At 38.2% G+C, this 552,274-nt stretch overlaps 4 protein-coding genes across 11 annotated transcripts; 2 read left to right on the top strand and 2 right to left on the bottom strand.

Moving 5' to 3' along the window:
* Nucleotides 1–88,162: 88,162 nt before the first annotated feature.
* Nucleotides 88,163–284,360, bottom strand: LOC145996594 (uncharacterized). Of its 4 annotated transcripts, none has more exons than XM_083133150.1 (10): nt 269,866–269,937; nt 247,299–247,422; nt 226,945–227,084; nt 222,475–222,548; nt 220,590–220,660; nt 217,264–217,515; nt 206,818–207,079; nt 202,025–202,168; nt 187,471–187,596; nt 88,163–88,857 (listed from the first exon to the last, which is right to left on the bottom strand). In XM_083133150.1, exons 1-10 carry the CDS (start codon nt 269,871–269,873, stop codon nt 88,820–88,822), a joined length of 1,239 nt encoding a protein of 412 aa, XP_082989276.1. In that variant the 5' UTR covers nt 269,874–269,937; the 3' UTR covers nt 88,163–88,819. The 4 variants fall into 4 exon arrangements, with proteins under 4 accessions (XP_082989276.1, XP_082989274.1, XP_082989275.1 ...); XM_083133148.1 differs by lacking the exons at nt 88,163–88,857; nt 269,866–269,937 and adding exons at nt 181,235–183,696; nt 284,158–284,360; XM_083133149.1 differs by lacking the exons at nt 88,163–88,857; nt 269,866–269,937 and adding exons at nt 181,235–183,696; nt 283,964–284,069.
* A 1,207-nt stretch (nt 284,361–285,567) lies between these two features.
* Nucleotides 285,568–409,475, top strand: LOC145996593 (tRNA pseudouridine(38/39) synthase-like). Its single transcript, XM_083133145.1, has 8 exons — nt 285,568–285,911; nt 303,101–303,231; nt 306,467–306,668; nt 309,418–309,627; nt 393,567–393,907; nt 395,654–395,797; nt 402,912–403,051; nt 409,299–409,475. Exons 1-8 carry the CDS (start codon nt 285,768–285,770, stop codon nt 409,409–409,411), a joined length of 1,425 nt encoding a protein of 474 aa, XP_082989271.1. The 5' UTR covers nt 285,568–285,767; the 3' UTR covers nt 409,412–409,475.
* Nucleotides 409,476–415,712: 6,237 nt separating this feature from the next.
* On the bottom strand, nt 415,713–510,788 carry LOC145996592 (uncharacterized). Of its 4 annotated transcripts, none has more exons than XM_083133140.1 (11): nt 510,614–510,788; nt 505,869–506,026; nt 501,980–502,207; nt 499,079–499,166; nt 497,160–497,437; nt 493,370–493,733; nt 490,509–490,684; nt 485,446–485,535; nt 482,826–482,915; nt 426,603–426,794; nt 415,713–416,894 (listed from the first exon to the last, which is right to left on the bottom strand). In XM_083133140.1, exons 1-10 carry the CDS (start codon nt 510,669–510,671, stop codon nt 426,633–426,635), a joined length of 1,692 nt encoding a protein of 563 aa, XP_082989266.1. In that variant the 5' UTR covers nt 510,672–510,788; the 3' UTR covers nt 415,713–416,894; nt 426,603–426,632. The 4 variants fall into 4 exon arrangements, with proteins under 4 accessions (XP_082989266.1, XP_082989268.1, XP_082989269.1 ...); XM_083133142.1 differs by having other exon boundaries at nt 485,446–485,532; XM_083133143.1 differs by lacking the exon at nt 510,614–510,788 and adding an exon at nt 506,844–506,903.
* Nucleotides 510,789–510,797: 9 nt separating this feature from the next.
* On the top strand, nt 510,798–544,708 carry LOC145996591 (uncharacterized). Of its 2 annotated transcripts, XM_083133139.1 has the most exons (8): nt 510,798–511,065; nt 519,911–520,006; nt 525,720–525,935; nt 533,560–534,883; nt 536,550–536,623; nt 537,082–537,150; nt 542,350–542,493; nt 544,377–544,708. In XM_083133139.1, exons 3-8 carry the CDS (start codon nt 525,786–525,788, stop codon nt 544,509–544,511), a joined length of 1,896 nt encoding a protein of 631 aa, XP_082989265.1. In that variant the 5' UTR covers nt 510,798–511,065; nt 519,911–520,006; nt 525,720–525,785; the 3' UTR covers nt 544,512–544,708. The 2 variants fall into 2 exon arrangements, with proteins under 2 accessions (XP_082989265.1, XP_082989264.1); XM_083133138.1 differs by lacking the exon at nt 519,911–520,006.
* Nucleotides 544,709–552,274: the final 7,566 nt, after the last annotated feature.

Genomic DNA, 552,274 nt, shown 5'->3' with positions numbered 1-552,274 from the left:
ATTCAGCAATCATTAATAGGGAGGGACCTTCATTTTTTGCAAATGCGATAATACCTAAAATTGTTAATTGTTGTCAGTGGCGTAGCATGGGTATTTCGGGTGGGAACGCCAACGCTTAATAATTTACTTATGCCGCAGAGGCGTGGCGTGCATGTAGACGCTGTTACCGCAGGTAACACCAAAATATAAGGAATTGAAGAACCCGTCTTAAAATATTATTACGTACATAAACGGGTAATATTGTCGTAAAGTAAACATTGCAGACTGACATTTTTTCTGACACCGGCAAAAGCGAAGAGGAGGACTGATCCGGTACCCTCCACAGGCAACATGAGGAAAGGGCCCTGAGCCCACCCAAGGAAGACTTCGCGTTGCGGCAAAGACTGACCGCGGGAGGAGAAGGCGGGTTTTTAACATGCGTGTTTAGCCGGTGCAGTTGCCGGTGATCCTTGCCGGAAACAGACCAGTGTTGCCATATTCAATTGACAGAAAAGAGCTAAGTCGCCTAATCGGGTCTATCTTACTCTGAAGGTGTCCAGTCACACTGGGGAACGATGGCGCAGTGGTAGCGTCGCCGCCTTATAATCCAGGGATTCCGGGTTCGATACCCGGTGGAGGCACAAGTGGTTCGGATCCAACTTTAAACTGTCCCAATTAACATTACTGTTCATGAAGTGGACTTAAATCGCCAAATCAAAATTTTAAAAAATCAAATCACACTGGGGCAAAAGCAAACTACCAAGTGATATTTTGTATTTACACTAAATATCAGCGATTATGAAAGTCCTCTTTGTCCTTCTTCGACATCATGGGCGAGAAGGAGAGGAGAGGGATGGGTATGGTCAAGGGGTTCGCTGTCCTTCTAAAAATGTCAACCTAAAATTCTATATTTCACACATATAATATTATTTCGGTTACAGGAATTTGTGATAATTGTTGATAATACAGATTGAGATTGACATACGTTGTCGCAGGAATGCAATAATTTCGGACTGAAGCAATGTTTTTGAGGTGGTAGAACTGTTTTTGGGTGAAAACAATACTTACAAGCATAATTTCCCGTTTGTTATCTTAGCACGCTCTGAAGTGTCAGGTGTCTCAGCAAGAAATTGTTATTTCAATGTTCGTTGTTATTATTTTACTTACATAATTATAAAAATTAATAATTACATACACAAAGAAATAATAATTTTATTTCAATAATTCACCATGCATCTTCATCATCACGATTATCCTATAAAGCGAAAGCCTTAAAGGTAGCAAAGGACGTAAAATATACGAAATAGTAGTGGTGTCAGAAATGATATTTCAGTGGATTTAGCGAAACATGGGAGTGGGAGTAGTTAGGAAACAGATGAAGACTGCATCTACTCTACATACGTCTTATTTGAAACGAAAAGTTTCGCGATTTGGGCAAATCTGGTTTCAAAAGAACTAAGATGGCAACATTAGTAGGACTTCTTGCAGGTTGCGAAGGAAATATTGGGGAAGGGCCGATGCTGAGAGGGGAGGGGGCAAGGAGGGTGCTTCACGTGTTACAAAAGTAAACAACGGTTTGTGGGAGGGACTGTGTAGTTAGAGTTTTGTGACTGGTGTCTTTCGTCTTTATGTTGTTTTCGGGCATTGTCAATTAATTAATGAAGCTTGCTCCGAGTTCCGAGCTGGCGGGTTCGTCCTATCTGGACAGTGTGTGTAATCGTGTGATAGAAGATATTTTGAAGCAATCTTTCGGTTCGTTATTTTGCAGAAAAAAATCGAAATTGTGGCGAAAGGGACGCCAAAGCCTATTTTGAACGATTTAAAAACCAAGTCGTCTGCTGGATATGACCGACATTTCAATGTTTCGTGGTATAACGACTATCCGTGGTTATGTGGATGTGTGCAGTTGTCGAAACTCTTTTGTTGGCCATGTACTCTATTTTTGAGTGACAAAAAAAAAACGTGTCGAATTCAGATGTGGATAACATGGACCATGACCATGACGCACCCAAAAATTCAAATTCAAATGAAAAACTTCTCTTTATGACAGCATCATAGAAGTTTTTTGATTTGATTTGATTGATTTTGCTTCGCTTGTGCCACTTTTGGCTAATTTGCGAAGATGGGTATGAGTGATGATATGATTAAATTGATGAATAGACACCACAAACGCCCATGCCCAAGCTAGGTTTCGAACCCGGGATCCCAGCATCATATAACTATTTTCAAAGTCGGATTGATCTGCTCTATAAGTAGCCTTCGATGTTTCTGTAAGTATCAAATTACCTATTATTGTGTCAACAACCAATGTTTGCGATTTCACTTTAGTCCTTATGTCAACATTTTTTTTCCTGATTAATAACTTTACCAAAATCTAGTATTGAATTGCATACGTACCAGATTAATATTATATGAACTACTTGGAAGACATTGGGGGGAGGGGCATGAGGTGGGGAGGCGCCCAAGTCTCCCTTAAATGTCCTACTGATAACCGGTAACACTTTTAAAAATCCACGCCACGCCACTGACTTATGGTATTAGTCGCCACAGGTATTGTTTATTTGCCTGAAGTCAGCATCATCCATGCATGTTTTAGCTAGAAAATTAGATGCCTCACTATGACACAAATGTTTTGAACTCTGGTGTTTTATACCTTTTTTATACCTTTCTGCATGACGCAAGTCAATAAGAAACCTACCTGAATCACAAGCGCCTCTGAATAATAGTAGACGTCATTGTTGTGGGTGATCCAACTACTGGTTGATTTGGTTTATTTTACTTCGCTTTTCTACCACTTTTGGTTAATCGCGAATATATGAGTGATGATATTGAAGAAGGGACACTCACAAAGAAGAACACCCGTGCTCACGCCGGGATTCGAATCAGGGGCCTCTGTCGTCTTGGCGCGCTGTGCAAAACACTCTGACACGGAGGTGGGTGGATGATCCAACTACACTCAACTGACGTAACAGTGCCGATTAGTAATTCAGACCACTGTTTATTACATCTTTAAGGATGTTGCTAACATTTTAAAATAATTTTGTCCCGAGAGCATTCGATGTTAAGAGTTTTCAAATGAATGCTAAACATTTTCATTGACAGATACTAACGAAAAAATAATAATAATAATTAATAATAGTTTTGCGGGTTAAGTGGTAGAGCAGCTACAGGCTGAACTTCTACCACGAGGACATCACCAACTTATTTGACAAAAACTGTGTTGATCTTTTAGTTTTTAATGCACATCACTGTTCGTGCGATAATTATACAATGCCGTGGCCATTATGAAATGGTATATTTGAGTTCGGTAAAGTTACGTCAGTCAATATTGCTTATTGTAGCATCACATAGCACGAGTGGCACGAGCGCGAAGAACTGGGTAGGAATTCTACCGCTGTCGTCTGCTTCAGAAAGCAGGAAGGGTCACATGAACCAATCACATAGCCCTCTGCTTCGTACGCTGGCGTACAAGAAAGCATTGCGCGCGTGCTCCAAGAGATCCAAGCTTTCCCTCGAGAAAGGCAGCAAGGGATATAGAGTGCTTTACGCCGAACCTGCCCGGCGTACGGCCAGGAAAGGCATTGAAAAGAGATGCTAGAACGAGTGTTGTTAGTGGAGCGTTGCAAGCGGATCGCGAAAAATAGCTATTATAATGCCATGAAGGTCAAACATATATGAAATTAGTCAAGTTTTACTTTATATTTACAGAATTTACGCATTTTTGAAATTTTAAATCTGGGAACGCCGGGCGTACGGGCGTACTATAGCGCTACGCCACTGATTGTTGTAAAAAATACGTAGTTTATACATGTGCAGTCACATATGTTCTAAACACATTTCATTTTCCATACATTCGAAATCGCGAAACAACGTGAAAAAAAGCGAAATTTTGCCCTTTTCACGAATCTTAACACATTTTGTCCTTAGAAAATAAAAACTGTGGTGAAAATTTAACATTTATTGTGTTTTAGGTATTAAAAAAAAATGTACCACATTTACGTGATATGTGCATGCATAATGATGCGTTTGCCATACTTTTATTCCCACAAAAAGAAAATGGTGCGTAGCCACGATTTTTCACCTACTCTCGGAACTTTCTGCATCACCGAGCAAAGTAAAAGGGTTCTAGATGGAGATAGCATGAACACTTACCGTCACAAGGGAGCCAAAACCAGGGTTATTAAAGGTCCAGGAATTTTAAATAAATGCAATTCCGGTCCAGGAGAGAAAATCAATGTAAATGGGTTCTGAACCGTAAAGAACCCTTTTATTTGTAAAGTATTTCAATTCGGTCCAGAAATCTTTTTTCCAGATCAATTTAAATACGGCCCAGGAACCTTTTTTCCGGATCAATTTACATTCGGTCAAGCAACCTTTTTTGAGTGAAATAAAATACGCAACTTGGACCGAATTTAAATTGTGCGAGAAAAAAAGATTCCGTTCCTGCAGCGAACCCAATAGAACCCATTAGAATTTATGGGTTCCTGGACCTCTAACAACCCTGGCCAAAACATCGGCATTTGTCGCACGACTTTTGTAATGTGTTTGTGTGTGGGTGTTCGAGTTTTGGGTTTTCAAGTCCACTTTATGTACAGATACTGGTCCTACAGTTTAGAGTGGGATCCGAACCACTATGTGCCCCCACATGATATCGGACCCGGGACCTATGTGAAGATATTAAACTCTAATAAAGGATTGTGGGAATACGCAGGCACGTGGCCAGGGGGAGGACTAAGGGGGTTGATGCCCCTCCCGAAATCCCACAAATATCTAATTTAAATAGTGCATAGGGGCAATTAATTTTACTTCCTTATCAGGATTAAACATCTTTCATAATAATTTGTAATGTACTGAGAAATTCATCTTCAGGGTTTCTACTTTTTCGCCTTTAGCTATGTGACGGTTGCTGACTAGGGATGAGCCCCTCCTGAAATAAAATCCTGGCTACGGGCCTGAGAATACGTATCACAAACAGAATGACATAAATTCTTAATCAAAAGTTACATGTAAAGTATCAGTAGTGGATGAATTAGATAAGCTCGGTCGCTATTTAATATTCACAATTTATTTGCACGTATTTAGAATTTATTTGCACGTATTTAGAACTAATTTGCATTTATGCAAGAATAATTTACATTTATGTATTTGCATGTTTATAACTTTTATGAATATATAATTATTTTTTAAGGAATATATATATATATATATATATATATGTATGTATATATATATATATATATAAGGTAATTAGAGGTACTAAACGCTATGCATATGGTTTTATATTCATTACTGCAAAGTATGTAAGGTATAAATCGATAATATTAATGTTTATAGTATTGAAAAAAAGTTTTTATGGTTTATGAACCTCTATGAAGGGTGTTAATGGTACGAAAGAAGACGGTCCCGGTACTCGAACCCGCGATATGCAATGGTAATAAATGGTTTTTAGTGTACTATGTATGTAATAATGTATGTTATAATGTTATGAAAGACGGCGGTCCGAAACAGGAGATGGTGAACTCCGCGCAGGTTGAGAAAGGAATTTGGGGGATGTGAGTCAAATGACGTCAGAACGCCAGAACAAAGAAAGAACCCGATTGACCAATCAGAACCGGTTTTTTCCAAGGTAAACTAGAACGCAAGAACAGGAGAAAGGTATGCAACGCCGTAGGGCAGAGGAAGGATTGAACCAGACAACAAAGGAAGTCTGGGAATGCGCAGCAAGGGCCAATTTTTTGAAACTGTGCGTCGCTTGCATGCTAGAACATGTTTCTGTCTAAGTAGGCCAAGGTTTTCTAGAACACTAAAACAAAGGATGTCTGAGTGTGCGCGATGTAGGTCAAATCTCTGAAACTATGCGTCGCTTGTAGAACCGGTTTCCGCCGCCAATTAATATTCCGCTCAGGTTTGCCTCCAGGGCATTGAATGCTGTAGCGCGGGGATTAGGCTAGAGCGCTTGCATGTCAGAACAGGTTTCCGTCAAAGTAGGCCAAGGTTGCCCAGTACACAAGGAAAAGGATTTTTGGATACCCAATTAGATTGGAGCGAGAATTTTACCTTGAACAAGGAGAACGAAGCGTAAAGGTTTTTTTTTTATCTGTACTATGAAGAAGGGAGAGCTATCAGGGACGGGGCCTACAGTTTTCACCATTTGCTTTTACGTACGCCTCTACTAAAGAAAGTAAAACAAGTACACTCCAGTCAACCAGAAACTTCCTCATTAAAAGCCACATCTCCAATCTCTATTTCCATGTGTACATGTGAAATATGCATACCGGCAAGTACGGCAACAAGTATCGTGTGAGGCAAAAAATAGCAGATGAGCCAGTACCACATAATAGACTGGGACAATTTTCGAAAATTCTGACTGTAGGAAGCATTTTTGAGGAAAAGCGGGCAAACAACATTTTCTAAATCTATTTGATGTGCTGATTACGAATATTTTGTTTGCCTGCCACTCTCGATTTTGGTGTTATATGCTTCAAATCGCTAAAAAACAAAATGCCTGCTGAATCCAAATATTATGTTTTCTAATCTGAAATTTTAAGCTATGTGCTCCAAATCGCTAAAAAACAAAATGGCGGCAATACGAAATGAGGTCCTAATAACTTTTGAAGGAGCAGAAAGAAAATAGTGATCTTGGTGTCAAACATTATGTTTTTGGGCATGCTGAATCCAAATATTATGTTTTCCAATCTGAAATTTTAAGCTATGTGCTCCAAATCGCTAAAAAACAAAATGGCGGCCATACGAAATGAGTTCCTATTAATTTTTGAAGGAGCAGAAAGAAAATAGTGATCTTGGTGTCAAACATTATGTCTTTGGGTATGCTGAATCCAAATATTATGTTTTCTAATCTGAAATTTTAAGCTGTTTGTTCCAAATCGCTAAAAAACAAAATGGCGGTTACGTGCATCCATGCAATGTTTCGTATCCATACTTTTGAACTAGGAATAAGACAGTGTAACAGTACGTTTTTAATACGGAAAAAAAGTATAGAACATTTCTGAAGTAAAGATGCAAAATAATAATATTATTCAAAACATAAGACCATATTGAAATATTAACAGTACCAGTGTATGATAAATCCGCACGTTATCCTTATTCAACCTTATTTTGCCTACAAAAATAGTATAACATTTTTCTAGTCACGGATATTCATGCACTCCTTAGTGCCAGTATCTGCACATTTGCAAGCTGCAGTACATACAAGCTGGCCTTTCCTGCAGGAAGATGTAGCGGATATACAACCACCCAAACATCCACAGGTGACAATGTCGTAGCAGGGTTGTGGAATTGGTGGCAACGATTGAAGTTTTGGAACGAGCTGTCCATCAACCATTTTCCATCCCAAGATAGTATGTGGTGGTAACAGGTTCTGGTATGACCGACTGCCTTGACCATGGCTTGATAGTGGGTCCGTTGTACGTACATGTAAACGTAGAGCATCGGTAGTGGGGAGCAGTGCTTGTGGGGTTTTTCTTTTCTGAACAGCTTTACTCTGGCTTCATCACAGCTGCTTGCATTCGGTACACCATACAACTTGCATATGAACTTCTCTGCCTTGTGTGCTGTGTGCTGTTATGACGTGGAATGGGATGAGAGTTTCGAAGACAGGATCCGTGAATGAAAGCTTCTGCCTAACTTCATGTACTGGAATGTATTTTTTTTTATGTTCCTGCTCGCAACCACAATTTCGTACATCTAATCTTGTGAAATAACGCTACCAATTACACTAATACATCTGCATCACGTGCTGAGACAACAATGTTATCAGCACCAGAATTAAGACATTGAACTATAGTGCAGGAGGCCTTAGAAAGAGCGTTTCGCGGGCTAACAGCAGACGTCGCTCGCACACTATTGCCGATACTCTCGTGTCGTCTGCTCCTCAGCCGAACAAACAGGCCGAGGTAGCAAAAGGCAGAGGTCACTCACCCTTCCAGAAGGGTGCAGCGAGCTAGCTGTGGCAACCGGGCTCGCTCATTCGCAGACCTGATTGGTTCTCGCAGACACACTCGCATATTGTCGTCTGCTGTAAGCCCGCGAAGCGATCTTTCTAAGGCCTCCTGCACTATACACTTCGTGGTTTGCCTGCAATCCTTCAATAGACAAATCACGATTGTTTGTTCGTACGTCATCCTCCTTGTGAAATCCACCGGAAACCACAAATATTTTGTCTTCAGGAGCATTGTTGATCAAATGATTAGAGAGAAAACAGGCCAAATCTTTTTTATTCTCTGAGTTAGCAAGAAAGTAACTGAATTTGTTGGGGATTGGCACCATGGCCGTAGGCAGGAAAAATTTTCGGGGGGGGTTCATTCATAATTGTTCCCAGGGCGTCGCCAGAAATTTGAATAATATAAATAATATTAATAATTTTACAATAATAATTAAAATTTCATAATAATAAAACAATTTTATTCCATAATATTAATACTAATAATTATTATTATTATATTATTGTTATATTCTTGAGGGGGCTTACTCAATCCAGCAGATGAGTGAATATCCAGCATAAGTTTCTTTTTGTTTTTTTTACGTTTCAAACAGTGTGTACTGAAATGCACAATTATTTTACTTCGTCATTAAACTTTAGATACCTTCAAGAAAAAACTTTAAAAGTTAGATGGAAATTTTAGTCATAAAGTTTTTGTTGTTTGACTTTAAAATTAATGTTTTGGAATTTTGAAAAGTGTGGAACCAGTTATTCTCTTCAAAAGCTTAGCCTGGTGCATGGATTGTAACCTCAATAGCGAACGTAATGCGCTACGAATCTGGAGGTACTAGGTTTGAACTCCTATCAAGGGGGATTTATTTTCGACTTTATCGGACGGGGAATTTAAAAGCTGGAAAGGGAATTTTGGGACAATCATAAAGGAATCTTCAGTGTATATTCCTTGTGACGCAGGAACAACACTGGAAAGATGACAGCAGAAGTAATAATGGGGGGGGGGGTCGCCGGTGGGCTGCAGTTCCGAGAATAAATCCTGTTTCACTCAACTTTCAGAATTCCAAAAGTATAAAAATTCTAGCTCGATCGTTTCAACATTGTCTCCTTGTATTTTTGTGATGCTTCGAAATAAAAATTGAAAATTTGTTACAGATTTTGGTTTCTGAACATCCATTAATCCAACATGTCAGAAGTTTCGGGGGGGGTTTGAACCCTAGAAACCCCCCCTCTAAATACGGCCATGATTGGCACGGATCCATTTTCTATTACTCTCCTTAATGAGCATGTTTCAAGCACCTATCCCTTCTTCCAGCCTTCATTGAAGTTGCGTTATACCGATCAAAGGTGACATCAATCCTCTTAAAGCTTCTTCCCATAGAAAGAACAAGGTTAAGAAATACATCTGCCAGTTGACCAAAGTTTAAAAACTTCTGCAGGCTTTCCAAGTGCAACACCTAATGCTTGACCATCTATTATAAGGCATGACGCAGACGGAATTGATATATCAGGTGGACAAATTACATCCTTGGTCATCACATCAGCTAGAATGGCTTTGTTTCCTGTTCTCAGACTTCCGCTTGTGTTGGCAAGGGAGATTGGAATTGACATTAGTTAATGACACAAAATGCGATTTAGATCCACATTACGACCTGCCTCATAGGCAGTTACGAGGCACTGGAGAATATTCCTGGCAGTTTTCAAAACGGTTTCCTTGCCACTTACTACCAATTTAACTTCATAGAGGGACTTAAAGGTCTTTGCATTTTACTTTTACCAGCGTCCATCATCCTTTCCTTCACGAAGGTGTGTAGCTTTACCTGGCCCAGTGTTTCAGCTTTGAGGAGAGTATCTTGAATATCTGAAGTAGCTAAACCCTTTGTTTGTGGCAATGTTCTGAAGGAACTGATAAGAAACATCTTAAGATGATGGCTCACAGGTGCAGGTCTTTTCAAATTTATAAGTGGATCCATGGTTCTATGTTTCTATCATTCTGAAATAAAGTAAAAAAAGAAAAAAATGTATCATAGGTTTAGTCATTTTTGTGGTTCTTTTGTTTAAAAAAGAGGAAAAAACTACAACAATTTTCAAACATATCAGATTAGAAAACATAATATTCGGATTCAGCATACCCAAAAACATAATGTTTGACACCAAGATCACTATTTTCTTTCTGCTCCCTCAAAAGTTATTTGGAGCTCATTTCGTATATCCGCCATTTTGTTTTTGAGCGATTTGGAGTACATAGCTTAAAAATTCAGATTGAAAAACATAATATTTGGATTCAGCATGCCCAAAAACATAATGTTTGACACCAAGATCACTATTTTCTTTCTGCTCCCTCAAAAGTTATTTGGAGCTCATTTCATATTGTCGCCATTTTGTTTTTTAGCGATTTGGAGCACATAGCTTAAAATTTCAGATTGGAAAACATAATATTGGGATTCAGCATACCCAAAAACATAATGTTTGACACCAAGATCACTATTTTGTTTCTGTTCCTTCAAAAGTTATTTGGAGATCATTTCGTATGGCGGCCATTTTGTTTTTTTAGCGATTTGAAGCACATAACATCAAAATCGAGAGTGGCAAACAAAATATTCGGAATCAGCACATCAATTACATTCAGAAAATGTTGTTTGCCCGCTTTTCCTCAAAAATGCTTCCTACACTTTTTACAGCCACATTTCTGAGAATTTGCACCAGGCTATAACAGTCCAAGTCCAACTGGAGAGATATCAAGCCAATCAGTGGTACTTGACCTTCCTCGTCCCGTCCTTCCCGCCGAGAAGAAGTCCTCTTAACGCATCTCCGAATCGGACACAGCCGTCTCACACATCGTCATTTGCTGCAAGGACTGGACCCTCCGTTGTGCCGTACTTGCAGCGTTGTTTTAAGTGTCCGGCACATTCTTCTCGAATGTATCGATTTCCATAGACGTCCGGAAGGGGGGCAAGAAGGGGTGCCCCCCCTGGAAAACGAAAGTCAACCAAAAATTACATATTTCACACATATAATTTAATTTCAGCCAGAATAATGTGTATTAATTATTGCACGAACATGATAAATTCAAATTTAAGCAATGTTTTTTGACGGATGAACACTATTATTGGGGAAAATATGCCATGTTGCTCCCCCCCCCTGGAAAAGAAATACCTTCCTTGCCCCTCCCTGGGAAAAATCCTGCGGACGTCCATATCGATTTCAATTATCTCAGAGAGGGTTTCAGGTTTCAACCTTCCCAACGATTTGTCATCTATGTTCTGAGACAATGACAATGTTTGTAGATTTTTTAGAAGAGAAGGTTTCTTCAACTGTTTCTGAGGTAGTTTTTAAACTATCTTTACTTTTTTATGCGTTTTGTTTGTCCTGTGAAGGCCCATTTACAACCTGCATTATTAACATTTCCCAAGGGGCTTTTTATACACTTTTTTTTAAAAAAAATTGAGATAAGGGGATATTCCTTGCATATAATGAAGGGTGCAAAATGGTCATACTTGTCGAAGCACACAAAAAAATTGAATCAATCAATACAGCCTAGTGTAAATCAGGCATTGATTTGTTTTCGTGTATTTATTTATTTATTTAGGTATTGGATTTTACTTCTGAAAAACAGCATACAAGCCTTAAACAGCAGTTCATTACAATATACACGCATAAATGACACCAGCACAATATATACACAATGAAAAACATAAATAAGTGTACTGCATGATAAAACATAGTAAGAAGACCAATTTACGTTGAAATAAAATAATTACAAACTTCAAAAATACAATACTAAAACACATGTTAGCAGTAAAATCACACATGTTGTTTTCATAATAAAAAGGTCATTAGACTCCAGTGGATTATTGCCGTATTGGGATATAGGAACATTATAATATCTATCATTTCTAAAATAAGAAATGACAGATATTGTAGAGCAGTTATTTTGGAGTGCACAGTGACGAGTCTTCAGTGTAATTTTAGATAAGTTTTCCATCGTTTAATTTGGAAATAAAATTGTAATCGTTTGCATTTTTTCTATTCAAGAGGCACGAAATATTGAGTATGCAGACCAAGCTAGAGAAACGCGTTTTGAAAAATTACATCGATCTGAAAGTTCGTAAAATGCCCTCTCTCCCAGCTCCACGTGTTTCTGCAGCAATCGAAGACGACTCGAAGGTTGCGTAGTCGGCCTCCACGCTCCACTTCCCCTTTCGTCCGAGCGGCTTTCGTCGGTGCTTATTTGCCCTTCGGCATCTCGGAATTGACCCAGATGCTCATTGTGGGGACCTGGATACCAGCTCCAGTGACCTTGGGGAATATTCCCAGTCCCAGTTTTCGCTCCGACCGTAACCCTTTGCCGGGAAAAGCCCCCGCCCCCGTTTGCCAACCTTCCAACCTCCCACGCTCTCGCAACCGACTCGAATTTATTCTCTGCCTCGTAAGTAGGATAGTGGTTGTCCAAGGTTGCCTGCGTAAACATGCGTGATATTCCGTTTATTGATTTTAGCATGTTCCCTTTCCCCTGCAGTCTGCCTTCACTCTCCATGGCCTGTTTGTCTTTGTGAACTCTACTAATAAATTTGTTGAAACGCGCACTAAAATTCATTTTAGACATTGTACCAGTGGCGTAAATAACACTCCCTCAACCCCCGCGGTGGGGGGCAGTAAGAATGATAAATTAAGAAAGTGTTTCTTTCGGTGTTAAAATATATTTTCAACCGAACACATTGGATATTTGTGCCCCTACAACTGCAAACGGAAAATGTTCATCACTAGAAAAGTAAAAAGAATTACCAGGTTAGAAGAAAAGAAAACCTTCATTAGCTGAATAGTTCAAGTCGCTGTTTATTGTGAACCGTGCTGTTGCTTGCTGATAGGTTTGCATGGTGTAAAAGGAAATCTAATAATAGGAAAGGTTTAAGTAAAAAAAAAAAAGAAACGAAATATGCCGAATCACATGTTAATGTATGCATGTATGACATAATGACATATAGTGCCTGTAAAAATCATAAACATGTTCAAATAATGTTGTAGAAAGGTCTGGATAGGTGGCGCGAAATCATTACAAGAATTTTAGATTTCGATACCCGGTGAATGCACATAGCGGTTCGAATCCCACTTTAAACTGTAGGTCCAGTCCCGATTAGCCTTACTGTGCATAAAGTGGATTTAAAACACCAATTCAATCAATCAATCAATACAAGAATTTTAGATGTAATAATAACATTATCCACGTGAAGAAGAAGAAGATGTGACGAAAATACAATAAATGGTTCTGTGAACTTTCAGAACTTCATAAACTTGTTACCGAGGTATGTAATTTCTTGCTGTTTGTCTTTCGTGCCAGTTTTTACATATGATTGTATGCATTTTCATATTTGTGGAAAGAAAAGCTTTTATTTTTAAACGAGTAGGGGCGCGCAACTGAAAGTTGAGGGGGGGGGGGCCGCAGAGCGTGTTTGTTACACTACTGCATTGTACAGTGGGATCCACTAGTATTGCTCGGTTAAAGTGGACTTAAACACCAAATCAATCAATAAACTAGCATTGCTCGGCAAATTGTCCATGACTATTTTCATCAATTTTATTTCTCTGTTACATCCAGAAGTTGTCAACAACTTGTTTTGAGTTTTCTATTAATTCTTGAAGCTCTATTGGGTTAAATAAAGTGCACGAACATGGTGATGGGCAATTTTGCCGGTAATACTCATAGATCCCACTGTACTATTAGTAGCACTGTGCGAATTAAGCTTTTGGAAAAGATAAAAATATAAAAATTGCAGTAGGTATGTTACACAAAGTAACAGAACAAAATACAAACACAATCGCAGTACAATCACAACAAAGTCCTGCTAAATACTTTCAGATACAAACATATTATACATCGCACAATAGTCTATGAACACTAAGATTAATTACACAATTTGAACAAATATCAAATCCATATGAGAGTAAATAAGGCATGACACAGCTTCAATCAAATTTACTGTGAATTTAAATGATTAGGCAATGACATTATATGTCTTTTTATTATTGAGCTATATATTATAAAAGGAAGCGCGAAGTCTACTTTAATTCCCTTTTGAACAAGGTTGTTATAATTTGTGCATAGTCTGATAACAACTGAAGATTTATGTATAGCACTTATTACTACAATATTTCTGACTCTACAGACGAGTACAATAGGAAATAAGTTTTAAACACTCTTCAATTGTTTTTAAATACTTAAACATCTCTTAAATTGATAGCGATGTGTACTTACGAGCGGAACAATGCAAGTTTCCACTGTGTGGAAAGAATCCCTGTTAGACACCTTCGGAGCTTAATCTTGCAGGAAGAGGAACAAGTCCTCTATATCTTCCTCTGAGAAGATGTAGGACTGCAGCCCGACGAATCCATAACCTGACCTTTCATCTTTCTTGTAGAGTGTTGTTAATCCAATGCTTGAACCTTCCTCCGTAGACACTAAGTAAATTGTAAGTATTTTAGGATGATGATACATAGAAAAACGCTTTGTACTGCGTTCAAAGCTGCTACCTCGAAATCAAGGATGAATTCAGTCGGTTTGCACTTTGCAATGCACTGGCTGTCTCGAATGATAATTCATCCCTCGCAATCTCCTCCCTGTAAATAATAGATTGAGTGCTATAGAAACTCTGATAGAATATAGATTGTTTAAAATAAATGTTACCATTTTCAGTGTGCAATATTTGTGAATCACGTATAAACCTCTTGCCTAAATGTATGTAGATAAGTATATATATATATATTAGGGTGTTTCATTTTTTCAAAGATGTGATTTTCATATGACTTTGCTTACGCCCCGAGTCTCAGTGATGTAAAAGATATATATGCCAAATTTCAAGAAGATTGGATAATATTTAGGGGTTGCACACATTGACCACTTTTATCTCAAACTAGTAAAATTTCTAATATTGAAGTGCTTTGTACTAATGGGCTTCTCATGTATTTCTTTCATCTTTTGCAGGTAATTGAACTTTAAAATGGGAACCAAAAGAGGCAATTGGCTGCTAGAAAAGGTGCCTAGTGTGAGTTTTTAGGAGCTCGGCTCCCTTCAAAGGAACAAGTACTTTTAGTTTTTACTTACCATCACAAGGAAATGAAAGAAACACTTTCGGATGCTGCTAAATCTACCAGTACTAAACTACAGGAAGTGTGGAGGAAAGCAAATTTCCCTGTTAAGACGGAGGAAAATATCCGTGCTGGTATACAGAAGCTGTGCAAAGAATACCAAAATCTGGGTAGAGAGAAATCGAGAAACATGGATAAAGCAAATGTGAAACGGCAGATTTGGAAAGGTGATCTCGTCGAGTTATTTGACATTTCCCGGCAAAATGTGATGGAAATGACTAGCGTATCACAAGTAGATAAAGAATTTCTTAGGTCACAAAGAGAAGATCGTATGAGTTCGTCAATGAGTGGAGTAGACAAGGTTTTTGCCTCGAAAATAAGAACTAAGTGTACAAAAGACAAAAATGATTCATATAAGAATAAAGATTACAATGCTATCGCTGAAATCAATAAGACAGTTATACTGGAAGACTCATCTCCATCATCATCAGCACCTAGTGACGAAGAGGCCGAGTTTTTGCCTCCAGCAACGAAGAAATTACGTTCAAGTCCTAGATTAAAACCTCGTGATCAGACACTCACGTCTACTTGGGATCGAGAACAGCTCTCTATTCGACAAGCAAGTACTTCATTTATAGCAACTGCAAAGATCCTTGGCCACGATGTTTCAAAAATTGCCGTATCTCCAGCTACCGTTTATCGAGCTCGGGCGATCAATAGTAATATGGCAAAGAAAATCGAAGAGTCACTCTTTGAAAATCCTCCTCATTTGGTCTTGCATGGGGATAGTAAACTGTTGCCCTCAGTTGCCCATGGGAGTGTCAAAACTTTGGAAGATAGAGTTGCAGTTCTAGTGACTGGCAAATATTTTGAGCATTTTCTTGGCGTACCTGTTGCCCTGAAAAGCACTGGTGAGCAGATGGCTGAAGTAGTTATTCGGGAAGTGGACCGATTTGGGCTACGTGACAATATCATCGGTATGTGTTTTGATACTACAGCATCTAATACAGGACTGATCCAAGTGGCATGTACCAGAATTGAAAGGGAATTCGGACGAACATTGTTGTGGTTGGCTTGCCGTCATCACACCCATGAACTAATATTGAAACTAGTGTGAGAAGTGTGTTGGCGTACCATCAAGTGGTACTGACATCCAGATTTTTCGGAAGTTCCAAAGTCTGTGGGCTTCACTTGATAAGAAGTTATATACAACAATGCTGGGTGAAGAAAGTCCCGTTCAAGGCTTTCTAGAAGAACAACGAGTAAAAATGGTTAACTACATCCAAAATGCTAAAAGACGGAAGTCTCACTCCTGTACCTAGGAGGTTGGTCTCAAAACGACTTCAGTTTCAAGATCCCAGGGGCTCTGCATCAAGCAAGGTGGATGGCAAAGTCAATATATGCACTTAAAATTGTACTATTCACTAAACAGTTGAATATTCCTCAACTAGAATTGAAAGGAATGAAACGGGTTGCACATTTTGTCAGCATCATATATGTTCGCTTTTGGCACGAGGCAATTGTAAGTCAATGGGCTCCAAAGAATGATTTGGATATGCTACAGTTTCTGAGCACTTACCCAGATGCAGACGTCAAAAAAAGTGCTCTCACAGTTGCTAAGAGACACCTTTGGTATCTGTCAGAAACAAACGTAGGATTGGCTTTTTTGGACGAACGTATTACTCAGACTGATAAGGAAAATATGACTAAAAATTTAGAAACCAAACCTGCAAAGAAAAAGGAAATGAAACGATTAGAGCGTAAAAACCTAGTTTTTGAAGGAAAGGACCTGAGCCATTTCGTTACTAATAAAACAAAGACGTTCTTTGAATTGTTTGGGATCCACGACGTGACAGAATACTGCAGTGATTCTCTAAGAAGCCATGTGAACGCTCTTAAGGTGGTCAATGATACCGCAGAAAGAGGAATTGCACTGATAAAAAAGCTTAACGAATCGGTCAGAGACGAACAAGAAAAACAATTCTTGTTGAGGGTAGTCGAGCATCACAGAAAAATCGTCACCAAGCGAACAAAAGAAGGGATTGCATCGTTCAAAGTTGATTAATATAACACATGTCTTGCCTATCATACCACCTTTTAATCTTAGTGTCTAGTTTTAATATTATTTTAAGTTTGTGATTTCTAGTTTTCCCAATAAAAGTAATTAACATTGAAAAATCGTATTTTTTGCCAACTTTTACAAAACTGATCAAAGTGTGCAACCTTAAAATATTATCCAATCTTCTTGAAATTTGGCATACATATCTTTTATATCACTGAGACTCGGGGCGTAAGCAAAGTCTGCAAAAAATTTACATTTTATTTTTTGCCTTACAAAATGAAACACCCTAATATATATATATATATATATATATATATATATATATATATATATATATATATATATATATATATCGTATGTTATATGTATTGTGCAGTGGGATCCATGAGTATTACCGTGCAAATTGTCCATCACCATGTTCGTGCACTTTTTTTGACCCCATAAGAGATTCAAAAATTAAAATAAAACTAAAAACAGGCTGTTGACAACTTCTGCACAAGCATACATAAAAATCCATCGCTTAGAAACACACAGGATGTAAGAGAAAAATTAATGAAAATAGTCATGGACAATTTGCACGGAAATACTCATGGATCCCACTGTACGTGAATGAATGAATATGTGTTTGAATATTTGCATGTAATTTCTATTGTATTAATCAAGCACAGTGTACGCCTTCTGTAATTGGAGGTTCAATCCTCTGTAGAAGTGCAAAGCATAAATAAATAAATAAAATAAATGTATAAAAAGGGAATTGTTAAGTATTTGCAAACCAAAAACAATATTATTTTCTCAATTTTAAAGCACAGCTAGAAAAAAAGTAGCAAGTACTCCAGTTGAATTCCCTTTGAATGCAGAGCGAACAAATCGAGAAGACAAGTTTGAAGGTAACGAAGAGAGCTCTAGAATGATGGCGCACCTGAACGCGATGTTTGAGGATCTGTGCTCTACTGCCATGAACGATTTGGAAGACAGTATCCAAGCAGAGTACAGGTTATGCGTAGATCTGCTAACGTCCAAAAGATTGGACCATGCCGTTAGTAAAAAGATCAACGATAAGATTCGTTCCTGCAGGAAGAAAGCGATGGATAAGCTGGAATCTTCTCTACATAACTTGCAACTTGATATCTGCAGGATGAGAGACGTAGGCAGGCGCTCGGAGTACGAGAAGTACTTAAGAGATGAGGTGGATCTTGCAGTTCATGAACATGAACGATTCTTCAGCCAAAGATTATTTAGATTAAACAAGGTTCTCGACTTATTCGAGTCACGAAGACAGTGTGGCCTTGTAAGTAAAGACAAGACAGAAAGACACATGAAGGATGATGCGGAGAAAGATGCATGGAAGAAGAATCTGAAAAAGACTTACAGTCAAATCCGGAAAAAAAGTTTGCAAGAACTCCGTTCCAACCTTGATTCTCGCGTTCGTGTATATAAGGTATGCTTGCAAGCGATGAACCTGGATTCTAAGACTGTTGCGAAAATCTTAGCTAAGGCCTTGAAGGTCAAGAAGTCAAGCATTGCAAACATGAAGAGGACTTTCGTTCGTGTCAAAATGGAGATGAAGAAAAGAACGGTTACGATAAGTCCAGAAGAGTTGACGGAGTATATTAAAGAAGAGGCTGCATCTGCCATGCTAGATACCGAGAAACAAATGGAGAATTTCATTTACGGTATTAACCGTATGGTGTTTGATTTAGAAGAAAGGCAAGACTCGTCAACTCCTAGTTGCTTCTGTCTCCGCTCTGCATTCAGAAGAATAAGTCGTGGCGTTCGTTGTTTTTTTTGCTAGTTCTTTCAAGTTTAGCCGCAGTAGTAGATGTAGTTATTTCGCATGCAGAAGAAGTTTACTTATAGTGGACCCAAGAATGGAATCAAGTTACAAAATTCTTCAGCAATATATAGTGGAAAAATTCTAGAACAGCGATTTCAAGCAACAAGACTTGCCGCGGCATTGAAAAATTCTCATTTGTACAGTATTCGTTAGTAGATAAAAAGAATAGATACGGCTGAATATAATAAAGAAAGTGTTCCTGAAATGACTTTGTCTTAGCAACAACATTAGGTTTAACTTTGACAGGGACGTCCAAGTAGGGGAGGATGGGCTCCAGCCCCTTTGTAAAATAGTTCTTGCTGTATTCGAACAATAAAGAAGGGGAAACAGCGAGAGGGGGAGGGAGGGAAATGTTGGGTGAAAATAAAACGAGAAAGATAAGGAAACATAGTTGCCTTCATAGTCATTTACAATTTGCGTATATTACAAATTTTAGAATTTTTTTTAACAATTTCTTAAGTATATAGTCTTATAATTAAAAGAAACAGTGGTTCATTCATACCATAACCAGATATCAAAGATAAATGACTTCATAAAGTAGCTGATAACTTTGAAGAATGTCCAAAATAAAGTTAATGTATGTTCAAAAATGTTTCAAGTTGTCTTATTCTTCCGTTACATTGTAGTATGTGCATAGATCCATGTCGACCCATACGTCAGAAACTATAAGTTCTGAAAATTTAAACAAAGGATTCATATCAAGGATGAAAGTTTATAAGACATTACGTAAAATTTCCAAGATTTTTCCAAAACAAAGTTAATATGAGGTTTAAATTAATTTATTACACATATTCTTTCATATTATGGCACAATAGAATGTCCACAGGTTTAAGCCTACACGCACGACAGAATAACTATGGCTAAATATTTCAAGACAGACTTAAGACATTGAACATTCCCGTTTAGGGAGCATTTTTATTACGTTAAACAACTTGAGCCGGCCCATAAGCTGCCATGAACTAGTGGATGAGTTTTAATTTATAACCTTCTAAAATTCCGCACATGTCAAGTAAAGATTAAATCACAAACACCTTCTTTGACAAGTCCATGGTACAATTGTCAAAACACATACATTTGTGATGCACATAAACAAATTACGAAACAAAGACAATATTAGATTTCTAACATTCAATATCAAACCATATTTTCTTATCCCAAAACAATAAATATTCCCCTTGTAAAGATATATATTTCAAATATCCATATTCGTATATCTATTTTGCTAGCAAATGCTAAGTGTTGGCAAATATCGATCTTAAATGTTCACAAGGCTTATATTTTTTCGACGTTATAGAATGTTTCTTGTACGAAACAAGTTTTTCACCGGAATTTGGCCCTTATGGATATACAAATAATTACAATTTTAACTAAATCGAAGGTATTTTTATTGAAATTGGACTCTCAAATGAATATATACGTTGTGTAAAATACACTATCAACTTTGCAATAGCTGCCAGGTAAGTAACTTTTAAATACATGGTTCTAATTGTAAATGCTAATTCTATTAACCTTGCATGGTTCGATATTTTTTGCATACTTTGAATCCTAACCTGATTCTTGCAGTTTGCGTTTGTGTGCAGAATGTCAAACCGATATCACATTCTTAATTGACTACTATTTGGCAGGTAACATCTAAGAATAGCTAAATGTGGGAAAATAAATTTATGAAGCCTTTCCCCCTTGCATTTTGTTCAATTACATTACTGATCCATACAAAGACAAACTATGAAATGAGGAAGGTTAGGTGTCCATAGCATTTGTTAAAGAAATATTAGTAATTATATATTGAAGTGTATTTTATGCCCACGTTACGCTTAGTTACGTTAAGTGGGACTGGAACTACAGTGCAATGCGACTCCACCATGGATCGAATCTGGTGGTGACAGAGTTATTGCCACGTCATTGGGGACGCCCTCAGTAATTAACCCAACTTAGAGGCCCACACATTACTGCCTTTCGTTGTTTATGTACGTGATATACAAGAATGATTACGAACGTTACAATATTTAATTAATAGCAAGAACCACTTATTTACTGTTACTTGCACGGAGAGTTGCAAAAAAGCAGGCTTTTTTGAATGGACGGTTTTTTTTCGAAATTTGTTCGGAAAAAAACCCGGAAATTTTGGGATTTTTGGGTTTTTGGCTTACTATTACCCATTTCGGCTAACCAATTTCACTTGCAGTGTTAGTTAAGGGTTTAGAGGTTCGTAATGTCATATTTTGGAATTAGCTAAATAATTTTACGTGATGTAGCAGCCAAAAGATACATATTGCAATTTCTTCTACAGGGTGTTCAAAAAGTCACGTAACTGAGACATTGAACGCACGAAAATTATGCACAAAAGGAAAAAGCGATAGAGACATGAACATTCAGACGGGGAATAAGTTACTAAGCTAAGGTGTTAAAATGTTTTTGTACAAAGTGAAAACATACATGGATAAAAGACAGCTATGGAGAATTTTTTTTGAACGTCTCCACAGCTGTCTTTAGTAACTTTCCCCCCCTACTGAATGTTCATATACAGCACAATTTTCTAGTTTAATATTAAAAAATATCCACATGGACAAACTTAATACCCAATGTAAGATTCATGTTTTGATTACTTTTTGTAACGTACAGTCAAAATCTCAGTTGTGTGACTTTTTGAGTACCCTGCAGTTACTAACTTGTTTTTGCCATATTAGAGTATATGTATGCGTGTATCCAATGGCATACTGGTAACAATGTTGTCTTGTAATCGATGGGTACCAGGTTTGATCCTCAGTGGAAACATATTGCATAAAGATTCGGATTCCATTTTAAATCTGGCTGCCCAATCCAGATTAGCCTATCTGAGCATAAAATAAACTTAGAACAAACTTTCACATGTTTGTGTTACAAAAAATTAAGCAAATGTTGTTATTAAAATATTATATGTTTCAGAACAATTAAAAGCTTTACTATTCATAATATGTTTACAGAATTACATGTGTGTATATCCCATTTAATATTTGAGATCAGTATTCTACTACAAGAGAGATTTAGATCCCAAAGTAACTTATAATTGCGAGCACTGTTGTTGGAAGATGGCTGCATATATTTATTTAAAAGAATGAGCCTCCCTGATGGCATTAAATAATGTCGTCACTCTGTAATCAAGGCGTTCCAGATTCATTCCCCAATAAAGGATCAGGTCCTATTTTAAGCTGTAGGTCCAATCCCAATTAGCATATTTGAGCATAAAGTGGACTTATAACAAACAAAATTTTACCGAAACAATGTCAGATTTTTAAAATTTAACTTTTTTTTTTGCCATTTGAGGCCAATGTATTAGTCTTTGCCTCACTTTTAGGGCCATAGTGCACTACTGTCGGATTAAAAATTATAGATATTCGAGTTTGGACTCTAAAAAGTTAACCGGTAGACCTACATCAAAATTTAGCTTCTTCAATTCTGCGTTAATCTATGGTAACCATTTTTTTTTGGTACACGTTCTATTTTTATCGTCTTGAGAACAAAAAAAGTAGCTGCCTCTTTGTTATAGTTTTGCAAACGATCACTCTCTTTGAAATTACATAAATATAAAACGGGTGGTCCAATTCTGATGAAACTATAGTACCGCGCAGACAGAAAGGTTCTAAACAAAATTCTTAATTTTCGAATTTTTAAAATTTGTCAAAAAACAGTTCTTATCAATTTTGCGAAACAACTTGTTCTTAGTATTGGATAGTCCTACAAATACAATATTGTTCTTGTTTTGAAGCTCTTTGCATCTGTTTTTGAAACTCATTATCATTGTCAATTCACATTGCGAAACCGATTTTATACAGATTTTTATTCAATGGAGTAAAGTTTGGCAACATCGCACACAGTGATGTCCGTGGAAACTGAGGACTGTCATTCCGAGTCAACGCATGCGGTGTTGCCACGTATATCTTTACTCCGTTGAATAAGAATCTGCATAAAATTGAATTAAATAAGCTAAATTTTGATGTAACTCATTTTTATGCAGGTCTATTGGTTATTTTTTAATTAGAGTCCAAACTCAAGGATCTATGATTTCTAATCCGACAGTAGGACAGCTGCCAGGCTGTAGGACCGTTACAGGGGCCGTGAGAGTTCATTAGATCTAGTGGTTGCCAACTGTTCTAAACCCGATTAATTGTCAACAAGTCTAGACATATACTACGTATGGGGCATTATTTATTAATATTTAATTTCAAAAAGGTAAAAGGTAAGGTTCCTTGTGCATATAACACCATGCCATGAAGCCATATTTAGGGAATGTGGGGGTAGGGCTCTATACATTCTCGATCTTACCCATTTGGAGGTGATGTGATCAGCACCATGCTCCGGCTCCTTTGGGGCCCTTTTTGTGCCACAAAGATGAGAAATTATGAAAAAAAAAATCTACCGAATGTATTGTAGTACAGCATGGAAACTATTAATCTGGAAGCAAAAATGTTAATAAACAAAATGAAAGACCATTTATTTCTGAAGAAAATGGTTTTTGAATCATTACATTATAGAATAGAAGTGACAGCAATTTTCGTAAACGTCTGAAAACGATAAGACGACCTCATGCCGCTGATTTAAAATTGCAGCCATATCCAAACGCAAGCCTGAAAAAATTTCAATGTCGGTTTTGAACACTTGAAAGATGTCGAAATAAGTAGTTAAATTATTATTAATACTCGTATTTTTAAAAATGATAAGCCGACAAATTAATTCAAAATTGCTCGAAATGGTATGGAATGACCCGTTCTTTGTTTGCGTCCCTTCACCAGATTTCATCATATCATCATTCATCTTCATATTCGCGATTAGCCAAAAAAGAAAGGCAGAAAAGCGAAGTAAATTAAACCAAACCAATCAATCAATGTTGTATATTATTTCACGCAATTCTTCTATCTTCGTGGCCTAATCGAGACAACGAGGATTAAGAATGAATAGATGGAATTTGTCTTGATTCATCGGTGGCCGAGGATCTCACTACTGACCGTCGGAGATTGATATCTCTGCATTTTTCTCGCATTTAACTACTTTCCTTCCTGTCTTGCACATGCTGTTCTTACACTTCGGCATGACTCTCTGGCAATCGCCCGTCCTTTTCTCTATCTCTCGTGTTGTTCTTTTTTCATTGTTCATTTCTATCCCTTTCTTTTCGAGTAACAGCATCAAAGGGAACAGATACAAGTATATATATATATATCTTCATCTGTGGTTAGAGAGGGCAGGAAAGCAGACGGGCTCCTGGTCCAGCATTTCGCACCTTGTTGAAGCAAGGCAAACAAGAAAAACAATATTAATTGCTATTGTTTTGGCTCAAATGTGCATTTTTATGGTATTGCCACAGACGCAATCGATCGCAATGGCAGTGGCAATTGCCAAGGCGACGTGACTTCCGGTCGGACGTCAGTTTGTATACACAAATATACTACGGGCTATCACGTTACCAATGTGTAGACAATGAGGCACAGGCGAAGAGAAACGCGCAACCGCTGATCGGTCGCACGGCAGCTGCTTAACTGGACGCGACGAACGTCTCGACGATACTGTCAACTCAACCTCTTTCACAGCTCTGCTCGTCTTACCTACCTGCGAGACTTACTATGGCCGTTACGCTCGCTTATTCACACATGAGGGTTGACCTTAGCTTTATGTAAGACGCAATTCATCTGCGTGTATATATACAGGGTGATTCTTTATGTAGTTTACAACTTCAATAATTTATAATTATTTATTGGAACCACATACAGACTTGGTTTATATGTCATTATGCAGCAAAACGCTTCAAGTTTTTTTATTAGAAATCTGTTATGGTTCAATGTGTGCACCGTTGGTCATCCTGGACACATCCCAACGAAAGTCAATTTTCTGCCAAACACTAACCAGCATTTCAGGGGTAATATTAGCGATGGCTGTTGTGATGCTATCTTGAAGTTCATGAAGATTATGAGGTAGGGGAGGAGTGTACACCCTATCTTTCACAACCCCCCACAAAAAAAGTCGAGTGGAGTGTTTCTTCGAACCAGATCACGCACTTAGCTCTTTCCGCACCAGTGAAAGCCATTTTCAACGATAGACCGGTGGCGCCGCATGTGATCAACTCCGCAACTACACACTATGTGAGTCAAAACTTGAAGTGTTTTGCTGCATAATGACATGTAAACCAAGTCTGTATGTGGTTCCAATAAATAATTATAATTTATTGAAGTTGTAAACTACATAAAGAATCACCCGTTATACAGGGAGGTTATTTCAGTCGTTTACCGTCAGACCGTCGGCCGTCGAGCGCCCCCTTCATGCAACAGTTTCCGGCAAATTGACTAGCAGGAAGTCCGTAACAGAAACCGCTTGTTTTGTAATGTTTCCACTTTTCACAATTACAGTTACAATTACAATTGAAATAAGCACGTACCTTGTCACAAGGATGCTGGAAAAGGTGTCCTCCCAAATACAAATATTTCTGGCACCTTATTTCTGACATCTAATCTTAGATTAGACATCGCTACTTTATCCTCAGTTGTCGCGACAGCGCCGGCAGCTTATCGGGGGTCGGGTGAGTTTTCAGCCGCGAGAGGGCGCTTCATACTGAACGAACGCGACACCTGTCGCCAGTGATGCCAACCGTAGGGACATCTCCCTACGCATAGGGACTTTTCAGTATATTTCGCCCCGCGTAGGGACTGATTTTACCAAATAAGGGAAAACGTAGGGACTTTTTTCAATCTTGGAAAACAACATTTTATTGTGCAAAGGTGCGAAGCTTACTCGCCAGTCAGTTGCACTTTCTTCGTGCTCGGTTTGGAATGAATGGATTAGTTTATCTGGATACTTTAGCGAGGAGGAGAAAAAAAGAACTAACCAATAAATCTCCATCAGAATTTTGAAACATGTTATCGGTTACCAAGAACTTTCAAGGCAAGTTCTTTTTTGAAAACATTTCCACTCTCGCGAAAATAGTGCTAAGATTGCCATATTCTAACGAACGAAACTGAAAGAATATTTTCAATGTTAAGTGATACAACAACAAAAAAGAGAAATAAAATGGGACCAGAATTGTTCAAGACTGCAGGAAATACAGCATCACCAACCAACATCTATCTCTTCACAGCAGCGGCATGTATGACTTCAAATAACATAATCAACAGTAAACGACTCAACGTTATTCAGTAGGGGTGTGCGGGATCCCGAAAAGTCAGGACCGGGATCGGGAAAAAAAATTCCCGTCCCGATCCCGACTTTTCGGGATCCCAAGCAGTCAGGAAATACCGAATGGTCACTTTAAGAAGTCGTTAATTCTCGACGTTTTCTGCATTGTAAGTTTCTGGAACTTATCGGAAATTGTAAGTTTTTATTCTAAAAATGCAAAAACAATCACTTAAAGTGAAAAGCAAATTTTTTCGTCCCGAATGTCGGGATTTACAAAAATTCCCGTCCCCACCCAAAAAATTCTGTCCCGCACACCCCTATTATTCATTAAGGCAAGAATTTACAATACCGGACCATTCTGTAATTTCTATGCTACGTCTTATACTCACGAAATAATTAGTCGTGATGATTTATCTCAAGTTAACATGTTGTGGTGAGCTGAAAAAATTGTTCATTAACGTGTAGAAGTTGTAAAATAAGCTTTTCAATTCTCGCAATGATTCTCAGTATACAAGTATGGTAGCCATATTTGTTGATATGAACAATTGACGACGTTCGCAATTAGTTACGCTGTCTACAGCGTTGCCACACTGTTGATTTCATACTTGGAGAGCATGGATCGTGTAAGAATGGCGGAAGAGAACAGTAAAAATGTTGTTAATGTTGTACAGATTGTTAGGTGGAGTGTGCAGGAGGATGGCCGTGGGCTAATTAATAAACTTATATTGCCCAAAGAAGGTGCTTACATGTGACAGCGACAATCACGATGTAGAAGAACATGTGGAGTGTGGAGTGATTTGCTTACAGGTAAGTTTGGCAATAGCGAATCGATCGTAAAATTGCAGGATACAAAAATGGCGTCTTCGATGATGAACGTTCGCCGTTAAAGTGCTACGAAAATAAGATTTTTTATGGGTTCGTAATCACAATTATCGCAAAACCATTCACGGATAGCCCCACTGACCATTCAGGTAAGGTTAGATTAGGATAGGATAGGCAAACATAGTGAAAATTTGGGGTCGTAGTAATATCAGGAATGTATATTTCGTTTTTTAAGTATTGGAAACACAAAATCTTCCAGTAAATAATGAGCAATTGTGCCGATCGCGGACCACTCAATTTCACTTATTTTGCAATTTTTACACGTGACCCTCAAATTTAAACTTCAAATTCGTGATTACAGGGACGTCGTTAGGGGGGGGCCTGGGGGGGCTTTGGCCCCGGCAGTTGTAACTCTAGCCCCCGCAAACAAAATTTTGATCGATTAAAAATTATCCTAAATTAATACTACATATTATTTTCTGGTAAATTTGTAGCAGAGTTGGAAACACTGTTCCGAAGAAAATCTTCGGAAGCAAATGTAGGACAGCAAAATTCTACCCTTTCCTTGCTTACCAGATTATAACCAAGGTCATAAAATCTGCCTGCTTAGAGGTTATTACCCTTGTCCTAAGTTCCTGGAAACCAGAGATCCGACCCTTTTGTTGCAAATGACCCTTCCAATACAGATGGAATCAAAGACTCCGCCGTGGCCGAGCGGTCAACAGTAGGTGTTCGAGCGACATAGGCTATGGAGAGAGTTCTCCAGTACTGACATTGTTCTGAGATTTAAAATTGCTGTATGCTTAAGCTTCAGAACCACAGATTAGCTTTGTGTTCTTGCTTGCGAGGAAGGTCTGCTATCGGGTTGCTACGGTCCCTGTGTATTTGTTCGTGTGTGGGAAGAGTTCTAGCGTTGTTGTGCATTTCCATCTTGAATGGATAAATTTATCAAAACCGGATATTTTAAAACTATCTCAAAACATGTGGAAGATGACGGCAATGAAGAGGATGTTGGTCAAGTTCTGACGTTCCAAAGTTATACAAAACAAGCGAATGTACTAATGTGAAAACAATTACTGATCTTGGGGTAGATAATCCTAGGCAACCACTTTTGCAAAACTATCCAAATACTACGTTCGGAAAGCGAAAGCGGTCATTTCAAAAACACTGGTTTGCATCTGCGCCGTGGCTAGAATATAGTGTGGAACTTGACACATGCTTTTGTTTTCCATGCCGTAAATTTGGCACAGATTCAGAATATGCAGAATCAAGTTTCAGGAAAATAGGGATTCGCAACTGGAAGAAACCATGTGAAAAAATTAAGGAAAACGAGGAACGTCCTATCATCTAAAATGCATGGAACTGTGGGCGAATTACAAAGTGAGTACCAATCAGTTTTGTAAAACAATTATATGTGTGTGTGTGTGTGTGTTCGTAGTTTAACTTAAATAATGAAATATGTATATGTCTGTATTCAGTGGCGTACGCAAGGGGGGGTTACGGGGTTTAAACCCCCCCTTGAGCTTGTGAAATATTATGAAAAATGCTGTGGAAAAAATTTAAATGGCCAATTTACCACAGTCAAAGATCTGGGACAATACTATTACTATTACTACATCTACTACTACTACCACTAATAATAATAATAATAATAATAATAATTTGAATTATTATTTCCATGTAGCATGGAGAAAAGCACAGCATTACAAGCACACGCGTCTTTCAGAGTGATGCCTTGAAAATAAGCACAAGTTCTTGAAAGTGAAATATGAGGGTAACTATGATTTAAAAGAGAAATAAAATGTTTTGTATTTCAGTTGCAACAATGTTCAATACTCTGGCGTACGCAGTTTTTTTGGGGGGGTGGGAGGGGCCGGAATAGTAAATGTGGATAACACATGGCTTCGTTTTGGAGGGCAGGATGCATAATAAAATATTTCGTATTTTTGGAGCTTTTCAGTCTATTAAAATTGTATTCAAAGACAAAAATGGTAATCGGGACTCACTTTAAAAGAGGTTTCGTATTTACACATTTTGATTTTTTAAAGTTCTTAACGGATTTTTATTTGAAAATTCTGATTTTCTCAAAATTTTGGTAGGGGCTGTAGCATCATCGGTAGAGGCATGCATATTTCGTTTTTGACAAAAAGAAAACGAAATTTGAAATAACACATTGCAATGTTAATTTTTAAGGTTTCTGAAAGGTGTGAGGTGCATTTTCCTACCCTGTTTTGTCACGAAATGATGCGAAATGAACTGCAAAATGCGAAATAGACTCAAACACGAAATTTACCGTTTATATACCGACGCGACACTTTCTGAAGTCTGAAGTATCCTGTGTGTTATGCAATTCACGGAAAATTGATTAATTTTGCTGTAAATATTTGAAAAGCAAAAATGGACTCCTCTATACAGGAATAAACTTAATATTCTGGTAATGATTTAATGTGCTATTAGAAGGGATATGTTTATTTTGTGTAATAGTGCAGTTTTTAAATCAATTGGGATTATATTCACATTTTTAAAACCAAAATGTAATTTTATATACCGCTTTTTCACCGCTATAACAGCGAAATTTCATTTTATTTACAGCTTTTGAACCCGAAATTGACTCTGTTTTTATACTGAAATTTTGCTTTTTTATTTACCAAAAGTATGTGCCTCTAACCATCGGCCATGCCTCTACGTACGCCAGTGTTCAACGAACATGTATTTTTTTTTGTGTGAACAATGAGAATTAACTAAAGAAAGTTCTTGGTTCGTTGTTAGAGGCTAATGTATAGACAAAGGCTAGGTGGACAATAATACAGTCACCAGTCTGCCTTCCCATTGTATTATTTACCGCAGCGCGTTTGAATGTCTCTCTTTAAAATGTCTCACCTTGTTGACTAGACAATTATTCAAACGACAATAAGCTTAACTATTGGAAAATGTTTTGTTGGTAAGAACAGTGAGACAATCCAGATGTGAATTATCGGGGACATTTATGCGGGGAAGAAGCCGGAAAAATTCCAACCAATTTCGGGAATCGAATCCGGATCTCCCGCGTGATTGCCAGATGCTCTACCGACCAGACCACCGCAGCTCCTTGGATGAGTTCCATACTTTAATTATTTCAATTGTCTGGTCAACAAAAAGCAAAAACAAAAAAATGCTCCCAGGATTTGATAAAAATTTAATGATTAGAAAGTAATTTCTTTCTATTGTTTTCATAAATGGTATATTTATGTAGATCTCTACTACATAATAGTAGTAGTGGTATTAGTAGTATTATTAGTAGTAATTCAGCTAATTAATTAATTATAAGTATTATTAATTAATTGTGATTATTATTATTTAATTAGAGTATAATAAATCAAAGGTAATGTGAATTTGGAGAAAGTTTTAGAAATAACACCCCCCTTGACGAAATCCTGCGTACGCTACTGCTGTATATCGAGTGTTCAAATTGAAAAAAATGCTGAGGAGAAAAGTCATATCAGCTTCCCTTTTCAAATTTTGAGATTTGTACCTAAAACATACGGACTGATGGTTCAAAGTAAAAACACAAATTTTCCAATTAATGTACAAGAGTTCAGTAATCACAGATCTCGTCTCAGTGGACTTTTATTTCATATCAGAATTATTTTTCTTAGAGGAAGGCAAATTAATCAGGAAATATTTTCTCATCAAATACATATTGTAATTTGCAAACCAACAACAGTATTAATTTTAATGTAAAATTCAGTACAGAAACTGACAATTTATATGCTGATATTAATGTAATATTTACTTGAAGTTGAAAGAAATGATTACGTCAAATTCTTAGCAATAGCAAAATATGATCGAGAATATTTAAGAGGAAAATTCTTTACCTGGTCAGGAGTTGAATTAAAAATTTCAATTTGAACACTGGATGTACTTTGATTTTCGTTTCCTGATTTTACATTACTTTACTGACACTTCTGGCTAATGTCAAAGATATGCAACGGTGATACAAGAAATTAATTCACGGACAGTAACAAAAAAAGCGCCTGCCTCTCCAGGCGAGGACATCGCGTAGCGGTAATGTCGTCACCATATAATTAAGAGATCCTGGCCTGGGTTCGATATCTAGTGGACGCACATAGTGGTTTGGATCCAACTTTAAACTGTACATCCAGTCCCGATTGGCCTATCTGTGCATGAAGAGGACTTAATACAAAAACTCACGGACTCGAACTTAGATCAATTTGGGACAAAATCGTAATTCGGTAGCTAACGTGCTCAGCCACTGAGGCGGCTAGAATTCAATAGGTTTTCATTTTGGCTATTTTACCTTTTTTCCTACCTCGTAGGTTAATTTTTACAAGTCGATGTGGATGGATGAATGATGGACGGATGGAAAGGTGATGGGAGCATAGACAAACAGAATGAGTCACCAATGGCTGGTGGAGGTTTGAACATGGGATCTTTGATTCCGTAGCCCTTTACACTTACCACTCCGCCACGAACACTGGAATAAATGAAATAAGTAATGCCATTGTTTAGAATGGATGTCGGGGAGAGTGGAAGCCTAGCTAATAACAATGTACACTAATGCATTGTTGGCATTGCTAGCAGATGTTAACGGTCTACTGATACCTCACACAACGGAGAAATAATCTTTACCTATATTTGCATTGTTTTAAAAAATATATATAGCATTGACGAACGAAGGAACAAAGCTAATCTTTATGGTGTAGAGCAGGAATTTCCAAACTTTTTCGTTTCGCCGCGCCGTTAGTGTTTCAAGATTTTTTCACGGCGTCCAAATCAGAATGTAGGCCTATCTAATACTTGCTTTGATTGATTGATTGATTGAATTGATGTTTTAAGTCCATTTCATGCACAATAAGGTTAATCGGAACTGGACCTACAGTTTAAAGTGGGATCCGAACCACTATGTGCCTGCACCGTTTAACGAACCCGTGACCCCTTTATTACAAGGTGGCGACTCTAACACTACGCCACCGGGGAGGCCCTATCTAACACTTGTAACGCTCTGTTAGTGTGCATAGGTTGCTTTCCTTAAGTTAAAAAATAAACATATATTTCAAATTCCGAAACATTTTTTATGTAAAATGTTCTAAATAAGAACATGTATTTGAAACAATCATATCAATGACTGAATTTCAGTGAAAATATTGGAACATCTTGCGGCGGCCCCGTACGCCTACCAGGGCGCCTCAGGGCACACTTTGGGAACCACTGGTCTAGAGATTACAATTTCTGTAAAACTGAGTCCGAGGTTTGAATCATGAAGGAGATATTATTTTCTTTCACTATTACAATAACTGATCCCATTGTCGTCATAATCAAAAATAGTTTAAAGTCCATTTTATGCTCAAATAGATTAATTGGAACTGGATTTATAATTTAAATTTGACTCCGACCCATTGTGCAATGCGTCTCCATCGGGACTTGAACCTGGCACTCTTTGGTTACAAGGCAACGTGGTAAACCACACCGAGGAGGTCCGCCGTGGTAAACATAACGTTATAATAAATATGCAATATAAAGCAAAAACATGAATTTATTCTTGAGAATGTTAAAAAACAACAACAACAAGAAACAGAACATTTGAGTCGCCAATAATATTCTGCATATTACATATCATAATTGTGATGGCGATTTGTGAGTTTTCCTTCATTAATTGCCATTCATGATCGTCAACATTGCGATTAACTAAAAGTAACAGAAAATCGGCACAACATTTAAAAAAATATAATATACGTAGAATAAAAAAAAAATAGGTGTGAAACTGAAAAAGAAAGGTAATAACAAGTTGATATTTACTACCTATTTTTTGTGCTTTTTGAAGTTGTCAAATTTTGTCATTTTTGGCGCCAATTTACCTGTCTATTTAGCATGCTTTGTGGCTATTATAAACCCGCTCCCTACTGATAACACGAACTCAAGACAGAAATAAACAAAGTGTGAAAACACCTACTTCAGTGTCTTCGTGCATGATACTTGCACAAACCATCAACGTTGTTTTGGGAGAATGCAGGGTGCAAGTTAAGAGGTGCACAATTTTCGAAATTGCCGCAAAAAAGTGGCACGCATCTATTTTTCCTACTACATCTCGAGGCACTGGTGTACACATGGGGGAGCTGATGCGGCTATAACTCTCCCGAAATTTCTGTCTTTGAACAACTTTCAAAAGGAAGCTTAAAAGTGGTTAATTATGAAATATGTTATACTGTCTCTCCCCCTCCCCTCTGAAAAAAACCTGCACACGTTAGTGTCTAGAGGAGAGTTACAAATCAATCGCATAATTTAAAGTGCTGTTTGCGCTGGAATACTACTAAATGTGCTAGAATTTAAATTTGACAATAATTTCAATGTTAAAAGCGTCATTATTATTATTAATGTTTTTATAACGTCCTATTATTGTTATAATTACGTCCCTGCCTAAATTCACAGCCAGAAATAAGATTGATTGATTGAGTTGTTTTAAGACCACTTTGTGCACAGTAAGGTTAATCGGGACTGGACCTACAGTTTCAAGTGGGATCCGAACCACTATGTGCCTCCACCTGGTATCGAACCCGGGACCCCTTAATTACAAGGGAACGACGGTACCATTGCGCCATCGGGAAGGCCCAGAAATTAGAATAAAACGCGATCTTCTTTCTTCAGGAAAGCAACATCTTGACAGGCGGCCCTAAGACCAGCACATAGCTTGAATGAAGACAATACAACAAGCTTGTTCAACAAATGTTGGCGAGATGGTTGCGGACAACCAAAGGCGGCACTGCGTCCCAAATACTCTCTGAACTGCCCGTCATAAAATGTTCCTGCGAGACCTATTTCTAATCTGTGGTCGTCACTGTATGACTAGACCCCTTTGTGTCGAACCTGACAAATTGCAGGCAGCGGTCATTCAAATGGCAGGGAAGACTTATCCCTGGGTTGAGTTATTGTACCCCTGCTGTTTCAGTCCCTTTCCCAGTAAACCTTTCTTTTCGATTCATTTTGTTCATTCTGCTAGATTTTGCTTCTATCCAGGGTGCCAAGTACCAGAACAGTCCAATGACCTCGCTGCCTTCGAGCAAGCAATAACTTTAGTGAGGAGGTAGGAGGGCTTGGGGAGGGAGGAGGGGCAGATGAAAGAGGACGAAGAAAATGTAGCAGTTTACTTACATGATGACTCGTGAAAGTATTTGTTATTGCCTGTTTGAAAGAATGAAAGGTAAGTAACAAGTTATAATTGTTACTCCAAAAAAACTGTGTATATGTGTGCGTGTGCGTGTATGTAATATGATTTGTTAATGATGACGTACTGGATACCAAGTAATGTTTTTCATTACTTGGTAATGTGCTCCCCTGTGCTTTTCGCTATGCCATGAAAGCGTATAGGGATGTGTAGTTAGGGCTCCACACTTTCTTGATCACGGCCGAAGGTGGAGGTGATGTGATCAATCAGCACCACGTCCCTGGCCTCGTTTACCTGCCAGAGTTTCCTCCATGTACCCACTTTATACGTACGACGCTGGGTGGGCACCGGAGCCGCTCGAACAGGTGAAAAAAAAAATCCCGGTATCCTCCAGAATGAATAGGAAATATCCTACACAGAATAATTTATCAGTTTAGCACTTCCACAGGGGATATAGTTTCGATAAAAAAGAAGAGGTTGTCATTGAGACAAGCAGAAAGTAAAATACATTAAGGAAAACTGTAAAGTAATAGTTTAATAGTAATTACATAAATTGATTTGCTTCCTGAAAATTGTTGAACTCTAATTTTTATTTGACCTCCAGTATTCACATATACGTATATTATATACACTTCTTAGTAGTTGAATATACCAATGCACTATATATGTAGCAATATTATAATGTAATATAATATTATTTATATATATATATCTGTGGTGTGTGTATGTGTGTGTGTGTGTACATTACACACACAGAGTTATTTACCTTTACTGTCTGGAAATATTTACATAGGAACAAATTTCAGATTTGGCCCCCCCGAACTGATCAACCTAGCTACGTCCCTGCGTGATTAGGAGGCTTCAATTAGTGAGTATGCGAAATTTTACAAAAATCGGGGAGGGGTCCTGTATTGTAAATTTGCTCCTTCATTAATTGTGGAAGCACCGAGCAGAAAGATTTGATAAGTAAATGTGTATATTTTATATTCTGTTTTGCATGCTCATGAGGTGTTTTTTTTTTAGTCGCTTTACTTGGCGTAGGGACATTGCCGAAAGATGGTTAGCAACACTCTCGGCTACCAGACGTAGTGAGTGTACCGTACCCTCATGCTGACTTCTGTTTGCGTTTATCAGTACACGTGCTTTTTATACTGTGTTATTGAGTTCAAGTGCTAGTGCTTTATTGTGTGTTAATTGTTATTCATTCATTACTTATGGCGCTAAACAAATATAGTCTTGAACAATTACGTGAAAACGAACTCTTGCAGAAAAGTGGTCAGGGAATTACGAGAGACAGGATCTCTTGATCCTAAGAAACGTGTTGTATTGCTGTTGAAGGTCATTTTCAACATCTCTTATAACACAGGAGGTTAGTGATCATCATTATTATTACTTTTAAATATCATTTTACGCTTTCGGTTTGCTTTATGCGCCGGGATGCTGTCTTCCCTTTCTGTCAACTGAGGATAAAGTAGCGATGTCTAATCTAAGATTAGATGTCAGAAATAAGGTGCCAGAAATATTTGTATTTGGGAGGACATCTTTTCCAGCATCCTTGCGACAAGGTACGTGCTTATTTCAATTGTAATTGTAACTGTAATTGTGAAAAGTGGAGACATTACAAAGCAACTGTTTCTGTTACGGACTTCATGCAAGTCAAATTGCCAGGAACTGTTGCATGAAGGGGGCGCTCGACGGCCGACGGTCTGACGGTAAACGACTGAAATAACCTTCCTGTATATATACTCATATAAATATAAGTGTGTATTACAGAGTGTCCGAAAAGTCACGCAACCCGGTGTTTACGACCGTATAACGGAATAGTGAAACGGAATGAGAAGAAACGCTTTCCGCCAAGAGAATGCCCTGTGTATTGGGAAAATTTAGAGAGACAAACATATGTAAGAACATGCATGTTTTAATAACAAATAAGCAAAGTGTTGCCAAAGGCGGAAAAAAAATATTTGCAAATCGTGTATATTGATGCACAGAACTCACTGAGGTCAATTATTGCAACATTTCACAATACCAACGAACAATTTGGATGGCCATCTAATGAATTTGACAGAAAAAGAACTTTGACGAAGTTTCAAAAACATTGCAGAAGGGAATAAATGGGCTGTTCCAAAAATCGATGTTTTCACAATATTACGAGGGACACTGGCAACACTGTTGGTGTCACGTGTCACTAACAGACGTGTTTCACCTCAGGCTATCACACTAAGGCACTTTTAACGACAAAGGAGAAAGTTGGTTATTCTCGAACATATGCAATAAATTACATACACCTTGCAACCCTGAAATGTGGGTATCCCTACAAATTAAAGCAAATGTTCGAAGTGTCCACCATTTTCTTGGATACATAAGTTGGTTCGCTTGATCATGTTCTCAGATGCCTTCCTGAGGGTTGCATCACTGATATTATTAATTTCCTGTGTAATGTTTCGTTTCAGCTCCTCCAATGTTCTGGGTCCCGTTTGGTATACTTTCCCCTTTAAGTAACTCCACAGAAAAAAATCTGCAGATGTTAAATCGGGCGAGCGACTGGGCCATAAATCCTTGGAATTCTCTCAGCATACGAAGAGATTCATAAGATGTATGGCAAGTTGCTCCATCTTGTTGTAGCCAAACATCACGTTCGTCTTCTTCCAGGAGAGCAACGAATTGCATTATGAGATCCCCGTACACAGCAGTATCCACTGTTGTCTCAAAGAATAACGGTCCCACAATACGACGTCGCGATATTCCACACCATACACCGATTTTCGGAGAGTGCAAGGGTAGTTCATGCAACTGATGTGGGTTTTCTGTCGACCAATGCCTGGAATTTTGGCTGTTGACATACCTATCCAATTGAAACCACATTTCAGGGTTGCAAGGTGTATGTAATTTATTGCATATGTTCGAGAATAACCAACTTTCTCCTTTGTCGTTAAAAGTGCCTTAGTGTGATAGCCTGAGGTGAAACACGTCTGTTAGTGACACGTGACACCAACAGTGTTGCCGGTGTCCCTCGTAATATTGTGAAAACATCGATTTTTGGAACTGCCCATTTATTCCCTTCTGCAATGTTTTTGAAACTTCGTCAAAGTTCTTTTTCTGTCAAATTCATTAGATGGCCATCCAAATTGTTCGTTGGTATTGTGAAATGTTGCAATAATTTACCTCAGTGAGTTCTGTGCATCAATATACACGATTTGCAAATATTTTTTTTCCGCCTTTGGCAACACTTTGCTTATTTGTTATTAAAACATACATGTTCTTACATATGTTTGTCTCTCTAAATTTTCCCAATACACAGGGCATTCTCTTGGCGGAAAGCGTTTCTTCTCATTCCGTTTCACTATTCCGTTATACAGTCGTAAACACCGGGTTGCGTGACTTTTCGGACACTCTGCATTTCACTCTCCACTATAGCCTTTCAGTAACACACACACAGAGCTGCAAATTATGGTAATCCTAGCCTGCCTCTGTCTTCCAATACCTTATGTTCTAATTGCACTTCGGCTAAAACTCAGACGGCTAAATGGGATACTCTAACCCCTCTCAGGTACGGGCTTGGTGAATAAAGCATTGAGAACTTAAGGGAGGTGTTGGAGAATCATGAAATAAATGAACGACTCGTCTCAAATTTTAAGATTGGCAACTGCATCTTCTGGGAGGTTACTTTGACCTTTCTTTTCATTCATTTTTTTCCAGGAGATGGTTTATTTCCAATACATACTTCTTCTACTTCTTTTGCTCTACAGCCCTTGGTGGGCTCTGGCATCCCAAACAATCTTCCTCCACCTCGTTCTATCTTGAGCTACATTTTTCCAATTGCGTATATTCATCCTTCTCAAATCTTCCTCAACCGCATCGATTCATCTTCCCCTCGGTCTTCCCTTTGGCCTTGTTCCCCACAATTTCTGATTGAATACCAGGCGTGGTAGCCTATCCTCTTCCATTCTCATCAGATGTCCTGCCCATCTTAAGCGTTGAGATTTTATATATCTCACCTCATGTTCATAATGAATCAATCCTTCTAACTCCATATTATTCCTAATTCTATAGGATCCATCTTCATTCCTAACGGGGCCAAAGCTCTTACGTAATATCTTCCTTTCAAAACACATTACCTTGCTTTCTGCTTTAGATGTAAGTTTACAAGATTCTGCACCATATGCTATAACTGGTCTAATAAGTGTAGTATATAGTCTTAATTTTGTGTTCCTAGAGAGGTTTTTTGACTTAAATAATTCTATATGTGCATAATACTGTCAATTTCCAGCCTGTATCCTTTGGTTAACAATCTCTTATTCTTCTATGTTGTTATGTAGAAGAGCTCCAAGGTAAGTAAAAGTGGGTACTCCTTCAAAGTGATATGTACCTACATTCAAAACCATAGAGTTTCGTCTAGCTGGCGATCTGGACATTCTCATATATATATCTTGTTTCAGTTTCATTAATTAATAGTCCAATTTCTCTGGATTTACTATCTATCTTTAAAAAACTGATTTTAAGATCTGCAAGTGTCCTTGATATTATCACAATATCGTCAGCATAAACAAGTATCTGTGTTGTTTTGTAGAATATACTCTCCCTTTTTTGCAGTGGACTGATAATATCATGTAGTGCAATAATGAAAATTAGGGTGGACAGAGCATCCCCCTGTCTCACTCCTTTTCTATGTTAATGGTTGGTGAGACTTCTCCCTGCACCATGACTCCCGCTGTTGTATTTTCCAAGGTTACCTTTATCAATCTTATTAATTTATCTGGAAATCCTACTTTCTTGAATACTTTCATGATCCCAGCTCTGTGTAAGCTATCAAATGCTCGTTGATAGTATATAAATAAAAAGTGTAGATCTATATTTTGCTCATAGAATCTTTCCATAATTTGAGATATAGTGAAGATGTGATCTATGATTGATCTATTTGGACGGAATCCACATTGATATTCCCCTAGGATTTCTTCTGCCTGTTTAGATGCTCTCATATATAGGATATTGGAAAATATTTTGTATCCAATATTTAATAGTGTTATTCCCCTGTAGTTACCACAATTCCTTTTATCACCCTTTTTATGGATGGGGAAGATAACTCCATATTTCCAACTACATGGTATTTTCTCTTGATCCCATATCATGCAAACTAGCTCATGAACTCTCTTCCAAAGTGTTTCTTCACCCTTTTTAAATATCTCCGCAGGGAACAAATCTTCTCCAGGTGCTTTGTTATTATTGAATTTTAATATTGCACACTTTACTTCTTCAAACGATGGTCTTTGTACCTCACATTCTGTAACTTGGGTTTGGTCTTCATCTGCATTATCTGTTATATTAAATTTAGATTTATAGAGCTCCTGAAAATATTCTGACCATCTTTCCAGACATTTGGCTTGATCCGTAATAAGCTTCCCATTTTTGTCTTTACATACGTTTAACCTTGTTTGATATCCAGTACTAAGATTTCTAACAGCTTTGTACATTTGTCTTATATTACCCTCTGTCTGATGTTCCTCTATTTTCCTTACTCGCTCCTCCATCCAATATGTCTTTTTCTTCCTACAGATTTTGGTCGCTTCCTTACTAGCATCTTTATATGCATTCATCGATGCTCTTCTTTCTCTTTGAATCATCTTTTTCCGTAACTCATTTTTCTTCCCTATTAATACTCTACACTCTTCATCATACCAATCTTTTCTGTTAGATCTCTTCCTTTGCCCTAATATCTCTTCTGATGTTTCAGTCAGAGTTTTCTTCATATCATTCCATATTTCCTCAATGCTATTATTTTCATTCTCATCACTTAATTGTTGGTGTATTTGTTCCTGAAAAGCTCTCTTATCGCTGTATTTCTTTAACTTTTCTATATCCCAACCAGTTCTCCTTTTTTCTTGATTTTGCCTATATTAGACAATCGTTGCCGCAATATAGATTTGACTAGGAAGTGATCACTGTCACAATTGGCCCCTCTGCGTGTTTTAACGTCTATAACAGATGTGGCATATCTGCTGTTCACCAGAACATGATCTATCTGGTTTGTGTATGTTCCGCCGGGAGCTCTCCAGGTGCCTTTATGAATATCTTTCCTGGGGAATTGGGTACTTTTTGCAAGCATTTTATTTTGTATACAGTACTGTATTAATCTCCAACCATTCTTACTGGTGACTGAATGTAAAGAATTCTTTCCTGCCACTTCTTTGACTTCAGATTCTCTTCCAATTTTTGCATTGAAGTCACCCATGACAAGTAGTATATCATGTCTACTTGTACTTTCGTTTAACAAGTCCAACTCGTCATAAAATTTTTCCTTGTCCAGTTCTTCTGCATCCTCATTAGGTGCGTAAGCAGAGATGATGGAGATGTTATAGAACTTGCCTTTAAGTCTAATTTTACACAGTCTGTCATTTACTGGTATAAATTCCGTTAGTGATTTCCTAGCTTCTTTACTTATTATAAAGCCTGTACCCCTGTGTCCTCTGGTTTCAGCATCACTGTACAAAACTGTACAGTTTCCCTTGTCTGTCTGACCACTCCCAGGCCATCTTATTTCTTGCAGTGCGAGAACATGCAACTTATATTTTATAAATTCATCAACAATTTCTGGCAGCTTACCAGCTTGTAGCATTGTTTGCACATTCCATGTCCCCATCCTGAGATCATTTACCTTAACTCGTAGCCGTGTTCGTCTTTTGGTTTCCTTCCATATCCGAGGCTCATTGTTGGGTCTCTGAACAGCGGATATTTTCCGAGGATTGGGTCGTCAGCCCAATGCCTCAACCCCCAACCTGGAGGACCAGGATTTGTATTGGGTTTACTCCCTTAGAAAGATTGGCTTCACCACGCCTTACAGAGCTCTCTCTACCCATGGTTTTCTTTCAGGGTTTTCCTTCCCTTAGCCTTTGAGTTAATCCCTACCCGCAAGGCAGCGGGGGCAGTACCTATTTAATGGCGGTGCTTACTCGCCATGTGAACAGGCCGTTATCAAGCATTGTGGTATTTAATGAGTGTAGTCTTGCCAAGAACTACACTCCCACACTCTGATAACCTGGTCGCCTCGGTTCGGGGGACTTTGGTCTAACCGTCATGGTCCCTAATCTGCATATCTGCAGACCGTTCCGCTATCCACCACCCTGCGGACCCGCCCAGTAGCTGAGGCTCGCCCTGGGTTCCAATACATACGAAAGCTTAAATTACACTCACGTCAGTTACAATTTACAATCCATGAATATCCTTAAATTTAAAAAAATACAGAATCCCCTGTTCGTTAATATTCGATTCGATGAATCCAGAATTATAATTTGCTGCATGTCTCCATGGGAAAAATCCAAATATGTATATGTGCAGGGAAGAGTTACGTGTGTATGTGTGTCGCTAGGAGGAAGCCGTACCAGGGAAGAGAACCCTGTCGTTTTTGCAACCGTAGACGAAGCTTACGGCCTACCATTCAGTAGCAGACAAAAACTTTCGTACGTGCCCCTTCCTACAGTATTGCGACCAAAATGTGTCACGAGTATCGATGTCGACACGGGCAGGATTTAAGCAGAAGGGAATCTACGGGCTCCATCGAGTACTTGGGATCGAGAAACGTTAACAGGCAGAGCTTGCATCAAGATACACGCCAATGATGGCATTTTCCATTGAAAAGCGAGAGACATTGCATTACATGTCTAGTCTTGCTTCCTTGCCCAAATAAGTCGGCGTTGAATAAATTTTGAAGAAGGCCAAAATAAAGTTCGAAGATCTGAAATTCTATCATTTATCCGTAAGAATGAGAACATATGGGTCAACAGTGACCAATACGTGTCCAATAGGCAGGCGTCATTAACCTCAAAGGATTTCGGCCGATTCTAACCTGTCGTCCCATAACATTATAAATTTCGAAGTATAAATGTGCTTGGCGAAATACAGGTATCTTTATTCCCAAGTGTCGTTAGATGTTTATATCGTAGAGCCGACGCTGATGGAATGCGTGCAAACTAAGCTCCGCATCTACTTATATACCTTTCCAATCGATGCTCACTTGTTAAGCATTACGTAATTTGCACAGCGCGACTCGCGACATTTCCAAAAACTAAATACTCATCAATGTCTATATTCACAATCTCAATATCAAAGTTTAACTAATTTCCACGTTGCAGCAAAACCAAATAAAATTGTATAGGGGGAACGATTCATCTCTGTTAATAAAGACTAAACTCGAATCATTGCCCGTTCCAACTTGAACCTTATTGAATACATTAAACTTAAAAGAACAGATTCGATCTTCCCATTGTTGCTAAACGAAATCTATGTCAATCTAAATCATAAACATTTTTCTGCCGTGAAAGAACACAGATTTACATATCCAATATTAAAGATTCGGTCAGAAAATTAACATATGGATTATTACATTAGGCCGGGTTTACTCATATTGTTACAATAGAGGAAATATTAGTGGATTATAAGTCTAGTAATAATCTTTCTATTTATCAAAAATTATGAAATATAAAAGATTACAAATACGAATTATTAATAATCAAATAATAAGAACCAACTAATATAAAATCCAGAATAATTAACGGCACATGGAAATGAGCCGTGAGGTTCATATCAGTATTTAGTGGTATAATAATTGTGTCTGGACCCTCTACAATAATTGCTCTCTCCTCTGTCATCCTACTCGTTTTTCTGGCGCCGTCTCTCTCTCTCTCTCTCTCTCTCTCTCTTTCTCCTCCAGAAACGTAGCCAAGGGGAGGGCTACAGGGGCTGAAGCCTCCACCGGAAATCCTACAAAAATCTAATTAAATGTTATTTTTATTGTTAATAACATAAATAAAGAATAACCACACTAAAAACTGCATTGCATTGAAAAAAGTTTAGTGTATAATAGAGAAACCAGGTTGCATTTTTTTTTTATATTGTACCATTTAATCCAAACAATAAATGGATCCAGAGCTTCCAAAACTTATAGTTTTCTTTGTGAGAGGTCACAGAATATAAACTTTATGAGTAAAATTTACCACTAACTGTTAGTCTTTTTTTGAACGATTGTGTAAAAGTTAATACAAAATACAATAGCTATGATTTTCAGTACACTAACTGTACAAAATGTAAGAAATATAATGGACAACAATTGTGTTAATAATAACAATAGATTTGGATTGAAATTGGTATATTTTAATAACTTATAATATTTATTATTGTAAAATAACATTAATTATTATTGTCAAATATTTCTGGCGACGCCGTGCTGCGGTCTCCCTCTCTGTCTCTCTCATTTTTTTGTGTTTTATCTCTCACTTCGCTCAGTCTATTTTTTTATTAACATATTATCTTATTCCTTTCTCTGTTTATTCTGATTAACCCATCCTCCTTTATTTTGCTCTGTTCGCCTGGGTTTCTTCCAATTCATTTCATTTCCATCTCTCGTTTTTCATTTACGTTTCAATTTGAAGACCACAAGTAAAGAACGTGCTTTGTCCATGCTTAGCTCTGTGTGAAAGAACGTGCTCATGACCATGAGAACATGGAAATACGGTGCTCTGTCCTACAAACTGAAGGCCTACAGCATCTGAATTCATCTTCCTGAGAGAGCGTACACTGGTAAGTTGATTGATTTGGTGTTTCAAAGTCCACTTCATGCACAGTAAGGCTAATTGGAACTGAACCTACAGTTAAAAGTAAGATCCGAACCACTATGTGCCTCCAACGGGTATCGAACCCGGGCAAAGACGCTACCACTGCACCATCGGGGAGGCCAACTTGTAAGTTGTGTATTCGTATTAATCTATTACATTAACAACGTCGATCGAAATAGAAAGTAAATTCGCTCTCAGTAGAAATTTCTCCACACGGGCGTTGTACCGGTGACACCTTTTTTTTTTGGTTGGATTTTGGTTTATTGTCAAGTATAGCATCTCTTAAACTCGATGATTGATCATATTATGTATTCATATTATTTTTCTCAACTCTCATTTATTGGTTGCTTGGTTATGAGCTTGGGTCGAAAACGACTCGGGAAGAGAGGGGGGATGCAAATATGTTGTAGCAAATGCAATAAGCCAATGTTTCAAACATTTATTAGTAAATCTGACAATAATTTTGCCTGCTATGGGATTTGCTCCCCAGCTCGAAGACGGCCCAAGCACAAAATAAACAATGTTAATAGCCACATAACATCATTTGTGTGTTATTGTTGAACATTTAATTCATTAGAAAAAACAAAAAGATAATTTATTTTTTAAACATATTGTTACTACTTACGTTAATGATGAAGCTTGCACACCATGAAAAAAGACGTATCGCTCTGAGCACAGCAATTATTGTTACACTGGGGCAAATAAAATTAGGGGTCGTTTTCGACTCGGGAGGCATATGTGGCTCAATACCCAAGTTTTTATTTTACGTGCAATTATTTTTCAGGTAAACTGAAAATTTCGCAGAAGTTTCAAGACCTTCAGGTTTTAAAACAGTTTTGTGAAGAGAAAGTATTTTTTTTTCTCGACTATCTTCGTTCTAAAGGATTAGGTGTGGAAACAATAGCCAATAGTGATAGAGTGAGGTAGTGGCACAATGGTATTTGTGTAAGTAATAATGTACTACACTTCTGTGCTTTCAAGGGTAGTATATTCGTATCATACCCTTCGGTATGTGGGATCGAACTGGGTTGTTGTAGCTCACTGATCATTCATCCTCGATTATGGAGCAACTCGCTATTCATGGTAAGCTTGATGGTAAGGTGCGAGTGGTACAAGCTACACACACATGAATGGCGAAACACAACACATGAGTTGTCAGTTGTCCCATCTAATACTCTTGCTTAGTAATTTAGTGTAGAGGAACCTTATCACCGTTATTAAGCGATATTATGCTCTTTACATAATTTAATATTTTCAAGCCGACGAAAGTACCCAGTCGCTGATACTGATTTCTAATGTATGGGCAATTTATCTTGCAAACACATAGATAACAATACTAACGAATAAACTGTATGTGAGTGTTAATAACAAGAAATTTGCTAGAGATCGAAGTTTTCATAGTTCAACTACGTAGGAAATAATGCACCTTCAGTAGTTGCTTGGACCTTTCGTTGGCTTCAAAATACTAAATTATGTAAAGAGCATAACATCGTTTGATAACGGTGATAAGGTTCCTCTACACTAAATTCCTAAGCAAGAGTATTAGATGGGACAACTGCCCCCCCCCCCCTCTTGCCTCCGTGCGCACGCCTATGAATTTCAGAAGGTTTCACTCCCACTGACCACAAAAGACGAATAACACTTCGTTGCTCTTCTACGGTGCAAGTGAACACTGTGGCGGCCATGTTGTACGAGCTCCTGCGTAGGTGCATACTGCTCGATCGTCACGACACCTTTCTGGCGTGTTGCTAAGGAACCTTTTTGAGTGCCGAAACACAAATTTTCATTGTGCATAAATCTCCATGAAGTTTAGAATAAAATCCCTGTTATTTAATGACTTCCCCTCGTATATTTTTAGATTTGCTTACCTGATATTAAAAGTGATAAATTTTAAGAATTTTCATGTTATTTGTACTCCAAACATTATAAAATAGACCAATAGGAATACTTCTACATCAACCACTCAGCATAAAGTTGTGGTTTTAACATGGAAGTCAACAAATTTAGTAAATTTCACACATATTACAAACAAAAAAAAAAAAAAAAATTTCCATACGAACCCATTGCCGTCCCATTATGAAATTTTGTGCACAAATAGTCAATTGATGTCTTCAAAACACATATTTTTTCAAAAAAATTAAAAATGGTGTTTTTGACATTTTCAAGTTTTTTTAAAAATTACAAAATTCAAATACTACAGTCACGTTGCAATTCAAATTGCAGCTCATTAAAAGCAGCTCTCTGAGTCAAATAGTTTCTTATCTACAGCTGTTTAAAAATTTCAAAACGTCGTCAAATTTTGGGATTTTTGCTTTTTTGAAAGTGAATAACTCAAAAACTAAGAGCCGAAAGAATCTGAAATTTGGCAGATTTTGTCAACTTTACTGGTACGTACTACCACTGCACCGAAAGTTATTAATTTCTGAGATGTCAAGGTTCAGTCTCAGGTTGATTTGACATGGAATGACAGTACTCGTATTCCGCTTTCCTCTATCATTCCTTTTTTCTTTAGTGCAATGAAAATAGGAAAATTAAAGGAACTAATTCATAGCAAGCTAAAATTGGTTACATCTTTATAGCATTAATAACATCATATCAAATGTCTCCGGCGAATGATATTTCGGCTAAGTCCGCCATGTTGAAAATATGGCGGATAAATTCAAGTTATCACGAAATAAAGGAACTAAAATTAGTTGTGAATTTTCACAAGAAGCTGAAGTTTGAGGCATGACTTCTTTATAACATTAATAACAAAATAAAGGTCTCCTTGCGGATCACCAAACTCTTTCTGTATCTTCTCTCTATGTATCTTCCACCCTCTTCTCTGTGGCTTCCCCTCCACTCCAGCCGCGGAACCACAGGGAGGGCGATAGGGGCCATCGCCCCTCCCCAGTTCCATATTTTGGATATATAATATTCAAGACTCATTCGCTCTGTACTTTTATCACCATGTTTAACAGGTTCGCGAAGTCCTCTTTACGCTCATGAAAGACAAATCGGAACTGGACCTACAGTTTAAATTTGGATCAGAACGAGTCTACAAGATGCGTTAAAATGAATCGAAGCTGAGACCACTGCAGAGAATGCGTTTTTATTTCTTTGTTTATTCATTTTATTTCTCATATCTGATCTTCAGTTTAGCGTGACAATGGGAGGAATTATGACAACAACAGAGGCGTAGCAAAGGGTGAGCGAAGGGGGCGAGCGCCCGGTGCTTCGCGTCCCATTGGCTTATTATTATTATTTTTTAATAAATACACGTGAGAAAAATATATGGAAAGAGATAATTTTTGTGGCCGATAAAACTGCAACATTATGTTTTTAACCGGTTATAAATTCTAGTGAAACATTACACTTTGATTGAATACGTTAACTATTTAGTATTTTAGTCATCTGATTTTAGAATATTCAGGAAGCCAAACAACAGCAATGAAACGTTCTCTTACAAAGGTTGATAAGCATAAACACAATTTTTGACTTCTCATAACTTAGCGGTTCGAGATCATCGAGAAACATTAGGCTACACAGAGCAGAAACAACAGAAAATTACGGAAACTTCACGTATTTGGTGAAATTTCTTTCGAAATATGACCAATTATCACAAGAACATTTCAGACGTACACAATAAAATGAGATTCACAATAATTATCCACGTCCTGAAATTCATAATGAACTGATACAGATAAAGAGCAACGATGTCAAAATGGCTATATTAAATAAAAGTAAAATTAGCAAAGTCCAGAGATTTACTAAATTCACGTTCAGTTTCAATATTTACTTTCTTTATGTTCGAAGCTTCTTTTACATTCTAGACTATTTTGTAAGTGAACGTCATCTTACAGACAACAGCACAACAATGTTTTTAACATGCAACACTTATTATTCATTCTTGAAGCTCGTCAGAGTTGCTATGGAACTACATTCAAACACTTTGCCCGACGCGTATAATAATTCTATTCTACTTTTACTTAAGGTAAAAGATCTTAATACCGGATTTCCATTTAAAAGTGGAGACGGAGAGATGCTGGCAGCTGCAGGATAGTACGTAAGTTTTTGAATTTTATTATTTTCAATCGCTTTTCTGTAATTTCTGGCTAATATCAACGATGCGGATGAGTAGTGATATGATTACATTAATGAAAGGACATTTACAAGGACACCCATGCCCAGATCGAGATTCGAACCCGGAAACTTTGGTGACAAGATCGAAAGTCAGCCACTGTGGCCTGTGGGCAACAGATCTTAGAGTGTCAAAGCCTGCCAACCAGATTTCAGTTAGATGGCGGCTAGTGAACTCATAGAATCCCAGCACCGCTGCTGTATATAGCTTGATAGATTAGATTGCTGAATGAACGCTAGTTATTCTCTTTATCTGCTATTTTATTTACTAGTTATATCCCGTGTGTTATATTATGTGCTAACAAAATATAACACACAGGATTTGCCTGAAGTAACTTGGATTCTTACTGTAACACGATTATGGCTTGTTTCCATATTAAACACACTATAGCTGCTGACCAAGGCAGTTTCTTTCTTCTTTTTTTCCAATTAAAAGCACTTTATACGTTACGATTCCACCCTATATCTCATGGATTCCTGTTATTCGGATGGCAAGAAAAACTGTAGGACCTCTTCCGATAAGGTTTTTCTCTATCGTTTGGTAGAAGACGTCGTGGAAGTTCCACCTAGGACAATGAATCTGCCTCTGCGTTGGTGGCCCTATACTATGGTGTGATAGTTCATAACGTTTTCCGAGCTGTACGAGTTCGTCTGCTTTGGAATATTTCTGGGTCGTTAAGGTCCCATGTTTGCTGAGCATCCACTGTTGTTATGCTGGGGTGAACTTGGCCAGATTACCATGGTACAATTACAGTAATAACAGTAATCCCTGAGACCTTTCCATGTCACTTCAGGCAAATGTAGCTATGTAATGAAGTAAGTCTTGCTAGCCAGTGTGTGTGTGTGTGTTTGTGTAGGTATGCAAATAGTAGGTGTGTAATTTAACACCACTAACAGTTTTTCCTTTTGGGTCTGCGAAGTAATTCCTTAAGCTTGAGGTTAGCTTCAGTGATAGGTATTCCGAGTGCATTGTGCAATTTTTATTACCTTAGATTTAAACATGACAGTATTGCAGACTCGAAAGGAAGAATGGTGTATTACAAGAGATCGCTATGGACATGAAAGCGAGATCTTGTTATACAAGATATATCGAGTCGTCGATTGCAGTTGATTCTCCGACGCAAGGCTGTAAGGTACAAAGGACCCTCTTTCAACTGAAAAAAGAGGCCCTCACAGATGGTAGAGACGTTGACGGCGTTGTGGAACTTTGAACTGACATCTACCTGTACCAACCAAGCCGCATCTTTTCAGGATCTTAAGAGACATATAGGTATTGCCCAGGAACACTCGACAGAATTATGGAAGCTATTAAGATAATACACTGACAGCTAAGCATATCAGATGTCCTAAATTCACGACCTCAAAATCAACAAAATAAGGTTGTTCACAGAGATGAATTCTAGGTCCACAATTGTGGAATCTCAACTTGGAACCATCTTTAGAAAAATTAGGAAACATTTCTGCATGAATATCACAAATAGACTATACAGATGACGTAATAATTAAAATATAAGATAATTCAAGAACAGAGTTGAGAGGATGTCCAGTATTGCGATAAACTACTTGGAGGAGTTGTGTGATACGGTGAAATTGATGATTTCCACCCAGGAGACCCACTTTATAATCCTGCAGGGTAAGCTGAATGCTAATAAACACCCACAGATAAAACTCAGAGAAAAATTTTAGACGAGTACCAGGAAGCTAAATAACTGGGTGTGAAATTACGAGAAATGCAACGATGACATGGATTATGTAACTTCAAAAGCTGAGTCTGTAATAAATAAATTGGTAGCAATAGGTTCGAATACATTCAGACTCTCTATGTCGGTTATAAACACATACATATTCATAATCTACAACGCGATTGTTTCTTTCGACGGACCAATCTGAATAGACTACCTACAATGTTTAGTCTGTTCGATTTGGCTCTGAGCCGAGATAGCGCGTGGCATGGCGCAGATGCCGGCATTTTTGTCTCGTAACGTCCCGCTTATTTACGCACATATCTTTAACATGTGGACAACTATATTTATTTTGCATAACGAGTACTAACCTGTGTTACAAGAGTTGTTCAGAGTTGTTCACGCGCTATCTCGGCACAGAGCCAAAACGAACGCAATGTACATACAACGTATGTAACAAAAATAACATCATCACAAATTAAGGCGATCATTAGAATGACAGGTGCATTTCGAACAGCATTACTGTAAATTATGGGGCTATGACCTATCGACAAAATAATCAAACACAGAGCCGCCATATAGTGGTGCAAGGAAGGCCAAGAAGAGAGAGTTTACAAAGTATAATTGGCAGATATGCCCCTACCATTGCCGAATTAACTCCCAGATCATCCAGGAGTGGAAGGAAGAATGCACTAACAGAATACTGAACTCTTAGAACAGAAAGAAGAATATACCGGACTCATTTTTCAAGACAAAATTGTACTAATTTTGTTTCCTGAGTCTTTTGCAGTTTCCAATTTCCTCAGCCCACAAAATAACTTTATGTTTAAGTACTGCATCATATGAGTGATCCTTCCGTCTCTCCATTTTTAATGTCCGTTTGATGTTCACTTTGCAAAAGTTAGACCACCACGTTATTGCAAAGAGCATAAGAACAAAGCACAGTGTTCAATAATAAAAATAAACTGACTCTTTGTTGTGAAATGTTGATTGTTCAAACACAATAAGTTTAAAGGAAACAAAATTTCGTTAAGGGTGATTTTTTTACCAATACTTGTAGTTCGGTAAAACATCGAGGAGAAAACTTGATTACTGAAATTTGCACAAATACTTCGTTCCATATTACACTACTACCATAGGCGTAGCTACGGGGTGTGCCGGGTGTGCCTAGGCACACCCTAATGGGCTGCTTTATCAAAGAGAATTAAAGACAGATATTTCAATAAGAGAGAAAATAAGCGGCAGTTTGTAAGAAGTTGAAAATGTCATTACTTGGTACAAACGTGTGCATTTTCGCTGATATCTATAGATTTCGATTTTTTTATGTCATTGGAGAAAGAAGATATTTTCTGCATTCTACTCTGTACTGCAGCGCCTTTCGTCTATACCTGTCACAAGCTGCACGTGTGAGAGAGCTTTCTCCAAGCTTTCCCAAGTTAAAACTAAATTAAGAGCAACTCAGAAGCAGGATAGATTGGAAGCCCTGCTCTTGCTAGTTGTGGAACAGGAAAAAGCTTAGTCGATTGATGTAAATGAAGTTATTGATGAGTTTATGAACATTGTACCTTTTGACAGACGTCTCTTGTTATAGATGACGTGTATTTTGATGCATTTGTTTGTAACATTTATGATCATTTTGTGTGTGTGTAATTTCTATGCAATTTGATTTTTTTCTACTACATATATTCAGAAATTTTCAACACTGTCATTTAGTGAATTTATATTCCTTTACAAACATCAGTGCAGTTAAAGAGCCAAGTGATTGTGTTGCAAAATATGTTATTAAAAAGGTACAAGACCTCATTTTTTCCCCTTGTGCACACCCAAATATAAAGTTCTAGCTACGCCTATGACTACTACCATGGTATATTTTTGCACAGGGTTGGAAAAAAAACAGTGCCAGCTCCTTTTTCTCAGGAGCCAGGTTTTCTTTTTCTTCTTTTTTTTCAATTATGGTCTAAGAAAGCCATGAATCCAACTAAGATAAAGCTACACATTTTGAAATATGATCTTAAAACAGGTAATTTATTAATTGGATTGGGTTAATAGTAATTATTGCGTGACAGTGGCCATCCTAAAGGAGGCTCAACTGGTAGCAGTATGAAAAACTATGCAATAATTCTAATGTATGGCCGACTCTACCACGTCGCAACAGATTTCAAAATTCGGCTAGCTACAGTGAAAACATATAATAGCCTGTTTATTATTATGATGTAATGTTACACGTGATAAGAAAACACACAAACATTAAAAAAACATATAATGTGCTCGTTATTAAATAAAGGCAATGGAAGTTTACATAAGCGAAAAGAAATATTTTTTAAAAAAACAACATTTTTTAGCACTGAATTTGAAAATTCAGGCAGCAGGTAAAAAATTTCAGGCGCCCTGTATTTTTGATTGATTTAGTATATTTTACTTCGCTTTTGTGCCACTTTTGGCTAATTGCGAAGATGGGGATGAGTGATGAAATTGATGAATGGACATTTACAAACAGCCATGCCCAAGCCGGGATTCGAACCAGGGACCCCTGTCGTCGTAGTGCGATGTGCTAAGCACTCCGCCACGGGAACCGGCGCCCTGTATTTTTCTACCCCTGTCTATGCATACATATTCTAATCAATACGCCATCGTATTTTCAAGAACAAAGACCTGAGAAAAATGTGTGCCTGGAATTCGAAGAAATACGGTATTTAAATTTGATAATAGTTACCTTTGCTGATGTATGCCTGAATATTTTGTGTCTATTCACTTTGAGATGTAAATTTTAATGAACAGATTGGGGCTTTGCATTCTGACCTCTAGTGTTGCCCACGAGACGAGACTTTGGTCTGTCCCGTCCCATCTCGTGAAAATGCTGTCTCGTCTCGTCTCAAAAATATTCGTTTGTCCCGTCTCGTGTCCCGTCTCGAAGGGTTCTGTCTCGTCTCGTTTTGTCTCGTCTCGTCTCGTCTCGTAAAAGTGATCCGGGATATCATGCCAACAAAAGTCAAAAGTAGCAGAAACACGAAATATTTTTCCGGAAAGTGGGATAAAGCTCCAAATATTTTACCCATTGCGTGGTGAGAATAAATAAGGTTCGTTAATCATGAGGACATTAATATTAAAAATGCAGTTTGTTGGTTACTGATTGCTAGGTATCTTATGAAATCTACCTTGTGGTTTTTCTCGCTTCCATACAACTGTCTATCCATCGTACATTTATAACATTTATAAATAAAAAAATGTTAGAACCTGTCCCGTTTCCCGCGCTAGCGATCGCTCGACAGTTTTGGTGCCAATGAGAAACGAGAAAAATGTCGTCTGCTGGGCAGCGAGGAGCGAATGGAAGCCAGAAGAGAGGAGCTTACGTAGACGCTGTTGTCACGTTGCGTATTTTAATTTGCTGCCTGGCTTTGGCTTTCCCCAGCACGGAGTTCAGGCGGTCTTCAGCAGCAACACCGCTTGGTTTATGCTAGAAAAGCCAGCAATCAGCTAGCGCGGGAAGCGGGACAGGTTGTAACAAACACGGTATAAGTGAGTGCTCTTTTTCATTACTGCTATACCTTTTGGAAGTCTTGAAATGTTTTCCAATAGACCTTCTTTCTTTCTGAATGTCGAACTTCCGTGCACTATGAAAATGTACATTTTAAGATCGTCAAAATCTGCATAAAAACAGCTGTCCTGGCAAGAAAATTAATGTCAAAAAAGGTGATGAATTGAATATTTGCTGAATAACAAAAAAAGATGTTACATCCAGTTGACGAAAAATAAAGTTCCTGATTAATATTTTATGCTCATTATTATAAGTAGTAGCGTACATAAATCTTCATTGATACTGTCATTCAAAGCAGTATGATCCCAATAGAATCCTTGTTTTCTAGTAAGTTCGGCAGGAATAAGTAACCCTGGATTATGCTAAACAAATATATTTTTTGTTTAGCTAGAGCAAGGGCCCAGGAGGATGCAAGAAGCCGTTCCTGCAAAAGTGTATGCTTTACGAAGCGAAGAAACGTGACAAAACCACCACGTATGGAAGGCAAACCTGCATTTATTTTATATCGCACATTTACAGAGCCGTGCCTCCTGAAGTTATAAAAATCCCAACTTCAATGATTCTTTTAGACATGCTATAGTTGAAAAAAAAAAATGTTTAGATGCATCAAAAGTGCATCATTATCAGATTATGCATATAACGTGTTATTGGAATCAACATATTTGAGTAAATTGGGTGCTTCCCCGATGGCGTAGTAATAACGTCGAGGTCTTGTAATGGAGGGTCCTCGCGTCGATACTCAATGGAGGCACAAAGTGGACCGGATCGCACTTTAAACTGTAGGTCGGTTCGCGATTTAGCCTATTTGTGAATCAAGTGGACTTAAAAAAAACAAAAAAAACAAACAATATCAACCTTAAGAATATTAGAATCCACTAATTCACCCGCAGGTAAGTCAAATTTCACATATCCCTCCTCTTCATCCTCGTTCATAGACTTCCTGCAATACTCTTGTGTTGCATCCCACCAGGTGCGAGAAATATGAAGAGTTATTCTTTCCCTGTACTGCGTTATTTCCTTTCATAACAGTAAGGCTAAATTCTCGTTTTATCTGAACTTTTAAAAAATGTGCAAAATACGTCTCTATCTTTAAACAACCACCCTTTCTTATGTATGTGTAAAATAATCTCACTCTGTCTCAGAAAACCTCTTCCTACGATCAAATGAAGGAAACAACTCTCAAGTCTCAACAATTATAAATTTTTGCTTAAATTTCCTATCATTTATACAAACAGTAGCACGTATCACGTCCTTTGGTGCAACATTGTCAACAGCTAATGTTACTTTCCTCGTCCTAATAAATTTACTTCTAACCAGTGACGGCGCCAGGGAAATATGACTGGTGGGGGGGGGGAGAAGGCTGGCAACAAAATATTGTAAGGGGGCAGTCACATTAAAACGCCCGAAAACACTACACACATATATATACTTATATAATAATACTTATAATAATAATAATAATTATTATTATTATTATTATATTCATGTATGTTGTTTTGAGTTTGTCTTTTATTTAGAGTGGACGTTTACTGCCTAAATTTACTTCTTGATTACGAGTTTATCTCCACATGATTCGTTTTAATAAAGACATTAATTCTTTTTTATTGGTAAGTTGCGTTGTCTCTAGTGGCCTATTTCAGTATTGAAAGACATTCATAATTTTACAATTCATCGTCTTTCTTGAGATGAAACTACTGATATAAATATTTAAGTTATAAGATAATAATATAAATGACGAAAAAATGCTTCGAAGAGTTTAATTTTCTTGCAAAATAAACGTGACGTTGGAAGAAATGAATCTTCTTAAGTATTAGAAACAATGTGAGGCACTTAGTGAAGTGCAATTCTCCAGTAAGAGAATTCTGCTATATGTGCTTTGGAGAACACATTGCCCATCTTTGGTACTGTAACCTATTAGGTGGGTGCTCGATTAATTAGCAAAAACTGTGTGAAGACGTGCAAGGAGGCCGTGGATGCGAATTACGCATACCCAACCTAATAGTTACAAACGTTGTAGTTTCCTTTGAGGTAATGGAGCGTATTTTGTACGACCACCTCAGTCTCAAGCGAGAACCAATTGAATTAGTACCATGAGGCACGTTAAACAAACTACTTCTTCGTACTGACGACAAAAATTTGTCCCCCTTCCACTTTCTCTCTTATGATCACCTGAAATTTAAATTAGAACGTAAATTTAGCCACGACTCCATGTTCGAACAACCACGAGTTCATTTTTATGCAATTTATAATCTAAGGTACAGTTCTTTTAGTGTGGCAAACAAAGACGTACTACAAAATTAGTTTGCGACGCGTGGTCAGTTTTTTATTATATTAACCTCGCAGCGGAGTATGGTTAATATTTCTTTTCTTTCAAATAACAAATACATCCATGTAACTATAACAATACTTTCTTTGATGAATTGGACAAATATTCAGAAGTTTGATATTCACTCGTAACAATATAATAAATTAGTTGAACGAATAACACATGTATATAAACGTACGACCGGTACAAAAATACCGTTAAAAGTTACAACATCAATTCTTGGCTTGTAAGACCACAACTTTTCTTGGGAAAAGTAACCCCTGATTCCTTTGATGCTCTTAATTCTTTTTCGTCAAAATACATAAGGTGCTTACTCGTTTTCTCGAATGCCAACAAAAATTACTTAATTGCATTCCCCTTCCTTTTTTTTAAATTTAATTACAGTCAGTGCTTGCCTTGCGAGAAAAAATGGATGGGACAAGGTCACGCCACTACCAATCAGTACAACCGCGACGACGCGATGCAAATAAGGGAGGAAACGACGATGAACTTCTCATTTGAGTTTTATCCTTTTCTGTCATTTTGGCGAGATATCACAACTCGTGGTTATTTGCTGAGTGACACGTTCAATTGTCGGAGAAAAACACTTCACTGTTCACTGAGTTAATGTTTGCAAAAGTACATACCTCAAAACAGGACCCATTGGACTGCGTGGCTCATCAGAGACGGTTACTAGAGAACCGAACGGGACCTTCCAATAGTACTATTCGCAATCATCCACAGTATCTTGTCCTGTCGTCTCTATGCTTCCTTCTCGTAATTGCCAAATTACGTCATCTAAATTCGGGGTTCCATTTCCAACACGGGAGAAACGACGATCAAAACGGCCAATTGTCAAAACTGATCCACGTGGTCGTATCCACTGCTTACTGTAATTTCTCCCAAAAAACCAACTGTAACTTCCACGTATCGTTCGTAACTCAAGTGCGAAAACAAGGGACAACTCCACGACGTGTTTGGATGATAAAAAATGTGGTCCCCTTTCTGCCGCAGATCACCGAATGCCCGACTGAGGCATGTCTAGCGATACGTGTTGCTCAACGCTCCCACAACTCGAGGTCGTGGCTTCCTGTCTTCCGTGCAACTCACGAACGCACTTTTTTCTCTTTCGATCGTGGTCGCAGAAAAAGGAATTTGCACTGAGAGCCTCTAGCGGTCAATCGACCAACTAGTCGTCAAAAACAGACTGACGCACTGGCGTACCGAAGAATGAGGGGGAATGTGGGGCTTTTCCACGCAATAAATTAACGTAATACTTTTTTTTATTACAGTTTGCGGGGAAAAACGTCACAAACTCCCCCCTCTAGCACAAAAGGAAACTCCCATGCAAGGCACTGAATCAATCAATATAGTATAAGCACCCGTAGCACCATAATTATAATGAACCCGTAACAAAGAAATAGATATAAATATATGAGAGCATTTCATGACCCCTTATTTTGTGTTAGAGAACTCGATAAACATTGAAATAGATAAGCCAAATACCACACAAAGTCATGTTGCAAATTAAACAACATGAAAAATATTTCTCCCAAGAAACCTGTTACCTTGTATAAGTCAATAGCCAATATCACAATAAATATACGTAAAACATCCCATAAAAATGGAAAGATAGCAAATAGGAATAATTAATAATTACAATTAATGTGATGTTAAAAAATGGACATGAATGAAGCGATTGCAATCTGAAATGAACTGAACAAGAAAATATGAAAACACTTAACGATTATAAGATATAAAAAATACATAACATTACTTTCCAAAATTACCAGTATACACCTAGAAAGAGTCTATAATTTTCCTTGGTTGGTGCGTATGAATTATATTGCACTGAATAAGATGATAACATACGTGGTTGCGTTGCACTTAGTTTTTTATTTTTTTTGGGGGGGGCTAACAATTGAGAAAGGCACTCGGGATGTACACTAATATGTAGAAAGATTCCAGAGAACACGTAAGACCACTATTTTTATACTTAGAGGATAGGGTGGCCATTCCAATAGATGCCTCATTCCAGAATTCCGAGATGGTACGTAAATTTTGTAGGTTTCCTCGTAAACCATGAAAAATAAAGAAAACGACAAATTAGGAGGAAAAATAGAAGAAAAAATAGGAAAGAAAGGAGGAAACATAAAAGTAAGGGAATAGAAAAGGAAATAAGAGCATCAATTACAATTTTGTTTTGTTTAAACAGCCAAATATAAACATATCCTCAAGAATATACTACCAGTGAGATCAAAGTTACCAAATGAATTCAATATGAATTATGCAAATTATAATCCATCTTGAAATAAGTCTGTTTTAACAAATGGTTATAAGTTAAACAGTGTTCCAACAATAAACATAAGGGAACACATTTACATAATAAAAGACACACATTATCAAAAATCCATAATAAAACCCTTAATATACTAAGATACACATAACAATATTAATACGGTCCAACATTCTTATTGCTAAATGAACCTGTCACTGCTCATAACTCAAGGGACCCGAGGATTGTAGTTGTTCGAAGAGGGACGACGTCGGCAGTGCTGTGAGGAGTGTCCAGTTCGCCGGCAAAAATTGCAATATAGCGCTGGAAAATGACGCTGGGAACGAGTATAAGTCTGTCCCCGTGACGATTGCAATAGTGAAGCAACGTAGGTATCGGACAAATCTACATCAGGTGAAGGTTCATCCCTAATAAAATAAGGCTTGATATGTGCGATATGCACTTTACGAAGAAAGACCTCAGTTTCAGGATCCACCAGAAGAACTGTTACCGGACCCAAAAGCTTGAAAATTTTGGCTGGACCTGCCCAACGTTCTTGAAGTTTAGCGGTGACTTTCTGAAAGGCCTTGCTCTGTGGGAATGTTTTATAAAGAACCATATCCCCTACCTTAAAGGAAGAGGGTTGCCTTTTGGGGTCATATCTGGCTCTCCGCGTAGCCCAAGCCTTTTGTAAATGGTGAAAAGCCTGAGCCCAACATTTAGCACGGTCATTGACCGGCCAATTCTGAGTCGGATTGGAATTCCCAGAAAAAATTCATGGGCCCATCAATGTCCCGTCCAAACAATATTTGTGATGGAGAAGTTTGAATGCTATCATGTACTGCTGTATTAAAGGCAAAGGAAATGGCATTTAAGTGTACATCCCATTTGGTGTGTTCATCGGAATGATACGCTATTAAGGAGGCCTTTAAGTTACGAATAAATCGTTCAGCCAATGAGGGATTTGGGTAGTAGGAGCTAGTATAAATATGTTTCACCCGAGATTCAAACAAAAAGGAATTAAAGTGACGGGATCGAAAATAAGAAGCATTATCCGACACCAGTTCGCAAGGAGCCCCAAAGACAAGAAACAAGGAGCGAAGCTTTTCCACTATCTGATTTGATGTAGGTCCCCGAAGAGGATAAAGAGAAACCCATTTTGAAAAGGCATCCACCACCACTAGAATATAAGAATGACCCTTAGACGAACGCACAAGAGGACCAACAAGATCAATATATAAGCGTCGCCAAGGATGTTTTATGATCTCGGATGACAAGAACCCCGGAGGCTTCCGTATGGCCAATTTGGCCTTTTGACAAGTATCACAAGACTTGACATAGGCTTTAATATCTTGAACACAGGATGGCCACCAGAAGACTGACATTATTTTCTTAGTACATTTTTGAATACCCAAATGTGAACCTCCCATAGGCGTATCGTGATAATAGCGACAAATCAGATGTTGAAGAGTGTGAGGTACAACAACTAAGGAAGCTGTAGAGCGTGGAGGTTGCCAAACAAGTAAGTCATGATACAGAGCATAATGTTTAAAATTTTGGCCTGCACGTAATTGTTCTACTATTGGTTGTAAATTTGAATCCTTTTGTTGAAGATCAAAAATATCGGATTTACTAAAGGGGATAATTTGGAATTTAGGTGCCGCACAAGCAAGAGAGGTAACGGGTAAGGAAGAAACCTGGAATTCCTCAGGTGAGTACATCCGAGACAAACAATCGGCAACAGGATTTAGTCGAGAGGCGATATGTTCGACTGAATACGAAAATCGCGACAGGTACAGCAACCATCGCCCAAATTTGCCATATTGCTCAGGGTGTCGTAGAAGCCAAGAAAGAGCCTGATTATCTGTCTGAAGAGTAAAATGCTTCTCTGTTAAGTAAGTCTCGAACTTTTTGAATCCATAAACGATCGCGCAACATTCGGCCTCGTATATGGATTGTCGACGTTCCATATCGGTCCGCTTACGGGAAGCAAACGCAATAGGGCGTAAAGACCCATCAGGCATACGTTGATTAAGAGTAGCCCCCAATGCCAAACCCGAGGCGTCACATTGGAGGACAAATTCCTTAGAAAAGTCGGGTAAAGCTAAAACCGTATGTTTAAGAAAAACCTGCTTGAGGTGATCAAATTGTTGTTGGTCACTCTCTGACCATGTGAAGGCTATGCCCTTTTTCTTTTTATCTGTAAGAAAAGAAGTCAACTCTGAATATGATGGAATGAAGCGGGAATAATACCCCAATAATCCAAGAAGACGCTGGACAGCTTTAAGGTTCCTAGGGGGAGGTATGTCCTGAATCGCGGAGATACGATCGGGGTCTAAGACAAGCTGTCCCTCACGTAAAATGTATCCTAAGTATTTGACTTCCTTTTGCATCCATTTGGACTTAATGGGATTAACAGTTAATCCAGCTTCTCGAAATGCTTGAAGAACCAATTGTAGATGTTGCAGGTGAGTTTCCTCATCCGGACTAAAGATCAAGACGTCATCGGCATATGTGACCAGGAATTTAAATTTATATGGACCCAAAATTTTATCTAAAGCACGCGTCAAAAGTTGAGTACCCAGATTGATACCAAAGGGAACCCTGGTATACCGGTATTGACCGAAAGAGGTGACAAACGCCGTTAAGTCTTTACTGGGCTCATCCAGCCGTATCTGATGGAAACTTTGACAGAGATCCAAGCAAGAAAATACCCGAGCCGATTGTAAATGCTGAAATATCAAATCAATACGGCTTTGTGGGAAGTTGTCATAGGCGATCAATCTATTTAGATGCTTGTAACTACAAACCAGGCGATGTCCACCATCCTTCTTATCAACAAGGAAACAAGGGGATGCGTAAGGAGAGGCGCACGCCTCTATGATATTCTGATCCATCAACTCCTGAATTTGTTGACGTAGAATGGCCGTTTGTGTAGGGTTTAATTGAAAGGGCTTAGAACGAAAGGGAACGTTAGTAATTAAAGGAATAGACACTGGTTCCAGTGTACAACTGCCAACACGTTCTGTAACTACATCATCATATTCGCGTAATAAACTTGTTATATTAGATGGAACCTCCATTAAATGAGGAGGGCTATCGTCTTCCGGAGACCGTGCCTGGTGTTGCGCGGTGGGAGGTACGGACGAGGCGAAAGGAATGTGATCAGTGGAATAGGGAAAGGAAACAAGTAAATGTTCAAAAGAAATAGTACCCTTGGAATGAGAAAAAAAATCTGAACCAAGGATAACGGGAAGGGGTAAATTTTCTGAGATCCAAAATTTCCATTTCCAGGACAAACCCTGTATCTTCAAGGTCAATACAACACTTGTGTCAAGGCGTATAGCCTGACTATTGACCGTTTGTAACGTACGAGTAGTGTCTGTACGAACGGGAGGTCTGGGACGTAAGCTAGCCAAAAATCCCCTCGCAATCAAGGACACGGAACTTCCCGAATCGAGAAGAATGCGACTCGGTATAGAATTCAAGGTGGCATTAAGAATCGGGACAGCTGTCTCAATAATAGTCAAGGGGTGTTCAATATGCGTTAAGGTGGTAGCCGCTGGTACCGAAACGTGTTGAGTGCCCAAATGTGAACACATAGGATTCTGTAAATTAACACTAGTCCGTGGAACCACATGAGAAGGAAACTCGTCCGACGTATCCAAGGTTTCTAAAGGAGGGGTAGGGGAAGGAAATGCAGATCTAGTCGGTAGTGGATGTTCTACAGGAACAAGCAATGGGGTTGGAGGTGAGACACCCAAGTGTGGGGGGTATTCCTCGGCTTGTTGCTCTACACGACGTAATTCCATGGGCCATATTTCTCTAGATAAATTTATAAAATTGACCATAGAAGTGGGCCGATTAAAACCCATTAAAAGTAGACGGGTGGCATCTTGTAAATTCAACAGGACCGATTCCAAAAGACTAGATTCGGACCAATCAATGGGTAATATGTGAAAAGCGTCGAAAATGTCATGCAAATAGCTAGAAAGAAATTCATCGGTTTTCTGAGGACGTATTAGATATTTGTTCAATAAGATCTGCAATTTTGAAAAGGGAACCAAACGATACCAAATAACTCGTGTGAACGTTGGCCAGGGAAATTTCTCAATAAGAGAGGTGTACCATACCTCCCGAAGTAGTCCCATAGTGGATGAAAACGCCATTAACAATAAGGATTCTAAATCCAAAAGATTAAGTTTAAAGGTTTTATATATAGTTAGCAAAAAAAGAAACAATTGGTCGGGGTCTGAACCATCAGTATGCGGTAAAGCTTGTAAAAGTTCTGTTGCTGCGGAATATCTAATATGGTTTGTAACATGTGAATAGTCGGGAGGTAAAAAAAGTTCTCTGGGTGTATGAAGATGGGGGGTCTGCTGAAAGGGGGAAGGTTGTATATTCACTGGCGGAAATGGGAAGGTGGACGAGCCGTACACATGGTCAGGAAGAGGGGTTGACATTATTGAAACCACTCGAAAAATCTGTTCCAAATGCAAAAGAGTAAATAACCAAAGGAAAAGGGTAAATGGTACTATCCCATACGAGATAACCGTACGGAACTGCAACATAAGGAAAATATAAATATAAAAGAAATATAATCAACTGCAGACCTTTGTAAAACCAACTAACCCTCCCAATATCACAAAACCAGACGTCCAGGAAAAGGGGAAAAGTTCTAGTGGGGGGGGATCTGCTGTGGTGCGAACCAAATTGCAAAATGAGGGAAAATTTTTTTTCCAAAATTAAGGCCGATAAATTCTTCCTTTTGCAAAAAATAAGCAATACAGATAAGGTACAACCAAACGTCCCGGAAAGGGGAGAGAGGAAAAGGTTCTAATGGGGGGGGGAAATTTTTTATTAAAAAAAGAAGTGAATCCAAGTTTTTCTTACTTTTCTTTCTTTTAAGACGTAACGCGAAAAAAATGGAGGTATGGAGAACCAGATCTGCTACCAAAACTTTGTAACCTATTAGGTGGGTGCTCGATTAATTAGCAAAAAATGTGTGAAGACGTGCAAGGAGGCCGTGGATGCGAATTACGCATACCCAACCTAATAGTTACAAACGTTGTAGTTTCCTTTGAGGTAATGGAGCGTATTTTGTACGACCACCTCAGTCTCAAGCGAGAACCAATTGAATTAGTACCATGAGGCACGTTAAACAAACTACTTCTTCGTACTGACGACAAAAATTTGTCCCCCTTCCACTTTCTCTCTTATGATCACCTGAAATTTAAATTAGAACGTAAATTTAGCCACGACTCCATGTTCGAACAACCACGAGTTCATTTTTATGCAATTTATAATCTAAGGTACAGTTCTTTTAGTGTGGCAAACAAAGACGTACTACAAAATTAGTTTGCGACGCGTGGTCAGTTTTTTATTATATTAACCTCGCAGCGGAGTATGGTTAATATTTCTTTTCTTTCAAATAACAAATACATCCATGTAACTATAACAATACTTTCTTTGATGAATTGGACAAATATTCAGAAGTTTGATATTCACTCGTAACAATATAATAAATTAGTTGAACGAATAACACATGTATATAAACGTACGACCGGTACAAAAATACCGTTAAAAGTTACAACATCAATTCTTGGCTTGTAAGACCACAACTTTTCTTGGGAAAAGTAACCCCTGATTCCTTTGATGCTCTTAATTCTTTTTCGTCAAAATACATAAGGTGCTTACTCGTTTTCTCGAATGCCAACAAAAATTACTTAATTGCATTCCCCTTCCTTTTTTTTAAATTTAATTACAGTCAGTGCTTGCCTTGCGAGAAAAAATGGATGGGACAAGGTCACGCCACTACCAATCAGTACAACCGCGACGACGCGATGCAAATAAGGGAGGAAACGACGATGAACTTCTCATTTGAGTTTTATCCTTTTCTGTCATTTTGGCGAGATATCACAACTCGTGGTTATTTGCTGAGTGACACGTTCAATTGTCGGAGAAAAACACTTCACTGTTCACTGAGTTAATGTTTGCAAAAGTACATACCTCAAAACAGGACCCATTGGACTGCGTGGCTCATCAGAGACGGTTACTAGAGAACCGAACGGGACCTTCCAATAGTACTATTCGCAATCATCCACAGTATCTTGTCCTGTCGTCTCTATGCTTCCTTCTCGTAATTGCCAAATTACGTCATCTAAATTCGGGGTTCCATTTCCAACACGGGAGAAACGACGATCAAAACGGCCAATTGTCAAAACTGATCCACGTGGTCGTATCCACTGCTTACTGTAATTTCTCCCAAAAAACCAACTGTAACTTCCACGTATCGTTCGTAACTCAAGTGCGAAAACAAGGGACAACTCCACGACGTGTTTGGATGATAAAAAATGTGGTCCCCTTTCTGCCGCAGATCACCGAATGCCCGACTGAGGCATGTCTAGCGATACGTGTTGCTCAACGCTCCCACAACTCGAGGTCGTGGCTTCCTGTCTTCCGTGCAACTCACGAACGCACTTTTTTCTCTTTCGATCGTGGTCGCAGAAAAAGGAATTTGCACTGAGAGCCTCTAGCGGTCAATCGACCAACTAGTCGTCAAAAACAGACTGACGCACTGGCGTACCGAAGAATGAGGGGGAATGTGGGGCTTTTCCACGCAATAAATTAACGTAATACTTTTTTTTATTACAGTTTGCGGGGAAAAACGTCACAGTACGTTCAGGACTTGACATTTCTTCTCAATGGCAAAGAACAGCCAAATGAGGCAGTTTGCATCCAGCATCCTGTTTCGAGCAAGCCTTTTCAAAGATTTTAAGGACAACTATCTTCGTAACGCTGAAGAGTTTTGGGTAAAATTTGTGTTTCACCTTTCAGGGAAATGTTATCACAGGATAAAAAATCAGACAAAGGTTACAGTTATCTCATAATTCAAGAAATATTCTGACCCTGGCATTACTTACTCTTACTCTACCACTCCAACGTATGTCTGTGCTACCCAATTACAGGCACGTATGGAGTTCGTGGGAAGAAGTTCTTCGATTTTGATATGTACGTACGAGAAAGAGCGAACCTGCATCTAATGATTGAAGAGTGGCAAATCCTAATAAGCGTTCTTGTACCTGCCCGCGATATGTTTTGAATCGAATTTTAAGTGTAATTTGCATTTTAAGGTTCACGTTCAATACATTTCCAAATAATATCCCCTCATTAGCTTCAAGAGTATCGAAGCAATTCCCTTTGTTAAGGTTTCCTCAGACTCATCATCTCGAAATTCAAGTCCCTGAATAGTAAGAAAGCGCGATGAATCCACAACAACTGACATGCAGTGTCGGGTTTTCTTCGATCACCTTTGGTCCTGGGTTCGATACCCAGTGGAGGCACTTTAAACTATAAGTTCAGTCCCGATTAGCCTTACTGTGCATAAAATGGACTTAAAACACCAAATCAACCAACCAACCAATTATTGAATCAACTTTGAATGTCTTTAAATAATTAGCGTTGTCACTAACGACCACGATTAGAATAATTTGCCCGTACTAGAGATGATGTCTTGTGGTCCTGAAAATATTCGTGATGTTTTAAAACCATCCACATTCAACACTTTTCCCCAGTTCTTAAAACTGGTTACAACTTAGGTTAATCTCGGCTATTACAGGACATAAATGAATGAGAAATCACCTATGCCCAGGTCGGCGCTCGAATCTTGGACGAAAGTCACACACACATAGCTATATATATACTAAACAAATTAATATTTGTTAATCAAGTTGGTATTATAAGCAGGAAAGTGATATCATGCAGAATACACCACTTTGAAAAGGTGAAAATCGTCATACTCTTATAAATGAAATCTCTTATTATTCGATATTTAATTAACCCTCTGGCGTTGTCACTGCTTCCAACCCTCTAATAACTTCGCTGCTGGTAGCCTCACCTTCGAAATGGAAGCTTGTGTGTCGGCGAATAATACAAAGAACTTGTGTTCACTGTCCCTCTTTCATTCAAAGTCTGTCGTTTTCCTTTTCAGCTTTTCCTGCAAAACTTCCTGTCAGCAACCAAACCAAATTACAGAATTTTTATTGCCCCTCCTTTGCATCAACTTTCATTCCTACTTTAGGCCTGGTTTTATGGCACTTACCCGCTACTGCAGGTCAACCTCGCCCTATGTTTGGTGTTTGCCCCTGAAGCAACGGTGTCCATTGTTCAAAGCTAAACCTCTGTCAGTGGGGAAGGGTGAAAAATAGTCTCGGATTACACCCTGGTCGTAAACAAGCTCCCGCCACCCTGACATTGCTGTCAGCTTCCCTCTGAAGTTCGATAAAAATACTTTGTGAAATATGTTTAGTAACGAGTGAAAATGTAGACAGTAGATACTACATGTATTTTGCTCATAAACTTGAAGGCAAAATTTACAGAATAAAAAGAAGAGCTACAACATTCCTTCATCTGATTTACAGAAAGGCTAATCGGGACTGGACCCACAGTTTAAAGTGGAATTCAAATCACTATGTGCCTTCACCGGGTATCGAACCCGGGACCTCTTGATTACAAGGCGACGACGCTACCACTGTACCATCGGGGAGTCTCCTCATAGAACAAAGTTTCCTTCTACGACGATTATACAGAACTTAGTGCACTTCATTCATTTGAAATATATTCTATATCAGCCTCAGTATTTCGTTATTACAATCCAAGGAACAGTATTCTCCTTAAATAAGAAAAAATGAAATTAAAAAAAGCATTGGAAATAATCTTCAAACGGACGTAAAAAATCGAATCCAACCACCTGTAGAATGCCTGAGGGAAACAACAAGAATTTTCTCAACAAAGACATATCCAAAATTTGCATAACATTCTAATAATTTCGCAACCCGTGCAAATAATCATGTGGTAAAATCTTGTCGTGGTTCCCTGTAAACACTAAAATCACCAAATTACTTCTTTCCATATTTCCCGTATTTTCTCCTCCTCTTTAGGTCTCAGCTGTTCGGAGTGGGATAATGCAAGATTATTTGTCCCTAATTATCTCCTTCTCTTAGTCTTGCTAATATCTTGGACTCCTTAATAACTTTCCCAACAACTCCTTATCAATTTGCCATGTCTCCTACAATTTTTTTTCCTACTTCCTAATAACAATCACTTCTGTACACCCTTTGATGTAAAAATTAAATAATAAAAATAAACCATATCCGTCGGTCCGTTTATCTTTCCAACCTATAGAGCTGAGACTATTTTTACAAGATAAACCTCGGACGCAGACATTCCACGATCTTTTGGCCCCTCCTTCCACCTTCTCTACCTGCCCTTTTACTTGATGTTATTCAGAATTGTATTAGTATCTGGAGTACTATCGTAACATAAAGTTATTAACCTGGAATAAATTGAAAAACAAAAATGGGGAGTAATGCTGTGTTTCGAAAGAGTATAGAAAATAAGTTTAGGTATTCATTCATTACTCTCTCTAGAATAGTCTTATTTTGACTTAATACGCGCTTATCAACGTTTCTAATTGAAATACTTTATTCCAAGCAAACAAGTATTTGCAACTGATTAAAAATTTTGCTTTTATTTTTTCGAGACATTCGAGACGAGACGAGACTTTTCAAAAGCCGTCCCGTCCCGTCTCGTGTCTCGTCTCGAAAACGAGACGAGAAAGGCATTCCGTCTCGTCCCGTCTCGAATTTCAAAAGGCTTGTCCCGTCCCGTGAGCAACACTAATAACATGGTCCACATGGTTGCAAGCTTCTGCTAAGTCTGCATTTACAGCCTGGAATTGTCTACATAAAGTTAGAGTGTAAGAAAATATGTTTTCTAAAATCATGAGGGGGACAACGAATTTAGCTCCTTCAATGGCACTTAACAATTGACATGCCTTTTGAGCAGTCTCTTTGTTTGCAGACGATTCTAGCAACTCCAGTGCATTCACTACAGCTGGGTACAACTCTTTAAATCTGATAACACTCTCGTGCTTATGGACCCATCTTGTTTCACAAAGACCTAACAGAGTTCCATGTTGACATTCTGGTAGGTTTTCTTTTATTGCCGTTTTCAGAACTTCGTTTCTTTGAGCAGACGAACGGAAGAAATTTGCAACAGACTGAATGCTTCCTAGGCAATTGCTTATGGACGATAGAGTACACGAATTTGCCGAAGCAAGGTTCAAGGAATGAGCACTACAATGGACGTAAAGAGCCATGGGCTGGTCCTTCCTAATATATTCATTATCACCATGCAGGTAACCGCTCATGGCTGACGCTCCGTCATATCCCTGTCCAACCAAGAAATGACAGTTTATGTTATTTCTTTTTAAGGTTGCAGAAAGCAGTGCGGCCAAGCCCTTGCCTGTAAGGTCGACTGCTGGAACAAATTCAAGAAAGTCTTCGCGAATTTTACCTTCCTTCACATCTACATAACGCACACACACAGGTACCTGTTCAATTCGAGAAATGTCTGTAGTTTCGTCTGCCATCACAGAGAAACACTCGGCAGCATTCACTTTCTCCACTATCTCTTTCTTAATTATGTCACCACAAATCGTAATTAACTCGTTCTGAACGGTAGGGCTTGTGTACTTTGAATTGAGCGCACCCGATTCCAAATGTTTCTGAAGCATAACCTCACCTGCACTTACACGGAACCGTAGTAAGGCACGGAAATTACCGTCGTTTGTTTCAGCCTCCTCAGACTTCATCACGTTTCCAAAGTCATCCGTTCCGCGAAGGGCAATTTCTTGACGACCGCAGAGAATAATTGTTTCTATAATGGAGCGCAGTTTCTCGCGATTTTCAACTCCTTGTTTAGCTCGCTCGCTGCACAATTGGTCCACTATCTTATTACTTTTCCCTTCAGTCACTTTTATGAAATTCTCGGCTAGCTCTAAACACCGTTTATGGTAAGTTATGACGTATTCGCATGGTTTGCAAAATCTTCCAAAGCATTTTCTAAATTGCAGTGCTCTTTGGTAAGGAGAGCCCCTAAATGTTGATGCCCCCCTTTACCCCCTTCCTCCCCTCGAGAAAACAGTAGGCTACGCACACTTTGCACAATGCGCCTTCCAGTTTACTGGAATAGGCTAGCCACGGAAACTTTTCTAACCACGTTAGCTGAAATCTTAGATTTCGTGCAGTTCTGCGCGGGAAAGCATATGTTGAGGAAGGAACCCACGGATTCTTCAAAAGTTGTTCTTTTTCCAGATTGTTGAGATTTGCTCATTTTCACAGAAAGAACTATCACTATTAGTTACCAACAAATCGGCTGATGCATTTATGGTAATATCATTTTGCTTGTCATCCGTTGATTTCGCGGCGAAGTCATCATTAGAGGTGTCACCACTGTTACATCCGTTTTCACTTTTAGGTTTTTTTCTTGAAAAACATCCCAATCGAGAGTTGTCCGCTTCTCCCATCTGCACCGCGTTTCATTTTTGTGTTCGCTAAGCACTAGAACTCCGGCACAAGAAACACACTCGCATCACACCACAAGGACGCGATCTAAAAGGACAAAGATACTTCCATCCAGCAATGACAAATTTGAGACTGGAGGCTATTGGCTAGGACAACGACTGGACTATAAGAGTCATGTTTGTTTGACAGTCAAATCTAAATTCAACCTTAAGCGATCCATTCATTTGTCACGATGCAGACGCATCTCGCGCATGGTGCAGTAATATTCCCAGTAGGGAAATTGTTCAAACAAGGGATTTTGCGGAAGGGGGGGGGGGGGGATAAATAGGAGAGACGGAGAAAAACTTATAAAAATATGCAATAAACTGGGAAATGAAAACATTAAACTTTTTCTTTTGTATATCTATCTTAAACTTAAAGACGATATTTTAATATTATAATTATAGAAATTAAAGGGGAGGGGGGTTAAACACCTTATCTAACAGCCCAGGGAATTTAAAAGTTAAAAGGGGACATTTTGAGTCCCAACCAGAAACAACACTGAAATGAGAACGGTCAAGTGAAAGTTTAAGGCTCGCGGGTGGGTTGTGGACATAAAGAGAACCTGTTTTCCTCAAGTTTCAGGAATTCCAACTGTTTGAAAATTCTGACTAAATTGTCCCAAGGCGGATTTCTCTCCACATTGTCTTCCTGTTGCATTTTTGTACCTAGGTAGAGCTGTGAATAAGTTTCCGACTTTGGATTCTCAACCTGTATAAATCTAACATGTCAGAAGTTTCGGGAGGGGGGGTTGAACCCTAAGAACCGCCCCCCTTAAATACGGCCATGGTACTTAGTGAGTATTTCGGGTGGGTTCGAACCCCCTGAACCCCCTAAATACGTCCTTGACCCTGAGTATTCGTTATCAATTATCATATTAGCACAGGTTTCCCTATCATTGTGTCGATACTTATATCATTAAATAATGATTATAAACAATTCGAAAACAACATTAGTGTAGGCAGCCGCCTGCCCAGGAGTTTCGAAAGGTGGGGTTATGCTTTTCTCTTAGTAGGCATTTTACCATGTATTCCTGCCTTTGACGTTCTTTCTTAAAGAAAGGGCAAAAGGGGATTATCATTCCAATTAACCCCCCTCCCCTTGGAGACGTCACGGAGTACAGCGCTATATTTCTACACAGTGGCGGCCGGCGGCAACTATGGTGGGTAGTGCCAACGTGATCAAGAAATCGAAATATATATATATATATATATATATATATATATATATATATATATATATATATATATATATATATATATAAATATATATAAAACTCCGCAATGCCACCCCCTCCCCTTGCGGTTTCGCCACTGGCCAAGATGTTTATCCTCGTTTGGTAACGTGGAAAACAACGTGTGTTTAAGCTATGGTTTAAGTAATAACGTACTAATCCGATTCATCTTCACTCACTAACCTATCTTTATACACTACAGGACACTTCCCTAAAAATATAACAATTACAAGAGGAAAGGAAAAACATATCCTATCACCTTCTCCTCCTCCATACACACGTATTCTAACTGGATGTCGAAAATATCTTTGTTATGAAAAGAAATTGTCGAAATTCCAAAGGAATTTTTTTACTTTTATATTTTTGAAAAAGTCTGAATGGCCCTTTTGGTGCATCTATCTATTATCAAAAATGTTCATTTAGTTTTGGAAAAGTACTAGGTTCATTTCTCCAAAAGTAGGCAGAAATTACTTCCTTTCCCCAACGGGTCTTACAAATCAGTCGTATTTAGCGACTTTTCTCTGAAGGTGGCAACCGTGTACGGGCACGTTTTTTTTATGGGCTAACCCCGCCCCCTGCCACTTTGTTCTCGGCTCATGGTGGAAATGTTCCTCGCTGAGACTTCTTCAACCCTCTGCGCGTGTGTCAACTTGGTGAAGCCAGCTCTTGGACGGCAAAGACTGTTGCCTCGCGAGGGTAGGAACGAAACAGCTGGCGATGCAGTGAATGCAGTGAGGAGGTTGGGGCGGTCCTCACGTCAGCTTGACCGATTGCAAGATTCGAATCTCCTTGTCTGTAAACTATCAATGTATTCATTTAACAATACTTGGCGAGGTATGCATTTCTTCTGAGGGTAGTGCCATGGCACGGCGGCTCTACCCCTTGAGCCGCCACTGTCTACACGAAATACAGAAATCAGCTGAATCCCTCTCATTAAAAAAATCTGTAGGTTCAGTTTTTCACTGTTTCTAATGCGAATTACTTCATAAAATATAATATTACACTAGTCCCATGATAGTCTTACGAAGAGAAACATCTTACGGATATATATTTTATGTACACTTTTATTTTACAACCCATCCCTTCTTCGTATATACAATCTTGACGTTGCAATCCATTAACAAATGCTCCAGGCTGCCTTTTACCCCATTACAGAAACATGCACTTTACTGGACTTGGCTCTACGAGCGCACTATTTAACATAGCGCTAACCCGCCCCTTAGGTTTATCCTGCAGAGGCCACAGCGCTCACTCTCTGTGTATCTCTATGAATCCATCTGGCTCTGTGCAACTATGTAAAAAAACTGCCTCAATCCATCTGGCCCTGTGCCTGAGAGACTTTAACGAGTCGGTCCGACAAAACTGGCCCACCCCCAACTAGGAATGGCCAAACGGATCCGGATCCGATAGTTTCGTATCTCAATCCCATTTTAATATTACCGCACCTTAAAAGGTATTATGATCTTCGATTACAAAGAAATTTTTCATTATAGATCGACCACAAGGAAAAAAACCTTGGGACGAGAAGTCCCCGCGCAGCATTTCCCTTCTTCCCTCCACCTCGGCCCATAAGGAAGCATGGTCCATTCTCCCCCTCTCCTACTCGCGGGGGTACGGTGCACAGGAGTCGCGGGTCTGCGCAGGTTGTTTTGCTCTTGGTTCCACTATAGTTAGTCCTACAAGATTTTTTTTCAAGTGTTGTTCCTAAAATACTTTGCTACGCATTCGTGCACAAAAATAATCTTACTTGTTTAACATAAAATGTCAGAGGTGATTTTGTAAATCCCATTGAAACGAATATGTATTTATTCGAATGTATTGGAAATGGAAACACACATAGCCTAAATGTGAGACATTCCATTCCAGGATGAAACCTTTATCACATTTAACAAGATAGAAATGTTTTACAAAAATTATACAATTGTTCTACAGTTACAGTTTTAAAAATTAAAATAAAACATTATAATACGGTATATGCAGTGTTATATAATTACAAAGTGTAAGACTAACAAGGGAGCTTATCTAAGTGTCCCCTTCCGATTTCCATGAAACTTGGCAGGTGTATAGAGGGGCCCAAAGGAAGAAATACGTGTTTTTTTTGTTTTAGCTAAAAAAAACTGTTCTAGGGGGCAACCCCCCCTTTAAATGTCAAGATGATAACAAATTGAAGTGGTGATCTGACCCCTGAGTTCCTATCTGATTTCCATGAAACTTGGCAGGTGTATAGAGGGGCCCAAAGGAAGAAATACGTGTTTTTTTGTTTCAGCAAAAAAAAATAAAAAAAATCTAGTGGGGGAAACCCCCTCAAATGTCAAGATGAGGACAAATTGATGTGGAGATCTGACCCCTGTGTCCCCCTCCGATTTCCATGAAATTTGGCAGGTGTATAGAAGGGGCCCTATGCCCCCTGTTTCTTCCTATGCCATATTTACGTGGTTTCGGGGTCAGATCCTCACTTCAATTTCTCCTCATCTTGACATTTGAGGGGGAGGGTGGTTTGCCCCCTAAAACCGTTTTTTAGCTGAAACACAAAAACAAGTACTTCTTCCTTTGGGCCCCTCCATACACCTGCCAAATTTCATGGAAATCGGAGTGGGACATAGGGGTCATCATATCCCCTCGTCAATTTGTCTTCATCTTGACATTTGAGGGGGTTTTGCCCCCTAAAATCGTTTTTTTAGCTGAAACACAAAAACACGTATTTCTTCCTTTCGGCCCCTCTATACACCTGCCAAGTTTCATGGAAATCGGAGGGGGACACTTAGATAACCTCCATTGTAAGTGTATTAAATACAAACCGCGCAAGCGCGCACACTAACTATATATATATATATATATATATATATATATATATATATATGTGTGTGTGTGTGTGTGTGTGTGTGTGTGTGTGTGTGTGTGTGTGTGTGTATGTATATTATTTATATATGTATATTAGCAGTAACAATATGTTATAAATACATTCTTCTTTTCCAAAGAAGCGCTCATGTGGGATGGCCAAACGGATCCGAAAGTTCTGGATCCGGATTTCGGATCCGCCAGGATTTAGATCTGGCCATCCCTAACCCCAACCGCCGGGACGAAGGTCATATTGTTATCTTTGAAACAAGAAAGCCATTGGACACCCTAGACTTAACGAAACCTCTTGACAAAAATGTCTGGGGGAGTTAGGTCTGAGAGCGAGCCGCCAGAAGTCTTGCTGAGCCACGGCCGATCCACCTATCGGGGAAAATGTCAAGGAGGTAGTCCCGACCGATTCTGGCGAAATGGGGTGGTGCACCATCTTGCTGGAAAACAACAGTGTATATTATCCCACCCTGAAAACGATTCATTAACGGTATAAGGAAAATGTCAAAATACTTTTGAATCAATCTGTATATGGAGGTAGAATTTTGTATCCCCAAGTGAAAAACGTTCCTGAACACAGCTATGCAATATCCAATCTTACAAGTTCAGCCCCCGCCGGAAAAAAATCCTGCGTACACCAGTGCCCACCCTACAGCGACGTAACCCCTAAGAGAAAATGTTTTGCTGGAAGTTATTCTCATTGCAACAGTGGCGGCGATTGGGTTCCAAAACCGGGTGGGGCGCGAGGTGCCAAAACTGGGGGACAAAGACAGTAAGTATATTTCCCTTTGTAAATACGGTTTAGCATAGTGCGAGGGCAAAAGTGGCGAAAAGTGAGGGGGGCAACTAGCCCCCACCGCCACCCCAATCTCCGCCACTGCACTGCAACATAATAAAACAACATTAGAGATGTAAAAAATTTAAAAGAAAATAGAAGTAGAATCGACATCTATTTTACAAAACCAACCATAACAATGCTTGTGCAAACTATATAATAATTCCGTTATAACAATTTGTACAGCATTGATATATTCCCTATAGTTACGAATTGAACTTACCTATTAGAGCATTTAATTAGTGTTTTTGAAGGCAAATTGGCGGGAAATTATTTCTACCTAACCTTGTTAATTGAAGAGAGGAAGAATAGGAAGGTGAGTCACGTGTTTGCACTAGTACTGCTAACGTTATATTCTTGCGTGAGTAATGAATGTGATACACGCGTTATTAACTTTGCATTATAAATAAGCATCTTCGTTTACTGTAGTTTGGGGCCTTAAAATGTCGATATTAAAGGTAAGGTAAAGGTAAAGTTCCCCGTTCCTATAGAACCGTGCTATGAAGGCACATTTAGGGGATGTGGGTGTAGGGCCGAAAATTTACATTCTCGATCTGGGACACTTTGGAGATATGATCAGCACCACACTCCTGTTGCCTTTACTGGCTGTGGGTCCAAGCGTCAGATCCTCGTTAGTCTGCAAGAATGCAGTCGGGGATGTGCTGTACTGCGTGGAACAGAGGTGGTTAACAGGCACGAATCTAGAAATATGTTTCGGGGGGGGGGGGTTCCGAACCAAGTGTTGCAGGAATAATAATAATAATAATGTTTAAATCAAAATAATTTTATTAAATAAAATTAATACTAAATACAATACATAAATTAATATTATATTGTTATTACACGAATAGGTAAAAAATACTGTATAACAATAGAGATATAACAGCGCATATTCATTACGTATCTTACCTGTAGTTAAGATCGGAATAATTTACAAAAAAAGAAGTGCCCTGTTATCGATTAACAAAAATGATGTTACATGTAGTTGTAGAAAAGTAAGTTTCTGATTTATATTTTATGCATATTATTTTGAGTAGTAGTGTACATAAATCTTCTTTGTAATGTCCTTCAAAGCCGTATGATCCCAATATAATCCTTGCCTTCTAAAAAGCTCAGAGGAAATTAATAACCATCGATTATGCAACAAATGCTAATATTTTTCATTACTTAATTTTAGTACTTGGTAAGTCTTTCGGGGTAAGTCTAAATACGTCCTTCCTGTCTTTCAATATAATCCTTGTCTTCCAATAAGTTCAGCGGAAATTATACAACAAATGCTTAACGAGTATATTTTCATTTAATTTTCATACTTAATAAGTCTTTCGGGTTGGGGGAGGGGTCCGGACCCCCTAAATACGTCCTTCCTGTCCTTCAAAGTTGTATGATCCCAATATAATCCTTGTCTTCCAATAAGTTCAGCGGAAATTATACAACAAATGCTTAACGAGTATATTTTCATTTAATTTTCATACTTAATAAGTCTTTCGGGTTGGGGGAGAGGTCCGGACCCCCTAAATACGTCCTTCCTGTCCTTCAAAGTTGTATGATCCCAATATAATCCTTGTCTTCCAATAAGTTCAGCGGAAATTATACAACAAATGCTTAACGAGTATATTTTCATTTAATTTTCGTACTTAATAAGTCTTTCGGGTTGGGGGAGGGGTCCGGACCCCCTAAATACGTCCTTCCTGTCCTTCAAAGTTGTATGATCCCAATATAATCCTTGTCTTCCAATAAGTTCAGCGGAAATTATACAACAAATGCTTAACGAGTATATTTTCATTTAATTTTCGTACTTAATAAGTCTTTCGGGTGGGGGGAGGGGTCCGGACCCCCTAAATACGTCCTTCCTGTCCTTCAAAGTTGTATGATCCCAATATAATCCTTGTCTTCCAATAAGTTCAGCGGAAATTATACAACAAATGCTTAACGAGTATATTTTCATTTAATTTTCGTACTTAATAAGTCTTTCGGGTTGGGGGAGGGGTCCGGACCCCCTAAATACGTCCTTCCTGTCCTTCAAAGTTGTATGATCCCAATATAATCCTTGTCTTCCAATAAGTTCAGCGGAAATTATACAACAAATGCTTAACGAGTATATTTTCATTTAATTTTCGTACTTAATAAGTCTTTCGGGTGGGGGAGGGGTCCGGACCCCCTAAATACGTCCTTCCTGTCCTTCAAAGTTGTATGATCCCAATATAATCCTTGTCTTCCAATAAGTTCAGCGAAAATTATACAACAAATGCTTAACGAGTATATTTTCATTTAATTTTCATACTTAATAAGTCTTTCGGGTTGGGGGAGGGGTCCGGACCAAGACCATCTTGAGGTTCAGGCCACAACGCTCAGTCAAGACGTCATCATCTGGAGGCGATCGTCTTAACGCTCTAAACTCCTCGTCATTTTACCGTAGATAATTAAGGTATATTTATTTCTCTTATGAAGTTAAATTTCGACAATATAGTTAGAAGAAAAATTTATAATATTGAATATTTGCACCAAAACTTTCATTCAGGAAGTCACTATGGCCACCACAAAAATTCCTACCATAGCACAAAGAAAGAGTTGAAAACCGCTAGAAACTTCCTGACGGAAAAATTTAAACATTGTATATCTTTGAAAAATATTATCTGGAATATTGGTCAGCTACAGTAAAACTCGTAACCGCTTTTGTATGAACTTTTGTATGTAAAATCAATTGATTAAATAAAACAAAAAAACATGTTAGGTTGACCGTAAACTTTCCAAGTTACCTAATCAATTAAATTGTCTTTAAGTTTACCCTAAATTAATCAACCAGATAATGCAGATATTCTGTGTAGCTATACAATCTCAATACAAAACCTTAATTTCTATATTCTTGCAGCAAAAGCGAAAGAAATTGGTACAAGGACAATGTTACATTACTGTGATAAAGACTAAACCTAAATCATTTGTCACATTGTAATTTCGATCCAATTGACTTTATTGAACGAAAGATAATAAACAAATTGGATCTTTTCATTGTCGTTAGTAAGATCTGTAACAATAACTTAAGAGTTTCATTGAAAAATAAAAGAGCAGATTAATATTTCAATTTTAACGTTCAGTTGGGAAATAAACATTTGGAATATTTTCTTACACTGTGTTTTACATTCTGTTAAAGAAATCGTGAAGAATGTTAATAAATTATGACACAATAAACATTATCACTGATTTAATAATCAAAGTTACGAACATTGAAGCTTCACAAAGACAAAAAATAAAAAGCAGTTCATATGAAACAGTTTTAAAAATTTAATACATTTGTAGTTCATATTAACATAGCTAAGTAACAAAATGCTTTCTGTGTGAAAACATTTGTATTTGAAACATAAATAATATATTCTAGGATAGTTTTACACACGAAACGTTCTTGTTACACATCGCACCTTTGTATTTAAATGTACAACATATCTTCCATTAGCCTCCGATTAGCATAAAGAAGCATAAAGCGGGATAAAATAAGAATAAATGTACACAAGTATCAACTTAGCCCCGTTGTATAGGTTTCTTTCATTAAGCACATTTTGAAACTGAAAATTTGTGTAAATAATATGAATAATTTATCGAATGCTTGCATAAAATTTACACTAACAAATTGCTTTGGTAGACGTAATATTAACCAACGTTTGTAATTCAGGGTAAATTATTTGATATTTCTAAAAGAAATGTAGACATGTTGTCCACATTTACGAGTATATTTGATCCCTATTCCGGACACATGACATGTTTACATCATGAACTATTACTCTTATTTATTTTTTAGTATAAAACATTTGTTACTTAACTTGTATCTTTTCGTAGTGACTGAATCAAATGGAATTGCCCTAAAAATTTCTCATTTTTAACATCATCTTGAAGAAATGTGAACGTTACTCTTACATTTTTCATCATAATTGCCTCTGCAATTGAGCACACAACACTTATACACAGTGGCGAAGCGTCCTATGAGGCCCGGAGGCCGGGCCTACCCTATTATATTTGTCTATTACGGATTATTTTATTACTTATAAATTTAATTAAACGACGCTTAATAAAAGAAAACTGAAATTCTAGGTCTTCCGATAATTATCGCAGGTTTGCAACCCTGCCTGGAACCGTATCTGCGCATTCAGCGAGGCCCGCCTGAGAGTGCCTCAGCTGGTCCCATAACAGCCTATGTGATTCGTGCGGGAAAGCATAATTTCAGGGGCGCGTACGCCTGTAATGTAATCTGAGAGGCCGGCCTCTTTTCTCTCTCTCACCCTCTCTCCCTGACTTCCGAAGAGTGCCGATCGTGTACGAGCGCGTGACGAAGCAGGCAGTGGACGTACAGAGCTTGTTGAGAAGCAGCGTTTCCATGGAAGATTCAGAGCTGTGCCGGGAGCGGAGCACACCCAGCTGCGAACATGTAGCGAAAATGTGTTGCTAACACCTCTAAGCCTAGCCTCCTAACCTATCAAAGTAGACATTATTAGAATTCTAACTGCAAATAATTCATGCAAGTTGGTTACCAGTGTTACGTTTGGTACTTTCAGCTCTTTTGAGCAACCGCTTTTCGCGAAGTGTTAGCTGCTGGATGTGCCCCACACCAATCTCGATTCAGAGAGAGAAAGTATTTTATTTATTTGAGGAAAGGGATATTGAAGCGAAATTTCCTTTCATGATTAGTGACATAACTGAAAACGCGCTACTTTTAAAATGGGGCAAAGTACGTACAATACAAACGTATAGAGAAAATCCATGTTACTGAAATTTTCTGGTCGTTGTGTTACACAGAAAGGTGTCCGTGTTCTCATTTAGCATTTCATCATTTTCTAAATCATATTATAATTTTTTAAAAAAAGTCGCCTGTTGAAGAAGAATTATATGCGTAAAAGAGTTAAAAAGAAATAACTGATTGACAGATTTAGTTTATTTTACTTGGCTTTCTGCCATTTTTGGCTAATTGGGAAGATGAGAATGAGCGATAATATGATGACATTGACGAAGGGACACTCACAAAGAACACCTATGCCCAGGTGGGGATTCGAACCTGAGGCCCTTGTCGTAGCACGCTGTTATAACCAATCCGCCGCGGAGGTCAGCATTAAAAAGAAATAAACGATAAGTGACGATCAAGTGAACCAACCATTTCTGTAATGCGAGAAACATTTACAATACTGTTATTGAAGCAGAAAATAATTTTTACGAGCAGCTTTAATCTAACAAATGTAATGGCTAGGGCCTGACAGAACGGCTTTTTGGGTGACGCGTGGTCAGAACATCGAGTCCCATTGTCACTGTTTTCTGACCTTCGAGACAGAAGCACCTTTATTCTCAGATATCTAATCGAGACTAGATTAAAGTAGAATCTGAACCAATGTCTCCAGTGGGAATCGAACCTTCTACTTCTTGATTATAAGGCGAGAGCGTTAATCACTACATTATCCTTTACAATCACTATCCCGACTTTTTCGAAAAGTAGTAGACTAGATTCAGGGAATATGTTATATTTTATTTTCTAGGGGCTATAGTTTAACATACTACTGTTAAAAAAATCACATCTTCCCCTCCCCCAATCCCAGCTCCGTCCTGTGCCTACCCTTCCAGAGACAGCACGCTTCGCCACTGCTTATACACCATACCTCTTGCACATTTAAGCATATTTATACGTCATGTAAACTCGATTACAGTTCTTAAATTTGCATTACAATTCCAAAATCACTAAAAAGGTCCAACATTGATTCCGAAGAAGCAAATCAAACATGGCGGCTATCTCGCCTCCAGTTGATGACGCTTAGTCACGTGACCGGAGCAAGCCATGAGGCTTTCAGATTGAGAAGGTAATGTCCGGACCCCCTAAATACGTCCTTCCTGTCCTTCAAAGTTGTATGATCCCAATATAATCCTTGTCTTCCAATAAGTTCAGAGGAAATTATACAACAAAGGCTAAAATAATATTTTTTTGATTATTTAATTTTAGTACTTGATAAATCTTTCCGGGGGGGGGGGGTCCGGATCATTGATGGATTTGGTGTTTTAAGTCCACTTTGTGCACAGTAAGGCTAACCGGGACTGGACCTACAGTTTAAAGTGGAATCCGAACCACTGTGTGCCTTAACTGGGTATCGAACCCGGAACCCCTTCATTATAAGGTGACGATGTTTCCACTACGCCATCGGAGAGGCCTTAAGTACTTTGACACGTCGCTCCTTACACCCCTTGACATTAACTGGTCATAACAAAGACGTGCATATTTCTAGAACAGATGAATGTAGTTTATCTGACCAATGAACATAAGTTGAATATGTGATATTCCACACTATCTCTGCATACTTGACTGTCGCTCCTCTAGTGGATTGATTCCTTAGCTTGACGATGTTGAATACCATTTTGTTTGCAAGGGATATATTTATCAGATATCAATCTAACATTTTCCTATTAAAAAATACGCACTTTCGTGATTAGAATTTCAAGATTAAAACTGAATATCGTATTAAATCAAACTATCTGTATAATATTGTACCACGTTTGAGCAATGATCACAGAGTAAAAAAGAATAATTCTGTTCAGTGTTGAACTAACCGATTACAATGATTGTCTACATGACGAAAGATATTCCACCCACACAGTTACATACTTCATCTCTTGTAACAACTTATGTGCCATGTAAGTAATCAGGCGCGTCGCCTGATAAAGTTCACATGAGCACGTGAACACTCATGTATATGCTTTAAATCACGTACATATTAAATGCACACACACACCCCCCCCCCACACCCCCCCCCCACCCCCCACCCCACACACACACACACACACACACACACACACACACACACACATATATATATATATATATATATATATATATATATATATATATATATATTCGAAAAAATCCTTCTTTGATGTTCGAGCATATACACACAAGTTACTCTGACACGTCGTCTTTCACGTCTGATAACTTTTTTAGATAGTTGGTAACACTGACTCCCACGGTGTTACACGGATTGCGTTGAACACAATTGCTGTGCGTGTTGCATCAAACTGACAGCTAAGGGGTTGTTGGCCACTATACCCCGAAAATGTTCACTGCGCTGTGCGAACACAGACATGGTGGTCCGAGCCCTCATGCAAGCGGCAATACTTCTTGCATTCGGCACCAGAGCGCAGCATATACAAGGCATGTCTAGGGGGACTCGAGACGGTCTGCGCTACATAGTTGCATAATGTAGAATTTAATTTCAATTATTTCTCTTGATATCGTTATTAAGTGCATTGTGCGTCGGTGGGTAGCGTTCAATTACTTGACCCACAGTAAGAATTATAGGAGCTCAATTATAGGCTTCGGCCGGTCATCCTTCAGGAGCGAGTTCGTGTGCAAATGTACTATCTATTGCGAACAAGACTACTTACTGATTTCCAATAGATACATTTAAAAAGTATATAAATATATCTAAAAGAGAATTGTTATTCTTTTTTCATCGGACAGTTCTTTTAATTGATCAATTCACTCGAATGCATGGACGGGCAAAGGACACATCCTGGGCGTTTGTTACCATTTTCACATAAGCAACTCGCTTCCAAAAGACTGCTCCTGGAACGATTCGTTTCGTGCAATGCATAAGATCAAGGATGGTAAATATGTTTGATTGATTCATTTGGTGTTTTAAGTCCACTTTATACACAGTAGGACTAATCGGGACTTGACCTACAGTTTTAAGTGGGATCCGACCGGGTATCGAACCCGATACCCCTCGATTACAAGGCGACGACGGGTAAATATGTTATTGACGACGATGACAGATGTTACTGTACGCTTTAAATCATTGGTTCCCAAAGTGTGTGCCGCGGCACCCTGGGCCACCGTGAATGACTTACAGGGGCGCTGCGAAATGTTCCAATAGTTTCACTGAATTGTTAGTCAATGCTATGAATGTTTCAAATATGTGCTTATTTAGTACATTTTAACATGAAATGTTTCTGAATTTGAAATACGTGTTTAATTTTTTACTTAAGGCATGCAATCTTACAAGTAACTGAACCTTGCAAGTGTTAGAGAGGGCTACGTTCTGGGCGCCACAGAAAAATCTTGAAACACTAAGGACGCCGTGAAGCAAAGAAGTTTGGGAACCCTTGCTTTAAATGGTCGATTGATTGATTGATTGATTTGTTGTTTTAAGTCCACTTTATGCGCAGTAAGGCTAATCGGGACTGGACATACAGTTTAAAGTGGGATCCGAACCACTTGTGCCTCCACCGGGTATCGAATCCGGGACCCCTTGATTACAAGGCAATTAAATGGTCGAAAATAAATCTCTCTGAGCCATGGCAAAATGATGCTAGGAAGAAAAATACGAAACACGAGGGAAGAAGGAATATAAACAATGGCACATTGATTGATACTTCAATCATAAGCATCGCAACCGCGTTGTTGTGAGCGGGGGGACATTCTGTATAATACCCAAATATCTTAATACACAAAATACATTTTTCTGGACTGGACGCGTCCTCCCCTCTGTCCCGGTATTGACGCATGTGCTGTCAACGCTGAATGAATATCGTTGGTTAACATATGGTCGGTGTAATAGAAAGTAGATTGCGAAGTTTGGTAGTCTTGCATTGTAGTACATACCTGAGATTGCATGTTATACTAATTAGTTTGCACTAGCCATTACTAATTGTAAATTACGTAATTAAAAGGGTGTTAATTGTTGAATAAAAAATCTTCTATTACTTCAAATATAGCTTGATTTTGGGGGGAAATTGTTGAAAATCAGTTGAACTGTTATTCTTACTTTGAAAATAAGTTCTGTTATTCTTACTTTTTCAATTGAAGATGAAGTTACAAGGGAGAGGAGTAAATCTCCATTGAGTATAAAAATCGTATTGTGAACACCCGTATGTGAACCGCACGCGACGCCACTGAGTAAATTCCAGTTCTAATTTAGATGGCCATACATTCAATGTAGGGAAAAATAATCGAAGTATTGTGTTTTCTTGCAGAATTATGTGCATTTTACTACAAGTACAGTTGGATCTATAAGTATTACCCTGCAAATTGTCCATCACCATGTTCGTGCACTTTATTTGACCCAATAAGAGCTTCAAGAATTAAAAGAAAAGTCAAAACAAGCTGTTGATAACTTCTACAACAGCATACATAAAAAAAACATCGCTTGAAAACACAAAGAATGTGAGAGAAAAATTAATGAAAATAGTCATGGGCAATTTGCACGGTAATACTCATGGATCCCACTATACAAAGTGACATGTTTGATGTGTTCGATACATCTTTGATGGAAATATTTTCTCTTTAAAAAAAAGGAAAATAGCCCTTTCGCTCACAGAATTTTTCTTTTGTTGCTAAAATTTTTTTTGTGTATTTTTCGTAAGTATATTGGTCTCCTAAATGATATTATATATATTTTTTATACATTCTGTGTGTAAATATTGAAAAATCAGATGTTGGCAAATGACGTCACTGGGAGTCAAAGAAGCTCATCCTTTTGTAATCCTACTACATATGAATACCATTAATACACACGTTGCAATATTGACACATTTATAATGTTTATTTAGTGCCTGTGGTACATTTCATTATATAATAATATATAAGTTAGGTAACAAATTATTAGAAATTGTATGAAGTACATTTTTTTGTAGATATTAGCCATGCATGATAAAATACGAGATCATCTTTACAGGAATACTGTTCTCCTGGTTTTGATGAACATAACATTCTATCCTCATTATTTCCCATGACAATCTCTAAAACAATTATTTTTCTTGTTAAAACATAGTCCATCACATTGTGAACATTGAATCCTGCATTACCATGAACAATCTCCCATTTTACAGTGTGCCTCTCAACCGTGTGAATGTTCTGGCATATGTTGGAACTTATCGTAACTCACATATTTATTTTGCGTCACTTCAAATATATTATTTTTGGGACTTGTACTATCTTTAATGTTGTTGCCCTCTTGAACTAAATCCTCATCTTCTATATTTGGTGACCTGGGCGTTCCATTCTCACAAGGGTCCCCTCAGTGGCGTAGCGCAGATCCTTGGGCCCCCCTGCAAGTAAAATATTAGGGGCCCCTTAGGGTCAAAGAGTGGGACGGAGGTACATTAGTTAGCTAGTTAGATGCCCTTCCCCCCCAAGAAATTAACTTTAACCCCAAATATTATGCCTTCCCATTTTTTTGTTATCGACTTATATCACTATAGTACCTTCTTGAAACCAAATCAGGATGGTCTGAATCTCTGATAAAGAATCATCTGGAAGCATTTTCTCTTACTTCAACGCAGCGGCACAGCCAGGAATCACTTTTGGAGGAGGGGGGAAGCTTCCCGCTGCCAAATATTTTGTTCGTGATGCTTTGTATTTTTTGTTTGAAACATTTTTTTAATGAAGTTACATATAATACACACATATTAAAAAAATACTGTTTTGGTGGAATTGTAAAAATATAGTAAACACTTCTCTTTTGGACTTTGAGGTGGATGCGCCTTCAGGCCTGCACAAGACCTGGAGCAGACCCGTTCGCGAGACATCGCTCCTGAAATGCCATGCAACCTGCGCAACACCCTCGCTTGAGCAGCTTGTATGCCCACCTGCACAGATCGTTCCTGGCAGGCATTGTAGACCCGCCGGGTACCCGCAGTCTTACGATACCTAGTAGGTCTCAGTTCGTTCTTTCCATCAACTGCAGACCCCTCCCTCTGCATGACGTAGTTGCTTCGAGTAGAAACTGCACCTGGCCCACACCGTTCTGCAGTGTTGCCAACTGCAATAGATTTGCACTACTTAAAAAAGGGAACTCGAAGCTTCGTAAGCCACATCACCAATGAAATGAGATTTACGAATGTTGCTACCCCCCCCCCCCACACACACACACATTGAAATAGGTTTTCCGTGGCACAGGATCCATAAGTATATGTCGTAAACAACCAATATACGTATATATAGTGATATAGGACAGGACTGAAACATGTCACGTTCGACGCTGAGGTCGCGAGTCGAACAACACACTGTTCTACTGCGAACACCAGGGCCGTAGCCAGCCAGGGCCATTGCCGTTACCCTCGTTTGGGGGGTAGGGCCAAGTACTTGGATAAACGTGCCAACAAGAACAATCACAATAATAGTAATAAAGTAGCATGAAAGGCATTATAATCCTCATAAATCACGCAAAAAGGTGGTAGAAGTCGGTTCTCACGCGCATTTGTGTTGAAACAGAGGATTAGAAATATTTTTTTTCAACACGTCAATTTCACATTAGCTAATAATGGAAAACAAGCACACAAACTGTTTTTGAAAGAAAGAAAGTGCATGATAAATGCATTCCGAATGTACAGACATATGGCATGTAAAATTTCCATCTACAATATTTTCTTTTCACATAATCAATTCATCCAACTCGTAACAAACCAACATTAATAGCAAATAATATCACGGGCCGCCATAGCATTCTCTGTTTTAAAACTTTTCTCACTTAGATCGTTCGGCGCTCAGGGCCGACTCCCGCTACCCCTTTGCTACGGCATTGAACTTGATGAGACTGGATAATATTTTATAATATATTTCTACTTTCATAAAATTTGAAATCAAGGGGTTGCAATTACCCCTCCATTCCCCCTCTGCAGGTGCCCTGGAAGGAAAATGCAAGAAAAATATGAAAATTAATTCAATCTTGTGTACCCTTTAGCCCTGCTACTCTTAAATTCTGCTAGTCTGTTTTTTCTTGTACTTTAATGTTTGACCCCCACCCTGACCCTTCCGCTAGACTTAATTTCCGTCCAAGCTTGTGAGCAATGCACCCTACCCCCTCTGGTTGCGCCACTGCGTGCCTGGTTAAGGCACCATGCAATGAAAAGCAATTAGTTTTCAGTGAGGAGATTTTTGTTTGCTCGATCATTCATTTAAATAAATGAAGCTGTAATACTGCGTGCATTTCCTGGCAATAAGATAAAAACTGCTTACGCTGAACTGAAATCGCTAAGTATATAAATTCTCCTTGGAGGAGAGAGCTCCTCCTAGGACCTCGTAGGATTTACGAGCTACGTAAGTAGGCAACACTGGCTGAAGCTGTCCACGTGGTGATGAAACACCTGGAGCGACACGCTGCCGGAGGGCTGTTTCCTTCCAGCAGGTTTTGCAGGCACCCGGGTCTTGTTGAATGCCCAGTTACCTTGTAAGCGCAGAGCGCCTGGAAGACGAAGAACCCGGGTAAAGACGCAAGTCGACTCGTTGCCGTGGGCAGGCTAGCAGGTATACCTGTCCTCACGGGCAAGCGGGCAGTGGGTAGGTAAAATGCAGACTATGCTGGCCTCTAGCCTTCAGCCCCTAAGCCATCCCCTGGTTCCTCCAGGCCAAGATACAACGTAAGAGTCGCTCAGTATTAACCTTCTAATATTGAGTGAGTAATATACTCAAGCAAACTTATCCTTCAGTAATGGGGGTTGAACTGGACATCTAGATTGTCAGTAGTAACCTAACATCATAAGGTAAATTTCTGGATAAATTCCTTCCCGCTGAAGTCACACAGTGGTTCGGATCCCAATTTAAACTGTAGGTCCAGTCCCGTTTAGTTTTTCTGTTCATAAAGTGGACTTAAAAACAAACTCATCCAAAACCCTAGTCAAATGGTATAAATATTACACATTAATTAAACCGACCAACCTTTGTGCGGAATTAGATTGAAGTAAATATTCAACTATTTAATTCCCAATGTATGTAATTCTGTTCTTCAAGGAAATTATTCTAAGAAAAAATAAATATCGAAGACTTACGAGAAGCAGTGGCGGATTTAGGAAGGGGCGATTTTCTCCGGGAAGACCATTCTACTAATATTTACAGTTTTTATAATAATATAGCACTACTCAGTGCACAGCGCGAAAATAAGGGTACGGGTACCAATCCCGAATAAGTAAAGGTTGTTTATTATTTTCTTCCATCATTATTATATCTTTCCGTTGTCGTGATAAACATAATGACATAGAGATAGAAAGAAAAATGAGGAAACACTGACCTTATTTCTAGAATCATGTCGCTCCTGTTGAGCGAGGAAAATGTCGAAATATACATAAAGCATTATAGGGCCGTTATTTGTTAATTTAATTTTGATATGAAATGCAGATTATTATCAGAAGACCTCAATACAGTTGATTGATTGATTGATTTGGTGTTTTAAGTCCACTTATGCACAGTAAGGCTAATCGGGACTTGACCTACAGTTTAATTGATTGATTGATTGATTTCGTGTTGTAAGTCCACTTTATGCACAGTAAAGCTAATCGGGACTGGACCTACAGTTTAAAGTGGGATCCGAACCACTCCACCGGGTATCGAACCCGGGACCCGTTGATTACAAGGCGACGACGCTACAACTGCGCTATAGGAGAGGCCCTCTCAATGCATTTAGTTCCTAACTAATAATTATAATAATTTACATTCGGTATTACAATATTTTGAAAATATGGTCTATCCATAATAACCATCCATTATGTTCTATAGCCTACCAAATAAAGGATAACTTACATATACAACACTGAGATATCACTAAAATGAATATTAAATATCATGTAATGTGAAAAGCTAGTGTAGACATTTGGGAGGGGTGAAAGCCCCCATCGCCCTCGCTGTGGATCCGCGGCTGAAGGAAAGACCTGGGGCGCGTCAAGTGTCTGAGCGCTCAGCGAGCAATGTGATCGCTCAGCTACTTGACGGCCAAATAAGGGTTGTTCGGCGAGCGCTGCCCACTTGCTCCCTGAGCGAGCTTGAAGTCTAATCGGCACAGGTTTAAGGCACAGAATATATCGTTTTGTGTTTCGATCTAGTGAGATGGCGACTAATGAAGAAGTATTTTGTGATTAACGGCTTGCAATATGGCGTAATTAGTGTAATTACAGAAGAAGTTCAAGTAACAGAAGGTAATATAAATGTACACTTTTTGTAATTGTATTAAAATGAAAGTGTTGCATACACCGTAGTTTTTGCAAAGTCGTGGAAGTGTGTGAAAACGAAAATTTCGATTAAAGTTTGGTGAAAAATGTTTGCTTTTGTTCTCATTCATTAGTAATTCTTTATAATATTAGTTTTGGAACGCGCAATCACAAATTAAGGCACTGAGGTTTTGATCAATGAGCAGTGAGCAACCACAGCCAAGTAAATGATTTGTTTGCTCAACGAGCGAAAATCTTGCTCAGCGAGCATCGCTCAGATACTTGACGCGTCCCTGTCACATGAGTGCAAAATTAAAACACATCTTCCACTGTTTAAAACAATTTATTTGTTGTTTGCATGCCAAGTGTGCCGTCTAAGCGACGAATGCCTCCTCCTCCAAGGTCTGCGAACAATATCAAACAACTGAGATGATTGCTTCAAGCGTTTATCAAAGTCTGTCGCACTCATCGTGAGAATTTCAACAGAAAGCTTTTCGATATCACACAAACTTGCCCTCCTGTCGCTAGGTGGCGACGTACTGTTCGTGTTGGTGTAAAGTGGCTTGAGAAGCATAAACTCTTCTTCCTTACTGAACACAAAGCTCTGACGATTGGATCTTCTACGTAGTAGTTCCTTATGCTTCTTCAAGGAGTCTTGTCTGTTTAAGCTTCTTCTTTTGATGGAGACTGCCTGTCCTTCCTCCATTGTTGAGGCTGTATGGTGTTCGTTAGTTGAGCATACGCATCTTCTGATACAAATCCAAGCTGTGAAGCCAACAAATATTATCACTAGTAGTGTCACTATAACAATCAACCACCACGGCGTTTCCATCAATTGTCTGTTATAGAAGCAGAATCTGTTGTCAATTCATGCCTGTGAAATTTTTCAAAAGACCGTATCATAATGATATGTTTTCTAAAGTCACATCTTCAAATACTCTCCAATTTTTTAGTTGATTTTGACATCTTGATGTAACCAGACCAAACCATTTTGTACATCAATTTCTTGCTGTTTCTAAATTTCCCGTGAAGTGCTGTCTTTCAGTAGCGTACCTGAAATATACAATTTCTAAATTAATCTTGTTAGTCAACGTTTTAATTTTCTGCCCTATTCTAAGAATTGTTTTACACAGTGTATCCCATAATTTTCCGGAATGGTGTCGTAGTGCATTTACAAATTGCATAATTTGGAAAACATCCCTTCTCCAATTACCCTGATGTTTTCTCTCTCTTGCTAGTAAATTTGAACGTTGGGGAAGGATCCTCTTAAAAGTTACAGTAACACATGCGACACCATCCTAGGTCACCATATCGGAAATGACCAGAAAATACAAAGGGTTCAACTGATTAGGCCTGCGGACAGGGATTCCAATTTCCTGAAAACTATCGTGACCGGTGACGAAATGTGGTGTTTCCAATATGAGCTGTTAACAAAGAGCCAGAGTTTGATGTGGAAGAGCCAAGGGCCCCAGAACCCAGGAAAGTTCGCTGGAGAAGTCTCGTAGGTATCAAGACGATTCTCGTTTCGTTCTTCGTCTCCATGGGTATCATTCATAGAGAATTCGTTCCCAATGGACAGGGGAGTTCTACCTTGAGGATTTGAAGCGTCTGCGGGCACAAATTCAACGGGTACGCCCACAATACCTACATGGCAAATGGTCCCCTTTGATTGCCAATGCACCAAGACACGGGTCTGGTTTTGCATCAGTTTTTGGCCTCCAAGAGGATTGTTCTGCATCCACCCTATTATCCTGACTACTTCCTTTTCATGAAAGTGACATTCAAAGAGCTTCGACCGAGTATCTCAACACTATTCCTGTCAAAGACTTTCATAAGTGTTTTGACAAGCTGTATGAGTGTTGCATTCAGTATATTGAAGCAGAAGGAATGTATTTGGAATATACACACCCAAGACAGTCATTGCATGTTCGGTTCCTGTTTTCTCGCCCTAGTCCGGAAAATTATGGGACACACTGGATATAAATATTGTGTAGCCTACCGTACAACAGCTAAATAATGTTACATACACAAATTCTTGTTAATCTGTGGTTTTTCCCTCATTTCCTCCAAGCCAACGCTGGGACGGTACCTTTACTAAACGCCACAGATGCTCTCTCCCACTTGTCATCTCGGTGTCATTGATCTGCCCAAAGAAGAGATCAAAAGTCTAGTCTAAGTAATCATCACTCATCCTCACAGCCATAATTAACCAAAAACGGTGGAAAAACTATATATACTATATTTAACAATGCATCCTCCCATACTTTCGACTAATAAAAATTAGGGAAATTTCACACCGAAGCGACAGGCGACAAACGACAAGCAATTGAACTTTTCGAACCAAAGTGACACGACAAGCTGCATGACTGTAATGTTGGAACCCAAATTATTTTCCCTCTATTTTTTTGAGAACATGGCAAGCTACTGTGTAAGGTGACGCGAGACTTTCCGTTGGTTTATTTTATGAGGGCAAGAACATGAAATGACCCCCTCCCAAAAAAAAGAAAAGGTCGTGCTTATTATTTTAGAAAATACTTAAATTTGAGTAAAGTAACACTTAAAACTACATTCATTTCAACCAGAGACGAGATAAGATATCTATTTTTTAAAATATGAACTCTGACGAATATTAATGAATAATAAAAATTATCTCATTTTTCAAAAGTTAAAAATTGCTTTATGTCAATGCGGGCTGTCATATTGTTTCACCAAGCCCTTCGTTTACCATTATTTTATTTCAAGGGCACATGTTAATTCATGCATGAAATTTTAAATACTGGAAAGGTATTTACGAAGAAAATTCTTGAGATTCGAGCATTGACTTTTAAAAAAATAGATACAGAGCCACGCTCTCACGAAGGTTGAGACCGACTACTCTAGTTTTTAGGTATTTGCTTTATCTAGGATGGAAGGGAAAGGGAAAAGTCTAGCGCAGTGGTCCCCAAAGTGTGCGGGGCAGCGCCCTGGGGTGTCGTAGTTAGCTTACAGGGGCGCGGCGAAATATTCCAATATTTTCACTGAAATGACATACTTGTTAATCTACACATGGTTTTAGAATCGGACCATCGCATAAATCCAATTTAGTACTTTTATATGTAAAATGTTTCTGAATTTGAAATATGTGTTTATTTTTTTAAGGCAAGCAACCTAACTTGAAACATCGTGAAACGAAAAAGTTTTGTAACCACTGGTCTAACGTATACAGTTTGAGGTCAGTGCATATGATTTCTTAGTTTTCTCGTGGAAAACATGCCTCTCTTGAGTTTAAAAACTTTCACAAATTTTACATGATTTACGAATAGCAATGTCTCCTCTGGTGACCAATACTGATTAATGCAATTATATCGGTCTCATCAACCATCATGCGAACTGAGCAAAGAAACAAGTGTCGCTTGCAGCTTGTTGCTTCGGTGTGAAACTGTTGTGTCGCGTGTCGCTTAGGTGTGAAATCCCCCTTAGCAAATCAGATTTCATATATTTGTCTGTCTTTAGACACTATCGTCGATAATGAATTATAGTTAAGTAATTACATAACAGTAAGCTCCAGTCAGTGGCGCAGGAACGTTTTTCATTTGGGGGGGTACAACATTCAGACTCCCATATATATATATATATATACTACTTCACTACTCAGCAGGTACGTATCTAGAAATACATTTCGGGGGTCCAACCAAGTGTAGCAATAATAATAATAATAATAATATTTAGAATAATTATAGCTATTTAATTAAATTAATATTAATTAAATATGTAAAAAAAAAAAGGTAAAGTGTTCCCCTGTGCATAGCACCACGCCATAAAGGCGTATAGGGGGTGTGGGGGTAACGCCCCACACTTTCTTGATCCGGTCGTGAGTGGGGGTGATGTGATCAGCATCACGCCCCTAACCGCCTTTACCCCCCAGGGTTTCCCCCAGGTACCCATGTTATTCGACGCTGGGTGGGCGCCGGGGCCGCTTTCACCGTTAGAAAAGTTCCCGGATTTGAACCGGCCGGGGATCGAACCCGGGACCTTAAGCATGGTAGTCAGACGCGTTACCGACTGAGCCACCGCGGCCACTAATTAAATATGTAAATGATTTAATATTGTATTGTTATTATTACATGAATAGGTAAAATATAGTAAAAGAATAGAGATAGGCTATATAACAGCACCTATTCATTATCTATTCTACGTGCAGTTAAGATCGCCAAGATTTGCATAAAAAACAACTGCCCTGGAAAGGAATTTAATGTCAAATAAAAATAATTGAATATTTATTGAATAACAAAAAAAATGAGTTAGATCCAATTAACGAAAAGTAGTTCCTGACTAATATTTTATGGATATTATCATCAGTAGTGTCCATAAATCTTTGGAACCCTTCAAAGTCGAATGAGCCATATTCCTTGCCTTCCAATGAGAGGAAATAACCATCGATTGTATAACAAAAGCTAAACAATTATATTTTGATTATTTACTTTTACTACTTGGTAAGTCTTTCGGAGGGGGAGGTCCGGACTCACTGGACCCCCTAAATACCTTCTTGATACCTAGGTATAATGTAAAGCCATGGGAAATATTCTATTTTAGAACAGCCTACACGAATGTCCTGTTATTTAATGCAAAATTTGCAAAAAAAAAAAAATCTTTTGTTTTTCTTAGAATTTAAGTTCTTTTTTTAAACAGATTTTAAAACCAGATAACAATTCTGAAACATATAAAGATATGGACCTCGTTCTGGACTTATTTGGATTTAACGGAACGGAAAATCAGGAGTTCGAAATGTGAAAATTGCAAACAAAGATACATCTATTCATTTTAGTGCAGGTTGAGATTAAAGGGGATGAGGATCTTGAGCCACTCGAGCCAGGAATGATCATCTGCCACCCACTGAATATAGAAACCACATTATTGAATATATCATACTTACAGAGTTCCACTTCAGTTCAGTTCATTCTAATTTTAAAGTCCCATAGCTACGCATAAAAATATCTTTAAACAATTTATGGCAGATCTGTACCACATCCAATGCCTTTTAGAAGCCTTGTTTTTGGTATTTTCTAAGACATCTATAGGAATTCATTGTATGAAAAAAGAAGAAAACTGAGTTGAGATGTTTGCCTATCAATCAACTCGTAAGAAGTTGAAATATTTGTGAAACATTTGACAATATATATAATTAGCTGTACCTATTGACACTCTTCAAGCACTGAAAGCATTACATATACAAAACCGAAATCCTTCAGAGATCAGAGGAAGCAAGGAAAGCCATACGCTCAAACGTTTTCTTTTTTTTTGTCTTTTCAATCTTTGGTGGACAATATGAATAGCAAGCCAAGGTTTCTTTTCGTATGTAGTACAGTAGTATTCAGGCCCGTAGCCAGAATTGATCTCCAGGGGGGCTCTCGGGTTATCAGGGGCTTTGTAAATAAAGTCCATTTTTCAAAAGCTTAACAATGTTAAATGAAGGTAAATTATGTGTGTCGGGGTAAGAGTGGTCATTAAGTTACATAAAGTTTAGAAATATCACACAAATGCTACATGTTTCTATATCTCTTAAAATATCACTTGAAGTGTTAATTGGCTGCTACTGAAATCATCCCTTACTACACACTGCATACTCCGTTTGATGATACAGATATTTATATTACACAAGAAAAAATGGACAATATTCAATCATAGTGCCTACCGTACGCGTACATTCCACTCCCCGGCCGAAACAATAAAACTCCCCTTGGGAGCTGTTAACCTTTGACGCAGATGCGGAGGGAATTTGCATAATGACATGAAAGTCACAGATTTCTGTATAAATGGGAGGTCGCAACAGGGGCAACGAATGTACAGATAAAGAAGCTCCCCTGTGAAGGAACTTTCTGAAGTCTAGAGAAGAGAATCTCCTAAATGCTTGCCGCTACTAGACTTACAAGTAAGATGAACGAATGTAATAGCTGCTGTTCATGCACCGTGAATTTATCCTTCACCAAAGTTGTGAGCAAAATATCTGCTGCCTACATTTTCACTTTTCACTGCAAACAAATTACACAAAATAGTTTTATCTAATGTCAAGGGGCTGCCCTCAGTGCCAGGGGGGGCTTGACGATAGTTCCAGGCAGGCATGTATCCAAGGGGGGCTCAGGGGGCTTGAGCCCCACGAAAGTTTTCGGTTTACACTAGATAAAATGAGTTTTTTTGTTTCTTGTGGTGTGAAATAAGATAATGTGACGATAATTTAAGGAGATAAATAATTATCGAGGCAATACGGAGAATGTTCTGTATCCCTGTTATTCCTAATAGCGCGTATCCAAGGTGGGAATCAGGTGGCTCGAGCCCCCACCCCTTTTTCAGGAAAATTTTCTGTTTATACTAGAAAAAATTAGGATTTTGGCTTCTTGAATAATGTGACGATAGTTTAAGGAGAAATAATTATCGAGGCAAGACGGAGAAAGTTCTATAACCCTGTTATTGTTAATAGCGCATATCCAAGGTGGGAATCAGGTGGCTCGAACCCTCACACCCCCACCTTCAGGAATTTTTCTGTTTACATTAGATAAAATTAGGATTTTGGCTTTTTGAATAATGTGATGATAATTTGAGAGAAATAATTATCAAGAAAAGACGGAGAAAGTTCTATAACCCTGTTATTATTACTAGCGCGTATCCAAGGTGGGGATCAGTTGGCTGGAGCCAACCCCCCACCAAGGAAATTTTTGAGTTTACACTAGATAAAATTATAGAGGGACCACGAGGAAAAAAAACCTTGGACGAAAAGTCCCCGCGCAGCTTTCCTTTCCTCTCTCCCCCTCCCCTCCACGTGGGAGTACGGTGCACAGGAGTCGCGGGTTTGCGCACGTTTCTTTCCTTGTGGTTCCACTATAGCTTTTGTCTTCTTGAATAATGTGACGATAATTTAAGGAGAAATAATTATGGAGGCAAGACTTAGAATGTCCAATAACCCTGTTATTGTTAATAGCGCCTATCGAAGGAGGGAATCAGGGGGCTCGAAACCCCCCCAGATACCTTCAGGAAATTTTTCTGTTTACATTAGATAAAATTAGGATTTTGGCTTCTTGAATAATGTGACGATAATTTAAGGGGAGAAATACTTATTAAGGCAAGACGGAGAATGTTCTATAACCCTGTTGTTGATAATATTGCACGTAAACTTTTCTTGAGCTTTCAGTATTGTCGCAGCAAACTTGAGCACTATGTAGAGACTTGTCAGTGTTTGGAAGTTGCACAGCAAAGGTATAGCCACACGTAGAGTGATTCGTTGTAATTGTTAGTCTCTGGAAGGCGCGAGAGGGAATGTTCTTGAAATAAGAGGAGTCGAACTATACCGGTAATATTTATAAATCGTTTATATGCGCAACGTTGAGGATATAAATACGTGTTAAGTATAACCATTCCTAAAAAGAAATTCTTTTACCGAACCTTGGATTCAATGAGAAAAATGGCGGTCTCTGACGCCATTTCCTTTTAAGCGTTCAATTCAAGGACTTGTTCATGACTTATTTGATCGTGTACAAGGCGCTTTACTTCAGTCTCCAATACGAAATGATAAAAACTTCTGGCGAGTTGATTTTTAAAAATGTGTCCGAGATAAAGACTGGCGTGCCCAGGATTTTCGGAAGGGAGAGAGGTTACTATTTGTGGTGGTCAGTCCTCATTTTGCCATCTTTTCCTGTCTTTGACGTTCTTTTTTTTAACCCTTACTGGTGAGGTGGGGTTTGAGCTAGGTACCCCACAAATATTTTGAAGTGACTGTATTTGCATATTAATTACATCTGATACCTGGAATGCTGTGTACCTTTCAGTCAGTTCTCTAGCAGCTGTGCGAGGATGAGGTTGTGTTGACCTGTGTAAACAGACCGGTGAAATATTGTTGCATATACAGTGGGGTGAACTAAACTCCACCTCACTACTTACGTAACATTTTTTCTGCAATATAAACTCCATGAAAAATGCATCAGTGTAATCTGATTGTAGAATATTTTTATTATTCTCTATATCTATGTCCTAATAATCAACATTTTGTAAGAATTTGGATTTTTCCCTTCTTTATGAGCTGCAAAAATTAAAAAAATGTGAAGGTGTGCATTTTTTGCTTTTCATTTTGCATTTTGAAAGAAAATAGCATTTATGGCATTTATGTGTATTTTCTGTAGTGCTTTCTCTAAATAAGTGATGTAGTTATGTTAATTAAAATCAACTTCATTCATTATTTTATTCTTTGAAATATATTCACAACCATTCCCTTGCGAGAACATTTTTTTGTTCGGGCATTGTCTCACCCCACTAGTGTTTCTTTCAGAAAATTTGCTCCAGAGGGGCATTCCAGGGAACCGAGAGGGCGTCTGACTTCAATACATTCTGGAATCTTGATGACTGGGTCATTGATTATTGCCTGAATATCGTGCAAAATATTTTCCTTTCTAGGCGACTTGCTAAACAGCTTGTAAATGTCTTTCAAAACATGAAAAAATCTTTTTACCTTTTGGTTTTTATTCCTGCAGGAAGCCGCTGCAAGGCACAAGATGTGCGCTCTACAGTGCATATTACAGAATCTCCTTGTGAGCCTTTTCCGAAAGATTCTTTCTCACACCTCCAACATTCCCAGCCATATTTTAGGCACCATCAAAGCCGAAAGCAACAATAGCATCGTACGTTAAATCAAGAGCAGCAAGCTCTTCGTCAATTTGCAATGGTTTCTGCCCTTCCATTAGGAATTTTGACTCTTGACAAAAACTTTTACACCTGGACCTTATCCTCAACAACTCTGAACATTATACTTAAGTCCGTTTCATTTATCAAGGAGACACTTTCATCTACCATAATGGATAACTTCTTGTTTTTCAATGATTTCTTCAGTTCCTCCGTCAATACTTCGCCCAAACACACCAGCAATTCACATGCTGTGTCCTTGCTTCTGTAATTCGATCTATCACTCAGAGCTTCTCTCCACACCCTAAATTCATCACTCATTTGATCCAGAATACTTTCAATGATGCTTTCATATTTAGTACTGAAAGCTACTTCTTCCTTCATCAAAAAGTACAAGTCCCTGCAGAGTATTTTCAAACATTTTCTGTTTAACACTCTTTCTCTTTCACTCTGTTGAACAACTTGAGCATAAACTGGTTTCTTCATAGCCTGCCTTTTGAGGTTTTCCATTTGTACACTTACAGTATGACCTGAAGAGTGTTCATGTTTCTCTAATTTCCCATTTTTTCCCAGAGCTCTTCTGAAAGACGTAAAAGGAGCAGTTATGAACACGCCACCTGTCCTTTGCAGAACTTTTGCGCCATTCTTCATGAAAATTTGGCATAGTTTACAAAACGCGCCTCCTTTATCTTCACTTCCAGTCAACTGTACCTTTCTTCCCACTGTTTGCTGTAGTGACGTTCTTCTTTTGCACCTGATGATTTCGAAGGATGCAGGTTGGAACTGGAAGATCCCACGGTAGACTGTGTTGAAGGAGACGCGCCAATAACTTCCCGCGATTTCTTGCTAGGTCCTGCCTCTGAAACACTAAAATAAGAGTTTATTGTTCTTTTCATTCTTCCTTTGTCGTGCAGCAAAGAACCGTAATATCCCACTGCAACTGCAATGCAGCTCAAATGCGTCTTGTCTTTTGTAATCCACCACTTGTCTGTAACGTTTACATTCTCGAAGGTACAAAAAAGCAATGCGGTGGCTAGATTTTAACAATCGCATAAAGATTTTTTTTTAAATTCAACACTTTTCAGTCGGTCCACCTTTGACTCAACAATATATTATCTTATCGTTTACAAATATACTGCTGTGTATAATTACAAAGATAATACCCCGTCGGCTTTGATGACGACGAGTCGGCGTTTTTGGTGTGGAAAGTACTACTGAACATTCGAGATGGGAGAGAGGAGATAAGGCTAATGCGGTTGCCAGTTTTATTCTGCTTCTTCTGTAAGATTGGACAAGTGTGGGCGTTGTTACTTACAGAGGGAAATATAAAGGCAAGAATATTCGCCACACAAAGTAATGCGGTCCGATGCGAGGGAAACAATGGTAGTAGGCATTTCGGGTGAGAACGCCAAGACCGAAGGAAGGGTCGGCCCTTTATTGCTTAATAATTTACTTATGGTATTAGTCGCCACAGGTATTGTTCATTTGCCTGAAGTCAGCTGGGTTTTCAATAAAACATCATCTATGCATGTTTTAGCTAGAAAATGTTTTGAACTCTGGTGTTTTATACTTTTCGGTATGACGCAAGTCATTAGAAAACCTACCTCAATCACAAGCGCCTCTGAACAACAGTAAACGTCATTGTTGTGGGCGATCCAACTACTGATTGATTTGGTTTATTTTACTTCGCTTTTCTACCACTTTTGGTTAATGGCGAATATGAATATGAGTGATGATATTTATGAAGTTGATGAAGGGACACTCATAAAGAATACCCTTGCTAACGCTGGGATTCGAACCAGGGAACTCTGTCGTCTTGGCGGGCTGTGCAAAACACTCTGACACGGAGGTGGATGGATGATCAAACTATCGTACACTCTACTGACGTAACAGTGCCGATTAGTAATTCAGACCACTGTTTATTGCATCTTGGAATGGTGATAAACATTTTAAAATAATTTTGTCCACAGACCATTCGATGTTAAGAGTTTTCAAATGAATGCTAAACATTTCCATTGACACAATATGAAGCAGTTAGATACTAACGAAATAATAATAATAAAAAATGAATAGTTTTGCGTGTTAAGTGGTAGAGGAGGCACACGATGAACTTCTACCACGAGGACTTCACCAACTTATTTGACAAAAACTGTGTTGATCTTTTAGTTTTTAATACACATTGCTGTTCGTGCGATAAATTATACAATGCAGTGGTCATTAAGAAATGGCATATTTGAGTTTGGTAAAGTTACGTCAGTCAATATTGCGTATTGTAGCATCACATAGCACCAGTGGCACGAGCGCGAAGAACCGGGTAGGAATTCTACCGCTGTCGTCTGCTTCAGAAGGTAGGAAGGGTCACATGAACCAATCACGTAGCCCTCTGCTCCATAGCCTGGCGTACGAGAGAGCATTTGCGCGCGTGCTGTAGAGATCCAAGCTTTCCCTCCAGAAAGGCAGCAAGGAATATAGAGTTCTTTACGCCGAACCTGCCCGGCGTCCAGGCAGGAAAGACATTGAAAAAAATGCTGGAACGAGTGTTGTTAGTGGAGCGTGGCAAGCGGATCGCGAAAAATAGCTATTATAATGCCATGAACGTCAAACATATATGAAATTAGTCAAGATTTACTTTATATTTACAGCATTTACGTATTTTTGAAATTTTAAATCAGGGATTGCCGGGCGTATGGGCGTACTATAACTCTACGCCACTGGTAGTAGAAAAGTTTTATACTTTGGTTTATTGTACAATTTTGTCCGGGTAGGCAGTAGATTCACTCCGGGGGTGCTCTGCACCCCCAGAAAGTTGCCTGAAAGAAACACTGCACCCCACCTCACCAGTTACGTCCCAAAAAATCCACCTCACCAGCTAAGGGTTAAGGAATACTGTGTCAAATGGAGTTATGACCCCACCAACCCTCCCTTGGGCACGTCACTGGAGATAAATGAGTAAGCATTTGATCATATTGGGAGAAGAAACATTAGATGTGTTGTGAACGGAAGGGCTTTCACTGTGCATTAATTGTTTCGCGATCCAGCTGTATTCTAGAAGACTTCCTTTGTTTCGTGGTGATATATGACAAAGACTGCGGAAGCTGTGACACAATTTTAAACACTTGCGAGTGCTTAGGCCTGAATATGAACAATTTGGTGGGTTTTGGCTTTTAAAAGAGCTGTAAACATGGGAGGACAAGACACATTAGTGGTGTTCAGGCTCGAATCAGAGATAAATATTCAAGAACTGTGTGCGTCCAGTTCGCAGCCTACAATTTGAATCTCGCGTTGTCGAGTGGATTGTCCATCCCGTGCATGTGCAACAGCTTCGTAAAAACACTTCTGGTTACCTAGTACACAGATGTCTTGATGCCCGATGGGATGAAATGGACGAACACACGTACTAAGATGGTTCCGGCACACAAAGTTAATGGAAACAGAGGATTCGAGTGGTAAAAATGTCCCGATTTCACGTTCTGATTAGAATGACAGCCTTAAACAGTGGCGACAATTTAGGGCCATTCTTTTGCCTCCACACTATCCTCTTAATGCTAAGCCTTGTCTAACAAGAGAAAGTAAACTTCACTTGCACCCCCCCCCCCCGGGTTTTGGAACATATAATTGTGAGGTTCTTACAAAAATGGTGTTCAGCCCCACCCGAAAGGGATTCCTGGATACGTGCCTGGTTCCAGGGAGGGCCCGCCCCCCGGCCCCTTCCTGGCTACGGGCCTGGTAGTATTTAATGCAGATACATGCTTGTGTTTTAGGGTGACATGTCAATTTCTCGTTTATGTGAAAAGGTTAACTTTATTGTAAGCAAAAGCACGTGCGCGTCACAGTTAAAGATTTTCGCATCTACAAAGAAAATTCAAAACACATTCCCACCTCGCCGGTTTCCGTGGCGGTGGGGTTAGCATAGCACGCTATGACGCCAGAGGTCCGAGGTTCGAATTCCGGCCTGGGCATGGGTATTATTTGGGATTTGTGAGTGTCCATCAATTTCATCATATCATCACGATTCGTTATCTTCGCGATTAGCCAAAAGAGGCAGAAATGCGAAGTAAAATAAACCAAATAAATCAATCAAACATTCCCATCTCACTCAAAGACCTTGTGAATCCAATCCAAAATCTACCAATAGAACCTTCAGTAAGTCTCATTTATCTCGTGCATTCATCTGACTAATGTAATTTTCTTACAGTTTAACTTAAAATGGCGTTGTCTTTGTGTTGCATTCGATATTAAAATTAGATCTAAAGCAAGTAATGTCCATTCATAAGTATACCTAATGTATACGTAATAATAAGACGACCCTCCCCCCCGTCCTCTGATAAAATCGTAAAGTGCACCCTGTTTAAATGCCTAGGAAAATTTTTATTTCACCTAGGAATGATATTGCGATGCGATGAGTCGAGAATTGTCACAGCCTCATCTCGTCTCCTGTGTGGTGAGGTCCTTCTCGTTCTTGTTTGTGCTTACGATTCGGTTTCCACTCAGAAGTTATTAAAACTTATTCTAGATTCACTTCATACTCAGATAGGCTAATCGAGACTCTATTTTCAAAAAAATATCTTAATATGTTTAAGTATAGTTCTCCGAACACCCTCTCACAAAGTTATGAAAAATATGGGTGAGATACAGGAGTACATTGTACCCCCCAAGTTGGTCTGTCGTGTCTCGTCTCATTCGTGTAAGTACGTATTTCGAATCGACGCGACCACTTTTTTATAAAAGTGTACCCCCCTTACGCAAAGGAACATTCGTCTGCAGCGTGATTTTCTGAGAGCAAATCTGATTCCATTGTTCCACACACATTTTAACCAATTTTCATCTCCTTAAAGAGGTTTCCAAGAACATAGGTCAATGAACTAAATCGTAGCAAGCACAATGTAGTAGAATTAAGCCCCTATCACACGGAACTGGATTTCTAGTAGGAATTCCCTCGCTGGCGCTGAACTAACTTTCTAGGTAGCAATCATGGCCGCCTGGCTGACTGCTTGACTTGTTTGGAGGAATAGGACATGTTCTAATTGCTACTTTCTTTCCTCGACTGGATTCAGTGGAACAGCCAATCAGAGCAAAGTTTCGCCATGTGAAGATAATCTGCGAGTGTGCAAAGGAGCGCTTTTGTCTGTGGTTTCCGAGTGTTACTCCAGCAATATATAACATATACAGCATGAAAGGCGCGTTGAGTGCACGGTGTTTACATTTGAAACAACTAAAATATTCTTCCATACGTGTACAGTAAACGTTGTAAAGTATGTATTTAAGCAGCGCCGTTGTTTTGTACCTAATAACGTTTTATACGAAAAGTTATTCCTCTCGGTTGAATAGTTATCGGCTTTTAAAAATGTGAAGTGATACATTGTTTACATCTCACGCGGCCGCCATTACAACTTTCCTCGTATGGGAACAAAAGTCTATTGACAAGTACGCTGATAAGTATCGTGTGAGGCGAAAACTAGCAAATTGATAGCCAGTCCAGCGCCAACTAGAGCATACCTACTGAAAATCCAGTTCCGTGTGATGCGGGCTTAAGTTTACAATGGTTTGAATTTCTGTGGTATGGAAGATCATGCTTATAAGTTATAAACAATATACACTTTTTTTTTTGGGCGAATTGAAAATATGTTCTTTTAAAAAAACAGTAGCATCTTGCGTCTGCTGTCAAATTACCAAAGAGGGGGGGGGGGTACAGGGTGTACAACTCGATTTACGGATTTAGGGGATACAGTACCCCCTTCAAAAATTTGGGGACCCCCCCATCGTTCCTGTGCCACTGGCTTCAGTAATGAGACTTTATGACGTAACTGGAAGTAGAGCAACAGGGTGTTACAAAAGTTACGCAATCCAGACTTTGAACGTACGTAACTTTTGTATTAACTTTGTCTATGTGTATATATTTTAAACATTAAACAAGAACGTCGACTTGAAATCAATTTCGGGGAAACATTAATATTACTAGAGCCCGGATAAATTCCTGCTTTGTTCCTGCTCTTAGATCCGCGTGTTTGCAGTGCAGAAATAGGTAATGCCTGTAATTGTCTATTCGACCGTCAGTGCCTATTTTGGTTATTAGTGTGTGTGTGTGTATATATATGTATATATATATATATAAATAAGTAACTGCCTAAAATGTTTGAAAAGAGGGACAAAATAGCACTTCAACTGCAGAAAGTGTGTTTTGTGTCATATTTGAAAAACAATTTCGACTATTAATTGTATTATTACCATATAGGGGAACCCGGGGCAGAACGTTCTTTTTTAATTTGGGAAGCGGGGGACCTCCATAGTAAGCCCGCCTCTACCTGCATACTTTCGAGGGTATGCGCTTAGAGTCCTGGTACCTTTAAATAAACCAGGACGTCAGTTTCCTGAATTTAGACGGTTCCCTGCCATTTTTTTTACTCTTCTTGTTTCCGTCTTTATTTTCAATTTTCATACATAAAATGCAAATACAAATACAATAAGAAAATAAAATAGATGGATATTCCATACATATCGTAGCTACATATACTAATTTTGAGTTTGTATTATTGTATTGGCTCGTTCTTGTGACAGGAACAAGTTTTGCAATTGCTTGTATATTAACTGAGCATTAGTATCATTGGTAATTAATTACGCTTATTTGTAGTATAGATTAATTTGAGTTAGATTTTATTTAGTTTATGGGTTAGTTTTAGTTATCATGCTGTTAGAAGGAATGCTGTGTATAGGAGGGACGACCATTCTGGTATCCAGAACGATTTTAGGCTTGAGATGGAGGCTATGATGTGAGTGAGGGTTTAGATTATGAATGATGGCTTGGATTAGTCTGCACGGACGCAAGTTCCCTGTCTGGTATCCAGATCAGGTTTTATTGGAGAGTGTGGCTAGAATTTGCTCTTTAGAGAACGAGGAATACCCTGTCTAAAATCTCTGGTAGATGCTGCATCCTGTGGAGACTGTAATTTTCCTTATTTTGTTCTGATGCATCGTGGAAGTCGCGAATTATATTGTAGAGTCATTTGTTTACGAGGATCATGTTTTCGCACCCTTTTTGTGAAGTTTTATAATTTTGGAAAGTACCGCCTTACAGGTAAACCAAATTGCGTTAATACCACACGTATGTAACGATTGCAATATGTAAATCCAAACAAGTTTTAGCTCTATATTATGAAAATAAGTATTATTAAACGTAAGTCATTCCTGATTTTTAGTTACCATATACAAACAACAACACCTGAGGCAGAACGAGGTAGAAAAGTAAAAATGTTATAAAAGGAAAAACTTTTCCAAGAACTGAAATAGAGAACAATTAGAAAGAAGTTGTTGAACAAGAAGGCTCTATTAGAAGAGTTAGAGATGATCATCAGGAAGATACGTCATGTCTTCACTGTGGAGACGTGTATTCTACTTCGAAGGAAGTTTGGGCGTCTTGAATTCTATGTAAAAAGTGGTCACACAATTCGTGTGCTAGTATAGACAGTGACGACGACGAAATGGTACTAACTTGTGAATTGTGTGCGTGTGTGTATATTTATTTAATTAATTAATTAATTTATTTAACAAAGAATTCCAAATACAGCGTTGGCCATTTTACATTGGAATGTATAACAGTGGAAAATAAAAAATAATATATAATAAAAAAAATTACAACAAACAAAAAAAATAGATCCAATAAAGCCTTACACATTTTTGTACAACAGCCTTTTAAAACGTGCCTGATTTTCAAAGATGTCTATTTGTCCTGTTAACTTATTGAATTGGCTGGGTAGTCTGTAGAGCAGGGAACGCTGTATGAGGTATAACCTTGGCTTCTGAGAAGCGAAAAGTTGAGTACTTCTTGTTGTGTGAGATGGTACTCGAAAGGGAACTTTCTGATGGTGCCATTCACTATATTGAGCAGGAATACATGGTCTGCCAGTGTATGTCTCTCGTGAGGTGGTTGGATATTTAAAATTTTCAGAAGAATGGGCTTCTGTAAGTGTTTAGTGGATGGAATTCGGTAACGAACAATGGCCACGAAGAAATTTAGAATAGAATTTAGCCTATCTAAATTTGAAGGGCATGCCATAGACCAGATCGGAGAACAGTATTCAATTTTAGGTGAAACGAAGGATTTGTAAAAAGTGCCGAGAGTTGTTTATTTCGGTAAAACGATAGAGTAGACCCAATATTCGCATGGAACCCTTTGAGATTGCGGAGATGTGTTCAGAAAAGGAAAGTTTCTCATCAAAGAAGACGCCGAGGTCCTTCTGTGCGGCAACTCTTTGAACACAATTATTATTTATGAAGTATTTTGTGTTTGTGTTTTTCTTCAAGGAAAAGGTCATTGTAGTACATTTTTGAGGGTTCAGTTTTAAGTTCCATATTTCGCACCACTTTATCAAAGAGTAATTTTTTTTTACAGAAGTGCCATATCACTGAAATTTGATATTTTACTGTAAATTTTGCAATCGTCGGCAAACAAAAGGAGGTTTTTACAAGAGTAGGAAATATATTCTGGAAGGTCATCAAGATACAGGATGAAGAGGAGAGGTCCAAGAACACTGCCTTGGGGCACACCAGAAGAAACAGCTTGATAAGAAAAGGAGATTCCGGAAAGTACAACTTTCTGTTGTCTATTTTGGAGGTAATGTTTGAACAGAGAGAGAAATTTTCCATGAATATTGAATCGATGAGATAACTTATGTAGCAAGTAATTGTGGTTTATGGAGTCAAAAGCTTTCGAAAAATCAAGATATATTACATCCAGTTGGGAGTTTTCAGATATAGAGTGGATAGCATCAGATAGTAAAATGCTAAAGTTAGTTAAGCAGGAGCTGGCTGGTAACAAGCCGTGCTGTGCTCTATTTAAGTATGGAGAAGTAAATTTGTAGAGTCGGTCCTTTATTATATTTTCACAGGCGATAGACAGTGGTGATAAGAGAGAGATTGGTATATATATACACCGGGGTGGTCCAAAAGTCCCGGAACGGTTACATGTCGTGAGAAACACACATCGAATTGTAAAACGAAAAAATACGAGTTTAATAAGTGAAAGAAAGCTATTCACTGATATCACACTTAATTCCCCACCCCCGCCCCCTGGGGGCAACTGTGAAATTTTAAATGGAAACCCCAATTTTGTATTGTAGAAACGGAAAGAGGACTTCATTCCGAGTCCAACGAGCTATCAACCATCCTCCTAGCTCAATTAGGAACGTAGATATGGTGATTTTAAATTTTCGCGCAAAAAAATAATAATAATAATAATAATAATAAATACATAAATATATTTTTTTAAAAAAAATACAAAAAGAAAATCAAAGGGACGCCTCTCTAGCCTTCTTAAACCCGACGTGAGCAAGATCTATATACTCTTTTCCATCCCTACCGATTTCCTTTAGGTCCACCTCAACGTTCTCCCTCCATCTTCGTCTTGGCCTTCCTACAGGTCTCTTACCATCAGGTTTCCCAACAAGAATCTTGTAAACTTTTCTTTCCTCTCCCATTCGTGCCACATGGCCTGCCCACCTAAGTCTTCTTGATTTAATCACTCTAATAATATCTGGACATGAATACAAATTATGTAGTTCTAAATTATGTAGCCTTCTCCACTCACCTGCCTCCTCATCCCTTTTAGGTCCAAATATTTTCCTAAGGATCTTATTTTCAAATACTCTCAATTTATGTTCCTCTTTCAATGTAAGGGACCAAGTTTCACACCCATATAATACTACAGGCAAAATTACTGTTTTGTATATTTTAACTTTTAGTTTCTTAGATATTAAACGGGAAGACAGAAGTTTATGAAGAGAGAAGTAACATGCATTTCCTGAATTAAGCCTACTTTTTATTTCCTCTTTAATATAATTTTCATTTGTTAATATTACTCCTAAGTATTTGAATTTGGAAACTGGTTCAAAGGAGTTGTTATCAATAATTAGATTTTGATTATTACCTAACACTTGGTTTCGGTCTGTAAGCATATATTTAGTTTTCTCTTTGTTAACTTCCAAACCTATCTCTTTAGCAGTTTTGAAAAATATTTTAGCATTATTCTTAATTGTATTTATATCATCCCCTAATAAGTCTACATCGTCTGCATATGCTAACAACTGAGTCATGCCATTTAATTTTAGTCCTTCGTTAGTTTCTTTTACCTTCCTAACAGCATATTCTAAGGCAAAATTAAAGAGCAATGGAAATAATGCATCTCCTTGTTTTAACCCATCATGAATTGTAAATTTGTCAGACACATTAATACCCACACGAATTTTACTTTCTGTTTCACTGGTGCATACTTTTATCATACTAACAAGCTCCTTAGGTATTCCAAACTCGACTAATATATTATATAATTTATCTCTTTTCACCGAACCATATGCTTTTTTGAAATCAATGAATAACTGATGGACATTTCGAGTATATTCCCACTTTTTTTCAAGTGTCTGTCTGATGTGAAAAATTTGATCTGTAGTTGATCTGTTACGTTTAAATCCACATTGATAATCACCTATAATAACATTAGCATATGGGGTAAGTCTTGTTAAAAGAATGTTAGATAATACCTAGTTTTACCATAAATACTGTCCCAAAGTTGTAAGTAAATAGACACAAAATGGTGAGAGATATTGTAATATCAGAATAACATGAGGTGCATGGATGCATTATGAACCAAAATCACAAATAATTATTCGAAATGGCCACCTTTAGCACTGACACACTTCTGAAGTCTTCGTGGCCACGCATGAATTGAATTACGCAACACATCGACTGAACAATGAGCAACTGCCTTCAGAAGAGACCGACCGCTTTAAACTTTCAATATTGGGATGTCTCTTCTTCCAAGCCATCTCCTGAAGCTTGGACCACAATTTGTAGTCCAAAGGGTATAGGTCCGGTCTTGCAGAGGGCCAATCTGAAGTGGAAATGAAGTCTGGAACATTTGCTATGAGGTCACGCTCCATTTCTGTGAAAAAGGGGTAAAAACTTCAGCCAAAGTGTACCAGCAGACAGTGCTTGAGAGACTATGCAATAATCTTACCGACACCATCTTCCATGGAGAGAACTGGAGCTTCCAGCAAGACTCAGCCCCAGCACACAAAGCACGCACCAACCAGCAGTGGTTGGAGGCAAATGTTCCTGACTTCATTTCCACGTCAGATTGGCCCTCTGCCAGTCCAGACTTAAACCCTTTGGACTAAAAATTGTGGTCCAAGCTTCAGGAGATGGCTTGCAAGAAGAGACATCCCAATATTGACAGTTTAAAGCGGTCTCTTCAGAAGGCAGATGCGGAGTTTCCTCTTGATGTGTTGCGTAATTCCATTGATGAGTGGCCGCGAAGAATTCAGAAGTGTGTCAATGCTAAAGGTGGCCATTTCGAATAATTATTTGTGATTTTGGTTCATAATGCATCCATGCACCTCATGTTATTCTGATATTACAATATCTCTCACCGTTTTGTGTCTATTTACTTACAACTTTGGGACAGTATTTATGGTAAGACTAGGTATTTTATATGTTGTTGAGAGTAGAGAAATTCCACGGTAATTATTGCAGTTCATTTTATCACCTTTTTTAAACACAGGAACAATTATGGATTCTTTCCACTGTTGAGGGATTTCTTCTTTATTCCATATTAAACAAATTAATTTATGAATTTGACATATTAACGAATTTCCACCATATTTAATTAACTCAGCTGGTATTAAATCAATGCCAGGTGCTTTGTTATTCTTTAGCCTTTTAATAGCATCTTTAACTTCAGTGAAGTTAGGTTCTGGAACTAAAGGTTCTGCTGTGTGCACTTCATATAGCCTACTTCTGATTTATCTCCTACATGAACATTTAAAAGGTCATTAAAGTAGTTCTTCCATCTATTCAGAATATCGCTTGGGTCAGCTAGAAAATCACCATCTTTATCTTTTATCAAGTTTACTTTAGGTTGCCACCCCTTTCTAAATTCATTTACACCTTTCTCTGCCCTTAATTGAGCTAGAGTGAAAGCAATTGCAGTTTCGGAATCTGCACGTCAAGGCCAGGCAGGTATCCAGAAATTCTTTTCGGGGGCTCAACATATTTTTTTTTACAGGGGTATAGATAGAACCTCGAAAGGTTTAAGGTCGATGGTGGCGATTCAGTTCCAAAACATAGGGCCAAAAATGGAGAGCAACTGTCTCCTAAATCTGCCACTGTTTAAGTTGCTGTTTTTTTCTTCTTTTCCTTTCGTTTTTCTTCTTTCAGAACGTAATATAGTAGTATAAAAACCCATAGGATGAGCGCACTTATAGGTGTAGAAAAGAAGAGGTCATTTGATTAAACAGCCCGATTTGCCCACACTTAAAATTATGTCAAGATCCTCTTATTCCCCATTTCTTCAAGTGTGATATGCTCTTAATCCTCAAGAATTTTGAATCCTAGTGTAGAAAAGAAGAGTTCATATGCCCCGATTTGCCCACACTTAAAATTATGCCAAGATCCTCTTGTTCCCCATTTCTTCAAGTGTGATATGCTCTTAATTCTAAGAATTTTGAATCCTAGTGTAGAAAAGAAGAGTTCATATGCCCCGATTTGCCTACACTTAAAACTATGTCAAGGGGGGGCATATACCCCAATCGGCCATGTGTGTACATATTTAAATCTAAAGAATTTTGAATTCTAGTGTAGAAAAGAAGAATCCCCCTCAGACAGATTTGCCCATGTGTGTAAAAGCTACATTTCTCAGTTTGTTGTCCATAAACTTGTCAAAAATATGCCTCTTCTTGATATTGTTTTGACTACACTTAAAAACTAAGGCAAAAATGCTTATAAGAGCTTTTGCTTACACAATAATATAATGTAATATATGCTTAAATACTTATTACCTGGAATATGCTCAATATTTTAATTAAACACCAACCTCAACTCATATATCTAATACTAAAACAATGTAATAAGCAGAGCTCTTCTAGAATTGCTCTGTGACTCTCTCATTTCTTACATCATAAATATATGATTTTTCCCCTATAAGAATAACACTACATATAGTGTCATCAGGGAGTGTATCGTGGAATTCAGAGATAATTTTAATGTTTGTCCTGTCATTAACCACAACTTGTTTCCTTTTTGAAGTGTTGATGACAAACATGGGTCTCTGTGATTTGAATTCATCTGGTGTGTAATACATGTCAGTATTGCCAGTAGTGACCCTTTTGTATGCTGTAAATGCTTCATATAATTTAAGGAAATCATTCTTGGACATGTCTAAATTATAATTTTCTCTAGGAAATACCTCATTTCTGCCATTTTTAAGATAAATGTTCTTGATGTTGCAGTTATCAAATCTACTTGAATTTTTTTCCTGATTATTGTGTCTTCCAGTCTGAAACAATACCACCACAAAATCCGGCATGTCATATTGTATACTGGAGAATGAATTTGTAGCATCAAACTCATAATAAGTACCAGCGGCAGGCTTCTGTACACATTGATATGTATAAAATTGTAAAGGAACTTGTGGATTTTTTATTATATCTGCTTTGTATTTAAGAGCATAACTGGCTTCATATTCAACAACTGGGATTATTAGCTCCATAGTCTGAATAATGCATTTGCCTTCATCAGGTAGGGTATTAGGCAGAGCTTCTCCTGTAGAGTTTAATGTGCTGTACCTCATCAAAGCATTATTATCATTGGCAGCTCTTCTAAATGTGATTCTTAAACCACCCTTCCACATAATATCTTTGTAATCTGAGACGAATCCTGGCAACAGGCGCATAGGGAACAGCACTGTGTGGCTCTTAGATATAATTTTATCACCAGCCTCAAATCCACCTATTTTGTAGTAAGAAGCCTCGGTTTGGGATAATTTTAGTGTGGCCAAAGCTGTGGAGGTAATGCCGGGATAATCCACTCTGTTTATAACAACACCATGCTTTCTGATCTCAATTTCAGAGAACAGATGCGGCACAAAATTGTCTACCAATCTTATATTTGAATTTGCCGGATAATCTGTTCCATCGAGCTTTACAACATCAAATTTGATGTATAGATCTGCTCTGTGGGGGTGTATAAAGCCATCCCCTACATCAAGATCAACCTCAATTTCTGTGTTGGGTTGATTTAAATTTGCAAATGTCCTCCTGTTTGGAGGGAATGATTGTAGCTCATAACTCTCAATATTTTCCATCTTTTTGTATGTATTTTTATTTAAATATTAATCTCTATGATTGCAGTTGTTGTGGCTCCAGCAAAATCAACTAATTCTTCTTTTTCATTAGTGACCATCAATTCAATGTTATCTATTCTATTATGGCACACAGGAAAATATAATGTTGGGGATGGAGTGTAGATGATTGGCTCCATAAATTCAGAATTAGGTTTGAATGTTGCAATGATGCCAGTTTGTTTGTGAGTGCCTATGCCATTTGATTTGGTGATAATACCCTCAGCCACATTACAGTGAATATTCAGAGTCTCTATGGCTAAGAATTTAGGTATATTAATAGCAGTGTGTTTGATGGCCGGTTCAAGGTTTGTGTTGTTCTCAAAGCCTAACAGCTCTCCTATAGTACCCAGATCCACTGTTTCTGTAGCAGATACAATCTCTACTCTGTGAGTGACAGAATTTTGAGTTAATACTATACCTCTGGGTAATTGAGCATTTAGAGTGGACAGATTATATTGCCCTGGAGTGGTGACAATTTTTTGATCCCCTACTGCAATTTTGTTGTTGTGGTGTGTAATATTAGGGATCAAGTACATGCCACAAAATGCTCTGAGAGCTATTGTTTTGGGATACACTATATCATCATGTAATTTGAGTTTCAATATTGAATTTTGGCTGGTGAGATGGAATAGCCCCATGATGTTTTAAATACCACAAGGCCTTTTGAAAATTTTCAATTGATGGTTTATTTATTTGAGACATATATCTAAGAACAGATAAACACAAATGTCCACAATTAACATCTTTGAAATTTTGAACACGGGCATTACTGTAATAAAGATTAGCTGATTTTAGATATTTTATTAAATTTTCAGGTGGAACACCTCCAAATGAATCAAACACAAATGCCTCATTGTTTAAATATTTAAGATAACAAATCCAGTGAGTGCCCTGATTTTTGTACTTATCCAAATTAACAATGCCACACTCTTTGTTGAGTGGTTGCTCTGGCAAAGAATCAGAATCAATATCTTGGTTTGTAAGCGGCTCTTGTTTTTTTTAAACTTATTCATGGCTCTCTTAACACCTTTGCCTTGTTTCTCCATGGCCAGGTTATGGCGCTTCAATTCATCTAATTCTGCCCTATTCTTCTTGGCATCTATTACTGTTTTTGCTATGGCAGCTGATCCCCAGCCAAGCTCCCAACAGCCCCAAGTGCTGCTAAGATGGCCGGGATAGTAAATATGAATCCACCCACATGTGATTTTTTTCTAGATTGTTGTAATTTTTTTAATTGGGGGGTACTAAGCAACAATTTCATACCATGGCCCTTGGCAATACAAGAGCTTTTTTTCTTGCGCTGCTTTTTGGTTAAAAGACTATCAATAGTTTTAAGAGATTTAAGACCTGCATAAGGTATTTGATACATAACACCCTTGGCCTTCATTCTAGGTTTATTATATATATATATATTCACAGCCCCCACCCCAGTTTTTGCTTGGTGTTCATAGCTATGGTGGTCCCCAATGCTGCTATTTTTTCACTTAAAGAAGCATCTTTGCTTACAAATCTACCAAATGCAGCCTCTTCTAATTTCTTGTCTGCTACATGTCTCTTGTCAAGATCAGAATGTGTGTTGTATGCTATGTCATGGTCTCTACAAGCAGCATCTAGGGGATTAACACCAGGGTCCCCTCTGTTTAATCTATGGTCCAATTTTGTACCGGGGCCACAATACTGATAGCCTGGAATGTGTAGTTCAAATGGCAGCTTGTTTATAATGTCATTAACCAACCCCCGGCCCTCAGAAATATTCCAAAATTTAGGTGGTAGAGTATTAATAATTTTTATAAGATATCCAATGCCCTTAGTGTCATTCACTATAAAATTAGACAATTTTGTGCTTATCATGTCCATAATTCCAACCTTTTCATTGTAAAAATTGTGGTTGCCAGCATTTTCCTCCCCAGCTATCACCAATAACCTATCTACAAGTTTCCTGACATCATCAACCCAGACAAATTCTTTAGGCAAGGTGTTGTATTTTTTGATTCCACTGCCAGTCTTGATCTGTGACCATATGGGCTTCATTAAATTGTTGTATTTTGCTCCACTGCTAGACTTGACTCTTTTTTGTGTGGGATCATTGTTCTGGTATAGAGCATCTGATTTTATTAATATTTCTTTGTAATGCTCATAATCTTGATCTGTATAGCTGCCAGGTCTCTTCCTAGTCATCAGTTCCCACAATCCAGGTGTGCCGGGATACTTAACAAAACCACCTCTTTCTCCAAGATGAGATTCTGAATATACAATTAGATCATCTCCCATAAATGTTACTCTGAAATTGCCAATTCTATGTATGATGCTACCATCACGCTCTGTGTCAGCATATAAGCCAAACACCTCATCTTTGTTGTCTTTAGGTGTGCTTAAATATTTTTGAGCAAGAAGACCTAATTCAATAGGATCCTGAGTAGCTTCAATTCTTCTAGGAGCAATAGGACTAGGTGTATGAATACTGGAAAGTGGGGTGATTGGATAATCTAATATGTTCCTTGCAGCTACAGGTACAAGCTCTGTGATCAAATTTTGATTTTGCTCTGTAACAGTTTTGATATTTTTACCTAATTCACTAATAGCATCAATAATAGGCTGTTCTGTTTGTTTGTGTTGTTCATAAATTCCTCGGTTCTGTGATTTCCATCCCTTAAATCTTTTTACAAGATAATCTCTTAATTTAAGATCATCAATAATTGGCCTTTTCATGGTTATTTATATATGTTTCAATGCCTAGAAAATTGTTGATTTTATTTCTGTATTTGCCATTATTGGGTTTTCTTGTCATATCAATTGTGACAAACCCATAACTGTATTGGTTCCAGCACCTACTGCAAAACTTGGAAAAATCATTGTAGCTCAAGTCCCCACCTACATATTCATCATGTATGTGTTTGAGGTTGGTATGATCTTGATGAAACAAACATATAAAATTGCTGTTGTCTCGGATCAGCTGCTTCGGAATTTTAGAAAAAGTCTGTGCCAGGTAGAAACAATCAATGTTTTTGTGTCTGCCCTGTGTAAAGAAATTTCTAACCTTGTTTTGATTATCCAGTATAATGTCATCAAACACAACAACAGAATTATCAAGACATTCATGGAGTGGCTTAACATCTGGTTCAAAAGTGGCTATATCCAATCCATCATATAGCTTCATCAGCTGCTGATATTTTAATTGTTCCAAGCTCTTGGAGAAGACATACAAGTGCCTATTTTTCCAGTCTAACCAGTTGGGTGCCAATAAAAAATTATCAATCATTAGTGTAGTTTTGCCACAAGCAGATGGCCCAACAATAAGACATCTAATATTTTCAGGCAGCAACTTGCCATTTCTCTTAATCTGCTGTTCAGGTTCTGGCAGCCTTTTTATAACATCCCAGGTGCTCATATTATCACTTTGTCTGCTTCGATCCAGCTGTGTTCTGGAAGTCCTAGCCATTTGACAAATAACTTGTTGCCTTTTCTGCGGATGATATTTTCTATGAGATATGTGTCAGGCTGTTTAGTTTTGCTGAGTTCTTCTTCATAGAATCTGCCTTTGAGAATTTCTCCTCGGTGATCTTTTATTATATATGTGTTAAGGGTCCCAGGTTTAACTTGAACCACTGTATATATTTCAGTGCTCCAGTTTCTTGTAAAGCCTCTTTTGAATAAGTGCTTATATTTGCTGATTCTTACTTGATCACCCACCCTGTATTTGGCCTTTCTTGTTGTTGGCTGGTATCTAGGATAATAAACAGTGCTGATCAATTTTTGCTCATCAGATGAAGTTACTTCAGAGGGTTTCATGTTGATTGTGGAATGGACCGAATTGTTATATTTATGTAGAAGTTCTGGAAGAATATTAAGCCATTTATAATTACCTTGAAGTGTAAATTGTTTATACATAAGATTTTTTAGGGTTTTGTTGAATCTCTCTACAATTGAGGCCTTGAGATCACTGTAACTCGAATAATGTTGTATTGACTGGCTTTTAATAAATTGTTGGAACACAGAATTATAAAATTCTTTGCCATTATCTGTTTGCAAATAGCGCGGTGATCTTCCACTCTGATTGATTATTGTCCTGAAGGCTTCTGTAACACATTTTCCAGTCTTGGATTTGAGTGGCACAGCCCAGGCAAATTTTGAAAATGTGTCTATTACAGTGAGTAGATACTTGTAGCCCTTGTTGATTTTGTCTAAGTTTTTCAGCTGTCCACTTGCCATCTCAATCAAGTCGCTCTGCCATAAATCATCTATGCCTTTTGTGACTACTGGCAGTCTTTTAAAATTATGTCTGGCTTGTCTGTGTAATTCATCAACAATAATTTGTCTAGACATAATATGAAAACAAGAATATTGCAACTATGGGGTGTTCAGCAGCTGATACTACAGGATTTTCTAAATATAATTTGTCTCCTATTTGTATATGAAATTCCAGAGAGCCATCATCTTCAGCATAAGATGTTTCTAATGTATTGGGATCTGTAAAATCCTCTAACTCTACACTGGTGATTTTTGGTTTGTTGTCAGCATTTGTTATTGATAAGGTGGGGTAGTGGTGTGCCTGTGGTTGAAGCCAATATTTGATCTTGATTGGTCTCAGTGTGCCCCCAACAAAAAACTGGTAATAAAATTGTGCAGGGGACAGCATATATATTTTGCCACCTGGTGTAAATGGTGAATCATATTCTTTGTTGGGGATGCTGTACAATTCAAGAATTATTGTATGTTTTGGAATCTCAATTATGCCGGTTATTTCTTTTTCTGCTGTAAGCAATCTGCTTCTTACAGATTCAAGGTGCTCATTGATAGTCCTAACAATCTCATCGTGCCCAGGCTTGATTCTTATGTCCACAGCAAGTTTCTTGTATTGTTGCACAATTTCTTGTAGCTGGGTGGCAAAAACAGACAGAGCATTTGCTTGATTGGATTCCATGGTCCCTAGCTGTTGCTTGATATTAGCTACAATTTGTTGCAAATTTTCAATAACTGCCAATTTTGAATTTTGAGCAGTAAGATCATGGACTTGTCTTCTGATATCCTCAAACAGGGCATGCAGTTCATTAATATGTTGATTAGTTGGTAGAGTGGCCACTGTCTGAGTAAGTTGTTTGATCTCTGTCTGGATATTCTTGATATCTTCTGATTTCAATATGCGATTCACAGCTCTCTTAATATTTTTAAGTTCCTGTGATGTAGGCAGATTTGATACAGTATTTTGCAAAGATTCAAGTGCCAATTTCACATTATTTAATTCAGAAGCATCAGCCACATTTTGCATAGCATTTTGGAGCAGGGCTATATCTGCCTGAGTGGGTGTTGATTGTTGTAAAATTTCAAGTTTTGTTTGGATATCATCGATCAAGTGATGAAAATGTGACAGCTCACATTCAGTGTTGAGGTTTTCAAGGTTTGTGATCTGTTCCTGGACACTGACAAGTGTGTCTACAATACCGGGCAGGCGGGATTCTTGTACATTTGTCAAATCACTTTGCACTGCTGCTATTGTACCCTCGAGATGGGTTATGGTACTTTGAATTTTTCCAAAATCTTCATATGTTTCAAGTTGGAGCTTGATGTTTGCAACACTCCGAGTTATTGCACTCAAAGCATCAGAAGATGGCAAGTTGTTCATAAAATTTTCAATTGTCTCAATTTTTTCTTTAACCTCGGCTATGGCATTGTTCAAGGGGTCCAGATTAGGTATCTGGAGTGACTGAATCTGTTCTTTTAGAGTGGAAATCACTAGATCAAAATCTTCTTGTGATTTTATGCTTTTGACAATTGTTTGGAGCTGTGTCTGGACATTATTTATCTGCTCTTCCAATTGCTGTTTCAATTGCTCAGAGTTGGTGGCCTGGGTCTTAAATTTGGCTTGAAGAGCTGCTACAGCCTCTTCTAAACTTTGAAAATTATCTAATGTTGCCAAATCAGTATATTTTTGAAGCAGCACTTTGAGTTCTGAGCCAATTTTAAGAAGAGGGTCCAAGCATTGTGTTTGTAAATTTGTAATTTCTAGTTGAAGACTGGCATTGAGTGTGGTTTGTAAAGCTTGTAAATCACTTCTTAATTTCTTGACTCTGACATCAAGCATCAGAATCTCATCACTGTGATCTTCATGCCTTGTATGGCCAAATATATCATTAGGCATTTTGTTTTAGTGGTTATTTATTATTAAATATCTGATTCTTAATTCTATAAAAAAAGGTATAAGCTTGTCATATGATCCCGGGACCTCAATATATAAGCAGTCACCAGCAGAAACAGTATATACAGTGCCACAAACCATGTTCGAGTGCTTAATTCTATAAATATTTCTCCCCACTGAAATCTTGACATTACCCTCAGCGGTTGTAATAAATTGCAATTGACCACCTACAGGTAATTGGTAATGATTTAAATTATTGTTAAATATGTACAATGTTTTACCTGTTTCATCATCAACATCTGTAAGTATGCTGTTCAGATGAATAATTAACAAAGCACTTAGTTTAGATATCATATCAGAAGAGGGTTGTGGTGTTGGCAGGTCCATAATAGCCTGTTTTTTGAACCTAAATAAGTTCATAGGCATGTTTATTTATTTCAAATCATGCTCTGTAATTGGGCATTGATTCCCACTTTTCAAATCACAATGACCCCATGGTAGAGTATGTATGCCACATGACAAAATGCATCTCTTATCATCATGTGGGTCCAGAGCTACTTTTCTTACAATATTTGTAGTCAATAAGTGATCCACACTCTGAATTCTATTTTCTGATGTTCTGATTGTGCTACATGATTTGAGGCAATTTTCATAATCTTCAAATTGGAGCTCTTTGTCAACAATTACTCTGCCAATGCCCTTGGCCTTTTTGGCAACAGCACCACTACATGTTTCAAAACTGTACATCTTGGCTCTTAACCCAGCAAATGCCACAATAACATCACCAAGTGTCTCATCTTTTAACTTGCCAGGCACTTTTTTGTTGTGGTGTTTAATTTTTGAATGTTCAGTGGTATCAAAATATTTAAACAATTCAGGCTGTAATATATCTTCATAAACATCTTCTGTTTGAATATCAAGAACAAAACTATCTGTGTCCATGTACATCAGTTTTACACGATCCTTATAAAAAGGCTTCAACACATTATAAAACAATTTTAACATGTGTAATTTGGCCAATTCCAATATCACAGCCCCTACATAAATAGGCTTATCAAACTTAATCTTTGTTTTTTTCATGTTGAAAAGTGCCATATTTTCATCATAAATTCTTCTGTAATTGAAGTTGGGCTTTGCAATCATTTTTTTGCTCCGGCTGGGGTCAGTAATTATTTTAACATCAATATGTTTTCTGACATTTTCAATTGTTTTGCCATACACTGAATTGACCATCAATTTAAACAAGGTCTTATCAAATTGGCTCAATGCAGATGTTCGAAGCTCTGTGTTTGTATCAATATATGGCTTCAACCATCTTGAGTGCCTGAACCTCAAAACTTTTCCAACTTTGGTTACTTGAACACCATGATTCATCAGGAACTGGAGGTTTTTGTAATAAATGACATAATCCTGTTTCGGCTCCAGAGTCATCATCAATTTCTTCTGTTTAGAGCCAGGTGAACACTTAACCTCAGGAATTGGGGGCAGATCAGAAAATGTGTTGTGTAAATCATCAGGAATTGTCAGATCAACCTCTAAGAATAGACCATAGTGACTGTCATCAAAGTCCTGAAGATCCTCAATGTTGAAATCTTCAACCCACTCAAGCTCTGCATATGGCAATTTTTTCATCATAGCATAACCATAGAGGCTGTTGGCATCTACATACAGTGTATAATTTGATGGCAGTGCTGGATCATAATCAGGAATATATTTGTTATTTGCTCTGGCATATCTCTGAGAACATTGCACCATGCCTCCTCTTATACATTGATCCATAAACAGATACATATCTTGATCTTGGATCAGATCCAATTGCTTTTTAGTGTTTAAAAACATTGCAGACCATGCTAGGCCCGGAGCACTGTAAAAATACATTGGATCCAGCTTATAATTTTGCATGGAAGATTTTCTGAATGCCTGCAGTATATCAGCTAAGAGGGTCACATCAAGTTTTAAATATGCATTGTGATAATCACCAAATGTCTGGCATTTTAAATTGTTCCACATCAACTGGGCATGGTGATAATCTTCATCAGTGATTCCAGATCCTCTAATTTTGCTGTAAAACTCTTGTTGTGGTGGCAGAGAACACTCATCAAATTTAGAAAAATCTGTAACATAATCATATGGATATACACCCTTCCGCCTAATTAATTTCAGGTCCTGATTTGGAAACAAAGCACATGTGATTTTGAATTGATCATCAGATAATTGAGTGGCCAGTGTAGCCAGGCTAGCCGATAAAATTCTGTATGAATCAAGAAATCTTAAGTGAATAGGAACACCATTAACTTTAATTATTTTGCTAATGGCAATATATTTCTCATTATTTTCAGCTAAAATATTTAAATTCTGCTTGTTAAACCCCTCGTACCTGATCAAATGATGAAAATCATAATTGGATACACCATGGCAAAATATAGGAACAAATTTTGGTCTCTGGATCTTAATATTGCAGCTATTATACAGGGCTATTAAGAATTTACCATCTGTATGAGAATGGTGATGAACCTTGATATTTGCATCTGAAAATTCAGAATCACATACCGGGCATTTTTCTGCATTGTTGAAATCTTCAATCTGATCCTCTGTTAAAGGCAACATGGGTTTTGATTTTAATAAGATATTAGATGCTATGTCATGGCACTCATTTTCTATTCTATGTGCAAATTCTTTGATGGCATCTGCTCCCATGTATAAATATTCTTTACTAACAACACCATCCTGTACAATCACATAATAAAAACTAGAAGGTTCATGTAACTGGTATGGTGTAATTGAAGATTCATCAGGATCTGGGCTGCAGAATGCAAGGGGTTTGAGGTTTGATTCAAAATCACAGACTATATATGCTGGGTGTTCCAACAGGGCTTCAAACTTTTTGAATTTTGCATTTTCACTTGGCATTGGCATCACCATATGAACAGGTTTATGGTTGCCACAGTATTTCAGATGCTCAATTAACTTGTTTTTAGCAATTTCTGCATTCACTTCCCGAACCCCATTTATTATTTTTTCACCATCAAATACAGACAAACATCTTCTACACAACTTGAATATTGTATTGGATTTGTCTAGTTGTGTTCTGACTAAAGCTTCAAGACTGTGTATCAGAGTGTAATGATATGTACCATCCTTTTCAATTAAGAGCAGATCAATCGGAACAGCAGAATCATCATCAAATGTACTGATTCTGAGAGGTGCTATCAAGCAATTGCCACGGCCAGTAGAACAAGTAAATACATTAATAGATAATTGTTTGCCATTGATATGCCTGGCCTTTTTTTCAAATTTATCAATATTCTGAACAGGCATTGGATATTCTAAACCCTCCATTGCTTCATCAAAATCATGCTCATATTGCTTATAATAAGTTATTCTCTGAGGATCATTTAAAACTGGATACAAAGCAGCTAAAATACACCACAAAAAGCATTTCTCATCATTATTTTTTATATTAACCACGGCTCTTTTGTTTTTAATATTGGCAGGTAATGGCAAATATGTAGATCCTTGTAATGGGCTGAATTCAGAAATATTAACATAGAGCTTGTGTGGAGAACCGCATAGGCTCCATCCAGACTCTTTTGCTGCAAATTCAGAGTGTTTAATATTCAATTGATCTATCAAACTGCTTATTATTTTGTCTGAATTTGCATTTGAATATACCGGTACAGTTTCTGTTATGTGGGGCTGTGTAAATTTTGTGCCTTTTGATTTCTTATATTGTGTAAACAATTTGAGGGACAGCTTATAAGAGCCATTTTGTGCATTTAGAATTGCCTGCACATCTGGATTTATACTGTTCAAAAAATTCTTAATGTCACATCTTGGCTCTGATACAAACCGGTGATCCCTTAATTGGCCATTAAAACTGCTATGGATGGGTTCATAGCGTGGCTGCTTTGCTGCTCTAGCATTAACAGGTGCTTCATGCTTTCTTTTCAGACCAGATGTAGATGGTTGTGAGGGCAATATTGATGACTGTACATAAGAATTACACTTGTGCCATTTGTAATATGCCTTGCTTAATATTTTATGGCATCTTGGACACATTTTTGTGGCCTTTCTGCATTTCTTACGGTCACAATTAAACCGGTGCCTAGACCAATTAGAACTAGATATATTTTTTTTGCATTGATTGCAATATTTTTGATTTGGCATTTTTGTTGTTTGTTTATATATGGACAATATGCCAAAACAATTATAACAGCAGTTAGTGGCTGAGCTGGTGGTTTTATACCCAAACAACAGCAATAACTAGGCTCTGGTGATCCCCAATATAAAATAGTTTTGCTCTTTTATGCTGTTGTACAACACACTTTACCAGGTTTCAAACCTCAGCTGTATATCAGCTAGCAGTAAATATTCTCAAAATCTCACGTGTGGACATATTATTTTGCCACATGTATTTCAATCTTACACATTTTACCAGGATTCAAATCCAGAGCTCTTGTTTACAAAGCAGCAATATTAACACTTTGCCATCAGGGGAGGCCTCACATTTTACCAGGATTCAAACCCAGAGCTTTTGTTTACAAGGCAACAATATTAACACTTTGCCATCAGGGGAGGCTTCACATTTTATCAGGACTCAAACCCAGAAGCCTCTTGATTACAAGGCAATAAAAGCCATGGGGCTATGCACCACACTCTACTGGGTCTCAGAACCCAGGAGTTATTGAGCTCTATATCAGCTAAATACAATTCAAAGTTGGACTTTGAAATGTGGAATAAATATTTCTGTAAGTCTCTCTCGGGTAAATATTATCAGAACAAGACAAAACTTGATTCCATTTCAGGCATATATGTCAACATGCATAGAGGCCAATGTTCTTTTTACTAGGAATTTCCCTTGGAGTTAATGACATGAAGGCATGCATAGAGAATTTTCCCTGAAAGGGCACAGTGTAGATTTTATCTTATGCTTGCATGCATGAGATAAAATCTACCAGGCGTGCATGATTTATTGCTGGCCGGGACATGAAACATGATCAAAGATTAGAAAGAACATGAAACAATTTGCAGCCTGACCTTGTATTGTATTGATTTGTAAGTTGTAGAGGGTGAGAGTGACTTTTTGCACTAGTTTTAAGTGTAGCCAAAACAATATCAAGAAGGGGCATATTTTTGTCAAGTTTATGGACAACAAACTGAGAAATGTAGCTTTTACACACATGGGCAAATCTGTCTAAGGGGAGTTCTACACTAGAATTCAAAATTCTTTAGATTTAAATATGTACACACATGGCCGATTGGGCTATATGCCCTTTTTTGACATAGTTTTAAGTGTAGGCAAATCGGGGCATATGAACTCTTCTTTTCTACACTAGGATTCAAAATTCTTAGAATTAAGAGCATATCACACTTGAAGAAATGGGGAACAAGAGGATCTTGGCATAATTTTAATTGTGGGCAAATCGGGGCATATGAACTCTTCTTTTCTACACTAGGATTCAAAATTCTTGAGGATTAAGAGCATATCACACTTGAAGAAATGGGGAATAAGAGGATCTTGACATAATTTTAAGTGTGGGCAAATCGGGCTGTTTAATCAAATGACCTCTTCTTTTCTACACCTATAAGTGCGCTCATCCTATGGGTTTTTATACTACTTAATATCTCTCGACTCCTCTGTTGCAATGTACGAACGTTGTGTTTGTGCCGAAACGATCTCAGTATGTGTATGTGTGTCCGTTTCACGAAGCTGTTATGCAATGGACCATCCATTCGGATGTGTTTTCCCAGGTTTGAATATGATCCTTTATTGTGTTGTCGCCTGCCTTCGAAACGTAACCTTAACAAAAATCCTAATTTTCCATCCTTGTGACTTGGATCTTCAAGATTTAGGAAGAATTCAGACCGAAGGCACACGCACGTCGTTTGCAATGAGTGACCCAATCAACAGAAACTTTTCACACCGTAGCGACACGACAGGCTGCACAAGCCTGTGTTCGATTTGTATACGTATAGCTTGTAGCTTCGGTGTGAAACCTGGTGGGTCAATCTCATTGCCACCTTGAAACGGCAGCTCGTGTTGACCACAGAAGAAAAATATCTTGTCAACCGGTGGGAATGTCCCTTAGTTTTATTCTATCTCCTTTTTCTGGGCTTGCTAATTAAACAGGCAACATCTTACGGTTGGGCATACACAAGAGATGTGCTATGCACCAGGCATACCGTGCCATTGCTACAGCGACAGCAAAAGGTCAAACGAAGCCAAGGGTGACTCGGTAGCTCACTTGGTAGAACAAAGAATGGCACGGTATATGCCGGAGACCCTGGTGTTGGAGTCATGGTCGAGCTTGCTTTTTCCGCTAAAATTTCCACATATGCAACATCTTCTTGCTTTCTCTTCTCGACATTCATAAAATTTTCGGCCTTCATGGCTGCCCCTTTGTGGTAGTTAGTGTTTGAGTGTTTTTCCAAAACAGTTGACATAAAAGTCCTTTTTTAACCCACGAAACTCTCGGACTGCATACACGAAACTTGGTCCGGTCACTAATAAATCGTCACTCAGAACTTAGATTTTCAGTCGATCTGTGCAGCTTATTTTTTTTTTTTTTTTTTAAATGATGCTCCAATGCCCATTACTGCTGAAATATTTAATTTAGAGACCTTCGATCTCTTCGGCTCATGACCCGAAACTAGCACTACACTGTCGACAATGTCTTCAGCTTTGGACCCGAACTTGTACTAATAGTGGTAGACTTCAACACTTTCCAGGAAAATGTGTCACTAGTCCTCTTCCCCCCTCCTCCCCCCGAATCTCTACATCTTATAAAACTGTCAATGGACACTGACTGATCACTAATCGACTGTCACACTTACTCGTGAAGTCTTATTGAATTATTCTGTTGTACAGACCAACTGTGAAATCGAATCCGCGTATTTATATCCATATTATATTCTGGAATGTTCCGCACTTTTTTATGTAGTAATGCAACGAATCGCCCGACTCATGGCGCTACCTTCAAAATTGTTTTGTTGTGCAACTTCCATATGCTGACAAATCTTTAAATAATGCTCAAGTTCCTTGCGACAACACCGAAAGAGCAAGAAAAGTTTACATATAATATTATCAATAACAGGGTTATCCTTCAGGGTTCTAGAACATTCTCCGCCTTTCCTCTTTCCGATTCTACAATACAAAATGAGGGTTTCCATTTAAAATTTCACAGTTGTCCCCCGCCCCCTGTGGGGAATCAAATGTGTTATCATTGAATAGTTTTCTTTCACTTATTAAACACGTATTTTTTCGTTTTCCGATTCGATGTGTATTTCTCACGATATGTGACCGTTCCGGGAATTTTGGACCACCCGGTATATATATATATATATATATATATATATATATATATATATATATATATATACACACACACACACACATGGTTATTAAAAAAGAAAGAGCAGATTTCAAATGTTTATTTCTCACGAACTATAAAAGATAGAAACACGTGCCATACAACAATGGATAGAGGAAGGTTCAAAGTGTTATTGTTGAAAGTTTTAATGTATGCACTCAACATGAGCACCATGTGTTGCCCGACAAACATCAAAACGGTACTCCATTTCTTGCCACACATTCCTAACTAAATTAACTGTAAGGAGAAATGCCGTTGCAGGTATTGAATGGAACTAATAGGCAGGATTATAAAACTTTGAACCTTCCTCTATCCATTGATGTATGACACGTGTTTCTATCTTTTATAGTTCGTGCGAAATAAACATTTGAAATCTGCTCTTTCTTTTTTAACAACCCTGTATTAGGGCTGAACCGATACCGATGCCGATGTATCGGTATCGGTCGGAAAACCTCTATTGATACCAACCGATACATTTCCGGCATATTGGTCTTTCACGGGGCTCGCAAAAATGCGCGCGACACTTTCTCCGAGTCTAATTATCCTGGAAATTATGCAAAATTCAAACTTTCTTTTAACTTTACACGGAAACCTATATTTTGTAATTACATAACATCTATTTTCATATTCTCATGTAATTATTGAATATTCTAAAGCAAATTTCTTGGTAATTTGTTGCATATAATTGTAGAAGAATATTTACACACCAATATTGATTAATATTTTTAACAAATTTTTAATTATTGCAATTTTCAAGTATCGGTATTGGTTCAGCCCTAATATTATATATATATATATGCCCAAGTCAATTGTATAATTAACATAGTAAACGTAACTTCGAGGAAAATACCTCTACTCATTCTGAACCTTTGTAGTCTCCGACAAGTTCCATAATCTGCGTTGTTATCGTGAAAAGCAACTCCAATTTACAACCATGCCAGCTAAGAACTGATAACACTGCATTCCTCCAACAAACATCAGTTTGATGAGGTGTACGACCATGCAACTTGAATCAGTGATTCAGTCATTATGTAATAAAAAAAGACGTGCACGTACCTTTCGTTAAGTGTAGGCTTTAGGAAAATTCTCGTTCGTAATAACTGTTCTCCAGAGAGACAAAATAAAGTTGCCAAATTGAAACTGGGCCAATTCTTTCTGCTCTAATCTTCGTCGCTGTGGCAACAAGATAATAGCATGTACACAGAAATATATCGTACGAATCCCCTCCCATATTTCTTATCTTGTCCGCTGTAGTTTACGCGGAAGTGTTAACACTTAAGTTGACCTTCATTGTGACTGAGTCTATGTAGACATTGAAATAGAAATGAGTGAAAGCATTCATGGCACAACCCACTTCCCGCCCCCTAACAGGCGTATCTAGATTTTGTTTCTGGGAGGGACACAGAATATGTCGTGTACATAAGATGTAACGCTGGAAATATAATGTGCAGCTTTAACGATATATATTGTCATGGGAAGGCGAACAAGCATCGAGAACCCAAAGTAAAAATCAAGTTAACTCGAGCTCACTGACCCAATCAAGCCAGCGACAATAACAAAATTCCTCTGGCTAGACAGAATGAAGCTTGCAACTACCGGGTCGCTCTCCCTGATCGAAAGTAGTGGCACCTTAGCTTGCAAGATCATCACAAACACGGCACGTGGCGAGTAGGATAAGTACCTCAGACTTTTGGGAAACATTAGTAGACTGTTCTAACGTCATCGTGGTCGCGCGGTAGACGCGCGTCACCGTTCAGATGCCGACAGCCAACACCTGATGTCCGGGGTAACTGCCTCGGCCGTGCCGTGGACGTCACCAGAGTCCGAGACGCCAGAGGGGTCGCTGCCCGATTAGGTGAGTGTGCTTTGCTCGTCCGCCTTCCTTACCTCTTCACCGAGTCAAGGGTCAAGGAGTTGAACATTGTTTTATTTCTACATCCCTAAGTGGGATCCCTCGTACCTCGTTAAGCCCTTGTCACGCACTATATACAGGGAGTCTCATCTAACATTGCGACCTGAAATATTTCGTGAACAACAACAAATATTGAAAAACTGCTTTCGCAGATATATAGGTACGAGAGGCGCTCATAAAATTAGCGGGCACAATATGTTCAACCACGTAAGGCATTACGATTTTCAACACAAACTTAGTTCTTTGTAATAATAATAATAATAATAATCCTTAGCGCGACAGTCCATGAAGGGCCTTGGCTTACCTACCGACTGCCGGTCTCCCTCCCACGCTTTCCTTCGTCACCTCTAAGCGTGGAGATCTTCAACCAGTATTGGAATAGTCGGCGGGTCAGCCCGACGTATCCCCAGCCGTTATAGTAGGTCGACTCACTCGGAGCTTCCCAATTTCCTCACGATGGTGGGTTGTCACCGGCCCTATACGTAGGCCGAATAAGTTCCGACCAGAGCCGGATTCGAACCTACGCCGTCCCGCAGCGAACGATCTCAAGACAGGTGAACGCCTTAACCCGCTCGACTACGGAGGAGGACTCTTTATAATGGAAACACCATTTTATTTTCAGCTTATTTGAAAGTACGGAAAAAAAATATTAAGAATGGCGTTTGTTACATTGAAATACGTTAAGCAGTTCTCAAGTAATTGTAACCTGAAGTTGACGCTTGAAACAAACATTCTCACAAGTTGATTCGTGTATCGTAACAAACATGTTACTCTTCTGCATACTATGCATTGTGCTTAGGAAAGTTGATACGTTCCAACAACGGCGGGTTACAATAAAATGTGTAGTTTGTACAGTGTCTCTCAAACGTTTTAGGACAACGACATTTTAAACTAGGCAACCCAATTTACACAAGGCGTTGGTAGGTTGCGTGTAGAGTTAGGCTCAATTTCAGGGTTGCCACATGCACAATAGATATTTATAAAATACGCGAAAGGAATAAAAACAAGTAATATTGTATAAAATTATTAAAAATATCACTATTATATCGCAAGTGACAAAATTCTTTGTGAAAGAAAAAAAAAGGTTTATTAGTATTTCATCGCTGATGAGTCTACAGGAAGGAAAAGAGGTGAGAGAAAACGAAAGGTGACAAAGGAGAGGAAAAAGAGAAAGCGAAAGGAGAAGAAAGAGAGGATAGACGAGGAGAGGAGATTTAGTGAGGAGAATGGAAGAAGATTCTAGGAGAGATGAGGAAAATGGAGCAAAGAAGAGAGAAGAGGAGACGAGAGGAGGGGAGTGGAGAGTAATGTAAAGGAGAGAAAAAGAGAAGAACGAAAAGAAGAGGAGAAAAGTGCAGTGGAGTCGGAAATCTAAGACAGGAGAGGAGATACGAGGAGTGGAGATGAGTGGGATGGAGATAAGATGCGAGAAAAGTAGGGAAGGCGATATGAGATAAAAGCAGAGCGAGCAGAAGGAGGGGAGAGGAGAAGGAGAAGAGAAGAACAGAAGGGACTAAAGAGAAGAGGTAGTTGCAGAAAATATCGTCTCAGCGTCAAGAATTGATGCATTGGTCAAATTATCGACATGAAACATTCAATAACATTTTGAAATGTATTGGAGAATGTATTAGATCGGTTCGAAATGCCTTTTGGCTTAGTTCAGAGCAAGGTATAATCTTCCATGTAAGATCTTTGATTTTACCAGCGATTATACCACTAAAAACATGAATGTAATTTGAATATTTATAAGAATTATCCAATTTTTGTCCACTTCTCGGTTCGTTTAAATGGAGATTTTGTAATTTAATATTTCCCCTCCCCCCATCGTTAATTCCAAACTGAATCATTCCGTTTCATACGGCGTGGACAATGAACACAATGGGATAGGTCTAAAACTTACGAAAATTTTCTGCCACCGGAAGGGTTTGAACCTACGACTATCAGATTGACAGTCCTGAACGGTAAACACTACCCTACAAGCTTTCGCTACTGAAAGTAAGTAGAAGGAGCTGACCAATGTGAAATGTAGATGCAACTCTCCTCCTACATGTAATGTGCAAACAATACTTGTTTGTAACAAAGAAAACGAAGGTAGTACGACTCGGCGAAAACATTTAATGGAGAATTGCACATGATGAAAACTTTTCATTCGATATTTGCGGAGGTAGCCTTGCATTGAACTCGAGTGGGAAAAGGTGAATTGCCACAAATATAAATAGTTATTTCATTAATATTTGTCAATGTCTTTGAAGCACTACACAATTATCGTTAGAGTATCGTAATTCACGATCTTATACATGAAAATATCCCTTTGAATGTTTGTCAATTCATTTATTTGTTTATTTCTTATAAATTCCATATGCAGAAAAATGTAGCCACTATACACTGCTATTACAAATAATGTTACCATGCTCTTGTTTATAATAAAAGGAGAATTAAGAAAAGAACACCTAGTATGGAGGATCGAACCTGGGACCGCTAGCAACACAATCGAGAACTCTAACCACTACACCACACCCTTACCTTCGATTGAAACAACAATTTTTAAGTATTCTGTCCCTCCAATATCGTAAATGTCGTTGGGTATACATGTAGTTGAACTTTTACTTTAATTTTGAATTTGCTTTGTTGTAGTATAACAGATATTTCCGAGAAATAATTTTCGAAGTGATGAAGAAAAACGAGAATATTGGTAGTTGCGAAAATGCGAGTTATTTCTGCTAACTTATTATTGTGATTAGACATTATTAATGGAAAATATCTAGAGGCTTGAACATTGCAGGACGATATTATTTTCCTGTAATACTGCAACAGACGAAATGCTTGTTTACTGACGCAAGTGTCGTGTTCAGAACAGTCTTATGGAATGTATTTGCTGTTGCTTAAGGTAACACGAAATAATTACACCGTTTGCTAACTACCAAGTCTGCGCAACGTTAGACGTAAACATGCGGAAAATTTTATTCATAAAATCACTTCACATTTGACAGTATTACTCAAGAGAGACTCGTGGGACACTGTGTTAAGGTGCTGGAGTAAATCCTTCTTATTTTTCTTCCTCGAAGAACAACAATTTTTAAAGTAGATTAACAGTAGTTCCGCTCTTTCTTATTTCTTTTAAATTCTTCCACATTCCTTTAATTGGGTTAAAAATAAATAAAAATATTGCTTGCATTTCTGTCATTGACGTAGACCAGGCCCGTACGAAGGATTTCTTTGAGGGAAGGGCCAGACCCACATTTATAATTTATTATATATATATATATATATATATATATATATACCGTGCGTCCATTTCGATCTTCAGCCGAGAGATCGGGAGAATCGTGACGCGCGGCGCTGACGGAGATGCCGACATTTGCGGCCTGTAATGCCCGCTTATTTTTATGGACATATGCTGACATTTATATAAATATTGCAAAACGAGCACTAACCTGTGTTATAAGATTACGGATTTAATTTTAGTAGCTTAGTGGCTGTATGTGCCGATGATTTTGACACGACCACCTCTTTTGAAACACGGCGTAGATGTTTGTTTGGAGAACGTTCTAACGCTGCACCAATATCATCGAGTTTTGCTTCGGTTAGAATCCGTCGTTTTTGCTTAGGTGTTTTAAAATTTAACGATCCAGTTTCTCATAATTTAAGGACAAGATGTCTAACCGTATCTCTATGTGGAGTTGAAACGCCTGGGAATTTCTGTAAAAATTGCCTACACACGTCTCGACACGAGTCTGTTTTCACGTAAGTGTCATACATAAGAATGTTTTGTTCTAACGTGAACCTTACGGCTGGCATTCCAATCGTCTCACTGACACAACACACATACACACTGCAATAACACAAACAAGTAACTGCAAGTAACCAAGAATAACACTCTCGCGCACAGTACGAAATTAACACGCTCTTGGTTTACATTACTCGCGACTATATTCACAGCTCTGTCTTCATCTAGTCGCGAAGGAACAAAAAAACTCGAGCTCGGAGATTTCGGATTGCAAGGAAGCTCACGAAAACCATTCACTTTTAACGGTTTCGTCTGCAGCGTAATCTTGATACAGTGTTGCACATTGGAAACCTCCAAACGATTCCCATCGCCACAAAACTCTTTCAAGGATATAAACTTAAGCAGGACGTTATTGGTCAAAATTATGATTAAAATGTTCTATTATCTGTGGCTTTTAACATCGTTTCTAAAGCGTATTTTTTTGTGTATATAAGGGCAGAACTTGGATGAATTACAGATGATAAATTATAACACAGGTTAGTGCTCGTTTTGCAATATTTATATAAATGTCTGCATATGTCCATAAAAGTAAGCGGGCATTACAGGCCGCAAATGTCGGCATCTCCGTCAGCGCCACCCGCCACGCTTCTCACGATCTCTCGGCTGAAGATCGAAATGGACGCAGTGTATATATATATATATATATATGAGAGAGAGAGACAGATATTACAAAATAGTTCAAAAAGTGCGAGCGCCATTGAAAAGTCATGATAATTCTATGTTTAGTAAATAATATATTTATAAATTAAATGTTGCGTACTAGGAATTATTATTACAATAAAGAACATGTCTAATTGTGAGTTAAGAAAAAGCAATAATAAAGAGACATTCTCGCATCACGATTGTAGTTCGAAAAAGTCGGGACAGGGATTGAAAGTAACGCACTGTCCTGACAAAATCGCTGAATCGGACGTCTGGTAGCCTTGCATCAATGATTATAAAACTAAAACTACCCAATATTGCAGCCTGAAGACTTTTGCGCAAGAAACAGATTCATTTATGTAAGAACAAAATTGAATTTTTTACACATTTCTAAAATCGACGATGTTATTTTCGTAGTTATTGATAGGTTCATATTTAAATATTTTTTTCAGGGTTCGAGGGGGGCATGGCCCTCATGCCCCCCCTCCTGGGTACTGGCCTAACGTAGACAGTGGGACAGAAATTTCGGATAATCTTTCTATTAAATTTTGTTATTTAAATAATAATAATCCTATAGCGCTACAGTCCAATATTGGGCCAAGGCTTACCTACCGACTGCTGACCTCCCTCCCACGCGGGCCACCAAGGGGGCGTGGAGATCTGCAACCAGACTAGGGGGACGGGTGGTCGGCCCGACAGACCCCCAGTCGTTGTAGGACTTCGCGACCGGATTACGCTCACTCACTCGGAGCTACCCAATTTCCTCACGATGGTGGGTTGCCACCGGCCCTATACACAGGCCGAATATTCCCGGAGATTGAACCCGGGATCGAACCTATGCTCAGATAGGTTAAACCGTTTATTGACAATCGTTAACTTTTCATTTAATAGATAATATTTGGTTTTAAACGACGGAAGAATATTGGTCAAATTTTCTTTCGTGCTCTTTTGAGAGAATATATACTCTACAATAGCAATCGCGTTCGGAAACGGTGAAAAAAAAAAAGACTTGGTTTTCAAAGGCAGACAAGCTTGGTAGCGTAGCTTGCTAGCATTCAAAGTGACTCACTCACGCTATTCAAGGCCCCTTCTTATCCCAAAACACTGTGCGTCAATGCACAGTGTCTGCACCCAGCAAGTTACAAGTGACCAGAGTCGAATTTGAAAGCGAATCTGAAGAATGATAGATTTCATCAGAGGCGGTTAGGTGGGCACTAGCTTAAAATGAAATAGTTTAACTCATAATTTGTGACAAACATGAAATCTTATTGAATAAGTATTAGGATAGTAATGAGTGTATCCGCTCCTTTTTAACAATGTAAGCTCGAAGACAATCTGTATTCCATTTGTTTATATTGGCAACTTGGTCAACCGGAGGTTATTATAAGGAACTATTTCGTAGATGTTCATGTAACCGTTATAAAATTACAAATAAAGTATATTCACAAGCTTAGATATAGTAACAACGAAGAAATAAATTCAGAGTTAAATTTCAAATGCATGTGTATAGAGTAATTCTAGAAGTACAGAGCTATATCAGAGTCTGGAACTTCTTTGGCAGGATAACGTTTACAATATTGACGCGACAGAATAATTAAGAACTGTTGCTCCAAGGGGAACAAAGGGCGTAGTGTATTGGTTAGAGTTCTTGAAAGCATTGATTGCGGTCCCAGGTTCGATCCTCCATACTAGGTGTTCTTTTCTTAATTCTCCTTTTATTATAAACAAGAGCATGGTAACATTATTTGTAATAGCAGTGTATAGTGGCTACATTTTTCTGCATATGGAATTTATAAGAAATAAACAAATAAATGAATTGACAAACATTCAAAGGGATATTTTCATGTATAAGATCGTGAATTACGATACTCTAACGATAATTGTGTAGTGCTTCAAAGACATTGACAAATATTAATGAAATAACTATTTATATTTGTGGCAATTCACCTTTTCCCACTCGAGTTCAATGCAAGGCTACCTCCGCAAATATCGAATGAAAAGTTTTCATCATGTGCAATTCTCCATTAAATGTTTTCGCCGAGTCGTACTACCTTCGTTTTCTTTGTTACAAACAAGTATTGTTTGCACATTACATGTAGGAGGAGAGTTGCATCTACATTTCACATTGGTCAGCTCCTTCTACTTACTTTCAGTAGCGAAAGCTTGTAGGGTAGTGTTTACCGTTCAGGACTGTCAATCTGATAGTCGTAGGTTCAAACCCTTCCGGTGGCAGAAAATTTTCGTAAGTTTTAGACCTATCCCATTGTGTTCATTGTCCACGCCGTATGAAACGGAATGATTCAGTTTGGAATTAACGATGGGGGGAGGGGAAATATTAAATTACAAAATCTCCATTTAAACGAACCGAGAAGTGGACAAAAATTGGATAATTCTTATAAATATTCAAATTACATTCATGCTTTTAGTGGTATAATCGCTGGTAAAATCAAAGATCTTACATGGAAGATTATACCTTGCTCTGAACTAAGCCAAAAGGCATTTCGAACCGATCTAATACATTCTCCAATACATTTCAAAATGTTATTGAATGTTTCATGTCGATAATTTGACCAATGCATCAATTCTTGACGCTGAGACGATATTTTCTGCAACTACCTCTTCTCTTCAGTTCCTTCTGTTCTTCTCTTCTTATTCTCCTCTCCCCTCCTTCTGCTCGCTCTGCTTTTATCTCATATCGCCTTCCCTACTTTTCTCGCATCTTATCTCCATCCCACTCATCTCCACTCCTCGTATCTCCTCTCCTGTCTTAGATTACCGACTCCACTGCACTCTTCTCCTCTTCTTTTCGTTCTTCTCTTTTTCTCTCCTTTACATTACTCTCCACTCCCCTCCTCTCGTCTCCTCTTCTCTCTTCTCTCTTCTTTGCTCCATTTTCCTCATCTCTCCTAGAATCTTCTTCCATTCTCCTCACTAAATCTCCTCTCATCGCCTATCCTCTCTTTCTTCTCTCGTCGACTATTCCTCTTCTCCTTTAGCTTTCTCTTTCTCCTCTCCTTTGTCACCTTTCGTTTTCTCTCACCTCTTTTCCTTTCTGTAGACTCATCAGCGATGAAATACTAAAAAACCTTTTTTTTCTTTCACAAAGAATTTTGTCACTTGCGATATAATAGTGATATTTTTAATAATTTTATACAATATTACTTGTTTTTATTCCTTTCGCGTATTTTATAAATATATATTGTGCATGTGGCAACCCTGAAATTGAGCTTAACTCTACACGCAACCCACCAACGCCTTGTGTAAATTGGGTTGCCTAGTTTAAAATGTCGTTGTCCTAAAACTTTTGAGAGACACTGTACATAAGTAAGTTTTGACAAATTATCTAAAAGGTTCTGATACATCTTTCTGAGTTAACGAATAACTGTTAATTAAGAAGTATGAATTTTAAACATTCCGCCATCAGTTACATACATAAATGTTAGTACATTAACATCATATTTGCGTCATAATTTTTAGTACGTTGGAACAATCAACTCAAATCTTGAAGTTTTCAACTTTGAAACTTTGCATCTTATACATTTTTTCCTTCAAATTGATTTATCAAATTTATCAAATAAAGCAAGGGCGTAACAAAGTGCACTAATTAACAAGACGTTTGTGATAGTGTATGTACGCCAGAACTGTTGCTGAGAAAATAGTGTTTTCATACTCTGAAAAGGCCGGGATGATACTTATCTGTGGCGAGTGTAGGTAAAATGCAGCACACGCATGCAGGCTGTATGCACGACGGCATTTGCGCTCGGCTCTGCCGACAATCATAGTGAAGGATGCGACTTCACGCTCAACTTCAGGTTACATTTACTTGAGAACTACTTGACTTATTACAATGTAACAAACGCTATTCCTAATATTTTTTTCCGTACTTTCAAATGAGCTGAAGATAAAATGGGGTTTCCATTAAAGAAAACCGAAGTTTGTGTTGAAAATCGTATTTCCTCTGATGCCTATATATCTGCGAAAGCAGTTTTTCAATATTTGTTGTTGTTCACGAAATATTTCAGGTCGCAATGTTAGATGAGACACCCTGTGGGGTGTGTGTGTGTGTGTGTGTGTGTGTAGGACGAATTTTGTACCTTGCAGATGAGAATTCTTCCTGTAGCAGTGTTATGGACCGTCCAAGTTCACAAGTTCACCCCCCCCCGAAATTGTGGAATTTAAACCTGAAGCTATATCTCGAAACATTAGAAAATATTTAGGAGATCAAAAGCACAATTGACTATGCACATGACGTAATAATTGTAATAGAAGATAATTCAAGAACAGAGTAGAAAAACAGTCTAGTATTGCGATAAACTCTCTGGAGGACTGTGTGATTGACCATTACCACCCAGAAGATCCACTTTACAATCCTTGTTACAAACAGTATTTGTTTATTTGTTTATTTTTGTGATTGTGTATGATTTTGTATGCTTGGGTTTCTTCCATGGTTCTGTGTAGTTTATAAGAGCCAATAAGGTTTGAACTTTCAGCCGTCCCCCATGCGACGCGGGAGGAAGTATAAATATGTCCTTTGGCAGAGAACAGGGGGAGTGTGTTTAGGAACTGGATAGCAGAAGGGAGAGCGATCTTCGGGCTCCAGTGGCCTCCATGAGAAAAGCATCCCGAGGCAGTTCTGCCGATGCTTATCTAGCTTCACTTGGCAGTTCTGCCGTGGGGCTCAAGTCAGAGGAATGTAAATAATGTAAATTAGAGAATTATTGGAAGAATCCGAGCCTTGTTTTGTTAAATTGTAAATAAATGTATAAAGCCCATTTCTGCGAGTTTTCAGCAATCACCCTGCAACATTAATTCAGTAAGTTCTTGCCTGTGATTGATTCTTTGGTTCCGATCGCTCTGGTGAAGAACGGGATGGGAACCCAGGACTAACGAGCCTATTTAGTTGTTTATTTGGGTTTTTCCTGCCAGAAGCGGCCAGGTAAGGGTGGAGTGTAGCGGAACATCCTCGAGAGTAAACTGAATGGTAATAGACACCAACCAATAACATTCAGAGAAAAGAATCTTACGATAATAAAGGAAACTAAATATCTAGATGTAAAATCACAAGAAAATAATATGCAACAATCACAACTATTACATCATTTCAAAAGTTGCGTTGTGAACTAAAAATACGAGCCCCGCAACGCAACCGGACTGAGTCTGAACTTTCGAACGCTGGAGCGTGTTCTTGTATGTAAGAGGAATTGACAGCCTACATTAATTCACTTCTTCAGCAACCGTAAAGGAAGTCAATTGCATTTGAATAGTTTGTGCGTGTGCCTAAATCATTAGAGATATACATAGCAAGATTGATATATTCGTAGAGAGTTGAAATGGAAAGATCAACACGTTGAACTTCCTTCCACATTATTTCATGTTTGGCCCTGGATTGTGAAGCAGATATTGAAATAAATATTTTCTCAGCTGAGTTAGAACGCATTCCAAAATGACGATTATGAGTGTAAACAATAATAGCTGTTGAGATTGATTGTAATCGTGAAAAATGCATATATTTACAGACCGTACAAAAATTTTCCTGTTCGCTTCGCTCGCTATTATCCATGTTTGACGTCCTGATAAGATGATTGTCAAGGATTTTACTACTCGTGTAACTACATTGCGATTTCATTTGATTTGAGTTTTGTTATTTAGCATCGCTTTTCTTCCACTTTGGGCTGATCTCGACGATGAGAATGAGTGATGATATGATGAAATTGATGAAGGGACACTCACAAAGAACACCCATGTCGAGCCCGGAATTCGATCCCTTGGCCCCTGGCATCGTAGCTAACCACTCCCCCACGAAGGTCGGCTGCTGCATTACCAGACACGAACAACATTCTTGGTGTTGATTAATAACACCAGATTTTAAAATATAATCCTTAGTGTTTGTATACTACTATACGAGTTTGTTGGAATATTTTAGTAAATTTTCAGATGATGCACTTCATTAGGTTGGCCCGGGTGATTTCTTCCTGAAGGTGCCTCATTTTAACGATGTTGTTCTATTAGAAATACTACTGAATTGTATATTCCCTGTGCTGTAATAATTTTAATAAATATACTACATAGAAACGCATTGTAAATAACCCGATACAAGATATAATACTTGAGATATATAATCCAGAAAATGTTGACTATGAAATTCTCTAAGCATGGGAGGAGAATTTGTTGCAGGAGGCACCAAAATCTATTTTCACTGTCTACATCCCTGTGTATGAAAGAATAATTATTGAATCAGTTATAGAAGCAAACCAGTTTTGGTTAAGACATCTGCAGCACGATTATTTGGTATGCTTCATTGGCGTACGCAGGGTGGGGTTTGGAGGGAGTTGATGGTGCTGCTGCAGTTCCTTAATTATACATTTTTTAGAAAATTTGAAATTCTGAAATTTTGAGAAAATCAATTTTTTGAAATGAAAGCAGTAAAGAACTCGGGAAAAGGCAAAATAAGAAAAGCATACTCCTCTTAAAACGACCCCCGATAACCATTTTTGTCTTGGATCAACTTTTCAAATGAAGGTAAAAAAAATGATATATAGGAAATATTTTATACTGTATCCCGTCCTTTACCAGAACGCAGCTATGTAATATCTACCTTTACAATTCCAGCCCCTTCAAAAATCTTGCGTCCGCCAATGGTGTGCCCAGTTAGATTCTTCTACCTTATCATTAAGTTGTGGGCTTTTTAACATTTATTCACCATCCAAAAACACTATACATAACTTATTTTCTGACATTTCAAATTGTATAAACAATCAATGTGCTAGCTTTCTGCGTGTTGAAAATTTACATTTTAAGATGAAACTATCGACCACTTTACAGGCTATTGCATCCAAATTAAGATCAATATATATTTATTAAAATAATTTGGGGGGAATATGATGAACGAATTTTGGGGGACTGCGTCTGGGGTCTTGAGGGAAATGGGAACCCCTGGATACGTGCTATTATCAACAAGGTTATAGAACATTCTCCGTCTTGCCTCGATTATTATTTCTCTCCTTAACTTATCGTCATATTATTTTTTTTCTCACACACACAAGAAGCCAAAAACCTAATTTTATCCACTGTAAACAGAAAAAGTTCAGAGGGGATCTTATTACCATTCATCCTTATCTTATTAGCCAAAAGTAGCAGAAGAGCAAAGTAGAATAAATCAAATCAATCAATCAGTATAAAGGATAAAACAAAGTTTCCCGAGGCAGGGTGTAGTAAATGCAACTTTATGTTAGAAAGGGATTTCGAGCGAATTTGTGAAGGCCTTGAACTTCCATCACACTAAAATTCCCAGACCACGATAAGCTCCCGACGGATCCATTGCACCTTATTTGCACCGATTCTGTATACTTCTAATAACCTTGCGATTTTGAACTTGACAACAAATGTCTCTCACTGGCAACAATATTTTCCTTATTTCTATGGTTTCGTGACATACGAAAATCATTCCAAATTGTTAGTATTTACTTAGCAGTAATATAATTTCGGCTAGTTACCTATTTCAAGTGTTAAATCCGAAGTTCCGATCACAGTGACATGGGTTTCTGTCTTCGTCCATTGCGGACATCCAGGAAAATAATTAGATTTGAAAAGTAAGTGGAAAGTGGTTGATATTGAGTTTTTAAATGCCAACTGGAAAAAACAGGAGCAGTATTTTACTGTGATAATTCTGCAGAATTCAAAAAATTTTCATTGCCTTCGTATCTGTCCATTTGCACTGCAGAAGCTCTCGCAATACGACAGGCATTGTTTTATGTGCAAGGGAAGAAGTTGAATTCAGTTTTAATTGCAACCGACTCAGCCTCTGTGCTAAATTCATTATTGTTTACATCGTGGTCATGTCACAGGGAATAATATATTGTTAACATAAGAATACTGACACTGAATTAGGATATGATAACAACATTATTTGGACACCTGGACATTCTTTAATAGATGGGAATAATACAACAGATACTTTGGCAAAATATGCAGCTAATCAAACAATCCAACGGCCGTTTTCAATAAAGTTGCCGAATGTAGTTTTGGAATTACATATTTAATAAATATTACAGTAAAACCTCGTTAATCCGCACCCCGATAAGCCGGACTTCGCTTAATCCGGACAAACAAAAGGGAAAAAAATTGCCAAATGCAAGGTTTTAAATGTGGCTAGAAGTCAACAAGAGAACTTCCCAAAGAAAAGACAGTCAACCACTGATGAAATTCTGTTTCCCGCAGACATGGTACTGTACTGTATAGTGTATTTAGGCCTATGTCCTTTAAATACACCATAATAAACGTGTTTTGTTGCTATAAATTAGTTTTAATGCACTTTCTACTGTTCTTTTAGGTTATTTCAGTTAATCCGGACTTTCATTAAACCGGTCAACTTATCCCCCCCCCCATTAGTCCGGATTCACGAGGTTTTAATGTACTTAGTGGCTGCCAAAGTTTGTGAACGAATACTGGTACCCAATGCAGTAAGGTGTAGCTAATTCCACACAGGAAAGAATTCCAAAGGAATGCTGGTTTAAACATATTCGACTCTCATGGAGTTCCCTCACAACTCACAACTACTGCAGGTTAAATCATACTATCGCATGTAGCACCACAGAAAAAATAATTAGGATGAAATATCGTGTTTGTGTAATAGTAAGCATACAAGTGAATCACATTTGCTGTAAATAGTTTAGATATTTTTTTAAATTTGTAACTCAGATTTTTGGAAGCATCAACATTTAATATCTCAAAACCTGCATTTGTTACTTACCATGTTTTACTCCCGAGCCCTTCAAGTTATAAATTGTTAACTGGTTGTTATGAATATGTCCACAACCAATAAATGCTTTATACAAAAAATGCCAGCTGTAACACTGGTGTGTGGGAACTCATGGCTATACAGGGTGGGTGCGGATTTATAGGCACTAAGAACCTCTTAAATGGGCAGCAAAATAGGCACCAAAAATTATGCAAATAGGCACTTAAAAATAGCTATAATGTATGAAATGGAACTAAAATAGACACCTAAAAGGCACCCTAAAATAAAAGACACTAAAATAGACAGTGAACATGAACTTATTTCAATTTTCTTCTTCCAATGCACAGTTATAGTGCATCAGCACTATAGTTTATACATTAAAGTGGGGTAACGATTCACAAACAGTTTGATCGAAATTCACATTTGCGAGGAATCGTCAGTTAAAGTAATTCTCACAAAATGAACTTCCACAAACGATTGTGCTAATTGAATGTGCACCATTTTAGGAAGAAAAATATATTATTAATAATTTAGAGGGTGTTCAAATTAACACTTCTCTGAAAAAATTAACTTGTGCTACCCGTTGTAACCTACTAATTGCGCACAAATGTTTCACAAACAATAGACAATAGTTTTAACAAATATTCATTTGCAGGGAAGAGCGAACCTGATTAATTTAAAGCACTAGTGGCTCAGTCGGTAACGCGTCTGACTACCATGCTCAAGGTCCCGGGTTCGATCCCCGGCCGGTTCAAATCCGGGAACTTTTCTAACGGTGGAAGCGGCCCCGGCGCCTACCCAGCGTCGAATAACATGGGTACCTGGGGGAAACCCTGGGGGGTAAAGGCGGTCAGGGGCGTGATGCTGATCACATCACCCCCACTCACGACCGGATCAAGAAAGTGTGGGGCGTTACCCTCACACCCCCTATACGCCTTCATGGCGTGGTGCTATGCACAGGGGACAACTTTACCTTTTTTACCTTTTACTACTTGTATTTTTTGTCACGAGTATAGGAGCTGTTTATCTGTGTATGCACATGAAATTTTAGAATTTAATTAATTGGTTGATTTTTTTTTAAAAAAATAACTAGTTTTTTGCCACTTTTGGCTAATTTGCGAAGATGAGGATGAGTGATGATATGATGAAATTGATGAATGGACACTTAAACATCCATGCTCAGGCCGAGATTCGAACCCGGGAACCGAAATTTTAGAATAAATAGGATGGTCTAACTTAATGTAGGCGCTCGAAGTGAGGCGGGTGCGGGAGGATGTGATCCTCCAGCTAACATTTTCCACTTCAAGCGCTGCTACAAGCAATATAAGGCCACTAAACTAAGTTTTGTACATAACTTACCACTGTTGTATTCAGAAATTATGTAATGCAAGATCACGGCTCGTCACACTGTACGTTGTGCACCATTTATCCTTGTTTCCGAATAATGTGAGAGGAAGAAAAACATTTCAGAGGAGCCGAAAATCACGTCAGCAGCTGAGAGTTTAGAATAACGTCATCATATAAAACTATATGTGTACATGTATTTCCCATGTCCGAAAGAAATATTTATTTGTAAAGTAATTTAACAGTTATATCTATCTACTTCATACAAGCTTAACAGATTTGTTGATTGATTGATTTGTTGTTTTAAGTCCAGTTTATGCACAAAAAGGCTAATCGAAACTCGACCTACATTTTAAAGTGGAATCCGAACCACTGTGCCACAGGGACGTCGTTAGGGGGGCACGGGGGGGGCACTGGCCCCCCGAAACGTTCACGTGGCCCCGGCAAACTGTTCTACATTTGCTGAAAATTTTACTTTCATGACAAATATTGCAAAATAGTTTTTCAGTATTTTTTTCTTTCAGTTAGAAACACTGTTGTTAATTTGAGTGGCACGAACCCAAAACCACATTTCTTTCTCGTTTTCCTGGTTCTAGCTATAGTGGATGTCAGTGTAGGAACCTAGAACTTCGTTGTTTCTCGGAATTTTGAGGGAGCGGTCTTTCCACCCCTAGCAGTCGCAGGTCAGCAACAGGCAGGGTTGGGCGTTTAGTGTTGCCGTTGCGTCCAAACAATGTTTTGAGCTTGAGTAGATTGAAGAACGACCGCCTGTGCAGCGGTAAACCACATATATGCAAACAGTTACAACTGGTCCCGAATCAGAGCGCAATACACGCTAAATAAGTATAATGGTGGCAGGATGCCTCATATCTCCGGGTAAGTAGTATTATTCGCACCAAATATCTATTCTACTATTCAAACAGTCTAAAACACGCAACGTGTTAAAAGTAATTATCTTCACAAACTGTACGATTTCTCGAGTCGCATATTTTTCTCGATATCGTGAAGACCGATTTTGAGAATCCTCCTTAACAAACGATGCCTCCCCGATTGCGCAGTGATAGCGTTGTTGCCTTGTAATCGGGGGGTTCCGGGTTCGATACATGGGTGGAGGTACACAGTAGTCCGGATCTTACTTTAAACTGTAGGTCCAGTCCCGATTAGCCTTACTGTGCATAAATTGGACTACAAACACAAACTCAACTCAACTCCTTAACAAACGTTTCGAAGAATCGAAAATTTAAACAAGAACAAGTAAATACATTTTTGTAATTTTGAAGTAAATTATTATTATTGTTGTTATTATTTTGAGTATTTTTGGTTCGTATGAATCTGCCTCACACAGTAAGCTTATTTTGTTGAGTCAAGTACAATAAAAACCCTTGCAATAAGTCACTGGAAAGACATGTGAGGTTGCACATATATTTAAGCATCTATAAGTAAATAATAACCCGTGGTTCGACAGCCCTGGAAGGCCCTTGGTCTATCTCCCGACTGCCAGTCCCTCCCACAATCCTACCTAAAATTTTAGAAGTGTGGAGATCTTTAACCAGTAATGGGGTGACGTGTGGTCAGCACGTCGAACCCCCAACCGTTATAGGGGATATCCGTAAAGAATAATTATATTCTTGTGGTAAGGAATCGTTGTCATTTAACAAACTTTATTGATTTATTCCATCAGCATTATTTAAAATGTAGTGACATACTGAACTTACAAACTTAACAAAGGCACATTGATTGCTAAATGAGGCATTTTCCTTGTGTTGCAGAGCAGGTTCAGTTTTTGGAGTATTGCAATGTTTTACACAGTCCGTTCGAAGAATTTTGAGAATATTGATGTTTTGTCAAAGGGACCACCCCCGAATAATAATCTGTGGATGTTTTACAGGTTTCATCGTATTTAAGAAGGTAATTTTTCCGGCGCAACTTTCCTCCGTACAACATTTCTTTTGCCACTCAAGCTGAAGAGCCGATTCATAGGTGCAACGACCTTGGCAGAAAGAGACTCTGATTGGCACCATGTTGACAAAAGACTCAAGAAGTCCCGCAACCGACAGAACTCGAAGCGCTCGGATCCTACGTTGACATACACTTTGGTTGAATACAAACGGATGCATTGGTAGGAAACGCAGTGATTTTATGGGTCGTCCCTTTCTGGGAAGTCGGGGACCTTTTGAAAACACGCTTTCGCTTCATGCACACCAGGGGTCCTAAGCCAGGTCACCCCTTCCCACAAAATCTTCTCTTCATCTGGCTCTGGTTATCGGTCGCGCCGAAACGCACTGCAGGTAGCTAGGACTTTCTGGGTTAATTACTTTATGGTTCAGCATGGACATAGGCTTTTCAAATTGCAAGAGACAAAATTCTACTGTTTGTCCCTTTTCTGGCAGGAGATGAATGACAAAGATGTCGCGGTTCCTTCAGGTTCCCACACTCAACCCTTGTGCTGATAACCTGCAATGAAGGGAAAGGCCATAATAAGCCTTTGTTATGTATCGACTTTATATCCTTCCTTGGTAACTTTCCACTCATTTTCAAGAAACATCTGCTTCTTTTTGCCTTACTGTGTTGATTGGTCGACAATTGATGACTGTCAGCTAGTTCGAAGAACAGTTTGATCCGAGCAGTTGTTTCGTAGTTAGCTTCTGTAAACGTGAGATTCCGGTAGGATCACGGAGTGCTTGAGATCTCATTTTCAAGCTTTGCGAGTGAAATTTCGATTGATTTGGTTCATTTTACTTCGCTCTTCTGCCACATTTGGCTAATTGCGAAGATGGGGATGAGTTGTTGTTGTTGTTGTTGTTGATGTTTTAAGTCCACTTTATGCACAGTAAGGCTAATCGGAACTGGACCTACAGCTTAAAGTGGGATCCGAACCACTATGTGTCTCCACCAGGTATCGAATTCGGGTCCCCTTGATTACAAGGCGACGACGCTACCACTGCGCTATCAGGGAGGCCCTATCGGGATGAGTGATGATATGATTAAATTCATCAATGGACACAACAAACACCCATGCTCAGTCCGGAATTCGAACCCGGCACATCTGGCATCGTAGCACAATGTGCTAACCACTCCGCCACGGGGGTAGGCGAAGTGAAATTTCGAGTATGAAGCTGCCAGCTTGTTTTCCTCTCGAAAAAATTGAAGTAGGATCGACTGATCAACCAAATGTCCAACACATTAACTTTCTAAATTGGTGTCCGACTACCACACAGGAGACCACGTTTGACTCCCAGGGCGGTTGATCTCACATGTGATGAAGAATAAGTCACATTCCAATTAAGGAAGGAAACGAGGTATGTAGTCAACATTTTATAGTAGTGTGCATGCTCTAGAAATAATACGTTTCAAAATTCTGCATATTTTGTGATTTTTCTTCATTTAGCTTCACTTGGGTTGTCAAAGGTCCATCTACCCATAACTTCTATGGGTTTTTTTGGGTTCCGTTGCAGGACCGGAACCTTTCTTCTCGCACAATTTAAATTCGGTCCTAGTAGGGTATTGTTCCATTTAAAAAAGGTTACTGCATCATATTTAAATTGATCCGGAAAATATGCCTGCACCGAATTTTAATTGATCCTGGAAAAAAGGTTCTTGAACACTGTTTAAATTCAGCCGCAAAACAAGGTTCCTGGACCGTAGTTAAATTTTACCGAAAAAAAGAGTTCCTGCACCATATTTAAATTCATACAGAAAAAAGGTTCCTGGACCGAATTGAGGCCTAGAACCCATTTACACTTGCTGATTTTCTCTCCCGGATGGGAAATGAATTTATTTACAATACCTGGACCATTAACAACCCTGGGATTGTTAAAGATTAGGGAACGCATACATTCTAATCCCATTATAGGACCGGAACCTATTCTCTCGCACAATCTAAATTCGTACCAACTTGCGAATTGTTTCATTTCAATACGGAACTTTGACCCTATTTAAACTGATCCGGAAAAAATGTTCCTTGACCGACATTTGTGGTTCGTCAGCCTTCCATTGGTGATCGAAGTGCCTAAGACGTAATTAAAATCTCACATCGGACTGTACTTTGGGAAACTGATTATTAGTATATTCGTGTAATCGTGTAATTCGGCAAAAATCACCGGTTCGCGAGTGCGGGGTAATCGTGCTGTATAAAAGACAACGTACTGCACATTTGCTTCATTCCTTCCGGACACAACAGGAAGATACAAATCGTGGTGTACACTTTGACAGGTGTTGTGTGCACCGATAATATGTTCGAAAACGCAATTGGGGGGGTGTTTTTCACCAACTTAGGCGTCTTCGTAATTTGCTTCCCGTTTCCTCAAGCTCCGACAATGAAAAAACAGGACTTTGAAACACCTAAATCCCCTCCACTCAGGACTGCTCGATACAGACGACGTGGTTTTCAGCTTTCCTCATCTGATACGGATCTGACAGAAATTCATGGACCACACATATTACAAGGATCGACTGTTCCCAACTTTCGCTCCAGAGAATCACTTCATAATTCCACGAATTCGCTCCCAGATGCTATTACGGACCCTAAACTACAGAAAACCGAATCTACAACTAGTGTTTCCAACAAGAGGCCACGTGATAGTGGCGATTCATCTGGTGAGGATTCCCGAGTGGATGCTGAGGGCTTTCAGCTCAGCAAGAAGACGGCAAGGAGATTACCGATATATCAGCCAATATCCATCCCACTGAATAATCAATTTAGTGCTCTTCAGGAACACGAAACTGAGGATGCTCCTGGTGACAAAGGGGATGATACAACCACACGAAATTCTATTCAAGACACCCGTTGAATGAAACCACCACCCATATATGTGTTTAACCTTAACAATTTCTATGCCCTCTCCCAACACTTCAAAGCACTTAAAATTAATCGTACAATATACCATACTTCTACTGGATCAAAAATTCACTTTGCCACTATGGAGGAGTATAATATTGCTATTGATCATCTGAAAAGTCATAATCTCGAATATGCAACCGGGACTCAAACAGGGGTTCCGGTACTTCGAGTTGTACTGCGAAAACTTCCAAAGGATACAAATATCATGGATATCGGTGGATTCTATCAAGAACTAGGTTATGATGTGCTCAAGGTATCTCAGTTGAAACAGAAGGATCAAAATACCCATAAACTCATGCCATTAGCTCTTTTTCTGCTGACCATTAAAAAGACTGAATTTGCGAAAGGAATCTATAATGAACCATATTTTGAACAACACCGTGTGGTGATAGAGGAGTACCACCCACGGCAATTTATACAGTGTTTTAAATGTCAGAGACTTGGACATGCCCAACAGAATTGTAATGCCATAGCTCGCTGTGTCAAATGTGCTCAATTACATGATACACGGAAATGCCCTAAAAAAGACCGTACATCACCTGCTAAATGTGTAAACTGTGAAGGTGACCAACCTGCTAAATTTCGCGGTTGTCCAATTTTCCAACGTGTACAACGTGCGCAAGAACTCCGCAAAAATGGTGTACAGTCTTCTTCCGACACTCCTAAGCAATCACCTCCTTCCTTACAAGACCAGCCAGCTTTCCCTGCACTACCAAACACTAGGAGTTATGTTACTGCTGCAAATACAAAAACTAATACAAGAGGCCAGGAATTTAAGGACATTTGGACTAGCATAAAATAAATTTTCGATTTCAGGGGTTTTCTTCAAAAAATTAAATCTGGTCTACAGCGAATTACTCATGCCAAGACAATCGTAGATAAGTTCAGTGTTGCCATGGATGTTTTGGATAACCTTTTCGGAAATGGCCCGTAAAGGTACTCCGATAAGTAGAACATTGACGTGTGTTCAGTGGAATGCTGATGGAGTTCGTACTCAATTCCTGACTTTCAAACAATTTTTACGTGAATATAATGTTGATATAGCTCTGGTGAATGAAACGCACTTGAAACCCCGTAATAAATGGAAAATTGCAAATTATACCATTTATAGAAACGATCGGTTCCCGGGACGGAAACAACGGCTGTAGTTGTGAAATCTTCGCTATTTGCACGTCAACTTCCAAATCCAGCTCTAGAAGCTTTAGAAATCACAATAATTGAACTATTAACTACCACCGACCCACTAATTTTGATAGCAGGATATAACGTTCCAGAACAGCTTATTCCTATACAAGAACTAGAGACTGTTTTTCGCTTGGGCAGCAAAGTGATTTTAGCTGGTGATCTAAATTGTAAAAACCCTGCATGGAATTCGCGTGTAGTGAACCGTGGAGGTGCCTCTCTTCTCCAAAGTGTCCAACAATTGAACTTGCCCATTCTTGCCCCAAGAGAACCCACTCATTATCCACGAGGACGTGGACTTCCAGATGTGTTGGATATCTTGATATATCAAGGTGTAAATATTATGACTGGTCCCTATGTCATTCATGATCTAGACTCGGACCATCAACCAATACTCTTTGAAATTGTTCATCATAATTTATTGAAGCCTCCTCCTCCAAAATATCATGTTACAACAGACTGGGATGCTTACACTCGACAATTAGTGCCTATCATTGACTTGCATTTAGCTTTAAAAACCCCAGCCGAAATTGATTCGGCTTTACAAAACCTTACAGCAGGTATACAAACTTCTTATCTTCACTCCACTATCAGAACCCCTCAGTTATACAATAACTATGGCTGTCTATCCCGTGAGGGTATGATACTCCTGAACTGTAAAAAATATTTCCGACGGAAATGGCAACAAACTTATAACTATCGCTACAAACAGTTGTATAATCAATTTCTCGATCGATTTCGCCGATATCTCATTCGGCAGCGACAGGCAGATTGGGACACCGAATTCTCCGGGATATCAATGCAGGATAGTAGATTCTGGCAATTATTAAGAAATTATCTGCGAAAGAATCCACAATCTGCTGCCTACCCTCTCCAGGGTCCAAATGGCATGGTGTACACACCAGAGGAGAAGGCTGAAGTGTTCTCCGAACATCTGGAGGACCAATTCCACACACCAGATCAACCGCATAATGGCAATTATATCCAGAAGATTCAACATCGACTGGAACAATTACGTCATGAACCACTCACAGCTTATCCACTTCTCACAACCCCTCAGGAGGTCAAAGGTGTTATAAATCTTCTTCGACCTGGTAAGGCACCTGGCTTTGATACTATTACTACATTACAACTGAAGAACGGCCCCAGAAAATTGCTAGTTTTTCTAGCAAAAGTCTTCAATGCCATATTCCTTACCGGCTATTATCCATCAAGTTGGAAACTAGCAAAAATCATCCTCTTGCCAAAACCAGGAAAGAACATTCTTCTACCACAGAATTATAGACCTATAAGTCTTCTGAGCCATGTTAGCAAAATCTTTGAACATATACTACTCAGACGATTACAAGTTGTGGTGGATGAAAAAGGCTTGCTACCGTACCATCAATTCGGATTTCGTCAACATCACAGTACTACTACGCAACTGGTCCGAGTAGTGGAGTATGTTACAGGAAACTTTAATCTCAGTCGACATACTCTAGGGGTATTTCTTGACTCCAACAAAGCTTTTGATCGAATTTGGCATTCTGGATTAATTGTGAAACTATCGGAATTGGGAGTTCCTATTTATTTGGTGCAATTATTGGATCAGTATTTACAAAAGAGACAATTTCAGGTGCAATTTTTAAGTGCTCGATCTACTGTTAAGATCATACATGCTGGTGTCCCTCAGGGAGCTGTTTTATCTCCACTTCTGTTTGCTTTATATACCAGTGATATCCCTGCTACTCATAGATGCATGTTAGCTACCTATGCAGATGATGTTGCCATCTTTACAAATAGCCCTTTACAAGATCTATGCTATAGCAGGATGAGACAACAACTATTAGAGTTGGAAGATTGGTCTACTCGCTGGTGCATGAAGTATAATTCACTGAAGAGTGCTGCGGTTTTATTTACACGTCGACATAGACAACTACCAAAGATTCTACGACTCCAGGGATCTTCTATACCGGACAAACCTTTTACCACATATCTAGGAGTGGTTTTGGACAGAAGACTAAATTTCCATAAACACATCTAAACTGTGACAGCAAAAGCACAAAATCGAGTTGGACAATTGTATCCAGTTTTCCGAAATCCTACCTTGGGACTGACGACTCGCTTGCATGTGTATAAGATGATGGTACGTCCCACACTCCTGTATGCAGCACCAGCTTGGGGTCATCTCCGACCTTCAGTCATAAGGACATTGCAGATTATACAGAATAATGTTGCTCGACTTATTACTGGCCATAGCCGAGATACTCGTATCTTACACATCCATGAGGACCTTGAACTAGATTATGTTCAATCTGCTATATATGCCATGTGTTACAACTTCTGGAGCCAGATCCAACAGCATCCAAATCCAGCGGTTCGGGGCATTGGAACTCGACCACAGGTCCGGATAACCCACTCCATGCCCCGAAATTTTGAACAAATCTAAATTCAAAAATGCTATTGTATTATTATGTTATGTGTTACATATACTCCCTGTTTATGAGTACTTCAAAGTACTGTTTTCAATGGAGCAGATTAGTGTTCCTTGATAGTGCAGCTATAAAAGCACAGATTGTGATTTTGTTGTTTCTTTGTTACTTATTGTTACTTATATATTGTTATCATTATTATTATTCTATGTGGTTATTTTATATTTTGTGTCTTAAAGTGATGTGCAAAATGTAGTTTGTGATTAGAACTTTTCATCAGTGCACCGAACTATGTATGGTTTGAAAAATAATAGTGATTATTTCCTTCCTTTGTCAATGCAAAATTATAACAAGGAACTCAACAATTTCAAATTAGTGAAATAATACAGATGAACTATTGTCCAAATCCCGGCCGACAGTCGACCCGGGTTATAGCAAGAAAAATGTTGTATATACACTATTTTGTAAGAACATGATAGTAAGTCAAGGGCACAATGGTCCCGATACTTACAAAAAACCTGTTAATAAAGTATTTAAATTCAGCAAGAAATAAGGCTCCTGGACCGAATTGAAAATCATCTGGGAAGAATATTCCTGGACCGAATTGAAAACTTTACAAATGAAAAGGTTCATTACGGTCCAGAACCCATTTACGCTTGCTGATTTTCTCTCCTGGACCGGAATTGAATATATTTAAAATTCCTGGACCTTTAACAACTCTGGCCTCCACCCTCAAATGCAGACGCTGTGGCTGCTGCTTAGTGCTTAGGCGGGAAAGTTGACTAGACATACAAATAAAATTTATCCAAAGGTATATAGCGAATAATAGTTGCTTACATAATAATATCATGAAATACGGAGAGCCAAATTACTTATCAAGGATTTTCTGTTATTTGCCTATCCTAGTGGGAGCGAAAATCTTTTGCCCTTGTTGGTGAACTCGGTTCCTGCAAATTCAAGACGGCATTTTCTAATTTACATTTCTATTTGGGCCGACAACTCCGTGGTGGAGAGCTACGAAGCAGAATGGACAACTGGTTGCTGTTCAACAGGCATTATGCGATCCATCTCTAATGAGAAGATGAGGTAGACTTATTTTACAAGAGTCTGGCAATGTTGGTGAAAAGTTGCCCCGGCATTTACAGTCACTGGCAAAACTTAAATAGTGACGGAACTGAGAAATCAAGCCACAAATGAGACGCTGAGCGTGGAAAAAAAATATTGTGTTTATATCAGATCCACAAATTCCATTTAAATATTCAGGAAATTTTGATAAATGGTATCAAAAAACATTCGTCTCTGTTTGATGATTGTATTCATCCAATTAATAGAATGCACTACGATAGTACTAAATATTGATTGTAAACAAGAATTTTTCTTATTGTTTTATAAAGTAATTTCTGAATATCCTCCTTAATGGAACACAAAACAGAATGAAATTGATTTATCTTAAACGAAAAAATGTGTGGAACTTCGTTTCATGGTGAGATTTTTGGAATTAAGTTGCAATGGTATCCTCCTTCATTTATCCTTTTCTACATCTCAGCTGTTCTCTTCCTTCATTTCTTTTTGTTTTAAAGTGTACATTCTCTGGACGTGATCCATTGTAGATAGCTCCAGCTGCCACCGTCGCATGCGTCTGCTGCATAAACGAAACTTCCCCACCCATGCATCGGTCGCAAGCAATCACTGCACGCAGCAAATCGCATGCGACCATAGCACAAACGAAACAGCACCTTTAGGTAAGTATTACTCGTGACCTTAGATTCGAAAAGTTCTCTTATTTGAAGCAGGATACGAAGAAACCTTGATTTTTCCTTTAAGAAAGACGAATATCTGTTGATTGGATTACAATTTATTATTGTGAACTTTGCGTTTCTAAAAAAATCTAATAAAGTACAATACACGCATTGCTAAACATAACAGGTGTTTATGTCATAAAAAATGACCGTTCTTGTACGATTTGAATGGAATTGTGCTTTGAAGCTATGCCTTTGGATTTGCATTTTAAATAATTAAACTACTGAATTATGCAGTGGCGACTCGTGGCTTTTTTCGAGTGTAGGAAGAAATTATGATAAACCGAGGAAAGTATGAAAAATGCGTTCAATTACAGTCACGTATATCGCTTGTACTATTCATTGCATTTTGAATGTTAAGTGCAGGCCCATGCACAAGGTAGGGCAAGAGACCCTTGCCCCCTTGAACTATGAAATATTTTAATGTGAAGCTATAAAACCCTACGAAAATAGCATTGGCGATATTTTAGATTTTGCAAGAATTTCGATTTTGTCCCCTCTCCCTGTCGTGTGGATTGAGGATAATAAAAAGTGCTGCTTAAACTTTGAAATTATGCTAAATGGTTCTAAATTGTGCTAGCATTTCTTATTAAATATTTTTTTCGGATAACTGCAGTTTTAAGTTCAATTATGCATATATTTTTCGAGTTTCGAACTTGCATTACTGATTATTCACTACAGTTATGTGATATTGTTAATTTTCCCACAAAATTATGTAGAATGGCTCAACAAACGAAATGAGTTCAGCATAGAACTTGAAATGTTTTGAGACTATTGTTTGTTCACCCCCAACCTTCTACCAACTTCCTGCCATACAATTTCCTCACAAACAAAATCGACAGGATAAAGAAAAGATAGAGGATGGATCGTGGCATGGTTGTAAAAAAGCTTGTCGCTATGTATGCATACTCCCTTTTATTTGAAACAAGTCCACTGGTGAAGTATAAATAAGATTTCGAGGTAATTTTATTTCTATTTCCTGAAAACTAATTCCTTTGAACTGAATTTCCATCTCCCAGGGACTTGCGTTTGCAGATTATGCTAGATTTTACCATTATGCCAAAAGCAGGGTGCTAGGTGCCAACGAAGATCAAACTGTTCTAGATTTAGTACCATTTTCATGGCGTTGGCATCTCGCTGGATCTTTAAAAACAGCAACCTCCCCCTGCCCCTTTTCCACTCCTCACCCATCTGTTTGTAGTGATACCAGCGAGGTTCCTCAGGCGGGCCAGCAAAGCCTGTGTGTCCATCGTCTTTGGGCTGCAGCTGGAGCGAGTGGCACCAGTCAACTCTTGACAATAGCTAACCTAGTCAATTGTACGTACCTTGCGCTCATAATTTTATAATGCGCATTATTATTGAACTCCTCAAAAGTAGAGAACTCGAAGCAAGTATAAATGAACTGTATGGAGGAATTGCCCCTGGAATTATGTATGTGTGTATGTATATATATGTATCACCGGCAAAATACAATCTCGTTGTAAATCAAATACAAATTCTTGAAGATAATTGGGTTGAAAAACCTTGATTTCTTTTAAATCCTGTTGATTGCTTAACAATTTGTTATTAAGTTTAAGTTTCAAAATAATTAAAATAAAGTGCAGTATATGCATTGCTAAACAAAACATGTTTTCATATTATAAAGAAATGGTCGTATATGTACGATTTGAAGCGAATTATACTGTTATGTTATATCTCTTGAAACTATTGTATTTTTAGAAACTATGCCTTTGGGGTTGTACTGTAAATAACGAAACCAATTAATTATATGTATAAAACTTTAATTTCAGAAGATCTATTGACAGTAAGATACAATATTGTTATAAATCAAATACAAGTTTTGGGTGGCGAAGAGAATAAGGCTTACATAATTTTGGTTATAGATGATCATTGTGGGTTTTGTTTGTTACAGCTTCTTGCTTTCGGGATCAATGATTCTGGAAGAACACTTTGCCGCACTTTGGGCAGGTGACTTTCTTCTCTCCTCTGGACGACATGCTGCTTCCGCTGCTGCTGTAAGACAGGGACGAGCGCGAATCGCTGGAAGTGTACCCTGAGCTGGTACGTGAGCCACGGCTCGAGGTTGACAGGCTGCTTCTGCTAGACTTGTTCCTGCGTATCTTCTGCCCCGAACGTTTAGCACCGACACGGCACTCCGATCGGCTCCTTGATTTTCGAAGAGGCTTCAGCTTGCCGCATCTAGCGCATCTTACACGTCTTTGGGCAGGCGTTTTGGATTTTATCGTCTTGCTTCTTCCTCTAGCGATGCTGCTGATCGTGTTGTTACTTTCTTCTTTCCTTCTGTGGTAGTAGTAACATTCTCCTCCTTCTTTTCGTTTTGATTCGCGTTCGGGCTATCGCGAAACATGCAGTTTTGCGCCACCTTCAGCTCCCCAGACTGACCAGCCTTTCTCAGCTTGAACAACCCATCAACTTCCTCCAGATGTCCAGTGACCACACATCTTTTTAGACAGGTCTTGACTTTCTTCTCCAGCGACGGGGAGCCGGGGTCGACGAAATTATTTTCGACTGGATAATTTGTCAATGTCTCAGGAGACCAACCTCGAACTTCCGACAGATCGTTGACGGCTCACAACAACCAAGGCTTCATAGTCAAACGCGGCATGTTTCTTTGATTGTGGTCTTGTTTATGGTAAAAATTTAAACTTAAATCTGGACGCCACGTTCCTTTGAAATTGTCGGATCCAACAGCTGCTTGGCAATAGCTTTCAATTGTTATCAATGCCATATAGATAAAGCAACAATGTCACTGTTTCCTTTCCCATGTATCCATTAAAATGATAGTACGTTAGTAATTGACGAAACTGTTGGTCCAAAAAAAAGCGTTTTCTTCTTATTGAACCTTACTCTTTATGTATAAAATAATGTATAAACACGAATGAAATATAATTATTATACTCCAACTAGCGGATAAGCCCCGTACCATAAAATGTACGCTAGGAGAGCAAACATATTTGTAGATACCAAAATACAGAGTTTATTGTGAAATAATGAACACAAGACAAAGGTTACAAATGAATTTGCAAAAAAATCACTTTATACACAAAATACTGGGTTCAAATACTGTATAACACTGATAAATCAATATTATTCACAGCAATTAACAGACCAAGATAGAAACGAGTTGGAAAGTACATTTAACACTAAAGCAATATCAAACCATGAAATCTGTGTCTATGGTACAAGCGTGTCCTGCTTATACGTATAACTAACTAACTAACTCTCTAGCCTTCTTAAACCCGAAGGTTCATGGCTGCAGCAACACAGACCTTCCATATGTTCCTATCTTGAGCAAGATCTATATACTCTTTTCCATCCCTAAAGATTTCCTTTAGGTCCATCTGAACGTTGTCCCTCCATCTTCGTCTTGGCCTTCCTATAGGTCTCTTACCATCAGGTTTCCCAAAAAGAATCCTGTGAACTCCTCTTTCCTCTCCCATTCGTGCCACATGGCCTACCCACCTAAGTCTTCTTGATTTAATTATTCTAATAATATCTGGACATGAATACAAATTATGTAGTTCTAAATTATGTAACCTTCTCCACTCGCCTGTCTCCTCATCCCTTTTAGGTCCAAATATTTTCCTAAGGATCTTATTTTCAAATACTCTCAATTTATGTTCCTCTTTCAATATAAGGGACCAATAATTTTGAAATAAATTATTATTATTATTATGGCTATTTTTGGTTCGTATGAATCTGCCTCACACAGTAAGTTTATTTTATTGAATCACGTACAATAAGCAACCCTTGCAATAAGTCACTGGAAAGACATGTATGGTTGCACATATATTTAAGCATCTATAAATAAACAATAACCCGTTGTTCGACAGCCTTGGAACTACCCGACTACCAGCCTCCCTCCCACAATCCTACCTAGAGGTGTGGAGATCTTTAACCAGTAATTGGGTGACGTGTGGTCAGCACGTCGAACCCCAAACAATTATAACAGATATCCGTAAAGTATAATTATATTCTTGTGGTAAGGAGTCGTTGTCATTTAACAAACTTTGTTGATTTAATCCATCAGCATTAATTAAAATATAGTGCCATACTGAACATACCAACTTAACAAAGGCACATTGATTGCTAAATGAGTCATTTTCCTTGTGTTGCAGAGCAGGTTCAGTTTTTGGAGTATTCATGGACGTCCGCAGGATTTTTTCCAGGGAGGGGCAAGGAAGGTATTTTTTTCCAGGGGGGCAAATGAAGGCAAATTTTCCCCCAAAATAGTGTTTTCCCTAAAAAACATTGCTTAAATTTGAATTTATGGTGTTCATGCAATAATTAACACATATTATTGTGGCCAAAATGAAATTATATGTGTGAAATACATATTTTTTGGTTGACTTTCATTTTCCAGGGGGGGCCACGGTCCCCCCTTCCGGACGGACATGGGAGTATTATAATGCTTTACACAGTCCGTTCGAAGAATTTTGAGAATATTGATGTTTTGTCAGAGGGACAACCCCCGACTATTTTACAGGTTTCATCGTATTTAAGAAGGTAATTTTTCCGGCGCAACTTTCCTCCGTACAACATGTCTTTTGCCACTCAAGCTGAAGAGCCGATTCATAGGTGCAACGACCTTGGCAGAAAGAAACTCTGATTGGCACCATGTTGACAAAAGACTCAAGAAGTCCCGCAACCGACAGAACTTCAAGCGCTCGGATCCTAAGGTGACATACACTTTGGTTGAATACAAACAGATGCATTGGTAGGAAATGCGGTGATTTTATGTGCCGTCCCTTTCTGGGAAGTCGGGGACCTTTTGTAAACACACTTTCCCTTCATGCACACCAGGGGTCCTAAGCCAGGTCACCCCCTCCCACAAAATCTTCTCTTCATCTGGCTCTGGTTATCGGTCGCGCCGAAACGCACTGCAGGTAGCTAGGACTTTCTGGGTTAATTACTTTATGGTTCAGCATGGACATAGGCTTTTCAAATTGTAAGACACAAAATTCTACTGTTTGTTCCTTTTCTGGCGGGAGATGAATGACAAAGATGTCGCGGTTTCTTCAGGTTCCCACATTCAACCCTTGTGCTCATAACCTGCAATGAAGGGAAAGGCCATAATAAGCCTTTTGTAATGTACCGACTTCCTTGGTAACTTTCCACAAATTTTCAAGAAACATCTGCTTCTTTTTTGCCCTACTGTGTTGATTGGTCGACAATTGATGACTGTCAGCTAGTTCGAAGAATAGTTTGATCCGAGATGTGGTTTTATAGTTATCTTCTGTAAACACGAGATTCCGGTAGGATCACGGAGTGCTTGAGATCTCCTTTCATACATTGCGGGTGAAAATTCGATTTGATTTGGTTCATTTTACGTCGCTTTTCTGCCACATTTGGCTAATTGCGAAGATGGGGATTAGCGATGATATGATGAAATTGATCAATGGACACTACAAACACCCATGCCCAGTCCGGGATTTGAACCCGGGACACCTGGTATCGTAGCACGATGTACTAACCACTCCGCTACGGGGACCGGCGAAGCTGCCAGCTTGTCTTCCTCTCGAAAAAATTGAAGACTGATCAAGCACATGTTTGATCTCACATGTGATGAAGAATAAGTTACGTTTCATTCATGGAAGGAAACGACGTAAGTAGTCAACTTTTTATAGTAGTGTGCATGCTCTAGAAATATTACGTTTCAAAATTCTGCATATTTTTATGACTTTTTCTGATTTTTCTTCATTTAGCACCCACCAGTGTTGTCAAAGGTCCATCTACCCATAAGTTCTATGGGTTTTATTGGGTTCCGTTGCAGGGCCGGAAGCTTTTTTCTCGCACAATATAAATTCGGTCCAAGTAGTGTATTGTTCCATTAAAAAAAGGTTACTGGATCGTATTTAAATTGATCTGGAAAAAAATCCTGCACCGAATTTAAATTGATCCGTGAAAAAAAGGTTCCTGGACAGTGTTTAAATTCAGCCGCAAAACAAGGTTCCTGGAGCGTATTTAAATTTTACCGAAAAAAGAGTTCCTGCACCGTATTTAAATTCATACGGGAAAAAGTTTCTGGACCGAATTGAGGCCTAGAACCCATTTACACTTGCTGATTTTCTCTCCCGGATGTGAAATGAATTTATTTACAATACCTGGACCATTAACAACCCTGGCATTGTTAAAGATCAAGAAACGCATACATTCTAATTTGTTCTACAGGGTTCCGTAACAGGACCGGAACCTTTTCTCTCGCACAATTGAAATTCGTACCAAGTTGCGAATTGCTTCATTTCAATACGGAACTTGGACCCTATTTAAACTGATCCGGAAAAAAATGTCCGTTACCGTACTTGAATTCATCAGGTAATAAGTTTCCTGGACCGAATTTAAATTCATCTGGAAAAAAAATTCCTAGACCGAATTGAAAACTTTACAGATAAAAAGGTTCATTACGGTCCAGAACCCATTTACTCTTGCTGATTTTCTCTCCTGGATGGGAATTGAATTTATTTAAAATTCCTGGACCTTTAACTTCTCCTAACAACTCTGGCATCCACCCGAAAATGCAGACGCTGTGGCTGCTGCTTAGGCGGGAAAGTTGACTAGACAAACAAATAGAATTAATCCGAAGTTATATAACGAATAATAGATACTTACATAACAATATCATGAAATATGGAGCCAAATTACTTATCAAGCATATTCTGTTATTTACCTATCCCAGTGGGAGCGAGAATCTTTTGTCCTTGGTGATGAACTCGGTTCCTGCAAGACGGCATTTTCTAATTTTCATTTCTATTTGGGCCGACAACTCCGTGGTGGGAGTGGTTAGCAGGTTACGCTAGGAAGCAGTGTGTCCCGGGTTCGAAACCCGGCCTGGGCATGTGTCTTCTTTGAGATGGTCCTTTCATCAATTTAATCTTAACTCATTCTCATCTTCACGATTAGCAAAAAGGGTCAGAAAAGTGAAGTAAAAATGAACCAAGTCAATCAATCATTTCTATTTCGTTATTTTACGCTGCTTTTCTACCTCTTGAGTTAAATGCGACGATGAGATTGAATGATGACCCGAAGGAATAGCGATGCGAGAGACATGATGACCACACCTGTCCAAAGTCCGAAACTGGGACCTATGGTTTCGTAGCGCGTCATGCTCATGCTTCGGGAGTGGAATCCTTTGAATGAAAAACTATAAAAGTAGGGTGAAAGAAAACAACATTGTACTGTGCTAAAAAGCCATGTTTAGGTCTTCTAAGGAAAACTACAATTATTTAGTAAAATTAATTTTGAAGGACAAAGCCTCCGAAGTGTTTCTCCATTCGGTGATGCGTGGTCATCACATCGAATCCCATCTAGTTTTGAGAGCGGAATCCGCTCACATATTGATTTCAAGTAGCTTCCCAATTGACCTCACGATGTTGGGCCATCACAGAAATTTTGGAGTTCCTACCAGGGATCGAACCTTGAATCTGTCGTACTAAAGACGAGAGCGCAATATTTTTAGCGCGCGGGAATTTTGTTATTTCTATTGCCATCATATATTCAGTTGTGTACATACAAAGAAGATTACTTTTAAGAAATTAGATGTGTGCATAAAATTTCTTATATATCGTCATCATTCTCCAATGTGTACAGTACGACGCCACAAAGACTCGGGCATGTCCCATAGAATAGTGGTTAACGCTGTCGCCTTGCACTAAAGGGCGCCGGATTCGATTTTGCTATAAACAAAAGCCACGGTGTTCTCTACTTCTCAATTTTCTTCGATCAAATTTACATATCTAAGGAGTAAGGACTAATGGCATTGATCTTGGTGTCTCAAATCTAACAGAAGAGAAAATACATGGATTTTTAAAGACTGTCTAGATGCCATTAAGTTAATGAGTTCATTCTGCATTTAGATTCCCGAATAATGGCCGTGGATTTCGTGAGTCTAAATTCGTATTTTTTTATGTATGTATGTATGTATGTGTGTGTGTGTGTGTATATATATATATATATATATATATATATATATATATATATATATATATATATATATGAAGACCCAGGGGGAAAAACGATGAATGTCGATTTTTCGCCCATTTTGAGATTGCAGCACCATCTGATAGCTCAGAAGCTGTACTATAAGAATGAGAACGGCCTTGGTTGGGAAACGGTGAGACGTGCCTGAAAAACGCATTATTATTTTGGCATATATTGACGTATTTATGAATAGAAAAATCTTGTTTTTCATTTCCTGGCAAATCGTCTCGAATGAACATTCATCGTTTTTCCCCCTGGCCCTTCATATATATATAAAGCACGCACACACATACTGCACATATATGTAGGCTATATGGTATATTAATAGCTTGTTCGTTTTTAATGGTTTGATAGAAAAGAAATCTTAAGTTTTGTGCCCCCCCAAACTGATCAACCTAGCTACGTCCCTGGCGGCTGCATATTCGTCTGATGTTTTGAGAACGGGTTCTCACCGAACGAAGATCAAATTTTAAACTCGGATCGGGAAAGGATCACTGGAAAATTCCATTGCACGAAGACGGTTCAACACTTGATCGCGATCTAGGAACATCAAAACGAGTTTATCTTCTGAACGGCCATTCGAGACCGTTTTGGTGGCCGATCCTGGTTCACGATACTGACGCTTCGACTGCAGGCAGTTGTTTTTGAATATAAACAAAGCGGAAAGTGATATCGAGGGCGTGCAAACGCTAGAGATGTTGGATGTACAATGCTGATAATTCGAGAGTTGTGTAAAGTAAACTAAAAACTGCCAAAATAATAATAATAATTTGTGGTTCTGTGGTGCAAAGTCGAAATTTTTCTAAATACTGTACTTTCTATCCCAGAACACAAAACATGTGCAAGTGCAAGGTAAATTAGAACAGAGCAATGTTACGATATTGCTACATGGTGTTGCTACACGACATGACAATATAAATATATAAGAATTAAGAAATGAAAAATTCAAATACTTACCACAATACAGTAATAATAATAATAAAATATCTTTATTGAGCGGGCGAGTTTCAGCGTACGCTGTTCTCTCGCGAATGCATTTCGTAAGGCATTGAAGTCCCGTAGAAGAAGGTTCCATGCTTTCTCCTTATTCTTTTGTCTTATGCCGTCAGTTCTTTTTTAAGATTATTATTTCTTTACACCCTACTACATCCTTGTACTCGTCGACAAGGTTGATCAGTACATTTCTCAAATTCAGATAAGTTTGCAGCCCGAATTACTTTCTTCTCCTACACGTTGATACTTTAACACATCACACTATTCGGTGGGGTTCTTGATTGTCATTTGTTTTAGCCAACCAATCAGGTATAGCCTTACAAATTAATCTCGGATCATTTGAACGGAATCTCTTGAACGTCGTTTTTCGTTGGTGCAATGCAAATCTTTAAACCAAGTTCATTTAGAGTGGATCAAAATTGATCCCGCTCATCTGAACTTCGAAATAATCGGCGTTGGTGCACTCGGCTCTTATATAAAATGAATAGGTGCGGCGAACTATGAGTGTAACAGCAGATGATTGCGGTCATGGATCAGCTGACGCGGAGTGATACATCGAATCGGTGAGACCGTTTGTTTACAGAAGGTCTCAGGGATGGTGATTTAGACCTTAGAGACATGAATTTTTCGTTTTAACGAGAGCAACGAAAATTTGAAGAAAACATACTAAAATGTTAAACATGTATTAGCGTAGGTCTACGGTAAGGAGACAAAATTTCGGTGTTTCGGAATCTCGAAATATCGCGAATTATGCCATTTTTTTTAGAATAACCCCGAAATTTGCACTTTAACGCGAAAAACGACCCGAAATATGCAATATAAAATGGGAACAGTACCGATCTACAAACCGCGATATCTCGCAGTTAGGGGGGCGGTTAACGGGCCCTTGCCTTGCATATATGGTCTATATACTGAATATTTAAAGGTGAAAAGCTTTGTTATTCATTTTAGGTTGACTAGTAGTTCTTTGGTTAGTAACTTTTGTTTAATGTTCCATACCATAAACTAAATATTAAGGTTTTCTTCCCTAACTCTGCAGTAATTTGCCCTAGTTGAATTGTTCTCTGTTGAACAGCTCTCAAAGGTAACTTATCAAAAGTTTCATCTGCATATGATTGTATGAGAAGTACTGTACAATTTTGCCTAACTGTCCGGAGATTACCCACTTCCCCTACTGGGATTCCAGTAAGACATCCTCTGTCCCCCCTTAATCGTCGCGAATTTACTAATCTCCACACTTCGTACTACACCTTTACTGATTTATGGTGATGAAGATTATTATTATTATATAAGATATTTGCCAGGATATTACATATGTTACATATTTGCTCATTTACTTTAAATAAAACAACATATTTCGGTATTTTTTTCCTATTTTGATATTTTTCCTATAGCGATGTACATGAAGAAAATTTGTAGCTCATGTGATGTCTTTTTATCTAATCGATGAGGTGCATAATGCTTAGTCAACTAAAATCGACTGAAAAAAAAATAGCTACAGGACCTGTTATTTATCGAAATATGCTGGAGTTTCCCCACACCTAGAAACTTGGAATCGGTGGACAAGAAAGCTACTTTCCTGTACGTAGCAAGTTACATAATATGTTTCATTGTACAAAAAGTACAAAAGTAGCTATGTATTCTCATTCAATTGTTCTTTCTGTAGAAGGTTTTATAAACAAATTTGTTTCGATAGTTAGAAAGAGCTCTCTTACGTATTTACATATACATATTCTACAATAACTTGTGATGCGAAAAACAATTAACAGTTGACACAGTTGGTTTGTCAAATATGTACACGTTGATGTGCTTTTTTGAGTTTATAAATTTCATACAGATTTTAATTGGAACAAGTGATGTCCTTAAAATTATGTGGAATATGTACAAATAAAATAAATATCGAGTAGAATTCTGGAAATTGCTAGAATACTCGATTATTAATAATATTACATATGCTTTGATACTACATATTTATGTACATATTTCGAACTTTGATATTACATAAACATCCGGGGCCTAGTTATGATACACATACACGGCACTGAGCATTGACTAATCGTATGTGCTAGTCTAAAATCGGGAAGATGCATGTTTGGCGTTTCGATATAGTGATTTTGAAAATATATATCTGTCAGTATTTCTCTTTTATTTATTATTTGCTTTATTTTACTTCGCCTTTTGTGCTACTTTGGCGAATTTGCAAAGATGGGGATGAGTGATGATATGATGAAATTGATGAATGGACACTCACAAACATCCATGCCCAGGCCAGGATTCGAACCTGGGACTCTTGGCGTCGTAGCGCGATGTGCTAACCACTCCACCACAGGGGCCGGCAGCTGTCAGTATTGATTGATAACATTGTATTTCTTAGTGTTTGTGCTGCATTAAGTAGTGTTCTTTCGAGATTCTATTCTATTTTCTTGTAGCAGCGATTTCCAGTAAAAAATGGCCACGGTAACTCAATCGTTAGGGCGTCGGACTACCATGCGAGAGACCCATGTTCGATCTGGGATTTTTCCCACGGCTCCTGCTATTACAGTTGACTTTTAAGTGAAGACAATTTATTCTTAGTTTTCACAGCCTATATCCGGCGGCATCATGGATCTCAATAATCCACCGATGGTCGTATGAAATCGAAATATAATATAGCTATAAAAAAGGAGCTGATGAGATAAGAGGGTTCGGTGCGACACAACCAATATAACAATATAACATCACGTGCAAAATGTATACTCATGGCATAAGTTGATCCATGTGGGCCGGAGCCAGTGATGGCATCATAGTGGGGCAGGGGGGCAGGTGCCACAGTTCACAAGCTAAACGAGTGCACGAAAGAACTCGATCGGGATCCAAAAGAGCTAAGTTGGCAACAGTGCTCAGTTTTTAAATCTGACCTATGACTGATTGATCTAAGTTGTTTGTACCTATTATTAGCATTGCATGGCAGGTAAAAGTCACAATTCAGGACTTGGGCTGGTCTACTAAATCATAATTACACCAATTTGTCGTGTAACACCGTCGCCTTGTAATCAAGGGGTCCCGAGTTCGATACCCGGTGGAGGTACATAGTGGTTTCGATTCTACTTTAAACTATAGTTCCAGTCCCTATTAGCCTATCTGTGCATAACGTGGACTTAAAACAACAAATTAATCAATCAACCTATTGGTCGTGGTGCCTTTTAAACTTGGCATGACTATCAATAAACTATAGACAATAAAAACTATCAAGAAGTTCTAAATTCTTTGTACTTGAAGCGACTTTACTTTCATTAAACTATACATGAATTTCCATTTACATTAGACTGTGCTTCCGTTTTTGTTATTCTGTGGGGTTTCACACATAACACAAATCTGTACCAACATTCCAGTGATAAAAAATATATATAGAAAATATGGATGGGGAAATTCTTTTACTGGTTGGAAAATAAATGAAGTGCTCGGATGTAAAACATGGTAAGTGACATTTTGGACATTTTTTAATTACAAAGTAAAATGAGCCATCCTTCAATTTTAGAGTGAAATTGCCATGTTATACAACTTGCATTGGTCTTAGTGAAGCTTTCTGAAATTGGTAAACACAACACAAGAACAATTTATCTACAGTATTGCTTCTAATGACCTTTTTTCTTAATTAACTCAGAAGTGACCAAAATGTCACTTACCATGTTTTACACCCGAGTCCTTCAAATAATGATGGGAAAGAAAATGCACAGGGTGCGGAAATTTCCTTTCAATACAGTAAACGCATGCCATGTTTTCCTCAATATTCATATGCCATATTTCTAATTCTTGCTATGTTTCTATTTGAGGAAAATTTCACGTGTTAACACCTATCCGCCAATCCGAGCAGCGAATCGGAGACTTCCGTGGCAGAGAATTGTATGCAAACACAAAACAGAATGTACGAAGCCTACATCCCAAGAGAAGCACGACAGCTGCCTACGCAGACGACACAGCGATTTTTTACCACCAGCGTCAACGCTCCATACTGCGAGATGTACATGCAGCGATATCTACAGCAACGTGAAGAGTGGACAACGCAATGGCACATCAAAGTCACCGCAGAGAAGAGCACAGCAGTCCTCTTCACCAGAAGAATGAAACATTTCCGCCCACGGCTAAGATTAAACCAAAGAACAATACTCCTAGAGAATGTTACCTTGGAGTCATACTGGACAAAGGGAACAAGGTATCTGAACTGCTGGGAAACCAGGCACTTCCACTCCGCACCCGAGTAGCACTCTGCAAGATACTTATTCGCACTTTCATCACATATGCCTGTGTAGCATGGGGAGACGCTGCAACTACATCAACCGTTTCCAATCCGTCCAAAACAGAATGCTCCACATAATCTACGGCGCCGGTAATTCACCAGAAACACTCAAATCCACGACGACATGGCCATGGAAACTCTGTTGGAGTTCATGATGAGGGAGAGAACAACATTTTGGGCCTTCCAGCCTCACCACCAAAATCTCACATTTTATTGGTCAGGTCCCACTCGCCAGAAGAGCATAAAGGATGCCAAGACTGCATAGCTACACTAAAAGTAGATATTCAAAGTGAAGCAGCATCGCGCCTGGTCAGTACTTGGATGGGTGACCGTTCCACACGAGAATACTCAGTCTTCACTACGAAATTCGCCTGATCTTCAAGAACTTCTAGAACTTCCAGATTCAACTTTCACCCCACCTGAACACCCTGATCTAAGTAACCCTCTAGCAAAATATACCTCATCAACTCAGCCAGAAACAGCTTACCCAAAACATACCATACCTATTCCAAGTCCACTCAGGGGCATCACCACCATTAAGTTAATATTTTCGCAGCACACCTGCTGCTACCTTTATACCTTCAATTTGTCTAAGCACTACTGTACCTGGACCATACGACAAGTATTAAATCCCAAGTCAATCCTTACACTTGCGACAGTTGCAAGTGACATCAAAAGACTAATACGACTAACGCATATTCGGAGGCAAGGTCTCAAGACTGGAACTCCACGACATAGCAATCGCCACGATCCAGGATGCGAGGAAGCATCGATGTGAAGAAGAAGAGCGATGAAGATATACGTCCAATGTGCCAATATTTTCAAACTTGGTATGGCCCTTTTGGAAACATTTGTATTGCAAGTGTAGTAAGCAAAAAAAAAATATGATCTGTCAAACATTTCCCAAATTTTTATTTTTTCGCTCATTTATTTGGGGACGCTGCAATCCCATCAGCCCCTTGCATATGTCTCTGTATCCTACAAATATGACGTACGAAATTAGGAAGTTTTCGTCATATCATGAAATACATCAGAAAGTATGGTTTTAGTGCAGACACAACACTACATTCAAATTAATCTTAACTGACGCGCCACCACAGCTATAGCGCCTCGGTGCGGTGGCACCGTTCGCACCGCCCTAAAGCCGGCCCAGCCTTGCGATCTAGCTCGAATGGTATATATCATAAGGAGAAAAAGGTATTACTAGCTTTAAAACAATTAAAATTACACAGCGTGCGTCCTGCCGGGTTAACAATTGAAAAAAAAAACAACGTGCAAGCAAAACAAATACGTCTCGATTCTCCATAGAGGCACACAGTGGGATAGCACTTTAAACTGTAACCCCGTCTCGAATAACCTATTTCAGCATATAGCGGACTCAAACATTGACTTGGAGATTGCCCACCTTGGAAATCAAATCTGTGTTAGCCGTGTGGCAGCGACCGATTGGTCCACAACGGGTACATAAGATTAAGCTGTGATTTAAATAAGCAATCATTATTTGTCCATAATTCACTCGTTTCATAATATGCAAATCGTGTACAAATGGTACTGTGAATTTATTTTTATGAAGACACGTCAACTTTTCCAATAGTAGATTTACCGCTTCTGGTGGTGAAGTATTTTCAGTCATCAACTCACGACCTATTACACAAGAGTCTAGTACTAATTCCGGCATGCCTCATCATAAATTCCATCCAATCATCGCTATTAAGCTAAAAAAGGGAAAACAGCAACTCAGAAGAATACCAATTACAACAATCAAGCATAAACCTCCTAGCAGTATACGTGTTTCCCTCTGAATATAAATAACTTCACTTTGGAATCAAATGTACATATATCTCGACACCCCCCCCCTTCCCCCCGCATTTTCTTGAAAGCAATTCAGGGGGTTGCTTGTCAAACCTTTTCTGTAGCCCATACAGTGGCATGTCAAGCATTTTCATAAGGGAGGCTGATGCCTTCATTTTAAAGGAATGCTGTGGCATACTGATGAGGGGTATGGTCCAACCAACACCTGTTTTGGCACACTACTGACACTACTGTAGAAGATTAAAAGCATGCTTTCTTGTAGATGGAATTGGGAAATAATGTGTAAATGAGAAGAAGAAGAGCATTGTCCCGTGCAGTGCTTTGGTAAGGGGTCTGTGAGAGAAGCTACCTCTGGATAGGTGACCCCAGTGTCTTTGAGGTAACTGCCCGATAGATATGATATGAAAGGATAGATAAAAGAAAAAGTTTTATATTTTCCAGGACTTTTTACTACATTACCATGAATTTTGAGTAACTGATTATATTTTCTTTGAACGTACGTGTATGAAAATTCGTTTTGTACTGGAGTGTTGCACATACATAAGAACATCAAATAAGTGAAAAATCTTCAACGTAATTGCCCAGGCGCCAACTGTGGAGCTCAAGACCACTCAGCAATTTGTCTCGTATTGTTATTATATTTTAGAAATAAAGTCCCAGCGTTTAACAAAACAAAGATTTTCATAATTACAGCATACCCTTAAAGAATTCTCACAACTTAATTACTGCTCATAATCATCTCTTAGATTTTCAATTTGATACTTGTCAGTGTTCTATATTATTAACACTGTTCGTGGTCATATCGTCATCATGCAAATAAGTGAGAACAAGAGCTTAGGGCATGTGTTATGTGTAGGGCCCGGGACTTTATGTCCTATAAACTGTAAAATATGTAGGCAATTATGTCACTTTCCACTTTAAACTGTAGGTCCAGTCCCAATTAGCCTTTCTGTGCATAAAGCGGTGTTAAGAACTAACCCAAACAACTAACAAGTCCATGTGATGAAAATTCAAATATATTCCTTTTATAAGAATATTTTTTTCATTCTACCACAACTTAGTTTATCTCCCTAAGATACAAGTCCCCATTTATTTTCTTTCACCTTACGTCGACTAATTGCGCGAGGTAGAAAATGACCACCATACGTTCCTTGCCAGTGGTACCGCTTGCACCGTTACTAAGCCATCCGAAACCAGCTTGTTCCACCCCTTTTGGCGCGGAGACGCTCTCGCATATTGTTGTAACATTTATTCCCATATGTTTTGGTATGGAGGGCGGTGCTTGGGTTGCCACGTTATGGGGGCCAAGTTATGACCGTCAAACAACAGCGCACGCTTCGAATCACACGCCAGTCATCATGACGTCACAAGTAGTTCCTCTCTATTCACGCTTTACGAACACTATTGTGTTTCGTTGGTTCCTCGCTTCGGGGTTTGGTGCTTGTGGCTTCCTCTTACATAACGTTTAGTCAACGCAGTGTGTGACATGAGAAAGAACAAATGAATAACGATTCCTCGCAATACTCTTAAGTTTGCACGTTCCTCTCTTGGGGGTGCTGTGCTTGTCCGCACATTCTTTGTCAATATCTCAACTTCCATGGAGTGTATAGCAGCCACACCCAGATTCCCGGTATCCTCGGGAGTAGCTTTATTACGTGTAAAAACCTCGGTCAAATCAGAGCACTTTTAAAACTTCCTCGCTTTGGCGGGAAAAGTACAGCTTCCTCTTAATGGAGGGTGGGAAAACAGGTGTGTGTGTGTGTTAAAGGAAGGGGGGCCACAAGGGCTACTACCAAGTAAAAGAGGAACGAGGAAAAACACTCACCAGACAGGAAAAATCTACATTTTCACGGCCCCGAGCCTCATCTTCAGGTGTAGAAAGAAGGTGCATGAACATTGCGACGTGTCTCGTGTCTAAGTCTCCTGTGTTCAGTGAGTGTTTACTCTTTCCTCTTTTATTAATTTGCTTTATTTTACTTCTCTTTTTGTGCCACTTTTGACTAATTGGCGAAGATGAGGATGAGTGATGATGTGATGAAATTAATGAATGGACACTCACAAACATCGATGCCCAGGCTGGGATTAGAACTCGGGACCCCTGATGTCGTATTGCGACTTTCCTCTTTTACTTGTTATATATATATATTATAATATATAACAAGTAAAAGAGGAAAGTTATACAATAGCATGTTATACAATAACCCCATTGATTATAAGAGATAATAGCATTTTTAGCAATTATTACAGAAAGGAATAAGCTTGAGAATTCGTTTCTTCAGCCGAAACTATCACTCACATGGGTAATTGCTCTCGCTTTGTGTCCATCAGTAGACGCTATTGCCTTGTAACCAAGAAGTCGCGGATTCGATTTCTGGCATCTACTTACTTATTCTTACTTACGGCCTAGAATCCGGCGTTGAGACCGCCTTTATGACAGTGACTTTCTGTTGCCGCATTTACCTACGAAGAAACTGGCCATCAAACAACCAATTGTGTTTGGGCAAGAAGCGGCAAAAATAAAAGCCCTCCTCCCTGAAGCAGCCAACAGAGAAACAGGATTTTGTCAAAATAACCCTTCTGCGCTATGATTGCACACCCGATTCTAAGTGTGTTCTAAATCTAGTCCCCATGTATGTAGTTGTGATAAATTTTGTATTTACCTATCCCATTTGCTATCTGGAAATGAATTGCTTCAACATAGTTTGTTTATTATAATAAAATGCTACTAATACTTTTGTAATACGCAGACACCCCTTTTGGAAGGGGCACGTGCCCACGTGCCAAAGGGCAGGGGGTACTTGCCCTCCCTCCCGAGATATCAGAAAATACTTTACATAATTCAGATTTTGATTTTGTAGCTTGAAAACAAGGACGAGGTCTGCCGTGAAAGAGAGTAGATTATGCTGGGGATGTTTATGAGAATTCTCTTATCTGGGGGAAAGCATCAGCCCACATTAAGCACTGCTGCCCCCTGAGAAAAAAAAAAAATCTGTGGGTGCCCTTGCCGCGTGCCCGTCCGGCTAAATCTGCCAATGCCCCCCTATCCACTCCCCTTTTACTATAAAAATGTTTTCACCAAGAAAAAATCATTCTTAGCTTCTGCTTTTTCATCTACTGAACAAATAGTTTGCTGAAGTTAGAACATGGTATTTGAAATTGGTATTTACAAATGTTTTCTGCTTTCATATTCTGTAAGTTGTTATTCCCAAATACTAATTGATTAATTGATTTGCTATATTTTACTTCGCTTTCTGTGGCACTTTTTGGCTAATTCGCGAAGATGGGGATGAGTGATGGATGATATGTTAAATTGATGAATGGACACTCACAAACATCCATGCCCAGGCTGGGATTCGTAGCGCGATATGCTAACCACTTTGCAACGGGGGTCGGCTATATTCCCAAATACAACTACTATCTTGGAGGATGCAAAAAGTTATGACTTAATTTTATTTTATTTAAGGAAAACATTTTTCTTACTAATTTTTATATTCAAATCCGATTTTTATTTAAATCACAGTTTGTGATTTTTAAGGTGAAAATGTGCGTAAAGTTGCTAGTATATTTTTCGACACACTGTGTATAAATGTACAGTTTGATATAAAATTGATTGATTTGATTTATTTTACTTCGCTTTTCTGACACGCTTGTTGGCTAATCGCAAAGATGAGGATATGATGAAATTGATGAAGGGACACTCACAAAAACATCCATGTTCAGGCCAGAATTCAAACCCACGATGCCAGGGGGGTAGCGTGCTGTGATAACCAATCTGCCACGGAGGTTGTCAGTGGTATGCATAAGTAGACAAGTAAATTGTCCATCACCATGTTTATTTTCTTTGCTAGGCAATGGGAGCTTCAGGAATTGAATCAAATAGAGAAACAAGTTATTGACAACTTCTGCACCAGTATAATCAATAATCCATTCCTTAAAAGCACATAGGATGCAAGAGAAGAACTAGTGAAATAAGTCGTAGACAATTTACCGAGCAATATTAGTGCCATGGCCGTATTTAGAGGGGGGGTTTCTAGGGTTCAAACCCCCCCCGAAACTTCTGACATGTTGGATTAATGGATGTTCAGAAACCAAAATCTGTAACAAATTTTCAATTTTTTTTCGAAGCATCACAAAAATACAAGGAGACACTGTTGAAACGATCGAGCTAGAATTTTCATACATTTGGAATTCTGAAAGTTGAGTGAAACAGGATTTATTCTCGGATTCGCAGCCCACCGGCGACCCCTCCATTATCACTTCTGCTGTCATCTTTCCAGTGTTGTTCCTGAGTCACAAGGAATAAGATTCCCTTATGATTGTCCCAAAATTCCATTTCCAGCTTTAAAAATTCCCCGTCCGATAAAGTCGAAAATAAACCCCCCTTGATAGGAGTTGAAACCTAGTACCTCCAGTTTCATAGCGCATTACGTTCGCGATTGAGGTTACAATCCATGCACCAGGCTAAGCTTTTAAAGAGAATAACTGGTTCCACACTTTTCAAAATTCCAAAAATTTAATTTTAAAGTCAAACAACAAAAACTTTATGACTAAAATTTCCATCTAACTTTTAAAGTTTTTTCTTGAAGGTATCTAAAGTTTAATGACGAATTAAAATAATTGTGCATTTCAGTACACACTGTATGAAACGTAAAAGAAACAAAAATAAACTTATGCTGGATATTCACTCATCTGCTGGATTGAGTAAGCTCCCTCAAGGATATAACAATAATATAATTATTATTATTATTAGTATTATTATTATGGAATAAAATTGTTTTATTATTATGAAATTTTAATTATTATTGTACAATTATTATTATTATTTCTATTATTCAAATTTCTGGCAACGCCCTGGGAACAATTATGAATGAACCCCCCCCGAAAATTTTTCCTGTCTACGGCCGTGATTAGTGCATCCCACTCTTACACAAAAATTCATTTTCGGAGTTTAAGATGTTTTTTGATCATACCATTCCTTTCTATAGTCTCAGGTACGTATCTAGATACAGTATGTAACATTGTTATTCATACACATAGAATTTCCAAGGAAAAAATGTCATATCTACTACTAAATATAATCATTCTCGTATGTACCTGGAAATTAATGTTAATGAAGATTTCACCAACAAATGTCAATAAAAATTAATGTTCAAAGTGTATAAACAGAGCATATAATTTGTGTGAAAAGAGAAAAACACGCTGTTTCATGCAACATTGTTATTCGTACAGGCAAGAGTTTCAATCTTCCTCGCATACAGCGCCACTGCTATTTGGGCGATTTCGTGCAGTTTGCAACTTCGTAACAAGTTTGAACATGCAGGTGCACTCCTCGTCAAGCGGAATGCTGGTATAGGTATTGTTGTAGGCCTATCGTATATCTATCAGCGTGTTCGAAATGGGCAAGGTGAAGGAACTTAGTTCCCATCTGAAGGATGTTATTATAAATTTGGCCCTAGAGGTTATTCGTTAAGAAAAATTGGACAAACAGTCAATAAATCACACTCCACAGTTCAATACATAGTAAACAAATTTAGAGAGGAAGGTTCAACATAGAATGTGTCGAGAAAACCAAAAGAGAGATGGTTGAATAAACGTGATGAATGCTATATTTTAAAAAGAGCGTGAAAAAACCCCCGTCTAAGTGTTCCTCAGTTTATTGATGGTATTGTGGATGCATGTGTCTATTTGCACATATTGAAGAACAATGTAAAGAAGAGTGCCCAAAAAATGGACATGCCGCCTATCTACAGATTCCAACAAGACAATGACAGTAAGCATAAGGCATGAGTTAACATGAATTGGCTAATATGGAATGTGCCCAAACTACTACAAACAACAGCTCAAAGTCCAGACTTAAATCCCATTGAGCATTTATGGGCAATTTTGAAGAGGTAAGTCCATAAAGCAAGCGTCAAGTCCAAACAAGAGTTGAAAACTGTTGTGCAAGCCGAGTGGAATAAAATAAGCTCTGAAACATGTCGGAAACTGGTGAATTCTATGAACAGGTGTTAAGCATTGATTAAAGCCAAAGGATACACATCAAAGTATTAGTCAGTCAATTTGCTCTGAATATACTTTTTTTCTTTTATATTATTAAGTGTACGAATAGAAAAGTTGTACAAAAAATGGAATGTTTATCTTTCAGTTTCATTTAATTTATTATTGTCATTGGTTATACAGAATTTGTATAAGATTTTATGTTCCTAATGATATTAGTTATTGAATTGTAAAGAAAATAATTGTAAAGAAACAATTTCAAAAGAGTGTATTTCCTTTCAGATATTAAAGCATTTTCTTTGAAAATCTGTGTACGAATAAGAACGTTACACACTGTATATATTTGGGGGGGGGGTCTGAACCACGTGTCTCTTTATGATAATAATAATCATAATTGCTTAAATTAAAATATTTATATTGTAATTATATTAAATTAATTAAATACAGGGGGTGCCAAAAATGTATACACGCATTGAGAGATGTTATCTATGTAATTAGTTTTCAAATTGGATTGCATTGTATACACGCATTGAGAGATGTTATCTATGTAATTAGTTTTCAAGTTGGATTGCATTTCGGTAGCAATGTGTAGTATGTTGTTTGCTCAAAAGATGGCTTTAATGAAATGAATGCTTTTGTCACCATGGGAAGCAAGGTCGTCATTCGATGAGTGCAAGACCATTTTGAAGTGTTATTTGCAATTCGAGAACGTTGTACATGACTTTCAACACCCATAAGAATTTCTCGCATTTTTGATAAGTTTGAGATGTGTGGTACTGTGTGTGATCTGCACAAGGGAAAATCTGGGAGACCTCACACAGCAAGAAGTCCCGTTTCTTCTGCTATGGTGCTATGGTGTTGAAACAGTTTTCACAATTGCCACAGAATGACAGAAGTCGACCAAATAATGTGCACATGAGATAGGAGTTACCAGAACAAGCATACAACACATTCTTAAAACTGTAAAATGGAAAGTTTTCATCCAAAGATTATTACATGCACTGAATGAAGACGAGTCCACATCAAACGATGAGGCCCAGTCAATTGACTTCTTTTTCCACACAAGCCTGTGGATTTTCTGAAGCCCAATACTCACATTTATGTCGGTTCACCGTTCCATTCAATTCAAACTGTGCTTCATCAGACCAAACCATTTTCCCACAAACTCCTCATCCTCTCACACCATGTTTTGGAACCACTCACAATAATGTGCTCCTTGAACGATGGTGCTCCTTCCGAAATGTTCTTCCGAATTTACTGATGTAACCCAAAATTTTCGCATTTCATTTTAGTTCCTGTCTTGCAAAGAAGATTAACGTTTCATCTTCGGTGAGTTTTATTACTACACAGACATGTTTGTAGCAGTGGTTGTTATAAGCACAAAGTTTTAGGAACAACACAATAAAGAAACAATATGCTCGAAAGTCAAAGTTTTATAGGCTGTCAGAATGTCTGAAAATGCAATCGTTTCAATCATCACTTTCGTCTTGCAACACGAAAAAAAACCAAAAAAAAACATGATGCTATGTCTCAGTAAAATACTTTACATGGCATCCATTTCAAAGAAAAAAGTAAAGAAAGTTACTTTGACTGTGCGGGGATTCGAACTTACGATTTCAGCTTATAAAGCTGGCTGATGTTCACCTGAAACATAGGAAAACTCCTATGGCATATCAATTTTAACTCAATACTTCTACTTTTCATTCAGGACTTCACAACAGATAAACAAAGACACATATTCATGTCTTACCAGGGACCCATTCCGTAATAATGCGTTCTGCTAACCACTCCGCCATGGAGGCAGACTTGGGCACTTGTGCAGGAACCAGGCCCGTACCTAGAAGGGGGGCAACTGCCCCCTCTCAGAGCCTGCTCTGCACCCCCCCCCCCCCCGTGAAAAATACAGAACACATTCCTACCTGGAATTCTCACTAATCTTTACAATTATATCCTGTATAACTCTAGCAACATAACAAAGACATTTATTGATTTTGTGATTTATGAAGGTGTGTGGGATTCCATATAATGTCCTATCAGTATTGGGGTAAAATTCACTTCCAGATTCAGACTTCGTAAAATGATTTCGCAATTTTCAGTATTTAGAACAGTTGTGACATTTTGAGTAGTCTTGTATTAAAGGTGCGTAATGTATTTAGACGTTTTTCTTGGATGTGTTGCTATGAAGTTTGAACTGCATAATTTTTTGTTTCCCAAGTCTACCTTTTGGTAATAGCGATTCATGTGATAGAGAGAGGGAGTGGATATTTGATTTTTGTTACTTAGCGTTGCTTTTCTGCCACATCTAGCTACTCGTGACAATGAGGGATGACGTGAAATTTATGAACAGGCACTCACAAACAGTGCTGCAACCACAGGGGGGCAGGAGCATTGTCCCCCCCTAAATCTTGGACGGAAGTCCAATCCTGAGGGGGGGGGCAAACATTGAAGTAAAGAAACATGACTAGCAGAATCTAAGAATAGCAAGACAAATGAATACTCAAGATGGAATTAGTTTTCAAGTGTTTCTTGCATTTTTCTTCCAGATGGATAAAGGCACTTGCAGGGGGCACAAAGGGGCAATTGCCCCCTCGATCTCAAATTTTATACAAATAAAAGTACATTTCGTAAAATGTTCTTGCTCGCTTTGCTCGCATGCACAAATAAGATAAGCAACATAGGCGTGTGTTACGATATCCATTTTATAAAGGAAAAGTTAAGTCTTAACCCTGACTGTTTCCATAGCATCTTATATATTGCTCTCAGAATTTTAAACGGCAGTAAAAATAAATGACATTCGCAACTGCAAAGCTACCAATGGGATTGCATAAATTAAGGACAGAAGATGCCATATTTCGATTGCTTGTAACATCGAAAGAAGAATTAGACAAACAAATAGTGACTGAGGAAAGTTGCTGGCCTTGATGTCCTGTAAATGCTGTGAAAGCTGTCGGTGCTATCAGGCAGCATCCTATGAATATAGGTTCAAGAAAATGACAATACATTGTGCCTGTAGCAGACGTTGTCTGTTAAAGTACCTCAGGCACAACCTAATTTTTTGACAAATAATTATGTCGACTCATCTGCTATGGAGTGGACTCTCCTAATTTTATTCATATATCGTAAGCCATTCTGTGACTGGCAGAAATCAGTATCAGCATTAAAAATAAAAAACCTGATATTTGGGGTTTATACGCTTCTGCTCAAAAAGTGGTGGCGATAAGCGGCCCAGAGATCTCGTGCCGCGGAAATGGGGTAAGGCGAAGGAGGCCCTTATATCGTTCGGTTTCGTACCATAGTCATTAAGGAAGGTATTTTTCATAATGTAAAGAGGATACAACATTTTCCTCTATAAAAGTTGATATGAAATATTAATGATGACTCTGTAATCTAAGAAGTCATTGATCAATCAAGGGATTCCTTTTTGTTTTTCGGGAGTCAAACACATGTATTTCAACAACACAATATTTTGCAAAATGATTAACGTAACATGTAACCAGTAGGCAAACATTGTCTGTATTGATGCAAGAGTCTTTCATTTGAAGCAAATAGAATCCGTGGTGGAGTAAGGGACCCATGTTTTCATGTTTTAGCAAGAAGGCCTACAAAAAATGTATGTATTAGAAATTCTTACTCAAAGTGTAGATAATATGTAACCATTATTATTTAATTAATTTGATTTTTCTTGCATAACACAACACAATGGTGGTGTTGGATTCTCGTTAGATTCCTTTGTGCGTAAGAATCTTGCATACTGGAAACTAGAGGGAATCATTATGAAGCATGATTTATAAAGGGCTCCCTTAATCAGTTCTGCAGAGAGGTCCAAAGCTGTTGGTACATATTAATCGTCTATTAACATTATCGACCTGTGAATATCAAGTAGATACAGTCCCTATTAGCCTATTTATGTTAAACTTTATATTCTTTGGCAATCTGGAAAGCTCATTATCGAAATATTGTTATTTAATGTTGCTCGAAGTGTTTTTTGTTCGTTGGAGTTTCAAGATATCATCCCTTTTCTGTTACTTATCTCTTTTGGGGGAGGGGCAAGTGCCTCTGTGTACCCTGCTATATCTGCCAATGCGACACAATATATTAAAAATTCCCCCCCCCCCCTTACAAAGAATTCCTGGCTACGGGCCTGGCAGGAACCATAGTTTCATTAGGTGTGCTGTACGCATTCCGGATTTTCCGAGTGTGTCCCGGAAAGGTAATGTGTCCCAGTGCTCCCAAAAGTTTCTTCTTGATGCACTAATATCCCCAAATCGGGTGGGAAATGTAGAAATGGTTAAGACGAATACTTTAATGAACATTATTTTTGTTGAAATACATGGATGTAATTATAATGTTAATATTACAAAACAATCTAACTGTACATTGAACACTGTAACTGAACTGAACGGTTCCAGGCTGGTGGAATAAGCGTGGAAGAGATTAATGGTGAAACAGACTACGCACAGAAGGGCACAACTGCGAAACGTAAAACACAGAATCACAAAAGGAACAAGAGTGAAACGGAACAAGTGCAAATGGAATAAACGTGAAGGAACAAGCACGAAAGGTTTAAACGATAAACTGAATAAACGTGAAGGAAGTGTGAAAGGTTTAAATGAGAAATGGAAAAAGTGCGAACAGAATAAACATGAAGAAACAACCGTGAAAGGTTTAAACGGGAAACGGAATAAACGTGAAGGAACAAGCATGAAAGGTTTAAACAATAAATGGAATAAATGTGAAGGAACAAGTGCAAAGGGTTTAAACAAGAAATGGAATAAATGTGAAGGAACAAGCACGAAAGGTTTAAATGAGAAACGGAATAAACACAAAGAAATAAGCTCGAAATGGAATAAGAGTGAAAGAAAGAACAGCAAATCGATTAAGCGCCAAACCAAAATTGAAAACCGGATAAGCACGAAAGGAACAACTGCGAAACGAATTAAGCATGAGAGGCACAACCAAGAACATTTCACATTTGCGCTTAATCACTTTTGTGGTTGTTCTTGCGACCCAGTCACTACCAACAATTATCAAGTTACAAGAATACTTCGAAGCACTTTGACTTTAGAATGGCGCCGCTCAATGCACTTGCCGACAACAATTATTAGCAATAAGGTCCTTTTCTTTGCAGTGGTTCCTCACTGGAAGAGAAGTGGATCTGGATATTTAGGAAATTTAGCGTGGAAGAGATCGAGGTTTGGGCCTTTTATCTGTACTAGAATTCGACCTCGCTCTTCTCTGCACAGGAGCGTATGTTCTCGATCAAAAACTCACTCTGGATTGATGAGCGAAATAAACTGGAAATAGATGTCGTTGAAGAGTGTGTGATTCTCAAAGACTCAGTTTTCTAAATTATCACGTGTCAAGTTTCACATATTTTTAAGAACAGAAGAAATGTGCTTGAAAAAAAAAATCCACAGGAATGAGAAATATAGGTATTCAGGAAACGAGATGACAGAGCCGAAGTAAGTCTACGTCTACTTAATGTTATTTTTCGTTATTAAATTGCATTCCCATACATGAATCTATTAAGGTACAAAATAGTTTTCTTCTTGAATTTTTGTGACTTTTGCTGCAAAACAGGTCTCCTAAAATTAAGCTAAAGGTGGTGTTTTCACTTTCCTCCTGAAATACCATCTTACGAACCCTTCTGGTACAGTGACATTGGATGATTTTTTTTTCGAGATAAAGGAACTAATTCACATACTGAAATTGCTCTATAACATTAATAAAAACATATCAAAAGTTCCCGGTGATCACCCTGTCACTAAGTCCACCATATTGAAAAATGGCGGATAAATTCAAGTTTCCTCGAAATAAGGGAACTAATTCACAAGAAGCTGAAATTTGGTACATAGCTTCATTGTAAGATTAATAACAACAAATGGATTCCAGTCCACATTACACAGAGTGGTGGATCCAGAAGTTACAGTTGGGATGGACAAATTTTAGTTGGGTACTTAACCTCAGCGAAAATCAATTCCAAGCTACACGTGCACTGTTAAGCAATATATCGTACTGTACACTGGAACCAAGGTGACTTCCATGTTCTACAAATTAAGAGGATTGTTCTACATTATTAGGGCCCAGGGCTTGAATAGATGGATAAATTTTATATCATAATTCTACAATGTGTGTTTCAAAATGATTTGAACGATAAGAAATTGTTCCACGAGCGTTAAAACACTATCAACGATTAAAATTGAATTGAAATACTTTCGACCACATCCTCGAGTTTTGTTTGGCATGGTCATAGTAGTTTGAGGTTCTTCCGCCAGGTGGCATGAGTGACAAGTTGCAAGATGGCTGCCTGTGGAGCAGAGAAAGCATTTTGCATCCTACAATTTCACGTTAGTCAGTCTGTTGTGAGTGTTTCGTAAAGAACGCCATTTGCAATTGGTATCAACAATTCAAGACAACATGATGCATTTGCAAGGGAAAATCAACTGGTAGACCTTCCACGTCTGAGGCAGATGTTGAGAGAGTTCGAGTTTGTTTCCAAAGCAGCCCTCAAAAGTCTACAGCGAGAGCTAGTCGAGAACTTCAAATGTCTCGAACAACTGTGTGGCGCATAGTGCGTAAGCGTTTAAACATGTATCCCTATCGAGTGCAGTTGTTACAACATTTAACACACAATGATCACAAGTCCCGCAATGAATTTTGTGAGTTATTCCAAGGGTTGTACAGTGATGATGATTCTTTTAACAAAGTGTGTTTTAGTGATGAGGCTACATTCTATGTTACGGGATGAGTAAACAAAAACATGCTGAAACGGGTCTGGGAAGAATTGGACTACAGAACTGATGTATGCAGGGTAACAGAGGGGGATCACATTGAGCATTTGTGAGTTACTGTATTACAATTTTTACCACTAAAACTTGGACAGTTACAGTACTTATGTGCAAAATTTTAAGTAAATTGCACAATTAATAAAAAAAGTATAAGGAGTTGAAATTGTTCAAATCATTTTGAAACACGCTGTATATCATTGTTATCACTGTTATCATAAACTGATTCGATATGAGGAGTAAAATAAATAAATAGGGAAAACAAAAACCTATTCTCTCAAGGGATCTCTGCTTCGGAGCCCTTTTGAGACATACTGTACAGAGGTTCAGATCCAAATTTAAACTGTAGGTCCAATTCCGATTAGACTATCATGAGCATGAAGTGGACTTTGACTTTAAAAACTATTACCGAGTCTGTAAAACAGAACATTCGAGTTTTCAAAAATATTACGCATGAAAATATATCTAAAGACCTGACAGTTGGGAGAGGTGATCGATCGCCCCTACCTTTCGGAAGAGAAAAGAAAGAAAGAAGAGTGGAAGGAAAGGAATCTGATTCCCTTTCTCTATTTTTTTCTCCCCATCACTCTTTCTTCTCAAAAAAGGGGGGGGGAGAGACAGACAGAAAAATAGATAGATATATGCAAGAGGAAGGAAAGATTCTACTTTTAAAAATGTTTCAGAGTTGAACTGAAAATATTAAAAGTTTTGAGTGACAATTTACTTCTTCCTAAACGAATTGTCAAAATAAGTAAAGGGGAAAGTAGGTAATGAATAATGCCCAAATACAATTCTGTGCTAACAAAAAACAGTACTAGTAGCATTCAGACAAGTACAGTGGGGATGTCACCACTGTTCTCCCTCTGTTTTTATACAAGAGATTTATCAAAGGAGGTGAACAGTCGCAAGTCCATGTGCTTTATGTGAGTGGGGAGTAAAACCATCATTTAAAACCATATCCCTGGTATGGATGGACCTATACGAAATTTTGGTCAATGCTAATAAAGTATCAATCCAATATAAAATTGCAATTGACCTCCTTCATAAATGTATGTTACAAGATGACTGCAATGCAAAAGAACCTGCTTATTTAGACATTTACTATTAAAAAAGTAAGAAATGGAGATTATATATTTATATCCATAAAAACTACAAAACTACATACAGAAGGCTGATCGGGCTATATCCGACCGATTTGGCAATGCTGCTTTCTATGTGTGTAGTTGCGCCAGAACCTTGGAACCAGCCTTGAAACCAGTGTTGTGTCCGAGCTTGCAGTTGCTGGAGCGTCGTGTTCGTGCTACTGAAATGCTGCCGAAAATTAACCGTTACTGGGAAGGGTACATCATGGCTCTTTTCCACACACATTTTTCGTACAACCAAATAGTGAAACAGTGTCGGGAAAATAGTTTAACCATCGGATTGACCACAGCTAACTTCCTCCCGTGCCACACTGCAGAACGCAAGACAAACTGTACAAAACTTGGCAGGGTCAAAATGGAAGACAGTTGTCACACTGGATGAGGCCTACATTTATCTCGCGCGTAATGGTAACATTAGGGCAATTACGTGACACCTCTGGCAAGGGACGTACCGAGTTTTAGCACCACTGCCGAGAAAGTTTCCCACAGGGAATCATGATTGTCGCTGGATACAGTTACGAGGGGAAGTTGGAGATATGTAAGGTGGAGAAAAACAAACGTGAATGCTGCCTACTTCCAGGAATCCATTATGGCCCCAATCTATCGGACAGACATCCCTCGTTTGTACGGAGCCAACAAGAACCAGATGTGGATCCACATGGACAAAGCATCCAGCCACACCGCTAGAGCATCCCTCCAGTTTTATCAGGACATGGAGCAGGAAACAGAAATCCATGTTATTCCCTTTCATGACATTCCTGTCAAAAGCCCTGATGACAGTCCAATGGATTTCTGCGCATTTGTACTGTTAAAACAACGTCTACAACATCGTCACCCCCCCCCCCCCCCACTGACCTATGGAAAGCCATTAAGGAGGAATGGGATGGAATTCCTATGCATATGCGCCAACGTAGTTTGTTGCAGTGGAAATTGCAATGTTGGGCGATAGTCCATACTGCTGGCGGTCCCACAGAACACAACCGGTGATGGCAGCATGACTTTTCATAGGGTAAGTACAATTTACATATAGGTTGAATATAACCCGATCAACCTCTGTATTGACAAAATGACAAAATATTGCATTAAATTAAAATATATTTTTAGATATATCGAATTGGTAAAATTATTGGTAATACACCGTAATTCCTACATTGGCTGCTACCGATAAAGTACAGATTAGTCTGTGGGATCTCTAATCACCAGTATTTGAAAAAATTGCAGCAAGGGGATTCTAGTGTTTATCCTTCAACCAACAGGATAGTATACAGATTTTGCATATGGTTCCCCAACACAAACATCAAAAATTGCAAGTAAAGGGGGGGGGGGGGTCCAATTAGTATACAATTTCCATTTCAAGTTGAAAAATGAAATCGACTTATAAATTATTGATATAAAGGTTTTTGGAGAGAGGTGCCTCACCTGAAAATTTGTCACTGTCTGAATCAAATTACATATTATTAAAGCTAAATTTTTAATCTCTGATATGGCATATACAGATAAACTTTTAATTACAGCAATACTATATAATATACACAGTAGCGATCTTTTTCACGTATTAACCATGTGTATTGCTTACAATCAATGTCAATCACATTAATTATGTTATACAGATCTTTTAGTTTTTGCTTTACTGTTTGCTAGGTATTCAAAACAAGTTCTCTATTCAAGATGAGACTATAGACAATGATTATGTTACAAATGTAATATTGATACTAATGACAGCTATATTGATATCACAATATTATCACAAACATTAACATTTGATTTTTCATGAACTGTGAAAAATACTGGAATATAAATTCTGCAGCAACACTGCAAACACAGCCAGGTTCTTTGTAAAAACAATAGTTAGTACTGGGATTTGGAAGATGAAAAATTCTACTACATGTTTGAAACATAACATTTGTGTTTTTCATGTTAAATATGTTAACTTGTTTCTGATACATCACACATAACTGGTTGAACTTTAATTATTCATGGCAGACATTACTAAGATTTATCCTACAACATACCAAACATACCAGGAATAACTGTGATTGGTATGTAAAATTAATATATTGTTATACTGAATATTCTCTTTGATGTTTAAAAAAAACAACAGCAAACAAATATGAGTTGTATCTAGAGAGCAGGTAAGTTTATCAACACAAAATAGTTTTTCTCTCTCACAATAAATCTTGTAACATTATTATATTAACAAGTCCTGAATATAGTCTTATTTCTTCTGTACAAGGTTAAATATGCTCAAAATACCCTGGAAGATAACTCATGAGACTAGAAGTTGCCTACATTTTTACTAGTACGGGATATGTTTGAATAAAATAAAAAAAGAAAAATGATTACAATAAGGCATTAATCAACTAAAACAGAAATTGTACTCTCCTGTTCCGATAAAGTGGCACACACTTCAACTGCCTAACCTTATAAAATGTGCCACTTGTGAACAGGAGTGTACCACTGAAGAAAATAAAACATTACAGTTACAATATATAGTGAATTAGGCACATAACTTGAATATTTTTCATATATGATATTAAGCTGTGCGACACATGGAAGCACTTACCACTGCAAAATATAATACTTTAGGATACAGAAACATTTCTGTTTTAACCTAACCATTAGCTGCACATAATACTAATTATTTCTAGTTCATAATAAGAACGAGAACAAAGAAAAATAAAACTAAAGCTGCTTATGCTTTGGTGGACATTGTAATGAACAATGAGTGGCAGTGATCACAGCACACATATAGTTGATAGGACATTGTTAACTAAGCTACATTTATTTCCTTGGACAAGAATTTAAAACTTCTTCAGCAGTTGCAATAAAAGTTTTCACTAGTATACAACCTACATCAATTTAAAGGTGACTCAATACTGTTGCAATAATGTACAAAATATTTTCACTCATTTTAGTAATTTTTCTGACAGATATTTTAGTAAAATTCCATACACATGAAGCTGTACTATCATCAATAATATTTACTTAAATCTTAATCCTGTTTAATCTCTCTGCATAAACTTACTTGAAAATATTGGATGCATCTTCCATTGAAACTACTGAGGAACAGAAAGACACAAACCATACTGAAGTATATTATAATAAAGGATATTGTGTATAAAGTATTAATGCAAATTACTCCAATCATAAGAAAAAGCACTTAAAATGTGTAATGACTCTCCACCTATAAGACTCCTTTTGCACTGTTCAGATCCTCCTATTTTTTAACACATGTTCATCACTATTGACTTTTTTTTGCATTCACTATTTTTCATTTTCATAGCACACACGTAATAATTAAATATTAGATACAGAATGCCTAAGAAAACCCTCCGATTCTCAAGGTTCTTGTAACAAACCACAGTGTTTATACATAAATACATTTGATATAATTCTAAAATTCATCCAGTCTTTTTTTTCCCTCCTGAGCAAAAAAAAAAAGATTAGCAAGCAAATATTCATTTAATTTTCTCCAACCTTCAGAGCTAAAATACATTCCGTACTACCTTATTCTCAGAAACATCTTTCCCTTTCAGAGAGTATTTGCATGTCACAGAACCTTCAAAACTACACTAGTTAATGCAACATTGTACCTCGAACTGTGACCACGTCTCTGCTTAAGCTCACTGTTGCAAGGATCGTAGAAACTGGTGAAGCTTAAAAAACACACTTTAAAATCCACACACATCTTGTATATATGCTTAAAATATAACCTCCATTACAAAATATGCCATATTTTTTTTAACACCCTGTGAAAAACCTGTAAGCCTCAGCTCACATCTTTGAGTATCTTCAGATTCACATTACAAGTGAATGGCTCTGCAATAATTAATAGTTTCTGGTAATAATGCAAATGCAGCTCACACTTTCTGTTTCTTGAAGTTCTTGTGCTCATTCTTGTGGTTTCGATGCCAATCTATAGCTGAGGATCAAAGTACACATAATTTCACTACATATTCCTAGTAAAATTAAGATATCTTTACAATCAAAATGAAGGACATATCAAATTTGCCAATACCGACGACCGATATTCTACCAATCCAACAAAAAATTGTAAATGTTCCTTGAAAAACCTTAATGGCTGATTCCCCCCTTAATTAATGTATGTAACAGATTCACACAATAGCCAGCCTCAGTGGAAGAGTGGTTAGCACAGCACACTACAATGCCAGGGGTCCCAGGTTTGAATCCTAGCTCGAGCATGGGTCCAATCTGAAATATCTATTAATAGCCCATAACTTAGTGCAATATTCCACCATTTTGTTATTATTATTTATGAATAAAAGCATACAATTCATGGTTTTGTAAAATAAATGTTAAAATATACAGTTTCTTTCTCAAAGGCAAAACACATTGGAATCACCGTTCATGTTCTTCAAGAAACATTCGCAATTTGATGTTGTATCAGTTTAATAGACTTATGTAGCAACGAAATTATCGATAATATCTAGTCAACAGCAAAAGCAAAACACACAAACAGTCATGTGAATGTTCTGGAATGAATTCTAAGCTGATGTAATTTTTAAGATTTTGGAATATCATAGTGGTTTTTGGAAAGGAGATGAAAATTCGAAAAAAGCTGCCCTGGCATCAACCAAAGGTTCAGCCGGGCCTTAATACCTGTACCTTCACAAATAAGCTTATGTAAAAAAAAAGTTACGGAAGTTACAATTACTTATTAGTTGTAATTATAATTAATGTAATGTGTATAATTGAAAATTATCAGAAGGATGGACCATATTCTGGTCCTTTGCATATGCTTCATTGTGATTCATCAACCAATTAAATCATTTTCCCTTTATTTTTTCACACTCCCCGAGTTTTCCAAAGTGTGGGAACCCTGACTGGGTGACACATTATCAGTGCTTCGAGTTTGTATGTTTTTATGTCCACTTTATGCACAGAAACCTACAGTTTCAAGTGGGTTCAGAACCACTATATGCATTCACTGGTCCCTTGATTACAAGGCAACACCATTACCACCGTGTCATTACGAACGCTTCACCACTGATTCTGTCGCTGCATTTTCTGGTTTTCGAGATCAGTCTCCTACTCTTTCTTTTCAACTAGCTTCACAATTGTCTTCACGATGGCAGGTCAACACCAAAATTCTGAGGCTTCCATCAGCAATCAAACTTGGGACTGCTCGCACCAAAGGTGAGAACGCTGATCGTTTGGCATGCGGGGAACCTACATGCTCCCTACATTACATTTATTTATAGGGACTTCAATTTTGCGGTGTAATTTTTTACAAAATACTCGTTTTTATTTTAGCACATTTTTCTGAAAATATAACTAAACTTAAATCTTCACCGTGCTTCTAAACTAGTATTTTAATTTGTAGGTCACATGTCCTATACCTGTGTATGGCAGTTTCATACATAGGAACTGATTCTTCGTTATTTTCAATTATTTCTCATGTAACCAATTCTACAGCTTTCATGTGCTGTGGGTGAGCACTAAATCTCTGTCAATTTGCTCGATAATTCGATAATGTTAAATAAAAATAATAATTAAAGAACAGTTTTTTCCGTAACAAATACCAATTTCCATCTTCCATGTGAAAGTAGGTACACACACTATCTCAAGCTCGAATTCTACCACTTTGTTCGGTTATGCAATATCATTCCGATAGAAGGTGAAAAATCGTGGGAGACATTGCTGTTGTATTATTTGATGAATAGCACACACAGTACCAGTGACGTGCACTGAGGAGTAGTTAGTCTAGCAGAGATAGATCAATCAATCTCACATCTCGAATTATATTCAAATCACAATATTTATTGTCTTGTTAAAGCCACCACAGCTCATATGCAACACCTTTTTTCCATGCTCTTCTCGTCCATCGGTGTTCTCCACGGGCAAAGCTGGCTGGATACCCTAGCTCGCTCTTCTTCCGCCTGACCAGTTTCCAGGTAGAAAAGGCCGCCCGAAAGAAAAGGAAGATTTCTACTTCTACCTCCCTTGCCCCCTCGCCCCTGCTGCAATGGTTGAAACCCCGTGCTTTCAGGTCCCCCGTCTATCTCCTATATGACAGATAGGGGATTGGTTTCTTATAGATTGTTTTGTAAATCCTCTAAAGAACTCAGGGTAAAATTTTCTGCAGTTCTCTGTATTTACACATTTTACACGTTGTACAATATGTATGTATAATATGGGATGTAGTTTTATTATTTATGAAATGGGAACGTGTTATGTGCAGGCAATAATGTTATGCTTGCTTTCTTTTTTTTTCAAATATGGAATATATAATGATTAAATTACAAATATGTGCTCGGGCTCTCTCTCACTCTCGTTTTAGTAGTGTTTTACTTAAATATACTATTCTTGGCCTCTAACAGTCATAAATACAGTTGTATTTATTTGGGCAAGAGAACGTGCATTCATATTGTTGTTGGATTGGTTTATTTTACTTTGCTTTTCTGCCACATTTGGTTATTGCAAAAATGAGGATGAGTGATGATATGATGAAATTGATGAAGGGACCTCATATGAACAATCCAGGCCAGGATTCGAACACGTGATGAGTGTGCATTTTTGTCCTATGTGTTGTACTCTGCAGTGAATAATGAAATAATTTGGAATGAAAAATGTATCTCAGAACTCAAAAAGCCAAATGAATTTTATTGAAGAAACTGCAAAAAAGTGTGCTTTGTTACCTGTTTTGTTTCTGTGCATGTAGTGTACTTAAAACACGAAATCAATAAACCGTGGGTGGGTGGTTATCACAGCGCGCTACCTCACCAGGAGTTCCGGGTTCGGACCCCGACCTGGGCACGGGTGTTCTTTGTGTTTGTACCTTCATTAATTTTATCGTATCATCTTCACAATTAACCAAATGTGACAAAAAAGCGATGCTAAGTAACAAAAATGAAATCCAATTATTGATTGATTGCTCGATTTGGTTTATTTTACTTCCTTTTTCCGCCACTTTTGGCTAATTGGGAAGATGATACGATAAAATTGATGAAGGGACACACACAAAGAATACCCATGTCCAAGCTGAGATTCTAACCCAGGATCTCTGGCTTAGTAGTCAAATCAAATCGTTTTTTATTTTCGAATCTGGGTGGGGTTTACGTGTACTTTTTTTTAGTACTCATTCATCATTTTGTAATCTTTTCCTGTTATTGACATTCTTTTTTTTTAGGAATACTGGGCCCTAAAATTAGGGGGAGGGGTGTGACCCACACTAACCCCACCCCCTATTGAGCACGCCACTGACTGCTACCCCAAGTGTCCACGTCACTGCACACTACAGTTATTTTGGGGGATAAAATCTTGGAAAACTTACACATTATACAAACTAAATATGGTACATTTTTATTTTTTATGCCTAAGCACAAGAATGGTGAACTTTCATTGTACTTTTCCTTTTTTATACAGAAAATTCGTGAAAAAGGCCAATATTCGTATATTAAATCAAATTCCTGTTATTTTGTGTTTTTAAATGCTTGAAAAATGTGCTTACAACATGTCACAGCAAATATACAAACACTTTTTTGCAACAATTAACATTTTCTCATATTACCCTTTTGTGAAAAATCAAAGTCCCCATTTGTACCCAATATCCTCAATATTACAGTTAATGACACTGTATTCTATTGAACGTAAGAAGAAATATATATACAAGAAGAATGAAATTAGATTTACTTAAAAATTTCACATAATAATAAAAAGGTGCTGCATTACTTACCCTGGCAGTGACGACCACAGTACACCTTGGGCACTGGGAACTTCTCATCAAGGCACCGTTTGCATCGCTTATATGCACCAAGTGAAGGCTCAAGTATATTGCAATTGGCACACTTCTGGTAGAGACCTGCAGCAAATAAAAGTTGAGGTTATCAACATGTTGAAACTACATTTGCTGCACCAAGCACCGATAAACTTAAAAAATTGCATTATCAATATTGACACAAACAACAAAATTCTACACTGGAGTCAAAACTGACCCCACTTTCAAAGCTTCAAAGGTGGATACAGTGTGTTACACAAAGACCAAGACAATATTCAAGGATGGGTGTAGGTTCTCAAGGTAAAATCTTGAAAAAGGCTAAGCTGGCAGAAACCATTTATAAAATAAAATTGACTGAATTTAAGGATTTTACACTAAACATTTTGAGCTTTGTTTTACATCTACTTTATGATAGGTTAATTGGGATTGGATCACAACAGTAGCATAACTAACCTGCTCTGCACCACCTCCCCCTTGCAACTTTTAATTGTGCGCCCCTCTTCTTATAAGAAAAAATACATTATTTTCTAAAATATTAATTCACACCTACATTTATATTAGGTATGTAATAACAATATGAAAATATATACATGTAATTTGAATCAATGTTAGACAACAGACAAACTGTCGTGGGGGTTGCAGGGGTGTTATTTACGCCAGTGGATCAGAATCTTGATGTGCCTCCAACAGGTAGCGATCCCAGGACCCTTTCAATACAAGGCAACAATGCTACCACCATACCACTGGGGAGGCACCCTAAATTTACTTGAGCAGTTTTTCTGTAATCTTAACAAATTAAGTGAATAATTTAGGAACATGAAAAAGTGCACCAATTCATTTCAAGGGAAGTGTTATTTGCATTGATTTACTCACAATAACAAAGTAGTTGGGGAATGTTAATGCTTACACAATGAAATATTTAAGATAATTAACACATTCTGTAACAAAATGTGATACTTTTCGAAATACACATTTCCTTACATTCTGTAAGTGAAGCATCTCTTGTATATTTGACGTGGTTCGTGGTTTCGTCACCAGATGGTACGTACCACTGACAGCACTTAAGAGTCCCTGGATGTATGACTTGACGTCATATACGAGTACTCGCGACCGACATTTTGTAGGTGAAGATCATTGGTTGGCACTTCAAATAGCATTGATTCCTATGGAACGCAGGGAATTGTCTTGAATGTAATGGCCGAATTTCGGGTATTACTTCAAAGATGAATAAACAAACTTAATAAATATGTAAATATTTTAAAAATAATGCCTACAAATTTTTTTGTTAAAAATGTCTAAAGTGACACAAGTAGATACTCGCTCTCCGATACACATTACACGTATGGAGACCTGGAAATTCAATGTTTCATACATCGGATAATAAGGGATAGGCGTAATCAGTGGCGGCAATTAGGGAGCAGTTGTCCCCCATTTTTTGCCACATTTGCCCCAGCACTACGCTAAACCTTATCTCTGGGTTGTTAAAGGTCCAGGAATTTTAAATAAATTCAATTCCGGTCCAGGAGGGAAACACCAGCAAGCGTAAATGGGTTCTGGACCGTAAAAAACCTTTTTATCTGTAAAGTATTTTAATTCAGCCAAGGAACATTTTTTCGTCTGAATTTGAATACGGTCCACGAACTTTTTTCAATGAAACAATACGCAACTTGGACCGAACTTAAATTGTGCGGGGAAAAAAAGGTTCCTGTTCTGCAGAGGAACTCAACAGAACCCATTAGAATTTATCGGTTCCTGGATCTTAACAACCCTGCCTTATCTACCAAGAGAAAAATAACTTTCCTTGCTCCCCTAGTTTTGGAAACCTAGTTTGCTGTACCTATCTGTCTGTCTGTGTGTGCGTGTTTTAGGTTTACGTCCACTTCATGCACAAATAGGCTAATCGGGACTGGTCCTATAGTCTAAAGTGGGATCCGAATCACTATGTGCCTCCACCGGGTATCAAACCAGAGACCTCTTAATTACAAGTCGACGGCGGTAGGGCGCGTGTGTGTTTCACCAGCTTCTGTGACATCACAGGATTAGAGTTCTGTGTTATCCATTTACAATAATTTACACTACGGATTATAAAAGCTTAATATTTAGTTTTATGACTTAATTGGCTTTCTTGTTCATTCAGATATGCCTTCACGTCCAAGAACATTTCAAATTTTACATAACATTAGAAAACAAATATATAATATTGATAAAAAATTACCGTTCTGCATAATCTACATTTATTTCTTGAGTTACATTTGAAATATACTCTGGATTCGTAATGAATTATCAGCGTTCATGTATAAATGCTATTTAAATACAGCGTAATAACAACTTACGAGTCCGAGTTCCGTACGCAAGATAATTTTATTAAAAACACCCACAGGAGGATGAGGAAAATGTTTGTAAGACTGGAATTTCGTATCAAATAAGCTTTTAAACTTTGGGAAGCCAATTCCCGTGCGTAATTTGAATTAATTTCTAATTTACGAGAAATCTCGTAAATATTTGGCTGCAAAAGTTACTGTGGTCATATGTTACTTTCTTAAAAAAATGTTTTTCGTATTAAAATTTTTTTGGGCACACACACGTGCATGCAAAGATTGAAAGTGTACAAATGCTAATGCAACAAGCATAACTAGCCTAACCTACTCGAAACACTTAGATGCTAAGAGCACCAGACTTAATTGACCTAAGCCACTAATTCAACTATTCAAAGAGATTTACTATCACACGGAAAAGTAAACTCATTCAGAATATTTGGGGAACCCGAAGCAAAAAGCAAAATGACACAGTAGGCCTCATGTACTATGAGGAGAATATTGCCATTGTTATTAGCCACTAGAATTTTTTGTTCTAATATCTCTATAATTTATATTCCTTTTTGGTAGACAAGTCAGGTAATGGTAAAAATCAAAGGGCACTACATGATGCAAGTTATTTTTCAAAATAGAGCATAAGTACAGGGGTTGGACAAAATAATATGAACACCCGATTATATGATCCCCATTTTCGGAGTTGTGTGCTGACTGCACTGGCATGCATGGAATGGGTCTTTTGTTTTCTCCATGTCCTACGATCCCTCTCTTAGAGGTATGAGCCACCAGTAAGCCTGTGAACGGCTTCGTGTTGTGTTGCGCTACCATTGATCTTACAGACTTCCAACGAGGGCAAATTGTTGGTGCCCGATTAGTTGGTGCATCCGTAACAACTGTCGCAAAGTTAGTAAGGGTATTGTGAGCTACTGTATCTACCGTCATGACAGCATACAAAGTGCAGGGAAAAAAAAACGTCTGCGAAACAGAATAGTGGCAGAAAGACGAAACTGACAGAGAGAGACAGGAGGGCATTAAGGAGAATTGTTGGCTCTCAGAGGAAGACCACCGCAACCAAAGTGACTGCTGAGCTAAATATGCGTGTCGAGAATGCAGCATCAACGAAAACAGTGTGCCAAGAACTGCATAAACAGCAGTGAAGTGCACTGAGGAGTAGCTAGTCTAGCAGAGATAGATCAATCAATCTCGCGTCCCTAATTATTTTCAAATCACAATATTTATTGTCTTGAAGCCTCAGTTCATATGCAACACTTCTTTACACGCGCTTCTCGTCCCTCGATGTGATCAGCTGGCAAGCCTGAATACCCTAGCTGGCTCTTTTTCCACTTTACCAGTTCCAGGTATAGACAACCGCCCGAAGCGAAAGCGAAGATTTCTGCCTGTACTTTTCTTGCCCCTTCGCCCCCCGCTCCCATGGTTGAAAGCCCATGCTTTCAGGTCCTCCAGTCTATCTCCTATAGGACAGATAGGGGATTGGTTTCCCTTCGATTCCTTTGTAAATCCTCTAAAGAACATAGGGGAACATTTTCTGCAATACTTAAAATCTCTGTATTTACACAACCTTTTAAACGTTGTACAATATGTATGTATAATATGGGATGTAGTTTTACTTGTATTATGTGCAGACAAAAATGTTATGGTTTCTTTTCTCTTTTTTCAAATATGGAATATATAATGATTAAATAACAAATATTTACTCATGCTCTCTCTCTCTCTCTCTCTCTTGTTTTAGTAGTGTTTTATTTAAATATACTAATAATTTGGTCTCCAATAAAAAATGGGTAAGCTAAACAGTCATAAATATGGATGTATTAATTTGGGCAAAATAACGCGCGTTCATATTGTTGTTGTTGGTTTGGTTTATTTTACTTCACCTTTCTGCCACAATTGGTTATCGCGAAAATGAGGATGAGTGATGATATAATGAAATTGATGAGGGGACCTCACAAAGAACAATTTAGACCGGGATTCAAACCCGTGACGAGAGCGCATTATTGTTCCTATGTGTTGAACTCTGCAGTGAATAATGAAATAATTTGGAATGAAAAATTTATCCCAGAACTCAAAAAGCCAAATGAATATCAGTGAAGAAAGTAGAAAAAAAGTGTGTTTTGTTACCTGTTTATCTCCTCCAATATATTGAATTTTTGCCACCTCCCATCGCTTTTTCTAGCTGTATAGATTTATTCGCGATACGTAGCTAATGAGCTTATGGAAGTCACGAGGGACAATCATAAACAGAGAACTCTGGAGTCCTGATTTCACAGTGCCCCGCAGATGCACTGGGAGGAAATTATTTGTATTTTTCCCCTTTCTTTAGTGTTGCTTTTCCATCACTTTACCTAAATTCTGCGATGACGATGAACGTTGATTAAATTAAACAGATGAAGAGTGGTTACAAAGGAACACTCATGCACAGGCCAGGGCTCGAGCCCGGATCCTTCAGTAACGAGATCGTGAGATGGAGAAATTAGGGAAATCAAGCAATGAAATTTTTTTAGAAAAACGTTAATCACATACAAATATGGTGTTTCAAAAATCCAATTGAAATTTACGTACCACCGAGTAAATACGCAGTTTGCTTTACCGACACCCACGTATCCGAATAGTAAGAGCTTTCCACTCATCTTTGTTGTCGGCCGACCTCCGTAGAGGAGTGCAAGTGGTCCCGGATCGGTACCTGGTGGAGGCACATAGTGGTTCGGATCCCACTTTAAACTGTAGGTTCAGTCCCGATTAGCTTTTATGTACATAAAGTGGACTTAAACACCAAATCAACTAAACGTGGGGGAGTGGTTATCACTGCACGCTATGACACCAGGAGTTCCTGGTTCGAACCCCGACCTCGGCATGGGTGTTATTTGTGTTTGTCTCTTCATTAATTGTATTGTATCATCTTCGCGATTAACCAAATGTGTCAGCGACGCTAAGTAGCATAAATCAAATCAAATCATTGATTGATTGTTTGATTTGGTTTGTTTTACTTCGCTTTCCCTACACTTTTGGCTAATCATCAAGATGGTATGATAAAATTGATGAAGGGACAAACACAAATAACACCCATGCCCAGGTAGGGGTTCGAACCCGGGATCTCTGGCTTAATAGTCAAATCAACATCTTTTGGATTTTCGAAAGTGGGTGGGATTAATGCGTGCTTCTTTTCAGTATAGTGCAGGAGGCCTTAGAAAGATCTCTTCGCGGGCTTACAGCAGACGACAATAAGGGGTGTGTCTGCGAGAACCAATCAGGTCGCGAATGAGCGAGCCCGTTTGCCACAGCTAGCTCGCTGCACCCTTCTGGAAGGGTGAATGACCTCTGCCTCTTGCTACCTCGGCCTGTTTGTTCGGCTGAGGAGCAGACGACACAAGAGTATCGGCAATAGTGTGCGAGCGACGTCTGCTGTTAGCCCGCGAAACGCTCTTTCTAAGGCCTCCTGCACTATAGTCCTCACTCATTTTGCAATCCTTTAGTTTCTTTGACGTTCTATTTTTAAGAATACTGGGCCCTAAAGGGAGGAGGGGGGATTATGGCCCACACCAACCTCCCTTGGGCACCCCACTGATTGCTACCCCAAGTGTCGACATCACCGCACGTCACTGATAAACAGAATATCCATGGCAGAGCCGCTATTGCCAAATCTTTTGTAACGCAGGACAATGTCAAACGGAGACGTCAGTGGTGTCAGGAGCACAAAACCTGGACAACCGACCAATGGAAAATGTCATGTGGTCCGACGAATCAACCTTCACACTATTCCCCACCAATGGACGTGTTTACATATGGAGAACACCGGCCGAAGCATACAATCCAGACTGCCTAGTGCCAACAGTGAAGCATGGTGGTGGTAGTGTAATGGTGTGTGTGGTCATTTTGTGGCATTCACTGGGTCCTATTGTCACACTGAAAGGAAGATTAACTGCCAAGGTGTATGAAGCCATTTTAGGTGACCACGTCCATCCAATGGGGAAGGCATTGTTCCCAGCAAGGGATACCATCTTCCAGGATGATAATGCCCCCATTCATACTGTTGGCACTGTCCAAGATTGGTTTGATGAGCACGATGACGGACTTGCACATCTTCCCTGGCCTGCACAATCGCCCGATTTGTATATTATCGAGCCATTGTGGTCAGTATTGGAAACCAGAGTACGGGCCTATTTCCCTCTGCCAGCCAATCTCAAGGAATTGGAGCAGTTTCTTGTTGAGGAATGGTATAGCATCCCACTGACTACCATCCAGGATTTGTATGCATCCATTCCCAGGAGGATTGAGGCAGTTCTCAAAGCCAAAGGTGGTCCCACACCATATTAGGTGGGTGTTCATATTATTTTGTCCAACCCCTGTATTAGGAATATCAACGTGGGTTTCATTAATTCATTAAAACAACAGGAGCCATTAGAGCAATAATATTAACTACGGGAATAATTAGATGATTCATCAACAAAATATATTGTTATTACTAATAGGAATAACATCCATAATCAAAAAATAAAAGATAGTAAAATTAAAATAACTGTACATGGACATGAACATGTCATTTAAAATAGGTGTGTGTGTGTGTGCATAATCAGAAGATTGAGAATTTGAGAGTATAGTAATCCATTAAATTGATAGTTGTTGAGCATATATTATAACTTTATGTTCACTGAAATGTAAGTTTTTAATAATTATATTCTCCGCTTGTACTAGTCCCATTTAGAACAGATTGGTTGAGATAATATCTCACTCTCCTGTTCTTCCATAGATGAAAAAGCAAATAGGTTACATGAAAATCACATTAACTGACTGTGCAAGGGTACAATGTATTTAAGTAGCAAATTTCCACCTTATGAACTTTCTTAAAGTTTCTTTTACATTTACAGACACGTTAAATTTGACACAAGTACACATTTTTATGTAGTTCATCAATTCCATTGCAATAATCATAAAGATCTTGCTGTTTTAACAGAAATACGTAGTTTACAAAGAAAGAATATAACGTTCATTGTTCACACTGAGTGCAAAGGTATAAAATTATCCACAATATATTTGTGAAATAGTCCATCAACATAGAAAGAAGTTGAACATTCCATTAATGGAATTTGTTTCACTTCATGTTTATCATCGTGCACGGAATGCTTTTAAACTGGAACATAATATAATATTGAAAGAGTTACTGAATGTCCTGTACTGTGACTAGAAAGTAAATACGTGTCCCTTACACTTCGAACTATTAAATTTTTGACAATGTATATACAATAATACTGATGCACAAATCACAGTCAATATCCTTTTGTGTTAAATAAAGGTAAATTGGTCATTACAAGTTCGACATTCATGTAATCAGCCTTAACAATCGATTAGGCTCACAAATTCTTGAATGTCGTACTTTGCAGTAGCATGTAATTGAATTTTGTATTACATAGAAAGACACAAATTTATGTATAATTGATGATAAAACAATCCTTTTAAATTTGTGATGATAATTATTACAGGAATTCTCTTTCACATTGCTAGAATCAGCTGTTGGTAGACATTGGCATATTGTAGGTAAATTTAAGGAGAATGGATCGCGAGTACTCATATATGACGTCAAGTCATACATCCAGGGACTCTAAGAGCACTAGATATATGCTGCCCCCTTGTGGCAAAACTTTGTACTGAATCTGCAAATATGCAGCAATGATAATTTTCATTTTCACTTGGCATCAAAACAGCAACAGGGAACATCGCATTTTCAATCGTCGCGGCATAACTGGCCTACCTGACCAAGCACCAAGAAGCACGATGCATTGCATGTCCTTCATATGTATAAAAGGCACCATTTGCATTTTTTGAGCATGCATGTGCTATTCAAAATCGATACGTCTTGTATTGGATTATTGCGACAATTATTCCAGGTGCTTTTATAAGTTTAAGTAGTACAATATTCAGGTACGTAAGCTTGTAGTGCTTTGAACTTGTGATAATTCAATAGTGAAGTGTTTAAAATTGTGTCACGTAAGAACTCTATTTTTGCCGACGAATATTCACTTTAGTACAATTGAAAAGAACAGTAATACATCATGCAATAAAAGATCTATTGTTCTTACATTTATTTTGTGGCAAGTCGATTAAATGTTCTTAGACGTTTACGCATGTAACTTGTGCATAAAATGTGCTTGAAAACTGGACCGTTATTTTGATTAACAAAACTTGCAAACAATAAGTGATAGTTGTTGAATTAATACAGTAAAATTCTATCGTAACTCTTCAGAACCAAAGAAAAGCAAAATGTGTAAAATCGACGTTATAAGAAACAAATCACCATTTCCCTTAAACTTTTTGAAGCATGTCACCATATCCTAGTAGCATTAATAAGAATTACTAGTGTAGAATCAAAAGCGTTTGAACATCTATTCTCAAGCCATGCTTTTGTTGCTTCATGTAAACTCTAGTCAAGTTATGTGATAACGAAAAGTAAACTTGTGTGCATTTTAATGTACGTGGATTAATGTATATAAATTTGATTCACGTGTTAAATTGTGTTATGAAATATAGACCTCCATTTGTGAAAGGCTAATTGAATTTTGACATTTTGTTAATTGTTATATGCCTTCTTATGCAAGCGCAAGAATTTGTTATGAACGGCTGTATGATCAAATCATGTTCAAGAATAAAAATGCATGTTTAAATGTTATGAATATTACATTTTTGAAAGTAATCAAAATTCCTCTTTTTGCCAAAGTGCTTAACATTATGTGTAATTGCATGTTGAGTGAACTAATCCTAGACTAGAAAAACCATGAAGTAAAGGAACGAACATGCTACCGCAGACCGCAAAGTTCATTGTATTCTGTTAGCGTTTGAGCCTCTTATTACATGTATAATTGTGAATAGTTCTAAGTGTGTACATATAATTTGTGTTGCTTGCTTAACGAGTACATTAAACGAGGGAACCATTAGCCAACTTCATCGTTCCTTGGATATATCCATGAACAGTATTGTTTTGCCATATGAGAGCGAATTGCTTTTTCTTTTTTTAAGTAAGTGTCGTACTCAATATACTGACTTACATTCCCCTTGGTTTGTCTTAACAAAATGGATGGCCGCGGTGGCTGTCGGTAACGCGTCTGACTACCATGCTAAAGGTGCCGGGTTCGATCCCCGGCCGGTTCAAATCCGGGAACTTCTCTAACGTTGGAAGCTGCCCCGCCACCCAGCCAGCGTCTAATGACATTGGTACCTGGGGTAAACCCTGGGGGGTAAAGGCGGTCAGGGGCATGATGATCACATCACCCCCACTCACGACCCGATCAAGAAAGTGTGGGGCGTTACCCCCACACTCCCTATATGCCTTCATGGCGTGGTGCTAAGCACAGGGAAGCACTTTACCTTTGGTTTGTCTTAACGCATGGCACTTAAGTTGGAGTTTCAATGTGTTAAATCTAATGAACCCCACAATTTATGATCGTCCGGTTAATTTCAAAATCGTATAACATATTTTGCTCCCTGCGCATGTTTTCCTCTATACTTCCTTTGGGCTAAGATTTGGAAATTCGGCCAGATGTCACTGTGTAACAGCACATCAACAAGTGAATATAGAAGAATGTGATAAGAATATCAACAATACTTCTTGAATTTTCGTCCACACAGCTTACAAGAGAGTAAAAATTAAAACTTCAGAGATGTAAACAAACGACCATAATGGGTTTTGCCTTGAAAAAAGAGGATACATGTTTACACATTTACTTTCTAAAATCACAGTATCTCTGTTTAACAAATAACAAGCTGTAAATTATTGAACTTAAGTACAGCCTAATGATGCCCTGCACTGTGACCGTGAGGTCTAAGGCATCAGACTTTGGGTTCAGGCTATGAGACACATGCTGTTTCGCTCCTGGGGAAAATGCAAATACATTTCTGAGATTTCGATCAGTGTATGGGACCGGTGGCACCCACCATCGCAAGGAAGTCAGTGAGCTATGAATGAGTAAATGTCAAAAAGAAAAAAAATTAAATATTTATTGAATAACAAAAAAGGAGTTATATCCAATTAAAATGAAGTAAAGTTCGTGATTAATATTTTATGGATATTATCATTAGTAGTGTGCATAATCTTTGGAAACCTTCAAAGCCGTATGACCAAATTCCTTGCCTTCCAATATGTTCAGCGGAAATAACCATCAATTATATAACAAACGCTAAACAATTATATATTGATTATTTACTTTTACTACTTGGTAACAGGGCCGTATTTAGGATCTGTAGCCCCTAGGCTAAACCTGTGATGCGGGCCCTACTGGGGGTGAAACTTTTTGAAAATAATATTTCAATTGAAAATAATATTTTAATTTTAAAAATAACATTGTAATTTTAAGTAAAGATGTTAGGCAATTTTTTTGAAAATAGTTCAATTGAAAATAACATTTCAATTTAAGGAAAAAAGGGCATATACAGAATCAAATGTCAATGTAAGAAAGAATATGTAGGGCAAACTGGTAGGAGTATGGGGGTCTGATGGAAAGAACACGATAAGGATATTAAAGATGGAAACTCCCGTACGGGATTATCCGAGGAAGAGGAACATGAGATAGTCACACGGGAAGTTATATGCGAAGAAGACAAATTATTAAGTAGGAACGTTTATATGTAAAAATAGAGAGAACAAGCTGAATAGAGAAGATGGGAATATCGATGAAATATGGCTAGGAATGTTGAGAAAATGGGAAAAACGTGAATATAAAAAAATTGGATTCAAGGTTAACCCAGACATTGAACGGGAGGCAAGTTTGAAATGATGTAATGGAAGGGAAAGTTAGGGGAAGGAGGAACATTGACTCACTCGCAACCTCGCGCATTTGAGTACATACCAGTTCCAGTCAACATGTGAATTGTGATCGGATAGTAACACGGGTTTTAACAGTTTTTATATGAGTTTTAAAATGTGGAAATAGTTCTGTTTTAGTCAGTTTTTATCCTAGCATTCAACCTGTCCACTTAAAAACCTATATCCTTTCTAAATGACGAAGGTTTATGGATTTCCGTAAAGCCAACTTCTTGACCTGAAGAAGGGGGCAGTTCACTGTACATAAGTAAATAACAAATTTTGATGTTATGCTTATATATGATAGCAGTGATGTCGACACTTGGGGTAGCAGTCAGTGGCATGCTCAGGGGGGGTTTGGTATGGGTCACACCCATCCCCCCCTTTAGGGCCCACTATTCCTTAAAAAAAAAGAATGCCAATAACAGGAAAAGATTGCAAAATTATGAATGAGTACTAAAAAAAGTACACGTAAACCCCACCCACTCGAAAATAAAAAACAATTTGATTTGACTACTAAGCCAGAGATCCTGGGTTCGAATCTCGGCTTGACCTTGGGTATTCTCTGTGTGCGTCTCTTCATCAGTTTTATCGTATCATCTTCGCGATTAGCCAAAAGTGGTGGAAAAGTGGAGTAAAATAAACCAAATCAATCAATGATTTGATTTCTTGTTACTTAGCATCGCTTTTTTGTCACATTTGGTTAATTGTGAAGATGATACGATAAAATTAATGAAGGTACAAACACAAAGAACACCCGTGCCCAGGTCGGGGTCCGAACCCGGAACTCCTGGTGAAGTAGCACGCTGTGATAACCACCCACCCACGGTTTATTGATTTCGTTTTTTAAGTACACTACATGCACAGAAACAAAACAGGTAACAAAACACACTTTTTTGCAGTTTCTTCAATAATATTCATTTGGCTTTTTGAGTTCTGAGATACATTTTTCATTCCAAATTATTTCATTATTCACTGCAGAGTACAACACATAGGACAAAAATGCACACTCATTACGAGTTCGAATCCTGGCCTGGATATTTCATATGAGGTCCTTTTATCAATTTCATCATATCATCACTCATCCTCATTTTCGCGATAACCAAAAGAGAAGTAAAATAAACCAAACCAACAACAATATGAACACGTGTTCTCTTGCCCAAATAAATACATCCGTACTTATAACTGTTAGAGGGCAAGAGTAGTATATTTAAATAAAACACTACTGAAACGAGAGTGAGAGAGAGCCTGAGCACATATTTGTAATTTAATCATTAAATATTCCATATTTGAAAAAAAAAAAGAGAAAGAAAGCATAACATTATTGTCTGCAGATAACACGTTCCCATTTCATAAATAATAAAACTACATCCCATATTATACATACATATTGTACAACGTGTAAAAGGTTGTGTAAATACAGAGAACATAACTACTGCAGAAAATTTTACCCTGAGTTCTTTAGAGGATTTACAAAACAATCTATAAGAAACCAATCCCCTATCTGTCCTATAGGGCGAGGGGACAAGGGAGGTAGAGGTAAAAAACTTCCTTTTTTCCTTCAGCCGGCCGTTTCTACCTGGAAACTGGTCTGGCGGAGGAAGAGCGAGCTAGGGTATCCAGCCAGCTGATCACACCGATGGACGAGAAGCGCATGGAAAAGTAAGTGTTGAATATGAACTGTGGCTTTAACAAGACAATAAATATTGTGATTTGAATATAATTCGAAATGTGAGATTGATTGATCTATCTCTGCTAGACTAGCTACTCCTCAGTGCACGTCACTGTATGATAGTGGGTAAGTCGCACGCATCCAAAATATGAAATATAACAGGTCTGTGTGATTCCAATGTCTCCAAAAATTCTAATTAAATTATATATATATATATATATATATATTGAAATATTTAATTAAAGGTGCGGAGTTTACATTTTCTATTTCACATACTCAGACTCCAAATATATCAACAAAAACAAGTGGCAAATGTTACGGAATATATTAATCTACGAAAAATTGTTAGTTGTACAAGAACTTGAAACTCAAATTTACCTATCAACTTCAAGATATCTTATCTTGCAATAATCTTCCATCTGTGAGACAGATTGTTCTGCAAAGGACACTGAGAAACTGAACGGATTGAGAGAATTATGTTTTATTTTCCACACAGATTTATTTTCCTTCCCCAATAAAAATAAAAGCCAAACTGTGAAAAACTTACCTCAGGACATTTATAAATATGTACATACACAATGGGATTAATAAAAATTGGAATTTTTCACATCTATGGATAAAAAAATCATGCAGAATTCTCAGAGCCAATAATTCACGCACAATTCCTGGAATTCCCGGTGAGTAGCCACCCTGTATACAGTGAGTCTCAAAGTCGATTTGCCCGCAAAGTGGAGACAAGCATGTCGGGCAGTGAGAGCACATCTGCCGGCATTTAGAATCACAGCTGTATGCTGACATGCCACTGGGTGCATCAGTGCATCATCATCCAGATAGCTGGTGTCCAGTTTGCATGTGTTTGTGAAGTGTTATGGTGTTAACAAGTGTTTTAGAATGTTTGTTTCAGTTTACGTATTACTGGTGCTGTTCTGCAGTCTAATAATGCCACGCTGTACGTACAATTTAAAGCAACAAATTTTTATGTACGACTCTTATGTCATTACAAATTCTTGTAGGGAAGTTAGAAGGCATTTTGCAGCAGAATTCCCAGATTCCACACAGAGAGTGTGTTCGGGTACTTGTGAACAAATTTAGGGAAACAGGTTCTGTTCTTGGTAAGAAGTGAAGGGTAAAATGGTGTGTGCTTGCTGAGGAGAAACTAGACGACGTAGGAGCACGATTTGAACATATGCCTCAAATCATTCTTGAGAAAAAAATTCAAAAATTCCTCCAGCACCTTGCACAAGAAACAGACATTTCAATGATGTCTGCGTGGCGAGCTACTAAGCTTTTCAACCTGAAGCCATACGTTACAAAAATTGAAAGAAAATATCAGGAGAGAAATTGAAGCAATTTTGGAAGAGGAACTGATGCATGTTAGTGAAAATTTCCTAAAAAGATGCTGTAAAGGTGTGGAAGCAGGACAACAACATTTCCTGTAACAAGGTAAGCGCTGATTTTAAATGTAACTGTCAATGAAATTGTATGAGTTTATTTCATTACATAACTAGCAATTCCAGTTAAGCGGATCTGCATCCAGTTTACCTGCAGATGCACTCTTGCTGCCTGACTCGCTAGCTGCTGCTCCATGAGAGACTGTATTTATAACATCCTGTATGTTCCCCATTGAACATGTCACTGTCTGTATGAAACAGTAAGAGTACAGTGCTTTCAATACAGAATAGTACCAGCTGATCTCAACTCCTGAAGTTATCCAATGAAACTCACCTGCGGTATGTGACGACTGAGGGCGACTGGCTGAATTGGTTTGGCGGCTGCTGCCCGCAGAACTCGCCCTTCCAGTCCTCCACGTTTCCTCTTCTTGCCATGCTGGGCGGTTGAAGCGATTAGACATGAACGGAAAATAGTCATCTGTAAAAAGAAGGGAAATTAATAAAACAGGTATGATGCAAACAGCTTTCACAAAATATAAAAGAGAGAAAGAACCAATTTTGACAAAATGGACAAAAAAAAAGGACTGCTTAACCTATGCAATATGAAAAAATGAAAACAAGATACTACATCAAGTCCTGTCACATAATTTGGTAGTTGTCAAATAATGAAAATGTTGAATTTGAAAATCTTGTTTTCATTTTTACACATCGTTGTATGAGAACCAGAGTAACGTAACTCTAAAAATGAGTTTTTTAGTTTTCTTATTTAATAAACTCCTCTGAAGAACTCTATTTGTAGTCAGATAAACATATCTCCACTTCTAATCGTTAGCCGTAAGGTGGAGTCACATGTCACCAATTTACTGACTCCTTTTAAAAGTCAGACAAATTCCTAAGAATACATTATTTCCTCTCTCCTGCAAATTTGATAAATTAGAGTAACGTCCCTCTGGTTCTAACAAAAAGAAATTGTAGTCGAGGTTTAACCCTTTCTGACCCTATGCTGGTCCAACACAATGAGGAAACATCAGACACTTTTATTTCCGCCCGCTCCGTTGGAGCGTGTCTGACATGTTTCCTCATGTAGTTCGAACTCTAGCCAACAGATAGCGTAGTACTTTTTCGTATCTCGGCAGTCCATGTGTTTTGATGTGAACAGATGATCCTGTGTTGTATTCGCACTGTAGTGCTAGTAGGAAAATTACAGAGAGAAGGCATGTAAGTAAACTATGAACAAAATAAACTAAAACACTTTAATTATTTTATGGAACCTAAAATAGATTAAAATCATCAGGTGAGTTCATATTTATGATTTTCTCTTTTAAAACTGTAGGTTAATTCCAAGTAATCCACCAACCTCTTTCCTGACCAAAATAAATAAGAGCTGGGGAATATGCAGGTTAAAAGTTAACTAAAAGTTAAAATATACAAAACAGTAATTTTGCCAGCAGTATTATGTGAATGTGAAACCTGGTTTCTTATATTAAATGAGGAACTTAAATTAAGAGTATCTGAAAGTAAAATACTTGGATAGAAAAATATTTGGACCTAAAAGAATTGAGGAGGTAGGTGAGTGGAGAAGGTTACATAATTTAGAACTTCATAATTTGTATTCATATCCAGATATTATTAAACAAGACTTAGGTGGGCAGGACATGTGGCACGAATGGGAGAGGAAAGAAGAGTATACAGGATTATGATGGGAAATCTCATGGTAAGAGACCTGTAGGAAGGCCAAAACGAAGATGGAGGGATACTGTTGAGATGGACCTAAAGGAAATCGGTAGGGATGGAAAAGATTGGATTGATCTTGCCCAGGATAGGGACAGATGCTACAGTCATAAACCTAAAGGTTTAAGAAGGCTAGAGAGTCAGTTAGTTACAGAGTGTGCATGTGGCAGAAAAATTGGATTGGAAAGGGTTAAATGATTTTTGTTTCAGAAAATATATTCCATCTGCACTTTTGTTTCAAAAAAGGAGTGTGGTGATGAAGACCAGAAGAGAATGAACAAGAAATTAGGAAATTCGACAAAGAGTATGTAAGAATAGTGAAGCCTTAGGATAAAATGAACCAGGCAGATGAGATGGTTTGGACACATGAAGACTGAGACTGCCAGCAAAAGCATATGACACACAAGGAGTGGTCAAGAGGCCAAAGGGTAGTGGAGAGTGAAACAAGAAGACAGGACTAGAAAACACTGAAAAGATCGAAGTAGTGGCACATCAGTAGATGGCACAAAGGTATGATTTCTATGTTGACCCAGCAGGAGGCTGGAAACTGTTGACTGATATGGTTATTTTACATCACTTTTCTACATATGGATAATTGCGAAGATGAGGATGAATAACGATATGATGAAATAGATGAAGGGACATTCACAAAGAACACTCATGACCAGGAATTCGAACCTGGAACCCCTGGCATCATAGCATTCTGTGCTAACCACTCCACCACAGAGATTGGCTATGTTGGAAACTGAGTGCAGCAGCTTACAAGTGACAACGTTACCTGCGAAACAAAATGTCGTAACGTACCCGAAGGCACACGGATCAAACCAGGAACCTTAACCGTCCTGATGGGTGATGTAACTCATGGTGTCATTCATCCTCTGTAATACGAGCACTCGCCTCTGACCGATTGCTTGACGGTAGAGTGCGTGAGGTGTAATACACACATGGTTAACCCTAGAACACTACCGTACGTAAAATTTACGTATGCTTCGCGCTCAATTCCCTCCTTTACCTCCCTCGTTGAACCCACCTACCCCTCCGCCTATGGTATTCCTCGGGCATTCTGTCAGGCACGTGGCAGCGATCAATGGATACATTATTCACACTCACAACTTCTACAACAATCAGGGCAACTCAGAACAGAGACCATTCTCACGAATTCAGTTTATGCTTCACCTCCATGAGAACTTGACCAAGATCTGGCAGGAGCAAAGGCTAATAAATCCCGGACTGTCACACGAGTTAAGAAAGTCAATTTTGAAGCTACTGGGGAAGGAAGAGACAAATACAGTAGCAGCCACATCACAAGGGAACAGAAAGTATTGCAGTTTCTGCAACTATTTGGTCTAGGAATTAATTCGTGCGGTTGTTACGCACACATTGAATTGAAGCTGTAGTTCAAACACAAAATACATAAATACCTTAAGAAAAATATTGTCCATCGCGAGCCACCACTTTCACCCATCTGTCAGGCAAGTTACGGATTCCGTGGCGAAAGAAGTCCTCATCCTTTGAAGCAATCCAGTCAGAGACCCATTTTTCGTTATCTTCTGAAGAAGTGAACCGCTGTCCAATCAAATCGTTATTCATGCAATCGAACAAGTAGTAGTCCGAAGGAGCAACGTCTGGTGAATATGGCGGGTGGGGTAAAACTTCCCATCCGACATTTTCTAAATAGGTTTTGTGATATGTGGGCGAGCGTTATCATGTTGAAAAATAAGTTTATCATGTCTGTTCTCCCATTCTGGTCGTTTCCTGGCCAGAGCTTGCTTCAAACGCATTAATTGTCGTCGATAACGTTCTCCATTAATAGTTTCACCCGGTTGCAGCAGCTCATAGTACACCACACCTTTCATATCCCACCATATGCACAGCATAACCTTTGCACAGTGAATATCTCGTTTCGGTTGTGATGGATCTGGTTCACCTGGCTTCACCCAGGACTTTTTTCGTTTCGGGTTCTCGTAATGGATCCACTTCTCATCGCCAGTAACAATGCGATGCAAAAACCCCTTTCTTTTCTGTCTTTGAAGCAGCAATTCGCAAATGGTTTTTTGTCTTTCAACGTCTCTGTCTTTCAATTGATGTGGAACCCAATGTGAAATCTTTTGAATCATTCCCATGGCTTTGAGGCGTTTGGAAACTGTTGTTTGATCAACGCATAATGCTTCTGCAAGTTCTTCCTGCGTTTGACATGAATCCTGATCGAGCAATGCTCTCAATTCTTAGTCTTCAAATTTTTTTGGCTGTCCAGGTCGCTCTTGGTCTTCCAGGCCGAAATCACCACTTCTAAACCGTCCACCCACTTCTGACACGTTCGCTCAGCTAGCGCATGGTCACCATACACTTCCACCAAAATACGATGACTTTTGGTAGCACTTTTCTGCATGTTAAAGTAATGAAGCAGAACACCCCGCAAAAACACTTTATCTGGCACGAACTGTGCCATGTTCAGTTGACTACAAAATGCTGTTGTTCACGTGTCAATCAACTGCCCTATACTACGAACAATGCGTGCTGACAGGAGTTTTCAACGCATGTGTGGATACACGGAACTGTGGGACGATACGCTCGTTACGCCATCTCTTGTCCAGGCGCACAAATTAATTCCTAGACCAAATACAAGAAAAGGAGGATGACAACTTCGTACTGCTCCTGTGGGAAGCCAATTTGTGGAACACTTCCGTACGTAAAATTTACGTATGCTTTGCACTCAAATCCCTCCCCTACCGCCCTCCTTGCACTCACTCCGCCCTCTGCCTAGCAGTGCCTCAAGTTGCCTGTCGGACAGCAGCACTGTGGTAAGGAGGGTGCAAGTGCTGATCGTCTTGATTTGGTTTGTTATGTTGTGCACTGTAAGTCAATTTTACGTAGCTGTGTAAAACGAGAAATACCTTTCACGTAATTTTGACATTTGTAAATTCGATTTGGATACTTAAATTTTGAAAACGAAAGTTTACAAGCATACACTATTTTCTTGTAAGACTTTAAAATTACATTTGTTCCTTATTTACAGCGTTATTAATATTATTATTGTTTGCTTTTCATTGTTCGAACTTTTCGCCTTCATTCTTAATGTACGAACAGGCTTGTCAAGCAAGATCTTCTCTTGAAATATTCTGTGTTTATACATTTTAAAATGAAGAATAAAATTCCAATATAAGGAAAAATAAACAAAATAAAGTTCACAATGAATAGAAATTTGTTTTCGTGATGTAGAGGTTGTTTTAAAAATAGATTCCTTCATGTACGTAAAATTACGTAGCGGTAGTTACATTGTAATATTGGAACATGGTAGTGTTCTAAGGTTAAGGTTAACCACATGAATTCAACGAGGCCAAAGAACAAGAAAAGAAGGAATTTGGCCACTACATGAAGTGACAAAATAAGACCTACCTCCTAAGGCCCTTGCAAAGTACCACTGAAGGAAAAGTCTTCTGTTATACTCTCTGAGGTGATGCTCTCTGAGGATATCGTACTCAAAGTCGAAAGGGTGGTCAGCACTGTTGTCTTCACTCTCATTTTCGCTTGATTCAGTCTTGACATGAATTTCAGGTTCCATTTCATGAGCACCATTGCTAGCCTCCCCATTGCATTCATTACTTTCAACTTTGGATTTCTCCACGTTAGCCTTGGGAACTTTGTTGCCATTACAAACCTGAAAAAAACCATGCTATTTTGTAGTTATATTTCCTGTGAGCAATAGTAAAGCAAGAGTTGTTCAAGCAGTGGCGTATTCTGAAAATCTGACCTGGTTAAACACAACAATTCTTATTTATTGTATATATTTATTATACACATATCTAGTACATACAATATAAATAAATAATTGCTAATGCAGACATGCAAGTAAAACAAAAACTGTTCGACAACTTCAAATTTTCCATCAATTTTCTATATTTTTCTTAACACCACCCTTTATACCTGAAATTAGACCTGAATTTCCCTTCATGTAGCAACACTGTCTCTGCAAAGGACAGAATTGAAACTGACCAGGCAGGCCCCATGCAGGCTTTAAATAGCCACTTCAGTTCCATCAACCTCCCTCCTACAATTGGGGAGGAAACCAGGTCATCAGAAGGGTGAGATGGAAAATGATCAGTGGCGTACGTAAACAAGTCTTTAAGATCATTAAATAATTTCCTTGAATTTCAGTTTAGAATCTTGGTTAAACAGTTTGCATTATATATAAATGAGTTATTACCCATATATTAAACCTACATAAATGTATAAAAATATATGAAAAAAAAGTTGGTTTTCTGGCGGCAAGTGCAGTGAGATGGAGAATACGCCACTGTGTTGTTGTTGATTTGGTTTATTTTTCTTTGCTCTTCTGCCACTTTTGGTAATTGCGAAGATAAGGATGAGGGTTGATATGATGAAATTGATGAAGGGACACTCACAAAGGACACACATGTGCAGGCTAGGATTTGAAACCAGGACCCCTGGCATCATAGTGCACAAGTACCAAACTATGTCAGAGAAAAAAGAACTGGGCTGCTGTTGTAGAATGCAGAGCATCTTTCTTCAGTGCTTTATCTATCTTGAATATCTTTCCTCTGAGATGCTCTTCATGGAGGCCCCACAAATTATAATACATAGAGGTTAAGTCCAGGCTGTAAGGAGCCTGGAGCAAAACATCCCATGGCATTTGGCCAGAGTTCTTGCTCTCTAATTGAGTATGTGGGGCCAGACATTGTCATGGAGAAGAATTACATTCCAGAAAACATCCCAGGTCTGTCCCTGCGAATAACAGTTCACACACCACTTTTCATCAATGGAATTGCGATCACGGTCTCCAAGAAATTCGCATGGCATGTTCCAGAAGACAGTTCCTCGTTGACACCTGCTGTTGCTTTTCTTTGAATGCACTCCATGCTAATTTTTTGGTCTCTGGGGTGAAATGGTAGATTCATGTTTCATCATAGGCAATTAATGAATGCAAAATTTGATCACTTTCAGCTTGAGACATATTCAGGAGCTCATCTCTTGAATGAATGAATTGATTAATTAAAATTTTTGGGTGCGTCGGCACTTGAGGCCATTTTGCACCCTTCAATATATTCGAGGAAATATCCCCTTACCTAAAATTCTGACTTTGAATGAAAAATTAAAACAAGGGGTGTAAAATGCCCCTTGGGAGGAATTAAAAGTGCAAGGTTGTAAAGAGACCTTCACAAGACAAATGCAACACATTAAGAAGTCAAAATCACTAAAAGCTTTCTCACAGACGGTGGAAGCTTCTCAGAAAGATAAAAACACGTGATAAAACGTCGATGTCATCGGCCAACAGGGATGACAAATGGCTGGGAAGATTAAAAGCCTGTTGGAGGAAATAAAGATTGACACATTCAATAAGAATACGCCAAACACTTAAAACAACATCACAAATATGACACATCGGAGGGTCGAGCCCCTGCAGTAAGTGACCATGTGATGGCTGCGTCCAATACGAAGTTGGGTAAGAAGAACTTCTTCACGACAAGAGGGATGGGACGTGGAATCCCAAGCACCAATAGTGGGCTTAATAGCATGAAGCTTGTTCCCCGTTTCCACATTCCACTCTTCCTGCCAAGTGTCCAGAAGGCTACAACGGAACACATTCTGCAGGTCGCTGGCTGGCAGAAGGTGGACGAGAACGACGCCATCTGCATCAGCAGACTTGGCGGCAGCATCAGGTGCTTCGTTCCCCTGTATACCCATGTGGCCAGGGACCCAACAGAAGCACACATCAGCATTGGCAGATAAAGACATGAGCCGTCTGAAGATGCATTGTACTACTGGATGCAGGGAATTCGGCAACAGACTGGTCGAATCACAGCACAGAAGAACTTTCTTCAGACCATTGACATCTGCAAAGTCCAGTGCCTTTAGAATGGCGTACAACTCTGCCGTATAGATGGAACAGGCAGGATGTAGTGAGTAACTGGAACTTTGAGAGTCTAGGAGGTCATCTCTTATCGTGATGTGTCCACTTGTGATCAAATACATTGACCTCCATTTTGTTTAAGGTACTGTAACAATCTTTGGATATTAATTTGAGCCATCTCTTTCCATATCCGATCATTAAGTTCATTGAGGGTGTGGGGATGTTGGCTGAAACCTTTTGCTTTCAAATATCCACAAAAATGATCACAACAAACAGATCCAGTGAAATGGTGGGCTAAGGAATATCCCTGTTCTTGTTTTCGTAATACGCCTTTACAGCAAATGGGCATTATGTCCCAATCCATGACTCAGTCATAACTGAATGATAAAGCAGGGGCTGCACGATGGCGGTAGTCACATGCCACTTCAAACAAAACCACCAGCTATATCCAGTTGCAAAATTGCCATATTTGTTGTCGCACCCTGTACATGGTAAATTTCTATTCCATTCTCATCATTTTCACAGTTATAAGTAAAACATATTGGCAAGAAATGGTGGTTGGAACATAAAAATCCAATCATATGCCACATTTTCAATAACATTGCACATTTTTTTTCTGAGGAAAAACCTATTCACAGAACTGAAATATCATGTATAGTTTTGGAGAAATGACACATTAATTGCTGCCTTGCAGTTATCTAAATATCATACTAAAGGTTAAACAAGTGAGTGAACTTTTGCATGTTACGCTTCACAAAATTTGTTTTTAGTTATCAATAAGTTGAATAGGAGTAGGCCGACAAAAATGTGTCAAATTTAATTGCTGATGCAGACCAAACATTTCACAGAGCACGGGTTCCACAAAAACACACCACACTTTCATGGAGTCAAAATATCCTGAAAAGTATACAGAATGCATAATATTTGTTAATGCTGCACCAGTACTGTGTGGAAAAATCAGATTCATGATTAAATGAATGACTAATACTCTGATAATCTTGCACGTGAACTTAAGAATATTTTAACCTTTAGTGGATGAGAGCATCTCTCTTCCGGATGATATGATATGATTTATTTTATTCCTTTGACCATTGTACAGTGGTTGTTTTCCACACATGGTATGGAACATGTCAGCACATTACAGTTAATAATTATTTTCAAATAGGTACAAGTATGAAGATATTATACATAACATTTAAAAAACATTGATTACATTATAATTGATTCTCCTTGTTCTTGCTGTTAGTTGCAAGGTTTACATTAATTTACATACATTTAATAGATAAAATCAATACATACATATACATGTCCTAGGAGTTCATTTACGATGTGACAATTTGCAATTTATTGTCAGGTACTCTTTAACAGAATAAAAACAATGATCTAATAGGTATTTTTTTACATGCTTTTTATATGAGGTAGCTGATTGTATTATTTTTATGTCACTTGGAAGGTTATTGAAACAGTGAACAGCCATGTATTTAGGTCCTTTCTCAAATAATGTGGTGTTGTGTGATGGTATTGTGAGGTTGCTGCCATTCCTTGTATAATATTTATGTGAGGAGTTGTTACATTTGAAGGAATTGTCTAAGTCAGTTTTTACATACATCAGCAGATGAAGTATATACAATCATGGTGAGGGTAATATGCCTAAATTTTTAAACAGTCTTCTGCAAGGTGTATTTCTCTTAGCTCCTGCTATTATTCTGACAATTTTCATTTGCAGCACAAAAATGTTATTACTATTAGTGGAATTTCCCCAGAAGATTATACCGTATGTTAATAAAGATTGAAACATGGTGTAATATAGAATTTTCAATGTTTCTAAGTTTGATATTGTTTTCAGTGTATTAATGGAAAATATAATTTTACCTAGTTTTGCGGAAAGGTGATCTATGTGTGGGTCCCATTTTAAGCTTTCGTGAATCCATACTCCCAGGAATTTGACTGTTTTAACATGATTTACTGTCATATTACCTATGTAACATTTGGTTCATTTATCATTTTATTCCTTGTGCGGTGGAAATTGACAGCCACAGTTTTGCTGCTGTTTAATACTAAATTATTGTCAGAAAACCATTTGCTGAGTTTGATTGTTACATGTTTGATATTAGAGTTAAGGGTTTGTTCCTTACCACCGGTGATGACTACACCTGTATCATCTGAATAAAGAGTCATTTTTGCTGATTTTAAATTTATTGGCAAATCATTAATATATATTAAGAAGAGTAATGGTTCAATAATAGAACCTTGTGGAACTCCACTTGATATTGTGCAGGGTTTTGAGACACCGTCATCCTTTCTGTGGATAATCTCGACTATTTGCATACGATTGCTAAGATAGGATGTGAGCCATAATGTTTTATTTTTTGTAATAGTTTTTCATGGGGTACTAGGTTGAAGGCTTTTGTTAAATCTAGAAAGAGTCCCGTGCATTGTCCCGTTTTGTCTAATGTTTCTCTTATATATTCCAAATATTGAAACACAGCAGATTCAGTTGATTTACCTTTGCGGAAGCCATGCTGAGTATTTGAAATAAGTTGTTGTTTTTCTAAAAATGATACAAGTTGATTGTACATGGTAGCTTCTAAAATTTTCAAGAATGGGGGGAGGGGAGATATTGGTCTTTAGTTAGTTAAGTTATTTCTATCTCCTTTCTTGTATATTGGAATTACTTTTGCTTCCTTCAGCTTTTGTAGAAAAACTCCTGCGGTGAAGGACAAATTGATTATGTGGCACAGTGGGATTGCAATATATTCTTTGCATTGTTTGACAACATAAGTGGGGATTTCATCTACACTACACGACCAAGTACGTCTGAGTTTCTGTACGATTTTTTCAACCTCCATAGTAGTTGCTGGATGCAAGTACATTGTTTTGGTGTACGTTCCTAATTTCTTTAAGTTGTTTGTGTTGTTTCAAGGCACATGCGTTTAAAATTTGCCACAAAGTAAAAAAAACAAAAAAACATACCTCGAGTACTAATTGTTAGTTTTTGTTTTTTTCTCTAATGGCAGGGCTTTTGGTGGAGGTGAAATTTATACATTTTACCTCACCAGTAACGAAAGCTAAGGGAAGAAGAAAAATCTAAATTGCATGATCTTGTAACCGTCACAATAGACCAAGTTAACAAAAAAATGTAGTACGTTAGCAGTGGTGCATTCCTACAACTACACAAGAAAATAGGTTGATACATTTTGGGAAAAAAAAAGAATAACAATGAATAAGTGCGGCAGTGTTGCCACCTTAAAGAAGAAAAAAATGGAAAATGGCTTTTAGCATCATCCCTTTGGATGCTGTATGGACCTATTTTTTGGGGGGGGGGAATGCAAAAATGGCGAAAGTCTTATTTTTCTGGAAATTTTGAAAATTGGGAAATTTCCCCATGACCCCATAACTGTCGCATGTTGTTAAGTGTTCTTTTGTTCTCAATATTACACGTAAAAGCGAAATATATCAGCTAGAAGCAGTGGTTGAAGGGTTATACACCATTTTATGCGATCTATCCCACAAAACTGTAAGGGAAATGAACTTTTTAGTAATAGTAACAATTGATATACTGTTTTGGAATTTGAGTATGTCATACCTTCATATGTATACAAATGAACAGAAAAGACAAAAGTGACATATCATATGTGCACTTTTGAAGAAATGAAATCTTAATTGTTACCACTTGGACCCTAAAGGTAAAAGCAACACACTGGGAGATTTATATCACTAATAGGTATCAATAAGAGCATTGTCTTTGCTTCAAAGTTGATCAATTCACCACTAATAAAACAGCCCATTCGTAGTAATACTATAACAGGGTGGCCACTCTAAGACCAGGATAAAATTCAAGTATAATTCCCAGTTTTCAAGGAGAACTTTACAAAAATTCAAGGGTACAAGCCAATTTTTTCTCTATTTCAACCTTACATCTTACTGCCTCTCACCACCCACCCATACAGACAAATGTATTAACAATTTAAAGGGTCTGTGTGATTTCAATGTATTCAAAAATTCTAATTCAATTAAACAGTATATACAGTGGAACTTCGATTTTACATTCTTCAGGGGACCAAGCTGAAAAAACTTAACCCTTTTCAGCCTGACGGGACTTAAAAGTCCCACATTGTTCACACGCTAGCTACACGACACATTTCGTTTCTGACCCAGCGGAACTTGTGCGTCCCTGTTAAATGTAGTGCCTCTTATTCACAAAAGATGGCAGGAGTTGCTGGCCTAATAAACAGCTGAGCAGTACACACGTTTTTAGACCAAGGCGTCAGTAAGGCAGCCATATTGCAAGGGCGAAATTGCAACTGTTGTTTTTCCACAATAATTAAGTGTTTCAATAACTGTAAGTACCCCAGATTTTTTTATATCTTAGTTTTAACTATTGTAAATTTGTGTAGGAAATAATTTTGGCGAAATGTGTTCGGAAATGTGTTTCATGAACAAAAAATCACCCCGGACTTTCCAGTCCCGACAGGCGTCTGCTGTTTTTGTCAATGGTGCGTGAATAAGTCGACGTATCTTTTCTCCGTTTCTAAACAACTCTTTTTTGGTGTTGTAGGGCTATGGCACGGAAACTGACAACCGATGATGATATTGAGGGTTGGCTCGCTGATGATCTCTCTGATGCAGATACGTCGTTTGAAGACAGTGGTGATGAGTGGGAGGGCATTTGTGATGATGCAGGACAGCAACATGATAGTGGAGAACAACCTGAATCTTCTGACAGCGAATGTGAAGATGTATCATCTGTATCATCTGCGCATTCACTAGTGAATAGAAACTTCAGAAAACGTAACAGTGTAACTACAGTGCCTATCTTTACTTTACAAAAGGGTACTGTTGAGCAGTTCTTTGCAGGCAAAACATGTCCAACAGATTTTTTCCTCACAGTACTAGGTGAAACTACTGTTTGCGATATAATATTTCAAAGCAACTTATATATCCAGCAAAAACAAAAGAGAGTGTTACAAATATCAGAGGAAGAACTATACGGTTTCCTTGGTCTTGAGTTCCTATTCGGTTATCATCGTCTACCACAGTTGCAGCATTACTGGTGTAGTGATTTTGACCTCACAGTACCAGCTGTATCTCAAACAATGACGCGGGAAAGATACAAACAAATCCTGACCAATTTGCATGTGAATGACAATGAGTCAATCCCTTCAGATAATAGTGACAGATTATACAAGCTTCGTCCACTGATAACTGCTTTGAATCTGAATTTTCAAAAATTCAGGTTACCTGATCAATTTCAGAGCATTGATGAAAGTATGGTGAAATTCAAAGGACGTTCATCATTGAAACAATACAATCCCATGAAACCTATCAAACGGGGATTCAAATTATGGTGCCGGGCAGACATGTCTGGATATATATATGAATTTCATGTTTATCAGGGCAAACAGGGTAACGACATGGGTAATAAACGATTTGGCCTAGGTGGAAGTGTAGTTGAAAAACTGACCTTGTCTTTGTATCATAAAAATTATGTCGTTATGATGGACAATTATTTTACATCTCTGGAGCTTCTTGAATATCTGAAGGCACAGGGTGTGAATGCATGTGGAACTGTGCGTCCCAATCGTGTTGGACTTCCAAAACTTGCGGATGACAGAAAGTTACAAAGGGGTGATTTTGATTTCAGAATATCAGATCAAGGAATTGCCTACTTCAAATGGAGAGACAATCGTTGTGTGCATCTGATATCTAACTACCATGGCAATGAGACTGTAACAATCAAACGTACACAAAAAGATGGAACAAAGGTTGATATCCAAGCACCTACAGTTGTTCAAGATTATAATTCACACATGGGGGGAGTAGATAAGGCTGATATGATGAGATCTCTATATGATCGTAACAAACGATCAAAGAAATGGTGGCACAGATTGTTCTTTTCATTTATAGAAATTGCTCTGGTGAATTCTCACATAATTTATTCAGATCTGTATGGCACGATGCCTTTGTTAGATTTCAAGAGAAGAGTGGTGCAGGGATTACTAGCTAAGTGCAGAGTTCCGACCAAGAAGAGAGGGAGACCCAAACAGGACTCCTCTCCATCAACATCCACACTAAGCCCACCGGTGAAACGGAGAAGGGGAGGTTTCTCTGTCAGTTCAGATATTCGACTTCAGAACGTGGGAGGACACTGGCCAGAATTTACTACTAAACGAGGAAGGTGTGAATTGTGTTCTATGCATAAGACTGAGTCTAGACCACATTCACGTTGTACACTATGTAAGGTTTTCCTCTGTGTGAATGAGAAGAAGAATTGTTTTTTCGAATACCACCAATCGTAAGACATTGATCATCAGTTATACATTTATACTTTCTTCCAATTTTGGCTCTTAATTTTGTAATTTCATTTCTGTGTAAATGACCAGAAGAAGAACTGTTTTTATTTTTTAGTACCACCAATCATAAGACACTGTTCCATCTATTATACATTTATTTCTCTTTGGCTTATATATTGGATTTTGTTTCTATCAAATGTATATTTTAGACTGTAGCATGTAGTGCGTAGATATTTTGAATGTAACTGTTGAAAGGAATATATATAGTAACCACGCACCATCTGATATTTCATTCCAGCGTTTACACATCAGACGCCAATTGCCTGTCGGGACTTTCAGGTTCCATTAGTTGTAATTAGTTGTAATTAACACTATTTTAATGTCAAGTGATAATTTATTCTCAATCCAGCCACAAGAGGTCTTACCAATACATATAAAAAATACAAACTGACATTTTGTCCCATAACAAAAATTCAGGCTGAAAAGGGTTAAAATGCAGGAAAATGTAAAATCGAGGAAAATTTTATAGCATTTTGCTCTGTTGGTACCATCAAGATTGATGTGGGAAAATGTAAACTCTGGAAACGAAAATTGGATTTTCATTGTATATACAAGGTGTCTGAAAAGTAATAGTGCAAACTGACACAGGTGAAAGTACATGATAAAAGAAGCAAAAATTTCTCAGTAAACATGGGTCTGCAAATGAGCCATTTTCGAGATAATCGCGAATGTGTGATTACAAGCCGCCACTGACTTCATTGTTTGCAAACATCGTCATAGTTGGTAAAATGCTAATAATGTGTGTGAATGTGTGGTTAGAAGCCGTCACTGATTGCATTTTGTAAACACAGAGTGCTTTACTCCTTGCACATTCTGAGGTTTGCTCTTTGTTTACAAAACAGAACATTTTCAAGAGGTGGCGTTGTAATCAAACAGGATGGATACAATCAGTACACAGTCTAATCGTACTGTGGGAGTCACCTTTCTTACTGTATTATTAGCATTTTACCATCTAGGACGACGTTTACAAACAATGAAGTCAGTGGCGGCTTGTAACCACACATTCACGATTATCTCGAAAATGGCTCGTTTTTCAGACCCACGTTTACTGAGACTTTCTTGCTTCTATTATCATGTACTTTCACCTGTGTCAGTTTGCACTATTACTTATGAGACATTTAAAATATTTAGTTTAAGGTTTGGAGTTTACATTTGCCATTTCACATACTCAGACTCAAAAAACATCTACTAACACAAGTCTAAAATGTTACGGGACATACTAATCTACGAGAAATTGTTAATTGTATAAGAATTTCAAACTCAAATTTAACTAACCAACTTCAAGTTATCTTATCTTGCAATAATCTTCACTCTGTCCAATTGTTCTGCAGAGTAAACGGATTGAAAGAATTATGTTTCATTTTCCATGCAGGCTTCCTTTCTCTTCCTTCCTCAATAAAAATAAAAGATGTATTGTGAAAAACGTGGGTCAGGGCATTTGTAAATATGTATAAATTCAATAGGATTTGGATTAATAAAAGTAGCAATTTTTCACGTCTACGGAGCGGAGCCAATAATTCAAGCACAATTCCCAAAATTCAAGGAATTCCTGGTGAGTAGCCACCCTGCATAAAAAAAATAACAAAAGACAAAGAAAACATGACAAAGATGTTGACTTACAGCCACTGACTTCCACCACAGTATCTTGGACTTGGGAAGACATACTACTTTATGGAATTTGTTCCCCCAGTGGTTTTTCAAAAATATTTCGAAGGGACCAGGTTTCGTCTGTCCATCTGGATACATCCAGTGGGGTGGTGGAATCCACTCTTTCAGTTGCCTCATTCTTCCCTTGCGAGCCATCCGCCAACGTTGGAACAGCTGGACAAGAGCTCCGACAAACCGTGTGTATACGCTGAACAGCTTCAGTCTCTGCAAAAGTACACAAATACATTCCACTATGAGGATAAAAAAAATCTTGTAATTTGTTGCTTAAAGAACAGTTTCTCTGTAAAAATTTGATCCACTTCTACCAAAATGACAAATCCCAAATTCTTGACTTTTTCTTGACCTTTCTTTCCTCATTCTTGACCTTTTCCCCTCTTTTTCTTAACATTTATTTCATCGTCCCCTACTTATGTATAGTTGAAAATTAAGAAAATAGATAATTTTATTGAATGTATAAACCCCTTCCACAAGGCCAGTTAAGATGAACACTGAAGCTGTACTTTAACAAAAGATTTAGATTAAATTTATTAATGCATGTAAAAATTAATGCTTCAAACTTCATCCACATTACTTTATTTAATATTTTTACAAAACTTCACGCTATCAAGAATGTAATTCTTAAGAAACAAAGTGAACAAATCTTAAATTACAACTCAATCCAATTTAAAATTTCCCAATATCCAATTTTATCAAATCCCAGTATAGGTATACAACAATGTGAATTTACTATACTGTAAAAATATAGCATAAATTCTTGACCACAAGCATAATTTCTTGACTTTTTTGACCTTTCTGTTGATTTCTGGACTTTCTTCACTGGTAGACACTTTGTTCAAGAGTCATGGGGAGAAACCTGATAAGTCATATTTTCCTCTTCTTACAGAACAAATTCCAGTTTCAAGACTCAATACTTTCCCCCTGTATATGATTTTCAAACTTTCACATATCTCGGGATTTACCAAGTTTTTAGTCTGTACAGTTACACCATAGAAAACACACCGATGGGAGATATTTAATGCAATCATGATTTTTAATGCAAATCTATCATAGCTATTTAATGCTATTCATGATTTTTGGTACCATTACTGCAGCAACTAAAACCAAGCATGTGCAGCAAATGTAGCAGAGGAACTGGCTACACCAGCGCTCCTACAGTGCTCGTATTTCCAAGTGGCAGCTGGGAAACAACAAATCAGTGATCAATTGAATTCTCTTGGACTTGTACTGTAAAATAGGGGGCAGGGGGAGGAGTTAATCAGTGGATAAAAGTTGTACAATAGCACACAAAGCATGGAAAATTAGTACACAAAACACCCAAACACTGTAAAAACAAGCTGATAAACACAACTGACAAAAAGAGACGTACGCTTGGCAATGTTGTAATGGGAAAGTGATGTTGCCCATACAGCTTTACCTCCCAACTGAGGTTGTTGACACTCATCGAGGCACGCGATTGGTGGACAGATAGAGCTAGGTAGAAATAAGTAGGTCAGCCGCCAGTTCGGCTTGCGATCAGTATAGTGGCATGCAAGGAAATGGCAGAAACCCGAAACCAGCCCAGCAGTGAAGCAACAAGTTCCCGTGAGGATGGTAGCAGAGGCTATCGAAATTAATAGAACCTTGTAAAAATAAGTCTCGCAGAAAAAGTTAGTAACTTGTTTACATATATTTATTTAATAAAAACAGCAAATCGATAGAATTGGACTTATCAGGGTTTTCGGCCATACTCTTCAATTTTGACTTTCATATAATTATGCTGAGTAAGCTTCTTATATGCTACTTTTCTGCCTCCAAATCATTTTCCACCCTTTTTTCAGGATTTCCCAGTGAGTGCAGACCTTACTTTCATGTTATTCGTAATGATGATGATGAAATTGAAGAATTTCTTGCTCACAAGAGGAACAGAAGGAAGCTAGGACTCGAACCCAGAAACTCAAATGATGAGATCATAAGTTGGAATGCCAGTATTTGGCCATGCTTGTAATAATAAAAATAACCTGTGGTGCAACAGCGCATTGAGAGGCCAGGCCTACCGATCAACTGCCGGTCTCTCTCTCACCAGATTCTACTCATTCACTCACCCAGGTGGATGATCAACCAGCTACAGGGTAACGTGTAGTCAGCACGACAAACCCCAGTTGCTGTTGTAGCTTTTCATGACCGGGTTACGCTACTCATTCGTAGCTCCTCAATTTCCTCACGATGGTGGATGGTCACTGGTCCTATACACAGGACCAAATCTTAGGACAAAGGTTGATATGCTTCCCCCAGGAGAGTCGAACATGTACACATAGGCCTCCCTGACGGCACAGTGATAGCGTCGTCGCCTTGTAATCAAGGGGTCCTGGGTTCGATACCTGGTGGAGGCACATAGTGGTTCGGATCCCACTTTGAACTGTAGGTCCAGTCCCGATTAGCCTTACTGTTCATAAAGTGGACTTAAAAAACCAAATCAATCAATCGAACATGTACACGTTCCATAGCCGGAGCCCAGAGCATGACACCTTAGTCCAAACAGCCAAGGTGTGGGATGGCCACGCGTGTAGCAAGCTGAACATGTTAAATATGTTTCATATCAAAATTATCATGTTGTTGTTTAAAACTTTAATAACAGTGAAGACCTATATAGGTTGGGCAGTATGCTATTCTCCCAGTTAAGAAAATTTGCATAAAGCATCCCAATAAATGCTTCATTGTCTTGATTTTGAATCAGACAATCATCCTCCCATCTATTACCACACTCACCAAGTATTTCCTTGAACTAGTAATTTCCAATTCAAGCACTGACTGTACTTCAAACGTGCTTTCGAGTCCTGCATTGGACCTCTTTCGCTCGTTCGTACTCCATTTAGTGTCTCACCCTCGAGTGTATACATTCGAATATCATTATATTATGACAATAATTATAGACACATTTATGTAAAATATTCACCTTGGTAGTTTCAGCCCACAATCATCTATTTCATTTTCATATATCACTGTATTTTGATAAGATAGAGTAAACTACATTTTAACATGGAGATGATGACTATGTTCACTGAAGTTTCAATTTCACTGTGTCTATTACTTCACAATCCATATATGTGGGGCCATTACCACAGACAAATTATGGATATACGTGTACTACTGGGGTCCGAGTGCATACTACTCATTTTGTCTATTCGAGCATTATTTGCTGGGGCAAAGAAGCTCTCGTACCTAGCATGGTACGTGCAAACTATTTGGCACTCGAGCAAAATCCTCTCCCTCCAGCACTCCCAAGATACTTTTCTCCTTACCAACTCTTTATCCTGTACATTTGCAAATAAGTTCTGTGCGATCTGCTGGGATTTTTCATCTTTTCCTGCATCTGAAAGACAAAATATAAAAATGCTTACGTTAATCTTGCAAAGCATACCCATCAAATAACTTTGTCAGAAAAGTTCCAGGGCTGATTTTTTTATTCTTTACCTGTGATATTCAAACACAAGAATTGGGTATTATGAATACACATGGCCTTGGAAGTATTTCCATGTAAATTCACTAGGTGGCAGGGCTGTGCTGAGCTTGTTCGGCTTGTTGGCACATTTAGTTGGAAGGTACACAAGTGACATAATGGGCGTGGATTCCGAGCAGAGTTTAACATTAAGTTCTGCATTAAGCTAAGGAAAACCACTAGTAAAACATGGAATATGATACAGCAAGCACATGGTGAAGAGGCATTATCGAGAAGTTGTGTCTTTGAATGGTACAAAAGGTTTCAGGAGGGCAGAGATTCAGTGCAAGATGATCCCAGAGTCAACTTACTGTCAACATCACATACAGCTGCAAATGTGGAATGTGTGAGGCACCATGAATATCTGCCTGAAGGACAAACGATAAACCAAAACTTTTATATTGACATCCTTAAATGTTTGCGTCAAGCAATTTTGCGGTGCTGCCTTGATTTGTGGGCATCTGGGCAGTGGTTCTTATTGCATGACAATGCAAGGCCCCATAAGGGTTTATCAGTCCAGGAATATCTGGCCAAGCATTGTATCCTTGCTCTACCACAACCCCCATATTCACCCAACCTGTCACCGTGTGATTTCTTTTGTTTCCCTGTGTGAAAACGCCGCTGAAAGGGAAGTCATGAAGATTTTGCAGCAATCCAAAGGCTGTAACACATGTGCTGAGAAGCATCCCAGATGAAGCTTTCCCTGCTTGCTTCCATGACCTCCAGAAACGGTGGCAGTTGTGCATAGATAGCCGAGGGGACTATTTTAACAAGACCTAGGACCATTAGCTGGTAAGTTGAATAAATTATTTTTTATGAGCTCAGTCCCAGAACTTTTCTGACAAAGGTTGTACAATTCAATCATCTGCAAATCTTGCTTTTTAGAATTACTGTTACTAAGGCAACCAATCCAATCGTCTGATTGAAAACATCGCAAATCAAGCGTAGACAAAACCAAACATAATTCAGGTGAAACCACATTTTCTCAGGAGCCAGCATTTTCAATTTTTTTGTTTATTTTTTAAATACCGGCTAAGAAAGCCATAAATTCAACTAAGATAAAGCTATATATTTTGAAATGTGACTTTAAAACAAATTTTTTGTACCGGAGTGGCTTTCCTAAACAAGGCTCTACCAGTAATAGCATGAATAACCATTCAATACATTTTAATACATTCTGTCACTCTGCCATATCACTGCAGAATTTAAAATATTTTAAAATTTGGCTAGCCACAGTGCAAAAATTTAAAATGGAATTTTCATGATTCTTATTTAATGATTTACATAATACAAAAAAACACCCAAACATTAAAATACATGTACTGTACATTATATTTTTTTTTAAAAAAAAAGAGGAAATGAAAATTTCCATAAGTGAACTCTATTTTCCTTTTAAAAATAGAACACTGTGGGTGAAAATTTTCATGGTTCCATTGTGACCAGTTACCCTTTATTTGTCTACCCTTGTTTCAAATCAATAAAGATTTTGTTTTAATAATTGAAACTGCATTAGCTGCAGCCCCACAGAGTCTACTTGTACCCTCCACCGATATGTAATGGTTAGGTGATACATCAGCCTATGGCCGAATCTTGCATGCTGAATAGAGATATGATAATTATTAAAAATTGGGCAAAAATATACTTTACTCAAGATATTCAGAGAAACAAATAAGAGAAATATTTATTACCAGAGGAACTTTCCGATGTCAGGTACACTTGATACCACATCACATCATCCACCAACTGTGACACAGCCTCAACCCTGAAACCAGAATAAGATCAATAACACATTTCTAGTAACCTAATAAAAAAAAATATATATAACATCAACCTTTAACTTGTGAGGTACGTCTGTCAGACCGCTCTGAATTTTTTCACCCCTGCCTCAACATAAATTACCAATTTAACTTTCTGATATTGAAGAATAATACATTATGGGTATTATAGGTCGACCACAAGGAAAAAAACCTTGGGACGAAAAGTCCACGTGCAGCTTTCCCTTCTTCCCTCCACCTCGGGCCATAAGGAAGCATGGTCCACTCTCCCCTTCCCCTACTCGTGTGAGTATGGTGCACAGGAGTCGCGGGTCTGCGCAGGTTGTTTTGCTCTTGGTTCCACTATAGTGACTGATTTGACAGCAATTAGTGGCAGAACTTAAGTTATATAGTTACTATATTCATTAGTTTATTCATATACAAAAATTATTATAAATGTGAACATATTTTTACTTACTTATTCCGATCCTCTTCTACCGATTGGTGTCGAGGTTTTGTAGAGAGCTCGCCATCTGTCACGATCTTCTGCCAACTTCCTTCCTTCACTCCACGAGATGTTCCTCCTGCTCAGGATATCCTTCATTCCCTCATTCCATGTCCTACGTGGTCTTCCTTTCGGTCTCTTTGCACCCAATCCTCCCATTCTTGCTTCCCATACCTGTTTAGGTATTCGATGTTCAGGCATTCTGCTGAGGTGTCCAAACCATCTGAGTTGTGGTTGCTCCACATCCTGATATATTGGTTTTGTGTTTAATGTTATTCTGATTGTTTGATTTCTGATTTTGTCCCTTCTGGTCTTTCCCACTGTTCTCCTCAAATATTTCATTTCTACTGTTTGTAAGTTTTGTTTTTCATTAATTGTCCAGGATTCACTTCCATATATCAATGTTGGTACATAAGTTGATTTGTACACAATCATTTTTGTTTTTTGGCTTATTTCCTTTTTCCCTAAAAATCCTTTGTTTATGGCATAATATAATCTGTTTGTATTCTTTATTCGAGTGTTTAATTCTTCATCTATTTTTCCATTACTATTGATTGTAACACCTAGATACTTAAAACTTTGTACTTGTTTTAGCTCTGAATCTTCAAGGCTTATTATGCAGGGTTTTTCTATTCTCCCTTTCCTTAACACAGTTGTTTTATCTTTGTTTATTTTCATATATTTCTTTGACATATTACCATTTATTATTTCTAAATTTATTTGTAGGTTTGCTTGTGAATTTGCAAACAATACAATATCATCTGCATATAAAAGTTCAGATACAGTTACAGTTTTCAGTTTCCAATTTCCTCCTTTGAATTTTCTCATCTTTGGTTTTATTTCTTTCAGAACATCATTTATTAGAATGATAAACAAGTATGGGGATAAAATATCACCTTGTCTTACTCCTGTTGATGTTTTGAATTCCTCTGATCTGTTATTGCCAGTTCTGACATAGCATCTATTTGTTCTGTAGAAACTTTGTATTGCTTCTACTAATTGTTTGTTTACATTGTTTTTCTTTAGGGTTTTCCATAGCTCTTGCCATGGCACCCTATCAAAAGCCTTTTCCAAATCTATAAAGCATAGGTATAATTCTCTATTGTATTCTATAACTTTCTCTATTATTTGCCTTATTGTAAATATGTGATCTTGGACACCTCTACCTGGTCTGAACATATGTGTGAACATATTCATTTCACTTGTCTTACTGTCAAAAATATACACAAAAAATAACCTTTTGCGAATATATTTGGCAACTAGTAAGTGCAATTTAACTACAGAAAGCAAAAAGTGTTCAAAAATATTTTTAGTCTTTCTAATTCTAATAGAAGACTGCACGTCACCCGCCATAACGCTCCTTGTGCGATACGTAAGGCAGACCGCACTTGGCAATAAAAAAAGCTTCACTCCTTACAAGCGATATGCTGGCGAGAAACTGATGCTGTGAGGAAGGCCAAGGACACTATTGCGTAAGGTAGACGGAAGGTGGCGACACTAGCTTGAACAAAAGGCGGTAAGCTGAAACTTCCAGAATCTCAAGCAGTCTGTGAGACCGCACCTCACAAGTTAAGGGTTAAAAACACAATACTGTGAAACTGATAGTGAAAAAAAAAAAAATGTGGTCTTCAAGTACAGTGTTTAATCAATATACATAAAATATACTAAAGCTCCATGGTGCACCTGCCCTCTAAGGGCCGGGACCTGTTAAAGCAGTTTTCTCATTAGGTGATGCGTTATCAGCGCACTGAGTCCCATTGCCACTGTGGAGCCTGTTGCTACTACTTCTTTTCAAGTAGCTCCCCAATTGTCTTTATGATGCTGGGTGAAAATCGAAATTTTGGGGACTCCCGGGGCACTGGGAATCAAACCCATGACTCACCATCATATCGCTACGTGGTAGGGTGACCATAATATTTTGACCCCAAAATGGGACATCTCAAGGAAGTCACTTTACTCCCTCTTGAAAAATCGGGAATCATAAAACTATTATTATTAGTTAAACTAGAAAATATATTAGCATTCACCGATTCATTAGGAATTTTCTTTTGAATTTGTGTCCAGATGCAGCACTTTAAATTTTTCGTGCAGGCACGCATTGTAACAACATGTACGCTTTTTGGTCATACTTATTCACTGCTCCAGAAATAACAGAACCCATACAAAACAATAAAAACTGCGACGCAAGCTAACTTAAACAGTGAACTGCTGCCTGCTCGAAGCTTCTCGACAAAATTGTAGCATTTGGATTGTTATGCGCAAGTAGCCAAAAGTGGCACAAAAGCAAATCTAAATATAAAAACTAACAAATTCCCATGAATAACTTGAAACAGTATTTCCATGACACTAGTATAAAATATGCCATCGACTTCTTTTAGCATGAAATGTCTCTATTTTTTTTAGCTAACTTGGTGATATTTATAAAACAGGACATAATAAGGATTTTTAAAATATGAACAGGACGACCAGGACACATCTCCGAAACAGGACATATGGGTCACCCTACTACGTGGGAGCTGGTACAATCCACATTGCAGACTCCAAATGATGCACAGCCACATGGTAACTGCTCCTGGTTTTGGTGTAGCATGACCTTGGTTCAATCCCAGACAGATTGAGGATAAATGGGGAGACTGCTTGAAATAAAATAGTATGGAGAGTGTGGTTCAGGAAAGTCAAGAACAGTGGTGACATTGAAAATTTATGCAGTGACCATACACAGCAAATGAAAATATGCTAGCCATTGCATATGGATATTGCATTCTTGGGTTTAATAAGGAAGAAATCAACACCACATCACATTTTTTTTTAAGATTCATACAGGAATGTTACTAAAAAAGAGTAATGACCACATAAATTGAACATAATGGTGAAAAAACATTGAAGAGATACTGTACAGGAATTTATCTTACAAAATAACATTTATTTTAGAAAGTATGTGAATTTTTCAGATATGTTACAAAATAAATGTGCACATAATAACTATGAGTTGATGATTTAATGTTTAGCTTATTTTCTCTCTCAGAATTATGATGTGATTAAAATTATGCAAAGTTGTTTCATTTCACGGATATGTATTCTTTGTATCTCAAACAAAAGCATATAGGATTTTGACCAAAACAATTCTATGTAAAAAAAAATCGGTAAGACAACGTAGTAGTGCATGATGACCGATTGATTTATTTTAATTCCCTTTTCTGTCCCTTTTTGCTAATTGTGAAGATGAGTGATGATATAATAAATTGGTGAAGGAACACTCGCAAAGAACAGCCATGGCCAAACTGGGATTCGAACCCAGGATGCTGTGCTAACCACTCCACCAAAAAGTTGGTGTAATGCATGATGAAACATGAATGTATACTGACAAACAGAAAAGGAGAGACGATATGAACATTGAAACTACATCAGACGCTTTCAACTAGAGGAGTGGGACTAGCGTAATACAGCATTAATGAGGGTCAAGGGATTTTGTTTGGACACCAAGATCAGAGCCAAGTGTGCCAGTTACTGGCACAGGAGAGTGAAATAAGCCATCGTGATTTCCCGGGAAGTACCTCAACAGACACATGGGACTCCAGCTTAGTTGCATTTGGAACTCACGTATCCGTAAAAGCACGACATCAGCCAATAAATTGCCGAGATCCAGAACGAGACAATCACAGGACAGAATCTAAGCTCCTGGCGATTCACACTCACCCATATAACTTTACGCTCGTCTCCAATTTAACATTCCCTGATGATGAGAGCAATTGATGCACTCGAAATGTTGGATGCTAACGATCCAATTAATCTGGCTGACAAAGAACACTTGTTCAAATGAATTTATACATTTTAAAGGTGAATAAATATCTAATCTCTTTATAAATCAATACCAATATTGAAATATTAAGAAATAATACCTTTTATAACCAACAGTCTTCAGCAGAGTAATGAATGCCTCATCCATGTGCAGCTGGGTGGAAGGATCATCTGACAAAATCATATTCTTCCTCATGTATTCCCGAAAGGAAATCACAAACTGAATCCAGAAAGCAGGAGGCTGAAAGACATTACATGGAACATCACAAAGGTACATGTCGTACACATACAACAGACCACAATATTACAAAATGCAAAAATTTACATGAAGAATAATTATTGACCACTTCTGTGGAAAATCGGAAAGATTCAAGATTTTTTTTTAGCTCCATTTTTGGAAAATCATACTATACTAGGTGCAACCTAACTTGACGATGACGTCGTAACAGCATTGCAAACTTACAGCTTTCATACTTTCAGTCAGCACTCGGAAAAAAGAAAAACAAGGGAATGAAATTCAATAGATTAAGATACAAGGGAAGGAATTTGAAAATGTCACAATGCGAGAATTCTTGCAGAATATAATAACGTACAATAAATAACCATTAGAATGAGTACGATACCTGAACATAATAAACTGTACAAAACTGATTTGGACTCAGATAATGAATATGGGATGGCAACGTGCCTTCAAACGGCAAGCTCGCAAGACTTGAGCACAAAAATATAGTTCCTTACTTGAAGCACGTTGCATTGTATACAGTACATAGAAATGTATTGCAGATGTTAGATTCTGAAAAACCTGATGAAATGAAGAGTATCCAGTATGATTGTTTTGTTGCAAGGGAAAGCTAAAAAAGTTATGCGTGGGATCATTGACCCAAATCTCTGAGGTGTTTGTAGGTCGAAGTGAGGTTAAGGCGAGTCAAATCTTTGTCTGCTGGTTATCACGCATCCTCAGCATTGTAAAGGAAAAATATGAATAGTCATATGGAGGGGGGATGTGTAATCGTTAGAGCCCGGAAGTTCAGGCATTTATTTTTGTTAAAATAGGCAGGCAAATAGGCATTTATAATGTGAAAAATAGGCACTAAAAATGAAAAAAGGCAAAATAAACCGAAAAAAGGCACATTTGGAAGTCACTTACCTTTATCTATAATTTCTGGCAAATTGTTAAAATTTACATTAGGAAAACATTTCAATTTTCTCCGTCTTGATTGCACATAACTACAACGTGTTTTTTTAAGTTCTCAACATTCATTGATAGTCATCTGTCAGAGAGAATGATTTTCATAATAGAAAATGATCTTTCTACTTCGACAGAAGTTATTGGAGCATACATAAAATAAGCTAATGTAGCTGGACTCATTTCGGTAACAGCATTTTCACCTTTTAGAATATCACAAATTGTTTTAAATTGTTTCAAGTCCTCATTGCACTCACTACCCGTTTGCACTTTTCCGCAACAGCTGACCGACCCCTTTTCTTCTGGCACTTCCATCATCTGCTGCATAGATTCCTTGAAGATTTTCATGGATGCTACAAGAGTCTCACCTCTTTTTTCTAGCTTTGTAATTGTCTCTGGCAATCATGATGTGCAAAAATAAATGACAGTTCATTATTCAGTACTGAATAGCACAGGAGTTTTTTCACTTCACAAATTGAAGCCGCTCCATTTTCTGGAAGAGCATCGATCACCTCACTGATTTTTTCAAGGTTGTTAGCATAATATATAGCTGCTGATATCCAGGTTCTCCATCTCGTCAAGACTAGTTGCGGAGGTAAACTAAGCTCAGGTGCAATTTCCTGAAATTTTCGGGTTCGAGATGGAGATTTCAGAAATATCTTCTTTGTGTTTGAAATCTACCTGTCCACTTGTGGGTGCAACACACTAACTTCTTCGGCGATTCTGTGCATTGCGTGGGCTATACATGTGACATGAAGCATGTTCGGGAAGAGAATTTTCAATGCTATGGCAGCCTTCTTCATATAGGGAGCTGCATCACTGATAAAAAGTAACACGTCATCATGATGTACACCATCTGGCCAGAGCAGAAGTAGGGAATTTGAGAATAACTGAGCCATTGACGAACCATTGGCTCTCTCTAGTTGTTCTGACGTGAGAAGAAATGACGAGGATTCTCCGCATGTTGGTTCCATAGTTCCTATGATGATGTCGGCTATGTAGCGTCCCATAGCGTCAGTACTTTCATCTATTGAAATCCAGATCTTCTTTCCACCAACTTCAGCACTAATTCTTTGCAGAGCTTCTTCGCAGCAGACACTTAAATATGTTTTCCGCAGCGTAGATTCCGACGGCACCGTTTCTTTAGTGTATTTCTCCAGGAATTTCCTCAGTGACTTGTTTTCCACATTCCAGAAAGGTATTCCTGCTTCCATGAAAGCTTTGCACAGTTCAAGAGAAAACTGAGATTGCCTGTTTGATGAAGTGCCCACTGTTGAAATTAGGGATATCTTTTTCTGTCCGATCATTTTAGCAGCTGCAGATTTATGTTTTGTTGTTGACACATGCTGAGATATAAAGTATTTTTTTCCATGGTTGATTGTTTTCTCACATATTTTGTAGAAGAATAGTACCATCTGTCAAAAATGTGCTTTCACCAAATTCACGCACGTAACCATGTAACTTACCACTTAATGGCACACTAAATTTCGGCATGATGACAACTACCCGATTCTTTCCCTCCAAAGTGCAGAAGTAAACTAAAGGTAGAGAACTTGATTTTGGAATCCATGCAAAGGCCCTTGGGCATTAGTGCTGTTTCTTGTCAATAATCTCCTGACACGGACGTTGGACATGATGACGTAATTGTGCAGGTGTTCTGCAACAGGCTTTCAGCAGTCAATCATGCACAAGGAAATGTTAACCGAAAGGCAAAATCCTAACTAGCATGACATACTTTTTTCTCACACTTTTCTCCTTCAGCAATGTTGAAATATGCGTGAGTTCAATATAACTTAAATAAGGCGAAAATTATTCACATAATAAACGGAAGAAAAATAAATGCCAACAACGTTTCTTGGGAGAAAAACAATTTATATACACATTTTTTTTTAAAAAAATGGTCAAATTTCATTGAAAAAGGCAAAAACAGACATTATAATTAAAAATAGGCAGTGGGGTCCCAAATAGGCAAAATGAAAAGGCTTCTAAAACATTCGAAACAACATAAAAAACGTATATCCGGAAAAATTTTATCAATATATGCAGTAGATAAAAAGAGGCATTTTGCCAAACTTCCGGGCTCTAGTAATCGTATTCGTATTTGCAACGTACTTGTGATGAAACGGCGATTTCAATTGTCACAAAAACGTTTAGGATTGAGATCCTGATCCATAAGCACATCAACAATGAGGCGTATTTTGTAAGACCTGGGTTTGTATTAAGACAAGGAAGCGTTCGTAGATGACATTGTTGCTTGGTTTCACTAATATCTGCGCCAATACAGCGATATCGGATTGCTGTGAAAGAAAAATCTTCATTACATGTATGAGACATGAGTTAATGTAGGTCTTCGGCCAGTAGCGCAGCGTAGTCTTACGAAGGAGGCAAGCAATGTTTCAGTACAACAAAACATGTAGTACAATGGCACGCCAAGAGGGGGATTAAAGGTTTATAGCCTCATTGGCCCGGTCGCTGGATTTGTCAAAATATCATAATAAAGTGACGGTTCTAAAAATAAACCATATGATCCTCAAACGTCACATTTACTTTCGAAATTCCAGATAACGTTATTCGTATGGTAGTAAACGTCTTACATATGCGAACTTTCCGCATACGACTAAAGGGGTACGTAATTTCTTATTTATTTATTAGTACCTTTATTTGTTCATAATTTTTTAATGTGGGCAAACGGTGACCAAACGGATTTAGGTAAAATAACTCATTTATTTAATTTACACTGCGTGATTGTAATTTAGGATTTGTGGACACCCTAAAAATCGCATTCGGAGTCAAACATTAAAATAAAAAGTTAAACACAAACTTTAAAAATTGCATTTCAAACCAAAGAAACACATGCATAGACGATGTACTCACCACAATAAATTCCAAACTCCTTTGCATATATAGGAAATTTCCCGCTATATTTGTATATATATACATGTTGGACGAGGAATATATTATGGATCCTACTTATATATTCACACATGATCTATTGGAGTTATAATTATATTAACAACAATAGCAACAGCATTTGTTGGATATGTATTACCATGAGGTCAAATGTCATTCTGAGGAGCTACAGTAATTACTAATTTGCTATCGGCAATTCCATACTTAGGAACCATGCTAGTTCAGTGAATTTGGGGGGGGGGGGGGGTTCGCAGACAATTCGCAGTTCGCAATTCAACAAATCTTAGGGCCTCAAGGTTCTCAAAACGTGAAGACACTCCCATGCTCTTTCCACAACTGGAAAGCATCCACGCAAGATCACTTTGGAAATCTCTGAAACGACCGAAAGTGATACCAACCTATTTCCTTAATTTTATCCCTCATGGGAAGGAAAGATATATCAGTATGGAGATAGAAATTAAGCGGTGGAATCAGAATCATTTCAGCAGAAAGAGTATATACATAATATTAATATTTAAGTTATAAAGTGTCATACAGAGGCGGGGCCGGGGCCGGGGGAGGGTTAGCCCCCCTTTGGCCCAGTATTCCTAAGAAAAGGAAAGTCAAAGGCAGGAAAAGATGACAAAATGAGGAGACTACTACAAAAAATCCTGGGATCACCAATTGTGTCATAATAATAAAACTTAAAACATGTTCCTGTGTTCATAATGTGTACAATGTATACGATTTAATTGTGCTGTGTAAATATCAGTAGAGAGTTCTTTTTAGATAGCTTTATTTTCACCCCAAGTTTTATTCAAAAGCAGTCAATTTATTGAATGTGGTTGTAAAATTTGTGAAACAGCTCACTTGAATTAGGTGTAAATAATCTGGCAGTTGCAAACACTGGTGCGGTCAACACTTTTGACGTAATTTGAGCTGGACCGAGCTGGACACAGGGTGCAGACCAAGGTCCGTCGAATCTTCCCTCCCTCCCTGGGGAAACTCTTCATGGGGGTGCAGACATTTCACTTCCTGAAACACAAACCCCCCGCCCTTTACCATCTCGCCCGAACTCCCAATATCCATTTTTTTTACGCGTTTTACAATTCGCGAAATCTAAAATAAATTGTAATATAAAATGATATATATATATGGAATTTAGAACAACGATAATAACTTATTTTAGTTATTTTATGACTAAGAATTATTTTTATATTCGCGATCTTGTTTATGTGTTCACGAAGACACAAATTCTTTACTCGTAGTTTTTGGTGGTAATATATCCTTCTGCTTTCGGTTGAGCTCGGCTATTTTCGGGAATCACGCAAGCTCAGCAAGCAGAGCTTTTTGTATAAGCGTTGTGGACGGGTTCCACTCGAATTTCACGCTTCGCCATGTGACTCCTTCGGGTGCGTTATTTTCCCGCAGAGCAGCCGCAAGCATTGAGGCTGGTGCTTGCTACAGAGCTGCTGAGGGAGTTTGCGGCCGTAATTTTTCGCGAAATCGAGTGCGATGGAAACGAAATAAGGCTAAAACATTAAGTACATTAAATGATATTCGAATAATGCAAGCAGTGCTTGCATTGCTTGTACTATATCTTCGCCTGTAAACAAAGCTTGGGAGGGCACAACAGTTGTTTCACATTGCAAGCATGTATTTAGGGGGTCCATGGGATTCGGACCTCCACCTTCCGAAAGACTTAGCAAGTATTAAAATTAAATATTCAAAATATAATTGTTTAGCATTTGTTGTACAATCGATGGTTATGCCCCGCTGAACTTATTGAAAGACAAGGAATTTGGATCATACAGCTTCTAAAGATTTATACACACTACTACGTATGATAATATACAAGAAATATTAATCACCAAATTTACTTTTCGTCAATTTCAATAGGCAATTAAAAGCTATCACAGTACAATTATTTTTGCCTATTACAATATGATCTAAGTCCTTTTATTGTTATTCAATAAATATTCAATTATATGTCTATTTGATATAAATTTCCTTGCCAGGGCTGTTGCTACACAAATTTTGGCGATCTTACCTATACGTAAATTACATAATGAATAGATGATATATATCTATTCTTTTACTATTTTTTACCAATTCATGTAATAATAACAATGCAATATTAATTAATTTACATATTCAATTAATATTATTTTAATTCAATATAATTATTCTAATTATATTATTATTATTGAGACACTGTCAGACTCCCACACGAAATGTATTCCTAGATACGTGCCTGTCACATTGGTATGCTTTCCATCTAGGCTCAGAGTTCAGCCCTAGGCGAAAAATGGAAGATTCATTGTTGTGTAGGTTTTGTGAAAAGTGTTTGTTGTTTCATTCGAGAAAAGACGTTGAGACAGTGCTTTGAGACGTGGTTCGTCGACATGCTACCCAAACTGCAACCAAATAGCGTAATTGTCATGGATAATGGATAATCTGTATCATTTTGTTCGCAATGAGATTGTACCAAACAATGGTTCGAGAAAAAATTACATCAAGAGTGGTTTTCGTGGAAGACTCGTAAAACAATGTTTACTTTATGTCAGTACTTGGTTTACTACATGTTTTCAAAACATTAAAAGTCTGTTAGTTTCTCAGTCCAAATATATTTTTAACTTTGTAATTTGCTTTATTTTTTCGTGTTCCTATTTCGTTAGCGCCAAGCATTGACATTTCTCCACATGTAGATCAGCTGCACCCAAGAACGTTCCGCTCCTCGTATGTGCTTTCTCTGCAGACTCTGAGAAGCAAATGTGACGGAGAAAATTTTTCATTCTGGGCACGGAGTGATACATCAAGTTCCAGTGCGATCCCATCTGACATCACTGTCAAGATAGGTTGCACCAAGGTATAGAACACTTAAAAGAAACTGTTCAATAAAAAATTAATTCATAGAAAAGCTTGTCTCACACTTTGTTTTGCATTGATTTTTTGTTGCTTTCCTGCACTTTTGGTTAATTGTGACGATGAGGACAAATGGTGATGTGATGAAGGGCAAATCACGAACACACATGGACGAGTTTATTTTTGTTGTTGTCTGAAGTTCACATTTTGCATAGATAGGCTAATAGGACCTGGACTTACAGCTTAAAGTCGGATCCAAACCACTATATGGCTCCACCAGGTATCAAACCCAGGACCCCTTGATTATAAGCAACCTCGGATTTTAGGTTTTTAACCTATTTTTTCCTTTACAGATATGTAAGAAATAATAAGTTATGTCAGCGTTTCATAACCTATTTTAGATACTATAAAACTTTATCAGTTGTTGCTTTTTTTAATGAAACGCTGACATGACTTATTATCTGAAAAAAATCTGGGAAAGCTGGAACAAATTTTATCATCATCCTAAGAGGGTTCTTAACAACACATTAATTTTGCACTCCTGTACCACCTCGGATTGGGCCGCCACCTTTGAAAAATGGCGCCCAATATCAGTTTTTTGCAAATTATCTTGCTTGGAAAGCATTTTACGGAAAAGAAGGTTATGATGAAAATTAATCTATATAAAATTCTATACAAGAAAGGTTCTGTGCATTTGTTCTCTAGGATGCTCCGTTTGGGTGCTAGATGAGCGAGAAATTTTATGTTATTTTCCCGTCCCGTTTTGCAAGCGCGGAACTCACGGAAGCACCTTTTACGTGACGTTTTGCAGTATATCTCTTCTATAAAAATATACATCTCTTCTATAAAACTGAAGTTATTACATTTGTTTTTTTTCCTCAAGAGTGTCATTTATGGTTCAATTGCTTTTATCATTCCATGGAGTACTTTATAGGAAATAGTTTAGTGTCACCAGTGTGCGGGAGATAATATGTTTGGTCTGAAAGTCAAGGTATCTCTAGGCCTCCCCGATGGCGCAGTGGTAACGTCCTCGCCTTGTAATCAAGAGATCCCGGGTTCGATACCCGGTGGAGGCACATAGTGGTTCGGATCCCACTTTAAACTGTAGGTCCAGTCCCGATTAGCCTTACTGTGCACAAAGTGGACTTAAAACATCAACTCAATCCAATCCAATCAAGGAATCTCTAAAGGAACATGTTGATTTTATCCAATAGGGATATTTAAGAATAAAACGCCAATCTAATCAAAAAGTCTCGGGTTAGATACCAGGTGGAGGCACATTACACAGTGGTTTGGAGTCTATTAGGGATGTGGAAAACCAAAAAGTCTTCTCTTTACGATCCTCTTTGTACCACTCTCTGAAAGTATCACAGAAAGTGTCGACAAAGAAGCAGCACCACCAGAGCTTCTTCGGATTATAATCTGTAAACGCCTTCAAGGCTCCACAAGGGGCCTTGTAGCTGTAGGAAAATTGGGCTAAAGTGTTCAGTGATATGTAAGCATTGCAAAGATTCACTTGTTCAAAACGTTAACACTGCTCTATCCACTGTCCAGAGAATCTCTGGAGCAAGGCCATGCAATTCTGTTCCATCTCACGCATTCATTGGTCGAGTATTCTCAAGTTACTACCTGCACAAGAGACCTGTATACCAGGTGTATAAGCTTAAATCTGCTGTTTGCTCATAGATGACATTAATGAGCGTATGAAGCTACCATGGGCATGCCATACCTGGTGTTTGTATGAGTTGGACATCTGCCAACACGAATCAGTGCACATCGTCAGCACGTGCAGACAACAACAGTGTTCCTGTGGTAAGCATGTCCTAGTTTTGTGCCAGAAAAAGAGCATATGCGGAAAGCTCTGCTTTTCTGCTTCCATTTGAAGAAATCGGCTGCCGAATCGCATCGAATGCTTGTGGAGGCATATGGTGACAGTGCTGTATCGGAAACAACGTGCAGGGATTGGTTTCGTCGGTTCAAAGACGGCAATTTTGACCTGAGCAACAAGAAGCATGAAAATCGGCCCAGGAAGGTTGAGGACCATCAATTGCAGGCTCTTTTGGACAAGGACGATACCCAAACGCAAAAGATGCTTGCCGAGCAATTGGGTGTTACTCAAGCAGCCATTCCCATGCGTCTACGTGCCATGGGAAAGGTTCAAAAGATCGGAAAATGGGTGCCGCATGAATTAACTGATTGGCAGCTGGAGAGACACCAAAACACATGCGAAATCTTGCTTGCCAGACAAAAAAGAAAGTCTTTCCTGCATCGGAATGTGACTGGCGATGAAAAGTTGATATATTTCGAGAATCCTAAACGCAAGAAATCGTGGGTTGATCCCGGCCAACCATCAACGTCTTCCTCGAGACCAAATCGCTTCGGCTGGAAGACGATGCTGTGTGTTTGGTGGGATCAACAGGGTATCATCTACTTTGAGCTGTTGAAACCTGGTGAAACTGTCACTGCCCACAGCTACCACCAACAACTGATCAAATTGCACCGTGCTCGGTGTGACAAAAGGCCGGACCATCAACAAAGACATGACAAGCTGATTTTCCTCCACGACAACGCCCCATCGCACATGTCAAGACTGGTCCAAAACTACTTGGAGACACGCAACTGGCAGGTGCTACCCCATCCCGCCTATTCACCAGACCTGGCCCCTTCCGACTACCATCTGTTTTCGTCGATGGGCCACGCCCTCGCTGAGCAGCACTTCGATTCGCATGCAGACATCCGGAAATGGCTTGATGAGTGGTTTGCCTCGAAAGAGAAGGACTTTTTTTGGCATGGTATCCACAAATTGCCCGAGAGGTGGGCAAAATGTGTAGCTCGCGAGGGCAAGTACTTTGAATAAATTTCTTGTTGCTTTCTATGAACAAACCATGTGTTTTTCTGACTACAAAACAGCAGATTTAAGCTTATACACCTGGTACATTCGCTCTTTGCGGGGGATTTCTGTGACAGAATGTAGAAGAGGAAGGGAGCTTTCAGACGGAAGCAGCATGTGTCTCTTGGAAGCTAATCTTAAGAAATAAATGCAACTTTTCTATTTGAAACTACATGAGCAGTTGCACGTGTTGCTCCAACTGGACCATGTTCTCAATAGCATTTATCTTAGCACTTTGCTATTTGTGCATACACGGTGAATGTTTTCCTTTAGACTAAAAGGGGGCATGTCATCACTTCGGTTTGAAATCCTTGTGTAGATTGTGGCCTGTAGCTTTCGCTTCGATCTGAAACCTCAGGACAACTGTGATGATCTTGTTTATATGTACTTACAATAATTATTTCAGGATATAGGTAGGTGCCCTATTTTCAATGCCGGTGACTATACCTAATCAGCACTTTTCAGGAATTTTGAACTATTTTAAGTTTTTTTGAACCTACTTCAAGATTTTTGAGCCTAACTTAAGATCTTTAGGACCTATTTTAGGGTTTTTAGAGCCTATTTTAGGAACGTAAAAGCACACTTTTTAGAACCTGAGTCCAGATGAAGGAGCCTTGTTTGTTTGCAAAATGTAGTCCAGGGTTTATTACATGGAAGAAAGGTTTGACATTCGGGTACCTTCAGAAAAGGCACATACACCCATTGCATGCAACAACAGTCCACAATCTGGCCGGCACCTAATTTTGTGGCTTATGTTCACAGTATTGTATTTTTAGCATTTTTTATAGATGAGCTTTTTCACTGTGCACTCCTCACCACTATATTCACTGAATATTTATCATTAGTTTTAGACATCTTGGCTGTGATGTCTGCTTCATTTCGTGAATCCAGGGTGTGCTTGCTAGATGGGAGGTGTTAATATTTATTATTGTCAGATGCTTTGGGGAATGGCTTACACTAAATCAAGTCTCAAAAAAAAAAAAAAAAAATGACAACTCAATATACTTGCATCCATTTTCCTTAATAATTCCAGCAAAATTTTTCTTTTGAGTTTTTACGTCCACTTTATGCACAGATAGGCTAATCGGGACTAGATCCACAGTTTAAAGTGGCATCCGAACCACTGTGTATCTCGACTGGTTACTGAATCTGGAACTCCTTCATTACAAGGGAGTGGCATTACCACTATGCCATCGGTTGATTGTTTGATTGATTTGGTTTATTTTACTTTGCCTTTCTGCCACTTTTGGATAATTGTGAAGATAAGTATGAGTGATGGTATGTCAAGGGACAGTCAAAAAGAACACCCATGCCAAGACTGGGGTTGAAACCTGGGATTACTGGCATTGCAGCATGCCCTACTAAACACTCGACCAAAGAGGCAGGCACTGTGCCATCCGGGGACCCAAATAAAAAAGAAAATAGAGATGATCTGAACAGGTCTTGATAAACAAGTGTACACCAATCACATATTACTATTACTTTCTATAATCAAGTATCAGCCTCTCTGATAGCATAGTGGTAACATCATCACCCTGTAATCAAGGCGTCATGGATTCGATACCCAGTAGAATCTCTTGGTGGTTGGAATCCCATTTCAAACTTTAGAACCATCCTGATTACCTTAACTGTGCATAAAGTGGATCTGAAACAGAAACTCAATGAACATTAATTAATCAAATATCTTAATGCAGCATGCTTTTTTTCACATAATAAAAACACACAATTAACATGAGTTATACAGGGTGTTTCTAAAGTTCATTCCCAACACGTAGCATGTGATTCTACAAGTGAAAAAAAACACAGAAGTTCATGTGACGAAATGCCAAAAACGGCACCCATTCGGATTTATTGAAGTGGGAAAAAGGGCGAAAATTATGTTTACAAGGAAATAGTGGCACAATGGCCAACCATATGAGCGTGGTGAAGGGCATTCCACAAAGAAATGTGGCATGCTCTATTCAAAAAAGCACATGGCAGATGTGTGAAGTTGATGCACAAGAAATTCCCCAAAGGAAGTGAATGGGTCTGTTGAAGTCATGGAGGTAGGGAAGGGTTTTATGGAGTGATTAGCATGGGTGACCTGGGCGATGTAATGTGGGCAATGTTTTTGGTCGCGATGTTGTGTTGTCGATATTTGTACGTAACCACATGCAGAAAGGCTGAAGCGTGACCTTGACTTTGGCGTTTTCCGCTAGGGGTGCTAACACAGTACTTTTCTTCCGGCAGGAAAGCACCGGTAGCTGTTATTCGTGCTTCATGTACTGCGTACGATATCAGCATCACCATGTATCAGGTTACCATCACATGTTTGTGGTTGAATACATACGAGTGGACCGACGTGAACTTCGCGAATTGGGCAAACCTCGCAATAGGCACTGCTAGGTGTTATCGATAGGCACGGCCCATCATGTACAGTGCACTAGTGTTCGTCATCCTCTATGGGTCGGCAGATATCCAGCAATAGGGATGGCTGCATACACCGCAGAGGAGATGTCAGACATGCATCTCATTTATGCCGAGACAGGAAGTAATAGCCATGCAGCACGGCATTTGTATGGGGAACGTTTTCCAAATAGGAGGGTGCTGTCGCACACTTTATATCAAAGAGTGCACACTCGACTTCGGGAAACAGGATCAGTGCTACACCCCGTTGAGAAATTGGATTTAACTTGATTTGCTTTATTTTACTTCGCCTTTTGTGGCACTTTTGGCTAATTTGCGAAGATGGGGATGAATAATGATATGATGAAATTGATGAATAGACATCACAAACGTTCATGCCCAAGCCAGGATTCGAACCCGGAACCCCTGGCATCGCAGCACAATGTGCTAACCACTCTGCCACAGGGGCCGACTCGAGAAATTGGAAGACCACGAAGTGTGCGCACATATCAGTTTGTGGATGCGGTGTTAAATGCTGTCAGGGATCATACTGACACCAGTATACAGTATGTAACATTGTTATTCGTACACATAGAATTTCCGAGGAAAAAATGTCATATCTACTAGTAAATATAATAATTTTCATATGTACCTGGAAATTAATGTTAATGAAGGTTTTACCAACAAATGTTAATAAAAATGTATGTTCAAAGTGTATAAACAGAGCATATAATTTGTGTGAAAAGAGAAAAACACGCTGTTTCATGCAACATTGTTATTCGTACAGGCAAGAGTTTCAATCTTCCTTGCATACAGCGCCACCGCTATTAGGACGATTTCATGCAGTTTGCAACTTCGTAACAAGTTTGAGCATGCAGGCACACTCCCCGTCAAGCAGAATGCTGGCATAGGTATTCTTGTAGGCCTATCGTATATCTATCAGAGTGTTCGAAATGGGCAAGATGAAGGAACATAGTTCGATCTGAAGGATGTTATAATAAATTTGGCCCTTAAAGGTTATTCGTTAAGAAAAATTGGACAAACAGTCAATAAATCACACTCCACACTTCAATACATAGTAAAAAAAATTAGAGAAGGAGGTTCAACACAGAATGTGCCGAGAAAACCAAAAGAGATACGGTTGAATAATCGTGATGAATGCTTTATTTTAAAAAGAGTGCGAGAAAACCCCCGACTAAGTGTTCCTCAGTTACAACCGTTAGTAGAAAATTTTGCTTGCAGGATGATGTTCGATGAAACTGTCCGACGTGCCTTGTGGAAGCATGGATATCATGGCAGAATACCACGAAAGAGGCTGTATGTAAATAAGGTGAATCGCAGGAATAGACTTTCATTCGCGAAAAAGCACATCCACAAGGACCAGGAATTTTGGGATAGTGTCATATGGTCAGAAGAGTCCAAGACTAATATATACGGGTCATATGGGATAAATAGGGTCTGGAGAAAATCAAATAAAGACAATGATCACATTAACACAGTTCCAACAGTTAAACACGGTGGTGGGTCATTAATGATTTGGAGCTGTATGTCGTCCAAAGGTATTGGTACCATCCAGTTTATTGATGGTATCATGGATGCATATGTCTATTCGGACATATTGAAGAACAATGTAAAGCAGAGTGCCCAAAATATGGACATGCCGCCTATCTACAGATTCCAACAAGACAATGACAGTAAGCATAAGGCGCGAGTTAACATGAATTGGCTAATATGGAATGTGCCCTAACTACTATAAACACCAGCTCAAACTCCAGACTTAAATCCCATTGAGCATTTATGGGCAATTTTGAAGAGGCGAGTCCATAAAGCAGGCGTCAAGTCCAAACAAGAGTTGAAAACTGTTGGCAAGCCGAGTGGAATGTAATAAGCTCTGAAACATGTCAGAAACTGGTTAATTCTATGAAGAACAGGTGTCAAGCAGTAATTAAAGCCAAAGGATACGCATCAAAGTATTAGAACTGTCAGTCAATTTGCTCTGAATATACTTTTTTCTTTTATATTATTAAGTGTACGAATATAAAAGTTGTACAAAAAATGGCATGTTTATCTTTCAGTTTCATTTAATTTATTATTGTCATTGGTTATACAGAATTTGGGTAAGATTTTATGTTCCTAATGATATTAGTTATTGAATTGTAAAGAAATAATTTCAAAAGAGTGTATTTCCTTTCAGATATTAAAGCATTTTCTTTGAAAATTCGTGTGTACGAATAACAATGTTACATACTGTATATGCTATAGCCAGTGTCCACAATTGCTCCCATGTTAATGTTGGCGCGTCCTGTCCGAAGAGGGGATGTACCCTTTCAAAGCTTTTATCTCAGGACTTTGGCCCACGTGTGGTGTTTTGCCAATGGTTTTTGCATCAGATGGACACTATCCTGAATTTTGCGAACAGGGTGTTGTGGACCGATGAAGCAATGTTCACCAAAATGCGCAAGTTCAATAGTAAAAATAGTCACGTTTGGGATTTTGCAAATCCACATGCAATTCTTGTGGCAAACCATCAGCACAGGTTTGCGGTTAATGTGTGGTGTGGGATAGTGCATGACCATTTGATTGGGCCGTAAATCTTCCTGGTTTGCCTGTGTGGTGGCACATATCATGCATTTATTCGTGATGTTTTGCCTGAACTGTTGGAGGCTGTGCCCTTGGCACTGAGGCAAGGAGTATGGTTCCAACAAGATGGTGCACCACCACATTTGGACCAAAATGTGCGTCACTACCTCAATGGCTTGTTCCACAATCTGTGTATTGGTAGGGGTGGGCCTTTGTCGTGGCCAGCAAGATCACTGGACATCACTCCCCTGGACTTCTTTCTATGGGGAGAGATGAAATGCCTCATAAACGTACACCTGTCATGTCAACCGAGGATCTTGTTGCACGCATTAATGTCGCCGCAGCGACGATAGCAGACACCGCAGGGTTGTTCGCTCGCACTAGACAATTGTTGATTCGGCGTTGTCATCTCTGGGTGGAAGTTAATGGCAGACAGTTTGAAAATCGTCTGTGATGTGGTTCCATCGGCACCTCCACTCTGCACACAGTGAACATGTCGACACATATGCAACATAGAGCAACACCACCACCATCTTTGTTTTTCTACATAATTGTGATGTCCACTATGGATATTTGCTTTCTTCTTGGTTGTTAGTCTCCTCATATCACTATCCGTGGATAACACATCTCGCTAAACCCTTCCCTACCTCCATGACTTCAACAGACCCATTCGCTTCCTTTGGGGAATCCCTTGCGCATCAACTTCACACATCTGCCATGTGCTTTCTTGAATAGAGCATGCCACATTTCTTTGTGGAATGCCCTTCGCCGTGGTCATATGGTTGGCCATTGTGGCACTCTTTCCTTGTAAATAAAATTTTCCCACTTTTCCCACTTCAATAAATCTGAATGGGTGCAGTTTTCGGCATTTCGTCACATGAACTTCTGTGTTTATTTTCACTTGTAGGATCACCTCCTATGAGTTGAAAATGAACTTACGAACACCCTGTGTATAAGTGATATACATTAGATATCACCCTCATATCACACACTTGTCCCACTACTTTCTTCCTGTGAATTAATACAGTTTCTCACCACATAATCATTGCAGATTTTATGCAAATTATTTTTTTTTTTGCAAAAAAGTGGGGTTACTGATTTGTGCATTATAGTCGATCTATTACTATTCAGAAAATATATTACATTGTTCCACATTACAGACTTACAAAATGTAATCTCCTGTGTCTGAAGATTCTGCACCGTTATCTTTAGTTTCATTATCTGAAGTGCTGATATGACGATTACAATGTGAAATATTACAAATAATTTTTTGGACCTAAAACACAGGGTGCGCCAATTATGTGGTGACATGTGGCATTACATACACATAAACAAGAGAGACGTAAAAAAATTATTGATTGCAGGATAACCCATTAATGATAAACCACTCACTACCTCAAAAGAATGAAGTTTGAAGTTTTGTTTTAAGTTCACTTTATGCACAGATAGGTTAGTTGGGACTGAACGCACAGTTTAAAATGGGACCTGAACCGCTGTATACCTCCACCAGGTATTGAACCCAATACTCCTTGATTACACAGCTCTCGTCCATCAATTGTACACAACATGCATCAATACAAGTAATGCAGGATTCGTGTACTACTCTATGACCCAGAATAAGTGCAACTATAATTCCAGGTTTTTACGATGACCCCCCTCCACCAAATTCTTGTAATACGATGTAATTAGTATTAACATTTTACAAAAAACATTTAACAATTGCTTTTTATACATCTTTATTGGATCACCCCTCCTCTAATGATGCAGAAATCTAACAATTATCATAAGATTAATGATGATCCACAACCTTCCCTCTATCCCCTTGCCAACTAAAAAAGACTATCTCTCCCTAACCTCCCTGACAACCTAATTAATCTATCAGCTCATCTGAGTCATCTAAAAGTAACAAAGAATTGGCAATTAATGATCACCCTCCTCATTGAAATATAGAACAAACTGTTTACCCAAAATATATTCAAGTAATAATAAATACTTCATGAAGCTACCATGCCACCGATCAACTAGCGTGCACTGAAGAGAAGCAGGGTAACGGTCACTTGCGTAGTTTTCCTAGAACATTTTCAAGTTTTTGAGACATTTCATGAATTGTCTCAAAATCTGAGGCCACGGTTCCTCTCCACTTGGAATGTTTTCATGCTTCCTTTTTGAAAGCTGGTTCTCTGACCAAGAGAGAAGCGATTCTCTGTTCGCCTTTGCCAGGCCTTTCTGTAATGGGCTTATGTTGTTTTCCCACATTTTGCTTGGAAACTGATGCAGGGCTCTGGCCAGCTGCAATGTGATGAGATCGATGTCTCTTCCTGACTGTGAGTGTCAACAAGAGTTGAAAACACTACTCTATAGTTATTTTATTTTATAGACGGAATGGGCGACAGAAGTCTCTCTAAAATGTTTGAATGTGGTTAAACTTTTACATTGTGTGTTTTACATAATTTACCCTAATTGAGGGAGAGGCACCCTCCACTTCAAATAATCAATGTGTATATTTAAATTGGTAAGTACCTACAATTTCTAAAGAAAATATTTAACTTTAAACTGATTATTATATCTAGGGTGTTCGTGAAGAGCCACTTAAGTCAGAGACTGCTATTTTAAGTTGCTTTCATTTAAATCACACTGAATCAATTAAACAAAATATTATAAGTATAAATATATATATATTAGGTATGTGTAAAAATTAAAAACAGTAATGATCCAACATATAAAATCATGTCTGTGATGTTTGCTATTAAAAGAATAAACATAAATGTTTGTTGTAAAAATTCATTTCTTTCTTTTTTTACTTAAGCACTTTTCTCTGAATAGTGTAGATATAATACAACAGGAAGATCGAACAAAAGTGTTCTTTAGTGCTATTAAATAATTTGTATTACAGATTTGAACTTGCATATGCATTAAAATATCATAATTGCAATTGAATCATATGGATCAGTGTCTGAATTCACTTTCCGATGAGTGTAGAGAGGGTCCCAAAACCCATCAATGTGATTGAACAATGTGTTCACATGAATTTATACATTCTAAAATTGAATATATGCTGAATTTCTTTACAAAGTAATACTAAGATTGAAATATTAAGAAATAATATCTTATGTGGCTAACAATTCTCTCCCTACCTCAGGAGCGTGTCGTGACGTTTCATGATAAACAAGCGATGGGTTAATTTTTCGTTTCGGTTAATTATAACTAGGGCCCGGGACTTATCTTGCATATAATCTGTTATTTCTAATTTCTTCTTCGTATAGCGCAACTGATTGTTAATATTATCGATGGCAGGATAAGGAAATTACGAACAAAGAAATTAAAAGCAGATGCTGTCTTTTCTTACCAACTAGCACAGAACAAAAATTCCCATTTTTTTATCCTGCCTACAATTGATAGCCATGCAAACATTATTGAGAGAAAATGTTCTGTTTCACGGCACAATTGCTTGAATTGGTGTTTTAAGTCCACTTTATGCACAGTAAGGCTAATCTGGACTGGAGCTACAGTTTAAAGTGGGATCCGAACCACTATGTACCTCCACCGGGTATCAAACCCATGACCCGTGATTACAAGGCGACGAGGCTAACACTGCACCATCGGGGAGGCTGTTTTCATGGCACGAGGAAGTAAACAAGTTTCAATTGTTCAAATTTCTTTACCTTTTTTGATAGTTGTGTGAAACGAGGGAAGAATATTTGAAGAGATTTTTATATTGCAGAATTTAGACACAGCGAATAATCAAAATCTGCCTAAAAAAAGTTGTGTTTGTGAATTGATTGTATAGACCAGAGTTCTACCGGGTTGCCAATTTTATGATTTAGTTTCCACAAAGGTGTAAATCTGAGATAATAGCAAATGAAACTTGGGATAATTGCAGTGAACCTCACGATATTTTCAGTATCTTTATACTACATTCTTCAGTTAAAGGGATTCTGACTTCATTTAAAACCTCACCCGCCGACCTGGAAGATACTGACATCCCGTATGATGAAAAATTTGAAAGTACTTTTGTGGATATTTTCGGATCTAATGGGAATATTCCTGCTTTTTTCTGACATTTTTAATTTTTCATGACATATTTTTCAATTTTTATGACATAATTACATACATATTTTACAGTTTTATAGGACATAACATCCCTGGCCATAATTATAACAATTTCAAATATAATATAGGCCTACAGACATCCCTATTTACAATAATGTGCATAATGGTGACGTATCGGGCTTGAGTTTGTGAAGTGCATACATATCGTAAAATCAAATCTTCGCTGCATGGTTTTTAAAGAAGAAAAACAGCCTCTTAATATAAACTTTAAAATTCGAACCATGTAGAAAATAATGATTTACTGCTTGATATTTGAGGGCAGCTGTAAATTAAATTACGTTCTTTCTTAACGCTGAAAATAATAAACATCTTATTAGCATAAAGGTTCAATCTTAAATAAACGGACGGATTACGATTTCTTACTTGGCTAGAATTATGAATCATGACTTGACTTCAGTTGGATGCAAGCGCAGATGTGATTCTGGGAACGTTCATGTCTTTGCACTGCATTACAGTATAAAAATTGCTCAAGTCACTGTAGCTTGTATAGTTCCATGGTCCTAAATTTGTATTGAACAAAACACATGGCCAACAAAATAATTTATTAAGATCCTTGCTGCCACATAACCACATAATATTTTTGTACTGAGATATTTTAAACTGCCTAATGAAAACTTTCCCATTTTTCTTAGTTGGTTTGGTTATGCACAGTTCAGGACACGGTCGCTCATGGTTCACAATCACAAGCTCAAACTTTACACCATATCATTTCGAACTGAATGGTTTTGAAAGAAGGTCCCTTATCAAGTCCTTACCTGCAGCACTGCAAATCGATGGCTCGTCTGGTATGTTGATCATGGTGGAAATTTTCAATGTAGAATCATACTTTTACACCAGGTACAAAAACACGACACAAAGAACAGAAAAAAAACAGCACAATATTACACGCATCCACAGCACCCACGCTTCTAAATTAACCTTCCTTTTCACCCTACCTCCAGTGTTACATACCCTCCATATTTCCGAGTAACTGACCACATGACGAATATGTTCAAGTACCGGCTGTGATTTCATTTCTTATAAATAGCATACGACTGGTGATCACTGGCTAACTTCGATTACTATAGAGTTTCAAACATGAAAATCGTACTGCGTTAGGTGGTGCTGCGGATGCACAGAAAAATCTGGAAGTTAACAACACTCGTGGTGAGCATGGACAAATTCTTTCCACCGCCCTTGCCGAAGACAGATGCGGTCTTGGTGTTGCTTGGCCTCAGCCTTTTTTCTTCGTAAACGGGGATGGACAGTGTCCATGCAAGAACTGCATAAGTCACTCGAAAAGCGGGGAGAAAGGCGAGCAGTCCTCTTCTTCTAACATGGTCAGTCCTGCCACATCGCCAAAAGGTGTAGCCGGTTTATGTTTCAAGCCAAAAGAACAGGAAATAGAGGAAATGAAAATTCTGCAATGTAAATATCTTATAGTAAATAAATTCCATTCTAATGTGTATAAAGGCATTGGAAAACAAGAACTGAAGATATCAAAAGTGTTTTAAAAAAACAACGCAAGCGGGGCTTGCCCCACCTTTCTTTACCGCATGCTTCTGCCTTACCTGGCTCATCATCATGGTATTGAGGTCCTTCTTGTTTTCGAAGAACACAAAATTCTCCTCCTGTATGGGATGGTTAAATAACTCATCATCTTCCTCATCTATCACTATGTTCTTCATTGCAGATCTGTAAGACAGGGTTTAAAAATTATAAAATAATGTGACTGGCAACATTGTTTGGGGGACAGTGACAGACTGTACACATTCAAAAAATTGCTACTTTTTTTGGTAATGTATAGATTTGATTTGATTTGATTCATTTTACTTTGCTTCTTGTGCCACTTTTGGCTAATTTTCGAAGATGGGGATGAGTGATGATATGATGAAGAGACATCACGAACGTCCATGCCCAAGCCAGAATTTGAACCTGGGACCCCTGGCATCGCAGCACAATGTGCTAACCACTCCGCCACGGTGGCTGGCTGGTAATGTATGGATTTCGATGTTTTACAAAGCAAGAAACATATTTCAAGTTCCGGAAGCCACAAATAATTGAGATATGTAGTCCCGAAATATGAAACCCAATTCCGCACATCGCAGCCCCCTTTCAGCACTTTTAAAATACATTTTTGTTATACATGCTGAACAGTAAGTGGAAATTCAATAGAAAATGTAAAATTTCTTGTCACCATAAAATGTAACACAAAATTTACATACACACGAAAATATAAATTTCCCACACCGTGGTTGCAGGGGTGGAAAATATGTTCGTTATGACATTCCTGCAATATCAACTGTTGCACTTTACACATTTCTTGTTCTGGCCCACTACACCTTCCTTATGCAACTCACGAATATATACAGCCAGTTTTCTATTGAAGAACTGGTTTGGAGGATGTGACAGCAATGTGACAACATATCTGCAAAGCACGCTTCCCGCCTCTATGATACGCATGCAACAGCTAACCTGTATGATATGATAATGGTCCAACCAGCAGATAAGCGTTTCAATTTCGCACCCCTTTGACTTGTGACGTCACAATCACTGTGTGTTAATGCTAAGAGATCATAACTTAACCAGCCTAACCTAACAAAGAATGCATTTGACCCTGGCCCGAGAAAATGAAGAGTGGGCGGAGTTTGACCAGCAAAAGATGCCATGAAGTCACAAATCATACCACATAAAATCTCAAATTTCTTGCTTATAACGCATTTCCATAAAATAAAGACAACTAAAAAACAACTAAAACATTCATATGAAACAACCTCCACAACCCACTCATAATTACCAACTTTCTCGAGCATGTATGGAGGGCTACCAGCACCACTTTGATTTAAATCAGGCTGATTTAAATTGCACCATTCAAAAAAAAAAAAAAAAAAAAAAAAACAGTGACTTAAATCACTTTATAAATCAAAAAATAATTTATAAAATAATGTACATAAGTGATACAGTCCAGGTATTAAGCGTATGGCTACACGGCTTGGTCTTCACAGCCAGAAGAAGAGAAATCATAAGCAGATGTATTCTGTGTGTAATCTTACTCTATCATGATTCAATGTATTTGAATGTTCCGGACATATTCAGTTTCTATTAAGTGTGTTAATTGTTCACCATCTGGTTTTTATCTTATGCAACTTATATTAAACTACATTACCATGTCCTTCACTCGAACCTATCAATTTGGAACTGTGGACAGGATTCGAACCTGTCCGGGTAAAATCAGATCGAGCCATTTCTAAACATTCATCCAATAGGTTGATGAGATGGGCTCTACTTTTATCTTCATATCGATATAATATAATTCATTCCAGCAAGGTAGAAGTAGCTGACATGCTAAGCAGGTTGCCTACGCAAACACGTGACACAATACCAGCTGGAGACCAAGAACTTCATGCATATTTCGGGTCCATTGAAGATGCTGTAGCTCCGCTTTCACGAGACTCAATACAGAACGCTACTTCAGAAGACCCACTGCTCTCCTTAGTGGTCTCCTGTGTAGTAAACGGTTGGCCAGATCAACTGGACATGTCTGCTGAACAGAAGAAACTCAAACCTTTCTTCGAAAGAAGAGCTCACTTTACGTACAAACAGTGAACGCTCATGTGGTCAGGTAGACTTCTTATTCCCACAGTTAAATGGAAAGAAGTTCTTAAAGCCTTACACGATGGACACATAGGTTCAACTCTTATGAAAGAGTTGTGTCTATCCAGATTTTGGTGGCCAGGTATATCAGCAGAGATTACAGATTTTGTAGCGAGATGCAATACATGTCGAGCTAATGCTCCTAAGGTCCGCAATGGACCGGATTCTTCATGGCCTTTCGCTTCGTACGTGAACGAGAGATGGCATATAGACCACTTTTTTTTCCAGGGTGTAAGTTCCTACTGATACTAGACATCTTTAGCAACTGGACAGAAGTATAGGCTGTACATACTTTGGACACAAAGGAAACAATCTGCTGGCTTAGGCAATCTTGCGCCATGCTAGGGATACCAAATACTATCGTATCTGACAATGGCCCAACGTTAACTTCTCTCGAATTTCGTAACTTCTGCCTTAAGAATGGCATCAAACATGTTACTTCACCACCTTATCACAGCCATAGCAACGACTTAGGCGAACGATACTGCCAAAACTGCTCGTCAAGCTTATAACTGACAAACCAAATCTGAGCACCCTTGAACTTGATATGGGAATCAACAACCTTCTTTTTATCCTTCGGAACACACGACTGGGTGGAAAAGGAAGCCTACCAGCACTTTCAGTCTTAAAACACCGGCCCAGATTTTGGTGGGAACCAAACAATCTGCCTCCTTCGAGTGAATCTCCGTTCAAGCCGAGGAAGTCAGCAAAGTTTCGGAACAACTCTTGGTCGAAGTATGGTACTTTCGCCATCAAGTCAGCAGTCTGGGTTCAATCACCTAAACATGGTACTCCAAATTACATCCCAGGAGTTGTTATTTGTCGTATTGGGGATAACATACTCTACGAAATCATGTTAGAAGATGGAATGACACGAGTGATACATCCCAGGTGGTTGACGAGATGTGTTTTACGCAACACGAAATAAGAAGTCAACTTCGATATTTCGATCCCAGATGGAAATTCAACCAACCATGGCGGAACAGTACCAGGATCTACCCCAGGCAGAGCCGGATACCCAGGACCTGGTACTAGCATGCCTCAGTCGTCTCCGAGAAGGTCTACCAGGAATCGCCGCCCGCCAGATCAATACGGTCATCAGCATACCTGATTTTTATTTAATGGGACACCTGGAGGGATGATATGGTCCAGTCCAGAAACTTGTCAACCTGGAGTGTGAAAATCAAACCAAGTAGCATGTATTATACCTTGTTGGAAAGAAAACTTCATGTAGATTTTTGCAGCTGCAGTATAATAAAATATGATGGTACAGCTAGTCAGAGCTCGCATTGTATAAATAATGGTTTTATTTCAACACCTATAAAATCATTCAGAAACTATCTACCTGAAAGTTAATTATATTACTAGAATGTGCATAAAAATAACATTATTTTGCACAGAAACTGTATACTAAAAATATCATGTATGAAGAAGTAATGCATGCTAAACTTTGTTAAGCAGTAGTGTAAGTCTGTTACCAAAATATTTGAAAAAGTTTTTTTTATAAGAAAATCCAAAGTGACAATTTCACAAAACTTTATATCCTGTGTTAGGTTTATCCAGACTACTCAGACAAAAAAAAAAATCATTTATATCTTAAGGCATTAGGGTATTATGGGTAGGTAACGGACAGACACTGGTAACGGACTGACTTTGGTAACAGACTGACATTATAAGGAGAAGTTACATAAAATATTAAAAAACTTTCATACATGCTATCTGACAGTCCTGCTTTAACTTTTATTACTCAAAATGATTTTTATAAAGTTATACAATGTTAGTTATATTATAAAATAATTTTTATTGTAAAAATCATACTTAAATCGAGATGCCAAGATTAAGCAATGCTGAGAAGCAGCGGAATTATAGACAGCAAAGGCTTGTTATGAAGAAGTAAAGAGAAAAGATACTGAAAGACAAAAAATAAAAAGAAGTGCACTTAGCGAGAGAGGTTAACGGCAGCTCAAGAAGAAAAACCGTGAATACAAATGGAAGGAAAAGGACTATTTTTGCTATCTAACATGGTGATGTTTTGGAAATGTAATATTGCATATCTGCCTAATTAAAAATGTAAAAAGATGAAGAAAATCTTCTAAAGTGTCAGTCCGTTACATCTGGAATTGCTCTGTATTGTATGTACTTGAATGTTCCGGACATAAGTCCAGTTTCTATTAAATGTGTTAATTGTTCATCGTCTGGTTTTTATCTTGCCTATTAAACTACATTACCATATCCTTCACTCGAATCTATCAATAAGTAATTTGTAGAGATCAAAATTATCTTTGGTGAATCAGGGTGGCTACGGACAAGCAGAAATGAAATTACCTGACACTTCCAGTTTTTTTCTGGACAAATTTTATATTTTGCTCTGACAATTATAAACTAAATCCATTTTTGTAAATGGATATTATAAACTCATACATATCCAGGTATGGGCTGTGTTAAGTATCAATATTATTTTCCAAGAAATTGACTTAATTTCCCTATGATTTGAAATAAAACTGCAAACTCAGCAGGTAGGAGTGAACTCGGCAGGTAGGAGTGAGGCAGGCAGTCGGTACATAGACCCAGGACCTCACAGGCTGTTGCACCACAAGTTATTATTCTTGTTCTAATTATGGCTAATCGGTAGTGACCTTTATGTTTTTATTTTCTTTTTTTCCAAATTGGTGTTATTCTTCCTTTACTATTCGGTGATATTTTTCTCAAAATTTTCATTTTCATTTTAGTGCATTTTCTGGCATTATACCTAATCTTCTTTGTTTTGAAACTAGCATTTTAAATTGCAGGTTAAATGACCTACACCTGTTCATAAGAGTTTGATATGTTCAAACTGATATTTGAGGAAGTCATTTTCAATTTTTCTCGCTCAAAAAATAATGATCTTAGGCTCCCATGTGGAGGTAGATGAGCACTCGATCTCCTGTCAGAAGTCCACCACTTTGCTCTATGATACAAATCGTTCAGAGAGAAGTTGAAAAAGCATGGGAAACATCCATTTACACGTGATTTCGTGTATCTGTCGGAATTATTCCATGTAGAACATGCATTATAGTTTTCCCTTGGATAAAATGTTGGAAAATCTGTGCGACATATAGTACGTTTGTTTTTTAAAGACTAAAAAACACAAAAATGATGGATTTTGCAGCATTTTTAATCGTTTAAGCGCCTTCTTTTAAAAAATATCATGAAAATGCAACAATTTGCATTTTATGCCACATTCGCTATTTCGGATCGATTAAAAATGTGTCAACATATTACTGCACATTCATAAACCTTAGTTTGCAGCAATTAACATTTTTCAGTGTTATCGTGTTTGCTAAAAATCAAGATCCCTACTAATCAGAACTTACCTTCTGGATGCCCCTCGTATAAATCAGTAGACGAAAAGTGAAAATTTAGAAGGGCTGGCAGAGAAACATTGATTACTGAAGAAAGTATGCTTTCAGGATTGAATGATTCAAGTAATTATTATATTAAAATACGATGCATGTCAGGAAAATAAAGATAGTAAAGATTACAATGGATATATATCTTAGGGAAAATATGTAAGGCATAAGTTAACAACACTGACGGCAGTAACCTTAATCTTTACTCTTTCCAGTAGCGTTCATTCGTACGTAGTGCTGAACTGAGTTTTGTGTGAGTCACACGTGCTGGAAATGGCTGCGGCGATAAAGAATCCTGCCAAATGCGAAGTGTAGGCTGTGATACGGTTTCTCCAGGGACATTCATCATCAAATTGGGCAGTTTATGGGAACATTATGAATCATGAAAATGTGATGAAGTGGTGTCATGCCTTCACTGACGATGACCTGGAGAAACTGAATCATAGCTTGCACTTCATATGTGGTGGGATTCTCTAAGATATACATATATCCATTGTATCTTTACTTTCCTGACACGCCTCGTATTTATCTATTTATTATTATTATTTTATATTACTGTAACTTTACTATCCTGACATGCCTTGTATTTATCTATTTACTATTATTATTATTTTATATTATAACATTGGATATTAACTTCACTCAGTGGCAGATTAACAAATATCTCTTACGAGTTTAAATTGACAGGGCAGAAGGGCAAGGAGGGGGGGGGGGGTGAATTGCACAATGAGTGTAGCATGCACTTGTCACATTTTTATAACATTTACGAATGCAGATACCAGTTTCACTTTGTCATGATATTATTCAATAGATATCCTATATCCCGATATGTTGGATTATTCTTGACATCAAATAACAGTTCAATGTTACTGTAAACATATGTTAATAGCATATTGGTTACCTGCCTGCTACTCACTATCTATAAACAAAAATACGTTAGAGGATTGAAATTGGTCTACTTCCGTAAGTGAGTATGTATTCGTATGCGAACTACGTTTCAAAAGCTTTACTGTTTCCTTCTTCAGGTGGTCGTATTTTAGGCTCAGAACATCAAGCCACGTCGGAGAAGTGTCATGCGAGGATACTAGGTGAAAGGTTTGGGTTAAAAACACTTCATAGTTCTTGACATATACAGAATTAAAACTACCTTTGTTAAAAACCCTTAAAACTCTCGATAAAACATGTTAAAACCACCACTACGGTGTACTTGAGTGGCCGTTAAAAGCCCTAGTTCCCTGCCAAGGTGAAGCGCCGCACTACGGAGTGGTGGGGTATTTCCCCTCCCATGAGAGATCCCTCCCCTCCCTTTTTCTTTTTCTCTCGTCACCAATCCAAGTAGAATTTGCCTTCCACTTCGGCTGCTTTCTTTACCTCCAAGGTGACATGGAAGCCTATCGGCGCACTTTTATCATTCATACTGTCCCACTTTTTAAAAAAGCTAATCCATACATCATCCAAATTGCAGTCGTCCCAGTTCAGTTTATTTCTGCTTACTCCTACTTGTTCAATAACAGCTTTTTCTAGGTAATGCAAGAAAATGTTTCCCACAAAACCCCATATCAGGTTGCCCATCGCTAACCCTTCTTTTTGTCGAAAAATCTTATCGTTTACGCAGAAATAATTGTACCTGGTTACAAGAAAAAAAACCACCTGACTTTTTCCCATGCTACTAATATATCCACAGCATGATCTAATAGCCACTGTTATGGAACAAATAGGAGTAATCATAAAATATTACGGCAGATATGTGGACGATATCCTTATAATTGGAAAAGAAAAGGATCTTAACACTGTTTTTGCTGAGTTAGAGAAACAAGATGACAGAATAGGCAATAGGCTTCACTAGGGAGAACTTGGTAGAAGGTAAACTTAACTACCTGGACCTAAGGATTACTAAAACTGAAAAGGGAATAAGGACGGGGTTATTTCATAAACCCCTAGCAGGCAATCTTTATATTAACAAGGCATCGGAACGTTCTGGTAGGGTCAAATCAAATTTTTTTTAAACTTTTTCGTAAGGGCTGAGAGGTTATGTAGTAATGCCGTAGAAAAAGAAATGGAAATATCATGGATAATAGAGATAGGATTGAAGAATGGATTTTCTGAATATGAAATGAATGTGTTAGCCACAAGAGCGAGGAAGAATATAGCGAAGGAGAACCCCGATTCTGATAGCAGGTTAGGAAAGGAGAAATGTGAGGAGGGAGAGTTGGATAGTAAAGTTCATTATGTTGGGATCTCGTACTGTAAAGGACTCACAGAGAAAATTGAAAAAACATTGAAAAAGTATGGTGTGAAATGCGGGACGAAAGCCCTTAGAAATATTGAAAAGCATTTCACAGATTATAAGAGGGGGGTAAAAATCCGAAGTAACCCCAATGAACAAAAAAGGGGTTTATACGATCGAATGCAACTGCGGGATGGAATATATTGGACAAACTGGCCGGAACATGCGTATTAGATGGGGGGAACACGATAAGAATATCAAAGAAAGGGATCCGAAAACGGGGCTTGCGGAGCATATAATAAACAGTGGGTATAGAATAATAAAAAGAGATGTTATCAAAAGAAGTAACAGTACATTGGATAGGAATGTATACGAAACAGCACTTATTTGTGCGGGAAACAGAAATAAACTGAACCGGGACGACGGCAATTTTGATGATGTATGGATTAGCTTTTTTTAAAAAGTGGGACAGTATGAATGATAAAAGTGCGCCGATAGGCTTCCATGTCACCTCGGAGGTAAAGAAAGCAGCCAAAGTGGAACGCGAATTCTCATTGGATTGGTGACGAGAGAAAAAGAAAAAGGGAGGGGAGGGATCTCTCATGGGAGGGGAAGTACACCATTACTCCGTAACGCGGCGCCAGCTGCTCGCATGCTTCACCTTGGCAGAGAACTAGAGCTCTTAACGGCCACTCAAGTACACCGTAGTGGTGGTTTTAACATGTTTTATCGAGAGTTTTAAGGGTTTTTAACAAAGGTAGTTTTAATTCTGTATATGTCGAGGACTATGTCGAGAGTTTTAAGGATCTTTAACAAAGGTAGTTTTAATTCTGTATATGTCGAGGACTATGAAGTGTTTATAACCCAAACCTTTCACCTAGTATCCTCGCATGACACTTCTCCGACGTGGCTTGATGATCCGAGCCTAAAATACGAACACCTGAAGAAGGAAACAGTAAAGCTTTTGAAACGTAGTTCGCATACGAATACATACTCACTTACATAAGTAGACCAATTTCAATACTCTAGCGTATTTTTGTTTAACATATGTTAACCTGTGCAAAACCAGTATTATGCTGGGGGAATGAAGAAAACAACTTTTGTACACATTGCTACATTAAATAATATAATTTGTTCTGTTTTACTTCGCTTCTTGTGCCACTTTTGGCTAATTTGTGAAGATGGGGATGAGTGATGATATGATGAAATTGATGAATGGACACTCACAAACATCCATGCCCAGGCAAGAATTCAAACCCGGGACCCCTGGCATCATAGTGTGATGTGCTAACCACTCAGCTACAGGGGCCAGCACTACATTAAAGATAAAGTGAGACAGAAGAGTAATAAAATTCTTGTTGCATATTTGCAGTGGTGCAGAAGTCTAAGGTTACGTTTATGAATGCAATTTTTGTTGGATGTTTCATCCGACAAACGTCGTAAATGACAAGAATGTCATAATAATAATAATAAATTTTCTTTATTAAGCAGGCGAGGTTCAGCCAAGGGCTGCTCTGCCACATAAATCTTGTCAATATGATAATACATATGAGATAAACTGCATACGGAGCAGTAAGCTAAATGTAAAATAATACAGAGATACAAAAAAAGAAAAATACATAGAAATTAGTTGCATACAAAAAAGTGTAACTACAAATACAAAAGACAATAGTAATAATAATACAATTTCATATAGTGAGTGACTTGATACCTTCAGTATGTGCCCTGACTCTGCCACTGTAAGAGCAGAACTTTTACTTTACCTTTGAAATTTAATGGGTTTGATTACACTTGTGATGTTCACAGCCAATACATTCCATGCTTTGGGAGCCGAAAAGGAGAAAGATGATTTGTAGGCCGTGGTAGAATGATAGGGAAAATCAAAATTGTTCTGCTTGTGGGTAACATACTGATGGATTTCCCTACGGGAATGCATCTTCTCGATTTATCTTCTGTCAGTATGTGGCGGATGAAACAGAGATAGTGCAACTTCCTTATGTTTACCATGGTAAGAACCTGATTATTACTTAAAAATGGAAGAATGTAATCAGATCTTCTTGCTTGAAAAATGTATCGGAAGCATGCATTTTGCACCATTTGTATTTTATTTACTGAGCTTTTGAGAGAGTTGAGGGCCATAAACATTATCACAATAGTCGAACAATAGGTAGATTAAGGCTTGAATGAGTCTTAGCTTGCATTTAGCAGGGAGGAAGTCACGGAAACGATTCAGATTCTTGAGTATTCCATAAGTTTTCCTACATTACGTCTTTACCAATCAAAAATTTCGTCAAAACTTAGACCAAGATTTTTAGCAGTGTTATTCCTGATAATGGGGAAATTGTTTATTTAGAGCTAGATTTAATTTTCTTTTAACATTGAATAATTAGAACCAATGATCATGAAAGTGGATTTTTCTGGATTTACTTTAACTCTTTGCGGCGCAGTGGTTACCAATGGTAACCACCTCAAGATTGTCCTTTTCGGCTCGGTGGTTAGTGTCACTGACCACCACTTGAAATGCAAATTTTTGTTTTGTGTGGTATTTTAACTCGAATGTTTCGCTTTGAGGTGTATCGCCTTTTGTCTGAAATGAGATTTTGGGGATTGTTGTTTCTGATGTTTACTCCAGTCTCCTTTATGGTGCCGCTTTTGTTGAATGTTGTTGTAAACAGTGATTGTTAATGACTAATTGTTGTAATGGTAGTTCTTTTTCGTTTTCTGCCGACTCCACTGTGCTTTTATATTTCCCCATTACAGTGGCTACGTCTGTGCCAAGAAGTGGAGGTGTTTGTGCGGTCGTTCACAAAGGAACTCTTCATATGTAGGTGGTTAGTGTTGCTGACCACCGTGCAGATTTGGTTGCTTTCGGAACTCTGTGTAAAGTTTACATATTTCCTAGAATCATGGAGAGGCTGACTGATCAGGATATTCGAGACTTTTTTAATGCTGAGGACATACCCTCAGGCTCCGATTTGGACTTCAGTAGTGATGATTCAGATGCAGATCCCACTTTTCACCCAGAAATAAGTGCAGAAGGAATGTGCATTGCAGAAACGTCCTCTGAAGATGAATTTCTTGGGTGCAATATTCCTACTAACGAAGGACCTTCGACATCAACACAAAGTGCCGCAGGTTGTGTTAGTGCATCAATGAGCGTCAGACAACAGGATGGTTCCAATGAGGTCACAGTGAGTACTCCAATTGTGCCATTGGTTCATGTAACAAGGTCACCAATCTGGGATCAGACATCTCATCAAACAACTCCAGTGCCACATTTCTCAAGTAGGGTGGGACCGACTGATGCTGTGAAGGAACTGCAAGATAAGAGCCCTCTTGCAATTTTTTCACTCTTTTTCAATGATGAGCTGCTCAATCATATTGTGTTTCACATGAACTTATATGCTACACAACAAGGTAAGCCCTTCCAACCGACAGACATGGATGAAATTCGAGTATTTATAGGAATGAACATTTTTATGGGTCTCAAACGAATGTCAAGTTACAGAGATCATTGGTCATCAAAACCAGACTGGCATGACTATTATATTTCAAAACTAATGAGTGTAAAAAGGTTTGGTTGGCTGTTGGGTCACATACATTTCAACAACAATGCTGTTCAACCAGAGCGTTGTGATCCACAATTTGATAGATTATATAAACTCCGACCATTTCTGAACAATCTGGCACACTCTTTCGCGCAAAACTACAAAGCTTATCAGAAACTTGTCGTCGATGAATCGATGGTAAAATTCAAAGGAAGATCTAGTATGAAACAATTCATGAGGGATAAGCCAATCAAAAGAGGTTTCAAGATATGGATGCTCTGTGACTCGTCTGGATATAACCACAGGTTCGAAATCTATACTGGGAAAACAAGAGATCAAGGTGAGAAAGGGTTGGCTTCCCGAGTTGTTCTCAGTCTCTGTCATGATTTTATTGATAAAAACCATGTTCTATTTGTAGACAACTACTTCAATAGCTATGAGCTGCTGCTAACTCTAAAAGCCAAAAATATTTTTGCATGTGGGACAGTGAATCCTGCACGGAAGTTCCTACCTAGTCTCAAAGCGGAGAAGGAACTAAAGAGAGGAGAATATGATTGGCAACAGTCCGATGATGACATAACAATGATAAGATGGAAGGATAAACGAGCAGTGAACTTTTTGTCTAATTTCCACAATCCCAATGATACAATAACCATCAGTAGGAAGGCAAAAGATGGTACTATTTCAGATGTGCCCTGCCCAAAGATTGTGAAGGAGTACAATGAAAATATGAATTTTGTCGATAATTTTGATCGACTGAAGAATGATTACCAGATTGACCGCAAAAGTAAGAAATGGTACTTGAGATTATTTTTTCACTTTCTTGATGCAGCTCTAACAAATGCTTTTATTATTCACAATCAAATTGAAGGTGAGAAGTTCACTAACAAGGAATTTAGGAGGGATGTATATCCAAAAGAATAGCAACTCCACACACTCCCCCAAACAGAAGTGTAGAAATAAAGCACCACAAACCTAGTGTCATGCCGAGTATTAGGAACCAGAGTGCAAGCCATCAACCTAAGAGGTCCACATCAAGAAGATGTGCTAAGTGTAGCACGAAGAGCAATCCAGTCCTCACAATATGGATGTGCAGTGTTTGTAGTGTGCCCCTTTGTTTGCGGAAGGATAAAGACTGTTTCCAAACCTTTCACCGAAATTGAAGTTGAATTTAGGTAAAGAAAACCTTTGTATTTCACAATTTTCATTCACATACGTTGCATAAAAAAACATGTTACATTTGCGTGGTGGTTAGTGCTGATAACCACCAGTTTTTTTCAAATTAAAATTACAATTACAATAGAATTTAAGAAATATTATGAAAATATGTATTCTTATGTCAAAATAAAAGATATTAAAAGTGTTAATGTAAAAAAAAAATTTCGAACCTTCTCCGCGCCGGAAGGGTCGGGAAATTTATCCAACTCCTGAGCCGCAAAGAGTTAAGACCCTTAGATACATACTAGTTACTGACGATGTTCAAGTCACAATTAAGCGACTGAAGCTTATGTTCCAACGAAGCGTAATGATCTGAGAAATATAAATGGGTATTGTCTGCGTAAAAATGTGGAGTGAAGAATTTTATGACTTGCTGCATATCTGCAGTATAAAGGGTGAAGTGGAGGGGGCCAAATATCGATCCTTGTAGACCACCTGCTTTTAGCATTATAGGCTGACACACACAAGATGGTGAATTATGTAATACGACCCTTTGACATTGGTGAATTATGTAATACGACCCTTTGACATCTGTTAAATAGATATGTTTGAAACCAGTTTAATGTTGAAGGAGAAAATTTGTAATATTGAAGTTTGGCTAATAATAAATCATGCTGCACCATGTCAAAAGCCTTACTGAGATCCAGAAGTACTAAAATAGTGACTTGCTGTTTATCAATGGCATAAAGAATATCATCCACTATTTTAGCAAAGTGGCTGTGCTGTGTTTCTCACGAAATCTGGATTGCAGCGGGGGCAGTAAATTATTTGTGTTAACATAGTTTAACGTCTGTGAATGCACTGTTTTCTCGAGTACTTTAGATAGCACAGGCAAAAGACTGCTAGGTCTAAAGTCATTGTAAGTAGTGGCGATCTGTTTTTTTCTGAAGTGGCAGAATTCGTGCTTCTTTCCAGTTTTCAGGAAAGATGCCACTGGAAATAGAGGAGTTAATGATGTGCGTTAGCGAAAAAAATACACAAGGCAAAGAAAGTTTGAGCATTTTAGTGCTGATACCATCTACCCCGAAACTATTTGAGTGTATGCTATAAATAGTTGTATGTACATCTTTTTCAGTTAACTCAGTAAAGTTAAAATATTGTTCAGCGGTGGAACAGGTTTGGTTCTAGAAATGCTTTATTTCCTGAGCCATAAGTGGAGATGGAATTTCAGATTCATTGCAAATTTTACCAAAATGGTCATTAACAGCATCTAAATCTTCAGTGGTACTTATGAGCGAGAATGTATTATCGTGAGACTTTTTATTGATAACAATACCCAATTGTTTCAACTCATTCCATGTCTCTCTCCGGTTTAAATTTTCCCCCCCAAACTTGAAGGTAAGATAAGATTTCTTTTCTTGTCTTACGACAGTTGTTGTAAAGTTCCAGAGTACTTTATATTGTTGTCAGTCACTTGGATTGTTCGAACATTTGAACTTTTGTAGCGTTATCTCTGATTCGCATCAACAATTTAACATTACTGGTGATCCACGGTGAATTTTTGTTATTGTGTTTTATGATTTTTAGAGGTGCGTGCATGTCAAAAACATTTTATATTTGAGGTCAAAAACTCCACTTTATCATTAACACTATCAAGTGAGTAAAGCTTTGACCAATCTACATCAGTTATATCTTTTGCAAACATTTCTTCGTTGAAGGTATTAAAATTTCTACGGTATTAAAATTTCTACAATAAACGTTACTTACATCAGGTTCCGGTTTCTGCAACAAGAAATCAGCGTACACAACGCAGTGTTCTGATTTACCGATGAGGACAGTGACATCAGTTTTAAAACAGTAATTCTGTATTGTCAACGGCTATGATGGTAAGCAGCATCTTACTTTCTTCAGTGATACGGGTTGGTTTATTAACTATTTCCGTTAGTCCAAATGAATTAAAAATCGATCTTAAAAAACTTGTTTTTGGTTTATTTAGGGTGAGATAATCGTAGTTTACATCTCCTAACAAGAAGAGATTATCAACTATACGACACACGTTTTTAGAAGCAATATCGGGCGGAGCTACTGAGAGCGTGTCCTTGGCGACCAGCCAATGGCAGGAGTGCAACGTTGTACAGTTAGGAGACTGCAGCACGCAAGTTAAACGCCATGTTCTGTATTTTTTCTTGCATGCAAGAAGTTTGCATAAAACTCACCACTTTAAGGTTAATCATAAGATGGGGCACGACATTTTGAACATTGCCGTCCAAGTCCCATGAATTTCCGTCACCTACAGCCGGATTTATCGCTTCTCAAAGAAACATGGGGAACAACACGTCTCTACACACACACACACACACACACACAATGACCCTTTCGTTTTCCATCCGTGTTCCATCTGTTTTTATTTTTTCGTTGCCACCGTGTTGACCCCGCTGAGTTGTGTCTTGGTAAAGCTATGGGTGTCAAATTCGGCTTAATATACACAATGCCCCTTCATTGTTGTGCGCGTTCACGAACACTGCGAGTCAGTTAAGTCAGTTTAAGTTCAGCGTTTTCGTAAAAAGGGCGGTGTAAGATAATTATACTCGTAAGCCACGAAGAACAGTTGTGAGAGGATTCAATATAGCCCTTATTGATTGATTGATTCGATTTATTTTACTTCGCTTTTCTGCCACTTTTGGCTAATCGCGAAGATGAGGATGGGTGGTGATACGATGAAATTGATGAAGGTAAACTTACAAACACCTATGCCCGGGCCGGGATTCGAACCCGGGACCCCTGGCATCGTAGCGTGCTGTGTAATACAGCCAGTATGTTCGATAGTTGTGCAATAGTTTGTGTTCCGTGATTGTTATTAAATAATGTCACGCTGGCCCCTATGGTGCATTGGTTAGCATATCGCGATACGACGCCAGGGGTCCCGGGTTCGAATCCCGGCCTGGACATGGATGTTTATGAATGTCCATTCATCAATTTCATTATATCATCACTCATTCCCATCTTCACAATTAGCCAAAGTGACAGAAAAGCAAAGTAAAACAAATGAAATCAAATTAATAACATTGCTCTCGAAACGTAGTACCAGTAGTACAGGCACCGAGGGTAAAATATTACGTTCACAAGACAGAAATCTTACTTTTAAAGTACATTCTTACTTCAATGAATTGGCGTCGGAAGAAGTGCGTGCTGAAACAGTGTTTTCTCAGAGTCGAGAATTTACGGCTAAAGCTTGTGGTGTATTTGTTTTTACTGTGTTGCGTAATATAAAACAAGGTAAAGTATCTACCACAGAAATCGGTGACTCCCTATTCAAATCTCCTGGGAAACATGCCAGAAAACAGAAACGAGCGATGATGACCTTGCAGCTCCTCTATAATAAATTTCTTCAAACTTCTTTCAGGTACTTCAAACTTCTCTTATATGCTGCAGGGATATGATATAATCCTGTGTAGAATTCTTCACTATATATATTTCATTGTACTCAAATATTGTATACGTTGCACACAACAAATTCTCTGCTTTCTCCTTCCGCTAGAAGTTGGTTTGACAACAGCGCAAGAGCGCTGGCAGCATATTGGCTGCTCTCATGTTCCTTCTAAAAGTGTACGCTGTATAGTGGATATATTTCGGATATTAATTCTTCGAACAATGCAAGTTTTGTGTATGGGACATTGGACAGTCTGTATATGGAACATACATCAAACTGTTTATTCCTGTACTTCAGAATGAAAGTTAATGTTACGATGCTTTCAGTATTTACTTTCTTCTCTATTGTTCGAACAGTTAAGTTAGATTTATGAAAATCTACAATTCCGCTACACTTTTTCTTCGTTCTATTTTTTGTTACCGTTTCATAACCCTGCATACTAATAAGAGATAGTGGTGTTCCGTCCTTTATCCAGCTTTCCGTATTAACAATCAAATCGAAGTCTGGGACATCCAAGAAACATCAGATTAATAAGAGTGCAATGCATGAAATTTTTGTCGGATGTCGCATATGACAAATTTAATTATATAATTATTTATTTAACAAAATATTCCAAATTCAGCACTAGTCATTTGACATTGAAATGTACTAACGGAAAATAAAATTAAAAGTAATAAACTAATTACATGTGATAAAGTGGCTTACATATTTTTACTCAACAGCCTTCTATCATGTGCCTGTTTTCAAAAATGTCTATTTAGTTTGTAAATTATTGAATTGGCTGGGCATTCTTGTGGAACAGAGAACAAATGTTGGAACTCCTATGTCCTACAAAAATTGCATGCATAAAAAGTTTGTTCAATTAAGTGTGGTACCACACCAGATAAACTCGGATGTACAAGGCTCCATTTATGAATGAGATTCTTGTCAGATGACGCAGTCTGAAGACATCCAACACAAATTAATTTAATAAGAGTACCATGTATGTTTGTCGTATGTTGTAGTGAGGCATTTTGTCAAACTTTGACATTAGTCAAACGGCGATACCTGACAAAAATCGCCTGCATGAATGGAGCCTATATGTTTGTCCGACAAGTGCTGTACCACGACATAACACCCTTATTTGTCTCCATATTCTCTGATTGTCTGACAAAATGCTGTACTACGACATCTGACAACTAGTGGATGGCACCAAAGTGGTGGTGCTACCCCCACCCCCTTTCTATCCCCTCCATCTGTTGACAGTTCTGTCTCCTTACTGCTCCCATACAGACAAGAAAAAACGATAATTCAATGCATTTCCATGAAATATTTAGAGGCTTATCAAATTTTTATGCCCCTCTGGAAATTTCTCTTCCCCTCCCCACCTCCCATAACTGGTTTCTGGCAGTGGTTCTGTTGCACATAAAGGGGGTCTAAAAGTTGACGCTGAGAGTTAGCAACAAGATTTCCGGTTCATAACATCTTGTAAAGAAAATTCATTCCATCCAGAGAGAAAAAACAAAAGGGTCAATCAAGACTTTTCTTGAACTCTCAAATTCCCTGACTTTTCCAGGTCTGTCACCACCTTCACCCTGGTGAATGTATTTTAACCTTATCATCAATGAATGGTGTTTATTAGATGACGACATCTATTGCATTATTGTAATGCTTAATGATGAATAAACATATTGATATTGATAGATACTTTAATGTTTTCAAAGGAAAATCATGGGAACAAAATATATGTACTGATGGGATGAAGCTCATCTAAAGGAAAAATGTAATTCGTAAACACACTAAATTTTCATACGCAAAAATAGCAAATATTTTGCATAGAACAATATACAAATAACTAATCATGTTAAAATGTAAATAGTGTTATTATCATTAAGCTCTAACTAAACATGGCAGCTGACACTATTTTGCAAAGTATCATTAAAAAAAATCACCAAAATTCACCTCCAAAGACTGTAAAAAATATTCTAGTCTTAGTTATATTCAGTAGCGTAGCATCCTAGTACGCCCATAAGCCCGGCGTTCCCTTATTTAAAATTTTAAAAATGCGTACATGCTGTAAATATAAAGTAAAACATGACTAATTATATACATGTTTGAGCATTATGGCATTATAATAGCTATTTTCTCAATCCGGCTACAACGCTCCACTAAACAGCTCTCCTTGTAGCATTTCTCTAATGTCTCTGCTTGCCGGACACCAGCTAGGTTTGGCGTACAGGACCATGCCTGCCTGTAGGCAGAGAGGAGGAGGGAAAGCTCGTGACTTGGATCTCTACAGCACGGGCGAAATGCTCTCTCCAAACGCTGGTGTACGGAGCACCTGATTGGTTCTAGTGGCCATGTAACCTTTCCTGCCTTCCGATTCAAGGCACTGTACTTCCGATGCAGATGACAGAAGTAGAATTCCTACCCGGTTTTTCGCGATCGTGCCCATAGCATATGCCCATAGACAAAACTCGTGCCTCTGCTCATGCTGTGTGATGCTACAATACCCAATATTGACTGACGTATCTTTAATGATCACTGCATTGTGTAATTTATCGCAAGAAGAGTGAAAAGCATTAAAAACTGAAAGAACAAAACAGTTTTTGTCAAACAAGTTGATAAAGTCCTCATGGTAGAAGTTCAACCTGTGGCTGCTCTACCACCCACACAGCACGCTAAGATGCCAGAGGTTTCGGGTTCGAATCCCGGCCTACGCATGTTTGTTCTTTGCGAGTGTCTCTTCATCAACTTCATCAATATCATCACTCATATTCATATTTGCGATAAACCAAATCAATCAATAGTTGTATCATCCACAACAATGAAGTCTACTATTGTTCTAGAGGTGCTTGTGATTCAGGTAGGTTTTTTTAATTACTTGCGTCATGCCGAAAGGTTTCCTTGATTATAAAATACTGTTTTGCTACACATGTGTTACGTGTGGAGAAAAATACTCCGAATGGTGTACGGTGTTTCTGACTTGAGCAATCTAATTAAAAATGGTATTTGGTCTAGGAATTAATTCGTGCACCTGGACATGAGATGGCGTAACGAGCGTATCGTCCCACAGTTCCGTGTATCCACACATGTGTTGAAAACTCCTGTCACCGCGCATCGTTCGTAGTATAGGGCAGTTGATTGACGCGTCAACAACAGCATTTTGTAGTCAACTGAACATGGCGCAGTTCGTGCCAGATAAAGTGTTTTTGCGGGGTGTTCTGCTTCATTACTTTAACATGCAAAAGTCATCGTATTTTGGTGGAAGTGTATGGTGACCATGCGCTAGCTGAGCGAACATGTCAGAAGTGGTGATTTTGGCCTGGAAGACCAAGATCTCGAGCGACCTGGACAGCAAAAAAAATTTGTAGACGAAGAATTGAGAGCATTGCTCGATCAGGATTCGTGTCAAACGCATGAAGAACTTGCAGAAGCATTAGGCGTTGATCAAACAACAGTTTCCAAACGCCTCAAAGCCATGCAGGGTGGCTACAAAAAAGCAGAAATGAAATTCCATGACTTTTCCAGGTTTTCCAGGACAAAATTTACATTTTTCCCTGACAATTACAAACTAAACTAAATCGATCTTTTTGCAAATAAAAATAATAAACTCACACAGATCCACGTATGGTTTTGTTAAGTACCAATATTATCTTCTATGAAATTGACTTAATTTCTATATTCTCTATGATTTGAATTCAAACTGCAAAATAGTGAATTTGGAAAATTATTACAATTCACAAGCTAGGGAACTATTACGGAATTTTTCATACGCAGTAAGTTTAAAATAAAATACTTGATTATTTTTAAAGTTACGACTAAATGAGATAAGAGTGAAGAGTGATTGATTAAGAAATACAATTTGTAATTTATCAGTCTCCTTAGCTATACATTCTCCGTATTATATGTTGATATTTCCACTGAGGTTTGGAACCCTCTGCTTGCAAGAACCATGAGTGCGGACTCATTTTTCAATGCATAAAGCTACTTCTCTCTTCCCTGTAAAGCAAACAACTTAACTCTTGCATATAAGTGAAACAATTGAATCGAACAAAATAAAGTGTCATATTTCCTTACATTATCAATGGGATTTCTGCTTCAGTACAATATATCCAAGTGAAGTACTGTGAAACACACAATATGCAGTTATACAATTAATACTGACGAAAATGGTATGTAGGTATTAGAAATTGAACGCAAGGAATTTATAGAATTGCATTGTATAGGTACCTGATTTAGCTAACCACACATTAAAAGAGGAACACTCTAATAAAAAAGGTTCTGAAAGTTCATATACGAGGGGCATCCTGAACAAGCTCCTCAAAAGGTGCCTATACGCAGCACTAGTGGTTGGAGAGCTACACACACACATGCAGGCAGGAAGAAGTGGCATGTAGCTGTAATCTGGTACAGTTGCAATGCAGCCGCTTTAGGACAGTTCTAGGTTAAATATTGCAGCTCTCATACAGTCTCCCACCGACTTCGATATAGCCTACATTGCACGCTCAGAATTTGGCACAGAGCCACCAGCAATCGTGTCAGGTGTGCAGACCGGACGTCGTGAGTGATAGTAAGGTCAGACGATGGTTCAGACAATTCACGGAAGGCCAATCGAATGTGCACAACCACATCCAGCTGAGTACCCACGGGTACTTTGCATCACTTCGGGTTAGAGATCTTGGACCAGTCCCTGTACAGCCCTGGTCTTCAATGTACCGACTTTCATCTCTTTGTTTAACTGAAGAGGTTTCTGGCAGGGCAAGGATTTGACAGCTACACTGCGGTAGAGATAGTTCCAGTCTTTGCTGTCAGACAATATAACATGGGCATACAAAATTTAGTGCCATGCTACGACAAATGCCAGAACAACGGTGGTAATTATGCCGAAAATTAGGTTAGGACTCACTGTTACTAATGTAATAAATTCCAACTGATATTCTTGTTTTATTTATGCCTAATCGGTAGGGAACTTGATATTTTGCTATTTTTTAAAAAAATTGGTGTATTTTATTATTTTTAATTTTTTACTACAAGGTGTTATTTTTCCCAAAATTCACATTTTCATTTTAGCGCATTTTCTGGCAAATATCTGAAATTAAACCTTCATGGTGTTTTTAAACTACTGTTTCAAAGTAAGTCAAATGGCTTACGCCTCTTCGTGAGAGTTTGATATCTTGAAAGTTATTTCGGGAAAGTTATTTTCCATACCCATTTTTTAATTTTAAGGTAAGGATTTTAGATAATGGAATTTTCCCCATATATACTGAAGGGCGCATAATGACCATAAGTGGCGACGCGACCAAAAAATTAAAATCAATCAATCTCACGTGACAGATACCGATATATTATGGCACCAAAAATTGGCATTATCTTTTTTTGACTTGTTAAGTTGAAAAAATTGTGGGAAATACATGATTTAATGTGGCTGTCGGAATTATTCCATGTACGTATAACTCTATAGCTTACTCTTGAGTAAAATGTTGGAAACCTTGCATGTTCTATGTACACAAACATGGCCTAGAAAAGACAAGAATGTTGAATTTCATGGAATTTTTCGTTGATTTAGGACATTTATTTAAAAAAAAAATTGCAAAAAATGCCAACAATTCGCATTTTATGCCAAATTCACATTATTTCGAACGGGCGAAAAATGTGTCCAGACATCATCACTGCACATTCCTAAACATAACTTCGCAGCAATTACCATTTTTCACAGTTTTCGCGTTCGCGAAAAAAAATCAATGTCCCTACTACTTGGAAATTACTTTCTGGCCACGCCTCGTATAAATCAGTAGATGGAAAGTGAAAATTTAGCAGGGCTGGCAGAGAAAAGTCAATTCTTGAAGAAAGCAATTTGCTTTTATGATTGAATGATTCGAGTAAATATGATATTAAAATATTTACGTATCTATTATTAGTATTTTATTTCATAATATTGGACATTAACCTTACTCAGTGATAGATTAATGACCATCTCTCATGAGTTTAAACAGACAGGAATTTACAGTGTTGCAGTAAATTTGAGGTTGGTAGCATGCACTTGCCAATTTTTATAACGTTCACTAATGCAGATTTATGTTTCACTTTTTCGTGATAGTATTCAATATATATTCCATTTGGTTGGATTCTTCTTGATATCTAAGAATAGTGCAATGTCATTGTAAACGTATGTTAACTTGTGAGAAACCAGTAATACGTCAGGATGACGAAAGAAAACCTTCGTAAGCACTGCTACATTTAATAAGGTGAAGTGAGCCGGAAGAGTAATAAAATTCCAGCAGCATATTTGCAGTCTAAAGCTCTTCTTGTTTATGCATTCGATTTTTGTTGGATGTTGCAGTCCATGCAATTTCTGTCGCATGTTGTAGTGAGATACTTTGTCGGGTGGCGATATTCGACAAAAATCGTATGTATCAATGGAACCTATTTGTTTCCATGTTCCTTTAGTTTGCCCAACAAAATGGGCAGTGTCTGCTGCCACGTTCTTTTTCTGCTGGAACCTCAAAAGAGATGCACGTGGCAGCAGACTCGGTCTTTGTTTTATCGTGATTTCATCATGCTATGTATGCAATTACGTCTGTAACACATACTGTGAAGTTGTAGCGATTACTTTCACAAAAATGTCTTGAAGATTAGGTCCCTTAGCGTTCTTCTAATAATAAACCTAAATGCTATCGTAGTTAAGTTAGGATCTGTTATCATTAAAATAATATCACTAAATGCTTTCTAAAGAAAAAAGTTCTAAATTACCTGTACATTCATTCCCACTAATCACGAACTTGCATTTTTATCATCTTCATCTGTTCTTAAGACTTGTAACATACTCTTAGCAGACGAATTACGTGGCAGGAGCAAATTTGACGCTTATTCTTACTGCTGACACGTGCGTGGCAGCAGACTCGGCCAACAAAATGCCTTACTACGACGTCCAACAACTATCAGACGGCGCCACCCGCTCTTATCCCCTCCATCTGTTGACAAGTCCCCTTACTACTCCTATATGGACAAGAAAAAAATGATAATTCAATGCATTTTCCACGTAATATTTAGAGGCTTAACATTTACTCCCCCGATGATACCATATGGTATCATCAGTGTAAGGTCGTACTCGCCCGATGATACCATATGGTATCATCATATCATGGTATGGTATCATGGTGCTGATTACGAAATGAATGTGCTTTTTGGACTTCATACACTTATGTTTGGGTGGAAACTCTGACACAGGTCTGGAGCAAGCCTGGGAAATTCATATTGATGGCCAACCTCCCCCCTCTCTGCAACATATCCATGCCACATTTTCGAACAGAGTTTCACATTTTGGCTCATTATTCAACTTGTATGGCACCCAGGAACATGAAACATGTTTCCATCTCTTTGGAAACGTCAATTCTTTGAAGAGAATACTAAGGTTTGCGCCTTCTCCCCAAAATAGCGGCAGAAGAGGGAGCAAACTCCAGATTTTTGTTTCTTTTTTCATCGAAATTCAGTGGTCGCGCCCCCAAACCCCCCTTCCTCGGTTCGGCATTCTGAATTATACACGGTTGCATGCTATGATGATTTAGCTGCAAAACAAAACTTATCCGAAGTAGATTGCTCCTATAGTGCCCGAGTTATAACAATTTTCCTCCAAAAATGCAAATTACCTTATTTTTTGTAAAAAAAAATAAATAAAAAAATCACATTTTGGCTTATTATTCAACTTGTATGGCACCCAAGAACATGAAACATGTTACGTTCTCTTCAGAAATGTCCATTCTTTGAAAAGAACACTAAAGTTCGCACCTTCTTCCCAAATAGCAAGGAAGAGGAGGCAAACTCCAGATTATTATGGTTTCTTCATTGAAATAAGGGGGCTGCGCCCCAAACCCCCTTTCCTCGGTTCAGCGTTCTAAATTGTACACGGTTGCATGCTCTGATGTTTTAGCTGCAAATTAAAACTTATCCGAAGTAGATTGCTCGCATAGTGCCCGAGTTATAACAATTTTCTGAGCAATATGCAAATTACCTATTTTTTAGTAAAAAAAACAGTGTTTCACATTTTGGCTTATGGCACCCAAGAACATGAAACATGTTTCATTCTCTTTGGAAACGTCCATTCTTTGAAGAGAATACTAAGGTTTGCGCCTTATCCCCAAAATAGCGGGAGAAGAGGGAGCAAACTACAGATTTTTATGTTTTTTTCATTGAAATTCGGGGGTCGGGCTCCCCCAAACCTCCTTTCTCGGTCAGGCGTTCTGAATTGTACACGGTTGTATGCTGTGATGTTCTATCTAAAAAAAAAAACTTATCTGAAGTAGATTGCTCCCATAATGCCCGAGTTATAACAATTTACCTCTAAAAATTCAAATTACATATTTTTCGAAAAAAAAAATCACATTTTGGCTTATTATTCAACTTGTATGGCACCCAAGAACATGAAACATGTTACGTGCTCTTGAGAAATGTCCATTCTTTGAAAAGAATACTAAATTTCGCGCCATCTCCCCAAAATAGCGGGAAAGTAGGGGCAAACTGCAAATTTTTGTTTTTTCCATTGAAATTTGGGGGTCGTGCCCCCAGCCCCCTTCCTCGGTCCGGCGTTCTGAATTGTACACGGTTACATGCTATGATGTTTTATCTGAAAAACAAAATTTCTCTGAAGTAGATTGCTCCCATAGTGCCAGAGTTATAACAATTTTCCTCCAAAAATGCAAGTTACATATTTTTCGTAAAAATAAAACATCACATTTTGACTTATTATTCTACTTGTATGGCACCCAAGAACATGAAGCATGTTTCATTCTCTTAAGAATTGTCCATTCTTTGAAAAGAATACTAAAGTTCGCACCTTCTTCCCAAAATAGTGGGAGAAGAGGGGGCAACCTTCAGATTTTTGTTTTTCCTATTGAAATTCGAGGGTCGTGCCCCCGAAACCCCCTTCCTCGGTCCGGCGTTCTGAATTGTACACGGTTGCATGCTATGATGTTTTAGCTGAAAAACAAAACTTATCCGAAGTAGATTGCTCCCATAGTGCCAGAGTTATAACAATTTTCCTCCAAAAATGCAAATTATATATTTTTCGTAAAAAAAAAAAATCACATTTTGGCTTATTATTTAACTTGTATGGCACCAAAGAACATGAAACATGTTTCATTATCTTGAGAAATATCTATTATTTGAAAAGAATACTAAATTTCGTGCTTTCTCCCCAAAATAATGAGAGAAGAGGGGGCAAACTTCAGATTTTTGTTTTTTCTATTGAAATTCTGGGGTCGCGCCTCCCAAACCCCCTTCCTCGGTCCGGCGTTCTGAATTGTACACGGTTGCATGCGCTGATGTTTCAGCTGCAAATTAAAACTTATCCGAAGTAGATTGCTCCCACAGTCCCCGAGTTATAACAATTTTCTTTTCCCGTGCAGAGTTCCATAACGATATCTTTAAATTTAAAAAAAAAAGTCAATGAAGACGAAGTTCCCTGACTATTTTTGACACCTCTAATTCCCCGACTTTTCCCGGTTTTCCAGGTCTGTCGCCACCCTGCCATGGGAATGATTCAAAAGATGTCACATTGGGTTCCACATGAATTGAAAGACGAAAAACCATTTGCGAATTGCTGCTTCAAAGACAGAAAAGAAAGGGGTTTTTGCATCGCATTGTTACTGGCGATGAGAAGTGGATCCATTACAAGAACCCGCAACGAAAAAAGGCCTGGGTGAAGCCAGGTGAACCAGGTCCATCACAACCGAAACGAGATATTCACTGTGCAAAGGTTATGCTGTGCATATGGTGGGATATGAAAGGTGTGGTGTACTATGAGCTGCTGCAACCGGGTGAAACTATTAATGGAGAACGTTATCGACGACAATTAATGCGTTTGAAGCAAGCTCTGGCCAGGAAACGACCAGAATGGGAGAACAGACATGATAAACTTATTTTTCAACATGATAACGCTCGCCCACATGTCGCAAAACCGGTCAAAACCTATTTAGAAAATGTCGGATAGGAAGTTTTACCCCACCTGCCGTATTCACCAGACGTTGCTCCTTCGGACTACTACTTGTTCGATTGCATGAATAACGATTTCATTGGACACCGGTTAACTTCTTCAGAAGATATCGAAAAATGGGTCTCTGACTGGATCGCTTCAAAGGATGAGGACTTCTTTCGCCACGGAATCCGTAACTTGCCTGACAGATGGGCGAAAGTGGTGGCTCGCGATGGACAATATTTTTCTTAAGGTATTTATATATTTTGTGTTTGAACTACAGCTTAAATGTGTGCGTAACAACCGCACGAATTAATTCCTAGACCAAATATAAAACACCAGTGCTCCAAGCATTTGTTGCACACTGAGGCATCTTATTTTCTAGAGAACTTTAAAAATAGTGCTTGATAATGTTTCTCTCTAGTTTCCAGCATGCAAGATTTTTACGCCCAAAGGAATCTAACGAGAATCGAACACCACCATTGTGTTGTGTTATGCAAGAAAAATCAAATTAATTAAATAATAATGGTTACATATTATATACACTTTGATGAATTGTGTAAAAATTTGTAGTACTTTTTTTGTACTTGCTAAAACATTAAAACATGGGTCCTTAGTCCACCATGGACTCTATTTCCTTCAAAGGGGAGACTCTTGCATCACTACAGACAATGTTTGTCTACTGGTTACGTTAACCATTTTGCAAAATAGTGTCTAAATTGTATTATATTATAGTTGAAATACATGTCTTGACACCTGACAAACAAATAGGAATCCTTTGAATGATCAGTGACTTCTTGGCAGTGTCATCATTAATATTTCATAATAAGTTTCATAGAAATTGATTTAACAGGGCCCAATAATTTACGGAGCGCCATGGTATTCTGTTTAACATTTTTTCATATAGATTGTTTGGCTCCCAGGGCCGACTCCCGCCGCCCCATAGCTTTGACTCTGAACTTGGACTATAAGAATAGCAGAAATTGCGAGCGAAGCGAGCAAGAAAATTTTACGAAATGTATTTTCATTTGTATCAATTTTCAAATCGATAGGGGCCAATTGACCCTCTGTGTCCCTTGCAAATGCCAAGTAAAAACTAATTCCATCATGGGTATCCAATTGTCCTGCTATTCTTAGATTCTACTAATCTTGTTTTTTTACTTCAAAGTTTGCTTCCCCTAGAATGAACTTCCATCCAAGGTCGGGGGGGGGGGGGGACAATGCCATCTGCACACCTGTGGTTACGGCACTATTTACGAGTGTCTCTTTATCAATTTCACGTCATTACTCATTGTTGTGATTAGCTACAAGTGGCAGAAAAGCAACACTAAGTAACAGAAATCAAATATCCACTCCCTCTCTATACCACATGAATCACTATTACCAAAAGGTAGACTTGGGAAACAAAACTTTACGCAGTTCCTAGTTCATAGCAACAGATCCAAGAAAAAACATCCAAACACATTAGGCACCTTTAATACAAAAATACTCAAAATGCCATAACTGTTCTAGATACTGAAAATTGTGAAATCATTTACCGAAGTCTGAATCTGGAAGGGAATCCCCCCCCAGATACAACATTATACGGAATCCCATACACCCTAATAAATCACAAAATCTTTGTTATGTTGCTAGAGTAACACATGATATAATTGTAGAGATTAGTGAGAATTTCAGGAAGGAATGTGTTCTGTATTTTTCACAGGGGAGCAAAGCACCTTCAGGGGGGGAGGGGCTGCCCCCTCTAGCTACGGGCCTGATGGAACTGCAACGGCAGATGATACACGACCGATAGTACCACTGCTTTGAGAACTAATAACATGCGAATGTGTTAAACCGCGACAATTGGACCACAATACTCCTCCTCAAGCAGTATTATTGCCTCTCTGTGATCGGCGACAGTCGGTTGCCTTTGTTGTACATTTACAAACGATGCCGGCTTCCACAGCAATAACAAGTACATATACTGCCACTAGACAATAAGCTGCTCGGCTTTTTTTTTTTTGCTATGAACTTGTCACCCATCAAAGCATGGCAATTTTAACACCGAAAACAATATGCATCGCATTTCTACAAGATTTGATTTGATTTTGATTTTAAAATTTTGGGTGCATCAGCACTTAGGCCACTTTGCACCCGTCACACTATACGGAGTCCAGCCCCTTATCGTTACAAATAACAACTCTAGCGTTGCATAAATAAAATCCTAAAATATTCTGACTTCCAATAAAAGCTGAGGCTCTAAACAGGCACTCAGCACACACAAGGACAAAAACAGGACAACACACACAAAATTATACTGGCCATAGTACCACTCGCCAGAGGCCCCGTTCGTCTGCAAAATGCAGTCCAAGGTGAACTATGTGTAAGTGAGGTTGACTTTTGGGTGCCTACGTGGAAGGTCACTCCTTACACCAGACATTTCTACAAGAACACGTGCCGGAGCCAAGAGTTGAAATACTCATGGAGCCACATAATTTATTTCTTTTGAACAATTCCAAAATTATGAAATATGAACAATTTGTGAATTTCCCGAGCTTGGCTATGCAAGGTTTCTGATTTCAACTTTGACAGAACTGGAGGCATTATGGAATTTAACGTTAATTAACAAACACACACTTTCACATACACACACTCAATACACGCACACAACGTCAAACCGGTCAAATACTTAGTATAAAATAAAAATATGGTGCTTCGAATCTAACAAAACTCACCGTCACTTTAACTGCCTTTCTCCTTCCGTGACAGAAATAGTGCTTCGTTATTACAGTTGGCAACACTAGTTACAAGCTAGCCAATGAACATGCACTGCATAAAAGAAGCAAACACTTCGTCATGCTGTATTGCCACATTACCGTCCCTGCCGAAAGGTGTGAACCGCGAGCTGGAGCACTATTCAATTGTTTTCAATTATGTTTGCACAAGCGCGTCCAGGAATGGAATGACAATATGGCAACAATGGGGAAGGTTGGCAAGAAGTGTAGAACACGTGATGCTAAGAGAGAGGGAGACGAGACGAAAATTGGTATATGCGCAACAGCAAAGATATGTGTGATGCACCCTACTCAAATAAATATGGTATACTTTCAAGTATACTTTCATATTTTGATCATTTTTGACATTTTCAAACCTTGTATAGACTACAGTTTAGAGCTTTGTGCACGAAACTTACAGGATCATTATGTACTTGCACTATAATTTGACAATAAAATTTTCAAAATTCGTGATTTAGGAGGAGAATGAGTTGGTATGGATGAGCACAGAGATGAGTCATTTATTTAGTGGCCATGATAACTGCTATAAAATCATTTATGTAAAATTATTTCTACAGCTAGAAAACTTGTGAGCAAAATTGGTCATTGTGTTTCCAGATGGTGGATGAAAAACTGATTTTCCCCATGTTATGATCCACTTTTTTCTTTCATTAATTATTTCTTTCTTTACTGTCTAGAATACATTTTCAGAGTATAAGGAATGAAACTCAGTCATGTTAGATTTTCCATTGGTCCGCAATTTTGCATTAAAACTTTTAAAATAATAATATTTCATAGTTTAGGAGAGGAGTGGTAGTAAAATCAAAAACACTATTTTTATGGTAACTGCCATAAATGTAAAGCTTTTGAGTTACAAGATAAGTTGCTCACATTGTATTTGAGAAAAATTGGTCACAATGTTCAAAGATAGTGGATGACAGACAGATTTAACATGTCTTCTGAGAGCTTTAAATTTTACTCATATTTGACTAATTTCATTTTTGTAGATTAAGAAACACAGGTCTCAGCAATGTTAGGGTATCACTTGAACTTTAAGATTTTAATAAAATCTCTGTAATCCTAATGCGTGTTTTGGGAAGGCATCAATTTTGAGACCACAACAACTGCAGAAAATTTTAGATGTTTTTAGATGAAATTAATTGCAACTAGATACACCTCAGGCAGTGGCGTGGCGTGACTTTTTCAAAAGTGTTACCGGACATCAGATGTTATTATCTCCAACCTACCCTGCCCCCCCCCAAAAAAAATATGCCTTCGATCTAGATTTTTGTTCATTTCGTTATTTTCTTGCAATCAGCTCAGTGATTTAGCCACAATCACTCCGAGAAAGAACTACCACTCATGAGAGAGTTACCGCAAAAATCCAGTGAATAGAGGCAGAGCCTTGTCAATTCTTCATCTCTCTTTCTTTGCAAAGAGGTGGAAAGGGGAAGAACAACAACACATTTCTCGGGCTAGATTGACGTTTCTGCGGTGAGCAGACGACAGAATTTCGCTGCTCCAGCAGTTTGAAGGGAAGTTCTTCTGTATGTACTACTGTTGCCAACTTAAGTTTTTTGGAGCAAGGTTTGTCCAAATCACGAATCGCACCAAGTACTTATCTTTTCGTCTATTACCTAACTGGTCTCAGTTGTAGTTAAATCCAACCTTGGCTTTGCTCTAGTTGCTTCACAGAAATGGTATCCCCGTTTTAGGCTGGATTTTAGCTCTTTTGTGCCAATCCAATGTGACAACACTGGCCTGTGTCCGGCAGGCCTGACTGGTAACTGGGCCCCTAAACAGGAATATGAATAACCCCATAACACACTTGCACCAAAGTCTTTCCCTGCTCTTCCCTTGCATTGGTGCCCTTTCCTATTGTTACCTCTTTAGGGTAGCGTAATGGTCTCCCTCTTAGCTTTTGTCGGCTGCAGAAAAAATGTCCTCTGCAATATACACTCGACTGCAACGCTGTCGGTTAACGTATTGAACAATGTTGTTGGTAACTTTCGCATATCCGGAAAATGGCTGAAATTTGCTAGTTCATTTAATTTCAATATTCGTACTTACGTTTTCTGCATTGAGAAACATTGTTGAAGGTGGCATTTCACTTATTTCATGGAAATAAGCTCTATTTGTGACATATTGAGTAAGTTTTCTTCTTTGTTTCTTCCCTTCCGTAACACGCGAAAAGGCGGTCACAGTTTCACTTCCGTAGTCGGCATGCAGTGTTTCCACCCCACTCCACCCAAAAATACCTACGTAGCCCCACAAACCATTCACACATAGCCCCACGAACCATTCATACATAGCCCCATGAACCATTTCCGGTAAGGTTAGGTCACGTTTAGGTTAGAATAGTTAAAAATTGGTTTAGAAAAAAAATGTATAGCCCCACAGACCATTCTCGCATAGCCCCACGAACCATTGACACAAAGCCCCACAAATCATTTGCGGAAACGTACCTTCTTCAGTTACAAAAACACAGTGTTTGGAAACACTGACCGGGATTACGTCAGCACACACAGGCAACATCCGGCTGGAAGGAAATGGATGCACCAGCTTTCGTGCATTGGTCACACATTTATATCGAAAAATACATGATTTACCGGCAGAATTCAATGAACGATGCGAGAAAACATTTCCCCGAACTTCCACTATAAAGAAATTGCATACGGTAAATAATTTCTCCCGTAAAATTGAAGAAATCCGTTTTCTGGATATGGGAAATTTACCATGTTGTTATTTTATTGAAAAACTTTTTAATTTCTTTACATTTTGCTGTTACCCGTTACATGCACACCACGTCTCTGACAGACAGATTCAACATGTCTTCCGAGAGCTTTAAATTTTACTCATATTTCACTATATTTTATTTCATTAGATTAAGAAACACGAGTCTCAGCAATGTTAGGGTATCACTTGAGCTTTAAGTTTTTAATAAAATCTCTGTAATATAGTGTGCATTTTGGGAAGAATGGGGGTAAGTCACCAATTTTGAGACCACGGCAACTGCAGAAATTTAAAAGGTTTTTAGCTTAAATTAATTGCATCCCTCAGGAATGATTTCGTTTTGCATTTGCATTTGTTCAAAGCATTTCAAGATGGTGGATGAAAAATGGATTTTTCATATGCCAAGGCAGATTCCAAATTCTGATGACACTTTCAAATCTCTGCCTAAACGACATTTAACAAAAGAAACTCAAATAAGAATTTTAGGGCATCACTTAAACTATAGTTTGCCATTAAATGTTTTGAAACACAGTGCATGGACCAACTGGGAGTCACTAATGTTTTGACCATGGGAACTGCCATTTTTATAGCAGCCAGATATTTTGGAGGACGGATAAGGTGTTCCATTTACTACCAGGGGAAAAATGTATTTCATATTTAAATTATGTATTTTTAAACATAACCTGAAAAAACACACCTGGGTTGGGTTTTAAAAAAAAACAGGCAAAATGCCAACCCTGTTTAAAAAGGCCGGCTTTTCATTAAAAAAAAGTCCATTCAAAAAGAGCTGGCTTCTTTTCAACTCTCCACAGATCTATTTTGACAAAGTGTAAATTGCGGTTGAGAAACATAATCTGCTTACGTCCCTGATATGTATAGAGAATTCAAGAATTAACCCCACCAACAGGAATATGTTGTAATTACTTGCACACATAATTTAGAGGATTAACTTTATCGACAGTACCGCACCATGGCCATGCGGTCTAAGGTGCAAGCTTTGGGTTCCAGCTGCAGGACGTGTGAAGATTTGAGTTTTTTCTCCTGAGATTTCTGCCTACGTATGGGATCGTTGGCCACCCCCCATCGTGAGGATACTGGCAAGCTACAAATGAATAGCATAGCCTGATAATGGAAACCTACAAAAACAACTGGGGGTTCATTCACCACACGTAACCCCGCAACTGATTTGATGATCTTCCACCTCTGGTGGGAGCGAGGCTGCCAGTGGGCTGTTGCGCCATCGATCATTATCACTTTATTGACAAAAGAATCTTATCATCATTTAATAAAGACAACAAACAAGAGTACACCCAAAGTGACTGTTCTTTCATATAACTGAATAAATAACACATTCAGTTTTCTGCAGTGGCAGCCGGCGACAACTATGATGGGTAGTGCCAACGTGGTCAAGAAATTGAAAAAAACCCTCCGCAATGCCACCCCCTCCCCTTGCGGTTTCGCCACTGGTCAAGATGTTTATCCGTTTAAGCAATAATGTACTAATCCGATTCATCTTCACTCACTAACCTATCTTTATACACTACAGGACACTTCCCTAAAAATATAACAATTAAAAGAGAAAAGGAAAAACAAACCCTATCCTCCTCCATAAACACGTATTCTAACTGGATGTCGAAAATATCTTTGTTATGAAAAGAAATTGACGAAATGCCAAAGGAAACTCGCATCATCACAGGATTTTTTACTTTTATAGTTTTAAAAAGTCTAAATGGGCCTCTTGGTGCATCTATCTATTATCAAAAATGTTCATTTAGCTTTGCAAAAGTACTAGGTTCATTTCTCCAAAAGTAGGCAAAAATTACTTCCCTTCCCCACCGGGTCTTACAAATCAGTCGTATTTAGCGACTTATCTCTGAAGGTGGCAACTGTGTCAACACTGTGAAAGTTCCCCCGCCGTGCCAGGCGAAGATGGGCACGGTTTCTTATGGGCTAACCCCGCCCCCTGCCACTTTGTTCTCGGCTCATGGTGGAAATGTTCCTCGCTGAGACTTCTTCAACCCTCTGCACGTGTGTCAACTTTGTTAGGCCCAGTGGCATGCGGTGACATTTAAACTAGGGTACACAACATGGGCCAACCGAAATTCATTATGGGGGCCAGAACCCCCACACCCCCCTTCCCTGGCCATCATGTTATTCAGAAAATAACTTTTTTCTACAATTTTATAATGGGAAATTTCTCATCCTTGCATCAATATCCAAATGTAACGAGGTAAAATATATGTATGACATTTTATATTCGCAAATATATTCTGATAGTAGAGTCCAACAATTCAACTTTGATTATTTCCTTCATGCAGCACGATGAACATTGAACGGGAAGGAAATGGCACAATCATTTTCCGTCGTTTCAAATTTCATGTAATAAATTTGATAAATTTCAGTATCCTCTACTATTTCACACCTTTCGCAGAGGAAACCAACGAATAAGGCCAACAATAAAGTTTCACTGTTTTTCTACTCAGTCAATCACTCTGTAGAGATATTTTTTCTTCTTCTCAAAAATCAAAATGCCTAATATACTGCTTACCATCCTTCACAACTCCTGCCTGAAACAATTTTTCCAAATCAGAAACAGACCTTCCATTTCGGATTGTTTATACTTTTTTCGTAAATTCCGAAAATCCCTTCTCCAGTATGTCATCAATAACTCCCGGTCCCCCTATTATATCACTTCACAGCACCGACAAACAATAGAGATCCTGTAATGTAAATAATATGAACGAAACACTCGCTGCAAATTTCACACGACAGAAGAAAGCAAAAGTCAACCTCCCACGGTACGTTGTGTCCGGTCCTTCTATGCCCGAAAGCCACGCGTTCTTGTGGACGAATGAATCGGACTTGCCAGTCGACAAAGTATTTTGTAGAAGGGAGATAATTAAGGACAAGTAGAAAATACGTCAGCATACATCCCAGAACACTTCAAAAGCTAAACTACCGTACATCAATTTGCAATGTCTGGCAGGAGGGAGGGGGGCTCATTCGAATCCCATTGTAAGCATTGTGTTTTATTATGTTTTTATTTTATCATTCATTCATATCGTCGGGTCAACAATCAACACCCATGCTATGGAACTCAAAGGAAATGTTGATCCCGAAAGGAGATAAACAGATACTCTCATACTCTGAGAATTGTGCGAAACTTGCAAATTGTTCACATATTTTCCCCTCGACACAGTGACAGTCCATTCTGGTCCTCACCTCCCTATATGAAAAAAACAACTTGCTAGTGTAACTTTAATAATAATAATAATAATAATAATCCTTTGCGCTACAGCCCATGAAGGGCCTTGGCTTACCTACCGACTGCCGGTCTCCCTCCCACACTTTCCTTCGTCACCTCTAAGCGTGGAGGTCTTCAACCAGTATTGGAATAGTCGGGGGGTCGGCCCGACGTATCCCCAGCCGTTGTTGTAGGTCTTCTCGACCGGGTTACCGCTCACTCACTCGGAGCTTCCCAATTTCCTAACGATGGTGGGTTGCCACCGGCCCTATACGTAGGCCGAATAAATTCCGAGCAGAGGCGGATTCGAACCTACGCCGTCCCGCAGCGAACGATCTCAAGACGAGTGAACGCCTTAACCCGCTCGACTACGGAGGAGGACAGTGTAACTTTAACCTCACATAAATATTTTATATGTGATATACGCGTATATTAAATATGATCTTCCACCACTACATATTCTTGCCCTCCTCTCTGATTCCTGTATCACTTTTTATAATGTATTTTTATTGCAACCCAACAGTGATCTATCTACGCGTGGCTGCTAAATGCTAGTAAGCTAAGCATTCCAGAAAAAAATATGTTGACTACTGTCAACACTGCATACGCTGTCAAAATCTTGGGTACCCTCGATGCTTAGAAGTGAAAGAGAGGGTAAGAGCGGGCAGACCCAAACACGTGGTCGGGGGTGATATGAGCCAATGGGGTTACCTTCCGAATTTCTAGGGTACCAAGCAGAAGAAACAGCGCCTTTCTGCAGAAATCGGCAGGAACGTGGATCGGGTGGGTGCCGAAGTCACAATCGGGATCATTCGGGACTGCCTTCAGGAAGGCAGCAGCGTGTTCATGCGGAAATCGGAATTTCTTGCAGTGGAACTGCTTTCGGAGCGATAATTGTTGAATTTTCATGTTCGGGGAAGACGAAAAAAATGTTTATTTTTTCTTACTGTGTTGTGGGTACGCAGTACATACCTTGCGTATCCTGAATGCACGCCGCTGGTTAGGCCAGCTATTGGGCAGCACGGACTGTTGCCTCGCGCGGGTACGAACGAAACAGCTGGCGATGCAGTGAGGAGGTTGGGGCGGTCAACACGTCAGCTTGACCGATTGCAAGAATAGAATCTCCTTGTCTGTAAAGTATCAAATGTATTCATTTAACAATACCTGGCGAGGTATGCGTCTCTTCTGAGGGTAGTGCCATGGCACGGCGGCTCTACCCCTTGAGCCGCCACTGGTTTTGTGTAATGTACAGCTCACAGTTACACATTAATTCTAACCACGTCAATTACTGAAGTTACAATGAGAGTTTAATGTGAGTTGGAACGAACCAGAACTCCATTCCGGAAAATCAGTTTGATACCAGAACTCAATTCCTGCTGCAAAAGTGCACATCAATTTTACTTATTTTTAATACATAACACATTTGTTATAATTCTTGTAAGCAATACATGAAGAGAAAAATAGGAAGTTATTGTGCTAAATTTGCCTCCTCTTGGTGGGTGGTCTGGAAATTCAGAAAAAAATAACATATTTCCGTCAGTGCTATTCGTTTAAGGTGTAAATGAGAACCTGATTTCCTGAAATATGATAGATCTTTTGTTTACATATTTACTTTGGGCAATAATAATAATCAGTGCTTTTTCATCTGGTGGTATGCAATGGTACGCTGTACCAGCATCTTTTAATAGGCGAGAGTAAAACTAAAACCTCTTTTTTTTGATCATTTATGAACATAACATATAATACTAACAACAAACCAACTTGACTAGAGCCGAAACCTCTCTTCCAAGAAAAAAATACTTATGCATTTATTATTATTATTATTAGTAGTAGTAGTAGTAGTAGTAACAGCAACAGTAGTACTACTACCTGTTTGTTTATTTCTTGTTGGGTGTTCCAGGTAATGACTGGAACCACTTTAAGCACCGATTAAAATTATTAATTAGAACATACGGACGTAAGAAGCAAAGATTTACAGTCACAGAGTTTTGAACATTTTTCTATTGTACCATACGAAGGAACAATAATAATAATAAAAAAATATCGATCATCATCCGACAAACCACGAACGTAGATCTCAACTACACATTAATGGTATTACTTTTATAAGACGTGGATATTAAAAAAAAACTATCAATTTGCTATTACATTTACATGTCATTACTTCGATCCTTCTGACGTTTCCCGACTTGTCCAGTTAGTTTCGGCTGAATAAATTACACACTTCATATTGTTCCTAAACTTTTCATTAACAAGGAATGCAATGTGCAACCACTAAAACCACTTAACACTATTCAAGGTTATAACATTATTATTGGATATGGATTTAAAATTTCTCTCACCTGAAGTGAAAACTATTAGCCTTGGTACAAACTCGATATATCGTGTATTATATGCAACCTGCACAACATGACGCAACAAAATTTCACTGCTATCTTTTTGGTCTTTGTATGTATAACAGTTATGAATGCATAATGCTAAAGAACAGATTACTGACAAATTACCACAACTATACTATACATTATATTTCTGCTCATCCGCTTACACAGCAATAGGGGAATCCCTTTTAGCATGATTCAGAATCTTGTCATGAATAATGAGCAATTACACCATGCTCTATAGACACATAACGAGGAATATTTAATGCATTTATAAATTTATTGATTGATTGAGTTAGTATTTTGTCCACTTTGTGCGCGAACTGGACCTACCGTTTAAAGTGGATTCCGAACCACTGTGCCTCCACCGGATATCGAACCTGGATCCTCTACAAGGCTACGACGATACCACTGAGCCATTGGGGATTTATAGAATATATCATTCAAATATTTATACTAATATATATTGATAATACGAAAATAAGATACGCAATGGTTTATTTAAGATTCATGCGCAGCGAATGTGACGGTCTAGTCGGTATGGCGACTGACTGCCACACAGGTTCGATTCCGGCCTTGTCCCAGCATAAAGCGGCTCTGGGGTTCACCCAGCCTCAAATGAATGGGTGCCTGCGGGTAAAGGCGGCCGCAGCGTGGTGCTGATTCCATCACCTCGAAAATAGCCGAGATCGAGAATGTGTGGACACTACCCCTCCCCCAAACCTAAATGTGCTTTCATGGCACGGTGCTACATGCACGGGGGACTTTACCTTTTATTTACCTTACGCCCGAAGGATTTTTTCTCAGGGTGGGGGCAGCAGTGCTTAAAGTGGGGGAAAGGTGGGATGTTGAATTCTCCCTTTTAAGAGAATTCTCATGAAACATCCCGAGCACTAGGATAATTCACATAGTCACCGCTATCTTTCACGGCACCCCTCGCCTATGTTTTCACGCTACAATTTCAAAATTTGAATTAACTGATGTCTTTCCATATCTAAGGGGGGCAATTGCGCCCTCTGCCCTTTCCTCTGCGGGCGCCTTTGTTACTTAGCGAATTTGAGAGAGATCCATTAAATTTCGAAAAATCTAGAACATTTCCTATCCCCAAGAAAGTGGTAGAGCAGCCACAGACCTGCTGAAGTTCGCCCATGAATAAATAATTTCTAATTCTAATAAATATAATTATTATTATTATTAAATTCTATACTTTTTTTTTACATACTTTGGCTAATGAAAATGAAGCTTTTCAAAACTTGCAATTTCCATTTGCTTGTGTGTTTATTGGAACCTCAGCTCGCACCGTGTGATTGTTCGCGAGACCCCAGAAAATATATGCAGTTTGGGGTTTGCCGTTAGTCCAGTACCGTAAGAGAATTATCGGCAATGACATATCTGACTATTGAATTGATTTATTTGTTGTTTATTTTCAGTTTCGCATTACGGAATATATGATTGTTCTTAGTCTTTGTGCGAAAGCAAATACTTATTTCTAATTGTTTATTTACATACAATGTGTTTTCATCCATGTACAACTTGCATAATGGAAATCGTTTCAAAACTGTCTTGAATGCGTAATGTTGGCGAAATTAAGAAATGTATTACGATTGTCTTTTATAGCCCGTATGGAAACTATGAATTTTGCCACGCAGACGGTTGTAGTGCAGAAGAAAAGAAAAACAGAGGAAAATGAGGAAGAACTGAAAAATATGACAAAAGAGGTACGATAAATTTAGTTGTGGCTCCAATAAATGAAGGTAAAAAAATGGTAAAGTGTTCCCCTGTGCTTAGCACCACGCCATGAAGGCGTATAGGGGGTGTTGGGGGTAACGCCCGTTTGGGTGTAAAACATTGTAAGTGATGGAAGGTAAATGTCTGTTATATCGGAGACACGAGACACATTTCTTCATTTTTATAGAAGAAACTACGGTAACACTTTATTATACCGGAGACGGATTTCTTCAAATTTACAGGAAAAAGTACTTACGCAAATATTTCTCTGTAGCGTTGTTGATGTTCGGGAATATAGTTTTTATCCATTTTAATGCAAATGCATGTGGTTTTCTACGAAAATGTATGGTACTATTATCGTATGGGTGAAACACCTACGAATCATATATTTCGGACTTCTTTACATTTGCTAACGTGTTGCGGAACATTTCTTAAGGCGAAATAATGCATTTCTAACTAAGATAATGTTTATTTTCTCTATTTACGAGTACTTACTGTTACTTGTTGTTTCGAATCTGTAACACATTATGGCCGTGATAGCATACTGGTTTAGGGGGCGTTCTGAGAGTGTTTTGTCGATTTATGCAGAGGTGCAACCTCGTTCACCGGAAAATATCTACTTTCGTGCCCCTATTTGAAATTATGCTAATACGTCGCATTTACGTGTAGAACTTGTAAAATAACCTTGCGATTTACCACGTTCATTGTCCATACACAGCAATTCGGAACCATCTTTCTTTCGCAATTCGTTAATGCTCTTCCTTTACGCACAACACACTTGCAACCTTGAATATTGACGTCAGACGAGGAATGCCTACGTGGTTAGGTTAGGCCTGTTAGGTTAGGTTCCATTAGCATAAATACAAAGAAAAAATAATATTTTCGGTAACAGTAGTATAAGCCGGAGACACATTAAACTCGTTTGTTTTCAAATAAAAATCATTGCTACTTACCTCATATGCATAGCGGAAGATTTTTCAAGCTGGGGATCACTTTTTTTTCCCAAGAAAAAAGCGTTATTTTTAACATTATAATCATTTATTGGTCGTTGCTAATTCGGCGGGCAAATTTTGACTCACGTTGTCTATCGTCAGCTGATATGCAGTATCGTCAGCTGATGTGCAGTGTTTCCAAACTTATGAACCGATAAATGCCGCACAAACTATTCACAAAAGGTTTTTAAGCGAAAATTGAGGCTAGACTCTACTTTACGTCCTTATCTGCATGGTGATTGCTTCTTTGCGTTCGCGGTGCGCGATCGTGGTGCGGCACCCGGCATCTCTTCGGGTAAGTACCTTTTTCTTTTTACACTTTCTGTTCACGATAGCCCCACTATCCTTTCACGGGGTCGAGGTATGCCTACGAGGTTAGGTTAGGCCTGTTAGGTTAGGTTCCATTAGCACTCATTTCACCCCTAAATATGTGCTTCATCATCTAAAAAAATTTCTCAGTACGTTCAATTGCGCATATCCGGACAACATCGTTTTTTCTCGATTTGTTCACGATAGCCCCACTATCCATTCATGGGGTCGAGGTATGCCTACGAGGTTAGGTTAGGCCTGTTAGGTTAGGTTCCATTAGCACTCATTTCACCCCTAAATATGTGCTTCATCATCTAAAATATTCCCCATTACGTTCAATTGCGCATATCCGGACAACATTGGTTTTTCTCGATTTACTCCTTCAGGAAATTTTTGCTCGCTTTGGGATTTACGTTGTTGAATTCCTTACAAAATAAGCTTTCCAACGATATATGACACATATTCCTTAGGAAAAGGACGTAAACTAGAGTCTTACCTTACATTGGATAAAAAAACCGCTCACACGTCTTCTTGTCAAACTTTCGCGTGGTTGTTACACTGTGAGGGGGTTACATAACCGAACGCACGGAACATTTGATTCAAGTAGTCGACGGTAATGGCGGCACGAGCTATCGTACAACGGAGATGCATGATTGACGAAAAATACCTTATTCACAGGCAAAATACGTTGCACGATTCTAAAAAACAATTTCCCCGGCTTCAGAAAGTCCTCAAGAACGCAATTCCGTAAGTACTTTCTCGTCTTTTCTCCTGTAAATTTTAAGAAATCCGTCTCCGGCTTATACTACTGTTACCATATTTTCGCTAAGAGACGCGTTACCTTTGTATTGCCTAACATGAAAAAGGTCTCTCCTGTGACGTCAGAACACAATGTTGCTAGAGTGTTGTGCGATAAGTGACACCCATTCGGGTCGGAACCATCTTTCTTTCGAAAATTGTTAATGCTCTTCCTTTACGCATAACCATCTTGCAACCTTGAATATTGACGTCAGACGAGGAATGCCTACGTGGTTAGGTTAGGCCTGTTGGGTTAGGTTCCATTAGCATAGGTACAAAGAAAAATTATTATTTTCGCTAAGAGACGCGTTAGCTTGTATTGCCTAACATGAAAAAGATCTTTCCTGTGACGTCAGAACACAATGTTGCTACAGTGTTGTGCGATAACTGACACCCATTCGGGTCGGAACCATCTTTCTTTCGTAATTCGTTAATTCTCTTCCTTTACGCACAACAATCTTGCAACCTTGAATATTGACGTCAGACGAGGAATGCCTACGTGGTTAGGTTAGGCCTGTTAGGTTAGGTTCCATTAGCATAAATACAAAGAAAAATTGTAAAAATAGCTCTCTCCTGTGACGTCCGAACACAATGTTGCTACAATGTTGTGCGATAAGTGACATCCATTCGGGGGAAAAATGTCTTGTTCCGAACTCGACAGGTGGTTCTAGTGAAAACACGGCGAGGCTGAAACACTGGCTACGGGGTTGCATCGTCTTAACACACGGAACATTGCACTCTCATGCAAAAAGCAAATGGCGGGAGCAGAAACAGCGTGTTGGACAGAGATTTTCGCAGAAAACAAAACGCATTCACATTAAAATGGATCAAATCTACATTCAGGAACTTCCAAAACGCTCAAGAAAATGATTTCCGTAAGTACTTTCTCCTGTAAATTTGAAGGAATCCGTTTTACCCATACGATAATGTTACCAAATCTATTTCCGATGCACTATTGCTACTGCCGCCATTTGCTTTCTGTATGAGAGCACAATACGCGCTATTGCTGCTGCTACAACATGACGTGTCGAGGATGCGTCGTGAAGTTGTTGCCGGGTGTGGAAGATGCCGTGGAATTTGTAATTCCGATGTTGTCCGTATATGCTAAATAGAACGAAAGGAGTGCTAATGGAACCTAACCTAACAGGCCTAACCTAACCTAGTAGGCATACCTCGTCCCCGTGATGGTTCGTGGGGCTATCGTATGTAAGAAATAGACATTATTTTCGTTATAATTTAACAATACAGGTAATTTATCCAATTTGTTTAAAATTTGGGCCTCGTAATCACGAATCTGCACTTAAAATTTTGGCGCTCGCGTATAAATTTGGCGCTTATTTGGGGCTGGTGAATCCGACCAATTTCTAACATGCCTTTAACAGGGACTATATAGATATAGGCGGGGCCGCGATAGCGGTTGGGGGCAGTAGGTTAATTACCCCAGGGGCGGAGCCCGGAATCGGCTTGAAATTTGGAAATCCAGGGTGTGGAAATAAGAACTTAATTTAGATTATTTTGCTATTTCCACGTGTGAGCGCCAAATTTTGACTGCAGATTCGTGATTAGGGGGCCAAAATTAGTGAGTATGCTGAATTTCAAACAAAACGGAGAAATTCCCGGTATTGTAAAATCGCTCCGCCCCACGAACCATCACGGGGACGAGGTATGCCTACTAGGTTAGGTTAGGCCTGTTAGGTTAGGTTCCATTAGCACTCCTTTCGTTCTATTTAGCATATACGGACAACATCGGAATTACAAATTCCACGGCATCTTCCACACCCGGCAACAACTTCACGACGCATCCTCGACACGTCATGTTGTAGCAGCAGCAATAGCGCGTATTGTGCTCTCATACAGAAAGCAAATGGCGGCAGTAGCAATAGTGCGTCGGAAATAGATTTTCGTAGAAAACCACATGCATTCGCATTAAAATGGATAAAAACTATATTCCCGAACATCAACAACGCTACAGAAAATTATTTGCGTAAGTACTTTTTCCTAATGGGGTACTATTATAGTATGGGGCTGACACCTATAAATCATATATTTTGCATTTTTTTGCATTGCTAACGTACAATTTTGGAATGCGGAACATTTCCTAAGGTGAAATAATGCATTTCTAACTAAGAAAATGTCTATTTCTTACATTTACAAGTACTTACTGTTACTTGTTATTTTGATTCTGTAACACATTATGGCAGGCGATAGCGTACTGGTTGTGCGAGTGTTTTGTCGAATTATGCAGTGTTGCAACTTCGTTCACCGGAATAAAATACCTACTTTCATGCCCGAATTTGAAATTATGCTAATACCTCGCAAACCATTGATGTTAGCCTCACAAACCATTGATGTTAGCCTCACAAACCATTGATGTTAGCCCCACAAACCATTGACGTTAGCCCCACAAAACATTCACGTTAGCCCACAAAACATTCACGTTAGCCCCAAAAACCATTTTCCGTAAGATTAGGTTAGGTTAAGTTAGGTTAGGCAAGCATAATTAAAAAAAAAATTAAAAATACTAGACACATCATGTTCTAGTGAAAACACTGCGAGTTTGAAACACTGACTATAGGGTTACGTCATCTTAACACATGGAACATTGTGCTCTCATGCAGAAAGCAAATGGCGGCAGCAGAAACAGCATGTCGAACAGAGATTTTCGCAGAAAACAACATGTATTCGCATTAAAATGGATCAAAACTACATTCATGAACTTCCTCAACGCTACAGAAAATGATTTCCGTAAGTACTTTCTCCTGTAAATTTGAAGAAATCTGTCACCCCTATGCTATAATATTACCGAAAATGGTCCATGGGGCTATCGTGAATAGTTTTTGGGGCCATTGTGGGTACTTGTCCGATAAGGCCCGAACACCTCTCACTCGTTTATTTCCTTAATTTTAGCATTGATTCTTACCTATTCTGCATTGCGGAAGATTCTTTAAGGTGTAGTTATGCCTTTTTCCATAAAATAGTGTCAACTTTTCATATTACGAGTCATTATTTGTCTTCCTTGTTATGCTTGGGTAACAGACAATATGGTGTGCAGCCGTCATGGATCGTCGTGCTTGTGTTTTGTCGATTTGGAGTGGATATGCAGTGTTTCAACCTTCTTAACCGAAAAATACCTACTTTCGTGTTCATTATGTCAAAGAGGAAAAGAGAAAAGGAGGGCTATGTCATCACAAACCATTGACGGATAGCCCCGAAAACCATTCACGATAGCCCCAAAAACCATTCACGATAACCCCACGAACCATTTCCGGCAAGGTTAGGTTAGGTAAGCATAGTTAAAAAAATTTTTTAAAAAAACTTCGTAAAAAGAAAGGCTCGTTTGGAAACACTGGCAAGACCGTGTGACTTTCGACGCTCGCGTTATCTGCACATACATAATGGAAACAATGGCCTAATGTTAGAGAAGATGCAAGTTCCTTATGTAACAAGTGATTATTTCTTGTTCTGCAGCATTCTATGGTGAAGTTTTCAGTTTCTGAGAAAGAAAATACCCCCAAGAACTTCGACAATGCTACAGAAACTGATTTCAGTAAGTAGTTTCTCCTGTAAATTTGAAGAAATCTGTTCGGGCGATATCGGATAGTTACCCTACCGTGAATGGTTTTTGGGGCTATCCGTCAATGGTTCGTTGGGCTATCATGAATGGTTTTTGGGGCTATCCGTCAATGGTTTGTGGGCCTATCGTGAATTGTTTTTGAGGCTATCCGTCAATGGTTTGTGAACACGAAAGTAGGTATTTTTCGGTTAAGAAGGTTGAAACACTGCATACCCACTCCAAATCGACAAAACACAAGCACGACACACGATGATCCACAGCTGTGCGCACCATATTGTATTTTCCGCAACGTAAGAAAGGTACAAAAGAATTACTCGTAATGTGAAAAATCAAAGTTATTTTCGTGTAAAAAGCATAATGGCACCTTCAACTATGTTCCGCAATACACAATCGGTAAGTACGAACCATCCGAAACACAAAATTACCAAAATGTCTCTTACCATGTTTTACACCCGAGCCCTTCAAATAATTGGTTTCTAGAAAATAACATGTACTGAGTATGAGGTGAACATGTATGTTACAATATTGGGAACGAGTTTACAATACCGGACCACTCTCCAATTTCTATGAAATTTTGTCTACTCACGAATCTGCATGTAATAATTGGCGGTCGAGTATGGAAATTGAGAAAAAACAAAATAAACTATGTTTTCTTTATGTAACGTAACCCTACCATAAAAACAGTAGCTCCATGGAACATGCCATTTTCCCCGAATGGGTTGTCACTTATCGCATAACACTTGAGCAACATAGTGTTCTGACGTCACATAACAGAGCTTTTTCATGTTAGGCAAGACAAGGTATAGTTCTCTTAGCCAAAATATTAATTTTTCTTTGTATTTATGCTAATGGAACATAACCTAACAGGCCTAACCTAACCTCGTAGGCATTCCTCGTCTGATGTCAATATTCAAGGTAGCAAGATTGTTGTGTGTAAAGGAAGACCATTAACGAATTGCGAAAGAAAGATTGTTTCGAATTGCTGTGTATGGACAATGACCATGGTAAATCGCAAGGTTATTTTACAAGTTCTACACGTAAATGTACAATTTTAACAAGTGACCGCCAAATATGAACTACAGATACGTCATCAGGACACCGAAATTAGTAAGTAGGCGAAATTTTATGGAAATTGGAGAGTGGTCCGGTATTGTAAATTCATGCCCAATATTGCGGATGTGGTCTTGTTGTAGTTCGATCTAGCAGATTTCTTCATTTTTACAGGAGAAAGTATTTACCAAATTGAGTTTCTATAGATAGTTAAAGGGTCGTGGATGTATTTTGTTCCATTGTGCAACCTATTTGATTGCAAAATTTATGTATGTAGTATCTTTCCGACGCACAATTTCCGTTGATGTTATTAGCTTTCTTTATGTGAACCGAGTGTTGCGCCTGTCAGTGTTTCCAAACACGCCGTTGTTTTGCTAGAAGACGAAAAAACGAAATATGACCCCAAATTGTAACTATGTTTGCCTAACCTAACTGAACCTAACAAACCTTCTGTGAATGGTTTCTGGGGCTATGCGTGAATGGCTTGTGGGGCATTTTTAGGTTAAGACCCCAAATTTTAACTATGTTTGCGTAACCTAACCTAACCTTACCGTGAATGGTTTCTGGGGCTATCCGTGAATGGTTTGTGGGGCATTTTTCGGTTAAGAAGGTTTGAAACACTACATATCCACTCATGATCCACGATGTGTCAAGCTGTGCCTGCCATATTGTGTTAACTAACTAACTCTCTAGGCTTCTTAAACCCGAAGGTTCATGGCTGCAGAAACACAGGCCTTCCATCTGTCCCTATCTTGAGCAAGATCTATATACTCTTTTCCATCCCTACCGATTTCCTTAAGGTCCATCTCAACGTTGTCCCTCCATCTTCGCCTTGTCCTTCCTACAGGTCTCTTACCATCAGGTTTCCCAACAAGATTCATGTAAACTCCTCTTTCCTCTCCCATTCGTGCCACATCGCCTGCCCACCTAAGTCTTCTTCATTTAATTATTCTAATAATATCTGGACATGAATACAAATTATGTAGTTCTAAATTATGTAACCTTCTCCACTCACCTGTATCCTCATCCCTTTTAGGTCCAAATATTTTCCTAAGGATGTTATTTTCAAATACTCTCAATTTAATGTTCCTCTTTCAATGTAAGGGACCAAGTTTCACACCCATATAATACTGCAGGCAAAATTACTGTTTTGTATATTTTAACTTTTAGTTTCTTAGATATTAAACGAGAAGACAAAAGTTTATGAAGAGAGAAGTAACATGCATTTCCTAAATTAAGCCTACTTTTTATTTCCTCTTTAATATAATTTTTATTTGTTAATATTACTCCTAAGTATTTGAATTTGGAAACTGGTTCAAACGAGTTGTTATCAATAATTAGATTTTGATTATTACCTAACACTTGGTTTCGGCCTGTAAACATATATTTAGTTTTCTCTTTGTTAACTTCCAAACCTATCTCTTTAGCAGTTTTGAAAAATATTTTAGCATTATTCTTATTGTATTTATATCATCCCCTAATAAGTCTACATCATCTGCATATACTAACAACTGAGTTACACCATTTAATTTTAGTCCTTCTTTAGTTTCTTTTACCTTCCTAACACAATATTCTAAGGCAAGATTAAAGAACAATGGAGATAATGCATCTCCTTGTTTTATCCCATCATGAATTGTAAATTTGTCAGACACATTAATACCCAGACAAATTTTACTTTCCGTTTCACTGGTTCATATTTTTATCATACTAACAAGCTTCTTAGGTATTCCAAACTCGACTAATATATTATATAATTTATCTCTTTTGACCGAATCCTATGCTTTTTTTAAATCAATGCAGTAGCTGGTGGACATTTTGATTATATTCCCACTTTTTTCAAGTGTCTGTCTGATGTGAAAAATTTGATCTGTAGTTTATCTGTTACGTTTAAATCCACATTGATAATCACCTATAATTTCATTAGCATATGGGGTTAGTCTGTGGCCGCGGTGGCTCAGACAGTAACGCGTCTGACTACCATGCTAAAGGTCCCGGGTTCGATCCCCAGCCGGTTCAAATCCGGGAACGTTGGAAGCGGCCCCGGCGTCCACCCAGCATCAAATAACATGGGTACCCGGGGGAAACCCTGGGGGTAAAGGCAGTCAGGGGCGTGGTTCTGATCACATCACCCCCACTCACGACCGGATCAAGAAAGTGTGGGGCGTTACCCCCACACCCCCTATACACCTTTATTGAGTTGCTGCTGTTTTAAGTCCACTTTATGCACAGTAAGGCTAATCGGGACTGGACCTACAGTTTAAAGTGGGATCCGAACCACTTGTGCCTCCACCAGGTATCGAACCCGGGACACCTTGATTACAAGGCAATGACGCTACCACTGTGCCATGGGTGAGGCCTATACGCCTTTATGGCATGGTGCTAAGCACAGGGGAACACTTTATCTTTACTTTTTTTTATGGGGTTAGTCTTGTTAAAAGAATGTTAGATAATATTTTATATGTTGTAGAGATTAGAGAAATTCCACGGTAATTATTGCAGTTCATTTTATCACCTTTCTTAAACACAGGAACAAATTTGGATTCTTTCCACTGTTGAGGGATTTCTTCTTTATTCCATATTAAACAAATTAATTTATGAATTTGACATATTAACGAATTTCCACCATATTCAATTAACTCAGCTGGTAATAAATCAATGCCAGGTGGTTTGTTATTCTTTAGCCTTTTAATAGCATATTTAACTTCAGTTCTTCTATGTGTACTTCATTTACTTCTGATTTATCTCCTACATGAACATTTAAAAGGTCATTAAAGTAGTTCTTCCATCTATTTAGAATATCGCTTGGGTCAGCTAGAAAATCACCATCTTTATCTTTTATCAAGTTGTAAATTCATTTACACCTTTATATAAATCTCTGATATTTTTGTTTTTGCTGTTTGTTTCAATTTCGTTAATTTTGCTTTTCAAGTAATCTCTTTTTATACTTCTAGACGTGCAGTTAACTTCTTGCTTTATTCTATTATAATTGCTTAGAGTTATTTAACCACCTAAGTCTAGCTTGATTTATTATTTCTATTAGATTATGACATTCATTATCAAACCATGGCTTACTTTTTCTTGGTTTATGGTATCCTATACTTTCTTTAGCTGCTGATTCCATTGCATTAATATATGCTCTCAATTCTTATTTATGTCTGTTTCATTTATATTTTCATCATCATTTAAATCCTGCAAAATATCAAATCTATTTGACAGTTTAATTTGGTATTAAATCTTTCATCAGCAAATTTTCCTGTATTAAATTTTAGAACTTTTAGATTTTGTTGCTTATGATTTATCACTGTGAGTCTTTCTCTTAATTTAGCAATTACTAAATAATGGTCACTGGCACAGTCAGCACCTCTATGTGTACGAACATCAATTATACTAGTATGCCTTCTCTTATCAATGAGAATATGATGTATCTGATTATGAGATTTACCATCTGGAGAAGACCAGGTATATTTATGGATATCTTTATGTTTAAAAGTGGTACTTTTCACAATTAAATTCTTTGAGGTTGCAAAAGTAATCAATCTTATACCATTGTCATTACTTAATTCATGAAGACATTCTTTACCAATCGTAGGTTTAAATGTCTCTTCTTTGCCAATCTGTGCATTACAGTCACCTAACCGAATTTTCATATCTTACTGAGAAAATTTATCGAAGACCTGTTCTAATTCTGCATAAAAATCATCTTTAGTATTATCATCTTTATCTTCCGTTGGTGCATGTATGTTTATTAAAATAATTTTACACCACCTACCCTGTAAAACTGCATATGATATCCTATCATTAATAAATTCTACTGTTTTAAGAGCCGAGATAATTCTATTATTTATGAAAGAGCCTATTCCAAAATTATGATTTTCAGTATAATTTTTAGTTTTACAGTTCCCTTCTCCTGGCCACCTAACTTCCTGGACAGCTACTACATCTAATTTATACTTAACTATCTCATTAACTGTACACTGAAATGCCCCAGGCTGGCAAAGGCTCAGAACATTCCAGGTGCCTAATTTAATATCCTTATTCCTAATGTAGTTCTTATCCTTAGTCCAGGGACCTCCCAAAGTAGTCACCCCCCGGAGATCCGAATGGGGGCTATTTTACCTTGGGAACATCCATGGCCTCATATTGCTGTTTCTTGACATGTCTTTTTACAGTGCAGAGTTGTCAGCTCTATGTCTAACCCCCAATATGAATGGAGGACCACACCTGTCGTTGGTCAGCAGATCCCTCGGATCGAGCTGGGAGGATCACATTGTAGTCCACCAACCACACCCCACTTCTCCCAATTGTGGAATGCTCATAGAGCCATGACAGGACAGCTCTGTAAATCCCAATAGAGCAAAATGTTGACCATTTCACTCTGTTGGTTGACTAACTGCAGTGAACAAGTCACTGGGCGATGAGGTCGTCACATCCCTACGCCATATTGTGTTACTGAAGTGAAAAAAGGAAGAACGATAAATACTCATAATGTGAAAAATTGAAGTTATTTTCTTGAAAATATGAAAATAACACCTTAAAGAATCTTTCGCAATGCATAATCAGTAAGTATGAATGTAAAAAATGACGAAAGAAACGAGTCAAAAGTGTTTGTGCAAGATCAAACATTTAATCGCTCATTTATTGAATTTTTCACGGAGGTCCAACATATTGTCATTTTGACCTATAGCCTATATTATTCTCACCCAATCTCCCTTCCTCAAAATAATAATTCTGAATAAAGCCCTGCACATGCCAGTACAGTACAGACTAGTTTGATTCTGTTTTAAGATATCTGCTTTACATCGCAGCCAGTAGACACTAGAAATGGTACATTCTTATTACATCAGATTTTTCTCTCTCTTTTTTTTTACAAAAATGTGATCATTTCAAAATCTTCTACTGTTTTGTGTGTCAACACACGACTAGTATTAAAAGCCTATCCTTGTCATCAAGGAAAATTGTAGCTTCATCGAAATAGCATATTGGGGCCTTTCCTTTTGTTTTATTGCGATTTCATCATGCTACGAATGCAATTTTTACATGGTTCGATTTCGATGTACGTCTGTTAACACATACTGTGGACTTTTAGCTATTACTTGAGGTTTTGTTCAATATATGCTTTCGTGGTTAGGTTAGGTTCCCTTAGCATTAAAATAAAGTCCCTAAATGCATTCAACTAAGGTTCCGATTTACTTCTACATTCATTCCCATGCTTCTACGGTATTTACTGTCGCTTGTCGATGGAGAATATTTTGTCCATGAGAAGTGCGTAAGGTAATTTTCAAGTTGTTTTTTTCAACATAAATAACTCTTTTTCATGTCCAAACAGTGCTCATTACTTTAAGGAAGGTTCAAATTTCGTGTGACAATGATTTCCAAAATTCTACGATAATTAGTCTTTGTGCTAGGAGAAATCATAAAACAATCGGAACCGTTACCGTCAGAGAAAATATTTTGCATAAATTTGCTTCCCAGTGATCAGCCATTCCCGATTTATTGTGGTCTTCGACGCAGAGTACTGTCTTATTTTAGACTACTGTCATATTTTCACATGATGCTCAAAGAGGTGTCATGCTTGTTGAGACATGATCAGTTGTTGAAAGCATTTAGGGATGTTATATCCATACTATGAGATTTAAACATGACCTACTTAACCTAACAACAAAGGCATTAATGGATGTTATTTTAATTCTATGAGCCCCAAACTTGAACTGCCGAACAACGAAAGATTTTGAACATTATTTTAATGCTAAGAGCGAGAAAAGTGCTTTACACTCCATGCATGCAAAGGAGTTGGCAGCAGCAGCCTGTATTCAATACAGCAGTAAATGAATCACTTCTAGCAAACAAATACACAGATTGGAGTATACAGAAGGGAAAACTCATTCGCCAGAAAACATGCACTAAACTGACAAACTGTGTGTTAACAAACAGGCTAAATAGAAATCTAACAATTGGACCAAGATCTTTATTGATGTATTGTAATTTAACCATGCATTTTCGACGTAAATAACATTTGCTTAATGCCACTGAAACATATGGACATCTTTCCATTTGCATTGTGTATTCACAAATGTTTCCATTCCCCTGAAAGAGTGATGTTTTAAGTAAGACTTATGATTTTCATCTTGACCTCTTTGTCTGCCATGGCACATTTCTCTTTGAGTTTATTGATCAGTGTCTCAAACTGATCTCTGGGATCCACATCTTCTTCAGGATTTTCCATTACACTATGAAATAACCACTCAAGATTTCTTCTTAAAGCACTTGAAACCTTCCCTATATTTGCTTTAATGGCAGTCAGTCTGATAGATTCGAGTGAAGGACATGGTAATGTAGGTTAATACTAATTCCCGAAGATGAAAATCGGACTGTGAACAAACAACACTTTAATAGAAAACTGGACGTTGTGTCCCAAACATTAATGTACAATGAAGCATGTTACAGAAAGATTATACACAGAATGTATCTGTCTATGATTTCTCTTTTTCTAGACGTGAAGGCCAAACGTTGTAGCCATTCGCTTAATACCTGGACTTATCACAGTCTTTTCTCTGGTCTCAGTTTTCTTATTTTAGATACTGGTGAAACCCCCTAATAGAGCTCAAGCAGTGTCTATTATTTCTAAATGTTCAGGAGGAGGAACATGTTCCTCTTTCAACAGTGGTACGAATATTTTTTAAAAACAAGTGGGGCACATCGATTTACCTGGAACAGGCTTTAAATTTTAGTTCTTTTCTTTGGAAATGTGTTCTGGAAGATTTTCCCTAAGCTTTTAAAGGACCGCTGCAATACCACCCAAAGATATTTTGATACTTTAAAAGATTCTTGATTTCATGGTACTTGCAGATAGAAGTCACATCAAAAGAAACTCTAGAAACAAACAGGTGTTGTTCTTCACCAAACTCACTGTTTTTCTTTAATTCCTTAAGCACTGTCCCATAAACACATTTGTGGCATTCTTCATTTGTCAAAACACCTATAGACCAATGCATCTTCATGTTTGGAAAAGATAAATGTGCACACTGGAACACAACCCGACCTTCCTATCAGAGCTACTGCCAGACTAACAAACAGGAACAAATGCTGACACTGCATTGAAGGTTTGTGCCTGTTCAGACTTCTTGAGACCTGCAGTCTTCAAACCTTGACAAATATTTCATAACTTCTACACTCCCATATAATTATTTTAAAAGGTAATAAAAACTCATTTACATTCCGAATTACAGCTTACAGAATTTTAACACAAAATATCTTAATAAAAATTTAAATTAGACATACCTTATTTAACATGAATTATTGAATTTTTCATGAGTTTTGCATGACCATATCTCATAAATCATTTGAATTTCAAACTCAAAATTTGACTAAAGTTAGTTACCATAGAGTACTGCATTGTGTATTAAATTTCAGATTTTCAAATAACTGCCCACCAGATATACGAGGGTAATTCGGAAAGTAACCGCCGTTGTGGCGTGGCGCTAGTATGTAGTAGTGGGCAGAGCACAACCGTTGTTACATCACGCAATCTGTGATTCAGTAAGCTTCTAGCTGTGCTAGTGAGAGCATCATAGTGCCACGCATGTGCTGGTTATAATGTCACAAAATGTGTGCTGCCATCGAAAATCCTGCCAAATGCGAATTACGCTGAGTGATAAGATTTCTTTGGGCAAAAAATCTGTCAGCAGCAGACATTCATCGTGAATTGTGTGCTGTATACGCCTCAAACATTAGGGGTGAAGTAGTTGTGTGTCAGTGGATCAGATTTTTCAAAGAGGGAAGAACAAACATTCATGATGAACCTAGGAGTGGTAGGCCTTCCGTAGTGAGTGATGATCTCATCAAGAAAATTGACAACAAAGTCTGTGAGAACTGTCGACTCACAATCTCGGAACTTTCTGAAAAATTTCCGAACATTTCTCGTACTGTGTTGTTCGAGGTTGTCACCGGAAAATTAGGCAACCGAAGTTCTGTGCTCGGTGGGTTCCAAAAATTATCTGCTGACATATGTGGTTGTGTTCGTGCATGACAACGCTTGCCCTCACACTGCTCGGCGAACACAAGACCTTTTGCGCCAATTCAAATGGGACGTTTTTGATCATCCCCCATACAGCCCGGACTTGGCTTCTTTTGATTTTCATCTGTTCACTCACATGAAGAAATGGTTTGGGGCACAACACTTCGCTGACAATGAGGATCTTCAAAATGCTGTGACAGGTTGGTTGAATTTCCAGGTGGCCGAGTTTTATGCAAAAGGGATTGGTAAGTTGGTGAAACGCTATGACAAGTGCTTGAATTTACGTGGCGACTATGTTGAAAGTTAGAGGACAGCTGTATCTTTGAGATGTAAAGTAAAAATTTGTTGTATCTATGCGGGTTTTTTATTTGCAGCCAAATGGCGGTTCCTTTCTGAATGACCCTCGTATTTAACCCTGAATTTGAAATTTTAAAAAAACGTATATGGTTATGACCCTGTAGAAAAAACTACTCAAGTCTCAAGCTTCAAAAAATTATGACATACTATTGGTGCACAGATAATTAAAAAAAATGGAGTGTTACACAAAGTGCCTTCCTCCTAAAAAAAAATGTCCAAAAATGACATTTTGAGCGATTACGATTCAAAATTTTGACCATAAAATTTATTATGAAGGAATAATTTTTAGGATATTATACACAAATATAATTGTAGCCTATAATGTGTTTAACATCACAGATGTTGTCTCATTGTCCTAGGACTTACCAGAGCTGAGATAAAAAAGTTACCGCTGAAAATGACACTCACCATGATATAAAAAAAGGTCTACCATCTTGAAATCAGTGATAATAAAATTAAAATAACAGTGGTTCTGAACTGTCAAAGTATGAGGCTCACACCATACAAAACACACACACACACAGATATATATATATATATAAAACAGTCAAGCAACCAATATTTCTTTTCTGTACCACTTGATTGACCCTCACACGTATATGCAAGATATTCAAGTTTTCTGGATACAAATTCCCCCTTTGATATTTTGCTTATGGAGTGAGAAAAAGGGAGCTGTTTAACTTGCTGTACTCCCTTGAGAATCATTTTTTTTAATCGACAAATTTCAATGTTTTACATAATGTAGAATTGGTTCCAGTTCATGTAAAACACAAATAACTGAGATATTTGATCCTAAAGTACCGGTATGGTCCTTTTTTGGAGTACTTTTGCTGCTTTTTATTAGTGAAAACTGTTTGCATGGACACTAAAATTGTGTAAGAAAACGTTGGAAATTGATATAAACTTCAAACCTAACACTCCTATGATGTAAAATTATCACTGCTGTTTTGGATTGTGGTGTTGGGTGCTATATTCACTTGCGCTAAGGCTTCAGGCTGTTCTGCTTTATGATAAGTAGAGCCCGGAAGTTTGGTAAAATGCCTCTTTTTATCTACTGGGTATATTGATAAAAATTTTCCGGATATACGTTTTTATGTTGTTTCGAATGTTTTAGAAGCCTTTTCATTTTGCCTATTTTGCCTATTTGGGACCCCACTTCCTATTTTTAATTATAATGCCTTTTTTTGCCTTTTTCAATGAAATTGGACCATTTTTTAAAAAAAAGTGTGTATATAAATTATTTTTCTCCCAAAAAACGTTGTTGACATTTATTTTTCTTCCGTTTATTATGTGAATAATTTTCGCTTTATTTAAGTAATATTGAACTCACGCATGTTTCAACATTGCTGAAGGAGAAAAGTGTGAGAGAAAAGTATTTTATGCTCAGTTAGGATATTGCCTTTCCGTTAACATTTCCTTGTGCATGATTGACTGCTGAAAACCTGTTGCAGAACATCTGCACAATTACGTCATCACGTCCAGCGTCCGTGTCAGGACGTTATTGACAAGAAACAGCACTAATGCCCAAGGGTCTTTGCTTTGCATTAGTTTAGTTCTGCACTTTGGAGGGAAACGATCGTGTATTTGTCATCATGCCGAAATTTAGTGTGCCATTAAGTGGTAAGTTACATGGTTACGTGCGTGAATTTGGTGAAAATTGAAATGCTCTTCCCAATGTAGATTTTAACATTTTGCCAGAAATTATAGATAAAAGTAAGCGACTTCCAAATGTGCCTTTTTTTGTTTATTTTGCCTTTTTTTCATTTTTAGTGCCTATTTTCCACATTATAATTGCCTTTTTGCCTGCCTATTTTAACGAAAATAAATGCCTGAACTTCCAGGCTCTAATGATAAGGTAACACACTTCGTTTATTTTACAATAACACATTTCTGTAAGCTAAAAACAATGTAAAACATTCCTAAATAACATAATCTTCATATAGGTACCATGCAAAATATTTCACTTTCTCGAGGGGGTACCAGAAGAAGGAGGTGTAACAACCCTTGTAAAAATGGTAAAGCCTTAGGGTTTTATACTTCAGGGAAGGGGAGGCAGATAAAGTTATTATAACACTTGTTTTTCAGGATTTAATTGCCAGAGTTCAGCAACTGAATAGCCGTGTGATCCAGCTGAAAGGCCTCCTAGCAAACCAAGCAGTTGTAACCCCGGAGGATAAGGGTAAGAAGAAGAGGAGGAGGCCATTTGACTTTTCCAAGTGAGTGCCATTCTTTTAATTGTTTGTGATTTTGTGTGCACTTGGCATATCTTTTAAACCAAGTCTACATGTACTGAATTAAAGTTAGGCATATTTAATAATTTTGTGAACAACTGTCCACGATATGAAAATTGAGATGCACTACCGGTAGAGTCCCTGCTATTTGGAAAGGTGTTTGGTTAGCATTGGTTAAAGCAGCCTTTCCTGACAAATTCGCATATTCAAATTATGATTTGGAACTATACGAAAGACATGAATTAAATATGGAGAAATGAAATTAAAAAACTGAACGGACAAATCATTTTATTTTTTAAAAATTAATGTTTCACATAAGTTTTCTGTCTGTCTAGATTGGTTAATTTTGATGGTGATTGTTGTTGAATTGGTAAAATGTATGTGGGAACAAACACGTAATTGAACCAAGCGCCCCTCCTATTACAATATGTGTTCTCTGTTCAAGGAAATATGAGCAGAGTGGCCTTCCTAAACAAGACACTACAGGTAACAGTAACAGTAATAGCTATCCAACACATTTTAATATATGACTGACTCTACTACAGAGTGTCCGAAAAGTCACGCAACCCGGTGTTTACGACCGTATAACGGAATAGCGAAACGGAATGAGAAGATTCGCTTTCTGCCAAGAGAATGCCCTGTATATTGGGAAAATTTAGAGAGACAAACATATGTAAGAACATGCATGTTTTAATAACAAATAAGCAAAGTGTTGCCAAAGGCGGAAAAAAAATATTTGCAAATTGTGTATATTGATGCACAGAACTCACTGAGGTAAATTATTGCAACATTTCACAATACCAACGAACAATTTGGATGGCCATCTAATGAATTTGACAGAAAAAGAACTTTGACGAAGTTTCAAAAACATTGCAGAAGGGAATAAATGGGCTGTTCCAAAAATCGATGTTTTCACAATATTACGAGGGACACTGGCAACACTGTTGGTGTCACGTGTCACTAACAGACGTGTTTTACCTCAGGCTATCACACTAAGGCACTTTTAACGACAAAGGAGAAAGTTGGTTATTCTCGAACATATGCAATAAATTACATACACCTTGCAACCCTGAAATGCGGGTATCACTACAAATTAAAGCAAATGTTTGAAGTGTCCACCATTTTCTTGGATACATAAGTTAGTTCGCTTGATCATGTTCTCAGATACCTTTCTGAGGGTTGCAGCACCGATATTATTAATTTCCTGTGTAATGTTTCGTTTCAGCTCCTCCAATGTTCTAGGTCCCGTTTGGTATACTTTCCCCTTTAAGTAACCCCACAGAAAAAAATCTCCAGATGTTAAATCGGGCAAGCGACTGGGCCACAAATCCTTGGATATTAGACGATCACCAAAAAATTCTCTCAGCATACGAAGAGATTCATTAGATGTATGGCAAGTTGCTCCATCTTGTTGTAGCCAAACATCACGTTCGTCTTCTTCCAGGAGAGCAACGAATTGCATTATGAGATCCCCGTACACAGCAGTATCCACTGTTGGCTCAAAGAATAACGGTCCCACAATACGACGTCGCGATATTCCACACCATACACCGATTTTCGGAGAGTGCAAGGGTTGTTCATGCAACTGATGTGGGTTTTCTGTCGACCAATGCCTGGAATTTTGGCTGTTGACATACCTATCCAATTGAAACCACATTTCAGGGTTGCAAGGTGTATGTTCGAGAATAACCAACTTTCTCCTTTGTCGTTAAAAGTGCCTTAGTGTGATAGCCTGAGGTAAAACACGTCTGTTAGTGACACGTGACACCAACAGTGTTGCCAGTGTCCCTCGTAATATTGTGAAAACATCGATTTTTGGAACAGCCCATTTATTCCCTTCTGCAATGTTTTTGAAACTTCGTCAAAGTTCTTTTTCTGTCAAATTCATTAGATGGCCATCCAAATTGTTCGTTGGTATTGTGAAATGTTGCAATAATTTACCTCAGTGAGTTCTGTGCATCAATATACACAATTTGCAAATATTTTTTTTCCGCCTTTGGCAACACTTTGCTTATTTGTTATTAAAACATGCATGTTCTTACATATGTTTGTCTCTCTAAATTTTCCCAATATACAGGGCATTCTCTTGGCAGAAAGCGTTTCTTCTCATTCCGTTTCGCTATTCCGTTATACGGTCGTAAACACCGGTTTGCGTGACTTTTCGGACACTCTGTATATTGCTGCAGATTTTAAAGTTCCGCTAGCAACAGTGAAAAAATTTATAATGGCATGTTTATTATTCTGATTTAATAATGCATGCGATATAGAAAACACATACATAAAAAAGCACATACTGTACTCATTATTTATGATTTTTTTTATAATTTCCATAAACAAACTTGAAATATTAAAAAATATATTCTTTTTTTAACTGAAATTTAAAACTCAGGCGCCAGGTGGAAATTTACATGTGTCATGATGACTGGGTGCATTATATTTGTCTACCACTAAATATGAGTTATTTTCCTGTAGTTTACGGTTATTACAAGCATAAGAAAACAGTTTTTCTTTGTGACGTTTCAGGAGAACACACACTCCTTTCATCAGACATTTATTTTCATTTTGACTAAAGATACAGTTATAACAATGAGAAGGAGAAGGGTTTTAAAAAGATTAACGGGAAACACAGAGTTGAATGTCTGGGAAGCTTCGTTCATTGCAGAAGAACACTGGAATAAATTAAATAATGAAAATGGTAACATAGATCCAGTATGGAGTTTTCTTTTTCACAAATGGAGTAAGCCACCATCTTTAAAATTTAATGTAACAGAAAACATCAAGAGACTTTGTGAAAACAATGATGAATGTGAATTACCTGATGATATTTGGGATTCATAATTTTAAAAAAATCTGAAATATAAATAAAACAGACTGCTTTTTTCACAGTTAAGTTGCTATATTACAACAATGTAACATTGACAACATCCATTATATAATGGATTCTTGTTGTTTAAAAAATTACTAACCATTGTTATAACTGTATCTTTAGTCAAAATGAAAATAAATGTCTGATGAAAGGAGCGTGTGTTCTCCTGAAACGTCACAACGAAAAATTGTTTTCTTATGCTTGTAATAACCGTAAACTACAGGAAAATAATTCTATAATGCAAGCAATGCGTACATACAAGAAAAACTAAATATGAGTATTATTTTTTTTGCATATCTGTAATTAGAGATGTTGGCATCCTCACGTTTTAAGTTGACCTGGAAAATTTTACAGGTGCAGAATGAGGCATGTTTTCCTGAGGTTCCTGTATCTCGGGTGGGACTTCCACGGCTTCCCCGTGCAGGAGGACATTCACAGGACGATAGAGGCCGAGCTCTTTGCCGCTCTGAAGAGGACGTGCTTGATTCAGAGCAGGGAGACTTCCAACTACAATCGCTGCGGTCGGACAGACAAGGGAGTCAGTGCATTTAGCCAGGCAGGTGAACATTAAAATACTGGGTAATGTTGAATTGTTAGACTTTTAACCACTGTTTCCACTTTAAAGAGACTTTCCAACCCTGCTTTGGCCAGTCTTCGTACAATTGAGTAACAGTTGCACATTAGCGGCACTGAAGGAGAATAAAACTTAAATTTTTAAGTTGATGACTTCACGTGTCAACCTCAAACTTATTTGAAATAGTATCCTTATTACTGTACATACAAAAACAGTTCGTACCCAGACCATTAAATGAGGTGGAGCCTCAGCCACTGATAAATAATCCTCCTAAGAACTCAGTTTATATCACGCATTACACTAGAATCACAAATATTGACGTCTTCCCCAAACACACAGTGTGTTTGAGGACTATGGACAGATCAACAGGTAGATGCATATACACAAAATCCTAAGGACGGAGACAGGATCAGGCTCCGAAATGTAGGTACAAATAGAAAGTAAGAAACAGTGGTTAAAAGTCCAAGAATTCAACATGAAGCAATCACCACTGATTAGCTTCAAAGAAGAAAACTGTATTAGTTTTCCTCTTTTTTGTTTTAGTCAGATTTTTACAGCATTAAAATCTGAAATCGCAGTGCCAAATCCAAAAAAATGTTCACGCTTATGTTAAATGTGGCCAGATCAGTTTCTTTTTACATCTCTCTGCTAGTAGACTTGGGATATTTAAGTGCTGTTTTGTACTCGGTGCAACACATTTTATTGACAAATGTTCATAAAGTACAAAAACTATGTTAAAGAATAAATTAAAATTCTGCATTTGTGAACATTTGAAACCAATCTACAGAAAAGTATTTTTTGACTCTTTCGTGTCTTACAAAATAAAATACTTTAATCGTCAACATCCATGGCAGAGTCTCAGGTTCAAATCCCATCTGCTTTGTGAGTATCCATTCATCAGTTCACTCCTCATATTCGTGATTAGCCAAATTTGAAAAAAAAGCAAAGTAAAATAATCAAAATGAATCAATAAAATACTTTAATCAACAATCCATGGAAAATCTAGCAAAATACCTCTTGCAAGGTTCACTAAGTCTTTGAACTAACAATTGTAAATGATGTTTCTTCTTGTTTAATACAGGGTGGCGTAGAGCCGACTGATACATTTCAAATGGTCATAGATAATATATGGAAACTGGGAAAAATAAGCGAAACCATCTATAAAGATGTCCACGGATGCTATTTATAGCTTACAGATTACAAGCTTATTTTTTAAAAAACTGCATCAGGCAGATGGCCTCCGTTTACATCAGTGCTGTTGCAAGGGTGTACTAGCGATGTATAAAACAGCATTAGTAGAAATAGATTGGCTAATTGGTAATTTTTACGCGCCTCTTGTTGCAGAGGTTGCCGTACACACATCACCGTAGGTCCTCATAAATAGCTGCAACTTCGTCAACAATGGCTTGTTTTAGTTTTTAATAATCATGAAACTTTCTTTAAATTTCTTCACCCAATCAATATGGTATTCCAAAATGGTACATGTCCATGTCACCCAACATCGAACTTTCATCTAAGAATATGCTGTGCTCCTGTCGCAGACTTCATTCCATAATAACTACGAACACAGGTAACATGTTGTTCAATGCTCCATTGCAACTGATATGAAATGGCATCCTCTCTTCTACCGTTCCTCTTCCCACCAACCACGACAAGCTATTACGCCGGCACAGTATTCAGATTTAAAATGTGTCTGTTGGCTCCGTGCCACCCTGTATAAAGTCTTAAGAAATATGTTTGCACCTGTAAATAAATTTTACATTTAAACATTTTAATGGTGATGATTTGAAGATTATTTTATGCTGACCTGTATGGCAGAGTGCCCTATGACACCAGGGTTCAAATTCCAAATTCTTTGCGAGTGTCCCTGTGTGAATTTCATCATATCATCACTCATCCTCATCGTAACGATCAGCCAAAAGTGGCAGAAAAGCAATGCAAAATTTGAAATAAATTCAAAAGTAAGTTTGCTTTGACGCAAAACACTCATAGATTGATATGGTGTAAAGCATTTAATTATCATAGAATCAGTCTTGGTTTTGACAACCCTGTGCATGGGCGGAGTTTGAGCTTTTGCTTTGGGGGGGGCCCAGACTGGGAGAAGCATATGATGTACTTGAGGGTTATTGAATATCCCCTAGTTTATAAGGGGTTCGGAGGCCTTCCCCCGGAAATTAAAAAAAAACAAAAACAACAACTTAAAAACACTTAGTTTTAGGCCTTTTAGATTTGAAAATGCTAAATTTCCTCACTTAAGTAAACAAATATTAATTAGTACATTGGTTGTCAGCACGATTATTGCATTTTGCATTGCATTATTGATACAATACTCGTATTACTTTAAAAAAGTTACGGTACAATAGTAAGCTTCAGAAATTTCAGAAAAATTAAATTGAAAAGTTCCTTTGATGCCTCAGCAGTAACTGTTGACTCAACACAAAGTCATTTTACGTTTGTCTTTCTTCAAACTGTACATATCAATCAAATTGTCTAAGACCCACTATTGCGGTGCAATTACCGCACATTCCATCATGCCAAATGTCAAGATTTGCGGTATGGCTTCATAACAAAAATGTAGTAACTGAACTTAATCATGTGTTATTTTTTTTAGTCTTCTTTATGCTGGCCCCTCCAGAACTTTGCCTATGCCTGTCTGTATTTTAATTTTCTTAATGAGTGAAACGAATCGTGTGTGTATGTGGTGTTCATACTGGGCTTTCCTTGTTAGTAGGTGATTTCCATAGACTTAAGAAGCAGACTGGAAAGTGATGAGGAGGATGTATCTCAGGAGATGGAGTACTGCAGGCTCCTGAACAGGATTCTCCCGCCACAGATCCGGACGATCGCTTGGTGCCCTGTCCCAGAGGCAAAGAGTGCCCGGTTTGACTGCATTCAGAGGACTTACAAGTACTTTCTACCACGAGGAGACTTGGATATTGAAGTGAGTTGGTGGTTGTTTTTTTTTTACTTAATCACACACATACCTGCTTTTACATGCACTTTGATCAAATTACACAGGTTGTCCGAGAAGTTCCCAAACCCCTAGAGTATATTACATAGTAAATACAGCAGAACCTCGATTTTACGTTTTTCAGGGGACCATACTGAAAAAAACTTAAAACGCAGGAAAATGTAAAATCGAGGAAAATTTTATAATTTTGATACGTCGGGGCCATCAAGATTGAATGTATAATGCAGGAAATATAAAACCTGAGAACGTAAAATTGTGGTTCAACTCTATATATGACATATTTATTTATTATAACATGTATCTATTTACATTATATATGTTACATTATACATTATAACATACTTGAGAACTTTACATTATGATTGCCTCCTTGATAACATAGTGGTAACAACATTGTCTTGTAATCAAGTGGTCCTGTTTCGTTACCCGGTGGAGACTTATTGTGCAGTGGTTTGGATCTTACTTTAAACTGTAGGTCCTGTCCCAATTAGCCTATCTGTGCATAAAGTGGACCTAAAACAGCAATTTAATTCAAATTCAAACAAATTTACATTACATTACAGTACATCGTTTGCACGTGCATTGTCATTCGTGCACCCACACACATGGCACTAGCTGGTTCTCAGTAGGGATGGCCAGATCCGGATCCTAGCGGATCCGAAATCCGGATCTGGTTGGCCCCGTTTTGCCATCCCACCTGCGCTTCTTTGGAAAGTAAGAATGTGCTTATAACATATTGTTACCTGCAAACATACATATACATATACATATATATATAATATATATACATACACATATATATATAGTGTGTGTACGCGCGTGCGTGATTTGTAATTAATTAATACACTTACAAGGGAGGTCTAAGTCTCCGCCTCCGATTTCCATGAAACTTGGCAGGTATATATAGAGACCCCCCCTCAAATGTCAAGATGAGGAGAAATTGAAGTGGGTATCTGACCCCGAAACCACGTAAATATGCCATAGGAAGAAACAGGGGGCATAGGGCCTCTCTATACACCTGTCAAATTCCATGGAAATCGGAGGGGGACACAGGGGTCAGATGATCCACACGTCAATTTGTACTCATCTTGATATTTGAGGCGGGTTTTGCCCCCCTAAAATAGTTTTTTAGCCGAAACAAAAAAACACGTATTTCTTCCTTTGGACCCCTCTATACACCTGCAAAGTTTCATGAAAATCGGAGGGGGACACAGGGGTCAGATCCTTACTTCAATTTATCCTCATCTTTTCATTTGAGGGGATTTTGCCCCTTAAAACAGTTTTCAGCTGAAACAAAAAAAAACACGTATTTCTTCCTTTGGGCCCCCTCTATACACCCACCACGTTTCATAGAAATCGGAAGGGAACACAGGGGTCAGATCCCCACTTCAATTTGTCCTCATCTTGACATTTGAGGGGAGGTTGCCCCCTAGAACAGATTTTTAGCACAAACAAAAAAAACACGTATTTCTTCATTTGGGTCCATTTATACACACACCTGCCAAGTTTCATGGAAATCGGAGGGGGACACAGGTGTCAGATCCCCACTTCAATTTGTCCTCATCTTGACATTTGAGGGGAGGTTGCCCCCTAGAACAGATTTTTAGCCCAAACAAAAAAACACGTATTTCTTCATTTGGGTCCGTTTATACACACACCTGCCAAGTTTCATGGAAATCGGAGGGGGACACAGGGGTCAGATCCCCACTTCAATTTGTCCTCATCTTGACAATTGAGTGGGTTTTGCCCTGTAAAACAGTTTTTTAGCTGAAACGAAAAAAAAAACACGCATTTCTTTCATTGGGCCCCACTATACACCTGCCAAGTTTCATGGAAATCGGAGGGGGACACATAGGCCAAATGCACACTTAAATTTGTCCTCATATTGACATTTGTGGAGGTATTGCCTCCTAAAACAGTTTTTTTGCTGAGGCAAAAAAAGAAAAACACGTATTTCTTTCTTTGGGCCCGTTTATACACACACACCTGGCAAGTATCATGGAAATCGGAGGGGGACACATAGGTCAAATGCACACTTCAATTTGTCCTCATCTTTACATTTGAGGGGGTTTTGCCCCCTAAAACCGTTTTTTAGTTGAAACAAAAAAACATGTATTTCTTCCTTTGGGCCCCACTATACGCCTGCCAAGTTTCATGGAAATCGGAGGGGGACACTTAGATAACCTCCCTTGTTAGTCTTACACTTTGTAATTATATAACACTGCATATACTATAATGTTTTATTTTAATTTGTAAAACTGTAACTGTAGAACAATTGTATAATTTTTGTATAACATTTCTATCTTGTTATATGTGTTAAAGGTTTCATCCTGGAATTGAATGTCTCACATTTATGTATGTTTTCATTTCCAATACATTCGAATGAATACATATTCGTTTCAATGGCATTTACAAAATCACCTCTGACATTTTATGTTAAACAAGTAAGATTATTTTTGTGCACGAGTGTGTTAGCCGACGCGTAGCAAAGTATTTTAGGAACAATACTTGAAAAAAATTCTTGTAGGACTAACTAATGAAAAATTTCTTAGTAGCCGAAGATCATAATACCTTTTAAGGTGTGGTAATATTATAATGGGATTGAGGTACGAAACTCTTGGATCCGGATGAAAAAAATCCGGAACTCTCGGATCCGGATCCAGATCTGGAACTTTCGGATCCGGAATTTTCGTAACTTTTGGATCCAGATTTTTCGGATCCGGATCCGTTTGGCAATCCCTAGTTCTCAGCACTAACCATGTGCACTCACATGAACGATGGCGCAACAGCTGATATATGAATTCGAGCAAGCTTTCCACATGACCTTCAGTGTAGGAATGCCAACCATGAAAACAAAATTATTGCCGAGCAACAGAATTTTCAACATAGTCACAACAGGATAGATGCAAGTAGCAGTACGGGACTTCTCATTGTATGGGGTAGAATAATCAGTATTTGGACTCTCATTAGCCGATACAAACTTATTGATTTGCTGAAAGTGAAATATTTAGCTTCTTTTTGTAAAGTGCAAGTTAAATTGCAATGACTCTTATTTCAAGTGCAAATAATTCTTAATCCAGGTACTGTGCACGATTACAAATTAATTTTATTTTAGTCAGTGATGTATTCTCAGTGCTTACTCTACACTGTTGCCATATGTGTGGATGAGTGTTGTTCAGGGTGGGTAGAAACAATTAGACAATTTTAATGTAGTTAATATTGAGCAGTCAACTCATGATATTGTCCGAAGGATCTAAATTGGATTTTTTTGTAGACACTGGTAGTGTCTCTATAGCAGTTTCATCTAATTTCACAGTGGCCTTGGGGCTTCCAGGGCTTAGCCCCTAAAGAAAAATGGACGTATTGACATAATATCAATCACCATAACACATAAGTATCACACAATCTTTTAAAAGGAGATTTTTACCCACGTAAGTTCATCGTTGGCTGCAATGGATACAACAGCGCTCCTAGCAGCATTGATGTCAGTTATCGGTCTCCTGGGCTCGTCGCAAAGGAGGCGTGGCCTACGCTACAGTGAAGGTCACGTGCTAGCAGATAGAGAAGGGGAGAGTGCAATGAGTTTGAGAGCTGAATTCGGGGCTACTTCCGTTGCGTTCAATCTCGTGTGTTGTACCGTAGTGTTGTGGTGGCTTTTATTCGCTATGAACAAAGTGGATTTCTTGTTGGCAACGCCATTTCAGACTTTGAGTGACCAAGAAAAACTTGTTAAACAATTAGGTCCTGACCATCCGAGTGTTACAATAATACAAAATCACAAATCACAATCACGCTTTTTCAATCCAGACTGGTACAACAGGAAACCGTGGATGACAGCTAGCGAGATCAAGAAAACTCGCTTTTGTTTTAATTGCCTTTTGTTTGGTGGTGATGCTTCATGGTCAGTTCATGGTATAAGTGATCTCAAACATCTTTCTGAAAGAATTAAGTCACATGAAACAAGTTCTTCCCACATTGGAAACTCGTTAAAATTGAGTTTGTTTGGAAAGGTTGATGTTCGAACACAAATTGATGAAGGATATAGGCTGTCAATTACAAGACACAATGAATTAGTCTGGAAAAATAGGCATATATTAAATAGAATTATCAATTACTTAAAATTCAGTGGTAGACATGAACTTGCTCTACGAGGACATAATGAAATAGAAGAATCTTTAAACAGAGGCATCTTCCTAGATTTAGTAAATGAAATTGCTAAGCTAGATAACAGTTTGCATGAACATTTAGAGGAATCCAAAGTAAATAAATACACATCAGCCATGATACAAAATGAGTTGTTAGACTGTATGTACCAGGTTTACAGTGAGGCCCTCCAGGAGGATGTAAAGAAAGCGATGTTTGTGTCTGTACAAGCGGATGAAACCAGCGACATTTCCAATAAGACACAATTGGTTATTGTGATTCGTTTTGTTCAGTGTTCGCAAGTAGTAGAGCATTTTCATTGTTTCGTGCAACTGACTGACAGATCTGCATCAGGGATATCCCAATGTATATTAGCCTAGATGCATTAGAGCAGTACAAACTAAAAGATGAATTAATTTCTCAAATGTATGATTGTGGATCTGCATTCCGAGTGGTACGTCTTGGGAGTCCAGAAACTTGCAAGAGATGTTTATCCGTGTGCTTATTTTGTACATTGTTATGCACCCCAACTCAATCTCATAATGCAAAAAGTATGCTCTACCACAGCTATCAGAATTTTTTTGCCAATTTATCTGCATTCGTCCCTCTCTTTATCTAGTAAGAGAATAGATTTACTGCAGGAGGTATGTCATCAACGGTGCCAACGTGCCAAACAAGATGGAATTTCCAGAGTAGGTTAGCGTCATCTGTTTTCCAGTGCAAGGAAGCCCTGGTAGAGTGTTTGGAAATTATTCAGCAGGATGGCTCCTGGGATTCTGTGTCAATTAGGGAAGCAACTGGACTAATACATTTCCTTGAATATGAGCAATTCATTTTTTTCTTGGATATCTTTAACGGGATAATGCCCTTCGTCGAAATATTTTGCTGAAGACAATTACAACAATGGTACACGTAAAGGAACATCTTCGTAAATTTGTTGCTGATATCAGTGATATTAGTTCTGTTCTGTGTAACATCTTGAAGAAAATAAAAAGCAGTGTTAACAAAACAGCATGAGCTATTGAGTGCTGCGATATAATTATTCATCAAGCCGAAGAGAAATTTGGTGCAACTGAACATTTGGAGTGTTTGAATTTAGTTGACCCTGCAAAATTCAATGACTGGAGGAACTGTGATTTTCTCGATGATTCGTGTAAGAATTGTGCCAAATATTATCCCTTCATAGAAGAGAGAAAACTAAAGAATGAACTTCGTGTTCTTTATTGTAGTGAAGAGTTTAAAAACATAAACTCTATCAGTACATTGCATTCATTTTTCATTGAAAATAATTTGGAGGATACCTTTTCAGAAACAGTAAAAATGACAAACATAGTATTGCAACGTTCACCCACGACCACAACAACACAGCACAGGAGTACAGGCACTGGCTGCGTTCAACACACTAAACCCTGCAATTAGGTGGGTGGCAAAAGTTTACCCATACGTGCTAACTACTTATCAGTCGTAGAACAAGGACTCAGAATTATCTCAGGACTTGCTGGGTGTAAAGAAAGGTTAAACCAGGTTTATATATATATATATATATCTATAATGTTTATTATAATCTCAACACAAGGATGTCCGTTAGCACAGTTACACACATGTCTTTACCTGTAACTCTTACCACGCACCTGTATTTACGTGCACCACTTTTGGTCTCTAAGAGATAAAGGGGGGTCAGGGATCATTCAAGTCATTCCTCGCAGTGAGATGCCAGGGGGAGTATGGGGACCTAATTTTATTTAGGGCCTTGGTCGCCGCTGACGTCACGGGTTCCCCTGTAAAAGAGAGTAGGTTGCGCGTAGTACCCTCAACCACAGCCGGGAATTGACCGAAATCAATCAGTACCCCCGAATAGTGGGTGCTGGGTAAAAGGATTAAAGGATGCCGCGACACCCCCCTGCGTCAGCGGGGAATTGGCGAGCCAACCAGTGTCTCCTATGCAGGGATGGCAGGTTAGAAAGGAAGGTCCGGGTACTCCCAGACAAGCCGGGCAGGTAGAACCTGGGCACCTATCAGCCTAAGCGAGCGGACCAGGTAGGTAGGTTGCTCCCAGGCTCTTCTTCTTCTTTCACCGTCCTTCCTTCTGGGATGGCTTCTAGTTCTCAGGCTGGGAGGCCAGTTAACCCTGGATGTTTGCAAATTGACATCAGGGAGCCAACTGAGCTTCGGGCCTCGCTGCGCTGGCTTTATACTTGCGGTGGTGCATGGGTGGTGAAAATTTTAATTACAAGTATGCGTTGCCAACTCATTTTTTTACATATAGCAAACTCCGTACTGAGAATTATCAAGGTTTTGACATTGAGAAAACACTAGTGGGAAAATCACTAGATGCACGTGTCATAATAAACTAAAACTGTGTGCATTCAGACAATACAATTAATAATGAGCCACGCAGGACTCTGCAATACTAAACAAAGAGTTGAACAGTGTAAAAGACAATAATTGATAACGTTTACAGAATGCAGCGACCACGCAGGGTCTAATAATAAGTGAAGCTAGTAAACTTAGAGGTGTTTACAGAATACATTTAAACTAAAAGCGTATGCCTCGCAGGGACATTCCGCTTAACTCTTTCATCCGAAATTAAAAAGAATTTAGAAGCCACGCAAGGTCTAATAATAAGTGAATGGCGACCACGCAGGGTCGTTACAGTATTAACAACCCCAGTGGCAACAGCTGAATCTGAACGATGTTTCAGCACATTGAAGCGTATTAAAACCTGCTTAAGAAATGCAATGGTACAAGACAGACCCAATGCCTTGGCAGTGCTTACAATAGAGAAAGAATACATTGCAAACGTAAAGGGCTTCAACGAAAAAGTAATAAAAAAATTTGCTGAGCAGAAGAACAGGAGAGCACAGTTCTTGTTTAAATGAGAGTCAACATTCGTAGAAAGGTATGTTTCACAGCAATACCTGTTTCTTTTGTAATTCATGTGAATTCTCATTATATTTTAAATTCTTTAAAAAAATAAGTCCAGTTTTAAGTCTAGAAGAAGAAAAATACTATTTTTTTGTAATTCATGTAAAATGTCATTATATGTTAAATTCTTTAAAAAATAAACCCCGGCCAAATTTGAGGCTACGAGATGCCACTGTAATTTCATCTAACTCATCCTCATGGCTGACCTTTGTGGAGGAGTGGTTTGTACATCGCACTATGATCCTAGAGGTTTCAGGTTTGAATCCCCCATCTGGGCATGGGTGTTCTTTGTGAGTGTCCATCAATTTCATCTTCGCAATTAGCCAAAAGTGGCAGAAAAAACGACGTAAAATAAACCCAATCAGTCAACTAGATTTCTTTACTAGCACTGATTGTTATTCCATAGGATGAGATGACCACAATGTAAAACATATTTCTTATCTTCATCTTTCCAACAAAAGAAACGAGGAAATCGGCTTTCTAACAAAACACACACTAAATCAAAAGCAGAATTCATATTTCTGTTAAAAATTGCACAAAAGTAAACGACACAGATAACAGTACGCACTCATTTCAACTTCTCAAAGGCTAAATGCAGAAGATTTCTTTGTATTCCCTGTAGCACTTCAGTCATGGAAAGGCTAAACCATGCAGGAAAAGCAGTGACATCACTGTTGTCATGGCAACCAGCATAATGCAGCTACTTTGCTGTGCAGGGGTTTGGCTTTCCCAGCTATAGACCGTCTCAACCTTAAAATTCAGTATGGGTTAAATGGAGCACGGTGTTGCCATATCAACAAACGGAACCACATCGAGTCGCTGTTAATCACTAATGATTGCGACAAATTTACTTCCTTAATATCGTATAGGAAATCTTCAAAATCTATGTATTTGATGTATTTTGGGAAAAATTATAGTTACTTCAAGATTTGCATGTAAAGGTTTATATTTTGACGTAACTATTTACTATTTTACATTTGTATTATATGTGTAACACACGCAACTATTGTTACTTCTATCATTGAATGTTGTATCCTTTACATAAACAGAATTAAATAAATATAAAAACAAACATTAAGATATATTTTTTGCGGAAAATAAAGTAATAACAAAATGTGCTCACGTACCTTTAAGCGTAACTACTGTCCTCGTCTTGTAATGCCATTATATCCTCCAAAAAATCTGTTTCTCTTGATGGACCCGGTTCCATCGTATTTTCTTGTTCTGGCATTATTCTGTTTCTCCATTCTTTTTGACTTCTTTTTTGCCGGTGTTCTGAGATTACCTTCAGTTTCTTCCTTTCGTATTCTGTATATAAGACGTTCCGAACACTCCGTAACATCAGCTGTTGTCTTAACCGTCTTGCTAATATTCATTGACTTTACAAAAATTATTTAACACGCGCATAACTATTATGCATTCCTTACCTTGAAGTTTACCAATACTGCGTCTTTTTCCAGTTTCTATATCCAATATTAAACAAAATATGTAACTTACATGCAATCCACAATTATCACACAGCACACTGCACTTCCTACGCATGCAACTGAATTGTAATGTAACCTCGGCGGCGATACGTGAGACAGCCCACGTAAACAAACTATGATTGCCCAATAAGTAATGGTTCTGTGGGGTAACAATGCATTCTAAAAATAACTTCAAACAATGGTCAACACTTTTCTCTCTTGGTCTACACGTGTATCGTGACAAACTGAAAAGTTTCTTGCTAACCAAATTTTTGTGTTACGCTCTGATGATTTATACAAAATATCTAATATATATATATATATATATCTGTGTGTGTGTGTGTGTGTGTGTGTGTGTGTGTGTGTGTGTGTGTGTGTGTGTGTGTGTGTGTGTGTGTGTGTGTGTGTGTGTGTGTGTGTGTGTGTGTGTGTGTGTGTGTGTGTGTGTGTGTGTGTGTGTGTGTGTGTGTGTGTGTGTGTGTGTGTGTGTGTGTGTGTGTGTGTGTGAGAGAGAGAGAGAGAGAGAGAGAGAGAGAGAGAGAGAGAGAGAGAGAGAGAGAGAGAGTGAGTGAGTTTGCAAATCCGTTGTTCCGAGGTGCCCCATGAGATTAAACACCAACGTTCCGAGGTAAAAAATTTAACCGAGGTAAAAATGACGGTACCTCGGAAAGCTCTCCCAATTTTTTGGACTCTACGACCTGTAAATAGCCCAGAAAATTGTTTCCAGCGAAAAGTTATTTTTACCTCGGATATGCTACACACAAACCACGATACACAAACTTGAGGGTCGGGACGGGGGGGGGTATGTGGCGCTAGTGTAGCTTTTTTTGACAATTTCGCGATACACAAATGACGGTTATGGTCGTTAGAATTCGTTGCAGATGGCGGGCTCCCATACACAGCGTCAGATGCACTTACTTTCCGAGGTTCGTGCGCATGCGTGTACGGTCGACAAGGACGGAAGGAGAGGGAAATCAGCTAACGGTCCCCAACCACGTGTCTTAGCTTCTAGTTCCAGGCGCAAGAGGGCAGACTCGTCGACAAACCACGGCAGGCATAGCCAGGGGGTTAAAGAGAAACACAGAGCAATGATAGGTGCTGTCGACTGATATACTGGCGGATTTAGCGGGATATAGGGGCGCACGTAGGGGCACATAACAATGACTGAGTATTATGAAGAATGATAATATCAATAACGAAAAAATACATTTTGTTAGCAACATTAAATTGAAAAATCGTATAAATGAAATATTAGTGATAGTGGTAAACGTTACGTCGTTGCCTTGTAATCAAGAGCTCCCAGATTCGATACCCGGGGTGGGTGGGAGGGCACATACTTGTTCGGATCCCAAATAAAAATGTAGGTTCAGTCCCGATTAACCTATCTTTGTATAAATGAACTTAACAACTCAAAAATCATTCACGGATAGTATGAAGAATGTTAATAGTATGGGGAAAATAAAACTATAATACATATTAAATATTACACATATTCATTCGTTCGAGCTAAATATTCCACATTTTTCAATGATAAGATTGTCTTTCTGCTCTTGGATAGGTACTAACATCCAAACTTGTCTCCCGATGTACTTTTCTTACCCGTGCCGTACGAGAAACTTACTTCCCTGTGCGGGGGGCGGGGTTCATAGGCCCACATATAATAATTTATTGATTTTTTTTACTGTTCTTTCTTCATTTTTTGGAAATTCAACACCACTTGCCGGACTCTGGCCGAGTGGTTAGCACATCGCGCTGCAGAGCCAAGGGTCCCGGGTTCGATTCCCGCTCGGGCTTGGTTGTTTTTGAATGTCCATTCATCATTCATCATGAATGTTCATCATTTCATCACTCATCCCCATCTTCGCAAATTAGCCAAGAGGTACAAAACGCGAAGGAAAATAAAATAAATCAAATCAGAAAAATCTTTGTCGTTATCACAGACCCAAACAGCACAGGTGACGTCACAGAAAGCACAGCGCGTCCCGTATAGCGTTTAGGCTTTATTCACATCTGCGCTCAAGCAACACTCGGGTCATTCATTCTTCCCTAAAGCTCCGCTCACAGTCGGAGGGTATCCACACTAGCGGTCACGCTTCGCTCCGTCAAGATACGATCAACGTGTCTGGTGTTGGTTTCCTCCAGACAGAGTACACGGATTTTTCTGTATGAAAAGCCTGTCTATTGTGCTAACTACAATGATTAAGATATTTTCAACAACGGACTTGGCTGTTGCAGCACTGGCGTTAATTAGAAGAAATTGACAAAGAAGAAAAGTAATTGTGAAAGCGGCGATTCATTGACTTGGTTGATTTACTTCGTTTTTATGCCAGTTTTGACTAATCTGGAGGATGAGAATGAATGGTAATACGATTAAATTGATGAAAGAACATCACAATGAACATCCATGCCCAGGCCGGGATTCGAACCTGGTGGCGTAGCACGCTCTGCTAACCACTCTGACAGGAGGTCGGTTATCATAAATATAATGTTATACTTTTGGTTAGAAATCGGCAAACGTTTATTTGCAAGTACAATGTGCAAAACTGTAAATGTCAGCAATGGTAACACTACTTTGTCGATCTAGGTTCGACATAAAAAATTTCGGGCTCATTGTTTCACATCGACATTGTTGACCATCTCTTTTATTAGAAAGTTTCCCACACAACACATGACAAATATACAGCAGGCTGTAAGCCTAGCTTCAAGGACCCGATTGTTACGCGCATCGTGTGGAACGTGGCTTTCCTCGACTTTTTTTTTTTTAAAAAAAAAAAATAAAAAATAGGGAGTAATTTTGTATCGTTTTCCTTAAACGAAGAACAAGTTCGTTGTTAATCTTGATTCGGGGCCACTTATCAAAAATGATTTTTCCCTTGGCAGAGGTTCGACCAACCACCACCTCCCTTCCCTTTGCACACACAAAAATGACAACTTGGTTGTACGGAAAAATATGACCGCCAATAGGTTAGCTTCTTGACTTAAGGATTTTAATTGATGCAACGAGATGAAAAAATGTAGTTACAACTAGTGTTTACGGATCGTACTTGTGGTTAGTTCCCTATTTAACTTTCTTTCATTTGCTAATTGTAATTTGGTTGTTTCGGTCAGTTTTTTTTTCTTAAATTTATTTTAGTCAGGTTCTTGAAATCACATATTTGGACCAATGTTTTAAAAACAGAACTGAGAGGAAAATATTGTGGGATTTTATTGCTCAATGGCCCCATCAATCAATTTCATAATTACTCGCCTTTTTTTCAGTTGTTACAATAGGTCGTTGCCTTCTGACGGCTCATCTTCTCGCACAAAACTTGGTCACGTATTCTTTGCAAGGGGGCTGAACCTATCAGACGTTCACATCAATGACCGAGCTTCACAAAGTCAAGCTCCTCCTCCTCACGCTCCGGTCAAATATTATTTCCACCCGATTGTGACCGGACCTCGAGCTGAGCGCGATTGAACGAACCTTGACCGGACCATGGGGGGAGGGTGATCCGAGCTTTACTGGAGAGATGTGAATGGTCAACATGTTCTGCGCCGATCAGTGTTCTGTTTTTTAGCCCATTCGTCAAACAACCGATTGGAAATTTTCGGCTGAAAATTAACGCCTTAGCCTCCAATACAATATAAATTATAATCTTATAACATGAAACAAACTCTTCAACAAAGTTTTAATTGTAGTTATAACAACCGACCTATTAAATTCTATTCTTCAACCAATATGAATGTTAAACGGATATTCTTACAGATCACTTTTAACGCCAGTTAAAATATGTTTATATTTTCAATCAATGGTTGTCGTAATTTCCTGAGCGGAACGGTATGAAAAGATTAATTCCACCCACTTCTAAAGCATACTCTCTGTCTAAAGGTTGTAGTCTGTGAGCGAGTACGCTGATTGGTTGACTGCAGGAGCTCGCCACCGTATGCTCCGGGTTCGAGTCCCGTCAGCCTAGACGTTTTTTTTTGTTTTTTTGTCTCTTCATCCATACAACATAATCAGCATTCATCGTCGCGATAAGCCAAAAGTGGCAAAAAAGTGACGTAAAATAATTATAATATACAAATGACTTTTAAAGAACACTGGCCTGGCAGACGACAACGTTTGGTGCTGTCCATAAACTGCATGAACGTCGCCGTCCATCACCCCCCCCCCTTCCCTTCCCCCTTTGAACTGGGGTTCATTTCGTAGGGCTTATAACTGCACAAATAAGTTTCAGCGGTGGCCAATGACATAGCAGCAACTCCCACAACTTTCTTTCAAATGAAGTATATACATTTCCTAAAATAACACGTCCGACAGGTTTAAAAGTTTAATGATGTGTAAAGGGTGTGTCGAATTTTGTTGTTCTCTTTGTTCTCCCTCCACCTACGGTATGAATGCACAAATATTACTCAATAATCACTGGCAACTTCTCTAACTGAATGCAATGTATTCGCTATATGTTACACGTTTAATAATAATAATATTATTATTATTATTATTATTAATAATAATCAATACATGTTAACTGAATCAAGTGTTTTTGATATTACGTGCTTACGATCCCCTAGAATCTTAGAAAGCTATGTTTGTGTCTGAGAAGAGACCTTTGCCCCACCCTGGAAGTGGACGCTACTAAACTATTTGGCGCAACTTGCCTAGGAAAGCCAAGTCTTCTCAAGCAGTTTTTCATTGAATGACACGATGTCAGTGTATCGAGTCCCATTAAATTTCAAAGAAATGCAGAACGAAACGATCGCGTACCAAAATTAATAAATAAGCACAAGAAGAATAATCACGAAAAGTTTAAACACGAACGCTTTAAGCGCAAATGGAAAGAATTAAGCGCAAACGAAGTAAAGGTGCAGCTTTTCCCGTGCATTGCGCCATGACTGAAGGCATATATGTCATGGTAGTGTGGCCGGGTTCGATACCCGGTGGAGGTACATAGTGGTTCGTATCCCACTTTAAACTGTAGGCCCAGTCCCAAATAGCCTTACTGCGCATAAGGTGGTCTTAAAACACTAACTCAATCAATCAATCAATCATGTAAGTGTGGAGTTATATGGCTTATGATAATCTAACCTGATTTCTATGTTGTCTCTGCCAGAAAAATGTACGCAATTTTAGGAATACAGGTGACTTTGGACACACTGTCGTGCATGAAGACTCCATTCCGAGACCGAAAGTGAAAGAAAACAATAATAATAATAACGATAAATTGAATTCTTCCCGTTTCTCCAAGATCCAACCTATTTTATTGAATAGTTCTGAACTTTGCGTACGTGTTATAAGCGTCCATATTTATAGTATTAATTTAAATTATGAAACTAATTAGTATGTTTACACCTGCTATTTATATATCAAGTTAGCACTTTGCTGAAAGAGTTAAAAGGTGCTTGTACTTAAAATGTGATAAGGAGACAAAGAACAGGCGATTCATTTACAAGGCCATTTAGGGACCTGCAGAATGTTTTAGTTGTTCGGTTCTTCACACGTGGCAGGCCGAGTGGGATGAGATAAGGGGAAACAAGCTGCGAGCTATCAAGCCCATCGCTGCTTCCTCGTTTCGTCCCTAGCGGCGAGAAGAAGTAATATTAAAGCGGCTCCGAATCGGACACAGTCGTCTAACACATCGACGTTTGCTGCAAGAACTGGGCTCTCTTTTGTGCCGTACTTGCAACGTTGTTTTAAGCGTTCGACACATTCTTCTCGAATGTGCCGATTTTAGTCACATCAGACAGGGATTTAACCTCCCTAAGGATTTGTCATCCTCTTTGGGTGACAATGTCAATGTTTTAGACAATTTTTTTTAAAAAAAAATTGAGAAGAGCAGGTCTGTTCCACTGCTTCTGTGGTAGTTTTTAAATATCCTTACCTTTCTCATGTGTTGTGTTTGTTTAATGCAGGTTCATTTACAACCTGTATTTTTAACCTTTCTTGAGGGGCTTTTTACACTCCTTTTTTTTATCTTTTTTTTAAAATTGAAGTAAGGGTTTTAGATAAGGGAATCTTCCTCGCATTCATTGAAGGGTGCAAAATGGCCTGATGTGCCGACGCACCCAAAAAATTTTGATTGAAGCAATCAATACAAGGTGTTAACATGTGCTGTTCCTGAACAGCGATATGTCTTTATATCTAATCATCACGATCTCTCGCACAAACGCTGCGTCATAAAGGAAACAATAAAGAAAGAATCCGGCGCACTACTGTCCGATTAAAAATTATGACTACTCGAGTTTTCACTACAATTAGAAATTTACCATTAGACCTACAGAAATACGAGTTACATCAAATTTAACTTAATGAATTCTGGGGTAAGCTACAGTAACTAACGGTTTTTTTTTTTCGAGTATGTATTAGATTTCTTATCGTCGTGAGAACAAAAAAAAAGTGCAGCTTTATGTGTTTTCAAAACAACCGCTCTCTTTGAGATTAACTAAATAAAAACTTATGGTCGAATTGTGATGGTCCACATTAACGCTCGAATAAGCTAAATGTTGGTGTAAATCGTTTTTATGTAGGTACACTACAACAGCCCATTGAGATACCGGGCCTACCTACCGACTACCGTCCTCACTCCCACCTGCCAAGGAGGGAGTTCATTCAACCAATTTCCTCACGATGTTGAGTGGCCACCGGTCCCATACACTGGCCGAAATCTCAGAGGAAAGTTGCCACGCTTCCCCAGGAGACTCGAACCTTAGTGCATCCCGTAGCCGGACCCCAAAGCATCAATCACACCTTAGACCGCACTGCGACGGTGCAGGACTATGTAGGTCTACTGGTTAATTTTTAATGGGAATCCAAACATTATTATCCATAAAGTTTAATCCGACTTGAGACAATCATTTGCTTTCAGGCCACATGCCCAGAAATATTACCAACACAGAGAAAACAGCAATGGCATAATTTCCCTCCTTTCCGTACTTTGAAGCGGCAACGCTGCAGCCATGAACGTCGTCTACCCCCTCCCCTCCCTTGAGCTCCCCTCGCCCACAAGCAAGAATCACAGCATCGTAGTAAAATAGGAGAAATCCAATTCTGTACATGGGCTAATCTTGAGGTTATGAAACAATTACTAAAATTCTGGTTTTAAAGTCTTGTTAACTACTTTTTCACAGTTTTCCGTAAATTATAGCTAAATGTAAAGAATAAACGCGATAACATGGAATCATGGACATCGTGTTTGTTCCTTCATCATTCTATCACTCCATCATTCCACCTCATTGTTTCGATTAACCCGCGAAATACACCAGCGACATAAAATAACCAAAATATAAATATTTATGTATGAAACATTTTAATTAAATAGGTCGTGAACCAAATTGTCAACCAAAGACTGAGCCCAAGAGCATAGATGTCTGCGAAAATCTCAGACATCTGTGCAAACAATTTGTGCGTGTGGACGCTCCCCTCAGTCTTTTGTGCACCGCACCTGTCGCTCAGTTCTCATTCTACCCTAGTGTCGAAACACTATTAGCGGAGGTCGAGAATTTGTTTTCTTTTTTTCCCTGATAAATTAGACCTTTACGACGAAGACCAATCTTCGTCAGTGTTCACGCGAGTATTTAGCTGAGTTCATTGAACTCTACAAGAGCTTTCCGTGTTTGTGGCAGGTAAAATCAAAGGACTACAGTGACCGTGACAAGAATCAGGCCTATGACGGCTTATTACAAGAATACAAGTAGATTGACGCTGCAACAAACAGAGACACAGAAGTAAGAAAACTCAATTCTATGAGGAGAGTTTATCGTAAAGAATTGGTCAAGGTGAACAAATCAATTTGTTCTGGTGCTGGAGATAACGTTGTTTATAAGCCAATGTTATGGTATTTTCATTTATTTAGATTTTTGACCAATCCGGAAACTTTGAGGGAGTCTACGAATTCCATGGATGACGAGTCTGCTATATTGATTAGGTGTTTTAAGTCCACGTTGTGCACAGTAAGGCTAATCGGGATCGGACATACAGTTTAAAGTGGGATCAGAAACACTATGTGCCTTCACCGGGTATCGAACCCGGGACCCCTTGATTACAAGACAAGGACGCTACCACTGCGCCATCGGGGAGGCCTTGAATTGATTCAAGCGATGAGGTACACTCAAGTCTTTCATTTCGTAGTGGTAAATCTGTCGCCATATAATCCAGGGGACTTGAGTTCAGTCTCCGTAGGAGTACATTAAACTGTGGTTGGAATTCCAATTATAGGTCCAGAGTGGATTAGCCTATCTTCGTGTCCGAGGCGGAGTGGGTATCACACTGTACTTCGACGCCAAAGGTCCCGGGTTCGAGTCCCGAACTGATCATATGTGTTTGTGAGTGTCCATTCATCAATTTCATCATGTCATCTCTCATCCCCATCTTCGCAGTTAGCCAAAAGTAGCGTAAAAGTGTAGTAAAATAAACCAAACCACAAATGATAACATGATGGTACTTTTTCAACCTCACAGGAAGTGTACTTTAATATTACCTTACCCTATCTCTATGGCAATACTCTCAGCAAAATATACCAGAAAGACAGAAGTCTCAGGTTCGAACCATGGTCATGTGCGTATGTATCACTTTGTTCGTCCAATCATCATTAAATCTTTCATCATCCATTCTCATCATCGCAATTAATCCAAGAGGTAAAAGAGCGGCATAAAATAATGAAAATATAAGTATCGTGTACATTGTTGTTGATTTCTTACTTATAATAGAAGCATTTTTAAGCAAACTGAATTATAAATAACTTTCTCATTAGAGAACCGTCAAAAAATGCTATTATGTTAACTTTTGATTTTTGAACATTGGAAAGTATTCCAACTAAGAGGGGCCTCCCCCGTGCCGCAATGGTGAAATTGTTTTTCTCATACAAGTGCTTTGTTTCGTGATATGTGGGGTTACTAATTCCAGTAAATGATTGTATGTTTCAATATCCATTCGTAAGTAATTTCGCCAGTCATCAGGCTCACCACGTGAGAAAAAAATGCAAATTGCGAAAATGGACCACAGTAGCACTTCCTACATGATGGACTGCACGGAACTGAGTAGGTAAAAGACGTAGCGTGTGAACTGCAACATCTTTAAAGGTACAGTTTTGAACTGCGCAAGCAAGACGTACTATAAGACGTAGGGTGTGGACCGGCCTTAAGCGGCTGCAGGGGAGGTAATCTTGAGTTATCTAGGGGAGGCAGAAAATGACTCGTCTGACCAATCCCTTCCCCAAGCACAAAGGGTTCCTATATAAAATGTAAAAAGGTAAAGTGTTCCCCTGTGCTTAGCACCATGCCGGGTGTAATGCCCCACACTTTCTTGATCCGGTCTCGTGAGTGGGGGTGTGATCAGCATCACGCCCCTGACCGCATTTACCCCCCTTCCCCAGGGTTTCCCCCAGGTACCCATGTTATTCGACGCTGGGTGGGCGCCGGGGCAGCTTCCAACGTTAGAAAAGTACCCGTATTTGAACCGGTCGGGGATCGAACCCGGGACCTTTAGCATGGCAACCGACTGAGCTACCGCAGCCACTCCTATATAAAATGAGTAGGCATAATTAATAATAGTCGTTAAGTTAATACTGGCTATGATTTGATTAGGATGATTACACATATCTTTCAGATATCTGTATTTAAACTGACTCGCAAAATCGGTTTAGCATGATTACTCTTTGGCATCTGTTGAACAACGAAAACTGGGAACATTCAAAATTGTTCGACCATTTCTTACATTAATAAAACGCAAATGCGCGTAGGCGTGGAACTAAACGTACTTCCAATCACACGTGCATGTGCTTTAACTTTGTTTCTGGCGTGGTATAATACAAGGAAACCCAATGAAATACATCTACTTTCTGCGTTTTCCGTACCTTGTGGGGGGTGATGCATCTACTCTCCCCTCCCCCGCAGCTAACGGCGCCAGCAATCTTCCAACCTCTGCATTGAGCACTTGTAGCCAACAAGAAGGAAAGACGAGGTGGCAACAACCGAAGAGGGAATGATATTTGAAAGTGAAAACAAGCACGAATGCAGAAGCAGTGCCCTCGAAAAAATATATATACTTAATGAAATCCACTTCAGAGCAAGAGCTAGGGTTGGATGATATCCGAAATTTGATATTGCGATATATCGTCAAGAAAATTTCGTCACAGACGACACAATACGATATTTTCTCCCTATCGTGATATCGGCGATATATATCGCCAAATTTCGTGACGATATAGCGTGTAGTTGATATCGCCTGGACGATATAGTTTCAATATCGCGATATAACGTCCAGACGGTATATCGCCCAACACTAGTAAGAGCTAATAACCAAGTAAAATTGGAAGTTTAATTCGAAAATAATCGAAAGAAGGCAAGAAGAGGAAATTAAAAATTACAAACAGATTTCATAAGGGATTCTGTGGTTCGAATGTAAGCCAATATAGGGTGGTGGGCACTGGATAAAATGCTAACAGCCCGACTATTTCTTAAAAGGCCGGAGGAAACAGGCTGTCCCTTTGCCTGGTTGCAGGTGTGAAAGAACCAACGCTGAAGAAAGAAAACATGCAGTTTCTGGTTCCGCCCTTGTTTGAAATCTTCATTGCCGAAGTTGAAACTAAAATATTATCGAAAGGAAAGTACTGACACTTTCATGTTTTGAAACATAAAAATAAACAATGCATATTTTGCACTTTTTTTAGCGTACTGAACCGTGCTTTTGGTTATTTGTTTGTTTGACTTTTCCAACTAATTCTCTGCTCGAACATACCACACACGTACCTGGGGCCTATCCGATGGCGTAGTGGCAACGTCGTCGCTTTATACATAGTGTCGTCGGCACATAGTACAGTGGTTCGGATCCCACTTTAAACTGTAGGCCCAGTTCCGATTATCCTATCTGTGCATAAAGTGGATTTAAAACAACCACACATACACATTTTTGTGTGAAGTTAGATAGAAGTGATAGAAAAAGTATAAAAATATTTTTTAATGTTTTGTTATTTATTATATTATGAAAATTCAATTACTGTTGTCCCCTCCAAAAATTCCCATTAAGCATCGTGTCCCAACCGTCTCCGCTTCCTCTGAACACCCCTGGCTCCAGTTTGTTTAACGACAGAGTTGACTGAAAACCTAGTCAGGTCAACTTAAGTGGCTGAAAGCGTTTTTGTTTTATTCGTACGTTTCTAATTTTACGCCTCCTTTCTGATACTTTTGATTGATTGCGAAGATGAGAACAAATGATGAAGACACGAAATCGGAAAAAATATTTAAAACTTTGCTTTAAGTCGACTCCTTGCAAAGATAGGTTAACCGAGACTGTACCTACAGTTTAAATTGGAATCCGAACCAATGCACAATGTGCTTCCACAGGGGACAGAATCTGGAAACCCTTGATTACAAGCCAACAGTGTTACGCACTGCACGATACACTACACAAAAATAAAACACTCATTCCGAAACAAGGGGTTTAGGCTTTATGTGAATAATATGGACTTATAAAAAATATAAAAAGAAATAAACTCAAAGGACTCAACTTTGAACCGTTGCTGGCGATATCGTGAGTGAGCGTCTACATTCTGTCATTTGTCATCTGAAACCTTTGGTCGGCTTCCGTTGCGGAGTAAACGGCGTAACACGCTACGAAGGTCCAGGTTCGTACCTGGTCAGTCGTGGATGTATCATTTTGTGTGTCCCATCACAATTTCATCGGTTCATCATTTATCCTCATCGTCGCGATTAACCCGATAGGTAGAAAATCGGTGTAAAATAGCCAAAACAGAAATACACTGGAAACCTTAGTATATTGTTCACACTGGGGATGAATGATGGAACTGCGCACACAAACACTCGTGTATTAGCCGACCAGGATTTGAAAGCTAGGCTCCTTTTCGAAGACCACAGCAAAACATCCTCTTGCTGTATACAGTCAACGGCAAACATTATAGCAGGCAAAATGCTCATCGTTTTTTCATTATTTTCTTATTCAGTCCAACCCTTGAAGATCACATTGAGGGACACAGATAATTGATTGATTGATTGGGTTTATTTTACTTCGCGTTTTGTTCCTCTTGGCTAATTTGCGAAGATGAGGTTGAGGGATGAAATTATGAAATTGATGAATGGACATTTACAAACAACGAAGCCCGAGCGGGATTCGAACCCGGGACCCCTAGCATCGCAGCGCGATGTGCTAACCGCTCGGCCACGGGGTCCGGCGCAGATAATTAATTAACGTAATCATCAGTGTAGTAGCGTTATAGTACGCCCATACGCCCTTCGTACCGTGATTTAAAATTTCAAAAATGCGTGAATTATGAAAATACAATATAAAGTAAAACTTGACTAATGTCATATATGTTTGACCGTCATAGCATTATAATAACTATTTTTCGCGATCCGCTTGCAGCGCTCCACTAACAACAGTCGTTCTAGCATTTTTTCAATGCCTTTCCTGGCCGGACGCCTGTCAGGTTTGGCGTAAATGACTATATTCCCAGCTGCCTATCTGGAGGTTGAATCTCTACAGCATGCGGGCAATGCTCTCTTGGACGCTAGCTTACGGAGCAGAGATTGGTTCTAGGGCTCATGTGACCTTTCCTTTCTTCTGTCGCAGATGACAGAAGCAGAATTCCTACTCGTTTAATCGGGCTCGTGCTGTTTGATGCAACAATATGCAATATTGACTGACGCAACTTTACCAAACTCAAATATACCATTTCTTAATGACCACTACATTGCATAATTTATCGCATGAACAGAGATGTGCATTAAAAACTAATAGATCAACAGTTTTTGTCAAATAAGTTGGTGAAGCTCTCGTGATATAAGTTCAGCATGTGACTGCTCTACCACTTAACCCGCAAAAACTATTCTTTTTTATTATTATTATTTCGTTAGTATCTAACCGCTTAATATTGTTAGTATCTAACCGCTTAATATTGTGTCAGTGGAAATGTTTAGTATTCATTTGAAAACTCTTAACATCGAATGGTCTCTGGACAAAATTATTTTAAAATGTTTATCAGCATTCTCAAGATGCAATAAACAGTAGTCTGAATTACTAATCGGCACTGTTACGTTAGTAGAGTGTACGATAGTTGGATCATCCGCCACACCTCCGTGTCAGAGTGTTTTGCATAGCGCGCCAAGACGACAGAGGACCCTGGTTCAAATCCCGGCGTGAGCACGGGTGTTCTTTGTGAGTGTCACTTCATCAATATCATCACTCATATTCATATTTGCGATTAACTAAAAGTGGTAGAAAAGCGAAGTAAAATAAACCAAATCAATCAGTAGTTGGATGACCCACAACAATAACATCTACTGTTGTTCAGAGGCGCTTGTGATTCAGGTAGGTTTTCTAATGACTTGCGTCATGCAGAAAGGTATAAAAAAGGTATAAAACACCAGAGTTCAAAACATTTGTGGCATAGTGAGGCATCTAATTTTCTAGCTAAAACATGCATGGATGATGTTTTATTGAAAACCCAGCTGACTTCATGCAAATAAAATACCTGTAGCTACTAATTCCATAAGTAAATTATTAAGGGCCGACCCTTCCTTTGGACTTGGCTTTCCAACCCGAAATGCCCATGCTACGCCAATGATAATGATAAGCAATTTGTCTATTATTACATATGCCTTCGATTGCACGCACAACACAGGATTTCTGTATTTAACCTAAGTTACACAAGAAGAGCGAGAAAAGTGCTTCTACAGATAACATCTAATAACAACACGTACTGGTTTTCTCCCTTCGCTTGTCTGGGAGGGGATTAGTGGGCATCGTTGCCACTACCTCAGAAACACATGTAGGTCGTGTGGGAAGAGAGAGAAGCAAGAAAGCTCACTTCCGTGTTCTCTCAGCACTACTTCACGACAATTCTTTTTATTTTCAATTTAAACTGTGTAAACCAACTTTATGTTTTAATGTTGAAAAAAATACGTTATTTAAAAGCAGCGAAGTTAAGCATAAAAGATGAGTGTCTGGCAACCTTAGATACCGATAGCAGAGAAACAAGATCGACTGTTCAACAACTACCCTATCCTGTCTCCTCGTTTGTGAAGTCATCGAAAAAAAAGTTTAAAAGAAGTTGGTTTCTTTAAAGATTATTCTGTCTACGAACTAAAGACAATAGTAATTGAATAGAATGGCCATATTTTCACGCGATAAATTTACTTTTTACTCTCTAGTTTTTTTTGTTTTTTTTGTTGTTTTTTTTGTCTGATTCCCTTCTTTCTTTGGGGCCGAGATCGTACCGGGGGTGCTGGTCTGTAAACCCCCAAATCTGTGGCAAAAATCAAATACGTATGTACGAGTGACTTACTAAGTACGAAATTACCTCGCATATAATTTTGTTGTGAAATTTTCACATTCTGCATTGTTATATGGACAATTTTCGTCTGCGATAAACAAATGCTTAGCTTTCTTTAAGCTGTCATTGAATAGAAGTCAACTAAGGAAAAAACAGAAATCCTCAGCATTTATCACCAATATGTGACACGGGCGACACCAGACAAAATTAGATAAATTTCGTAATAGAATGACCTCGTACTCTAAATCAAATGAATGCAATTTTTAAGTTATAATTAGATCTCGGATTTCAGGTGTTTAACCTATTTTTTCTTTACAGGTATGTAAGAAATAATAAGTTATGTCAACGTTTGATTAAAAAGCGCAACAACTGATGAAGTTTTATATTTACGAAAAAAATATTTCGCTTGTTAGAACCTATTTTAAGTTTTTGTGCCTAAATCAAGCCTTTTTTTAGGTTTTTATATATTTTGAAGGATTTTACAGAAATTTTATGTCACACAGAAGCATTTGCTTTGTTTCGTCACGAAAAAATTCAATGACGAACGTGTTTGAAATGTACTCTCTGTCGATTTCCCTTCCTCCAAGTCCATTGTGATTTTTCAAAGCTCTTAACAAAGCAAAATGTCTGGTTCCACTGTTACCTGTACAATCCAAAGTGGTCTGATCTGTGTCGCCTTGCTCACTTTCGAGTCACTTCGGTGCTTTGTGGCATTCACCAACATTTCAGCATTGAAGTTTGCACCATTGACTATGTTTTTGTTGAAAGATTATTTTCAGCATATAAGATGATCCTCACAAACAAAATTGCGGAGTTTGACTGTGAATAACATGTAAAAAGGCTGTTGCCTAACTATACGGTAAAGAGTGGATTTTAATAGCCAATTTCCAATGGTAAGTTCTGCCATTGCCGTAGGGTTAGGCAACACACATAATGTTATGCAAGATAGTGCGTATTTCAGGATATAGATGACTATACCTAATCAGCATTTTCAAGAATTTTGAACAATTTAAATTTTTTTTAACCTATTTCAGGATTTTTCGTGAGTAACTTAATATTTTTAGGATTTTTAGAACCTATTTTAAGGTTTTTCGAACATATTTTAGGATTTTAGAGCCTATTTTAGGAATCTAAAAGCACACTTTTTAGAACCTAAAAATCCGTCTAATCATAACTCATCCCCATTTTTGCGATTAGCCAAAAGTGGCACAAAAGGTAAGTAAAATATACCAATTCAATCAATAAATAAATCTTTCAACAGTTAAATAATTGTTAAATAATAAAACAATTTCAACAATTTTTAAATTTATTGACTCTTTAAAGTAATCAGTTCGCTAGTTTGTACAGATCTGATATTTATAAAAATAAGTCAAATATTTAATAATGCATTTTTAATTTAATAATTAGTAACTCCATATTTAATTTTATATATATACAGGGTGTCATTTTAATGGCGCCCACGGACCACAGATTCGTGTAGAAGACATCAAAACAAACAACTTTTCTCAGTAACATTTTTCACGTTGGTGCGTCAATTCGACGCTACAGCCGATCAAAAAAGACCGTTTTGCCGCCTGGATGCTGGCAACCAAACACAACATTTGATCGTATCCGTGACGTCATTTCCTGCGACGAAACAGCGCACGGTAGGGTTGCAAGGAACACACAAATTTTGTGAAAAATGACAAACTACCAACCACATTATTAGCTGTAAAACGAAGCGAGAAACGTGTCCAGTAGACCGAACATCATAGCCTACCAGCCAGAAGATCAGCAGTCATCTCAGGGGAAGGGGAAAGTGGACCAACGATATGAGAAATGGTAAAACACGTATTCAAAATGAAATGTCATGCCGGATTTTGTCTCAGCTTACATCTAAAATACCAACAACAATAAATTTTATTGGACTTACAGCTTACACGTGGCTGTTTACGCCCAATACATGTCAAATATTTGCAAATCTCGTTGCAAGGTTGATATCTACAGGTTTGTATCCAGATGCCATGCGGTACTTTTGTGCTGATAACGGATAACGAAGTATGTTCACGTTGTTACATTACGGCTAAAACAAGTACAACCCCAGTAACAATCTAATGATGAATCAGTACCGAATATACTACCCTGTTCACATTTGTAATAGTATATCCGGTGCGTAGATAAAAACATAGTCGTCTTAGAGCTTGTATTACTCGTACTACTACTTACTATATCCCTGTATTTTCAATCATTTTTCCCACTTGCCTCATAATGCTCTGAATATACATTGTATTATCTGTTGCTTACCTTTGGAATTTTTAGTTCTTTCATTTCTATTTTGTCACCTGTTCAGTGTGTCACAGACAACTAGTATCAGAAGGACGAAGTGGATAGACTAAATTGTAGATGCCAACGTGGTAACTAAATTTGCAAATATTTTACATGTAAGCTGATACAAAATTCGATATGACCACTTCCACTTGAATTCTATTTTCTTTCTGCCATTTTACGTATCGTTTGTTTACTTCCTGTTAGGTTACAGAACGTGTTTTCTCGTTTTGTGTTACGGCACATAATGTGGCTGATTGTAGCTATGTAATTTTTCACAGAATATGTGTGTTCCTGGCAACCCTGTAACGCATCGCTTCACGACGGGATATGACGTCACAAATGCAATCAAATGTTGAGTGTGGTTGCCAGCATTCAGGCGGCAAAACGGGCTTTTTTGAACGACTGTAGCACCGAAACGACGCACCAACGAGAAAAATGTTACTGAAAAAAGTTGTTTGTTTTGATGTCCTCTACACGAATCTGTGGTCCGTGGGCGCCATTAAAATGACACCCTGTATATATATATTATATACACACACATATTCGCGCGCACTTGTGTGTAGATTAAGATATTTTTCCCTCAGCCAATCTTCAGTGATTTCACACTATGTACGCCAAGCAAAAAGAAGGAGAATCAGTATGATCATGTAACAACCACATTCTGCGTTTCGTTTCAAAGGTAATTGAATGCAACTCTGTCACTTTGTAATCAAGGGGTTCCGAGATCGAACTTCCATCTCTTCTGGGTGCACATTGCTCAGTGGCTCGAATCTCACTTTAAACTGTAGGTCATTCCCGATTAGCCTATGTAGCAAAAGTGAACTCGAAATAAAGTTAAACCACAGACAAAAGTGATTTGACCACCTTTTTATAGCTTAAAGAAAGGAACATGCTAGTATTAACTTCTGTGAAGTTAGGTATTTTTTCGTGTTAGTGTAGTATTTTTTTTTGTCCCTAAGTAACTTGGAGTTACTTCCCCGATGGTGTAGGAGGAACGTCCTTGCCTTGTAATCAAGGGTCCTGTGTTCGTTGGAGACACATAGTGTTATGATTTAACTTTAAATTGTAGGTCCACAATGACTAGCCTATTTATTCAAGTCAATTTAACTCACCTGATTCATCTAACCTATTAAGCACAAAACATTAACAACATTTAGGACAGCTGTATTATTCGTAAATCCTCGTAACTTCTTTTTCTCTTAAATTTTACAATTATTTTACACTTCTTCTTACAATCCAGTAATATAGTATTTTTCCCAGTGCTGACATTTTTCTGTACATATATTAATAGTGGACAAAGAACGCTGTCACTTTATAATCAAGCTTTGTAAGCAAGTGGTCCCGGATTGGATGTCAGGTGGAGGCACATAGTCCGGATCCCATCCAGTCCCGATTAGTTTATCTGTTCAAAAAGCGGACTTGCAACAAATCTTTAGCTCTTTACCTGAATATCCAGGAGCAGTAAGTTGTTGATCTGAAATAATTCTACACATGTTTATGTAGTTTATTTATTTGTATTAACATCATTAGAATTAAATGCAAAATTAACATTAAAAGTTTTCCTTCTAAATGCTTTGAATTCAAAGCTTTATTCTTCCATAGCATTTGAGCTTCGGAGGGAAGCAGGCATGAGAAGAACGCTTGGCACCTCGAAGTCTGGACAAGACGCCGCGAAGATTAGGGATGAACAAGCGAAAATAACAATTATACCAACACAAAATTAGATTTATTCAATTACTTTAATTTTGTTACTTCCAGTTTCCAAATGCAGCAGTAGGCAAATTGTCCATCATTGTGAATATTATGCACATTGTTGTATGCAATAAAAAACGAGGATTGAAAGAAAAGCTCTAAGAAAACCGAATACAATATCAGAATGTCAAATAACAGGCACACAGTAGTGATAAGAGAGATGGGAGAAGATAATGTAACGCAACGTGCACACGTCGCGAAAATTGGCTGCTAAGGCCTAAGAGCCTTAAACCTGCTCTCCTAGCCTAACAACGTAGGCAGTATTAGAATTATAATTGTAAAAAATATATACCTGCTAGTTGCTTAGGAGTGTTAAGTTTGGTGCAGTCAGCAAATTTTATCATCACTTGATCCCGAGCGGCGTTCACCGACAAGAAAAACATAGATCGGGTCTATTTAGTGCCCACATCAGTGAATTTCGAGTTCAAATTTTGTCATTGTTGACGTGCATTTTGTCTATTTCGTATTTTTTTTTTAAAAAAAACAACCGACACTGTATAAAATTTCAGGAGCTTAGAGACCACCATTGCGGGGACGTCTGCTATGCCACTGTCATAAAGGAAAGAAATCAATATCTTCAACTCAAGGTTTTTTCCTTCCCCAAAGTTTCCTGGTGGGGACCATTACCAAAGGTACATTCATTGTTCTCTCTGTTGTCTTGTATATAGGAAAATGTATTATACGCACATACGAGTATCAATGCTAATATCCCTGCGTAAGTATTTGTATGTTGTTTTTTTATATTTTTACTTTGAATGCAAACATTTAAACAGAAAGTTCGGCAAAAGACAACGAGTTTTGGGCGCGGCCTTGCCAGATGGAGCTGGAATACTGTGACCAAGGATTATAGAGTATTATAGAAAGATCATTCCGATACACAGCGGTCTCCCATTGGCCAGGAGCCGCTACAAGCTCTGACTTGACCAAGAGGTATGTCAAGCTTGCGAGTCTCGCGTAGCAAGGCAAACTTACGGGAAATGTATTAAGTTTTAATCGTACATATCTTGGTTCTATCAACCATTTACAGTTGGGTATTAGGCAAAAAGCAAAGAATAAGACCTAGGCAATAATATGAAGAAGTTTACAGCACGTAATAACAATAAATTTCGTTATACAAATCAAGCAAAAATAATCATGACTATCATCAAGTATCAAATATCAAAAAGTAATCACGCTACATTGAAATCTAAAGTTGCTTGTGGGAAAATAAATGCAATTTTACGTATGAAATATTTCGCTACGCCACCAACACTTATTATCCTTCATACCTTCAAATTTCCACAGATGTTTGTTATTTATAATGGCGTGTTCATAATAACTTATATATGTCTAGTATATGTAGGATGCAGCTGTTGATATTTGACGTCGCTTTCTACGTCTTTATGGTAACCGCAACATTAAAAATGAATGATGAAATGATAAATTTGATGGGACCGTAGGCAAGATGAGTGTGGCAACACTGTTCAAATCAACATTTCCCACGTAATTCACTGTCCACAAACTAAGGGAAAACTGCAGATATATTCTACCTGAAGTGATTTGTGTTTAGAAAACCGTAACTCAGATATATTTTATTTTTGAAAAATTGAAATTGTTTTCTAGACATTGTAAAAGGATAGAATCTAATGTCGTGGGAAAACGTAATCCATCAATAAAAGATTAACTTCCTCCTCCTTTTGTGGATGAATTACAAAGAAACTCGTGCCAGCTCGATGGCCAATGTGGTCAAGTGCGTTAAGTGTTTGATTTTGGATCCCGTCATTAAAGTTTCCGAGTTCGAGTCACTCGTGGGCATGGATATTCTTTGTGACTGCCCTTTCATCAATTTCATGTGATTATCACTCATCGCCGCGATTAACCAAAAGTGGTTAATCGCTTGTCGCCTGTTACGTGTCGTTTTCGCTTCAGTGTGAAATTTCCCTTACAAAGCGAGAAGCTGGAAGCAACAGGCGACAAGCGATACGGAGAATTCACACAGAAGCTGTAAGCGACAAGCGACACCATGGACGTTATTGAGAACACGGGCCAGTTTGAGCGACACACAAGCTACAAGCGGCACGTGCGGTTTGTTCTGTCGCTTCTGTTGGAAAGGTTCACTTGATTACTGGGGGTTCGTTTCCAAGCGACTCGTGTCGCTTGTCGTCTGTCGTTTGTCGCAAGGTGTGAAATCTCTCTGAAGCTAAACATTCACTGCGAACAACGGACTGAGACAACAGGATTATAAAAGCCCAATTCGAGCAATACGCGAGCGACAAGCGACACAGGCAGCTTGTCTTATCGCGTGTTTCTTTCCTCTTGAAGCTACATTAAGCTATTATTGTATTGTCTTCACCTAAGGAAAGGAAGAATATGCTTACGCAAAGGCAGTATCCGCAGAACTTTTGCAAAGCCACTCACTACATATTTTCTGTGCACACTCAGTGTGCACTATAATCTACTGAAGCGACCCTAAAAAAATATTGCTGAAACTAAGTTTTCACCTTTTTCAACGTTCTGAAATGTCACTCACAATACAGATGTTAAGATTCTTGCGCCCTGGGCGTGAACAGATTTAGGATACCCTTCAGTCAACTACAATAGATTGATTGATTGATTTGCTTTATTTTACTTCGCTTTTTGTACCACTTTTGGCTACTTTGCGAAGATGGAGATGAGTGATGACATGATGAAATTAATGAATGGACATTCACAAACATCATGCCCAGGCCGGGATTCAAACCCGTGACCCCCGGCGTCGTAGCGCGATGTGATTGATTGATTGATTGATTTAGTTTATTTTACTTCGCGTTTTGTGCCTCTTGTCTAATTTGCGAAGATGGGGATGAGTGACGATGTGATGAAATTGATGAATGGACATTCACAAACAACCAAGCCCGAGTGGGATTCCAACCCTGGACCCTTGGCATCGCAGCGCGATGTGCTAGCCACTTCCCCACTTAACTAAAATTTTACCTTTGTTGTAATTATTTGCTTGGGGGAGGATGAGGTCGCATCACGTGGCTTTTGCGAATATACTATATTTCAACAAAGAGAGCGAAGGACAAAGTCACTTATTTCATTCCTTTTTAAAATGACCATAGTGTTAATTTTAGAAGGCCGCGGTGGCTCAGTCGGTAACGCGTCTGACTACCATGCTCAAGATCCCGGGTTCGATCCCCGGCCGGTTCAAATCCGGGAACTTTTCTAACGTTGGAAGCGGCCCCGGCACTCACCCAGCGTCGAATAACAGGGGACAGGGGCATGATGCTGATCACATCACCCGCACTCACGACCGGATCAAGAAAGTGTGGGGCGTTACCCTCACACCCCCCTATACGCCTTCATGGCGTGGTGCTAAGCACAGGGGAGCACTTTACCTTTTGATAGTGTTAATTTCTCAGAGAACCAGTACAGTAAATTTACAAGAATAAAATCGTGTCTCTTAATGGAAATGTCAATAGAATCTTTCATCTCAAACAAATTCAATATTAATTGAATAGTGCATAATTGAATAAATATTTAATTGAAAGTAGAGAGTATGAACTTGATGTGAAGTTTACAGAAATGTTTGTTTCGCGAGTGGAGCGAAGAAGAAAACGTTTTCTAAATCTCATCCTTTGTAACCACCCAATCACGCTAACTGTTGGTCACCTGACCTCTACTTCCACGTCATCCAAGAAATCTGCTGGTGCTTCTTTGCATCCAAGTTCATAGACAATTAGCCTTTAGTTTTTGCGCCTTTTTTTACCGGACTCCCCTCCTTTCTTATTTCGGGATTTTTCTCCCTGCAGTGAAGCACGAGAAATACGAGTTCCACCTGCGCCAAAAGCAAGCATACAGTCACGTTTAAATATCGTGTGTGGATGTCGAATAGTCCATATATCTAATCAAACCTATCATTATAAGCAATTTTATTGGCATACGTACATTAGGCATAGACGATTCATTGTGTTTGTGCAATTATCATGCCATTACTTCATCATTCTACGGTGAAGAGCAACATAAAATAACCAAAATGGGACTCAGCGATAGAAGAAACTCTCTCCATTAAGCGTAAAATAGCTCCTCCAATGTAAATTTAGTCATGGACGGATTAACTGGGAAATGGGATACTTTCGCCTGAAACGTCTCAAAATGTTATTAAATATTGGGTGGCCGAGTGGCATTAAGAAAGTATCAGTATTAAGAAAGTATCAGTCCTTTGTCCACCATAATAAATAAATAATTTTTAATTAATCAAATGTGGAATATTAATTTCAACAAGTTAAGAGAAAGGAGAGTAAGCGTTACTATGACACTCTAAGGCATATATAAAATACTCTTTCTTCGTTTTATCCTACATTGCTTCTGATGAGAGTATTGATCGAGGCGAACACTGTAGTTGAGCCTGTGACATTTTGTAAGCTAAGCCTAATGGCGGCAAGCGACTAAAAAGTTGGGAGTTGTGTTAATCACGGAGGAAGAAAAAGTTTCTCGTACATTTTTAAAGCGCACACATCGCGCTCTTTTACCAGCAGATATCTGCGTTTCTTATCGCTTTTCTTTTCTATTCAAACTCATGTAGTTGTGGAAGAAGGGTTTCCTTTAAATAACAGTGCGTGATGACTAATTTGACTAAAATATCGGGATAAAACTAGAGTTCATCTTCATCTTCACGATTTGCCAAAAGTGGAAGAAAAGTGAAGTAAAATCAAATCAATTAATCAATTAGTAGTGTGTCATTACCGGTCGAGCATCCTTTTCTCCGTCGTTATTTAGATAACGATACGATACGCAGTCTCAGTCATGCATCATGATGCCGGGGAATACATATTCAGCTTCTGGAAATGTCACTTATACATTTGGTTAATTAATTTTTCAAATATACGCTCTCCTTTCTCTCTCCTCCCGCTACACACGTGCATGTGCAGACTAATGCATATGGGAGTGCCTAAAGGGGTGTTTCAGTTGACTATCTGGACAACGTTAGCCTATTTGTCACAAGTTAATTTTCCCCTTTCACTGAAACCATAAGATGTGTGAAGATGAAATTTTAACTTATGGTTTATGAGTATGAGTTTTCACATTAGCACACGTTTTCTTATTATTGTGAAGATATTTACGTTATTTACACATAAATAAATCTAATTAGAATTCAGTAACGCAACTGACATGCAAGAAAAACTGTATGCCATGTCTAGTAAATGTAATAATAATAATAATGAGAATATTGATATATTTTACCTACTTTGTGATGAATACTATAAATGTTGTAAGGTTGAAAAGTTTGTACTTCGCTAAAACACGGGACGTTAGTGATTTTATTGCCACAGCCAGTTCCTGACGCGCACTTCTTCTCTGAAGAGGCAATGGAAACTGTTTGAGGAAATCTAATAAAACAGGGGAAAGTCAAAATTGTACTACAAATAAATAAGTTTGTACTTTCTTCAGCATTCCTTGGCACTTTCTATTTCCTTTCAACTGATAGCTGCACTGAGCTCACGATTCGAAGAGAAATGTACAAGAACCAGATAATTATTTATTATTACCCACACAGATTGATTTGATGGCACCCAAGAAATGTCAAACATTTCGTTAATTTCCATCATTGTTGTTTCTACTGCTTGACCACTCTAGAACAGATCCTTTTAATTTTTTCTGTTTTGACTGAACATAAAGTAAAGTGCATCCATAAAATATTTAGGGTGCAATGGCTATCTTTCTTAAAAACATCTTGAAGAGCAAGCTCGAAATTATGACTCAAACAGTGAATGACTGTCATTCCATTCAAAGTACACGTTCAGAGGGGGGAAATTTTCTTCCCATGGTTGGGAATGAAAATATAAATGTAGAGCAGGGCATGGGAAAAATAGAGGGGGGGGGAATTCCCCGGTTCACCCCTTCATTCGAATACTGCTTCATCCATCCGATCCTATTATCATTCACCTTCATCTTCGTGATTAGCCAGAAGTAGAAGAAATGCAACGTTAAAAAAATCAAATCAATCGGACTCTACTTCAAACCCTGTTTTCTCTAACGTAGACTGTTGCACCACTACACACATCGCACTGATTACGTAGATCATTTTGCAAATTATTGTGGGTATTGTTGGCATTGTATTATTATTGTTTTGTCAAAATAGTTTGCTTGACACTCGTTAAGCAATCAAGGGTTTCCTCTTATCAGTGGTGAATCCCGAACGAAAGGTCATCTTTCTAGGCGGATTCCAGCTTTGGCTGCAAGTCGTTTCACTCTTCTGGCTTTAACTTTAGAAAGATTCGACCATTAAAATTCAAATCTCGAGACAGTAGGGAAGACATTATTTTCATTATTATAATGGTTCTTTCTACATTCTTAATTTTTTGAGGACGCATTTTGAGGTGTTCATGCACCACTGGCAACCACCGTGCGCACTCCTATGCCCTCACATATCAATTTTAATTTGCTTCATATGTACAAGATGTTGTTTGAAAGTGTGTTAATATCGGGTGTTTTATAGACAAAAAAAGTATATATATATATATTGGTTACTGGGACTCCCTGTTGGCGCAGGGAGTCGTAACGTACCCAATTTGCGTTACACGTTACGTTCCATTTTGTAGGAGGAAGAGTATGGTTCAGCTGCTGGTACCCATGTAACGTAACGAAATGCAATATGTTACAGACTGACGTTACAGAGAACGTAACAAAATGTATTATGGTAGATATTAACGTTATAAAGGAACGGAACGAAATGAGCACATTGGAACATAACGTAATATGCAATATGGTATATACTACCGTTACAAGGATACAAGGAACGTAGTAACGAAATGCATTGTGGTATATACTAGCGTTACAAAAAAACGTAACGAAATGCAACATGGTAGTAAATAACGGTACATAGGAACGTAATGAATGCAATCCTCCGTAACGGAACGAAGTGAAAGGCAATATGGTTAATTAACGTTACATAGGAATGTAACAAAATGTAAACCACTGTAGCGGAACGGAACAAAATGCAGTTGGGTACATACCATCTGCATAAGGAACGTAAATAAATTCAGTATGGTAGATGTTAACGTTACAAGGAAAGAACAATTCACAAATGTTTGCTAGTAACGTTATAGGTGCGTGACAAATATAATCTATTAAACATCAAGGAAGAAAAAGGAATAGCCCAAATCTCTTGCCATTCATTGGAACATTGCGAAAAATAACTCAGTATATTGTGTGGGATTAATGTTTCGTTAAAAATATGGTTGTTTGTAAATTAATGAATTTCCACCAGGGTTGTTAAAGGATCAGGAATTTTAAATCAAATCAATTCAATTCAGGTTCAGCAGGGAATATTAGCAAGCATAAATGGATCTGGACCGTAAAGAGCCTTTTTATGTTTAAGGTATTTAAATAAGTTCCAGGAACCTTTTTTCTGGATCAATTGAAATACGGCACAGGGTCCTTCGTTCCGGATCAATTTAAAGACGGTCTAAGTTCCATATTTGAAATGAAACAATACGCAACTTGGACCGAATTTACACTGTGATAGAACAGGTTCCGGTATTGTTGCGGAACCCAATAGAACCCATTAGTTGATGGGTTCGTGGACGTTTAAAAACCCTGATTTGAAAATTACACTTTTGGCTCGAAATTGAATAAACCTTCCATGTAGTGTAGAAATGAGTAGCCATAGGCGTGCGCACGAAGTCCAAAGGGGGGGTTAATGCCCCGCCCTAATCATGGACGTCTGCAGATATTTTCGACGGAGGGAGAAGCGAGGTATTTTTCCATGGGGCATATTACCCCGATAATAGTGTTGCCCCCTCAAGAAACACCACTTGAATTCGAAATTATCGCATTCCTGCATACCCATTATAATAATTAATGTAAATTACTATGACTGGAATCAAATTATACGTGTGAAATATATACTTTTAGCTGACATTCGTTTTCTAAAGGAGAGAGGTGGCCATCCGCACCCCCCTTTCAGATTTCCATGCCCCTATATTATTATACTTTAATCCAGAAAGTTAGGGGAGAGGAATTTTATCGCCGGTTATTAAACTATATTATGCTCTTGAAGAAAATGAAGTATTTTTAAGCCAATGAAAGTTCACAAAACAACTACGGCTAAAGAAGGTGCAGTGGCGCAACCACAGGGGGGGGAGATTGGGCCTCAACCTTGGACGGAAATCAATTCTAAGGGGTAAGGTTGCAAACATTGAACTATGGAAAGAAAGGTTGCAGAATCTAAGAGTTGCAGGACAAAACGATACTAAAGACGGATTTAGTTTTCACGTCTTTCGTGCATTATTTCTTCCAGACGGTCAAGAGCATCTGCAAGGAGGCACAGAAGGGCAATTGCCCCCTTTCGATTTATATCTTTATACAAATGTAAATAAAGTTATATAAAATTGTCTAGCTCGTTTCGCTCGCAATATCTGCTTTTCTTACAGTCTTGTCAATTTCAAACCCTTAGCTATAGTGGAACCATGAGCAAAACAACCTGCGCAGACCCACGACTCCTGTACACCATACTCCCGCTTGTAGGGGAGGGGGAGAGTGGACCATGCTTCCTTATGGCCCGAGGTGGAGGGAAGAAGGGAAAGCTGCGCGGGGACTTTTCGTCCCAAGGTTTTTTTCCTTGTGGTCGATGTATAGGGGACGGCGGCAGTCAGCCCTGGACGCCGAACGATGTAAATAGAAAAAAAAATGTAAAAGAGAATGTCATGGGCCTCCATGATTTTTTTGCGCCATATTAAATCAATATTGTTTTCAGTTTGCAAAAATTTGGATCTAAAAGTTTTCTTGATCGCTTCGCTAGCAATTTATTTTCTGTAATGCATTGTAAATTACCAGAGGGAGAAGTAACAAGAAGTAAGTACGTCAGACTATTACAAACAGTTGAGTCTTAAATGTATGAACAATTGTTTGGGGGAGAAGAAGCGCACACATTTCAGAGGCATATTTTTTGTTGTTTGTTGTGGGGCGAATGAATTCATTATGTAATGTATTAATATAGGCTATATAAATTGTGTACGTATAATAATAGTGCCATTATTACTACTATTATTAATAGTTTATCCAAGTACTCCCCCCGCAGACAAGAATTTGTGGTTACTCCTCTGAGGGGGTGCATCATTTTCTATGTAATTGAAAACTATCGCGCTTCGTTCTCTGGCAAATTTCTTAAAAATAAAAGTAAGGACATTTTGAACAGGACACTTAATAACATAATGGCGATGTCTTCCATTCCTAACTCCCAGGTGTGGGCAGACGTTGTAACATGCACTTTTAGTGACCATTGATTTCTACCATAAATTGCTACTACTAGATAGTGAACATAGAAGTGCATGTTTGGACACACGCCAGAGATTGTGCTTATGGCAATGGTCATCGTTAGTGCTCGAAAGTTGATGTGTGTGTGTGTGTTCAGTAGACTTTCAGCTATGCAATTGCGGGCGCGCACTTATGTGTGTGTAACAAATTTACTTTGTTTTTATATAGTCTTGTGCAACGTACGCATACTGTACTTTAGCGAGGACAAGAATTTACATGACCCCAACTCAGCCATGCAAAAATTAAACTTTGATAGTTATTGGAGCCCATTTTAATATTACAATTGTGGGTTCAGTATTTTTGAGGTATCGATAAGACATGTGGAACGACTGATTCTAACAAAATGAGTCAAGTTCAAAAGATATGTGGATGCTATTTGTCATCTCCATTTACATTCCATGCTGTTACACGGGATGATTTGGTAGTAGAGTGATTGACTATTCGGTTTCCATTCTTCAAAAACTCATTGTCCAGAACATTAGAAAGTAACATGCTGATTTGGATACACACACAGGCAGACACGTGCGTCCATCAAGGTAATTAATGTACATTAATTTGCATTTGCGTGCGTCTTTTGATAATTTATCAGATGCCATGCAATAATTACTTAGACAAGATAATGACAATGATGTTGCCATTTTTTGATATTTTATTAAGAGAATTTTATAACAAGAGAACTAAACTTAACCTTAGGAAGTAGCGTGTTTGAAAAACAAGAATTGATTTTAGGTTACATATTAGGAGGCTAACAGTAACGTCTGTTATTGAGTGGTGTTCCTGAGTAATGTGCTCTAAATGTTACATTTTGAGGTACATTCTAAAATGGCTGTCAAATTTATCATAAAAAATCTAAAAATTTACACTAATCTCTCACAAAGAAACAGATATCATGGGAATTAATACAATAAAAAAAAATTAGGATTTGTTCACCAACCAAGGAATAACAATATTTGCCATATATTCAACTCCCTACAACATCGAAGCTCAATTTTTTTTAAAAAAATGTAAATATACATATATTTAAAGTATGCATTCGTACTGTATAAGCATAAGAATAGAACGGAGGTTCTGAAAAGTATATATTGAAACAGTTTTTAAAATTTTGTTGAATATCTTTATTATTCTCTTAATCATTCCAAGGTAAATTCTAAAACAAGGAAAAAAAAGACCTTATTACTTAAAAAACTAGAGAAATTTTGTATCTTTCAAAACAAAGCAAATACACTGTCATTTCCTTCAGGTGTCAATTTAAAACTAAACAGAATTCCACAAATTTGACATGAATAAAAATATATTTCATACTCTTGTATAACATCAGTATATCTGTGCAATTTTGTGAACAGGTAAGACAGCTACTCAAAACTAAATTTATTAATTACTAGGAAACATTAAACAAGTACGAGCAAAATTGTTCTTTTAATTAAATTACTTCTTATGGAACCTCTGAAAAGATTTTCTTTGGTTACAGCTACTTATGTATAATGAACTATAAGATCACAAAAAAAATCAAGTAATTATATACATTATTAATCTAGACAGTAATATTCCCCACATTTTCAACATGTTGTACAAGATCTTTCTGTGGTGTATCATTGGATTCCACAAAGTTTGCTACAATGTTTGTAGTCAATTCTGTGCTGCTATTTCTGAGATTGCTTTTTAATGAAGATTTAGTTAGATTTTTTTTCATGAAAATATAATTATTTCTAATAACAAGTATGTCATCAATAATTTCGGTTGCCATATTACACCTGAGTGGGTTTAGTATGAATTTCAGAGATGAAAAGAGTCTCTCGACACTAACTTGTGTTGCAGGAGTAGAGAGAACAATACAAGCCAAAATGTACAATTCGGGACAACTTGATTTTCTAATTTCCCAGAAATTTAGAACATTTTCAGTCCTTTTCAGTCTTCGAGTTGAAACAAAGTAAGTGTCCAATAATGACGCAATATTAAACTTTGGTGCAGATATGGTATTCCGCCGCAATAAATCTTGTTTCTTTAAGTAGTTTGTGACATGGTCACTGTCATCATCTTCAGTGCTGGAATCTTCTTGTTTCTTTACCTCTCCACACACTGATAAGGATTTCATGTGTTCAAGTCTTAACCACAACTTCTGGAGATACACCTTCGCCACATGGATGTTTTCTTCACTTAAAACAGAAAAGTACCTGGGATCCATGTAAATAGAAGCAAGAAATCCTGGATACTCAAATAATGATGGAAGTCTCTCTTCGTTATTGACATATAATGCTTGTTTTTCTCGTTTGTCCATGCCCTCTACTATGTGGCGTGCAAGGTCTGTGTTGATTGTTGATGTTTTAAGGCGACACTCCAGCCATATCCCGTAGAAGTCGCCAAGTAGAATCTGTTCTTCTTGCAGCCTCTTTGTGGCTACTTTGGCTGGTTCCAGTGACGTCAAAATAGCCTCAATGTATATCCAGTCTTCTTGCTTTATTTTAACTTGCTCTTGATAGTAATCCCCTATGAACTTTTTAAGTGTAAAAAGTGACTGGAGCATATCATTTGTGCTGTTCCATCTTGTCGGGACATCAAGGGATGGTACCGGCAGTGATTCTGCATTCAATTGACGCCATGCTGTAGGCGATCGTAAGACACGGCATGCTGCTTGACATGTCACAATAATATCCTTAACTTCAGGAATGGAATTGAGAGCATCATTTACGACTAAATGAAGAGTATGCGACGCGCAACGAACGGATTGGAGACGATAATCTTTACTCGTCAATTCCATTTCAATATCTTCATCTTCGTAAGTGTCTTGAGAAATATTAGACATCTGTGTTTCTTGATCTTCCCCAATAAGTTTCCCGGCTTTAATCATGTTTGCTCCAGTGTCTGTAGTTAAACTATATATATTCTCCACGGGCACATTATACTTATCCAGAATGTTCAACAATTCGTAACGCAAATTGCTACCTGTTTGAGACACAAATAACTCTTGAACTGACAAAGTACGCAATTGGAGAGCCCCATTTACAACAAACTGAACGTTGACACCAAAGAATGATCGTCCATTTTTCGAAGTAGAATCAACTTTTAGATGTATCAATTTTCCCTCCATTTCGCCGCGTATTGTTTCTCTGATCTGCTGGGCCTGACTGAATAGCATGTTCCGTACACCTTCCTTGTTCACGATAAACCTGCAGAGAATAAAATTTGCTTTCATCCTTAATTGATAAGTTGTTTCTTGATTTTTGAAATTTTCAAGACATTTGTTTCAAACCCAAAATAGAATTAAAATTCTTAAAAATATTTTTCAAATAGTATGAATTAATTATATTATCAAGCTTTCATCAACTAGGCAAATGCTACAAATATGAGAAAGCAGAACACTTTTTTGGTGAAAGTGAAAAAGATTGTTATTTAAAACCATAATAGGTTAACCTCTATCAGTGTGTCTAGAAACTAACGCAGCTTGCATGCAATAAACAGTGTTATTTGATGCAATCAACGCTCTTTAGTAAAGTTTGAACTAATGAGGAAGTTATAACACCACCCTCCCTGGTCACAGCACTGGGCTTTGGCAATAGGTCTTTTTGCTTCATTCAGATATACCTAAGGCTGTGAAAAGGATATATGTGACACCTATATTTTTTTTATTTTCTAAAATATATTAACAATAGTATATAGGGGATATCTAAATAAGTTGTACTGCATGCTCAGTTCCATCCAGCACTGGAAAGCTACAGAATGTTAGCATAACCTGTCTCTAGGCATATGGAGTACAGTGAGTTTGTTTTGTCTCTGCGCAGAGTTAGCACGTGATATGGGACAGATGCCGGCACTTTCGTCCCGTAACGTCTAGCATGCAGACAATTATACAGTATTTATATTACATATTCCGACCTAACCTGTGTTATAAGAGTTTAAAACGAACGCACTGTATATGTAACAACTTTGTAAAATTGAGGAAAATTTGACATAATATTTGAAAACTTTATATTAATTAGTTTTGTTTGAGTGTACAAAAGTGTGTTAAATATCATTTGATGAAAAAATGTGTCTCATACATATCAGTCTTCAGAAAATTACTTTTCCAGACAGTTATACTTAGTTTACTTATTCAAAGAGTAACTGTTGCAGTTGAAATTACTCATGATTATGTCAGTGAGTAACTAGTTTTACAGTTATTTGAAAAACTAACTTAACGTAATTGCATTCCTTCTAAACATTGTAAGGATATACAGAACTCTCTACCTTCATTACATGAGGCTGGATCAATAAAATCAATGTATTTGAAGTAACCTGAAATGAATTTCTAAGGAATTCTAACTAAAGAAGGTAGCTGTAACCGTAGCAGAGTTTCATTTTTGCAATAGATGTAACTTTATGAGTTACTTTTACTATTCTTTAAGACAAATTTTTAACTTTAAAATTTGTAGCGTTGGGGGAAAAAGTTAAATTTCGCAACACTGTTTCAACTATGGGCTCCCGCGTAGCCAAATTATTAGTGATTTAACATTTGGCGCTAGCGGTCCAGGGTTAAATTCCACGTGGGAGCCCTCCAAAATTTCAGTCCTGCCCAGCTACGCGAGGACAGTAGTTGAGCTAGTTAAGGAGTGGGTTCTGTCTTGAAAGCCAGAAATAGCTGCGATGGACTATGCGCGGACCAAGCGTCATCCTTTGAAAAATCAGCTTAGAGTTGTTGGCATTTGAATAATTAGTCTTGTTTGTATACGTCAAATTGATTTAAGGGCCTTTCTCTTAGAGGGGTAGTTTAGCTTCCAACTATTTCTTTTCTGGACGCTTTTGTTTCCTTTTTTTTTTCCGAATCTCCTACTAAGGCAAGAAAGCTGGGCTTCGTTCCATTTTGAATTTAGGACATCCACGCTTTGTTGCAATTCGTCATTTCTAGTTGCTCATTAAAACTTCAGTGTTTGGTTTAATCTTGATTGTTGTCATAATATTACAATGCGATGACATACCACAGACATAAAATCCAAAATAAAATTTCTTAAATATTTATTTTCTTGTAATTAATGATCATTGGGTGTGTTCAATTTTTCGCAATAAAATATCCAACAGAAAGTAACTGCAAAAGTAAGTTATTCTTAAATTGAGTAGCTGCACCGAACCTACTTTTTGAACCAAGCAACTGACTCTAGTAACTTTCCGAACACTGATTAAGACTGTCCGTTACTAACAATGAAAATAATTTCATTCGTATACAATGTGAACATACTAAGGAATACATGTAAAGGACAATCTGACGACATTGATGAAAATACGCACCTGTCAGAAGCTGGCATCGCTTCCAAAAGAGGATTCACTATATCTTGAAATGCTTGGTCATTCATCAGTGAAAAAGGACGTCCGTGCTCCGAGATGAGTCGGATGCAAGACTGCCTGAGGATGTCTGCGGTCATCTTTACATTTAGGAGAATATTGGCTTTCGGATTACTAGAGATAGCATTTCTCATTTTCTTCTTCTGCAGAAATGACAGCTTATCTTGATGCCTCCGCTTGATATGTTTCTCTAGGTTACCACTATGATCTCCCTATAAAGAAAATAGTTTTATTCATACTGAAAGAATTAATATCAAAGTAAAATCTATGTGCGAGTTTGTGTATTCGTACAATATACCCATATACGTAAATATATGGAGACCACTAACTGTCATTATATAACAATATGCTTAATGTATGGAGATTAGTCACAAATTGGAATCCCAGCACTTTTTACGCCTGATTAAAATACTATAGAATACCCTACACATAGTGGATGGTAGTGAGCTCGCCCTGTTGAATAGGATGGGATTTCTGAGTGGAATGTTCAATGCAGCATATTGATCAAGATACAACAACTGAATTACGGCGAAGTAGGTTAGAAACCCTGCGTGCTCAAGAGCAGCTTCGATAAGGCACCTGAATTGTCTAGAGCTGAACAAGGAAATGGGCGATCTTTATTTCCCAAGGCCATTCCGCAAAACTAATGCCACAAGAAGTTTCCTGTGTGGATTTGTGAGCATGAAATTGTAGGTTGATGATAGTACTACAAGACGTCAAGTGGATTTTTTCCGTTTCGTTATTTTATATCGCTTTGCTACCTATAGAGTTTGAATAACTAATTAATCATTTGATGAGCAGACAAACACAAAGTAGCCGATCCCGTGGCAAATTAATTAGCGTAATACAATGCGAAGTCTAAAGTCTGATTAGAACCTGGACTAGAAGATATTGTCTTTATACCACTTCCATCATCTATCGCATCCTTTATCATCGCGATTAACAGTGGTAGACGCGAAATAAAAATAGAACCTTTGCAAGGACGTCCGAAAGAGGGGCAAGGGGTGGACGACCCCCCTGGAAAATGAAAGTCAACCAAAAATTATATATATATATATATATATATATATATATATATATATATATATCACATATAATGTCATTTCAGCTACAATAATATATGTTAATTATTGCATGAACATAACTTCAAATTAAAGTAATGTTTTTTTTTAAAAGACAACACTTATGGTGTAGGACATGCACCTTGTTTCCCCCCCTGGAAAAAACTACCTTGCTTGCCCTTCCCTGAAAAAAAATGCGGGCGTCCATGAACCATTGGTATCTACTTCGGAGTATAAAGCGTTGTTTCTTCAATGTATAGCGCGGAAGTAGACCGCAACAGCCTCTTATTTGACAGGAAATAGCAACACGAGAATAGGGATTCCTCGTATTTTAGATTTTCTCAAACTAATTTCAAGTATGTGGTGGAAATTCCTTCTATATAGTATGCAAATCGAGGTTTGCAGTTTGAATGGGCGTATTCCTTTTCTCGGTTTTTCCTGGAGACGATATTTTCAATTACTTTGAAGCATTTTGTACCATTTTTTATTTTTATAAGCAATTTCATTAATTATACATATGATAGAATGATCTAAACATGAAACTCATTGTCTCTTCCAATGATTAACAGTTTTCCTTGCCTTTCATTACGCTAGGCCTCTCAGTCGCTATCTTTGTTGTGAACCTAGATTAAGTGTGGGGCTTATCCTCTATGCTTTCATCATACAGCATGGCTGTGGGCTACATGCTTGACATCTTAACACAACTCCTTTCAAATATTTCTCGGGAAACGTATTTCACCTATCGTCCTACGGGAATCAGACGAACGTAACTACAAAAATGCGGTTTTCAGTTTTGTTAAAAAAAAAATCCTCTGAAGGGTATTTGAAGTAAATCGACATTTTTCCACTTCTAATTCTTATCTGTAAGACTGAGTCACGTTTAACAGTCAGACTTTATGCACAGTAAGGCTAATCGGAACTGAACCTACAGTTTATAAAATTGGATCCGAACCACTGTGTGCCTCCACCGGGTATCGAACCCGGGACCCCTGGAATACAAGGCGACGACGCTACCACTGCGACATCGGGGAAGCCGACCTTCACTTCAAGTATCGCTATCACTTTTTAGTAGTCAAGGAGTATTGCATTCATTTCAATTTGGAGTAAGAGTTCAGCATTCACGTAAATCAGCAAACTTTGAGTTTTAGATACAATGTTCAATAACAACTTATATCGTCACGGCCAACAAAATAATGGCCATGAAAAAATTAGTATCAAGACACCATACTAAAATTGCTGCTTGAAGAACACCGTAAAGACTAAAGTCGTTGCCTGCTCCGTGACTGATCAGCTAAGCTGCTATTTGAAACCCTGGCTAAGGTATGGACGTACCATTGAGTTTGTCCCAATATCTATTCAACCTCAACATAGTAAATAACTGAAGAGGTAGGAAAGCTACGTAAAATTACCGAAATAGGAAATAAAATACTCCTCTACCCCCCACACATGCATATGGAGCCGAGTTTTGAAATGCCGAAGCAACTATTGCCCACGGTCAGACTATATCAGTTGCTTTCAAACGTTAACATGATGAAATGAACGTTTCTATATGCACCTCCATGCAAATAATTTCATAGAATCCCAAATAAAGTTAAATTAATTAATGTATTGAAACTAGGCATTTGAATTTTCCCAAGGCAAACCTGCAGACATGAAAAGATCTGCCCATAGTCTTCAAGCACCTTTAAATACGCTGGCTCATAGCAGAATGTGATGTGTGAGCAAGAGTGCACTCGTGCACAATCCTACGTGTAATTTACAAACGTTAATTATTTTCCATTTCCTTTCGCCTGCATCCTAACATTTTTTTAATCCACGACAATCAGAGCAAAAAGTTTAGTTAGTTTTTTATGATAAGATTGAATTCCTGCAGAAATGAACAGAAACTACTGTGGGACCACAAGGATATAAACCTGAGCAGACTCGCGGCTCGCGTGCACCGTACTCTCGCGTGGAGGAGAGGGGCACAGTAAAGCATGCTTTCTTATGGCCAGAGCTGAATGGAAGAAGGAAAATCTGTGCGTACACTTTTCGGCGTTTTTTTTCCCCTTGTGGTCGCTCTATACGACGTATAACCCCATTGCACTCTAAACTAAGGCTCTCCGACATTTAGACGAGCTGTTTTCAGTTTCCTTTTTCGAGACCACGTTCTCTACGTTGACCCTCACTGGCAGAACAATTGAGAGGAAGAATGTAACTTATAAGATAGAAAACACTTATGATGTTTAAATAGTAATAACACGATCAAGGTGGCTTCGGTCTAGGACGGCTATGAGATTCGACAAGTTAAGATAAGTCCCATCCTGAAATCCTAAATAACGGAATTTACGGCGAGAACTGAAACATTTCAACCTGCCCGAAGATTGCACTTACCGCAACTTTCTTTCCGCAGCCCGGAATAAGACAGTGAGATTCTCGTCGTATGTCATCAAAGGAGAAAAACATGCGAACGGGATTTTTTCTCTTTCTTCCCTTGGATAGCGAAGAACCTTCTCCTTCCATTGTAACCAATCGTAAAAGACCGAGATTCCCATTCACGCTAGTTTTAAGGATCCCAATTTCTTCATCTACCTCCGCTGTAAAATGTAGTTCTAACCTCCTACCCCTCCCTTAAATCGAACACTGCGAATCTGATTGGCTCCATGTAGAAGCAGCTTGTGGCGTATTTGTACACTGCTGAAAAATGCAGAAGCAGAAATAGTTATTTCCGTGGGTTAAAGCAAGATATATATATATATATATATATATATATATATATCTTGCTTTAGTATATATATATACTAAAATGACAAAAAGGTAAGTAAAATAACCTAATTCAATTAATCATATACATATACACACCTGAACGATTATCGCCTGCACCATATTACTGAACAAATCCAAAATAAAACTTTATAATCACTCATTCCACTAAATGCCCTTGAGAACTGGAGATAGGTTGTCGTCGTCTTCTTTGTTTGGCACACACCGCCTATTAGCGATTTCTTGCCAGAGGTCCTATTTGGTAGTATTACACTTCTCTTAAGAAAAACACTTGAGGTGTTTTATCAAACTTTCTAGGGTGCACGCAGTGATTCTAATCCATTTCACCAAAAATATACTTTTGTCCCTATGGATTCATGTCTCACCATATGTACGCTTAGATTTATTTATTGATTTATTTATTTCAGATGTTACCCCTAATGAAGTTAAGGAGTTTTCATTTAATGCCCTTGCATTTTCTTTCTTGTGTCCCTCTGCTTTGATACCGAAATGCTCTTTTGTTGTAAAACACACCTACAAATACTTAAAAAAATAATAATTCTAAAACGTATTAGCTAAAAAATACATTTTTCTTGGACTTCTTTATTAGGCACAAATGTGTACACTAAATACATATTCAACAAATACAAAGTGAGATCACTTACCTTTAAGAAGCCGGGTTCGCATCCAGGATAAAACGTTCAATAAATGTTAGTATTAATATCTCCATTTCCTCTCTTCTTTTTCACTTAGAATTCCATCAAATAAACAGGCGTAATTCTGCAATTCCCCATCATTTGACATTTACAATCAGTGAATATGATAACAAAAGTGCTCACATGTCTACAAATGTCTTTATACTTCACTACCTTCGAGACGTTACGTTGTTCACGTCGCAAACAACAGAAAAACGCTTCGCTAAATAGGTAGACTCTCGAATATTTGCCCAGATAAGACGTTTTCATTTTAAGGCATGTCAGACACATTTTAAATGAAGGAATGTTAGAATTTTTTTTAAAAAAATATCTTCGGTATCGTAGATGTGTGATACAAAGTGGAACAATTTTGAAAAAATACAATTTAGTCAGATATTAAATTATGAACGTTGGACTTTACATAGCAGCAACATTAATATTCGGATACACTTAATAAAATAAGGAACAAAGGAAGTAGCTAAAAATGAGTACATAAAAAATATTACGTGGTAGAGTGGCACAGCACGCTACGACGCCAGGGGTTCCGGTTTCGAATCCCGACCTGTGCAGGAGTGTTCTTTGTGATTGTCCCTTCATCAGTTTCACCATTTCGTCGCTCATACTCATCGTTGCTTTCTTAACCGCCAGATTACCATTTCGGATGTACAGACGGGATAAAATGAAATGTACTTCCGTTTTCCTACCAACTCAGAAGCGAGTTGGAAACTCTTCATTGCTCCTGTATAGATAAGAAAGTGGGGGAGGGCAATAGCAGACAAGGCCAGCACGCAAACTTGTTTCCGGCAAAGCGTCTTGTTGGAGTCTTGGCAGTTTGTGGAAGGATTTTGTGTTCCTCCCCCACCCCAACCCCGCCTTTCTCTCTCTCCTTGAGTTTGTGTTTGTGTGTGTGTGTGTGTGTGTGCGCGCGCCGACACCTGTTTCATTTTAAGTTTGACGTATTTTTATTGCATCGACTAATTGCTGTCATGACTGGAAATGAAACAGGTTAGCAATGGAGACATAATGAGGGATCAAAAATACAAAAATTCCGGGCATGAGTACTTAGTAGTAGTAAAGGTAAGGTAAAGTTCGTCGTGCGTATAGAACCGTGCCATGAAGGCACATTTAAGGGTTTGTGGCAGTAGGGTGTCGCATATTCTCGAGTTCGGACATTTTGGAGGTCATATGACCAGCACCACGCTCCAGCCGTCTTTACTCCCCAAGGATGTAGAAGAAACGAGAAAATAAAAATGTTTTACATTCTGCGTATGTGACAAGTAATTTTTTGGATATTGTCTTTGAAGTATCTGTTAACATCCTAACCCGCAATTTTGTTTAAGGATAAAACTGGTTGAAGGCCGCGAGTGTTCCTGAGAAGTAATGAACATATCACAGAACGCGCAATAGTTTAGCTCGCGTTTTTCTGAAAAAAAGAAAGAATGATATACAAATCAATTCTACGAATGCTTACGTCATTGTGACCATGGAGTGCATTTTGCACACTAACGAGGATCTGGCGTCATGACATAAGGTCAGTATAATGGTCTGTGGGGTTTGGACTGTGTCCTATCCATTTACGTTTGTAGTTGTCCTTTCACAAATTTCATCTTAACACACCTTTCATACTTATCTTTGTGATTACCCAAAAGTGGAAGAAAAGCGAAATAAAATAAATAAACACATCGATTATTGTGTCCCTGCGTTTTTCAATCTTTCTTCATGACCGAAAATTTATGTTTCACTGATGTAATGCATCACTTTAATCATGTGAATTATTTTCCGTCATCGTTGTGTGCTTAATCATTCCTTAAAGCATAGACTCTAATGCTGTTGTCCTTAGTGTAATTGATCTTATTGTGTGGAAGTTTTGATGTGGACAAAATAATGGTGAAGAATAAATCTCAATTGATTGTTCGAAATTTAAAATATAATAACTCCGAGGTGACGCATATTAACTGTTCTTAGTTCGATGTCAAAGAACGATTTCTCCTATACATTAAGAAGGATTCCGGCCTCCGTGGTAGAGTGGTTAGCACAGCTTGCTTAAACACCGGCTTTGGCATTGTGTTCATTCGGTGTTCATTGTGAGTGTCCCTTCATTAATTTCATCATTTCATCGACCATCCTCATCGTCGCGTTTAGCCAAAAGTGGCACAAGAAGCGAATTAAAATAAAGCAAATCAATCAATCAATCGATCATAGGGTCTCCGGTTTCATAGAGCAGTATGCAAAGCACTTCGTCATGGATGCCCTCAAAATTCAAATAATAATTTGCAACAGAAAACCTGCTATTAGAGTATTTTAATAGTTTAGGCATATTAACAATTCACGTCAACCAACAATAAACAATTTATTGATTGATTTTCTTTTATTATACTTCGCTTTTTGTGCCACTTTTGGCTAATTTGCAAAGATCAAACATTCATGGCCAGGCCAGGATTCGAACCCGGAACCCCTGGTTCTGAGATTTCGGCCTGTGTATGGGGTTGGTGGCCATCCACCGTCGTGAGGAAATTGAGGAGCTACAAATTAGTAGCGTGACGCGGCCATGGAAACCTGCAAAGACTGAAGACCACAGATTAGCTGAAGACTTGTCTTGTTAACCACGCGTCACCCCATAATTCCAACCTCGGCAGGTGGAAGTGAAGCCGGCAGTCGGTAGGTAGGACGTGGCCCTCACGGACCGTTGCGTCACGGGTTATTATTATTATTATTATTATTATCATCATCTTCAATCAAATAAAGCTTTATCGTTATATATTACCGTATTTCATCGCATAATCGTCGCACCCTGTTTTTCAATCCAAAGAGAGAGAGGAGGGGGGGAAGGCAGAACACAAAATCCTTCCACAAACTGCCAAGACTCCAACATAAAGCTTGCTGGAAACAAGTTTCCGTGGTGGCCTTGTCTGCTACTGCCCTCCCCCACTTTCTTATCTATACAGGAGCAATGAAGAGTTTCCAACTCGCTTCTGAGTTGGTAGGAAAACGGAAGTACATTTCATTTTATCCCGTCTGTAAAGCAGTCCCAATGTCTGCTCCAAGTTGCACAGCTGCTTTCAGAGCCCTTGGTTTGAGAAGGGGGTGGGGGTGAGGAAAGGGTCTTGATTTTTCATACCGAAGCTCCTTCATTTCTTTCTCCCATTTATCTTGGTTGAATTTTCTGAGATACGGAATTTACCTCATTTTGCTTTTCATTACGTTTTATTGCGTTACCCACGGTACGCTTACATGTACTTAACATTTTCAATTTCCTTGCACGTACCGACACCCTTTGGTTAGATACGGCAAATATAAATAGCTGTCGTTCGTCAAATGTTGTTTTTTTGTTTTGTTACCCATTTTTCTCGTACTTCAGTCAGGGATCAATGCAGTTACTCATAACAGATGTAGTCAGGAAGTAGCATGAATTGTTCTTTCCCCGCATTGTAGTTGACCGGTAAAAAACTATGTAACAGTAACAGAAGGCTTTCAAGATTTGTCTGAATATTAAAGTGATCTTTTTTTTCACACCCAAATATAAATAACTAATTTCAGATTTGAAAACGTAACAGGGGTGTAAGGGGTGACCTTCCACGCAGTACATACACCCAATCGTCAAAATCAGTTCCACGTAGTACACCCTGGGCTGCCTTTTGCTGACTAACAAGTCTCTGGCGACTGGCCAGTATAATTCTGTATGTTCTCCTGCTTTTTGTCATGTGTGCTGAGTGCCCCTTTACAGCCTCAGCTTTTAACCTAAGTCAGAATATTTTCATATTTCAGTTATGCGACCTTACAGTTATGTTATTTGTTGTGGTAAGGGGCTGGACCCAGTATAACGTGGCGGGTGCAAAATAGCCTAAGTGCTGAAACACCCAAAATTAAACAAAAAAAGAAAAACGTAACAGGGAATATAGCTTTAATAAATGCGTATAAATATTTCACAATGGATTATATTTATGTACATGTTGTTAATTGTGAAATATTGTGAAGAAATGAAACAAAATGCTACGTTTCGGTTACTAATGTGAGCCACTGTATATGTAATGTTTTTATTTCATTAACAATGTACAATGGTCAAATACAACTTTGCAGACCTCCGTGGCGGAGCGGTTAGCACATCGCAATACGACGCCACAGGTCCCGAGTTCGTATCCCAGCCTATGCATCATTTTCATTTTTCTTTGTGATGTCCTTTCGTCAATTTTGTAATTTCATCACCCATCCTCGTCTTCGCGATTAGCCAAAAGTGGCAGAAAACCAAAGTTAAATATAACAAATCAAAATCAAACATTACTTGGCATGACAAGAATGGATAGGTTATTTTGAAGCTGCTGTTATTAAAAGCAAATTTTATGTAGCTTTCCTAGACAGAAGTTTCAAACACAGAAACTGATTGATTGGATAACGCCTGTGGATTCCTACTCGAGCAGAAAATGTATATGTTTCCATTTATTACTTACAACAATAGCAGACTGATTTCCCGCTAAATCAAAGAAAACTTGCATTCACAGTTACAAATTGACGTGTTGAATGATTTCTCTCACTCCAATTCTGCTTAATCGAACAGCACACCACAACGTGGGTCATTAAATATTTGCAACTTACTCTCGAGTTCCTCAACTAAAAATAAATTGACTGCGAAACAAGACCTCGTCTGCGATAACTATATACCACGTTATATGAAGAGTATACGCAAGTTGAAATTCCATCATAATAATTTGAATTCTTCTAGTAGCTACAAACATATTTTTTCATACATATTTTCTTAGCAAAATATGAAGTTCCTCACTTCAACAAGGATAACATATACACAGTATTCCACAAGAGTTTTTAGTTCGAGCTAGTCGTAATATGAATATACACGTCACTTCATTACTTAGTTTAAAAAAAGTGCCAGGCAATGTGAATTCGACGGCATGCCTGAAATTATTTGCAGTATCTCATGTATCAAGGGGGCTTTTTAAGTAAAATGAAGGACACATACCACATGCTTGGGTCAATTGAGAGTAGTAGAAACGTAATTATACTGCATGTTGCAACTGAAACAGTATCCTCGAAGCCGAAGTCGTTGAGTGATCCACTCATAAACTCTCTACCAAACATTTCAAGTTCGAGTAGACACCTGGGCATGAGCGTTTTCTTTGGTAACCATCCCTTCATAGATTTAATATGATCATCATTAATGTTCATAGTCGCGATTATCTACAAGTGGCAGAAAAGCGATACAAGAACAATACAAAAGTAGAAGAAACAAAAGAGGATAAAAGGATGAACTTAGTTAATGATAGGAAGTTTTATAAAATTACTGTTTCTTGAAGAATCTTGTCCTTTGTTCCGATTGTATTTCTCAGTCACACATTGCTCAATGTCCATGTCGACTGTCGTTCTTACATTCTTGAAAATTACTTTAATGTCTGCCTATGCTCTTCTTTCAAACGTGGTAGGCGCTCTGTCTGTTTCTACACCACAAAGTTTAATTCATCTCCTGTCCAAAAAGGCACGAATTACTGAAAGTAATTTTCAAAATTGTAAGCAGATGAGGGCCCTTGTAAAATACGTGTACTGTCCTTTTATTCGCTTAGTTTTGAGAATCACTCTCCATACAATTGTTGCCTACTTCAGAGTCCAAAGGCCCTGTCTAGCTACAGACCAGTTGCGCAAACGCGGTTTCATTTGTTTCGTACACAAATTCCATCCTTTATACGTATTTTCTACTTGCTAAAAGCAGCGGCGGCTCAAGGGGGAGAGCCGCCGTGCCATGGCACTACCCTCAGAAGAAATGCATACCTAGCCCCTAGCCCAAGTATTGTTAAATTAATACATTGATAGTTTACAGACAATGAGATTCGAATCTTTCAATCGGTCAAGCTGACGTGACGACCGCCCCAACCACAGACTAGATATGAACCGCCCCAACCTCCTCACTGCATCGCCAGCTGTTTTGTATCCTCGGCGAGGCAGCGGTCGGCGCCACCCAAGAGCTGGCCTAACCAAGTTGAAACGCGTGCAGAGGGTTGGTGAAGTCTCAGCGAGTAACCTTTGCACCATAAGCCGGGAAGAAGGTGGCAGGGGGTGGTGTTAGCCAATGGGGTTAGCCCATAAGACACCAGCCGTGCCCGTTTAGCACAGCGAGGGAACTTTCTCAGTGTTGACACCGTTGCCATCTTCAGAGATAAGTCGCTAAATACGACGGATTTGTACGACCCGTTGGGGAAGTAATTCGTGAAAAAGGTACTATCTACTTTTCTGCCAACATTTGGAGAAACGAACCTAGTATTTTTCCGAAGTTAAATGAACATTTTGATAATAGATAGATGCGCCTAGAGGGCCATCCAGACTTTTTAAAAATATAAAAGTAAAAATTCCTTTGGCATTTCGACAATTTCTTTTTACATCAAATGTAGAATATTTTCAACGTCCAGTTGGAATACGTGTGCATGGGGGAGGAGAAGGTGAGAAGATTTGCTTTCCCTTCCTCTTGTAATTGTGTTTTTAGTGAAGTGTCCTGTAGTGTTTAAAGATAGGTTAGTGAGTGAAGATGAATCGTATTAGTGTGTTATTACTTAAACACACTGTTTTCCACGTTACCAAACAAGGATATACATCTTGGCCAGTGGGGCAACCTCAAGGAGGGGGGCCAAGGCATTGCGGAGGTTTTTTTTCTTCGATTTCTTGATCACGTTGACAGTACCCGCCGGCCGCCACTGGCTAAAAGTGCCTTTCATATCGCCTCAGGGCGTTGTCTACTCGGATGCTTCGTGATCGAAGGTCACGTGTACAAAGTTTCAGATTTTCCGATTTGCGTGGTGCTGCTGCTATCAGTTCGGTTCGCCTTCTCAAGGTCGCGCAGCAAGCAATTATTTTTCGTCTTCCGATAGGAAAAAGCTTGCCTCTCGCTTATGTGGACGAACGCGTGGCACGGATGACTTTTTGGCTCGACCATGGTTGGTCCTTTATGTTTCGTCCTTCAGCATTTTAATCTAAGAACGAATCATTCTCATCGAAAAACATAATGTATTTTTTTTTAATTGATGTAACACATGTAAACCGAGAGCGAGAGATAGATAGATAGATAGATAGAAACGTTTTCCTTCAACAAACGTTTGTTTTCCTATTGTATAAAGTGAACGCACATGTTAAAATTCATCTTGCATAGATATTCAAATTAGAACAAATTCACGTAAAGTGATTAAGTATGCAGAAAAGAAATATATTTGTGATAAATACATAGTTAGTCAGTAAATTCCGATAACCAGAATTCTGTCACGCCGAATGAAACGTTTTGTTTTACAATTTAATGTTTTCACTGACATCCAAAACGAAAATACGTATTATAACTTAATGACTTTCAAGGTGTCAAAATATTGTAATGTTACTATGCTGCCGATCACAATTATGAGAACGCTACGGGTCCCGGGTCCGAATCCCGGCCTGGGCGTGGATGTTTGTGAGTGTGCATTCATCAATTTCATATTGTTATCACCAATCACCATCTTCGAGAATTAGCCAAAAGTGGCAAAAAAAAAGCGAAGTCAAATACAGCAAATCAAAATCAAACAATTATGAGACTTCTTCGAAAACGCCTTCGATAACGGTATTTGCTATTCGTAACGGATATGTGTATCACTTTTTCGAAACAGACTTTTGTGGAGGAAAAGAACTGTAACGTTACAAAAGTAACGAGCACAATTATACGAGAGACCTATGTTATTCTCTCCGGAACACGGCATCGGACACGGTATTGCACATCGGAACGTCTGTATGATACCAGCTATAAATAACGTTGTTGCTTTGAAAAAAGGAGTGTAACGTTTTTTTCAGTAGTGACCTCAATTAAGTTACTGGTTAATTGTAACGTTACTATCACTTTCCACACACACTAAAGTTACTAGTCAATACGTGACGAACCTCTTTCTTACCCTGTAACGTTACTGGTTGCCGGCAATGGATGTAACGTTAAAGTGTCACGTGAAGACCTACTCCTTTAGAGATCAGTTATGGTTCGGTACCGTTATGCACACCTGTAACGTAATGTTCATATACCTGAGGTAACGTTTCTGTTCACGAAAAAAGTTATTCTGTTTCTGGTTGTAACGTAACGGAAACCGTAATTGAAAATACCGTTCCATTTCGTTACGTTACGACTCCCTGTGTTGGCGTAGTAGTAAACGTCGTCGCCTTGTAATCAAGGAGTCCCGTGTTCGATAACCAGTTAAGACATAAAATGGTTCGGGTCCCAGTTTAAACTGTACGTCTAGTCCCGATTAACCATACTGTATGTAAAGTGGACTTAAAACACGAACTCGATCAATTTATCAATTTGTTCACTGAAAGGTGCTATTCGGAAACGAGCAAAGCGTTTTCGTTACTTAAGAAAAATTATCCAACTTTAACCAACAAAATTATAATCGAAACGTTGTTTTATATATCTCGGCTATGACTGCCTGGAAAAGTTAAAGGACGCCACGATTGTTAAATGTCGGTCAACTCATTATATTAGCACAATAAATTCTGGGTTCGAATTCCTACGTCAGTTTCATCTGTTTTACGTGGCAAATAAATAATCAATTAGAGCCAGAGATATATAAAGAGACAGTAAACATATCATTTTGGGGGATGGGGTACTGACTGCATTTACGCACAGTATCGGCAGTATTAAAAAAAGGTCGGTAATTGCTTTGGTAATATATCAAAAGCAAAGCAAACGTTGTTATTCACTTTCTTGATTTCTGGTTAAATATTTTTTTTACTATTTCATTGTTGATAATTTTATCGGAAGAAAAAATTCTTACACTCTACAGAAGAGAAATCATGTATTAATTTCCGAATAATAGTCACCATTTTATATCATATGCATATCATTAACATTATTCTGTTAAGCCTTGATGTATCCTGCAGCGAAATAGGACACCTGCCAAAATACTTCATCGCAACCAAAGCAGTGGCTCAAAGGCCACGACAGTAGAAATGCATGTTCCAACGACCTTCAGTGGCTTAACCGTTATCTGTTTCACGGCGCCTGGAGTTGTCTCGCTGAGAGCTCGAGTTTCGGTTTCGCTTGTAAGTGAGTGAACACTTATATACACAAGCAACAGTGGCGTGTGCATGGGGGCAATTAGTTGGGAATACAGTACTCCCAATATGATTCAAGTTCGCTATATTATTAACTTCAACTGCAAATAAAGATGGCGAAAAAGTGTGAATGTTTTCTGCTATCGCAATTCTCCCCAATGGCGTAGTGGTAACGGTATCACATTTAATGGTGCGGTTAGACGTTTGATCACCATTAGAACCTCAGCGGCTGTTTCCATTGGATGATATTCAGCCAACAACTTCCCCGACAATTGTTTGCGCGAAATCACACCCATTGCAATGATTACGGCAAACGTTTCGGAGCGTGTTGCAAACACTTTATAGACATTGCACCTTCAGTGATTGAGGCAGTGATTGAAGGTGCAAATATAACGATTATATTCTAAATGTAGTCCTGCATTTTGTTTAGTCTTTTAAAAATGACAAGACTATCTATTAGACTAGATAAAACGATGTGTAGGGCCTCCCACATCCCTCAATCGCGGCTAATTTGGAGGTGCTGTGATGTGAACAAGAAAAAGCATTGATTCAATATTAACATATTATTTTGAGGTTTAGAGAATAATAAAATATGACGTGTGTAACACTCGTGAAATAATTCGTTCCCTATTTATTATGATGATAATTTTGCAATTATTTGCAACAAAAGAGGAAATTATTCATTAAAAAATTGCTTCTTGAATTTTAATGTTAAAAAGTATCAATATCTATTCATGTCACTGATTGGGAATGATCTACCAAAAGCGCGGATTTTCATAAATGACTAGCATGTGAGTCAATATGTGAAAACAACCGTCTCCTCGAATTAATAGCACGGAGTTAGTGTAGAAACTAGAGCCCCTGGTAGCAGCAGATTTTTCATTTATCCTTTAGGAAAGTTCAAGTTGCTGCTTGTCATATAGTACATGCATGCGAAATATTGAGGACAGAGTGCTGAAAACAATTCTCCTGTCTTTCTTTGTTGCCACTAGCATTTCTAGTTTTAGATGAGAGTATTTACGTTTTGAACGAGTTTCCCCCCCTTCCCTTGAAGCAACAATGCGGCGAATTCAGCAGTCTTTCAACAACCACCCCTTCGCCCTCTGTGATGTCTCCAACTTAAAATATATATTAGCTTCAAGTACATTAACTTGACATTTGTGTGAAACTGTAAAACAATTTACCAATTGATTTTAGGCGAGTTTAACCACAAATATTTAATTTTCGGTAGTTATAACTGCGAAAGTCAGTTAACAAAGCAACACCTTTAATTCACAATCATGCAATTATAATTTATTTTATTTTAACGGTTATCCCATTTTTCATATGTCCCTGCTCATTAACACTGTGTTACACATACATATCTGTAAGTTGGACGGCAGAAATACAACAACCGAAAGTATAGGGGGCATACATACTATTCACCTTGAAACCACATAATGTTGAGGTATTGATACCGATATGGTTGAATGCTCGGCGCAGACCTGAAACAGCCACTTTCAATATATATTTCGCCAGACAACACAAATACCGCACACGCACTAAAGGAAAACGAATCAACACTACATTATGGTAGCCACACTGCACGCGAACCGGTAAACCGATAAACAATGATGTTGATTTTGGTCGCCAATATCCCCCCAATTGACTTTTATTTGTTGGCATTCAAAACGTTTACATTACTTTTTTCGAGGAACAATTACTTATATTCGAACAATAGAGTTGTACATACTGTTTGTATGATCTAGGTGACGTTTGTAAATAGGCCATGGTGAAAGAAATTATTTAATTGCTAGATAGTCCTTCGTTAACGAAATAAGCAAGTAAAAGGATTTGGCATGTTTCAATTTGCCGTGGTTTTCACTTCTGCCCCTTTTTGTCTGGCCCTTGGTTATAGCCTAGGATAGCCTAATGGCAACCCCCCTTCCTCCCTGAGTCCAGGACGTGGAAGAGAGGTTGACATTTAGGCTCTTGCAGGAAAGCCATGCATTACACCCCGCTTCTGTTATCGTTATTTAAGGAACCGTCTCCATTTTATTTGCGGGCAGTATTCCCCACGCTTTCAGTGCCGTACTCACAAATGCAGTAAAGGGATGTGAACATAAGGGAGTTAAAAAGGAGTCTCGGGTTCGAATCCCGGTGGAAGCACAAGTGGTTCGGATTCCACTTTAAACTGTAGGTCCAGTCCCGATTAGCCTTACTGTGCATAAAGTGGACTTCAAACAACAAATCAAATCAAATCATAAGGGGTTATCAGGTATTTCTTACCACTCCTAGATCATGCCATATTTTCCTAAATTTGATTTTTATTTTATTTTAAGGAAAGTTGAGCAAAAATAAGACTACCTAGCTCTAAAACTCCTTATAAATACGCCACTGTTCTTAACTTTACAGCTGACATATCATAACACCCATCTATCACCCAGTAACAGAATTCACCTCCTATTAGCGTGAAACACAATAATAGCATGCTTTGTTAATATTTTCTCGCCAATCTTATATAAAACAGTTACGATGAAAAAACTCCGTGGCGAAACGGCCTTGAATAACAAAGGCCTGTTAAGTCGCTTTCTTATAAGTTGACACGTGGTCAGCACATCGAATCCCTTTGCCGCTGTTATCTTTATCCTCTATTTCACGTAGCTCCCCAATTGCCTTCAAGAAACCGAAATGTTCGGTAATGGAACCTGTGATCACGCTAAATTGAGTTCTAAGTCTACTTTATGCAAAGATGGGCTAATCGGTGCTGACCTATAATTAGAAGTGGTATCCGAACCACAACGTGCATAAGCCCAACAGTAAGGGAGCGGTCGGAGCGTGGGTGACGGCAAGCAGCTCTTTACAATGTAATCCTGCCCCTGCGTCGTCAAAATGTTCAGCATTCTTGAACAGATGGTCGTCGCCTTTATTCAGTGCTAAGCATTTGTATTATCATGTAACTCAAACATCGAAAGTAGAGATGTAATATTTATCGTTTTTGAAGCTTTTGACAACGAAGCACTGAAGGAAACTGGCAACAAGGCGGTACTCGGCTAAAAGCGATGTGGAGAGGAGAAAACAAATGACTGTCAGTGACGAATCTACATATTTTTGGCCCATCGCAAAGCATTATTTAAGTTCCCTTGAATGTAAAACAAACACACTTGTGAAAGGAAATGACAAAACATTTCCTCCTGTTCAGTTTCTTCCATTTATGTATGTTGTTTGCGTGTGTCTGCAAAGATTTGATTTTGTTATTTAGCTTCGCTTTTCTACCACTTTGGCTAATCGCGACGATGAGGATGAGTGATGATAGGATGAAATTAGGAAATTGATGCAGAAACACTTACAAAGCAAACCCACGTCCAGGGGGAGATGCGAACCGTAACCATTGGCTTCGTAAACTCTGTGCTAAGCAGTCCGTGCGGAGATCGGAATATCTGTAGTTTTTTAATGTATAGTTTTAAGTTCACTTTTTTGCACAGATCGGTTAAATGGGACAGGACCTAGAGTTTTAAAATGACATCCGAACCACTATGTGCCTCCACCGGTTATCTAACATGCTATACCTCTGTAGAGGGAGGTAGAATTGGAGAGGTAGTGTTTGGCAAAATCATGTGCAGATGAAACTTTCGATAAGTCACTTGTAAGAGATGTTTAAGGATACAATTCATCTGGGAATGATGGACTAATATCTATTGCATAATATTTCTACATTTGCTCGCTTTTACTTTTAATTTGTTGAGATTTGGGTTGGCTATGCAGTGGTTCTTAGATAACTAAATCACGTTTGAAAGTTCCCAATGTAAATAGTAATTTCCTTCTATCCACGGGATTTTCGCCCCTTGCTCCGCCTGTCTGTCGCAATTATTAATCATTCATTGGACAAACCATTCGTTAAATTAATATTACGCACGTTCTCTCCAAGAACCAAGTACTAAAGTTAACTGTTGCATTTAGAAGTCCCTCCCACCTTTCGTTTCACGCTATGGGGTTAAGAATTTCAAATAAGACGTCCTTATGTTTCTTTGTTTGATTTTCCTTGTAGATACGAGATTTAAAGAAGAATAATATAATATATAATAACGAAATATTGGATCACAGGTCTGTTTCCTAATTAAATCGTCAAAGAAAAGCAAACGCTGTTATTAATTTCGTTGATTCATAGTTCATTCTTTGCTATCTTCTTTATGTTAATTTTAGCGAAAGAGAAAACTATTTCACTACTTAATCTTTAATAATAATAATAATAATAATCGCCATGTTATATCACATGAGGTATAATTTTGTTACACATTGCTTGCAGCCAGCAGCGAAAATTACATACCAGTCAAAATAATTGAAAGCACTACTCTCGCAGCCTGGCAGGTGGAACAAGGGAGTGTAGATTACTGAAGCAGATAACATCCACTCCTGCAAGCAGCAGAAGAGCTCTGAAATTGAATTATATCGAGCTGAGGCATTTGTACATCTTATCATGATGCAAGAAAGGACAAGTGCAAAATCATGCTTTTCTGGGTTTAAAACACTAAAACTTTAACCTTTCGCGCTACACGTAAACAAAGACGGACTGCAAATAGAGAAACGCTCGTTTTTTTTTTTAATTTTTAGTTGATCTTTGTTATGAGGGAAAGGGTATATGCAGCAGATCTTTGGAAACACTCATATAGTTTGAAGGTGATGATAATTCCGTGTTAAAGTATTATATTCTGTGAAGTAAGGTATTTTTTGTGGGGGTTAGTGTAGGGTTTTTTTGTCACCAAGTAACTTGGAGTTCTAAATTATAATTTGACTGGTACAGTCCGGCCAAGGGAAACGAAACTAGCTGGAAAGTACGATTCCAAACGCGAGAGGGGAAGCAGGTAGAACACCACCCTGTGGCTCTTGCCTGCTATAGTAAAGCACAAGCAAAAAAACCTGCGCAGACCCGCAAAGCCTGTGCACCGTACTCCTGCGAGGAGGGGAGGGGGAGAGTGGACCAGGCTTCCTTATGGCACGAGCTGAACGGAAGAAGGGAAAGCTACGCTGGGACTTTTCGTCCAAGGTTTTTTTCCTTGTGGTCGCTGTGTAGGGTTCGCTTGCTGTGTTTATTACTGCTTTCTGTATTGTGTTTGTGATGTCTCTTACAATTCGTAACAAACCGTTTCGAAGTGGAACAAAGAAAACAAAGACGTATTGGTCCCTGTTGCACATTCTACAAAACACCCTTGATATAATACACAATGCCACAAACCATTCAGTTACTAGATTTTCTTTACTGTATTTATAATAGTTTGCATAATAATAATACTGTTGATACTATTCTGATTACTGCTGTGTACATTTGTGCTAATTATACGATTTACTAAGGATACCAATTAAATCGAATGACCGAAAATAAAGTTCCATGTTTACAAAAAGGATTTTTATCTACTAATGTGACGTAATGAATACTTTCCTGATATGTTCCGTTTGCTTATATAGTATATGGATGGTTATTTTTTTTCATTCTGTACCCTTACATAATTCGTAAACATCTATACGTATTTTGGCGGCGATGTTACTACGTTTGAAACTTCATTGTTTTTTAAACAGCTGACGATTTTCACGAAACCCGCTTCCTGAACAAAGTGCCCCTATTTTGCCAATGAACACTTTCGTCCATGGTCTCAGTTAAGGTAGCCAGACAGTATGTCTGTAGGGCCACCCCGATGGTGGCAATCTCGGTGCCTTGTAAGCAAGGGGTCCTGTGTTCGATGGAGGCACGTAGTGTTATAATTCAACATTAAACTCTAGGTCCACCATGACTAACCTATTTGTACATAAAGTGGATTTATAATAAAACCTCAAATCAATTTAACTGATTCTTCTAAGCTTTTAGGCCCAAAACATTAACAAATTATAGGATATTCATAAAATAAATAATTACGTATATATTCATAAAAGTTATAAACATGCAAATACATAAATGTAAAGTACTCTAAGTACGTGCAAATTAGTTCTAAGTACATGCAAATTAATTAAAACCCGTGCAAATTAATTATAAGTACGTGCAAATTAAATTGCGAATATTAATTAGCAACATCCACTGGCGCAGATCTCTACTACTGATATAGCTTAATGAAATTGATGAAGAGACTCGCACAAACAGCCATCTTCTGGCCAGGATTCGAACCAGGGACCCCTGGCGTCGTAGCGCGCTGTGCTAGCCACTCCACCACGGAGGCCGGTTGCTGAAACCATCGATATACGATATCCGTTATCTGTACTCGAAAATATGACCTCTAAATATCGATATACTGAGAACCGACATTTTCGGTATCTTCGGTAACCAACATAAAGTACTCTCTTTAATGGTGACATTCATTTATATCTTGTAAGGTTGAAGAGTAGAGGCACTAACGTTAGGCCCTACGAGAATATTTGTGAGCGTCTGTATTTATTTTCTCTCATACCAACCACTTCGACTCATTGTTATCTTTGCGATAGAGACGGCCGAAACACGCCCGCTCTAGTAAAGACGATTTTATTATTATCACTATTAATATTATTATGAGTTGTATATATTATCTGCCCCAACAGGCAGTGAGCTAGCAGACGGGCGATTGAGTTGTGTAGAACAGAGCCACAGCTGATAACCGAGACGCACTGCGAAACCCTCCCGCCGCCTTTTTTTTTTTTTTTCAGAAGCGTGCGGTAACGGAAGCGGAGCAAGCACCACTTGCGTTGTTTTCTTTAACATTTTTGTATCTTAAGTTCATGTTTTTCAATGCATTTAACACCTTAGAATGGAATTAATTTCTACAACATATTTACATGTGCAGACCTTTCAGTTCTCCTATTTGCAGTCGTATTGCCTGCAAACATAAACCGGCTTGCTCAGCCACGCGGGTTAGCTGATCGCGTTAAAAGGAAGAGACTGAAGCTTGACGCCCACTGAGACGCGGCGAAACATGGAAATTTCCGGCAACAGATCTGCTGTCCGCTTCTACTTAAATCAAATGGTGTAACGCCCACTACAGGGAAACGCGCAAAACCGAAGCACGAAAATTTTGGCAGGTTATGTTACAGATTATCGCCCACTGAGACGCCGGAAACGGGTCTGTCGTGTTCATTTGCCGAGTTTCTCAGTGGACGTCATGCTTTATGCAGTTCTTGCATGGTCACTGTCCGTCCCCCTTCACGCTAAATAAAAAGTCGAAAGCAAGCGATTCCAGGTCCGCGTTTGTCCTTGGCAAGGGTGTTGGAAAGAACTCGTCTACGCTGCCCAAAACTGTTCTAAATTCCAGAATTTTACATGCATCCGTGGAACCAGCTAACTCGGTACGATTATACGTGTGTGAAACTTTTCACTAATCAACAAATTACCTTATAAAGTTAGTCGATGATCAATGGTCGTATGGTATATTATTATAAGTAAAATCACCAACCAATACTTGCGCATATCCGTCATGTGATCAGTAACTCCGAAATATAGAGCGTATGTAACATTGCAAATAGGGTGATGAAGAGGGTGCTATTTGAAAGCGTAGCGTGGGAACTGCGGACACGTGTTTTCTTTACTGTGGCCATCGTCCTGTTTTATTCTGTTCTTTTGTGTTGTGCTTCTGCTATCTTGAGTGAAAGTAGGGTCTATATTGAAAATGACCGCCATGGATGACAAACCAGACGAGCCACCGATTTGCAGTGGTGCAGGTAAGTACTCGACTAGAGATCTTTTTTCATTCAGTTGAAGAACTTCTACCGAAAAGCTGGAGGTGGTGCATTATGAGAGACCTTGCCCTGAACTATGCATAACCAAATCAAGTAAGAAAAACGGGAAAATTTTCAATAATCAATTAAAAGTGTCTCAGTAAAAAACAATATTATGTGGTGGTTCTTTTTGAATTTGTTTTAATTCCACTTTTTAAGTACCACAAAAAGGCTAATTTGGATTAGGCCACAGTTTAAAGTGGGAACTGGCTACGCCTCGACCGAGTATCGAACCCTTTGATTACAAGTTAACGACGTTAAGTATTATGTGTGTTATAATTAGCCGAAATGGAAAATTAACCCGTCGTTTGCCTATCACGAAAAGTCACGCCCCTGTCCCCCTTCCTATTGTTTAGCTGTTTGACTGTGCATTCTGGCGAATGTCAGTGAGAGAAGGGCACGCTTAAAATAATATATTAGTAAAAACATTAAAATGACGGCAGATTCACAGTTTAGAAGTATATAAGATAGTCACGGTTAACCCAGTACAAAGAAAAGTGCCATAAAATTACTTAGTATAAATAGAAGTAATACTTAATTTATCTAAACTTGCATTATTTTCATAAAGGTTATACCTTTTGTATTGATTCCCAATTTAGTAAAAAAAAAAAAACCAGCGCACGTTCACCCTCCATATATTTTTAGTTTTGAGTTTATATTTTAAGGCCACTTTATGCATAGATAGGCTAATCGGAACTGGACCTACAGAAGTGCAGAAATTCAGGATGTTGTCTGATACCAAAATAAATACAACTTGTAAGAAACGTGATACTTATTAGGCCTGCTGGAAATATCAATATAGCAGACCCCCAAGTATTGGCATCAAACAAATATGTTGTAGAGTGATCACAAAGTCCCATTACCCTCTATCGCGTGTCCACATCGTCGTAGATGGTCGCATTGTATTAATGTGAGAACATGGCAGAGGACAACTCGGAGGTAGTGTGACTATTCGTTATGATTTAGTCCAGAGTGTCTGTGTGTACACCATCGTTTTCATAACAGAGTATGATTCTCCGCCATGTACGATGGGACATTCTCCTCAACATTGCTGGCGTGATGGCAGTAAATGCAACAATAAGAAACAACAATTCATTAACATCTATGTAATACATAGGGGGTAATGGGACTTCGTGCTCACTAACATCTATGTATTACATAGGGGGTAATGGGACTTTGTGATCACCCTGTACATCTTCGATGTGACCTGTATTTCAATACACCGAAACCTGGTATCTAAAATCCATAACTGGCTGTCCTACGCATTTTATTCTGGGATTGACACTTCCAAGGCACAGTCAACGGCAAAGATAATGGTAGGAAAATTGCCCAACGCTATTTTCATTACATTTTCATTCTATTGTACATCCTATGTTGTTTTTAGGTGTAAATTACGTTAGTTCGAAGCGGGCAATGGCCTCTGCTTATTAATGTCATTATTTCAATTCATTATAATCACACTGTGTAATACAGACTGAATGAAAATGGTGATGGATAGTGGCTGCGATTAGGTTCTAAAACTGGGGTGCAAGGTGCCAAAACTAGGGGGGAAGGTGGCAAGGACAGTTTACTTTCCCTTCGTATATAAGGTTTAGCATAAAAGTTGCAAAAAAAAAAAAAAAAATGGGAGGAAGTACCCCCTCGCCGCCACTGGCAATGCACAATTCGTCGTTACCAGGATTTCTGAATAATAGAGCTGTCCTATGTTTTGTTGATGTTTTGTGCATAATAGGTTAGACGAACCAGGTAATTTAAATTGACTTGAGCTTTTATTATAAATCAACTTTGTATAGAAATAGGCTAGTCACGGTGGACCCACAGTTAAAAGTTGAATCATAACACTATGTGTCTCCATCGAACACAGGACATCTTGATTACAAGACAACGAAGTTGCCACTACACCATCGGGGAGAGCCTCTACAGACACACCAAACAAATTATAATCGAGAACTCCAAGTTACTTAGGGACAAATAAAAAAGATACTACACTAACCCGAAAATGTAATACTAGTATGTTCCTTTCTTTAACACGAAATTAGCATGACCTGCAGACTACATGAGTGTTTCCAAAGACCAAAGATATGTTGCTTATACTCTCTCCTTCACAACAAACTTCAACTAAAAATTAAAACACGAGTGTTTCTCTTCGTCATATTCTGGTGAGCCTGATTAACAAAAATGTCAGATCTAAATTTTACTTCCAGTCCGTCTTTATTTACGTGCAGCGCGCAAGGGTAACGTTTCAAGTTTCCAATCCCAGAAAAACATGCTTTGTACTTGTCCTTTCTTGCATCATGACAAGCTGTACAGTCACGAACAGTTCTGGGTTGAAACGATTTCATTGACTTTCAATTGGATAATTACAAACCAGTAATGTCAGTGACTGTACAAATGTCCCAATTCGATATTTCAACGGCAGAGTGCTTCCACTGCTTGCGCAAGTGGGTGTTATCTGCTGCCGTAATCTACAGTCGTTGCCCTTCTCCCATTTGTTTGGCTGCGAGAGTAGTGCGTAAGAATTATTTTGACTGGTATCTAATTTTCGCTGCGGGCTACAAGCAAGGTGTAACAAAATTATACCTAATGCCACATATAACATGACGATTATTATTAGAGATTAATTATGATTGCCCTTTTGCGGAGTGAAATACTTTTCTCTTTCGCAATAACTAACAACAACGGGATAGCAAAGTTATGAACTATGAATTAACGAAATGATTAACAGCGTTGGTTTTTCTGTGACAGTTTACTTAGGAAACTCACCTGTGATCGAACGTTTCATTCCCAGTTTTTCTAAATGTAATATTATTATTTTATTATTTTTCTAAATCTTGTATTTACAACGACAATCAAAGAAAAGTAAGAATACCTTATTTGAAATTGTTAATCCCCCGAGACAAAGGGAGACTGAGTTCGGAATGCAAAAGTTAACCTTCGTACTTGGTTCTTGGAGAGAACCTGCATAGTATTAATATTACGAATGGTTTGTCCAATGAATGAGTAATAATTGCAACAGACAGGCGGAGCAAGGGACGAAAATCCCGTGGATAGAACGAAATTACTATTTACATTGGGAACCATCAAACCTGATTTGCTTACCTAAACACTACTGCATACCCAGCCCAAAGCTTGACAAATTAAAAGTAATAACTAGCAAATGTAGAAACATTATGAAACAGTTATTGGTCCATCATTCCCAGCTGAGTTTTATCTTTAGACATCTCTCATAAGTGACTCATCAAAAGTTTCATCTGTCCATGATTTTGCAAAACTCTACCTTTCCAATTCTACCTTCCTCTTCAGAGGTATACCTTGTTCGATACCCGGTGGAGCACATAGTGGTTCGGATCTGATTTTAAAACTTTATGTCCAGTCCCATTTAGCCTACCTGTGCATAAAAATGGACTTAAAACTATCCGTAAAAAATCCAGAGATATACCGACCTCCGTACGAAGTGGTTAGCACAGAGTTTACGACGCCAGTGGTAACGGGTTCGCATCTCTGCCTGGGCATGGCTGTTCTTTGTGAGTGTTGCTGCATCCATTCCGTAATTTCATCCTATCATCACTCATCCTCATCGTCGCGATTAGACACACTTTGTAAAAAAGCGACGCTAAATAACAAAATAAAATTTTTCCAGGGGCCCGCACGCACGAACAATATATACATACATTGAAGAAACGGAATAGCAGCAAAGGTTTTGACATTTCCTTTCACATACTTGTGTATTTTACATTGAAGGGACCTTAAGCGATGTTTGCCCAAAATATGTAGATCCGTCAATGACATTAATTTATTTTCTCCTCTCTCTTCCGCATTTACCCGAGTACCGCCGTGTTGCCAGTTTCCTTCACTCCTTCGTTATCAAAAGCTTCAACAACGATAAATATTAAATCTCGACTTTCGATGTGTGACGTTCATAATGATAATGCTTAGCACTGAATGAAGGTGACGACCATCTGTTGAAGAATGCTGAACATTTTGGCAACGCAGGGGCAGGATTACATGGTAAAGAGCTCATTGCGTCACCACTCTCCGACCGCTCCCTTACTATTGAAAATTAAATAACAGGGCCAGTGGATTTTTCTCATCTTGGTGAATCTTAAACATCAAATTCATTCTCTCTATTTTTCTTAGGTGGAGTTCGACTTTCAATCATACTTCGGCTAATTCCGTCCTTTGATGCTGATATGTTTTCACCTTTCAAGTAAATGCAGGACTGATTGATTTGGTGTTTTAATAGCACTTTCTGCTAATCGAGACTGGACCTACAGTTTAAAGTGGGATCCAAACCACTGTGTGTCTCCACCGGGTTTAGAACCTGGGACCTCTTCATTACAAGGCGACAACGCTACCACTGCGCTATCGGGGGGACCCAAGTAAATGCAGGAAAATATGCCTTGTGTAAGAACTAAGAAGCTAAGAGGATGAAAAACGATTCTGCTCTGTCCCTCTCCCTTCCTGCAAGAGAGCGATAAGAAGTGCGTGCTTTTTTTTTCCTTTCGCCAAACTACATTGTACAGTCATGGAAAAAAGTTCTTCCCCATAAGGCTTTAATAGGAGCAAGTAATGCAGGAGGGTAGGCAACACATATTGCACCCTTCGATGATCGGGTGATTTTGCCTGTCTTAACACCGAGAAATGTGTTCCACGCGAAGGTCAACATGACAGGAAAGCAAAGAGGGTCACGTGACTATTGGTTACGTGGAGTGTTGTGCTTCTCCACGTCCCCAGTTCTTGATCCACATTGCAGAAAAAGTAGAGCTTCATGCAATATATGAAAATAGGTTGTTTTCAACTACACGCTTAATTATGATTTTCCCAATTGTAAATCTATCAGACGTGTCTCCCTATTTAGTCGGGACAGTCTTTTACTTTGAATTCCTGTTTGTCATAGGCGTAACTTGACGGGAGCAGAAAGGGCATTTGTGACCCCCCCGCCCAAAATCAGGTTTCTTAAAGCTGCTAAAACAGGAATTAAATACTATGATTTGACGCGTCCAAAAAAAGTATTATATTGAAAGATTGTTCCCAAATACGTAGATAGCAATTTAATACTTTGAAAGTGTCTCAGATTTGTTTATTATGTCACATCTTAGTGTGGCACAGGTCTACTACAAAAGTGGAATTTCGTAACAGAAATATGAACCCACTCCTTTTATTTCGTAGCCGATTTCATCTTGAAACTGAAATTAAGAATATTAAGTCCACTTTATGCAAAAAAAAAAAAAAAGGTAAAGTTCTCACCTGTGCTTAGCGCTACGCCATGAAATCGTATAGGGGGTGTGGGGGTAACGCCCCACACTTTCTTGATTCGTTCGTGAGTGGGGGTGATGTGATCAGCATCACGCCGCCCCACACTTTCTTGATTCGTTCGTGAGTGTGGGTGATGTGATCAGCATCACGCCCCTGACCGCCTTTACCCCCAGGGTTTCCCCCAGGTACCCATGTCATTCGACGCTGGGTGGCCGCCGGGGTCGCTTCCAACGTTAGAAAAGTTCCCGGGCTTGAACCGGCCGGGGATCGAAACCGGGGCCTATAGCATGGTAGTCAGACGCGTTACCGACTGAGTCACCGGCACAGATAGACTAATCTGAAATGCATACAGTTTAAAGTGGGATCCGAACCACTATGTGCGATCACCTGGTATCGTACCCGAGACCCCTTGATTACAAGGCCTTACCACTACGCCATCAGTGAGGCGCACACAATCTTTGTATTTCGACCTTTTTAAACCTATATGTATCATATAAGAGGTTGTTTAACGTTGCTATGCCTCTATGGATTATATTTAGCCAGTATTCGAGCACATAGCGTCAGGTTTCATAGAATATAAGCTTCTCTTCCATGTTTATGGTTTCCTGTCTGCAGTAGAAAAACTGGCAGGTTCCCATTGCTTTTCTTTCAATAGTCTTCCAATGGTTGCATATCATATCACTCAAATTTGATTCATTCGTTGCGAACACAATCCCCGATGGCGGAGTGGGATCGTGGGCACCTTGTAATTAAGGGATCTCGGGTTCGATACTCGGTGGAGGAACATAGTGGTTCGGATCCGCCTTTAAACTGTAGGTCCATTCACGATTAGCCTAACAGGACATAAAGTGGACTTAAGACACCAAATCAAGCAACCAACACAATCCCGTTATTGTCCAGATTATCGAATCCAGAAGCTTCGTCGCGAATAACATAAGCAGGAAGACAACGTGAAATAACTGAACAGAAACAGAACCTAAAACCTACATCGGATAGATTGGATTAAGTCGACGATACAGCACGGGTTCTGAAATGAAAAAGAATACGAAAGTTGAAGGACCTCTATACGCACCCACTTTTCCTCCACTCAATGGGGAAGATATCCTTCTAGCTGAGAAGCCTTTACATAGGAGTGCCCTGAGGGAACTTCAAGGCCACGACGATAAGGTGTTCTACGTGCAATGACGGGACCAAATCATACGTCAGATAGCTGTGTTCCTCCTTATTTCGTACGCCATTGATAACTGGAACACGTGACCTCGTCTTTGGTAGAGCAGAAGCCTGCTTGCTTGCCACCACCCTTTAGTTCAGTGACCTTCGCCCGTAGTCAGCAAGAGTGAATGACTCACCAGATACTTGTTGTCTGTGAGGCTACACAATAATAGATATTTCGTTAGTGGCTGTAAGTATTGTTTCATCTGCAGTTATATCAGTTAACATTTCAATAGTTTCCTAATGGTTACGTTAGTGATAAACATGTAAATTAGTTCTCGAGAGTGAACGTTTTATCTATTTGAACGGGGGATTTTTATACAGCCTGCATGTATTATTTTTTCCTGAAACAAGAAGAAATTCGAAGACGCAAAAAGAGTTGTATAAGAGTAGTTAACAAAAGGAAAAAGAAATAAAACGAAAATGTAAATGCTGAAATAAATTATGGTAGAGATCGAGTGAATAACATTTTGTCATGGGGCCTCCTCGATGGCGTAGTGATAACGTCGTCGCCTTGTAATCAGTGGATCCCGGGTTTGATACACGGTGGATGCACATAGTGGTTAGTATCCCACTTTAAACTGAAGGTCGAGTCCAGATTAGCATATCTGTGCACCAAACCAAAACTAAGAAAGAAATTGTCACAGTGTAAGAAAATTTCATGTTCAACCAGATACGAAACAAAAGGGAATAATATATTGCAGGTTGGAGTTCACATCTGTAGCATCTAACCAGCACAATTATGAATCGCAACATATCGTATCAGATCCATTTTTATTATACATGTATGATAATATAAGGGAAGTAGAGGAAAGAGAAAACCAAGCGAAACACGGACGCCTTCTCCAGAATTTCAAATCTCGTTACGTAAGGTTCTGGGTTGGAGTCCCGAACAGGCATGACTTTCTTGTTCTTGCCCTTTTATCTGCTTCATTTCATCATAATTCATCGTTATGGTTTACCTGCAGGGAAAGAATAATGACAATAATTGCCAATACAAAGCCAATGACAAACAGAACAACTCGATTACGGAGGTGCCAAGAAGAAACGAGACTTGACAGTTTCTCCGTCTCTCGGTTTGTCGAATTGAAAATTGCTCTCCCGTTCTCGGTCTTGATTAGTTAAATATAGAAATCGAAAATGTATGTGAATGAATATACATGTATTTTATATATTCCGGTTTTGTAGGAGATTTCGTGAGAGATGAAGTAAGTACTCTTCCATCGTATTTATTTTTATAATTTTTATTCCCTGTTTGATGATCGCGACGATAAGGACGAGTGACCATTACATGAAATTGATGACGAAATAGTCAAACACCCCCGACAAGGGCGGTACTCAAACCCGGGAACTTTGGCGACGATATCGAATGTCAATCACTTAATGAGCTTGACCACCGAGCCTGCTTAATGTTGTTTCTGTCAGGTAATTCGTAATAACTATCATTTGCTTCATAATTTATCGTATTGTTGTGATTAACCTGAATTCAAAGAATTAATTGAAAGGCAAAAATGCAAGATTGAATGTCTCTGATGTTACTTCGTGCCGAATAATATGACGTGGTATTATGATATGAATTTATTAATCATATAATATGCCTATTCATTCCATTGATTGATCCCAATTGAGCACACAAAATATGCTATAATGTCCACTCCATGGAGGAGTGGTTAGCACAGCGCGCTACGATGCCATGGGTCCCTGGTTAGAATCTCGACTTGGGAGTGGGTGTCCTTGGTAAGTGTCCCTTCATCAATTTCATCACAGCATCACTCATCTTCATCGTCGCTATTTGCCAAAAGTGAAATAATAGCAAATCTAAATAACAAACATCCAATCAAATCGAACATCTCTACCGATTTAATTCTATACGGTACCGAATTCCCACTTTATTACTGCATCTTAAGTCATTTTACAGCATCTCAATTGTTTTCCGATTCGAAAACATTTGGAATGTTGTTTTGTGCAGTTGATTGTGCATTGTTTCGTTGTTTGGATTGTTTAATTAACGTCGCATTAATTAGTTTTAGACCAATCGTGACGGGGGAAGCAAGAGCACAAAGGAAGCGAAAAAGACAAGGAAGAGACCACGGCTTTCTTTAAAGATAGCATCCCGTGAATACAACTCAAGTGACTGCAGAATATTATGAATAAAATTTATTTCGCTTTTTCCTTTTATTTCTATTTCAGTTATTTTACTTCGCTTTTCTTCTACCACTCGCGTTACTCGTGTCGGTGAGGAAGAATTATAAACTCGTGAAATGGACGATGGTACAAAAAAATATATGCCTCTCCCACGGTTCGAAACTGTCAGTACAAAATATTGTCTTATTTTTAAAATTTACGGGCAAATATGGTTTGTCACGTAGCAATTTTCGCTTATCTATTTCTCAAGGGGTTCCATTGCCTCTCTGATGTCGTAGTGGTAACGTCTTCGCCATGTAATGAAAGCCTTCCGAATTCAATACCAAATAGAGAGGATTTGGTTCGGATCCCATTTTAATCTGTAGGTCCAGTGCATGAACTGGACTTAAACAATTAACGTGTGGCATGTGGTCTGTGATGAGAACCATCATTTCAGCGAACCTTCTTGACAATGACTCTAATATCACTTGAAAGAATAGTATTTCCTTACGAGTAGCTTCGTCAAGAAACCAGTTCCTGAAATTTTCTTCTGGAGGCATCGTAGCACCCAGCTGTTTGTTGTGGCTGGGGCACGAGTCATGTGACTCATGCTATCAAAGCTCAATCCTTCCCGAGAACTCAGAATCACCAGGCAAACTTAAGCGAATGTTTTGTTATTTGGGTTGCATAAACAACAGGCTTAAGACGTTACGAAATTCTACGTCCCGTGGCCCAGGTATTTTTTTCTAAGACTGTACATGCAGTACAAGAAGACCTGTGTCCGGTGGTTGACTGCGGACGGAATAGATAGTCAAAATGCTACAAAAGGAACGTTTGACCCATCTTTCAGGGCTGAAAGACGGTGTTACGGAGTATCTTTGCGAAACTTTTCTTTGGTTTGTTCAAAAGATGTACTGGTAATTCATTACTGCAAGGATTACTGTAACTGTGTTTGTTTTATCAATATTATTTCCGTACTAAACTCACGATTTTCAAAGTGCTTTGAAGCAGTCGAACGGTTAGTGCCTAACATATAGGCCTGTCCTATGTAGTTGTGGTAATTTCTTCGGCCTGTAATCAAGGAGATCCGGGTTCGATACCCGGGGGAGATACAACTTTAAACTGTAGATCCAGTCCTGATTAGCCCATCTTTGCATAAAGTAAACTTAAAACTCAAGTTAGCGTGATAACAGATTTATTTACTGGTGGGAGCTCGAACATTTCTGGCTCTTGAAGCCAGTTGGGAAGCTACGTGAATCAGTGGGATCCAATCGAGAAAACGTGATAACAGCGGCAATGCGATTCGATGTTCTGACCACGTGTCAACCAATCAACAGGTGTTTGTTATTCAAGGGCCGTTTTGCCACGGAATGTATTCATCGTGACTGTTATATAGATGATTAATTGATAAGATGAGCGGGAAAATATTGAAGAATCAGTCTGTTATCCTAACCACTACGACAGCTTGTATTATGTTTCACGTTAAACAGAGCCGAATTCTGTCACTGGGTGATTCACGTGTGTTATGATATGCCTGCTGCAAAGTTATGTAACAGCTGCCTATCTACTCGTACAAGGGGTTTTAGAGCAATTTTTCTTTTAAGAAAACGTCAAATTTAGGAAAAAATTGCATGATCCAGGAGTGGTAAGAAATAACTCGTAACCTCCTTATGGTCACATCCCTTTACTACATTTTTAGGCACGCCACTGAGAGGGTGGGAATATTGCCCACAAACAGGAGCGGGGTGTAATGGATGACTTTCCTTCAAGCGCCAAAATGTCAACGTCTCTTTTAGGTATGACACGATGGACTCAAGGAAGGGGGGCGGGGGGTTGGCACTAGGATACCTAGGGCCCTCACAAAAATAAGAAGCTGAAGGAGCAGAAGCGAAAAAGACCACGGACTATTAAAATTTCTTAACGTTGTTATAATAGCAAAATAGAACATGTCAAATCCTTTTACTTGCTTATTTCATGAACGAAGGAGTATCTAGCGCTTAAATAAGTTCTTACATCATGACCATATTTTCAAAGGTCACGTGATACAAACAATATGTACAATTTTATTGCTCGAATATAAACGAATGTAAACATTTTGAATGCCAACAATTAAAAGTCAAGTGGAGAGATATTGAAGGCTGAAATCAACATCCTTGTTTCTTGGTTCGCGTCCAGTGTGGCGAAATACATATTGAAAGTGGCAGTTTTAAAGAACAACGAAGTTTAATGAATTTTTTTAAATCAGATATATCGATATTTTAAACTATACAAGTGCTATTAGTACAGAGTATGCATTTTGCAGACGAACGTGGCTTTGGCGTCTAGACTCACACTCAGTCTGTGTGTTGCTAACCGCCCATGCGTGTTCGTCATTGCCTGGCTTCAATTTCACCCTAATCTTCGCGAGTGACCAAAATAGACAGAAGCGAGATGTAAACTAATCAAATCAATAAGTAGATAACAGCAGCAAATGTTGTGTCTTCATGCAAATGTCGCATATAATAGGATGAATGTCGCTAGGATGAATGATGAAACAGACTGTTGGAACAAACACAACTTCATGTCCAGGTTTTTTTAACGGGATGCGAACCTAGGACACCGTGTTTTGTGACACGCTACGCTAACAATTCAGCCACAGAGCCGAACTGAAATACCTTGTGCTTGCGGGAGTGATTCCCGAGACGTAAACGATATAAATGTGAAAATGAAAAGAGACTGTTGCATTGGCGTCTTCAAGTCTGCACGGAGCATTCACCACATCAGTTGCAAGACCTTAACTTGATTTTGCGGTTTCATGGGTGAATATTATTTATTCCCATACTTCCGGTCATTGTGTTTCTGTATAATCAAGGGGTCCCGGGTTCGATACCTGGTGGAGGCACTGGTGGTTCGGATCCCAATTTAAACTGTAGGTCCAGTCCCGATTAACCTGACTGTGAATAAAGTGGACTTGAAACAAAAAATCAATCAATCAATCTTATCCAAAACGCTAGTAACAATTAAAAAGAGGGTGGGAAAAGTTGTTTTGAGCACTCTGTCGCTGTCCTCAATATTTCGGCATTCATGTCTTACTTGAGAAGCACGGACTTGAACTTTCCTACAGTATAAACGAAAAATTACGTGCAACCCTCCCCCACTCCATGCGCCAAAAAATCTGCTGATACCAGGGGGCTCTCGGGTCTACTCTAACTCCACGCTTATAATCCGAGGAGACGGGGTTTTTCACACATTGACTCACATGCTAGCCTTTCATGAAAATCCGCGCTTTTACAGTAGTAGGTCATTCCCAATAAATAAAACTGCGGAGGTATAGCTCGCGCACATTGAAACAATGTTTGTTAAAAATAACTTACGAAGCTTGGTTCACGTCAAAATAGAGGCCTAGCAGTCTTTGTCGAATTGTATGACTCATTCCCGTGTGTCTCCACATCGAGGCGGGGCAATCGTTTCACGGTTAAGCTCTCGCAATTAGTAATATTTTATCATTACTGCAAGAATTGTGCGTTACTTTTCCTTTCCATTATGCTTACTTGAGAAATGTAGATTATTTATTTCAATTTCACTGGTTTTTATAGTTTTCACTTTGTTCTACAATACGTATATTCTATCAACATACGTATTTTGTATTTTTACCTGCTCAAATGATTTAACTTGGTTCTCTAATATCTAGAGTTGAAGCACGGCCAATTTGTAGCCAGTTTTATACCTGACTTAAAACTGTTATTCCGACAAAAATGATTTGTGTTATTGAAGTCGTGACTTTACAATTTTATGATCTGTGGGAATCGAAGATGAAAGAGGTACAAATTACATTACCTATACCTTTTTTCGACTACATTTGAATTGTATTCTAGCTCAGGAGTAAAATACAGAAGAGGAAAGGTGGCAGCCAAATTGTTGAATGAATGGGAATCTGACCAAAGCGAAGAACCCTTGCAGCAATAATATATAATACATGATTGCAAGCATAAAACCATTGTTTTACAAAAGAACTGCAGTTAAGACTGGAAGAAGTTTGTTTTTTCTTATCCCTAGCTTCCCCTGGTGTACAAGAAATTAACATACATGAGGGGGTCCCAGAGGCCCAGACATTTTTTTTCCTTTTTAACATTAAAATTAATTCATGGAACAATTTTTTAATGAATCATTTCTTCTTTTGTTGTTCATATAGTTGCACTTATATAACAAATATATAATAATTGCAAAATGACCATCGTGTGAACCAATTATTGCACGAGTGTCACACACATTTTATCATTCACTAGACCTCAAAATTACATGTTAATGATGAATCAATGCTATTTCTTGTTTTCGTATGTGCTGCTCTCAAGTAATTATAATAACTACATTAATTACCATAATTACTAACCAATTATACACTGTTACAGGCACAAGTTTCATGGCGGAACATACTGATAGGCCCACAGCGTGAATTTTCCTCCTATGTAAGTTACCTTCATCATTGTATGAGCAAAGGTAATTCAGAAATATTGGTAGGGACCATTGCAACGTATTTTAATTTATTTTCATTTTTTAAATACAAATATCCACATTTGAGAATTTGACAAACAAGACGTGGTTGGCCTGGAATCCCCCCCCCCCCCCGGGCAAGCTAGTGCTAACAATATATCATTTTAATTAAGGGCGCGGGGGGAGGGGCTGATTCCAAATAAATAATGGTTATACACAATATAATGTAATCTAGTCAGTAGGGCGCCTGGCTGCCACACGGGAGTCCCTTGGATGATCTAAGGTCGAAATGTTTCCGCCGTTGTCCCCGCGTAAAGCGACTGGAGCTCATCCAGCCTCAAATAAATGTTGGGTAACTAGAAGTAAAACTCTGGGGTGTAAAGGCGGCAGGAACGTAGTGCTGATCACATCATCTTCAAATTGGCCGTGATCGAAGCACATCTTTTTAGATAGTCTGATAGATAGTCTGGTAATTTTTACGAGACTAAAACAAAATGAAGAAGAACTGCATTTAGAATGTAATCGTTATATGCGTACCTTCAGTCACTGCCACAAATACTGTAGGAGCAATGCCTATCAAGTGTGTTAAAAAAACACCCCGAAACGTTTGCCGAAATCGTGGCCATGACGGTGGGTGTGATTTCGCGCAATGAATATCATCCAGTGGAAACTGAACCACTGAGGCTCGAACGCCGGACCGCCGCATCGTTACATGTGATACCGTTACCACTACGTGACTTGCGATAGTGGACAACAGTCAGACTATTTCCCCATCTTTCTTTGCAGTTCACGTCAATTGTGCAGCGAACTTGCGTTCCCAACGCCACTGATGCTTGGGTGTATACATTACTCTTGTTCACTTGGAAGTGAACCCGAAACTCGAGCTCTCAAAGAACTCGTAGATCCAGTACACATGTCTGGGCGAAACAACTCCAGAGTCCAGACGCTTAGGCGCCAGTAAAGATAGCGGTCGAGTCGTGCGAGTTTTGTTGAAAGGAACGTTCATTTCTACACACGTGGCCAAAGCCCTTTGTTACACTGGTTTTGTTGCGTTTTTACTGTTGTCAATATTTAGCTGCAGGATACATGCAAGGCGTAACAAAATTACGATTTATCTTTTGCAGAGTAAAAAAAATTCTCTTTCGATAAAGTTAACAACAACGAGATAGGAAAACACTTAACCAGACATCAACAAAGTGAATAACAGCATTTGCTTTTCTTCACCTTTTGATGTATTACCAACGCAAATAGATGCCATTGTTTTTTTAAAAACTGCCGATACTGTGCGTAGATGCAGTGAGTACTTCTGCCACCAAAATGGCATGTTTACTGTTTTACCCAGAATTTTTGGTGCTAAGATAATGAGCCCACGATATTTTACAATCCTAACGTCCTTTAACTTTTCCAAGCAATCATAGCTGAAAGATATAAAACGTTTCGATTATAATTCTGTTAAAGTAGAAGCATTTTTCGTAAGTAACGAAAGCGCTTTGCTCATATTCGAATAGCACCGTTCAGTAAACAAACGATTCATTGATTGAATTTGTCTTTTAAGTACACTTTATGCACAGTATGGCTAATCGGGACTAGACCTACAGTTTAAACCCGAAACACTATATTCCTTTGCCTTCATCGGCTATCGAACCCGCGACCCCTTGATTAGAAGGCAACGACGTTACCACTACACCAACGGGGAGGTCCCAGTTAACAAACGAAACACAATACGAGTACAAGGAAGAGTAACAGTGTAAATAATGCTTTCTTTTCTTCTACAACACACCCGATATTAACAAACTTTCAAACAACATTGCTAATTTTGGTTACCGTCAATACTTTCTTCTACACATGAAGCAAGTGAAAATTGATATGTGAGGGCATAGTCTTGCGCACGGGGGGGGGGGGGGGGCGCCAATGGTGCCTGACCACCCTCGAATCTGTCCTCAAAAAATAAAATATGTAGAAACAACCATTACAATAATGAAAGTTGTATCTCCCGTACTGCCTCCAAATTTGAATTTTAACAGTTTGGTCTTTCTCGAGTTCTAGCCAGATGGGAGAAGCGATGATTTGCAGCCAAAGCTGGGAACATCTGGAAAGACGGCCTCTCGTTGTCTCATTCTCATTCTACCTTTACTAATCAGATATCGGTGTTGAGAAGCATCGACATGGAGAAAAAGAATACAAAATTGATTTATGTAAGAGAGGTGGTCAGAATTGCAACAGCGTAGAGCTAGAATTTATGTTTGCATTCTTTAATATTTAAATCGCTTTTCAGCCACTATTGGCGACGACGAAGATGAATTATGAGTTACACTTACAAAGGTAGACTCATGCAGGCCGGAACTTACTTGATTGGTTTATTTAAATTATGGACACGTCAGCACATTTAACACTCACTCTGGTCCCATTCTCCAGTTCTTCACTGCCTTTATTTGAAAATGTTGATTTTCTTAAAATTTCGGAGTGGACTGTAGCCTCTTCAAACATCCCCCCTCGGCCTAAGCCAGTGATTACATACAGTCGAGGCAAATACTAGAACTGGAAATGTTGATATTGGAGTGCCTTCTAACAGTTCACTCATTAGGTCCTTAGTTATGTTGTCATTTATATAGTGTGACCGTACGTCCCGTTTTGACCGAGACAGTCCCGTTTGAGAGGCGTGTCCCGGTCGTCCCTTTGATATTATTTTAGAACACTATTTGTACCCTTTTAGAAAAGTCTAGGGGTTAGCTTGAAAACCAAGTATAAAGTTGAGACATTTCATGCTAAAAAAAAAGTTGTATTGTTTTGCGTGTGTTCCGTTATTTGTAGAGAGTGCATAAGCATGCCCAAGAAGCGTACATGCAGTTTCAATATGAACTTGGGAGAAGACACAAACCACAAACTCAAATGGCAAATCTCGCGTCAGATGTGTGGGGTAAGGTTTTCGTGGAGATTTACAAACGGTTGGTGTAAAATAAAGCCGCTCTCAAGAAGATTGATTGTTCTGATACATACTTCTGGCACTCCCCAACTTCTGCGTAGGGCTAACATCAAAGGTTGATCAGAAGGAAAACTTGGTCTGTCCATCAGAGTGACGTTGCCTTCGGAGAAACAGGAGGCGTGTGCCTCACCATCTTCTTCACAGGTAGAAGAACCAATATCGGGCTGCCAAATGTTGAAAAAGCGCTGTTGTTGGTTAAATATTGTTTCAGTAAGGACGGACGGTCAGAAGAAAGAATAGATAAATGTGCATATTTGCTTTAATTGTGCTGCAGAATTTACAAAATATTATTAATAGTATCCGTGTACATTCCAATAAACTATGTGTATCACACTTAATAAAACAGTTCGCAGGATGTTTATACTAAATGAGATACTGCATACACTGGCGTACACAAAGGGAGGCTGATGGGGCTACAGATCCTTCCAAAAGTTTTAGAAAATCAACATTTTTAAATGAAAGTAGTAGAGAACTCTGTAAAAACAATGTGGTAAATGCACACATCCATTAAAATGCGTCCCGATTGCCAGTTTTGAGAATGGAAACTTCTAAAAATACAAAATATATTGCGAATGCCGCGCCCCCTAGAAATCAGCTATGTGGTATATACCTGCAAAATTCCAGCCCCTACCGAAAAAAACCTTGTGTACGCCAGTGACTACATATATATTTGCGGGAAACCTAGAAAAACGACAACTTGTATTTGTGCAGAAAATTATGCACTTCTTCCCATGTATACAATGTAATCCCCAGTTCACCTGGGGGTAATGAAATTTGGAAGTTTGTCTTTGCTTCTTAGACCTATAGATTCTACATGATCAAATAATCAGCGTGCTACTACGCCAGGGATTCCGGATTGGAATCACGGCATGGATATCCTTTATGAACATCTGGTCATCAATTTCATCATATTGTTATTCATCTTCATCTTTCTAATTTGCCAAAAGTGACAGAAATGTGAAGCAAAATATACCGAACCAAACATATTTTCTCCAATTGTTATAGTATCCCACATCAGTAGTTAAGTCTTTTCACCACATAATGAGACAATTTCAGTTTTGTTGTAGCATTCCCATCAAACTAGTTCACCTTCACCATGAATTCACGCACACATTAGTAATCGCTTAAACTAATAAATATTCCTCGTATTGTCAAACACAAATAGTACCTCGATATGAAGTTATACGAGTGTATAAATTTTCCTCAGAAGTCTACACACATTAATACCTTAATATGCATTCACGCCCATATTAGTAATAGCTTGAACATACACAGATATGACAAGCATTCCTCGTATTGTCAAACACAAAGAGTTCCTAGGTATGAAGTTATGCGAGTGTATGAATTTTCCTCGGAAGTTGATACACCACGTGAATACCTCACCATGGATTCACGCCCATAGTAGTAATTCCTTAAACATACACAGATATGACAAACATTCCTCGTATTGTTAAACACAAAAAGTACCTCTGTATGAAGTTATGCGAGTGTATGAATTTTCCTCGGAAGTTCTACACACATGAATACCTCAATATGCATTCACTCCCATATTAGTAATAGCTTGAACATACACAGATATGACAAACATTCCTCGTATTGTTAAACACAAAAAGTACCTCTGTATGAAGTTATGCGAGTGTATGAATTTTCCTCGGAAGTTCTACACACATGAATACCTCAATATGCATTCACGCCCATATTAGTAATAGCTTGAACATACACAGATATGACAAACATTCCTCGTATTGTCAAACACAAAAAGTACCTCTGTATGAAGTTATGCGAGTGTATAAATTCTCCTCGGAAGTTCTACACACATGAATACCTCAATATGCATTCACGACCATATTAGAAATAGCTTGAACATACACAAATATGACGAACATTCCTCGTATTGTCAAACACAAAAAAAGTACCTCGGTATGAAGTTATAGGAGTGTATGAAGGTTCCCACATAAATTTCAAGTCCATTTTCCGTGATATTTCCCCTAGTTTTCAGAAACGTTTTTTTTTTCAGAATGCCTGATACATTGTTCATTAATATTGTAAATTCAAGTTATAAAGCCCTTTACATTTTGCCTTACAACCATAATACCCTCACCTCATCTTACATTACTAACATTAAGAGTGTTGCAGATTAATTAGTATCCTATCAGTATTAGCTGATATAGGTATACCAGTTTGATTGCTTGACTTGGTGTTTTAAGTCCACTTTATGTACAGTAAGGCTAATCGAGACTAGACCTACAGTTTAAAGTGGAATCCGAACCACTATGTGCCTCCACCGGGAATCGAAAACGGGACCACTGCGCCATAGGGGAGGCCCAATATAGGCATATCCGTTTATCACGAAAATTACAGGTAATTTTATCAGTCATACACATTTATTAATGACCAGTAATTTAGTGAAAAATTAAAATATTTGTTAATATTTTCATGTGCCGTACCTTTGGAAAAAATTCTAAATACCTGTTTCCTTTTCAAAGACAAAACCCATTGGGGTCACCTGGTTATACACAATAACTAAGAGGTGTATGAACTGCTCATGTTCTTCAAGGAAAGTTTGCAATTTTACATTGGATCACTATAATATTGGTTATCAATATCAGTAAATTTATTTGTTTATCAAAATCAGTAAATTTTATGGTTTACTGATAGTAGCATAAACTTACATCGGATCATCCCTAATTATTACTTTCTCATACGACTCAAGAAACAAATTATAAAGCGACATATATTTGCATTTAATTAAAGACAAAGGTAGAAAAATTTATTGAAATAAAACATCTGTTCTAACTGTATTACAGTTCAAAAAATAAAATGTCAAACAAATCATATAGAAAAACTCTATATGATTTCAGTTTTTGACAAACAGAATTTTAGAAATGTTCACGATGTTAAATAATGTGTAATGAGAAACTAAAGTCTATGTCCTCAAAGTAGCTTGTGTAAAGTAAGTTATTGCAGTTGAAATTATTAATGCTTATTAATTGTAATGAATATTACTTATTAGTCGTAGGAAGAATCATATTCTAGTGCCTCTGATGCGCTCAAATGGTATTACATTTATCAATTAGAAGATTTTCCAGGATATTTGCACGAGATTTGTAATTTATTCAAATTGCTTGAAATTCCAGATTCTCCCGAGTTTTTAGGTTTCTGTGTTGGAATCCTGAAAACATGAATACCTTATCATAAAGAAGTCTTCAAACGGGTGGGGAAGGGGGGGGGTTCAACGCCCTTCCTCTCCTCTGGAGCCATTAATACACAGTTTCTTGTATTGCCATATGTACAAATGGAAATTCCTCAGAAGTCGATACACAGGTGAATACCTCGATGTGCATACACAACGACAATAATTTGAAATTTTCCTCGAAGTTCCATAAACAATTTGAAAATTCAAATTTTACCTCGAAATTCCATACACACAAGAATTACCTCTTAAAGTAGGTGTAACAAACCCCATACACATTCTATACACAATTCAAATTTTTCCTCTGAATGCAGATTTTAGGTTTGTAAAATACCTCGGTTCTAAATTTCTATTTTTGGGGTTTAAAATAAGCCTGACACGCCAAAGTCAGATTTTTTCTAGTAAACCACATCAAAAACTATCATTTAAGACATGTCAGATTGCAATCGGAGAGGTACCTCGGAACGCCTGTGAAAAGTTGATTTTCCTCGGATCTACATCTCACAAACGGGGGTGTGTGTGTGTGTGTGTGTGTGTGTGTGTGTGTGTGTGTGTGTGTGTGTGTGTGTGTGTGTGTGTGTGTGTGTGTGTGTGTGTGTGTGTGTGTGTGTGTGTGTGTGTGTGTGTGTGTGTGTGTGTGTGTGTGTGTGTGTGTGTGTGTGTGTGTGTGTGTGTGTGTGTGTGTGTGTGTGTGTGTGTGTGTGTGTGTGTGTGTGTGTGTGTGTGTGTGTGTGTGTGTGTGTGTAGAACTCTCCTCGTAAGCAAATTAATTCACTCAGGCGAAGAATATCATATTTACAAACACCATAGATCCCATAGAAAAAAAAAAAATCTGGCCAAGTTGTTCAAGCGGTTTGATATTTATGGCTTTTGAAGTATTGAGCGGTGGTAGAGAAGGACAGAGCTATTGGCAAAACTCATGTATTGGAGAGAGAGGGAAGTACTCCATTTACTTCCATACTGACTTTTAAGGTTGAGATGCTCTATAGAGCTCTGCACTTACAGATGATTTTGTGTGGCAAAAGCTGTTGTCAGGGGCATGTGCCAAGTAACAGACTACAATGCACAAATACGTTTCTCTCTATAGCATTTTGCTCTATTGGAACCATGAAGATTGAATGTATAAGGCAAGAAAATTTTAAAAGGGGGAACATAAAATCGAGGTTCCACTGTATTTGTGGGGGGAGGGGGGGTCAGGTAATTGATAAAAACTTCTGTAGTAGAAATAACAACAATAGTAATTATTATCACGGCTATGATTATTGTTAAGAACTATTATAAACTATTAAAGTAAACAATTTTGTCCCAATTTATTATTATTATTATAGTATTCTTGTGCAGACTTTGTTGATTGATCCACCAGATGAGTGAATATTCAGAAAAACTTTTTTTTTATATACAGTTAGTGTACTGAAATGCATAGTCATTCTATTTTGTTTCTAATTTTTAAACACCTTGTTCAAGAAAAGTTTAGTTGTGATTATGTGATCTCGCACATCAAATCTAATTTTTGGAATTTTGAAAACTTTTGGGACTGCTTATTCTGTGGATAAGATAAACATAAACTGGTTCATTTTTTATTTTACAGTGAAGTTTTTTTGATCTAATGCACTTTTTAGTAGGTTATTCTGTTTTTATGTAAGTAACTAAACTTTTTTTCCGTTATTAACAACAAAAATAATGATTTTTTAATTTTTTTTATTTTAAATCAATTATGCCAATGTGCACGGTGGGAGCGATGAACCAGTTCAACCCCTCCTCCCAATGCATTGTTGGGGGGTGAAAATATCGTAATATAAGCAGTGTGAGGTCCTAGAAATAACCAAAACTACACAAAGCAGAGGATATCATCTCTGATACCCCGAGTACAAGACCATCTAATGTATGAAGAAAAGTATTAAAATAACTATGGGTAATTTGCAACTTCATACACACATTCATAGCATCATCAGATTTTCAATTTCAGCAAATGAAGACCGCTGCCCAGTACTTAATTGGCGAGCACGACTTCAGGAACTTGTGCAAAATGGACGTGGGAAATGGTGTTCTCAACTATAATCGCAGGATTTTAAGTGTGGAGCTGAGAGAGCTGTGTAGGGATTATTACAGTGAAGTGTGTGACAGTGAAATGACGAAGGAGAGGTCTTCCTCGAATGATGGCTACGACATGTGCGAATTGACCATAACGGGGCAGTCATTTTTGTACCACCAGATAAGGTGCATTGTGGCTGTGCTGGTCCTTGTTGGGAAGGGACAGGAGCAACCGGAGATCATCAAGGAACTCCTCGACATTGAAAAATGCCCACAGTAAGTTTCTTGCTGCTTCAGATCTCTCTTTTTTCTTGCTTTAATATTTCATGTCTTATAATTTGTATTGTTTTAAAAATCTATTACAATTTTCTTTCACATCTACCATTAGAATTTCAGTATTAATTTATAGAGATGGACTGAAATGAAAGTTGGCCGATACCTGTATAAAATTTACCAATAACTAGGGCATGCACATTTAGTTTTTGTCAAAAACACGAAATGTGTAATAACACATTGTAATGTTCATTTTTCTTGTTTTTGAAAGGTGTGAGGTGCATTTTGCTTCCATATTTTGTCGCGAAATGATGCGAAATGAACTGCAAAGCAAACTCTTAAATACAAAATTTAGGGTTTATTTACCAACGCGACACCTTCTGAGGTCTGAATTATCCTGAGAGTTATGCAAATCACAGAAAATTGGTTAATTTTTGCTGTAAATATTTGAGGGGCAAAGTTGGACTCCTTTACACAGGAATAAACTTAATACTCTTGATGATAACTACGTAAATTTGCTATTATAAGTGATATGTTAATTTTGTGTAATAGTATAGTTTTTAAGTCAAATTTAGGTTACTATTCATCATTTTAACACTGAAATACCATTTTTATATACTGTTTTTGTTCCCGAAATATGGCAAGTTTTCATTCAGAAATGTTCAATTTTTATTCACCATAAATATGTGGCTCTACCATCAACCAATATTCTACTGATCTGATATAAAATCTAAATGGAGATAATATGTTTATATCCATAAAAATAACAAAATGGCACAATATTGCATGAATTTGTAAAATATTTGTAGGTATATCGGATTGGTAAAATTATCGGTAATTTAAACTAATTAATTCTTCCCCAGGAGTGGCCTTCCTAAAGTAGGCTCAACTTGTAACAGCATGAATAACTAAGCAATACATTCTAATATTGCCGACTCTTACCATATTACTGAAGATTTTAAAATTTGCAGTGACAGCCCACAGTTTCCACATTTTTAACGGACATTGCATTAGTGACTGAACATGCGGTTTTGCCACGTTCAACACACATCTTTACTCCATTGAATAAAAATCTGTATAAAATCGGTTTCGTAGTGTGAATTGACAATGATAAAAACATATAGGCCTACAAACAAGACCAAGGTAACATTTGTAGGACTACCAAATACTAAGAAAAAGTTGTTTCTCAAAATTGATAAGAGCCTTTTTTTGGCCGATTTGAAAAAATAATTGAAAAATTGGGAATCGTGTTTAAAACATTTCTACCTGCACTGTATTTAAATTTCATAACCATCGGACCACAAGTTTTTTTATTTATAGAATTTCAAAGAGAGAGAGAGGTAGTTTGGAAATCAACAAAAAACAAGCACTTTTACCGCACGACAATAAAAAAATCGAAGGCATACTCAAAAAAAATTGTTACCATAACTTAACGCAGAATTGAATAAGCTAAATTTTGATGTAACTCGTTATTATGTGGGTCTACTAGCTAATTTTTAATTATAGTCCAAACTTGGGTATCCATAATTTTTGATCTGACAGTAGGCACCTGGTGAAAATTTTCAGGCACTACCACTGTATCAGCCGATCTCGATAGAGCACTGATTAATCTTACTCATCCTTACTAATTAATAATTGTCTGATATGTGTTTGCAGATCTACCATTTCTTGCGCCAGTACTTTCAGTACACCCAGGATTTAACAGGGAAAATAACCACTGGGGAACTGAAGAAAATCTTTGCTTTACAGGAAACCTCAATATCCAATGGCATCCGAAATTCCCCTGAATTTATTCGGCTCTGAATATGAAGATGTTGGCTGGATTGTTGACCAGGATGTTCTCTCGGGAGTCATTAAGTCTCTCCAGGCACAGTGGGGACTGGAAGTGGCAAAGTGAGTGTTTCTGCATTATTTGCTTTGAACATTTACAGAACACAAAAAGACTAACTTACTTAGCCTACCTAACTTTTGTTGATAAATTTCACCTCTTTTCTTTCATCTGCCTATTGATTGAATAACGTAACCAGAAGTTGGGGCACATCTGGTACTGATCTCTTGACCAATTTTGCCATTATTCCTTTAAAAACAAACATAAAAAACCTCTTTTTTATGAATGTTGTAATTAACCCCATAAATCGTCTCAAATGCATAAAAGTTTATTGTTCTTTTTTCGATTTGATAAATACTCACAGAGACGATCAATACACATTGAAAATTTTTGCAAACAACTCTACATATTTGTACTTCTGAAAAAAACTTTTTTGTTGTAACCTTTTCCCCATACTGAATGTTCATGTAGAGAATCATTTTTCCTGTTTAATGTTTAAAAAATATCCACATAGACAAAGTTATTGCCCAGTGCAAAGTTTGTCTCTTATCGCTTTTTGTACAAAAAGTTACATACGTTCAAAGTCTTGGTTGTGTGACTTTTTGGACACCCTGTATAATTGCCAAACTTGCAGTGGGTGTAGTGTAAATCACCAACCCTGAGACCTTCTGTAAACAAACGGTCTCACCGATGTATCACACTACACCCACTTCTATGAGTTTGCAATGCTTTCTGCATACAGGTGGTTTTGTTTACAGAAGGTGTCAGGGTTTGTGATGTTTCGTGGGTATACAAATATTTCCTAAGGTAGGTATTTTTTGTGGCCAAATTATCGCTAATAGAAAGATACTTGAGAAAGATATCTCTCTCAACTTGGTTTTATGTTTTCACTAAGATGAATTTGGATCTATTAGAATAATTATATTAGCTAGTGAAATAATTAGAATATTTCATCAACAAAGAAAAACATGGATGTGTTAAAGAATATGAGGAAACTAATTGGATTCTCGAAAGCATGTATGTGTTCATATATATTGGGTTTATAATACAGTAGAGATTTTAATTTTTCTGTATTCTTAAGCAGCATTTAATATTCCTCTTGAGCAACATGTTTGTGTAAATTATCATGATGTATTACAGGATTCCCACGCACCTGGAAATCTCAGGGAATTTCAAAAATATAAAATACTCAGGAAAATCCCAGAATTTTTTAAACATTAAGCAGGAAAAATGATTCTCTACATGAACATTCAGTATGGGGAAAAGTTTGTCTCTTATTATCAAAAGGCAGGAGCATATTTAGTCCTTCAGATGTACTTCCTAGGGACTCATTCAACAATTGGCAATTATACAGGGTGTCCAAAAGTCACACAACCAAGACTTTGAACGTATGTACAACAAAAAGTTTTTTTCAGAAGTACAAACAAATATGTAGAGTTGTTTGCAAAAATTTTCAATGTGTATTGATCGTCTCTGTGAGTATTTATCAAATCGAAAAAGAACAATAAACTTTTATGCATTTGAGACGATTTATGGGGTAATAACAGTTACAATAGACACCAATAGTTACTTTAGTAATTTGCTTTACACAAGCTTCATTAACAATATAGGCTTTACACACTTTTGAGAAACAGAAGTTTATAAATGGACACAACAGCAATTAATCTGTAATTCAAAATAAACTTTCCCTCCCCAACTGCTAGAAAGAAAATGTATATGAAGTTAGATGTTCTACCTAAAGTCAGAATCCCGAACCTCTGTAAACAAACCATCTCACTTCAAGTAACGTATCACTCCACGTCAGCTGTTCATGAATTCCGTGGCTATCTTATGCTGTTCACTGGCACTTCATCCGTTCTTGAATTTTACATACCATGGAAAAAAGTATTCCTATTTTAACTTATACACATTGAATTATAAGAAATTTTCTAGAAGTGATTAAATACGTGTTCTTGTTCAAGAATGAACATATTTTTCTACGCCAAAAGTTCCATTTATCTGACGTTGGGTTAACAGTTCCCCTTCCCCTCCTCTTTCAGTATGACAGTGCCAAAGTAAAACTTACAAGAGAGTGAGAGAATTGTTTCAGTAAATTCAAGCCTTTTGGTTTTGTTGCTGCCCCTTCCACAAAATTATTGCCCAACATTGTTGACATACAGTGTATTGTTTTCTCCTTTGTGCAACAAAGATACCACCAGTTTTAGCGGAAGCTAAACAAGATAAGCCGAGGAATAAAAAGAGATTGTTTATATTTCTTTCTGTTTCTCGTGCACTGGAAAACAATAAGACGATAATAATAACATTATTTACCCATGTCTCATCCAAGTAATTTATTTTCTTACCTTGATTCAGCAGTTCCTTTTTGAACTGGATTCATTTTCAGTGCTAGACAACGACATCGTCCCTGTCAATGAGCGTCGTCTGTCAAATTTGCTTCCCCCAAAACGAACTCAGCGTGCCACAAGAGGCGATTTAACGTTGAACGGGAGATCGTCATCATCACTATTACCATCTGCCAATATCTTCTTTACAGTGGACAGCTCTTTGATTGAAAAAATACGAATGCACCTTGCGCCGTATTGCGCTTATCTCAAAATTGGTGTACTTGTTTATGGGAGCAACGACGTGTTTCTTCACGGGACTCGCAACTTGACCGGTCGTTTTCCTTTCTTTCACCAGACCGAAAACACAAGATGCAGACACACAACTACACTCGGACACTAACTTCACTGCTTTCTGAGGATACCATCGACAATGTCATATACACGTTAAGATCAACTTGCTTCTCACCACTTTTCAAACGACTGTATTTTCGAAAGAAACTCTTGAGACCTTCCCGCATGCATGGAAGTCGCAATGTTCGAAACTGGTGCTATTTTCTTGCTGCTCACGTGATCGGTTGTAATTTATACAATCATCAAGTATTATTATTATAAAGAGAAACCTTTAATGAAAATATATTTTAAAATGTATATCCCAATATAATTTACAGGTTTTTCTTGCATTAGCATACTTTTATAGAATGGACTACATGCTGCGGATCTGTTATTAGGCTGTTGCCAACCTCAATACTTCTCACTAAGTCAAGTACAGAAACGGAAGTGGTATGTCGAATGTCTGCATATGATAGTGTGATTTCACATTGTCAGTTCACACTCCAGACTACTTTTGTGGGTGAAGGATTAACTTGATTGACTTGGTGTTTTAAGTCCACTTTATGTACAGTGAGGCTAATTTGGACTGGACCTACAGTTTAAAGTGGGATCCGGACCACTATGTGCCTCCACCGGGTATCAAACCTGGGATCCCTTGATTACAAGGCAAAGACACTACCACTGTGCTATTGGAGAGGCATGCGGGTAAAGGAGGGTGAGAGCAGGCCGTTAGGGTGGGGGAGGTTGAATTAAAAGGAACACCTCTCAACAAGGGAGAGATAAAAATGACAATATTTAAGAATTCGCCCCCAAATGTGCATCTTATTTTGTATGTAGGGTACAAGAAAATGTGACTGCCTCAAAATATTTGTGTATCTTACCCTCTCCTTTCCCCCCTTTTTTTGCCAGGGACAATGCTTCACTAAGTTACCATTTTAGTTTCCCTTGGTCTTTTTTGCTGCATAAACCAGCATTTTTGAATGGGGTGACAAGGACATACGAGTGTGTTTTTGGATGATGACTTTAGAGATGTTGAGGTACACTCTGGAGGATACTGGAACGTGTGGCATTGAGATGTAGATTGACCACGTTGTGACACGCACATTTGTCATTAGTTGTATTTTGTATTTGATTTTTGTTATTTAGCGTCGCTTTTCTTCCATTTTTCATTGTCAGATGAAATTGATGAAGGGACACTCACAAATAACACCCATGCCGGGATTCGAACCAGGGAACTTCGGTGGCGAGTCCGAAAGTCAGCCACCAGGCAAGATGTCATTTGGATTTTTCATTTTTTACATACGTACATTTAACTCCCAACAGGTCATCAGTGAAACACTGCTTATTCCTCATCGTTTGACAAATGGTATATATTTGCACCTTGTTGCTATGTGGGGTATTTTATTTTCATAGGTTGGCAACACTGTTACATGTGCTTTTGTTTACAGAAGGTCTTAAGTTCTATGATTCCCACTTTAGTAAGGCATGGACGTGTCATTGTGTTTGTGCCATCTCGTATACCATTTCATCAGTTCCTCATTCATCCTCATAGTCATACTTACCGCATAAAATAACCAAAATAGAAATAGATTTTGGGATGGGATAAAATACAACCATCTAAAAATAGTAATGTAATGATAGTAATAAAATATATTAATTCAGCACAATTGAGTAGCATTTGGCATAATTTCACAGTTCAAACAGCACTTTTCATGGCTGAGTGGACTTGCATGTTCTCCACTCTACCTCTCCCCTCCGTGCCCAAGTAAGATGAGCAGGAAAACTCGTTTTTGGTGGTTCCATAGCAACAGTTTAAGGAAATCTCCTAAGAAGTCAATAGGCCTGGCAACACTGGCTTGGACCACGCTGAAGGCTCCTTCTCCACACCCGCGATGTGGTTGAGCGCAAGCTCCTTTCCTAGTGATTCCACAATAACCTTCATGTACAGTCTTTTGTTTACTTTTCCACACAATGTGCACTTCTTTGTACACATTTTCCCACTTTTCTGGAATTTTTAATATACCCCTGCGGTAGAACACTGTTCCAACATGCCAAAGACACTGATACACTTATTTCTGAATTGTCTCATAACAATGGTCTCTCATCTGATTCTTCACAAATCTAGATGAGGGATGTAGGAGGGGCGTAGAAGAGCTTTCCACCTCATTTTATCAGTTTCTTCTGATGAGAAGCGAGCTGAGTGAGGCCAATCATTGTCATGCTAGAGGATGATCTTCTTTCCAGGATGTTTATCATGCAATGCATGACGGAACTTGCACAGTGTCTGGATATAACCAGCACCATTAATGGTTTACGTAGGTTCAAGAAAATCTTCCCAACCCTCTCCTTGTTGCATTCAGTTGATGCTGTTTAAGGGCAACCACTACGAGACTGATCTTGGATGCTCGTGTTCCCATCTTTAAAATGGTTCACCCATTGTCTAACACTGTAAGCAACTATGTACACATTTCCATAGGGACGCTGATTTCTGCAGCAGGGATTTCCTTTTTCATGAGAAATTGAATAACAGCAAGCCAATGAAACGAAATACGGTTGACTGTAGGAGTAATACTGGCCATGTTATGAAACCTACTGTTATTTTATGACACTCCAGGATACACAACAGATGGCGCCACCTACCACACAATGCTTGTTCTTCAGCTGTTACCTATTGGCCCACCATAAAGAGTAATTGCTCATTACTTTTGGTATGTCTCATAGTTTGTGGATATTACAAGCATATAAAGACCTTTTTTGATGTAGTGTTTCGGGAAAACACATGCTCCCTTTGTCAGATATTTATTTTTAGTTTGAGCAATGTTAGTTATAATAATGGGATATATATTTAACAGAAACCAAAATAATCATTTATACAATGAATCTTGTCATTAATGCTATATTGTTGGAACCTAAACTGTAAATCACCAACCCTGAGACCTTCTGTAAACAAACGGTCTCACCGATTCGATGTATCACTCCGCGTCAGCTGATTCATGACCGCAATCATCTGCTGTTACACTCATAGTTCGCCGCACCTATTCATTTTATATAAGAGCCTCTGAATGTGAGAACCCGCTCTCAAAACATCAGACGAATATGCAGCCGCATACATTGTTACTCTCCCGGTCATTCTCTCTTTCATAACCCTTAAAACTGCAGACACTGACACACCACTGCACTGGGATACCAACTTAACCACTTCATTTACTGGTTCTTCAGGATACCACTGACAGAACGTTACATAAATATTGAGTAGAATCTGTTTCTCACCCCTTTTCAAAGGCTGTCCTTGCTGGTGTTTTGAAAACAAGCTCGGAGAACATGGAGACCTTCCTGCATGCATAGAACTCGGCATGTTATTTTTCTAAGGATAAGTCAGGCAATATTACTAAGTTGTACTACTTCCTTGCTGTTCACATGATTATTTTTAGAAAATAACCAATGTTATAAAATATCATTATGTACACAAATCTCTAAGCTCATTGAAAGTTACAATGCATATTACTACAAAATGTTCACACTTATCTTGCCTTGTCATGTCACCAAGTTATTTTACGAAGTGTACTATATTTGGCGGAACAAAAATCGTTATTAGGATGCTTGTCAAAGTTTCCAACCGCAATAAATTTATGAACTTTCTTTGTCTTGTTTTGATCATCATCATCAATATATTTATTGGACTTACAGCAATGCATATAGCTATTTATGTCCATTATATATTTTATTTACATAAGATACAATTTACATAAAATCTACAAACAAATTTCAAATACACTCCTATCTATATCATTCTTAGAAATATACATTACCATGTTATATCATTTTGTCTAAGAAAAGCAAGTAAAATATATTCAATTCACATGCAAGAAAGAAGCCAAATTTATGGGAAATGATTACTGGTGCAAAGAGTTAATCATAAAGGTGAAGCAATAAGTAAAAAAAGAAAGAGCATTGGGTTTCAAGTGAGACTTCATTTGCGGCAGCGTATCCCATACTACAAATTGGCCATTGTTTTACCTTACGCAATGAATCCTGTAACAACGCTGGATTTTCGTGTGGATTATTTTACTTCTATGAGTTTGCAATGCTTTCTGCATGCAGGTGGTTTTGTTTACAGAAGGTCTCAGGGTTTGTGATTTGAACTTTAACAACTTAACTCTGAAACAAGCAATCTGCATTTTAATATGAAGATCTTATCAAATCTTAATTACAGATCCCAATGTCTTCAGATAATTCAAAATCTTCTTTTCTACGAAGATTCATAATCTCTTCTGTTGCATTAATTTTCAAAGGCGATGGCCTACGGAATCCATAGTCCATCTAAACTAAAAATAAATATCTGATGAAGGGAATGTGTTTCTCCTGAAAAGTTACATTAAAATGTGCCTTTAAATGGTTGCAATAACCGTAAACTAGAAGAGAAATAATTCTAAGCAAGCAATATGTACAAACAAGAAAAAAAATCATTTAATAAACTTGCTACTATGTGAATGCCTTTTTGACACTACTGCATAATACATTTCAGAGCAGCGATGCTGAGGCAGATGCTGGGAGAGTTGGAGATGATGTCTACAAAAGAGGAAACTTTAAGGTATCAGTGCGAGTCGATATCTCCGGGAGTGAAATGCCGTGTGTATAAGCCTCTGTTGCAACGACCTGTGTGTGGTAAGTACAATATCTTAAATTGCCTAGCTTACATCGTCACTTACACTTACACAGAGCACTTACACATCAGGAGAAATAAGAAGGCAGATGGTGTTTACTGTTTGCTCGAGATAATAGGAGAAGGAGGGTAGGTGGCTGCGGGATGTGCCAGCACTTACCTCTGATTCCTGGCGGTGGAACTGGCTGCTACTCTCAATGATGCTAAAAGATATTTGTAACTAAAAAAAGGGCTTGCTACAGGGCACCCTTCGCTTATATAAAGGGTGTTTCTTCATAAAGTGCTCAGGTTTTAAATTGTTTGTCATTATTTTGTTTGAAGGTTGGCAACACTGTTCTTATCATTTTCGTTATCTCTTATCATTCCAATTATTAATTGAGCAATTGTTATTTTTCTTCAGATATTTAGTTGAGTTGCCATTGAGTGGTTCACTATCAAGGAACGCGTCGTTATTTTGAAAACACATTACAGAAACGGGGAGTGGCCTTCGCTGGATGAACTGGAAACTGTGAATATGTGATTCACGTACTTTTCTATTGTTGTCGGGGTGCCAGGAATAAATATCCGTTAAGCAAACAATGCATAGCTACCGCATAGTCAACAGTTTACGAACTGTCTCTGCATAGCACTCCCCGTTTCTGTAATAACGACACGTTGCTCGATAGTGAACCGCTCCATGGCAACTCAACTGAACATCTGAAGAAAAAATACAATTGCTCAATTAATAATCGGAATGATATATAACTGAAATGATAAGAACAGTGTTACCAACCTTCAAACAAAAAAATGACAAGCGATTTAAAAACCCTCGCACTTTGTGAAACACCCTTTAGTAGCCAGTTCCGCTGTACTTTGCAACCTCTGTTTCCTGTGGAATTCTCCTATGCAAGTCAGAGCATTCCAGGAGGCGGAGGAAACTGGACGTAAAGTACACCAGGAAGCAAATGTTCTGCACCTGCATCCCCAGCCATCGACAATATACCCCTAGACAAATTAAACTTTGCAGCCTAATATGTTATTATTATTATTTTTGTTATTTAGTGTCGCTTTTCTGCCACGTTTGGCTAATCATAAAGATGAGGATGAGTGATGATAAGATGAAAATGATGAAGGGACACTCACAAAGAACACCTGTGCACTGGTTGGGATTCAAACCCGGGTCCCCTGCTATTGTACATTGTAATAAAACATGCCTTTGGCTCTACATGTTAACCAAATTCTTCAGGTCAATTATAAAAAAAGAGAAAACAATAATCCCTCTTCCTGATACAGACAATGTGTCAAATCTTTTTATTAAGTTTGTCAGGATACCAATATAAAACTTTTGCTGATATTAATAAAGTTCTTTAAAATAAAAATAAAATGTGAATGTTCCATGGTTCATTCCATGCCTTAACCCATTAATGCTGAAGTTGTACACTTATTATTATTATGTTTGAAACATGAAGTCCAAATATGACATTAGATTCATTAACAAGTTTGTCACACACATGATATATACTGCCTTTGTAATAATCAGGGAATGGATTTATTTGTAAATACATATTTATATATGAAGCTGAAATCAGTTATATTTTTGCTCATCATGGCATGTAGACTCGAAAAATTCAGTTTTTATTTTCCATATTTGTACATATATTAGGTTTTGGCTCATATTCAGAGGCCTGCACGAGACCCGGAAGAAACCCATTCACAAGGAGTTGTGCCTACCATAATATAATATGCACGTCAAGCCAGGTGTGCAAGCAAGCTTCCCTGAACAAGATTTCGCAGGCTTCAATGCCTGCCAGGTTTTTCTCTTTACCCGGGTACTATAAAGTCACGTGAGACTTGATGTAGTTCCTGCAGTCAGATGCGAGCACCACTGTCAATGTTGCCAATTGCCATTATATTTCACTATGCATGGAGACATTTGAATTTATACTAGTCTCATAGGATTTGAGGTTTTATAACTGTTAGATTTTGTAACTTATCAAATTGGTTTCATTATTATGTCAAACCAACTACCACTTTTTTTCCAAATTTGTCGGGTTCCTCTGATGGTTTACTTTTTTTGTGTTTGAAACCTGTCGACTCCTGAAATGGAGATGTTTGGTTTCCTTTCGCCAAACATAACTGAAGAATAAAACATGCTAGTGTGTTAATAACAAGAAATTTGCTGAGAATGAAGCGGGACAGTTCAATTACAAAGGAAAGAATGCACCCCCTTTCCCCGTAGTTGTTTGGATCTTCCATCAGCTTGAAAGTATTTAATTTTCTATAAAATTATATCGGGGCATGGACCACCAGATGGGTTGTAAGGATCCCCCCCCCCTGGAAATTGAATAAGTTGATTTCAGTCACAGTAATTTACATCAATTATTATAATGGGGATGCAGGAACGTGTTAATTTCAAACTCAATTGTTGTTTTTTGAGGGGGGAACACTGTTACGTGGTAATATGCCCTGGAAAAAATACATTGCTTGCCCCTCCTTGAAAAAAAATTGTGTAAGTCCAAGATTTGGGGGCAATTGCTGTCCCTTGCTCCCCAGTGCACACGCTTATGTCTCCACCAGAGAACGTCGTTCATGCGCTACAAGTAGGTCATCAGATTTTTAAGCAGATCACTAGTATCCCAAGGAACAATCTCTCAATTTTTCCAAGTTTGACCTGGCAACACTGCCTCGAGCTCTGTAAATGGTGGGTAAGATGCACGAACGCTTTTCGCCGAAGGTTCTTTTCCTTGTGGTTGATCTATAGTGACTTCTGTCAAAAAACTAGGGATGGGACCGATTAATCGTACTCTATCGGTATCGGCCGATATAGGCATATCGGGGTATCAGTTTATCGGTAAAATTACCGATTATTTTACCGATCCGATATATCAATAAATATCTTATAATTTAGTGCAAAATTTTGCCATCTTGTTGTAATTTTTATAATTTTTGTAATTTTTGTAATCTCCATGCCCTTCCTTCTAAAAGAGTAAATGTATAAATATTGAACTTCTTTTGCACTGCAGTCACCTCGAAACACACATTTATTAAGGAGATCAATGAACATTTCAGGTTCTTCAAGGACCATTTCTAATTTTATATCGGATCAGTAATCGGTATTGGTAAATTTTATATCGGTACTTTATCGGTATTGGCCAGAATTTCATATCGGCCCATCCCTAGAAAAAACTGTTTACGGTACAAGGAAAAGGCCCGAAGATCATTCCTAATTTGCTCCCCCCACAAAGGTGACTAAAATGGATAATTAATAGGGCTGAGCCGATGCCGATGTATAGGTATCGGCCCATATCAGTGGCCAAAAGTATACTGATCAATATTTTTCTGGCATTTTGATAATTTGCAGGGTCTGCAAAAATGCCACATGACACTTATGTGGAATTAATTATCCTGGAAGTTCTGACGAATTCACAGTTTGTTGATTTTGTACCAATATTAATGTGAAACAAACTAGTTTTTGATTACGTTACAGGAATTGTTTATATTCTTACATAATTCTTGAATATTTTAAAGCAAAGCTCTGATAAATTGATGCTTAGAATTGGACTGGACTCATTAATATTTTGAACAACTTTTCATTGTCACAAGTTTCAAGTGCTGGAATCGGTAAGAGTACCAATATAAGTATTGTTGCAAGGTGGTATCAGCTCAGCCTTAATACTGAATAGTCAATTCCCCACAACATTGAATGTGAATTGTAACTGAACAATAAAAAATCGGGGACAGGTTGATCAGAAAGTATCCATTTAAATTTAATATTTTAAGCAATGGTATAGTTCTATTGGAATGCTTACATATTAAAATTGAAAAAAATTCTGAACTACTTTGAAACTATAACAATTTTCAAGTATTGGCATCGATATCAATTGGAATCTGTACAAGTATCGGCTCTTATCCCAGGATAAGAGTGTTAACCTGAAATTTGCCACTGTATCATTGAATTGTCTGTCTACAATCATCTCAAATTATATTATCACTAGCCAGCATACTTTTGGTGTAAGTTTGGGGAATGGCTTATTCATATTGTGTTCCACCCCCTGATGTTTGAATACAGTGTAAAAATTTTCTGACATGCACAACTTCATTTCTGTTTGCATTTACGCAGTTCTCATACAAAGTGATCGCCTGTCTGCTGGCACTGCAAACCAAGAACGATCTAGTGGGAAGATGGTAAAACACACGTAGAAACATAGGTGTTGCCTGTTCAAGCTTGGTGTTGTCAGTAAGAGCCACAAAACTGTGTAAAATGGACATCGAACAGAAGCGTGCAGCAGTGGTTGCCTTGCAAGGCAAAGAAGATGCCCGCTGAGATTTTCAAGGACCTAAAACATCTGGGCATTAACAGATTATTTGTTTATCGCACGATCAAAAGGTTTGCTAAGACCAATGGAATTGCTGACCTAGAAGTGGTCGTCCGCGGTCAGTCCGAACACCAGCTCTCGTCAAAGCCGTCAGGGAGCCAATTCGACGGAATCCAAGTCGCAAGAAGTCTCTCCTTGCAAAGCAGATGAATGTGTCAACAAGAACAATGTGCCGCATCATTAACGAATACCTTAGACTCAAAGGTTATCGACGAACAACTGGGCATTTCCTCACAACAAACCTAAAGTGTAAGCGACAGCTGAAAGCAAAGGCACTCTTGTGCTGACATGGTCGAAACGGCCACAGAGGAATTATTTTTACGGAGGAGAAAATTTTTGACGTAGAGGAATCCTATAACTGCCAGAATGATAGTGTGTATGCTCGGAGTGCTCAAGAAGCTAAGCAGAAGAAGAAATGTGTGCAGCGTTCCCATCATCCTGCATCCATCATGGTGTGGTGGAGCTTTAGCTTTGAAGGCATCACACAGCTGCATTTTTGCGAGAAAGGGGTTAAAACCACTGCAAAAGTGTATCAAGATACCATCTTAGAGCCTCTGGTGAGCAGTCCTGATTTGAACCCACTGGACTACAAACTCTGGTCTGTGTTGGAAGGCAAGGTCTGTCAGAAGCGTCATCGTAATTTGGAAAGTCTAAAACGGACCTTGACGAAAGCAGCCGCTGAAATTCCGATGGAGGTGATCCGTGCTGCAATAGATGCATGGCCAGACAGGCTTCGGGCTTGTGCCAAGGCAAAAGGTGGCCATTTCGAGTGAATGTTGTATTACTGTACATCTGAGAGGCACAATAAAGCTCCTTGACCTTTCAGTTATCAACCTACGTGCACTGTGTTTTTATGTCTACTCCCTGGCATGTGTATGAGAACTTATGACACAATCCTGATAAGTATTTTTTTAAGTCTTAACCTGCTTTCTTTCACTTGATGAATATCAGTAGTACTACACTGCCTTTCACGGCCAAGTCTTCCACGGAGCAGCGGCTATTATACCGGGCAGCGAGAGCGCATATGCTGGTAAATTGGATGCTATATCTGTAAATGGAACCGCTAGCTATGTAATAAAATAAGCTTGTACAATTACACGAACAGTTAAAATTAAAATGAACATGTCCCTTGTTACAAGAGGTGTTGGAAATGATGTCCTCCTGCATGCACACATTTACGGCAATTTTTAAGGAAATTTTCAGTAACACATGCAGTTCTTCTGAAATTACTTCAAATTATCTCCTAATATTTTCTTTCAATTCTTCTAATAGCCTCAGGTTTAAAAGCTTGGTGGCTAGCCACGCAGAGGACGTGATGATGTATCTTGTGCGAAGCGCCAGAGGGATTTTTTAGGCATATGTTCCAATCGTGCTCCATCGTCATCTAGTTTCTCCCCAATAAGCACATGCAATTTCACCCTTCACTTGTTATCAAGAACAGACCCTGTTTTCCAAAATTTGCTCATAGGTTCTTGAACATTATCTCTGCATGGAACAGGAACATCTGGGAATTCTGCTGCCAAACGCTGTCTGACTTTCCTACAAGAATTCGTAATGACATGTGTGTCACAAAAATAAAAATACCTTGTTTTAAATTGTATGTATAGCGTGGCATGATTATACTGCAGAAAAGCACCAGTAATACATAAAATAAAAAACAATCTAAAACACTTGTTTACATCTTTAACACGTGCAAACTGGACACCAGCTATCTGATACTGAAGCACTCACGTGTCCAGTGCGTAAAGCTGTGGGTCTAAATGCCAGCAGACACCCTCCCACTGCCTGGCGTATTAGCCGCCGCTTTACGGAAAACACTGCCATGAAAGGCACTGTATATGTGCTTTATTACAAAGGTTTATGTCATAACGAATGTTTTGTTTGATATTTTCAGAAAGCCTACAGAATCGCATTGAACATTTTGTAAAGAAGCAGAGACTAATGCAAGTTGAAGTTCCTGATGAAGAATCTGGTGACGAGAGGAAGACTTCGATAAGTGAAGGGTGAAAATCTCTTTTTTTGTGAATATACTGAAAATACAATCAAGTGGTGAAAATACATGTTCTTTTAATTATTAATACCTCTTGTTTCTATTCCAAGGCTTGTCATTGTACAGTAGGGTGTATCGAAAAAAAACTTTTTTTCGAAATGTTAAGGTGGCTAGTGCGGAAAAGTGGCCATTTGTGACCAAAAACACGTCTGATTTTTTGTTCAGATTTTTTGGAGGTCGTTTAGGTGGCGTGCATCGACCTTGAAGTTTTGATAGTGATTTGGTTATGCAACACGCACAATAATTTCACAAAAAGGTCATTATTTGGCTTTTTCATGTGTTTTTTCTGCATTATGGTCATTTATTGTTTTGTTTATGGCAAATATGTTACATTCCTGCCTTAGGGGTGGTTTCCTATGCTGTTTACGTATGCTTTTCGTCAAAAATTGTCAATTTGAGGCTAAAAACTCCATTTTTTCTATTGATGGTTTCCAATTGGTTTCGACTGTGTTTTATTCGAAAGTTTTCCGATATAAAAGACTAAATAAAATATTTTGGCTTTCTAATTGCTAACAGTTCCTCAATTACTGTCCAGCGCTTCGCTTATTTTCATAGCTTATTATGCTTTGAAAATAACCCAGAGCTGAACACTAGGAGGTGGCTGGACTGCGAGCTCCACCCACCCAAATTATGTTGGCAAACATAATTTTACTAATGGGCAGGCCAAGATTTTCTTCTAGTTTTCTCCTTGAACTTTATAGTCACTTTTTGTTCGAAATGTCGGCATATGTTCTCTAGATTCAAATTTCGCTTTGATGTAGCCATCACGTGCGCTGGCGCCGAAAGCGGAAGAAGCAGCCTCTTTGATAATTTTCACAAGTCGCTCCACTCCTTGTGTGTGGCAGGGGAAGTCCTGAATTTCCGCTATTTCTTGTTTTTAATGTAGTCATCTACTTCTTCATTTGTAATATTATTGGTCAACGGATGTTCGTGGAGGGAGCATGAAGCCAAATCAACCATGTCATAGTATTGGTCTGTATTAAAATTGATGGTTGGTAAAACAAAAGGGCGAATTCTTTTGCCTTTTTTCAATCCTCTTGCTTTCTTAATTCTTTGCCAACCAAGACTTCTTATTTCTGGGTTTTGGTCGGTTATTAAAGCCAGCAGGAGATTTTCAGGATGGGCGAAGAATGCATTTTGTTGAATGACCCTATTAATCTGATCTGTCAAGTGGTGTGGGAGAAATCGGGACAAGTGGATCAAATTCCAGAGGTGTCTACATAATGAAGGTGTACGCACCGGTGTGGTTTAGGATCAAGAAGGAACCATCATTAACTGACGGAGCCCGACACCTCTCGAATTTGATCCACTTGTCCCGATTCAACAAAACACATTCTTTGCCCATCCTGAAAATCTCCTGCTGGCTTTAATAACCGACCAAAACCCAGAAATAAGAAGTCTTGGTTGGCAAAGAATTAAGAAAGCAAGAGGATTGAAAAAAGGCAAAAGAATTCGCCCTTTTGTTTTACCAACCATCAATTTTAATACAGACCAATACTATGACATGGTTGATTTGGCTTCATGCTCCCTCCACGAGCCTCCATTGACCAATAATATTACAAATGAAGAAGTAGATGACTTCATTAAAAACAAAAAATAGCAGAAATTCAAGACTTCCCCTGCCACACACAAGGAGTGGAGCGACTTGTGAAAATTATCACAAAGGCTGCTTCTTCCGTTTTCGGCGCCAGCGCACGTGATGGCTACATCAAAGCGAATTTGGAATCTAGAGAACATATGCCGACATTTCGAACAAAAAGTGACTATAAAGTTCAAGGAGAAAACTAGAAGAAAATCTTGGCCTGCCCCTTAGTAAAATTATGTTTGCCAACATAATTTGGGTGGGTGGAGCTCGCAGTCCAGCCACCTCCTAGTGTTCAGCTCTGGGTTATTTTCAAAGCATAATAAGCTATGAAAATAAGTGAAGCGCTGGGCAGTAATTGAGGAACTGTTAGCGATTAGAAAGCCAAAATATTTTATTTAGTCTTTTATATCGGAAAACTTCCGAATAAAACAGTCGAAACCAATTGGAAACCATCAATAGAAAAAATGGAGTTTTTAGCCTCAAATTGACAATTTTTGACGAAAAGCATACGTAAACAGCATAGGAAACCACCCCTAAGGTACGAATATAACATATTTGCCATAAACAAAACAATAAATGACCATAATGCAGATAAAAACACATGAAATAGCCAAATGACATTTTTGTGAAATTGTTGTGCGTGTTGCATAACCAAATCACTATCAAAACTTCAAGGTCGATGCGTGCCACCTAAAGGACCTCCAAAAAATCTGAAAAAAATCAGACGTGTTTTTGGTCACAAATGGCCACTTTTCCGCACTAGCCACATTAAAATTTCGAAAAAAAAGTTTTTTTTTCGATACACCCTATTGTCCAGCCAATGGCAAAAATAATATCAAGGTACAAATTCATGAAAGTCAAGAAATCAAGTTGTAGGTCAAGAAATTATACTTGTGGTCAAGAATTTTTCCCTTCACAATGCCTGGTTGATTGATTTAGTTTTTTTTTCACTTTTCTGCCCCTTTAACTAATTGCGAAGATAAGGATGAATGGACAATCACAAATATATAGGGACGACCAACACAACCCCCACATAAGATTATACTGGCTGAGTCCAGATGCATTAATAGATAAAGCAAGTCTAATTCTCTTGTTAAATACAGCTTCAGTTTTTATCTTAATTGGCCTTTTGGTAGTGTTATTTATTGAATAAATACTTTTTTAATTGCTAATGTCCAACTTTACCGAAGTACTGGTTGTATAAATAAAGGTTAAGAAAAATGAAAAAAAAGGAAAGTCATGAATTTTGGATGTTGTTTTGGTAGATACTCTGAATAGGGAAATTGGCCATAACTATTTTCATTCTTTCCTATTCTACATCCTGTATTGTTTTAAAATGTGGGATTCTGTTGATGTGATGCAGATATTATCCTGTTGGTTTTTATTTACATTAAGATGTTGACTGCCACAATACAATAAAAAAAAATCCCTCAGGCCATGATGTTTTATTACAATATATTATTATAATAAAAATGTTGAAAGCAATATGTTTCTTGATGCTTAGTTAAAAATTTATTTTTAATTATTTTATGTGTGCGAGTCATATGAAACTCATGCGGTGCTAGAATCAATTATTACCCTGCATGCCACGTGAATTATAGACTCTCAGCATATTTGGTGTTTTTTCTTAGTATTGTTGTTGTTTAATTTTCTGAGCATTGAATCTTTTGTTATTTACATCATGGCTGCAGTATATTATTGTCTCTATATCGTTCGAGCAGGTGGCGAGTAATAATTCAAGGCAAAACATGCACACTGAAAAACTTAACTCTTCATGAATGAAAATGTTTTTTTTTGTTTACTTCTCAGATTTAAGTGAAATTTAAAGGCAAAAATAAATATAAAATAAGTTAATGTACATCTAAAAATCCACGCTTTTTATATTGTTTGTAATAATTGTAACAATAGCACAATCACTAAATAACATTTTCACGAACTATCTGCAAAATTTTGTCCCCGGGGCCACTCTTGATGTAACATGTATGCTATAGCACAGTAGCGAGAATTATCAGTGCACCACGCGGTTCCCAAGGTAAGTAGACATGCGAGTTAAGTACGCTTCACGAGGCCCCGGGCTTAAACTCGTGTGGCAGCTAACGTGTTAATGACCAACCCAATGTAGAAAACAGACCAACTGAAAATGGCGATGGACAATTTACCTATTTCTGTTGCCATTTGGTGTACAAGAAAATAAGCAGTGATTGATTAATTGATTGGGAATATTGATTAACCACTTTTTTTGCAGCTTATAGTGCACATCCCATGTAAGCATGATTTTGTTGTTTCATGTTTAAAGAATCCACATACACTAGGGATTAACTTCATTTAAGTTTCATATCTATCGCTTTTTGTACAAGGGTTACTTACAGGGTGTCTGAAAAATCCTGCACCATAGGCAAAATGGTAAAATTGTGATAAAATTAATTTTGTCGTTCTTTGGAGCTGCTGAATGGGCCCCACTCTCGCTGGATTTGAATCTGCTGGACTATGTTTTCTGGGGGTATGTTAAATCCCTGGTGTACAGCGTGAAGATGTACGATATGGCTCATCTTCACACAAGAATCGAGGATGTATGCGAAGCCATTGACCCAGATAATGTCCCCCGTGCGCTCAACAATTTGCGATTCCGCCTACAAACATGTGGAACTCAACGGAGAGCACATTGAGCAAATATTGTGATTTTGCCTATATTGTGGGACTTTTCGGACACCCTGTATATTCAAAGGCCTAATTGCATGACTTTTGGGACACCCTGTGTTAGCATGTTTTAGCAACAAATTTTCGCGATGTATTAGGAACATTGTATGATTGTAGAAAACTTCTTACGTCACGTGCCGGCAACATATTTGTTGTCTACTCCGTCTGTCCTCGACCAGCCCTGAAGATGACTCCATGAAGGAGTTGAAAGCTTGGAAGAACTCCGAAGTGTTTTTTATCATGCTGTTAGTGTGTGATTTTAGTGTTTTAACAAATAGGAACATTGTGTTCCTACTGACGGACCCCTACAGAGACAGCCTGGGGTAACCACTCAGGAAAATACGAGGTTTATTTTTTAATTAGGGGCCGTTTTGAAATAAAACTAAAACATGCAAAGGAAGAAATGTAATTACCTCTGTGGCTGCTCATATGCACATTCAGCTACTTCTCAACGTAGTTCCCATAGTTGTTGAGACACTTACCGTAGTGGCAGATGAGCTTTTGTAGACCCTCACCAAAGAAATCTGCTGCCAAGTCAGACAGCCAATCTGTCACGGTCTGTTTGGCTTCATTGGTGCTGTTGAATCGCTTCCCAGCGAGGAAAGTCTTCAAGTGGGGGAATAGGTGATAATCGCTAGGGGTGAGATCCGGACTTAACGGAGGGTGGTCCATTTGCTCCCAGTCAAATGAGTCAATGAGCGACTGTGTGGCCGTGCATTGTCATGCAGCAACATGATACCGGAAGATGGCATTCCTCGTCGTTTATTCTGTATTGCTCGAGTGTTGCAATAAACGGTTGCATTAACTTTTGTCCATTCGGCAGAAACTCGATCAGAAGCATCCCGAATCTGTCCCAGAAGATGGTGAGCATGAGTTTCTTGGTGTAGGTCACTTGCTTGAACTTCACCTTTGTGGGGGATGATGTGTGGTGCAATTCCTTGGATTGTTGTTTTGTTTTGGGGGTGTAGAGGGACTGGCAATAAATGTCTGCCACTTTCACATTTTTCGCGGTCAAAAACTGATCGTATCTCACACTCGGCAGGATTTTCAATCACCTGCATCACTCCCATTGCCAACCACACCAAGTGTTTCACAACATGCAAATGGCATCCGTTTACGTGCAAGGCATGTTGGTAACTAACAAAACGCCAAGCATGCAGTGTTGCCAACGTGAGCGCAAAATTGCCCCTAATTAAAAAATAAACCTCGTAGATTGCTAAAAGCCCTTTCTAACCTAAGCATACATGCATTTATTGCAATTACAATTCTGCTTAGTTCTAATAATGCATGCTCTGCCACCCTAGGAGGCTCTGGAGTGAGCAAACAAAAACAAGTCTCTGCGCAAGTGGTGACTCAAGAGGGCTCGACCAATGAACTCGCGAGATTGGAAGTGAATGCAGCTACCAGCAGCATGCACTGCTTTGCTCTGCCAACTTGCTTTCTCCTCTTCTCTTCCATTACGCATGGGCTTGCTCCACCAATTCCAGAAACAGTATAGGTTAGGAGGGCCAGGTTTAGAACTCTTAGCAATCAATTTTCATGACTCAACAGGATGTGATTGGAGTCAGACCAGAGAATAAGGGGAAGGTTAATTTGATTTGATTTGAAGTTAAAATTTTGGGAGCGTCAGCACTAAGGCTATTTTGCTCCCGTCACATTATGCGGGGGCCAGCCCCTTATCATTACAAATAACAACTCGAACGTTGCATAACTAAAAATCTTAAAATGTTCTGACTTCTGTTAAAAGCTGAGGCTGTAAATGGGCACCCAGCACACACAAGGACAAAAAACAGGACAACACACACAAAATTATACTGGCCATAGTGCCAGTCGCCAGAGCCTCGTTAGTCTGCAGTCCAGGGTGTACTGACGTGGAAGTGAGGTTGACATTTGGGTGTACTACGTGGAAGTACACCCCTTACACCCTGGGGAAGGTTAATGTATTATCAAGAAATGTTTGAAAATAGGGCTTAGAAAAGTTTCTTAACTACATATATTTTTACATATATTGTACATAACACCAACATCAGCAGTAAAGAAAACTACTTACTTCAAAACACTTCACAGAATATTACCTTTCTTTTTCTGCCACACTTATACTTGCAAATTTCACAGCACTTACATTAGATTGAATTTTTTGCCTTAAACTTAGTTTTATTCATGCCTTTATTCACCTTCCTATGAATTTTGAATGAATACGTGTTGTATAGAGATTTCTTTATCACACTATAAATTGCACAATCCACAACTGATTTATGTTACGACGACACTTCTGTATTTCATCTTGAATTTTTTCACTGCAATGTACTGTAGATGGGATTTTTTAACACTAAATGAAAATATGTTGTATTATTATTTTTACAATTCTACTATGGATTCACTATTGACACAATACCATATGAAAGCAGTTGAAAATCACCTCTACAGATTTTTACACTTTAAAAATGTTAATTTCTTAAAAAGTTTCAAGTTCATATTTGGGAAATGAGAGACGCGGTAGTAGATAAATACAGAGCAAATGGTACTAACTTTTTCTGCAAAACTGTTTTTTTCCTTCATAGTTTTATTAATTTCAGTGGTAGAACTATGAAAAAAAAAAAAAAACAGTTTCACGGAAAAAGTTAGTACCATTTGCTCTGTATTTATTTAAGTTTCCCATTGCAGGTATCTGAACAAATCCCGCCAAGTACACAGTGTTTTTGATAATTCTTCTTTTGGGTTTCTTGACAGTATGATGGTTTTATTACTCCATGAAGCAACATTGAAGTGTTCTGAATTGGTGAGATTTTTCCTAGAAAGCCGCTTCTTTCCACCTGTTGCGTTAGTAACTGATACTAAAGACAGTATGTATACATATTGTTTTATACTGATACATTAATATACAAATGCATACCACAAGAAGAAAGATCACCCGGCAGCGTAAGGCACTTCCCTACCCTTCAATCGTAAAACAGCAACAGATCTTTATCGAGAGAGTATGCTGTTCATTCATGCTTCGTATTAACCTCGCCTAGTTTTTCAGTTGGTAAGATCCTTATTTAACGAGGTGTGCATAAAAACAGAAGATAGATGCAATGCACACACAGCTTATTTTGTATTGTTGCATGTCGGGTGACCTTAAAGTAATGCGCCTTTTAGTCCAGCTGGCCAGCTCACTTCTGCAACAGACATTTTAAAGAGGTGATTATTTCTACGCACTAATACTACTTCCAGTAACATAAAAATAAACCAATATAAAAATTAATAGCTTCATCAATCTGTCTTGTCACTCACCCCCCCCCCCCACCTCCCAGGGCAGGGGTAGACAAAACTAAAAATAATTCAGGCGCCAGCTCAATTTTCTCACGAGCCACCTCTCTCTCCCTCTCTGTGACATTTCACGCACAAAATGTAAGGTTCTAGACACAAGATGGATTAAAATATACTGAACGGATTTCATAGAATAATGAAGTACTTTGTCGTCTCTCCCAACAAATGAAGAAAATGTGAATATGATGGTATAGATTCAATGCATGAAAAGCATTAACGAAAATGTGTTGGTGTGCGACGCTTTAAAAATGTAGCAAAATTTGACTTCATTTGTGAAGCATATAGGCCAGAGCTTATAATAATTTTATTGGTGATATACAGGGTAATTCAAAATGAATGGTACAACTTTACAGTGATTATGACGTTGCTATTTATGATACAGAATCAAACAAGGCCTCAATATAATGAAAAACTCTGGAAGTTTTCTTCTCACTCAGTCGGCTAATGCTGCTTTGCTGCTCTTCCACCACGATCGCCAGTGTTGCAAAATGGCTAGTGACCAGTAGAAGGTGTATTGTGTGTTGGAGCTATCGAGAACTGATTCACTCGCAAGGGTGCAAAGACATTTCCACATGCGTTTTGATAGTAATGCACATGTTTCACCCTTTTGAGAGATTTGCCAAAGTTACAACTGCGAATTGTTAGTGTCTCTGAAATCATGTACAATGACTGTCTCGTGCACAGCATGTACTTGCTTACCGTTTGGACGTTTACCGCATTACACGTGGTTCCCATGTTGAATCTTTGTAATGTGAGTCATGTGAGTAAAACTTCCACAGTTTTCCCCATGTTGATGCTTTGTCTGATTTTCTATCATAAATGGAAACGTCATAATAACTGTGTAAAGTCGTACCATTCATTTTGAATTACCCTGTATATAAATTATATGCATTCACACACATTTAATCCTTAACGAATAATTTTCAGATTAATTTATTTTGGTATTTACATGGAGTAGGATGGAATGCACCAAATGCTCTAAGAAAGCCATGAATCCAACTGAGATAAAGCTACATATTTTGAAATGTGACCTTAAAACATCTATTTTATTAATTAATGCAATATTGGACTAATTGATTCTTCCCCAGGTGTAGCCTTCCTAAAGTAGACTCAACTTGTAACAGCATGAATAATCATGCAGTACATTCTAATATATGGCCGTCTCTACCATATCTCTGCAGATTTTAAATTTCAGATATCAACAGTGCAAAAATGTATAATGGCATGTTTGTTATTCTGATTTAATGATACACGTGATACAGAAAACATACACACATTAAAAAATATATACTGTACTTGTTATTTACGAAAAGGTAAAGGAAATTTCCATAATTCAAATTATTAAAAAAAAATAATAATTAAGAACTGGATTTGAAAATTCAGGCACCATGGTGACCATTTGTCTACCTCTGTCCCAGGGTGTATGTTATATATTTTTTAGTTTGCAGATTTTTTATTTGCCTCAGGCTAATCATTGCAATGACTGAACAAAAACTGCATGAATTAGATGAAAGAAGAAATATAATTAAACATCACAGTAAAAGTAAATGTGGTTTTAACATTGCACAGGTGATGTTTTGCGTTTCCACACTGTGAGTTGAATTGGGAAATTAAAAATTAACCAGGGGGGAAAAAAAATCAAATCGCAATATGGAAACTAGGAATAGCCAAATCTGGATTTAATTTTATCCAGATTATCAGAATTGACTGGATATCTGGATTAATGTGTGCATTATCCGGACAGCTTTATCATTTATTACGGGCTATCCACATATTCTTTTATTTGTCATGCCACTGTACAGATTTTCTACAAATCCTTAATAAAATATGTACCATCCAGTTATTCGGATTGCATGGATATCCAAATTATCTGGATACCCGAATTTTGATATTCAGTTGCATCTGAAACGGATATTGGATAATTTGAAATCCAGATACCCAGATTTTGTAGACATCCCTAGTGGAAACACAAAACATCACTTGTGCAATAATGAAACAGTTTGAGCCCACAAGCATCAGAATGTACTCTGCTTTGATTTCCATTACAGACTTTTAATGCATAAATATTAATGGTAATTACACCGCAATTCCCCATGCAGAATTTTATAAACCAAATTGTAGTTATGCAATGCATACAAATTACACAGGTAATTACACTGCAATTCCCCATGCAGAATTTTATAAACCAAATTGTAGTTATGCAATGCATTACACAATCTCTTGATGTTTGAACTTTTGTCACAAGTACTAAATATGTAATCACTATTAATTTCTCACAAGAAAAGGTAAAGAAAAAATTTGCATTCTAATGTTCTATACCCAAAAACTTGCTCACATTCAACAATGGAATCAGATTAGGCAAATGCTGGTGTTTGATTTCTGTTAATTTTGTTGAACGGAATTCTGCTAAAAATCCTACATTTTCCAGTAGCAACATGATCAGAAAATTCCACACTTAAGCTACAACTAAAAGTGCAATCTTCTACAGATTCACTGAAATTGATACTCCAACTTCTCTTAGCTAGAGGCCGCGGTGGCTCAGTCGGTAACGCGTCTGACTACCATGCTCAAGGTCCCGGGTTCGATCCCCGGCCGGTTCAAATCCGGGAACTTTTCTAACGGTGGAAGCGGCCCCGGCGCCCACCCAGCGTCGAATAACATGGGTACCTGGGGGAAACCCTGGGGGGTAAAGGCGGTCAGGGGCGTGATGCTGATCACATCACCCCCACTCACGACCGGATCAAGAAAGTGTGGGGCGTTACCCCCACACCCCCTATACGCCTTCATGGCGTGGTGCTATGCACAGGGGAACACTTTACTTTACTTTTTTTTTACTTTAACTTCTCTTAGCTATTTTTCAAGTCATTCATTTCTCCGATTCTCGAATACTGTTCTCCAGTATGGGCCATGGCTTCCAATACAAATCTTTCTAGCATGCATTCCGTCCTCAGCTTCTTTACCGCCATTGTTCGTCACATAATTCCTTCTTTGCGGCATCTTCAGAAACCTGACATCCTGACTACTTTGAACATCCAGTTACTGCAGACCCGATGTGATATGGCCGAAATGAAATTTTTCTATAAAATCATCAATGGAAAGCTAAGATCTGAATGTCTACTTACAGAATTCAACTTCCGAGTTCCCTCTCGATCAACCCGAAACACTGAATTGTTCCGCAACTCTACCGCTAGGTTTTCCCTTATACAGCACGCTCTATTCCACAGGTTGCCCCAGTTCTATAATAAACTACCCACAAACATAGACATTTTTGCCCCTGAAAGTATTTTCTGATCTTCCCTAAAAATGAATATGTAAATCTTTGTTTGTTTCCTTGTTTATGTCTTATGTTTATATTTAACCTTTCTTGCTTTCACCTAAAACCATCTTGACTTGTTCTTGTTATTTGTTCGAGTTTTCAGTGTAAAATAGCCTTAAAAGTGATGTATCTGAAACTTGGAATAAATAAATAAATTTGTCTAGTCACAAAAGCCAGAAAACGGCAGCGATGGGACTCTGGGAGGCCATGGCTCTTAAGAGGGCTGTTGCGCTATGCAGTTTAGTTAGTAGTTATTAAATTAGATACCGAAGTGGTAGTTATCCTAAGGTCCACTAAACAATTTTGCCCTGTAATCATGAGAACCTAGATTTCAATCTTATCCAAGTCATACTTGATTACTTGGAATTCCACTTTAAACAGTATGTGAGTCCCAGTTAACATATCTGTGCATAAAATTGACTTAAGGCCGAATCACATGGAACTGAGCTTTCTACTAGAAAACCTAAAGCCCCTATCACACTGAACTGCATTTCTAGTAGGAATGCCCTAGTTGGCACTGAACTGACTTTCTAGGTAGAAATCATGGCTGCCTGCTTTTGAGGAATAGGACATGTTCTAATTGCTACTAGCTTTCCTCGACTGGATTCTGTGGAACAGCCAATCAGAACAAAGTTTGGCCATGTGAAGATAATCTGTGAGTTTGCAAGGCAGAGTTTTTTGTCTGTGGTTTCAGAGTGTTGGCTGTTTACTTTTTTTATCGAGAAACGGATAAACTATAAAGAGATGATGTGCAGTGCATTCGTGTTCAGTTCATTAATATTTAGGTATTTATGCAAAGCGATGAGATGTGTACGTGACAAATATGATTGGCTGAAAATGAAAATCCTTATTATTACAAGTGTTTGACTTTTTTTCCCCTTTTTTTGTGAATAAATCCTGCGAATCCCATGTATGAATATTGCAAACCGAGTTAAAAAGCTTTTTCGGTACGCATTGATTACCATATTTTTTTCTCGAGCCAATCTCTAGTTCATACGTTTCCTTTTTTAATAAAAGCACAAAGCCTACACCATTCTTCAAATTGCTCGTCCACCTTTAAGCCGGCTTTAGACGAAAGCATTTCCATTAACATTTTTGCTAGCATAAATGCTTCCAAAAATCTTATAACAGATGATAGTACTTTACATTTCAGTTGGCTGTTCCAATTACAATCTATAATACATACAGCACGGAAGGTACGTCGAGTTACACCATCTATGGTGAGTGCACAGTGTTTACAATTGAAAATGCTAAAACATTATTCTATACATGTACAGTAAACATTGTAAAGTATGTATTTTATCAGCGCCATTCTTCTCTACCTAAAACCATGCGAAGCGATATTTCTCTTGGTTGAATAGTTATCTTATTTTAAAAGTGTAACATATTGTGATGTGCGTATTAACCACAGCTAAATAATGAAGAACTTTAAAAAGATCTAAGATCAATTACTTACGTGTGTGAGTACGATTTGTAGATCAAAACAACGTTTCAGTTTCAGAGGTCAAAACTGCCTCCTTCTTCAGGTTAATGCGCATTCTTAGGCACCATACATGGTGTCACGTTAAGAAGGTGTTATTTGAGGATACAGGTTAAAGGTTATGGTAAAAAACACTTATTAAAGAACCCGCATTGTAGCTATAAAATGTCCACACACAAATCTAAAACTGCGCATATCACAATCTAAAACCTCATAAAAGAAACGTCCGAAGCGGCTGTTAGAAACCACCGGGCCAGTGCTTGGGAGAAGCGCTTTTTATAGCTACAATGTGGGTTCTTCAATAAGTGTTTTTTACCATAACCTTTAACCTGTATCCTCAAATAACACCTTCTTAACGTGACACCATGTATGGTGCCTAAGAATGCGCATTAACCTGAAGAAGGAGGCAGTTTTGACCTCTGAAACTGAAACGTTGTTTTGATCTACAAATCGTACTCACACACGTAAGTAATTGATCTTAGATCTTTTTAAAGTTCTTCATTTTTTAAAAGTGTGAAGTGATACGTTGTTTACATCTCACTTGGCCGCCATTATGGGAACCAAAGACTATCGACAAGTACGGTGTAACAAGTATCATGTGAGGCGAAAACTAGCAAATGGCTAGCCACTCCAGCATCAACTAGAGCAGGGGTTTCCAACTGGCGGCCCGCGGGCCGCATGCGGCCCCCGTTGCCTTTTTCTGCTGCCCGCGAAGCCAGTTTGCAAAATACGTTAATTTTATTTATTTTTATTAAAATACGTTATATTTTTACTGAAGGAACGGAAGCTCTGTGAAGAAAGACCATATCACAGGTAGAATTGATTTTGCAGTCAATAATGATCATCAGAAGAATCTAAAGTGACATAACTTTCTCTTCACACCATGCATTCCACCCCTTCGCTATGTGGGATGAACTCGCCCGCTTCCGTGAAGGCTTCACTCTTTGTGTTTAGAAACAAACTGCGGCGCTATAGAGATCTGTTTCACTACGCACGAAGTACGAAGAGATTTCCAGTGTTCCAACTCGGATTGTGCTGTGACTGTTAAAGTTTGTGCAAATATCGAAATGAGCAATATCTCCAAAAAACGTAAGATTGAAAATGAAAATAGCTTCTCTTGAACCTAAATTGCGTGATTTGCAAGGCGATGTGTTCCTTCAAACTAGGCAAGAAAAGGGGCCAAATTTTTTCAAATACCTTATAAAGGAACGCTTTCCAAACCTTCGTAGTTTTGGGCAAAGAATGACATCAATGTTCGGCAGCACATACACGTGTGAAAGTGTTTTTTCTTCAATGAAGTTCATCAAGAACCGCTACAGAAGCAGACTGGCAGATTCTTCACTCCTTCACCTTCTGAGACTTTCAAATACAGAAATTCACATACAACTTTAATAAAACATGCAGATCGGGCTCAATTCTTACATTGAACACTTACTATGAAGTAGGGACATTGAATTTTCGCGATGCGCGAAATCGCGAAATGTGAAAAAAATATGCAATTTTGAACATTCTGCACGTAACTACACCCCCAATGATGAAATATGCATGAGTTTTATTCGCGAAGTAATGCGAAATGTGTGCTTTTCCACGAAATGAACGCTTTTTCGTGGAATAACCGTGAAATATCATCAAATTAAGTAGAAAACACCCAAAAACCGGCAATCGAGGTTGTGCGCGCAAACTGTAGATTTGTAACGAAACGTTTGTCTAAAGTTTCCTACCACTTGCAGCTGAAGAACGTTTTTTAACTTCCATCACATCAGGAAGACGCTGTAAATTGGGATTGCCTATGCACATAATCTCAGTTCGAAAACTTCGCTCCATGTCAAGCTGCATTCCTTTCTTCCCCCGAATATGCATTTTAGAAATGAAGTGATTTTTTCTTGATGTTTTCTTTTTGGTTGGGCAGCTAAGTACTTGTGTATGTGTAAAGTATATAAAAATGAAGAAATAGTTTATCAATTTATAGCTCTTTTGTATGTTGTTTCCTCTCATGATGAAAAAGTGTGTGCCAATTCTTTTTTTTCCATCGCTGGTATATACCGCTGATCTAACATTTTATTTACCGCTCTCCTCAGTTTTTATTTACCATAAATTAGTGTCCCTACTATGAAGTATTATGTGTATGGTGTGTCTTTAATTTCTTTCAGTTCATCAATAAGTATTGGGTTTTTGTGAAATAAATTGTAATTATACAATTTTGATTTGTAATTCCATTGTTTTATTGCCTCATTTTAGAAATTTAGGTCATGCGAAAGTACTACATTTTCAGTTCAGTACTTACAATTTTTGTAATTTGTAAGCCCCCCCCAAAAAAAAATGCGGCCCGTCTATCAACTGCTGGATATAATTTTGGCCCTCGGACCTTTTGAAGTTGGAAACCACTGAACTAGAGCATTCCTACTGGAAATCCAGTTCCGTGTGATTCAGGCTTTAGTTGGTACTGAACTGGTGGTAGCTGGAAATGATGCCTGCATGGCTGGCTGCAAAACAGGTTTTAGCGACTAGACCGTGTTCTAATTGCAACTTCCTTCTCTGCTAGATGCTGTGGTAACAACCAATTAGAGCAAATGTTTGGTCACATGAAGAGAATCTATGAGTTTGGCAAGGAAAATAGGTTTTTGTCTGAAGTTTCTGTGTTATTTCTGCAATTTTTTTGTTCGCTGCTCGATAAAAAAGAGTAACAGAAAAGAGGTGCAATCGTGTTTATTAATATTTAGGAACTTATCAATAGCAATGAGATTTGTACACAACAGATGTGATTAGGCAATAATGAAAATCTTTATTGTGTATTAAATGTTTTGACATATTTAGTTGAAGAAAACAAAAGAAACAAAAAAAAAATAATCCTGCAGTTTATTAAAAAGCATGTCGAGTACACCTTAATTACTATATTTTGTTTTGAGCCAATTTCTAGCCAATACTTTTCTCCTTTTTCTTAACCCTTTAATTTGTCGCCGCCTTGTAATCAAGGGATGACAGGTTAGATATCCAGTGGAGGCACACAATGGTTCGGATCGTACTTTAACCTTTATCGAATGACTGGTCAAAATTTCGACCAGCAGGGTGCGACAGCAATTAACATGCTATTTCTTGAAAACTACACACAATATTTTTGATCTTTAGCATACATATAAAGGTATGACATACTCTAATTTCAAAACAATACATCCATTTTTACTATTATTAACAAGCGATGTTTGAAAAAAGTCCTTTGTTTCCCTTTTGTTACTATGGGATAAATTGAAGATAAAGGGCTGTAACTGCTCAACCAGTGCATCTTTTTGAACAATTTAAATTCTAAATGTAAGAATGAGTAAAAAGCAACATTTTAAGTAACATCCGACAATTAAGGGTCTAGGGGGAAGCGGAGGCAAAGGCGAGAAGTTCGAAATTTTCCGTAATTGTGCAAAATTTCCAAAGCCTGTAATTTCAGTTTTTTTTTCAAAGTTGCGATACATGCATGACATATGCTCAGAGAGTTGTCTTTTGTCATGCTTCCCTCCAAATTTGGTCCATCCAGTGTCCAAAGGGCCAAATCTGGAAGTGAAATTCCAGACATTGTCCTGAATCTGACAACACTGCCGCTTTATATATTATTATTTTTTTACTCAAGAAGTTATGAGTCTGATTTCAACGAAACTCTGCACGGTTGTAGGAATGTACCACCGATATATATTACATTTCTTTCATTCACTTCAGTCTATTTAACGGGGCACAGGGCATACCGAACTTCATTTGAAAATAGTAGTAACAATGGATATATCGTTTTGTAATTCGAGTATATCTTTATATGCATACTAAAGATAAAAAAAGACAGAACTGAATTATAGTGTATGTATACTTTTGTAGAAATTACACGTCAATTGCTGCCACGTGCTGCTGGTCAAAATATCGACCATTCAGTGTTAAGGGGTATACATGTGGCGGTCAAAATTTCGACTGTCAGGCAGCTAAAGATTAACTTGCTAAAAACAACACGAAACGCACAAACAGCACGATAAAAAAATACTTTAAGAGTTTGTCCAAGCTTTCAATTCCATCTCGGAATCATCATTAGGGCCGGCAGAGATGGCAAAGGGGACACCGTTGAGTTTCAGCAGGCACCACTCGCTGTGCAAGCCGGAAGATGTTGTTGCAGTCCTGCAGTGTTGGTAAGTTCTTATTTGTTGAGATTGATGGCTGAGGAAAATGGGTTTGTAAGTTTGACTCTGTTATACCATGCTAAATAAAGATTTCCATGTAAATTGTCATTGAGATTATTTGTGTTTTTAATCATGTGTACACCTTCTTTAATATCCCGTTCTATTTTTCTTTCAGAAAAACACACCAATCAATGGAATTGAAAGCGTGGACAAACTCTTAAGAGCATTTTTTACCATGCTGTATGTGCGTTTTGTGTTGCTTTTTAACAAGTATGTTGCTGGCATGTGACGAAATAAGTTTTTTACTGTCCATTCTAAAGCTTTAATTTTGGCAATTGTAAGGAAAGTAGCAGCATTAGCTATTTTCCTATGACATTCTTCCTCAAGTGGCTTGTCCATCTTTTTATCTTGTCTGCTCTGTGCAATGCCTTGTGGGAACAAACATTTGTCACCAAGTATGATGATGAGTACTGCGTGAGGAGAAAACTAGCAGATCAATAGTCCAAGCCCAATTGGCAAATCCACCATGAAATCTAGCCTCTTGTGATTCAACCTTTAAAAATGAACTTTCGACAGACAAACTCATGACAGAGAAAAGAGAAACGAACACACTCACCTTCATTCTGCGAGCCGATGAAGCTCGGGGTCAGTCTTCCCATTCGTCATCTTCATCCTCAGAGTCCTCTCCATCAGAACTAGAGCTGTCGGAGTGGATTGCCCGTGACCTGTCTGCCAGGGCTCGAGCCAGTGCGCCAGCCAGGCTGCTCTCGTCTGAGGTTTCTGCTGGAGCTTTTGGGGTAGGCTGGACCTTTAACGACAACAACGTGTCACAATAAGGATGCATGCAAACCAACTAAAGAATTTATATGCAAATCCGTGAATATGTCACTTATACAGGGTGTCCAAAAAATCTCACAACCGAGACTTTGAAGGTATGCAACACTTTTGTATAAGAAGCGATATAGACCTTGTACTGAGTATTGGCTTTGCCTATACGGATATTTTTTTAACATTAAACGAAAAAATGATTCTCTACATGAACGTTCAGTATGGGTAAAAGTTACGAAGGTGTAAAAAAGTTTTTGTACAAAGCATAGAAAACATGGATAAGAGACAGGTATGGGGGTCTGTTACCTACACCAGATAATTTTTGTATTAAAAATTTAGACACTTTTTCTTTAATCTGAAAAACATAACAACAAGATGTAGGACACATTTGATACAATTAATGTTGCCAGTAACCTTGTAATTTTGAAAAACACACTTTTTCATGTGAATATGTCATAATTAACCTCAATAATCATCTGCAATGCATAAAATTAAAAACAAAAACAAATTATCATTCTTTATCAATTTATTTTCCTTCAAGATCTCAACGTTTTGTACAATTAAACTACTTAGATTTTGGATGAATATCCACTGAGGTCATAGATACACATAGCTGTCTCTTATCCATTGTTTCTTGTACAAAAAAATCCATTGCAATATGTGTATCAATTGCCTCAGTGGGTATTATTTATCAATCCAAATAGTAAACCAATTGAATTTAGCCCCCTTATGTACTATACATTGTGTTACCCGTTAGTTCACTTGATCTTACTTTTGAACATAATTAAAACCACTGTGAGGAAAATTTTCCTAAGGGCAATGAGTTTAAAATGAGTGTAAAATGGTTGATTATGATAAAGTTTGGTTTTAGGAAAATATATTCAGCTTCTCTGCGTAGGGGGTACACAGCTCTAAAGAAGTAAAGAAGTAATATGCTTCAGAAGAGTAGCACTGAGCTTCATTTTTAAATTTTTCAAGTGGAATTTCCAGACATGTTCTTCCACAATAAAATATTAGTTACATTTTAACGAAACTACATGGTAAAGTTTAAAAAATTAAAATTTTTGAACAAGAAGTTTCAGGAAATAAATTTTACATTGGAATGATTAAATGAAGAAGCTTGTTCTGAGCTCATTTTTAACAGAAAAAGAGTAAGAAATCAGGGCAAAATGTTAACATACTGTAAATTATGTTATCCAAGTCATGTAAATGTAAGTATTCTCTCAACATTCAAAACTGAACAACTAAATATACCTTGATATAATTCTGACAATTTAAGCATATGGTCATTCGACATTCTTCTACACAATTACGGTGAAACATGGTAAAATAAGTGACTGTCTATTCTTGCATTTTAATGTAATTCCTTGATGGCAGAAAGTTGTTAGTCTTTGCCGGTTTCTGCTCCTACCAATAATGGATAAAATCAAATGTGACTGACTCATCACAGACACCAAGGATGGTAGACACACAATGAAATTTTGTTATCTAATTTCCATAAATCCATAAGAAATAACTAACTATTTAATAACAAAAATTCATTTTTCAAGTCACTCTTGGTCAAAATTGTCTTCCTTTTTTTTTAATCTCTTCGATGCAATTGTCACAAAAGATGTAATTGTGGATTTTTACTACTTCCGAAACAGTAAATTAAAACTTTTCATATTCCTTCATTATAAGCAGAATTCATATTTTCCTAATTTTGCACATAAATAAGGCACTGAAAATGCCAAGTAATTTTAACAAATAAATTATTTGCAGTTATTTATATAAATCTACACAGCCAACTTGGAATAATGAAACACAATAGAATGAAATGGCAGATTGAATTAGTCTCATTGGCATATGTCATTCTTAGTATTCAGCAGCTAATTTCCTGTTTTTCTGAGGGAGCTCACCGATTTTTTTCTTAACTTTAGATTTGATGCTGCTGATACAAGTTTTGGTTTCCTCTTGGTTATATAAAGTGGATATCTACCTGATTATTGACAGATAAGTCATACATTTTGTTTATCGTAATTGCGAAGTTAACCAGTCAGTTACAGTTGTAAGCCTGTGCTGTGTGATTTCATATATTCTGGATAAAATGCTGCATTTCAAGGCTTCACAGGATAGAAATGAGGCATCAAGCAGAAAAAAGGTTATTAAAAAAGTTTGCTTTAATGACCTCTATACATTGTGAGACATAATGTATACATTGCTTAGACTATATATTTCATCACTTGAGACAAGATAAAGAGTCTCCTTGCCCCTCAAGTGGTCTTTAGATCGATCCTGGAAAGAGGCACATGGACTGGTTCCAATTCCAGTTTAAACTTAGATCGGCGCCTACCCAGCGTCGAATAACATGGGTACCTGGGGGAAACCCTGGGGGGTAAAGGCGGTCAGGGGCGTGATGCTGATCACATCACCCCCACTCACGACCGGATCAAGAAAGTGTGGGGCGTTACCCCCACACCCCCTATACGCCTTCATGGCGTGGTGCTATGCACAGGGGAACACTTTACCTTTTTACCTGTCCTGATTAGCCTATCTGAACATACACTGGACCTAAAATAAACTTTGACAAACTTTCGAGCCAAGATGGAGATGAAAATGAAAACAAACAAACATGTACAACAGGTTTTAAAAACATATCTTTAAAATAACCATAAAATTTTAAATAAATATATAACCTAAATAAAAACTATTTATGCGAATTTTCCATCATAAAACAGGAAACCCATGTTTGCTGTTGAAAACGGCATTTCAGATGCTCCTCTATACATACATACATGTTTATACACAAACACATACATGGGTGTGTGTGTGTGTGTATAACATTATATATACACAGGGTGTTTCGTAAGTTCGTTTACAATGCTTGGGAGGTGATTGTACGAGTGAAAATAAGGTGGAAAGTTCATGTAATGAAATTCCGGAAACGGCTTTGTTGCCGAGTTATTGACGTTTGAAAACATGGGAAAATGATTTTCCGAAGCGAATAATGGCAAAACGGGTGGAGAGAAGTCATCGGTGTTGGGCGGTCCACTAAGAAATTGGGTACGCTCTTGTCAAAAAAAAACGCAGCAATGTTGTGCAATGTCGGCGCAAGGGATTCCCCAAAGGAGGCAAACGAAGATGTTGACGGGAGTGGGGTGGGTGTGCGTTCTGCGTGAGCTGGTATCGACGAAAATTGGCATGTGTTGAATGGCACCAAAAAACAAAGAAAATTTCCTGAGCGAAGGGCACCATGACGTAAAAACGAAAACAATGAACTGTCATAAGTTGCATACTCTGAAGGGCACACAGTATGCTTAATGGAGATATGAAGGGGACCTCATCACAGACGGTTTTCAAAGTGTCCACCATGTACTTCCAAAAAGAGGCGACAACGGCGAATCAAGAATTGTCTAGTGCGACCCAACAACCCCGGCATTTCTGCTATCGATGCTGCAGCTACATTGATATGGACAACAAGGTCCTCGGCTGACACGACAGGTGTTTCGTAAACGAGGCGTTTCATCTCTCCCCAGAGGAAGAAATCCAGGGGCGTAATATCAGGTGATCGAGGTGGCCATGGCACAGGCCCTCCCCTGCCAATGCACTGGTTGTGGAATACGGTATTGAGGAAATTGCGCACATTCCGATCGAAATGTGGGGGTGCACAGTCATGTTGAAACCACAGTCTTTGTCTCAGTGCCAAGGGCACATCCTCTAGTAGTTCAGGCAAAATCTCACTGAGAAATGTTTGTTAAGTGGGTCCACATAGGCGAACAGGGAGAATGTACGGTCCAATCAAATGGTCATGCAATATCCCGCACCACACATTCACTGCAAATCTGTGCTGATGATGTGCCACTAGCAGTGCATGTGGATTTTCATATTCCCACGCATGACTGTTTTTACTATTGAACACACCAGTTTTCGTGAAGATAGCCTCATCAGTCCATAGTACAGTAACGTATTCTGAAAATTGGGGATATTTTCAATTTGATGAACAAACCATTGGTAAAAGTCCTCACGTGGGCCAAAGTGCCGAGGTAAAAGGTCTTGCACATTCTTCAATTTGTACGGGTGCATCCCCTCTTCTGCAGGACTCGCCACACATTCACATGGGAGGTGTTTCGTTCGTGGGCTAGTGCACGCGTACTGGTGCCTGGATGATCCATCACTGCAGTTAGCACATCTTCCACAAACCGTCGTGTTTGCACACTTCGCGGTCGTCCAACTTCTCTACGAGGTGGCAACACTGATCCTGTTTCCCGAAGTCGAGTGTCTACAGTTTGAAATAAGGTGTGCGATGGTAACACCCTATTTGGAAAATGTGCCCCATACAGACGCCTTGCAGCACGGCTATTACCTCCAGCCTCCCCAATCAGATACATGTCCGCCAGCTCTTGGGACGTGTATGCAGCCATCCCTTACACCAGGCTACAAGTGTTTATTGCAGTTAATACTAGTACACTTCACAGAACACGATAGGCTGTGGCTAAGAATTAACACGTAACACTGATAGGTCAAATGTTGCCCAACACTACTGTCCAAGAACCTCACATCTTTCCATTAAACCGTGAATGTTCAACAACCTGCTGCTGGCACAGCACCTCAAGCACGAATAGCACAGACACATGCGCTCCTTCATGAGGAAACCTACACTGTTGGCGCCCCTAGGGGGAAATGTGGTACATAACGTCAGATCACACGGATACCCATCTCCCCTTCAGGGTATGCAACCTATGACAGTTCATTTTTTTTGTTTTTACGTCATGGTGCCCTTCGCTCAGGAAATTTTCTTTGTTTTTTGGTGCCATTCAACACATGCCAATTTTCGTCGATACCAGCTCACGCAGAACGCACACCCACCCCACTCCCATCAACATCTTTGTTCGCTTCCTTTGGGGAATCCCTTGTGCCGACATTGCACACAACATTGCCGCGTGATTTTTTGACAAGAGCGTACCAAATTTCTTAGTGGACCGCCCAACACCGACGACTTCTCTCCACCCGTTTTGCCATTATTTACTTCGGAAAATCATTTTCCCACGTTTTCAAACGTCAATAACTCGGCAACAAAGCCGTTTCCGGAATTTCGTTACATGAACTTTCCACCTTATTTTCACATGTACAATCACCTCCCAAGCATTGTAAACGAACTTACGAAACACCCTGTATATAGGGTGTCTCATGTAACTTGACAAACCGAAATATCACGAGAAATATGCATCGAATGAAAAATGTTCCATTTGAAAGTACGTATAATAGTATTGTGGAGGCAAATCACCTACACTACAATGAACCCACCCTGCCACTCCTAGGGAAGGGGGGATGGGGCAGGGGGCAACCCTGAAATGTTCAAAGGGAACCCCTGTTTTTTTTTTTTTTTTTTGCAGATTCGAATTTGACATCCGAAAATACGTAGGTTTTGTCCAACACATTTTGTTCCATTCGTGATAAGATAGATGGTGCCGTAAAGTGCAACATGTTGGTTGTGTCTCCCAAATGCAGTTGCTGGCAAGTCTGTGAGGAGGGATACTATGGCCTAGAACAGTGGCGCAGGAACGTTTCTGATTTGGGGGGGTACAAAGTCCACCTCTTCGTCTGTCCGTGTATGTCTGGTTCTTCATATGTGTGTACACACACACACACACACACACATACGCGCATATGCTGCCTTGTGGGGACTCTGTTGGTGCACATACACTGTGGGGACCGGGGGAAATCACAGTCGTAGTCTGATGTGTTTGTTGAAATTATGTGACAAATAACACAGTAAAACTATAAACTCCCGAAAATTAAAAGTAACCTACATTGTGAGCAAATTATACAAGAAAAACGTTTCCTATCCTTGTGGGGACACCAGTACCCACAAGGCCTGTGAAATCAGGTGGCCTCGGGTCCCCACAAGGTCCACTAGATTCATGAAAATTTGCACATACACTCAATACACACGATTGATTCTGTACAGACGCTGTGGGGACCGATGTGTAAATAAGTTTGAAAATGCTACCCTGTTGGTACTTGACAATAAAAGAGAGGAAATACTTTTAGTCTCTGTCGATTTTTGCAGTTTTTGTAGTTTATGATATTTTACATAAACAAAATCGTAAATACTTGTCCTGCAGAGAATAAATCACTGGAAAAGAGAAACAGATGTTACATGAAATAGGAGAGACCTGACGGACACAAGAGCACTGGTAAAATTATTTTGGATGTAATTAAATGACTGACAAATAAAGTTAGCAAAATAATTAGACTAACGAGTGTTGTGCTATTTTGGGTGGAAATGCAAACTTCTGTGTTTTAACATGAAGACAAAAAGTAAAAAGCTACATAGCACGCCGATTACAAATAATAATGATAATAATAATAATAATAATTATAATAATAATAATAATAATACCATGTGATATGTTGTGGAAATCTTGCAGAGGGATATAGGACTTGAAATTGATTGAATAAAGTTCTGAGTTCGATTATTTTCTTCCAATGTCCCTTCATCTATTTTATCTAATCGTCACGATTAGCCAAAAAAGCCAGAAAGAAACGATGCAAAATGTGATATATGCAAAGTATCTTTCATTGTTCTCACAAACTATTTGTGTTTAATTTATATACATTTCGAATCATGCTTTGCTTTAAGTTAAATGTTAATTTCTATCTAAATTCAATTAAACATTACAATGATGACCAAGGCATGAAACAAGGCTCAACAGAGTTACTAAATTAAATTAGTCAATAATTTAAAAAGTGCTTTTACAAGGGATATAACTTCTGATGGAAAATCGAGTAGTGTCCCTACAACGTTGTTATCTTCCATTGAAGAAATATATAGTGCGCTCAAGGGTATACAAGCCCTTAGAAATTTTCCAAGCGGAAGCGGGAGGGGTGTATCATGGTCAAAGTCAATATATTTTTCAAGGAAGCTAAAATATAACTTTACACGCCATGAAAATACTAACAGGAACTGTTATTATTATTATTGATTTATGTACATTTCTAATTTATGATAATATATTATTCTTTTATGCATTATTTACATCTCACAAATTCAATCAATTTACTTCATGTGCTCGGATGCTTTGAAATAAGGAAGTCATGGCTTCAATTCGCGATAGAAATTCGATATACGTTTAAGAAACTTTTCGCTCCACAAGCTTACCTTTTTGTTGTTGATGTGCTCACAAGGTATATTACTGCCGATACAAAGTGAGTAGTGTCCCCACAAGGATGATGTCTTCTGTTGAAGAAGTGTTTGATGTCCTCACAAGGTTTATTACTTCTGATTCAAAGTGGGTAGTGTCCCCACAAGGTTGTTATCCTCCGTTGAAGAAGTGTATGATGTCCTCACAAGGCTTATTACTTCCGATACAAAGTGAGTAGTGTCCCCACAAAGTTACTATCTTCTGTTGAAGAAATGTATGATGTCCTCACAAGGTCTATTACTTCCGATACAAAGTGAGTAATGTCCCCACAAGGTTACTATATTCAGTTGAAGAAGTGTATGATGTCCTCACAAGGTTTATTACTTCCGATACAAAGTGAGTAGTGTCCCCACAAGATTACTAACTTATGTTGAAGAAGTGTCCCCACAAGGTTTATTACTTCTGATGCAAAGTGAGTAGTGTCCCCACAAGGTTACCATATTCTGTTGAAGAAGTGTATGATGTCCCCACAAGGTTTATTACTTATGATGCAAAGTGAGTAGTGTCCCCACAAGGTTACTATATTCTGTTGAAGAAGTGTATGATGTCCTCACAAGGTTTATTACTTCTGATGCAAAGTGAGTAGTGTCCCCACAAGGTTACTATATTCTGTTGATGAAGTTTATGATGTCCTCACAAGGCTTATTACTTCTGGTGCACAAGTGAGTAGCGTCCTCACAATGTTGTTATCTTATGTTGAGGAAGTGTATGATGTCCTCAAAAAGTATGAGGGAAGGGGGGTTTAAAAATATTCCAAGGAAGGAGGGGTGACATATCGCATGGGTAAAATCAATATTTAAGTCAAGGAAGCTACAAGTTAGATAAAACTAAATTAATGCTTCCTGGAAGAAAGCAATTTTTCGTTTCTTTTCCTTATGCCTCAGGCCTCCCCGATGACGCAGTGGTAGAGTCGTCGCCTTGTATTCAAGGTGTGCTGGGTTCGATACCCGGTGGAGGCACATAGTGGTTCGGATCCTACTTTAAACTGTAGGTCCAGTCCAAATTTGCTTTACTGTGCATAAAGTGGACTTAAAAAAACCAACTCAATCAACAAATCAATAAATTTTTCACATATATTCTGGCTTCAAGATTCCACTATGTCAGTCTTATATCTAAGGAGGAGGCAACTGTGAATTCATTATGGCGTTGAAACAAATATGGTTTTTTTTTTTGGTTTTTTCGATTTGCAAGATTCCTTCCACTGCAACTGCTTACTCATGATATCCGATTAACTGTAAACATGTTGAAAGGAAAGAATGGCGACACATATCATGGAAGAAGAAGAAGGAAGTGCGGCACAGTGAATGATCCAGTGGGTAAAGCAGGCAGGTCATAATGATTTTTTTTTAATGCAAGTGTCATTTTTGTCTTCGGGGGGTCCATTCGGCGGTACGAACGTTCAAAAGAGTCCGTTTTTATTACATTGCTCTCTGTGGTAAAACCACGCGTGCTAGGGTTGCAAGGAACGCATATTGAGACCAAAGTAAAGTCATCAAAACACGAAGCCTTCGGTTGGCAGAACCGACATTTCAATTGTTTCAAGTACTGTTCGGTGATATATCGTCCAGACGATATATCGCGATATTGAGAAACTATCGTCCAGGCGATATTAACTAGACAATATATCGTTACGATATTTTTGCGATATATATTGTGGAGAGGGAGACGATATATCACCCATATCACGATACGGAAATAATATCGTATCATCTGAGACGATATTTTCTTGACGATATATCTCGATATCAAAATTCCGATATTGTACATCCCTAGATTCAAGTCCAATTTATGCACAGATGTTAATCAGCCCGCCTCTGCATCGGATACGATATTTGTTTATTAAAGTTTACGTATTCTGGTTATTTCACGTCAGGAACATGGTGATTGAACAAACACAATGACGAGGATTCAAAACTGGGACCTCTGACATACTACCAGTCGCAACGGAAAGCAGACTTCAGTTTGCGGAATCCAGAAGTCCTGTCCCGGGAAACTTCGGGAAATGATTTCCTTATTTTCGGCGATTTCAGATAGGTCAGGAATTTAAAATGAACGCGAAATAAGAATTCTGGATATACTTAATTATCGGAAGGGAAATCTTCTAGAAATGGCATCAAAATACCGAAAATAATTTCTTTGGGGCCAAAATGTGCGTGGAACTCAATAATTTCAGGAGTGTTTGGAAATTCTGAACATTACCTATCCATAAAATTTTCTGAACTAGTCGGGAAATACGTGAAATTTTCTGTCCTGAAGATCGGGATAGTTTTATATACCGTATCGATTCCATCCCGGACTCATAAACTCTGATCACTCACACCCATAAAGTAAAAGAAACAGTGGAAAAAGAATAAGGTATCCAAAAAAATTGTGCAAACTGAGGGATAAGTTTTTTGATTGATTGATTTGGTGTTTCAAGTCCACTTTATGCACAGTAAGGCTAATCGGGACTGGACCTACAGTTTAAAGTGGGATCCAAACCAGTATGTGCCTCCACAGGGTATCGAACCTAGGACCTCTTGATTACAAGGAGACGACGGCAGTTTTATCGTTCTCCTATTTATCATTGCACATTACACTATACCGAAAGTCACTGGTAGATTTGCTTAGTTTGATTTATTTGTTGTTTCAGGTCCACTTCATGAACAGAAAGGCTAATCGGGACTGGAGCTACAGTTTAAAGTAGGATCCGAACCACTGTGCCATGTGCCTTCACCGGATATCAAACCCGGCACTTGATTACGAGGCGACAACGTATTTGCTTAGTGTCTCGTACAGTCGCTAACTAGTCAACCGACCATCCCTCACAAAAACGCGGCGCAGAAAATGGAAAAAACAGAAGCAGAGGGAAGTTTATAATCGCATACCGTTGATCCCCGTAACTAGCAACAGTCACCTGAAAAAATAATTATCTGAAGCGTCGCCACGAGTACTGTTTGATACATGTAAGATGTTGGGGAGGAGAGCTCTCGTTTCATGACAACTGTAGAGTAAATTGCAATTTAGTCTCACAAGTTTTAAGTGGGATCCGAAGTTTTGTTTCTCTCCCCCGACTACCGAACTCGGAACACCTTCATTACAAGGCCACGCCATTACCACTATGCCATCGGGTTGACCCTAGTCTCTGATATACACATCGTGAAAAAATACAAAAATACACTGAACTGTTCCTAAAATAAATGTTAAAGTTTATGGAAAGGAAGCAAGTCGAATCCAGTTTCTATTTAAACAGAGGACTCAAGTCTGAACTTAGCAACAACGCCACGGTATTTTCAATTCAATTTACATTTTATGATTTGTAAAACAACGACAACAATAATGATAATAATAATAAAATGTCAAGGAAATTTTTTATGATATGAAATATTACCCTGCCCCCAAGTGCTCGAAGTGAAAATCCTGCCCAGTTTGGGAAAAAGATATGGGGATGCTTGTAGTTGTATGGATCAATTTTGAGAAAATGCGGTAGGTGAAGGAATGCCTATGCAAATTATCCTTGTCGTGGATGCTTTGTTAGAATTTTCTTAACTGGGGGATATCATTACTGTGGCATAAGAAGAACATATCGAAGGACGTATGTAAAATGTCGCTGTTTGGGGGAGGGTAACCGTGGGTAAGGCGCCAAAATACGTATCTAGCTGCGGAGCTGGTTATATTTTTCATTATTGGCAATGTAATTGTATTTATTTGGAAAAAAAACTCGTTGGATGCATTACGAATATTAAATATCTGAATTCAAAAACATTTTGGGGGGTCAAGTACCAGGATAAATGTGCCATATTAATAATAGTAATAATGCTATTATATATATTAATAATAACGTTAATTCCCTTGTCTTCAGATCATAAACTTTAAAATTGTATGTTCATAATCGTCTTTTATAAAATAACTTTATTTCGTTTGAAATGGGAAGATAAATGACTTTCTGCAAATGAAACACTGCAGCAACTGTCTTGCATTGAAAGTCCGGCTTGTCTTTTGCTTCCATTTTCTTCTTTCTTACACCATCCTGCTCGGCGATATGTTTTTGATACTTATCAGCAAGTTCACTTTTCTTCGATTCATCTCCTTCCAGAAAGTTGCTACACAGACCGCACGTGTCCTTTTTCGGTCAATGAAAAGAAAGGTTCATGCTTTTGAATATCTTTCTGTATGTCTGATAAGTAAATAAACATTCTATACCTTTTGCTTTTTGGCAGATCCGAATGAAGACATTGTATTTTTGTATCTTTCCTGCATTAATGAGATTCGACTCTTGGGGCCGGACCCTGTGGTCGAGTGGGGGTCGACCTCCGTGGCGGGGTGGTTAGCAGAGCGCGCTACAACGCCAGGGGTTCGGGTTCGAGTCCCGGTTAAGGCATGGGTATTTGTGTTTGTCCAAGTGTAAAAGTGAGAAAAAGTGTAAATGGTAGGTGATACCTCCGTGTAGGGGGCATTTCATATATATATATATATATATATATATATATATATATATATATATATATATATCACATTGCGCTGCAACGCCAAGGGTCCCAGGTTCGAATCCCGCTCGAGCTTGGTTGTTTGTGAATGTCCATTCATCAATTTTATCATTTCATCACTCATCCCCATCTTCGCAAATTAGCTAAGAGGCATAAAACGCGAAGTAAAATAAACTAAATCAATCAATCAATCAATCGACTCTTGGGAATCTCTTTATGAGTTCTTTTAACTTTTTCTCTATTATTTTGTCCCTTTCCAGTAGGCTCTGAAGTTTTCCTCCTTTCTTCTCTTTCTCAATGACACCTGAGCATCTTCTTTTGGCTAGTGCAGTTCGCATTGTTTGTTTTCTCTGATACTAAAAGTGTATTTAGAAACATGGTTTTACACACTGATACTACTTCTCTTTCCTTCTATGGTAAAAAGTAATGATTTGTTTTTGATCTTCGAGATTCTTCTTTTTGCGTAGTTTTGTGTTTAACGTCAGAAACCTTTACATATGTTTTGACGAATTGTCGTTGAAGCTGAAGGTCGTCACTTGCATAAAAGTCCTTTAAAATTTCATGTCTTTCCGCATCTGTGATTTTAAAGCATTCTTTACCAAACTTTTCACATTTTTCATCACATTTTTCGAGTTACGCCATTTCGCCCCTTCACCGACGATATATGCAACATGGAGCGACGTGGACACTAAATTGTGTGCATATTCAAAGTTTATTTAATACATATTATACACAACTCATATTATTTAAATCCATTAGGCAACCAATTCATCCATCTCACAATAAACCAACAGCAAAAATTATATAAATTGTTTCTCAAATGTGCACGTTGCCTTTCCTCGAAACAATTGTTCATGCATTTAAAACAAAATCAATTAAGACAAGTCTTATTCCTCTGTCTGGTAATTTACAATGCATTACAGAGAACAATGACATATTGCGAGCAAAGCGAGCAAGAACATTTTTGGATCCAATTTTTGTGCAGGCTGAAATCAATATTGATTTAATAGGGCTCAAACACTTTCACGGGACGCCAATGCATTCTCTCTCTTACAACTCTCTTACAACTCAGTTCGTCGATTTCATCAACATGTCGTAAGTGAATCTTGCGATTCACGATTATTGGTACTGCACCACACTCGAAACACGATGGGGACATTTTAGAATGAAGCGTCTTGAATTTCAGTCCGTATCTGTTGGAAATTCTATGTCTTGGGCAGTTTGTAAATACTGTAGATACTTCTTAGAGGCATAGTTGTGCACACGGAGGTGCCAAAGGTACCTGGCTACCCCAAATGTCTTCTAAAAAATAAAGAAAATATGTTGAACTACCATTACAATAATTAAAATAATATCAGTGCTAAAAAAATAAGGAATTCCGTTTCATTTGAGATGACCAAGCTCTCTCTCTTTCTCTCTCTGAGTCTCTCCCTCTCCACAAAACAATGTGATATTCCTTTACTATAGTAATCAGTAATCACGTAGTATATAAATTATTTTTTCCTTGATAAATCGCAGAGCCCCTTCACATATCGGCCCGTAAATATTATTTTCCCGAGGACCGACTTGTTTGTTAATGCAACCTTCTAACATTTCCAATAAGACTTTCATGTTCAAAGACTTTCATGAATGCTCTCTCACTTCTCATTCAATGACAAGTGTATCAATTTTCAGATTTTTGCTTACATCTGAATTCTACGGTTTAAAATGACATGTAACACATGGCATTAACTATCGAGTGACCAGGTTTAGCAATATATTTTATGAAGTAGGCTAATGTGCATTAGAAAACATGGTAAAACTGAACCTACAGATGTACTTCGTGAGAGTGATTTAGCTCATAGTACCCGTAGAGATATAGCCTTGTATTTATAATTTTCAATTGTTTACTTTCATTACTTAAAATATCGACACGCTGATGGTAAAACCTGTGCTAAAGTGATAACAAATGCTCATTCTATAATGTTAAAATTTCAAGTTCACATTCTTAATAGTTTCTGTGAAAATAACATGAAGTTACGACTATAGGCTAGCCATGTCCAGGTAGGTAACTGAAACTTCCCTTAAGGGACCCCCAAATAAATTAATCTGTGCGCACCTATGCTTACAACATTGCAAGTATAATTATTATTTTGTATTTTGCCAGATAAGACTCCCAAGATTGTTGTTTTCAATTCAAGTGGCAATCTTGTTACGCGACCCTGGAAGTTACGTCAGAGCGATCGTTTGGTGAGTTGGGTTGTATACGTACAGTCATGGACACTTCTGGGTTGTAATAATTGCATTGAAAGTTAATGGGATTGTTATAACCCAGAAGTATCCGTGACTGTACATACAGGTTAGATTTTCAACGCTCATGGATCAGAAACTAAGCACTTTCGACGTTATGAGTATGAGGAAAAGTTTCTTGTTTTGGTATATATCTACCAGCATCCAACCGTTGTTGAAGTTGTTTTAGGACACCCTGTATATGTTGCAAGGGGGGGGGACGAGCATGAGTGCATGTAAAACTCATATAAGGTCTTAGATTTATACTGTCCACCTTAATTTATAAAATTTCTGGCGCCGCCCCTGCACCTCGATGGTATAATGATAACATCGTGACCTTGTTATTAGGGGGTCCCGGGTTCGATACCCGCTGGAGGCACATGGCACAGTGGTTCGGATCCCACTTTAAACTGCAGGTTCAGTCCCGATTAGCATTTCTGTGCGTAAAATGGACTTAAAACCACAACCCAATCAATCAATTTTACAACTTATTTTCCTTCAAGTCGTTCGTCGCCCAGGGCAGACTCCCGCCGCCCTCTAGCTACGGTACTGAAGACTAAAAGATAAGACTAAAAAAGAAGGTATTGCGAGCGAAGCGATCAAGAAAATTTTGCGAATAGTATTTTTATTTGCATAAAATTTCAAGTTGTGGGCGGTAATTGCAGGTACACTTGGCCGTCAATGTTTGCCCCCCTTGTACCCCCAAGAATTCATTTCCGTCCAATGTTGTGGGGACAATGCCTCCCCTGCCCCCTATGGTTGCGCCATTGCAGCTGCGTTCACGCTGAATCTTTCGATGCTGGGTCACTTGATGTCGACATATAAACTCAAGGTCGACAGATTTATAGGCCGCGTGGGTGCTGAAGGGAAACGTGTGAACTGCTGAAATGACACTTGTGATGTAAGCGCACTCATTTTGAGATGAGTGTTTGGGATTGATTACGTCAGGTGAAATTATTTCATCACCTTAACCTGATGTGAGCGTAGGAAGTATCCAGTAGGAATGAAGTTAATGGCAAGCCCAAACACACCTGTTGTGTGTACGTAGAGGTCGATTTGGTTGATTTGATGGTTTAAGTCCACTTTATGCACAGTAAGGCTAATCGGGATTAAACCTACAGTTTATAACTATGATCTGCACCAATATATGCCCCCACCGGGTATCGAACCAGGGACTTCTTGATTACAAGGGAACAACCATACCACTGACCCATCGGGGAAGCCGAATTAAATATTATCATGAGGATTCATAACATACCTAACTTACAGACCCTATTTCCAAGGTATCTCAAATACAATTTTACATTAAACAACTCTGGGAATAATTGATGCTAAATTAAGATGTAACACAATTCAAACAAGTTTCACATGTAGCAGTTTGCTAGCTCCTTCCTTGCTCAATTCATTCAACTTAAATTGACAATTTGTACTAGGTGGTTAACCGTGGCGACAAAGTGAGGGAGTGATGGAAAACGTGGTAAACAAATAAGAGGAAATGAAATATTTCCACAGCATTTGTCTCACGTCACTGTGGAAACTTCAAGTTAACACCCGCTGAGACGCGGCAACAGGAAGCAACACAACTTCTGTTGTCTGCTTCTATTGAAATCAAACGGTGTAACGCCCACTACAGGGAAGCCCACGGAATTTCCATGCCAGAAGTTTGTATGTTATCCTAAAGGTTATCGCCCGCTGAGACGCCGGAAACGCGTCTGTTGCGTTCTGTTGCCGTTAACGTCTCATGGCTGCGTGCACCAACGCAGATTATTTCGAAGTTCAGATGAAAGAGATCAATTTTAATCCACTCTAAATGAACTTGGTTTAAAGATTTGCATTGCATCAACTTCAAACGACGTTCACGAGATTCCGTTCAACTGATCTGAGATTAATTTGTAAGGCTATACCAGATTGGTTGGCTAAAACAAATGACAATCAAGAACCCCATAGAGTAATGTGATGTGTTAAAGTATCAACATGCAGGAGAAGAAAATAATTCGGGCTGCAAACTTCTCTGAATTTGAGAGATGTACTAACCAACCTTGTCAGTATGTACAAGGATGTAGTGGAGTGTAAAAAAATAATAATATTAAAAAAGAACTGACGGCACAACACAAAACGAGAAGGAGAAAGCATGGAACCTTATTCTGCGGGACTTTCATGCCTTACCAAATGCATACGATTTTGAGAGAACAACGTACGCCGAACCTCGCCCGCTCAAATGAAGATATATATTATTATTATTTCTATTATTACTGTACTGTAGTAAGTATTTTAATTTTTCATTTCTTAATTCTTATATATTTATATTGTCGTGTAGTGTAAATAGCCAGTAACAAGTATTTTCGTAAATTTATACAATCATATTTCCAACACCATGTAGCAATATCGTAAACATTGCTGTGTTCTAATTTACCTTGCACGTAATATATGACATTTATGTATGTTTTGTGTTCTGGGATAGAAAGTACAGTATTTATAAATATTACAACTTTGCACCACAGAACCGCAAATTATTATTATTATTTTGGCCGTTTTTAGTTTACATAGTTCTCGAATTATCAGCGTTGTACATCCAACATCACTGGCGTTTACACGCCCTCGATATCACTTTCCGCTCTTTTTATTTTAAAAAACAACTGCCTGCACAGTCGAAGCGTCAGTATCGTGAACCAGGATCACACACCAAAACGGTGGGGAATGGCCGATCAGAAGATAAACTCGTTTTGATGTTCCTAGATCGCGATCAAGTGTTGAACCGTCTTCGTGCAATGGAATTTTCCAGTGATCCTTTCCCGATCCGAGTTTAAAATTTGATCTTCGTTCGTGCACACGGCCATCAGTGGGCGTTAAGCTTAAGCCATGAATTACAACCAGCTACTTCCATAAACGAATCCGTTATCTTACACGTTGAAAGGTAACGAGGGGTCTGACAGACCCGAGTGAAACTTAATTTGTCGACCATTTTGTGATACAAACTGTCATGGCAATCCTCTTGAATGTACCCTATTCTAGAAAAGTCGTTTTCACGTTCAGAAGACACAACGGCGCTTATGGAGAAACCGCACAGTGTTGCCAATACAGCGCTAGCTCATGTCGCCGGGAAATGATGACCTTCCTTCCCAATGAAGGTGTTACATATTTTGTATATATATAATGATAATTATATGTAATTATTAATATTAATATTATAATGTGTTATGAAACTGAAAGGTGATCTTCATTTCAGTATTAATGTCGACAGTAAGGTAAACAAAAACAACGTGTATTTGCGACAGCACTAATGTTGCTCACAACAGCAGCATTGGAAATAATTGTCAATTATTAAATTTAAGTAATTTCAATTCTATTATAACAAACTGCATGAAGTTCATGTTTTTACTGAATGGAAATAAAATAACAACTGGAAAACTTGGTGGTGATTAGCCGGAATGCTGCGGTGAGTCGGCTCAAGATGGCCAGACAACGTCTCCTTACTTCGCGCGCGGTTCGGGTTAAAAAGAAACTCCAAATGCATGGAAGTAATATTTCTGGGAACCTTTGAGTGGTTATAAAAAATAATTTAATTATTTTCTCCACAACTTTGTCGCTGGAAGTTTTTACTTGGAATTACAGAACAAAAAATGGCTAGCGACGACATTTTCTACTGCACGAATATAAAAAATCTCCACATACTTTATTTGAATATTTTTTAATGCAAATATGCTTTAAAGCAGGGCGCGAAATTTCCGGTCGCCAGGTCGCCATTGGCGACCAAACGTTTTGGGCTGGCGACTAAAATTTCGTTCTTTCAAATGCGTGTCAAACACGCCTCAAGACTTCACCTCTTGAGAGAAACGGCAGAAGTTATAGAAGAAATTCTAAAACTGAGTGATATCCACACTATTAGGTGGTTAGCCAGCAAAGAACGTGCAAAAAGAGCACTCTTGTAATCATGGAAAGCTGTTGTGACCCATCTTGAACAGGTGGCCCATAGAAAAGACAATGATGGCGCTAAAGCTAAGGCTTTGCTGAAAAGTTTGAAGCAATTTAAATTTGTTAAGCTTCTGTACTTCCTTTTGGATTTCTACGGGAAATTGAACCCTTTAAGCGTGGCACTACAAAATAAGAATCTTTTGATTTCATCTCTGAAAATAAGAATTGAACACTGTATTTCAGTTTTGGCTGACCTGGAATCTAATGTTGGACCAAACGAACAAGATTTCTTGGACCATGTATCCATTTCAGGGAAGATCAGGGATGTGCAAGAGTTTCAGACTGTTAGAGGAAACTTAATTAACAATGCGAAGGTGTACATCACAGAAACATTGCCGTCTATGTCAACAGATGAGATTGCATCTCTGCATGTTTTCGACACCTTTGTTGGCCTCAAAAAGAAAATATTCTTCAGTTTGGGATAGAAGACATAAAGAAGATCTACATATACTTTAACCCGATCCTTTATAATGAGAAAATGGATGTTCTGTCAGCAGAGTGGACAGAATACAAACTTTTGATTCCTTCAGATGCTGGAGAAGATCCACAGTGCAGACTGTTCAGCAAGATTCCCCAATTTGCTCCAGATTTTGACATTTTGTGCTGTTCTACCAGTGAGCACAGCCTCATGTGAGGGAGGTTTCAGCTGTCGTAACAGACTCAGGACTACTTACAGGAACTCTCTGAAGACTGAGACACAGGATGATTTGCTCAGAGTTTCCGTAAACGGACCCCCCCCCCCATCCTCCCTGTCAGAGTTTGACCCAGCAGCTGCGATTGATAAGTGGTACTTCAGTGCAGAACGACAGCGCTACACAAACATTAATATTTAATAATTGCTCATATTTTTATTATTTATCAATATAAAATAGTGGCGACCAAAGATTTTAGTCCGGCGACTGATTTCAAACTTGAAATTTCATGCCCTGCTTTAAAGTATTGATAAATTCTGAGTACCACCGTCACCTATGACAATTAAAAAACAGTGTCAATTTTTTTCATAATGAAAGCTTCAATTTTACGGCATGTTTCAACGTTAGGAATGAAACCAATGTAAAAATTGTGTTTTCACAGAAAATTTGCGTTTTTAATTTATCTAAAATTATGTAAGCAAGTTACCAGTTTTTTGTGTTCACCATCGTATTCTCTACAAAATTTCCTGCAAAACTGCAGGTACCGATTTTACTTACGCTAAATTTGTAAATCGAGAAATTTGACAACAGCGCGCTCGTATTTCCCATAAGAAATGCATTGCCCATAAGAGCCCATTGTGTCTTCTGAACGTGAAAACGACTTCTAGGTGCTTGCACTTTGGACGTGTTTCTACGCTCTCTCGTGTGCGTCTAAGTTGGCTTGGCGTCCCTCGGACTCACATTACCAATTGAGTTACATTTCTTGACACAAATACCACTGACTTTTATTCCACAGAAGTCCAGATTTGTTGAACTTTAAGTTTTGAAAGTGAAAGTAATTAGAAAATATTAACTAACTCTCTGCATTCCTAAAGCGGAAAGTGCGAGCGTCCGTCCCCTTGTAATCGAGGAATACCGGGTTCGAACCTGATTGAGGCACATAATGGTTCGGATCACAGTTTAAACTGTAGGCCCAGTTCCGACTAGCCATACTGTGCATAGAGTGGACTTAAAACACAAACTCGAACTTAAACTCTAAAGTGGAAAGTTTATTGTCAAAGCAACCTAAACTTTTTATCCGTTCCTACAATCGGTAAGATTAATTCAGGTTTCTCCATTGTTACCAGTTTCCTTATAAGCATCTTATTTATTGCCATTCCATCTTCGTCTTGGCCTTTCTATAAGTTTCCTACAATTAGGTCTTCTCCCATTCGTGCTTTATGACCTGCCCACCGAAACCGTCTTTATTTAATAATTCAAATAACATCTGGTGATGAATATAGATTATCAAATTCATTATTTTTTACCCATCATAATTTTTCCTATTTCCGACATACCCTTAATGAAAAAGAGGAGGTCAACTGAGCAACACATGAACATTTAAAAATCCTTGGTGAGAACAGTTGTTTGGAAAAAAAGCACGACAAATAACGTTTTCATTTGTTTCAACCGGTGACACTGACACAGTTCCTCTGTAAGACTTAATCCAACCCATGAGCAAGAAATTTCAATGGTGCACAATAACGTTTTGTGTGAACAACAAATCACACAGCATTTCACAGTGATAGTCAGTCGCTTCTGCGGCATACAAACATATTTTTTAGAAAATAATTTAAGCACAATATGTTTCAGGATAGTGTTTCAAATATTTAGATTACATATATCGATTTTATAGACTGAGCCTTACACTTAACTTTTGTAGTCAACAATCATAACTAATTGATATATTACCTACGTGTAAAACGCAAATTTTCAGTTCTGAGATGGATGTTCATTGTATGTTTTAAGTCCACTGTGCTAATCACTCGGCTGCTACATTGCCAGACACGACCAATATTCTTGGTGTTGATTGAATATTTTAGTAAATTTCAGGTGATGATGCCACAGTTCATTAGGTGAATCACTTTCCAAAAATCCCTAAAAGTGCTTTAGCAATAGGAAAACGCGCCATCCCACAAATGGAGCGTCCTAAAGGCAAAATTGCACTAACTTTGCTTCGAATTTATTCCCCATCCAGCCTATTCACAGGACTTGGCCCGTGCGATTTCTTCCTGCAGGTGCACCATTTTAAGGAATTAGTTCTATTAAAAATACTACTGTATTGTCTGTTCCGTGTGCTGTCATAATTGTACTAAATATACTACATACTAACGCATTGTAAAGAACCCGACACAAGAGAAAAATATGTAATGTAAAATGTGCTTATCAAACTTGTGGCAGAAAGTAAATTTTACACGTGAGATACAATCCAGATTTTTTTTTTTTACTTTGAAATACTTTAAACCTAAGAGGAGAATTTGTTGCAAGAGGCAGCAAATTCCATTTTCACTATCTACGGCTCTGTGTATGAACCGATAATTGAATCAGTCATACGAACAAACAAGTTTTGGTTAACACAACTGCAGCATGAATATTTGGTTTGCCCCACTGGTGTACGCAGGGTAGGGGACATCGCACTGTAGCTCCACAATTACCTATGCATTTTTGAGAAAATTTGAAATTCTGAAATTTTGAGCAAATTATTTTTTTTCAAATGAAAGCAGTAAAAAACTCTGGAAAGGGCAAAATGATAAAAGCAAACTCCCCTTACAACGACGCCCCGATATTTGTCTTTGAACAACTTTAAAAAAGAAGGCAAAAAAATAATATTTATGATATATTTTATATCCCATCTTCTCCCAGAACACAGTGAAGCAGCTATGTAATATCTACCTTTACAATTCCGGTCGCTTCCGAAAAGAAAAATCACGCGTATGCAAGTGGTGTGCCCAGTTAGATTTTTCTATCTTATCATTAAGTTGTGGGCTTTTTAACACTGCATACACATAATTTAATTTATGACATTTCAAATTATCTAGCTAGCTTTCTGCGTGTCGAAAATATACATTTTAAGATATAACTATCGACCACTTGGCAGGCTATTGCATCCAAATTAAAATCAGTTACTATATTTATCAAAATAATATTGGGGGGTTATGATGATCGAATTTAGTTATGAATTTTGGCCTATTATCCTTATGCTTGCTGCCTTGAAATTATTGATTTGGGAGACTGCGTTCAGGGCCTTGAGGGGGGTGGGCATCCCTGGTGGAGGGAATCATAGTCCCTCTTTGGCCCAGTAAAAATAATGTCTAACGCAGGAAATGGTGGCAAAATGATTGCTAACGAAAGTCCTTGGTATGTCACTGTATGTAGAGTTCGGTAGAGTTTTATTTTTGAACCCACTTTATGCACATAAATGCTTTTCGGGACTGTGGACTTGCAGTTTAAAATGGAATCCGAACAACTTGTACCTCCACCTTGCATTAAACCCGGAGACATTTGATTACAAAGAGGTGGCATTACCACTACGCTACTCATCAAAGAAGAAAAAAAAAACTGAAAGTCTTCCACAACTTTTCAAGACAGGAACTGTTCCATTTGGAACATAGAAGGGGAGGAGAAAGGTCTGTTTTTCTTTCTGATAGGGAAGGAAATGTGATAATTAATTTGACATTTCTTAACATTTTGATGTTTTCCCCTCAAACATAGGACGAGGACCCAATGATTTTTTATTTCCATGTGTTAGTACATACAGCGTCAGTCAAAATGATGTTCCCGATTTCAGTGTCTATTTATTTGATTGTAATGATACGTAAATGACTGATATTACACACACAGATTGAAAAACTCAAAATGTTTTTCCTGGCGTATTATAAATGTTCTCTGTGTGATCCACGTGTTACACGACAGACATCTAGTCTATAATCAAGTTCCTGCCACACTCTTCCTAGCATGTCAGGGTCCACGTCGGCTATGGCTGCAGTGATGCGCTCACGCAATTCCACCAATGTTGTAGCATTTTCTAATTGACTTGCCAGAAGGCGATCCAACCACAAATTTTGTTCGGAAATGCCGCTGTACGAGAAAACAGAACGCTTTCTGTTGTCCAGTGGTAGCCATTTTTCTCTCTGCTACTAAACTGCCTTCTGGTGGCCTACAGCGCAACTACGAGTCTTCAATAGAAAGAAAAAAACTTTTTGAGATTGTATTAGATAAAAAAAATTACATATGCAAGAAAAGCTCATTACCTTTCGTATAAGAAATGAACGAAATCGGGAACATCGTTTTGACTTACGCTGTATATTCAACTACAATATGGTATACCAAGTTTTACTCTTCTCTTTTGCTGCTTTGAGAAAAGTCTAATTATAAAGTTGCGGATTTCCCAATAATTTAATATTTAAAGGGTTATATCTACTATCAGCGTCAATATCCAAGCAATGTGCTATTTCAGTGAGTGCTAATAGTAAGCTTCCATGCCGAGTAAAAAAAATTGTTGGGTTGTTTAACCAAGATATTAAGGACCGAAATTAGTAAAAATACAGTGGGAACCTGTATTTTGGGCCCTCTTTATTGCCTCATAACAATGGAAAGCAACAATGCCCCATAAAAACAATTGAATATATACAAGCAAACAGTCTTACACTAACAACATATTTTTAAGAGGTATAGATAGAACCTCAGAATTGCATGTTTAAGGCCAGTGGTGGCGATTGGGTTCCAAAACCTGCGGGTGGGGCGGTGCAAGGAAAATTTACTTTCTCTTGGTAGACAAGGCTTAGCATTAAGAGGCCATAGTGAGGAGGCAAAAAAAAAATGGGGATCAACTATCCCTTTTAATTTTCGCCACTGTTTAAGGTTGCCATTTTAATTAGAACGTGTAATCGGAACATTTTTTACCACACGACTCCTCTGTTTCCATGCATTAATATCGTGTGCCGGAACCATCTGAGTATGCGTGTGTTGTCCGTTTCTTCCCATCAGGCATCAAAACATCTGTGGTATCTATGAGTGTTTTAACGAAGCTGTTACACATGCAAGTTCTCGAATATTTCTATTCTATCTGATTCGAACCAGAACACCACTAATGTGTCTTGTCCTCCCATGTTTGCAGCTCTTATAAAAGCCGAAACCCACCAAATTGTCCATATTCAGGCACTCGCAAGTGTTCAAAATTGTGATTGATTCATTGATCTCCTTTATTTTACTTCGCCTTTTGTGCCACTTTTGGCTAATTTGCGGAGATTGGGATGAGTGTTGATATTATGAAATTGATGAATGGACACTGACAAACATCCATGCCCAGGCCGGGATTTGAACCCGGTACCCCTGGCCTCATAGCACGATGTGATAAGCACTCCTCCACGAGGGGCGGCTGTTCAAAGATGCCTATCACAGCTTCCTCAGTCTTGTCATATATCGGCACGAAACAAAGGAAGTTTTCTCGAATATAGCCGGATAAAACAATTAATGCACAGTTCCCAACACATGTAATGTTTCGTCTCCCAATATGATCAAATGCTTACTCATTTGTCTACAGAGACGTGCCCAGGGAGGGTTGGTATTCCTTTAAAAAAAAGAACGTCAAAGACAGACAAATATGGCAAAATGAGAACTGACCACCAAAAATAGTATTCATAACCCCTTTCCCTTCCGAAAATTCTGGGGATACCACTCTTTATCTCGGACACATAATTTATAATGAACTCACTAGAAGTTTTTATCATTTCGTATTAGAGACTTAAGTAAGATGTTCTTCCTGCAAGTTTGTATATGATCCTTTGGGGTGTCGTCGCCTACCTTCGCACCTAACCTTAACAAAGCCCTAATTTTCCATCCTTGTGATTTGGATCTTCAAGACTTTAGAAGATTGATTGAATTGCTTTATTTTACTTCGCATTTTGTGCCACTTTTGGCTATTTTGCGAATATGGGGATAAGTGACGATATGATGAAATTGATGAATGGAAACATCCATGCCCAGGCCGGGATTCGAAACTGAAACCCCTGGCGTCGTAGCGCGATGTTGCAACATCCTCCATTTGGACACCAGTCGTCACAAAGTTAGTCCGGTACTCCTTTTGTCGGGAACATGAGACTCTTAGTAACTCATCAAGGCTTGCTGGGTAACACGTTAAAAAAAGCCAATATCTGAAATATCAGCATCTGTTGTAGGTTCACACATGCATATGCATTTTTTTTATTATATAAGGTTACAAACCGCATACACGGAATTTGGTCCGGGCATAACTAAATCATCACTGAGAACTTCGTTTTTCAGTTGATTTGTGCAGTTTATTTCTTTCTTAATTAACTGCTCCAATACCCGGTATTGCTGAAATATTAACTTTAGAGAAAGAGACCTTCGATCTCTTCGGCTCTCTACCTGAACTAGCACTACACTGAGGCTCCGGAAGTTTCCGCTGTCGTCATTGTCTTCATCTTTGAGCCCGAACTGGAACTAGAAGTATACTTCGTTACTTTTCATTTTCAAATCACTAGATCTTATGAAGCCACCAACGGGCACTGACTGATCACTGTATGTGTTGTCACACTTACCTCTGAAGTCTCATTAAAAGATTCTATTGTACAGATCAACCGGGAAATTGAATATTATTATATTCTAGAACGTTCCGCAGGAAAACGATTCGATAATATTGCCAGTAGTAGTTCGACTCCTTCTCTTATATCCCTCTCGCGCTTTCCAGAGATTAAAAATTACAACGTATCGTCCTACTTGTGGCGCTACCTTTGTTGTGCAGCTTTCAAATGCTAACAAGTCTTTCCATAGTGCTCAAGTTCGCTGCGACAACACCGAAAACGCAGAAAAAGTTTACATGCAATATTATGAACAACAGGGTTATAGAACATTCTTCGTCTTGCCTTGATAATTATTTCTCTCTTTAAGTCATCGTCCCATTATTCAAGAAGACAAAAACCTATTTTTTTCTAAAGTAAATTTAAAACTTTCCGATCCCCACCTCGGATACGTTCTATTAACAATAAGAGGGTTATAGAACATTCTCTGTCTTGTTTCGATAATCATAACTCTCAAATTATGATCACATTATTCAAGAAACTAAAAGCCTCATTTTATCTAGTGTAAACAGAAATATTTTTTTTGGGGGGGGGGGGCTCGAGCCACCAAAGCCGCCCCCCCTGGATACGTGCCTGATGTCAGATTAAGATCGATGACTTGCCTGTTGTATGCAGTAATACCGATCTCACTTCAAAACCTTTCTACGCTGAATATGACATGGTTTAACAAGTTAAACAAGGGGTGATAAAGAACCCTTCCCCACCTCCTGGCGGCGCCCCTGATTCTAAGTAAAACCAAACTCATACACGAAAATAGCTATCGAACTGCTAACACCGAAAATGTAACTGTATATTGCCAAGTTCATACTTAATGCCAATCTTACATACCTACAAGTTTCTTCTGAACAATTTAATAAGTGTAAAATATCAGCACTATGCCACGAAAATTTGAGTTTCTGTTGTCTCGGCACGGTGAGGTTGTCAGTTTCGGAATGGTGTCCTTCCTCAATCCACAAAGCTGCATATTTTTTGGGCAGGGAAATCTTATGACTGGACCATTAATGGACAAACGATTTCTCAATTGTGTCTGTTACATAGTTAAGACATGGAATAATATATCCTTTCAATTCCATTTTTCTTTAAAGGGATAAAAACACTTCAGTAGGGATAAAAATAATTTTCTTTTGCAGGGGGTAACATTTATTGTGGCGGAGAAATCACCGGCACCCTCTTCGCTTATTTCGCACAATGCTTAACTCATTTAATTAATAACCTTCCTAATATACCACTCATTTTCCTCTCTGTCTTAACACATTCCCCCCGCTCCCCAACCTTCGTTTCATTACTAACATAAAAAGTAAACTGTTCCCCTGTGCTTTGCACCAAGCTATGAAAGCGTATACGGGGTGTGGAGTTAGGGCTCCACACTTTCCTGATCACGGCCGAAGGTGGGGTAGCCTTTATCTCCCAGAGTATCCTCCATGTCCCTAATTTATACGACGCTGAGCGTGCGCCAGAGCCGCTTGAACAGGTGGAAAAAATCCCGGGTCTCTTGCATGGTAGTCAGACGCTAGCTGAGCTACCGCGGTTTTCATTACTAACAATGCAGATGCCATTAATTTAATTCAATTACTAGCAAGTAAGATCTTACAACCAAGTTCGTTTCTAGAACGCCGGAACAATCTTGGTCCACTATACTCACGAGACGTTAACTAGATTTAGCTTTAGTGCCTCGTACATAGCTACATATAATTGAAACCGTCAATAAAGAAGGTGTAAGAGAAAAACGGGGGAACCGAAATTCCTCTCATCTGACGCCCTTGTTTATTTTAAAGGCACCAGGGCAATAAGCACCTACCCATGAACGTATGCGGGTGGAGGTTGGGCGTCTTCAGGGGTTCCCCCTTTTTCCTTCCATATCTGTTTATTACTGCTGCGGCGACCTATTGAAAGAATACGCTGCATTCTTTATGGAACCAAAACACAATTATAGTCCACCCCTTCCAAGGTCAATTGGAAACAACCTGCATTTGTTTTCTAAGCATGTTAAGTCACGTAAGCGGTCACGAAGACGACGTGGGCGACCCAATGCTTTCCGAATCAAGTTATGTTTATTCCGTACTGAAAGAGACAAACAATACCCAGTCTGTAAGCCACATCGAACCAACGAAAAGCGATGTAAAATAACGAAGAAATAACTAATGCCACATAGAGGATATAGATATCTCACATACTTAATAATAATAATAGGTAAAATGCAAAGTTTCACGAGCATAAAGCACCGTGCATGAGGTAAATTTAGGGGAGGTGGGAGCACACATTCTTGATCTCGGCCATTTTGGAGGTGATGTGTTCAGCACCACACTCCGGCCGCCCTTACTCCCAAGGATTACTCCAAGGTACTATTTTTTTTGAGTCAGGGTGAGCCTGAAATAATAATAACAATAATAACAAACTGTCTGTTTGTACTGAACGACACAAACTACCACGAAACTTTGTATCAAGATACTTTGAGAGTTACTTACAGACATTTACTTGATTTTACATTCATTTTGGAAGACAATGTACGTTTCGTTTCATAATTCCCGGGTCTTTTTGGTTATTCCTAGAACACCCTTGTTTATGAGATGGGGCCTAGTGTTGTGTAGGCCCACCAGATCAAAACAAACATTGGAGGAGCAAGGGAGTTTGTGCTTTCATCATAGCATTGCTAGCGACTTTTGCCCTGTAACGAATTCACAGCTCTCATAAACAAATGCGTGTGAAATAATGTGTAACTGTAACGAGAAGACAAGAATTCGCACGAAACCTAGTGGTGTGCAAAGATGGGTAAAGTAAGGTTGAAACCGCATTATTTTATTTTTTAAGAAATAAGCTTGAAATGATAGTGAGGAAACAACAAAAAGAGAGGTTTGGCAGAAATATTGACCACATTTCATTTAGCATAACAGAGGGCTTCCAGCCATTGGCTGTAACCGTCACTTGAACCTTACATCCATGCATATACCTATATGTAAGTAAATATATTTATACATATTCACTTCTTACCCATTTTTGACATTTGCAACGCTCTGTAGAAAGTAAATATTCAGAGCTTAATAATCGAAACTCAAAAAGCAATAGATGTACAATTTGCTAGTAAGACTTTTTGAGTGCATAGGTAAGGGGGGGGGGGTGCAGGGGAGCGGGAACAAAATAGAAAACTTACAACTCTGCTAAGATGGTAATTACTGTAAATTTAGAGCTGTTAGGCAGATTTTTTTACAGTCGCTGTATACCTTTGAGGACTCGAGTGATAATTAATTTGAGCAAAATTGGGTCAAGGCCTTCGATGAAGCGGGAGGAAAATGGATTTTCGCTATTTTGCACGATTACAAAATGTTGTAAGTTGAGAGATGTTTAGTTTTTCTTTCGGCGAAGTGACAAACTTGATTGATTGATTAATTTGGTGTTTTAAGTCCACTTTATGCACAATGTGGCTAATCGGTACTGGACCTACAGTATAAAGTGGGATCCAAACCATTATGTTCCTCTACTGGGTAGAAGTGGCGACCTTGTTTCAACATTACAGGCTTTAAACTTAATTTAACCTCTGGCGCAACTACTGTAACCTCTGGCGATATCTTGAATTGTACAAAACATTGCCACAACGACAAAAACAGTGCTTTCATGTCGCACAAATATCTACACATTCAGTTGCTTGCTATAAGCGAGTGGTGTCAAAGCTACTATTTTAAACAGTGGATCTACGTACAAGCTGATGGTCGATTTGCTGACTGGATTGGTTTTCGTAGACACACCCGCATAATGTCGTCCGAAGCTGTGCTTCAGGACAATTCCGGGCATTATTAAATGCCTCGATACCCATGGAGAACATGATAAGCTGCAACCCTAGCTCCTACTTGTTCAAACACAAATCTAGAACATATTTCAAAAACGAAGATTAATTGCTTCACAATGAAACTACTCGTTACAACCCTGTTGATTACAATTTTAAAACTTTTTTGACTATAATGATAACAAACAATTGAGGATTTGAGGAATACAAGGGTGGAGGAGCGGCACCTCACGGTCGTACACATGCTTGACACATGCTTACATGAACATACTTTAGCCTACAAGAAAAATTGTCCCTACAAGAAAAAATGTCATTTAATCAACTTTTACCTCAAGTATGCATTTTGTATGCGATATTTAATGGGAATAAAATTTGACTATTCCTAAAAAAATATTTCGGTCCCCTCTTTTTCTTCTATCTTTCTCGGAGACACTGTAATGCTGACAGAAGCTCTTTGATATTTTCAAAATACGAGGTGAACATTGATAAATATTTCTTCCATTTTTCTTTCTTTCCATATATCGTGTGTCATTGTTATTTACTGTTTGAAATACCATGTGTTATTTTCTTGCAATTTGCCTTAAATTACTGCAAGAGCATATTGTAACATTGTTTAATTTCACGATCAGAGAAAAGTAATTTGAGTACAATCGAGTGTTGATACAAACAGAAAATATGACCTGCTTACGTTTTCGTGTTGATATCATTGTAAAACTTCCGTTGGGATGAAGAGGGAGTATAAAAATATTATCATTTCGCTTTACTGCATCCAGCAAAGTGTTATTGCAATTCCATTTTGTCCGCAGATTGGAACAGAGCATTTAACTTTGGCTGTAGTGTATATATCTACTGCTATATGAACCGAGCACGTCGCATTTTAGTTGGTAAAGCTTTCTCTCCTCCCCATATATAAATAACACATATTTTATTTGGAATATTATTTGTTTTGGACATAATTTACATCCGATAGGACAAACGCCATTGTTGTTTCAATATTTCTTTCCATTCGGGAAAACGCAAACACATTTTACATTTCACAACGTAGGTTACTCAATTAAGTGCAAGGAAAATTCCGTATACTACTTACAGAAACTAATGGTCCACCTGTAACACGTTATCGTGCAATCACAAAATAAATATAATAAACATATCCTTACATGAACAATAGCTCCAAATCCGAGTATAAAAAAGTTGTTATATCTCTTTTCAGCATTAAAAAGAAATGATTTTTTTTAAAAAAAATATATTTATGCAAGCATATTTTTCTCCCCCTTGCAACCGAGAACCGATAGTTGCTTTCCTTGTCAATGACAAATCATCCACGTGGAACTCGCACAAGTAATAAATGGCTGTTTAGTATCTAATTTACGTGATTTTACTAAATTTGCAACATGTTCGAATATTTACTACGTCCAGCACCTCAGATTTATTATTTATTCAAATATTAAATACATACAACTTCCGAAACAGACTTTAAAATGTTTGTTGTTCAGTGTTGGACAATTGGCAACATCACAGGCACACTAGCGACATGTCTGGATTTGCCACGTTGCCAAACGTATTTCTTTGACCCAAGATCAGGATTTGATCTAAGATCGACAAATCGACAGTTAGCTTTATACAACATGGTAGAAGCTTGAACTTAGTTCACTCCCGGATCGTAGGTCAAATCTGATCTCCAGTTAGTGATGTTTATAGAACCGGCCCTAAATCAACATAATTGCGCACCTATGCCTTACACCAGGCATGTCAAACACGCTGCCCGCGGGCCACATGCGGCCCTCGATATATTTTTGTGCGGCCCCTTTCCTATTACCTGTTTTTAAGTAGTAGAACCTTCAGATGTAGTAGTTACTAAAATATCTGTGTTATTATATAACACGATGTGAAATTTCACACGTTTTCCTCTTGGACAGGATATACCCGTCGGTAGGTGAAAAAAGATGGTTGTGTTGCATTTTGGGGTGGTTGACGAATGTAGTGATTGCCAGTTGTTCAGAGTCCAAAGCTAAGTCGTCTGCCTGCGCAGTTTTCCCTCTGGAATCATGAATGAGGGGAGGGTTGAAGGGAAAGGGGAACAAGCTGCCTTCACCCGAAAACCTATTACCGCGTCTTATAGTCTGCGCGACTCACCTCTCCCTTGCCTCTCCAGCATCTTCGCTACCCTCAGTCGGTTCCATTTTCCAAGAAGTTTGGGTCTAGCAGTCTATTCGGCTTGCTTTGTTTGTGCTACCAACAATGTCTTTGTCGAAATCAAGTGGTAGTAAACGAAACATTTCTGATGAACATCGTAGTTTTCAAGAGAAATGGGAGTTGGAGTACTTTTGTTGTGAAGTGAAAGATAAAATTGTTTGCTTGGTGTGCAGATCAACCATTAGTGTACTGAAGTTATATAATGTCAAACGTCATTATGAGCAACACAGAGCTACATACAACCAATACGACGGATTAATGAGGCAAGACAAGCTGAGAGAGTTGAAGGCAGGATTAAAACAACAACAAGGTATGTTTACTAAAGTAGCTCAAGAAAGCGAAGCTGTGGTATGCGCAAGCTACGCATTGTCGGAGTTGATAGCTAAACACTCAAAACCTTTTGCCGAAGGCGAGTTTATTAAACGGTGCTTGGTAAAAGCTGCTGAAATAGTTAATCCCGCAAGTGTAAAAGCTTTTCAAGGCATTTCACTATCCCGCAACACGGTTGTTGAAAGAGTAACTGACTGAACTGGCTTGTGATTTGAGTGATCAAATTAAAACAAAAGTGTCAAATTTCATTGCTTATTCCATCGCTTGTGATGAGAGTACAGACATCGGTGGTGTAGCTCACTTAGCTGTGTTTCTTCGTGCTTGTGATGAGGAGTTCAACATTTTCGAGGAGCTATTGGACATTGTACCGTTGCATGACACTACTACCGGTGAGGATATATTTATTGCTGTTCGTGAACTTTTGCGGAAGTATGATTTACCTCTGTCAAAGTTATCCTGTGTAGCTACGGATGGTGCTCCTTCAATAATGGGGAAAAACAATGGTTTTGTGACAAAACTGCAAAACGAATTTCGTGAAACCTGCGATAAACACATGTTCCATCATGTGCATTGCATCATTCACCAAGAGGTCTTGTGTTCAAAAGTAATCAACATGGAAAGTGTGATGAAGCCTGTGAAAAAAGCTATCAACTTCATAAGATCCCGTGGCTTAAACCAGCGACAATTTTCTGCTTTCTTAGCAGATTTAGAAAGTGAATATTCTGGAGTGCCCTACTACACAGAAGTGCGCTGGCTATCGTGTTCTATGTTTCTTGAAAGATTCTGGAACTTGAAACATGAAATATGTCAATTTTTGGAAATGAAAGAACAAGACACCAGCCTTTTTTCACAACCAACGTGGTTACAAGATCTTTCCTTTCTTGTTGATATAACGAAACACTTGTCACATTTAAATTTGAAACTGCAAGGAAAAGATCAATTAATCACCAACATGAATGATCAAGTCAAAACATTCGAGCATAAGTTATTTCTTTGGGAAAAACAGTTAAGAAATGAAGACTTGACACACTTTCCAACTTGTTCTAAATACAGATCAAGTTCAAAGGACCCTGTTTTGTACAAAAAGTACGCCAAAAAAATTCAGCTTTTGAATACTGAATTCGGGAAAAGGTTCCACGATGTTCGTTCTTTCGAAGACAAGATCTCCTTGTTTTCATCCCTGTTTACGACTGATGTAAAAAAGTGGCAGCACATTTGCAGATGGAAGTAATTGAAATTCAGTGCGACTCAACTTTGAAACAAAAGTACAGCGAAGTGGGTATCCCTGACTTTTACAAGTACTTGCCTGCACGTTTTTCAGAAACCCGCAAATTTGCGTGTGAAATAATTTCCGTGTTCGGTAGCACTTACCAGTGTGAAAAACTTTTCTCAATCGTGAAAGGAAACAAGTCACCAACGAGATCCAGATTATCAGACGTTCATCTTAGCTGTGTTCTGAAAGTAGCTGCTTTAAATAAGATGTCTCCTGATATTGATAAGTTGGTGGCAGAAAAAAGATACCAGCTGTCAGGCAAGAAGCAATGATCAAGTTTCAATGAATGTTCAATATACTTTAAATGAATCTTCAATATACTTTATTAAGTGTTATGTTAGTCATTCTTTAAAATAAAGTATTAAAGAAATAATTAATTTTTCCTTGCGGCCCGCCCTATCGAACACTACTGACTATTTGGCCCAGTTCAGATTTTGAGTTTGACATGCCTGCCTTACACCATCGGCACTTTCTTTACAGCAGAGTTAGCATAACTATCTCTCGGGCCTACCCTCAGCTGAAATGATATTCCGTTCATTACAAATGCGTTTCCTTACGCCTTTACTCTTTCTTTTGAGCATCAATTATTCAATTCGGAAATATCCAAATATTCAAAACTTTTCTAAAGGGGACTTGGGACAGCAAACAGGTGTTGGCTTAAACCAAATGCTACACTCTTATAATAATCTAGCCACCAAAAGCGGACTAAACTCGAGGAGACGTTCCTCGTCGTCGAAGGATGGGGAAACACTGTTTTCTTTAAAAGCTTAACTGGCTTTTTATCTAGTCGGGGTAAACGTCCGTGGACGTGGACCCCGTAGCGTTGGGAAATTCCACTGTAACGGTCTTTGAAAAGACATCTCCCCCACTGGGGTGATAAAAACAGGGGAATGTAATATCCAGTAAAGCACAATCCAATGAGCACATACACTTACATCCAGTAAAAACATAAAAGTACAAACATGAAAAACATGACTTTACCCTACACCTTGCAGCTGGCCAGCAATTAATTAAAATATTTCCAAAACCAGTAATGCTCAATCCGACCATTACAAGTGCTCTGAGGTTTTTCTTGGCTATGACATTTATGTTACGAACATTTCATACAAAAGATACAAATAACAAGTACGTACAGGAGACAAGCAAGTTGCTTGAAGCAACAGAGGGTTTCGTACCAAAGCAACAAAATGCAAGGGATACAACACCTGGATCTTCTTTGCAATCTTCAAAATAGCATTCACTGCACATGAACGGTGCAACTAGACTATAGAAAAAACGAATCTTTCCGAGAGTCACCCAATCTACAGGCAACTGACCTGCTTATTGCGTCTCCCCGGTGTGGAAGGTTACACTTGCTTCTTAACGTTCGTTTCAAACGCGCTTGTTTCTTGGTTGCTTATTCCTCTGAAATCTGCTTTGGTCTGAATCTTCCTTAATGCATCAAAATATCGAAAATTTTAATGAGCACGTTTTAAGAACATGAAATGTCTCAACGACCAAAGTCAAGAATTGGTAGAACTTTTGACTGTCTTCTAATCACCGCAAATTAACAAATATATTTCCATCAATTGATTGTAAATTGATTATGTACGAGTTAAACTAACTAACTAACTCTCTAGCCTTCTTAAACCCGAAGGTTCATGGCTGCAGCAACACAGGCCTTCCATCTGTTCCTATCTTGAGCAAGTTCTATATACTCTTTTCCATCCCTACCGATTTCTTTTAGATTATGTACGAGTTACATGTAAATATATTTTGTAAACTTCAAGTTGGTATATTTCATTGATTGATTGATTGATTTGGTTTATTTTACTTCTCATTTCTGCCACTTTTGGATAGTCGCGAAGATGAGGATGAGTGATGATTTGACGAAATTGATTAAGTGATACTCAGAAAGCATACTCATGGCCCTGGCGCTGACCACTCCGACGGTTAGTGTATTTCATTTTACATAGAACTTTAAATATTATTTTTCTTCCATGTACAGCAAGTTGTACCACAGTTATGTACGGAATTTGGCAACTTCCACATTACCGTTAACGAAACAAATAGTTGTTGAAGGTACGATGAATAAAAGCGAACTATGGAGATCACATTTTATGTATTTTCCGTCCATAATTATAATACATGAATAATGTTAACCCACAGTTTTAAATTTTCACATACAAATTTGCTTCATTATTCGGGCTTGTGGATTACAGGATAACAGCAGTGTACGTAGAAATGATCAAGCAGCGTTATGGATCTCAGGTTGAAATTCTAAGTAAAGCATGTAGGTGCGAAAATCCCTCCACTTATTTCATGAGTTCATGATTCATGCTTATGTCACGTCGTACAGATGTAAAAATAAGTTAGAGCGGTGTTTACAGTGAAACTGCGAATGCTCTATGCTATGTGTACTGATCAGAAAGTAGTCTATCAATAGTTGAACTCACATTGACAGACAAACAATTTTATCGACATATCAATCATCCCATAATACTAGGCTTTAGACTACTTTCAATCCAATTTGCAATTATTTCTGAGCAATCGACAGGTATATGTTGTCAAATTGTTTACCCTAACTCACAAACAGACAAACCATTTGAGAACATTTTGCTGAGAGCAGTTGCCATAGGCATAACTTGGCGAGGGCAAGGGCGGGCAACCGCCCCCCCCCCCAATTCAGGTGTTGAGTGAAAGAGAGGTTTATTCCATCCACAAAATGTCAGAGACAGAAAATAGTTCAGATCTCAATGTGTTGTCAGGAATATGTGAATATAAGAACACTGATCCTGAGTTTCAACCCAGAACTTTTTGAGTGTGAGGAACAACATTTACGAGAACATTTTCCAAACTTGAAATGAATTGTTCAAAACCTTATTGACAACCTCCGTGAGTTCAGGATGCTGTGAGCATTCTTTCTTGCCCTCGATGGCTCAGGACCAATACACTCTATACTCAAAACTACTGGGCATTAAATACTTCGCCTTATTGCTGTTTTGTAGATTTAACGAACGAATGATATTAATAGGTCAAAAATTATAAATTAATTTTACTCCGACGAAACTCGTCAAGAAAGGAGACTGAAGCTTCAACAGAACTAGAAGCTTCACTCATACTTGTGTGCTATATGTGGTATGTGGCGGGTCGGATTTATATGCTATATAAAGATCGAAATAGGTTATGCATAAAAACACCTTCGAAATTGTATTATGGTCTATATATGTTTATGACCTCACTGATATTCTTGGGGATGCCACGTCTCACATGATTCCAAATACTGAAGGAATTCCCGTCTAAAGCCCACATTTCTTGCGTGGCTGAGTACCATCATTTTTCAACATAGATAGCACAAAATTTGATTTGATTTGATTTAGTTTATTTTACTTCGCGTTTTGTGCCTCTTGGCTAATTTGCGAAGATGGGGATGAGTGATGAAATGATGAAATTGATGAATGGACATTCACAAACAAGCAAGCCCGACCGGGATTCGAACCCGGGACCCTTGGCGTCGCAGCGCGATGTGCTAACCACTCGGCCACAGGGTTGGGCAAGATAGCGCAAAACTATTGCATTTCTATCACTTGTATTTGAAGAATAGATATTGTTTACAGAGGAGGATATGATGAGTTGGGCTCATTTATAGTTTTCTTGTGCAATAATAGAACCATTATGCGCTAGAAGTACCGTGCGTCCATTTCGATCTGCCGCCGAGAGATCGGGAGAAGCGTGGCGGGCGGCGCTGACGGAGAAGCCGACATTTGCGGCCTGTAATGCCCGCTTATTTTTATAGACATATGCAGACATTTATATAAATATTGCAAAACGATCACTAACCTGTGTTATAACACGCAAAAGTTCTTCTGTAATTCATCCAAGTTCTGCTCTTATATACACAAATAAATACGCTATAGAAACGATGTTAAGAGCCACAGATAAAAAAGCATTTTAATCATGGTTTTGATCAGTAACGTCCTGCTTAAGTTTATATCCTTGAAAGAGTTTTGTGGCGATGGGAATCGTTTGGAGGTTTCGAATGTGTAACACTGTATCAGGATTACACTGCAGACGAAACCGATAAAAGTGAATGGTTTTCGTGAGCTTCCTCGCAATCCGAAATATCCGAGCTCGAGTTTTTTGTTCCTTCGCGACTAGATGAAGCCAGAGTTGTAAATATAGTGGCGAGCAATGTAAACCAAGAGCGTGTTAATTTCGTACTGTGCGCAAGAGTGTTATTCTTGGTTACTTGCAGTTACTTGTTTGTGTTACTGTAGTGTGTATGTGTGACGTGTCAGTGAGACGATTGGAATGCCAGCCGCAAGATTCACGTTAGAACAAAGATTTTTTATGTATGACACGTACCTACGTGAAAACAAACTCGTGTAGAGACGTGTGTAGGTAATTTGTACAGAAATTCCCATGCGTTTCAACTCCACACGGAGATACGGTTAGATATCTTGTCCTTAAATTACGAGAAACTGTATCGTTAAATTTTAAAACACCTAAGCAAAAACGACGGATTCTAACCGAAGCAAAACTCGATGATATTGGTGCAGCGTTAGAACTTTCTCCAAACAAACCTCTACGCCGTGTTTCACAAGAGGTGCGCGTGTCAAACTCATCGGCACATACAGTCACTAAGCTACTAAAATTAAAACCATACTCTTATAACACAGGTTAGTGCTCGTTTTGCAATATTTATATAAATGTCTGCATATGTCCATAAAAATAAGCGGGCATTTCAGGCCGCAAATGTCGGCATCTCCGTCAGTGCCGCCCGCCACGCTTCTCCCGATCTCTCGGCTGCAGATCGAAATGGACGCACGGTATTAACTGCTCAACATGAGTGACAAAACTTGCTGCAAACAAATTGTAAAATAACACGACGTGTTTTACACGCTAAAAAATAGTTTTACTATACTGCGCTAGATGAAACTAAATTCATGCAAACAACCTCACACCGTACTCCATACTTTGCACACCATGACACAGAGTATTCAAAGGTCTGAAATTCTGGCCAAAGCACATGACTTGTTTTCTTGAAAAATATTATTATTTAATGAGGATACAGGTAAAAATGATGATAAATAATTCAGAATCACCCCTTCCCCTCTCCAGGTACACTTTGGACGTCATCGTAGATACATGGTTGAGCTCTGATTCTTATTCTTTAAAAAATGGCAGAAATACAAAGAGCGAACTATCGCGCCCTCTCACAGAAAATACTACAAAATTTAGAAAAGAGAACTACATTGGTTAAATGTCCAATTTATAAAGTAGGTATTGTCCAGATTTTCAGTGCTTTGGAAATACTGTGTGGTCCTTACGGCATGGAGGAAAATCCTGCTCTTCACGGCCACCGGGAATGACATGAAACCGTGGAAGATATATGCGTGTGAAAATTTGCATACAAGTCATTAGTTCCCTCCGGCTGAAGTGCTGGGACGTACACAGTGGATGTCGGAAAGTCAAGGAATCTGAAAAGTTTCATGCTTTGTGACGTATAAATTAAATTATCTTGTTAAGTTGTTGTTCTAACCTCACTTTATGCACTAATAGGATGATCGGGACTTAACCTACAGATTAAAGTGGGATCCGAATCACTACGGGCCTCCACCAGGTATCGAACCTGGGTCCCTTGATTACAGTTTAAAGAATATTGACAACAATTGTATCTGTAAATTCCAACGTGAATAACCAGATGTTACTTTAAATATCAAAAATATTAAATTGAATAGTTAAATGCGGACAGTTTGCTATATATTACATAATTCTGGCATCATCGAATGTGCATGATCATCATCTATTCACTGCTGAAACAGTTTCACCTTGACTCCTTCAATATTAAAATTTCTAACATGTACCATTTGAAACAAGTATTTTCAGGTGGGGAAGGCCACCTTAAAACAAGTCCCCAAGGACTAATATTTGCAACCAGAAAGAAGAATGCTCTTTTATCTCCTAAGTTTAAATTAAGTATAACAACAAAAGTTTGCTGTGTGTTTAAAATTTCTACTCGGCTTGTCAATTTTCCAATAAATAATTAATGGTTTTAAAAGTTTAATTAAAAATTGATTTTATATTAATATAACTTTATAATTTTACAAATACAGTAGTTATGGGATGAAAAACAAATCGATCCTGCCACCCCCCCCCCCAAGTTAGATCCCAAGGTACGCCCATGGAAGTTGCTATTTAACATATCTATCAAATTACACGTTCGTAGCTTTAATTGAGTCCAAGATATTTAAGTATAAGAATATTTTCATTGTTGCCTTTCGATTCATTGCCTCCCATAAACAGACGGATACTCACATCCAGATACTTTATACCGCTCCGTGCTAGTATTTGATTGTTCTACCCATCTACGCTTCTATTTTATGGTTTTTGACTATCTATCCAATTATTTCGTGAATAATAGAGATTTTTAATAACGCGTCCGGTTGGCTTGACAAATTTCTATTTATAGCTCGAACCGTGTCGGTCACGTCACCACTTTAAAATTCAGGGTGATTCGAAAGTCGAGAAACACCCATATAATTTCTGCAGATATTATAAACCGTGAATGCAATCACGTGCACTATGTAGGAGTCTATGTGAGCATTCCATACTTTCTACTCCTGTTTTGTTATTTTACGATATTTTTCTATCTCTCTAGGTTAATCGCAACACAATGAGAATGAATTGATGAAAGTAGATAGAAAGTTTTTTCTTATTTTTTTTCAAATGGGAATAGGCAAATGACATATCAAATTCATGTAAAATTTGCTGAAAAATTGAATGGTGAAATCCGGTTTTAAGATATCTGTATTAGTTTCGAAGTTACGGGGTGTCAAAAAGTACCGACGTTTAAATAGGCAAAAACATGGAACCACCCAATTTCATGACAACGCATAACGTTAAACCAATCATATGATTACCATTATGTCTTGGACTAAAGAGTGCACCAAGAATACCCGCACCAACTTCAAATCCGCTTATTTTTTTTAAATGGCAAGGGGATCATGTGTCATACCAAAAGAACGTGAAATTTTCTGAAATATCACATTTTGAAATCCTTTTTAAGGGATTGTTATTCGTTTTTGAGTGTCTGCATAATATAAAATTACGTACTTAATCTGGTTCTCCTGAACTCGAAAAATGTCAAAGATGTTTGATGTGTTACTTACCCCTATTCCCATTTGAAAAAAGGTTAAATCAAGTATGGCGAATCCAATATGGAGGACGGGGTATCTAACATGCCTCAGAGATGAAACACTTTATGTCCTAATACCGCATATGGCTACATTAATTGTCCATGTTTCAACTCGAGCAGAAAATGTACATTTTCAATAAATCTTCAAAAAAAGCGAACTTCGAGTCTTTATATCGAAAATTAACAGACTATAACTGGGTAAATCTATGCAATATTGAGGATGTCAATACACTAACTAGTACTTTTTATGATATTTTATATAATATTTTGAATAACTACGTACCACTGAAACGCATCAAGGTACCTAAATACCCTGTGTGGTTCAATGGGGACATTATTAGGAAAATATAGTCAAAATTATATCATTACAAAAAGTGAGAAAAGGTCGTTGCAACGCAGAGTATCATGAAGGGAAATACAAGAATCTTAGGAAAGAGATAAAGAAAGGGCTATCAGCAGCGTACAGAGTGTACATCTGTGAGACGGAGGAAAACATAAGGATAGATGTAAATAATGTATGGGCTTATATTAGAAATAAAAAGAGGGGTTCAGGTAGTAATACTTTTGAATACAACAATGAAATCTTACACAATGGGTACGTTATTGTAAATGCATTTACTACCTATTTTCTATCGGTGTACAAAGATTCTTCACAGTACTCTATAGTTGAATCAGATAAGTGCGAAACCGGAGTGCTTTCTCAACTCGATATATCGCATATCGAATTGAACGATATCGAGGAAGCAATTAAAATGTTGAAACCCAAAAAAAAAGCAGCGAGGATGGACATCATTCCTCCCTATGTGGTCAAGGGGTGCACTGAACCGCTAATAAAACCATTGAGTATAATATTCAATAACATTTTAGAACATCACAACTTCCCATCAAAATGGAAAATCATTAAAGTTAATCCCTTCCCCAAAAAATGCAAATGCGAAGAACGTTGATTGCTTTAGGCCAGTGTAAATTCTCTCAGTTTATTGCAAAGTGTTTGAACAAATACTGTACGAGAGAATAATGGCCAACGTACGACCGACTATATCTCCCATGTAACATGGTTTTATATCGCGGAGGTCGATTTTGCCGAATTTGCCCATTCTGTAGCTTATGAATTAGACGAAAGGAGACAGGTAGATGTATTCTACGCTGAACTGGCCAAGGCGTTGGATTAGGTAAATCATGACATTTTACTTCAGAAGCTGTCGTATTTTAATATTTCTGAAAAAGTAATTATGATGCTAAAATCTTACCTAAAGGACCGAAAGCAATTTGTCAATTATAGAGGATACATATCTCGGGAACACCCTACGCCTTCTGGGGTGCCGCAGGGATCCAATTTGGGCCCACTCATTTTCTTACTCTTTATTAATGACCTCCTGAAAATTATTACGAAATCACGTTGACTTATATTTGCTGACGATGTAAAAATAATTAGAACAATTTACTCTGACGAAGACAGCCTTGACTTGCATGCAGACGTAAATAGATTACTACAATGGAGCGAAAATAATAGACTTTCATTTAATCTTGATACATGTCAGGTAATGTCTATAACGAACGCTGAAATAAAAAGAAACTTCTAGTATCAGATGGGAGGAAAACAATTAGCTCAGGTCACTAAATTGCACGTTATATAAAATTACAAATAACAAAATAGATTCTATGGGGTTAGTATCTGCATTACAATATCATGTCCCTCAAATGAGAACCAGACCAAATACAATATCATGTACCAAAATCTACAACAAATTATGTAAAGATGTCTCCGATGTGGAAATGGGTAAAATTTATAATGAAGTAGTAGCAAATGATCCGAGTGTTGATATAAACAGTCTGTCATTTCAATCATTCAAAAGAGCCCTACTGGCTCAGTGGAGAAAGGGGTGAGGGGTTTGTCTGTATAGTAATTAGTGAAACAATTTATGTTATGCACAGCTATATGTAATACACAAATATAATGCTCAAAATGTATGCATGTCTCAATGGAACAATGTTCTGTGGCATAAATAAAAAAAAATATATAATATCTGGAGGAAATATATGGGTGGTTTCCGACTTTTGGATTGGATTGGAGATAATTTATACCGGGATTATTGTTTAGAATTTTCTTTGTCGTAAAATTGTGTTTATTTTGCGGATGTAGCGTCAACAGATTGTGTGATGTGGATGTCTCACCTCGCATCGACTCTTGTCCCTCACGGCCAGACAGACGGACGATCCGATAGAGATGTGTTTACCTACTATCTGTTAGGTCTATCAGATTTTTGAATTTGTAGCTTTGAGACACTGATCGTTCATACGGGCTGATGGACAGAAACACTTTACACATTCGCTAATCAGTGTCCTAAAAGGAATGTAAAATAACCCAAAAATATAATATAAAAATAATATGGCAATAAATATCGTGTTTAGTAACTTTACAGAAAATCATGAAAAATAAAGTGGGATATTACACAGCCTTTACACAGTCAGAACTATATTTTTCAATATATATTAAACATAGATTGTTTATTGTGATAAATGTGAGGTAAAAGGTAAAGTTCCCCGTGCAGATAGCACCGTGCCATAAAAGCACATTTAGGGGATATAGATATAGGACCCCTCATATTCTCGAACTCGATCTCGGCCTTTTGGAGGTGATGTGATCAGCAGCACGCTGCCGCCGCCTTTACCCCTCAGGGTTGGCCCCAGGTAGCAATAGATTTGAGACTGTGTGAGCCCAGAGCCGCTTTATGCGGGGACAAGGCCGGAAAAAATTCCGAAGGTATATCATGCACCACCCAGAAATCGAACCCAGGTCTCCCGCTTGGCAGTTAGACGTCCTGAGGAAAATAACTTCCATTAAATTTTTATCACATCATTCGTAGCATATATTTTGTAATATCAACTTTATAATAAAAGATGTATGTATTTCGAGGTTCACAAGATGGGACGTTTGACTTCCAATATACCTACATCACACGATGCAGTTCAAAATGATTCCAGCAAAGGAATTCAAGGTCGAAATGGAGCAGTGGACATGCTGTGAGCAACTTCCACAAATGTTTTCTGGGGCTGCTGTGTTTTTATCAACAACGAAACACAAGACATTCGATTGCAAGCATGTGTGTGGGTATCACGAGTCGAGGCATTGAAATCTGAACTTCTAACCTGTCACGTTTCTCCTTTCCTTCTCAAGTCACAAGGCTGCTGATTCCGATATGCTTACGTCACGGGGAACGACCTAGGTTTTTTTTTATTCATTCTCGTCTGCTGAAAGGTTTTTGGAAACTAGGAATGAAGTTAATGAGAAGCGGAAAATTGAAGGATCTTTTTTTGTGATTGAGTGCTTGTTTATTTACTCATCATTGCTTGTATGCACAATTAGCTGAATTGATTGATTGATTGATTGATTTGATGTTTTAAGTCCACTTTATGCACAGTTAGGCTAATCGGGACTGGATCTACAGTTTTAAGTTTGATCCGAACCACTATGTGCCACCACCGGGTATCGAACCCGAGACCCCTTGATGACAAGGCGACGACTCTGCCACTGCCACTCTCCACTGAGGAGGCCTCGCAATTAACTGAACAGCGACGAGAGGATAACGGTGTATAAAAAGTGCAAATGAAGAACAGGGAATAAAGCGTCAGCGGCACTATCTCGGCAGTTGCCTGAATAGACTCAACAAGACAACGAGAACTTTTTAGGCTGTCGTGAGATGTGAATCAGTGACCCCCCAAATGTAAATATACGTATATCATTTACCGAGAAAAATGAAAAACGTAATACAACTGATAGCGAGTGATTGAAGCTGCTATCAAGGGTCCCCGGGACCGATTCCACATTACACTGTAATTCCAAACACGGTCAAAAATATAAGCTAACTAACTTTAATCTATTTTGTTTCCACATACACTGGGGAATTTACGTAGGGGCTTCGCCCATAGGACGTTGATAATGTAAATAGAGGTTCCAGGATTTGATTTCTTATGGGGTCACGTTTCAAGTTGTCCTTGTCGCACTTTGAATTTGTGGCTCCAGTTCGATCAGATCGGGCATAAAGTGGACGTAAGCTTCTTCTCGATTCGGTCAAAAATAATATGAAATACTGGGAAAATACATCTGCAAGAGTGAAAAAGCAGCATTAGGCTTCTTACTAATTTTCTGGAAGAGCCATTGAATTCATGGCAGAAACAGACGTTATTTACTTTCGTTCACATTAAGACGATCCAATTTTATGATGTTATTTATCTAAATTTAATTTTCCTTCCATTTCTTTCACAGTTTTACGTCAACCATAAGACTTTACGTTATTTTACAGAATGAAATATTCAATGTTTGTTTCGTATGCTCAGAATATAGCATAAAAATTTGGAGCTTAGCTCATGTGGGGGGGTGGGGGGTGGAGCAGAATATTTTCTTTTTTGCAGCTCATAGAAATATCATCCAGGACTATTTTGATAAATACGTGTTACATTTGCAAAATCATAAAATTACTGATTACTTTAGTCCTCGGGTTTCAGGAGGTTAACAAAAGTACCATTTTCTCGTGAATCTCCATAAACCTAAAAAAATTGGGAGCAAGTGTCTCCTTTACCCCTGCTAAGTTACGCCTACGGTTGCTGCGCATAAATGCGTCGCTGAAAACCCTTAACAGTTTGAAGAATCAAGTACTCCTTCCTAGTAGGCTGGAACAATGATGAATACCTGCAGGGTACAGGTATCTGGATAACTTAGTGGTAGCAACTGTCGTCTTTGACTGTCTCTAAGTTATCGAGCAACTGGGCAACAACCGTGGCATTGTTACATTCAAAAAGGCATATGTGAAAAAATATAAATTCTATTGATATTTTTACATCACATAAATTGGTATTGAATTTAATTGATAGTATTTATGTGCAGAGAATGTTCTGAGAAGGTTCAAATTCGATAGCCCTCTTAAACACACCAGTACCTTCAACAAAACGATTTTTCTAGAATTGTTCTAATTACTTTTGGGACAGAACTTGCATAGTATATATGCTGTGTCCTAGAGAACAGTAAGTTTACAGTCAAGAAACAAAGAACAAAATAGGTATTAACGTTGTTCTTCCCTCGTTTTTTAGTCTGTGGTTTTACTCCCTACACATCGCAGTAATTAAGTACCAAAAGAAGTTTCTTCACTTCAACTGAATATTAATCTTTTCTCGCTATCGAGGTTGAATCAAGGAGTAATAAGCGGAAAAAATAACTAAACAACATTTATATACCCGTCATATGACCTCTCTAACTTTACACTTTTAACGGACGTCTTTTTAGCTCATGACTTCCTTCTGACAGTAACACTAACATTAAGGCGCACGACACACAATATAACCTATCCTAACAAAACATTTCCAAACCAATTACACACTTATGTGATTTTGTATCTGTATTCATAAATATTATTAATGTTGAACACTAACACACATTTACCTTCTACTATTACTAACGTTTATTTTAGTCTTACTTATCTCCTCGTAGAATGCTGTAAAACCAACGTTGTTCAGGAAAACCGAACAAATTTGGTTCTTCATGCCAATGTGGCAGTGAGTTACTGTAAACAAAAAAAATAAGGAAAATAAAGGATGAATCAAAAAGGGAATCCGTAAAAGAAAAATCGCGGAACTCACGCCCTGAGTTAATTTTAAGGTACCAGGGCATAAGAAAATACCTCCGAAAGTATGGTGTTCCCCTCTTTTTCCTTCTGATAATTCTAAACCCCTCAAAATACTCGATCATTTGTAAAAGTAAAGGTTGAGCAATGTTCCGCAACCTTCTTGTCCTCGCAGAATACCATAAATTATCCAGTACTGAACACGGCACATCATAAAATTTATTTATCTAAAAAAAATACATTACGGCACTGTTGATATAAATTAAAAGTTTAGGAATGAGTTACAATATAATCAGTTAAAAATACTACTACTACTACTACTAATAATAATAATAATAATAATACAGTTCACTGCACTCATAGGTACTTTTGGTATTATTATTATTATTATTGAAACAATTCATGCAGCTGATTATATGGATCCGAAACGCCTGTAGAGATTATGTATGTGTAATAACAAACTGACCCTTGCCATCAAGGGGCGTCTTAAGTCATGACAATGACAGAGCGAAAAATACAAACATAAGCAAACAAATTTATAAGGTAAAAAGTAAAGTGCTTCCCTGTGCATTGCACCATGCCATGAAGGAGTAAAGTGGGTGTGGAGTTCGGACCCTACATCTTCTTGATCACGGTCGAAGGTGGGGGTGAAGTGATCAGCACCACGTCCATGGCCACCTTCTTTCGCCAAAAGTTTTCTCCAGGTACCCACTTTATACGACGCTGGGTGGGCGCCAGAACCGCTTGAACAGGTGGAAAATATACTGGTTCTCCCCCGCTGGGGATCGAACCCGGATCTCTCGCATGGTAGTCAGATTAAATAATTTACATTCAATTTGTTACTACAACAAAAGTTCGCAGCACACCCGTGACCTTGTGGAGGAACACCGGTTGCGAAACATAGATTTAGATAGAGGCCAATGGCGCCAAATAATAAGAATTAAAAGTATTTCAGAAATCGAATTCCAGAAAGCTGTGGGGTAAAAAGTGACCTTCAGCCAGACACTGTCTCAACGTCTCCTGATGAGCGCCGATACACCTTGAATATCTTGGCCTTTGACCGGGAGGTGATTCTCCGGTACCCACAAGGTCTATTCGGAAAGAAATCGTGTGTATGTGCTCCCCCTCTCACCGCACCACCACCCGAAACTTCCCCCCTTACTCCACTTCCCCCCGGGTACACACACACACACACACACACACACACACACACACACACACACACAATGATGTCCACAGATTTCTTTCTGGTACATATAACCTAAAACATATGGGGGTGTACATATAGTAGCTTAGAAGAATTATTTATCTGCTTTCAGATTGAAAGTTTAAATGACAATGATGAACCTAAATGTTGCAAATCTCTCAAACCTCATGCATACGTAGTAACATTTATGAATATGTAAGCGAGAATAAAACAACTATTTAAAAGTAAAATGTCATGCTTTGGGTACTGTGATGACTATATTATTGATTAAAAGTTGAATTTGCTACAGAATTTCAATGATATAATCGTTAAAATAATGCAACAATAATAAGTCTCAAATAAGCTATACTTTTTCAGTAGTATTACTGCATAAAACATGGGAAAATGTACTTCAAGATAACCTGGCAATACTGTACATCCACTGCATACACATAAATGGAATGCAAATGTTATGTTGTAATTACACTTCATGAACCTAAACATATTTCAATATTTCAAATCATTTCAATATTTAAGAAAGCAACATGAAAACTGAAGTGTTATTTCCCTGCCTTTACACTTTTCCAAATACACTTTTTCTGTACTCATTGTTAACAAATTCCTTCATCAATACTGCCAGGTCCAAGTTGTCTAAATGGTGTTGATAAGCATGAAGCACACAAAGGTGATTCAATCGTTCTTGGGACATTGTGCTCCTTAGGTAAGTCTTAATCCTCTTCAATGTGGAGAAGCTTCTCTCAGCAGTTGCTGATGTTGCTGGAATTACAAGAAGTTCCTTCAATAATGCCTCAATCAAGGGAAAAAGGTTTCTAGTTTCCTTGTGTAAACTTCTGAATTTTGCTACAACTTGATGGATTCCTCTTATCTCCGAAAGTCTTGAAAACATCTCCATCTCCAATTTCAGTTTTGTTGCTGGAATTCCCCTCTTTTCAGCTTCAGTTATCATAGACTGCTTCCAATTTTCAGGTGACAAAAGTACTAGATTTTCCAGTTCGCAGTAGGTTTTGAAATCAGGCTGATCAAATCTATACGATATTTCTCCACAAATATTATCTAGTGCTTCAAAAAATACTGTTTTGTACATATCTTCAACAGAGGACCACCTATGAGGTTCAGCTGGTTTCTCAGAATGCTCTAAACGTTTGGGTGGACACCGTACTCTAGGTAGCAGCGGTGGAAGTAAATCATAGTCCTCTATTAATTGGTGGACATTATTCCAAATTTTCTGAAATGTTTCATCATTTCGCTTTCCTTTCAGATGATTCAATACTACTTCAACAGCTTCTCTGCTACCGATGACTGTTTGGGAAGACTTCTGAAGAGAGATACTTAGTTTTTCAGTAGGCGCAAAAATTAACTGACAAAGTAAGATTCCAAAGACTGTAGATCCTTTCATTAGGTTGTCAAGAAGACCACGGGCCTTGCTTGAAGAATCACTAGGAGCACTAGAAATGTTCTCGAAGAACGCTAATAATGCAGAATAATTTTCAACTATCGCATGTAAAGCTGACGTACGAACTGACCATCTTGTTGGGCACAGAGGGCGAGGTGAGGTAAACTCCGACACTCCTTCAGCAGCTTTGATGTCTTTGAACTGTGATATTCTTTTTGGGGAATCCTTTAGAAATACACCAATATCATTTATCAAGTTCATTGTGTCTCTCAAAAGAGGGATGGTTCTTGTGGTATCTTGAAGAGCCAAGTTTAAATTGTGGTTATTACAGTGTACAAATAATGCTAAAGGCTGTTTCTGTTTGATTAATGCTTGAACGCCTTTTCTTACACCAGACATGTTAGCGCCCCCATCATAACATTGCCCTCTAAGATGTTCTAAGGGCAAGTTAAATCGCTGCAAACCATCGATAATAATGTCATGCAGAGCACTTCCTGTTGTGTTAGATGTTTCGTATAGACCCAAAAAACATTCACGTACCTCTAAGTCATTTACTGTTCGCACACTGATTGAAACTTGCTCTTTACAGCTAATGTCACAAGTCTCATCGACAATTAGGCTAAATAACTTGTTCTCTCTTACTTCAGAAATTATTTCTCGTAAAACACAGTGAGCCATAATTTGTAGTATTTCATTTTGAATAACATCAGAACTGAAGTCCTTTTTTCTTTTCAAAAACTGTTCAAGTTGTGGTGTTTCATCTTTTCTGAGTTGATTGAGCTGGTATACATTTCCACTTTCCTTGTAATGTCCTCGCAAAGGAATTCCCTGCCTAGCCAAGAAACGCAAAGAATTCATCATTGCACGCAAAGCCACTCTTGCACATTTCTGCTGTTCGTTCTTTGCAGAAGAAAGCACACTGCAAATTGGAACGGATTCAAGACCACCGAGTATCGTTACAGCGTCCTTATGAAGTGGACTGCATTCATGTGAAGTCAGTTTCTCATTTGCTTTATTCCATTTACGGAATCCACGACCATTCACGAGATCGGACACTTTCACTACTTCATCATACTTTTGTCGAAAGAGTCCTTTCTTCAGTGCCTTGCAACAATAATAACAAGAAAATCCTTCTATGGATAAATTGTAATGAAGCCAAGGATACTCACGATAGAGCTTCGTTTGAAAGTAGAACTTACGCCCATTAATTATCTGTGGTGAAATATTGAAGGGGTGATATGGTCTGTTGTCAAACATATTGGAACTTCCACTTCCAGAACAAGATGTTTCTTCAGAAGAATCTTTAAGAGATTTTTTTGAAGAGCTTACAACATCACTCATTTCAGCACGCACATCTGGAACGGAAAATTCAGGAAATAATAAGTACTTATCCCTGTGTTTAAATAAGTGCAATTAAAAATCCTTTAAATATAGTTAATGCAAATACTATAAGAACTTATTCGCCATATCATAAGTATATGTCAGTATTCTCAGGATTCCCTTAAAATCAATTTTAAAGTATTAATTTTCAAAGTTGAAATATTCTTATGTGATTCTTCGTTGATTTAAACCTTCAAAATACTAACTTTGTACAAGACAAATTAATAAAATTATACAATTTCGTGGTTTGGAAGCACAAGAGCTAGCCCTGATGTATCTTACTGCTGTTTTTCCACCTGTGTAACAAACATATGGGATTTACCCAACTTAAACGCAATTACAGCTTTAAAAGAAAGAACACCATGAAAATATGCCAAGGAGTAATAATAACTTTAGAAAGAATTGTGTAATGTTTTGATTTTTATAGCTTTAACTTAAATATCAGCGTTGCCAATGTGTGTAATGGAAACGTGTGTGGATTGTGTGTGTATTCTGATAAAAATGCTCCAATATCTCAAATTTTGTTGACACTATTTTTTCTGTCGTTCGCAGATCATGTATTTCTTATATCAAGAAATGAACAAAACAAATAGATTCTCATTTGCTGCTTCGGTCTTCCTTAGAGAGATCCACTGTAACAGTTTAAAATATTACCTCTCCCTGCGGCATTCACAAAGGAACGGAAGGGACAGGAAACTTGAGAAGGGCAGGGGTTGGAGGAAGGGAGGTCCTTGGAGGTACTGGCCGTGGTGGACAGTGCTGACGACAACCGTTGGAAAGCTGGGGGCGGAGGGGGTTTAATTTCTCTCGTTCTACTGCCACTAAATCAAAGCAGCTAATTGAAAATGTCAAGAAATATATAGGTAGACAATAATAACACAATTTTTGAGACACGCTTTTAAAATTTATAGTGCATATTATGCTACTTTTAATGCATGTTTTGGCCTTATTAAGTGCACATAAACGCAGACAAATAATAATTGAATATTCTCTGATATAAATCCACCCCCTAACGACGATATACTAATGAAGTTGATTGATTGAATGATTTGGTTTATTATACTCAGTTTTCAGCCACTTTTGGCTAATCGCGAAGATGAGGATGAGTGCTGATACGATGAAATTGATTAAAGGACAATCACAGTAGAGAGCATCCATAACCAGGCCGGGATTCAAACCCGGCATCGTAGCGCGCTGTGCGTGATGAAATTGATGAAGGGACACTGACAAAAACACGCCCATGCTGGGATTCGAACAAGAGACGCCGAGTGTCGTAGAGCACTGCTCTGCCATAGATGTCGACACTCGAATTATTAAAATGCCACAATGATCACGCCCATTAGAAAATAGGAACATCTTAACTTTTATGAAATTATTTGGACAAACAAATAATCACTATAATAATGGATTTTTTTAAGAATATTTTGTTAGTCAAAGCTCAATAAATTTATTACAATACGTCACAAACCGATGAATTGTGATACACTAGCCAGTCGTGTATGCTACATATACAGGTTGCTTTGTAAATTTTTGTTAAAGACTTACTGAACGATCATATGGTGACTTTGTCCCGTTCTGCTCCCCCCCCCCCCCCCGCACCAACTTTGCTTATAAAAATGTGCGAGATTTTTTCAAAGCGACGCATTTTTCAAGAGGAGAAGAAAGGCATTTTCCTCCAAATCACTGTCTTCCAGAAAAAAATCGATCCAGTCCATAGGGTACAGTGGAATCCATGAGTATTACCGTGTAAATTGTCCATCACCATGTTCGTGCACTTTATTTGATCCAATAAGAGCTTCAAGAATTAAAATAAAACTCTAAACACTCTGTTGACAACTTCTGTACCAGCATACATAAAAATCCATCGTTTAAAAACACATATGATGTAAGAGAAAAATGAATGAAAATAGCCATTCACAATTTGCACGGTAATACTCATGGATCCCACTGTACAACGCCTCACGCTCAATCCTCCGGACACCCTTACTTATGAGAAATTTAAAAAAGCAATCAAATAAAGCAAAAATAATGTTTCTAACCTCTTTAGTTTCTTTTCTTTTTTAAGATTGGAAATTACCTGCTTGCGCTTGAAACAACCCCCCCCCCTTTTCGGCATATGTAAGAAATATAGGTGTAATTTCAAAATCAGTGTGTGTGTAATTTCACAGCAGCTTTCGTGGATTCTGTGCGTATGCGTCTGGCAACGCTGCTTAAATTACAAACTTTCTCATTTAAATTGGCAACTTCAACAATATTTCAGTCAGGAGTGTTCAACAAATTTATAATTAAGGACCATTTTCAATCCAATAACACGCTAACTCGCTACGAATAGTTTCAGGTTCAAGTGTAGGATTCAAAATGAATGTCCTTTTCATCAATTTCACATAGCAAAGCGACGTAAAAATTACCAAGACTATCAACACGATCAACCATTAGCTACATATTTCGTGGTCAGAAAGCACACGCAGTAAATAGGAGTATATTTTCTACAAAATTAAATAAGACAAACCAGATAATTAGGAATGCCCTTTTATTATAGATCCAGTGGGGAAAAATTACCTTAATTTTTTCATATTAGGGTAAATAGTTAACTAATTTCGAAACACGATATCGGAAATATATTTATTATTTGCGTATCAATAATTCTTGATTGACTTGATTTATTTTACTTCGCTTTTGTGCCACTTTTGGCTAATTGCGAAGATGGGGATGACTGATGATATGATGAAATTGATGAATGGATACTCACAAATATCCAAGCCCAAGCCGGGATTCGAACCCGGAATCCCTGGCGTCTGACAGTGATGTGCTAACCACTTCACTACGAGGGCTGGCTATCAATAATTCTTGTTAATTCAAAAAAACTATAGCTTAACTAAAACTAAGAGTGAGCTACGAGATTTTATGGAGGTGTGAGCTCCAAGATTTCGATGTTAACCCAGTATCGTGAGGACAATTGCAGAGCTACTTGAAAGCAATAATAGCGGATTAAGGTCTTCAAAGGCAGAAAACAGCAGCGATAGGATTCAGTACTCTATAATCATGCATCAGCCAATGAACAAGCGCTCGGCAGATCCTGGACCCTAAAAGACTATTGCGCCACGGAGTCGAGTTTATTTTTTATTTACTTTATTGATTTTCATAAATATATTAAAATAATTTCTCGAATTGCATTTTTCTTATTTTGTTCCATGGCTTTTCTTCCACATTTGGCTAATCGTGACAATAAGGATGAATGGTGAATTGATGTAGTATGTAAATAGAAAGCTCCTTACTAAGAATTATAACCTAAAATCTCTGGCGTTCTAGCACCACTGCCACACAGACTTCCACTGATCTAACCTTACGTAACTAGTACATTGAAAATATTGCTCTCTTAAAAAAATGTATGTTTATGAATTATTACATGAAACGCATTCCGTTTATATCTAGCGCTAATCTAAACGTACTAGCCCTGATTTCCGACCTCCACGTTTCGTTACGTCTATCTTATAAGCATAGCCGTGTGTATATACAGGGTGACTGGTAATTAGATGTATTCCCTGAAAGGGGTTAAAGTAGAGACAATTTGCAATAAATTTGACCATATGATACCCCGTCCGAAAAGCTCAGGGAGAGGATCTTAACAGCTGGTCAACACATCAATGACACCATCACATCACGAGGTAAGAGACCAAATGTCCGTAAAAACCTGCTTGCCTACATTCGTAACGGAGGCGCCCACTTTGAGCAAGACGTGTAATGTTTTTTAATTGTATTGTTCATTGATTCCATTCACATGAAGATGAATGAAGTATTATTTCTTGTACACAAATGTGAATGTTAGCAACATTTGTATCTTGTTGGATAGTAGATGTCACAAGGAAGTAATTTACGTAATTTGAACGCTTCGTGTCATACCATTTTTGTTATTAATACGTTGCCAAGTAAACTAAGAGTGCATTTTTTTATCATCACTTGTAAGTTTAGACCCACCCGTTACTTACATGTGATTGTTATTTGGGATTTTTATTTTTCAACGAACCACTTATTTGTTAGCTATCAGAAAACGCTGAAATAAGTTCCATACAATGAGCAGTTTTTTCTCAATTCATCTTTTTATGTGGAAAATTGTCATTTTTTAAAAAAACAATTGAAACTCGATTATCTCGAAAACTACTAATTTTCGGACGGGGTATCATATGGTCAAATTTATTGCAAATTGTCTCTACTTTAACCCCTTTCTGGGAATACATCGAATTACCAGTCACCCTGTATACATACACATTGGTTAAGAAAGGAAACTTCAATTTTTCCCGGCCAATTTTAATAAAATTTAGTAGTAGAAGCAATTTATTAACATTTTTGTATTAAAACAGCGAAGAAACACCGTACCGATTTTACCTTAGAATTACAGTAAAACCTCGTTAATCCGGACCCTGATAAGCCGGACTCCGCTTAATCCGGACAGGCAAAAGGAAAAGAAAAAAGGGAAAAAAGCAGAATGCTTTCGGAAGAAGCCGCATTGATACAGGAATGCCCTCGTACTGCATTATATGTACACAGTGGTGCTATACATTTTATTGTACTGTATAGTGTATTTAGGCCTATGCCCTTTAAATACACCACAATAAACGTGTTTTGTTGCTATAAACGGGAGTTTTAATGCAATTTCTACTATTCTTTTAGGTTATTTAAGTTAATCCGGACTTTTGTTAAACCAGTCAACTTATCCCCCCCATTAGTCTGGATTAACGAGGTTTTACTGTAATTCTTACCGCTAAAACAGGAATAAACTATGACCACATTCAACTTGGCATGAACTACAAAACCACAAAGAGAATTATGAATTGTCCGTATTAAAAAAAAAAACATATTTCACCGTTTGAATTTGAAGTCCACTTTACGCATAGCTAGGCTAATCGGGACTGGACCTACAGATTAAAGTGGGGTCTGAACCACTATGTGCCTCCAGCGAGTATCAAACCCTGGACCCCTTTGTTACACGGCAACGACGTTACCACCATTGAGAAGTCTACATGTTGCAGCGTAATAGTAATTTACTAACTAACACAAGCAGTGGAAAGGATTTTTATCTGTTAAACTTCCCTTCAAATACAGCCATGTTTGAAAGCTGTTAATTAAGTATTGGAGAAAAAATATATAATCACATACCTTCTTTTATCGATTTATCTTCTTCTCGACATTCAGCATTTGTTTCGCTCGTTTCCACTTTCCTTTCTTTGGCAAGAATTGGAACAAAAAAGTCCTTTATAGTTCTCTTCGCCATTGTTTAAACTACACCCACTACCACTTCCATACACGTTCTGATAGAAAATGAAGTTCGAAGAAAACGTGTATGCAGGCCACTGAATCATTGACAGTTGCTCCCTGCACACCAGTGTCGCACCAAACTACACTACCAATTCACTCGAACAGAAAAGAACGTGAGAACTGACAAACCCAAAGTTACGTTGACTGGTGCCGGCTGGACCCACACCCACCCTCAAGTCCGGCGTGGGTATCATATTACCGTGCATGTCCAGCGAAGACTGCGACTTTTCGGTGTTGACTGAAATGTGTTTTTTTTTCTCCTTCTGGTCAGTAGCAGAGGGAAGGAAACCAAAATGTCACTTCAACAGCGAAGAGGAAGAAAGAGGAGAAAACTTGCGACTTTGCCACGGTTCAACTCAATTCTACTCAAGTTGTTTGAGTTAGAAAAACTTAAATTAATTTGAATCTTCCGAGTCACACATTTCTTCTTTCCTTGTCAAATGAACTGTAGGGGGGTACAGGGGGTACAATGGGATTTAAGCATTTAGGGGGGTACTGTACCCCCCTTTAAAATTTTGGGGGGGTACAATGTACCCCTGTACCCCCCCGTTCCTGCGCCACTGGCCTAGAAGCATTGTGCTCACGTTCTCAGTAGTCAGTGATTGTAATGGTCAGTGCAGTGTGACCGCAAAGAGTCGAACGACACAGTTAAGTGGGGTATTCAACATCATGGATTATCTATCTGTAAAAGAAAAAATTGAAATGATCCTTGTTGATGGTGAATGCAGAACGAACATCGATGATGCTGTGACCATTTATGCGGAACGTTTTCCTGACAGGCTACGATCATGTTCTTCGTTTGTTCAAGCTGTCAAACAGTTTCGTGCCGAAGGAAATGTACAACCTAAAAAAAAGGGTTCGCAGAGCAAGTGGCACTGGAGACCATAATCAAATTGCAGTCCTAGCATTGGCTCATAATCCCCAGGCGAGTATGCGAGTAATATCATCGCAGTCAGGATTTTTTTTTGTATTTGAAACTTGTCTTGTGGTTTTGTAACAAGAAATACATACTTCTGTGACATTGTTGCAGCTTGGTTACGTACAAATCAACTTTATTTGATGAAAACTAGTACGTAAAACACCGAATTACGTATACATCCATTACGTACAAATAAGGTTTAATTCACATGTTCTTAAATTATATTTTGCTGGGACCTACAGTAATTTACGCATAAAACAGAATTATGCAGAACTGAGTTACGTATAAAGCAGTCTCAACTGTATATCTGAAGAATAGTGTGGTATGCTGAGTTCAAGAACTAGGCTATTTCACCATATTGTAGTGCTAGAGTATCTGGGGGACTAAACCATCATATTATCTACAACCAAGGTTCAAAATATGTAAAGACATGCTTGGGCACAGCAACAGAAAGTTCTTATTTTATTCACTAAACTACTTGTTGCATACCGAACGCAGCTCAACGCCTTGTCGAATCTGATCCAGCAACTCCCCTCTCGAATCACCTCCACCTATAGATTTTTTATCAGGTTCTACATGCTGAAATGAAGAACAAAGAATTGTATTCACATCTTCTGCTCTGCCATTACAAGCTTAGAAAGACAAAAAATGTCCTACACAATAACTACTGTGCAGTAAAATTCACTTATTGGCTTCATGTTATTTTTATAGTGTTTGAAGCAAGCTAAGTAACACATGTGATTTGGAAAACAATCTGACTTTGAATAATTAATATATTTGAGAAATTGTTGGAACTCACGAAAATGTTTCTCAATAAGCTTTAGACTTATTTGATTCTTTGACTGATTACATTTATTAAGGCTTATTTGATTGCAATCAGCACTGATTAGAAGTAACGTGCTACCTGTACACATTTACTCTTTCATGTTACTTTGTACATCAGTCATATTGTTTGGCTTTAACAGAAAAAATATGTGGTGCAATATATTAACATTGCAACTAGAAAATTGCTGACAAAATCCATATTTGCTATTTTTCATACCAATAATTTCAACAGAATACAATTGAATAGGCAAGAAATTTAGGAAGAAGAGTAAAATACATGTTATTTTGTTATTTATGAACATAAATAGTAATTGTAATGGTTCTATTAATATTTTTTGCTTCTTTCACCCTCCACATGGACCACCAAAATAATAGAAGCATTACAAGTAAGCCTGGTGGAAAGTAAAATATGTATTTATATTGATTAACATTCATGGTTGAATATTCCACCCCAAATACAAGTATCAATTTATGAGTTCTACCACAAAATATTCAAGAATTTCATTGGAACAACCTGTTATGTAAACAAAATACAGTGGAACCTCGATTTTGTTTTTCAAGCAGAAAAATTTTAAAATATGGGAAAATTTAATATTGAGGTAAATTTCACAACATTTTGCTATGTTGGGATCATGAAGGTTGAATGTATAATGCGGGAAAATGTAAAATCCAGAAATGTAAAATTGGGGTTCCACTACCAGGGTTTTGCGTAATGTCCAGAATAATTAGACTGTAAAAGTGCTGCATGTGGATCCTCAAAAGACCAAAACGATTTTCAGTATTGGCTCAGTAATAATACAAGGCGTATTCGGAAAGTAAATACCGAAATGGTGTAAAAAATAAAGTAAAATAGTTTCGTACCTTTTTTTTTATTTTCATTGCATTCTACAGACCTTAAACTACTTTTCTACGTAGTTTCCACCATTGTTCAAGCTTTTGTCGTAGCGTGGCACTAGTTCTTGTAACCCATCATCATAGAATGTTCCCGCCTGTGACGAAAGCCATCCATGCACTGCTGCTTCATCCTCGTTGAAACGCTGACCAGCAAGAAACTTCTTCAGATGAAGAAAGAGATGGTAGTCACTTGGTGCCAAGTCAGGGCTGTTGGCGGATGAACAAATTGTTCCCAGCCGAATGACGTGATGACATTTTGAGTTTGTTGTGCCATATGTGAACGAGCATTGTCGTGAAGCAACACAATGAGTTTGCTAAGCATTCCGCGTCTTTTGTTTTGAATTGCACGACGCAGCCAGATTTATGTGTCACAGCAGGCATCTTTGTTGGTGGTCTGTCCTCTAGGCAAGAACTCAACCATTCTTGCATTGAGAAAACAAATCACAGACCGGACTTCACATTCGGCGGGCCGATTGATTTTCTTGATCATTTCAAACCTTCAAAAAAAATGAATGACCTGCTCCCACGCGTGCCTGTGGCTAACTAATGGATGAAGGACGTCAGCGAGAACTCACACAGTCGCAACTGCATTGCTACAGCGGCAATATTTGCAAACGGTACTTACTTTACGAATATGCCTCGTACTTCGTGGTTTTACAAACGGATCAGACATTTGAATTTGAATTTAAAATTTTGGGTGTATCAGCACTTAGGTTATTTTGCACCCATCATGTTATACGGGGTCCAGCCCCTTACCATAACTAAAATAACATAACAAAAAATGTTAAAACATTCTGACCGGTTAAAAGCTGAGGTGCAAAGGGGCACTCAGCACACACAATGACAAAAAACAGGACAAGACAGAATTATACTAGCCGGCTGACACCAGAGCCTTGTTAGTCTGCAAAATGCAGTCCAGGGTGTACTACATGGGTGAGGTTGACAATTGGGTGTACTATGTGGAAGGTCACCCCTTACACCCCAGATCAGACATTTGAGTCTTCAAAAATTGATTCATTTGGTTTATTTCACTTTGCTTTCCCAGTCACATATGGACATATCCACTATTATTTTAAAAAAAACATTTTTAAAATCTATACAATCAACAAATAACCATATAATTTCCCACGTTCATGTGCGTTCGTTTTTAGGTAAAAAAAATTTGAGTAATTTTCGAGGGCCTCTCCGATGGCGCAGTAGTAGCGTCGTCACCTTTGAATCAAGGGGTCACAGGTTCGATACCAAGTAAAGGCCCATAGTGGTTTGGATCCCACTGTAAACTGTAGGTCCAGTCCCGATTAGCCTTTCTGTGCATAAAGTGGACTTAAAACAACAAATAAATCAATCAATCAATCTAATTTTCGAGCAGCGCATTGCACGCAAAACACACCTGTACCATGTTGTCAAGTTGTGGTTCAGCTCGTCCTGTCGTCTGCACTTTGTGTTGGCTGCATTTGGTATTAGGACGTGTCTGTGTCTGCTATGAGATAATAGATTGGAAAAGATACGGAATTACTAGAAAAGTAAACTAAGAAAATATTCTGTCAGCTCTTTACTACAGTTTTCTCTGCCGAGTTAAGATTACAAATAAGATTTTGCTGTTGCCTTGTGTTGAAACAACACCGTTTCCATCTTGTGAGTTACAAGAGAAGAGCAGCCGAATTTTGTAGTTTGTCAGTGATAAAATTTGTGTGGATATTAATATGTCTGACAAAATTTACAATTCATGATGGGTTAAAACAAGGAGATGCATTATCTCCATTGCTCTTTAATTTTGCATTAGAATACGCTGTTAGGAAGGTAAAAGAAACTAACAAAGGACTAAAATTAAACGGTGTGACTCAGCTGTTAGCATATGCAGATGATGTAGACTTAATGGATGATGATGTAAAAAAATTAAGAATAATGCTAAAATATTTTTCAAAGCAGCTAAAGAGAAGTTATCAAAGAGAAAACTAAATATATGCTTGCAGGATGAAACCAAGTGTTAGGTAATAATCAAAATCTAATTATTGATAACTACTCGTTTGAACCAGTTTCCAAATTCAAGTACTTGGGAATAATATTAACAAATGAAAATTATATTAAAGAGGAAATAAAAAGCAGGTTTAATTCAGGAAATGCATGTTACTTTTCTCTTCATAAACTTTTGTCTTATCGTTTAATATCTAAGAAACTAAAAGTTAAAATATACAAAACAGTAATTTTGTCTGTAATATTATATGGATGCAAAACTTGGTCCCTTACATTGAAAGAGGAACATAAATTGAGAGTACTTGAAAATAAGATACTTAGGAAAATATTTGGGCCTAAAAGGGATGAGGAGACAGGTGAGTGGAGAAGGTTACATAATTTGCATTCATGTCCAGATTATTAGGATGATTAAATCAAGACGACTTAGGTGGGCAGGCCATGTGGCACGAATGGGAGAGGAAATGAGAGTTTACCGAATTCTTGTCAGGAAACCTGATGGTAACAGACCAGTAGGAAGACCAAGATGAAGATGGAGGGATAATGTTAAGATGGACCTAAAGGAAATTGGTAGAGATGGAAAAGACTATATAGATCTTACTCACGATAGGGACAGATGGACGGCCAGATGTTGCAGCAGCTATGAACCTTTGGGTTTAAAAATACTTAGAGAGTTTGTTAGTTAGTCAGTGTTGTTGATATCACAGTGGAAAATACAGATTTGGAATTATGCACAAATATGAGTACCAGATGCCCCGATAAGATATTTCTCAATGTACCCACGAATGAAAAAAAGATTACTTGTTTGGGTGCAATTTGCATGGCGAGGCCACATGAATGATAAGGTACAAGAACAATGAAATTGGTCTGTGAAAGCTATGTAAAGGTACAAGTTACAAAAAACACTGTTCTATTTGATTACAATGTTGTGCATTACCATGAGCATAGCCATAAAATTTTGTGCAGGGGAGGGGGTTCAGGCTCAGATACAAGTTAAAATAGTAGAAATAATAAAAATAATAATGGTTACGATTGTTATTGTACAACAATAACTATTATAAACTATTAAAAAAAGCAGTTTTATTCCTATAATAATTTAATTACATCCTTCCTTGGGGAGGCTGTTCTATTCGGTCCACCAGATGAGCGAATATACAGCACAACTATTTTTGTTCTTTATTATCATCTTTTTTTTAACATTTCAAATACCGTTAGTGTACTGAAATGCATAGTACTATATTTTGTTATTTACATTCCCACGCCTTGTCCACAAAAATAATTTAAGTTAGGGGTAAATTGTGGTCATAAAGTTTATGGTGTGCGACATTTCATATAAAAAAATCTAATTTTTGGAATTTTAAAAACTAGAAGCATTTATTCCTTGCATTAAATGTTAAAATATGGTTCCATCATTTTACCTCAACTTTTTTAATCTCGTGCATTTTTTAATTTGGTTCATCTGTTGGAACCATGGGCATCGAAAGAAGGGGGGGGGGGTCAAACAGGTACGTTTCCCCTGCCCCTTGGAAATTGGCATCGTTCATTTCAAGTTACAAAAAAGGAGAAAGCTTGTTATTTTTATTGTTCATAACAGAAATAAAGTTCATTTAGTTAGAATTCAAACAGAATAGCGACAGTAGAGACTGTGTTAGATAAAAAAAAAAAAAAAAATAATTAAAGGAATAAACAGGAATCAGATTGTATTTTCAGGTTCTACCATTTAATCCAAGAAATAAATGGTTCCACAGTTGTCAAAATTCCAAAAAAATAAAGTTTTAGGGGAGAGGTCACAACATAACCCTTACGAGTAAAATTTTCCACAGACTTTTACAGCCTTTTAGCAAATGATGTATGCAAAAGTTAATAACAAAATACAATAACTGTGAATTTCAGTACACTGAGTGAAATGTGAACAAAAAAATATCATGAAATAACATTTGTACTAGATATTCACTCATCTGTTGAATCTAGTAGTAAAGTCTCCCTATTTATATATTAATAATAATAATAATAAAAAATTGGAATAGAATTGGTACACTTTTATTAGTTCATAATATTTATCATTGTAAAATAACAATTTTATTTTATATCAATTTTTAGTATTTCTACTATTCAAGTTTTATCATTTCCCGAGCTCCTGCAAAAAATTCTGGCAACGACCACAGTTAGAATAAGATCTAACTGAAATTTATTTCTGTTGTTATTATTATTATTAACAATAAAAATAACATAATTTCTGTTTTCTGTAACTTGAAATGAACAATGCCAACTTCTAGGAGCTAGTCAACAGACTGGTTCAAACCCCCCACCCCTCCCAACGCTCATATGCATTACATACATATATTTTCGGCTATGCAAGAAAATAGGGAAAAAAATGCTGGTTTGTATACTTCTGTTCACAAAAAGTGGCACACTTGTTTGGATTCCAGCTTCGTGGCCGGAAGTACAGCTGAAGTAAGTGTTCGGAAAGCAGCAGTGTTGCTTACTATCAATCAATTTAACCATATGTAGGGAATTTTATGTCTCTCAGACTCAAAGAAAAGGCCTAACAGAAAGATTGCAGCGTAAATATTAATTAACGTCTACAATCAAAGTAATGTAAATGTGAAATATTCCTGAAATTTATTTAAAAAAGAAAAGCATTTTTGACGTTCGTGACGAAGTAGTTATCACTATTCGTTAGAACGTGAGGACCCCGGGTTCGAATTTGGCCTGAGCATGGGTGTTCTTTTTGAGTCTCTCTTCATCGTCGCGAGTTGCCAAAAATGGAAGAAAAGCAACACTAAATAACGAAAAGGAAAAAAGAACAAGAGACAGAAATAGTGCTGTTGCAATTCCTGAAAATGTGCAAGAAAAAATCTTTAGGAAATAGTGTCATCCTAATCCAGGAAAAGGCTTGAAGAATAAATAAACTCCTTCACCATACATTTTGGCAAACAGAATCGCAAAGTTGGCACTGAATATGCGATGGGAAAAATAATAGAAATCCTAAAGGAAGAAGAGTTTATGTCACAGCCAGGGGGGCACATGAGAGGAGGTACACCCCCCACATCAGTCATACAGGCTATTAAAAGTAAGTCAATGGTTGTCCTCTGATTTAACTTAACAGTAAATTGAATTTTTGTAAAATAAAAATTGTCGGGCTTTACTTCTTTACACATGCACATTGGTTCCGTAATGGAGCACAAAAATAGAATTGTAGCTCTCGTAAATTCTTAACGAATGAATGAATGTTTCCGTAGATTTCAGAATAATGACTCTTCACTTTGAAATAAATAGTTTAAAATAAAAAAAAATTATATGCCGTTGGTTAATGAGATTCGTAGTCACATAGCAGAATCTGCTATATTGATGGAAACTAGAGAATGGTTATCATTTTTGGGTTACAAACACTAACCTTCCACAAAAGCACGATTTCCTGAAGTCTTCATTAATTTTCATGCACAAGCTTCACTTGTATTTTGTGAGCAATGTCTACAGCATATGAACCCTATCTGATGAAGCGTATTGCTTTCAAATTAATGTAATTAGCGAGAAGCGACATCAAAATTTTGAGCTGGACAGAAAAAAATGCAATCTTATGGATAAATTACTCGAATAGCTTGGTTTCTTCATTGTGGCTTGTGGCCATGTTGGTTAAAGGCCAACTTTGTAAGCTGAAATCCTAGGTTCGAATCCCCGTGTCTCCATTTTTTTTTCTTACCAAATGGGTGCTACATAATGTATTTTATTCTCGTCACACCAATTGCAGCCTGAAACTTTGTTATTGTTTGCGTGCCAATAAGATAATATGTATTGAAACTACTACTAGATCAGAGAACGTGACTGTTACTCGAGACTACTTGAAATTGAGTTTTTTTAGTTGCTGCTAAGCCTCGATATTTAAAACAAGTGCTAAAATTGAAAATAATGTGTGTGATAAAACACACCGTTAATATTCTGAAAAAGGAAACCACTGAAATTAAGTGAGTAAGTTGTGAGGAACATCAGCAGATGTATTTTAAGATGTTCTGTCATTCACGTGTCACTCTCCTAGTTTTATACATAGATTGATATTTACAAGTGACCCACTCGATGAATGCTTGCACCTTAAGATTAATTTTCAGATGGGAAAGAAAGAAAGCCTGGTCCAAATTGTAATGTAAAGACGTGCGCAGATTGTAGATGTTATTATCAGAAACCAACAGAATTAATCAGTAACTACAATTATTTACCTAAATATCACTCATATGGCACTTAGAATAGAGCTGTAAAATATGTATTTTGGATGATTAGCTGTTTGAGAGAGAATTCTCTTCAGTGTTCAGCGTTACAAGCATGAGAGGCAACAAATGCCATCTTGCATGTATTTCAAGAGTGTGAAGCAGACGACTGATTGCATGGCCGAAAGAGAACGTCATAACTGGAATATCCAATCAGAGGCAGTTTCGATTTTCGTGACATATATATCATCAATTTGGCACAACTTAAGTAAAATCTTACCTTCAATGCCTTTCCCTCTCGTATGGCTTCCATCAGAGCCGACCGATTGTCCACAGCTGGTGGTGGTAGTGGTGGGGCTGGGGCCCGGTTGTCTAAAGTTGGTGGTGGGGGAGTGGTAGGTGGAGGAGGTGGTGGGGGAGGAGCATTTGTTATTGGTGGAGGTGGTGGAATTGGTGCTGAAACAAGAAAAGCAAATATATTTTCATAAAATCAGGCAATTATCACTTAAGAAATAGAACAACTGGGTGAATATACACACAAAATCAACTCTCTCTACAATGGGCCCGGGAATACTGTCTCTCTTGAAGTAACAATCCTTTTTCGGAAAACAGGCGGAAAATTTGAAGGAAACAGTTTGAAAAATACATTTGTTGCACTCAATTTGGTCATGGCATTGTGGATCTCTTCGCAAGTATTACATTACTGGCAAATGGTTCAGGTCATCTTACAGCAGTTTTTTTGTTAATGAATCATCACGTAAACATATGTAAACACAATACCAGTTAATGCATATCGGTAATAAATGAAAACATATGCCACTTCATACTGTTCTAGGCTTCTGCACTGTGACCGTGGTATCAGTGGCAACATTTAAAGCTGCTATTTCCCACTATATAGTTGAGGTTTTTGGTCCCCAGGCAATGATTCAAGATCCTAGGTGAAATACTGGTCATGGTGTGATGTTAGGATGATGCATGGCCCCCAATCAGATGGTTGTAACTGCACTTCTGGGGTATCATAGCAATGTGGATATCCACTGTTAAAAAAATAAAGCTTTACTTATGAAGGCCTTGTAATTTGCCAACATGCAGCTGCCATATTAGGCCAAACAATGCATGGTTTCGTATTCCCACGCTCTAGTTTTTTGACACTATGGGCATATCTGTACCAGTATGGTATCATTTGAAGCACATGGGCTCGGTCTATCTTTTAACATAAATTATTATTTCATAATTTCGCCACAAGAGCCATTCAAAATGGTCCAAGTAGAATTTTAACACCATTTTTGTGTAAGGCTGGGGTGGATCAAAATCAGATCAGTACAAATTCCAATAACGACCCTGTTCCCAGGAATCTTGAAAGGTCGCAGAATCCACACTCGACTGACACACAGGTGCACAATTTGAATTTTTTTTTCTGACCAATGTTACCTACGTAAAGTTGTGTGAAACGATTTCCATGGTGATGCCCCTGCGATGGGGGTCTAAAGCTTGGAGTTAAAATTTTAATTAATTTGTGCAGTGTTTTTTTTTTAACACAAAGAACAGAATTAAAAGAAAAAAAAGATGTTTGAGTTTAATCAATTTTAATGACGAATGGCCATTAGCTACATTTAAAATACATCTCGAAAATGCATTGTATTTCACTGCATAATCATCACACCCTTTTTTTCAGTCCAAAAATGTGTTTGTAACCTTTCATCATGTAATTGTTGCATGGGATAATTATGTTTGTCACGCCGCCATTTAAAAGGTAAACAGAACAGGAATGAACAATGGCATATTGATATGCATTGATTTCTCATGCATTGTGAGCAGCCTAAAATTCTCAGTGATTGTGCATTGTCAGTACAGAAAGAATACTTGCGTGTGGTTTGTTTAGAGCACTGCAGTACTAACAGCACTGTCACTCAACCCAATGAAGAGCTGTAGGTGCAAGGAAGCTGCTATGAGTAAGTCACATTATATGGCAAGACTCGCATCTTCCTGATGGCATAGTGGTAATGTAATTGCCTTGTACACAAGGGGCCTGGCTTTGATAGCCAGTGCAGGCACATAGTCCTTCAGATCCCACTTTCAACTGTAGGACCTTCCTGATTAACCTACCTGTGCATAAATTGGACTTAAAACAACAACTCAAAAACACTTCACATAATGGTCACACCCACTTAAAAAAACAAAAAAAAACCTGCAATGATTATGTGGAAAAATATTGTAATTTTTTTTAAGCAATTCAATTATGTTTTATTTCTACATTATGGCATGAACTCATTTTTCTAGTGCATTTAAAAATTTAATTTAATGTATGCAAACCTTGTAAGTGTAGACTTATGGTTTACAAATAATAAAAGTATTATTTCTCTTGTAGTTTACAGTTATCTGTAGTTTACTGTTTCTTACATGAACATAAACTGAATTGTCAAGGTAACTTTTAGGGAGAACAAATGATCCCCTCATCAGACATTTATTCCTGTTTGATTGCTACAGTTATAAAAACGTAGTAAATTTAACGAAAATTGAAAGATGTAGTTATACAATGAATCCTGTCAATAATGTTATGTTGTTGAAACATAACAACTGTGAATCAAGCAATTTTTATAAATAATATTATTAGTTTAAACAAAGATGTTATCAAATTTCAATCATGGATCCCAAATACCATCACGCAATTCAAATTATCCTCCTTTCTACAAAGATTCTTGAGCTATTCCATAGGATTAATTTCAAAGGTGGTGGCTTACCCCATTTGTGAAAAAGAGAACTCAATAGTGAGTCTACATCGCCATTCTCGTTATTTAATTTCTTCCAGTGTTCCTTAGAAATCAACAAAGCCTCCTACGCAGTTAAATCTATGTCTCTAGTTACTCTTTTCAAAACCTTTCTCTATTTAATATGTTTCTCTTCGATGATGTGAGCTGACAAACCCATTCTTGGGTTCAAATTTGTGATGTCTAAATCATGTTTGTACTATTTTTCTTTAACGTTCAAACATGAACATATTATATTTGATATTCCTATGGATTCCTCATCTGGCACTAGATTCCTGATTTTATATTCATTACATTCCAAAACTACAAGGGAAATAATTCTACAATGCACGCAATGTGTGCATATAGATGAAAAAATAAAAAAAATGCTCACCTTGTGTAAAATGATTAGCTGGTGAATAGTCCTGTCGTGCCTGGGGTAACGACGGCAGAGTCCTTGATGGAGGAAGTTGAGGGGCCGCTGCTGCCATGGACAGATTAGGTGCAGATGCCACTGGCGGTACCGAAGGCGGAGGTGGCGGGACACCTGCAGTGCGGTTGGGTGGTGGAGGTGGAGGAGGTGCCGTCCTGCCTTGAGCACCACTTTGGATAATCCGCGCAGGTACAGGTGGAGGAGCTCCGAACGGTTGCGCGTGAATATCTTTCTTCACAGCTTCAATCCCTCCATGTCGGTTGATGAAATCGTAAATGAAGTTCCTCGTGTCCCTGTCTCGAAGTTGGCTCTCTGAGACACCTGCCTGCAGGAAAAGAAAGTAATTTGTAATTATTTATGCTATTAACATAACAGCAATATGCTACACCTCATTCGTGGGTAAGTTAAGGTAAAGCTCCACGTTATGGGCGCCACTATGCTACGCCCTTGGGGTATGTACTTAAATGTTATTTATACCACGGCTACAGATATCTTAATCTCAGGGGATAGGTTCTTTATTCGAGAATTCCAAATAAAGTGTTTTATAGCCAAGAGGATATAGTTAAATGTGGATGTATATTCTGAAAACTATACACAATACAGAGAAAATATATAGCGAAGCTTTGTATATACATTGAAATATACATATATGCTGATTCCATATTTTACGTCGGTTATATTCTTCTTGAAAGGAAATCTTCTTCTTCTTTCTTCTCGTAATTTCAGGAAAAGGCTTCTCCTTCCTTCCTATCTTTGATTTATGAAAATGCTTCTTCTTCTTTTCTTCCTTCTATTTTGGAAAAGACTTCTTCTTCTTTCCTTCTTTCTGTTTTTGGAAAATACTTCTTCTTCTTTTTGATTTTGGAAAAGGCTTCTTCTTCTTTTCTTCCTTCTATTTTGGAAAAGACTTCTTCTTCTTTCCTTTTCTGTTTTTGGAAAAAAAGTCTTCTTCTTCTTTTCTTTCTTCTAATTTATTTCTTCCCTTTCAAATCGTAATCTTTATATTACATATATGCGCTCGCTTTCCCCGTTTCTTTGGCAAAACGATACAAGCTATACTTATAGAAAGAGTAGGGTCGACTAAACTGACAATAGCTCCACCTCCTATGTAAGGACCAAAAGGGGAATAGCCCAGGATCGCTAACAGCAAGCGCTGCCTATGGCCCAGTGCGTTTAATAAGAAGCGCAACCATAAGTGCTTCGGGGCATCTAATTGAACACAGCGCCACCGAGGGACGGACAAATACAAAAGCTGACGATGTTCTCCTCGTTAGAAGATCAAAAAGGAGAGAGAGATACATTTCTGAATTCATTTGCTCACTTATTAACTTTCCTAATTGTTTCATATATGAGCATATTCTTAATTATCTTAATTTGCTATATACAACATTTCATTCACTCCTTCTATAATTTTTATACTCTTCCTTTATGTATTTTTCATATACTAATATATATAATCGCTCTTCTCCGCTCCAATTTTCTACAATGAACTCTGCTCCTTCTTTATATGGCATGCTGCCATCTGTCGTCGCTCTCGGGAAACATTTCTTCCTTGCATTTCTCATTGTGTCTTCCGAACTGGCACGTGACAAATACTCTTTCTGTAGCTAAATTGAGAGTCTTAAGAAAGTAAGTACTCTAATAAGAGGAGACAGCTGAATGAAAAAATTATGCAAAGTCAGTGCGAGAGTGAATCACATAGAATGTAAAGTGAAACTAAGCAAAAGATTGACATAGATGTCAGAACAGTGATGAGTTTTATTCAATATAGAGATTCAATTGTAACACCATTAAGTCATGTTTCCATGATATGAAAAACTCAATATGCTGACCTAGGCAGAAATGTATTTTATTTTAAAACATAAACTAAACGTAACGTTTCAACCTTCTAGCAATGTCTTCTTCAGACTCTGTACCAGGTACAAATGAAACAAGGTACAAAACAGGAAGATATATATACAAAAAAATCACTCCCCTCTAGAAACAAGATTATTAGAAAGTTGTTTCTGGAACATTCCAGCAGGTGGTCTTCCCTTGTCAACTGTACTTTCTGGAATGGGGGACTCAAGATAAACAAAGAATGGAAGAAGGTGTTAGAAAGAGTGAAAGAGGAGAGAAGAAGGAAGAGGAATGAAGAAAGAAAGGAAAAAGAGAGTGAGATAAAGAGTCCAACCACTTTCCAGATGAAAGGAAATGTTTAGCTAAATCACCTGTCTGGTGAAAATACAGTTGACAAGGGAAGGCCACCTGCTGGAATGTTCCAGAAACAACTTTCTAATAATCTTGTGTCTGGAGGGGAGTGATTTTTGTGTATATATATATCTTCCTGTTTTGTACCTTGTTTCATTTGTACTTGGTATAGAGTCTGAAGAAGACCTTGCTAGAAGGTTGAAATGTTACATTTAGTTTATATTTTAAAATAAAAAAAATTCTGCCTTGGTCAGCATATTGAGTTTTTCATAGAGATTCAAGTGCTCAAAAATACTGTTATGCTTTTTCTGAGCAGAAATTTTAAATTGCCAAGAATAATTATGAATATAATTGTACAGTCACTGAATTGGCCACTGGGTTGGCCGCGGTGGCTCAGTTGGTAACGCGTCTGACTACCATGCTCAAGGTCACGGGTTCGATCCCCGGCCGGTTCAAATCCGGGAACTTTTCTAACGATGGAAGCGGCCCCGGCGCCCACCCAGCGTCGAATAACATGGGTACCTGGGGGAAACCCTGGGGGGTAAAGGCGGTCAGGGGCGTGATGCTGATCACATCACCCCCACTCACGACCGGATCAAGAAAGTGTGGGGCGTTACCCCCACACCCCCTATACGCCTTCATGGCGTGGTGCTAAGCACAGGGGAGCACTTTACCTTTTACTTTTTTACTTTATTGTACAGTCACTGGTTTGGTGCTATAAACAGAGTTTTAATGCACTTCCTACTGTTCTTTTAGGTTATTTAAGTATGAAGTTAATATGGACTTTCGTTAAACTGGTCAACTTATCCCCTCTCCAATTAGTCCAGATAAACGAGGTTTTACTGTATTTCTGATACAGGTATCAGTTCAGTCATAATTTCATCAAAGATGCTTTGTCATCCTTCTTTACCGTATTTCACCACATAATCATTGCAGACTTTATACTAAGTTTTCCTGCAAAAAAGTGGGGTGCTGCCATTATGAAAAGCTTTTTCTTATCATTATTATTTTTAATGTACAGATATTACTGGTAATTTTCTAAACTGTATTTGGTGTAAGATTAGAATGGATGGAATACTCATGAATATAGACTTTAAAATTGAATATAGTCCAAACCGGCATACACTATTTCTTCATGGTAGTTTGGCAAACATCTTCTTTTCCATTTTTTTTATTATTGAATTGTGCATTAGAGTTGAAATATTCATTTGAGGCAATTTACTAAATTGTTACGAAGTACGGACTTAAACATCTAATCATCTGTGACTGAAGATTCTGTTCCGCTAACATTGGTTTTATTATCTGACACACTTATGTGATGATTACACGATGAAAGGTTATAAACAAACTTTTGGATGGAAAAAACAGGATGTGACGATCATGTGGTGATAACAATTATGCGGTGAAATATGGTATTTGCTTGTTTTGTGTACAAAGTGCCAAAAATGAGCCTGAGTTGACAGAACAAAACTCATAGGTGAATAGCAAGGAACATGGAACTTTTGTTCTTCTCCATGCAAGTGACTTCTCTTCCTTCACTCGAATGCAAACAGATGCTTACCCTATCAAAGAACTCCTTGTAGTGAGGGTCCTCCACATTCTCCACATCGAAGCCTCGATTAGGGTCCCAGCCCACATGGGAAACATGTCGGAATTCCGTCGGAAGGCCGATGTCTGCTTTGGTCAGCTTCCTCTTCTCCTTCTTCCCCTTTCCGCTCTTGCTCCGAATGTCTGGGGACGAGATGGACGTGAGTGAGCCGTTGGGAACGTTGGAGTATCCCTGGTCAATTTTCTGGTGCGGCTGCTGCTGTTGTTGCATGCTCAGCCGTGACCTCCTCTCTGCGAAAGAATTAGTGTTTAGTGCTACACTGCAGGAATTTATCCACAGACAACAGAAAAATGCAAAACTAACATTCCTACTTATTTTCAATGCAAGACGAATTAATTTCGACACAAAAAAGTTCACACGTCTGCAATTTGTAATTAACCAGATATCTGTACAGTGTGTCTGTAAAGTCATAATGGGGTTTCAAAACTATTTATGGAAACAACCATAAACAGTAAACCCCTTTTAATGCATGTGATTGATTGATTTAGTTTATTTTACTTCACGCTTTGTGCCTCTTGGCTAATCGAAGTTGGGGATGCGCGATGAAATGATCAAATTGATGAATGGACATTCACAAACAACCAAACCCGAGCAGGGTTTGAACCCGGGACCCTTGGCGTCGCTCTAATGCATGTGAAATGAATAAGGGACCTACTCGTAGAGGTTTTCTTTCATACATGTAATGCAATTTGATGTGGATTCTGTCTGTTGCCCTACACACACACACATCTGATATTCCAGTTTTTGCACTACACATACATCAGATGTGCCAGATTGAACAACTTCTCTGACTCTCGCTTTCAAGTGTTAAAAATCAGACACAAACACTGTTTGCTTCACGTAAAAAGTCTAAAGGCAAGAAGTCTGGCAATTGTGGTAACCAAGTCCATGCCTTCCTATGGTGGTGACCATGTCCATGCCTTCCTATCAAACGCTATGGAAATGCCACCACGTCACATGATTTGATTTGCTTTATTTTACTTCGCCTTTTGTGCCACTTTTGGCTAATTTACGAAAATGGGGATGAGTGATGAATGGACACTCACAAATATCCATGCCCAGGCCAGGATTCAAACACGGGACCCCTGGCGTTGTAGGGCGATGTGCTAACCACTCCACCACGTCACATGAATACCTGCAAGTGCATCCCCAGTCTTCTCTACACTTCTGAAACTCTTTGAGATGCTTTTCAATCCAATGAAAATCTCATGGTTTTGTTCTGATACTCAGGAGTCTCAAACCCACCACGACTTTATGGACACATTGTACTTTGCATCACTTTTTGTCAGGGTGGATAAAAAAAACATTTTTGATGATTTTTTAAATTTAAATCTATTTTTGAAATATTTTTTTTAAAGAAAACATGCTTAGATGCAAAATAATCTAACACAGTTATTTTTAGTGGATTTTATTTTATTTGCGACGTTTCGTTCTGGATTCCCAGAACTTCTTCAAGCTACACCAAGATATACACATGCAATAACACAACCTCACATGGCTAGTCAATCTACACTTCTCTGGTATGTGTATAAAATGACAAATAGACACAACCACCTTATTTTGATAAATACTTGTGATGTGTACAGGCTCTCCCTGTTACATGCCAGGGTGGAGGTGATGTGATTAGCAATTTACTCTGAGTGACTATACAAACAGGTGCCCAACTGTTTGACTCAGCCCCCGGAATCATTTATATTAATGGAAAAATTCACACCCTAAGAACTGATTTGATTTTTGCTATTTAGCATTGTTTGGTAGGTTCAGCCTATAATTGTCTATCTAATTGCAACAAAGTTTTGCAACTGAAAAAGAGAATACATATAAACTCAAATATTAAATTATTTGATAAGATTGGGCTTGTCTAAACTTACCCATCCTTTTCTGCTTCTTGGCATACAGGACACTCTTGATGATGCTAGCTTCACCTTCATCAGCAAAATTAAATGCAGCCATGCAGTCCTGGAATTTAAGAACACTGTCAAGCTTCTGGCATAGCATCCCCCTTATATACTATACATGTACTGAAGAGCTGGGTGTAATAAGTTGGAGAGAGAGAGAGAGAGAGGGAGGATATTAAACACACACGCATGCAGCAACATCTTATGTGAGGAGGCACGTACGGTCAAAATGACCGCTTGTTTCATCATATTGCAAAATTAAATTTCTTGTATTTTATTGTTTCCTTCTTTCTTTTGTATATTTTTAATACAATAAATAAAACTGTTGAGAGTTTTCAAAAGTGTAATACACATTTTAAATAAAATGTTATGTTCTCTATTTTTGTAAGAATATAATAGGCAAAAGAAACATGATTTTACAAAAGTTTAATAGGTAATTGTTCTTGTTCTTTTTTATTATTGTAAGAATACAATATAATTACGAAACAAACATAATTTTACATAAGTCTGATGCAAACTTTTTCATAGAGAACAAAATTATGATACTAAAAGGTATTTACAATTGTAGTATATTTTCTGCAGTTTTTTTAAATTTTATTACTTATCTATTTCATCTTTTCACTTCACTTCCCCTTCATCGCCATCAAGATTTCCATTTGCACATTCCACACATTAAAAAAACTGTGTGTTCAAAGCAGACGTAGAGTGAAGAGTGGTGTTTTATTTATTTTCCTGATTTACATTCTTCATCGCCAAAGATGTGTCATCTTACTCTTTCAAATTCCCTTCCAAGCTCATTATCACGTTGTTCCTCCTTCTTGAAGCCTATGAATTTGATTCTCTTCTTCCGGGTTCATAATTATAGGGTATAAAAAGGATGTTAAAAAACTGTACTTACATATGTGAGTATGTTGTTCCTATTTTCCTTTCTTTAGAACTACGTTTCGGAGACTGACTATCCCCTTATTCAGGTTCGTATGAAAAAACTAAGTACTTAACATAGTACCACGTTAAAATGTAATAAAAGAATTGTGGACAAGGGTTGGTGTGGATACATTTAACATATTATATCCCCGCCCCAGATGTATATAAAAGACTCGTCATTCACTAAAAACTTGCACAATTAATTAACCTATTCTCATGTTAAAAAATGTTACAAAACTAAAAAAAACCTGTGTGTATCACTATATACAACTTGCCGGTACGGCCTTTCCTGCTCGACTGTGCATCCTAATCCACATGAAGGTTACTCCTCCACGAATGCTTTCCTCTCCCCTTTATTTCCTTATTTCCCCTTATCGCGTCACAAATCCAATGTAAATTCTCATTCTTCTTGAGCAGCTTGGATAACTTCCGGAGTAACATGGAAACCGATATTGGGTGCAATCTTCCAGGCTTTATCCCATTTTTTGAGGAAATTGATGCACCCTTCTTCTAAATTTCCTTCATCCCTGTTAAGATTATTCTATAGGGGAAAATCCAATAAACATCTATTGTTAAATCTATAACACAAGAAAGTGCGTGCAATCAAAAGCACCGTAGATGAAACTGAACTGTGCCTTTTAAATGATAGAAGGGCACTGTTAAAATTGTTGGCTGGCCAGTGCATCTCCCACATGTCCAGCATAGAAAGAGCCAAACCAACACGTATGCGAAAAAGGTCAAGAAAAAAATAAATTTGTGGTCAAAACCCTGCCACGTGCATTCTCCCAGGTTAATTAAATGTAAATGTAAAATAAACACAACACTACAACTGATTTTCCCAAATGACACGTTGAAATAAAAGTTTGATAAGTTTACACACTAAAAGCAAACAGTAGAGACAAAAAATGACATTAGAAAGGAATGCACACAATTCAGTATTTGAAGAACAAAACTCAATCATAATTACCACAAGCATTGTTTAGGACTACAAGAAATAGTTTCAAACTACAAGTTACAACATCCCTTGCACAAAACTGCGTGCATGCATGCACACAGATATCAGTGTTTGTAAAGCTATTTATTTTAAGAGTAAACGAGTTATGCTTGCTTGAAAAGTAACAATATAACTTTTAGTTACTTTCTGCTGGAAAGTGTGCCAAGATTAGCTTGGAATTAATAATCGGAACTTGGGCCAGAAATTTTCTTGCAATAACAGATCACTAACTGTTACAAAATAAGTATTCATTATGTTTCTGGTGGTACATAATATGTCTTCATGTATTAATGTTACTGCAACAACAAGAACAAAAAACATGGATAACATTACTTCTATCGGAAAAAAGGAACAGTCAGTTACAGCACCTTACTTTTAAAAGTAGCTACAAGGTGACTCAGTGTTCATATACCATTTTGATTCATGCCTCAAAGTAGGGATGACGCAATGTGTGCAGAAGTGTTCAGCGAGATGCCATTTCAGTAAACATGGAGCGTTGGTCGGCTGCACATAGCGCATTTGCTGTTGAGACACTTTTCAAGAACAGCGAATCTGTTGTCATGATGCAGCGAATATTTAGATGGCACCTTTGAAACACGTCTGCCAGATTTAAACACATTCAAGCAGAGAATCGTGATGGAAATTAATACCACACCGGCAGCCACATTCTTGTGCGTGATGGAAAATGTAGTTACTCGAGTATGAGAGTGCATTAACCAGGATGGATGGCATGGTATTATTTTCAAAACATAGCAATGTTTCTTGTGTAGTGACAAATGGGTTTCAAGTATCACTGTTGTCAATAAATTTGATCAATGATTGAAGACACAGTATATGTTTCAAAGTGGTACATGAATGCTGGGTCACCCTGTACTTATAGTTAGAATTCCTGAAAAAAGAAACTGTTACTTCCAAACACTGTTACACGCACATTCCCTGTGAGGGGAACTTATTACCTGGGCTTCAAAAGTTATGAGAAAAGGCTTTGGTGCAGTGTAGTCCAGCTCCTTGTATATTTCCTGCTCCCAGAGGAGAGCCCTGCGCACGGGGCAGTACACTCGGAAAAAGTACGACCGCCGGATGTTGTCCTTCACAAGACACAATACCCCGCTGTCCTTCTTGAACCAGCGTGAGTGATGAGGTGGCTCTGTGAGGAATAACTGCATGACTGCGGTGGCCATGGACTGAAACAAAGAAAAAAAAAAATGAAGTTGTTAAAAGAGTGTCGCACCAGTCAATCTGGCAATGATCGCTTTGTATTTGAGATATTTAAGACTTTAAACAACTGGGGATGTAATCTATATTAAAGAATGTAAGTTTTCAATAATAAATTAAAAGTTTTGCGATGTTTAAAAGGTTTGTTATTTGAAAAACTAGAGTGGAAATCTGATTTTACATTTTCCCGTATCATACATTCAATATTTGTGGTTCCAAGATAGCATGATGTTACAAATTTTCCCTAATTTTACATTTGCCCGCATTTTAAATATTTTCCCCGTAGTCCCCTGAAAAACATTAAAAACAGGTTCTACTGTACGTATATATTTCATGTAAAAGGTTATAAATTGTAAAACTGCATGATGTAATTTGGATCATCCTTAGAAGCATATAAACATTAACTTTGTCATCTTGGTTATATGTTAACAAGATTTTAGTGTAAAAAGGGCCACATTTGTTAACTCAAGGACAACTTATTCCATTTGCCATAAGGCTGGTACACCAGGTAGATTGATCGGAAAGTGTTCACTGGTCTATGGGCGAAAACTAAATTGCAGTCGCTTCACAAACCAGTTGCTTAGTGCCGAGCGCCTGTGCTACCAAAAGACTCTCGGAAGGATTACTGGATTTGTATTTGTTGGCAAATCAGATTCTAAGAACATCGTCCTCGTCCACATATGTCAATGCAGTACCCTATCAAGAATTGCATCAAAATGGATTTAATCCACAAATTTCAATGTTTTACATGTACACTTGACCCTCTCGACTAAGTGACATTTTTGAATAGTTTATGAACATTTTCAGTTGTTTTAGGTGGAGGAAATGTGTTATTGTTAGGTGAAGTATGCCTGTTACTTTGGTGTGTAGCAGAACAGCTCGAAAGCTTTGTGCAGGTGAATATAGCACTCAACACCACATTCCACAACAACAGTACAAGGGACATTGCCTACAGTTACATAGATGTATTGTTACGTTAAGAATGCTAAGCTTGTTGATGTGATCTATTGTATATTTAAGTATTTAGGGAGTTATCTTTAGCTATTTGAGTGTGCATACAATTGGTACTGTATTTACTAATGAAAAGCGGCAAAAGTACTCTGAGGTTTTTACTTACGCGGGCCATCATTTGGGATCAAATATCGCAGTTATTCGTGTTTTCCACGTGCTGGAACCAATTTTATATTACATAAAACATTGATATCTGTTGATTAAAAAAAATCAATGTAATTCTCAAGGGAGTACTGTGAGTCAACGGCCCCCTTTTACATAATAAAATTGTTTCGGCATGTTCAAACCACAAATAACTGACATATTTGATTGAAAACTATCTCCCATGTAAGTGAAAAACTCCTGTACTGGACTAATTTCACTCTTTCTTTTTCCATCAAAATTCCCATTATTACGATAAATGAAAAGAGAAGTGAGATACAGACAATGAGACTAAATATCGAGAAGACAATTCAGTTAATCTATCTCACTAATCAATCACTTTGATAAATGCCCTTGGTTAAATATGAAGTCTTGATTGGCACATCATTTTATGTATATACCTGTCAGAATTCAAATTAATGTTATAGCACAGTAGGAAGCTCCGGATATATGTTGAAAAGGAATACCAGCTTACATATGCTGAGGAATAGCGTTTATGTACAAACAATTATAAGCATTTTTATGCAAATTATATTGATAAAAAACAAGAAAAAACAAAAGTTTCAACAGCATCAAATTATGCATTTGTTAAGAAGAACAAAGAAAATATTTCCTTTTAAGGTAGAGAAGTCTTTTTCTTATATTTTAGCATGCATCAGTTCTACATCTGAGTATACTCAATATGTCAATTTCTTCAACCAGATTTACAAGATGGCTTCCATTCTTTACTTTTTAAAACTCCACATATGGTTAATTCACATCCAAAATGCAGAAGTCACTTTAAGTCTTATTTCTCAAAACATCCATTTGAGGTAATGCATTATTCATCTACTAGCTTGATAATGCAGATGCAAGCAGATAATAATTTCCTGCTTCAAATTTAAACTTGGCACTTTTCACAAGTTCCAAATCTTTTTAAAGATTATGCCACTATAAAAGCATTTTCAAGATTCTGTTATGAACAAAAATGTCTCTATATAGTTTAAACAAACTATTAAAGATTAACTTGCAAAGTATAATCTTTCAAAATATCAAGATTTATACAAATATCAATCCTTCACCAATAGCCACATTTTTACTTATCCACCATCCATCATGAGATTACTCAAAAGTCACAGACAACTAGTATCAGAGCAACTAGTTCAAGAAATATTTTTTAGCATATGTTATCTTCAATTGTTTTTATTTTATATTTTCATCAATAAGTGCTTAACAGCTTGAATGTTTGTAAAGTAAATGTACATATTTGCTCTGTTACACCTATTTAGCAATGTATATCACAATATAGTTATCTAGTAATTACAAGGTACTAATTTACTATGATTCGGACAGATTTCTTCATTTTTACAGAAGAAACTACTTACCGTAATAAGTTCCTGTAGCATTGTTTAACATCTGCAAGGTGTTTTGTGTGATGTGGGAATGTTTCATAGCGGAAATTCATGTACTTTGTTGAAAATTAATTCTCCGACGAACAATAGCGTTTGGCACGTACAGCTTCGTACATCACGTGTCGTGATTGTGTTTTGTTCATGTTCATTGGGTATCCAGTGTTTTGAACTGTCTGTGTTTGCAACGAAAGTTATAAACATGACGTGTAGTGGATCCGTGGTGAAATTCGTACTGGGTGTGGAAGATCCAGTGGATTTTGTAATTTAATTGAACACAGGATAGTGAAGAAAGGAAAGGAATGTCGAAAATGTGGCAGTGAATGTAAGCTACTCGTTAGAAGGAATGGGCTGTGGGTATATACCTAATATGACGTGTCGTGGAATGCGTGGTGAAATTCTGCTTCGCGGAACATTCCAGAAAGGTGTAGAACATCTAGAAATTACAAAATAAGCGAAAATAAGGAGTTAGTTTTCGGAATGGAAACTGTCGATTTTCGCGATTTTTTTTGTTTCACAACCAAATATATATATTCCTGACACTACCACGACACCAAATTTTAACTGTTTGCTTAACCTAACCAAACTAACCTAACCACGTGCCAATGGTTCGTGGGGCTAGCGCCAATGGTTCGTGGGGCTAGCACCAATGGTTTGTGGGGCTAGCGCCAATGGTTCTTGGGGCTAGCGCCAATGGTTCTTGGGGCTAGCGCCAATGGTTCTTGGGGCTAGCGCCAATGGTTCGTGGGTCTAGCGCCAATGGTTCGCAATTATTTCCAATTTCTAGATCCTGATACTAACGCGACACCAAATTTTAACTATGTTTCCTAATCTAACAGAACTAACCTATCCACGCGCCAATGGTTCGTGGGGCTAGCTATTCTCAGTCGGAGAATTAATTTTCAACGAACAACATGAATTTCAGCTATGAAACATTCCCACATCACACAAAACACCTTCCTGATGTTCGACAATGCTACAGGAACTTATTACGGTAAGTAGTTTCTTCTGTAAAAATAAATAAATGTTTCCGAAGGATAGTAAACAAGTACCACAACAAATACACACAAGCTGGCACTGAGAAACTAACCTGGCATCTCTCCCCAAGGAGACGGAATACTTGTTCATTCTCCTCTCTTGATAAAAGCATTGACTGTTTGCTCTCTGGCGGGTTCTTTGGTGGATTTGAATGTGGTGGTTGCGGTGTGTCAACCATATCAAATGTGAATCTGTACTCAGTTGAATACTCTGAAAAAGAACAAAAAAAGTTAATTAAGCAAGAGAAGGGCACATACAAATACTTCTTACAGTTAAAAATTTGTGCATTCTCTAAATTTTCTCATGGGAGATGGAAAAGGACAATTAGCCTGAGAACTAAATGGCTTACTACGTACCAGTACTTATGGCAAAGAAAAAAAAGTAGAGTCAGTGAATAATATATAGAGTCCATTTGGAAAGAATGTATAGAGAACTGGATGAAGACAGGTCCTTAACCCGCTAAATATACTTAAGTATAATACTACAACAGACCCAAATTCTTCAGCTCCATTTCTTTCACGAAAGTTTACATATTTTTACAATAGTGCTGGAGTCATACTACACATCCTGTAGAGAAAGTACAGCCAACATAAGGTTTTACAAAAAAAAAAACCTATTCCGATTTTTTAGCTACTACTTTCCACTAACATTGGCATTTCTGCATATTGGGCAAATTGCCAAAACACTTTCTCTCTTAGCACGGCACTGCATGACGAATTTTGGGAGTGGTAATGAACTCACTGTGAAGTTCCACTGAGGAGAAAAGGAGAAACCGCAATGCACATTAAATAGTGGGAACAATACGTGGTATAGGATATTAATTAAATAATCACCAGAGAAAACACTAAAAAAATATGAAAGATGACCTCGTAAAACATACATTCTATAACTTTTTTATATTCTTGTGAGAATACAAGTGTCTTCGCACACGTTCTATTTTTGTTTTTAATGATTCAAATTAGTTCATAAAATTCAGATATGAGTAAACATAGCTACAAAATAGAATTTCATAAATAAAAAGGTATACCTTCCCTGTATTCCTGCTCAAAGAGTATACTTCTGCTGCTGTGGCCAAATTAACCGGAAGGACCACAGAGTGGAAGTGACGTCACATCCAAGAGTTCATTCCGAAAAAAAACAATAACACACCAGCTTGCGTGTATTTTGTGCGCTAGGGTGTTTGTGAATTCAAAATGAGTTTGTTTGAGCTTCTGTTTTAAGTCCATTTTATGCACAGATAAGCTAACCGGGACTGGGTCTACAGTTTAAAGTGGGATCCAAACTACAATGTGCCTCCCCCGTGTATCGATCCCGGGACCCATTAACAAGGGTCATTATCACTACGCGTTCGGAGGCCTTTATCAAATTGAAAAGAAGAACACAGATTAGATATAGAAGAAGAACGTATACACACATAAACTGGAATCCGACTCTTAATCACTTTGTTAAATCTGTCTCCATAGAGGAGAGGGGGATGCAGGCCCGTAGCCAGGAATTCTTAGTTTGGGGGGCAAAGTCAATCCCAGAGGGGGCAAATTTTTGCACAACACACTACGAAGCCAAGGGTCCCAGTTTCGAGCTTGGGCATGAGTGTTCTTTGTGAGCAGAGGCGCAATCACTGGCGTACGCTACAGTCCCCTCCGAAATTTTGAAAAATCGACATTTTCAAGTAAAAGCACCATAAACTCTGGAAAAACCAGAGTGGTAAATTCAAGCCCTATAAAATTATCCCCAGTTCATATTTGTGAGAGTGGAAAGTTCTAAATATACGATATATCTTATTGTGTATGCCGCCCACTAGAAAGCAGTCAGGGATGCCAAATTTTGAAAAACATTGGGTTCTTATAAGTTAAAAAAATGTCAAATTCTTCCTTCCATGTATTATGATATTAATATGCAACATACTCGCTATTTTAAAAATATTATTTATTGATTTTAATACGAAAATATATAACAATAACAAATATAATAATAATAACACGGCAAATTCTTAGTTACGCTATGTTCCCACGCACCCCTATAAGTTTGTGCCACTGAAAGCATCCACCTATACAATTCCAGCCCCTCCAGAGAAAAATCCTGTGTACGCCAGTGGGCGCAACCACGAATTTTTGTCTGGAGGGGGGCCAGCACTAGGACAAACGTGCAAATAATAATAATTGTAATATAGTGGGGGTAGTGGTAGTAATAATAGTAGCATAATGACGTTATTAAAAATCACGCAAGAAGGGGTTAGAAGTCTGTGGTAAAGTATTTGTGAGGGAACAAATGATTTGAAAATATTTTTCCAACACGTTCAATTTCACATTAGCTAATACTGGAAAACAAGCACACAACTGTATTTTTGAAAGACACAAAATGCATGCTGTACATAATTCTATTTGTACATATGACATGTATTACTTTCATGTACAACATATTTTTTATTTATGCAACATGGAACGACGTAAAATAAGAAAATATATAAGTATGCAACATGTTAACGCTAAATTGTGTATGCATTCAAAGTTTCTTTAATATATAATATGTGAGAATACATTAAATACATTACAAAATCAATTCATCCGCCTCATAACAAATCAACAGTAAAAATAATACAAATTTTGTCTCCTTTTCCTCAAAAGAATTATTCGTGCATTTGAGACAAAACTTTTTAGCAGCAACAGTCTGAAGTAGCTACATATTTGGTCTTACTTCTCGGGTAATTTACAATGCATTACAGAAAACAATCATATTGGGATCGATGCGAGCAAGAACATATTTAGATCCAAATTTTTCTAACTGAAAACTTAATAGGGTGCAAAAAATTTCACAGGGCGCCATGGCATTCTCTTTAACACATTTTTTTATTTCATTCAGGCCGTTTTGCCCCATAGCTATGGCTCTGAACTTGAACTATAATAATAGCAGACATTGCGAGCAAGAAAATTTTACGAAACTTTTAAATCAATGGGGGCAATTCACCCTCTCTGTCCCCCTTGCAAGTTCCCTTGGCCGCCAGGAAGGAAAAACTAATTCCATCTTGAGTATCCATTTGTCCTACTATTCTTAGATTCTGCTAGTCTTGTTTTTTACTTAAATGTTTGCCCCCCCTCCCTAGAAAGACTTCCGTTCAAGGTTGGGGGGACAATGCTCCCTGCCCCCCTGTGGTTGCGGCACTGTTTGTGAGTTCCTCTTCATCAATTTGACGTCATCCTCATTGTCGCGATTAGCTAGAAGTGGCAGAAAAGCAAAGCTAAGTAACAAAAATAAAATATCCATTCCCCCTCTCTACTGCATGAATCACTATTACCAAATGGTAGATAGACTTGGGAAACCAAAAATTAAGTAGTTCAAACTTCATAGCAACACATCCAAGAAAAACATCCAAATACATTAGGCACCTTTAATATAAGACTTCTCAAAATGTCATAACTGTTCTAGATACATGGGCGTCCGGAAGGAGGGGGGGCAAGGGGGGGCCCTGGAAAATGAAAGTCAACCAAAAATTATGTATTTCACACATATCATTTCATTTTAGCCACAATAATATGTGTTAATTATTGCATGAACACCATAAATTCAAATTTAAGCAATGTTTTTTTTAGGGAACAACAATATTTTTGGAGAAAATGTGCCTTGTTTGCCCCCCTGGAAAAAATACCTTCCTTGCCCCCCTCTAGCTACGGGCCTGGATGGATGCCAAACAACTCACAAGGTCAAATCCTAGGGTTTGAGTGGCAAAATTGGCCCACATTATGAGATCCAAGTGTTTCCTTTCCTTTATATTATATATTTCGCTTCAACATTTTAAAATATACATTTCCAGCTATTTGGAAGCACAACTGTGACGCTCCAAAATTGGATGTGAGAGGAAACTGTTCGATATATTTGCTACACGGCAGTGGCGGACGAACGGGGCTTACAGGAGTAGCTACATTGTACCCCCAATTATTGAAAATTACTAGTAATCCCCCTAAACCCTTTGATACGAATTCTAATCCTAGTACGCCTTCAAATAATTTGACAGAGGCGATATGCTGCCTATCAAGGAATCGTTTTTAATAGCTAAACTCAATAAGTTTATTTTTTCTACATTGCCTGTATCTCGCTACGCTATCCAAAATAACCAAAACCACCGTGAATCTATTATACTTTTGTTGTATATTTTGGTTTTAATTATCCCTTAATTTTCTTCCGCACCCCCTTTTCAAAACGTTTTTTTTAAATTGAAAACACTTACAGTTTTAAAAAGCTATTGTTCGTCAATGTAGGCTAAATATCAAAACAGTAAAGCTAAGTAAAAATACATGTGATTTTATTTAGTTTTCTCAAATTCAGATTGGATCCCACTTTAAACTGTAGGTCCAGTCTCTATTAGTCTTTCTGTGCATAAAGTTGACTTAAAACAACAATTCAATCAATCAATTGATGGCTACATTAATACCAAAAAAAATGTCAGAATAAATTTCTAGTATTGTAGTATCAGACGATTCATGCATAAGGAAAATGCTTTGTTTACAGACTTGGCAGCCCAGCTAATTTTGGCCTTTTATGCTGCTTGGCGGTACTGTTCACAACAGGAATATTAGGCATAGGGTTATGAAGTTATTCTGATAGGAACGATTAAAAGCAAAGGTTTACAGGAAATATCTCCATGGGTGATGACACTGAAGGTTCTATGATACGCACAAAGATAACATTCTACATTCAAATTGATTCCAATAAACTAACCGTTAAAGTCACTGAAATGTGTACCGTACAGTTTAGAATGTTTAAACAGTCACTCAAACTGTAAAAAAAAGTCAATCTCCTTACCTTTGTTTCTGTTTTCAGCATTGCGGTAATTAATTGTTGGTTCACGGTGGACCTCCATGTTTCTTTATCAACATGAAATCACTCACTTCTACTTCAGTCATTCATTATCTTCAGGGCGGAGTTTCGGAGATTGTGTACATCACAGCTAGGGTTTTATCTCTTACTTTGTTTCCTACGTATTCTTGAGCTAGATTTTTTAGAGCGGGCAAAAATGGCTTTTTGGTTCATAAAGCTTCTGAAGAAATAAGCCATTCTGCAGCAAATGCAGTCGTTGCACTTTATTTGTCAGCAACAAGATTGGAAGATTTTTGTTAATTCCTCCGATTACGTTTTATCCTAGTTACATTTAGGCGTTAAACGAACTTAACATTTCTTATCAATAGATAAGATAATGTTTACTTGTCAAGGAGCGAAGCATTCCAAGGTAAACTCAGGCGATGTAGGGCGAAACAGTAAGTATTCCATTTAAATCCTTTGGTTAACTTGTAAGTTGTTCAAGACGAAAGAAGATTGCTAATATATTATGTTGAATTGAATATTCTCATGCTGATTATTCATTTATTCTCGCATGATTTAAATTTTTTTCAGGGTCTTATGAGAGTAATTTTGACCTCAGTTCAAGACAATTTCATCCTATAGGCTGGTTTACATTGGTCGAGTAAACAGGAGAGTTACTGGAACAAGTTACTGGCCTGTCTGCTCGACTCGACCCTTCTGTAGCGAGTAGCTGTTTACACACTTTCTACTAGAAGTGGGATAGTGGCTGCAGTTGTTTGGTGCTATTTTGACAGAATGAATCCATGGACGTCGTTGGCGATTAAAAAAAACCCTGTGAAACAGTTTACACGCTTTCTTTTTTACGAGAAATGAATACAATAATGCACGAAGACATGTCAAGAAAGAAAATCAATTTCCTTGATTTTTCTATTTTCAATTGTTCTGGGTTTACTTGCGAGTGAAAAAATCGATGGGGGAGGAAGAAACTCTGTCTACTGGAGCAAATACTGGCTCCAGTGCTCTCCCCAGTTGTTTACACGAGGAGAGTAGCTCGCTTTACCCTACTCGATCCAGTTACTCTCCTGTCTACTCGACCAATGTAAACCAGGCTTATTTGACTTTACTTCTTGCGTAAGTAAGGTAATGTTTCAATCCACACTCTATATGCACTCTGGCTAATTGAGACTGAACGAGCCGTCTGAAGTGAGATCCAGGTTACTGAAATGGGCTGGGAATCGAATCCGATGCATACGATCGGTGAATCCATAGTTCCATATGTAAGCACTCTTGTAAAGCTATTTCAACCATACAGACCGATCTTGGGAGTTCGAAATTTCAGTTACTCCTGATTGTGCTCGAACACTATATGAAAAAAACTGAAAAAGAAAAAAAATATTTTGCTTTTGAGTCAGCACTGAACGTTTTTCTTACGTAGGGTAAGTGCGTAGGATATGCAAACTAACTTTGTATGCATTCAGCACGTGTTGTGCGAGGTGCCACCCGCCTATCTCCACTGCAAGCTCTGCTTGTTCAAACGATGATGACGGCAAGAATCTGCAATCGTTCCTTCTCTGCGTTTTGAGGAAATAAAAAATAAGTGTTTCCAGTTCTATATTTCTATTTTTACTGAGGATTTGCTTCACCACATTAGAGGGAATAATGTGCCGTACGGGACGACTATCCTACCACGGTCTATCATCTTGTCATCTTTTCTCAGTTAGGCCAAGAAATCGCTTTCGCCTAATCCCGTTTCGCCTAATTACTTATCAGCACCAGTCAATCAGATTTTACAGCTGTCCGCCATTTTAGGCGAAATGGGATATCCCGTTTCGACTAATCTAATTCCGCCTAAAGCGGTTGGAAGGGAAATTTTGACGGTGATCGACTTAGAGACCAAACAATTCGGAACATGTGCCGATGCTAATTACAAACAGTCACATGAGCCAAATAGTCAGGTGTTCCTCTTAAAAAGGAACATTACCACACACTCCAGCAGCCGGGAGTGTTTGTCGTATATTCTATAAGAAAAAGAAAATATACAGAAAGTAACATATTTACAAAAGGAGATACAACAGCCAATAGCTTTAATCGCATGATAAGCGCTAATCAATTAAGAACTTGCAAATATACTAAATGAACGCAGCATGATGCAGCATCAACATAATTATGTATAAACTCATGACTCCACTTCTTAATCTATCTTTTAGTAGGCAGAGATGATCGTTAACACGTCTCCACTGCAATCTGTGACGTTTAGCTGGATTGGGTTGCCAACTTCAAGTAGCTTCATTTAAACTTTTATTTTGTGCTTGTTCTTGTTTCATCAGTTCAATAATGTTCAAATTCTTCACGGTAGCACTCCTTTGAAAACAACTGACATCAGCAGTGGCGTGCGGTGATAAATCAGGCAGGAGACCAGGTCACCTACACTTGGTCCCCATCGCATGGGTGTCTTAATATAATACAATAGATCAAGTAAAATTCAACCCTTATTGAAATGTCAGAAGTGACAAAAATGAGGCACGTTAAAATTATATGACAATAATAATTTTAAAGCAAATGTGATATAATATAAAGAAAACATTAAAAATAAAATTGTTGATGCGCAACAAAGAAAAATGTGATAATATAAATTTATAAGTCATCAGAGAAAGAAAATAATATTTTGTCGTGACCTGTTTCATCTCTTTATTCGTAGATTAAGTTGACGTTTTTTCATAGAGTTGAGTATTCTTGTAATTCAAACTTTCCCAATCCAATAATGGCACACAGATGGTTGAGTTTTTCATGATGTTCGCTAGATTAGTCAGGGTGGCTACTGTAGGACCAGAATAAAATTCAAGTATAATTCCCGGTTTTCAAAGCGAACTTTACAAAAATTCAAGCAGATGTTTTCTCTATTTCAAACTAAGGTTTTACAGTCTCTCACCACCCACACAGATACACACAAACAAATACTTATATTAACAATATATGGTTTGTGCGATTCCAATGAATCCAATAATTCTAATTCACTTGGTGCGGAGTTTACATTTGTCATTTCATATAGCTACTCGGCAGTGGCGTGCCCAAGGGGGGGTTGGTAGGGGTTATACCCCCCTTTGGCCCAATATTCCTAAAAAAAGAACGTCAATGGTAGGAAAATATGACAAAATGAGGGCGGACTACCGAGAAAAAGTATAGGTAACTCCTCCCTTACAAAAATCCTGGGCACGCCACTGCTACTCGGGACTATAAATACATCTACAAACACAAGTCACATATGTTACGGGAAATAGTAATCTACGAAAAATTGTTAATTCTATAAGAATTTTAAATTTACCTAATCAACTTCAAGATATTTTATCTTGCAATAATCTTCAGTCTATCAGATGGATTGTTCTTCAAAGAACACTAACAAAACAAATGGATTGAGAGAATTCTGTTTTATTTTCCACGCAGCTTTATTTACCTTCCTCAATAAAAATAAAACCTAAACTGTGAAAAACTTGTTTCAGGTCATTAATAAATATGTATAAATTCAATGGAATTGGGATTTTAAAAAGTTGCAATTTTTCATGTCTACAGAGAAAATTTCAAGCAGAATTCACGCACAATTCCCGGAGCCAATAATTCACGCATAATTCCCGGAATTCAAGAAATTCCCGGTGAGTAGCCACCCTGTTAGTAGAAGTTGTTAATGTGACAAAACCCGACCTGTTCCAGACTCCCTTCTCAGGATTAAAGAAGGACAACAATATAATTTGCCACTGGAAGAATATTCAGTTAATAATTTACAGAGTTGTAGTAACTCGTTTGAAAATGCTCTGTGTATGATTTCGTTTTAGTTTTTAATTCAGTTAGAATATGTGTTGGTTTGTTGTATTTTCTGCAAAGTTCAATGAACTAAAGGCTTTCGTCCTCAGCCGGTCGATCATACAACACTCGCAACATTCGCTTCTTGTCCTGCCACTGCATGCCTTGAAACTTTGGTCTTGGGGTTGGTGGAACAGGTGGATGTGGGCTGTTCCCTCGGAAGCTATTTCCCAGCGTTTAGCGAAGGCATTTAGCAGACGCTTAGACTGTAGAAGATTTTTCCAGTTCGTTATGAATGTCAGACGCAAGTTCTCAACGAGATTAGGAAGTTATAGACTTTCTACACTCAAATGTATCACTTGTGACGCGATTAAACTTCAGCACATAGCAAAAACTGGAAGAAAAGCGAATCCGCAATATCTCCCTGAGTCTGAGAGAACAGTTCAGCTTCCGTGGTGCCGTGGGGATCGTTTACCTTCGCACCTGGTCGGAAATACTCGGCTTCAGACAGTAGAGGGCATGATACTTAGAGACCATGGTAGAGCATGGGGTGAGAACCATGATGCGTTGGGGGTAGATGACGTCAACAAACGTCCAGCCACGGTGAAAGATTTTCTTCAGTGTTACTTTTGGAAACGTTGATTTCGAGAGAAAAGTGTTCTTATTATGTTAATATAAATAATTTAAATAGCCCAAAAGCGCAGTAAGTAGGAGGGAACAGCCTGTTCCCTCTGTTCCATGGAGGGACCGCCACTGGACATCAGCTATACGCCCCGTCTTATTTATATGTCCTGACCAAGGCGGATTGCTTCCTTTTGAGTCCCAAGGCCATTTTCACATGTAAGCCTCTCGGTCCCGAGCCGATTTGGAGCAAAATGCAGAGTTTCAATTAAATGAGTATAGATCGGAGACTAATTGTCCTAGAGAGATGAGTGATATACCGTTGTACGCGGAATGAACCAGAGATTCAGACTATATGCAATTTTTGCAAATTCGGCGTATATGTGGCGGGGGGAGGGGGCTAACTCTCAAAATTCCAAAATTTCCGAAAAAAAAATTGGTTCCCCCACCCTCCCCCAAGAAAAAAGTACATGACAGTAACGACATGCACATGGAAATGATCGCTGACACGTAAGGAACACAAAAATATTTGCATTATTATCATATGACCAATGTAACTTGAGTTGTACCCCCCAAAAGGAATGGTACACTGATTCAAGCTTCCAAATTTTCGCTACAACTACAGGAATTTTGTAGCTTCGCTACCGCTACAACTACAATTTTCAAAATGTAGCGTCGGTACAGCTACAGCTACAAATTTTGTAGCTAGCTACAGTAGCGACGCTACAAGTAGCTCGCTACTTCTGACCACTGCTTCTAGCTAATCGCGACAATGAGTGATGACGTGAAATTGATAAAGAAGCACTCAGAAACAGTGCCGCAACCACAGGGGGCCATGGGGTATTGTTCCCCCAACCTTGAACGGAAGTCATTCTAGGGGAGGCAAACATTTAAATAAGAAAAACAAGACTAGCAGAATCTAAGAATAACAGGACAAATGGATACTCGAGATGGGATTAGTTTTCACGTGTTTTTTGCATTTTTATTTCAGACGGCCAAGGGAACTTGCAGGGGGACACAGAGGATCAATTGCCCCCTTGATTTAAAATTTTCATAAAATTTTCTTGCTCGCTTCGCTCGCAATGTCTGCTGTTCTTATAGTCTAAGTTCAAAGCCATACCTATGGGGTTGAAACAGTCTAAATGAAATAAAAAATGTGTTAAAGAAAATGCCATGGCGCCCCGTGAAATTATTCGCACCCTATTAAGTCAATATGTTTTCAGTTTTCAAAAATTTGGATCTAAAATTTTCTTGCTCGCTTCGATCTTAATATGATTGTTTCCTGTAATGCATTCTAAATTACCCGAGACATAAGTAAGACCAAATATGTAGCTACTTCAGACTGTTGCTGCTAAAAAGTATTGTCTTAAATGCACGAACAATTAATTTGTATATTTTTTGCTGTTTATTTCTTATGAGGCGGATGAATTGATTATGTAGTGTATTTAATGTGTGTATGGAATGTATTTAATGTATTCTCATATATATATATATTCATAAAGAAACTTTGAATGCACACACAATTTAGCGTTAACATGTTGCATATGTATTTTCTTATTTTACGTCGCTCCATGTTGCATAAATAAAATATATATTGTACATGAAAGTAATACATATATGTATGTACAAATACGTTCGTCATGCATTTTGTGTCTTTCAAAAATACAGTTTGTGTGCTTCTTTTCCATTATCAGCCAATGTGAAATTGAACGTGTTGGAAAAATATTCTCAAATAAATTGTTCCAACAAAAATGCTTTAGCACCGACTTCTATCCCCTTTTGCATGATTTACGACGATAATAACGTCTTGTAATGCTACTATTATTACTACCACCACTATATTACTATTATTATTATTATTTGCAAGTTTGTCCTGGTACTGAGCGTCCCCCCCCCCTCCAGACAAGAATTCGTGGCTGCGCCTCTGCTCACAAATAACACTCATGCTTAGGCTCGAAACTGGGACCCTTGCCTTCGTAGTGTGTTGTGTAACCATCCCACCATATAGGTCGGCTGGTGAAGGATGTAGGACAGCTTAGTAAGTCAAATTATTATCAAACATGATGAAAAATGTGGTAGTGTTTCACATTTATTATTTCGGTTAAAAACCGACAAAATTTGTAGTTTGATACGGGTTTTAGGCATCTTGTGGAGTATAAATATCAATTTGAAATCTAATGAATCATTTCCAGGGGCGGCGCCAGGGGGGCGTGAGGGGGTGCTTGTGCGCCCCTTAATTTTCTTCCGCACCCCCTTCAGCACCCCTACGTTCAACTGAAAACACTAACATTAATATGTAATATTATGTCATTTTGTCATATTGAGCGCCGAATGATAGGTACTGAAGTAAGACCGTTATTATTGTATGCAACAGACAAGCACTGAAAGAGGTTCCGATACTTTTCTGTACTGGCGGCAGCCTCTTTAAAGATCAGCGGCCGTTTATTTTCTTTCGTAAGCATTGCTGTTATGAATTTTTCCTTCTTTTGTTTCTTTAAGTGGTCTGTTCGTGGTTTTTGATAATTGCCTATAGCTTAATGTCAGTTATGTTTTTTCCTTTTTTGCATTTTTGATAAACGGTTTGTTTTCCGCCTACTTGTTCTTCCTTACACTGGAGCAAAAATTTCAGTTGCTTTCAAGGTATCACCAGGTTGTGCTCGGGAAATTATTTAATGTGAGTTGAAACATGAAGGGTAGTTTTCTTCTAAATACGTTCTATGTATTTGTTCCACGTAACATGTCTAGTAAACGTGCCATATGAAGTTTTTCAAAAACTGTTAGAAAGAGGCCCGATGTTCACGAATAAATTTTACAGTTCGTTGTTGGGGATAGTGCGGCAGAAGGGATTTTAAAGATGTCACAGTTGCTGTGCTCTTCGCGTTTTGTCTTGTGGCAGATGGAAGGTATAATGTACTATGTATTTTGTACCTTCATTGGTTACATTGAAAAGGTTCAAAAATTGTGTTTTTAAGAGCAGGATGATTATATTTTGTATTTCACTACATAGTTCAATAAGACTGCAACGTGTATCTGAATGTTTACACTGTATGACCACTTTCTTGGAGTAGAAGACTTAATACACATCATCATAGACGTCCAGGGGGAGGGCAAGGGGGGCAGCATCCTTAGAAAATGAATGTCAATCTAAAGTTATATATTTCACACATATATTTTAATTTCAGTCAGTAATTTATGTTAATCAGTGGCGGCGATTAGGGATGCAGTTGCCCCCGGTTTTTGCTATTTTTGCCCTCGCACTATGCTAAACCTTATCTACCTAGGGAAAGTAAACTGTCCTTGCCCCCCACCCCCCAGTTTTGGTACCTGGCTCCCCCAGTTTTGAAAGGTTGCATGCGTGTTTCATGTTTTCCTTATTTTCAGAACCGCACCCCCTAAATTTCTTTCCACACCCCCTCAGCACCCCTAGATGAAGAATTCTGGCGCCGCCGCTGATCATTTCTCATAAGCAAACGCATTAAATATGATAAGCAACATAGGTTTGTGATATGATATGCATTTTGTAATGGAAAAGTTAAGTGATAACCCTGACTGTTGGCATGATATCGTTTCCATAGCATTTTATATCTAGCTATTGCTCTTAGAATTTAAACGGCAGTAAAAATAAATGCCATTTGCAACTGCAAACTGTCAATGGGATTGCATACATTAAGGACAAACGATGTCATATTTCGATTGCTTGTTACATCGAAAGAAGAGTTGGACGAGCAAATAGTTACTGAGAAAAGTTGTTTGCCTTGATTCTCTGTACACACTGTGAAAGTTGGCGGTGTTATCAGACAGCATCCTATGAATATAGGTTCATGAAAATAACAAGTAGAAAAAATCTGCAGTGAAATAAATACGGTTGAAAATCTCTTAAATTATATTCTATTTATTTTCTTGTACGTATTTGCAATATTACACTGTGTCTGTAACAGACGTCTGTTAAAATACCTCAGGCACAACCTATTTTTTTGACAAATAATTCTGTCAACTCTCCTGCTGTGGAGTGGCTTCCTCTAATTTTACTAACAAATCTTAAGTCATTCTGTGACTGGCATAAGGAGGTATATCGTTTGGTTTCGTACCATAGTCATTAAGGAACATATTTTTCTTAATGTAAAGAGGATACATAATTTATCTCTATGAAACTTAATATGAAATATTAATGATGACAATGTCATCCAAGAAGTCATTGATCAATTAAGGGATTCCTATTCGTTTGTCGGATGTGAATTATGTATTTCAACAATAAAATAATACAATTCACACAATATTTTGCAAAATGGTAACCGGTAGGCAAACATTGTCTGTAGTGATGCAAGAGTCTCCCCTTTGAAGCAAATATAATCCGTGGTGGACTAAGGGACCCATGTTTTAATGTTTTAGCAAGTAGGGGAGACCGGGGCACATTGTCACAAGGGGCACGTTGTCACAGTAGCAATTCTGAGAAAAGCCTAAACGTCAGCGAGCTGGTGCTGGTTTCTCTTTTACCTACTAGATATCACTTCCAACTGTACTCGCTTAGAAGTGTGCGGGAAACACGTGGCTCAGTCAGTTGAGCTTTGTATGTTTTCTGTGCTTCAGTGTAAATTTTTTGAGTCCTGGAATTTTCCTACTGTGTGTTCGTGAAAGCGTGAGCGGTAAGTATTTTCGTGTGTGTTGTGTAGGTTAGAAATAGAGCTTCATAATATGGTACTCTGAATGCGCTTAATCTTATTGCTTGGTACAGATATTTTTAAAAAAGAGGAACTACGACGCGTGGGGCAAGTTGTCACAAATAAGACGGGGCATGTTGTCACTGTGACAATGTGCCCCACTGTGTGTTAGTCATGATACAAGTGGTGTATTTCTCTTTTAATAAGTGGCTCTGTTGCTTCGCAGATGGTGAGAACATACAAGAGTAAGACTGAGAGGAATGCCCCGCCCATGGGAGACCTACTGGCTGCAGCAAGAGCCGTGAAAAGAAACGACAACCCCGTATCTATAAGTAAACCTGCCCAAGAATTTCATGTCCACTACAGAACATTGGCGAGATTTTGTGCATGTGTTACAGATAGTGAACTACAGTCCGGGCAATGCTCATTCACATTGTATTACTCAACATGTAACAGAGTATTTGCGCAACATGAGGAAGACTTACTAGTATCATGCCTAAAACAAGCTTCGGACATATATATAGGAATATTTTTGCAATTTATTAACTCTAAAATCACAAGAAAATTGAATGCCACTGGCAAATTTCGTGTGTTGGAAGTGTAGGCCCTATCTTTTGCGAATGTTCTTACTGAAACAGTTTTCTGTAACCTTTAAGTTTGTAGTTTTGCTTCATTAGCTACTCTGTAAGCTAGTGTTGTTTTCATGAAAATGTGATTTACCTACAAAGATTGATGTAACAATATATGTATCTTTTGGGATGAAGAAAATATACAGGCCCACCTACTTTATTTCCTGTTTAACTAGCATAATTTACCATTTAATTTAATTAGCTTTTAAGTCTCTTTTACATGCTAAGTATTTAGTGCTAGTAACATTTTCAGTCTTTTTCTAGGAGTTGCATTAATAATATATGCCTATTTAATGAAACTGCCACTAGAATAGCATGTGACAACTTGCCCCAGATATTGTGACAACTTACCCCGCATATGGGGTACATTGTCACAACTGTATTGACCATAAAGAAGAGTTAATAAGTCCAGTTCAGGATGAGTTACATTGTACAGAGGAACATATGTTGTGCACAAGATAACTAAGTATTTGCATGTAAAAAATTATAATTCTCGGCCTTACGTGAGAGCCACAAAAAATAAAATGTGAAAATTGTGACAAAGTGCCCCGGTCTCCCCTACAAAAAATACAAATTTTTACACAATTCATTAAAGTGTAGATAATACAATATATAACAATTATTATTTAATTAATTTGATTTTCCTTGCATAACACAACACAATGATGTTGTTGGATTCTCGTTAGATTCCTTTGTGCATAAAAATCTTGCATACTGGAAACTATAGGGAAACATTATGAAGCACGATTTATAAAGGGCTCCCTTAATCAGCTCTGCAGAGAGGCTCAAAGCTGCTGGTATATATTAATCGTCTATTAACATTATCGACCTGTAGATACAGTCCTGATTAGACTGTTTATGTTAGTTATACTTTATCTTTGTATTCTTTGGCAGTCCGGAAAGATCATTATCGAAATATTGTTATTTGATGTTGCTCGAACTTTTTTTGTTCGTTGGAGTTTCAAGATATCATCCCTTTCCTGTTACTTATAGCTTTTGGGGGAGGGAGGCAAGTGCCTCTGCCAATGCGACACAGTATATTAAAAAATTGCCCCCTCTGGGATTGACTTCGCACCCCCCCCCCCACTAAAAATTCCTGGCTACGGGCCTGGAGCTCGTACGAAAGGAAATGTTTTGGTTTGATTTGTTGTTTTAAGTCCACTTTATGCACAGTAAAGCTAATCGGGACTGGACCTACAGTTTAAAGTGGGATCCGAACCACTTGTGCCTCCACCGGGTATCGAACCCGGGACCCCTTGATTACAAGGCGACGACGCTGCCACTGCGCCACGGGGAAGACACTGAAAGGAAATGTAATGTGTAAACTGTAAACACACTTACATTTCTCTTCAATTAAACTTCAATAATTTTTATGGCCAAAAATTGCAAACATTTTGTTTGGAAAGATATACAAAATACTAATCATGTTATCATTAAACTGTAAATAAACATGCCAGATGATATTTTGCAAACTATCATTAAGAAAATTGCCAAAATTCAGCTACAATTACAATTACAATTATAAAGTACATCCAGAATTTTTTATTTTCACTGGAAGAAAAGTTACTGAAATTTTTATAGTTTCATAAACACACATGAACAAATATTTCCATAGCAGGTTCATAGCACAGTATCAGAAACAGAAAAAGGTATGTTTACATACGAGTATAGTAAACATTGATCGATTGAAATAATTTTTTTGGGTGTGTCAACACTTAAGTTATTTGCCACATAGGCGTAACTTGATGGGCTCTTGCTCCCTAAATTTTCGACTTTTACAAGTTAAGAATTCTTTTGTTAACGTCCTGGGATCAGAGTAGCTTCTTCTTCTTCTTCTATCCCCTTTTGCCTCATAGCGTCGGGATTGCCTCTATCCACTCCTTCCATCTCTCCCGTTCCTTTGCCGTCCTCTTCATTTCTCTCCTTCCTTTTCCTTTCTTTTGTTCTATTTTTTCTATTCCGTTTTCGAATGTCTTCCGGGGTCTACCTCTTGCTGTTGTTGTTGATTTGTTGTTGATTTAGTTTATTTTACTTCGCGTTTTGTGCCTCTTGGCTAATTTCCGAAGATGGAGATGAGTGATGAAATTGATGAATGGACATTCACAAAGAACCAAGCCCGAGCGGGATTCGAACCCGGGACCCTTGGCGTTGCAGCGCGATGTCATAACCACTCGGCTACAGGATCCGGCTCTACCTCTTGTTCTCCTTCCCTCCGTTCTAGCTTCCATTAATTGTTTTGCTCTTCTATCTTCGCCACATGTCCGAACCGAACCATTTTAATTGTCTTTGTGTCGATTTTTCTTCTATTGGCTTCTGATTTAATTCTTCTCTGATTCTTTCAATACGTACTCTATCTCTTCTTGTATTACCAACTATTCTACGGAAGCATTTCATCTGTACTGCCGCTATTTGTCTTACTTCTTTTCCTCTTACTGGCCAACTTTCACTTCCGTATAGTAAAATTGGTTCCAATACTAACTTATCCACTTGTACTTTAGTTTTGGTGACTATTTCCCTTTTTGCGAAAATGGTCTGGCTTAGTTGGTAGTAGGCATTGTTAGATTTCCTTACTCTATTCATCACTTCCTCTTCTATTCTTCCTGTCTGGTTTATGATTGTTCCCAAGTACTCGTATCTTTCTGTCTGCTTCAGTTCTATTCCATCGCATATTATGTGTATTCCTTTTATTGCCTCTTCCGTTCTTCCTATTCGCATCACTTTGCTTTTATTTGCGTTCTTTTAGCCTTTAGAAATTCTGCCTGTTCTGTAACCGCCTCTTGTAGCTTGTTCTCTGTATCTGCTATATGTATTATGCCATCTGCATATACTAATGCTTGGCAATGTATAGGTCTTATATTCCAATTACCCACTTTTGTTCATGCTGTTATTCTTTTGCATATCTTTAGAACTCCATCCATAAATACCATAAAGAGTAGCGGGCTCAAGCTATCTCCCTGTTTCACCCCTTTCTTCATTTTAAATGTGTCTGATATCTTTCCATTTCAATCTTACTATTCGTTCTACTCTTTTATATGTTGATTTTATTACTCGAGTTTTCCTGGGATTTTTCTTTTCTCTAATATTGCCCATATTTCTTCTCTGTGTACAGAGTCAAAAGCAGCCTTTATATCTAAAGATGCTAAGTTCATCTTTTTTCCTTTAATAAAATGTAACAGTTATTTAGCAAAATAGTCCTAGATGAGATTGGAAACCTTTCGATTCTGCCCCCCCCCCCAAATTTAAGCTCCAAATTCGATTCTGCCCCCCATCCAAGAGTTAGCCCTCATTCTACGCCCATATTTGTACCCGCAACATTGTGAGAGATCCAGCCCCTTATCATAACTAAACTCAACATCTGTGTCCGAGGACTAAAATTTCCTTACACTTAAAAGCTGATGCTGTAAAGGGGCACTCAGCACATATAGAGCCCTAGAGAGGACTACACTGGCAGTAAGTTCAAACGCCAGAGCCTCGTTGGCCTGCAACATAAGAGTTACCGGAGTGTACTACGTGAAGGGAGGTTGACATTTTGGCGCCTTGACAAAAAGTGCCTTACACTCTCATAACACTTTTAGTTCGTTGTACAGAGTGAAGTAATAGCGGCAAATTAACTTACCACTGGAATGTGAAACGATGAAACGACAGTGTTTGAATCTGGGTTGTTAAGGGTCCAGGAACCCATAAATTCTAATGGATTCTATTAGGTTCAACTCCAGGACCGGAACTTTTTTTCTCGCACACTTTAAATCCGGTACAATTTGCGTATTGTTTCATTGAACAAAGGTTCCTAGAACGTATTTAAATTGATCCAGACCGAATTTAAATTCAGCCGGAAAAAAGGTTCCTGGACAGTATTTAAATTTATCCGGAAATAGGTTACTGGACCGAATTGAAGTTCTTTACAGATATAAAAAGTTCTTTACAGTCCAGAACCCATTTACCCTTGTTGATTCTCTCTCCAGGACCAGAATTGAATTTATTTAAAATTCGTGGTACTTTAAGAACCCTGGTTTGAACATGCAGATTTCAAACACCTGAACAAGTTCAATCTCTAGGTTCGAATGTCGAAGAACCACATGGACATTGTGGATATCCTGCTGAATGGGCAGGTCCACGCGTCTTCATATCTCCCAAAGATGAGCGAGGGAAGCATTGTAGCTGTGCTCCTTCTATCTTCCAAACAGTTGAAAGGTATGGGTGGCCGGATGGTAAGATCATCATTACGCCTACACAAGAGCCCAACCCTCCTGGTGAGTCTCTCCCACCAGACAATACGTTCCTTTGTGCCAGCTGCCCTTTCAGATTAGATCCAATTCTAGTTCAGTCCACAATTTACGTGAACCTATTCGCACTGATTTCCAAAACATGTCAAAAAGTGATCTACAGAATGTCCAAAACATATCCTTCCTAAATATCCTATGGATGTCCCCTGGATATTATATGGATATCCAGGGCATATCCAATGGATGTCCATGGACATTCCTGGACATCATCTCGATATCCAGAAGTTCGGCATGAATATCCAGAAGATATCCATTAGTTGGATTGTTAGATAGTAGGCGAATAGAGAATTGGATGACAATATTCGTTATTGAGCGTCTTACAAGGACTGATCCACAAAAGTCAACCAATGGTTAGCGACTCCCTGTATCTTGGGGTAACACAGCTCCCATAATACGGCTTTAGGGTCGGGGACTATGTACAAGAGAAACCCGGACAACGCTTCAGTCAAAATGTTGGTATGCACTAACATCTTTATGAGGTATATCCGTAACTATCAAGGGTTTCTTCCGTTAAGTTATATGTGCACATTTAAATAATATAAAACTATTGAAAACACTTTATAATGTACGTACAATAGCCCAAACATAAGATAAATACCTTGAAAGTTTTGGCGCAAGACAGTTCGATCAGTCCTGGGATTCACTCAACATCCTGGGAAAGGGAAAAGTTGAATGTGTGAGACAATCTTTGCAATTTTCAGTGTATTTGAAGAATATATTTAAAATGTAGCCTCATGTATGTCAAGTGGCCGCGGTGGCTCAGTCGGTAACGCGTCTGACTACCATGCTCAAGGTCCCGGGTTCGATCCCCGGCCGGTTCAAATCCGGGAACTTTTCTAAAAGCGGCCCCGGCGCCCACCCAGCGTCGAATAACATGGTACCTGGGCGAAACCCTGGGGGGTAAAGGCGGTCAGGGGCGTGATGCTGATCACATCACCCCCACTCACGACCGGATCAAGAAAGTGTGGGGCGTTACCCCCACACCCCCTATACGCCTTCATGGCGTGGTGCTATGCACAGGGGAACACTTTACCTTTACCTTTTACCTCATGTATGTCAATTACGAAATAAATACATGCCATAAAAGAGCAGAGAGACTAAAGAAACTTTATTTTTATTTTAGATACCGTGACATAGGAAAACAAAATCCACAGCATAGAATACAGAGAACACACAAATAGCATTTGCAATGTGGCAACAGCATAAATACCAAGTTGAGAGGGAAAAGAAGAAATTGACAAAAGATGACATCAGTACTCCACAGAACTTCCGCCACATTGCTCATGTTGGATTAAGCCGATCGGATAATAATTTTACACTGTGGAATGAGTTACTGCAGGTGAGGATTTTTTTTTTAAAATCAGGATCCAGTAGACTTTGAACCAGTTTCTGTAACTTACCCTCCTCCATCCCCCCTCCCCCCAATATCCTGTGTTTGAAGAACCTCACTGATAGATAGATACGGATAGATAGATTTATTTACCTTTAGAATGTGTACATTTATAGATTACATTTGACTACCATGCTAAAGGTCCAGGGTTCGATCCCCGGCCGGTTCAAATCCGGGAACTTTTCTAACGTTGGAAGCGGCCCCGGCCGGAGCCTCCGAGATACTTGTATACTTATCTACGGGCCGCAACCTGATGACGTCAAAAGATTAGTCGTGCGTTTTGGCGAAATACATGTATTTGAATGAGAGATTTGTACGATAAAGAGCTCCTGTAAATCTATTCATTTCAGAGTAAGAACAATAATTGTATCCAAACTAAACATAGTTGTCTCCTGATCAGTTACAAGTAAATTTATGCGTTTGTATATAGTACAACATTTAATTAGATGTTAGTTAAAAAAGTCTGTATTCAATCGTGCGAGATGTACGACATTTAGGAATTTTTGAACATAGCTGAATGGTAATATTAATTACATGAATGCCGACTTTGTAACTATTATATTACTTTATTTAACACGATAAAATGTTGATTGTTATTTATCTGTCCGTTTTATTACTCATACGTTGTCTGAAATTGTGCAGTTTAAAAGTGCAAGAGTCACGTCTTTAACAATTTTCTTTCCAGTCACAGTAAAGGATATTCACTTATTTCTTCATGCTATGTTCCAGTTTACAAGAATTATGTGCTTGATATACTACATGACGTTGTTGCTGTTAGTTTTGTATTAGCAACTAGTAGAGGTAAAGGTGGTATTATGAGCCCCCATTTTGTTTTGTATTTTTTTAAATTTTATTTTTAACTTTTTTGTTCAGATTCTTATGATAACTTTAACTACAACATTTCATACAACTATTGTTAAAATAAAAACCAATTTGAGAAACTTTAAGGATATGAAAAAAAATAAAATACAAAACAAGTCATTTTGTGGAAAAAAAGTTTTGTGCTGGTAATATGAGCCCCTAGGAAAAAATAATAGAATAACTGGTTTAGAAAAGTATATGACAAATTAAATCATACAAACAACATTTTATTCATTACAAAACCTTAAAAAAATATTATGATGTGAAATATCATAAAAGAGTTCTTAACAAAATCATTGAAAAAATCATTACAAGACCAATGGAAAGGGTCATTAAGAAACCATTTAAAAAGTTTTATTTTGTTTTTTGTAATGTCTATTTACAAAAGTCGCAAATGTAAATATCCTTCTCGCATCCAGCCCAGTCGTTGTGTGCCCACATTTCACAGATGAGACATTGCACCCACAGTTCTCCTCGGTTATCATCCGAAAATAGACCCTCGCAGAACAGACAAACTGCTTCTTCATCACCGGGATATTCCATTCCGATTGGTGTTTCTAAGACAGATTCCCCAGAATCGATATCTGATTCACAGTATTCCTTATCTGAATCTTGATGAAGCTTCGGTTTCACTGCATGCTTTGTTTTAAGTTCTGTTTCTTCAGTAGGCTGTTGATCATCTCTTTTCTTTTTATCCTTCAGTTGTCTCTTCCCTTCAGCTGAGTCTGACTTCTTTCTTTTTTCTCCAGTAGCCAACAGAGCATCTTTGTACGGAGACGATGTAATCAAAGCTGCCTTGGAGGGTTTAGGACCTTTGTTAGTCACTTTCCTCTTTGGTTCGGGAACAGGCCAGATATCTTTTGGAGACACAGTGTGTCCGGGAATCTTCTTCTCCTTATCTTTACACAGACCGGAAGGCCCTGCCCATGCCAAATCTTCAGCAGCTGGTTGGAATCTTGTTACTTGCACATTCTCCAAAACTGGTGAACTTGCAGTTCCAGCGCCGTTTGATTCTACACTTTTCGTCGCAGATGCATTTTGATTATCTTCTTGTGGAGGAGTTTCGGTACCTGTGTTTTGTCCTCTTACTGCATTGTTGGAGGATTTAGGTATTTTCCCTTTGCCTTTTCGCAGGGTTTCCAAATCCAGTACCTCTTGAGAGGAAGGTGCAAAGTCCACAGCAGAAAAAACATTCCGGTTACACGGATATAATCCTGTAACCTGAAACCCATTCACAGCAATGGATCCGGTCTGGCAAGTCAAATAAGCCTTTCCCAATAGTTCGGCAATATCATAGGGCCCAACAGGTCTCTCACTGTGAAGCATCCACTTGCGTATGTTTTCATGTTTTCACTGTAGTGATGTTTCAAAGCGCCAAGAAATGTTTTGTCAAGAGGCTGCAGTTTATGCGATGTGTGTGGGGGTAAACTTACAATGGATATGCCAGTTTCTCGGGCAAGATTCACAATGTCAATGTTTTTGGTGTGGGAGTTGTGGCCATCTAGAATAAGGAGCACAGGGTCATTTTTTGAGGGTTTAGTTTTGTCAATAAAGTGCGTTAGCCAGTCTGTGAAAATATTTGCTTGTATCCAACCGGACGGATGACATCTACCAATTGCCCCCGGTGGAGCGCCTTTCATGAGAAGCTCAGACATATTTTTCCTGGGAAAAATGAAGATAGGAGGTACAAAAGTTCCCCCTGCACTCATGCAGCAGACTACTGTCACGAGAGAGCCCCGTTCAGCAGAACTTAGAGCTCCCACTTGTCTTTTTCCTCTCAACCCAATGATTCGAGGGATCCTGCTTTGAACGACTGATATTCCTGTCTCGTCGACATTAAATACTCTATCTGCCGGGTAGTTGTGTTTGGCGTACTCGGTTTCCAGGATATCAAAGAAATTGTCGACTGCCTCTTTGTTAAAGCCATTTGCTCTTGGGAACGATGCCGCAGCAGGTTTCAAAATAGATAAAACATTGTTATGGCGATTCATGAAGTGGTCGAACCAAGCTCTACCAGCTAACCCCTCTTCTGTGAATGGGTGATTAATTCCATTTCTTTCACACAGTTGGTAAGCTACTCTGCGAACATCTTGTCTGGTAAGACCATAGAATTTACTTTCCATGATAAGTAAATACTCGACTAATTCACTTTCCAGCTCCTCGCCCATTATAGGTTTTCTCCCTAATTTTGTTAAAGCTGCTTCTTCCGGTGGTTTGTCAACTCGAACAAGTCTTTGAAGAGTAGGTCTTGGAACAAGAAACATTTTTGATGCCTTTTTCAATCCCATATCTTTGTTTGTTACAGCCTTGATCGCCTTAACCATATCTTCAGTATTCCAGTTTTTTCTTTTGGTCTTGTTTTTTGGACCTAGCACTTTTCGTGGCATCTGAAAAGACAAAGTTGAAAACACTCCTGTAGTGTATATAATATGAGCCCCTTAAAATTTGGGGGCTCATATACCAAGCACGATGGGGGCTCATTTTACAACCCTCGCCATATTGGAATTGAAACACGCATAACGAATCTTTGTTACTTGCAAAATTACATAGTATCTACACAAAAACAATCTTTTAAACATGCTTTATCCAATGCAATAATGCACTAGGATGAGTTTAAATGAATAAGTACTGCAATTAAAAGCAAAATACTTACCTTTCAAAGTTTTTCAGATCGAGAAAACAAAAAGAACACGTTCACTCATAAACTATCAGCTGCAACTGAACGAGAACTCTCTGGCGGCAAAAGGCGTTACTAAATTAGCAGTTCAAATCATCGCCACCAGGCTGAGGCCACTCCATGAACAGATATTGGGGGGGGCTCATAATATATGAATGGCTCATAATACCACCTTTACCTCTACAAATATATTATTTGTTTTCAGAAAGAAAATACAGAAATCTACTTACGAATTGGTATATATTACACTATATCCCATAATACATAATTAGAACAGTAACAGTGATAATGAAATGTCTTTCTTCTTATCAAAGATTTTTATCATTAATACAACTTAATTGTGAATGTTATAAAAAGATGACAGTCACAATAACCTCCCCTCCTGGGGTGAAGAAAATATAGACATCATACTTTGGTGGCTTAAAAAGATACAAGATCTTAAATACACATCGAACAGTTACATAACTTTAAAATATTCAAAGAATGACAATCAATTCGAAACTACGTTGTTACCCTTGCCCACCTATTTGTTAACATTCAACAACAACTAGTGTTTCTTCTCCAATGAACAGTGGAAGGGTTTGATATTTTGTAAATTGTGTCTACACTTTATCTGTTGTGCATCTAAAGACACCAAGTTCACGAAATTGTTCTTCACTCCCTCCACCAAAAATGGCCCCACATAAGTCATAAAATTTATGGATAGTTTTGTTCAAGGCAGAACTTCTTGCATGATTCCTAACCATAACCAAATCACCTTGAACAATTGTAGGGGTTTCTGCGTTTGAATGAGTCTTCTTTCTAGATTTTGAACGTTTAGTTGTTTCAATTAACTGAATATATTTAGCTGTCCAAGACAATTCGTTCATCTCTTCTGGCCAGTCAATAACAGAAGTTATTTTATCCCGAACTTCCTCCCGTAGAAAAATTTCAGCCGGAGTGAAACCAACAACCTCGTTATATGAGTAATTTAGTAATTTTATAACATTTGTTAAAACTTTGGACCAAGATCTGTGGTTGGTTTTACAAAAGAATCTAAGCAAACGAATGATCTCTTTATTATATCTCTCAATTGGATTCGCATGAGGCGAATATGGTGAAGTGAGAATATGCTTTACACCAATTGACTTCAAAAATTTTTCCCATTCACTGGATTTAAATTGTGATCCATTATCCGTTAACATAACTGTACACATAGGATAATGATGGAAATAACCTAAGTTAATTCTGTTGATAATTTCTCGAGTTGTTGCCTTCCTGAGAGGATACGCCATAACATATTTGCTGGTTAATTCTACAATAGTCAGAATATGTTGATATCCTTGAGATAATGGCAATGGACCAATCAAGTCTAAAGATAAGAACTGATGTAATTTGAAAGAAATCACGTGAAGCTCCTCATTGGTAATATGTTGTGTTTTGTTTCGTCCTTGCACATTCCACACAATCACTTAAATATGACTTGACACTTCCTCTCAACTTAGGCCAGAAATAGAATTTAGAACACTTCTTATAAAGCTTAGAAAACCCAAAATGGCCAGCCAAATCATGTTGTTCATGCAAAACTATCGACGACATCGGATCTTAAGAAAACTCCCGTTCTTAAGTTGTAAGAATGTTGCTTCCGATCCATTATTTAAAGTAATCAGAAGAAAACTTTCATACTATACCGCGTGAGGCACCTAAAAGTACCACCTGAAATAGCGAAGAAACCAGAAACAGTAGCGATGTGAGGTTTGCGGGAAACAATAATATCAAATGGGGCTCGTAAATCGGAGGTATGGGGTGGGTCGAAAAATATCGACAAATGGGGCATCTGGAGCAAAGTCATATATTTTTAAATGGAACGATATACAATAACATGCATAATATAAAAGAGCACACGCAGAGAAACACAACGCCGTTGGTCTCATACATCTACTGCACATAGGAACGAAGATATGGCCATGTGAAAATATGTAAACAAACTAACAAGTGGCCCACTTGACCGTCAGTACCACGGCATGTACAAGTATGAGATGTCGGAAGCCATTGGACAAGATGAAGACAGAACGTGTTAAAGGAAGAAAAAATACAGTAGACATCGTCAGCACCATGTATTTGACAGTGTTACAGCATAATGAAAATGACCATGACAGTATGTCGAAGAACCACTGCGTAAGAAGCGCAAACCTGTCAAAGTGTGTGTTCAAAGTGGTGGCCGTCAGCTGCGATACAGGCAACGAGACGCCCACGCAAAGATCGTTGCACAGAATGTAGCATCTCGTAGGGAATGTCCCTACAGGCCGCAGTAATGCGGTGTTGCATATCCTCTGGAGTTGTTGGCACATCCTGGTAGACAATGTCCTTCAGCTTTCCCCCACAGGAAAAAGTCTAACGGTGACAAATCTGGGGAACGAGCTGGCCATTTGACAGGCTCTCCACGTCCAATCCAACGATTTGGAAATGTATTTTCCACACATGCTGTAGCGCGTCTTGCACTGTGAGCTGGGCACCCGTCATGTTGGTACCACATTTCCCTCCTTGTCTGAAGTGGTATGTCCTCCAATAGTACAGGCAGTTCATGTTGTAAAAACTGTATGTATCGGTCAGCATTCAGTGTCCCTTGTATAAAAAAAAGGGCCAATGAGATGTTCACCCACTATACCACACCACACGTTCACACTCCATGGGCGCTGGCGTTCCACTTGGCGAAGCCAATGTGGATTTGTCACCGACCAATAGTGCATGTTCCTTAGGTTGACATTTCCATGATTGGTAAAAGTTGCCTCGTCAGTGAAGAGGATACGTGACAAATCGGGTGTGTCGTGTCGTAACATCCATGTGCAAAACCGAACACGGTCCACAAAATCATTCCCGTGAAGTTCCTGATGGAGGGAGATATGATATGGGTGAAACTTGTGTGTGTGCAGAATGCGCAATACACTTCGCTGACTCATCCCAGTATCCCTGGCAATTTCACGGGAGCTAACGTGCGGATTCACAGCAACAGCGGCGAGAACATTTGTTGCACCTGCCTCACCTGTAGTTGACTTGTTCCGCACACGTGCTCGTGGTGTTACACTTCCGGTGTCTCTTGATGTAATAAATAATTTACCAAACGGACGTCGAGATGGCTGTCGTCTGTCCGGATATCTCTCTGCGTACACACGGTAGGCTTCTGAGGCATTCTTTCGGCATTCCCCATAAATCAGGATCATGTCCGCTTTTTCTATGTTTGTGAACACCATAATCTTCGCTCTTACCACTACGACTGCTTGCTATGAACTAACACGATCTCGTGGACCTGCTATCAAAACTTGCTCTGCGTAAAGGCAGTTCTGTCAGGCACCTGAGAAGTCTTACATGCCGTGGTACTGACGGTCAAGTGGGCCACTTGTTAGTTTGTTTACATATTTTCACATGGCCATATCTTTGTTCCTATGTGCAGTAGATGCATGAGACCAACGGCGTTGTGTTTCTCTGCGTGTGCTCTTTTATATTATGCATGTTATTGTATATCGTTCCGTTTAAAAAAATATGACTTTGCTCCAGATGCCCCATTTGTCGATATTTTTCGACCCACCCCTTACCTCCGATTTACGAGCCCCATTTGATATTATTGTTTCCCGCAAACCTCACATCGCTACTGTTTCTGGTTTCTTCGCTATTTCAGGTGGTACTTTTAGGTGCCTCACGCGGTATATTCACGAATCCTGGCTGAAGGTCGCCATAATTGTTACTGTTAGTTTTGTATTAGCAACTAGTACAAATATATTATTTGTTTTAAGAAAGAAAATACAGAAATCTACTTACGAATTGGTATATATTACACTATATCCCATAATACATAATTAGAACAGTAACAGTGATAATGAAATGTCTTTCTTCTTATCAAAGATGTTTATCATTAATACAACTTAATTGTGAATGTTATAAAAAGATAAAACTGAGGTCAATACAGTCTTTTGAACTCGAGTCGTTACATGTAATTTCTGCGTACTATATTAATTTTGTGAATTTTGGATGTTTAATATATTTTTCGTATTATTAAAGACCAATGGAAATATGACAACTGACAGGGAAACACTGGACGGTGAAGATAGAAACTGCATTGAAGCAGACGAGCTAAGAACATCACATTTTGTCTCGTCTAATGAACGACATTCTCGGAGAAATCTGGAAAGGCACAGCCTACCCGCCCCTCCTCCTCCTCCGCCTTCCCCGCTAAAGCAGCCAAGCAGTTCCTCATCAACTCACAACATAAGTACACTAGCTTCAACTTCAGACGACGAAGCGAACTCACTACCTTCTTCGCCGCTGAATTTTCTTCAAACAGGTTCAGAAGACATATCTGGACATCCTGAATCATGTTCTTGCTCAAATGGTTGCTCAGACATTTGTGGACGGCAACACGCTCTTCATGCCTATTCTGCTGCCAGCACAGCAAAACCTGAAGAAGAAGCAGTCGATTCAAGTATGTGTAAACCTGTACATGCTTCTCCAGCACCAGAGGTTTCTGTATCTACTCAACCTGATGTACGAAGTCAGTCGATAGACATATCTGACAGAGCATCGGAAAACAGAAGCACTACTACGTTCCGTCGGGCAGCTCCACCACCACCCACACCAATGACCAAAGCTACATTAATGGATGACGCACCTGGAACAACAATATCTCCAAGTCCTAAAGCAAAAGGACCGCTTCCCCCATGTCCGATCGAACCTAACAGGAATCCTTATTCCAAAAGCCGAGCTCTAACTTCAGCTTCAGAGCAACACGCTCTTCATGCCGATTCTTCTGACAGCACAGCAAAACCTGAAGAAGAACCAGTCGTTTCAAGTATCTCTAAACCTGTACATGCTTCTTCAGCACCAGAGGTTTCTGTATCTACTCAACCTGATATACGAAGTCAGTCCAGAGACATATCTGAAGGAGCATCGGAAAACAAAAGCACTACTACGTTGCGTCGGGCAGCTCCACCAACACCCACACCAGTGACCAAAGCTACATTAATGGATCACGCACCTGGAACAACAATACCTCCAATTCCTAAAGCAAAAGGACCACTACCTCCTTGTCCGATCGGACCTTACAGGTCTCCTTATTCTAAACCTCGAGCTCTAACTTCAGCTTCCGATGATTCAGAACAGTCTTCAACAGATCAGAGCTCTCTCAAAACAGTTGGGACCTCGGAACCAACAGAAAATCTCCATCATAAAGATCCATCAGCCATGTCTGTGTCATCGATATTTAAGCCCCAGAGGCAAAACCCTCTCAAACGTCCTGCTCCACCTCCACCCTCACAAGTCTCTCAGTTAAGTTTGGACCTTCCGGATGGAGACTCTGCAGTAGGACCAAAGGACACAACACTTAAAGGTAACTAGTCTATCTCTCTCGTTTCCTTTCAAGATGAAATTTCATACAGTACCAAAAGTTGATTGTAGAATATCACTGTAGATCTCAAATGAGTGATATAGGTGTATAATCTGTGCATAAACATGATTTTTACAGTGCCTTCGTTTAAATATTGCGCGCGGTGATCTATGTGATACACGTAACCCATCAACTCAAGCGAACATTGCATTTGTTAGCTTTCAAGTCGAGGTTTCGTAAAGTTTATCTTTGGTAAACACACAGCGGAAAACTTCAATACAGCTATCTCTGATCAACATGTTATCTAGATCAGATCCCGTCGGAACGTGGCCGTGAATGTCAGTGTTTACTTTCATACAGACGGATATGTCATGTTAAAGAAGGGTTTATATTAGCTTCTGTTTAGTTTGCTCAAGGTAACAAGTGCTAAATCGATAAGTATTGAGTGTTGAAAAGTATTATTAGTGTTATTATAAAGCCGCAACATAAGTATAAAATAATATTTATGTATCATTGTTGTGAATATAAATCCGTGCAGAAGCGTAAGGAACGATTATTAAAGAAACTTTGTCAAGAGATGGAGAAATGGTGTGGCAGTACAAGGACAACATTTCCAATATCTTCACTGGCAAAAGCGCATGATTACTTTTGTAATTCTAAAACACTTTAATTAAAATAGATAAAATAAATTTATGGGCTTGAATTGAGGTGTTACATGCATCCAATTTCGCAGGCAAGCAGACTTGCCGAATCGAATTTAAATCTACAATTTCGGAACAATTGGCAAGAGTGTAGTGCACACGCGGGCGCTTGATTTAATTACAAATTTATCGATGATAAATAAGGCTACGAAAACCTTGAAACATCAATGTTCACACAAAATTAAACTTCCTTCAAATTAGAAAATCCCACTCCTTCCTCACTCAAGAAAGTCGACACTTGTCTCCATTGTTGCTGCTTTTCTGCACACACCAGATGAACTGCACTGACAGTCTCGCTTATCAAAAACCACGAACAAAAGCCACCTGCCTAGCAGTAGGAGAGCCGAATACAGTGCATACCAATAATGCATCTTCACTTATTTTTTTCTTAAATCTATTATTTAACGATCTCAATACCAACATGTATTATTGTGTGTGCTCGGTCCCCTCGGGCCCATATAAGTTGGCGCCACTCATAATGATGAACTTAATAATATCAGCAAATATATAAAACGTAATAGCCAGAAATGAAACCAGGCGTAAGCCATAATAATGTTCGAAGGTTAATACAGATGCGTGAAATAATTTGTTATAGAATATCAGTTAAGCATGGTTAATTACAACCAAGACAATCACAGATAAGTTACATTTTCATAAATGACATACATATGATAAACAATATATGTAACATGATAAGAAGAGAGCTTAATGTCGTTAATAATGTCAATAGCGGGGGTTGGTGGGGGTCATAACCCTCCCCTTGGGCCCAGTAAAAAAAAAGAGAACGCCAAAGGCAGGAGAAGATGGCAAACGGAGGGCTGACTACTAATAAGAAGAATACGTGACCCCTCCCCCACCCCATCCTTTCGTAAGTCCTGGGCTGCCACTGACGTTAGGTTTAAAATAACTTCAAAATGCTATTATTTTTTTTTAGACTTTGACGATTGGTCTTCGTATTTTGTTTTCAGGCGACGACTACAGATCATCAGCTACTGAAACAAAAGATGAGAAAAGGTTACCTACCACTTCTGAATTCCGAAAGGCAAGTACATAAATGTTATTTCATAATTGGAAGCCCAAAATTTGTCAACTCAAAACTAACGAATAAATATTACAGTGTAAGTTAGCAAAGCGAGTAGAATTTAATGTGGATTTTCCTTTACGGAATGCAACAGTAAAAATGAAAATATAATTATTACTAGAAATACCATTGACAACAGAGATGAACAATCCTCTGGAGACAAATTTAATGGAAATATCTGGTTCCACTTGAAGCGAAACAAACCCAGAAATGAAAAAAATACATAAAACATTCTTAAGAACTGCCTGTAAGATTTTGAAACCACATACGAATAATAATTTCCGCACGAAGTTTTTACATGTTTCATGATTCCTTAACAATGATTGTGTGAAACCACCACAATTTACATTTCAGCTCTGATTAACATTGTAATGCTTTCTTTCTAATTACCTTCGTAACTTACTTGTCTTTTATTGCAGGATAATAGCACAATTAGCACTGATGATGACAATGTAGAGATATCGTCAATACAGGATTTTATTCAGAAGGTAATTTTACTTTTATCTTATTTCACGTTTGTCTGGGATGGAAGTTTTTCACGAAAAGAACTGGATTTAATATAATTCCAGCTTACAGCGACCTTTGGTTGTATGTGAAGGCGGTAAGAGACGAGAGTGTTGAGATATTTATTTCCTAAAACTGTAAAGGCTTGACCGAGCTTTTAGCAAAGATTTTTTTTTATTTCTAAAAATAATGTCATGTTGGGAAGAAGCTTGTCGCTATTCCAATTTTGAAGTACTAGATCTCATAGACGTGCGGAAGGAGGGGAAAAGAGGGAGCAGTTGTCATCCTAATACTCTCACTTAGAAATTTAGTGTAGAGGAATCTTATAACCGTTCTTAAACAATAATATCCCCCTAAAGAAAAAAATAATATTTTCAAGCCCACGAAAGTTCCAAAGAACTACGGAGAGGAGGAAGGTGAACTTTTCCCTATGTAATTGGACTCTCTCACTTCGTTCTCTAGCAAATTTCTTGTTATTAACAATCCCGCATACTTCATTTGTTAGTTACGTTACCTCTGTGTCTGCAGAATAAATTTCCCATACATTGGAAATGAATAAATTATGTGTAGTTGTTTTGAATCTGCTGTACGATACCATGTTTATACCATAGGCGTAGCTAGAACTTTATATTTGGATGTGCACAAAGAAAAAAAATGAGGTCTTGTACCTTTTTAATAGCATATTTTGCAATACAATCACTTGGCTCTTTAACTGCACTGATGTTTGTAAAGGAATATAAATTCACTAAATGACAGTGTTGAAAATTTCTGAATATATGTAGTAGAAAAAAATCAAATTGCATAGAAATTACACACACACAAAATGTTCATAAATGTTACAAACAAATACATCAAGATACACGTCATCTATAACGAGAGATGTCTGTCAAAAGGTACAATGTTCTTAAACTCATCAATAACTTCATTTATATCAATAGACGAAGCTTTTTGCTGTTCCACAAATAGCAAGAGCAGGGCTTCCAATCTATCTTGCTTCTGAGTTGCTCTTAATTTAGTTTTAACTTGAGTAAGCTTGGAGAAAACTCTCTCACACGTGCAGCTTGTGACAGGTATAGAAGAAAGGCGCCGCAGTACAGAGTAGAATGCAGTAAATATCTTCTCTCTCCAATGACATAAAAGAATAGAAAAACTACAGACACTCATTTCATCAGCGATAATGCACACGTTTGTACCAAGTAATGACATTTTCAACTTCTTACAAACTTCCGCTTATTTTCTCTCTTATTGAAATATCTGTCTTTAATTCTCTTTTATAAAGCAGCCCATTAAGGTGTGCCTAGGCACACCGGCACACCCCGTAGCTACGCCTATGGTTTATACGTAAATTAGTATCTGAGTCACAGAGAGGGGAAATTAACGGGAGAAGAGAACATTGGTGCCTCTGAACTTGCAATTATTCTAATACAGTAATTTTTGGTAGGTCTGGACACACTCTATGTACGCCCCTCAGTGTCGCATCTACAAGTCTTGGGCCTCCCCGCAAAATATTACCAAATATACTCTATACAGGGTGACAAGAAATAACCCGTACAAAGTTTGGCGTATCCTGCCAAGAATGTAGTTTACCGTAGCCAAATAATTGTTGTGTTATTGGATTCTCCATAGTCTTTTGTAACTGTACCTGTTGTTTCAGCTTCATAACGATTACAGTCTTTGTGTTTCAGACTGTCAACTAAACGCACGGCAATTTTGGAACTGTGGCGTCAAGGAAAGCGTCAATGTGAAATTGTTTGTTTGCTGGGTGTTCCAAAAATGACAGTCTCAGACGCAGTTCGGCGATTCAAGGAGCTCAGCCATGAAGGCGACCGTCCCGGAAGAGGAAGAAAGCCTACCGTCAACACGTCCCAGAACCGCAAGATCATCAAAAAGCGAGTTCAGCGAAATCCGAGGGTCTCCATGAGAAAAGTCGCCCGTGAGATCGGGATCAACAGCGAATCGGTGCGGCAAATGGCGAAAAAGAACCTCAACCTCAAGGCGTACAAGCTCTAAAAAGTTCAGCTTCACACGGACGAAATCAAGCGCCTGCGACTCAGAAGATGCCACCCTCTGAAGCACCGGGCCGCAGGTCAGCAATGGGAGCGCATTCTCTTCACAGACAAGAAGCTGTTCACCGTGGAGCAGGCGCACAATCACCAAAACAACAGGACCTGGTCTGCAGAGGCTCCCGGTACCTCAGCCATCGTCGAACACCGCCAAAATTCGCAGTCGGTCATGGTGTGGGGCGGAATTTGCGCAAGCGGCAAGACGACCCTGATTTTCGTGGATCAAGGGGTCACAATCAACCAAGAAGTGTACTGCTGCGACATTTTCGAGAACGTCGTCCTTCCGTGGGCCCAGCAGCACTTCAGCGATACGCAATGGACATCCCAGCAAGACTCCGCTCTGGCCCAAAGGGCGAAAATGACGCAAGCGTGGTGCAGAACCCATTTTCCGGACTTCATCGCATCGACGGAATGGTCGCCCTACTCGCCGGACCTCAACCCAATGGACTACAGTGTCTGGTCGATTTTGGAGACCAGGGTATGTGCTAAACGCCACCACAGTTTGGAGTCGCTGAAGCAATCGCTGCATCATGAGTGGAACCGATTGTCGCCCGAGGACCTGCTGCCCATCGCCCAAAATTTCAAAGCACGTTTGGACCTCTGTATCGCCGCCCAGGGAGGCCACTTCGAAACCGGCTGAAATATCTTGTTCCTAAGGTCCCATGTCATTGTTCTTCAGTGTTGTTTTGCTCAATTGTTTCGGTTTAATAACTTTATGATCACAAACATTAGTACGGGTTATTTCTTGTCACCCTGTATATAACACATATATAATGTAAGTGTGTGTGTGTAATTCTTGATCTCATGTTGAGACTGGGTACAATTGATCATGATAGAAACAGGTTAGGCTCATAGGGAACCACATTGGTGTGTTCCAAGCGGAAGTCCGCGATGTGCATTTTTTTTTCTTAAGTTGGGACCTAATACACTTGAGTTAACCTTTGAAAAATTGTAATTACAATAACTAGCTTTGACAAGAAAGCATATATATCAGGGTACATTGAACTTTATTAGCTGGACAAAAAATTCACTGTATTTCTGTGATTATGTAATTACACAACATAATAGTTTACATGTAACTTTTGACTGAGAATTTGATTATCATATTAAGTTTATCCTACAATCCATTATAGGAGTTTAATATCTTCACACATATTTACATAAAAAAGGAAGGCCCGAGATAAAAGTTTCATCTAGGCGAGGTCAATTTTTGGCACCCCTGTCAACCCCCCGCCTCAACTTTCTACCCTAATCCCACTACTTTCCATCTTCGGCCTATAAAAAAACATGACCGTGTTGTATATTTATTGTTTTAACGACGATAAAAAATAGCCTTGTTTTTTTTCAGTGCCTTAATGTTGATATCAAAGTAACAGTAATCTCATAGTTTAAATTGCTACATGATTTTGCAATGTACATTTGTCGTTGAGAAGTAACTTCAATTAATTTTACTCTGCACAAATTCAACTCTTTATAAAATATGTAACACTGAAACTTTTAGCCACGTCAATGCAGTATGAAGTAGCACATACAGGTACATGTAAAAAAAAATACTAATCCTGATTATATAAAACAGTGGCATATTGAAGACAGAATACTTTCAACTTCTGCTTGACTTTTCCGAAGGGGAAACAAAGGTTTCTATTTTGCAATTTACTGGCTCATTCAAGAGCATGAAGACTACAGTATCGCCATTCTTCTTTCTCTATTCTCGCACATATTCATTCATAATATACCATGCGTTTTCCATAATTCCTTGTCGGTTTGAAAAATGAAATACTAGAATAGTAAGCGCACAAGCTTAAGAAAGACACTCAAACTGAGTGATAGTTCCACATTATTGATTCTGCCCATTTCAGAGCAGAATCCTGCGTAATTTCCCACCTGTTGTGTGCGAACGTGTTGAAAGTTATACAGGGAGAGGGTTGGGGGGCAAACGAGAACTGGAGGGTCCCGAACCACCCTGGCCCCTTCGGATTCGACACTGTTTTCTCACACCTGGAAAACGATACATATGTTACAATCATGCAGTCATAACTTTTTCCTCATTAAAGATAGGTTGAGGAAACCTTTACCACTGCATTTCTCGTGAACTTCTAGCTTGATTTAATTCTAGTCAGACTGCCACGCGGGAGACCCGGGGTGGGTGATCTAAGATCGGAATTTTTCCGGCTTTGTCCCCCACATAAAGCGGCTCCAGGGCCCACCCAGCCACAATCAAATAGTACCTACCCTGTGGGGATGATCACATCACTTCCAAGATGTCGGACATCGAAAATATGTGGGACCCTACTCCCACATACCAAAATATATGCCTTCATGACACAGTACTATATGCACAGGGAACACCTGTATATATTGTATTCGTCTCTGTAAGCCTGAGTAACTACATTTATTTTATACATACGTGAACCCTCTACTATGTCAATGGCTGAGGGCACCCTAAAGGCTTACTTGTCTCCGCCCCTCCCCCCCGCACTGCGGGGTTTTGCGGTTGTAGATCCGGCACTGACGCCCCTGTTGTACAATAAATAGTGAGATGGAGTGAGGTTTTTCTTCCCCAGCTAAAGTTTCATCGATACCTTTGCCTCCACCCCCTCCCCGTAACCACAGGGTTTGCGCACGCTATGCTAGAAACACTCCTAAAGAACAATCAAGAAATGATCTATGTGTATCCCAATATTCAGCGAACAACTTCCCAATAATTCATTGTGAGAAATCACTCTCGACGCTATATTTCGGGCAAACAGATCAGATGCAGATCCTGCGTTGGAAACATGCCGGGTAAGCATTATGCGTGCGATCTTTGCCCCACTGCTATCTTGCATGAATAATACATAGCATAGCTAGACAAAAGTCATATCTCTCTATATTCTGTACTGACAGAATTCTCCTTTGCGAATACATGGACAGGAATGTAAACAACAGCTTTTATACACGGACACAAATTAGTAATATATTTTATATTATAATACACATATTATATGTAACATTAACATATTATCTAATAGCCTACAAGCTTTCACAGGACATATAAAATATGATGTAGATTAAGGTAGGCTTGTAAAAACAAGACCTGTGGCATCAGACGTCTCAATTCTTTGTTTTCCTGTTTTCCAGAACAAGATTTCGGAAAGAGATCTCCTTGCCTTCGTAATGCACCACGGAGGAGCAGACGCTGTCAAGGAACACAGGAAGACTCGAGGAAGCCATCGCAGTATCAACGACACGATACGAGATTTTGCAACCAAGAAATCAGTGCAGGTATTAGCTTCATTTCTTCTCTCAAGTATAGTGACAATGAACTACGTTTGCAGAAGCCCAGACTTCAAATACTATAGCATGTAACTCCCCCTTGGAAAAGGAAAGTACTGTATACTTGAATTCGGTTAATCTGTTACTGATATTCCGAACTGACGCAGGCCTGCAAGGATTTTATCCCCTGGCTGTCGATTTTACACAAATTGCTGTTACTGATTCACCACAATGCATGTCTATGTCTTGAATGCAACATGGAGTAAATGGCCTCCAGCGGCTTCGATACAAGCGAACTTCTCGCGAATCAGGGTTAGCATATTTAAATCACACGACTTCGTTTTTTGTTTTTACAGAGGGTTAGAGCACGGTGTTTTAAACATTTTTTTTAGACTTGTTTAAAACACATTTTGATACTTAATATTTTAGAGTCTGTGGTTATTTGCGTGCTTTGTAACTTTGTCTTTCCATTCAATCCGTGACATTTTGTTAACAAAGAAAGATATCGTGATGAATATCCGTGGACAAAGTTTAAAGCACCTGGCTATGTTTTTTTTACAAGTGTTTATTTTTTTAAAATTGAATACCATATGAATGAAACAGTTTTGTTCCGCACTTAACATACTGCGCATAGTTTCCAAGGTCAATATTTTTTGCATTCACGATAAAATATCGTATTTCGGAAAACAGAGAAGCTACCATGTGGACTGAGTGGGGCCTGGCAACTGTGGATTAGGTGAACCTTCTCGAACAGGCATAAGAGTAGCGTAAATAGGTATTTTAAGAAGTTAGTCAAGTGTTTACTTTATTACTAGGAGCACAGTCCTTCCTTGGATGATTAACAGCCTCAATCTCTTCTTGGACTGACGTTTGAGAATTCTCAATACCTTGCCACCGGATAAAAATTTGCCTTGGATATATTCTCGAAGAAAGTCTGCGATCTGGCCAGCCAAATCCCAAACCTTAAGATCAGTCGATTAGGAAAGAACTGCCACAGTTTGGCCATCGTGTAAAGGAGTGGGCTGTAGGTGTCAATCAGATATCTGTGCCGCTCAGAATTGAGCCACAGCGTGCTCTTCGATGTTTAAATAAATACAGCCCCACAATGCTAGTAGAAATTCCGAGAGCACACCACACAACCCTTTAGCTTTATCGAAGTATTCCATGAAGACGGTTGCTGTCTGCTCAGTAATTGAAGTTCTCCGTATTCACAAACGGGTTCAGTTTCCGAAGATAGCACGTAAGCTTATGGCAAACTTACGATAGCATGCTTATAGCTTGTCAAAGTAAGTTTGATGTTGCAAGCTAGATGCAAGTTCGATGTAAGTGATGATAAGTAAGTCTTCGCAAGTATTGTTGCTTTGCAGAAAGAATACTGGCGAAAGCTTATGGCTAGTTGATTGATTTGCTTTATTTTACTTCGCTTTTGTACGTAACACTTTTGGCTTTTTGTGAAGATGAGGATGAGTGATGGCATGATGAAATTGATGAATGAACACTCACAAACATCCATGCCCAGGCCGGGATTCGAACCTGGGACCCCTGGCGTGGTAGCGCGATGTGCTAACCGCTCCGTCACGGGGACCGGCTGCTTAGGGCTAGTTGTGACAAGCATGATGCAGCCTTACCTTGGCAAGTTTGATGCAACTTCGACTTATAGCAACTAGGTAGATGGGTGCAAGTTCACAGCTCGTGCCTCTTGTGTATTTGTGCTTACAAGGGCGCCCGCAGAAGAGGGCAAAGGGGGCGGGCGCCCTTGTCCATCTTATCCCCCAAAGTGAAACTTTCAAGTCACTTGAACATTAAACTTCTTTTTAAAAGTCATGTCTGTAAAAAATGAGTATGCACTCACAGATTGGAGTCTCTCCAAAAGGTTACTATTTTTCTTCCAGGAATCTCTATACGAGGACAGCTGTGCCCAAAATACTGAAACGACAAGAGAAGATGAGATGGAAGAGGAACAGTTGAAACCTCGTCCCATTCCTCTACCAAGGACAAGACGGAATGTTACAGAAGAAATTTCATAGCAGTTGTAACTTATGTATAAAAATGTACATTACTACAGAAGCAGTTGTAACTTATGTATAAAAGTGTACATTACTACAGAAGCAGTTGTAACTTATGTATAAAATGTACATTACTACAGAAGCAGTTGTAACTTATGTATAAAAATGTACATTACTACAGAAGCCGTTGTAACTTATGTATAAAAATTTACATTACTGAATTATAATATGGAATAACATCAATGCTGTTTCATTAATTTTGTATTCAACAAGTGCCTTATTTATGATTATATTTCGACCGGCGATTACAAGTTTCAGCAATCAGGAGAGAAACATCATTTGTGGCAATATCCGTGCTCAAAGAGGGTGTTGAGAATGGACATTTAAACTCAGACATGAAATATTTTTTAAGTCCACTCATTTTACGGATAATGATACAGAAATGACGCGAAAAATATCTCGACAATATTTGTTTTCGTTCTTGAGGAATACGCATTCGATCATTGCTGAAATTCACGTTCTACGTCACTGAACTAAAAAAGCCTCTCGTTGGCCTGACGTCAGCGATCATGAAGGAATGCGGCGCTTTCTGCTCGCCCCTAAAACTTTTCAGTAGTGAAAGCGACAGCAAAAAGTTATTAATTACTTACTGTGTACAACAAATGTATCTTACAACTCGCAGTGCAAAAACATGCTACCCAACAACACCAGCCTTTACTATAATTCAACCATCGGTAGAGGATTTTCCACTACATCCAAGATGAATTACTTGCAGCAGTCAATGTTTGAATACGTGAACAACAATGTTCATTGTCAATATTTAGGTTATGACGGGCAAGAATTTTAACTACACTTGGAGACAGAAACTTCTTGTCAAGAGTAGAAGCAACACATGTACATTATCTCAGAACGAGCGCTTAACACGAGCATCTAGCGACCGGAGATATATGTTGACTGTACCAAACCTGACCTGTCTAACCTACTCACGTATGCATCCAATAGCAGAAATAAACATGTGAATAGGTTAGGCACGTTAGATTGAGTGCTGTTAGTGCATCTTGCTTAGCAGACAATATATACGTGACGTTATAAGTCACTGGGGACAGTACATATCAAAGTTGCTAAAGCTGTCGCTAGCCGCTCGAACGCTGACTTACCCCGAACACAAGCAGTTGAAAAGAGGGCAGTACATAGCAGGACATCATGCAATTATATATATTTTTAAAATTTTATAATTAAAGAAGGCTGGACTCAGTTTTTCTACAATTTTGGTATTATTTTATTAAACGTCTCATTTCTGCCACTTTTGGCTAATGTCGACGATAGTAATGGATGGTGATATGGATGAAGGCGAATTCACAAACATATATGGACGATGCAACACGAGCCCAACAGAGGATTATACTGGTTTTGGGTCCAGGCGCCAGAGCCTCGTTTACCTGCAACATTTAAGTTAGTTACTACGTGGAAGTGAAGTTGACTTTTGGATGCGTTCAGAAAAGGTAACCTCTTCCACCCTATTTGTTCCTAAGAACTTGATCTATGCCTGAAGTAGATTAAATTCTTTTAGGTGTCTTATTTTAGTGCAAGTGTCTTGCCTATGATTTTGTAGTTGTCAGTGGGTGAGGAAAGGAGATAGCCAATGTGTGCCCCTGATTTTAAATATCAACAAATCAGTAAATTCGTTTTGTAGTAGAACGTCATAAGCGGAAAGTTTGGCTTATCTTTGTTACTAACCATGTTTTACAACTTCTTCTTGAACTTGCCTAGTATTTTCCTTGTAGCACTCCTGTTGGCTGTCATGAAAGTTACCAGATTGCTGTAAGAGAAAAGCAGGACATGCTATCAAAGAAATGTAGGACACAAATCATTTGCAGTAATTTATACATGATAATAGAACATGTTAGCAAGTAATATAAAATCGACACATTCATTTTTAAGAAAATATATCGATTTTTTACTGATTTCTTAAATACAAAATTCCCATAAAAAATAAAGAATATACTTCTTACTACACGAGTTTTGAGTTGTATTTCTCAGAGAAGCCAATTTTTCTAAAAAGAAAATCAGGTTTAGTCAAAATACAATTATATAACTCTGAACAGACAAACTCTTTTAAATTATACTGAATGAGTACAAAGCTGACATTAATGCAGAGGCGTAACATACAGGGTCGCAGGGCCCGCAATGCAGGCGGGCGCGAACCCTAAGGGAGCCCGAAAAATAGTACAAATTTTTACTATAACTTGGTAGGACACAGAGGCGTAGCAAAGGGTGGGCGATCGCCCGGGGTCTCGTACCTGAAGGGTTCCGCGTCCCATGGGGCTTGTTTTTTTTTTAAAAAAAATGTAATAGATAGAAGTGGGGAAAATAGATGAAAAGACCTAATAAAACTAAAACATTCAGTTCTTATCCAGCTTTAAATTATAGTAAAACGTTACAATTTGAATCAAACGTCAAATATTTGGTATTTTAAATATACCGGCGAATTCAATGAAAAGAAGTTCGCAATTCTTATTCACAATATTGAAATTCAAAATGAACAGATACAAGTAATGAGCAACAAAGTTAAAATGGCTACATTAAAAAAGTTAAAATTAGTAAGTTAATGTTTAGTTTCAATCTTCATTTCGTTTAGTTCGAGCCTCCTTCTTTTACATCCTAAATTATTTTGTACGTATCAAGATCACCTAATACTTTTATATTTGGAGCACAACAATGTTGAACATTCAACAATAATTGTTCATTGTTGAAGCTCGTTACGATAGCTATGAAACTACATCCAAAAACTGCAGCCCGACACGTAAAAGAATTCTATTCTACTACCAGCTGCAGGATAGTTCGTAAGTTTTAGAACTTTATTATTTTCCGTTTCTGCAATTTTTGGCTAATATCGGTCATGCGGATGAATGATGATGTGATCAAATTAATGAAAGGACACTTAAAGGGACCCGCATGCCCAGATCGAGATTCGAACCCGCGAACTTTGATGGCAAGATCGAAAGCTGACCATTTAACACCGAGCAGGAGTGTTTATATTATTAATGTTACATTTCTTTATTGATTTCGCTTATTTTATTTCGCTTTTCTGCCAGTTTTGGCTACCCGCGAAGATGGTGATTTTAGTGAGTGTCTCGTCATCTTCTATTCCCAGACCGGCATTCAAACCCGACACCCTTTTTTGTGCTACACACGTTCAGAAACGTATTTGTCTGTAAAATAGATAAACCCTTAGCCAACAAGTCTTAGAGTACCAAGGTCAGGTCTAACAACCAATTTTGAGTTAGATCGCTTCTAGTCAATTCGCCAGCCCCATGGCTGCTACTCTTTAGCTTACTAGATCACAGGATGAATGCCAGTTAATCTCTATATCTGCTATTTTCATTGTTGACAGTAGCTTATTGTGTAGTGTTCAAGAGATAACACACACGACAGTATTTGCCTGAAGTAACTTGGAGTCTCGCGGTAACACGTTTAAGCCTTATTTCCATATTGTAAATACACTACAGTTGCTGACCAAGACAAATTTATTAGAAATTAGAAGCACCTTACACGTTACGTTTCAACCATACATCATGGATTCTTGTTATTCGGATTGCAAGTAAAACTGTAGGACCTTTCCCGATAAGGTTCTTCCCTGTCTGTTTGGTAAGAGACGTCGTGGAAGTTTCACCTAGGACAATGATTGAGCCTGCTTCTGCGTTGGCCCTCTAAACTAGTATGTGATAGTACACGACGTTTTCCCAGATAGTACGAGTTCGTCAGCTCTGGCTTGTCGGGAAGGTTCCACGTTTGCTCAACATCCACTCTTGTTATGCTGTTGTAAACTTTGTCAGATTGCTACAGTACAGTAATTACAATAATCCCTGAGATTTTCCCATGTCACTTCAGGCAAATGTAGGTATGTAATGAAGTAAGTCTTCGTAGCCAGTATGTAGGTATGCAGATAGTAGGTATGTAATGCAAGACCACTAACGGTTCTTCCTTTTGGGTCTGCGAAGCTTGTAGGCAATCATGTGCAGTAGACTATAAGTTTACGTCTACATGCGTTGTCTACACGTAACCTACGCGTAGATTACATTGGTTGTAGTTTACATAGACTACGTAGACAATCTAAAGTGCATTAAAATTAATTTTCAAGGGTTTCATGAAGGGAAAGTGGCATTTTCAACTATATTGGTTACTAACGAAATAAATAGAATACTATTTACAACAAAAATTATCTTCTCTTCTATTATCAACTATGGAAGAAGATAAATAGTATGCAAAAAACAACAACAGACGGTAGTCGTTAGGCAAGAATGGTATTTTTGCCAAAAAAATACTAGAATATTTCTTATATTAGATTTCTTCCTAGGTGAGAAATTGTTCGAATTTGGAAGAAAGAGTATGAAAAGTTCTCCTGATACATCAGCAACTGACAGGCAGTATAATTTTCTTTTAATTCCACGGCGCCCTTTGCTAAGTTATCACCTTTCGCCATGTTGTTTACATAGATTACGTAATCTACGTGTATAAAATAGTCAACGTGTAGAATGTAGACTACCGTTGTTTACGCGTAGACGCACATCACTGCTTGTAGGTTAGGTTGAGTGATAGGTATTTCAAGTGCTTTATGCAATTTTTATTTCCTTAGATTTATACATGCCAGCATTTGCAGACTCAAAAGGAAGAGATAGCTGTGGACATGAAAGCGAGATCTTGTTATACATAGATGCAATCGACATATTGTGTGGATTGCAGTTGGTTCTCCGGCGCAAGGCTGTAAGGTACAAATGGCCTTGCGTCCCTCTTCCAACTGTAAGAAAGAGGCACTCACAGATGGTAGAGACGTTGACGCCGTTGTGAGGCTTTGAACTGACATCTACCTGTACCAACGCTAATTGGCCACATCTTTTCAGGATCTTAAGATGCCCAGATTTCCCGGGAATCATGGATAGAATTATGGAGAGGTATTGCGTCGATAGGAAAGCTTATCAGATGTCCTAACTTCTCGGCCTTGAAATCAACAACACAGTGATGTCCACAGAGATTCGTGCTGGGTCCCATATTGTAGAATCTAAACTTGGAGCCATCTCTCGAGACATTGGGGAAAATATTAGGAGATCAATGCACACGACGTAATAATTGTAATAGAAGGTAATTAAAGAACAGAGTTGGAAAGAAAGTCCAGTATTGCGATAAACTCTCTCGAGGACTTGTGTGATTGACCATTGGCACCCAGAAGATCTCGAGATTAAGCCGAATGGCAATAAGACACGAACCAATAAGACTCAGAGGAAATAATCTTATGATAGTAAGGGAAAAATATCTAGGTGCAAAATTACAAGAAAATATGCAACAATCACAACGATTACGTAACTTGAAAAGCTGAGTCTGTAGCTGATAAATAAATTGGCAACAATAGGTTCGAACACACAGACTCCCAATGTCGCTTATAGAAATCTACAACGCGATTGTTTCTTATGGCGCACTAATCTGGGTAGACTTCCAAATATATGCAATATATGTAACAAAAATAAGATCCGCACAAACGAATTATATTATTAGAATGACAGGTGCATTTCGAAAGACGTCGACAATTGGCCCATCGACAAAATAATCAGAGAGCTGCCAAATACTGGTTGAAGGAAGTCGAAGAAGAGAGAGTTTACAAAGTAATTGGCAGATATAGCCCTCCCCTACCATTACATAAATTCCCACATCATCCAAGAGTGGAAAGATGAACGGGCTAACAGCCTTCAGGGCAGGAGACTACCACTTCTTCCCAAAGTATAACAGAGATTGCTGTCGCCCACCTCTCCAACGACGAATGGACACTCTACTTATGGTAAATCGCCCATCATATTCACGTTTTCCAAATTCCTCCGCACACAAAATGATTTTATGTTTAAGTGCTACATCATATGAGCGATGCTTCTGTCTCTCCATTTTTAAGTTCGCTTTATGTGCACTTTACAAAACCTGGCTCACTGACCACCTACATACTGGAAAGAGCAAAAGAACAAACACCCATATTTCTTGCCCTTTTGTGATTTACTACTAAAAAGACACTGATTCTTTTTGGTGCGAAATGTTCTTTGTGACAAAATTTAGCAAATTTATAGGAAACAAAAACAACGACAAACAAATTTAAAGGAAACAAAATTTTCTTAAGGGTGACTTTTTACCAATACGTGTACTTCGGTAAAACATCGACGAAAAACTTGATTATACTTCATTCTATATTACACTGACATCATGGGATATTTATGCACATATACTCTGATCAATATCTGTGTATGGGACTGGTGGTTACCCATGATCGTGACAAAATTGGGAAGCTACGATTTTGTATCGATTCACTTTGAGATTTCAAATTCAAAGAACGGATTGGGGCGCATTCTAAACTCGTCCAGGACCCCGCGATATGTTGCTACTCCAATGCTTGGAAGTCTTAGCCATTTAGTGTTGAATAAGGATAATTATTGGGATGAGTTGGCGACAAAGGAACATACATAAATAATTTAAGTTGTCGATCGTTTGTTGCATCTCGCATCGCTGTCAGACAAACAACCGCGGGAATTAGTTCCTCACAGCAAAATAAACACATTAGTAGGTTAGGTGGGAGCGGGGGGCCTTCACAAGGCATAAAATCAACATACAGAAAACATATTGTAGGCGGAACCTAGCATTATGTTGGAAATTCAAATATTTTTCTGTGATTTCAAAACTTAGTTGTATTTGGTATTATACTTCCGATGAAAAATAAGTATGGATCAGATGAAACTAATGAACGAACATACAAATAAACATCCGGATCAAGAAGAACCAAAAACCTTTGGTGGCAAGATCAAATGTAAAGAGAAAAACGCAAGTATCAGATTCCAATTACATTGCAATTTTATTGATTGTTTGGTTCTTCGCGTGGTGTTGGCTTCGTTGAGATATTAATGATCCATTTCACATTTGTTTCAACTTACTTTTTTCACTTCGTCACTCTACTTTAGGTCTGCTGTCAGTTTACCGAAGTTTAGACTGTTTTCTCTCAGGAATTCAAGCCGCCATTTATTGTCCTTTGAAGTACTTCGTATCATCACCATATACTTTCCTCAGACTTAAACTTCAAAGGTCAATTCTCGGTTTATGCTAATGCATCAGTGTGCTACCTTTCACAGAAATGAAAGGAATGCGCGTCAAAGATCTATTTGGCTGCTTCAAGTTCAATAATGACTTAAAAATGGCCACATATCAAGATTGGATTGCACTCACAGCCGATTATTTCTAACTTAAACTAATATTTACAATCTTATTATAACTATTCACAGTTTTAACTAACTAAAGAGTGTTCCGTATAGGACGCCGAATTTGAATCGAATGCTATTGTTTTGTTTCGAGGTTGGCAGACCTGTACCTGTTCTTACGAATGTTGGTATCTGTTGTCATGCCGATTAATATAGCCTCAATTGATTTGACTCGTCTGTTGAGGTTTCCTTCCGAAAATCCCCGAATAATCGAGAGCGTGAAATCCATCCATCCGCTGAGAACGACTGTGTGGTGTGGGTTTTGGCAGGTGGAGTGTGAACTTACACCCTGTGATTTCTTTTTATGGGGGTCTGTGAAATCACCTGTGTACGCCAACAAACCACGAACCATTTTGTAATTGAAGGCCGAAATCATACGGGCGATTGGAGGCATCGAGACAGACATCTGCGAGAGGGTTATCAATAATTTTGTGGAGCGTATAAATGCATGCAGACTCAGTAGGGGTGGATATATGCCTGACATTGTCTTTCATACGTAAA

Source organism: Lepisma saccharinum, chromosome 12 (assembly GCF_977018435.1).
Source record: "Lepisma saccharinum chromosome 12, izLepSacc3.1, whole genome shotgun sequence".
NCBI classification, from domain to species: domain Eukaryota; kingdom Metazoa; phylum Arthropoda; class Insecta; order Zygentoma; family Lepismatidae; genus Lepisma; species Lepisma saccharinum.
The sequence above is the reverse complement of the archived record's forward strand: the minus strand, read 5'-3'. Positions and strand labels throughout refer to the sequence as shown.

Coding starts and splice junctions, on each gene's coding strand:
- LOC145996592 (XM_083133140.1), bottom strand. CDS start 510,671: ATGGAGGTCCACCGTGAACCAACAATTAATTACCGCAATGCTGAAAAC. Junction 490,685..493,369: donor AGCTAATCATTTTACACAAG/GTGAGCATTTTT, acceptor TTCTTGTTTCAG/CACCAATTCCACCACCTCCA. Junction 426,795..482,825: donor AAGGCGTTGAGCTGCGTTCG/GTATGCAACAAG, acceptor TTGTCGTTAAAG/GTCCAGCCTACCCCAAAAGC.
- LOC145996591 (XM_083133138.1), top strand. CDS start 525,786: ATGTGGCAACAGCATAAATACCAAGTTGAGAGGGAAAAGAAGAAATTG. Junction 534,884..536,549: donor AAAGGACACAACACTTAAAG/GTAACTAGTCTA, acceptor TTTTGTTTTCAG/GCGACGACTACAGATCATCA. Junction 536,624..537,081: donor CCACTTCTGAATTCCGAAAG/GCAAGTACATAA, acceptor CTTTTATTGCAG/GATAATAGCACAATTAGCAC.
- LOC145996594 (XM_083133147.1), bottom strand. Junction 222,549..226,944: donor AAGACTGTTGGTTATAAAAG/GTATTATTTCTT, acceptor TTCTGGTTTCAG/GGTTGAGGCTGTGTCACAGT. Junction 183,697..187,470: donor CTGTGGTCGTCACTGCCAGG/GTAAGTAATGCA, acceptor TTTGATCCTCAG/CTATAGATTGGCATCGAAAC.
- LOC145996593 (XM_083133145.1), top strand. CDS start 285,768: ATGTTGGCGAAATTAAGAAATGTATTACGATTGTCTTTTATAGCCCGT. Junction 395,798..402,911: donor TGGGGACTGGAAGTGGCAAA/GTGAGTGTTTCT, acceptor AATACATTTCAG/AGCAGCGATGCTGAGGCAGA. Junction 403,052..409,298: donor GTTGCAACGACCTGTGTGTG/GTAAGTACAATA, acceptor TGATATTTTCAG/AAAGCCTACAGAATCGCATT.